Source organism: Rattus norvegicus, chromosome 6 (genome assembly GCF_021556685.1).
Source record: "Rattus norvegicus strain SHRSP/BbbUtx chromosome 6, alternate assembly SHRSP_T2T, whole genome shotgun sequence".
Classification (NCBI taxonomy): Eukaryota; Metazoa; Chordata; class Mammalia; order Rodentia; family Muridae; genus Rattus; species Rattus norvegicus.
The window spans coordinates 111,424,797-111,977,500 of NC_141539.1; the positions used below are offsets into that span (position 1 = coordinate 111,424,797).

Sequence of the window (552,704 nt, forward strand, 5' to 3'; positions counted from 1 at the left end):
GTTGCCACCCTTAGCCACTAGCAGGTGTGTGAGTTTCTTTTCCTGTGACTGTGGCTCACAGATTGGAGTACGACACTATGAGGGAGTCAAAGCCGAAGGAGTTTGAAGCAGCCAGTGAGGCTGCATCCACAGTCAGAAACAGAGAAGAATGGATGGATGCTGTAGTCAGCTTTTCATTCAGCCTAGGACCCCAGCCCTTAGAACCATGCCAACCACCTCCATGAACATAGTCTAGATACTGCCCTAGAGGCTGATCTAATCTAGGACCCAAAGCCTGCCTTTTAGGCAGATCTAGATCCTGTCAAATTGACAATCTCAGCCATCTCAGAAGGGCTATCTAATCTTCATTTAACAACCAAGAAAAGCACGACTCAGACAGGCTGAGTTTCCAAAGACCACACAGCTGGAATCGGGGAGGTAGCATTTGGTCCTGTTTCAGCTCCCAGCATCCCCATCCTGAAGCCACTGGGCTGGTTCTTATTAATATACTTTAAATTAAAAAGACGTTTTCTTCCCTACCCCTACGTGGTTGAAATTAGGGAGATTCCAATTGCCATCACAGATAGGCCCCACATCGCCATGGCTTTATACATCTTTCTTTTCGTGCATGCAATAGTCCGTAGAGGCACTTTCGTTTGGTCGATGGGTCTTGCCTACGGTGAGGCTTCCATCACAGGTTCTGATACAGGCCAGGACTCCCACCAGTGCTTCTGAACTGTTCCGGTGGCACTGACTTAAAGCTTATTGTAAAGTCACACTTTACTGCCAAGGAGGCCAGGAGCTCAGGCTTACGCTGTGCAGCAGACTGAGGCCCCAGAGCCTGAGGCCACATTGCTTTTATGTCTCCTGCTGTGGATGGCCTGTTTTGCAAATTGATTCTTCAGGTGTGCACCGGGATTGTCCCCACCCTCTTCTTTCCTCTTAAGGTAGACTTCTAACATTTGTGTATCCATCTCTCCCACGGCACCAGGCTCCTAGACGCTGGCTGTGAGTCCAAGCTGACTTCTCAGCCTATAAGTTTCCTGCAACCAGCAGGGCTCTGGTAACTGTGACATGGGTATCAGTGGGTGAACAGATTGGTGGGGTGGCGGTTGATAGTGGTCTCCTAGGCTCGCCCGCCCCTGCCGCAGTGAGTTTCAGAATCGTGGGACAGCAGCTCTAGGAACAGGGCTGGAAAGCCCTTTGAGGTTGATATGGGACTGCTTCTCGTTAAGAGTGGAACTGAGACCCTTGTGTGTGGTCACAGGTCGTCAGTGCCTCCACACCTGGCCCCCCATGAGGGCCTCACGTAGCTGAATCCCCTCTAGTCAGTTCTGAGCCTGTGTCCACCAGTGCCTAGGTTTGAATTCCCGGAACAGATCACCATCAAGATGCTAAAACAATTGACTGTATTTATTTGTTTAGAGTTTGTGTATTGTTCAATCCTCAGCCTCTTTGCAGTAGCTTACACAGGGACTGTGGTAATAGAAAAAAAAAATCTTAAGCAGAAATCCAGTCATATGGAGCCGCTGACGCTCCACAGGCTCTGGGAGTAAGTAACAAAATAACCAGGGTTTATTTTGACACGTCTTTACCAGAGATGGTTTTTAGTGTTTCTGTTTGTTCTTTCTCTGCCATTGTCACCCTTGAGTCTGTCCTTTGCTGGGATTAGGAGTGAGGCTGGGACAGAGACTAGTTTAGAGTCTCCTTCAGGGGTTCTGAGCACCCCTCAAGCTGCTCCCTTTCCCTGGGTACAAACCCCCTTCCCAGCCTGCTCTGGATACAAGGTGGTAAGAAAATGACTGTCCTTTTCACTTGCTAATCCTAGTTTCACCCACATGCCTAGTGACCTTGGTAAAGCACAACAGGAGTCTGAGTCTCCATGGTCTCCAGTAGGAGATGAGATCCTCGAATGCTGGGTCTGTGGGCACCACAAAGGCTGTGGCTCCAGTTATCTGCTTGGGAGCCCTGCTGTGCCTGGTGGGGAGAGAGGTTTAGCTCCTGCAGGACCCCTGTGGAGAGTAAGCCTTATGAAAGGTGAATTGGGGGCAGGGCGGACCACAGTCTCATCCTCCCACCCCCCCACCGCCGTCATGATAGCTCATGATAAGACTGTGAGGACTCTTCCGGTCATCTTTGGGATGGAACTTCTGGAGACAGTAAGGGTTGGCTGGTGGGGGCCTGGGCTGAAGAAAACATAGGTCTGTGCCCCTTAAGGGGGCAGGAAGCTGAAGGTGGAGAAGTCTGTGGGCCCAGGAGCAGCAGGCCCCAGTAAGATCTGCGTTCTAGAAGAGTTCTTGTCCCCTTGAGGTTAATTCTGTGCTGATTCATAAAAGACAAAAGAAAACAAAATAAAATCTAAGGGTTCTAAAGGAGTAGGCTTGCAGTGGGCTTTACGAAGATCAAAGGCCAACCTGAACCAGAAGAGGGGTTTCCCCCAAACTCTCCCTCCTCACCCTCTGCAGTTGGCAAAGAAGCTGAGAAAGTGAGGTGGGCCTACAGGGGGAGGGGCGCCGGCGAGACGCTCACTTCTTGGGCATTGATCACCAGGCTGACAGTCCATGCCATTCTAACAGTCACAAACTTCCCAGTCTGGCACTGCGGAGGCTGCAGACCCCGTCTCCAGCCGGAAGACAGGAAGTGGACATCAACAGGAAGTGGAAATCACCCTATAGTCACCTTATAGTAAGTATCCTGCCCCAGGGTATTTAGCCACAGATCATTTTCCAACAAGAAAACACACAGAATAACGATCAATCCAGTAAATCGCGTCATGCCATCAACACAACTGCTGTCCTCCGCATCCATCACCCCAGATACAGGCTGTACCCCGATGTACTTCGTATAAAGCTCATCTTTCTTGACCTGATGCAATGTTGAGCAAGCCCAGCTTCCATACAGAAGATGGAGTCCTCTACCAGCACCCCCACCTGCCTCCCCAGAACGGGTGCTGTAAGCCTCACCCAAGGCTCTGATTGTAAAGTCCTTGAATCGGACCTGGGAGAGAAGGTTCTCCATGTATGGTTGCTGACATGGCTTCTGGAAGCCAGTCTTTGAATTTTTACGGTCAGTTATGCAATATTGGAAATTTCCAGTGTTCTAAAAGCACATATGTAAATGCGTGCACATAGAAGATGCTAAACTGGAGCTAGAGAAGTCGCAGGGAAGCAAGCGCATCTTAGGCTTGTGTCTCACTCCTATCAGCAAGTGCGCCCTGTTCCACCACAACTAGGGGCCCTGGGGCCCTGTTCACATCCTGAGGCCCTGCCCTGGAGGCACAAACAGATGATGAGGATGTTGTGAACGGTAATACCAACTATAGCAACAACTATGGCTCACTACTACACCCCAAGTGTAGATTCACGGAATGTTCCATACCACACGCACCTAATAAGAGAGAAGATGAAGACACTGAAAATTTCAATAATCTGTTAAAAAGTCACACGACTAGCAAATGAAAGAGCTATGATTTGATTTGGTCTGTCTGATGCTAGCTCACCCATCCTTTCTTGAAAGCAGGGTGCCATGGTTTGAATATGGTCTGTCTCCTCTGAAATGTCTGTTGAAATTCCATTGCCTTAGGCACAGTTTCAGAGGTGGGATGTTTAAGAAGTATTTGGGTCATTAAAACAATAATAAGGTTGCTAGGGTGGTGGTGCACACCTTTAATCCCAGCCCGTGGGAGGGAGAAGCAGGCACATGTTTGAGTTCAAGACCAGCCTGGTCTACAAAGTGAGTTCCAGGACAGTTGGGTCTTAAAAACCTGTTGAGGTTTGGTGTGTGGCTATGTATTGTAATGCTAAATTCTATACCCAAAGGTCTAAGCGTACAAGTGACTTATGTTTACAAGCTTTTGTTGTGCAAACCTTGTTCCTTAAAACAACAACAACAATCAAAGTGTTTTGTCAATTACGAAAAGTTGCTTTCATGGAAATGGGTCAATTCTCTCAAGAACGAAGAGGTTTTGCCCTTGGTACTGGGCTGGCTGTTATAAAACCCACCCATGGTATGGTCTTGACTCTTGGCATCCTTTACCCGCCCATCCAGATTTCCATCAGGCTGCCAGGCAACTCAAGGTCCTCCCGTCTCATCTTGGACTCCCAGCCTTCAGAGAAATGAGCTGAACAAACTTCTTTTCATTATGAATCTCCCAGTGTCAGGTATACTGTTACAGCAATAGAAAATGAGCCAAGACACAATGAAAAGTCTTCTGACTTTACTATGCATTCATGGACATGGACCAGAGACAGTCTGACTTTCAGTGTGTCCTCCTTTTAATACAGGTCCTGCAAGGAGTTTTTCAACATCCTTCTAATTGTTGGCATTTGACCTCTGACACCTTGAGATTTTTATCTGAGCATAGAAAGTAGCAACTTCATTAGTATGCAGAGACCCAGGGAGGGGAGTTTAAAGCTTGGTAGTCTCTGCCTGGTTCTCAGAGGTTAAAAGAATTAGTTTGTTGGGGCTGGAAATATGGCTCAGCCAATTAAGGCTGCTTTTCCAGAGAACCATGGTTCTTCAATTTCAAGTGCCCACATGGCAGCTTATAACTCTTTGTAACACCAGTTCCAGGGGATCTGGTGGCCTCCTCTCTCTTCTGTGAGTACCAGGTATACACCCAGACACATAAGGACATTTTTAAAAAAGATTTGTTTTGTTTTCTGGTTTCTCCTCTCCCTCCTCCTCTTCCTCCTCCTCCTCTCCCTCCTCCTCTTCCTCTTCCTCTTCTTCCTCCTCCTCCTCTTCCTCCTCCTCCTTCTCTTCCTCCTTCTCTTTTTCTTTTCTCTCTCTCTCTCCCTCTCTCTCTCTCTCTCTCTCTCTCTCTCTCTCTCTCCCTCTCCCTCTCTCTCTCCCTCTCCCTCCCCCCCCACCTTCTCTGTCTCTTGAAATAGAGTCTCTCTACATAGTACCCACTGTCCTGGAACTTACCATGTGGTATGTAGACCAGGCTGGCCACAGACTCTCACAGAGATCTGCCTGCCTCTGCCTCTTGTAAGCTGGGATTAAAGGTGTATGCCATCATGACCAGCAGTTTATTTGATTTGTGTCCTATTTCAAGAGCTTTTTCTTCTTTCCCATATTGTCTTCCTCACAGGTCTTCTCCCCTTTGTCTTTTCAAATCGAGATATTTGGAGCTCTTTGGGCCTCTTGGTCTGCAGAAGGACAATGGCATTTGGCAGATTTCCAGTCCCATAGCAGTCTGGAATCATCCCATTCTTGATAGGATTTGCTTAATTCCAAGTCTGCCAGTTACCTTGGCACCAGTAATCAGAAACCACAGGCTTCAACTTTCCTGAGCAGAGAATGGTCACGCAATGCCAGTGAATATCTCAGAGGCAGCTGGGAGCTCTGTGCTGACAAGCCCTGCAGTTTACAGAGCCACCGGAGAGGAGAAACCTCTGCCTCCATGACTCCCGTGATAGTGCCCAAAGCTGCCAGGTAACCCCGGTAACAGAGGCATATTGCCATCCTATAGGTGAGGTCACTGGGGTATCTTAAGATCATACAGTTCACCAGTGGCCAAGTAGGACAAGGTCCCTGGCAGCAACTCGCAGATTCTGGTTGTCTGGACCAACTCTTCCACATCCTGGGCTCCATAAAAGCCACTCTTGATGGAAAGTTCCACCAAGAATATGATCAGACTTCGAAGGCTGGACAAAGAATAGGTGTGTCTATGTTTTGGGCATGTGGCTCCATATCTCCCTCTTCTTCCTTTCTGATGCCACCTTAGGCTTCTTTGTGACCCTCCCAGCTGCTAGATTTTTGTCTTCTGTCCTTCAGATTTCTTAGCACAGAACCGGCACAGTGGAACTGCTGGGCTCAGTGAGACCCCAGAGAACCGACTCCTTTTAAGACATTTTTTTAAAAAGCATGTAGCCCTAAATAAAAACTCTATTTCTTTTCTGCCTTCTTCTCTACTTCCTCCAGTGATCCTTTTGAGAGCAGGTGTCTTGGGTCTCTGAGAAGTCTCCCTCCGCTGGAATAGACCCTTGGAAGCCATGTGTGTAAGTAAGTGGGACAGGGATGGGCCCCTGACTCAGGTTAGAGCCACCAGAGTCTGTCTTCTAAGGTGGAGTTGCAACTTTGAGATGTTCCCTGGGAACCTCTGATGGTTTGAACTCAAACGAGGGCGGCACAGGATACGGAAGGTGGGGAGAGCAGGCAAAATTTCAGAGAAAGAGGGAACCTCCAGCTCTCCAGTCACACAAGGACAGTCTGCTGCCCGGAACCCTTCTGTTCTGATGTTATCAAGTTTCTGCAGAAAGAGCTGGCTCAGCCCAGCCTCTGACAGAGCCACCAGGGGAAGTCCTTGGTTATGAATCGTGCTGGAGGACCCATAATGCAGTAGGGGGCAGAAACTTCCTTCTGGGTCTCAAAGGGAAACCATAGACCAGGATGAAGGTCATCATTTAACCTCAGCTCCAGAGGGAATGCAACCCTGAAAAATACGTTACTTACTGACTGACTGACTGATTTACCTATTCTTTTTGGCAGGGGCATTTTAATCAACAGCTGCCCAGCACTGTAATGAAAGTGAAGAAGCCCCAACAGTCTTTTCAGCCCTGGGCAGTGCACCAGGTACTAGAGAACATAGGCAAACAGGACTGTCCGCTCACGGCTTGTGGGAGAGGTGGACAGGACAGGACCAGACTTCACACCAGGGAGGTGGTCAAGCTGTGTTTCTTAGTTACTTCTCTACTGCTAAGATAAGATGCTATGACCAAGGCAACTTACAAAAGAAAGCATCTAATCTGGAGCTCACTGTTCCAGAGGATTAGAGGATTCAAATGGTGGGGATTCTACCCGTGGCTAGCCAGAAATGGAGCTAGAGCAGTAACTGAGAATTTACATCTGATCCACAAGCAGGAGGCTGCGAGAGAAAGAATTGGCAAGGGCTTTTAAAACCTCAAAGCCCAGTGACACACCTCCTCTAACAAGGCCACACCTCCTAATCCTTCCCAAACAGTTCTACCAACTTCAGACCAAACATTCAAATATATGAACCTATGGGGTCCACTCTCATCCTTACGACCACGTGATAAAGGTATGCACATGTAGAGATGCTTTTACCAGAACATCCGGCCAGTGGTGCTTCAGGATGTTCCCTGGCAGAGACGGCAACTGAGTGGGGGGATGTTAAGGATAAAAGTTGCTAGCCCACTAGGAAAAGGGGCCAATCCAGACAATGCATCCCGAAGAAAAAAGTCAATTTGAGGAGGAGGATACTGCAGCTGGAGCATGCAGTCTGACCAGGAAAAGAGTCATTAGTCACCACTGGCAAAAATACATACAGGGAGTCAGGCTCTGTCTGACAAATCTGTGGCTTCTTCTCAATACATCCATCTACTATGTTCTTTGGCATGGAGTTGGGGGTAGGGGGTTGGGAGTCGGGTGAAGGGGTGTACAGGATTGGCAAGATGGTTCAGTGGGTAAAAGGTACTTGCTGCCTAGCCTGATGACCTGAGTCCAATCCCTGGGCCACACATGATAAAAGGAGAGAACTGACTCTCACGAGTTGACCTCTGACCTCTGACCTTCATCCCTGTGCTGCGGCATGCACCACATCTCCCAGTAAGCAGATACATGTAATAAATAAATACAAATTGATGTGCATATATATTTATAAAATAAATTTATAATTGTATATATACATATATATTTACATAAAAGACATTTGTCGTGGCCTTAAATTTGTTAAATATGATCGCCCCATAGTTCACTCCCTATTTTTAAAACAAAAAATAAATATAGAGAGAAATTCAAAATCTACACACCTCACAGCACATGTTGGAGAACTGTTGTATCGGGGAAACCGTGAGCCCCTGGAGGGTTTGAGGCACCGTCTCTCTTCCCTAGAGTCAGCCAGATGTGTGACTGTGGCTTGAATTGTCTGTAGTTACCTCGGTCGTGAGTGATTCAGACCAAGAAACTTCAGCAGCAGACAGAGGCTCTGCATTACCTTAGCTCAGACGTCTAGAAACCTCAACGCTTGGTGATTCCCAGTCTGAATCTGGGTGTGTGATCTACCATGACCATGATTTTTTTTTTTAAGTTACCTGGAACTTAGACTCTATGGTCTGAGGGCTAGAGGACAGTGAGCTGAACTTTCTATCTAATATCCTGCCCTGAAAACAGTGCACAGGAAATAGCCAAGCTTTTCCTAGGACCAAGCCACTTAGGACGGCCCATGCCTGAGGTTCCTTGCAGGCCATAGACTCTTGGCTCCCTCATCAAGTCGGGCAAACCCAGCTGGGCTTGGGCGGTCTCTGTTACTGAGACAGAGAGGAGGGTCCAACACTCTTCCGTGCCTCTGGCTAAGAGCAGGGATAAACTGAGGCTCTGGGCCTTGTCTTCTCCACGGGGTTGATCCTCGCTGGGGAACTGACCCTACGGTCTTCAATCAGACGTGGGCTTTCCAGAAGACTCCTGCCCTAGCTGTGGAAACTAAGCAGCCACAGAGCTACCAGCACAGCTGGCACTCTGAGTGGCTGTGGCACAAAGCCCTTGGCAGCCATGACTTCATTTATGTCTCTCAACAAGCCCACAGGCTGCACCATGAACTCAGCCTCCACAAATGAGGGCTAAGCCTGAAGCAGTTCCTCCAGAGTTCTGTGACAGAGAGGGCAGAGCTTGGGAGAGGTATTTCTGCTGCTGCTGGAGTCTGACTGAACTCAGCCCCCATCTCTGCATTTTTGAAAACTGCTTGTTTGGTTGCTTGGTTCGTATTCTGGTTCTACTGAGGAAGACTGAACTAAAACAAGATTCACAAGGGGTATTCCTGGGTCATTCACTCAAACTTGCAGGGCAGAGGACTAAAGAGGCAAAATACGGGGTAAAAACACAACCTAAAAAGTAAGGAGTCTTGTTCTTCTCTAGCACACCAACTGGTTGTCCAGTGCCAATCAGTCAGCCCTGAAAGCATACATATAAGTAACATTATATGAACTGAGCAGGTTATATTTAGGAATATATATGTATATGATATATGCATGCAATTAACTATAAAAGAAGAGGCTATGAATTTAAAGGAGAATGGGAGGGGCATGTGGGCAGGTTGGGAGGGAGGAAAGGGAATGGGAAAATGTAGTTATAATTTCAAAGACAAAATTTTAGGGGCTGGGGATTTAGCTCAGTGGTAGAGCGCTTACCTAGGAAGCGCAAGGCCCTGGGTTCGGTCCCCAGCTCCGAAAAAAGAAGAACCCAAAAAAAAAAAAAAGACAAAATTTTAAAAAGGGCAAGCACATTTTAATAAGAGCACAGACAGGTCTTTGTGCATTCTCAGTCAGATAGGTCTATAGTGAGTTACAGGCCAGTTAGGGTTACCTTGACCCTTTACTTCTACTCAAAACACACTGAAAATAATTTTCCTTCCTTCCTTCCTTCCTTCCTTCCTTCCTTCCTTCCTTCCTTCCTTCTTTCCTTCCTTCCTTCCTGCCCTTCCTGTCCTTCCTTCCTGCCCTTCCTTCCTTCTTCCCTTCCTTCCTTCCTTCCTGTCCTTCCTTCCTTCTTTCCTTCCTTCTTTCCTTCCTTCTTTCCTTCCTTCCTTCTTTCCTTCCTTCTTTCCTTCCTTCTTTCCTTCCTTCTGTCCTTCCTTCATCTCTGTGTCTGTTTTGGGGCAGGGGGTTTATTGCTTTCAAAGTCTGTCTGCTTTCAACAATAGTCTTAAAGCTACTTTTCTTTGCACATCAGGTCAGGCTGTCTCTCCTGCCCGACGGCCCAACCCCTGGACTTATATTCCTCTCTCTGGAGAACATTCTCTCGGAACTTCTTGAGAAAGAGATGGGGATGTCGATCTTTCTTTTTCTGAGTGCTTCCTGCATGTTTCAAGATGTCTTTCACCCTTAAGCTTCACCGTATTCTGGCTACATAGAATTCTACCTACATTTTTCCTCTTCAGAACTGTGGAGGTCATACTTCACCATCTCCCGCAGCGTTAATACAAAGCCTGTGTGTGCCCGACTCCTTGATAAGTTATTAGCTGCTCCTCTCCAGAAGTGTTTTGGATTTTTCCCCCTATTCTCTTGATCTGACGAAGTTTCACGGAGAGATGTCCAGAGATACACTTTCCTACAATTGTCACATCTGTACTTTCAATTTTAATGTGACTATTTTTTCAATTTGGGGAAATACCTTTGGTTAGTTCACTAATCTTTCTATGTTTATGGACTTCGTAGCAGTTGCTTTAAATTTTTAAATTACGGGGTTGGGGATTTAGCTCAGTGGTAGAGCGCTTGCCTAGCAAGCGCAAGGCCCTGGGTTCGGTCCACAGCTCCGAAAAAAAGAAAAAAAAATTTTTTAAATTACATTTATTTGTATGTGCACGCATGGTGTGTGTGTCAGAGGTCAACTTGCAGAAGGAGGTTGTCTCCTTCCACACTGTTGCTCCCAGGATCCAACGCGTATCAGGCTTAGTGCCTACCCACTGAGCCATCTCTACAGCTTCCTTATTTTTATGTGGTTTTGCTTTGCTTTTCTCCTGGAACTCTTGCTAATCAAATGTTGGTCCTCCCAGGGTGAGCACTCTTACACTATCTTTTCTTCCAGTTCTTCAAAATTACTTTCCATTTCAGTTAACCATTAATTTCCTTTCTTGGATCTTTTTTAAAAAGAATTATTTATTTTATGCCTATGAGTACACTGTAGACACTTCAGACACACCAGAAGAGAGTATTGGATCCCATTACAGATGGTTGTGAGCCACCATGTGGTTGCTGGGAATTGAACTCAGGACCTCTGGAAGAGCAGTCGGTGCTCTTTAACCACTGAGCCATCTCTCCAGCCCCCTTACTCAGATCTCATACACTTCCCTGCTTCATGATTACTGTACCTTAAGGACTTCTGAGAGGACTGATTTAAACAGTTAATTAGCTCTGTTTTATCCTGGGTCAGTAGTCAACTGCTTTGTTCTATTCCCTTCTTTTGTGCAGTCATTTCCTTAGGTCACATACCTAATAACCCTTGGCTGTACAACCATTATTCTTAGTGAAAGGAACGGTATAGGCTCAGGACACCCCAAGACCAAGTTCTTAGCACAACAGAGGTTTATTTGTCCCAGAGGGACACAGGGCAGGGGATGAGAGACAAAGACAAGAGATGGGGGATGAGAGAGAAGGGGAAGGGAGCAAGGGAGAGGGCAAGGAGTACTTGTCACCCAGGGAGACTGCCTCTGGATAGAGGAGACAGATGTGGCTTATAGATAAATGGTGGTTCATAAAGGGAAAGGGGGAGCCCCTTGTGAGGATGAGGTGCTTAATTTTAATTGGGCATGTTAATTAAGTGAGTTGAAGTAGGCCTTTGAGAGCTGGACCTTGGTGGTCAGCCTCAGGTAGAGGGTGGACCCATAAGGGAGTAGACCTTGGGAGCTGGCTTTAGGGACAGAATCTAATGAGCTTGTGCTAGGGCTGTGTTTGCTCTGCTCAGACTGGCTTGAGCCCCTTCACTTAGGAGTGAGGGGCTGGGTTGATACAGACAGGAAGATGTCATGGGTTTCCGGGATACACGGTTCCTTGAGGTATTGTTAAGGTATTGTTTGGGGGAGTTTATTTATTTGGTTAGGGTTGGGTTGGGTTGTTTTTTGTTTGTTAGATTGGTTGGTTGGTTTGGATCTTTTGTTTGTTTGTTTGTTTGTTTGGTTGGTTGGTTGGCTTTGAGGCAGGGTCTCTCTATGGAGCCCTGACTGTTTAGGAACTGCTACATAGACCAGCCGGTCTCAAACTTACAAACATTCACCGGCCTCCAACCCCAGGGTGCTGAGATTAAAGGCGTGCACGACCAAGCCTAGCTTAAGATATCGTTGACATAAATTTTGTATACTAGAGAGTAGTTAGAGAGTAGAGGAGCAGGGCAGAAGGTCACATGCACACACATGCACATTCGAACACCCATAGAGGAACTGCAATCTTTCCTAAACTGTGGAATCTTTTCTACCTAAGCTCTTGAGTTTTCCTGGAAGGGTGACGCTCACTGCCATTCTGGAGGTTCCTTCAGCTGCTCGACACTACAGCTCCGTAGTTCTCAACTTTCCTAATGAGGTGACCCTTTAATGCAGTTCCTCATGCTGTGACGGAACCCAACATCAAAATTATTTCACTGGTACTTCATAACTGTACCTCTGCCGCTGTCGTGAATTGTAATGTAAATATTTGATATGCAGGATATGTGATATGCAGACCCCAAGGGCTTGCAACCCACAGGTTGAGAACCACTAACTATTCTGATGGTCGTTTGATGTAAGCCACATAAATATCCTCAAATTTTCTAGTAGCCACATTCAAAATGCAAAAAGAAATGAGACTAATTCTAATAGTATTTTAACATATGTAAAATATTTTCAATTCAACGTTTGTATTCTTTTCTCCCTACTGCCTCCCAAATCTTGTATGTATTTTACATGTGCAGCATATCTGAAGGGTGCAACATCCGTGGGGCTCTCCTATCAGATAACAGACACTCAGGCTTTATTCTGATACTCATTCCTGACTGGTTTCCTGCTCTAGATAAGAGCGCTGAAACCCTTCCCCCCAGTTTCCCTCTCACCGTGGCCACATCCATTCTGTTCTGGAGGCACAGCTCAGACTGCCTCCTGGCTTGACCACATCCCTCCCTCCTCTCATTAGGCGTTTGTCCTCCTGGAGTGTCTTCCCTGCCTTTGCAGAAGTGTTTCCATGCCAAACACACGGGCTTAGTTTACCCTGGCTTAGGGGTGAGTTTTCACATACTCACGGAATCTTGTCATTCTCTGTGCACCCACATGCATCCCGGGATGCTGCCTTGGCTGGTGTGGAACTGATGGGGAGTGACCATATGCCTTGAAGATGACCATGAGCTTAGAGGGGATGTTAGACAATCTCCAATCTGCTGCCACTCTCCCTGAAGCAAAACGTGCCCCCCCCAATAATTCCATGGTGAGTTCTACACCACTGAAATCTGATTACAAACACACTCATGAAGACTCCTACGTATGTTCTTTCCTACTAAAAAGAATGACTCTGGAGAGTTGGGGAGATAGACTGGAGGAGAATTCAAAACAAAAAACAAAACAAAACAACTCACTTGTTCAAAAAATTGTCCTAATGGGGATTGGAGAGGTGGATCAGTAGTTACACCCTGTCCTGGCAGAGGATCCAGGTTCATTTCCCAAAACCTCCTTTGGGAAGCTCAGAATCAGCTGTAACTCTGGCTCTCAGAGATCCAGGACCACCCTCTGGTTCTCCTTGGGTAGCTGCACACACATAGTACACATACAGACAAGCAGATGCATGGACATACGTATAAGTGGAAATTTAAAACAAACCCAAAAATGTCATGATGGTATCTGACACATTATATGCTGATTTTTTTAATTAAAAGAAGCCTTTTTTAAATTAAAAGCCAGAGCTTAGCATTCAAGATCTCTATTTTATAAAGACTCTCACCTTTCAAGTTTCCCTGGTACAGAGAAACCAAGAATGTAAAGAGTATCTTTTGTTAATGACTTATTAGCAGTGTATTTCCTATATCATTATATGACTCAAATCATCATCGTTTATTCTTGTGACTAAATGCCGCCTTCTTTTATTGGATTACAATTGTGTCTTTCAGCTCTTGTTAGTTTTCTTTCTAGAATTTATAGTAATCTGGTCACTCCAGGGCCATTCATGTACTTGTTATGTGTATGAGTATATGTGCCCTGAAAACCATCTTTGGGGGATTTTGTATTTATGCCTCCTTGTTTTTCTATCTTCTATGACTGGACGTCCTGCAAGCATTCTGTCTATGGCATTTGCGGGTCTGAAAATGTTCTTTGCATCATTATTGATTAATCCTTCCCTCCCCAGCTCCCTATGAATAACAATTGAGATTTTTTTAGCTATAAATAAATAATAAATAAAAGAATGGCTCATAGAGAAAAATAATTCTTCACTTCTGAATGACCACTGGTGTTGTGACTGGGACACCCAAGGGTGTCCATCTCCCCTGAGAGAAACTGAAGGAAACTGAGAAGGCGTATGAAGGATGAAGGACAGTGTGGAGAGACTGTGTTCTGACTTGGAGGCCAGAGTGAGGCAAGTCAGGTTCTGTTTGCAAGGAACCAGAATGATGATTGGTCAAAGCTCACTCACCCCCTCCCCCACTCCTCTCCCTCTCCCTCTCCCTGTGTGTCTGTGTCTGTGTCTGTCTGTCTACCTATGTATGTTTTGTTTTTTTGAGACAGGGTTTCTCTGTCATGGCTGTCCTGGAACTCTCTCTGTAGACCAGGCTGACCTGGAACTCAGATATCTGCCTGTCTCTGCTTCCTGAGTGCTAGGATTAAAAGCATGCGACCACCATTGCCTGGCATGCAAGCCAATTTTTAAAAGTCATTAATCTATTCACTAGGCACAGCTAAACACCTCTGATTTAGGTCCTACCTTACAATATTGTCACGTGCAGACTGGGGTCTCAGCATGTGACCTGGGAGACACACTCAAGCCCAGCAGCTAGAACGCCTACGTGAGGTTCGTGCCATTGTTATGATTCTGGTGTACAGTCAGTCTCCCATTTGAATGCATATGGAAGCTCTTAAGAAAAATTAGCATGGTGAACATATTATTTTAGACTACTTTTAAATTTAACTACTTTTAAATTAATTTGTATTAATATCGTAACATGAAGTGGATATTTCTGTACATTGTTAAAGTTTTGTCTTTCTTTTGTGACATTAGTTTTAATGTTTGCATCACTCCTTAGCGTATCATTCCCCACCGTGTCTGCGTCCCTTTCCACATGCTAAACTGGTTTTTTGCTCATCATTCAAATAGTGTGTATTCTAATATTTTTTTCATCTTCTAGAAATACATTGCCACCTCTCACATACTAATGTCTTTCTCACTATTAGGCCCATTCTGAGTCACTTGTTACCACCCTTCCTGTCTCCTGGGCTTTCAGTGAATTGGAGAGGAACGGAGGGCTTAGCTTTGCCTAGTCATACGGCGGCAGCCTTTTGAGTGACTAGGTAATACTTTATTGTGTGTTGATCACTTTAAAAAGCAAAAGTAGAAGAAATGGCCAAGTGGTGGTGGCATACACATTAAATCCTAGCACTTGGGAGGCAGAGACAGGTGGATCCCTGAGCCTGGTCTACAGAGCAAGTTCCAGGACAGCCAGGGCTACAGAGAAAGCCTTTTTCAGAAAGGAAAAGAAGGAGGAGGAGGTAAAAAAAAAAAAGAAAAGAAAAAGTGAAAGTGCCGATATTAATTACAAGAAATGTAACAATTTTGGCATTACCGTGACTGAAAAATGATGGAAGTTACCAAGTCGGCTGAAAGTAGCAAGTTACTGGAAGTTCATCAGTTTTCTGGGCATTAAAGTAATTTAAAAGAGTTAAAATGCACATTAAAGTCTGTTAGGGTACAAGAATCGCTGAAGGAGATGCCAGATTCAAATAGTGTGAAAGGGCAAAAAGCGCTTATTGTGCAGAAATTACAAGCACTCGGGGGGTCAACCACTCATCAGAATAGTGACGACCAGGGGACTCATAGGCCCCTTTTTACATGGGGGTAGGGAGATTTTCTAGAAGGGTTGGGTAACATTTAATACGATTGGTAGGGACAAATCATATTAGACAAATGGGTAGTGGCATCAGTACAGTTTTGATTGGTTGCTGTGTTAGTTTCATTATATTTGCTGAGACCTTGGGGAATTTTAGAGACCGGCTCAGCCCCGGCCTTGTTTTCTTCTCCAGTCAGGTGCCCCAAGAGCTGACTCAGCTCGACTTATGCTTCCCGAGTCAGGGTCATCCCTGATCAACGGCTTATTGTCAGTGGCTTCTTCCTCTGAGGAGCCCAGTTTGCTTCCTGGAGGACCGAAAATTTTTATTCCCAAGGTACTGGGACCTCTCAAGTCCAAAATTTCACCAGCAACCAAGTGGCTAAGTACACTGCCATTGTAGTTAATACCAGCAACAATGGGAAGGAGTGAATATGACGACACCCGGCAGAGACACAGCCAAGCAATGAGATCAAAAGTGACCCCACCTAAAAATCAATCAACACGGACAGAGTAGATGAATGGATGGGGTTAAGCAAATAGGAAAGTTTGGGGGAGACAACTAAGGGTGTGAGTGTGTGAGTGTGTGAGTGTGTGTGTGTGTGTAATAAAAATACTACAAAGTGTGTTTGATGATTACAACTTTTAATATACTCAGTGTATTGTGTAGTTAGAAGGATAAACTGTATGTTATGTGACTCATTTCTCAATAATGATATTAAGAAGTGATAGGGCTGTTGGGCAGATGGCTCAGTGGTTAGCACTTGCTTAAAAAAAGCGTGAGACTGGAGTTTCGGTCCCCAGAAACCATGTAAATTCCACAAGTGTGGTAGCCCACCTGTAATTTCTGCAATCTCAGAAAGCAGGAACAGGGGGTCCCAGAGCAGGCTGGCTAGTAAGATTAGCATATTAACATGACCTGGGTTGGAGAGACCACCTCAGTGAACAAGGCAGAAGAACAGTCTGAGATGACTCTTCCAATCAACCCTGAGTCTCCACGTGTAAGTGCACACATATGCATATGCACTTACATACGTGCAAAGGCATGCATGTACACACGAATCCTCTGGCCTGTGATTTTTTTTTAAAGCAAAGTTGCCAAGACCATTAGTGAAGTTTTTCAACAAATTGTGTTCAAATTGGACATACCTATGCCAAAAAAAAAAAGAAAGAAAAGAAAAGAAAAAAGAAAAGAAAAGAAAAAAAGCTGTACCCCTTTCTCAGGCCATATAAAATGATGACCAAAACAGATTACCAGAGATCCACCTGGCTCCACTGGGGATTAGAGCTTGTATCACCACGCTGGACTACAGAAGAAGCCTGTAATAGAGTTTTACAGGGGATGAAGTAACAGATCCAGGCAATAAACAGTACTACAAATACCACTGTTTATCAACCATATCCATAAGTGTTTGGTTGAGCATTTATGGTGGATGGTCATTCAACCTCTGTACTTACTGCTTTCAACAAATGACACACATGCATTGTTCTGGGTCAGGAGCATGTGAACGTATATAAAAAGATTACAGCTCCTCATTAGCCTAGGCTGTAAAAGTTGATTACATGGGAAACCCAAGACAAGTAAACTTGGATGCTGCATTGGTCATTCTACCCCATGTGATCTCTTATGTCAGGGTGGAGACCCATCAATCATCGTCCCTTTGGGGGTTGAATAAACCTTTCACAGGGGTCATCCTCGACCATCAGAAAACACAGGTGTTTACATTAAGATTCAGAACAGTAGTAAAATTATAGTTATGACATAGCAACAAAAATGGTTTTATAGTTAGGGGTCATCGAACACGAGGAACTGTATTAAAGGGTCGCAGCTCTTGAGAACCACTGCTCTGTGTAATTCTAACTCTCCCAGAACTCACTAGGTAGACCAGGCTGGCCTTGAACTCTAGAGTGCCAGAACTAAATGTATGTGCCACCGTGCCTAGGTTACATGTTTTCTTAAAGGCAGGTTAAACATATAGGCTGAGTCCACAGTAGGGCAGCAGTCTTAAGTGACCTCAGGCTGTATTGTTAACACTGGTTCTGAGGGCTTGAAAAAGTTTTAGAATGTTTTCCTGAGCTGGTGAGTTGGTTCAGTAGTTAAGAGCACTCATTGCTTTTACCCAAGACCCTGGTTCACTTCTCAGTATCTGTGAGGTCCGAGTTGAACCTCTTCCAGGGCTCCTGAATGAGACTCACGGAGGCAGTGACCGATGCAAAAGCAAGAGGAGTTTAATTCCTATATGTCGAGGTCTTCACTTCAAGGGGAGACCACTCTGAGTAGACTCTAACAGAGTTGTATACCTTGCAAACAATTGGGACAGAATTCAAACAATTGGGGCAGAATTTGTACAATGGTAACTAGGCAGGGTACTATGCGTATCTGGTGGAGTGAAACAACCTTCAGATCGGACTCAGTGTACTGTTCAAGACTTTCCCAAGGTGGGGTTGGTTGGAAGCCACAGTTTAACTTGTAGCTGTTCCAGGAACCAAGCCAGCTTTTTTCTTTCTGGAAGGGAGGGGTCCTTGTGCTTGGAGGTTTGTGGTGGGAATTTTCCCACTGGCCCTAGATTAGCCCCAACTCTAGCTATTTCATACCCACGTGGAGCTTGCAAGCACATGTAACCCAGGTCCCAGGGAATCCGAAGCCCTCTTCTGATCTTTGAGATCATGCCTGTGGTGCACTCGGGAACATGGAGGCAACACATTCCCATACATAAAGAAGTCAATCATAAAGACACACTTTATAAAAAGATATTTTGCCACAAATTGCCACAATCCAATATCTACCTCTTATCTCTACATATGTGCCCATGTATGTGTGCAGTGTGTGTACACATGTACACAGTAAAACCCCGCTTTGTGATTACATTTCAATTTTAAAATGCATTAAGAAGGACAAGCCTGTAGAGCAGGTCTCACTAATGCAAGGGAAGTTGACACTTCCTAACGTACGTGTTAGATCCACCCAGCCATTTCCCTAACCTAGCTTTATTTAGGATATAGGAAATTAATGGGATGGTAATAGCAGCTAATGGGTACCACATGCTTTCTAGGCACTAAGCATGGTGCTAAGCACTTTAAATATGTCTGTTTCTATGATATATATTGATAGGAAAACAAAGGCAAGGTTTTAATTGGTTGGCTGACATCATACAGAGTGGCAAAGCCAGACACAGGCTTGCACAGTCAAACCAACAGCTACGAGGCCACTTGCCTCTTCTCACTTCCTAGGCTTTGTCTTCCCTCCATTTGGATCCTGTGAAGGCTAGAGGCTGCAAAGCAATTCACTTCACATTACACTCCCAAAGCACCTAACTCCAGGGAGGCCACAGACCTTCTGCAAGACCCACGGAGGATTCACCCTCTCTGCCAAGAATAAAGGGCTGAGTCCCATGACTGCCTGGTTCTATCACACACATATAGCTTAGACATGCTGTTTCATTGTTAACTCATTTTTTCTTTACTATTGTAGCATCTTTCTCTTTTTCCTGTGGTCTGCACATGTATGTGAGCTCACTTACCTGTGCATGGAGGCCAGAAGTCAGCATAGCTGTCTTCTATTCCTCTCTATTTTTTTTTCTTTTTCTTTTTTTCGGAGCTGGGGACCGAACCCAGGGCCTTGCGTTTGCTAGGCAAGTGCTCTACCACTGAGCTAAATCCCCAACCCCCCTCTCTATTTTTAAAATACATAATAGTTGCTCTTTGAGAATTTCGAGCATGCATACCATGAGTTTTGATCATATTCACCTCTCACTCTGCCTCTGAATTCCTCCTAGTTCCACCCCTCACCTTCCCACATCCTTACAACTTTGTGTCTCCTCCTCCTTTTAATAACTCATAAAGTTCAATTTGTGCTGCCCAAATACACATGACCACTAGAACGAGGTCAGAGGCCACTCTCCAAGAAAGGCTGAGTCCTCTTCCCCCCAAAACCATCAACTGTCAATAGTGCCTCAGCTGGAGATGGGGGCTTGTGAGTCCCTCCCCATTCTATGCTCTATGTTGACTGGTTTGATCTTGTGCTAGTCTTGTGCTGCAGCCACAGCTGGTGTAAATTATGAGAGCAGTGGTTTTAACATGTCCAAATGATACTGTCCCACACTGCTTCTCCCCAACCTCTGGCTCCTCTACTCTTTTTGCCCCCTTTCCCACAGTAGTCCCTGAGTCTTGGAGGGTGTATGTGATGTAGGTGCCATTCATACTGAACACTCCACAGATAATTATTCTCTGCACCGACCAGTTGCAAGTGCTTGCGTTACCCATCCACTGTACAAAGAAACTTCTCTAATGAGGGCTGAGAGCCTCACTAATCTCTGGGTACAAGGATGCAAACTGAAAGAACTGTCCATTTATCAAAATAATAGAAGTAGATTCACTTCCGGAGCCTATAAGCACCTCAACCATGGGTTTTGTCCAGGTTTACAGTACCAGGCAACAGTTTTCTTCTTTGGAGGAAGCCTTAAATCCATGCTGAAAGTGGTTGGTTACCTCCATAATGGTTGTATCACCAATACATCCACAGGTATACCACGTTGGTCATTACTGTAGCTACCAGAATGCACAGCTGGGTAATACTATTGATAACTTCTTGTATGGCCCTTACCACTACTATGAAAGCTATCCATAAAGGAGGAAACTTCCTAGTCAGTTTTTATGCGAATAAACTCAGGTTGTCAAGCTTGGCAGAAAGTGTCCTTGCCCTGTAAGCCATCTTGCCAGCCCTCCTCCTCTTCCTTCTCCTCCTCTTCCTTCTCCTCCTCTTCTTCCCCTTCCCTTTCTCCTTCTTCTGCTGCTTTCTCCTCCTCTTCTTGTTTGTTTTGCTTTTTAGATTTATTTATTTATGTAGTTTATATATACATGGGTATGTGTGCATCTGTACACACAGTACAGTATCAGTCTGTCGTTGTGAGCTGCTGTGTAGGTCCTGGAAACTGAGCTGAGGACCTTTGAAAGAGCAGTGAGTGCTCTTAACCACTGAGCTGTCTCTCCAAACCCACTCCAACATTTTGTTTTTTGGGTTTTTTTTTTAGACAGAGTTTCTTGGTGTCATGCTGGCTGTCCTGGAACTCTATACATCAGGCTGGCCTGGAACTCACAGAGATCCACCTTCCTCTGCATCCTGAGTGCTGGCATTAAAGACATTTGCTACCACTGCCTATGAGTCCTTCATTTTTTTTTATCTGATGGGAAACTAAAATTTAGGGCTCCTCTCTCACCTTTTGAGAGGCCTTGCTCCATGCCTTCTTGATCTGAAAGGTAAACGCAGATTTGAAGCTTCCAGAAGCAACCTGAGTGCCTCAGGAGCTCTGCTGTCAGCATGGCCACACCCTCAGGCTGAAGACTCAAAAGCTGCTCAGAGCAAGGACCTCTGCCCAGCTCAAGCTTGAGGAGGAGGTGACAGAGGAGGTCACAGGCTGAGACGGACAGACGGAAGAGAAGTTTCAGATGTAGGTGCTTCCTCCCTCAGATCATTTGGTGATGACCAGAGATGCGTCAGACCTTCTCAGTTGGGGTTCTTCTGAAGTCTGGTGAGTAGAGGACCAGAGAGGCAGCTAAGCAGCTATGCCAGAGATAGCCCCCCTCAAACAAAGACTTCTGTGGCCAAAATATCACCAAAATTGCCCTTTATCTGCTTTCCTCACAAGGGGCCAGCTCCTCAGAGTTCCCAGCAGTCATCATCTCAGCTGAAAACTCAGAGGACCGGCCATTGCAAGGGACTTTCCTTGTCATCACCTGGCCATCCCCTCTGGCCTCTTCACTGGAGAGCTCTGCCCTCAGGTAAATGTTTTCTCTCCGTGTTTGGGGAACTTTGTAAAAACTCCCCCGCTAGCCATCTCATAAGCTGTGAAGATGTGCCTTAATGTGCTTTTTCCACTAAAAAGATTAAAAAAAAAAAAACTAGAGCAGCCAGGGGATTTTTATTATTATTTTTCTGTTCTAATAACTAAATAGCAGCCCATTTGAAGACTTCAAAGTTAACACATCTCAAGAGTATCCCTCAAAAGGGAGCTCAAGAGAAAGAAAAGAAAGCAGAGGCGTGGGGAGTTTGAATCAATTGATGGTTTAGACAGGAAAAGTTGGTAAACTGGGTGCTCTGGTCTGCCTCAGGAAACAGCCAGACAAGGTTGGGCATCAGTGCATGGGAGCATGGAAGAGACCTTAAACTTCTCCCCTAACCGTGAGCCAGCGGACTAGCCTCTGGGGAGCTGGGGTCATTTGCATGCACTCTTAAAAGACTCTTGCTTATAATTCCCTAGCTTCCTTCTCATTAGTAACTCGAGAAGGGACTACTAGGGAATGGGAGGCCAGTGCCCTAGGAATAAGAGCTAGCCTTGCCGCCTGATTCAGAGAGGACCAATGAGGGCTGGAGAGATGGCTCAGTGGTTAAGAGCACTGATTGCTCTTCCAGAGGTCCTGAGTTCAAATCCCAGCAACCACATGGTGGTTCACAACCATCTGTAATGGGATCCAATACTTCTCTTCTGGTGTGTCTGAAGACAGTGACAGTGTACTTACATAAAATAAATAAATCTTTAAAAAAAATAGGCAGAGAGGACCAATAAGAGCCAAGTCGGGTGTAGGGATGCTTTGGTGCCTGGAAATTTCTAGATAACTCAAAGCAGATGGTGAGAGTAGATGATGGTCCATTTGAGACCTGTTAGGCAGAAGAGTTTGAGTCTGTGAGTGCTGTTGAGGCCCAGAGAGTTGACTCCTGCCCATCCCCAGAGAGTCAAGAGATAATAGAGGCCAGTGGAATCTACTCCTCTGGCTGAGACACTAAGCTGGCCCCTGAGGTCCCACACTGTCCCCTATTGAACAATGTGTCCAGAATTTCCCATCTAACAGAGGGCCACATGAACCACCAGCATGGGGGTCAAGCCAACATTTCCATCCTTCTCCCTGACCTTGGAGATGTCCCACAACCTTCCTAGGAAGGGAGGAAGGAAGGAAGGAAGGAAGGAAGGAAGGAAGGAAGGAAGGAAGGAAAGAAGGAGGGAGGGAGGGAGGGAGGGAGGGAGGGAGGGAGGAAGGAAGGAAGGAGGTTGTCTCCTGACAAGATTCTCAAGCAGGTCAAGCACCTCCTCCAAAGTCAGCCCAGGCCCACACCACTCTGCTCTCCTGGGTTTCTCCTTCTGTGACTGGGGCCTCCCTGCCATTCTCAATCACCAGCTAGTCGGAACCTAAAGCCTGTGAACTGAGTTGATAACTGGATGTTACAAAGGAGTCTGAGACAGGGAAGAGCAAAGATAGGGGACCTGGTCTGACATGAATATACATTGTTACACTTAAAAAGCAAAACCATAGAGACCCTATTGTGGATGTCCTTAAGAAACCCATGCACAGGGCTGGAGAGAAGGCTCGGCAGTGAGGAGCACTAGTTGCTCCTGGAGAGCACCTGGTTAAGCTCCCAGCATCCATATGGTAGCTTACGACCATCTGTAAATCCAGTTTCGGGGAATCCCAAGCCCTCTTGTGACTTCTGCAGGCATCAGACACGCATGTGGCGCACCTACGTACATGCAGGCAAAATAGTCGTACACATAAAAATAATAAATCTAAAAATATTTTTTAAAGAAAGAAACCATTTGCAATATGGTATATTCTGCTGACCTGAAACAAAGTGGCTCACTAGGTATTCCAATGCCAGCTATGGCGAGACGGGTCATCGATTTGACCTAAGCCCTTAGCGTTTCCTCCATTTTCTTCCCACTTCTTCTGTTTCCCTGAAATCAGCAACCAAAACACTTCTGCCACGACTCTGAGGAGCCGAGGTCTGTTCCGACCGGCGAGCGCTCACCATGTGACAGGTGGACGAGTAGTGGCCCCTGACTGTAAGTCATCTCTGTTGCTCATGACAACCCCTGCCTGGGGCTCTCTGCTTACCATATTCAGCTGGGTCCCCGCACATCGACTTTTAATTTCACGAGTCTTCATCACGCCCTCCACGTAGCATAAAATGCTGTGAGAATAGTAAACTATTACCTCATCCTGGAACAGTATTCGAGGCTAGAGGGATTTGGGACTTTCCCTTTGAAAACTGAGGCGCATTAGTCAGATGGGGTGGAGAGCTGGGCCTCCACTTAGCTCTAACTCCATCGCAGAAAGCGTCACCAGGAGGGTCTGGCGTGTGACTCAGTTGGAATAAAGGTGCTTGCCACAAAAGCTGATGACTCCAGCTTGATCCCCAAGACCTGCCTGGTAGAGGAGAGAGCTGTCTCCTGATCGCCATGCTTCATTCACCTGCACACATATGCACACTCATATACATAGAATAAATAAATGGGACTTGATGTGTCACCATGAAATAATGAGATCTCTTTTGTTAAATTGAGATTTACAAAGTAGACTCCAGAATACCTTTTTTTCAGTCATCTCTGCCACCAGGTTTATACCTAGGGAAACAGAGAAGAAAAGAGATCTTCCTCAGGGTCTGTCTTAGACAATAAGACACCACGACCAAATGTAACTCTGGGAGAAAAGGGTTTGTTTTGTCTTACAGTTTGTAGTTCTTTAACCAAGGATGTCAGGGCAGGAACTTAAGACAGGAGCCTGGAGGCAGGAACTGGAGGAGTTGTGACGGGGTGTTACTTACTGGCTTGCTCAGCCTGCTTTCTTATAGCACCCAGGGACGGCACCACCCACAGTAAGCTGGACCCTCCCACATCAATCATCCAATGAGAAAATGTGCCTCAGGCTCATCGGCAGACTAATCTGTTGGGAACATTTTTTTTCACTTTCCAAATTAGTCTACCTGGTGTCAAACTGACATGAGAGTAGCCAGCATAGACTGGGTTATAAAGTCATCGAGGGGAGAGCCAGGAATGAATGCACAACTGCCTCTGACTTCCCTTCAGCTGCATCAATACACTTGCCTCTGAGGAAAATCCCCCCAGATGTTAATTTGGGGAGTATGGTAGGTTTAAGAAATGCCCTCAAATCCTGTGTGTGGGGGTGGGAGGGTGTGCTGGGAGGGATGCTAGAGGGTGTCTCATTGACCTGAAACTAGCTATGTAGATCAGGCTGGCCTTGAACTCATGAAGATCTGGCTGCCTCTGCCCCCCAAGTACTGAGATGACAAGCACGTGCCACCACAACCAGCAAGTCCTCAAGTTCTTTAATATTACTACCTTAAATAGGCGGGGTCTTAGCCTGTGGTGGTATACACCTTTAAGACCAGCACTTGGGAGACAGAGGCAGGTAGATCTCTGTGGGTTCGAGACCAGACTGATCTTCATAGTGAGATTCTGTCTCAAAACAATAACAGAGTCTAGAGAGATGGCTCAGAGATTTGGTCCCCAACATTCATATGGTAGCTCACAGCCATCTGTAGCTCCAGTCCCAGAGAATCTGGTGCCCTCTTCTGGCCTGTGGACATTGCACACACATGGAGCAGAGACATACATGCAGGCAAAAACACTCCTACACATGGAATGAATGAATGAATGAATGAATGAATGAATGAATGAATGAATAACAAAAGAGGTGAAGTCTCTTTGGCCTCCCTTCAAGAGTGGGTGTCAGTGCCTTGCCTGTGAGTAGCAAGGCAGAAGAGAGAGGTGACTGGGTCCTAAAAGGCTGACTCCCTCTGTTAACAGCCATGTGGGGACTCCCGCTTGGCAATGGATCTCCTAGTCCCTTGGGATGTCACACAATGACGACAGTGTCAGTCAACAACTTGACAGCAATCTCATGAGCCCACCCTGAGCCTGAGCCAAGAAGCTATGCTGTTCCTAGATTCCTGATCTTCAAAATTTGTGTGGGAAAATCGGAACTTACTGGGGCAGCTTTCTATGCAACAGTAACTAACACAGGAGACCCCGCCTCATTCACCCTGAGGTTGACTGTGCAGCCTTGTGCTGTAGTGAAAGCCAGATCTAATGGTGGCGATCAGAGGACAACTTGTGGAGTCTCTTCTCACCTTCCAGACGGTCCTAAAAGACAGTCAGTTCCAGGAGTCAAACCCAGGTCAGCAGGCATGGGTAGCAGTGACTTTATTACTATTCCTATAATTATTCATTACCGTTTTTTAAAACTTTATCTGATGATTTTATGACTTGACAGCAGTGGGGATTGAACTGTGGACCTCAGTGTATGCAAGGCAAGGGCTTTCCCACTGGGCTACGCCCCTCCGCCCCAATGTTCACTATTTTAAAACTTGATTATTTTAAAGTAATTTGTTAGTATTCCATTGAATGAGACCCCTCCTTCTATATAAAAGAGATCTTTCCATATTTCTCTTCTCACTGGCCTCTAGTACTTAAACGCTGTATTGACTCAACACCGTTGAGTCAAAGCCACCACTGACTGTCGAGTGATAGAATATTCAGAGCTAAGAACTTGGTGCACGTTACAACTCACAACTACTCCAGTTGTTGGATTGCGTTTTTCTATGAAAGTAGTGTCTCTGTCCTGCTCATGCTTATGATTCTTGCTTCCTATTACATAAGAGGTGGGGAGTATGTCGGGTGAGACTAAACACAATACAAAATGATCACTATAACCCTTAAGGGGCTGTTAATATACTGAGGGCTAGAGATACTTCATTGGGTACTTACCAGGTGCCAGACATCCAACTGTAAACATGCAATGGTCTTAGCTTAAACAGGGGCCACATCTCACCACCTTCATCACCGTCTCTGTGATTCATGCTACCAATATCCTTTGCTTAGGACAGTGGGGTTACAATGTTAAATTTCACATTGAAATCCCATGTGGTCTTCCCTCATTCCCTTTTCTCCCCATAAGAAAAGCTCAACTGGGGGCTGGGGATTTAGCTCAGTGGTAGAGCGCTTACCTAGGAAGCGCAAAGCCCTGGGTTCGGTCCCCAGCTCAAAAAAAAAAAAAAAAAAAAAAAAGAAAAGAAAAGAAAAAAAAGAAAAGCTCAACTGTGTCTCCAGGGATCCCAGGAAACCGAGTCAGAGCACACTGTCCCCCTGCTCCCACAGTACCAATGTCTGTCCATGCGTGGGAGGCAGCAGGCATGACCTTACAAGTCTTCAACTGTATCCGCATCAAGAGGTGGACTATATCATCAGCCCACTGAACAATGAATGGGTGGTTTGTGACTTTCTTTGGTCAATGGAATGTGGTAGGTGGGAGACTGAGCTAGATCTGAGCATGGATGTCAGGAGGTTCTGAGTTCTGCCTTTAGAATCCCGTACCTGGGCTGGAGAGGTGGCTCAGTGGTTAAGAGCACTGACTGCTCTTCCAGAGGTCCTGAGTTCAATTCCCAGCAACCACATGGTGGCTCACAACCATCTGTCATGGGGTCCGGTGCCCTCTTCTGGTGCATCCGAAGACAGCGACAGTGTACTCACATACATGAAATAAATAAATAAATCTTTAGAATCCTGTTCCTGCCAAGGGGACAACAGGCAGGATGGCTGGGAGGGTAGGGCGGGGTGGGCCAGGGAGAACACACCAGTCAGTTACCACCCAACTCAGCAGCTGAGAAGCCCAGATGAGATCACAGCTATGGCAGGCTTCTGGAATCTTCCGAATGACCTATAAACTCATCAGCCAAAACCATGCCTGTTTAAAGCTCTCGAGATGTCCTTGGTACGTTACACAGTGGAAACTTACTGATAGACCATCTCATTCAGAGAAAAAGTCAAGTGTTTCGCCTGACACACGGTAGGTGCTCAAGAAACATTTGATTCAAGAATTAAGAACTTCCCAAATGCAGTTAGCATTCCGATGAAGAAAATAACAAGTAACAAAATAATCACCAGCTAAGGTAAGCGCTCTGAAACAAAGGCGGTCACAGGGGGAATGGGGTCTGAGGTTCTCCCGTTACTTTGGAATAAGGCAAAAGCCCTCCCACTGGACTCCAGGAACCTGGAGGACTGTCCTGGCTGATCCACTAACCACACTGACCTTATCCCTTGCCACTCTCAGGCCCTCTGATCCAGAGACACTGGCCCCCCTGGTGTTCCACCTCAGGAGTGTCCCTGGACCTTTCTTCACTTAGATAACTTCCCCGCTCTTCCTCAGGCTCCTGCTCAAGTGTGACCCCTTCACCAAGCCCTTCCTGGCCAGCTTACAGAAGTGACCATCCTCAGAACTCTCCTACCCTGCTCTATTTTTTATCTGTGACAATTGTCACCCCCTGATGTATTATGTCAGCTCAGTTGTTTACCGTCTGCTCTCACCACTAACTACAAATTCCACAGGGGTTGAAGTTTTTTATTTTGCTAAGTTTGTCCTTAGAACCATATTGCTGTCAGGCGGAATTTCAGTCAGTGGATACTAAAACTTTAATTAGTGGATAATAAAATGCTTTAGGAGCTATAACATATTGTCAGTCCTCAGGTTAAACAAGGAACATTTGAGCCATACTGAGAATGTAGTGAGAGCTTTTATCTTAATATGTGTGAGTGTTTGGCCTGCACATCGAATGTGTGCCTGGTACCTGAGGAGGCAGGAAGAGGGAGAAGGGTCCCCTGGAACTGGAGAGACAGATGGTTGTGAGCCACTGTGTGGATGCTGGGGACAGAACCGATATCCTCTGAAGGAGCAGCCAGCACTACTAACTGCTGAACATCTTTCCAGGGCCCAGACTTTTTTTTTTTAATTAGCCAAAAGACCCAGATGAAAATAGGATTGTTCACTAAAATCACAAGCATGTTCCTGTCATGGGACACATGGCAAGCACGACCATCTCCACAGGCAGCATGCTTCACAGGGTGGGGGACATTGCTATTCCAATTGTCACCCTCTCGTTGCAGTAACTGAGAGATAGTAGGCAGGTGTGGGGTATGGGTGAGGGTGGGAAGTAGGAATAGGGGTCGGGTGGGCTCTCATCATGGCCGATCTCACTCCAAGTCCAGAGCCTCCGTCACTCATTTTGACATTTTCTCCTCGTTGGGTTCTGACCTCATTGACTCCTGAATACTCAAGGTCAACCTTGAACTCTTGAAAGAGCCTCTCCACAGAAGGTATCTTTTCTCTAGAGAGAATGGGAGTGTCCTGCTAAGTAGACGGGGGATAAATAGTAAACTTCTCTAGCGTCCATTCGAGACTCAGTAGCTCCAACTATCTGTTTGGCCGGCTGTAAAAGGGAGTGCCCTCCTTGCTTTTGTCCCCAGACCACCGCACAGTCCTGTAGGTGAATGAGGAAAGTCAGCCTAAATCAGGGTGGGCAGCGGCTTCGGGTGAAACCCAGAAACGGTTCCCAGGCTCCTTACTGTTATTTAAGTTTTAAAATCAAGGCCTGTGACCTGGAGGCTCTTTCCTGCCGCTCTCTGCCATGTTGACAGCAGAGAACTTGCTAATTCTGGCTGGGGATTTTCCCTAACTGGCTGTTTTTCCTCCTTTACCTTCATCGAATGAAGAGCACTAGCTCTGCTCTCAAACTGCCGGAAGATACTGGGGGTTTGTGTATCTTTTTTTTTCTTTCACCTACTTCTATGGTCTTTTCCCAGATGTGTATTTTCTAGCTACCTTCTTACTTGTTGACGTTTCCGCCCATGTGACTTCCAGCTTGAATTACCAGAAACCACAAGAGAGGGCCTGTGCGCAAGCCCCAAAGTGAGCGAGATGTCCCTGTGGGGAGCAGTCCCTCTGCACCCCAGAGAGAGGAGGACGCAGGGGTCTATCGGAGATAGCTGCAGGACGAGCAGGGGAGGCACCTGTGGAAGGTGGTACGCTGCTGGCCCCCTGGCAGTCAAGAAGGGGAGCTTGCTAGTGAGAAGATCGCCCAGAGGCATCTGGGACAGTGTGGGAGAGTCCGGAAGATTACAACCATGCCTCACAGCTCCGACAGCAGCGACTCCAGCTTCAGCCGCTCTCCTCCCCCCGGCAAGCAGGTATTACTCCCCCACGTCCCCCATGCGCTGTCTTCTGATTTTCCCGGGGTGGTAGAAAAGGGGCAGTCTACTCTCAGCTCAGGGAGCTCTGGCCGGGGAAGGAAGTAGCTCGTGGCAAGAGCTTTCTAGCGGACTCTGGACTTGTGGTGTTTGCTATACAGAGGTTCAAGTGGTGAAGCCTTCGCATCCTGCCACAAAAGTCCCCCTTTCCAAGCGGTACCCCTCATCTCTGCCACTTAGGTTCCCACCTTGAAACTTTCTAGGAAGCTGGGGGCAGGGTGACTATCACAGAGCCTAGAAGTATGGTCAACCGTAAGCAGAGGGATGTTCCAGTAGATCGCTGCCGTGAGCTCCACCCAAATCCTAGAACTTTCCAGAAAGAGCCAAGCGGCAAGACAGGACCGAGGTCAGGAAGAAAGAATAGAGTAAACCAAAGCGAGGAAGACAGGAAAAGAGCGGCAAGATCTGCCCGCAGACTGCCTCTGTAACTAGAGCAGCCAGTGGGGAGGGAGGCTAAAGCTACAACTTGTATCTGTTTCCCCCTGTGGCTTCCAGATAGAAGAAAGAAGCCCATGGACCAGAAGACGCGCTGGAGACCTTCACCAGTAGCTCATATCGGTTACTGAAAATCCGGGGATGGAGGGAAAGATTCTGAGACTCTTACACTCTTGATTGATACCAAGTCTCAGTTTGAGAGATGCCTCTGTTGGGATGCCCGTCCTACCTTGCACTTTCTGGGTCTCTCTTCCACATTCTTGATACTTCTTGCCCTAGAAATTTCTCCTCTTCATCCAGCCTAGACCCATGGATTAAACTTTGTTTTACACCTCAGCTTAAAAACTACATTCTTTCTTTAGCACACATATCGGGAGGGGCTATAGCTCGGAGGTAGAGTGCTAGCCTTACACACATCCAGGGAGCTGCAGAATGCTACAAATAAAATAACTGTATATACTATCTGACCACCTGCTTTCACATCTGTCACAAGCCCCTCACCAAAAGCCATACTGGTGAAGACCTCAAGAAGGAGACAGTCAGTCTCTCGCTCACAGTAGTATCAGGGCAACCCAGGCTGCCTGGAAGATGGTACCCTAGTCTTCTTAAGAAGGAAATTACTTACAGCTGCCATGGTAACCTAGTCCCTTGGCGAATTATATAGAAAGAGTGCATCCTTGCTCTCTCTAACTCAATGTCGGCCTGCTAGAATGACCTGGAAAGTTTGAGTAAAGAGGGAAGGCAGTCAGAGCCTGACCCAAGGATCTTTGCCTCTCAGACCAGTGGAGGTGACAGGGTAGGGGATGCAGAAGGGCTTCTCTTCCCTCATCTTCAAAGGATATACTTAGAGAGCACCCAAAGAGTATTGTGTCCTCCAAGGCACCTATTGGTGGCCCAAAAAGCAGGTGACCTGCACTTCATAAATTGATTTTTTGGTACCTCATTTGTAGTAAGCATCATGTTAAGAACTAGGGAGATCTCAAGATGGTTGTACAAGGAACGAATGAATAAAAGAAAGAGAGGTGCCTTCTGCCTAAGGGTGTATCACAGTGAAATTAATAGTCAGGAGGGAATTCTCAGATGGGATTTAGAAACAGCACCAGAACATGTCATACCCCTGGATGGCATGAGCTCAGTCTGTTCTGTGTAAAACAGAAAAGATGGCAGCCGCTCAGGGAGCTGGGGGATTGTATCGCAGTGCCTCTGAAAGCGCCCGTACAGAAGTCGGCACATGGCAGATGCTCAGCAAAGTTTCCAAAGAAAATAGCAAAAGGAACATCAAGAAGATCCTAGTGCATGCACACATGTGTGCATATACACACACACACACACCTCACATGCACACACATATACACACATGTACACACACTCACACCCCCCCCACACACACACAGAGTAAGGCTAAAGCAGGTCTGGAGAGAGTAGAAGTGATTGGGGTAGACCTTGTTGTCTTAACTGGTGTTCCCCAAAGCAGCACTTCTGAGGCCTCAGTTTCTCTTCACCTTCCAGTAGCTTTTGGTCAAAAGAAGGCCACGGGAGACCCAAGGGCGGGTAGCAGGGAAAGCTGAAGAAAATGTCTTTGGATGGTACAGAAAGAACTGAGGACTAGGAAGGCAGGCAGGCAGGCAGGCAGGCAGGCAGGCAGGCAGGCAGGCAGGCAGGCAGGCAGGAAGGAAGGAAGGAAGGAAGGAAGGAAGGAAGGAAGGAAGGAAGGAGTTTTGACTAGAAGAGGAATGATCGGACCTACCCTTGTTACCTCTGCTTCCTAGGACTCATCCGATGATGTGAGGAAAGTTCAGAGGAGAGAGAAGAACCGCATTGCTGCCCAGAAGAGCCGACAGAGACAGACACAGAAGGCCGACACCCTTCACCTGGTGAGTACCCACACTTCCTACCACACTCCTACCCTTAGGTTCTGTTTCCCTCACCGGCAGGGCCGTGGGGCCCAGCTTTGATGAGTCTGCTGTCGTGGGGAGAGTAAAGAGGGCAAGGGCTGCATGGGGTCGGGTGTGGGGAAAGGCTTCCCTCTCCCATGCATACGTTCAGTAACAGAGAACAGTGCTGGAGGCTGAATCTTTCCAGCCCAGGAGATTGCAAGGGTGGATGTGTGGGATGTTGGCAGCCTCGAGGTCTCATGAGAGGCAGAACCACCTGTGTGGAAAGGGACAGCAGAGCAGGTGTCGTCCGTCCTGAGAACACTGATGCGAGAGGAAGTTAGATGTTAAGTGCTTTGGGGAGCCCAGTCTTTCAGGGCTGCACATCTCACCCCTTCGGAAGGCTGTGGTCTGCCACCCAAACATGCTTGCCTTTGGGAGAAGGAGGTCAATGATGCTGCCCTTATTTTTCCCCCTAGCATCAAGAAAGTTCTGTGTTGAGATTTCCATTGTTAACGGTCTCTCTAGGGGCAGCTAAAGACAAAGTTTCAAAGCACTTACTTGGGGCAATCAACCATCCCGGTTGAGTGGCCAATAGTTTCAAACTTTTCTAGGAGGGAGGGGCTGAGTTGCAGCCCCACCAAGGAGACCCTGGACCAGCGACCCTGAGTCCTGGCTGGGCACAGCGCTCCCTCCCAACCTTCTCACCTTTCCTCTTTACAGTCTGCTCCTCTCGTTGTGTTCTTGCTCAACCATTCCTTCTTCACTGTGCCCTTCTTCCTGCCCTTCCTCCTAAAACATTTCCAGACTGCTGATGCTCTAGAAATTTCCTTCAGTGGTAAAAGTACAATAAGCACCAGCACCAAATAAACCTATAACGAGACGAATGTCTAGCTTGGCAAAGGGTGGCTTTAATCTTACCGGGGATAAATATATGGGGCCAGGGAAATGACTCAGTGTGTAAAATGCTTGCCAGTCGAGCATGAGGGTCAGAGACCCCAGAACTCATATAACAGTCAAATGGGCAGCAGAAGTAGGTGGATGTCTATGAATTTGAAGCCTGCATAATTTACAGAGCGAGCTCCAGGATAGCCAGGACTACATAGAGAGCCCCTGTATCAAAAACAAAACAAAACAAAAAATAATGGAAAAAGTTTAATGGGCGTGGCATCCTGACAGTGTAATCCTGGGAGCTGGAGATGGGGAATCTTAGAGTACACTGGTTAGTCAGACCAGTCGAAATGGCAAGTTTTGGGTTCATCAAGAGACTCTGACTCAATTTTCAATACAGAGGTTGGAGAGTGATTGAAGAAGATACTGATGCCAACTCTGGGCCTCACACATGCACATACATGCATGCCCACATGTACACACCACACACACACATGCAACCAAAGAATTAGTAACACGTAGGTTTAAAAGACAAAAGGGGAAGACAACGCCACTTCTTTTAGCCATAGGGACGCTGAGAACAGCACGTCCTACCCTCTCTGCCTGTGTTTTGTTTGATAGGCTCTTGATATACTCTCCAGTGTGTGCTAACATCATATTCAGTTGGCAAACATGTGTCGAAAAAGAATACACAGCTGTCAGGTCAAACAGACCAACAGTCTGAGTGTTCAGTGTCTGCCCTGGTACTCAAACTCTTCCCGATTTCCTTGGGGCTTAAAAGTCTCACAACACTGTTTTAAAGCTGATTTTTATCACCTGTGTTTGGTTCTTATTTAATATTCCATACAGCAACAAAGCCACACTCACAACATGATAAACCCCTTTTTGTTTGTGCGAGTAGACAATGTCCTGGATGGGCAAACTCCTACAAGCTGTACAAGTTTGCAATGTTAAAAGAAGAAAGCTGAACTCAGCCTCTCTGTGGCAGGGAGGCCAGATGTGAATCACCACTCTGCCATTTTCTGTCTGTGGGGCCAGGCCCACATACATTCTTCGTGGTCCTTAGACTCAGGACCCTTATCTCCAGAATGGGAAACGACAGGAACTGCTTACAGAGACAGTGCAGGCGATCAACTTGGCGCCTGGCATACAGTAAATCCTCAAAAGATTCAGTGCAATCGAAGTTACAGTAACAGTATAAGAGGCATGGAAACCGAGACTGAGCAGGCATGTATTCTTTTATATAAAAATGGACATGTGTTTCCCAGTATGTATATATGTACATATTATATGTGTGTGTCATGTGTGTGCACATGTGTATACACGTGCACACATGTGTGTGCATGTATGTGTGTGTACTTTTTCTCTACACAATCTCAGTGCTGAGCGACTTCTTAACAGCTGTAAAGCTCAGACACATTTGATACCTGAGAATCCTCTGCAGCGCTCATTCCCAGCACAAGGTCTCCCGGTGCACACCCAGTCACTTCTGGTAGAGCGCTGCCTCCCTCTTGACACAGAAGTGCTTCCCTGTCTCTAGCTGCAGGCTGCCTCCCTGTAAACTCAGTCCCCTGGTCTCTGTTGCCTAACTTCTGGGAGAGTGTGAGATACTTACCATGAAGCATTTTGAATATTTGTCATCAAGCGAGATGAGCTGGTTACTTTTTAAATGACAGAGGTTGGGGAGGAGCCGCCTGTGACAACCGTGTTACCATGTCCCCAGCACTGATTACCTCCACACAGAATGCGTTTGTGATTCTGTTCATAATTATGAGATTGTACGTGATGATTTCTAAGACACAAATGGCATTTCAACCTAGTCAGAGGGGTTGAATTATCCAATAAATAGAGTTGGGACATCTGGGGAGTCTCTTGAGGAGACAAAAGGCTAGGTCCCTCATTCCTTATGCAGCACACAGACAGTTTAAATATTTTTAAAGAAAACTAAAGAAGTCCTAGGGGGAAATATGATATTTGAAAATGTATCTTGAAAAAAAAAAGAAAATGTATCTTGGCATGAAATTTTTTCTAATAAGATAGAAAATAATAAAAGAAATTTGATAAATATGATTTATACATACATCAAAAAATAAAAAAACATTGCCTAGGTGTGGTGCCATAGGCCTTTAATCCTAGCACTTGGGAGACAGAGGCAGGTGGATCTCTGAGCTCAAGAACAGCCTCACCTACATAGTGAGACCCCCATCTTGAAAATAGGATGAAGTTTTTTTTTAAGTCTACATAGCTCAAAATATTATATGCAAAATCAAAGGTAGGTAGAAAGCCGGGAGGAAATTATCTGGAAAGCTTGCGAGCCAAAGAGGCAGGTTTACTGCATATGTGCAAACTCTATGATGAGGAAAATGATTGCTCTCAAAGAAAAATGACTATAATGTGACAGACAGGGAGAAATAGAATGTACCTAACCAAGTAAGGACACGGCAGGCCTTGGCAGGAAAATGCCAGTTGGGGCGAATGTGAGACTTCCTTGCCAGGCTAACAGAGATGAAATATGGAGCTGACCCGGAAAATGCCAAGGGAGAGGGAGAGGGAGGGGGGAGGAGAAGGGGGAGGGGGAGGGAGTATCACATCCCTTAGCAGGGCAAGTTGCTATCACCCCTAAGATGGCAGCTTGACCAGGCCCACTCAGGTGACTGGTGAGCCTTCCCCGTCTCCAGCAGTGTGTCATCATCTGGAATCCATTCACACCTCAGATGCTGCAGCTCTCTGCACTGAGTGGGAGCCATTGCTGCGTGTGTTTCTCTTGGTTTTCGTGTAGGGGTACTGGGTATTGAGCCCAGGGACTTGTACATGGCTAGGCAGGTGCTCTAACCCTGAATGACCGGAAACAAGTTAAATTCATTAGGAGAGTGGGGTTTGGATGGATGCTGTTGGTCCGTTCTGCGTGTACTATTATGGAGCTGTTCAAATGAGTTGCGTTTGACTGTGGAAAAACCATCATTTCCTTTTCCCAAAACAGTTTTTAAGGTGGTGTTGTCATTGTTGTTTTGCTTCTTAAGTTATGGGAGGTGGGGTATGTGTGAGTGCATGTGCCCTCAGGAGACAGAAGGGGGGATTGATCCCGTGGCCATAGGTGCTAGAAACAGAGCTCAGGTCCTCTGCAAGAGCAGTAGATGCCCTTGATCACTGAGCCATCTGTCCAGTTCCTCTTTAAAATTTTCTAAAGTGCAGCTATGTATATTCGCTTGTTTGTTTATTATGGGGGGGGCAGTGCGTGCATGTGTGGGTGAATCAGTTCTCTCCCTCCACTGGTGTCTGTACCGGGGATCGAACTGAAGTCGTAAAACTTGGCAGCAAGCACCTTCACCCACTGAGCCATCTTACCAGACCCATGTTGCCAAACTCTTAAGTAAGAAAAGTGCGAGTATAGTATCTAGTTTGCTCCAAGCCACACTTTTTAATCTGCCTGAGCTTAAGTATATAAGCAAGTTTCAAATGGATTACTGGAACTTACTGATGTGATTTCCAAAACTGGAGTTCACATTGGAGTCGAGAGACAGGAAGGGTCCATTTGCATAGGAGGAATAGCTGAGATCTGAGTGACTCTAATCTCCATGGTAATAATGACCACTCTAAGGATTGACAAGTCATTTCCTGTGGTCAGCCATCCTGCTGAGGGTGGGAGCTCTTTGGTATTGTCCAGCATAGGGGGACTTTGAGTCAATGTCCTGTGTTAGCGGGGAGGGAGCTGAGATCAGTTTAAAAGCCTTGCTTTAATAGGGAAATATCTCAATAAAATTTTACTGATGTTGCAAAAAAAAAAAAAAAAAAAGCCTTGCTCTGGAGAAGGCTGCGAGCAGAGGAGGTGGGGGACGGACAGCAGGTCTCCCAGAGTGTGCTGTTGGCCAGTGGCTCTGGTCTCCAGGGTAAACTGAGGCAAGGCAGCTTGAGCACCGGTGCCGGATCTGTAGACTAGAGCACACAGTGCTCCTTTCCGTAGAGACGAGGCAGGAGATGTTGCTGTGGGCTCCTGAGATAACCTTACCACAGTTCAGGACAAGAGAGGTCTATGACGTGTGTATCACGTGAAACAGAAAAATCATGTAAACTGAGCTGATGCTGTGAAAAATGAAGACAGTTGGAGGAAAATTAAATAACTGAGAAATCCCCAAAGATGTTAGTTAGCTCCAAGGTTGTTGCTCTTGGCTGCTGAGGTGGCCTGGGATGGAGGCTGTAAGGGTCCTCCAACACTTCTCTAGTCCTTTGTCTCTGGGAGACCACGTCCTGAGGTTTAGAAACAAAGAATTCAAAGATCTGTTATATAATAAAACATGAAGACATGTTCAGGCTAGTTTCACCTTTTAAATGTTTGATAAAAAGCCAGTTTGATATAAAGAATGAGATGGCCCCCTGGCATCTCTGTCACTCTGAATTTCTATAACACAGTCATTGAACGCCTGGCCATGGTCAGCTTCTGTGCATTAAGTGGCCTACCAGTGGGGTTGCACTCGGGCTGTAAAACAAATCTTAGCATTAATTAATCTGCCAGAGGTTAGACAACTTGAACTTCAGAGCCCTCCTTCATAAACATAAACATCTCTTTGTATCTTCCTTGCGTCTTTTGCTGTGATTCTGTTTTGCTTTGTTTCCGTTAAAACAATGTGGTCTGAAATTCTTATTTTTTCCCTGTTCATCTTTAGGCTTGGTCAAGAAAGTAAAGGTCTATCTGCTGCTATCTGTCTATCTACTTATCTCTAATCTGTCTCTCTACCTATTTTATCTCTTTATCTGACTATCTATCTGTCTATCTATCTATCTGGCTGTATGAGTGTGGGCATATATAGATGTTTCTCTATGTAAATATGTGTATACATGCATATATAATATATATAAATATATAATATATAAATATATAAATATACATGTATATATAATATTTACACACAAATTTTTAGAAGGTTGTTCCATTAATATTGTACACAAGAATAACCTTTGGACGCAGTAACTTCTGATTATAACAGTATAAGGCAAAATTGATAGATGGGGATTCTGGGAGCATGGATATCTGAACAGCAAACACTTTATGGACGCCATAAAACGAGGCAGATGGTTAACGGGGTATTGAACAGACTGTGATCCACTTACACAATAGAATTTGAGGCTGGCACTCGAAGTGACCCTGGAGATCTATGTGGATTGACTTAGATGTCTATGAGGCTGAATTGAGTTAAACAAGCCATGAGGATGTGTGCAGAGCACCGTCTGCTAGTGTAAAACCTGCGGGTTGGGGATAGCAGCAGAATTAATGGTGGTTACTTCTGAGTGCCTCGGTTTGGTAGCCTGCCTGCCTTTCTCCTTGTGCTTTCTGCAGTTTGATGCGTATGTGCTGTTTAAGCAATCAGAAATAGTTGCAGAGTCTTTACAAATTGGCTATTTTAGTTGGGGGAGAACATGCCAAGGCAATTTACCACCTCAAACTGCTTATCCAAGGATGATGGGCTGGTTGGTCTCTCAGGGCAGGAGGCCCCCAGACTTGAAGAATGCCTGGCTAAACTGGATTGTTGGTGTCAGGTCACAAACCGGACAGCCACCCCATTCAACAAGTGTCTTCAAGAGGCCCCCGTCAGGGGCACCGTGGTGTGGCTCCTGCAGCAGAGGACTGACTGGTCCACAGGATGAAGGTTCCTTTCTGCTTGTCTTTCCACAGTCTCACCACGGGGGCCCCAGAATGACTTGCAGAGGAAATGCCAATAATTGTGGCCACGCTATCTTGTTCATAGGATCAAAGCATTAAAAACGGGAATTCAGGGATTTTAGGCCAAACTGTCTTGTTGCCAATGAGGAAATCTTGGGACACGATGTCTTTCTTGGGGCCCAAAAGGACCCCAAGCTCTTGCCTCCTTTCAGCCTGCATCTGTTTTGTGACAGTCTTAGTTTTGTTTTTGTTTGGGGTTTTGTTTGTTGGTCGGTTTGGTTTTGCTTGTTTGCTGTTTCCCGTCTATCATTTTGCAATGGGTTAACCAAGAAGTAGAGTGATGGTCAGGATGCTGACAAACAAGACCCTCATTACTTGTAAAAACATTCACCGACATCAAGAGACCATAAAAGGAGTTACCATGGATAAAGTCTAGGGTTTAAAGATTTTATTTATTTTTATGTGCATTTATTGGTGCTCTGCCTGCGTGCTTGTTACAAGGGTGGCAGATCTTCTGGAATTGGATTTACATGGTGTTGCGAGCCACCATGTGGTTGCTGGGAATCGAACTCAGGACCTTGGGAAGAGCAGCCAGTGCTCTTAACCACTGAGCCATCTCACTGGCCTAGGCCTAGGGTGTAAATGCCTCTATTTAAAAGACGTGAAGGCAGGACCCCAAAAGGCTAATGTTATTTTTGAAGAATATATTCGCGTTAAATCAAATACATGATGATTTAGTATGTATGCTAAGAAAGAAAAACATCTTTTGAAAGAAAAACATCAAGACACCCATCACTAGGTGGGCAGAAACTACACAGAAAGCTTACACACATTTTTCCTACCCAAATGAAGATAACCGAATTTTCTATTCTGATGATGAAAACACACACATTAAGACAGGATTTCTCAACCTCAGGGTGACTGAAAGCTTCAGTTTGATATCTTTTTCTTTTTCCTTGGTATTGAGGATTAAACCTGGGCCTTATGCATGCTAGGCAAACCGTCTTCCACTGAACTCAAACCCCTCTTTTCCTTCTCTACATTTCAAATTTTGAGACAAGGTAACACAAAGCTACCCTGGTTGGCCTTGGACTCAGTGTGTATCCAAGGCCGACTTTGAACTTCCAGAATTGCTGTCTCGGCTTCCAAAGCAACTTGGGATTATGAGCCCATACCCTCCCCGGTCTTCTAATTCTTACAGTTACTATCTGGTTGCCTTGTGTGCTGTGCTGCCAAATGTAAAATTCTACTCAGTAGATGCCACTAGACAATCTCCCTCCAGTTACGACTCCCAGAACTTGCAGGATATCCCCTGAATAGAATAATTATGCCCATTTGATTTTGACATATAAGGTTCTTTTTATTTTTTAATTTTTTAGGTTTTTGGTTTTGTTTTGTGTGTGTGTGTGTGTGTGTGTGTGTGTGTGTATTGTTTTTTTTTTTTGCTTCCTTAGAAATTGACAATTTGTACCTGTAAGATGACTTTAAGAAATCTTCACAGAACTTGTTGACCCAGCTGCTTCCGTTAGAAAGCCTGTCACCCAGTGCTTCTCTGTGCCTGCTCTGATTGGCGTCAGGTCCGGCAGTGTTACATCACAGGAGCTGTAGTCAACTTGGAGCAGGGGCTCACTTGTTGGTGATGCTGTCTCACAGGACCCCGGTGACAATTCCTACTTAAAACTGGGGGGTTGACAATGCTCTTTTCGCCCACTAACCTCTGAGAAATTCATCCCAGGAGAGAAGAAAACAAAGCCAGAGCCCAGTGTGTATATATGAAGGTGTCCTTTCTAGTACCATTTACAACAGGGACATTTTGGCAGCCACCAGAATGTCCCAGACCAGGCAACCATTTCAGGTAAACTGCTGATCTGATGAAGTGGTCACAAAGTACTTGGGAATAGCAATCACGAAGTTAGACAAGAGGCAAAGTTGTCTTCGCACTGGGACTGAATTCTACAGAAAGACGTGTACACGTTTTAAAGGACAGGATTCTAGTGAGGAGAAATGCAAACAGATGTTAGGAGCTAGGATCATGGGTGTTTTGCATCGTAAAAGCTCTTGAAGGCCAGGCATGGTAGTGCATGCCTTCAATCCCAGCACACAGGAGGCAGAGGCAGATGGTTCTGATTTCAAGGCCAGCCTGGTCTACATAGCAAGTTCCAGGCCATCAGGGTTCATAGTGAGACCATATCTCAAATTAATTCATATCTTTAATATATCATACTTTGTGTGTGTGTGTGTGTGTGTATGCGTGTCTGTCTGTCTGTCTGTCTGTCTGTCTGTCTGTGTCTGTCTAAAGAAGATGGTCAAATTTGAGACCTGTGAAGGAAACTGAGGGAGAAGTATCATTGTCAGGTTTGGGTAGGAGATTATATTTTATCCTCTAAGCCGGAGCTCTTTGGAGATTGAAAAGGGGTCTTAGGAAATATCATACCAGGACAGCAGGTGACCTTGAAGCATCCCCAGGAAACTTGGGAGAACCACGGACAGTGACCTGGATCACTCGAAAGTGTAAAGGGGCCTATAAAGTTCAAAGCCAAGCTGAGAGCCACATTTCTTTAAAAGGCCCTTCCCAGCACCTGGAAGGGCTCAGTTGACATATGACAGCTAACACGAACATGCCTCACGTTCACTGATCAGCTGGGAGCTCCGCAGGCCGTGAGGGCTGAGCAGCATCTCAGCTCCAAAGCTCCCACCAGCCCAAATGATCCATCTGCTCTGCAAGTATTTGTAGCCTCCCGCATGTGTGGCCAGCATGGAAGCCTAAGCAAGCCCTTGGGTTCATGGGACTTACATTCCCGCAGGGCTGGAAACCAAATACAAAATCTCAGTAGCCACACATGAAAGACGCTCTCACACTGAGGTCCTGACACTGAGGATCACGTGCAAATCAAAGAGGAGGCTGGGAAGACCTGGGGAAAGGGGACTAATGGCAGAAACTTGGGCCCAAAAGCAACATGCACCAGAAAAGGAAGGTGAAGCCAGAGTCGGAGTGACACGGATAAACCAGATCTGTAGTGCAAGGATCGAGGTTGGGAAGTTGGAGCACACAAAGATCATTCTGGTTCAGGCTGGGGATTGCTCTCCACTTAAACTTTTTAAAAATAGACCAGTTCTTATTAATTCTTGGACAGTTTCATACATATAAGCAGTACGTATTGATCACGCTCCAACCCCACTCTTGCCCACAGCTTCCCTTCCTCCCTGATCCAAGTCCTCTAATGTGTGTGCATGTGTGTATGTGTGCTTATGTGTGTGTATGTATGTATGTATGTGTATATGTATGTATGTGTATGTGTGCTTATGTGTGCTTATGTGTGTGTATGTGTGCTTATGTGTGTGTATGTATGTATATATTGTGTATGTATATATGTGTGTATGTGTATGTATGTGTGTATGTGTGTGTATGTGTATGTATGTATGCATGTGTGTATGTGTGTGTATGTGTGTATATGTAGATATGACTGTGTGTATGTGTGTATATGTGGGTGTATGTATTAGTGTGTATGTGTATGTGTATATGTGTGTATGTAGGTATGTATGTGTGTGAGTGTGTGTGTAATGTGTATGTGTGTGTATGTGTACATGTGTGTATGTATTAGTGTGTATGTGTATGTGTATATGTGTGTGTATGTAGGTATGTATGTGTGTGAGTGTGTGTGTAATGTATATGTGTGTGTATGTGTACATGTGTGTATGTGTATGTACGTATGTGTGTGAATATGTGTGTAAGTGTGTGTATGTGTGTATGTATGTATGAATGTGTGTGGTGTGTATGTGTGTGTATGTGTTTGTATGTATGTGTGTGAGTGCATATTTTAATCCAATTAGTGCTGCCTGTTGGATTGCTCTCCCATCTTGACAATGCCAGCTGCAGCGAGTGTATTGGCCACATCACATTCAGAGGAGAGCCTTCTCACATTAACTGTTGACCATAGCAGACAGATGCTTCTCTCTGGCCAAGGCTGATGAAAGCACCAGTCTGCGGCATAAATATGAGCAAGGCAGTTTGACAGCTGCCATTAATCAGTATCAGGACAACAGTATCAGGTTATACCCTCCTCCCTACCCCCCTGCCATCCCTCCCCACCCAGCCTGGACTTCTTAAGCCTTTGAAGCAGTGAACCTAAATTCTTATCACAAAGTGGGGAAGCAGCAGCTGCCCCAGTTTGTATGAGTTTGAGTCAGAGGAAAAAATGTAAGAATCTTCATCTCTACTGGGGAGAAAAGCAGGACTCCAGCTGGGACATTGGTCTGTCTACTCAGTCCATGCAGAAGCCAGACCGACCTGGTGTCTTGTCACTTGCAAGAAAGAACTATGAGAACTCTAAGGTCAACGCTTTACCCCAAGGCCCTTCCACGGGATCCGTGAGAGCCTCCGTGGGTCGGTCTGATGGGGAAAGTCAAGTACAAAGGAGGGAAATTACATTCAAGGTTGAGACAGCGCTACTACGGCTGGGCCTTTTGCAAAAGGAACCTCTAAGGTTCTTTTGTAACTACCCTGAAGTTACACAGCAGCCGGAATGTTGGGTTAAACACTCACCACTAGCCTCTCAGATGTCACAGGTCTATTCAGTGGACACCTTCACAAGCATTTGTCACATTCCAAGCTGGCAAGCAAGTAACATGATTTTGTTGAACATTTCCTTTGTGCTGTCTCTGTCCCATCACTGAAGACTAATGCATATAGACAATGGCAGCTTCCTTCTCTGCCCTGGGGGAGCTCACCAATCTAAAGGGACCTAGTGTGATCGAGTTTTAACTGGTGAGATTCACACAGATCCCTACCTCTTGTCTTTCCAGCATAAGAACCAGGTGTGCTGGGGCCAGGGCAATGCTTGTGGGGTAAATGCGCTTGTAGCACAGCCTGCTGACATGAGTTTGATCCCTTGAACTCACAGAAATGACTCTGGAAAGATGACCTTTGACCTCCAAAGGCCTGCCACAGCTCATTCATGTCTGCCCTCTCACACACACACATCATATACATGCGTAATAATAATTAATAAGTTTAACACTTTAAGAACTGTTCTGAACTCTGTTTTCACCAATAATCTACCACGCTGAAATTTCAATGTGTTCTAGAAAAACATCTAGAAATTTTCATTCAGCTCCTAAGATTCTTTGCTTTATGCTACCTATGAAAATATATATATTTAACATAGCTGTGTAGTGGCACACACCTTTAATCCAAGCACTCAGGAGGAAGAGGCAGGCCTGGTCTGCAGAGTAGTTCCAGGACAGCCAAGGAACCCTGTCTTGAAAAACAAAACAGAGAAAGAAAGAAAGAAAGAAAGAAAGAGAGAGAGAGAGAGAGAGAGAGAGAGAGAGAGAAAGGGAGAGAGAAATATTTAATGAGATAAAACATGAAATAAATTTAATAATGATTAGTTATGCTATTATACTCTAAGAATCTGTAGAGAATATGATTCTCAATTTGGATAAGCACTGGGCTCGCCAGAGAAGTACTTTTAAAATCTTGATGCCTTTGACCCATATGGAACAATGAAATTTCGGCCTCTAAGGGACAGAGGGTGGAGTCTAGACAATGTAGAGTCTGCATGTGGACCGATGTGCTTATAAATCACACAGCTTGAAAAATGCTTTGTCAGAGAGAGGGAGGGAGGGAGGGAGGGAGGGAGGGAGAGAGAGAGAGAGAGAGAGAGAGAGAGAGAGAGAGAGAGAGAGGGAGAGAGAGAGAACAAAAGAAAAGAAACAGTGCAAAGCTGCAAGTAATTTCAGGACAGGACAGGGGTACAGGGAGACCTTCCCAAGCCTCTAACATCGAAGATGAAGTGTGAATCAAAGCAGAGGCAGGGATGACCTGGGGAAAGTAACCAATGGCGGAGCCTCTGGGCCAAAAGCGACCTGAGGCATCAGAAATGGATGAAGAAGCATAGACTGCGGTCACCAGGACACACAGCACAGTGCATGGAGCAGCGGTTCTCAACCTGTGGGTTGTGACCCCCTTGGGGTCACCTATCAGATATCACTGCATATCAGATGTTTACATTACGATTTATAACAGTAGCAAAATTACAGATATGGAGTAGCAATGAAAATAAAATCGTGGTTGCGGGAGAGAGGCTCACATCATGAGGAACTATAAGGGTTGTAGCATTGGGAAGGTTCAGAACCCCTGGTTCAGAATGAGTCCGTGTAGTTATGCAGGTCCTCTGTCCCAGCACCTCGTGGCTGACAAACACTTCAAGCCTCTGTTCTTTGTTTTTCCATATTGGGTTTCCTGTGGTACCCTTGTAGCAAGCCATCCTTCAAGATTTCTGTCAGTTACAAGTAATAAATAGGCCATCGAGGGGGACAGCAGCAAGCCCGCTTGCTTTTACTCACATACCAAGAAGCTCAGAAATGGAAAGAGCAGATTAGAGACAGGAAAAACAAAGTCCTCTCTCTGTCACCATCATCTGCTCAGCTTTCTTCTCGAGGCTGTAATATGGCTTCTGGGCTTCCAGGCCTCACTTTGTGTTGCAGGAGGATGGATCTGTCCTTGCTCAGCAAATCTACCATGTAAGAGAAAAGTAAACCTGTCTCTGTATCTCTACCTACATGTCATGAGTCATAATTATGTCACATGCACTCACACATACACACACAACCACATGTGCACATACACACACAAGCACATGGGCACATACACAAGCACATGTGCGCATGCACACACATACATACATACACACACACACACTTAGCCCCAGGCTCAAGGAAGCTGGGTATTTGAGTCTTTCCAGCAGAAAGCAGTGGGGTGTTTGAGGAGGATGCTGAGTGAGCCAACCTCCAGTTGGAAAAATGATACCCAGGTGACATCCTTCCAATCCTGTGACGACTACAGACAGGACCTCGAGAGCATGACTACTGTGTCATTCAGTAACTGAATGAACCCAATGTATGGTGACTCCTCCCCTCCATGAAAGGCAATGGTGGCAGATGAAGGCCTAGTCCTCCCTCTCCTAGGGAGCAGCCTACCTCTCAGCTGGAAACTTTCATCAAGAATTGTGGGCTCCACCTGCCATGTGTCCTCGATGCCTGGCACATGGTGACACCCACTCCAAATGCCGTGTGAGTTGGAGGTCGCTGAGCCAATGGCAGTGTGCTTGTTCCTTTGGACAGGAAAAAAACACAGAGGTCGTTTCAACCCCTGAAAATGGGTATTAGAAAATGCAAAAAGGTGGGGCTGGAGCGATAGACAGATCAGTGGTTAAGAGCACAGGCTGCTCTTACAGAGGGACCTAGGTTCGATGCCCAGAACCCACACAGTGGTTTGCAACCATCTGTAACTCCAGTTCCAGGGGATCCGACACTTTCTTCTGGCCTTCGCAGGCGCCAGGCACCATATATGGTGCACTGACATACATGCATGCACACATGCACATAAAATACAATGAAAACATTTTAAAGAAAAGCACTCACCAAGAGCTAGCCCTGAGCTGCACTGAGCAGAGCGGACTGGGGAGTCCCTGCTGAGCTCCCCCTGCTGAACTCAGGCTGGACTCCAGCCAGGAGGTGCCAGCTGCTCCCAATCTCTCTCCAGCTCAGCTGCCTGGGGCTGAGGGACCAGCCTGGGGATTCCCGTCACTCAGGAGCTCTGAGCGACCCCCTCTTCAGCCCCTCCAATAGGGGATTTCCCAGAATGTTCCCACGCCTCAGGGAGCCACCCCCAGCTCTTGATAAAAGTGCCATCAGGTGACCCTACAGGTGAGGGAGGGGGAGCTGGGAACATGAGCGATTGGGTTAGCATGAGGTAGGGAAACTGGAGGGTTACTGTAGCACTGCCCTGAGCTGGAGATAATCCAAGCTCACAGGCTCCCAAGGCTGGGGGCAAAGGGCAAGAATTTGTGCTGCAGCCTACAAGCTGTGTGACCTCCTGACATGTTGCTTATCTTCTTGGTGCCTCAGTTCTCCCTCTTTTGGAAAAGAGGTGTTACAAAGATTAAATATGATGATATAGTTTACATAAAAGGGTGAGCTATGAGCCACACTCCTTTAATCCTAGCTCAGAAGGCAGAGGCAGGCTGATCTCTGTGTGCTTATGAACCAGCCTAGTCTACACAGTCAGTCTCAGTCCAGCTAGGCTCCAGAATAAGACTCTTAAAAATAAAAAGTAATATATATATATATATATATATATATATAACACATATGCACATCTATTGAACTTGTGATCACACACACACACACACACACACACACACACAGGCACATGCACAAAAATATCAAAAGGTTGCAGGCTCTAGTCCCCTAATACATGTAGGCAGCCAATTTGGAATCTGAAATATTGGAAAATTCAAGGGGAAACTGGAGACACGCCCATTCCTATAGCCATCAGCATTAACTGTCCAACAGAAGCCCTGGGTAGCCTTTATCAGCTGAATGGCAGGCTTAACCCAGATCTAGTCAGTTAGAACCTGTCACCAATGTTGCTAGTGCTCCCTGGAGGACCCAGTACCAGGAATGTCAGGCTGAAGTTGAGAATCATTTTGGACTAGTCACCTTGTCTTCAGGTGAAGCAGCTGGTATTCAAGGGGAAGAGTGAGTTCTCCTGGGGCCATCCAGCCAAGAGCACCAGTGATCACCACGGTCATGGAGCTGGGCTCTCAACGGAGGGCTCCTCCAGCATGGCAGATGAAGTGGGCGATTCTGTGGCTTCAGGGACATGGCCAGCTCAGCCTGTAGTATTAAGTGATGTCGTGCTGCCCCTTGGGAGGGCACAAGGGGCTAAGGACTTCTCCTTGCTTCTGAGGGACCCCAGCTTTCTCCTATAGTCAGGCCTTCAGTACAGGAGAGGCAGAAGGGAGGAATCCAATGGGAGCCCAGATCATCTCCCTGGCCATGGGTCTTCGGATCCAGCATTTGGAGCTCTGATGCCTCTGAGAAGACATGTGTGAGGAGGACCGCAGCACCTTCTCATAAACGCTGCCACCAACCCCGCGGGCATTTTAGGAACCTAGGCAGTATGGTTTTGGTCTAGGTCTCAATTGGCTTCCTTGGTAGCATGGCCACATTGACAGCAGCAGCAGCAGCAACCGTTCTGAGAACCCTGATGGGCCTAACCACATTCTGAAAGGTGAAAAGGCAGGCCAGGAGGGAGGCCGGCTGGCTCTCCACATTGCCTGGTAGAAGGAAATTTCCTTCACACAACCCCTTGCTCCTCTCCCTCACTGAGTTTGGTCCCTTCCCACACCACCGGGAAGTTTGGGGGGGGGGGGGTAGGGTGGGGGGTGTGATAGTCATTGTCTCTGTGGATAAACAGTTGCTCCCCAACTGTCCCTTTAGCTATATGAGTCCTCTCCGGGGGGCCCTGCTGCTCTCTGCAGCCCAGAGGGATGGGGCCCAGAGCAGCCACTTCCTCCTGCTAGTCATTCTTTCTTTAGGGAGTGGCTAGTGTCTGCAGGCTGACAGACATTTCTCTTGCAAGCAGCAGTCTGGCTTTAAGAGGCAAAGACAAACTTTGCCTCATGGTTAGAGGCAGCAAGCAGTAGTTAGTCAGGTCTGCCCCAGCGTGGGCTTTGGCATCTGTAGGCCCAGGAGGTGACAGGAGAAGGCCGGCGGCGGCTGCCGGAGCTCCTCAGAGCCTGCTAGTGACTTATTTGCCAGGCAGTCACTTCCCGAAAACTAGACCTGCCTCTAGGCGGGGAGTAGATCGGAGCCCGCCCACCCAGTCGGTCCCTCCATGCTGCCTTGGGGTTTGCCCAGGCTCTTCGGAGCACGGAACTTACAGTAAATGCTGTAACCAGTGGAAACTCTCGGAGGGGGCGAAGAAAGGGCCAGGACTCCGGGCCCCAGTTCCCGTCTTAGCATACCGCCCCACCAGGTTCATTTCGCCCACCTTTCAGTAAAGGGGTGCCGCCTTCCTGGTAAAGGGCTGACCTCGCTCTGGGATATACCAGAAAACAAAAACTGGTGAAATGCCCAGGCAGCCACAGCCTGCAGGAACAGCAGCCAGGGATTGACCATCCAGCCTCTGGCTTCCCTTACCGAACTCTAGAGATGGGGGTTTCCTTTGCACCAGATTAGGGGCTTTGGTTAGCTCAGAAAGCATTCAGAATGTCGCTGAGGCTTGAGCACCCTCACATCTGACCTTCAAAAGAAATGGGTGCCGGCTTGATGAGCAATGTCAGAGTCCTGTGCTTCTTCAGAACTTAAAAAGGAAACCCCGCTGTACTGGGTTTAGGTGATTGCAGTATAACTGATAAATCCCATCTCTCATTAGTCTGCAGTTCACTCCTGCTGGATCATTTAGGGCAACTTTTAAATGTCAAGTTAATCGTACATCGGCTAACCGCTCTACTTTTGAGTCAACATTCTCATGCCAACAACTGATGTTATCAGCCAGTCAGTCAACAAACATTTAAGTTCATTTGGCGCTTAAACAGGCACTTAATAATGCTTAAATAAAGCGGGCTTTAATTATTTGTATCATATTTAAGGTTTTCAAACTTGCCTGGTCATTAAAACAACCTAAGACAACTGTCAAAAGCTCAGATTTCCAGAGCTGAGGTGTTGGCTTAGTTGGTAAAGTGCCAGCGGAGGACCTGAGTTCTGTTCTCTAACACCCACATAAAAAGTGGGGTTGAGGGAGCATTGCCTGGAATTTTGGCAATGGTGAGACTGGAGTCAAATCCCTGGAAGCCTGTGGACCGCTGAGTTCCAGGTCAAAGAGACACCGTCTCTCAAAATGTGGAAGGGTGCACACAAGCACACGTGGAAAAGAAAAGCCCAGATTCTGGAATCCAGATTTCTCCCCAAATCCCAGCTCTGCACAAGAGCTGCCCGGAAGCTTCTGAGCTGAAATGAGATTCCTTTGCCTCTCTCCAGTACCCGTTGCCTCTCAGGGGAGTTGGGGGGCCCCAGGACTTAGCAAGGTTCTGTTTATTCAAATCCGGGAACCCCATTGTCTGGAGAAGTTATTGTTTCTCAGGAACTCCTATGTAACCAGAGAGCTGTGGGGGGTGGTAACGAGGCTCTCTGATGTTTCTGCACCAAATGCTTGTTGCCTCTACACTGACAAAGAGGACAGAACTCCTCTCTGTTTGAGGTTTCACTCTCTAAGATTTTACTTATCCACTGTCCGTTGTGGTCTGAGAGTACTGAATGGAAAGCTCCAGAAATAAACAAGTCATAAGTTTTAAATAACTCCAATTATAGTATTTTGTCGTAAGTGTTCCATTCTGTGATTATTTATTGATAATCTCCTCCTGGGTTTATAAACTTCATCCTGGATTTACACGTACAGGGAAGCACATAGTGTCTTCTGGGTATTGTCCAAGATTTAGGGATGGCTTGGAGCAGAATCGCAAAAGGGCAGTTGTGGGCAAGAGGAAGCGGAATAGGATGCCAAGTCCACTGTAGGCCCTCAGTATTCAGAAATCCGTAAACATCCAGGCCTGAACGAAGTAGGCAGTGCGTGTGAGGCAAATGCAGACACAGGCACTTGCTGTGTGTTGGGGAGTAAATGTTTCATGAACTGCTTTCCAATCTCTCTGTAGCTGGCCCGATTGCCAGTGTCTCTTGGCATATACTTGCCACGTTCAAACCAGAGGCATACACACAGGCATGTTTGTGCATGTGCGCACGCGCGCGCGCGCACGCACACACACACACAACCACACCTAGGTGAGGTTTTCTGAGGTTTGTCCCCACCAAATCTGTGTGTGTGTTTGGTCCCTAGTGAAGCAACAGTGTTGAGGGGGGGTGATGCCAGTGACTCAGGGGTTGGGGGGTTATGGGATTACATCACTAAGAGGTACTAATGTCTTTCTCAGTTTCTCTTCTCTTGTTTTTCTTCCTTCCCTCTTCTCTCCCTTCCTTTCTTCCTTCTCAGTGTTGGAGATTGAACCTAGGGTACCACTGCTTCCTGCACACTAGGCACATATCCCAGCCCTTCATACTCATCCATTTAGAGACAGGGTGACAACGGTCTCACTGTTTTTCCTTTCTAGCCTGGGCTGGCTTCGAACTCCCATACTCCTGCCTCACATGCTTAGCATGGGGATGACACGTCAATGCCATCATGCCCAGCTCATCCCTCTCACTTTCGAAGGATGGGTCTGGGTAGTGTGAGTGGGTTATTAAATAAACTCGAGCCTCCCTTCTCTCTTACACACAACCTCTTTTTCTATGCTCCCCACTTGCCCATCCATTTTCCCATCACACACCCCTCAGTCACCACGTCCTTGAACCTTTAGAACTCTGATCTAAATAAACTACCCAGCCTCCAGCGTTTTCTTATATCGATAGGGAAGAGACAGATTATGTGAAGTTGCTATTCCTATTAGTCAAAGTCGACAGCAATCAGCAGTTGCACTCAGGTCACCCTGATATTTATGCACACCCACAGCCTTAAGTAGGTGCCCCCCATACAAATCTATGTGTATGTGTGCACACATGTGCACAGGAATTCTCAGCTGCCCTCTTCATGGCTGTGCTGATGGAAAACTTCAGCCCCTTCCCCCAATGCACCACCTTCCTGCCCCACCAACCTCCCCACCTCCCCTGACACTAATCACCATAATGATTGTCTCTTTACAGGAGAGCGAGGACCTGGAGAAACAGAATGCGGCTCTTCGAAAAGAGATCAAACAGCTCACAGAGGAGCTAAAGTACTTCACATCGGTGCTGAGCAGCCACGAGCCCCTGTGCTCCGTGCTAGCCAGTGGCACCCCCTCGCCCCCCGAGGTGGTATACAGCGCCCATGCCTTCCACCAGCCTCACATCAGCTCACCACGCTTCCAGCCCTGAGCTTCTGGATGAGAAGAGAACAAAGCCATGGTCGATGCTACTCCTGTGATCCTATGGAGGGGCCATGCAAACTGAGGCCAGGCTGCCCTCATACCTCTATCCAGAGGCCCAGTGACAGAGGCCTGGACAAATATTGAACACAAGGACCATAGTGGTCCAAGAGACATGAGGCATCCCGGGAAAGTATAGTCAATGTACTGAACTCTCCCGGGGAAATCTAGCCCATGTACTGGACCCAGAAACTGACGAAACAACCCTGGAGTGTCAGTGTCGCCAATTATGCCCAAGATGCAACGCACAGAGGGAGGAGGGCAGGGGATGTAGAGTTTTCTAAATAAATATTTTCCAAGAAACAAGCCCTCAAAGGCAGCAGCTTCCCTCATTCCCTCCATCAGTATCCTGCGAACTGCTTTCTCCTCATTTGGCACCTGGTTTTCCTTCTTGGCTTTAGGGAGCTCCTCCAGGCTCTAAGAATTCCACTTAAATGTCTGCCCCATGTTGTGTTCCCTGTTTGAGAAGCTGGTCTCTTCAGATCATCTTCAACCTCGACATCTTCCTCATACTCCTCCACAGACCCGCTCGGTGTGGCCTCCCCAACCGTGCTTCTTGCCCCATGCTTTCTCTACACGGTGGAGCTGGTCATTCTACAGTTAGACAAAGGGATGAGCAAGGCAGGTCAGGGGAATCTCAGTGTCTCCCATTCGTACACCTTCCTGGCTGGCTGTGCCAGCCGTCCAGTCAAGTCTCAAGGATGCCGTGGGGAAGGTTCCATGCCAGGAATATGAGTAACACAAAGGCAGTGCCTCACACTCAAGGCCGTAGGTAGCCCTTTGCCATGCCCTGCCAAATAGGGTGGCTGCCACCTGTGCACCAAGCGTCCCAAGGTTGAGTAGCTCAGGGCTGTGTTCAGTTTGGCCATCTGGTTGGAGCCGGTGTTCTTTGTTTCCCTTCGATGTCTGCCTGTTTCTCAGAAATCCCCAGGCCACAAGTCTGCTGGTCTTCATGTTATATCTTTACCTACAGCACTGCCCAACAGCAAGAAGAGCTGTCTCCTCCAAGGTTGCTTTGGAGCCTATCCACCTCCATAGCCTCTGCTGACTAGCTGGGCAACAATGAGGTGGATAGCGCGGGACCCAGCTTCTGTTGTAGGCCCAGACTGTAGTCCTTCAGCATAGCAGAATCAGTAGAAGCCACCTCCTGCCATGTCTCATGAAGAGGAAAGAGGAGGCAGCAGCATGTTAGCAAGTCCTGACCTCTTGGTCAGTGGCTCTGGCTCCCTTGAGGACATCATTTTGATGGTTCCTGCCCAGGAGTCTCTTACCCTCTGGGATCAGGGCAGTGTTGAGTGTTGATGTGAGCATCAAACTTCATAGAAACCAGACAAACCTGCCTCCTGCCTGTGATTTCCTTGTGACCTGTTTATGAGAAGAGCTCATAGCAATCACTGTGGTGGGGACAGAGTGGGCTCTCATCTTTGAAGCCATTGCCTCTGCATGCCCCAGAGTAGGGCTAGGCTGAGCCCACTTCAGAGACTGGGGACAGTGCTCAGGACACCTCCATTGAGCATTCGTGTTTCCTTCAAAACCATCTCTGGAATCCTATTCTTTGGTTTCCCAACAAACGGCAAACTGGGGCTTCTCCCATATGTCTGGGATATGTGATGGAGTGTGGCCTTCTCTTCAGTTCCCTACAGGACCTGGGGTTCAGGGGTCCTGGCCCCCTCTTTCCCACCCAGCAGCCCCAGCATGAAACTATTCACTTCAGGTGTCCCGTGTATCATCATCTTAGACCCAGAACTCTAGGTCCAGTTGTCTTTGCACTTGACCACAACTTGGCCTTTCATAGGCAGGCTTCCTTCCAGTCAGAGGCGTCTCTCCCCACCCCTGCTGTAGCATGGTGATTTCCCCCTAGAAACCCCGCACAAGACACATGACTGGCCCGGGCATCTTCTGAATGGGACTTGGGGTCAGAACTAGAAATATGAGCTCACGTGCGCTGTTCCCATCTCTCGGCAGCGACTTCTCGACTTCTCTTCCCCTTTCATTCCCCACTTTCTAATGACCCTGGGTGGTTCCACTTCTCCTTTCTGATCAGCGTGGTGAACGAGCAGACGGCTGAGGCACCATCTCTCTACCTGGGGACTGGGAGGGGCAGCTATTGAGTACAGACATCCCAACCTAGCCAGCTGCTCAGGACAGAACAACTCACGCCCACCCCAGCTGGACCAGTTCTTAAGCAGACACAGACACCGTGAATACAGCAAGTCAGAGAGTATAACAAACAAAAAGAGTTTTAGTCATAGTGATTGCTACGCCTCCCAGTTTGTAAGACAAGCTAAAACCATAATTCCTACATGAGTTTCTTTTTCGTCTCTCTCCTCTCCTCTCCCCCACCCCCTTTCCCTCCTCCCCTCCCCTCCCCTCTCCTCTCCTCTTCCTCCTCCTCTTCCTCATCCTCCTCTTCCTCCTCCTCCTCCTCTTCCTCATCCTCCTCTTCCTCATCCTCCTCTTCCTCATCCTCCTCTTCCTCCTCCTCCTCTTCCTCATCCTCCTCTTCCTCCTTCTTTCTCTCTCTCTCCCTCTCTCTCCATCTCTCCCTCTCCCTCCGTTTAGTTTTGAGGATGGAACCCTGAGCCTTCAACACGGTAGGCAAATTCTCTGCCACTGAACCACACATCAGCATTGAAATCCAAGTTTTAGGATTATGCGTTTGTTTACTTCGGAGGCAGGATCTGTAACCTTGGCTAGCCTGGCACTAAACAGATAGCTCAGGCCAGCCTTGAACTTGAAGAGATTCTTCTGCCTCCGCCTTTTTGGGTCCTGGAATTACAAATGTATTCTACCACACTCTTCTCCAATTTCTTTTTTTTTTTTTTTTTTGTTCTTTTTTTCGGAGCTGGGGACCGAACCCAGGGCCTTGCGCTTCCTAGGTAAGCGCTCTACCACTGAGCTAAATCCCCAGCCCCTCTTCTCCAATTTCTAAAATAATCTATGGACCAGCAAAGTACATTGATGGGCCAGATTTGCCCCTAACGTCTGCTCGACCTGGGACAAAGTGCAAATGTCCCATGTTATAGGTCTCAGTACCCGAACACTGTCCTCTTCTTCTCTGGCAAAGAAGACTTCCATGTCTGCCCTGAAATGCCAGCTTCAAAGGTAGGGTTTTCAGACAGCTTGGAATGTTATCGGTGCAGGTAGTGGGGGAGACAGCCCACCAGTTGCAGCCGATCTGTTCTCGCCCTGGCTCTGGCTCCTCCTGTCCAGAGCAACGAATTCCATCCACACTCCAGCTCCAGGAAGGACAATCCTAGGAAGAACTGCAGCTGTGGAGGGAGCATGGAGTCAAGGAGTCTGGGCATCCTGGGGACACAGAGCACTGCAGGCTCTGGGGAAGTGTGCCTCCTTTGTCCAAAGGATCCCTTTTCCCACCAGAAGGAATACAACAGGAGACAGACCAGGTTATCATCTGCTGGACCACAACTTACTGGCAATGTATATTTCAATGAATACTTCTAGCCCCTGTTCCAGTTGTTGCTGTAGTTTTGTGATACAGGAGGTGAGGCATCTGGGCACCCCACTTATTTGGAGGACAGGTAGTCTGTCTCTTTCCTTCTGTCCAGGTCCCCTTGTCTCCAACTGATTTCAGCATTCCAAAGGTGCTCCAGGGAGTCCTAGCAATGAAAGGGGAACCGAGACCAACACTGACTTCCTGTTCTGCTTTGTTTTGTTTATTTTTAGACACAGAGTCTTTCTGCGTCTATGTATCTAGGCTGTCCTCAAACTCGAAATCCTCCTGCCTCATCCTTCTGAGAGTAAAGGATTAAGCATAGAGAGAATTAATAATTTAAGACCTGGGGCTGGGGATTTAGCTCAGTGGTAGAGCACTTACCTAGGAAGCGCAAGGCCCTGGGTTCGGTCCCCAGCTCCGAAAAAAAGAATCAAAAAAAAAAAAAATAATTTAAGACCTGCCAAGGGATAGTGCTTGACTCAAAGAGATGTGCTCCTCCTGATGGTGGCATTTTAGGTCACCAGCACTGATGGAGGGATGTTTATTAGAGTTGTTACCAGGGAGATGAGCAGTGTTTGCCCTAGCTTTCTATACCACATAATGAGTGAGAGATAGGACTAGAAAGAGGACAGAGATGTGTCAACCCTAAAACTCTTGTGGGGTATGTGGCTTAGTTAAGATCACCATGTCATGCGATGAAATGCCATGAGCAAAAACTCGGGGAGGAAAGGGTTTACTTGGCTTGCACTTCCACAGCACTGTTCGTCACTGAGGGAAGTCGGGACTGGAACTTGTAAACAGGCACCTGGAGGCAGGAGCTGATGCAGAAGCTATGGAAGAATGTTGCTTCCTGGCTTGCTCCTCATGGCTTGCTTGTTCTGCATTCTTTCTTTTCTTCACTCTTCTTTCTTTCTCTTACTTTCCTTTCTTCCTTCCTTTCTTTCCCAGTGGTTCTCAACCTTCCTAACGCTGCAAACCTTTAATGCAGTTCCTTGTGTTGTGGCGACCCCCCCATCACCATAAAATTATTTTTGTTGCTACTTCATATCTGTAAATTTGCTACTGTTGTGAATTGTAATGTAAATACCTGTGTTTCCTGATGGTCTTAGGCAACCATTTTGAAAGGGTCATTTGACCCACCCTAAGGAGTCACAACTCTACATCCTTTCCCTCTTGGAAACAAACCCCTTGCCTTAGTTGGCCTGGGAACACTCATCCCTGCTGTGCCTTGGGCATTCCTTTGTGTACTCTACACCCTTTCCCTACCATCTTCTCTCATCTGTTTGCTCAGGTCCATGAGACAGATCATTCTCATCTAAGCAGTCTGGGAAGCATGGCTTTATCAGACCACAATCATGAGGATTCTGCTACTACTTTTTATGGTTGTGACATTTTAATTCATGTATTGGCGAAGGTACATGCCGCAGCACGTATGTAGACCTAAGAGGATATCTTGCAAGACTTGGTTTTCTTCTTCCTTTGGAGATCCTGGGGATTGAACTCAGGTCCCTGGGCTTGGCCCACAGCCATCTCACCAGCCCTTGGTTGTTTTAAAAATCCTACTCATTTTTTAAAACCCAACTGAAAGACAGCATAAGTTTACATTACACTCGGATTAAACCTATTTTGTGTTGGTCGGTACATATTTGTTTGAATAATTATTATGGTTTTCAATTTATTATGGCATAAATACTCCTGTATAAATAAATTTAACTGCATAAAATGAATTAATTTTAAGAAAAATGGGCTAAAAACCATAGTGGTTTAAGAAATACCATTCTTAGCCATACATGGAAATACATGCCTTTAATCCCAGCAATCAGGAAGAAGAGACGGGCAGATCTCTTTGAGTTTGAGGGCAGCCTGTTCAACCTGTCAAGCTCAAAATCAACCAGAGCTACATAGCGAGTGTCTCTCCGAAAACAAACATTCTTGGGGCTGGAGAGATTACCCAGCAGATAGAAGAATATATTGTTCTGGCAGAGGACCTAGGTTCAGTTTCCAATACCCAGACCTATCAGCTGCAGTCAGTTTTCCTCATTCTAACATGGGATCAGGGTCACAGAAAGGAAGCAGGAACCACGGGAATGCTACAAGTCCATTCTTCTCTTCCATTGGCATGGTTGTTGCTAACTACAATAGGAAAAACAATGCTACCCTGCAGGGCCACCTTAGACGGCTGCAGTGTTGGCTCCCTATTTCGGTTTTGGTTTTTGTTGATGATGTTGGAGGGGGGGTTGTTTTATTATTTGATTTTGTTTGTTTGAAGCAAGGTTTCTTTGTGTATCCTATCCTGTCCTGGAACTCCTCTGCAGATCAGGCTGGCCTAGAACTCATAGAGATCTGCCTGCCTCTGCTTCCCAAGTGCTGGGATCAAAGGCATGGGCCACCACTGCTCAACTATTGTCCCCCTTTTTGGATAAAGAGTGTTGTCTTAGGGTCTTACTGCTGTAAACAGACACCATGACCAAGGGAATGCTTATAAAGGACGAGATTTACTTGTGGCTGGCTGAGGTTCAGTCCATTATCATCAAGGTGGGAGCAAGGCAGGGGAGGTGCAAGAGGAGCTGACAGTTCTACATCTCCATCCGAAGGCAGCTGGGAGAAGACTGATGTCCAGGCAGCTAGGACGAGGGTATTAAAGTCCATGCTCCAACAGGCCTACACCTTCTAATAGTGCCATCCCTGGGCTAAACAAATATATGAACCATCCCAGGTATTAACACAGAACACTCCTCAACTGGCAGTTGAAGCACTGAAAGATTTTTGATTTTAAAAATTTTGAGACAGGTCTCAATTTGTAGACCAGGCAGATCTGGAATTCACAGAGATCCTCCTGCCTCTGGTAGGATTAAAGGCAGACACCACTATGGCTGTCTTTACTTACTCTTCTCTCTCTCTCTCTCTCTCTCTCTCTCTCTCTCTCTCTCTCTCTCTTTTTCTCTCTCTCTCTCAGATCTGACCTCATTATTTACAGCCAGACTTGATCCTCAGTTCCATCATTAACACCGGCAAAGGGCTTGCAATAATTTTTTTAAACATTTATTTATTCCATGTATGTGAGTACACTGTAGCAGTCTTCAGACACACCAGAAGAGGGCATCGGATCTCATTACAGATGGCTGTGAGCCACCATGTGGTTGCTGGGAATTGAACTCAGGACCTCTGGAAGAGCAGTCAGTGCTCTTAACCACTGAGCCATCTCTCCAGCCCAATTTTTTGAGAGAAATTAATAATAACAAATACCCCGAAAGGAAGCAAGTTCAGTTTATAAAAGGAATTGGACTCTCATTCATAGAGCAAAAGAAACAGCGATTTCCGGAGCCCCTAAATTCTATATAAATTTCTGATATAAATAAATCAGAAAAGGCAGGTTAGAAGTCAAGAGAATATAAGTAAAGTAATTTAAAGTGCATATGACTTAAGTAAAAACTCAGTCGTATGTAATTCTTACGGTTTTCCATGATTTTCCTGCATCTCTTTTTTTTTTTTTTTTTTTTTTTTTTGGTTCTTTTTTCAGGAGCTGGGGACCGAACCCAGGGCCTTGTGCTTCCTAGGTAAGCGCTCTACCACTGAGCTAAATCCCCAGCCCCCCTGCATCTCTTAATATAGTTACTGACTCTCAATGTGCAGAAGAGTTGTTTTGCCTGTGGAAACTGCTGATTCAGAATTAACTTCACCATTTATTCAACAAGTAATCAGAAATAGACATCATCCATTATATAACACATACCCCATAAAGGTCTGCCAGGCCCTCTAGCACAAGGTAATGATGAAGTCAACTCTCAATAGGAAGTTTGCTAGAAGCTTCAGATTTTCACTTCAAGTCACAACATTGACAGCAAAGGGTTAAAAAGGCATTTTCCTATCACTTGACAACACGCCGAGGAAATTATAAAGAACTGTCCTACTTGTTCTTTATATAACCAAACTCCATTAACTGGAAGGAGTAACCCTAAAGGAACCCAAAGAAATGACATTTTGCAAATGGATATATTCATTTTGCAGAGTTTGGAAAATATAAAACATGTGCACCATAACATCGATACATATTCAGGATCTCAACAGGTAACTGCTTTAAATCCTGTAAATGATGGTTTTGTAAATATACATCTACTAGAAGTTAAGGCAATCAGAGGGATACTGGCACAAGTTAAACTGACAGTGCTCCAGCATATGGCTCTAGTAAAGTGAAACGAGCTTATTACAGTAGAAAGCATATTACAGGTATCTCACACAACCCTACAGGACAAGCAGCTGTAGAGAGATCTAATCATAATTTTAAAGGGATGCATAACAAACAAAAAGGGGTAACAAAGACCCCCCAGATATAAATTACATAATGATTTGTGAACTTTAAACTTTTAAATGCTAATGAACAACAAAACAAAACAAAAGCAAACAAAAAACAGCAGCTTAGAGACATCGGATTATGGGAAAAACTGCTGAACCAATCCAGCCTGGTTATATTAAGGATGTCCTAACTTCAGAATGGACGGAAGGAAATGTGTTACGTTGAGGAAGAGGCTTTGTCTTTGTTTCAATGAGAAGAAAAGCTATCAATTTCTTCAAAACTAATAAAGATTAGATTTGACCAGAGAAGACCTCCAGAAGACCCTGACTTCAGACATGTGAGAAATCAAGAAGACCAACAAAACAGGTAACATGAGATGCTGATCTCTCCTCATAGGAGCCCTGAAACTGGCTGAGACATGAAAATGTCTCCAGCCAGGACCTCAGCTATGCATAAACGATACATCTTATTGGCTACAGAAGCCTCAGGACTTATGCCATCTTTTCAAATGGCAGGGGTGAAAATTTACATATTACCGTCTGGTTACACAGTCAGTCCAAGCTAAATTATAAAGAAAAACGGAAGGCCGACTTGATCAAATGGAGAGCAGAGCATCATTTTTACCTGAGTTGTGCACACTGCCCATTCCATACATATATTCCTACAAATATGTATATCACCTGTGAAAGTTTATATGTTTACAGAACAAAAGAATCAGATACCAATGAAATTAAAGTGGCCATGACAGGATTCATGCTCGAGGACCCCGAGAAGAATGCTGAAAGATATTTATTCCAGCATCCTGCTTGATCCAACCTCAGACTACCTCAATAGCTGTCTCATCAAAACTTGCTTCCAGAACAGTTTCAAAATGGCTACCTAAGATGGTCCAGCCTTCCAGTCTGTTCCCATTAGGACTTCACTTAAGCCCTGCACTTTCACATCACACAGAGACTAGACAACAAATGTCCCAGCTAGCTTACTTAAGACTGGCTGATACCCCAGCTTGCTATGGGTCCCCAAAAGAGATGCTTCCCCCAGACAGCAGGAAGCAATTTTAAGAGAACGATGCCCCCATTCCTAAGAGGTAGGATGTGTAGGTTTTGGTCATTCAATGGATTTGGTCACGAGTTGTTTATGGTCTTGGTCAGGGAGGAAACAGAGTAAGGGAGGTTAGATTCGGTGATCTCCTTTTTTCTCTTTCTTTCTTTCTTTCTTTCTTTCTTTCTTTCTTTCTTTCTTTCTTTCTTTCTCTCTTTTTCTCCTATTTAGTATTAGGGGAAAGGGGCAAGAAGGGATGAAAAGAAGAAGGTGGGGCAGAGGAATCATAAGGTAAAGGGTAGGCTACTGAGTCTACTTTTTCACCAAAGAGCTTTAATAAACCTAATATTTTATATTCAGTATACAGTTTGTATGTTGATACAAGTTTAAGGTTACATTTTGTTAGTACATACTACGTATATGTTTTAGCTCTTGTTTAAGGTATTTAAATAATTCTTAAAGTTGCAATGTGAAGTTCTAGTCCTTTCAAAAGCTGCTGTTGCACATTGTTTAGTACCATTAAGAAATGCAAGTTAGGGGGCTGGAGAGATGGCTCAGCGGTTAAGAAGACTCCCTGTTCTTCCAGAGGTCCTGAGTTCAATTCCCAGCAACCACATGGTGGCTCACAACCATCTGTACTGGGATCAGTTGTCTGAAGACAGCAACAGTGTACTCACATACATAAAATAAATAACTAACTCTTTAAAAAAAAAGAAATGCAAGTTAGTAGTCAATTAATCAAACTTATAGTCATGTTAGATACTAGGTAATTATAAATATGAATTTCCTATGTTGAACAAATAGTAAAGACCTAGAAACAAAAAATTCAGATATACTATAGATAGATAGATGGTCTTCAAAAACCACAGATATCACAGGTTATGACATTTCAAGTTGTTTTTTAATAAAAGGCTTTTTTGACAGTGACACATGTCAGCTCCTGACAGCACACCCATTCTATTTCAAAGAAGCCAATGAGCATTGAAGAACCTCCACATGGAGTTTGATTCAAAAGTGGCAAGCTAGACACTGGGCAAGAAACTGCCCCTCCTTCAATTAATGGCAGCATGCTGTCCAATGACCAAGCCAGCTCAGTCAGCAGCCAACAGGGTCTCAAGGGAGGGAGGGAGGATTGAAAAGAAAATTAGACAAAATTATAACATGACTTCAGCCAGTGCTGAGGCTGAAGCAGCTTTGTTTTTTCTCAGTCTGCTTTTATATCAGCCTAGGTACATTCAGTGAATATCATCAGTTCTCAGATCAAAGACAAGGTGATCAAGCAAGGCAAAGAACAAGGAGATCACACCAGGTAGTAATCAAGCAATAAACAAAATCCCTAACCAGGATTACCAAGACAAGGGAAGTCACACATTCCTTGGCTGTGTTTATCTTGATCCTTGCACTAGCCCAAATGTGAATATTCTTATCTGAGCCTACTTCCTTGAGCTCAGTGATAGGTACTTGCCAAAATTTCTATGAGCAGCACCAAAAGCTCTCCACAGTTCAAGCGATGGACAAGCAGGACATGCAGGGAAGATGACTGCTGAGCTTTGCCAAGACAAGGTAAGCAGTCCTTCATAATTCCTGCTTCCAAGAAAAGTCTGAACCTATGGGGCTGGGGATTTAGCTCAGTGGTAGAGCGCTTGCCTAGGAAGCGCAAGGCCCTGGGTTCGGTCCCCAGCTCCGAAAAAAAGAACCAAAAAAAAAAAAAAAAGAAAAGTCTGTCAGATATTTTGAGTCAGAAGACTGAAGATGATGCTCCAATGTTGCAGATAAACCTTCAGTGACTGTCCAGGCAACCAGCTGTCTCTGTCTTTTCTACAGAGTTGAAAGCCACTTGTTCTGCACTTCATGAATACTCAGGTAATATTTATTCCTTCTCAGGTCTCTGATGGAGTTGAAGACCAGGTAGTCATAGTCTCACAATAAAACTTAAGTTGTTCAGGATTTAAGAAAATGTTTTAAAGTCTAAGAAGATGTTCTTAGGTTGATAAACTCAAGCTATAGTAGAAGATTATTTAAGTACAGAACTCTGAACTTCCCAAGATCGGATAGATAATAGAGTGCATTACCCAAGGTTGCCAAATAAAAATGGCTGAGCATTATGAATATTTTACCTGAGAGTTTTCATAATTGTTATTATTGTTTATTAATATAAGAAAACGAGCCTTTTATTGGACTAATGAGGAAAGTGTTAGGGGATAGTTTTGTGCACTGTGTATTCAGATGCTGATTTCTGTGTCAGGAGATCTGGTTGCAGTCTGGACACTGGAATTGTCAAGCATCTCCAGTCTCAGTGTTGTATGGAAATTGTTTTCTATTACCTCTGATTGGCTAAAGAGCTGATTCAGCCTATAGCTGGACAGAAGATAATAGGGCAGAACTTCTGATTCTAGTCGGGGGGTGCCAGAGAGATGGGAGAGAGCAGAGGGGAGAGGAAGAGAAGTTGGACCATGTGGAGGGACCAAGAGGAGTCACCATGAGAACACACATGGAGCAGAGTGAGTCAGGGCAAGACTCAGATTGCAGGTAAAGGACCACAAAGCTGGGAAGTAATAGTAAAAGAATAGATGAGCATATTATAGGGCCCAGTTATAGGGCTTGCAACCATTTAATAAATTTATTAAATAAATTTGTTAGGTCTCTGTATCATTTATTTGGGAATTAAAATGGACTAGGGCCAGGGTAGAAACACCCTGTCATTATTTGGGAGCAAGGGGGACAAAGAAAAACCCAAAGTTAGTTTTATAGGGTCCTTCTTTGAAAAGCTAAGTCCTTATCTTATTTCTCTATCTAGTGGCATTTAAAACTACTGACCCCAAACTTTTCAAAGCATCTCCCAACTTGTAGCCATGACACAGACCCCCCAACTCTTTTTTTTTAAGATTTGTTTTATGTATATGAGTACACCATAGCTGTCTTCAGGCACACCAGAAGAGGGCATCGAATCCCATTACAGATGGTTGTAAGTCACCATGTATTTGGTGGGAACTGAACTCAGGACCTCTGGAAGTCAGTACTCTTAACTGCTGAGCCACCTCTCCAGCCCTGACTCTCAACCCTTAACAGCAGCTCTTTATATATGTGCCATTACAGCCACACCATGCAACTGAGACTCACATCAGCACCACTTGACCCCATTCATCTTGTCTAGACTTGATCTTAGCATGGGTGGGGTTGAAGAGTTTATCAAAGTCACTCTCAGGTATGAGGGATCCATAATGCCTGGATCCAGGGACCAGGAACATCTTAATAGTCTTCCCCCTGTACCTGCTCTGCCCCATCCTCTTCTTCTCTAGTTTCCTCTGCTCTCAAAGCCTGGCTCTGCCACTGAGTCTTCAATGAGATGCTTTTAAACTTCACTCACATATTGATAATCTCTACCTTCTCTTTCTCTCTTTCCTTCTTCCTTCCTTCCTTCCTTTCTTCCTTCCTTTCTTCCCTCCTTCCTTCCTTCCTTCCTTTCTCTTTTCTTCCTTCCTTCCTTCCTTCCTTCCTTTCTCTTTTCTTCCTTCCTTTCTTCCTTCCTTCCTTCCTTCCTTTCTCTTTTCTTTCTTCCTTCCTCCTTCCTTTTTACCTTTCTTTCCTTCCTTCTTTCTCTTTGTGGAAATGGTGGGAGGGCATAATGGCACATGCCTTTAACCCAGCACTTGGGAGGCAGACACAGGTGGATCTCTGAGTTTGGGGCCAGCCTGGTCTATTTACTGAGTTCCAGGCTAGCCAGGACTACATAGTGAGACTCTTAAAAAACCAAAATCCATCCATAACATTGCAAAACCACATCTGTCTACACGGGTTATACGGTTATACATCACCCTCCAGGCAGGGGTGGATGGAGACTCTCTCTGTTCACTGTCATTCCCCTAACTGAATAGGCATTTACTATGCACTTGCACACTTGATGAATTATTCAGACTGATGAGTGCGAAGAATCGATCGGTTCTTACATTCTCAAGATTTGCTTTGTTCAGTATGAACATCTGGAATCTGTCCTATGACTGACTAAGAAGGGCTGACTGCTGAGGATGTAGGGCTAAAAATAGGGACCTGACTCTGGCTAAGGCTAAAACCTGGGCACAGCAGACAGGGTGTCTGTCACTGAACTGTGACCCAGAACTGGAATGCGAGTGATAAAAGTGACTTTTTTTATTATTATTATTATCAACCCTCCATCCTCCTAATTAGCACTCTAATTTCCCTTGCAAGAATTGCCTCTTTGGGGGCTGGTGAGATGGCTCAGTGGTTTCTTCTCTTACAGAGATCCAGCCAGAATTTGGTTCTCAGCACCCACATCAGGCAGCTCAGACGCACCTGTAATATCACCTACAGAAGACCGGATGCCCCACTTCTGAACGCTTCAGGCACCTACATTTATATGCATATACCCATATGCATATAATCTGATACACATATGTTCACATAATTTAAAATAATAATAAGTCTTTTAATAATGACTCTTTTTTTAATTATACCGATGTTGGGTGCCCACCAGAACAGACTAATGCTGAAGATCACGTGTTCTGGTCACAGGACATAGAAATCAAGTTGGAACTGAGTCAGATGCTTCCTCACTGCAGGCCCTAGCAAGCGCTATACAGGCTGGTAGAAAAGGATTGTCATCTAGAGTCCTACCTGCTACCTCACCAACCTTCCAGGCAAGATGTGCCCAGCATGACAACAGTAGCAAGTCTGTTACAGTAATAATCGAGGGAACCAATGCCTGTAAACCTGTTTAAAAGCCCAGAGCTAGCATGGCATGGGCCCTAGTGGGGAAGCAACTACTGCTGTTTCGCTAATTGGAAATAACGTTTCTGACACAGTGCCTATTAAATGACATTTGTGCCAATGGGATAGGGCTGATGTCAGCTTTGGCATGGGAGGACTACACGGTGGGCAGTGGTCACAACTGAGCCCCACAACTAGGCAGATGATGAGAGAGTGCTTGGTTGACTGACTCCTCAATACTAAGTAGAAAAGCTATCCCAACTTCTGCAAGGCTCAGAGAGCAATGCAGAAGAGGAAGGGGAGGCTGGAGAGATGGCTCAGCGGTTAAGAGTACCGACTGCTGTTCCAGAGGTCCTGAGTTCAATTCCCAGCAACCACATGGTGGCTCACAACCATCTGTAATGGAGATCCGATGTCCTCTAATGGTGTGTCTGAAGACAGCTACAGTCTGAAGACAGCTACAGTGTACTCATATACATTAAACCAATCAATCAATCTTAGGAAGAGAAAGTGGAAAGAAGGTAAGAAGCCAGAGGAAGGGGTGGAGTATTGGGGAATGCTATCTCCTGTGCAGAACATGTTGTCCTCTTGGATTCCGCCCCTGTTAACACCCTGTCACGGAGCTCAAGAACCCCACCTCCCCCCAGGATCTGTAACTAGTTAATGGTTGGTGGGGGGAGCATTTTCTTCAGTGGTGTAGCCACTGGTAAGATGCCCATCCTGTAAATAACCCTCCACCCATGCTCCTGTAAGCAGCAAAGTTCATTAGGCCACCTTGACACAGCCATATCCCCTGGGAACTGTGCGTCATGAGGTCACCCAGCACAGCTCCTTGACAGGGTTCCAGCAAAGCTGAGAGTTTGCCGTGGTCGCTGTCTTTCTGTCTCTAACTTTTGGGTTTCAGTCTCTGTGTGTTGCATTCCCGGGGACTTTCTGCATTATGATTCATTTTCTGTCTTTTCCTGAAAGAGTTATATCTGGGTCCTTTTAGGAACATCCTAAAATTAACTTTATCTGGCTCTCTCTGGAGGTTTTCTTTATGCCCTGGAGACTATGAAGCACGCAGCTAGATGAGGCCATTACTCCAGGAATCGTCTTGTGGTTTCTGCCCCTGAGCAGGCTCTAACAGTATAATTGGTGCAGGGTAAACAGACAATAGCAAACTCTGACTGGTCAAACTCTGACTGGTCAGGAGAATGGTTACAGATTCACAACCTCCATCTACACAATACCCTTAGAGCTCTCTGAAAGCATAGTTTAAAGATAGGGGGTCATACAGGGTACACCCCTGGGAAAAAGAACTCAGTAAATAAGGTAGATTGACTAAAATAAACTTTTCCTACTTTATAGTGTAGATGCTGAAACGTGGCAAAAGAAGCGAGGTATTAGTATTTGCTGTCATAAAAGGACCCACTCGGATAGTTTCTGTCTGTCGGAGTGCTTTCAAACTGCCCACACTGCCCGCCTAAAAGCAGCTGGGATGCAATAAATGTGTTTGCTTTGGAAGAGACACTCTTTAGAGTCTCTCCATTGACGTATTTTCTAATTGTAACCTTGGACATGCAATAAAAAAAATCAAACCATAATCTATATTTCTTAGATAATCATTAGTCTGTCTTCGTTCTGTATTAATAAAGAAGCAACTGATTGCTAGTCAGTCAGGGCTGCCAGGTTCCCAGAACACCATGGCCTGACTCATTCTTCCTGCCCCTGTCTTATCTCCTCTGTGGGCTACCCCATCTCCAATGACCCTCCACGGGGAAGGCCCTCAGGCAGTCACCAAAGACCTAGAGTAGAAAGGGACTTCCTCAAAAAGAGGAAGGTGACTAGTGAGAGGGGAGGGACAAAAGATAGTGCTGGTGGGTAATGATGATCAAAATATATTATGTAGAAAGATGTCTTAACAAAACCCATTACGTATAATTAATATGCTAATAAACTTTTAAAAAAAAGAATTGCCTCCTTCTAGGCAAAAGACTGCCAGTCAAGAGGACTTGACTTATCTGGTCAGGGTGCAGCCATGTGATACAGGCTGGGCCAATGAGAACCTCTCCTAGGAAGAACTTCTTTCAAGGGAAAGCTCTCAGAGATGAGTGTAGCCATTCCACCAACACAGGAGGAGCCCTGGACAGGGAACTCCTGGGTAGCTGTCCCGGTTCCCGCTGTCTTCTGCACCTTCCCTTGTATTCTATGAGCTAAATATATTGTTCCAGTAAATTCATAATCCAAAGACAGTGACCGTATATGGGTGTCCCAGAGAGGGACACCTTGTCCTGACCCTCAGGGCTCCCTGAGTGGGTTCTGCAATGTCTATGCCTTATTAAAAGCCAGGCATGGGCTGGAGAGATGGCTCAGAGGTTAAGAGCACTGTCTGCTCTTCCAGAGGTCCTGAGTTCAAATCCCAGCAACCACATGATGGCTCACAACCATCTCACAACCATCTATAATCAGACCTGGTGCCCTCTTCTGGCCATGCAGGCAGAAAGCTGTATGATGTATACATAATAAATAAATAAATAAATAAATAAATAAATAAATAAATGTTTTTTAAAAAATTAAAAAGAAACGATTCTTCAAGGCCAGGCATTCTGCTAACCATGCACCAGTCCCCAGAGCAGTAGCTGACGGACGACCATTGCGGCTTCTAGCAGGAACCACCTACGACTTGGAAGACTCCATAAAGAGCTGAGCGCAGCCTCTAGCTTCATCCCCATCAGTCCATCCCACACCAAATACAGCTGCCTGGCTTTAAATAATGGCCGGGGTTTTGAAACCCCAGAGCTTTATGATTGAAGGTTTGCTCTCCGGGATGATGTTACTGGAATATGGTGGGAGCTTTAGGAGAGCAAGGTGTTTGTTTTCAGACCAGAGACATGGGACTGAGAGGCACATTTTGCATTCCAAAGCAGACCTGGCCTCCAGGTTCTCCCAGCATCCCTCAGTCCCTACCTGGCATACCCTTGCCCCCAACCCTGAACTTTCTAGCACAGGAGTTGGGCTGCCCTCCCCTCAGAGGCTCCTCCCTATATAATCCAGACATGTTGGTCTTTTGCTCTCCTCTTCTCTCTCTGTGTACCTGTATACCCTCCCATCCCCCTCACCATGGTGACTCCCCTAACTTTAATCCTTGAGGCCAGTGAACTCACCTGAGAGCAGCCTCCCAATAAACCTGCCTTGAATATTATCTGATCTGGCTTGAATTGGCCCATTTCATCATCGGCGGAGAAGTAACCAATCACAGAAGCTCCTCAACCTCCATCTTCTTTTGACCGTTTTGAAGCCCTGGCAAAAGAAAGAAAGGCTGGCACGGTGTTCTCAATACGGAATTGTCAAATTCTGCAGTGCCAAGTGCCAGAAAAGAGCTTGGCCAGACCACAAGTGGGAATGCAAATGTCTTAAAACTGCAAGTCCCACTGTGACTCCATGACTCTTCTAAGCTGGGTCATTGTCAAATTTATGGATTAAAAAACCCTCAGTCAGAAAAACTTTACCCGTTTTACGATCTGGAGTCCAATATTAACAAACTCATTGCAGATAAGAGGACCTGAGGCGACTTGCAAGGACAGTTCAACATTTCACGCCAGAAGCAAAAAAAGAGAGACCAAAATGTCTGCATTATACAAGGAAGAGCCTCTGGGGGGAGGGCAGCCCAGCCCTTGGGCTGGAAAGTTCAAGGTTGGGGGACAGGGTGTCCCAGGTAGGGACTGAGGGATGCTGGAAGAATCTGGAGGCCAGGTCTGCTTTGGTATGTAAAATATACACCTCTGTCCCTTGTCCCTGGTCCGAAACCAAATACAAGGGTTAAGGGGAATTCCTTAGATCACTGAAGGTGTACCCTTACAGGAGATTCTGGGGCTCTGCTGTCCTTCATCGTCCTAGTCCCTCTGTCCCTCTGACCCTCTTCTCTCCGCTGTATTAGTGACTTTTCTATTGCTGTTATTAGACACAATGACCAAGGCAGCCTGTAGAGGGAAGGGTTTATTACAGTTCCAGAGTGATGACAGTCCTGCCCTCTCTCTCCCTACCTCAAAATGCTTTCGTGACGTTATTTGAAATAAGCACTGGGATGAGCGTGAAGGACAAAATAGTAAAATAACTGCAGCGGGTGGGGTAGGGGCGGTAAGGAAAGGGAATGTGTTCCGTAGGAAGGCAGAGACTGCCGGTGGCATCCTTTTGAGTCCCATTTTCTGTTCGTTAAGTTTTCAGAAACTGTTGTATCCCCCATCTTAGATACAGAAAAAGAGGCTAGCTGGTTTGCCAGTGTTAATTAAGTGAGGACACAGTACTCAGGCTGGAAAAGTTGGAACCTTTGGGTCAGGCTTGAGATGCTAGGGGAAGGTTCTCTAGTCCCACCTTTCAGGCAGAGCCACGAGGGACAGCAGGCCTGGGTGGTGCTGCCACCTAGTGATAAAATGGAGAACTGCACACTCAATTTTTGGTCCCTGTTTCTTACTGAGCTGACCCCGCTGAACTTCCCGCCAAGGCTTTGCCAGGAATTCCTTGCTCTACCAGGAATGGGGTGCACAGCTATGACCTATGGATGTAAGCTGCCACTTCTATGGGCACCCCCAGAGCTCAATATAAAGGGATTCATAAACGAATGACAGGAAGCGCTCTACAGTTTGGGGGTTCCACCTGGTCTCCACGTATCACCTCTGAAGACATTTGATGTGAGGGTCAACGCTAATCCCATCCCTCCTCTATGGCAAGTCCTCTGCTTTCTGTACTGTCGAACTCGCCTCCGGCCATCAAGCACCAGCTAGCTCTCTGATCACAGAGCAGAGAAAAACCCTGCCAGGCTGCCCCGTGCCCCACTTCTGTCAGTTGGATTCACCTGCCAAGACCTATTTGTGTTAGCATAGTCATTCAGACACAATGACTCAAGAGTCGGTGGGGGGAGGGGAGCTGTGTCAGCAGACTGGTTTTCCTGACCTTTATGGCAGTGAGGAGTCACCTCAATCTGAAACGTGTGGCTGCCTAGTGATTTCAGTCTTAACTGAAATACTGAGTGTGATCAATGGGGAGATAAACAGAAGCACTTCCCCATTTCCACTCTGTGTACATAGCTCCCTCTGGATCTTCTCTCTTTTTCCAGGTCCATGACACCTGAACCATGAAAGCCAGTGTTCTGTCCCCTTTCAGATATGGGCCTCGGCATTTTATTGTTAGTAGAATAACAATAACAATTGTTAGTAGAGGATAAAGGGTCACTCTTTAGAAGAGCAAACCTCTCAGTAAATGTGAGCCTCATTCTGGCCAAAATTAACCCAGTAGCTTCTTGGTCTAGTCCTTAAAGTTTGCCTCTAACATGCATAATTGGTACTGCAAAACCCATATTGGCTAGTTTTATCTCAACTTGACCCAAGCTATAGTCATATGAGAGGAAGAAACCTCACTTGGGAAAATGCCAGCAAGCAGGCAAGGCTGTAGGGTATTTTCTTAATTAGTGATTGAAGGAGTAACTCTAATTAGGACAGAAATTAGTTCCAGAATCGTGGGGCATTACTGTGATGGACATGACCATGTTGATTTTGGAAGAACTGGATAAAGACTTGGGCGCTTTGGGTGAAAAAGACAGAAAATGAAAAACAAGACTGTTGAAAACTTGGTGAGCTGTTCTGTGGGAACCTGGAAGGAAAGAGTTGAGAGAAATGCAGAAGATGGTGGCATTTGGAAGGAAGTTTGGAAGGAAGCATGAGAATTACTTATAGCTTTTCAGGGCTGCCGCATATCAAGACAAGGTTTCTCTGTGTAGCCCTGACTGTCCTGGAATTGGCTTTGTAGACTAGATTGGCCTCAGACTCACAGAGCTCCACCTGCCTCTGCCTCCCTCGAGAGCTGGGACTAAAGGTGTGCGCCACCACCCAGATGCATATTTCCTGTTTTTGAATTAAGATTCTGTGCTTCTGGGCTGGGGATTTAGCTCAGTGGTAGAGCGCTTACCTAGGAAGCGCAAGGCCCTGGGTTCGGTCCCCAGCTCCGAAAAAAAGAACCAAAAAAAAAAAAAGATTCTGTGCTTCTGGTCAGCTGGACCTACAGAGTCAACTGTAATTACAAGAGACCAGTGCCACTGAATTGAAACCTTTGCTTCACTGGGACACCTGATGCTGGTTTAACTGGAGCTGTGTCACCCACCAGCAGTGATTAAGAATTGATCAGTACCAAAAAAAAAAAAAAAAAAAAAAAAAGGGGGTTGGGGATTTAGCTCAGTGGTAGAGCGCTTGCCTAGCAGGAGCAAGGCCCTAGCAAGGCCCTGGGTTCGGTCCCCAGCTCCGAAAAAAAAAAAAGATTTGATCAGTACCCAGTACCACTAAGGTGGAATCTTCTAGGGAAAGGGGTGTCCTAAGTCAGCACACAGAAGCTGTGTTCCAGAGGTGGCCAAAGTTATGTCTTGAGTAGACAGCCAAATTTGGTAGTTCAAGAGTCACACAGGTGGTACTGGTTTTAAAGACACGAAGGGGTTCATAAAGAACAGCTGAGACTTGGCACTGTGAGAGGTCAGGAAAGGGCACTGGAGAAGGTGCAGGATTGAAGGGGGTCATGAAGAGAGCCCAAGAGAGGCTATTGGTGAAAGTGCAGCCCAGTTGCAGAAGACCCTGGTCTTTTGGAGATGCTAGTGCCATGGGTGATCACCAAGGACAGCATCAGTGGTGGAGTCAGCCAGCTGGAGCCTAGAAGACAAGCTGTGTGCGCTGTAGAGGGCAGAGCCAGAGAACTAACCCAAGGCCTTCGGAGGAGTTAGACGATTGTGAGTCCTAGACATTGGACACTTGAGTCATTGATACTGTTGGTGTCAAGAGATTTTGGCTGGGTATGGTGGCACCCAAGAAGCAGAGGTAGATGAATCTCTGTGAGTTTAGGACCAGCCTAGTCTACAAAGCCAGTTCCAGACAGATAAACCTACACAGAAATCCTGTCCTGAGAAACCAAAGAAGGAATAATAATTAAAAAAAAAAAAAGAGGGGTTGGGGATTTAGCTCAGTGGTAGAGCGCTTGCCTAGCAACCGCAAGGCCCTGGGTTTGGTCCCCAGCTCTGAAAAAAAAAAAAAAGAAAAGAAAAGAAAAAAGAAAAAAAAATATTTGGGGGTCTTACAAAGGGTTTGGATTTTAAAAGAGACTGGATTTTTTTTCTCTGTGTGGCCCTGGCTGTCCTGGAACTTGTAGACCAGGCTGGTCTTGAACTCAGAGAGGTCCTCCTGCCTCTGCCTCTCAAGTACTGGGATTAAAGGAATGTGCCATCACTGTCCAGAGACTGGGTATTTTTTTTTCTTTTCTTTTTTTCGGAGCTGGGGACCGAACCCAGGGCCTTGCGGTTGCTAGGCAAGCGCTCTACCACTGAGCTAAATCCCCAACCCCGAGACTGGGTATTTTTAAAGAGACAACAACATTTAAAGTACTTGGATTTTTAAGGCTGTGGGACTTTTTAAGTTTGTAAAATGTCTTATATTTTGATGTCTTTATTAATATGTGATCTTGGGAATGAACAGCTACTGGATTCTTGGGGCTTCCCATTGGTAGGCAGCCATAGTTAGACTAGCAGAACCACAGTCTATGAGCCACTCTAATAAATCCACTTTCTCTAGATATAGATAAATTCATTCTACCAGTTCTGTTCCTCTAGAGAACCCTGACTAATACAACTACATAAATTGGTTGCCACAGTGACAAGATACACATGATGTTTGTCATGAAATCCAATGATGTTCCCCATTTTTTTTATACTTGAAATATGTGCATCAGCCGTCTGAACCACTGATTCCTTACACTTGGGGGGTCGCTAGACTGCTCTAAAGATTTCTTATAAACTATAGATCCCCCACTTCCTTTATAAAACACACACGAGCTCATCAAATTTGGCAGTAGGATTCCAGACCCCCAAAGTCCCTCTGTCAACAGGGCAGGACCACAGCTGCTGATACAAAGCAGGACCACAGACACACAGCACTGGAATGAGGTCCCGGGAGAAGCTTTGTGGTCAGCGTGGTAGGCTAAGCCAGGCTGCAGAGGAAGCTACTTGACATGAAGCAGGATCGATGGCTTGGGGCCGAGTCAGTTTGCAGCACAGTATTCAATGCTGAACATAGAGGAACGGGGATGGAGAGCACAATGAAGTGAGGTGCAGGCGAGGGTTACTTGGTGTATATTGCTTGAAAATAAATTATTAAAACTTGGGAGCTTAATAGGTTTTTAAATAATGCATTAATATATTAAAATGCCCCTTTGGGGTTGGGGATTTAGCTCAGTGGTAGAGCGCTTGCCTAGCAAGCACAAGGCCCTGGGTTCGGTCCACAGCTCCCCCCAAAAAAAAGAAAAAAGAAAAAAAAAAGAAAATGCCCCTTTGACAAATGACTCCTGTACTAAAGTGTCTGAGTCAAGTGTCCAGTGACCAAATGATCAGACCTTAGAGGGATAGCTGGGGATACATGGGACAGGAGCCCAAGGACATGTGCACATGCATGCACATGAATGCACATACATGTGTGGACAGAGAGAGAGAGAGAGAGAGAGAGAGAGAGGCCTTTGAAGATTGTCTTTCTTAAAAACCATATCTTATGTACCTCACCTGATGCCTAAAACCCTATTCTTAGAGCTACATTACTGTAACTTTAGGTGTTTATTAAAATAAAGTGCAAATGTTTCCAGCAAGAAAAAACACTTGGGGGGTTGGGGATTTAGCTCAGTGGTAGAGCGCTTGCCTAGCAACCGCAAGGCCCTGGGTTCAGTCCCCAGCTCCGAAAAAAAAAAAAAAGAAAAGAAAAGAAAAAACACTTGGTTAGTTGGACTTTCTACCTTTAATCCCACCACGCAGGAAGCAGAGACTGGTGGATCTCTGTGAGTTTGAAACCACCCAGTTCTGCATAGTGAGTCAGGCAAGCTCGGGCCACATAGTGAGACCCCATCTCAGAGAGGAGGGAGGTGGCTGGAGAGATGACACAGCAATTAAGAGCACTTACTGCTCTTCCAGAGGACATGGATTCAACCCCTAGCTCCCATATGGTAGCTCACACTGTAACTCCAGTTCTTTGCCTTAGGGAATGCAGCACCCCCTCTGACCTCCAGAGGGCGCTGCACACATGTGTCGCACAGAGACACACGCAGGCGCAACACCCATACATAATTTTTAAAAATTTTTAAAGAGCAAGAAAAAAGTCAAGGCCAAAAAGAAAAAGATCTATTTTTTAAAAGGAAAAGGAAGGAAGGAAGGAAGGAAGGAAGGAAGGAAGGAAGGGACGGAGGGAGGAAGAAAGGAAGGAAGGAAGGACTACTATGAAGGAAGACTAAGGGTAGGGCGGCTCAAATTAGGAGTGCTCCTAGGTCACACACTGGTCACAGGAATGGTCCTTATGAAGAAGCAGGGCTGAGAAAGAGGGAGCTTCACAGAGGGAATGTGCATGACCCCCAAGGATAGCCGGGCCACTGGAAAGCACAGGTGGCTTTATTTGGTGGTGACATGAGGAGGCGTGATGCCAGCAGGGAAAGAGAAGTGACTCGGGGCTCACTGATTTTCATACCATTTGGCTATTGGGCTTTCATGGAAATTCACATTCTGAATTTAAAGTAAGTTGGCATAGTCCCTGGTGTCTATCATCCCAGCACTGGGGAGGTAGAGGTAAGAGGATCAGGAGTTCAAGGTCATTGACAGTGACTTGGAGGTCAGCCTGGTCTACATGAAGACCTGTCTCGAAAGCTACATACATATGTACATACCTGTATACACATCCCCCTGCCACTCCAGACAGGGTTTCTTTGTGTAGCCTTGATTGTCCTAGAACTCACTCTGTAGACCAGGCTGGCCTTAAACTCAGAGATCCGGCTGCCTCTACCTTCTGAGTGCTGGGATTAAAGACTGTGCCACCACCTGGCTCTTTTTTCCCCTCCCTTTGGCATTGGGTGAGGTAGTGGGGGGTGGTAAAGGACAGAAACAGGCAGGCATCCACAGACGCCTGCCTTGTCTCTCTTCAATTCCCGCAATGCAACATTTCAGAACTGAAGTTATTAGTCTCACCACTTGTAGTTGTTTGAATAGGTATGACCAACGTAGACTCGTGTGTTTGAATGCTTGGCCCATAGGGAATGACTGTACTAGGAGCTTTGTCCGTGTTGGGATGGGTGTGGCCTTGTTGGAAAAAGTGTGTCATGGGGTGGGCTTCGAGGCCCTTTACTCAAGCTCCACCCATTGCAGTAGAGACCCTTTCCTGGTTGCCTGAGGTAAGATAGTTCCTCCTGCACCATGCCTGCCTGGATGCTGCCATGCTGCCACCTGGATAATAATAAACTCAAGCTCTGACCCTCTAAGCCAGCCCCAATAAAATGTTGTCCTTAGAAGAGTTGCCTTGGTTATGGTGTCTGCTCACAGCAGTAAAACCCTAAGACACCCCCCACTCACCCATGTTCCCTAAAAACCCAATTAGGACATTATCCTGACTCCAGCCTCACCATGCACATCCACAGTTCAAATCCAGCCTCCTCCTTCTGCCACCTGCCTACTCCTCCCCATCCTGCCAGCTCTGTTCAGTTCATGAATCTCATTCTCACCTGGGCATCCTCCTATGACGTCTCTGTGTCCTCAACAAGGCTGGATTCTCTCCATAGCAATCAGAGTCACCTCTCCCAGCATTAGAACTGACACCATCATCTACTTAAACTTGCTGGTGCCTTCTTTGTGCTCTTAGGATCCAGCTTCTCCTCCCTCTCCCTCTCCCTCTCCCTCTCCCTCTCCCTCTCCCTCTCCCTCTCCCTCTCCCTCTCCCTCTCCCTCTCCCTCTCCCTCTCCCTCTCCCTCTCCCTCTCCCTCCTTCCCTTCCTCCCTTCCTTCTTCCCTTCCTCCCTTCCTCCCTTCTTCCTCCCTCCCTTCTCTCTCCCTTTCCTCTTCCTGTCTCTCTTCTCATCTCCTCCTTTCCACCCACCTCTCTCTCTTCCCTTCCCTCTCCTCCAGCTATGCCAGTTAGGCTCAATTTCAAAACACAAAACAAAACAAGCTCTCTTTCCCAGTTCAGGGTCCTTGCTCATTTGTCTTCTCTGACTACCCTGACTTTCTCAATTTTGTTGACTCAAATTCCAATCAAGATCTCTAGCTCATCTTTACAAACCATTAGGTATGTTCCTCAGATCTTTTACCCTATCCCCCCAACCCCGCCCCCATGCCTGTGCATACAGGTGTACTTGATTGGCAGCTACCCTATCACCATGACTACAAGCTCTGGGAAGGCAGGGAGGAACCACATCTGTTTTGCATTATGAATCCTCAACACCTACTACCAAGGCTTATGTCTTAGTTGTCAGAACCCTATCAAGCGTCTCTAAGACACTTCCTGAGGCCTAGTTTTACTAGTCTGTGACTCAGCATGGCCCTCTCCCATTGCATTCACCATGGCACCCTGAGACAATCTGTCCCACCACGACTGTGTGGCTACTTGGAGGGCAAGAACCCCATTTTTGTTAAGTTTCTTTTCTCTATACCCAGGGTCTGACTTGTGGGAGGTTAGGAATGAATGAATGAATGAATGAATGAATGAATGAATGAATGAACAGCTCTCAGTTTTCCCAGCTTAGGTTTCAACCCCATAAACATCAGAGCAGAACCTGACCATTCTGTCTATATTCTCTCCAACACAATGGGCCCCAATACCACAGAGCTTTACCCAGTCAGCACCTCTCTGCTTTGTTACCCCACACACCTTCTTACTATTGTCCTGGCCATCAGCAAAGCTCCCTGAATATGGTTTTCCCTATTCTGTTATGCAAAGAAGGCCCCACAGCTTTTGGCTTTCTACAGATTATACAAAACAAAACAAAGCAAAACAAAACCTCCGTACGCTGCCTTGTGTGTTTTAGTCTTATTTCTTGAAGAAACATTTTCACTTTTTATTCATTTAACCCACCTTAAACTTTGAGGTTACCTGAGGTGGGACTCCTCTAAGAAACTAGGCAAGAAGTCAGTCCCTCGTCCTCATGGGGGATGGACATGGAGCGGAGTTTGAAAATGAAGAGGATGTGACCCGGGAACTTGAAGGACTCACACATGACTTGAAGTCAATGAGAGAATGGGACAGGGCTTACCATGAAGGTGCACATGTAGGGTGGGTCAAACCCTCTAAATCACAGCAGGGTATGGAGTTGCTTCCTCACAGGGCAACTCTTGCCCTGCCCTGAAGATGGTGTGTGCAAGGCATGCTGGATCCATAATGCTGGTGGGAGCTACAGGTGGTTCTACACATCTTACGATAAAGAGGGGAGCGGGCAATGGTGGGCAAGGTGTCCTAAAGGATGTCACAGAGGCTTTGTGTGGTAGGCTGAGGGATGCTGCAAATGGCCACTGGAAATTTTGAGGCTGCGGAGTGACCTGAAACGTCTAAAAAATCCCATCAAGTGGTCTGCTGGTAAGCTCAAAGAAAGAACAGTGAGAGAGGCTGAGAGGCCGAACTAAGATGGCGGCAGTGGGAAAGAAGAGGAGGAGATCGGCAAGGGAGCCTTGACCGTGATTGGAGGAGAGTTCTGGGCAGTTCTCAGGCACTGGGCTTCTATGGGTATGGCACAGCTATTCGCCTGCAGGATCCTGGACATGTGGACCTTGGCATGGTTCAGGAGATGGAGGAAAGGGAAACTTACTGAGTTGTAAGTGCAAGAGATAAAACGCTAAAGAAGTTATAAGTGTGAAAGACAGTAGACACAAAAAGGTCTGAACCGAGCTAAACAAGATTCAGGAGCGAGCAATAGGCGGTAGGTAACAGAGCCTCTGACTCCACAGCCAGTGTTGCCAAGGCGGCCTGACGCGTCTTTGGATAAATACAGCCTAGCTGAGCAGGCATTTTCCTCCACCGAGGCCCAGGGTTAGGAGTGTCAAGCATCCATCTTAGCACTCACATTGTCAAACCCAGAGCTGACCGCACCCTAAGTGTCACCTAAGGGTTTTTGAGAAATAGCTCTATTAAAGTTGCTTCGACCTGACCTGTTTATTTATGTGATCTATGTGTATGAACATGTTTGTGTGTATGAATAATATGTGCATAGGTGTGTGAGTGTGTGTGTGTGTGTGTGTGTGTGTGTGTGTGTGTGTGTGTGAAGGTCAGAGATTGATGTTGGGCGTTTTCCTCAATGACTCTCTTCCTTATTCTTTGAGACAGGGTCTCTCACTGAACCTGAAGACCAGCTAACTGCCAAGCCCCAGGAATACTCCTGTCTCCACCTTCAACACTCCTCATGCCCAGCTTTTGGTGATCCGAATTCACATCCTCGACAGCAGTGATGCCGCACACCTTTTGTCCCAGCACTTGAGAGGCAAAGGCAGAGGCAGAGGCAGGTAGATCTCTGTGAGTTTGAGGCTAGCCTGGTCTACAGAGGGACAGCCAGGGCTACACAGAGATACCGTCTCAAAATAAATAAATAAATAAATAAATAAATAAGTAAATAAGTAAATAAGTAAATAAGTAAATAAGTAAATAAGTAAATAAGTAAATAAATAAGCAAACAAAAAACAAAAAACAAAAAATGAACAAAAAGATTGACATTCTCATGTTCACCCAGCAAACCCTTTTCCAACACAGCCACTTCCCCAGACATGGCTCAACTTTATGTTCGTTGGTGGGCATTTTATTTTTCTAAAGTGAAAGTTCTTCGTGTTCTAAGGAATGCAACACTCACATCAAAAACATCAGTTGTTTAGCCCTCTTCCTGGCTGTCCTGAGGCAACTTAACCTCACGATTCTTTTGGTATGCACCACCAAGCTCTAAGTCACATGGGTATATGGATACTTCCTGATCTTTTCTGGGTTATGCAAAATAGTTTAACTCTATGTGCCCCATCCTCCTCTTACACACACACACACACACACACACACACACACACACACACACGCTTGCTTCCTATTCCCACTCTCCTCAATTTGTTGACCAAATGACCAAGCCAACTCAGTCAGCCAAAGAGGGTTTCAAGGGAGGGTGTAAGGATTGAAAAGAAGAAATACAATTAGACCACATTATAACAAGGCTCCAGCCAGTGCCCAGGCTGACACAGATTTTTCTCCAGTCTGCTTTTTACCATTTAGGCACATGCAAAGATAGGGTCAGTTCTTAGAACAAAGGCAGAGGAGTTGAACGTGGCAATAAACCAAGTCCCATGGTACTCAGGGACTTAGCAAGATGATCTCTTGAGCCTACTTCCCCTTCCTGGCCCAATGTCAAACTCCTGCCAATTTTCTAGAAGTAGGCCCAAGATCTCTACACAAAAAAATTCTTTTTTCTTTTTAAAATTTTTGTTTTATCTTAATTTCTATTTTTTTATGTCCGCATATTTTGCCTGTGTGTATGTCTGTCTGTCTGTGGACCACTTATGTGTCTAGTGCCCACAGAAGCTAGATGAGAGCATCAGATCCCCGGGAGTCGGAGGCTTCTGAGCTGCCCAGTCTGAGTAGCACTGGGGAGCAGGTGTGAGCCCGGTTCTTATTAACCGCTAACCATCTCTCCAGCTCCAGATCTCCCCTTTGAACAATTCTGATAAACTGTTTTTAAATCTCCCTGATATGTTAAATACTTTGTCCCCAATTTTCTGAACTCCCATGCTGAGTCTGTAGACTCGAATTGAGCACATGTGCAGTATAGCTCATCTCACTAAATGGTGCAGAGTAGACAAAAGTGGACATGAGTTCTTAGCTAGAATGTGCGGGGAGATAAAACTAACAGACCGTTGGTGAGCAGGCAGTGTAACACATCCCAGTTACTCATAAATGACTCGAGAACAGCATTACGAATTTGAAGCAATAGCAGAATATCCTGGGGCCTCGATCTACTCGTCTAGTTGGAGATAAAGCCTTCTCACACCCTCATCAAACTCCTTGTCTCCCATACCTGCAGCCCTTGTTTAACTGGTGGGAGGGGTGGACATTTTTTTCACTTCAATTTAAGTGTCAAGCTGTTCTTAACCACTAGGAGGCAAACTTTCCTATTATCATACAGTGGGACTGTAAAACTGAGTTCTCGTCAGAGATAGGGGGGAGGGAGAAGGAGAGGGAGAGGGAGGGAGGGAGGAGCGAGAGGAGGGAGAGGGAGAGGGAGAGGGAGAGGGAGAGGGAGAGGGAGAGGAGGAGGGAGAGGGAGAGGGAGAGGAGGAGGGAGAGGGAGAGGGAGAGGAGGAGGGAGAGGGAGAGGGAGAGGAAGAGGGAATGAATTCATTCTCTGGGGATAGGGCCCAACCCTACACCAAAACCCTCCTCTATCAGAAAGAACTCCCTAAGATGTGTAGGCCCATTTTCTTCATGGTGTGCCCGCAGACACCTGTAGATGGGGACACATAAGTAAAGAGGACATATAGGAAGCTACTCAATACGTGTCTTTATGATGGATGAATAAGGAATAAAGAACCTCTCTATGTAACATCCACCTAGTATGAATAGGGCTGCCTGCACCCTGGTAAAAGGCAACCAGAAATATTCACCCCTCTGATGACTGCCCAGATACTTTTTTTTTGTCTGCCTTTTGAGATAGGATTTCCCTGTGTAGCCCCGGCTGTCCCGCAACTCCCTCTGTAGACCAGGCTGGCCTCAGACTAAGAGATCTGCCTGCCTCTACCTCCCAAGTGCTGGGATTAAGGGCGCATGCCACCATGCCTAAGTCAGGCATGTTTAACACTCAGTTGACAGATGTTCAGAAATTACATCCCTTTACCAAGATCCCAAAGAAGAACAGAATTTCTAATCTAAGTAGAGCCAGAGCTCACAACAAACTAAACTCACTCCCATCCCACAACAAAAAGAAGCTCAAATCTTCCTTGAATCTTAAATTAGACCCTGGAATTTGCCACTAGACCACAGTTCTGCCCTGAGTGTAGGGGAAGAGCCATGGGGAGCAGGGCTATGTCTTGTGGTTGTTTGTTCTGATCCTAATTATGGAAGTCTGAAGAACAAGTCACACACACACACACACACACACACACACACACACACACTACACTCCTGCACACACACACACACATAAACATGCCCAGATGCATGAACTTGAGCACACACACAGCCTCAGTTTCCCTATCTGTCAGAGAATATACTGTAGGGCTGGCCATGTGACTCGGTGGACACAGCACCTGCTCACCATGCACAGACCCTGGCTTGGATCCCCAACACTAGATAAGGCAGGTGTAGTGGCCCACACTTTGCAATCCCAGCGCTTGGGAGGTGAAGGCTGAGGGCATAAAGAGTTGGAGGCCAACGTGGGCTACATAAGACCCTGTCTAAAAACACTAACAACAACAAAAACCAAATGTAGTCTCAGAGTTTGGGAAGGGAGCATGGCCACCTAGGGGAAGGATTCAGAAGGTCTTTAAGAAAGTAGATGTTCTGTACTCCCTGGAGGAGGAGAACATGAGAAGGACTGGGAGAGGGGTTGGAGATTTAGCTCAATGGTAGAGCACTTGCCTAGCAAGCACAAGGCCTTGGGTTTGGTCCCCAGCTCAAAAAAAAAAAAAAAAAAAAGAAAAGAAAAGAAAAGAAAAGAAAAGAGAAGGACTGGGAGATCATGGGGTACTGAATGAAAATGGGAACTCTTCAATGGGTCTGAGCTCTCTCTGCAAATATCCCATAAAAAGCCTCTGAAATTCCTACCAGAAAATACATGCTCCCGAAAAGCATTCTACTCACCCAGAAGAGTTTAGAAAAACTGGTCTTCTCTGCTGGGAACCAGAAGTAAATCTCCCCTGAGGCACATGTGCTAGGATTGGGCCTTAGATGGCTTCCAGCTATCCTTAGATGCAATGATTTGGGGTCAACCATTCAGGCCATGACATTCAGAACATAGTGCCATCTGCCAAAATGAAAGCAAAGACCCAATCCACAGTTCTGGAAGTCTCTAAATATACTAACCTTGCTTTTTGGCTTCTGTAGTTGTGCTTCTGGCTAACTGTTCTTGCTAATTAAGATGTGCCAACTCAGAAAATGGCTTTTGCCCTGAGAAAGTCTTGGTGCTACACTGGGATCCCAAAAACCCAGTGTAGCCTCCAGCTAGCTAATACAGACTTTCTGTAGCTTAAACCTGTGTCTGAGCTTGCTTGTCTGGTGGATGCCCCATGACACCATCCACTCTGATTCTACTTTTTAAAAGATTATTATTACTATTATCATCATTATTATTATTTACATTTATGTTCATGATATGTGCTCACATGTCAGCAGGTGCCTGAGGCCAGAAGGAGTCCCTCATGCTGGAGTTACAGATGGTTGTGAGCCACTCAGTGTGAGTGCCGGAAACTGAACCCAGAACTTCTGAGAAAGCAGCAAACCCTGAACCCCTTAAACCCTGAACCATCTCTCTGTGCCACCACCCATTCTTGATTCTGATGTGCAAATTCAAGTTGTAAACAGCACTGCAGAGTTTTAAAAAACAGCGGTTGGGGAAGACAAGGAAGCAGTGTCCCTCAAGATTCAACGTGGTGAACACACACAAATCGTCTGGAGATTCTGTTAAAATGCAGCTTCTAATCCAGGAGGTCTGGGCTGGGCCTGGAGTTCTGGGAATCTTCCCTTTAAACAAGCTTAGGGGCAGGGGGCAGGCATGGTGATCTACACCTGTAAACCCAACATTTAGGAGCAAGAGGACGTGGAGTTCAAGGTTATCCTGAGCAAACCTGTCTCAAAACAAACAAACCAAGCGAACAAATAAAAACGAAGCAAAACAAAACCACCACCAGGTTTCCAGAAGCCACCCAGGCTGTGGCTTACACAGCTCTTGTTTGGTTGTATGGTACCTTGAATGATGGGAAGTACGGCCTTAGTTAGCTGAGTTCTAAAAGGCTTGTTTTCTTGTCTATAAAACGGAGCCAGAAGGCTGAGAGCTTAGCTCATGTTTTCAAAGCGTTGGGTGCGTGCACATACACCATACACATACACACATAACAGATGCATACACAGGGCAAGCACTAGTAACTACATCATAGAATCAGGAGGTAAAGCATTAAGCACCTTTATCCCATGCTAGCCTTTTGTCAGGATAGGCAACATTTGCTGAACGAATTCTCAGCCAGGGATTTTTCTAAGGGCCATTATTTCACCATCTACACTTTGCAAAAGAAACTGGGGCTCGGAAACGGTGTTCAGTGACCTATAGTTACAGGCCTAAGTCACTAAACCGGAATTCAACCTAAATTTTAGGTTCTTTATCACTGTGGACCCATGGGGGTGTGGGGACCAGCGCAAGTCCGCATTTTTTTGCTTTCAGGTTGCTAAGAGGTGACTCTCAGGGGATCAGCAGGTGGCAGCGGAGAGCTACGAGGCTGCCAGAATCACGTTGTAATACCTACCACTCCCAGAGCCAGTGCAGAGACTTGGTTCCACAGGCTGTGCTTGGCTCACGGAGTTCCCTAGTGGGAGGCCTCAGGGACCCGTCAGAGACTAAACAAGTTCATATGCGAGTTCACCAAAATAAGACTTTTTCGGCGGGAAGGTCTCTGAGAAAAGCAAGCTTTCCTTTCACCGGGTACGCGGAACTGTCACCTGGAAAGTTTAGCCACTGGCGGGGAGCCCAGGCAAGTGGGAGAAAGTCAGGGATCAGTCTCGAATCCCCCTTCCCGAGCATTTTTTGGGGACTCCGGGCCCCGGTGCACACGCGCTGGCTCGGAGAAGACTCTGACCTCGGAAGGACGTGGGGAATCATTCAGCGAAGTCCTCTGGGAGTGGGGGGACAAATGAATTTAGGGCAAGTGTAGGGGTGGGGGCTAACCGGGCGGTTTCCATGGCACCGGGGACGTCGGAGAAGAATGTACCCGAACCTATGGCGAAACAAGAGCGGTGCCCTGCGAGCCCAGCTCAAGGCAGGGGATCCTGGGTGGGAGGGGTTGAAGGGCGTGGGGGGGCGGGCAGGCCGGGGGGCGGGGCGGTCACGTGCGCCCAAGGGGGCGAGGCCCCAGCCTGCCCCGGAGCAAACCGAGCTCGCCCTGCCGCAGATCGCAGTTCAGGAACGAAACTTTTTCCAGGACAGTCAACGCTTCATCGGGACAGCCTGGAGCGCGTGACAAGGCGTCTGTGGCCGACTTGGGGGACAACAGTTTGAGAGGAGGGAAACAAAGGATCCCAAGGACCAGTGAGATAGTTTGGGAAAGCGAAGTGTAGGAAGCTGAGATCTCAATTTCTCCGCCAACAGAGGTGCGCTCCGGGACAAGTGTTTCCTCAGCTCTAGGGGGACAGGCTTTAAAAGGCTGCTGACCCATAAGACTGTAGGAGTCAGTACGTGCCTGGGGTTCAGGAGCTCGCTGTGGTCATGGTGAATGAAAGTCTCAACCAGGAGGAGAGCAATGACAGACCTGTGCCAGAGTCCGAATTCCAGGCGGACACCAGCTACTCCACCCAGCCCAGCGTCTCCATCCACCCCAGCGTCTCAGGCCACCCCAGTGTCTCCATCCATCCTAGTGTTTCGGGACACCCCAGCGTCTCCATCGACCCCAGCGTCTCTGTCCATCCCAGCAGTTCAGCACACCCCAGTACCTTGGCTCAACCCAGTGGTTTGACCCATCCTAATGAATTAGTTAAAGAAGACAGCGTGATCAAGGTGAGCAAGCGTCGTTGGGCCGTGGTCCTGGTGTTCAGTTGCTACTCCTTGTGCAACGCCTTCCAGTGGATCCAGTATGGCTCGATCAATAACATCTTCATGAACTTCTACGGTGTCAGCGCGTTTGCCATCGACTGGCTGTCCATGTGCTACATGCTGACCTACATCCCTCTGCTCCTGCCGGTGGCCTGGATGCTGGAGAAGTTTGGTCTTCGAACCATCGCTATCACCGGCTCGGCTCTCAATTGCCTGGGAGCCTGGGTAAAGCTAGGCAGCCTAGAGCCTCACCTCTTCCCGGTCACAATGGTGGGTCAGGTCATCTGCTCTGTGGCACAGGTCTTCATCCTGGGCATGCCCTCACGAATTGCTTCCGTCTGGTTCGGGGCTAATGAGGTCTCAACAGCCTGCTCCATGGCTGTGTTTGGCAATCAGGTGAGTAGAAGGGTGTGTGTGTGTGTGGATGGCTATTCCAAAGAGAGAGCATCTCACCCTGATAGGGCTGAGTATGTTAGAGGGTACCTGACTTGACCCACTATGTGAGAAGCTGCAGTTTTCTGGTTCACAGCCTTTATGACTCTTGGGTGGCTTTGTGGTTGGGTGTAGACTGATAGTGTAGTTGGGTGATTGTGACTGTCAGTGACATGGTAAGATTAATGGGGGTCACAAACAAAGGACTTTTTCTTTCATCCCCAGCTTCTCTGAGCCAGTAGAAAGTATACTTCCAAAGCATGATTGTCTTTGATGGGTCTCTCTCCAGCATTTATCAGCACACCACTTTCACCTTTAGGAATGCTGGTCTTTCTCTGGTAGCAGTCTTTGACTGCCAGGTGGCTATTTAGGTGTCCTTGATAGTTATCAGATGGTTTTAGCTGGACCATACAGATTTGCTAGAACTCAAGAAACTCTGCAAACTCTGCACAGAACTGTGGACTGGGCTGTCCTTACCTTTTCCAGGGACCAGGCTTTGTGCTAGACTTCCTCTCTGGGGTTTATAGCCAAGTCCAGCAGGAGAGAGTAGAAACCTCACTGTGAACTTCCAAGGAGGCTTCCTTCCGGGCTAAGCATCTCCTGTCTTTCTCTTTTCCTTCTGGGGCAAGCAGTCCCACATTCTTATGATCTTAGTGTGGTTCTGCTCTAGAAGCTTGGGCATGTTATGAGTCTGATTGCTTTCTCTATGTATTTAAGGCAAAGCAAATGTTTATGGGCGCTTCTTTAAACGGAGCCTGGGCCCTCAGATTCATTTCTTCCAAGTGCCTGTTGTCCAAGCTGATGCTGACAGGCCACTGGTCGTCCTTAGCTCTCATGAGCCTGTGTTGTCTTTCTTGCCAGTGCATTTAATTTAGAAAGTGTGTGTAACATGAACGTTTCTAAAACTTCTCTAAAGGCAGATTTCTTTTTCTCTTAAGTTAAAAGAAAGAAAGAAAGGAAGGAAGGAAGGAAGAAAGAAAGAAAGAAAGAAAGAAAGAAAAAGAAAGAAAATTTTTACCTGCTCAGTGTGGTTTGCAAGTCTCTGTTGGAGGATGTAGTGAGTTCCAGGCCTGTTGGAGCCATAAAACTATTTATGTAATTTCTTCTTGTGAGTTTTTTTTTTTTCTTTCTTTCGGAGCTGGGGACCGAACCCAGGGCCTTGCGCTTGCTAGGCAAGCGCTCTACCACTGAGCTAAATCCCCAACCCCTTGTTTATTTTTTTTTAAGATTTTTTATTTTATTTAATGTATATGAGTATACCATCCCTGACTTCAGATACACAAGAAAAGGGCACCAGATCCCATTCCAGATGGTTGTGAGCCACCATGTGGTTGCTGGGGATTGAACTCAGGACCTCTGGAAGAGCAGTCAGTGGTCCTAACCACTGAGCCATCTCTCCAGCCCGAGTTTTGTTATTTTGAAAACTGAATTGACTTAAGTCTGGAGATGAGTCAGGCATGATGGCACATGTCTTTAATCCCAGCACTTGAGAGGCAGAGGCAGGTGGATCTTTGTGAGTTAGAGGCCAGCCTGGTCTACAGAGTGAGTTTCAGGACAGCCAAAGTGACACAGAGAAATTCTGTCTTGAATAAAAAGAACCAAAACCAAACTCTGTAGATGAAACTAGATAGATGTTTTGTTAAGGACAAATTACAAATAGACATTGAGGGCTAGAGAGACAGCTCAGCAGTTAAGAACACCTACTATTCTTGCAGAGGACCTGAGTTAGATTCCCTGTACCCCTGTTGGATGACTCACAGCTACTTGTAACTCCAGTACAAGGGGATCTGATGCATCTGCTCTCCTAGGGCATCAGCACTTAGATGTACATACAAGTTATAGCAATAAACATTTAAACAGAGACTTTAGAAAGAGATAGATATTGAACTGGGTTTTAGGGGTGCATGCCTACAATCCTAGCACTTGGAGGGAGACACAGGAAGATCAGGAGTGCAAGGTCATCTTAGGGTACATAGTAAGTTCAAGGCTGCTTGTGACTTTGTCTCAAATATATTTAAATAAATATGCAAATTGCATTTGTCAATCCTAAATTCTTAAGGTAATAGAGCTGTGTGTTTTAATGTCTCTAGCCTGGAAGACAAACTTGTCCTTTATTGGGTCTAAGGCTGGGGGATGAAGAATCTATCTTCCAGAGACACCCTTCATTCTGTTAGCGAAACAACATTCATAGAAGGTGGTAGAATCCAGTCCCACCATAGTTAGATGATGTCCTGTTTACCTGGGGCTATCCAAATAGTTTGTTTTTGAGACAGAGTTTCTCTGTGTAGCCCTGGCTATCCTGGAACGTGTTCTGTAGACCAGGCTGGCCTTGAACTCAGAGATCTGCCTGCCTCTGCTTCCCAGTGCAGGGAGTAAGGCATGCACCACTGCCACCACCCCGATCGATTTTGTTATTACTCCTAAGGCAAAACGTAACCCCTTGACCCACACCTCTGAAGGACATAATACTAGATATGTTGTTAAAATTTAAGAGGAATAGTTATTCATTTCCCATTCTTTGTTGACTCCCCCAACAAGGTCAGGAAATACTGAGAAATTTACATTTAAAAATACCCTGGGGCTGGTGAGATGGTTCAGTGGGTAAGGGTATCTTCTGCCAAGCTTACCACCAACCCTGCCAACCTGAGTCGGGTCTCCTAGATCCACATGAAGATCCTGACCCGGGGTTTCTATCCTGCCTTTGACCATTCAGTTCCTGGATAAAAGACACACACACAACCTTTATATTTAGGAAATGCCTTAAACAGCACAAGAGCTGGGCAGATGTCTACCCTCTATGCTATTAGACTCTTCTTTCCGCTGATAGCCCCATATTACTTATTATGTTTTATCCGGGCCTCTCTTAATTCCAACTGACCAGTCCTCAGAGTCATGTTTTCATGACTCACCTAACCCATGGTGGCTTCTCTCTCTTCCCTCACCTTCTTCCCCTCCTCATGGCTCTCTTCTGAGCCCCCAGGCCCGGGAATCCTAAATCTCTTCTGCCTAGCTATTGGCTGTCAGCATCAGAAATAGCTTGGGTGCAATGTCAAATAGTATCACTTGGCTCTACAGAGGACTCTCTCCTCTCCGAGGCAATCAGATCGTGAGATAATATTAGCATTAGAATACAAGCAGCATCAGGCCAACCCATCACACAAACATTCTGCAAACTTAATTCTTCATGGCTTGCAATCTTCGCTGTGGCCTTGCCAGTGTAAATTGCCTCAAAGGCTACATCATTTTCAAAATGGTGGTTGGAAAGCACAATCAAAGAAAAAGAAATTTTCCAAAGAATACTGATATTTGTGAATAGAAAAATACTAAAATGGTAATATGTATGTCATGATAATCTATCCACACATACGAACAGAGGCTAGGGAGGGCTTTAAAATGACGTTTTATTTTGTGTGTAGAAGTATGAGCATGTGCCATGTATGGAGGTCAGGGGACAATTTGCATTCTTTCTAGCATGGGGGTCCTGGGGATCGAACTCAGGACCTCAGGCTTGTTGGCAGGTGCCTCTATCCACCCTCGTTTTGGCCCAAGGGGGAGTTTTAAAAGACACAAATGGAAAGGACTACATCAGAAAATTTGAATCAACAGTCTTTGGACAATGATTAACATCAATAGTGGTGTGTATCTGAGTCTGAATGATGGATGCTGGGCAGATATTCTCATGAAATGTTTTTTCTGTGATGCCACACTGGTGCTGAGGATGTAACACAGTGGTAGAGTGCGTGTTTAGCCCGTGCAAGATCCTGGGTTTGATTCCCAGCAGCACATAAGTGCAGTGACCTCTGTAGGGTCTAACAGAACCTCTTGTGATCAATTTCCATGAGATCAACAGTTTCCATTCACAACCCCTTTATTGACCTTTGTTTGAGACAGATTCTTAGTGAGCTCTGGCTGGCTTGGACCTGGCTAAGTAGACTAGGTTGGCTTCGAACTGAGATCCTCCCACTTCTGCCTCCCTAGTGCTGGAATTACAAGCAGGCCCCCCACATTGCAATAGTTTACTTGTTGTTCTTGCTTTGTTAAAGTTGACACAAATGGCTACTTTGATCCTGACAACTTTCCTGTTTCTTTCACACAGTAGGAACCCTGGCCTCTCTATTCCATTCTGTAAAATGCTTGTGCACTCCCCACCCCCACTTCTGTTGAATTTAGCTCTCGGGCACTTAACAGACTTTAACTGAACACCTCATCTTTGCTAGACTCTAGGTAAAGGCCATGAAACCATTGTCTGCCCTTCTCAGACTTCCTCTACCAGAGTTTAAAAGGCATACCAAATTCCTAGACTCAGAAATAACACAACAGATCATAGCATAGATTTATTTTTAGTTCTCTTTGACATTTTTAGCATTTTCCTGGCTGCTGGCTACGGGAAAGGGGAAAGAAGGTAATGTCCATAAAACACCTAAAATGTGTGAAGTATTTTTTCATCCATTTTTTTTTTTTTAGTTTAATCTTTTCAGCAACTCTTGTGAGGTAGGTAGGATTGTCCCTGTGGTAACAGGTGAAGGAAGGAGAGGAACAGAAAAAGAGTGAGCTTAACCCATTCTTGTAGCAGTTGAGTGGTTAACGGGAGAGTTGAGTCAGCTGTAACTCTGAAGTCCAAATGTCAGTAAGTCAACACTGACTGGGGGAAATCCAATGTTTTGTTTTTTGTTTTTTTTTTTTTTTTGCTTTTGCTTTTGTTTTAAATAATAGGGCTGGAGAGATGGCTCAGTGGTTAAGAGCACTGACTGCTCTTCCAGAGGTCCTGAGCTCAAATCCCAGCAACCACATGGTGGCTCACAACCATCTGTAATGAGATCTGATGCCCTCCTCTGGTGTGTCTGAAGACAGCGACAGTGCACTTATATATAATGAATAAATACATCTTTAAAGAAATAATAATCAAGTGCAGGGCAGTGATAGTGCATAAATTAGTCACAGCACTTGGGAGGCAGAGGCAGCAGATCACAGCAGCAGTTCGAAGACAATCCCATCCACAGAGCAAGTTCTGGGACAGCCAAGGCCACACAGAGAAACCCTGTTTTGAAAATTGAAAACTAAAAATCAAGTCAAACAAACAAACAAACAAATCAAAATCAAGGACTGGGGCACATACAGAGTATTTGACTAGCATGTTTCTAGGCCGCAGGTTTGATCCTGCATGAATGCATGCGCGTGCGCGCTCGAGCACGCACACGCACACACAGAGGGAAAAGTGGGAATCTGAGGTTCTAATTTTGTTCAGTGTTTCTATTGCTGTGAAGAAAACACCATGACTAAAAAACAAGTTGGGGAGGAAAGGGTTTTTGCAGCTTACACTTCCAGCTCACTGTAGTCCATCATTGGAGGACGTCAGAACAGGAGTTCAAGCAAGCTGGAACCCGGAGGCTGATACAGAGACCGTAGAGGGTGCTGCTTACTGGCTTGCTTCCCATGGCTTGCTCAGCCTGCTTTCTTTTAGAACCCATGACCATCTGCCCAGGAATGGCACCGCCTACTATGGGCTGGGCCGTTCGGCATTAATCACTAATTGAGAAATGCCTTACAGCTGGATCTCATGGAGGCATTTCCTCAAGGGAGGGTCTTTCCCCTCTGATGACTCTAGCTAGTGTCAGGTTGACACACAAGATCAGACAGTACAGTGTCTCAAAGACTTTTGACAGCTGTTTATTTGTTTAAGGTCTCGCTGTACAGCCTTGCCTTACCTGGAACTCAATAGGTAGCCACAACTGGCCTTGAACCTACAGAAATCCACCTGGCTCTGTCTCTCAAGTTCTGGGATTAAAGTTACCCTACCTCTTTTAATTTAGCACAAGAACTTGCCAGGGAAGAGGGCTATGGTCTGAAAGAAAGAAGCTGGAAGGGTGAGATTTCCTGGGAGCAGGGAAGACAGGCGATTTAAGACTGAAAGTGAGGCTCTTGTCTTTTTGTGTGTGTGGTGGATTCAGATCTGCGGGAGTCAGGTGGTAAAAGCTGGGCTCTTTTTGAGCAAGCACTGTTTCAAGGGAAAGTCTTCTGCAGAGTGGTTTTGAATGATAGAGACACATTGTTACTGTAGAAGACCTCGAAGGTGTTAGATCTCAAATTTAGACAAAAGGCTAACTCAAGTGCGCATTTAACATATCAAAGGGGACCTGGCTGCCAGGTTCTTCCAGCCTGCCTCAGTCCCTACCTGTTGTAAGGCTAAACTGACAAAGCTGCTCCCCGACCCTGAACTCTCCAACCCAGGGGCTGGGCTGCCCTTCCCCCATTACCCGACAGGCTTCTTGGTCTCCCGGTTCTCCCTTCTCCATTCATGGCCTGGCTCAGGGTTATGTTCTCTCTAGACTGCTCCAGATGTCTCTGCCTCTGGCTATGCTGTCCCTTGTATCTACACTAAACTCTTACCTCCACCATGCCTAGAAGCCATCGTATCTTCCTTTTTTATTTCTGGTTTTTCATTCAAAAGGAATCCTTGTAGTAGAGTCTGAGAGCTGGGTGACCCAGGATAGGATAGACGATAGAAGTCAGAAGAGATCTTCCAGGTCGGCCTCAACCCTAGATGAGGGGAGCTGGCCTGCAGTACACACAAAGAGAACTCGGGGCCCTGCAACCCAGGGTCACCAGAAAGCAGTTTGCTTTTAGAGGTAGGGAAAACACAACACTTTCACAGTTCGAATCCAGCAGAAGTCCTGGTTATCTAAAATAACTCTGGTTCACAGAGCTGTAACATCGGAGCTTGGGCAGGCTAGCTCACACAGAACAAAATTTTCTGGACGCCATGCTAAAAATGTAAATGGCAAAAGAGAGTATTGGTTTTAGTGCTAGATTTTGCTTAGCACTCCTCATGCCAAATACTATTCAAGCATGTTGTCAATCTAACACAATTACTAGTGTGATGTTTATGCTTCTCCCTCCTCCCCGGCCCCTCTGTGGTGCTGGGGATCCAACTCATTGAGCTACATTGCCTCACCTTTACACCCTCTTCCTTGTCAAGTCTTTGGAAATTTACGCACTTCCACATGTGTTTCCCATAAGTTCCGAATGGCCATGCCTCACAGCGAGCAGGACATTCAGGTGTACATTTATGGGAGACACTGTGACTGATAAAGATGGGCTCTCCGAGGCGACTTCAGCCCCAAGGAAGCTGTGCTTGCTTGACTGGCTGAGCCTGTGCTGTTACCAGAAAAGCTGAAGGAGGCTGAGGATGAATGACTCAGGAACCAGAGTTCTAAGGCGAGGTCAGCAAAATCTTGACTTACTCAGGTATGGTGAAGCTGCAGGTCAGGAGATCCCGGCTTATCACGTAACTCTGAGCTCTTTCCCGTCTCGGATCTCCTGAGCTCAGAGACTGGCCAGGGTCTGAGATGGAGGCCTCTGATTATCTGTCGGTTGTCCTTGCAATGGCTACCATGTGCTCCCACACCTGACTGCCTTCTGGTCCCTTCCCACTCCCCTGAAATGCTTTAGAAGACCAGGAGAGGTGGGGGTGGGGCAGGGGGAGCTGTTCAGACCTGATGGTGATGACTCTTTCTGATGGGCCAGCCACATCAGACCTGTGAGTGATTCAAAGCTACAATGGTAGTTATTGGAATGGGACGTGGTCCCAGCAGCAGAAAGGCCAATTGTTGCTACAAAATATACAACCTGATGCCGGTAAACCTGTCTTCCTTCCTTCCTTCCTTCCTTCCTTCCTTCCTTCCTTCCTTTCTTCCTTCCTTTCTTAGTAAAAGAGAATTTATAAGTACAGCTTCCCACACGAAAATTTTGAGAGGAGGATTGTGGGAGTTGAAACAGGATCTTGTCCTGTAACCCAGGTTAGACTTGAACTGCAGTTGTCCTCCTGCCTAACCTTACAAGCATAGGTTGCCACATCTAGCTTGACATGTGTTTTCTTGTTTGGTTGGTTTGGTGTAAGTCACGATGAAACAAATGTAACAAGTTTATCCAATGAAGGACTAATAAGTTCAGAGGAATCAACTTCATTTACTAGGTCACCTGTCAGCCCCTACATACGTCATCACTAACAGTGATTCTTCTTCCCTTCTTCACTCCAGCCCCTGGGAAGCTCGATACTTGGTACCATTTTGTGTTTGAATTTGCCTCGTCTTGGAAATGGTGTCATATTCATGGGTTTTCATTGTCCGGCTTACGAAGTTGGTTTTATTTTTTTTTCTTTGAAAATGTCATATTCATGGGTTTTTACTGTCTGGCTTATGAAGTTGGTTTTATTTTTATTTTCTTTGATGAAAATGTCATCTGCATGAGTGCTTTGCCTGCATGTATGTCTGTGCAGCACATCATGCCTGGTGCCCAAGGCCGCCAGAAGGAATCCCCTGGAACTGGAGTTGTAGCCAGTTGTGGACTGCTATGTGGGTGTCAGAATTGAACCCGGTTCCTCTGGAGGAGCAGCCTGTGCTCTTAACCTTGAGCTGCCATCTCTGAGATTCGTTTGTAAAGGCTTAGTAACTAATTCAAAGATCCTATTTTTGGTGAGGTATGTTGGTGTTCATATTTATTTACTTACTTACTTTCTTTTACTTATTTATTTTGGCTGTTAGGGTTTGGTTTTTAAGACTGGATCCTAATATATAGTTGGACTGGCCTTTCCTCAGCTCTCTAAATTTCTATTTTAAAACCATGGGTTAGGTAAAATTGCTAGTCTGAGATTTTGGAAGACAGTGGCATAGAATTGAATTCCAGTTCTGCTTTCTTCTGCTCTGAAGGCCAAGTGGCCTTCCCAAACATGGCCATGTGGCTGGGTAGAAAGACAGATGCCCTGTGAAGATGTCCTTGATCAACTCTCTAGGGAGGGCCTGGAGATAGCATAAGCAATGTTTTGTCGTTTTCAGTCTAAAAGTTTCTCTGTGGGTTGGGGATTTAGCTCAGTGGTAGAGCGCTTGCCTAGCAAGCGTAAGGCCCTGGGTTCGGTCCCCAGCTCAAAAAAAAAAAAAAAAAAAAAAAAAGGTTTCTCTGTGTTCAGCTGGCTCCCCTATGACATTAGCCATCCTGAGCTTTTGTTAGAAGGACAAAGTCAGCTGTGCAGAAGGGACATGCATATCTCTGGGCCCTCCCTAGAGAATTGGTCAAGAATGCCTGCACAGGGCATCTGTCTTTCTACTCAGCTGCATGGCCATGTTTGGGGAGGGCTGGACCACTTTTCAGAGCAGAAGGAAGCAGGAGGGAGATGCCGGCACGCAGCCAACCTTATCGGGGCTGACTTATGTTTGCTCTCTACTGTGTCTGGTGTCTAGTTAGAAGGAGTGCGAGCTTGAGTCCCCTGAGGCTGAGGGGACAGGTTAGGCTTCTGAGTAGGACTCTTAATTCTAACTCCCTTGAGATTCAGGAGTGGAGAGTCAGGGGATGCTCTGACAGAACGTGAAGCACATCCATTGCGGATGCTCCTAACCCCGACTCTTGGACATTTCTCCTGCTGCTGGAAGAGGGGCAGGTGGCCTCACTGGCCACCACCCTGACTTGGGTTCATTCTAGACCTTGCTGCAGTATCTGTTAATTGCATGGAATCAACTCTGTCTTCAGGTCCTGAGCCCCTGCTCCCTTCATATTCTGTCCTGTCCTGTGTTTCCTGTCCTGGTTACTTCCAGCATTCACTGCTCTTTTGGCTCCATACCCATCTCCTTGAAACCACACTGTTTTCAGAATAAGAGAGGCAGTGAAGAGTGAAGTCCACAGGTGGTTCTAGGTCCTTGCTTCCCTGCAGAGACATTAAATAAACAACCAGGAACTCGCTGAAGTAACTTCTTTATGTGACCTTTTTCAAATCTGTCAGAGAGCTACAGAAACTAAGAAGCAACCAAGAAAAAGCAGTGTTCAAAAGGTAGCAAAGGTCAGGGCTTTGTGTTCCTATTCTGGATCCTTTGCTTGCAAACTGCACACTGAATTTGCTGCAGTTGCAACCTGCTTTCAAACACAATAGCATTTGATACATAACAATGAACAATCCAGCAAGAAACTTAGGAAAGCAATTCAGTTAAAAATAGTGAACAAGGACAACGGCCACCAACTTAGGAACAAGCCAAGGAAGTGAAAAAACGGATACTCTGAGAAGTATAAACTGTTGCTGAAAGAAATCAAAGAAGATACAAAAACAGAAAGTGCCTCTGTGTCTGTCCATTGGCAAACTTTATGATGTTGAGATGGCTACTGCTTCCTGTGCTCAGAAGGTTCTAGGCAATCTCTCTCCAATCCCAGTGATCTGTTTTGCAAAAGTCAGAGAACTCGTCCTAAAATTCATAGGGAAGTTCAGAGAGTCCAAAAGTAGCTGGAGTAATCGCACAGAGAACAGTGACAGGGCCAGGGTTTTAAAACGCAGCCGTGGCCATGGGGACAGAATGGCTTTGACAGAAAGACAGATGAAATTCTGAAGAAAATTCACAAGTCCTCACATATGATTGAAAGTTTTTTGTTGTTGCTGTTTTGTTTTTTAGAATATGTGCAATACCTTTATATGTGCAAGGGCAGATGAGGACATTGGATCCCCCAGAAGTGCAATTATAGGCAGTTATGAGCTGCCATGTAGGTGCTGGGAACCAAATGTGGGTTCTCTGCAAGTGCACCAAGAGCTCTTAACTGCCGAGCCAAATCTTCAGCCCTGTCTTTTAAACTCACTCTCCCTCCCTCTCCCTCCTTTTTCCTCCTTCCCTCTCCCTCCCCCTCCCCCATTCTCTGTGTCTAAACACACAAAATGTAGTACATACCCACGTGGATGTCAGAGGACAACTTTTAGAAGTCAGTTCCCACCACGTGAGTTCTAGGCATTGAACTCAAGCTTCTCAGGCTCCTTGGCAAGCAACCTTATCTATCTACTGAGCCATCCTATCTGCCCTGGGATGGAGAGATTATTAACAAGGAAGTCAAAGTCTTTTAATGAGGAAGAGTAGTGTGCTTTGAGGATGGGGTTTAAGTGCTCCAAAGGTCACTCGTGGGCAACTTGCACAATCCAAAGTGAAGGGTCAATGTTTTCAACTGGCTGGCATTACCAAGTTCCTGAAAAGCAATGTTAAGAACAAGAGGTGTTAGCTGTGGCAAAGTTAACTGGAGTCTGCAGTCCCGCTGAGGACTTCTAGTAGTGGTTCTCAGAACAGGGGAAGCTAGACATGAAAAGCCGGGTATCAAAGGGTTCAAGTCACTAAAAGCAAACTGGACTTCGCAGACTCTGCAAGACTTCAGTCACACAAGTCTGCCCAACCCTACACTTGTGTAGTGAAGGACTTCCACGGTGTCTTAGTTAGGGTTTTACTGCTGTGAACAGACATCATGACCAAGGCAAGTCTTATAAAAGACGACATTTAATTGGGGCTGGCTTACAGGTTCAGAGGTTCAGTCCAGTATCAAGGCAGGAACATGGTAGCATCCAGGCAGGCATGGTGCAGGCAGAGTTGAGAGTTCTACATCTTCATCTGAAGGCTGCTAGTGGAAGACTGGCTTCCAGGCAGCTAAGGTGAGGGTCTTAAGCTCACACCCACAGTGACACATCTACTTCAACAAGGCTACACCTTCAAATAGTACCACTCCCTGGGCCGAGCATACTCAAACCATAACACAGGGACCACCCATACCCTCACCAACCAGATTAGCGCTGGAGGTTTAAAGCTCACAGACAGATGAGACTACCTGACTTAAAATTTGCCAGCTTTTGAAGGATGCAGTATAGGAAATGTTAGATGTTTGGCATGGGAAAAGAGACTGTGTGGAGTTACTCCTGGTCCTTGTAGGCCAACGTCCCAGCCCCCTGTGTGTTCCCAGCCTGCACACTCTCTGTGATTCAACATTCTAGACTTTAGAATTCTGTCTCTAGAGTCTAGAGTTTTCAATCCAGCTCAGTCTCCAGGGTTCCCCCCTGGAGTTATAGAAGATGAAACAGGTAGTTCCCATTTTCCAGTAACTGCTTTATTTATTTTTTTTCTTTTTTTCGGAGCTGGGGACCGAACCCAGGGCCTTGCGCTTCCTAGGCAAGCGCTCTACCACTGAGCTAAATCCCCAACCCCCAGTAACTGCTTTATAAGTAAAGGTAATTACACCCCCAAGCACTGACCAAGGAGTCTTGACCTGTTACTTCATTAGCATAACTCAGGTCTTTTGTGAAGGGACTCTTTTTTTTTTTTTAAAGATTTATTTATTTTGTGTATGAGTACATTGTAGCTGTCTTCAGACACACCAGAAGAGGGCATCGGATTCCATTACGGGTGGTTGTGAGCCACCATGTGGTTGCTGGGATTTGAACTCAGGACCTCTAGAAGAGCAGTCGGTGCTCTTAACCTCTGAGCCATCTCTCCAGCCCAGAGGGACTCTTAAGAATTAAAAAAAGACACTTCTGTCATTCAGAGCATTCCAGGGAATCTTGGAGCTCTGAGCCAAGAACTGGAACAAAGGTTAAATAACATAGATGTAATTAAAATTCATATTATGCTACAGGTATATAAATTAGTCACATTAAACAAAACCAGGATGGTGGTTGCTACAGAGCTGGAGGAAGGGGAAGTGAGGGAAGCAGCGTGTAATGGTCTTGTTTCGGTTTGAGAAGATGAGTCGGATCATGTGAACTTTTGCACAATAAACCCAATGCTTAGCTGGAACTGGTCCACATACTCGAAAGAGTTAAACTACTTTCCCCCCCTATTGGTGTCGGAGATGGAATTCAGGGCCTTGTGTCTGCTAGGGAAGTATTGTGTCATTGCGCAAGGCCCTCACCTGAAGTGTTAAATATTTAGACTGCATGTGTAACTGGCTTCACCAAGGGAAACCTATCCATACTCACTCTCTTCCAACTGGAACCCTTTCTGGGGGAAATTAGGGGTGGTTTTGTGGGTTATATTTTTATATTTCTATTTTCATGAGACAGGGTCTCTCTGTGTAGTCTGGCTGTCCTGGAATTCTCTCTAGACGAGGCTGGCCTCAAACTCATAAAGATCCACTCACCTCTACCTCTGGAATGCTGGTATTAAAGGCAGGCACCACTATGCCGGCTCTTTTTTTTTTTTTTTTATAGGCTCTTATTAATAAAATAATTTAGGAATGGACTAAGAAAGAAGCTTGGAGGCAGTTTTATTAGTTTTGGAGGTTTTGTTTCATTTTAAGAACAAACAAGATGTATATCTTTTTTTTTTTTTCGGAGCTGGGGACCAAACCCAGGACCTTGCACTTGCTAGGCAAGCGCTCTACCACTGAGCTAAATCCCCAACCCCAAGATGTATATCTTTAGCAGCTTCTCGGGACAGGGAGATGGAGAAGAGGAAGAGCCGTCCGACCTGTCTTTTGCAATGGAGGCTGGCAAGCATGAGGTCGGAAGGGTCAGAGGAGAAGGTCTGAGGAGTCATATGGAGACCCAGAGCTCCAGACAAAGCATGCTCAGGCCTTGTTTGGTATGGGAAAGAAAAAGAGACAGAAAAGAAGAAAAAGGAGAAGTTAGACTTCTCTGAGTTAGGCCTCGAAAGCAGGCAGGCCGCATGGCAGGCAGATCCAATAGACTAGAGCCATAGTTCTCAACCTTCCTAACACTGAGACCCTTTAATACAATTCCTCATGTCTGGTGACGCCCCAATCATAAAATTATTTCATTGCTAATTCATAACTGTAATTTTGCTATTGTTGTGAATCATAATTTAAGTATCTGATATGCAGGATAGGTGGCATGTGACCCCTGTGAAAGGGATCACAACCGCCCAAGAAGGTCACAACCCACAAGTTGAGAACCACTGGACTAGTGGCTGCAATGAGGGGGTCTGGTTCCAACATTATTTCATTAAGGGGGTAATTAATCTCCCTTCACCTTTAGCATGGTTTCGGATGAATGGAGGCGGTGTAATGGCTGGCCACAGGTTTGACAAGCCAAGTGACTCACGTTTAAAAGGACACAGTAGTATGTAATTTAGAATATCAGGTCTTCACACAATAGAGGTAGCGTTCAGATTCCAGGCTTTCAGTCCCTTTTACCGTTGTCTTTATGGACCAACCCGAAGCCCATCTACCTCCTTTTTTCTTTTTCTTTTCACTTAAATTGAATTTTGAAGAAATCTTACTCAGTGGAGGTAGGAGCCATAGCCTCCACACCCTGGACTACTGACCTATGGGTCGCAGTCCCGCTCTTTGCACTACTGACCTTTGCTTCCTGGGGCTTTATGAACTGCCCTACTGTGTTCGGTCCCTCCTCCTTCCCCCTTACCGGCAAGTGGACAACTCACCAAGGGCCAGACCTCACTGACAGGAGGAGCAGGGCTTTAGGCCTAACAGTGCTTGCCTTCGGGTACATGATTTACTTCCTTGATTTCCTGAAAGAAATGGGGATGAGGAGTTAGTGTGCCTTGGAGGCTCAAGTCACTGGAGGTGTCCATGCACAGCAAAGGGAACAAGAAGTCACTTATTCTCACCCAACTAGGACTGACCATGACCCAAGGACACAGATCCAGGTGGCCCTGAACAATATCTCCCACTGTGACGCGTTTATATGAGTTTTCATAGCCAAAGAACAAGACTACCATAAATCAATGTAGTTACCAAACGGACTGATGGGACAGACATCGGGAAGGCTGTTTACAGTAAAATCAGGCCGCTTCAAATGTAATCTGTCCACATTCTTAGTTTTAGGGTTGATGGACTGTAATGATATGCTAAGCCAATGCATTCCAAAGAATTTTCTATTAGTCAAAAGAGTGTTTGGTACACAGGGTGGTGACAAATGCCCATTAAGGGGACTCTAGATAAACCGGGATAGTTTTAGCTCTGTTTGTTTGTTTGTTTGTTTGTTTGTTTTTGAGATAGGATTTCTCTGTGTAGTCCTGGCTGTCCTAGTAGTTTTAACTCTTAAGGGAACTTAGTTTACAGAGGAAAAAAATGAGCGTTCCTGAGCTGTTTTCTCTTCTGTTAGAGAATTAATATGCCTTCCCAGCGAGAGATTGATAAGGGGAAAGTCTTCAATAGCATGTGGCTAGTTTTGGCTAATGTACAAATGCCAGCCTCGAACAGAAAATTTTACTAGCTTATGTGGACGGCAGACTTATGTATTTTATATATGCTTGTCATCCTCAAACCTCTTTTAGGTCCGGGCCTCAGGTTACACTTTGCACAATTTAAACAGAGACAGGAGACTGTGAGTCTGGCCACCCAGGAGGGTAGGAGAGTTACACAGCAGAGATGGTAATCAGACTTATTTTTAAGTACGCCAGCATTGGTCTGAGCACAAGAGTTTTGACTCTGGGTGATTTTTGCTGTCCTGGCTGAGTTGTGCATTTCTTAAGAAGAGAACCTGGGGCTGAATGACAGACCGGGTATTGATGATGATGTCACTCGGTGCAGCCTTCTTAAGCTTCCCTGAGAGATAATAGGCACAGGGCGGTGGTGGCTCATGCTTTTAATCCCAGCACTCAGAAGGCAGAGGCAGGAGGAGCTCTGGGTTTGAGGCCAGACACTTAGGCTAGTCTAAGTGTAGGGTAGATAATACACACTACTAATGGTGTGTTGTGGGTCGGGGTTGCCTCTTTTGTTATGGGAATGAAGCCTAAAGGCTGGTCAATGCTGTCGGACAAACATTGGGAGAGGCCCTATCCTAGCAGTCCTAACGTTCTTATCTCTGAGAGGCCTGGTTAGTATACTACCTATCCTTGAGGTGTTTGGATGCAAAACGCGCCCTTCCTTAAATTCTACTTTGTATGACTTACTGTGTGACTTAATGTCTCCTAAGCAGGTTATTTAGTGAACTCTATTCTCGCCTCTCCTCCGTCCCCGCATGACTCAGCTCTCTTTCACTAGAAGGAGCCATTTCATCGTGACTGTTTACATTGGACACTGTCCTTAGGTAGCCATCTACCCTGCAGCCAGGCCCACAACTGTCGTGAGTCTCAGATTCTTTTATAAACCGGAGACAACACTGGCCAGTGGAGGAGAGTTAAACGAGATGCTCTGGGAAGAATAAGTAGCTAGCTGGCATTTTTTTAGCTAGGACGTACCAGAGAGAGAGACCCAGGCAGCTCAGCGATACATACTTAGTATGCATGAGGTCCTAGGTTCAATCCCCACCACTAAAAGGCTAAAGGATGAAGATCTTTATTCAACTCATTGCTCTAGTGTCCTGACGTAGATGAACCTGGGGTTGGTGGAGGACAAGATTCCAGGATAGGCACTAAGGGAAAAAATTTTTTAAAAGTGTGTGTGTGTGGGCTGGAGAGATGGCTCAGTGGTTAAGAGCACTGACTGTTCTTCCAGAGGTCCTGAGTTCAAATCCCAGCAACCACATGGTGGCTCACAACCATCTGTAATGGGATCTGATGCCCTCTTCTGGTGTGACTGAAGACAGCTACAGTGTACTCACATACATTAAATAAATAAATTTAAAAAAAAAAGTGTGTGTGTGTGTTGGGGTTGGGGATTTAGCTCAGTGGTAGAGTGCTTGCCTAGCAAGCACAAGGCCCTGGGTTCGGTCCCCAGCTCTGAAAAAAAGAAAAGAAAGAAAAAAGAGTGTGTGTGTGTGTGTGTGTGTGTGTGTGTGTGTGTGTACGCACACTAGTGCACGCGCGCGTGCACTCAAGTGCTTGTGGGCTTCAGAAGAGGAATTGGATCCCTTGGAGCTTGAGTCAGATGGTTGTGAGCTTCCTGACGTGGGTACAGGGAAGCCAGGTCATCTGCAAGAACGGCAAGTGCTCTTAACTCCAGTTTCTAGAATTGGTTTTCTTTTTCCCAGACAGGATCTCTCTATGTTGCCCTGGCTGTCATGAAACTCACTCCGTAGACCAGCTTGTCCTCCAACTCAGAGATCCACCTGCCTCTGCTCCCCAAATCCTGGGATTAAAGGTGTTCATTACCACTACCTGGCTTAGAGTTGATTCTTAATGAGCAGAGAGGCCAAGAGCTAGATCAGAAGGGGGCGGAGTCATCCTAAAAAAACTCCTTTGCAGTATCCCAATGTCCTCCAGAGCTTCAGAAGCTGAGAGCCAAGGTTCAAGAATGAAGTGTCATTTTCCCTGACTGTGGTACAAGAACTCTTTGTGATGTAACTTGGGAGTCTCTGCACTGGCACAGATACTGGGTCACCCCCGTGTCATATGACAGGCTGCATAAACCCAAGATTCCTCTGAAGGGAGGCTACCCGACTTCTCAGGTGCACACATCTTCTTTCTGTTGCCTGATTCCTGATCTGTTTCCAGAAATGGCTTCCAGCAGATGCCCTTCCCTAGACTTAACTGCCTGATCCACCCTCACCAGTCAGCACAGGGTGGAATGTAGGAAGGAGGGAACGAAGGAATGTATCCCTTCAGGAGGGATAAGGAACCATGAGGTCAAGATGAAAACTGCCAGTCCCTCCTCTTTAACCTCAGCCTCCCATCTTCTTGCTCAGTGCCATTTCTAAAACTTAGGTGAGCATCTTTCTTTCCTTGGTCCTGTGGAGCGAGCCCCTCCCCCTTCTCTTTGGTGAGTCACTACATGATGCTACAGGTCCTAGTGGCCCAGCTTTCTGACCTCAGCTTCTGTCTACACACAGTTCAAGATGCAGCCTGGCCAAACCGGCAGAGATGACAGCAGGCCAACTGTTTGCAGAGGGGGGATGGGTAGGGGTGGGTCGGGTTTTACTTCCTTACTGACTTGTGAAGATCATACAGAAATGTCAGAGCATTATGATGGTGTGTTGTTTCTGTTGGCTTCCACCAGAGTTCACCTCGAGAGGGAAGGCAAATGTCAGTGGAGCTGGGAGGTACAGCTCAGCAGTGCTGCCAGGAGTCTGAGGAGTACTCTGCTCAGGGACATCTGCTCAACGAAGCCCAATCCCTGACCACCACAGAGAACTTCAGGATGAGTCAGAGGAGAGCAAAGTTAGCAAGCTTATGAAGCATTTAGACAGACACGCCAGGCACTGTGGTTCACGTCTGTAACCCTGGCTGCAGGGAAGCTGAGGCAGGAGGATCGCTGCGTGTTTGAGGGGAGCCTTGACTACACAGTGAGTTCCAGGTCAGTCTGGGCATAGATGAGGCCCTGTCTAAAACAAAAAGGAAATAGAAGCACATAGGAAAAGGACAGGACATAGCAAGGTATGGGTGTGGGGGTCTTAAGAGAAGCATTGTTAAGTGTTCACAGTAGCTGCAGACATGCATACATATAAACATATCTATACATATATGGGTGCACTTTTATATGCAACATACCATATGGAGGTGAGAGCCTCACAAACCCAAGACTGCTAAAGGGAGGTGTCCGAGTTTATTGGGCACACAGCTGTTTTCCACAGCATGATTCTTTTTTTTTTCTTTTTTTTTTCTTTTTCTTTTTTTTTTTTTTTTTTTTTGGAGCTGGGGACCGAACCCAGGGCCTTGCGCTTGCTAGGCAAGCGCTCTACCACTGAGCTAAATCCCCAATGCCCCATGGCATGATTCTTGATGTAGCTCCAGAAGTACTTTCCTTGACTTAAGTGCTTCTGTCTAACCACATTAGTCAGCTGGATATATGGACTTCCTGAGACCTACCAGAATAGATGTGTGTGTGTGTACACGCATGCATGTGGGTGTTTTGAGATAGAGTGTCTCTGTGTAGATCTGGCTATCCTAGAACTTACTCTGTAGGCCAAGTTGGCCTTGAACTCACAGAGATTCGTCTGCTTCTGCCTCTCAAGTTCTGAGATTAAAGGCATGTGTCAACACACACACACACACACACACACACACACACACACACACACTCATCTTAACTCTCTTTTGTGGATGAATTTGTAAGGTGGTCGGTGTATGAGGCCCATTGTTTTCAACGTCCTTGTCTGAGACATCTTACCGTAGTCCCATAAATGAGCCAGTCTAGTTTTATGTATTGTGTTTGATTTTCAGCCAGCAGGAAATGCAGACTAGATTCTAGAGTGCAAGTGTGTGTGTGTGTGTGTGTGTGTGTGTGTGTGTGTGCGCATATGTGTGTCCTCCTAGTCCATCTTCTAACCTGCCTTAGTGAGCACAAGTCCCCTTCAGTTTCAGGAGCTACGCTGGAACCATAGCACTGAGGACCTGGGATAAGGAGCAGAGAGATCACAAGTGGTAGTTGTGGGACGGGACACTTTTTCTCCCCATTGAGTCTATCCTGGAAATTCCTGCTTTCTGTGCTTAATGTTTGGGCTGACATGGCTGTGTCTTCAGCTCAATTAGTAGTCAGCTCACTGTACAGAAACTGTTTCTGTGCCTGTCTTCTCTGCAGATTGTAGGGAGGGAGGGAGCAGCTCTGAGAGAGCCAAGCTTAACAGGCCCGTCTCTGTGGAGGTATTTGTTTGAGGATCGTGACTGCCCATTGAGCAATCCAAACCCCCCTTAGGCCTTTGTCCTGGGTATGTTTACAGAGCCATATTGAGCACACTGGGGAAATGTCTGTTCTGAGGAGGTGCGAGGAGCACTGACCTTCTCTTCCTGGCCTGGGACATCTGGGGAAAGAACAGTAGTCTCTATAGAGTGGCCCACGAACCTCTAGGATCAGAACCACCTTAGGGTTTGTTGGAAATGGATTCCTATGTTCGAGAGCGAAGGATTTGGCCCCTCTGGGATGGAAGCTAGGAATCTCCTTGGGAAAGAAATACAGCATGAACTTTATTTATAAGCCAGGGAAGCTGCGCCAGCTCTGTCGCAGCCCTGTTGTTGGCAGCTGGGTTGAGGCCCCCAGCAGGACACCTGTTCTCTTTGGGTATCCGGTTCATTATCTGGAGCAGGACTGCTGGACTCAGACTCGTGAAGGCCGGGCGAGGCAACTCTGTGGAAACTCCAGAAACCAAATGCATCCTTAGTAAACACTGCCCTTCCCTCCATCCGTCCTACCCCTCTGGCTCTAATCTCCATCCCATCCTCCCCTCTGGTCCTAACCTCTGTCCCATGGACTCTTTCTACTGTCTGGCTCCAATTGCTCCGAACATCTCAACTAGTTTCCTAGAAATCTCTGTGAACAGTTCCTTCTCTCTGGTGCCAGGAAGTTGGGAAGCTGGCTCTCCTGCACACGCTATCCCTGTTGGGGGGTTGGCGGGGGGTGAGGCCATGGGGTCAGTGTGTCACACTTGCACTTCGACGCTCATCTCTGCCGTAACAGCTGGAGCTCTAGGACTCCGATCTGAACAAGTGATGGTGGCTGATGCTGGAGGGGCTGAGGACACCAGTGGGGGCAGAAGGGTGACAGCCCTTGCTGTCTGGTCTCTTCTATCAGTCCCTTGCTACCCAACACTGTCGTTGCAAGTCCTGTTCCTCACTGCAGTAAGAAATTTTTGGACCATTTTTAAAGATAACTACTTAACAGCAAGGCCTGAGGAGAAATGGAGGCTGGGGTGTGTGTGTACAGTTTGATCCGGCTCTCTGACTAATATTCCTCACCTTGCTGTGTGTTTGAGTTCTGAGACAGGGTTTCTCTGTGTAGCTGGTTGGCTTCACAGAGATCTGACTGCCTTGCCTCCTGAGTGCTGGGATTAAAGGCACGTGCCACCACCACCCGATTTCTTCTTCACCTTTTAAGTGTAGCAGAAACCTCCTATCCTCCCTTGAGAAAATCCCTCACATCAGTTTCTCAATTTCCAAAGCCTTTAAAGTGGGTCCAGGAGAAGCCACAGGTGGTCAAGCCTCTTGGCCTCCTGGTAGGTGGAACTGGGTTGGGGTGGGGCCTGAGAAGGCTCTGGGCTCCATAGTTCTCCAGAACTCTTCCTCTCTTCCAACCAGCCACCACATCATGCAGTCCTTTGTGTGTCTGCTCCATCCTTCCCCAGCCCCAGGAGACATCCTGCCTGCTCTGTTGCATTGGGACCGGCCTCTTAACACCTTGCTTTTTTTCCTGTGGAGTAAGGAGATCTTTCCTCCTTGCTGATGTTCGCTTCTTTGAAGGCTTGTGCAGGGAGGGAGGGGACCATATTATGGTCTCAGGATCTGGAAGGGCCTGGGGACTTCTGGAGACTCTTTGATTGATGGGTATGGAGAGAACGTCGGGAAGAGGCCCATCAATGTGCGTGATGGCTCAGACCTCCTGCAGATCAGCACAGCGTGTTCTGCACTTGGAATTATCAGGAATCTCTCCCAAGCCTTTGTGGGCTGCCACTGGTGCTTCACGGGAGTTAAGCAGGTTCTGCGGGAAGGGCACAGGCCTGGGAAGGGGAAATCTAGATGTCAAACTTGACCCTGTGACTTCAGAGTGTTATTTAAATTTCATTATGGAATGGAAGAGGGATCTTCTGGGGTTCCGCTACCCCATCTGGATATTGGACCACCTGCAGTGGGTTTCACTGGACTGAGACCCAGATAATATTCAGGATGGGCAGCTGTCTTAAAAGTAATGAAATATCCTGCAGCTGTTGACCTTTGGTCCCCTTTCTTGAACTTAAACAAACAAAAGTGCTAAACACTCCAGGCATGTCCTTTGATAGGAAAGAAAAGAATTTTCTTGTACATACTTCATGACTTGTCTGTCTTGAGAAGTAAAACCTTAGACTAGGGGCTACACCCTCCATTTGACAAGATCGGCATTCTGGTCTTTTTCAGTCGCTTCCAAGTAAATTCTGATCATTTTGTTGTAGGAATCTGTCTTAGTTAGGGTTTCTATTCCTGTGAAGAGACACCATGGCAGCAACTCTTATAAAGGACAACATTAATTGGGGCTGGCTTATAGTTTCAGAGGTTCAGTCCATTATCATCGTGGCAGCATGCAGATACGTTCTGGAGAGGTGGCTGAGAGTTCTACATTCTGATTGGCAGGCAGCCAGAAGAGAATGCCATACTGGGCATGGCTTGAGAATCTAAGATCTCAAAGCCCGCCCCCAGTGACACACTTCCCTCATCAAAGCCACACCCACTCTAACAAGACTGTACCTCTTAATTGTGCCATTCCCTCTGGGCCTATCTGGGCCATTTCTATTCAAACCACCACAGAATCTCTTGGAGTTTCTGGGTCTTTGAACCCCTTTTATGAGCACAGAGAGGCTGCTGTCCTTGGCCCTTGCTGGTTGGGCATTCTATAGTTCCTGAAATCCTTTAGAACCTTCTGGGTTCCTGTGGAAGGACACAGATGACTGCAGAGGGTTGCCTGCCAGAGAGTAGTAGGAGGAGTATGTGTCTGGCAAGTTTCTTTTATCTTCTGTTAGTGATACAAGGCTTAGCCCAGAATTGATTTAGGTCCCACCCTCAGAAGGGGGAGCTTGGTGGAGACAAGTTTCTCCTAGAAAAGAATGGCGTTGGGTAGGGATGGACAATCCCAGTGAAACCATAGCTCTTTGAAGGGATTGACTATTTCTATGTGTTGTGGTGTAGCCAAAGAGAAGACTGCTCAGACAAGGGTTTAAGCCAATAGAAAGTCTTTATTAGCTGGCTGACGAGTATACTGGGTGCTTTGGGTGTTTGGGTACGGCTCTGAGCCTTTCTCAGGGTAAACTTTTAAGCACAAACACCGTATTCTGAGTTGACATACTTCAGTTAACAAGACCAGTTAGTCAGATGTGGAACTACAGAAGTAAAGTAGCAAGGTTAATACATCTAGAGACTTTTCCAGAACTGTGGAATTGATGGATTAGATCTTTGTTTTCATTTTGGCAAGTGGTGCTGTTAAAGTACTGAGTTTTTCAGCCTGATGATACTTCCTTCCATCGTGGAGTCAGTTGTGCTAAGGTCTGGGCCTGTTAACATGTTCCTCTTTCCTCTATGGTCTGCCCTGGGTATGGCTTGCCATGTGTTCTTAGCCTACCCAGAATTCCATACATTACCTGTCATCACAGGCCAGACCTCTACTTTATGCAAACGATCCCCATCATCTTGGCAAGTCATTGTACCTTCTTTTATCTCTACAAGTTCCACCTGCTGTTCCTGTGTCTTCCCGTTTGAGAGCAGGCCAAGTGATACAGGAAAGCCAGTGGATACAGGCCATTGTCCCCTTGACTTACCATGTGAATTTGGGAGACAAGGCAACATAGGTGTCATTTTATTTACTGAACCACAGTTGAGTGTCTGCTGCCTGCCACTCCAGCTGAGCACTAGAGATGCGATGTGACAGGAAAGACAGGCCTCTGCACCTGTGGGGTTTACACTCAAGGGAAGTGTATCATAAGTTTCTGACATTATGACAGTGCTACGCAATAGAGTTACAAAAAAAAAAACCTCATAACGTTTATTATTTGGGTGATCATCAAATAACAAGGCCATATTGCTGACACTGCTCTCATGGTGATGGTGGAAATGTGTGGCTAGTGTTTTTCCTGGTGTAAGGTTTAGGTCTTTCTTTTCAGATTTCTCTCTGGGGTCAAGAGGCAGGGTAAGTCAGCTTCCTAGAAATAAAGCTCTACGAGGTCCACCCTACTTATTTCTGGGGGTGTGCACTTGAGGAACAGGACCTGAGTCTTGCTCATGGTAACGGTAAAGCAGCAAGGCTGAGGTTAACCACTGGAAATTGAAACTGAAAGTTATCACCACGAAGGGCAAGACAGTCAGTGGGTAAAAGCACTTGCCAGCAAGCCTGATAATCTGAGTTCAATCCCTGGTCCCCAGGACCTACATAGTGGAGGGAGAGAATGGACTCCCAAAAGTTGTCTTCTGACCACACATGCACTGCGACATACACATGTCTGTCCATCCATCCATCTATCCCCCCATAACACACACACACACACACACACACACACACTCACACACACACACAGACACACACACACACACAGAGAGAGAGAGAGAGAGAGAGAGAGAGAGAGAGAGAGAGAGAGAGAGAGTTAAGATTGGCCACTACACACACAGGGACAATGAGTTGTGTCACAAGCAAAGGTTCCCCTTCTCCTTTGGGCCAGTTTATCTGCCAAAGAGCAGGAAGTGGTAAATTTGAATGTGCAAACACAGGATAAAAACTCTAGAGTAGAACTTTGCCCCCTTGTCAGAATGGGGTTTACATGCTGCAAACCTTCCTGGCTGGGTGGTTCTTAAAACACCTACTCCCGTCTCCTCTTTCCTGATGGAAAGGGAAGTGCGGTGAGCGTATGTCATCTGGTGATCAGCAGATCTACCAGGACCTGTGAGCTGTAGCCAGCAGTGATTTATGCTCTTGTGAAAGAGGAGGCCTTACTTCAGCTCTCCGGAGAACTGGACCCACCCCACCCTCTGCGGAATTAGCCACAAGAACAGTGTCGGGGAACAGCCAGCTGTTAAAAGAAAGGATGCGTCCAGCATGGCTTCAGAGTTGGGGACGATCGAAAGCAGGGATAAGTACATAGCTTGGGTCAAAAAAAAATGAAAGAGAAAGCTCTTGGCCAGCATCACATCCATCCTCATTTTCATTTCAGTGATAAAAATAAAATATCCTGAACAAAATAAAAACCCAGGGAGAAAGGGCGTATTTGGCTCACAGTTACAGGTTGTAGCACATCATTGCGAGAACTTGAGGCATCTACTTCACACCACACTCAAGAGAAGAGAGAAAATGAATGCACACATGCCTGGAGCTCCGCTTCCTTTCCCTGCTTTGTGAAGTCTAAGGCCCAACACTTGGTAAGGATACCAGCTACGGTGGGCTGGGGCTTCTTACCTCAATGAAGGCAATCAAGCCCATCCTTCACAGTTATCACCACAGCTCAACCTGATCTAGACAACCCCTCACTGAGACTCTTTCCCCAACCCAGGTGGTCCTAGGTGTGCAAAGTTGACAAACTTATATAACCTCTTTAATTTTTCATTTATTTAATGTGTGTTTAGCGAGGAGGGGGCCACACAAGGAAATTATAGTCAATGCCCTTGTCTTCATGGTGCTGACAAAGAAGCTAAATGAAACTCAATATTTCATAAGGAAAATACCCTGCTGTTTGTGGTGGTGCACACTGGAAAAGATGATGCAGGAGGATCATGAGTTTGAATTAAGCCTAGGCTACATAGTTAATGGACTGGGAGGTTGCTCAGCACAAGGGTCTAAAATTAGTACCCAGAACCCATGTGAAAAACCTGGGGACCGTGACATGCCTGTGTCATCCTAGTACTGTGGAGGCAGAGACAGATGGGCAAATCCCTGAGGCTCACTGGCCTGACAGCCTAACCTTTTCAGGAATCTAGAGAGGTCAATGACAGACCCTGTCTTAAAACAACAACCAACTGGGCATGGTGGCACACACCTTTAGGCAAATCTGTGAGTTAGAGACCAGCTAGTGGGTTCCAGGCTAGAGTTAGAGGCTCTGTCTCAAAACAACAAACAAACAAAAAATGCCCCCAAAACTAAGGAAGTCCGGTAAGATGGTTCAGTGGATAAAGACACTTGTCTGAGTTTGATCCCCTGGACCCAAATCATAGAAAGAATCAACTCTCACAAGTTGTCTTCTGAACTCATGTGTACTGTGACAGAGACACACACAGACAGACAGACAGACAGACAGACACACACACACACACACACACACACACACACACACACACACACACACACACACACGAGACCACAGGGTATCACCATGTGGTAAACAAAGTCAACTATGGCTGGAAATGATTCTTGCTATTCCTTCAATAGCTCTAATTACAGACTAGAGCCTGTCAGTCAAAGCAACAGAGTCAGGTCTCTGGGGCACCATTGTCCTAAGGCATCTGTCTCTCCCATCAAGAGCTTTTTGACTCTGAGCCATGAGAAGCTGAGCAGTAAGTTCCACAGGTTTTCTCGTCTGTAAAAATCTAGCGATGACGTTACTGATTTCTGAGGGTGACTTAGATAAGACAGCGTGTGAAAAATCCTTCAGCATGCAGTCTGGCACGCAGCGCTTAGCACGTATTAGTCTTCTTTTCTCTTGATCAGTGTTTTGGATCTTCTCAGTCTTCACTGAGACCCTACCATAGCCCAGACTAGCCTGGAATTCACCAGGCTAGTAGTTCCAATCAGCCTCTAACTCACTGTCCTGCCTCAGTTCTCCAATGCTAGGGAGGACACAGGCACAGGCCACCACATCCAGCACTTCAAGTTTGGATGACAGTCAACCCCTGCAGCTCTTAGCCTGATGAATAAGCAGACCTGGACTGGAAGTCCACCCTCATCGCTTATCGTGAGGAGACCCTGAGCAAGCTACAGCAGCAAAGGCTGGTTTCCTCAACCAGCTTTGGAATGGGATTAATTCAGCACTGCCACCACTACCATTACTGTCTTCCAAAGGACTTAACGACCGAGGGCTATTTCCATTCCACTGCTGCTTTTCCTCAACATTTCCCAAACCCAGTGGTTCTCAACCTTCCTCATGCTGCAACCCTTTCACACAGTTCCTCATGTTGTGGTGACCCCAGCCATACATTATTTTGCTGCTACTTCATAACTATAACTCTTCTACTGTTATGAATTATAATGCAAAGATCTGTAGAGGCATTTTAACCCAGCAACATGGGAGTTCTGGCAAGGTATCACATCTAAAGAACTAGGTCTATGATCCGGCTAGAATGATATACCTTTAATCCCAAACAATGAAGGTAAAGTCAGTTTGTAGAAGGAAGTAGCCATATTTGACAGTGACCTCTAATTGAGAGGCAGACAAAGTGATGAATCTGGAGAAAGATTTGACAGAATGAGTCAGAGATAAAACATGACCAACTCCCATGAGAACAGCACATGGAAGAGAGGCTAAGAGCAGCTTAGAGTGAGTCGGGAGAGAGGGTGGTTCAGTTGAGCTCAGTCAATGCAGTGGAATCCGTGCAATTCCATTCAGTTCCTGAGGTCAGTGCAGTCAATGTAGTTCAGTTCGTGGAATTCAGAGGCAGTTTTATTCCAGGCAGAACAGTTTAGTTCTGAGAGAAGCCAGCGTGAATCGGTCAACTCCGAGAGGAGTTTCAGACCACAACAGCTGAGTTGAACCAGCCAATCGGAGTTCAGAAAGAACTAGAAAGGGGGAGTTTACTCAACAGTAAGCCTCTCAGATGACAATTACATCTGGCAAATAAAAGTTACTTTTATAAATGTCCAATATGCAGGATATCTGATATGTGACTTCTGTGAAACAGGTCATGACCCCACATGTTGAGAACCACTTCCCTAACCTCTTGCCCACCACCTCAAGGATCCAGGAAACCTAAGAATGACAGAGCAGTGCAACTCACCCAGCATAATCCCCACTCTGAGGACAAACCTGGTGACTTGGTGGAACTCTAAGGAAGTCTGGATTTAACCAGTTGGCTGTGGCCTCGTTTCCTCTGTTCGCCAACCATTAAGCTCCACCTTCAGAGCCACAAACTCCTTTCATGAGTGATTTCCCATAAATCAATGGGGTCATTTTTGTTCACAAAAGCCTGCTACTTCCTTAATCCCAAATGGTCTTTACAAAGGAAGCCAAGGACCTGGATTTTGGGATTTCGGATGTAGTCATCTGACTTGGCTTTGCTCGTGTGATCATTATGGTACAATGTGGCTTATCCCTCAGAGCTGCCTAGCATTCTTGGGTGGCTGGGAGCACATTCTCAGGATTAAGCTCCAGCCCTGTGCTCTCAGTTCTTCAGTGGGTCAGTGTCCCCACAGCCACCCCGGTCTTCCACAGACTCTGTCTTAGGACCTCATGCTGTATTCCTTACAGAGGTCCAAGAATGACTTCTGTTGCAGTATTTGGACTGCAGTCTGGAGTCTCCATTATGCTCCACTTGCCCACGTCAGTTACTCATCAGCAGGTTCTAATGTGTATACATTACTAGTCAAGGAGTATGCAAACGTTTTAATTTTATTTTACCTTTACTTCTCTGCGCGTGTGGGAGTAGGGCAGGGTGGAGGCGGTGCACATGAGTGTGTGTAATAGTCAGAAGACAACTTTCCTATCTTTTACCATAGGGCCGAGGGGTTAAATTCAGGTCACAAAGCTTAGCAGTAAGTGCCTTTACCTACTGAACTATCTTGCCAGCCCTCATATTAGTAGCTCCAGGATTCTATATTGATTTAGGCTTGCATATCACCATCTTTGTGACGTTCCTGCATGCACACCACTGTGGGAAGACAAGAAGCAGAATGTGAAAATCATCTTCATGCAATTGCTCATGGGGACTTGATCTTAGGTGGCATTTCAGTGGTGGCCACTCTGTTTGCCTGAGAGACCAGGGCCTAGCCTCTTGGCCTCAGGTGCTGTTGTAAATTATAAAAAAAAAATAAAATACTGTCTTTTATCCCCCACTAGGTCCCCAAGATATCCGATAGAGATCTTAATCTCAGTTAGCAAAGCCTCTCACCCGCTTTGCTCCATCCCACATCGCACCGCCGAAGGCCTCTCTCTGAGCCTGGCAACAATCTCTCTACCCATCCAGTTCCCAAGGCAGGCTGCCACCATGGTAGAAATATACATCCTAATTCCATGGTGGCTCAGTGTCCCAGCTGCTGCACACTCCCTTACACTTAAATCACTACAAGAAAGAACACACAGCACAATAACTTCTGATCCAATTGATAAGATATAATTGCCCACCTAGACACACAAAGCCCTGTACACATCCATCCCTTAAGAACATTCATAACAACCTGTATAGGTACAGAGTGGAATCTTAACATCAGCTACCACGTTGTCCTCTCCTCAGCTTCTCCCAGCCTTCTCTTCCTTCAAATGTTTTTCCTGCCCATCCTTCCTTCTCATCCAATGACAGGCCTCGTTCTATCCTCTACTGGCCCTCACCTGTATTTTACAAATTAAATGAGGAGAAGGTTCTGATGAAGTCACCTGACTCCTGAGTACGTGACTAGGCAGCCATTCTTGGGGCAGCGGAATTAGCATCAAAATACAGATAACTCCAGGGCAAACCATCACACCCAGGAGTTCTTGGTGTGGATTGTATGGAATGGCAATAGAACATAGTGTATTTGAGCCCATTTAAAAGCTCTTATATGTGGTCATTTTGTTACTTACCTGTGCCGTCCAAGTTTCCCTGAAGAGCTGTCCAGTCTGTGGGCTTAGCTTCAGATTAATTATTAGTTTATAAGACCACTACTAATGTACATAGAACTACATAGTTACACATATTTACTAGGTCATCTCATTATGGGAAATGTCCTTGGGAGAGCAACTTCATATTGCGTGTTTAAGATTACTTATATGAAGGCTAGAGAGATGCTCAATGACTAAGAGCACTTGCTGAGAGGACCGGGTTCAGTTTCCAGCACCCTCATGGTACTTCACACTTACTAGAATTCCAGTTCTATGTGTGTGCTCCTGCACACAGATGGGACACATAAGTCACACATGCTCACACACACATAAAAATAAATCTAAAATAAAGATCAATCATATGGGCTTTAAACAATCTGATTTTTGGACATCTTGAGTCTCATGTTTTTGCAGAGCTCTGATTTTTTTTTTTTGAAAAGAAAAAGACCTTAACAATGCTTTTTACATTAGCTTCACATGCATGCTCTCCCCTCCCATTCATTCTCTCTCTCTCTCTCTCTCTCTCTCTCTGTCTCTCTGTCTCTGTCTCTCTCTGTCTCTCTCTGTCTCTCTCTCTCTCTCTGTTCATGCACATAAGTGGCATTGTGCATACTGTGATGAGTGTATAGTGGACAGTGTGATGAGGTGTGTAGTATGTGCTGAGGTAGAAGGCGGTAGAGGTGACGGCTTGAATGAATATATAGCACAGCAAAGCATGATATATAAAATATATCTGCCCCTCAAGGAGCAGAGCAAACCCAGATCAGATCATAGGAGACCAGACCTGAGGGCAGCCCTCAGAGCTAGAGGGTTTTCCTACAGAAAGAGGTAGTGACCCAGTGAAGGGACACCTTCTGTTCTGCATCAGAGAGCTAGTTCCCAGGAACTCTGAAGTTCAGAGGAATGGTCTAGGAAAAGAATGAACTCTTGGGAGCCCAGACCTGGGGTTCACAGTGAGATTACCTTTCTCAGAATAGCCTGGGATGCCTGAGAGGTAGGTGGCCAAAGGAGATATGAATTTGGGTCTTTAAGACTGTGTTGAGGTTCTTGTTTCTTTTCTGTGTAGTCCAGGCTATCCTGGAACTCACTCTGTAGATCAGGCTGGCCTGGAACTCAAGAGATCTGCCTGCCTTTGCCTTCTAAGGGCTGGGATTAAAGGCGTGTGTCACCAGCACCCAGTGGGGCTCTTGTTTCTTGATGTAGAAGAGTCCACCTTGCCAATAGCATGTGTCAGGAAGATGAAATGCCCAGGACTTAAATAAGTGCTCAGATGGGGACCAATCATTCCTCCCTGTTCCACATGGACCAAACCCTCATTACTGTGTGCATCTAAAGTTCTCTGATAGCAGCGTGTGAGTATGTATATGTGAGTGTGTGTGTGAGTGTGTGTGAGAGTGTATGTGTGAGTGTGTGAGTGTGTGTGAGTGTGTGAGAGTGTGTGTGTGAGTGTGTGTGAGAGTGTATGTGTGAGTGTGTGTGAGAGTGTATGTGTGAGTGTGTGAGTGTGTGTGAGTGTGTGAGTGTGTGTGAGTGTGAGAGTGTGTGAGAGTGTATGTGTGAGTGTGTGAGTGTGTGTGAGTGTGAGAGTGTGTGTGAGAGTGTATATGTGAGTGTGTGAGTGTGTGAGTGTGTGAGAGTGTGTGTGAGTGTGTGTGAGTGTGAGAGTGTGTGTGTGAGGATGTATGTGAATGTGAGTGTGTGATTGTGTATGGATATGTGTGTGAATGTGTGAGGAGTATATAAATATGTGTGAGTGTGTGAGTATGGATGTGTATGTGAGAGTGTATGTGAGTGTGTAAGTATGTATGTATGTTTATTTGAGTGTGTATGTGTGTGTGTGTATGAGTGAGTTTGTTTGTGTGTTGTGTATATATGCATATTTGTGTATGTGTGTTTAAGGGTGTGTGTGTATGTAGGTGTGAGTGTGTGTGTGAGTATATGTGTGTGTATGCGTGTGAGTGTGCTTTGTGTATGAGTATTGTGTGTGTGTATGTGTGTGTGCGCGCGCGTGTGTGTGTGTGTGTGTGTGTGTGTGTGTGTGTGTAAGAGAGAGAGAGAGAGAGAGAGAGAGAGAGAGAGAGAGAGAGAGAGAGAGAGAGAAAGAGAGAAGAGAAACCTGGAGTAGTCTCCTTACAGTCTGGTCAATACTCTGACCCCACAACCAGCCAAGACCAGGGAGGGGGTTGAGCTAGGGTTCTTATTGAATTGTAACTCACACAATGAGTCACTGATGGCAGATGATAACCGATTATTTGAATGGTGATGGGGCAGTGGTTCTGTGGACCTCAGAGATGACGCAGCATATGTTGCCTTTTATAATAAGTTAGATGTGTGGGTTTGGTAGGAGGTGAAAGGACCAGAGTTAGCCCAGGACACACCGAAACCAAGTTCTCAGCACAAAATGAGTTTATTTGCCCCAGAGAAACAAAGTATAGGGAATAAGAGTCAGAGACAGAAGACAGAGGACAAGGGAGAAAAGAAAAGGGGAAAGGGAGAGTGGGGGGAAGGGCTATTTGCCCCTGTGGGCCAAAGGACTGCCTCTGGATAGAGAGGAGGCAGATGTGGCCCATTCGTGAATGGCAGTTAATAAAGAGAAAAGGGGAAAGCCCTGGGTTAGGTTGACTTGGTTTGTTTTGATTGGGCATTGTTTTAATTAGCTGAGCCAAAAGAGGGCTTTCGATTGCTGGACTTTAACACTTTGATACCTGGATCTTGGTAGTCAGTCACAGGAGGAGGAATTGACCAAATAAGGAAATAGACCTTGGGGGCTGGATTTAGGAATGGAAATTAATGGTTTTCAGCAAGGGGAAGAAGGCTAAATGGCAAAATTCGTTGGCGCTGTTTGCCATGCATGCTTGGGTCTGTGTTTGCCACCCTTGGACCTATTAGAGCCCTTTAAGAGGCAGTCCTTGTGATGGGCCCAAGGCCCTGCTTACATTAGACAGGCTGTCTATCCCTGAGCTCAGGGCCAGCACTGGAGTGCAAATCTTGCTCCACATGCAGCCTGATGGTTTTTTTACTTTATTTTTACTCACCGAATGCATGAACCGAGTGGACATGTGACAGGGACACACAAAGTGTGATAGGGACACACAAAGTAGGTTCTTTTCCAGCTAACCAAAAACTTCAGACTGCACAGACATGTGTTTAACTCTGCCCTGGAAATAGCCCTGACTATTGGCATTACTAAAGTCAATGTTATCAAGCATCCCTGACAGTTACCACTACTGAAGGCTGGTGATATCTTCCTTGAAGTTCCAGAAAGGACAGGCAGATCATGGGAAATGAAAGTTGAGTCTTCCAAAGCTGCCTCTTGAGCCTTTGGTTTGTCACATGTTTGGTATTTTTGGTTTTTTTGTTTGTTTGTTTTTTGTTTTTTGTTTTTTTTTTTTAAACCATCCCTTTGAGAGTGGAATAAAGTGTAGGCAGTGAGCTCATGCGCCCTGGATTCTGTGTGTTGCAACCCCATCCAGCTCTGTTAGCCTTTAGTCACATGGCCTGAGGTAGCTTCTGTGACATTTTCCCTCTCAGGACCATCAGCTGTGACAATGTTGGGTGGTCTCAACTCACCTTTAATCACATGGGAAGTGGAGCTCTGAGTTGAAGGCCACTCTGCTTTATAGACTTCAGGACAGGTAAAGCTACACAGAGAAACCCTGCCTCAAAGAACCAAGACAAGCAATAAAGTGGACAATGATGGGTCCCCTTTTTGTGGGGCTGCTGTGAGGGCCAAGGCATTCCATGGAAAGCTTCATACATTTTGTTATGATTAGTATCAACGTGCACCACACTTGAGACCCGCCCTCTCAGGGACCTTCATTTGGCTAACAAGACACATTTTAAGTAATTATACAAATATAAAATGACTCCTGCTAGGACCTGACTGACCCTGCTTAAGAGGCTACTTCCTTGAGGATTTGAGATGTAAACATAGACTTAGAGAATGTTTGCACTGAAACACTCTAGTCTGGAGAGAGAAGCTGGTGCTCAAAGTCTTTGTGAAAGATAGAAAGGGCCAACATGACAGGGTCCTGGGCAAATTCCAATTTCTAGGGGTTCTAATCTCTTAGGGAATGGAGACTCTTAAGTATCTGTTTAGAATATTTTCATTCCTGACATAATTTGCTGTGAATACTGTGTATTTTGAAGTAAGAGCTTAGAACTGAATGAGTACACCTGTTACCACATAGCTTTGTGTAGACCAGGTTTTCCACCAGGTTATCCATCTATGGATATCTAGTCATCTATTCCTCCATTTCCTCATGACTGAGTGAACACTGGAAGCATAGTCATGGGCTCTTACTGAGCCTTGATATGAAGAGATGGGACAATAAAGCAATTAAAACTCAAAGAGGAAACCCAATTTAGACCTTGTGTTTTGACTTTCTACACTGGTCAGCAAAGTACCTCAAAAGCTACTTGCTCCTGCAGAAGGGTTGCCCCAAGGTTGCATCATTCTCTGTCACCCTGACTAAGGGTCTACATCCTATTGGCTAGAGGAGCTCTCTATGCAGGTTCAACACCACTAGCTCTGGCTCAAAATGTGGATAGAGTAGCCAGAGTCCAGTCTGAGGTATCAGACATGGTGTTGTCATACCAACCGAGATGGTTAAGGATCATGTTGACCTTACCCAGGTCCCCTAGCATTGTCATCTTTGTTTTAGAAATGAAAGAATATTGGATGATTGTCCAAAATCTTCCCTGACAAAATCATCCCTGAGTCTGAGTCTCGTAAATGGAGCACTCCAAGATATATATGTATATATATATAGAGAGAGAGAGAGAGAAAGAGAGAGAGAGAGAAAGAGAGAGAGAGAGACAGAGATAGAGATAGAGATAATGATTATATAAAGACAAAAGTGTCACAATGACACCTGTTATTTACAATGAATATAGGATAATAAAAATAAAATTAATGAATTAATTATTCCGGCATCAGCTCTAACACATCCTTGAGACCGAGTAGCTGGTGATGGTCTAGAGGACACAGTGTCTGTCCACTGGGGCCCTTTTCTAGGCATTGGTGTTGTACTACTGAACAAGACTTTAGCCTGAAACCTGATAGATATAGTTTCTTACCTCTACTCAGCTAGAACTCTGGGCAGCTCCGAGCAAGTTTTCAGCCTCCAGAGCTGAAACACACATAGCCTGAGCCTCTAATAACCAGGTCATATAGAGGGTTTCAAAAATACTTTCTAACTGTAATGTTCTATCATTATATCCCATCACATGGCATTTGTGTTATTTATTGTATTTTTATTTTAATCACCTTCTAGAGCAGTAGTCCGCAACCTTCCTAATGTTGCCACCCTTTAATACAGTTCCTCATGTGGTGGTGACCCCCAAACATGAAATTCTTTTTGTTGCTACTTCATAACTGTAACTTTGCTATTTTTATGAATTGTATTGTAAATATCTGACATATGACCTCTGTGAAAGGGCTCATGACCTACAAGTTGAGAACCACTGTTCTAGCTAGAGTCTAAAGCTACCAAAGTGGGAACCCTGCATTTCACATCTTGGTACTGCTTAAAATGCCTTGTAGAGCACCCTTCACAAGGTAGATGCTTAAAAAGATAGACCTGAGTTATTGATTATATTTTATACATTATATTTTAAAATATGTATTTGATTTATTGATTATATAAACAATGAACAGTCAGCCTTTAAAAATGCTTTTTATTTGTGTGTGTGTGTGTGTGTGTGTGTGTGTGTGTGTGTATGTGTGTGTGATATATAGGTGCTCATGGAGGATAGGAGAGGAGGCATCAGATTCAACCACTAGCTACAAGTGATTGTGAGCCCTCTTGTGTGAGTGCTGGTAACAGAACTTGGGTCTTCTGGAAGAACAGCAAATGATCTTAACAGCTGGGCTGTATCTCCAGTCCCTACACTTAGCCTTTTGTTGATGTCTGTGACTACTTCAAAACTAGGAACCATTTGACAGTAATTGACAGAGGAAACGCCTGTGCAGGAAGTAAGTGGGTTGGCAGTGGAAGGGCGTGACAGTAAGGGGGAAGAGCTCTTGTCTGTCTGTCCATCCTGCGTTTGTGGAATAGCAAGCCTGCCTGAGTTGATGAATTTTCTCCAGTTTCTGCTTTGGTATTATGTCACCTGGACGAACAGATGGGGAGGGCCAGGGATGAGGAAAATGAAGACGATAGGAAAGTTGGGGTGTGCGGGTCTTTCATGAGTTGATAGTTCAAGCCAAGCAAGTTTATTGAGAAGACAGCATCTGAAATAATGTTTGCAGGGAAAAATGGGACAGGAGCATCAGATTCTGTCAAGGTATTATACCATGGGATGGACTGAGTAGCAATGTAACCAATCAGTGTTACACAGGCTATCTCAAGTGCACCACAGACTGAGCACTCGGTGGCCTTGGGACAGATAACCACAGGCTTTCAAATTGGGGCAAAGTGGCTTCCCAGGATCCAAAAGGGCAGCTCTCCCAAGGCCCTGGCCCCAGGCCATTACTGACTTGACTGAGCAAGTTCCTGGTTTTTAAACAAGAAACTGTGTTCCCCTCCATATATCCAGGCCCAAGAGAAAGCCTTGGACCGGCCTGGTTCCAAACAACTGAGGGTGACAGGACTTTGGGGAGTTGTATATTGGTTAGTTCCTGCTGAATCACAGTGTTTCTGATCTCAGGGACACCCAGGTTATGTTATCTGCTGGACCCTGGGATATTTATACTCTTAACACTGACACGTGTGTGTGTGTGTGTGTGTGTGTGTGTATGTGTCTGTGTGTGTCTGTGTGTGTGTAACCATTTTACAGTCATGTGTGACCTCACACTACAGAAACTCTGGCTATTGCTAAGTCATTACACAATGAACTGAAGCATTCCTTTTTATAAATGGACTGACAACTCTCTGCTCTCACTGAAGGCACTCTCTGTAGTTAAAGACTGTAGAAGCGTTTCAGCTGCACTCTTACCACTGGGCTAACAGATTCACAGAAACGGATCATTTCAATAGCACGAGAAGAAAAAAGTCAACATTATATTACTGTATTCCAGAGGCAGGGATTGGAAACCATTACTCATTAGTTTGCACTAAAGGAGAGCTAGACTCCTCCATAGTTTTTGGGTCAGAACTGTGTATGAGTTAAGTTCTCAAGGAAATGACCCTTGGTGGGAAAAATAATTCTGGTTTGTGAGGGAGAACTGGAAGTTCAGAATTAAATTATTTTGTATGTGCACATGTATGTGTATAGCATGCTCATGTGGGTGTGTGCATATGTGTGTGCTCATGTGGGTATGTACTCATGTTGACATGAGGTTGGATGTTGACAGTGGGTGCCTTCCATTATTCTCTACCTTTGTTTTTCTGAGACAGGAGTTCATTGATTCTGCTAGGCTGTCTGGCCAATGAGCCCCAGGGATCTATCTCTCTGTCCTTTCAATGTTGGGGTGACAGCCACATGAGACCACACCTAGTTTTTATGTAGGTACCAAGCTACATAAGCTTCTATGTAAGGTATGTGAGCTCAAGCCCTCATGTTTGCATGCCAGGCACTTTCACAGCTGAACCATCTCCCCAACCTGAGAAATTATGTTTCTGAATAGCAGTCTCTAAATTTGTCTCTTGGCGCTTGGCCATTTGATAACTGATTGGTTGTGTCTGTCTTCTACATAGCTTGGAATTGCAATTGGGTTTTTGGTCCCTCCTGTTCTGGTACCCAACATCAAAGACCAGGAAAAGCTTGCCTACCACATCAGCATCATGTTCTACATAATAGGAGGTGTGGCCACTCTCCTCTTCATCCTTGTCATCATCGGTAAGATCATTAGTAGGCTGCTGGTGGGTAGGGAGTGGGGAAGTTATGTCAACCCTGGTTGCACCCTTTGAACATGGCCCTAAAAACCACAGATACTTAGAGACACTGGAGGTCGGGCTTTTTACAGTCATCAGATGTTTTAGCCTGAGTAAATTGTCCCTAATACAGCTCTAATTGGTACTGTGTACTTTAATTTAATTGTGGTTGACCAGTTCTCCATTTCCATCTCACCAGAAGAATTAGATAGACTGCTATTACTTTGAAGAGGCCCCAGGGAGGACCTCCAGTGTCATAGGCATTGTGTTGCAATATCCAATTACAGGCTAGACATGGTGGCACATTCTTTTAATTCCAGCACTTAGGAAGCAAAGGCAGGAGAATCTCTTTGAGTTCAAGGCCAGCCTAATCTATAGAATAAGTTCTAGGACAGCCAAGGTTCTACCCTGTCTCACCCCACCCCCACAAACCCCTTCAATGTCTTATTTCATCCAGTTCCCAGCAACCCAATGAATGAGGTGCCTTGTAGAACCTCTTCAGCAAGGAAGCTAAGACTTGAGGGAAATTCAGGAAGTCATTTTAGATTAGACCACTAGCAAGTGGCTAGGAGTGGATTGAAATCTAAGCTTGTTTAATGCCACACTTGAAATTATAAACAGAAATTGCTCCACAAATGCTAATAATCTGAGCTTAGCCTGAGAATACTTGGGGATCAAATTTCTTCATCCTTATTAATTATGAATAATATATGCACTGTAGAAAAATCTAAAAATAAAAGAGTGCAAAGAAAGGAATGACCATTAATTTGTCCTTGAAAACTTAATTCCAACAAGCAAGCCCAGGTTAGCTGCTATTAACATTTTACACAGGTGTCCAGTTACTCATCCAAGTATTTGATTATTTATGTCTTGGCTGGCCCCTTGTGATCCTTGTACTCTGGAGGCTGAGGCAGGAGGATGACTAATTCAAGGACAACCTATGTTACATAGGGAGACCCTGTCTCAAAGATAACACACAAAGCATCAACAAACCCACAACAAACGTAAACAAAAGAATTAAAAAAGAAACTTATTGCCTCCGTTGTCTCCATGTAAGTGATAAGACCGGGGTGTATTCAGAGATGTCCAAGTAGTTTCTTCCCTGTTAGCCTGTTAGTCACCCATCTAAAGGTTACCCTCTGTCCTAAAGTCTAATCTCAGGTGTAAAGGTTTATCCCTGTGTGCTGGTTCACCTGCAGAGTCGTGTAGTAAAATGTGTACCTCATACCACTGGTCTCTATGGTATTCCATTCCCGGTAGCTTAGTCAGGACAGTGTTCCTTAGGGCTAGCAGCAGGGAGCTGGGAGTGGGAGCAAGGAAGAATGAACTAGCCCAGGGCCTCTTGGTTCCACTGAAGTTTTAAATTCTACCATGCCTGCCTCCAAATGCTTGTGTTTGTGCCAGTGAGGTCCTGGCTCTTTGCAACTGCAAACCTAGGTGGTAGGACATTGCTGTGTATTGCATGGTATTCAGTAGACTGAGTGAAGAATGGACACAAGAGCTTATCTGAGTCCTGGTTTTCATGGTTGCCAAATCCCTTGAGAGAACACCCGATGTTGAGGACCTAAATCACCTTCTTGCATGGAAAGGGAGTTGAGCAGCCAGGACAATGGATGTCACATTCTAGCGGGAGAATTTATCCAAAACTATTACTGGAGAAGGAAGAGGCAGGGCTCTGAAGTCAAAGCTGGAATGGTTGGCGGTGGGGGGTGCTTTGATCTGCACGGAGAGCCAACCTCATTTCCAGAACTTCCTCTGGAAGGCAGACTGTTCACCTTCCAGGAGAGGCCTCATGGGGCTTGCCAGAGGCCGTGTGGTGCTTGCTTGTGATGATGGGGAAGAACCAGTTTAGTGAAATAATTAGTTAAACACATCAGCACTGCAGAGAGACAGATGCCCCCCCCCCCCCCCCCGGTGGAGTCACATCACACCAATTGTGAGGAACTAGAACTCTAAATGACAGTCTCTCTTCAGCCTTTGACACAAGAGTGGTTGGTCACTCCTGGAGCTTGTCTCTCTCCTGAGTCTCCTTCAGCATTGGTGAAAGTAGGAGTATGCTCTCAACTTCTGCCACTGTGGCTTTCATCGACTCAGGGAACAGCTTGGCTGCCATGTTCCAGACTTGGTGACTCTGTAGTCACTGCTCATCCCCCTTTGGAAGGAGCTCTGGAGCTCAGTCACTCACGGGATACATAACCTTCCAAAGTCCAGCTTTCACTCCCCGACATGTGTGTGTCCCCTTCTGTTTTGTGATAAGTTATTTGCTAGGTATTATGGGCTGCCTTGATCTTTGAACACTCCCTGGGAGGCTCGATGTTTCCAGCCCTCTAGGGGCTATTAAAGAAAAGGCAATAAAATAAAAATGACAGTGTTAGAGTTAGTAACTCAGAGATTGAGTGCTTGCCTTGCCTGCTGGAGGCCTTGGCTCCCATCCCCTCTACAGCCAAAGCAAAAAAGAAAAGAAAAGGCAAGAAAAGGACTTTGGGCAAAGCCTCAGACAATGGGAAATAATTTTAGGAGTTGGGAAGATTTCTCTGGAGTCAACGTTATTTCCTTTACAGTCTCAGTCTCTCCCTAGGTGGTAGAGGCAGCTTGTGTCTGTGCAACTGTGTCCCTGGGATATCCACTGACCGCAGGGATTTCCCATTGTCTCTATTACTTTCCTTTCAGTATTCAAGGAGAAGCCCAAGTACCCTCCCAGCAGGGCCCAGTCCTTGAGCTACGCCTTGGCGACCACTGATGCTTCGTACTTAAGTTCCATTGTCCGGCTCTTCAAAAACCTCAACTTTGTGCTGCTGGTCATCACCTATGGTAAGGTGTACAAGTATCCAGGAGTGCCCAGAACTAGCTTAGTGTGTGTGTGTGTGTGTGTGTGTGTGTGTTTCATACTCTTCCCCAGTCCCAAATGGGCACATCGAGTTGTTTAGGTTGACCCTGGGGGCTCTGCATATGTTGAAAGGTCCATTCTAGAAAAACTATTCCTTTCCCCGAAGGTTCTGACAAGTGTTTGTTGATCTGGCTATCACATCTATACCACAGTTGTGGAAGATCTCCCCTCTCTTGTCGACATCTTAATGCTTAGAATTTAAAATAAAACCTCTCAGTCTAGCTCCCTGCTACACTGAGTTCAGCCAGTGGATTGGGATTGCTGCCTTTTAAAAAATTTTTAATTAACTAATTAATTAATTTATTACTTATTTACTTTATATCTCACTCACTGCCCCCCCTCCCGTGTCACCCTCTCCCACAATCCTCCTTCCCATTCCTTCACTCCTTCTCCTCTGACCAGGTGGGGGCTCCCTGGGATCCCCCAACCCTGGCACTTCAAGTCTCTGGGAGACAAGGTGCTTCCTCTCCCACTGAGTCCAGACAAGGCAGCCCAGCTAGAAGAACATATCCCACACACAGGCAACGGCTTTTGGGATAGACCCTGCTCCAGTTGTTTAGGACCCACACGAAGATCAAGCTGCACATCTGTTACATGTGAGCAGGGAGGCCTAAGTCTAGCCTGTGTATGTTCTTTGGTTGGTGGTTCAGACTCTGAGAGCCACAAGAGTCCAGGTTAGTTGACGCTGTTAGTCTTCCTGTGGAGTTCCTCTTCCCTTCAGGGCCCGCAGGAGTTGCTGCCTGTTCTCCTGTGTAGTTCTTCCGTGGTAACAGTGGATACTTCAGGAGTGATGGAGGGATGCATGAGTAAGTGGGTGAATGAATTAATCTGTAAATCAGTCTTGCCACACAACTTACCCCCCAACTGATTCTCCCTCATCTTGTAACATCAGTGCCCATTTTAAGAAAAGATTTATTTATTCTATAGAAGTACACGGTAGCTCTCTTTAGACGTACCAGAAGAGGACATCAGATCTTGTTACAGATGGTTGTGAGCCACCATGGGGTTGCTGGAATTTGAACTTTGGACCTCTGGGAGAGCAGTTGGTGCTCTTAACCACTGAGCCATCTCTCCAGCCCAGTGCTTTTTTTATAAATGCGCTTGAATGCAACCCAACATTTCCTTTTTCTTTTATTTTCATAGCCTTCGGTATGATAAATTTTAACCTTCAGACTGGCGTACAGCCTTGCCTGACAACACTGATTTAGGTGTCTTCTTTTCAATCTTTAATCAGAACTGAGATCAAAGAACGTTAAATACAAGGTCATAGCCAGACCAGTGGTGGCTCGGGCCTTTAGTCCTAGCACTTGCAAGGCAGAGGCAGACAAATCTCTGAGTTTGAGGCTAGCCTGGTCTACAGAATGAGTTCCAGGACAGCCAGAGCTACACAGAGAAAACCCTGTCTTGAAAAACAAAACAAAACAAAGCAAAAGAACAAGGCCAGAGCTTTCAAAATACCTGTCCTTCAGATGGATTCCAGTCTAATGAACGGTCACTGTTAGTTCAAGAAGTTGTAGGTCGGGACTGGGGATTTAGCTCAGTGGTAGAGCTCTTACCTAGGAAGCACAAGGCCCTGGGTTCGGTCCCCAGCTCCGAAAAAAGAACCAAAAAAGAAGTTGTAGGTCTACCCAAACGCACTGCCTCACAGCCTACACTTGACCATTTAACCATGGGATAAAGATAAAATTAAGTCAAGTGTACAATACACTCAGTAATCTGTGAAACAAAGACATGAGATTGGTTTGACAGGACAAACTAAAGTGCGAATCTTTTGGCCGTGACTCCATGTTTTCTGTGGGTGCACAAGTCATTGCTCCATACCACCCCTGCCATCTGGTGTGAGTTAATTCCTGCTGTTACTGTAATTATCCCCATTTAACAGAGGAAGAGTCTGAAACTCAGAGAGACTAGGTACTTCGACTAAGGCCATACGCTTCAAGTGACAGGGCCAGAATCCAAACATATTTGTTAAACTCAAAAGCCTGCATTTCCTCTCTTGTTACAGAACCCAAGTCTTTTGGACAAAGCTCATGTGAGCCTCCTGTGTCAGCCTCCTCAGTAGCTGGGATTACAGGCATGTACCATCATGCCCAGCATTTTCTTGCATATTCTACAGTTGCCCTGATATTTTCTTCCAGAGCTATGCTTAAAACTGCATGCCAAGGCAGCTGGAGAGATGGCTCATCTTCACTTTTCCCCTTTTCTTTAGCAGACATGGTCTTCTACCTCTCTGAGCACTTCTTGGAGAACTCTGAGAAGTTGACAGAAACATCCGGGAGCTTCTTCTTGTGCTCCTCCCGGAAGGTTTGCACAAAGAATGCATATGAGGAAGGACATTTTGCCTCTTGGCGTCTTAGGATCTCCTGTGCCCATGTTTAGTTGATTTTCCTCCACAGGGCACAGAGTTGCCCAGTGCTCATCTGGCTCTCGCTTGCCCTGTGGAGCTCAGTGTACTGCAATGGCTGTGAGAGCAGAAGCCAGATGCAGACTCCTCACCGACTCTGTAACCGACTCTGAGAAGTCTTACTTTGTTCCCTGTCTTATCACATCCGTCTGATGCCTGTTGACATTATTACTTCTGACAGCTGGGTGTGTGAGGCCACCTTGTGGCTCTGGGAGACGTAAGTACTTACATGCTTTCTGGGGTTGAAGCTGACGCTGAGTGTGGGGTGGGTAGCTGTGGGTCACACAGATGGGGGTTTCTTGTATGATTGGTAGCACGTGTTCCAATGAATGAGTGAAGTGGTAGTCAGAATTGTAAGTCTACTAGACACTGGGCATGCCTCCTGCTCTATTTGGTGAGATGATAATTCAGGAAATAGATAGGAAAGTCTTTTAAATATAATGATTTGGTTAATTTTTTTAAGGTAGGGTCTTGTGGCTCCTAGACTGGCCCAGAATGAGCTGGGGACTGTCTAAAGCTTGTGGTCCTCCTGCCACTACAACCCAAGTGTTGGGATTACAGACGTGTGCCACCACATCTGCTTTATGTGGTAATGGCGATCAATACTAGGACTTAATTCACGGGTAGGCAAGCACTCTGACAACCAAGTTACAGTCCACAGCCCAAGGGAAGTGCTCCTATGTGGTGATAAGGATCTTGGAAAACCTTCGAGTCTACAGCAGTGGTAAGGATGCTGGGGTGGGGGGTGGGGTTGCTAGTCATTCTCTTCCCCCAGGACTGCTAATGGCTCTTGTCACATTGTAGGCGGTATTTAGTCAAGAAAAATGGCTGAGTAGCAGTAAGAACAGTGGCCTTTGTGTCACCAAAACATTGCAACAATGCAGGAAGTTGTCGGAATCTGCTCTTTCATGGTCTGTGTAGAGCCTTATGGACATGTTGGAAGGCTTTAAGCTTCTCCAGGCTGTCCCCATTCCTGCCAGCAGGTGTGTGCTAGATCACGGTCCCAGGTGTCTGACATCTGGTCTGGGAGCCTCTATTTGAGACCCCCTTTCCCTTGGGCTTCTCCTGTCCTACCTTTATTCTACCTTGTAGGAGGGACCAGGACAGAGATCTCAGAGTGCCTATAAGATCCTAGCCTACAAGGAGTTTAACAGAGTACAAAGACATATGTGAGTGCCACCATGAAATTCATTACTTTGTATGTAATATTTTGGGGGCGAGGGGTGAGACAGGGTCTCTCTGTGCAGCCCTGGCTGTCCTAGAACTCACTCTGTAGACCAGGCTGGCTTCAACTCAGATTTGCCAGCCTATGCCTCCTGAGTGCTGGGATTAAAGTCGTGTATACCACCTCCAACTAGTGTGAGTAATTTTTTTCATTAAAAAAATTGATGGGACTGATGCAATGGCTCAGATGGCTCTTGTAGAGGACCTGGGTTTGGTTCCCAGCTCCCACAGAGTGGCTCACAGCATCTGTCACTCCAGTTCCAGGGGACTCAATGCCCTCTTCAGATCTCTGAGGGCACCAGGCCTGCATGTAGTACACAGACATACATTCAGGCAAAAACCCACATGGATATAAAAATAAATTTTTGTTGTTTTGCTTTTCGAGACAGGGTTTCTCTGTGTAGCCATGGCTGTTCTTGGACTTGTTTTGTTGAGCAAGCTGGCCTTGGACTCAGAGTCTACCTGCTTCTGCCTTCTAAGTGCTGAAATTAAGGACATGTGCCACCGTGCCCAACTCTTACAGAAGAAGAAGAGGGTTGGGTGTGGTGGTACATGACTCTAATTCCAGCATTCTTTTTAGAAATATAACTTTTAAAGATTTGTTTTTATCTTATGTATATGAATGCTTTGCCTGAATATCCACATGTGTAACACATGTGCAGCACATGTGCGCCTGTTGAACCGCCTGGGACTGGGGTTAAGGATGATTGTGAGTATGCTTCTGAAAGGAATATTGGGGCTCTGGCTCTTTTTTGATTCCTGGCTGTGGTGAGGTGAGGGTCTTCACTCCACTGCAGATTCCCCACAGTGATGGGCACTGCCCGTCACAGGCCCTAAACAGTGAGGCCAACTCTGAAACCCTGAACCCAAGAGAAACCTTTCTCCCCTAAAAGCTCATTCTCCCAGGTATTGGGCCATAGGGACAGAAATCCAGCCAGCACAGCAAGCTACCTCAAACAGAGAATCCAGTAGCATACATGATTAAAAATTTGGTTTTCTGTGCTTCTCTTCTGGGACTCAGATGCAGACAGCAGAGGTGGAGGCCCGCCTTTCATAAACATTCTAGGCAACTCTGACTTGCCTCAGATTTGGGAAGCCCTGAAGTAGCTGTGGGTAAGGGGCAGTGGTCTTGGGGCTTTTTCTCTTCCATGTGAACCCTACCACCTGTGAGTCTTGGTCTGGTGTTTCATCCTCTGTATTCCTGAAGCCAAACACTAGTTTTAAGAAACATCTAATATGTTTTCCTTTCTCTTTTACCTGTCTCTCTCCTTCCTTCTTTCCTTCCTTCCTCCCTTCCTTCCTTTGTTAAAATGCAGGTTCTCAAGTCCCATTCTAGAAGATTCTTATTTAAAAGAACACATTTTGAACTTTTTAGTGGTCCTTGAGATAGTCTTTTTGGTGTGTGTGTTTTGGGGGCTGGCTTCAAAAAGAGGAAAGGGACTCCCAGTGATGGCTGTCACATCTGCTCTTCTCCTTAGGACCTGCCCATTCCAGTGATGCGCCCCGCAGCATGGCAGGCTCCCGGGGTGTACACACTGCCTCTGCACTGAGCTAATAGGGGCTTTCCTTGCAGTTGTGATCAGAGCTCAGCCCATCCCCGGGTTTTGTGGAGGAGGTGCCGCGCCCTCAGGGCAGAGCCTGCATTTCATGCCCACTCTTCCCACTCTTGGGTGTGAGGTGCTCAACCTTTTGGAGTGCACGTAGGAGTGGACTCACATTGTCTGACTTGTCTGGCAACGTTTGAAGATATGGGGTTGGGCACTAAAGATTGGTTCAAGAGTCATTGCTCACTCCTCTAGGGGGAGTGAATAGAGTGTGGGAAAGACAGGCAGCCTTCCAGAGCTTGCCTCTGCTCCCTGCCCTTCGTCTTTTCCATGGTTGTGGAGCTGGGCACAGGGAGAGGCTATTGATAAACCACACTAAGTCAGTATTTCCAACTTCAGCCTTGTCAGAATCCTCTCGAAGGTTCGCTCAAACACAGATTACGGGAGTTCATTCCCTGAGCCCCGGATGAAGTGGGTCTGGTTACATGCCAATAGATACATGGCCGCTAACTCACTGATCTTGAGTTCAGCTTTAGCACCCTGGGCTGGTATTCCCAGGACTCTTTCCTCACAGAAATGCTAATATTGAAGTGTTCTCCCCGCCCCCCTTCAGTTGCATAATATCTGCTTCCTTGGATTCTGCCCGTCTTGTCATCCCAGCTGGAGACCCAAGTTGAGAACAGGTGTCCACCTAGAGCCAGGTTCACTTGCCTTTGGCAGGGGTCATCCTAGGCCCGGAGGCAGATGGGGGAGCAGGAAGGGTGGGAAGATAACAGGGTGAGAAGAGAAGGAGCAGGACGTTGTTTTGTTTTTCTTTTCCTTGTTCCCTCCCGAATTCCAACTCACCCCACTTTCTAGGACCTTTCTCCTGATGACCATCTTGACTCAGGAATGGAATTCTAAGTGTCTGGGTGTGTGGTGGAAGTTAGTTGGGTTTGCTTTCTAAGGAGACGCTGACTGAACACCAACTAAAGGTTCTCTATATAAGTATTATCTGTGGGTATGTGAGCGTGTGCCTGTGTGTGTCACCGTACACTTGTGGAGGTCAGAGGACAACTTCTTTTCATTCTACCATGTGGGCCCTAGGTGGTAGAATTTGGGTCCTCAGATATGGGAGCAGGTACCCTTACCCACTGAGCCATCTCTCTCTGGTCCTCTGTAGAATGTTGTCTTATGTGACAATTACTAGCCTGGCAGTTGTGATAACTTTAGGTGACACTCGGCATTTGTTGGACCACTTAGGCCTGTCTTGAGGAAGCCACAATGAGCCCAACCTTTTGCATCTGTGGGGTGATCTGTTGAGAGAGGCTGGGATGGGAAGAAATAGTCCTGGCTTGAAGACACCTTTGTCTTAAATCATGAAACCTAGTGGTTAATGTCAAGGGTTCTGGAGACAGCAGGGGTAACTCCTGACCCAGATTTGGGTGGGGATGAAAGTTCTTATCTATTTTGTGTGGGAATCTGGCCTTCACTTTGTATCTTGTTCCCTTGGGAGCCTGATATAGGGAGAGTGTCAGCTATATTTCAGCAGTATTGCTAATGATAAAAAATGAACTGTGATTAAAAATGGACAGACAGACCTAGTCATATCTGACCCCAGGCCATTCAGTGTGTCCTTGAATACAGTGACACTTTTCGCTGGTCCATCCTTTCTGGGCACCTTGGAAAGCAAGGCTGGAGAGCTGTGATCCAGGGAGGTGCTCCACCAGAGAGATTATTGTATTCAACTTTCATTGCTGTTGCTTTATGGTATCTATTTATGCTTGGGTTTTTGTTTTTGTTTGTTTGTTTGTTTGTTTTGTTTTGTTTGTTTTCTTTGGATCTTTTCCAGACTGGCCTTCTTACTCATGACCCTCCTGCCTTGGACTCTAAAAATGCTAGGATTGTGTGGGGTCTGACTACCAGTATGTATCACCTCATTCGGTTTTGCATTTGCCTTTTAACTGTGTGCATTTTTCTCATCTATAGAATGGAGATGCTAACACTATTGACTTCTAGGGAAATTGTAAAACTTGTAAGGTCCTTGGGACAGGGTTAGGACCTATGTATCTGGTGCTGCCGTCACCGGCATTATCTTCATCATCCTCAACATTATTGCTGTTATCCATGAAGGAAGGCCAGGAGGCCCTTTCTTCCTTAGGTCAGTTCCTCTCTCAGCATAGATACTAATTCACTGTGTGGCTTTGGGCAAATCACTTTATTATCTACTTTCTTTCTTTGTTTCCTTCCTTCCTTCCTTCCTTTGTGAATGTGTTTATATATACATACATATATATCTATATATAACATGTTCATAAGCTATATGTTTACATATAGATAAATGTATGTGTGTTTATATATACATATGTGTTCATTGAGTGTATGCATATGTACCTATGTAGAGGCCAGAGGTTAACATTAGGTGTCTTCCTAGGTCACTACCTTTTTAAAAAGTATTTTTTATTTGTTCTTTGAAATGTTCACATATTTATGTAACACATTTTGATTATACCTATCTGCTGCCCCCCTCTGATTGATCGTAGTGTCCCCCATTCTCCCTCCCAATTCACTGTATTCTTTTGAAGCATAGGCTCTGGCTGGAACTCGGAGCTCATCAGTTTGGCTATGTGGGATGGCCAGAGAGCACTGGAATCTGCTTATTTCCGCCCTCCCCCAAAGCTCAGCACTTACACACTCCTGGCTCTGTGTATATAATCTCGGGATGCAAACTCAGGTCTTCATGCTTTAGCTGCAGAAACTTTACACAACCAAGCCTCCTCCCCGGTCCCTTAGCCTCTGTTTCTATCAGTAATTTCTAGGTACTCCATTATTGGTTGAATAAATCGAGGAAGTATGACGTCAACTAAATGCTCACTTGGATGTGGTTTAATGTCACCCAATAGACCCATAGGAGTGGAGAGAGGAGAGAAACAGCCAGCAGGTGGAAGGGTGCCAAGGCTCCAAGGTCTGGATGCTCACAGGGAAAGCAGGCTCATTAGGAGAAGGTGACGAACACCTACTGCTTGTCTGAACCCCGCAGGTCTAGACAAAGCTGATAGAAGGAACATGAATGGTTCTGACCAGAGTGGTCCTGCACAGTCATTCCCAGGGCAGGCTAATCACATACTGTGATTGTATGTGGCTAAGAAAGGGTTACAGTGGCTACTCTGAATTGTTTTCACGCATTTCTTTCAGGAGAACCAGCCTCATATACCCCTGAATTTTTCTCCTCTGAGGACATCACACAGGGTGGTAGTGGGGATGATGATTTCTTCCCTTGCTATAGGACTGCCATGATGCCTGCAGGGAGGAGGGAGATGTTGTTAGCCTGTGGTTTGGGAGGCCGCAGATCCTAATGTGTTTCCTTCCTCCTTCAGGTCTGAATGCTGGTGCTTTCTATGCCTTATCCACTCTGCTGAATCGCATGGTGATCATGCACTTTCCGGTAAGGCTGATTCCCAAGCATGATGGGCAGGGAGATACTGTCTAAGTCTGTCTCTGCAGAAGCTGAGTAGCGATCCACTCTTGGGTCTAGCTAGCTCTAGGTAGTCTCTGATGTGGGGTGTGCTTACAGGATTTGGAGGGAGATGGCCCTGGGTCTCAATATAAGTTTTGGTGGTTTTAAACTATGTCACAGTAGACTATGTCAAAATATTACAATCTTGTTATCATCTGAGACTTCTTTCTTTTCTGCAAAAGATATATAATTGCCTTTCTTCTCCCCTGCCCCCTTGAGACAGAATTCCATTATACAGCCTTGGCCCTTGGCTAGCCTGAAACTTACAAGATCTGCCTGCCTCTGCCTACCTGAGTGCTGGGACTAAAGGCATGCACCATTTTGCCCAGCTACAATTACCTCTTGTAATGTTATTTTTGGAAGAGTAGAGAATAAGAGCTAGAGAAATGAAAGAACACTAGCTACTCTTCCAGGGGACCTGGATTCAGAACTCAGAACCCACATGATGGCTCCAAACCACTTGAAACCTCAGTTCCTGGGGACGAGAAACCTTCTTCTGGCCTCTTGAAACCACTGGGCATGGATGTGGTAGACAGGCATACATGTAGGCAAAACACCCAAACATATAAAATAAAATAAGAGTTTACATAAAAGAGGCTAGAGAATAAGCAACAACACTTGGATCTATGTATAGTCGCATATTTATTATATGGGAAATGTTTAATTTTGAGCTCCTAAGTGTTCTTTTTTTTTTTTAAAGGAAAGACATTCTTGAAAAGATTTATTTATTTTGTACATGAGTACACTGTAGCTGTCTTCTAACACACCAGAAGAGGGCATCAGATCCCATTACAGATGGTTGTGAGCCACCATGTGGTTGCTGGGAATTGAACTCAGGACCTCTGGAAGAGCAGTCAGTGCTCCTAACCACTGAGCCATCTAACTAACTAATTAATTATTATTTTTTTGCTTGTGTGAGACAAGGTCTTTCTATATAGACCTAGCTGTCCTGGAACTAATTAAAGCGTTTAGGAAAAGTGTTTCCAGAGGCTGGATATTGGGAAAGTGAAACAGTGTTATAGAGTCAGGTGCACCAAGGCCATGGATGTCATACTTGCAGGGGCAGAAGCCACCATCATTAGATCTAAGGTCATGGCCCAGCTCTGTCTTTAAAACAATGAGTTCCTGTGACCTTGGGCTAGCAGGTCAGACTCACTCTCCCTCTGTTTTATACCATCAAATACATATAGATTGACTCCTAATTGTGTGATGGGGATTATGAGAATTAAACAATGTCAACATTGTTATATTAATATGTAATATGTAATATTACATATAATATTATATCATACAATAAATTATTATTATTATTGTTGTTGTTATGACTGTCCAACATGTTTTGACATTGTCATCCTCAAATATATTGGGCCACATTCATAGCTATCCTGAGATACCTGACCACAGGGTAAACCCATCTGAATGATAGGGTGAAATAACCGTATGTGCTCCAGGAGAGTTTTTTCCTTCATAAAAATGGAAACTGATACATAAGATAGAACTGCTGTAAGGACTAATTGAAAAATATCTGGGCTGAGTAAGCATGGGGTGTACTTCATTAATCCCAGCAGTTGGGAGGCAGAGGCACGTGGTTCTTTATGAGTTCAAGGCCAACTCAGTCTACCTAGCAAATTCCAGGTCAGACGGAATTTTGTTTCAAAATTTTATATAACTTTCTAATTTATTTTTTCTAATTAAAAAAAAATGTATAGCTTGTAAGTGGTTTTAAGGACAAAATTTGGCCGATCATGTTTTTTTTTAAGGTTTTTTTTTTTTTTTCTTTTTTTTTTTTTTTTTTTCGGAGCTGGGGACCGAACCCAGGGCCTTGTGCTCGCTAGGCAAGCGCTCTACCGCTGAGCTAAATCCCCAACCCCTGGCCGATCATGTTATTCCAGAACACAGGGCCATAGATGCACAGCTAGGGTGTTATTGTTGGTCAGAACAGCTATTGTAGAATTTTCTTGAGGTTGTTGTCTTAGGGGCCATCTTGTCCTGGTATTTGCTGACTACTGGCCACCGTGGGGTGGTCTCTGTGGTCTCCCCAGGGGCAAGAAGTGAATGCTGGAAGAATTGGTCTGACCATTGTCATCGCGGGGATGTTTGGAGCTATGATCTCGGGCATCTGGCTGGATAAATCCAAAACCTACAAGTAAGTGACTCCTTTCCCATCAAGATCACTTTTGAGATGTGTACTAAGAACTCAGTAGTTAGCTCTGGGGCGAAGCAGCGGGAGGTCTAAGTGGTCAAACAGGCAGTTCTGACTGCCTTTCTCTGGCTCCTCATTTACAAAGTGGAACTCTACTCACTCTGTGGGATCTTGGGAGTTGGAGTAGTAGACAGGAAGGCTGGCTTAGCGTTCCTCCCTAACCAAAAGCCTAATGGAAAGAAGAGAGGACGGAGAGGTGAAAACAAAATATGTGTGTAGGGGGTGGCAGAAAACAAAATATGTGTCTCGGTAGTTGGAAAGTTTGCAGAAACCCCAAGGAGCAGTGAGCAGGCGATCTCACCCACCCATGTGCTTGGCTGCTCTGGGCTAACTGAGCTCTCTTGTGTTTTAGTCTGGTTCACAGTGCATTTAATCTTGCGGTTGTTTTTATCTTGCTTGCAAATATCACATGCGTTGGGCCTGATTATCCAGTATATGCCTAATCGCCCAGAGTGATCATAAAAACGTTTAGTATATACCGACCTAACCCTGGCCTATAAATACAAAATCCTGACATCCCACTCTCCAGAGGCCAGTGCAGTAGAAGGGTCTGCTTTGTAAAGATTCGAGCTGGGGTTGGAGAGCTAGCTCAATGGAGGAGTGCTTGCCCTGTAAGTTTGATCCCTAGGATACACTTAAAAAGACACGCATGGTGGCACGTGCTTGTAATCTGAGCCCGGGGATGTGGACAGGAAGACTTTGGCATTTGCTGGGCATCTGTTCATCAGTCAGCCTTGGAGGAATTCTCTCAACCTACTTCTAACTCACACCCATGTGTTGCGAATCGATCTCAGGATCTGTATATGCTAGGCAAAAAATGGCTACATGGCCAGGCTTGTCCTTCCCGTCTGGTTGTGACTCTGTGTTGTCCCCCAGGCAGAGGGTGTTCAGAGAACACTAGCTGCGGGTCAGCAACCAGGATGGCGCTACACCGGGTAGGCAGCATCCCAGGCTGTTTGGTCGAAGCCTCCAAAATTTCCAGTGTCTGCAGGCATAAGACAGTGGTCGACCTGTTCTCTGCCACACAAACCCACTTCTGTAAGCCTCTGGGCAGGCCAAGTCTCACTTTGGTTGGCCTCGTGAAAGGCCAGCTGAGGCCACTCCCAGGGATGTGACTTCCAGGCTCACTAAGGACGAAGAGCCTGGCTCTGCTTAATTACCGCTGGTGAAGTTTGGCTGCCTTCTCGTCTCCACATCTGTTAGTTGCTTGTTTCCGCCAGAAACAAAAGTACTGAAGGCTGACCACCCCTGACAAGAGGACACAAGTGTCCCTTCTTCCAGGGCCTGCCCTGCAGCAGAAGGGAGGGACTGGAATGTTGGCCTGACTGGGTTGTGGGCAGCCAGATGATTTATTTAGATGAATTAGAAGATATAGTGGAGGCCTGGGAAGACTCTCGCTCCGTTCTTAGTAAAAGTGTCCAGCTGTCAATCAACCTCTTCCTCTCCAAACTCTGGGTTGGAGGCTGGAACCTGGGAATTGAGGTCTATCTCAGGCTAGGACTAGGAATAGGTTTTTTTTTTTTTTTAATTTGCTTGTTTTAAGTATGAAGGTAGAGTTGTGGTTTAACAAACTCAGCAAAAATAATTTTTTGTTTGTTTTGTTTGTGTGTTTATTACTCTTTGATGGGTTTGTAGACTCACTGAGAGTGACTCACACTCCTGAGGATGCTTTCTGCAGGTTGGTGGAAATAGAGGGAATGGATGGGGTGAAGGGTAGAGGCCCCTTATTCTTAAAACCAGGGCAGAGTTGCATCTTCTGAAGGCTATGGCTTTGAGCTCTTTGCAAAATGCAACTGCATAGTAAATTACTCTTCTGATGTCTACAGCTTGAGACATAACTGAGGTTTCAAACCAAGCTTGGGTTCAGATCCTACCTTCTGCATTGACTCAGCTGATGACTGACTACTTGAGAGAAGGTTTCTCTGTATAGCCCTGGCTATCCGGGAACTTGCTCTGTAGACCAGGCTGGACCCAAACTCAGAGATCCATCTGCCTCTGCTTCCTGAGTGCTGGGATTAAAGGCATGTGGTTATTAGTGCCCAGCTTCAGTTAGTGACTTTGAACACAGAATGAAGCTCTGTTTCTTCATGAACCTTTGTATCTTCATTGATAAAATTATGGGTGGCCAGAGATTGCAGTCATAAACACATGTAAAGTATGTTACAGAATCTGAACCCTGTTGTGGTCTAAGAGTCGCTCCACAAACCACAAGAACACCAATCTCAGACAGGAATTGAATGCATACTTTAATACTGGTCAGACCAGGGATATAGCTCATAATTGGGTCTGAAACTATGACAACAGACATTTTTTTTCTGTCAGCTTATAAAGAAAAAAACAAAACAAAACCACAATGCAGGTGCAGGAAGTGCTCCCAGGGGTCAGCTCTGAGGAGACATTTTAGGCATAACAGTTCATATTGACCTTTGATTTGATGGGTCCTATGTAAGACTATGCTGGAGTGGGTCAGACCAAAACAAACTCAAATAAAAGTATTAGTTTCATATACTATAGTATACTTGCTGTGTCCCACTGCGTTCCTGGCTTCTGAGGAGACATGTAAAGATTTTGAGCACTTATGCCTGAGTCCAGGTGTTCAAGGCAGGCAGAAGAGTGTGCTGAGTCTGCACCCTATGCAGAGTGATATGGGGAACAGAATGCAAGTCTGTTTGCAGGCATCAGGGCCACAAGAGACACTCCTGAGTGGCCAACACTGTGAAGGGAGTGTGTGGAAGAGCGTGGGAGGGGTAAGTCTGACATAAGACCCAGCACAAAGTGAAAGGGAGTAGGTAGCAGGTCCTCCCTTTGCCTTCAGAGTACAGCGCACTTAGATTAGGTTTAGAGCTCAGGATTAGAGAACTTTATCATTCAGCTCCATTGTCTGGAGCAGAGTAGTTCAGATCCAATAGAATCAACCAGAAAGGCTGTGCACATGGCCACTGGAAGAACACACAGAGGGAGTCAGCAAGCCAGACTACTGCCCAGCCTTGCTATAGGGGTTCGCTACTCCAAATGTAGCAAGCAGCATTGAAAGCTTTAAGGAAACTGTGCCGTGGTGGCTGAGGCCTTGAATCCCAGTACTTCAGAACAAGAGGCAGGTGGATCTCTGAGTTTGAGACAAGCCTGGTGTATAGAGTGAGTTCCAGGACAGTCAAAGCTACACAGAGAAACCCTATCTCAAAAAAGAAAAAAAGAAAAGAAAAAGAAAAAGAGGAGGAGGAGGAAGAGGAGGAGGAGGAAGAGGAAGAGGAGGAAGAGGAGAAGAAGGAGAAGAAGAAGAAGAAAGCTTTAAGTAGTCTTAACCATCAGTACCTTGACTATAGCCAGTGGATATATAGAGAGGTCTGTACAGAAACAGAGCACGCAGCTGGCAGAATGACTTCATATTTATTAGTCTTATCCTTTGTAATATTGGTCATGGTGTAATTATTTATTGTAAATGAATAATCGTTGGATTAGTGTTACGCATCTATATGGAGACACTTCTATGAAGGCAGATGTGCCAGCCCACTCCAGAGAGTTGGAAATAGAACAGATACTCAGCAGATCCTTGTGGAATGGTACTGTTAGTAGAATATGTAACTCAACTCTCTTACATTTCTCCACAGGGAGACAACCCTGGTAGTGTATATCATGACTCTGGTGGGCATGGTGGTATATACATTCACCTTGAACCTGAACCATTTGTGGATAGTATTCATCACTGCTGGCTCACTAGGGTAAGTCCCATGTCTGACCTGTTTCATTGGAAAACACATCCCCTGGCTTCTAGAGCGGCCTGTAGCCTACAATGCCATGCATGGCTCCTTTGCTGCCTCCTCACTGGCCTCAGGAGATGTGGAAATGGCAATGAAGCAGGCCTTCAATGCCATCACCCAGGAGGCAGAAGCAGGCAGATCTCTGTGAGTTTGAGACCAGTCTGGTCTACATGGTAAGTTACAGTTTTCTACACGGCTAGGGCTATGTCGAGAGACTTTGTCCCAAGAACCATAAACAAAAACTGAGTCACATCAGGTAGCTGGGTTGTCTTGGTGAGTTGGAATGAAGCATGGCCTGTGCCTTAAACACACCTGAGATTCTAGGAACTGTTTAGTGGCTCTGGGTCTAGGGCATCAGAACACAGGCATGCTCTGAGCTATTGTCTCCTCATCTAAAAAGGAAAACAAGTGTGGCCAGCGTTGTAGGGCAGTTGGAAGGAATGAGAGGTCACATGGTATGAAGACCCAAGGGAGCATAGCGCCAGTAGGAGGATCCGGCATCTTCAGATGTGTCGGGTGACAAAATGCACAGAGCCACAGATATTTTGTAGAGACTTTGCTGGGCTCCACCTCCCAGCTATGTTCCCTCAGGCAGTGTGAGCATGTCTATGAAAGTGTGTGAGAGAGAAATACTTGGCTCCCAGTGCTTCTTGGCTTCCTATTGGGGAGGAAATAAAGAGGACTCCAAACTCCTCCTTCTAAGTTCCAGAGATCCATGGTGATGTAGCCCAATGTCCAGGGACTTCCCCCTTCTAACCCAGGACCTGCAGACCTGGGCCACACATTCTCAAGTGAGACGGAAACACACCAGACACTCTTGTTCCTTCCATAAATGCTAATGTGTCATTGCTTGCTGGAGGGAAGAACGTGGAAGACATTAGAGGCCACTCAGCACAAGGCCTAGACGTCCACCATAGAGGATGGGCAGATAGCCTGCTGGGAAGAGAAAAGCAGGGGAGGGAGGGAGGGAGGGAGGGAGGGAGGGAGGGAGGGAGGGAGGGAGTCTGAGGGCTCCCAATTTTGTTCTGGAGGCCCTCCATTGCCTTGTTCTCTGGGTTTGGACTTCAGCTTCTTCATGACTGGCTATCTGCCCTTGGGCTTTGAGTTTGCTGTGGAGCTCACATACCCCGAGTCTGAAGGTGTGTCGTCTGGCCTCCTCAACGTGTCAGCACAGGTAGGGCTCTGTCTCATCTTTGCTCGTCGCCTTGCTGTGATCCTGTAATAGTATGGCATCTCAATCTTCCCCGTGGCCTACTCGAGTAAGCCTCGTTCCCTGCCTTCCTTACATTTTTCCAGGTATTCGGGATCATCTTCACCATCTCCCAAGGCCAGATTATTGACAACTATGGATCCGTGCCTGGGAACATCTTCCTGTGTGTGTTCCTTGCCCTCGGATCAGCTCTAACAGGTGAGTGCAGGTCTGAGAGCCAGAAGAGGCTCAGGGTACTCATGGGCACCTGTGTATTGACTGATGATTATAATGGACAGCACACATGTGGGGGTAGATGAGCGGGCTTGGTGGATCTGTTTGGGATGGGTTAGGTTTTGTTTTTGTTTTTGTTTTGTTTTTTTTTTCCGGAGCTGGGGACCGAACCCAGGGCCTTGCGCTTGCTAGGCAAGCGCTCTACCACTGAGCTAAATCCCCAACCCCCCCCCCTTTTTTTTGGCATTAGAAGGCCCATGTTTGATATTGACTTCCACAACTTATACAAGTGGACCAGTCTCTGGGGGCCTCAGTTTCCAGAGGATTTGTGGGTGGTGGTTAGTATGTATGAAGTTCCTTCTAAAGAGATCCTTGGGCGAATGCCAGTGTCATTATTGGCCTCTGCCTCTCCAGCACAGCAGTGCTTTGGGGTGATGGCGCCAGCTCCATCTTGATGTTCTGAGGTAGGATTGGGATAGCCGTGACCCTTAGGGAAGCGAGGATTCCTTCTCTTATGGGACCTTGACCCGTGGACTTGCTTGGTGACTCTGCTTTGACGCTCTTCCTGTTTTTGATCTCAGCTTTCATTAAGTCAGATCTTCGGAGGCAGAGGGCGAACAAGGATGCTCCTGAGACCGTGAGTGTGTGGGAGCTTGGCGCGGGCAGGATCTGGGTCTTAAGCTATTGATAACGATGTCGTAACACAGGTGGGGCTTACAGGAGCTCCCAGAGGAACTGGCTTTTGTGGGGACTGTGAGACAAGCTCACCTCTCATGAACATGGCATCCAAAGGGTTTCCTCAGTGGGTGTCCAGTATCGCTCTTATTTCTTAGAATCCTCTTCCATTTTGTTTTCTTTTTATTTTGTGTGTTATGAGTGTTCGCCTGCTTGTACATATGTGTACCATGCACATGCCTGAAGGAAGTATCATATCCCTGGGAAGTGAACTTGCAGATGGTCTTGAGCTATCTTGTAGGTGCTGGGAACTAGACATGGGCTGTCTGTAAGAGCAGCCAGTTCAATTAACCACTGAGCTCCTTCTCCAACCCCATCTTTGACTTTCAACCAGCTCCAGTCTCCTGTTGTGGTCCTCAGAGCATTATCATTGCTGTTACAAACTGCTAACCAGCATCCTGAACTAAGTTTTGGGTCCTTGGCATCACTGCTATAAACTTGGTGTCTGTGACTAGCGAGGGAACACAGGCTCCTGGATTGACTGCTCTGTGATGGTACTGGTTAGCCTGCAGGCAGGGTTCTGGGGATAGAGCCCACAGGTTGTCAGAAGACCTCTAAAAGGGCAAGTCAAGAAGCAGGAGCTGGTGGCAATGGGGACTGGGGTGGGACCAGGGGTATGTTCTAGAAGAGAAGTGATTGCCACCTGCCCATGTTAGCTGGAAACTACTTTAACCAAAATGATAGGATTAAGTCTGAGTGGGAGCTCAGTGAGTGGCAGAGTGCTTACTTAGCATTCCCAGAGCCTGCCTTCAGTTCCAGCATGGAGGAAGAGGCAGGTTCAAGTGAGGGGGAAAGGAATTGGGAGGGTAAAGAACCACAGTAGAATATTTGTTTTGTTTTACACACACACACATACACACACACACACACAGACACACAGACACACACACACACACACACCATCAAATTCATTACAGATAAATACCATCCTTCACAGAAAGAAATGAACATAGCCAGTATACAAAAGTCTTTAAATCATGTCATAATGTCTATCACCTAGAACTGTTATTTGCCGTGTATGCACCTGCACACATGTAGTGCATGTGCATACATGTAGGGTATGTACCTTCTTCACTGAAGCAGACTATCTAGCTGAACCCACAGCTCATGCATATAGCTAGTTTCATTAGCCAGGTCGTTCTGGGGATTCTGACTCCACTTTTTGTGGCTAGAATTACAGGTGGGTCACTATGGCCACCCAACATCTGACTAGGTTCTAGGGATCTCAACTCATGCCCTCATGCTTATTGGGGGATGCTTGGACCATCGAAGCAGCCATCTCTTCAGCCTTGGCTTTTTTGGTTTTAGCCATCATCTTGTTGTTTCTCGGTGGCCAGTGAAGAACTTACTATGTAGCCCAGGCTGGCTTCAAACTCATGGTGGTTATCCTGCTTTAGCCTAATGAATGCTGGGAGTACAGGATGAGCCTGCATTTTTTTGGGGGGGGGGTGGTTTAGTTGTTTGATCTTGGTCTCTCTCTCCCTCTCTTCTCTCTCTCCCCTTTCTCCCTTCCTCTCCCCCCACTTCCTTCCCCTTCTTCTTTAAAAAGACTATTCTAATTACTACAATACCCCAAGGCTACCAGTTTTCCACAATGCACTTTTAATGACTTCACAGTATTCTTTAATATGAGGAAGCTATAATTTATTTAACAATTTTGTTTCACATTAAAAGTATTTATGATTGTTATAAACACTACTTTGTGGCTGGTTAACTTGGTTTGAGTGTGGTGTTAATATTATAATGTGGGAGGGGTTGTCTCTGTGACCACCACACACTGCAGACTAATAATGACCTGTGGGCGGCAAGAAGGCAGTTTGGTTTGGCACAACTGAGAAGCAGGTGTTGGCTCATACTTGGGTAGTCTAACTCTTGAGTAGTTTATTTTAGGCATTTTAAAAGCACAGAACAATGTGGTGAAAACTTCCCTGGTAGCAATGAACTCAATCCTGTGTGTATAACAAAACATACATCAATCTCCTTGAGGAACAAAGTAAGCTACAGATCAGAGGTGACTACACTGAAACTCTCGGAAAAGTCCATGTGACGCCTTCTATAAAGATGGGTCCTGTAGATTAACTGAGAAAAACAAGCTTAGATAAAGGTCTGGGGAGGATCCGATGAAGTCACAAAGGTCATCAGGCTATTAACCACACCCACTCCCAGCTTTCTGGGAAGAGCAGGTTAAGTATCTCTCTCTCCCTTGGGAGGGATAACCCTGTGTGGAAAGGGCAACCTTGTGTATTTAACATTCTTGGCTCCCCTAGTGCTCATGGGTAAACACATAGGCCTCTGTGCCTCCTACATTATAAAGAATGGACTGGGGATAGTATGATGGAAGCCGGATTGCTGCTAAGTGTACAGTGTTTCCTGGGAAAATGGATTCGCTGTCATGCAGTTTAAAAACTTTTATGGGTTGCTAACATCTTTAGAAAGACACAGCCAATTCTATCAGTGTTCCTTTACTGTAGTGTACAAGAGTGCCAAAGCTGGGCATTTATCATTTTGAAAAACCTTTGCCAGTTTTCTACGGTAAAACTTTGCTGTAGGAAGTGCTTTGGGCATTCAAGGCTATATGCCGACTTATAACTGAGAATCTTTAGTTCTTTACTGTTTGTATTCTGCGACCACATTCTAGAGTTGGCAGGCGGTAGATAGCAAGGGGGAGGAGCCCATAATAGAGTGTTTACTGGGAGACAGGGAAAGCCTGAGGTAGGAATGCTGTTATCTAGCCCAGTGTGAGGAGCAAAGGCCACCGTGGACCTGGGCTTTCACTGTGCTGTGTATAAAGAGACACAATGATTTAGAATAACGCTGGGAAAAGGGGTCTGTGATAAAATAGATTCTTGGTGAAAAACATTTTTTAATTGGGACCGTGAGTTTTGTGTCATGTGACATGAGCTTGCTGTATTTAAGTTAGAAGATAAAAACAAACAAGGAATGTAAATAAGATATATTTATATATTACACATGAATACGAATAATACTATATTGCCCGAGTTTAATAGTTTAATTCCCAGCAACTCACAAGGTCCTGTGACTCTAGCTTCGGGGTACCGGATGCCTTCCTCAGGCCCTGCATCACACACGCGCGTGCGTGCACACGCACGCACACACACACGTACACACACTTTTTTTTTTAAAGATTTATTTATTACATATAAGTACACTGTCGCTGTCTTCAGACACACCAGAAGAGGGCATCAGATCTCATTACAGATGGTTGTGAGCCACCATGTGGTTGCTGGGATTTGAACTCAGGACCTCTGGAAGAGCAGTCAGTGCTCTTAACCGCTGAGCCATCTCTCCAGCCCCTACACACACTTTTCTTAAAAGATAAACTCTGTAGTCAATTACACACTACATGTCACGTCTTCAGATGTGCGGAGTTCCCTTTCAGTTGTTGTAAAACTTCACTCACTCGGGTTGGAGCCAGAGCCTTGTACATTTGTTTATTAATCAAGTGGAGTTGTTGGCTCAATCTCCTTGAGTGTAGAATGTTAGAGGCAACACTGAGTGGGACTAGGGACCGTAAGTCCTTATAATAGGACTCACCTACGTTGTACCCTTGTATTTTAGCCCTCATTGGCATCTATCTGTAGGTACTTGGAATTAAGGGCAGGTCAGAGTCATGCTGGGGCTCACAGGAAGGAAGCTACATCAGACAGGGCATCCTTTTTCTGGACCCCTGGTCATTTTCTGCCCTGTAGTGCTCAGTGCGACTCAGAGACTTGGAGATAAACACATTATCAGAACCCAGCAAGGCCAGAGCACCAGTCTGGTTGCAGCTGCCCATTCTATACACCAGTGAGATGTTGTTTAGGTAGAGAACTCAAGGACGGAGTAAATGACTTGACCTTGACTATGAAACCTTGGATTTCCAATACCTAAACAGTAGGGCTGCAACATTCCCAAGCTATTTCTGAGGGTGATTTTGAGGTGGTGGCTTCGGAGGAGGAAGGCATGTTGTAGATTGTGTGTGTCAAATAGACAGTGACCAAGTCAGCTCTGAGTCGTCTGAATGGGGGTTAGTCATGGCCGAGGCAGATCTGGTGCCAAGAGGCCCGTGAGGTTGAGAATGAGAAAGGCTGGGTTACTACAGCTGTGGCCCTGGCCATGGTTGGGATTCAAGCATTCCTAGGGACAAAAGCACCGTTTGTCCAGCTGGCAATGCCTCTGGGTGGCCCTGCACACCCTCCTCTGGGCTTTGAGCCGTGCTGGCTCTGTAGTAATGTCTGTGTAAAGGTCCTTTTGGCAATTACAAGACAGACAAATGCCCAAGTTGGCAATATGCCAACAGGGTCCCTACAGGAGAATTTCCAGGCCATACTTAATCCCAAACCCACTTAACCAAGTGTGAGACAGGAAACTTATAAATGAATTCCATGCCATCCTTCCCCAAAAAAATCCATGTCCAAGCTGGTTCTCCCCAAAAGCTTCTGCAGTGTTTTTCTCTCTGAATACAGATAACCACATAGTCATGGGGTTCACATATAGTCTTACAAATTACTTTAGTGGCCTCCATTCCATGGTCATCATGATAAACCCTATCCTGGGGGCTGCCTCCCAGTAGGCTAGCTGGAGACTCTGATCCGGATTCTGAGGTGCTGATCTGGAACCTGGGGCAGCTTAGTTGCTAACATGGGGAGGTGAGTTTGGGGCTGTGGGAAGAGGAGGCTGGCTTTGTTCCGATGAGTGGTGATGGTGGTGGGCAGTGTCTGGGGGCACACTCAGGCTGGGCTGTTTGTTTCCCTGTGCCTATGGGGACACTGAGTGGCCTCTTGGGCTTGTACTTGCACTGATTGGTCATGGCTAGGTAGCTGCTTCAGTCAGGCTGGAGGAGGTCTGTATGCTTCTATGACAGGGCTGTGTTTTCTTTGCCTTCTAGAAAGTCCAGGAGGAGGAAGAGGAGGAGGAAGAGAGCAATACCAGCAAGGTACCCACCGTCCTGTCGGAGGCTCATCTCTGAGAGAGATAGCAGAGACTCAGGAACACAGACACTCACTCACCTCATGGTTCCAGTTAGCTGTTACTGCCAGCACTTAGATTTTCACGGAGAAACTTTTGGAAGCCACTGGAAGATGTGTGCATGCCTTGCATGGCAGTGCCTAAGCCTACTGGACTCTACCTGAGAACCTGGATGGTTTACTCAGGGAAAACCTCACCTCTCTTCAGATGCAGACTGGATTCTGGTCCCCAGTCCCTGTTAGGTCTTGGGCTAGTGTTGGGAGAGGCTGTGGAGGGTGTTGGAGTCCATCCTTGCTTGGTCTCTCACCTTCTCTCATCCCTTTCTTCACTCATGGAGAATGCTTGCAAAATTATCCTAAGAAAGCTTATTCAGGATATTAACTTTTTCTAATGTCTTATGGCCACTTCTTATGAGAATGGGGAGCTGCTCTGCCTGAGGGTCGTGAGAGGAAGCGCCAGAGCAGGCCCATCATCCCAACCCTTGGCCTTGGCCCTTCCCCCTAGCTCTGCAGCATTTCTTCAGATCCTCTTTCCTGAGAGTCAAGGAGACTAAACACCAATAAACCAGACACAACCTTCGTGGCCCCAAAGGAGAAACCGATTAGAGGGTTCTCTGCCTAGATGTGAGAGGGCTAGGGGCTACTGTGTGTGTGGAGCTCTGCACTGGGATGAAGGTGTTTCCTACAAAGGTGGTGCTCGCTCAGGGCCTTCTGTGTCCCAGGCCACTCAGAATATCTTTCTTGGATATTGCACTGGGAAATGCAGCCATCAGGGGCTCATGGCTCTAACCTTTATTAAAAGTTTCTCTCACTCACTCTACTCTGACACATAAGGCTATCTCTGAGGAAAGAGGTAGAAGGTGGCTCTTAAAATAGACATGTCTGTTTCAGTTAAACACGATCCTATGTATGCTGAGGACTATATTCGAACCCTTTCCCTGCCCCTGCTAGCAGGAATCTTTGTCAGGTGTTTTACGTTTAAAAGGATTCCATTTAAACCAATTCCAGTTGACCTTTTTCCCCACCACTAACAGGCTTTCGTGGTGTCTTCCCCAAAGAGAAACTGGCAGCTAATTGCTCCTGTGCCTTGAGCAGCTCTGGTCATGGATCTTAGTGTTGTCTGGCCTTAGCATACCAGATCGCCCAGTTTGCCTGCAGTACTGGGATACTGGGCCAGAGGGTATGTGATTGCGTGTACACACATGCGTTTTGTGTGTGTGTGTGTGTATATGTGTGTGTACGTGTATAGACCTGAGCAGTGGATAGGAGGGAGGGAAGCAGCCGTCTGGTGGAGGGAGTGTTAGGGATGGATCAGAGAGAAGCCTTACTTTCTGTCAAGAGAAAGGTGTTTTTTTCTTCAACTGTTCAAAGTGGACATGTTTACTCAATCCATTTATTTAAAAAAACATAATTTGTATTTCCTGTTTGTAACAGAAGATATTTTAAGGCAATAAAGATTTTCAAAGTGTTCTGCCTTGTCATTTAGTGAGGTAGCGGCAGCTTTGGGAGGTCCCCACCAGGCCATCACACTTTCCTGAGACTGGGAGATGGTTGGGGGTAAGGGCAAGGCTTGGGGCCAGCAGAGCATCTGTGTCCTTTGTTGACAAGGGTGTAACATCCTGTTGAATTTTTAAAGAGACTTTAAAGGTTCCTGACCGCCTACATAGAAGCTGTAACTCAGTGGCCAACCTGTGACCCTGACTTTTCCCCGTCCTGTGTACAGGCTGGAATGTGCTCCTCCCTAAGGGAAGGCCCAGTGTTGTCTTTGGCTCTGCCTCAAAGGGCACTGAAGTGTTTTGTTTGACCACCCCAGACCCATACCAGCTTGCCCTGGTCGGTGGCCACAGCCTGCTTCTAGCAGGAGCAGCTTGGTGACTTCCTCTCAAGTGCACTCCCTCCTCGTACATGCTAAGTGCATCCCTGCACCTCATACTTCTGGACTTTCCTGTCCAGACAGTCATATGATGTGCGCCCAGGGAGCCACGTCATCTTACACTCGCTCAGCCCCTTCTTAGGTGCTCTCCGGAGGGACCCACTTCTTAAAACAGTGGAAGGACGAAGGCAATTCTTCCCATTGAGCTGAATTTCCGGTACCATGGGGATCTGAGGTCTGGAACTGCATTCTCTTTTGGCACTACAAATGAAGCCAGCCTGAGTCACAGCCAGGGCTGTGCAAAGCTGGAGAAGCTTCACCAAATGAGAGCTGGAGACCTTACCGAAGCACCGCCAAACCCCGGGAAGCCTTCTTTGTTGGCTACAGCATCCACGGCATGCTTACTGTTTAAAGTCATTTAAGGCAAATTTTCCCTGTAAAGCACTGATGCTTTCTATGTACTTAGCTAAAAACTGGCCATCCTCCTACTTCTGTCTACTGACTACTTCTGTCCTCTGACCTCCCGCCTCTCACGGCCAAGGCCTTCACCCTCCTGTAGCTTCACGGTGCTCATTCCTTCCACAGCTGCTGCTCTTTTTGCCCTAAATGCCTCGATGGCATTTAATGACTATTTAATGCTTCAGATGACCTTCTGGGCATTGAATCTCAAGACATCCACCTTCTGGGTATTTGAGTCTCAGCTGAGACACCCCCTCACGCCCCCCCTTAACCCGCCTCCAGCTCAGGGAGGTCTTTCTGATCGATTTAATTATCACCTATCAGCTCTACCTCTTGACTCAAACACCTGGCTTTCTTACAGAATTCTGTATGAAGTTCATATGGTGGCATCACCCTTGCTGTGCGTGCATGTCTGTCTGTCTGTCTGTCTGTCTGTCTGTCTGTCTGTCTGTGCCTGTCTCTCTTTCTCTCTCTCCTGGCTTTTCCAGATTGGCCTCAAACTCACAGAGATCCACCTGCCTCTGCCTCCCAAGTGCTGGGATTAAAGGTGTCACCAGCACGCCTGGCCTGGCCTTGCTTCTTTACACACTCATGTCGTTTGGCCCAGGCTGCTTTGCTCTACTTCCCATATCTGTTCTCAGGAGTCTGCTTCTTTGGGAGGAAAATGGGAAAGGCCATAACTGTCCAGCTGCCCACGAGAGTCCTGAAGGTGAAGAAGGAAGAAGATTTGGCATCAAGAACACAAGTGAGCAGGTGGACAATGAGGAGCCTCGCTCTCCCGGTCTTGAGCCGTCAGAACAGTGGGTGGAAAGGCAAAGCAGGCTACCATGTTCCTGTGTTGGGTACAGAGGGTTTGGAGGGTAAAAAGGTTCTTAGGAAAGGTCAAAGTACAAAGATGGATCAGAATAGAAGGTTTCCCTATTTATTACAAAATGCATTACACAAAAACAACTGACCAAAATGTCTAAAAACAGCCCAGACTCTTCCAACCTTCATCCACTTGTAGATAAGAGGAGCCTGGTCCTGCTCGAGGGCAGCCCTTCTCAGAAGAACTGCCTGTGCCTTGGCTGGTTCCGAGTCTTGGGTCCAGCGTAGAAAGGAGCCCAGATATGTGCTTAGCCCCATGAAGCAGCCCTTGCTTGCAGCTGCTCTGGGCAGGCAGCAGCTGCAGTTTCACGGTTCTGCTCCCACCACACAAGTCAAATCAAGGAATGCAGAGAAACAAACAACAAAAAGCAAAAAGAACAGAAAATGGAGCCTGGAGGGGTTATAGCTAGGGGGAGGACACATTAGGGAGCTTCTCAAAATTCCTTGACTTTGAAGGTCTAACAGAGTATTTTTGAAATGACTCTAAATTATACATACATGTTATGTAATTTCTTATTAATACCTTAAAAAATTTAAAAACATAAAAAAACCCCAAAATCAAAAAACAAAAACCCTCTCAAATGCTTAAGATGCTGAACCTAGAGAAGGAGCTAAGGATGCAGCCAAAAGGAAATGATTTAAGGACAGAGGGTGAATAAAGAGAGCAAAGGTGGAAGACCATGATGTTTCAGAGCTGGCAAGGTTGGCCTCAATTTCTTTTCTTCTGTCTGGATACTGGTTCTGCTTCTAGGTACCGGAGCCCAACTAGCATACCCAGGATTGAGAAACCTTAAACACAGAAAAGATTAATGGTGATAGAAACAGCACCTCACGCCCAGCGCAGCCTCTGCACCAGCCCCGCCACTGAAGGGGTCTAGGGTGGCCCAGCGCTTACTTGCTACCATCAAGGGTGCCAGCACACCAACTGTGGGAGCCGCTGTTCCAAATACAAACAACTCCGAGAGGAAGTGTCCCAGGGCAAGGAGGAATGTCCACAGTGTGATGTGATAGAGTCTGCAAGGGAACAGACAGACATGGGAACCAAAGTTACTGCACTGTTGGTGCGGAAAGTGTCAGCTGATATGACACAACTGTAGTTGAAAGGACACACGTTCCTCAGACACACCTGGCTACTTAATCACATCAAGTTCTCCTCTTCTGGGACAAAAGGTTTTGAGGCATGGGCCAAGCAGCCCGAGTGGGCTTCTAGGACTTGTTGAGAACTCCACTGTGGAGAGTCTGGATTGCAGTCTGGGACAGTGCAGCAATTCTGGACTAGGGTCACTTATGTACTCAGTGCAAAGCAACAGACTCAGCAACCTAAGGCTACCCTAGCAGGTGCCTGGCTATGTGCCAGCCCGTGCTGTATGCCGGAACCATAAATGAATATACTGAACGGGGATTGGGTAGCACGAGGCTTTTAGATGCGCTTGCAGTACACGTTGGCTACTTTATGTCTCAGCCTAAAGTCTGGTCTGAGGAGGACATGTAAGAGTCCCAGAGGAGAAGAACTTGTTCATCGCTTTTGATAACAAGGTGGTGGCTGACCATTGAAATTTTAGATGTCTGTGTTGTCTTTTTTTTTTCTTTCTTTGTAAACTATGAAAAAAATTTAGTAAACACTCCAAGATAGTGAACTGTGACAAGGACTGAGCCCTTTCAGTTTTAATACTTGGACATTTTGGTTTAGATTCCTTTTTCTGGTTTTGGGGATCAAACTCAGGGCCTCATGAATGCCAGGAAAACATTCTGCCTCTGAGCTAGGCCCCCAAGATGGGATATTTTTACCTTAAAGAACTAAAAATTGAAAACATTTATGCCCGTAGCCTGCCCTGACTGTCTTCTTCTCCTCCCTTTTCTTTCTAAAAGAACCAGTATCTTAAATTTGCTTTTTATAATGCTGGTGCATGTTGTTGTTTGTGTGTGTGTGTGTGTGTGTGTGTGTGTGTGTGTGTGAACACAAGGTGATTCTGAATTTCCGGCTAGAGAGCTGATAAGCTCAGATGCACGTCAGAGGTCTATGGATCAAAGTCCTAAACCAGAGAGGACAGAAAAGCATTTGCAGCTGCTCTGGGTCAGAAGAAGGAACAACGAATGGGGGGAAGAGGATGACTTCTCTCTGTTCACCTGGAGCACTCCACACCCCCGATACCCATCAGCAATTCTTCATGGTGGTAAAAGGTCCTCAAAATGATTAGCCGATTCTCCAGCCTTTTCATTCACTCTGAGAGGTAGAACAGCTATTATCATCCCTCAGACCGAGAACACAGTAATCAGCCTGATTACCAACAAAACGACGAGCAGGATGTGTTTTCCTTCTTGACCCCAGGCAGTTTCCACTAAACCATCCTGCTTCTAAAAATATGTGTTCGCAATCTAGGACATGTAATTCAGTTTCAAGTTAAAAAAAAATTAAAAATAAAGATGGAAAGATCAAAGGCTAATAGTCTTGCTTTAAATCCCACTTGAGTCAGTCTTCCTCTACTTAAATTAATTGGATTTTTTTTAATATTTAGACTGCAAGATCAGTAATAAGAATCACTAACCCCTTTCCCCCAAGGGGTTGCTAAGAGACTCAAAGTCATGTAGGTGAAAGTGCCTCACAAAATCAGAGAGGAGCCATAAATATTGCTTCCTCTCTTCCCCCATGCTGAAGGGAGGGACAAGATTAAAAAGATTTCAGCCTGAGGTTGGCCTTTTGACAGCTTCACCCAGTGAACTGAGCAATGACTGCTTCTACTTAGCCAGTGGTGATTACCGCAGGGAAGAAACCTTGGGCTCCCTCTAGTGGCCAGAACTGAGTATGGCATCATCACCTCACTCAAGAGGCGTGTGTTTGCCTCTTTCAGTTTCTTTATATTTATGGTTTTTACATGCAGGTTTATTGTAAGCTGCTCTAGGGCAAGTTTCCTGGCCCCAGGGACTGAGGCCAGGGGAGTTGCTACGGGAAGAAAGAGAGAGGGGAGAGGGAAGAGAAAGAGAGAGAATGTGTACAGAGAGAGGCCAGGGGAGTTGCTATGGGAAGAGAGAGAGAGGAGGGGGAAGAGAAAGAAAGAATGTACAGAGAGATTTTTTTTTTTCATGGATTTATGATTAAGGAGGAAGGTGCAAAAGGTGTGTATAGGACTAGGGATGCAGCCCAGAGCTTGAGCATTTGTCAACCATGCCCAAGGTTCTTCATTTGATCCCCTAGCACTGTGAAATGATACCAAACCAAACCCTGAGGGGCTCTTTAGTAGGAGAAAGGTGTGCTCTAATGAAGGGGTCTGACACCATTTGGTATGGCCTGGTTTGGAAGGAATGGTTCAACAGGCCTCTCATTTTCTATGTGCTATGCTAATGCAGTAAACTGAATCAACAGGTACCAAGAGCAGGACAGGGCACATGTCTGAATGTGCCCGAGGGGCCTGATTGCCAGCAAAGGGAAGCCAAAGGCCTTCTTTCCCTGACGTACGTTTTGTTGTGGATGTCAATGGCACAGAGGCAGCGAATCACTGAAGAGAGCAGCGTCCAGATCCCAAAGGTCCGGGCTTGGAGGCCATTCACTGTGCAGTTAAAAAGAAGCAAGAGCTGTGAGAAGGGACGGCTGAGGTGAGCCTTGTTCTAAGCTAGACTGCTTTCCTGGTGATGCATGGTGATGCTGAGCCTGACCCCTCCGTCTGGGCTCCTGGGGAATGGAAGGAATTCTGAGTGCTGCTCAATCCTCTTCAGATGTCTACCATTGGAAGGGAATGCAACAGAGCTGGGTTGGAACATACAAGATGTCTAGCAGAACCAATAGATCTTTTTTTAGATTGCTAGGTGAGACCGGATGCCAGCACCAATGTCGATGTCTTTAAGACATGGTTTTAAGAGGTCTGATATCTGCTCTACTGGGACAGAGTTCCAGCCAGGGTGGCTTCTTGTGTACATGGAAGTAGAAACAGGCACTATTTCTCTGGGGTTTGCTGGGGCCACCCATTCTTGGTGGCTTCACTGTGATGCTGTTGTGTTAACTATCTTGCCCTGAGGTAGCAATGAATATCCTAGTAAGAGCACCAGTGGAAGGGGAAGCCCTGGGTCCTGCTAAGACTGAACCCCCAGTGAACTAGTCTATGGGGGGAGGGCGGCAATGGGGGGAGGGTGGGGAGGGGAACACCCATAAGGAAGGGGAGGGGGGATGTTTGCCCAGAAACCAAAGAATTATTATTAAGTATTAAATAAATTTAAAAAAAATTAATAATAAAAAAAAGTCATTTCACCGTAAGAGTGGCTCTTGACCCTGACTGCTTTCTGTATCACCTGAGGGAGTTTTATAAAATTACCATGTCCATACGACCAGTTACATGGTACTTTCCAGAGGTGAGTTCTGACGTGAGTATTTTCTAGAAGCACCCTGTGTGGGTAACTGAACTGAAGCAACTCATGGATTTGAAATGTTCAAACACTAAAGGCACAGCTAGTTCTTTTGCAGATCCGTCTCTCACAGAGTAAAAACAGTCTGGTTCAGTTGTAAAGCACCTACTTGGCATAACAGATAAGATGTCCTGGGTTTGATCCTCAGCATCAGCAGTGTGTGTGTATGTGGGCGTGTGCAATCAATGGACAAGACTAGCAACTGAAAGGCTCAATGTTCTCTTGAACTTTAAAAATTCTTTAGTCTTTGGAAATGTAGACAGCTCTACTAAATTTACACCAAAGATCTTTTAGGTGGCGATGAGAAAATATTCGCTATGTCAGCCAATTGGGCAGGGGGTATACTCTTTAGAAACTGAGTTGATGGCTTTTCTAATGAAAGGACTAAAGAAACCCCTCTAGTATGAGATTCCAGTTTAAGATTAAGGGAAAGTTCACATGGCTCCCTAGAGCCCTGTTCCATGTATCTGCACAGGTTTCATGACCACCTGTGAGTAGCAACTAAGAGTTAAAAAAAAAAAAATCAAAATAACCTTCCTGCTCACTTCTCCAGGTTCTCGACTCCCATTATATTTGAACTTTGTTCAAAATAAGGCTCCGCCTACTTAATTCTCTTTCTACCGAGACGTTGCATAGAAAAGAGTAGGTCAGAGCCTGGATCTGGGTTAGCTATAAATGTGACAAGAGCTGTCAGCTGCTGTCAGTCAGTGATGTAGCTCTAAGCACCCAGTGTCAACAGGGTGAAAGTGTCAACTGCAGAGGACAGACATGCAGGGAGAGCTTGATGAGTCGAGGGGGCACTGTGAGCCGGAGACCTGGCTTTCAGAGAGGAACCTGGAGCGATGTGGGGGATCCACTCAGGGACTACGGAAGATCTCGGATGAGTAACTGTCTACCTGTTACCTGGACTAGGACCATGTGTGCTGATTTCCAATGAGGACTGAGCTAGGATAAAAGGCTTCTTTATGACTTTCTAGCAGCACTCCAGAATCAACACGCTATCCTATTTCCTTGCTTGCCCTCATGCAAGTGCTTCTGAACACACAAATTGTCCTGAGTGGAGGCAAACGAATGGAGAGGTATCCAGAGAAGCTTGAGGAAAAAAAAAAGAGTCAAGTGTTTCCTGCAAGTTCTATTATTCTACTGCAGTGGCTCTCAATCTTCCTAAAGCTGTGACCTGTTAATACAGTTCCTCATGTTGTGCTGACCCCCAACCATAAAATTATTTCATTGCTACCTCTTTAAAAATCATAATGTAAAACTCTAATATGCAGGACAGCTGATATTCGACTCCAGGAAAGGGTTGTTTCACTCGCAAAGGGTTATGGTCCACAGGTTGAAAATTGCTGTTCAAGTGGCTACCAAGACTAGATTAGGCATCAGAAGCACCTGGGTATTCTGGAACTGCATTCCCAGCCAGACTTAATAAGGAGCCTGGGTTGGTCAGATATATGGGCGACTTTGGAATTAACGGCTAGGTCAGTGCTACACAGAAAACACTTCTTTACATTCTTCTCATTATTTTAATTAAATTTTTTTTTGACATAAGATCTCACCAAGTTGCCCAGTCTGGTGTTGAACTCTCAAACTTGCCCTACCCTCCTGTGTGCTGAGATTACAGGCAAGTGCTATAATGCCCAGACAGTTGTGACTTCTTACCAAGGTTTGGTTTGCCAGTGTAGAGCTTTTCATAGAGAAAAGTGTGGTCTCGGAAGCTCTGGAGCGTGTTCCCCATGGCTATGATGGACACCATAACCAGCCAGCTTCGTAGCACATTCAGGAAGCGGCTCATGACTCCCCTCAAAGAGAGGGCGCTCTGCCTTGGGAACAGAGAGGGCATGCTGAAAGTCACTTCCACATCAACACAAGGGCTCTCGCCTAACCTGTGTCCCATTCAGGAGGGTTGTCCTGAGTGACACCAGTAGAGCACTTCACAAATTCCTCTCCTAGTCCTTCAGCCCCACCCTACTTTCTTGCTACACCACTTTCCTTTCACAAGATGCCTAGCAATAGTTACCCTAAACAGAGGTACGCTGATCTTTGTCCATTGCTACCTCTTTAACTAAAAACCATTAAAAAAAAAAATGCAATGGGTGGAAATGTCAAGTCCAGTGCAGAAGGCATAGCAAGGACGGAAATGGGGCAGTATTCACATTTTTATAAGTAGTCGAATGGATTTCTGGGTCAAGCCTGTGTTCCTGCCAATGCTCAGTTACTCTAATGAGGGTGAACGACCAGTACACCCTGGAGCAAGTGGCACGGCATTTACCTTTGTTCAAGCAATCCCCGAAAGCACAGTATTGCCTAAGTCAGAATGCCCTCTGCTTGTCTGGAATCGGCACTGACTTCATCTCTTCACGCCATCCCTTTGCAAATAGCTCGAGGGTGATTCAAAATCTGCTCAGACACCTGGACACATCCTTCCAAACTCGTAGAAGCTGTATCATGCATCTGAATGGAAGCTATGGTGTAACTCTGACTGGTATTCTTAGTTTTCCTCTGCTTGGCTCCCAGACACATCATGTTTCATAAACTAAAACAATCTAAAAGACTTAAAACACAAAACCTGCCACAGCTTGGTGTTGGGTTGCAAGAAAAGCACACACTAGCTATAGTTACGGAACACTTGCCTCCTACACTTATACTTGCCCCAAGCATTTAACATCCTAGTTCATTCGCTCCCTACATCAGGATAGGCGGGCACTATTAGTATTTCCACTTTACAGATGGGGTCAGAGCCAAGAGCTACGTGATTTGCTTAGGTGACATGGCTTAGTGCCAGGGTCTGTGGACTCTGTTGCAATACTCCCTCACAGAGTGTTTTGATAAAGTTCTCATCTTTACTTATTTATTTACTTAGTTTGAGGCAGGGTCTTACTATGTGGCCAGTCTGGAACTCTACCTAGACCAGGCTGGCCTCGAACTCACAGAGATCCATCTGCCTCTTCCTCCTGAGTGCTGGGATTAAAGGTGGGTGCCGCCTCGGGCAGCGAAGTTCTGATTTTTTGAGGAAGCTAAAAACACCAGCAATGCTTCTGTCTTCAGCTGGTGGAAGAGCTATGTTCTGTACTTTCAGTTTAGCTCAAGGCTCGCTGAGTAGCGATTTCCATCAGATCTAAAGGGATCCCACAGAGACAATTTGTCATGATCACCATCATTTTGGCCCTTCATTTATCTGTTGTCAGGCTAACTGCTTTGGCCTGGAAGCTGTAAGAAGCTATCAGTCTTCCTTTATCACTGTGGCAATATGTTTCAGTATGATCCCATCCTATCCAGCACATATAGGTATCACCTGAAGTGACAAAACAAAACACAAAACAACAACAACAACAAAAAACAACTAAAAAGGGCTCCAGGAGTTAAGGGGTGGATCCTGAGGAAAGAGGTCTCAAACAGACTGTTTTGGCCTAGAGGTGGTGGAGTGCGCTGATCTTCACAGGCACTCACAGCATATGCCAAGATCTACCTCTCTTATTTTCTCCTCTCAACACCAGCTTGGGTTAGTTAAAAAGCTGTGTGGCACTCACATGCACACCACACACACACACACACACACACACACACACACACACACACACACACACATACACACACACACTCCCTTCCAAGTAGAACGTAGAACCTGCACCTTCCATTTCATAGCTCTTAGAAATCCCAGAGCTGATGAAGACACACCAGAACATTTCTGTATTGCTCTACCAATAAAACCGATTTCTCTGTGGAGCTTTTAGGTGGTGGGAGGGGCGGGGTTTACAACATTTATTCCCCAATTTTGTCCTTGCCCAGTTCAGCATGGATGCGATACTAATTAGCAACCAATAAAGGTAGATTCCTATCCTAGTTCCACCACTTAGCTCTGGGAGTTCAGACGAGTCAGTGAGACTCTACAGACTCGGTTTTCTCATCCGTAAAATGGGGATATAAACATCTACCTCGAGGGTTACCCGATAATTACATGAGAAAAAGTTAAAGGTCGTTGCAGAGCCAGTTTCATAACGACTACTCGCTCATCCACTCCCAGAATTTACCAAATCTCCATTTTTCCTAGCACCTCCCTTGGACACCGTTTCTAGACTCCTCCACCATCACCCCCGGTTTCCAGGCAACCCCCATTTTCCAAAATTTTGCAGAGAGTCTTACTCGACTGCAATACCATCACCTACATTCCGCTCCAAATTCTCCTACCTGACGACCCAGTACTACTGCAGCAGAGTCAGAAGCATCCGCAAATCAGCTTCCCAGGAGGTCCCAAGTCCACCTGGGCCACTTGTTCCCGCCCCCTCCCTCAGCCCAGCTCCAGGATTGGGTCGTTTTTGTCAGTTCTCGTTCTGATTGGCTAGGCTGGTTCAGTTCGAGCAGGCGATAGGGAGTGAACCCCTTTGCTGCCAATCAGCAGTTGCCGCCGCCTGAGCCTCTCCCTGTTGCGCCGCTCACGCGGTAAACCCTTCTGTCGAGCGTGGCGGAACTCTGAGTTTGGAGTCAGTCTTTTAGGGGTGGGGAAAACACAGAGAGAAAAGGAGCCAAGAGATCTTCCGGTGACAGCCTGGGTTGGCTCTGGTGACTGAGCGCGCCGTGGTGACGCCATCCGTCTGCGCCCGCAGCTGAGCGTTGTTCGCGCCGCTGGCGGGCGCCTGCGCAGTGGCTCCGAGCGGGCGGTTGCTTGTTGGTTGTTGTAGTAACGGGGGAAGCAGCCTTCGGCGGCTGCGTTGATTCCGGCTGGGGAAGGAGGAGGGAGGTGAAGCTGAGCGTGGTCCCCGCCTGCCGGCCCCGAGCCATTAGAAGATGAGACAGGTAAACGCCTGCGCCAGCGCGCTCCGGGGAGATGCGCTCCAGGGCTAGGCGGGCGCCGCCGCGCTTCCCACAGACCCCAGGAGCAGCTGTTGGCTTCCGGGAGCGCTAGGCAGGAGCGCTGCGGCAGAGTCACCGCGTCCTTGCCTGCAGAGCACTTGCGGGGCTGCCTGGGGTTGGGGTGTGCTGGGGTGGAGCTGGCGGCAAGTCCCAGTAGGGGCAAGGACTTCCTTTGGAGTAGTGTCTGTGATCTTCAAGAGCATCTCTCTCGTTCTGCTTCTGGAAGTCAAGGAAAGGTGGGCATCTTTTCTGCCTGTAGGTTTTAACTTAAAAGATTCTCAAGCATTTTGGGAAAGATCGAGAAGTTCCTTTAGGAATCACCCGAAAAGAATCTGCTGAAGATGTGTAGGGTCGGGGTTAGTTGCTGTTGCTTGCTTGCTGCAGTTGCTTTGTTTATTCAGACTCTTATCGTATATGTAAATACACGGACAAGCAAGAGCTTGGAAAGTTGCCCTGAATTGATTATTTTTGAGTAGCGACATTATGGTTAAGCGTTTTCCCTATACATTTCTATTTTCTCTACAACGAACATGAAACTTTTCCTCCATAAAAAGTGTTTGAAGTTAGAAACTTGGATTTGGAAATTTCCTAATTTTAGTGTCTACTTGAGATCCGGATTAAAATGTGTGATTTTTTTTTAAGTAACAGTAATTATAGAGTATTTGACTTCCCCTTTCCCCAGCTATTTATGTGATCCCTGCTGTGGAAAAATATTTTCACTGCCCTTTTATTAATAGTTCAGGTGAATTGGTTTTCCTAGAAACATAGCAGCTTACTCTGTATGCTTGTGGTAAAGACTGTATAAATGTTCACAAGTGTTTTGAACCTTGGATTTTTATTTTGATCCTGGTCAGATTTGTCTAGCAAAGAATTTTCTAAATGTAGACTATCAACTATCCACATCAGAGTACCCTAAAGCCTATCCTTTTTAGTGCCTGCTGCTTTTACTATATAAAACAAGTGAGGAACTCAAATTTAGTAACAGCTTTGTAGATACAGCAGAGACAGTATGTTTAAAAACATTCTTAAGATGGGCATCGTGTCACACAGTTTTAATCCCAGCAGAGGCAGGCGAATCTCTGTGTTCCGGGGCAGCCTGGTAAACAGAGTGAGTTCCAGGACAGCCAGGGCTATACAAAGAAACCTTGTCTTGAACAAAACCAAAAGCTAAGACAAAGATTTCTTGTTTTTTGTGGTATATGACGGATGTACACTGTGACAGACGGTAAGCTTTTAGAAGTTGGATAATACTCAGGAATATATTTCTTTTCATCTTAAAGATTCTTCACAAAACCCTGAAGTATGCAACTGCCTTGTCTTTGAAGTCGTTCAACTTTCTTATAGGAGTCTGTGCCATCCAAATTGTTTGATCCACTGGGACTGCAAGGAAGAAAGGTCTCTGAGGCCTCTGTCTGCTGACTGTATGACAGACCCCAAAGGAAATGCCAGTTGTGATGGCCCGGGACCTGGAGGAGACAGCATCATCCTCAGAGGATGAGGACCTGGTAAACCAAGAGTAAGTGACAGACAGCAAGCCTTAGGGAGGGAGAGAGTTTCTCTTACTCACCTCCAGGTTCCTGCCTTTCTATTGCCTGGCTCTAGCTTCCATCTATGATTGATTCCAGCAAGATCATATTATTTACTTCCTATCATCTGTCAGAAATGTGAAGGGTGGGCTGTTGTGTTTCCAGGCATGTGAGCATGTAAATATCAGCTTTAGATGGTGTAAAGTGCAGGTAGGAGCTCAGGTGTACTTGTTTGTTTGTTTGTTTTGTTTTTGAGGTAGGGTCTCTCATTTCTGTTGCCATGCTCCCACTACATCTGGCATGTGTGTGTGCGTGCATGTGTGTGTGTGTGTGTGTGTGTGTGTGTGTGTGTGTGTGTGTGTGTGCCTGCCTGCTTGAGTTTATGTGCACCATGGGTATTCAGGTTCCTGAGGAGGCCAGGGTGACTTAAAGCTCACTAGGTAACCCAGGGTGGCCTCAAGTGCATGGCAATCCTCCTGCCTCAGCTTCCTGAGTGCTTGGGATTATAGGCATGAGTGAGTCACTATTCTTAGTGTAAGATGTTTCTCAGTCCTTTACAATATGTACTCTGGAATCTGAGTAACTCTCAGCCTGTTTTGAAAGGATGTGATTAGGTTCAAAATCTATAATACACATGAAATTACTTGGTAAAGTTATGAAGCATGCCATAAATGTAAGGCATAGTTCTTATTGGCTAATGCATTTAGGCTTTGTAGGGTAGAAGATTAACGTTATTTGAGAAATAGTTGAAGCATTAAGTTTTGAGGAAAGGCTTATTATTATTAGTTCATAGCAAATACTGACTTGACAGTGTATTCGGGTCACTCTTCCGGATAATTAAATGGGTAATTCCCTCTGGTTACTCTGCTTTATGCACCATTTTACTTCCAGTTTAGTGCCGTTTACTCATTTTAGAAAGTATGTAATGCCAACCAAGATTGTTCTTTTACTCTTGTGTTTCCTTCAGTTTTTTCTTTTTTAAATCTCTGAGAAGTGGCTTAGATGTGAGCACAGATACTCCATTAAAACCCTGACTGTTGCTTATATTCATAAATAAGAAATGCTAACTAGTAGGCTTCCCAGCCCTCATCAAGACTCATGGAGCTTTTGTAGACGTCTACTATGGATTTTTCACAGTTACTCCTGTTTCATCAGCTCATGGACTGGTCTGTCGGAGACTGACTTTCTACTCTGGGAAGCAGACTTAGGGTTTCTGATGCTGTGATGAAAGCACAAGACCCAAAGCAGCATGGAGAGGAAAGAGTTCATTTTAGCTTACATGTCCAGATCCCAGTCCATCATGACAGGAAGGGAGTCAGGGCGGGAACTCAGAGCAGGAACCTGGGGGCAGGAGCTGAAGCAGAGGCCATGGAGGACGCCACTCACTGTTCGCTCACTCATGGTTTCTTCAGCCTGCTCTCCTCTACCACCCAGGGCCACTTGCAGCGGCTGGACTCTCCCAGAGCAATCACTGATTCAGAAAAGGTCCCACAGACTTATCTTCAGGCCTTATTAAAACATTAACCTTATAGTCCTGGAACACCAAACAGCCTGCCATTGTTGGCTTCGATTCCAAAATTGAGATTTCTCCTTCCCGGTGCGTTCTGTTAACAATTGAAGCTAACCACACCGTTGTCCTTGCTTCACATAGCATTGTTTCAGATAACGAGTGTGCCGAAACTATTCTGTATCTTGCTTGGGCACCCCAAATACAAATTAATATATAGCTGTGGAAACTTCCATGTAAGAATGACCTAAGGCTCTTTCAATCACTGAAAAGAAATAGAAATCTTAATTTCTCTTCTACAAGGTAGCAGTCTGTCAGTTGATAAGGCCAGCAGTAGGTACTGCAGGAGCTCCTAGAAAGGCAGGAGAAGAATGAGGTGCGAGCATGCAGCATGCTTAGCAGCAGAAGGCTGAGCTGCTTCTGTCTTTGAGGTGCATATGCTGACTCCCAGGACTGAGGATTTTAGGATCTCATTAAGTCAGCTGCACTGTTGGTCTGTCTCAGTCTGAACCATTTATATACTTCGTTATGGAGCTGGAGAGTTGCCTCTGCAGTTAAGGGCTCTGGCTGCTCTTTCAGAGGACTTGGGTTTAGTTCTCAGCACCCAGGCAGCAGCTTCCAACCTCCGCTTCTAGGCGGTCTGATACCTTCTGGCTTGTATACTAGGTGCACATGCATGTGTGCAGGCAAACATTCATACACATGAGATGGAAACAGATAAATCTCCAACTACTTCATACCTAACAAAGCAACCTTTCTTACTGGATGCCAGTTTCAGGTGTAAAGTGAAGATATAAACTTCCAATTTTTAGTTTCCTAATCATTTTGATTTTTTTCCCTTCAACACCACCTGCAAGTATTGCTATTTTTTGTTTTGTTTCCTTAAAGAGAAACTGTTATTTTTTATTGTAATCAACCTCTGTCAGAGAGCATGGCTTTTTAAAAATCTTTTTGAAGATTAATTTATTTATTTTATGTATGTGAGGGCGTCCCATTACAGATGGTTGTGAGCCACCATGTGGTTGCTGGGAATTGAACTCAGTCAGTTCTGGAAGAACAGTCAGTGCTGTTAACCACTGAGCCATCTCTCCAGCTCCTGAGAACTGGAGCTTAGCATCTATCTCAAGTGCTTTTTGAGTTACTTTACTAATAATTATCTTAGTAATTTGTGTCTTCTTTTATCTTTTCATTGTCTCTGAGTGGAAAGAGTTCTCTATCAGAGATTTGTCTTCCACAGCCAGGACCACAGCTCTTCGCAGCTGTGGATCTGTTTATTGTGGTGCTGAGTCTTGTCAGGCATTCTTAACTGTAGTGTCATCTATTGTTTGTAAATGTGAGGGCACAGTGGTACCAGTCTGTAGCTAGTGCCAGTTTGACAAGGACCTTTGGCTACTTTCCAGGCTCTGCCTCCTTTTCCTGTGTCACTGACACAGAAGGAAATGTGGAGAAACTCTATTTGAAGAGAAGAGGGATCATCTGGGCCCATGCCAGAAGTGTAAAATGTAAAACACATCTGACCTGCGTCTAAGATGAAAAAGTAAGCGTGCATGTGCGCACACACATGTGTACACACACACACACTCACACACAAACACACACACACACTCATAAACGGGCTCTGTGTTGGTTAGGATTTTCTCTTTCAACTTGACACAAGCTTAGGTCATCTAGGGAGAGGGAATTCCAATCGAGAAAACATCTTCATCAGATTTGTCTGTAGGCAAGTCTGTAGGGTATTTTCTTGATTAATGATTGATGTAGAAGGGTCCATCCTGAGCAACCTAAGAGGAGTAAGCCAGTAAGCAGTGTTCCTGCATGGCTAGACTTCAGTTCCTGCTGCAGGTTCCTGCCCTGCTGGAGTTCCTGCCTTGGCTTCCCTCAGTGATGGACTGTTAACAGGACATGTAGACTGAAAGAAAACCTTTCTCCCCCAAGGTGTTCTCAGCGGTTGTGTCATATCCTAGCAGTAGAAAACTAATTCTTCTACTTCCAGCATCAGGAACAGCAAGCATCCAGGTCATTTTACTAGAGGACAAACTAGATACAGTAGTTGCCTTCTTTACTGTAATGCTTTGGGAGCTCAAGGCACGTCCCAAGGATGGCGAGTTTCTAAAACTGGTGTCCTGGGATCACCCATGTGTTATGTAGACAGCACATAATACATTACAGCACAGTTGTAAATTAGGGTTGGGAGGCTAGATTCTGGCTCTGCAGTCTGCGGTCCGGCTTTTGTGATCATGTACGTTTTTTAGAGAACAAGTCTTTTGATGTGGATCCTATTCCATTTAAGGAATGGATAGGCTGGATTCTCAGTTCACTGTGCAGAGCTCTGCTGAAGCAAGCACTGTGAGAAGCAGTCCTTGGAGTCTCTGCTCTTACGCTCTATGGTTGAATGGCCTTAGGCAGGTAACCGACACTCTTCTGCTTCTTGTTCTGCCTCTTGCTGATAGTACGGGCCAGAGGGTAAGTGAAGTAAGGAACAGCTCTCTTTAGTGCCAAGTATGAGGTAGCCACAAACCATAGTCATCTGTGTCAGCTGTTAATTCAGATTTTGAGCTGTGAATTAATGAAGCATTTTGTTATGCCTGTAGGGATCACCCATGTATTATGTGGACTGGAGGCTGCAGGAGAATTCCAGTTTTGGTTTTCCATGCTGAGGCTATTTTGACAAAGGACAACAATATTCGAATAATTGGAGGTAGGTGAAACCTCTCCCGCAGAAAGAAGATGTGGTGTCCCTGGCCACTTTAGAAAAGGTTACTATGACACAGACAGAGAGGACTGTCCATGAGAGCGTGCCTTGGGTTGTTACTTGAAACATTACTCATAGTTTCTTAAATTGTTTCCTGGGTTTCTCAAAATGATGTTTATATGTTTATTTTTCAGATTATAGTTACTTAACATGTACCAGAATTTACCATTTTGACCGTTTTAGAGTGTGCAGTCAGTTGGCATTGAGTTCATTCACACTTATCTCCGGTGTCTAGTTTGAGGACATTGTATCACTGGAGCAGCCACTCCCTCATCTCTATATTGCCAGTGCCTTGTGACTACTGATCTTTGTTTCCTATAGATTTCCCCACTATGCATATCATAAAAATCAGTGGTTCTCAACCTGTGGGCTGCGGTTCCTTTGGCAAACTCTGTGTCCAAAAATATTTACATTGGGATTCATAACAGTAGCAGAATTACAGTTACAAAATAGCAGCAAAAATAATGTTGTGGTTGGGGTCACCACAACATGGAGGACTGCATTAAAAGGCCACAGCCTCAGGAAGGTTGGGAACCTCTGATGGATTCACTGTGTATGAGGCCTTTGTGTCTGTGTCTCTTGTGTAGGCGTTCTCAACGGTTCACTCGTGTCCCTCGTATCCTCGCTGCATTATGATTGTATTTCTCTACCATCAGCCCAGCCTCATAGAGTAGAGTCGTGGGGCCTGCGAGGCAGTAGCGCTTTGTGGTTTTGGTTTGCATTTGCTCAATGCCTGACACCCCTGGGTGTCTTTGCATGTGCACTTGTCTGTCTGACGAGGTGTCTGCTCCGGACTTTGTGCGTTTTACAGACGGAGCTTTGTTGTCCCTGAGTTGAGAAGGACGTCTTTAGCAGATGTGTGCTTTGCTTCCCTACTGTGGAGGTTAGTCTTGCAGGCTTTGCTTTCTCTGAGATACTTTGTCTCAGCAGTGCTTTTCTGTAGTGACAGGATCTGACTTATCTAGTTTTTGTTTTTAGTTATGCCTTTAATGATTGTGTTTGAGTAGACATTGCCTAGCCTAAGTTGGATTTTTCTATGTCTTTTTTATTTAGAACTGAATAGTCTTTGGTCCATGTTGAGTTTGTTTTTAGTGCTAGCTAGAGTCTACCATCATTCTTTTCTGTATTAGCAATTGCCCTGGCATAATTAGTTCAAGACAGTATTCTTTTCCTATTGAGTGGCACTGTTGTCAGAATCACTTGACCATCCATTTATGAATTTGTTTCTGTACTCTTTTTAAACATTTTTTTCATTTTATGTGCATTGTTGTTTTGCCTGCATGTATGTCTGTATGTCTGTTATAGACAGTTTTGAGCTGCCATATTGGTGCTGGGAATTGAACCCAGGTCCTCTGGAAGAGTTTTCAGTGTTCTTAACCCAATGAATCATCTCTCCAGCCTGCTTCTGTGCTCAACAGGCCATTGGTCTAGACGTTTTTTAAATTTGTTTTTATTTTATATGTATGTATGTTTTGCTTGAGTGCATGCAAGTGCAATATGTGTGTGTGTGTGTGTGTGTGTGTGTGTGTGTGTGTGTGTGTGTGTGTGTTTGGTGTCCCCAGAGACCAGAAGAGCATGCCGTATCTTCTGGAACTCAAGTTACAGATGGCTGTAAACTGTCATATGTCTGCTGGGAACCGAACCCAGGTCCTCTGCAAGACCTGCAAGTGCCCTAGACCACTGAGCATCTCCCTAGCCCTGTACAGCTATTCTTATGCCAGTATAATGTAGTTCTGATTACCACTGTATTACTTTTTTTCTTTTAAAACAGGGCCTCTTGCCAGGCCTAGTGGTGCATACCTATAGTCCTAGCACTTGGGAGGTAGAGGCAGGTGTATCTATGTGAGTTAGAGGCCAGCCTGGTCTGCAAAGTTCCAGGATGGTCAGAGTTAAACAGAGAGGTGCCAACTTGAAAAAACAGAAAAGACAGACGCTTATGCAGTTCTGGCTGGTTTCGGGGTTGTTTTGTGGCCAAGGCGGACCTTGAGCTCCAACCCTCCTGCCTCTATCTCCTAAAAAATGTTTTTAAAGATTTATTTTATATGTCTGGGCATTTTGCCTGCATGTGTGTATGCACCCCATGTGTGTGTAGGGCCCTAGAAGTCAGAAGAGAGTCATGGACTCCCTGGAACTGGATATGCACATGGCTGTGAGCCTCTGTGTACGTGCTGGGAACTGGGTCTGCGTGCTCTGCGGATCAGCACATGCTTTTAATTGCTGAGCTACCTCCCAGCCCTCGACTACATTGGAATTGCAGGCATGGACAGCCACACTCAGCTCCTCTTAAGTGAAATAGGAAGCTGAATATTTTAGCTTTGTTCCTCAGGATTGTTTTGGTTGTTCAGGATTAACTTTGTTGTCTCTGAAATCTTGGCCTTTGAGGTGTGCATAGATTGAGCTCTGAGTCCCAAGGTTAAGCTCTATCTGCTTTCAAAGCTTATGATAATATGGATCAGCACTGTCTGGTCGTGTAGCAGAGTCCGTTCTTGTGTTCTTGGTCAATAGTTTACATTTCAGCTTCATTGTGAAGAGTGTGTCTTGGACAGATCACGTCAAGTCTTCTGCCAGTTTCACTGTTAGCTAAATGGGTCAGTCTCTGTCTTGAAGGCATCTTAAGGATCAAATGAGATTGTCTAATGTCTGGCATATAACAGGCAATCAAAACTTAGGCTGCTTACCCTACTTGCTGAATAGGAGCTGCTCTATTTTTAAATGACCCCATAAGAAGCGATTTCAGAGAGAACTGAAAACTTACTTTTGGGATTTGAATGTTTCTCTCTTCCCAAGGGTTCTTGTGCTCTAATCCCCTCAGTGAATTACTAGGCTACCTTTTAAAGGGACCAGACTTATTCATTTTCTCTGAAGCCTTAATGATTGAAGACCACTGAGAAAATCCCTCAAATATGATTTGACCCAAAATGACAAATGTGGATAAAAAGAACAGAAGTGAGTAAGTTCAGACAGTGTCCTTACAATGTGCTGCTTTTGGTGTGCTCATTCTGTTAAAACAACCTATGCATTCCGTGGCAGTAAACAGAACAGCATCTTTGTCTTTTTCCTTTTCATTTTCTTGGAGTAACTTCCGTTTAGTGGAAAATAATACTCAACAGCTTCGTCTCCCACTGTTGAAGCGATTAGAGATTTCTGGGATGCACAGTATGTTACACTCTCCTTTCCATAGCTTAAGGTTCTGGTGGTTCATATTTGTAACTGGAGCTGGAGGCTAAGGCAGTGGGGATTTTAGTTTGAAGAACAGTCAGGGCTTCATAGCAAGATCTGTCTGAAAAAAAAAAAAGGAAAAAGCTATTAAATTTATTTTAACTATATATTATCAAGTTTGTTCTTTATTTCCCTAAGTTCCTTTAGTTTTTTTTTAATGTAAATGACAGTTTTAATGACTTTTGCTAATATAGGCTTTGGCTTCCTGAATTATTATTTTGTTTGTTTGTTTGGGTTTTTGAGACAGAGTTTCTCTGTGTAACCCTGGCTGTCCTGAAACTCATTCTGTAGACCAGACTGTCCTCGAACTTATAGAGATCTGCCTGCCTCTGTCTCCCAAGTGCTGGGATTAGAGGTGTGCACCACCACCACCAGACTTGGTTTTCTGAATTAACACAGTCGATCTGTAATATTTTTCTTTCTCTAAAATAGTAGGTCATGTGGTCTGTCTGCTCAGATCTTAAGTAGTTAAATCCCTTTGAGAAGTTATCTGGGGCATTAACTATGTCCTGCTGATCCTGTAGTGTCATGTGCTGGCTTTGTAGTTCTGTTTATCTGTTGATTATTTCTTGAATTGACTTTTAATGATTTGGTTTAGTATGATTTCTATGCTTTACCTGTGAGATACTCTAGGATCGTGGCTTTTCTTTCCATAGTCAAGCCCTCCTGCTCGTATGTACTTTTACATAGAAATAGCATTGGTTTTTCAGTGATAACACACATTATTCAAAAGATATACATTTAGATTTTCATAGACTAGCATTGAAAGTGATGCGAGATGTGCGTGTAGTTTTTTCTTTTTTTAAAGATTTAATTATTTATTCTATATAAGTACACTGTAGTTGTCTTCAGACACACCAGAAGAGGGCATCAGATCTTATTACAGATGGTTGTGAGCCACCATGTGGTTGCTGGGATTTGAACTCAGGACCTCTGGAAGAGCAGTTAGTGCTCTTAACTACTGAGCCATCTCTCCAGCCCACGTGTATAGTTTTAAACTGGGAAACAATGTGTTTTATTTAACCCAATAGATCCCAATATTACATTTACTCAATATAAAAAACTCATAATATTTTATATTGAGTATGTTTTCTACACTCACTGAGTATTTCAGTTTAGACTTCATGAACATTGTAGTTGAAAAAGTAAAATCATAGAGTTGTTTCAAAGATTTATTTTTAAGGTTTTATTTTCACGTGTATTAATATTCTGCCTCCATGTCTGTTGAGGGTGTCAGATCCTCTGGATCTAGTTACAGATAGTTGTGAGCTGCCATGTGTTTGCTAGGACTCTGGAAGAGCAGCCAGTGCTCTTAACCTCTGAGCCATCTCTCCAGCCCCTCAAAGGTGTTTTCTAGTATTTGTTGAGACAAGGTCTCACTATGCCACATCTGCTGCTCTGGAACTTTCCATCCTCTTGTCTGTTTTGTTTTTGTATTTAGTTGTTGGGGATTGAGCCCCAGGGTCTTGTCCATACAGATCTTGTTCTGTATCATGGGGCTACACCCTAGCCTGTCTTCTAAATTTAATCAAGCATTCATTTATTTGTTTAAGTTTGTTTGTTTAGGTTTGAGACTTCCTTTTACATAGGCTGTGCTGACCGATGACTTTGAACTTGTGCTCCTAGCGGCACTTCCTTGGTGCTGGGAGTTCAGGCTTGTGCCAGCACACTAGTTTATTAAGCGTTCCATCTTAAACTTCTAAATGTAATCAGTTAAAGTTAAGTAAAATAAAACATCTGGCTCGGCGTCATTCCGGTTCCATGTCAAGTTCTCATTAGTCAGATGTGGTTGGTGAATACTGTTCTCCAGAACTTGGGTGTGGAATTAACTTTCTGATATTAGAACATTGCTATACCAGGAACCATTGAAGAGTTTATACTTGTATCTTTAAAGTGTTTATTTGTGCCTATATAGAGAGAATGTGTGCACACGAATGCACAATCAGAGGACAACTTTCAGGAATTGGTCCCTGTGATTGAATTCAGATGGCTTACCTCTCTCGCTGGCTCTACTCAGTACATTTTGAAAAGCAAATATATCATTTATATCTTCCTTCTGGGTTCCCATGCTATTGTTTTGTTTGCATGCTTTGTTTCTTGAGACAGCACCTTATCATGTAGCCTGGGCTCATCCCAGATTCTAGATCCTCCTGCCTCAGCCTCCCATGTGCTGGGGTTTTAGGTGTGTAACACCATTCACCATTTATTTTAATGTTATGTTTGAGTGTTTTGTCAGTATGTGAGTGTACCATGTGTGAAGTGCTGGTGATGGCCAGAAGAGGGCACCAGTAGGGACGTCCCTGTTGTCTAGGGTACCTCTGTGCTGTCAGTTGGTTCCTTGTTTTTGTCTGCTCTGTTGCAGCCAGTCCTGGAACTTTGGGGGTCCTAGTGTTTCACATTGCTTGCTGGGGTACTTGTGAGCATTTATGGAAGAAGACAGTGCAGTCCTGTGTAGAGTTGATGCGGAGTTTCTGCACAGGTTGAGAAGCAGGGTGTTTGGCGGTTTGTTGGCAGCTAAGGATCAGGTCCTCTCTTGTTCTTACATGGACGAAGATATGGTTCTTTCTGGGCAGTGGGGTAGGTTCAGGTTACAGTACAATTCTAGCTTGAGTGTATCTGAGGGAAGGAGGTGGAGAGCAGGAGGGGAGGGAGAAGGAGAATGACATTGCCACTGCCTCAGTAGGCATCCATGGAATGGACGATGCCCTCCCCATAGGAGATGGTGGTTTGCTTTACTCAGCCCATGAACTTACATGCTAGGCCCACTGAGAAGTAATGTCTAACTGTGCTTGTCCTATCACATCAACATAGAAAGGTTTTGAAAGACTAGATTTGTATGTGTTGTTTTCAATTTTCAAAGATAATTTTTAATTCACCTTTATTTAAAACCGCAGGTCAAAGAGTATGTCTTTAAGCTGGATCTGGTCCTTAGATACCTCCTAAGTGGAGTCTGGGGAGATGGCATAGTGGTTTAAATTGCTTGCAAACATGAGCGCATGAGTTTGAATCCCCAGCAGCCACATAAAACTGGTGCCACTGTGTGCTCTTGAAACCCCAGCATAACCAGGATTATTAGAGCTTGTTGGCTATGAGCCCAGCTCTAGGTCTTGGGAGAGACCCTGTCTCAAGGGACTATGGTGGAGAGTAACAGAGTAGGACACCTGACATTAAGCTCTGTCCTCTGGGCATTCACACCTGCTCATACTTGTACATGCACCACACACACGGTGCTCTCTCTCTCTCTCTCTCTCTCTCTCTCTCTCTCTCTCACACACACACACACACACACACACACATTCTCACTCAATTTGTTTGCTATATCAGATATATGATTTACTATGTATGATAATAAGTATTAAAATATATAATCTTTATTTCACTATATATTTGCTTTTTTATTGGATATTTTTTATTTACATTTCAAATGTTATTCCCTTTCCTGGTTTCCTGTCCATAAGCCCCCTATCCCATCTCCCTCTCCCTTCTTCTATAAGGTTGTTCCCCCTCCCCAACCATCCCCCCTTCCTGCCTCCTTGCCCCGACATTCCTCTACACTGTGGGGGCTGGGGGGCATGTCCAGCCTTGGCAGGACTAAGGGCTTCTCCTCACATTGGTGCTCAACAAGGCCATCCTCTGCTACATATGCAGCTGGTGCCATGTGTACTCTTTGGGTAGTGGTTTAGTCCCTGGAAGGTCTGGTTGATTGGTATTGTTGTTCTTATGGGGTTGAAAGCCCCTTCAGCTCCTTTAATCCTTTCTCTAATTCCTCCAATGAGGATCCTGTTCTCAGTTCAGTGGTTTGCTGCTAGCATTCGCCTCTGTATTTATCATGCTCTGGTTGAGCCTCTCAGGAGACGGCTATATCAGGCTCCTGTCAGCATGCGCTGCTTGGCTTCATCAATGTTGTCTAGTTTTGGTGGCTGTATGTGTATGGGCTGGATCCCCAGGTGGGGCAGGCTCTAAATGGCCATTTCTTTAGTCTCTGCCCCAAACGTTATCTCCATATCCCCTCCTATGGATATTTTTGTTCCCCCTTTTAAGGACTGAAACACTTACACTTTGGTCATCCTTATTCTTGAGCTTCATGTGGTCTGTGGATTGTATCTTGGGTAATTCAAGCTTTTAGGCTAATATCCACTTACCAGTGCGTGCATATCCTGTGTGTTTTCTTGTGATTAGGCTACCTTTCTCAGGATGATATTTTCTAGTTCCATCCATTTACCTATGAATTTCATGAAGTCATTGTTTTTGATAGCTGAGTAATACTCCATTGTGGAAATGTACCACATTTTTTGTATCCATTCCTCTGTTGAAGAAAGGCTGCTATGAACACAGTGTCCTGTTGTATGTTGGAGCATCTTTTGGGTGTATACCCAGGAGAGGTATAGCTGGGTCCTCAGGTAGTACAATGTCCAATTTTCTGACTAACTGCCAGACTGTTTCCAGAGCAATTATACCAGCTTGCAATCCCACCAACAATGGAGGAGTGTTCCTCTTTCTCCACATCCTTGCCAGTCTCTGCTGTCACCTGAGTTTTTGATCTTAGCCATTCTGACTGGTGTGAGTGGAATCTTGGGGTTGTTTTGATGTGCATTTCCCTGATGACTAAGGATGTTGAACATTTCTTTAGGTACTTCTCAGCCATTTGATGTTCCTCAGCTGAGAATTCTTCGTTTAGCTCTGTACCCCATCTTTTAATAGGGTTATTTGGCTCTTTGGAGTCTAACTTCTTGAGTTCTTTGTATATATTGGATATTAGCCTCTATCAGATGTAGGATTGGTAAAGATCTTTTCCCAATCTGTTGGTTGCCATTTTGTCCTAACAACAGTGTCCTTTGCCTTACAGAAGCTTTGCAGTTATACTTGCTTTTTTACCTATATAAAAATAATTTTTACTATGTAGCAGTTGTTTTACAGCTCCAGGTAACGTTTATAGCTGTACTGTAAGGTAACTAATGTTATTGTCAACTCTGTTTTACAGGGGGGAAGTAGAGGCTAGAGAAACTACATAATTCATGAAAGGTCATAGGCAGGAAGTGGGATAGCTCTGGTGGTTGTGCTGTGGCTCCATCCTCTCTTTTTCCTCCTCCTGTCATCCTCAAGCAGGCTCCCTTCCTCGTGGTGTGGCCCTGAGGTATGCACAGAGGTGAGCATCACTTGCCTCTAGAGGGAACTGTGTACTTGATGATGCTTTGACTCTTACTGTTTTTGAATTTGAAAATTTATTTTAGCTTTTATTGAATAAAGTCTCACTTTGTCGCTCAGACTGGCTGTGAACTCAAGGGTCTTCCTACCTGCATGTTTTGAGTGTTGGGATTACAGGGCTAAGACACCCGGCAGGTTTGTTTTGGCTTTGCAAGTACAGAAGTGGAACTATTAGTGATAGCAATTGTGATAATTCAGGATTCAGATTTTCTTTCATTTTCCTAAATCTGTCACAAACATCTTTGGGCAAGATGGAGGAGTGGTACAGCAGTTACAGTGCTTATCTGTGTGGTGTGAGCCTTTGACCTCGTTAGTGTCTCTCTGTCTCTGAGTTTCTGGAGAAGTAGTGGGATGCTCGCTGCCCCGATTCCTTATTCATGAGCCATTTTCCCAGTTTCACAAAGTTTTTTTTTTTTTTTAAGGCAAGCTTAGCCCAGACTGACCTTGAACTTGATTTGTAGCTGAGGATGACCTTGATCTGATCCTCCTGCCTCTGCCTCCCAGGTGCTGGGATTAGGATTGTGTACCACCATACCCATTCACGTAGTGCTGGGATCTAACCCAGGGCTAGCATTCTATCAACTGAGAGCTATACCGATGTGCTTTCCACAGTCATTAGCTAGATTTTCTGTTTGTATTGGACAGATTAATAGTCCCCAAAGGTGACCATCTCTTCTTTCCCATAACCCATGACTGTGATGCATTCAGAGGGGAATGAGGGTAGAGGTGGGAGTTAGAAGATAAGGAGATAGCCAGGAGGTCCTTGGAGGGAGGGGAGAAGTGACAGTGACAGGCTGTGGGAAGGACTAGTTCTGCTCTGGGGCTCAGGGTGGGAAAGGATGTCAGAGCTCTTTGACAGGAGATTGTGGAGGATGGTTCTGTGGAAGACTCCCTTGAGTGAGTGAGGCCACATATATGGGACCTGCAGGATTCTTTAGAGTGCTTTACCAGCAAATACACTGCCAGCTTGGGCTGAGTGAGAAAGGCACTCACTTTCAGTCTAAGGCAGAAAGGAAAGCTGTGAGACCACCACACCGCCAGCAGGGACCCAGATGACAAAACTACTCGGCTGTAAATAAGTGCTGACTTTTGTGAAAGAGTAAGGATTACTCCAGAGGTGGAGCCTCAGGGCGAGGGCAGGCCTGTGAGTCACAGAACGTGGCTCAAAGACCTGGGAACAAATAGGACTTGAACTTGCCAGGTTTCGAATCTATAAATCCATACTGTGACACCTTTTTCCTCCTTAAATTCTCTCCCAATGTGAACCAGCCTCCATGTAGCTAGAGTTCTGTTCACCCTATTTGGGGAACTTATCATTTGTTGTGGGTTCACTGATGGAGAGCAGTTTTGCCCCAAGGTGAATCATACTGATTTAGATGATGACATTAAGGGATACCAAGCTGATAAATCTAAATGAGATATTTAGATTTTGAGTTGAGCTGACAGGGATGTTGGGATGGGTTGAATTTATTGCGCAGTAGAGAGGAGTGTGAATGTATAGGGAGCAGAGGGTGGTTACGGTAGGTACCCAGTGTGTCTGTGTCTTTATCTCTGCAACCTATGGCTATAAAGCTTTCAGGTAAAGGGGAATTAAAATTGTTACTTGGTCGGTCGACCTTCAAGTAAGACGATTACCCTGGATTACCCCAGAGTGTCAAGTCTAATGCAACCAAAGGGTTCCTTAACATGGAAGGAGAAGCCAGCCTGGCCAGAGTGCTACAAGGTGAAAAAGGACATTGTTGCCTTTGAAAGTCAGAGAGGGGAGCATAGGGCACAAAGCACTGAGTGGAGGTGGCCACTGGAAGCTGGGAAGTGAAGGATCCAAATCCTCCCTGGAGTCCACGGAAGGGAGCAGAGCCTGATGATCACAGCCTTGCTTTACACTGGTGGGGCCTGTGTTACCATGGAGATTACAAATTTGTGTTTAAGCTGCCGAGCATGTTTGTTACAGCAGCAAAAGCAAATGTACACCACCTGTCTTAGGCATGAGCATCTCTGTTTCTTCATAACTGCATTATAATCTACCCTGTTGTTTCATCACTGTTAGGTTAGAGTGTCTCAAACTTGTCCCTTGGGAGCCCACTCAAGCTCTTTGTGACATGTTTCCAATTAATTTTGAACACCTCTGTCTTACGGGGTCCAGCAGGATGGTTCCAGCCTCCCTTCTTTAGAGTCTGAACATTCCATAGCACTCTACTGCTCTTGACATTTTGTTCTGCACTGAAACAAATACGCAGGACTCTGCCATTTTTAACTTCAGTGATACTATAAAGAAAGTGTAATGGCAGGGGGCTGCTGGGAAAAAACTTGTGGCTGGGCTTTAGAAAAAGTCTGGCTTCTCCATGGCCATCTTTGTGGGTCAGCGCATATTAAAACTTCCAGTGGCCCTAATGTCTTTGTGGGTGCAGCAGGGGTTTGTGAAGCTTTCCCTATAAATGTTGTCCTTGATGATGGGGCTGAGCCCTGCTCTGTGTACTTGCAAGTGTCTGCATTGTACTCACTCACAGTTGTTCAGGATACAGGCCTTTAAAACACGGATCTGGAGCCAGGCGGTCAGGCTTGTGCTTGTAGTTTCAAAACTTGGGAGACTGAGGCAGGATCATCTATCACTCCAACCTGGACTGGAGTAAACTTTGTCCCACAAACAAACAAACAAACAAACAAACACAATGGCTAAAAGAATTTCCATAGAATTTTTAGCTAAGATTGTTTGTAGGGGCATATAGAAAGAATTAATTCCATAGCTCAGAGTAAATGTTCACATGATTATTGATTTTCCTTTCACACACTGTCACGGCACAGCTTCTGTCTCCAGGGGCCAGCAGGAAGTGTGCACAATGTCGGGAGGCTGGTGAGAAGCTGGACAGGAAGCATGCGCAGGCCTACTTAAAAGGAGCAGTTGCAGGTCTCTGCTGGCCTTTCCCATGGGAGAGACCTCTGGTCTGAGATGTGCTGATACTCGGCATTTGCACCAGGGAGGGTTGGATGGAACTGGAGCTCTTATCCTTGTCAACGCAGCACCTACAGTTCTCAGTCTGGAAAGCAGGAGGGCTTCTTCCCGCTGTAATGATTTTAAGGTGGATAAATAGACAAATGGATAGAAATGAAGTGGGTTGTATTGAAATACAGTAATTAAAAAGACAAACAGCCAAATATGGTGGTGCAAGCCCGTAATCCTTGATGCAGGAGTGCACAATAAAAATGTGTCCCAACCCCCAGATCCCAGACATACTGTAGATTTTGCTAATGCGCTAGTTTGTTAAACTTGTGAGTACTGTGAATGCTGCAGCCGCTGGGAAGTGAACTTAATGCCTAGTGTCGATCTCTTCATGTTTGACAGCACTGCCACACTATCTGCTTCTGTTGCTGACATTCCTTATTGAAAGCATTGTTAAGTTTCATCTGGAAACAGGTGAAAACAAAGATGTAGGCTTCTGTCCCTTTTGGTATTGAGTGAACTTTGTGGTCTCAGCTTAAGAATGCTTGCTTGGGGGGTTGGGGATTTAGCTCAGTGGTAGAGCGCTTGCCTAGGAAGCGCAAGGCCCTGGGTTCGGTCCCCAGCTCCGAAAAAAAGAACCAAAAAAAAAAAAAAAAGAATGCTTGCTTGGTCTTTGGATGGCAAGAAGACAGGGCTTGTCCTGCAAGCCTGAGGCCTGAGGACCCGAGTTCAGTGCTTGGAGCCCATGGAAGGGAGGAGGAAGGGAAATGACTGCACAGAGTTGTCCTGTGTCCTTCTGCACAGGGCTTCTGTGCAGGGCTTGGTGTGCACATGCCCCTCCCCCATCACAACACACTGCTTACAGTATGTTTATTGTATTGGTCCAAGCATCCTCAGCTGATGTATGGTACACTATTGAGTAATTAAGCAAACTTCCATGTTGCTCTTTTCTTTTGTCTTTGTAATTAAACTTTGCGGCTACTAAACTTGATTCTGTGCTTTTCTTTAGAACGTTATCATTTATCTTATAAGATTGTGAGAACGGACAGTCGCCTGGTGCGAAGCATTCTGACAGCCCATGGATTTCATGAAGTAAGCTCATTTTTATGACCTCACCTCACCTGATCACTTCAAAAGCTGAAATCCTAGCTACCTAACTGACTTTATCCATCCGCAGAGGCAGGCAGCACTAGGAAGCCAACGGGACCAGTGATTAGAGGCTCTACAGAACCTGGCACTACCAGCAGTTTCTCCTTGTGGCACATGGGAAGCATTTCCACAGGACCCCCCTCCCCTTTTTCATGTGATGTTCTTAGACTTGGGCAGAGTTGCCCATGACAAATTTTCTGATAAAACAGAATTAGACTCTAACCAGACTCAAAGGCAGAGTTGTAGAATGCTGTGGAAATGGTGGCTCATAGAAGCAGAGGCTGTTTTAGAAGGAGAGAGGTGACAGCATCCTTGGGGACCAAAGGTCAGTGATCTCTAGGGTTATCTCAAGACACTGTTGTGAAAGTCACTGGACTCTATTCATTGTCCTTGTGCCTTTTTTTGTGATAGGATTGTTGGGCTTAGGTCGTAAGTCTCAGAGAAGAGGATGGGTGGGTGACTGACAGGTACTTTAATATCCAGAATCAAGTCATCCCCTGTGGAAACTGGGAACTGAAATGTGGTCATTGACAAGGATAGGTGCAGGTGCCCTGTAGTCCATTACTGCTGATCCTACTGCTGAAAGCCTGCCTGCTAGCTGCTTATTCTCGGTTGGTATCAACAGGGGACACTTGGGGACCTCATACTCTTTATGTCCTGTTTTGGTGCTTTTCTATCTCCAGCGTTTGCCATTGTCCTAATGTGTTGTATGGTCAGAGTACATAATTAATAATGAATGGACAAATGGATTCTAATGAATGAAGGGAATCTAGGGCTTAAAATTGTTTATATTCACTGTTGTAATTCTTAGTTACATGTCTGTATATGGGTCTGTGCATGGGAATGTAGGTGCCCATGGAGGCCAGAGGCATCAGCATCTCCTGCAGCTGGAGTTTTAGGTGGTTATTGAGCCACCCAGTGGAGTTGCTAGGAATTGTTCTTTGTAAGAACAGTACATACTCCTAACCACTGAGCTTGGCTCAGTGGATTTGGCTTTAGTTACGATGTACAAGGACATAAGGAAGGTCTGAGAAAATGGAGTTTGAGGTTCAGTCTTGAGCATACTTTGATATGTAAGTGTGTTAGAGATCATTGACTTGTGCAGAAGGGTTTGAGCTCTCCCTAGCTCTCTCTCTTTAACCCTCATTATCTTGTTTGCTGCAGTAATCAGTAGGCTTGTGTAGGAACTGGGTCATGCTGAAAGGCCTCTGTAGGTGAGAAACCGCTGACTCTCTGCCTTTGCCCCTCTGGAGACGGCTGCTGCTGATTTTGTTTGTTTGTTTTCCATGTGTCTTTTGTGCCTAGGTTCACCCAAGCAGCACTGACTATAACTTGATGTGGACAGGATCCCACCTAAAGCCCTTCTTACTTCGAACCCTCTCTGAAGCACAAAAGGTTAACCACTTCCCCAGGTAATGCTCCTCTTGGTTCTCTGTAGGGTTTAAAGGTGGCTGTCATTGGAACACGTAGCCAGTGGAGAGATTTAGTGTTCTTAGGGGGAAATGGAAAAAGAAGCAGCTTAGGAAGTGCCATAGCCCACACTTGAGACTGGGATGTTCATATCATATCCTTATGAGGTATAGACTCTTCAAGGACTATGGAGATGTGCAAGTTTTTAAAGAGACAGTTTCTAATTCTCTTTCCTAAAATTGAGGCTGTTCTCAGCATCTCATGTGGATGGGATCTCCCTTCTCACCTTTCCTTTCACTGTTACATTTTCATTTCTGTTAAAGAATGATTCAGCTCATGTCTTAATATGGTGCATTTTCCTTGGGCATAATGGATTCCAAGCAGGGTGTGATGGCACATGCTTATAATCTAAGGACACTTGGGACACAGAAGCAGGAGGATGAGAAGTTTATGCCAGCCTTGGCTACAGAACAAGTCAATGCCAGATGTCTCAAAGAAACAAACAAAATAAATAAATTAGGATTCTGAAGACACAACAAACAAATTGAGATCAGATTCTAGCTTAACACTTCCTTCTTACGTGATGATGGTTTCCGATTGTTTTAAACAAACTTGAAGGATAACATTAGTCTGGCTGTCAACTCATAGGCCATTAATTTTAATGACAGATCATTTAGTGTCTATGTTGGGACAGGGTCTCATGCTGTAGCTCTGCGAGGTGGGACCTTACAATTTTAATTCTTTCAGTCTGAAAATTTGAGCATATTTATTAAAAGTCAGGCTTAAAACATCTTTTTTATTTATGTTTAAATCTGTTTTAGGATAGATTTTACACTTTTAAATCAGGTTTTAAAAACCCATTTGGGAGTTGGAGAACTGGCCCAGCAGTTAAGAGCACTGGCTGCTCTTCCAGAGGTCCTGAGTTCAAATCCCAGCAACCACATGGTGGCTCACAAGCATCTGTAATGGGGTCTTCTGGTGTGGCTGAAGACAGCTATAGTGTACTCATATAAATAAAATATATAAATCTTAAGAAAAAAACCATTTGGAATAAAGATTACAGATGTAAATTCTAAACACAAATTTGTACAAAGGAGATTTTGATGATCTTTGCTTAGACAGAGGTTTCTTAGATGTGACGAGGTTTGGATAGAAACACAAGAGACTTCACCAGAGTGGAAAGACTTTTAAGAAAGTGAGAAAACAAGTCAGAACAGGAGAAGTATTTATAAACATGTATCTGATTAAGAGTTTTTTTCCACAGTATTCAATCTCCGATAACTCAGTAGTTTTAAAAATGGAAAAAAGATTTAGTGAATACGAATACTAAAGATTTAGTATATAGATGTATGGTGTGTGTATACATATAAATATATGTATGTATATATGTATTTAGTAAATCAAACAAATTTAGCAAAATAGGGAAAACTTTAGATAGATGTGTCAAGGGGAATTTATGTGTGGTCAGTTAAAGATTGTCAACATCATTAGGCATTAGCAGAATACAAATTAAAATATATGGTACTGAATATACCTGTTAAAATGGCTTTAAGAGTTAGATAACACCAAGTGCCTCTGAAAGCCAGATGCATGGTGGCTAGCCTGCTAGTACATTGCTAGTAGAAGGGCAATGGTACAGTCACCTTGGATACTTGGAACTGTCCTCTTGTTTTTCATTTCTAGAATCTGTGGCATCACCAGTGTTTCTTTTGTATGCTAATGGTTTGCTTGGTGACTGGCAGGCTCTAGTGATTTCAGGATGGTCACAGGTCCTAGCAAAGTCTAAGTCCTGGTAAGAGGGTTGGGGTTTCAGTCTGCCACTCAACCTTCAGGAAGCAGGCAAGATTGAAGTTTTAACATGATCACCGTGACCAGCTACTTTATCAGTTACACGCACTTAGTGACGCTTCCACTACATCCCCAAAGTCCTAGGTTAGGAGAGCTAGACAGTTGAACATGTGAGGGTCCTGGCAGGTTCAGTGCCAGAGAGAGGGCAGGCAGCTCTGTCCCTTCCTCCACATGTCATCTGAGCATATCTCTTCATCTGTGTTCTTTGTAAAATGCTTTACAGTCAGCCAGTAAGTGTGTTTTACCGAGCTCTCTGACCCACTCAAGCGAACGCACCAAACCCAGAGAAGGTCCTGGGTCAGCTGCTCAGAAGGATAGCTGCGGCAGTCTGCTACTTGTAGCTAGGTCAGCTTTGGGGACTGAGCCTTCATCCTGAAGGACCCGATACCACGTCCAGGTAGACAGTGTCCAAGCTGAATTAGAGGACACTCAGGAGTATCTGCACTGCCATTGCCTCCTGGCGGTGGAAAAGCAATCCCCGCCCCCAGCTGGTGTCAAAGGTATTGAGTGGAGCTGAGAGTGGAGACCCAGAAAAGGCTGTGGTATTTCCTCTACATCTCAGAATATGGTGGGAGAAACTGAGCCTATTTTTCCAGTATCCTCAGAATAACTGCTGGCAGATCTTGTAAAGTTAAGCATAAACGTCTGTGGTGATTGTAAAATGTGTCTGTAAATTCTTTGACACTGCCTTAAAAGGTTGAGCTAAAGCTTTCTGTTCTTGTTTGTCAACCATACTTAGCAATTTGCTTCTAACAAATGAGATGTGGCACAAGTGACGGTGTGTCATTTTAGAGACTCGGTCATTACAGACATTACAACCTCTTTCTTGGATCAGTGGGCCTAGAAGCCACAGCATGACTTGAAATATGCAGCCTTGCGGAAGGGTTCACCTGAGGAACTGAAGCTCCATTGGCAGGCTCCGTCTGTACCTGTGAGCATCCTGTAAAGTGCGTGCTCCATCCCAGTCAGGCCTGATGATGGCAGTGTAGGCACACATCTGGACTTAAACCTCGTCAGCTGGCTGAGGCAGACACCAGTTCTGCCATTCCACACCGCTGGCCACAGCAACTATGTGACATCATAGATGCAAACTACTATTTAAGCTGCCATTTTGGGGCTGTTGATTATCTAGCAATAGATAACTAATGCAACTAGGTAAGCTATGTAGTGGGCCTGCAACTTGGAAAATGGAAATGTTTGCACAAAACTCGATGTTTGTATTCAAATCTATATGTAAGTGCTTTCGAGCAGCTTTATTCAGTCCCCTAAACTGGAAGTAATCTAGATGTTCTTCAGCTGGTGAATAAACAGTGGTGCATCCATCCTCACCACAGCCTATGACTGAGTACATAAAAGAGTAAAATCCTGAGAGAGACAGCCACTAGAGATAAGGCTGAGATGTTGCGTGCTCAGTGGACAGGACCCACTGCCTGGTCCTGCTCATCTGACTGGGAGGAAAAGCGGACAGGTGTTTGCCCCATGTCTGGTAGTGACTGAAAGAACTGTCTACTAGGGGACTGAGGCTACTTTAGGATGTTCGTATTGTCCTGTATCTTGTTTGTGGTAATTAATTAATTACCTAATTAATACATCAGAATTACACATGAAAAGGGGGGTTTACTCTATATAAGTGGTATCTTTGTGAACAAATCTGATTTAAAAATGTCCACGTGGTGAAATGTTTAATAGGAAGTATAATCTGGGTCTAGTAAGGAGTATCAGAGTGGCAGTGTGATAGATTTGGGGTAACCTGCTGTCTTCAGTAGCTGCTTCAGAACTCAGGCTATGAGGGGCTCTCAGTGTGGTAACAAAACAACTTTGTAGGTGTAGCTCACCGAAGTAGAACAGCTTTCCTGCTTTTCAGGTCTTATGAACTAACTCGCAAGGACCGACTGTACAAAAACATCATTCGGATGCAACACACTCACGGATTCAAGGCGTTCCACATCCTCCCGCAGACCTTTCTCCTGCCAGCCGAGTATGCGGAATTCTGTAGTAAGTGCTGCGCCGGGAATGCGCCAGCGTCCGGATGAGGCATAGCTACTTAGAGGTTGCTGGTCTTACAGCTAACTGGGGCTTGTATTTGGGTGGTGCTCTTCTGTGTTTACTTCTGATAGGGGACAGTGAGAACACAGTGCTGTCATCCAGGCACATGCTGTCTTGGGCATTTTTGCCCAGTTATCTCTCCATTGTTGAGAGTCAGTATGTGTCAAGGGCATTTTATTCCTGGGTCTGTGAACTGCATGTTTCCTTTTTGGCATCTTTCCCCTTCATACTTGTACATTTTTGCTGCCTTAGCTTTTGGGCTTGTGTTCTTTGGGGAACAAGTATCGTGTGTCTTTTTAAAACTTGTCTCTTCTTGTTACCATTTGGGACGGGGTTTCACTGTGTATTTCCTGCTGGCCTAAGTAGAACTGGCTTTGTAGCTCAGGCTGCCCTCTGCCTCCCAACTGCTGTGACTAAAGGGTGCTACCGTGGCCAGCATCTTTTGTCTTTTGATGTGAAGAGTTTGGTGATACCAGTTACTTTTTTCTTTTTGAGTTCATACTAATAAAAATATACATAGGTGTCTAATAAAAATACACATGGGCATCTATTGGTAAGTAACTAAGTGGAAACTTAATGGCTCTTTGGAAAGTCAGTTGTGTTGGATGGTGTTTTGCTAGGGCAAACATGTGAAGGAACGTTTCATTGAAATAGACACAGGTGAAAGTAAGGCAGATTTGTGAAGAAACATTTCGATGAACCAGACAGAAGAGAAAGGATATTCTGTTAAAGCAAGCATGTGAAAGGACACATGATGAAGGATTCATTGCTAACAACATAGCATGTTTTGGTCCACCTTACATAGCATAGTTGAGCTCCATTTGTTGGGACTCCATAGAGAGAAGCACACCAAAAAGCTGCTGGTGGTGTGCTGTAGTTTCTTGCTGCTTCCCCTGACTTGGGCTGATTGGCAGAGCGATGCCACCTGAGACAGGCTCACGTGCTGAGGCGAGACACGTGCTGAGGCAAGACCCGCGAGGACAGGTGATGTTTGGAGTATAAAACAGACTCGACAGTGACGGAGGCTGGGCTGTGCTGGCTTATAGCGCTGGCTGTGCAACGCTTGTGGGTCTTAAGTCTTTGCTTTACTGAGAGAAGCACAGCCGAGACCTTGTCCTAGCATCTCTCCTGGTCCCTTCTGCGACTGGAGCCAGGCCTGGCTGTCTCTGCCAGGTAGTGCCACTGCTGCTGATTCGTGTTTGCTATCCTTATTCTACCGAACTTGTCTGTGAATCGGGCTGCCCCTGTAACCTGAACTGACGATTTCCAGACAGCACAGATGGGAGTCACTCCAAAGAACCTTTCTAAACAGGACCACTTTCTTTTTCACTACGGTGGGTGGTGTGCTAGAAGGAAGATTAAAGCGTTTAAGAGCCCTCATTAAAAATAGGATTTGAAAAAAATTAAAGTCACAAGTAACAGGAACACATGACCTGCATCTTGGTCTAAAATGGGATTCTTACTCCTTTGGCCTCATCGAACTTATGTTCCCAGGCCTGGTTGAGCAGCTGGGTTGTTTCCAGCTCTTCCCCCTTCTGCTCAGGCCAGACCCTGACTCAGAAGGTGTGATATAGAAGAGTCAAGAGTGCACGGCACGTGGCCAAGGGTGAATGGCAACCATGATCATGAGATTGGACAAGTGTGGGTAGGTAGGGTGAAGGGGACCCAGGATGTATGAGCTAGATGTGAGGAGTGTCAGCCAAAAGGTCCAAACAAGCCCCCAAAGGTTTGAGTTAGAGAGGCTCTGAGAATCATTGGGGTAATGGTCAGGTGTGATAGTGGGCTGTCTGCCCAGGCTGACCTCTGAGTCCCGGGGCCTCAGTCTTGTCTCAGCCTCCTTGGGAGTTAGGATTGCAGGTGTAAACCACCACTGTCCCTCTAGGACTTGTGAGTCCAAGCAAGAATACAACCAGTAAAATACAAGAGGAGCTGTTAGAGGAAAGGGGAGTGTCCGATTTGGACATGGTGTACATTTGGGGTGCTGTGGGGAAGGCATGCAGTGATGTTTTGCAGACAGTTGTAAAAAGAATTCTGAGTTTGGTCAAAGATGCAGATTCCAGAGGTTCCAGATGAAAGGGATGACGAAGAGCTACAAGAAGACAGAGAAGCAGCCCCACAGACATAGTTGGGAGGAAGGAGAGATGGTAGGAGAGCCCAGACAGAGGGCTCTCAAGAAGCAGTGGCTCATGCACAAGAGGGAGCCTCAGAAAGGAGGTGGGCGCCGCTCCCCTGAAACGAGGGATGAAAAAGGCTCACTCTGGCCACGTGAGACTTCCCATGGAGAAGAAAGCAGTTTGCTGGGCTCATTCGATGAGTTCCCAGCCTTCCTAGTAAGGAGGGGGGTCTTATGCCAAGGGTGAGGGCAAAGTGTGTGTTGGTGTTTCTTAAAAGGGCAGCACCCTTGACAGGTTTGAGCAAGATGTGAAGCTTTTCAGAGGCACTGAGAAGATGAGCTTTTTGTCAGAATAAGAAAAAGTCTTAAAAGTTCGTATGTGAAGAGATTGAGCCTAGAAGCCGAGATGTGAAAGCCTGGGGGTCCCCTGAACTGCTGTGAGTCATAGCAAGTAGGACTTGGGGTACACAGCCAGACTCTTCCGGGTTCTTGGTGCCCTATTTCCAGTTAACGTTTGGTAGAACTGTACGTCTGTGACCCTAGAGAACCCTGCCTAAGGATCTTTTGCTCACTCCAGCCATTTTCTTCAAGCAGATGACTTTTAGGCAGGAAGAAGGAAATGACAAGGAAGACTAGGGCGGCAGCAGTATAGATAAGCAGAGCGTCTTCCTGGAACTGTGTTCTGTGGCATGGCTATGATGGAGGCTGAGAAATAGTTCTGAGGTGCGACAAAATTGGGGTTTCATGTAGTTTATTGGAGTAACTCAAATCAGTTCAGACAGTACTTTCTAAGACCATGATTTTATAACATATCTTAGCGAATGAGAAAGAATTGCTCATTTTCAAGAGTGTTATCTAATGGCCTCCTCATCCCTGAGACGCAGAAAGTGCTCCTTCCTATTCAGTGTTCTTTCCAGTGTATGAACTCGCTGCTGCCGGGACTGGAAGGTAACGGGAAAGGTTGTCAGCTGTCAGTGTCTTCAAGGAGACTGCTCTGACCCATGCCCTGCCTTTGCTCTGATTTTTTAAAAATACTTGCAAAAGAAATAGATCTTTATTTCAAAATATCAAAAATCAGTGTAAAAATGCCATCACAGATGAACTCATAAGGCACGTCAAGAATGAAGCACCAGAAGTAGAATTCAATTTTTTTTTTTTTAGTTAAAAAAATGTATTCCGTGTTGAGGATTGGACACAGGATCCCATGCATTCTAAGAAAGTGTGGCCACCGAGCGACCTCCTGAGCCCCAAACACACAGAGCAGGGCCGCCTGAGCAGCACTGGAGCAGCAGGTGTAGGTTAGGTACGCCTGCCTTTCTCTGAGAGCCAGAGTCTCAGCAGCATCTGTGGGGGGCGCTGTCTGCAGACAGCTTTGGTTGTCTTCTTAGACATCTTATACCTGCCCCCACTTCATAACTCTCAGTGTCCGTAAGAGCTGGCTCAATGTCTGTCTGTCTGCTAGCCTCCTCTGAGGGAGAAGACCGTCTTACTGCTGTATATCCATCTCTAGGAGACTACTGAGCAGATTAGAAACATAACAGGTCTTGAATGAATGTATGCATGCAGCTTAGACATTATTATTATTATTATTATTATTATTATTATTTTATATTAATAACTTCTTGAATTAGCTTCTCTTCTGTTGCTGCGATAAAATCCTGTGCAAAAGCAACTTAAGGGAGAAAGAGTTACTTTGTCTTCTACTTCCAGACGGATCCACCATGTAAGGAAGGAAGGCTCTGTGGTAGGAGCAGGAGGCTGACTGGTCACACTATATCTGTCCTTAGGAAGAAACAGTGAGCAGAAGTGGGGCTGGGCAATAAAGCCTCAAGGCCCACCCCAGTGATCCACTTCCTAGGGAGGCTCCACCTCATTCAGGTTTCCAGGACTTTCCCTGTCAGTGCCACCAGCTGGGGACCAGGTGTTCTAACTGAGCCTATGTGGGACATGTCCTATTCAAAGCACACCACGCCCACTCTCATTGCTTCCTCAGAGATCTGTGGGAGATCATAAAACAGTGACATAGTTTGTGTTCAATGGCCTCATTTTTCTTTGATTTAAATTTTTCTCATGTGAAACTATACAGCTTTCTTCAATGCACTATTTTAATGTGATCTAAATGATACTCTTCCAGAGAGTAATGTATCTCCATGGTGTAAAGCTAAATAAAACAGTAATCAGGGAAGAAGACGTTTTGTTCTCTTAGCTCTCTCCTCAAGACCCACCAGTGCTTGCTACTAGCTGGGTTTGTCTTTTTTGTTTGTTTGTTTGTTTGTTTGTTTTTTGTTTTTTTGTTTTTTTTACATATCTTTCTGAAGATATTCTTGGCAGTTCCTGGCAGACAGCTTGAATGGGTGTGGATGGAGGGACTCGAGCACTAGCCTCATACATTCTTCCTTTCCACGGATCCTTCTACATCAGTTAATTAACAGTATTACCATTGACTGTTTGTGAAAGGTTCTCGTGTTAATCAGGTACATGCAAATACGGCCTTTGAGTCACTCAGTCCTTGGCCTGCTTGCAGACATCCCTGTGTTTTTACACTTTCTTTTTAGATTTATTTATTTATTTATTTATTTATTTATTTATTTATTTATTTATTTATTTATTTATTTATGGTATATGAGTCCTCTGAAGAGGGCATCAGATCCCACTACAGATGGTTGTGAGCCACCATGTGGTTGCTGGGAATTGAACTCAGGACCTCTAGAAGAGCAGCCAGTGCTCTTAACCACTGGGCTATTTCTCCAGCCTGATTTTTACATTTTCCAATGGTTTAAGTCAAGATGACTAAATTTGTGGTGTGTGGAAATGGCATGAAATTCAGGGCATAAATGAGACTTCATGGGGACATGGCCACTGTCCTGTGTTTGTATAGTGTCTGTTTTCAAGCTCCAGCAGCAGAGTCGAGCTCTTACGACAGCTTGCATTTCTTACAAAACCAATATTGCTCATGGGCTGGCTTTTCATAATTTATTTGCAAACTTCAACTCCTCATATAGATATGATAGAGTAGATTTAATTAATCTTTCCCTTAGCACAGCATGGGATAGCTCGCTCTCTCTCTCTCTCTCTCTCTCTCTCTCTCTCTCTCTCTGTGTGTGTGTGTGTGTGTGTGTGTGTGTGTGTGTACAATGTGGGATTTTTAAAGATGTATTTTTAAATTGTGTGTGTTTGTATGTATGTATGAGAGAGAGAGAGAGAGTATGCCAAGTATGTGTAGGTATCTGAAGAGACCAGAGAAGATTCCCTGGAGTAGAAGTTACCTGAGGTTCTGAGCTATCCACATGGATGCTGGGAACCAGCTGGACCCTCTGTGCTTAGCCAGTGTTCTTAGCTGCTGAGCCATGCTTCCAGTCCCTGTGCCCGTTCCACACTCTTGTGAACAGTGGCAGAGGAAACAGTTCTCCTCTTCCTCCTTTCCTCCTTCTCCTCCTCCTTTTTTTTCTTCCTCCTCCCCCTAATCCCCCAAGACAGGGTTTCTCTGTCTTGAAACTTGTAGACAGGCTGGCCTCAAACTCAGATCCACTTGCCTCTGCCTCCTGAGTTCTGGGATTAAAGGTCTGTGCCACCCCCACACCCCCAGCAGAGGATACAGTTCTAAACATATTCAGTGTCTAGAAGCCTTTTCTTCTTCTTCTGCTGATTCTGTTCAGTTGCACCCAGGGAAAGACAAGGGTAGATGAGAAAGGTGGATAAAGGTCCATCCCTGGTCTCCCCTAAAGGTAAACCTGATTGAAGGGTTTGTGACACTGACAAAGTTGGGCATAGGAGACGATTTAACTTCTGCCAAGAGGAGAGGGATGAAAAGGCATGTGGTCTGGGAAGATGCAGTGCCCTGGGGGATTGTTGCCAGTCATGGGCCGCTTGGCTGCTCATGTCCTGAGGTCAGCCTGGGTGTGACCCTTCTGAGGGTTAGGGGAAGTTTGTGTTCTCTTGTGGGAGGAGTGAAGTAGGACTAGCACACACAGGTGGCAGCATTTGGCCTGTTAATGATTCAAGCCAGAGACCATACCCTTGAGGGAAGGGGACTTTATTGAATTTATGCTTTTGTGTTCTGAAGAAGATATTATTCTGGTATAGAAGAGCCTTGACAGTTTGAGAGGCCCAGGACACTTTCACTCCCTGGGCTGTCTTTACACTCCCCCTCTTTTCAGAGAAGAAGAGTAGCAAGAAACCTTAGCTTTCAGGTCTTACCTTTCCCTTATCCTTCAGAACAGTGTTTCAGGTTAATCAGAAGAGGGAGGGTCAGGCTGGAGAGATGGCTCAGTGGTTAAGAGCACCCGACTACTCTTCCAGAGGTCCTGAGTTTAATTCCCAGCAACCACATGGTAGCTCACAACCATCTGTAAAGAGATCCGATGCCCTCTTCTGGTGTGTCTGAAGACAGCTACAGTGTACTTATATATAATAAATGAATAAATCTTAAAAAAAAAAAAAGAAGAGGGAGGGTCTGCTAGAGTGAGGACTGCCACAGCTCTCTTGCTCCTGGGGTTGCACTCAGCAATTCAGCAATTCATGAGTCCTCTGCTTCTCCCCAGGTCATGCACGAGACCCAGGGTGTCTCAGGGTCAGTTTTCTGTTTTTTCTTCTCCTGACCCAAAGATACCTAAAATCAGAGCTGAAGCTAGAGAATGCACAGACCCCTTCTACTCAGAAATCACGATGCTTTTCTGCCCTAAAGCCTTGCCTGGTGTATAACCTCTGAAGAATTACTCAAAGGCAACGTAGTAAAAACCTCACTCGTCTTTTTCTACTGGCAGTCCTTCAGTTAACAAAGATGAGGCTTTCAGGTTCCCAAAGACTGTTTTTGGAAACAGACTAACATTCAGATTTGGCCTCATTTTTGTTTCCCTCTTTTTGTAAGAAAGAGGAAAGAGTGGAAGGTACCTGTGTGAGTGATGAGCTAGCCTCGTCCTCTGTCCTCTTCTTCCTGCCTCATTTCTCTCTTTACAGCCAGTCCAAAAACAGGTGACTTTATCTGTTGCTGTAGCTGGAGACGTAGGCTCTTTGGGTACCTAGGATCGTTTAAGATAACAAACTCATGCTCCTTTTCTTTGTTTTTCTCTTCCCTCTTTATCTCCCAATATTTTGAGCAGATTCATATTCAAAGGACCGAGGACCTTGGATAGTAAAACCAGTGGCCTCTTCTAGGGGACGGGGCGTCTACTTGATCAACAATGTGAGTATGAGGACCGCAGGCCTGGCGCTGATTTGAGCAGGTATTTCCTTCTGCTCTGAGTCCAGCAGGGAGGGGAGGCCAGCTGTGTGCTGTCCTTTGGTTGGTCTGTCGGCTGGTAGCAGACTCCTCCCTCATGGGACACATTTGCCTCACGGCCAAAACATCACTTGCTAGATGGGGTTTGTGGGAGACAGGCTTTTGTATCTGCACAAGGGAGGTGTCTTTGCTCTTCAGCTTCCAGCTCTGAGCTGTCACCCATCAGGCTTTGAGTAGAAGACATTTTTGCCGCTGTTTCTTCCTTTTCTCCTGCCTTTTCCTCCTCCTGCTCCTTTCCCTCATCCTTCTTTCTTCTAGAAGTTGCTGACGCTTTCATTGTCGACAAAATCCCTGTTAAATGTTGTTTTAAAAATTAATACAGATGGGGGCATGGCTGAGTGCTAAGAAGCCATGCACAAGACTCAGGGTTCAGGTCTCAACCACAATAATAATGGTAAATGATGATGATGATGATGATGATGATGATGATGATGATGATGATGATGATACAGAGTAATTAAAATAAAATGTCAACTCCAGTCTCATTGGATTTCCCATAATACAGTTATTTTATATTTGTTTTATAAAATTCTTAGTTGTATTTAGACATTTCCCATTTTACATTTATTATACCCCTATTACTTCTACCTGTCCTTCCATAGTCCATCTCTTACATTCAGTTTTTGCTGTCAGATTATAGAGTTATATAACATTACTGCTTTTTAATAACCGTGATTTAGTTTTTCCTCCTTTATAAGTATTAAAAATTTAAGCTTAGTAAAAATAGACTACAGCATTGGGATTGTGAAATTTAGTGATTACTTAAGTCCAGACTTGGTTTTCTTCCTTTTAGACATTTGGTGGGTTCTGTTTATCTATTTTTTCCTTTACTGTGGGCAAAAATATTCTCTTTTTATTTCTGTTTATATTTTCCTTCTTTTTTTATATGTATTTGTGTGCAGTGTATGCATATATTTGTAAGTCGTGTGTGTGTGTGTGTCTGTGTGTGTGTCTGTGTGTGTGTATGTGTGTGTGTGTGACTGTGTGTGTGTGTATATGTGTGTGTGAGTGTGTGTGAATGTGTGTGTGTGAGTGTGTGTGTGTGTGTGTGTGTGTGTGTGTGTGTGTGTGTGTGTGCCACCTATGTGAGGCCCAAGATTGATGTCTGACATCTTGGCTTGCTTGTCTACCATCTTCCCCGAGGCAGGGTCTTTTAGTCACACTCAGAGCTCGCCAGTCTGCATTGCTCTGAGGAGTCCCTGTCTCTACCTCAGTCTGGCTACCCCAGCTTGGACCTTGGCAGTGGCCTCCTTGGGAATCTTCATTACCTGGCATTTGGGGCTGGGGCTCTCTCGGCTCTGTTATTTTTTGTTTTTAAACCCTGATCCTATCTGCTCTCTGTCTTTGAAGATTTACTTAGACCTTTGATCTATTCTGGCTCCTTTTTTTTTTCTAGCCTTTGTTATTAATTCAATCTTTTGAAAATGTCTTTTCTGTCCTCCAGTGAGCTCTGGAAGGGAATGCTGGGATAGATACATCGTGTGTGTGGTCAGCGCTCCATCTTAAATTCCCCAGTTATTTTTTTTCACATTGAGCTATTTTCTGTGTGTGCAGAAATGAACTTTCTAAAGTGTTTTACTTTGGAAAGTTCTTCGATTCAGTCTGGGTCCAAAACTGTACAGTAAATAAATTATGGCCAGACCTTTCTGACTGGGGAAAGGATAGACTCCACCCCAGTCACAGGTCCTGTTACCTGGAGCCCCTTAACCCTGGGTCCCTTGTGGCATAAAACATGGTGGTATGCCTTGGCTCTCTTGTCTCTGTGACCTTGGCACAGGCTCCCATCTGACAGTCTCGCCTTTAGCTCTTTGCCAGGAGCACAGTGTTGTTTGGATTGCGTGGACGGCGTTAGTTTGGGCTTGGGTTTTAGCTGCCAAATGGAATTGCTGTTGAGAGTCAGCTCCGGTTCAAGTTTGCTTTTTATTTTCTTAGACATGAGTCAAAGAGAATAGGACCTCTTCCCAGCTCATGTGGGCCTCTTTTTTTTTCCTTTTGGAATGATCTTTTGCCCTAGTGATTTGTTCTTTTAAAGCTAACATCATAAAGAATAGAAAAGTTAAACTTTCCTTAATGGAGCTGGGAACCTCTTGCTCCAACTCTTTGCTGAGGCCGAGGCTCATAAAGGGAATGACTCGTCTTTAGGGAATGTAGGTTTGGCAGCCTATGTTAAGCGTCTCTTTCTCCCTCCCACCTCTCCATGGGCTCAGTCCCTTGAGACCCCCTGCATAGATCAAAGTACTTGGCTACACCTTTGCCAGTTCCCCTCCCCACTGGTGAAGCTTTGGAATGAATCTGATTCTTTTAGGTATTTAGTGGAGGTGCCAGACAGGAGCCTGGGAAGATGCCAGCGTGCACAAGGGGAACTGGCAGCACGTGACTCTAATGGGAACATATTCCCATCTCACCCAGAAACGGGAATTTTATCGCCTTTTACCCAGACCTACAAACTGCACTGTTAATCCTCTTTTCTCTCCTTAACTATCCCTTCTTTTCCATACCTGGATCCTTTCCCTGGAATATGTGACCCATTAGCCAACTGGATGAAGTAACTCTTTCCAAGTCTGCTGCCTGCTTTTCTTTCAGGCGTGAGGGGGAGGGAGAGAGAGAACACTAAGACAGACAGAGAGTCTGTGCAGAACTTGTAGGAATTGGGGAGGGGCTGCGGCTGGGGCTGGATGTAGATGTGAGGGTCGAGTAAAAACCTCATTCCCTATCTTTCCGCAAGCATAAGGAGACCCATTAGTAAAACTACTCTTCAGTAGTCAGAACCTACTGGAAAATATCCACAAAAGCAACTTTTTTTTTTTTTTTTAACTATAAAGGGAACAGAAAAAAAGGCAAGAAAAGTGTGGCTTTTGTGCAGTCCTGAGGAGAGCATTGTGAACCCCTGCAGAAGGAAGCGTCTTAGTGGGCTGCTTAACAGTGCTCCCAAAGATGTGCTCTCAACTAGAAACGCAGTGTAGAGGCACAGAGCTCTTAACTCCAGTGTCTTCAGTAACCTGACTAAATGCCACACTCTCCCAACTTAGCGATATTCAGATTGAGGTGAGGAAAGACCTGATTAAGGTATGGATTTTACTACTGAGGTCTAATTCAGTCACCCTCGTGTAGTTCCTTAGCCACGGTTCTATTAATATCCATCCTGAGATTGTGAAGTTCAAAAGATGGTCAGGTCATACTCTTCATTCCTCTTGTTGGGAACACAACCCACATTCTCTTGCTTTTAGTTCTTTGCATGTTTTTATCTTATGTTCTCTCTTTCTTGCTGTTTGACAGTTATTTAAGGAGTGCTAGCTGTGTGCACTTAAAGCATCTTGAGAAATTCTAATATTTTGTATCTCCCAATTCTTCTGTGTCTTCTCTGTAGTTGAGTGCATTGCTCTGGCGTGTGGCATGTGGCGATGAATGAGGTTGATTGTGGAATGCAGAAGCTAGAACCACATAGATCCTGTTGAGTGTGCAGAGTAGCAATAACAATGGATATTCCTTTTTGAGTCATTTTTGAGAGGCTCTCACTATGTAGCCCTGCTTGACCTGGAACTCACCAAGTAGAGCCAGAACTTGAAGGGATTCACCTGCCTCAGCTTTCTGAGTGCTGGGCTAAAGGTGTGCACCCCACTCGCAGCACCAGCTGATACTTCTCGAGCATTTAACCTGCACCTTCCCTTTGAATCCAAATGGAGCCAGCTAATAAGATTACTCTTCACGAGAAGCCTGTATGACAGTCACTGTTTTCCTAATAAGTGGTAGAACCATGATTGTAGCTGAGGGCTGGCTGGTTCCAGGGCATCCACTCTGGACCTCACTTTTCTACCCTGCAGTAACTTAGCAAGTACCCAAGTGTGACTCTTAAGATCCAGTTAGGAAAATCAGCGTATGTCCAGTTCCATAACAATTCTGATTCCTGCATTAGCCTTCTTCACTTTGAGAGGAAATTCTAACCTGAAATGGAAATACTTTTAAATTAGTCAACAGAGGATTAGTGAATAGGAACTACTCTTAAGGATGTCAGAAACTTTTTTATTACTTGGGCTTTAATATATAATGCCAGGCAAAGGACCGGTTTTCAAACATTGCTTTAGGTTGTGAGCAGTTAGCTTTTCTACACAGATAGGAAGGAGGGAGAGACCGCTGAGCAAGTATTAAAGTCTCTGCACAGAGGTTGATGTCCCGTGTACTTCAGTAGCTAGACTTTCAGGGAGTAGAGGCAGGGATGGGCACTAGCTATGTCATGGAGTGAGGCCCACAGGACAGCGAGTCCTGGTCATGTATTGTAGTCCATAGGTCTTTCTCAGACGGAACCTGTGGCTGTCGTTCAGTTGTAGCCATCTGTGCTGCATGGCTGTGGCTGACTTCATGTCTGGAACACAGCCTGCAGCTTTACTGCCTTTCTAGAGATTGCATGCATTCCTGCTTTTGTGGATGACTTGGAATGGAGATAATACTTGTCATAGACTTACCAAGAAGTGTAAGGGCGTCAGGAAATGGGATGGGTGATTGACTTCATTAAGGATGAATATTGATGCTGTTGTGTTCATAGGATACGGAGAGAAGCTGCAGTCTGACTTTGAGAAATGTCTTGTTTCAGATTTTTGGATTTGGGGGATAGTTATTTTGTGCCAGAATTTGGGGAACACTATGAACAGTGCTTGGAAGTGAAACCTCCGAGACACTGCCCAGGCTCCAGTATTGCCTGCTGTGGTGCTTACAGCTCTGTGGCAGAGCAGGTCCTCGCCACTCATCTGTAGAATGTGGATGGTGGTATATCTGCCCTGGGGTTGGGTGGGGATAAAACAATACTTGGGACACGCTAAGAACATTTCTTGGCAGATGGTAAATGCTCAGTCCTCTATTGAATTGTAATTATTTCTGCAAGTGTTACTAGTCATTTCCAAGCAGCTACTATAGTTACTCTCGAATTGCTGTTGTTACCATTTACAGTCAGGAGCAAGCCCCTTGCCTGCCTGGGTTGACTCGAAGCTGATCTTTCTGTCTGATCACACATGCAGTTCTGTTTGAGGTTTCTGTATCTGCTTTCTCTGTGTGAAGTCTGCGGTAATTGCCTGCTTCCCACCATATTCAGTCTTGATTCCCTCGCCAATTCAACTCGCTCTGCCAGAGGGTTCCCTCCCTTCTAGTTCTCTCCCACCCCTTTGCACTAGTTCCTAGTTACAGCTTTTAGCCTCAGGCCTGTGAATCTGCCTCCCTCCTTTCTGCTGGTCTTTGACATGGCAGTGGCCTCCTTTCCCCCCAGCACATACATGTCTGAGGCTCTCACTTCTTGCTTCTCTGTCTGCTCTTCTGCTGGCCAGAGCTGGCCTTTCCTTCTCAGCCCTGCAGACCAGCCCTTTTGGCAGCTTGACATCTTAAGTTTGGGGAACTGCTGCTCTGTGTCCCTCTGGAGTCTTACATGTTGCTGTTCTAACCCGAAACAGTAAACCCTTTGGGGGAAAGGAGCTGCTGACGCCAAAGTTTGTGAGGGCACAGATGTATCTGTTTTCTTCATCACTGTGTGCTCAGTGCTTTACACATGGGCGGCAGTGCCCACTATTTCTTATATAAACAACTTTCCCCCATTGGTGAGATCTTAAAACGGCCTAGTTCAGTCTTTACACATGGTTGCTTAGCAAGTGCCTTATGTGAATCGAGCATCCACTCCTTCTCACTGGGAATGCAAGGCTGCATTGTGCATCTGTGACTTTCCAGGACAACTTAGTGAGAGGTGCCTTGGGAACAGTGCAGGGTTTTAAAGCTTCCATTGGCCTTTATATTTTAAAAGAAGCAACTTTGTATTTTTTAAGTAGCTCTTATTTTCTTGGCAAATAACTATTTTATACCATGCATATAAATCTTGAAAGCTACTTAACTGCATTTATTATGAGAGGTGCTATATAAATTTATTTTTCCCCATTGTAATTGGGTACCCATAGTGGTATTTTCTCTGGCCAGTTGAATATTACAGATTTTTCCATAGTATCTTTTTTTTTTTTAAGGTAAAGAATTCCCCCCACCCTAACCCCAACTATACATTTTAGGATTTCTCCCTTTTCATTCCTTTCTGTTTGCTCAACAGCCAAACCAAATTTCCCTGGAAGAGAACATCTTGGTCTCCCGTTACATTAACAACCCCCTACTCATAGATGGTGAGTTGGGATCGACTCTTCACTAGATGGGCTGGAGCTCACTCTGCTTTGTAACTTTTTCATAGTCTTCTCCAGTAACAGCTGGTCTGACATTTTTGGTACCATTGTTCCAAACATGAGGATGGTTCTTTACCTTTTGAAACTGAAATTAATTGATAAGAGGAGAGAGATACTGCTCATACAGGCACACAAACAAATGCACATATGCATGCATGTACATATCTAAAAACATGCATGCATGCATGTTACAGTATTATATGAAACAAATAACTGAAATATCTGAAAGCTATACTGTTTATTTTCCCCATTGTAAAGTTGGTGGGACCTGGGAGAATGGGGACAGTAAATGGGGATTACTAACGTTTATGCAGTAGCCAACTTTATTCAGAGCATCAGACAATTTACACTCTTAAGGGTTAAGAGGAGTCACATGAGTAAAGTGTTAGAGGCACAAAGGCAAAGTGCATGTGGCAAAAACGTGTTTTTCCTTAGAGGCATATAAACAACTAACAACGAGCAGTTGTAATGAATAATTTGAAGCAAATTCACTCCAATCTGCTATACCTAGAAAGGGCACAAAGCATGATGTAAGAACATTTACATGATTTTGAGGACATCAAAGTGGCAAGACTTTTGGTTTCTTGGCATTTTCTTATAAGCCAGAAATCTTTGCATGGCTCCATGCTTGGAATCATGTTTGGACCATGTTACAACATCATACTGTGTGTATTTAGCGACTGTCCTGCATACTATTGTATGAGCAATTACTTAGTCTCAAAATACAAAATGTGTGCAGTGTGGGTTTTATGTGATAAGGATTTTTCATTCTCTTATAGCTCCTGGTTGTGTTGTCCCATGCTTTGTAACAGAAAACAGATGAAATTAGTTTTTCTTGTGACTCCCAACTTTCTTCCTAGATTTCAAGTTTGACGTGCGTCTCTATGTGCTCGTGACATCCTATGATCCCCTTGTCATCTATCTCTATGAGGAAGGACTGGCTAGGTAAGAGACTTTCTTGGGAGAAGGGATTGGCTACATATATTAGAGTGGATCCATTAAAAAGGTTTCTAAGACCAGGCTGCTTCTTTCTGTTAGGTTTACCTCAGGGAAATAGAGTGTACCTAGGTGGGATCCAGATGACAGAGAGCAGTCTTGGTACTCTACAGCTTCACCTGCAGGCCTGCATAAGGAGAAGACACAGCTTTGTCAGGTGTAGAGGCCACAGGGCAGTTCCATGCACTGAGGGTTGTTATGAGGACCCTAGGATATTAAGAGAAGTTGTAATGTTTGTCAGAATAGATCTAGAAGGGAAATAAGTAACATTTAATTACTTGTCATAATCAGGTCCTCATGTTAATCCTTGCAACTGCAATACCTGCTGCCTTTTCTGCAGCAGAAGAAAGAGATTTGCATAAGTGAGGGGGATAGTTGTTTCTGAGTTCTCCTAATGGGATGGGGATTGAAGCGCATTGAATGGTCATGTTTCCTCATATTCATGGGCTATTCATGGCTTTCACCCCTTAATATACAAATCATATACTTTGCTGTGGTTATGAATCTAGCTTGGTTTGTGTGTGTGAGTGAGTGTGTGTGTGTGTGTGTGTGTGTGTGTGTGTGTGTGTATTACTTAGTAGGTTGTAAGGTCCTACCTGTCAACAGAATTAAGTTAAATTTATAATAACTTGAAATTTTGTCTCCCATGTCCACAAAGACAGGTAACAGTTTCTGTAAATCCTTTAAGTTTTGAGGAATATGTAACTTTCTTGTGTTCTTTTCCCTTACTTTTTTTTTTAATCAGCTAGTTTGCTCTGCAGTTCGCCTGTGCCATGGCTGTAATGGGATGGTTTATGGCAGTGTAAGAGGGCTCTTTGCAACTGTGTGCAGACATCATAAGCTGAAAGTCAGTCTGTGCATGTTTCTGATTTTAGAAAATTCATTTTGAAAATGGAAACTACATGAATAAAATAAAGCTGGCCATTTGTGTTTATGTGAGGAAGAAAACAGAAGACGCCCTGTCTTCCCAGAGTTTCTCTGATACCTGTGTGTGGATAGGGGCTCGGCAGGCCACACTCTACTGTGACAGCTGTGTTTTCTGCTTCTAATTTGACTTGGAGTGAAGTGAGGGGACTAACCTAAACTTCTAGCTGACTGAGCCATGTCTTCCCTTCACCTCTAGGTGGCAATGACAGCTTTTATAAGTTCTGTCATATTCTTAACTAAGATTTATGAGTTGGAGCCCTGAGAACACTGGAGGGAGGCTACTGAAACTCCATAGTCCTGGCCTTTTGTCCCTTGAAAACTCAAGGAGAAAAATAAAACATTTCCCAGTTGTTGAATAAAGCCCTGGACCAGCATCTCACATGAACTATTTGCTCTAATTGGATTGTCATAGGAAGACATTTTCTGTAGCATTTATGGATATGAGCTTATGTACTTGGAAGTATACATAGAAAGAAGACCAAGATGAATTTTAGAAAGCCTATTTTCCATGGTATATGGAACAGAGAGAAGGTAAAATAGTTGCACTTCCTCTGGGCCTACGGTGCGGTGGTTTGTGCTTTTATACTTGGAGGCCTCTGAGCTTCCTCTATCCTTCCTCCACTTAGCCATACCCCAACTTGTGGCCTTGGTCCTGCTTGGTTTTCTGGAAGAGAGAAGGTGACATTGTTTCTCAGGGGTATCATGCCAGTATATTTTGTGTCATGTTCTAAAGATGTTTCACCTGCAATATTAGTAGCATAATACTAATAATTACCACTCAGGAAAATTTTATATAATTTTTGTATCTTTTTGGTGCAAGTACAGAAGGAGAGAGCAATGCTGGCATTCATTACGGTTTGCTACAGATAAACCAATACTCTGGCTGCATGTGCATTAGATGTCAGAAACCACTAATGTAGTGACAGTTATCTTGCTTCAGCAGGAAGTAGCATGTCCACATGTATATGTACACACATTTATATGGTCAGTGGGCGCTCTTCCTCACTGATAGGAAAATAGCTTTTTACATACTCAGTCTACATTGATCCAAAAAAGGAAAAGAAACATTTTTAAGTCTTTGGTAGGTTTACCTGAAACCTAGGTGGATGTGAAATCCTTCTCGAAGGCATACACATGGCATTATCTTGAGCTGTTTGCCCCAGATATACAAGGCACACTGTTCTGTGTGGGTTCTTCAGTGTGCCTAAATAGTCACTGTTTATCTTGGCATTCACGTGCCTTTCAGCCCTCAGAGTGCACTCAGCTGTGTCATTACATCCAGCACCCGTCTGCAGTCCTCCGCACCTGCAGCTTCTGCTAATCTTGGGTCACGTGTGCTTTGTGTGGACATAACTGAAGGTAATCAGTTTGGGATGAGATCACCAGGTTGCTTAACTTTGAGACTAGAAGGAAAACCATAATCTTTCCTAAAGAGACAGACCTAGAGGCAAAAATAATTAGTTTCCTTCTTTAGACTTTTATACCCTGTCATTTCTGTTGGGAGCTTCAAATTAATGCTAGGAGATTGAAAGTTCACGTTATAAAGTTTACTGCATTGTGAAATAGGTTATTTTGTGTAAATTCCTTTCTCCTTTAAACCTTTTCCAGAAAAAGATCTTAGTTTCATTATAAGTTAATGCTTTCATTCGTCTTTGTTTTATTCACACAAAAAGCAAGCCACTCACTGTTTATTTTGTGTGTGGAAGTGTTTGCCTGCATATATGTAAGTACACTAAATGTGTGCAGTATGTACAGAGGCCAGAGGAGGGTGTCGGGTCCTCTTGAACCTAGAAATGGCCTGAACTGCCATGTGGGTGTTAGGAACAGAACCCAGATCTTTTGCAAAAGCAACAAGTACTGTGAACCACTGAACCATCCTATCAGCTCCTTCTCACTGTTTCTTATATGTAAGTAAATTATTGAGGAGTTACTAAAATGAAATTGCCTATGTGGTACTTGAGTCAGCTGTCTCATGGTCCTGGTAGTAGTGCTTCTGCTCCATATGCTGCTGTGGTTTTCTTGTGCAGCTTTCTGCTGTAGAGTCCCCATGCAGGTCCCTGCTATACAGTCCCCATGCAGGTCCCTGCTGTGAGTCCCCATGCAGGTCCCTGCTGTGGAGTCCCCATGCAGGTCCCTGCTGTGGAGTCCCCATGCAGGTCCCTGCTGTGGAGTCCCCATGCAGGTCCCTGCTGTGGAGTCCCCATGCAGGTCCCTGCTGTGGAGTCCCCATGCAGGTCCCTGCTGTGGAGTCCCCATGCAGGTCCCTGCTGTGGAGCCCCCATGCAGGTCCCTGCTGTGGAGTCCCCATGCAGGTCCCTGCTGTGGAGTACCCATGCAGGTCCCTGCTGTGGAGCCCCCATGCAGGTCCCTGCTGTGAGTCCCCATGCAGGTCCCTGCTGTGAGTCCCCATGCAGGTCCCTGCTGTGGAGCCCCCATGCAGGTCCCTGCTGTGGAGTCCCCATTCAGGTTGCTGTTTTGCCTAGTAGGAAAGACTCCAGAGATAGGGGTATTGTTCTCACCAAAATGGTGACATTTTTTGTGTCAAAAATAGAATCTAAAGAGACTTTGTTCTGCATTCTACAGCTGCTGGAAGATCCAATCTGGAATATAAATGATCTGAGACAGTCCCTTCTGAGACAAAGTTAATAGACAAATTTGCACTGAAACAAGAATTTATTTTTAATTAAAAAGATATTGAGTTGGAAACCACGTGTGTTATCAGTGACTCAACAAAAGGTAGCCCCAGCTCATGAAAACGTCCACGGGGAGTTCTGAGGGTTGCAACCTAGGTCAGAGAAGTGGGAAAAGACTCCGAAAAGGCTGCTTCTAGCACAGCCCTCCCTAGCCATATTACCCAGTGGAAATGCAGAAGAGACCTCAGATCATTTTGTAATGCCTTTCTCTCCTCCCCCACCTCTAGGCCCTTCTTCAGTAGCCTTGCTTGCTAATTAACACTGGCTTCTGGGGGATATTTACCTTTTCTGTGCTAGATTCCTGTGGTTTTAAAAGAATTCAGGTACTTGCTGATTGCCAAGGAATTCAGATTACCTCACTGGCTGCACACTGTCCAGAATCTGCCACAGCAGCAAGTAGGGGGAAGAGATACCAGCGACAGGGAGAAGTTCTTCCTAGCCTTACTGTCACTCTCCCTGGCAGGCCTTTGCTGTTTGTGAAGTTTGAGTCATTTCTGGCTCTGAGGACAGAGGATCAGGCTGGTAATCCCCTCCCAGACGCTCTGCAGGGCGCTGCCCATCACTGCAGCATTCTGGCAGTTTCCCTGCTGCAGCTGGTTGACAGCAGATCAGAGCTCTAGGCCTCCTGTTCTCTTCCATCAGATTTTTCTAGGTCAGGCCAGGATGAAACCCAGTGGCTTTTGGCAAGGATGCCTGGGATGAAGTCTCATTGTCCATGACCTCTCATCAGGAAGCTCTACATGCTAAAGACAACTCAGGTGCTGCTATTGTGATCTCCTTTGTTTGCGCATTTGTTCTGAATGTAGAAGATATATCTGCCAAGCTGAGTACTTAACTCTCCCATATATAGGCTCCGTTATGCTGACTAAGTATCCGCCATCAGACTCTTCAGGCCACGCCACTGTTTGTACACAGGAGAAAAGTTAGTAAGATCTCACTGACTGTTGCTTCCCCCTTTGCTTCTACATTGGTAAAGGTCTTGAAACAAGCAGCTGAGGAGCTGTAGCACCGTTTATAAATCCCCACTGCAGATGCATCTCGATCACCACCGAGTCATGCTCCAGCATGGCTGTTTCTTTCTTACCATCTAGGGGTCTTGGTAGGTTCTTTTGTTTGTTTGTTTGTTTTCCCTTTTCCTCTGTCAGTTAAAGAATTAAAAGGCAGGAAAAACAAACAGAAACCACTTCAAGTATCATGTGCGGCAAGTAGTAGCAGGGAAAGATCTCAAGACAGACCACAGAATCAGCTGGTTAACAAAAGGCTTTTATTAGGGGCGGAAGCACAAGGCAAGGCACATTCAGAGAAAGACCCTGCAGAGCAGAATGGGGACCTGGGAAGCAAAGCCTGGTCTTTCCTCAGAGGCTGGGGATTTATGGGTCTTCCTCTCTGAGTTTAGGCTTGGTCAGTATGAATGAAGGGAGACTTATAGAGCCACAATTTTGGAGTAGACGTGTCCTGATCTGGCCTTGAACTTGTAGAATCTTGTCAAACTGGTCCACAGGCTGTGTGGCTCTAGTGGCTGGAGGAAAAGCCTGTAGGCCTCTGTGTGTGTGGTCAGAAATATGAGGAAGAAGCTGGACGTTTGCTCTCTCTGCTTCCTAGTCATGGCTCCTCTTCCCGTTTGCCTGCCTATCAAGATCTGGCTGACACCAGTCACCTCAGTTGAAAATAGCATCGGTTGAAAGTACATTTTAAAAGAGATTTTATTATTTGTATTTCATGCTCATTGTTTTACTTGTGTATATTTAAGTGTACTACATACACATATTGCTGAAAGAAGCTAGAAGAAAGATTCTGGGGTCAGAGGTGGTTGTGAGCTTATACTTGGGTGTTGAGAATTAAACCCAGCTTCCCTGGAAGTGCAGCCAGTGTTTTAACCACTGAGCTCCTAATCTCTCAGCCTCTGAAAATGCATTTAACACACCTAACTTGTCAGGAATGTTAGCTTAGCAATATGGTTTACTATAGTATATGGTCGTTGCCCTCCTGACTGTGGGCAACTGGCTACAGCTTGCTGCACTGCTCAGGGTCACAAGACAGGACCAGTGCGTATTGGTAGAGTGGGAAAAGACGAACGTCTAGAACTGAAAGTGTAATTTCTTCAAAATGCAGATTATTCCTACAACATCATAAAGCAGAATACATGTGAATCAAACTATTGTTAGGTCGAGGCCTGTTGTATGTCTTCTTATCATGAAGGCATTTCTTCAGTCACTCTCTTGGGGTTCAGAGAAGTCATGACTACTGTGCTGCTTCCAAGAGAGAAACATCAGCAAACAGAAACCATAGCTTTTAAGACTTCATTTTCAAAATAAAGTCCATATCTTCATCTGAAGGCTGCTAGTGGAAGACTGACTTCCAGGCAGCTAGGACGAGGTCTTATAGCCCACACCCACTGTGACACACCTATTCCAACAGGGCCACACCTTCTAATAGTGCCACTTCGTAGGCAGAGCGTATACAAACCATCACACCATATTTGTTTTCAGATTGATTTTTAAAAAATGGACATACGATTCATTTTTTATCTGTGAACTCTAAGAGCCCAGAGTTCAGACTATCTAAGAAAATAAGATCCCATTTTTTTCTTGGCATAAAGGTCAAGACTATGAAATTCTGTTGTGTAGGCTTTTTTAAATGTTAAATTTTAAAAGTTACACAAATTGCTGACTGTTTCTGTACATACACATCACAGTGCACATATGGAAGTCAGAGGACAACTTGTGGGACTTGGTTCTCTCCTTCCTCCGTGTGGATCCTAGTTGGTTCTCTCCTTCCTCCGTGTGGATCCTAGTTGGTCTTCTCCTTCCTCCGTGTGGATCCTAGGGAACTAACTCAGACCTTCAGGCTGGGTGACAAGTGCTTTGTCCTGTTGAGCCATCTTGAGGGCCCAACATACTTCTCCCCCGAATAGCACTCACTTTTCTTTTGAATTGAAAGTATTTTTTTACACAATGTATTCTGATCAGGGCTTTCCCTCTCCATCTCCTCCCAGATCCTTTCCACCTCCTACCTGTCCAACTGTGCCCATTCTTTCTTTTTAGAAAACAAATGAATAAAAAACCAGACTGGTAATTAAACAACAACGAAGAAAAAGCATGAGAAACACATACACAAAGCCCATGAAAACACAAAATTGGAAGCCATAATATATCAGCATAAGACCAGGAAGGCAAAAAAAATGTTCAAACAAAGCAGTGTAAGACCAAAAAATTACCAAAAATACCATTGAGTTTGTTTTCTATAGCCACAGGAACTGCTCTGAATTGTGTATATACACTGTGAGACTCCATTGGAGGGTCTAGGTATCTTAAATCTTAATTTCCTTTGAGATGGAGGTTAAGGATTTAGCACACTGATTTAGGATTTCAGCTGAGTATTTGCAGATTTGATCCTGAATTACCTAGGAAATTACTGATTCCTCTGACTTGTTAATAGAGAAATTGTGTTGAAACTTTCAGGTTTGAATAGGTTGAAATGTGATAGTGTGTAACAGGTATAGCCCACTGGTTCTCAGCCTCTTGGTTGGGACCCCTTTGGGGACTGACTGATCCTTTCACAGGGGTTGTAAATCAAATATTTACATTACAATTGATAACAGTAGCAGTTATGAAGTAGCAATGAAAATAATTTTATGGTTGGGATCACTACAGCCTGAGGAACTGTGTTGAAGGCTCACAGCATTAGGAAGGCTGAGAACCGCTGCTCTAACACCAAGGTCACAGACCTAATTGCTTGGCAGTGGGCACTGAGAGTGGGAAAGTGGCTTTCCTGTCTGAAGGCACTTGTGCGTCACAATGCTTGCTAGTCACCCACAGTAGAAGCACCAGGTCTTTTGTTGTTCTAAACTTCACAAGAAACTTACTACTTTCCTTTAACACTCTGAAGTTTGAAACCATCTGGATGTGTGAAAAAGCTATCTGAGTAGTGCAAAGAGCCACCTTTTACTGTCTGAGACCCCATTCAGCTCGACAGAATGGTCCAACTAGCATTCTTTTTAACCAGAGGACCCCATCAAGGATGGCTGTTTGGCTCAATTGTCGAGTCCCTTCCAGACTCTAGTCTGGGGCAGCTCCACGTTTCTGTGACTTCATGACCTCAGTGTTTTGGAAAATGACAGGCTAGTCATTTTCCAAATTGTCCTTCAATTTGGATTTGTCTATATTTTTTTCATGATTAGACTTTGGCTATTCATTTGGGGTCAGAATACCACAGAAGCGATGGTAAATTCTCATTTCAGGATATTTGATGGCACATGCTAATTATTTAGTATTTGATTAAGGGTTGTGCCTACCAGAATCCTCGATTGTCAAGTGTCTTTACCTTCTCTCTATGATTACTAAGAATTATGAGGAGGTAGTTAAAAGACATGTTAAACCTCGTTCATTGTCTCATTTTTTATCAATATCTTTCATATCTGTTGATGTTTCTTAAGTGAATTATTAGAGCAATGACTACTGGATGATGATTTTCAAATTCCATTATCCTTTTATTTGTATTATTTTGCATTTTACTTCAAGGAAAAGTTTTTTCTTTCTATTATATATTCATCTGTTTACTAGTATATAGGGAAGTACTTCTGTTTTATTTAGTGGGCCCCTTTATTATACTGTTTAGTTTTCCTGCTCTTTTTGTCCCAGCTTTAGCCAGTGGGAGCCCCTGTACACTGATTGTCGTGTCCTTTTGACATGTCTCCATCATTCTTTGAGTATAAGGCATTTAGGCTCTTCTTGTTCCCACCCAGCCCTACAAGCAGTCATATCTCCAAGGAATACTGCTTACTTGGTCATGGAGAATTGCTTTTAGAGTCAGAGGTTGGAGGACTTGATGACCCCACTGCTCTGGGGCTTGCAGGAGAGAGACCTAGGAAGCATGTATATGTCATATGGGCTTATGATTCTTCAAAGTTCAGAGTGTAAACTTGCTTTTCTCTTTTACATATTTTTATTTCTCTGTTCCAACAAAGAAAAAGCTGTCTCCTACTATCTTTAGCATTTTTATTTAAGACAGGGTTTCTCTGTATAGCCCTGGCTGTCCTGGAACTCACTATGTAGACCAGGCTAGCCTCCAACTCACAGATCCACCTGCCTCTGCCTCTTTAATCTCCAGAATTAAAGGTGTGTGCCACTATCACCAGGCGTTAGAACATTTGTTTATTTACTCAGTTTTTTTGTTTGTAGTCAATCTCTTGGCTCCCCACTTAGAAGCTCTCCAATCTCTGGATTTAGAGTCCTTGGGGCTATTGTTGTGCCTAGATAACTTTCTATATTTCCCAGGGATTGCGTCTCAGCCCATACACTGTCTTCCTCATGGGGCTGCAAGAAGTTAGCTAGCCACGTCATTCATGTTAAAAGCAAAAACAAAGAAAAACCATCCCAAACCAAACCAGTGTAGGCTAACTAGATCATCAGAAGTGGACTAGTAGACCAGATTTGGTAGTTGTGTCACTTCTCGTCTAGGCAGCAAGAAGGCAGTGGTGGTCAGAGGTGAGTGTGGCTGTTAACACAGATTCATGAGAGCTGTGAGATCTCACTGGCTAAGCTCAGCCTTCCTTCTGCATTGTCTTCTTGTATTCTTTGAGCTGAGGGACATTAGAGTCAGTGCTTTTGCCCTGTCAGGGGCGTTTGCTGTTAACACTTCTCTTCACCCTCCCTTGATCGATCGATCGATCGCTCTATCTATCTATCTATCTATCTATCTATCTATCTATCTATCTAGTATAGAATAGTCATTCAGGGCATGGGGAGGGGAGTTAAGAGGGTAGTAGAGGCAGAGAGAGGGCAGGGGAGAAGAGAAGTGAAGTAGAGACCAGCCATGAGCATGGGGAGAGAGAGGTGGAGTGGGAAGGCAAGAAGAAGAAGAAAGAGAGCAAGAGCCACCCACAGTTCTTTCATCATGTTTCCTGGACCCAGTAGAAGCTCACTCCATTCCGTGACATTGGTAATACTGTCCATGCTGGGTTTTAGAGTCAGATGCTCCAGTGACAGGAAGTGAAGAGGGAAAACGATCTGTAGAAATCCAGCCTTTTGAAAAGCGTGTGGGGTGTAAATGCATGGAACCCCAGACCCAGCTCTCCGTGTGCCTCCCTGGGCTTTTCCTGTTGGCCCGGTGGAGTCAAGCATGCAGAGTTAGACAAGAAGAGATACCTCCTTTCCTGACCAAAACCTTCTCTCTCTCATACTTAGTACTTTTTGAGGGAGATGATGGCAAGTAATGTGTCACCATGAGTTAATGTCTGTTGGAGGTAGGAGTTGTGGATCTTGCCTGGTTCCTCTGCATTCCCTTCAGAGAGAATTCAGAGTGATTCTCCCACCTGCTCTGAGAATCACTCTCTATATGAAGATTAGGATGTAAAAGCAAGGTTTGTTGGCCACCGCATGATGATGAAGAGTTAAATGGTAACTCCAAGAAGTTTATGGGAGCTTTGAGGCCTTTCTTAAGCATAGACACAATGCTTGTCAAGCTCTCTTTAGTCATATATGCCTCGTCAAAATTTTCTCATCATCCACATCCTTCTTCCTGGCCTCATGTTTGTTTATTTTAGTTTCTTGGGTTTGTTTTTTCCTTTTTTTTCCTTTAGCGCCTGTGTTTTTCTGGTACAGGGAATTAGGGAGTAGAGATAGTGGGGTGGCTGAGAAGAAATAGAGAAGAGGAAAAAATTTAAATGCTGACCTTTAATGCGGTAAAAATCATGTTGACTTCCTAGTCTGGGTAAGCATATCTAAACCGTTTGTAAATCATGTGAAAATAAGCTTGTGGCCTTCTAGGTTTTTTCACACACTTGGATATGTGTCTTGGGAAAGCACTTTAGGGCAGGGTGCTGTGGCACTAGCAGTGAGTGAATGGGTCTCGTGTTCACCATAAGCAATGGTCTTGAGAGGCAGTTTTGATGCCAAGCCTCGCTGGACAGTTTCTCTTTCCCTGCCTGCTGCCCACAGAGGCGGGCGAGTGTGCTTTGTGCTTTCGTCTTCTATTGACAGTCGGCCAGGGCGACAGGTGGCCGCTCTACTTGCTCTGGACGCCACGTGGAAGCCTTTCTGTCTTCTGCTTTCATTTGCAGTTCAGAAGGCCTTCTGTGCTGTCTATCCGTGTTGTGTTTCCTCTCACTAGTGCTTATGGTGCGTCCTAAGTCGGTAGGAATGCACTCTGTGCATGTGGTTCAAGTCTGCAGTCACGTGCTGAACCGTGTTTCCTTTTTTCTTTTCTCCTGTAAAATGTCGTTATTCCAGTCACTGAGTAGACCTTGAGTAGGTGTCCTTGAAGCTTCATAGCTGTGGGTAGTATCCCACGTGGAGTTCCCGAGGTTGTGAATTATTGCATTTTGAATTTTCATTCTTCCCATTAAAAAGAAAAGCAGTATCTAAGAGTGTTTAAGCCATAGGGTTTGGAGTTTGCTTTTGGATGAGTTATTCAGGTCTCTCTCTCTCTCTCTCTCTCTCTCTCTCTCTCTCTCTCTCTCTCTTTCTTTCTTTCTTTCTTTTTTTCTGAGACCGGGCCTTCTTCCAGCTCTAGCTAACCTGGAACTCTCAGTGTAGACCAGGCAGACCTCTGCCTTCCAAGTGTTGGGATTAAAGATGTATTTCACCATGCCTGTCCAAGTTATTTAGTATTTATGGGTCATATTTAGTTTTATATCTATTTAAAATTTAGATGTAGCATAGATCTATTTCATAGAGTGGCTTTTAGTGTTGAACTGATAATGTGTATAGAAGACACTTCTCATTGCAACTGTCACTTAGCGGAGATCAGTATTAATTAGATACTATTGTCACCTTCTTCTTGTAAGATGATGATGACATCCTCCACCCTCCATCCTCCATCCTCCATGTTATTGCATGCTCTGCAATCTTCAGGTCCACTGAACTTTCCTGGCATTAACCCATTCTTCCTGTCAGGTTTGCAACTGTGCGATACGATCAAGGCTCCAAGAACATTCGGAACCAGTTCATGCACCTGACAAACTACAGTGTGAACAAGAAGAGTGGAGACTATGTGAGGTACCATACCCTGGGTCAGGGCTAGAAGTCAGCTTCAGCTGTGAGGGTGGAGACATGGCAGTTAACAGGAACATGTAGGTGACACTGAGAGGTCACCTTTAAAAACAGTTACTTTTCTGTGAATGGGTGTTCTGTCTCTGTGTGCCTGGTTCCCTCAGAAGCCCGAAGAAGGGAGCAGATCCCTGGAACTGGAGTTATATATGGTTGTTAGCCATTGCGTGGGTACTGGGAATTGAATACAGGTTCAGCAGGTTAATACAGGTTAAGTGCTCTTAACTGCTGAGCCATCTCTAGCCCCTCCAGTATCAGTTTTGAGGCATTGCTGCTGTTGCTGCTGCTTCTCTATGGTGTACCCAGACAGAGGGCACCCTATTCTACTAAAATATGCCTTTGCCATTCCTCTTTCCCTACTTGACTTAGGGGGTCAGAATTTCAGCTTGGAAGTCATATCTAAAGCTTAAAATTATTTGTATCTCTTGACACTGTAGTTCCATTTCTATGAATTTAACCGTAAGGATGTATGTACAGAATCAGTTTATCAATCCACATCTTTCCTATGTGTCATTTGATGGGAAGTGTAGTGAGCCAGCACATGAAGCAAACACTTGACTGAACCAGTCTGTTAACTAAAGCTTCTTATGTTGCTGAGGAATGAGAAAAGGATAGGTCATGAAATGTTAACTCTCTCTAACTACAAAGTGTAAGATTAGGATGTCAGTTTTTAGCTTTTTCTCCTTTGCTTTTATGTATCTTCTGAAATTTTCTAATGTTCACTGCAATGACCAGAGGAAAAAAGAAAAGAAAAAACTAAAGAAAGGAGGCCCTCTCAGAGAAGAACCAGGAAAGCAGTACTGACCCAGCTGTGTGCAAATGTTATTTTTGCTCTGTTTTCTTTCATCCTGAAAATTTTGCCAGGAAAGTGGAAAAATAGAAAAGAAACCCAAACAGTCACTTTCTATTCAGACTAAAAATAAGTTCCCACCACGTCCAAGGAAGGAAGGAAAGAATCTGGAAGTGGGGTAGTTGCTAAAGTGTGGGAGGTTTCATCAAGTGTCCTATGGCCAGCAATCGAGTTGCTTAAAGCTGCCACGTCTCTCAGTCTAGATGAACAGGGATAGAACTGGAAAGGGTGCTGAGGGTTGAGATGTCAGTGGCAAAGCACATATCTTTGGTGGCAGGGTGACATTCATGGAAGCTCACCCCATTCACCATTTTGTGCAGTGGGATGCCTAGAACTCTCTGCCCCCTAGAGCTCAAGTCACCCAGTGCCTTGTGTCATCAGTGGAACTTGAGAGGTTTGGGAAGGTAGCAGTGACTACCCAGACAGGAGGCTTGCTAGTGTGTCAAAGCAAGCCTGTGTAGCTCCTTATAATACATAGTGCATTAGCTTACTAACCTGTCCCGGCTCAGTTCTGGTCTGAATGGCATCGGAGGTTGTTTGCTGACCTTATGTGACATTCACTTCAAAGACTAGATGTGCTATATCCCACTGTTAATTTATTATTCTTCTCTTATTCTTGATGTGGAAGAATTAGCTCTCTTCTTTACCCTCTTTATACAAGCAAACTCTCCACAGTTGTCTTTCTCTTAAGAAATTAATAGAAAGGGTGTCTTACAGAAGAACCAGGGAAAACCAGGTTGAAGTCAGCAAACTGAATGTTTTTCTTAAATACTCAAAGCACAGAGAAAAGCAGACCTCTTGGCATATGTAGCTTCGATTCTTTTCTTTTTAGTTGTGATGATCCAGAAGTGGAGGATTATGGGAACAAGTGGAGTATGAGTGCCATGCTTAGGTACCTGAAACAAGAAGGCAAGGATACAACTGGTGAGTATCAGACCTTTTTCCTTCCAGTCTCTAAAAAAATAGTTCTATTATTTGTATGCAGTGTGTGTGCATGTGTGCATGCATGCAGATCCTCTTGGGCTGGAATTATAAGAGGTTGTGAGCTGCCCTACATGGGTGCTGGGAACCGAATGCAGGGCCTCTGTAAGAGCAGCAAGTGCTCTTAACTGCTGAGCCGTCTCTCCAGCCCCTGACTTCACTCCTCAGTGCTGTTTTACTACTTCTCATCAGGGCCTCCTGATAATGATGCTGAGAAGCCCATGGTGCCTGCTCTTGTTCTTTCCCTGTAGCTTACAGTGAAGAACAGACTTCCTACGACCCCCAAATCTCTGTTCTTAGCTCTAATTTGGAAAGTATCACTTTTCTCTTAGTCCTCAATGAATTTATCTTTCTCGAGTGCTGTGCTAAACTAAGATACTGTGGCATTTTGTACACTGCATTGCAGTGTGCGTGCAGTTGGCGCTATATTGGCTCTGAGTTCTAACTTTCCTAAGTTGAGCTCCCTCATTCTTGTGGCTGCGTAGGAGGATGTAGAGTGGAATTTAAGTTCGGGGCTTGGAGTCAAAAAGAATCCTTGCTGAGCCTTGGGCAGCTTGGGAAGCAGTGTGTAAATAGACTTTGTTTGTGCATGGGGAAAGGGTGCTAGGAAAGTGAGAAGGAAGAAAAGGCTTGTTCTGCAGTCTGTACCTCTGTCACAGGCCACCTGCACCTGTGTCTGCATGTGTGCCGACCCTGTAGCACCCATTCTGAAGACCACCATTTTGATGCTTTTTGAATGTGCACACCTGCTTTTATAATTGCACCGTGACCTGGAATCTGCTTCTACTAATGCATGCATTATAGTGTTTCTGTTTTCATTACAAAAGATTGTTTTTGCAGCATTGATGGCCCATGTGGAAGACCTGATCATTAAGACAATAATCTCTGCTGAACTAGCTATCGCCACTGCCTGTAAAACCTTTGTTCCACACCGCAGCAGTTGTTTTGGTAAGGAGCTGCCAGATGCTTGTGTTTTGTGAGAAGGGTCTCGGGATCCTCAGCTAGTGGGGCATAGTGATTTCTATAGGAGTCAGGGGCACATCCTGGGTTTGCTTTCTTAAGCTCACAGAGTAGATGCAAATTCTATCAAGAAGCCAGTGGTAGAGGTGGTGAGTTTTCATTGGAATCTCTGGAGGAATAACTCCCTTTCTGTGTAGGGAACAGGGATTGAAACTGAAGTGTGGGTCTCTCTGTCAGGATACACTCAGAAAAAGTTTGCAATAGGCTGTACAGGAATCCAGCCCTAACAAATATATTCCAGAGCTCTCTGGCTGCCAGACTGGGAACAGATCCAAGAAGCTCTGGCTGGTACCAGTGTGTGCTTTCTCCCATTTTCCGATGACTCCTCCTTTTTGTTTTCTTCTTCCTAGTGGGTTCTTCTCCCCCTCCTCTTCTTTCTCCTACTTGTTTTTCTCCCTTCTCTTCTCCCCTTCTGTTTCTTTTTGATAGTATGGAGAAAGTGTAACAAGCAGTTCACAACCTGGATCAGAAAACCCATGACCTCCTGACCTACTAGCTGTGTCTGTCTGTCACACCAAGGTTGCCTATGTGCATGCCTGCTTTCTCCATGGATAGGAACTTAGTATTGACTACCTGTATGAAAGGCCATAAGGCCAGGTTGCCTCTGGGCACACGTTGGACCTTGGTTTAAAAAAAGCACACAGGGTTACTGATATAGCATTGCTAGTTAAAGTGTGGGATGGAGTGATATACAGTGAGAATGGGAGAGGGATACCTTCCTTAGGGGCTGGAGGTGAAATAAAGAACATGGTTTATAGGCTTGTATAGCCTTGTATAGTCTTTTTGGTTGGGTATTTTTCAGAAAGTTGCTGTAATTTCCACTTTCTGGATTATGAATGGCAGCCATGAGGTATCTCCCTCCCGAGAGGACTGTGAAGATGCAGTGAGGTGGTGCAAACAAAGAAAGCATCTGGCACCAGTCTCGCCTTGAAGCTATACTTCATAAAAATTACCTTTATTAATTTTATAATTGACATTCTAATTCTTGGTCTCTTTAATGGATTATTGTAGCATGTATTTGACTGGTGCTCAAGTAGGGGAACTGTTGAGACTAAATAGAAGATGCAAATGAGTCAGGGTCTAAAATTGTAGAATAAAAGAAAAGGCTGCAGGTCTTCTAAACTTCTAAAGGGAAGTGCACCAGTGTGCACACGTTCTGTGTCTAGCTAGAACACCCTCCCGCCTGCCTTGCATTCTCTCATTCCCTCAAGACTCCTTCCACTCTCCTGCTTCTCTGAAGTCTTGCTGAGCACAGGACCCTGTCCTGTTACTACCACATGTGTTCTATTCTGCTTTATGATACTTTCCTGTCTTATGCGTAGATGCCATCCCCAAAGTCTTTGAGTTTATTTTCTTGAGTTCTTAATAGTCTTCGTGACTGCTTTCCCATCCCATCTGCTTATGTTAAGTCAGAGCTCCAGGCACCTTTTCCTAACTCCTTGCCTTTGTGTGTGTTTGATTTATCTTGTGGATGAACTACTACTTTTCTCCTGTTGTTTACCTCACAGGTCACCAGCATCCTTCTAGGGAAAGCCAAGCATCACTTCTTTGGTGGTCTTTTTTTCTAATGCCCCTTGTAAAGGTCGACTCCCATCCTGAGGAGTACTCAGTCCCCAGTACTCTATTCATGTCTCTGCATTGTCTCTTGCCTGCCCTCTGGCATTATTTATGTGTGTGTCTCTCCTGGTTGAGTGGAAGCTCCTTGGTGATGGCTGTCACAGGGAATGTTGGGAAATGTTTGATAGATGAATGCTGGGTGCTTGTTCTCATTCTTCTTGGTGGCCTAGCAGTAGGCTTTGTAGTAGATCTGATATGGTAAGGCCTGCAGTTCTAGAGTTGTCGGCTATTTGCTGTGGAGGCTAACAGAATTGACTCTACATGCTGTGAGCTTTCAAGATCAAATGTTTCCTTTATACCCCTGCTTGCCTATGTTGGTAAATTTCTGATGGTCCTTGGTATAGAAAAAAAATCCTTTGTTCTAAGTAGCTAATCTTGAAGGCTTTTCCGGGTATTTCTTTTCTGTATCATTCTCTATAACCTGATTGTTGGAAGCTTAGGAATGGGCTCACAGAACTCAGTGTGAAAGAAGGGCAGCAACTCTCTCTGACTCAGAGAAATATCCCAAGACCCGTCAGCCAGGGTCTCCTTTCCCCTTCCCTGCCTGGACCCAGCTCTAGTAAACTCAGGGCATCTGGAGTTTTTTAAGTTGTTGACCGTCTCTTGGCTTCTATGGTTCTAATTCCTGTTAGCCTTGGGTTTCTGTGCTTCATTAACCTCTCCTGTGAGATAGGATTTTGTATATTTGTGTATATTGTGTGAATCTTTTTGTCTCCCTCTAATAATTCTTAGCCTCCCCTGGGGTTTGTGTTATAAGGAGCAAGCTTTGAATGTGTGTCAGAGTAGACAGGAATTGAGAGCTTCCTGGAAGTTTTTGTTTAAACAGAGTATTCATACTTTTAGGGGAAACAGAACTTAAGATGGGGTTCCCTGTATGCTTAGGTGGCCGTTTCTGGCCTCCCATTTGCAGATTACTGGCAGGAGAGTCTGTCACTGGGATTTCTGTCCTGTGATTTTTCAGCCCCCTTGCCACCTGTACTGTCTCCAGGTACCTTCAGCATTCCCAGTCAGCACTTTTTCTGCATATGTAACTCTTTCCTCTCTGGCTATGTACAGAGCAGAGATTAATGTCGAGCAGTGCACAGTTTGTATTCTTAAAATCAGTTTTCCCTGGAATGTTGCTATATTCCTGTGCCTGCACTGTTAATACTACCTATACCTCAACCATAACAGACCATCTGAAGCTCAGTTATTTAATGCTAGTTTATAAACTTGGATATCCAGAAGGACCTTTGCGAGTGATTTGTCACAATACAGAAGTGGAGACCCTAAGTGGTACCCTTTGTCTTGGGTCCTAGAACTTGTGAGTAAAAGAGCTTGAATAAAAGAGACGGCCTGAAACCAGGAACCTCTGAGGATGAATCTTGGCAATTTCCCATCTTGATCATAGGACTTCAATTATATGATTTTTGGAGCTTCCCCCAATAAAACCTGTTTCTAACAGTCAGATTTTACTGACTTCCAAGATTGTGAAAATGTGGTACAATTTGAACTCATAGGCTTCAGTGGCAACTCTTTAAATATGCTAAGGAAACTGGCACTGTGAAATTACTGACTATGAGTGCAACTGTTTTTGACCATTTGAAGAAAAACAGCCAAAAACAACAGGATGTTAGCTGTCTTTCAAAGACGCTGCTGCTGACAGTGGTTTAATCTTTGTTTGTGAGAATGGCTGATGGATGGGCTCTGATCCTGGTCCTCTCTAGTGTGGGATCATGTGGACTAGGACTGAACTCACTAGCTTAGTCTTGCTTTGGTCAGAGACCCATGCCCTGTCTGCCGAGAACCAAGTATGTGCAGGATACCTCTCTTGAGTGAAGTCTGGTTTAGTTTTCTGTTACCTCTGCTCTTGACCATTTTTCAGGGTCAGGCCATGTTCTTTAAAAGGAAGGTGTCCATAAATGATTGTCAGAGGAATGGAAGGAGGTAGCATGCTTTCTTCATTTGCAAACCTCTCCACCAACAGTAAAAGAATGGAAGGCAGGGGCAGTGTTCAAGGTAAGCCCCTCTTCAGTTTACCCCTTGCTCCAGTTTAGACGGGGAGGGGCATTTGCTGTAGAAGGGGCGTAGGTGCTAAGAGGCTACTGTTTTTCTTTAACAACATTGTAGGGACTCACTACCAACCACATATCATAAAAGCCTTGGTTATGAGAAGGGGAAAGATTCAGAAAATTTAAGGAAGTTGTCTTGGGTCATGTGGCTAATAAATGACCAGGCCAAATTTGAGGCCAGATATCCGGCCATTTCTCCACCCACATAGAGATGACTGATGAGTCCAGTCCTGGCATGCCTCCCTCCTGGACTCTCCCGTACTGTCCTGTAACGAGATCTCAGGAACAATGACATCATCTTTTCTAGCAGATGAGGCTTGGAAAGAGCACTGTTTCTGCTGAGTCCACAGTGCCCAATTCTAAACACTCCTTTCAGATCTAGCAATTGTAGGCATTAGCTAGATAGATGTCATAGTGATTCTGGGGAGGAGGTCAAAGGTCAGCACCAGGGCTCCCCTCTTACTAAGTTCATTCTCCTGTAGGATCTTCCTCTACTTTTTTCAGAATTCTCTTTTGGACCCATTATAAAGACTTTCATTTTGCTTTTAAACTCAAATCCTAGGCTGAGGTGAAAATATTTTCATTACAGAAAAGCATCTTAGTGACAGTGGGCACTTTCCTAGTGCCAGCATGTTCCATTGCCTGGGACTGGGGCTTCAGTGGGCTCTTATTTCTGAGGGGGCTTAGTACACTGTCTCTTAAGTCTCAGTGAGACTTGTTTTCTACTACCCACCCATTTCTTCAAAAGTCATCTTTTATCATATTTTTTTCCTTAATTTGTCTTTAATAAATTTTTCTTAATGAGAATTTCTGTTTATTTTTGGCAAGTGGATCTTCTGTTACTGCTATGTCAGCTCTTCTTTTTGCAGTGAACTAAATAAATTTATTTTCTTTCTTAAAAAAATGAATTCTTGTTATTTTTACTGTGACTGGTAGCTTTGTTATGACTAAGTAGGTAGGCCAGGGGAGAACAGCTCTTTATTGGCTTCTACTTATACAAAAATTTTCTCTTTCCTCCTATTTGTGTGTCTGTGTTTGCATATGTGTGTGTCCTTGTGTGTTTATGTATGCACATCTAGTTGTGTTTATGTATGTTCATTCATGTGTGTTTATGTATGTACATCCATGTGTGTTTATGTATGTACATCCATGTGTGTTTATGTATGTACATGTGTGTACAAGTATGTGAAACCCAGATATCAGTGTCTGGTGTCTTCCTTAGCTACTGTCCACCTTGCCTTTTATTATTACTATTTTTTTTTTGAACAAGATCTTTCACTGAAATTGGAGTTCACTGCTTCAGCTCTCCATCAAGCCCCAGCTCTCCTTTGGTCTGTGACTTTCCAGTACAGAGGTCATAGGTGCATTCTCTCATGCCTATTTTTTTATGTGGGTGCTGGGGCTTGAACTCAAGGTCTGGAAAAGCATTTTAACTGAGTCATCTCCCTTTCCCTTTGTTGTACATTTCCTAAATGTTTTTACTTATGGAGTAGATTATTTATGCCTTATGTTTCTATTCCTGTGATAAACACCATGACCAAAAGCAGCTTGGGAAAGAAAGGGTTTATGCAGCTTACACTTCCACACCACAGTCCATCACTGAGAGAAATCAATGTGAGGCAGGAACTGAAGCAGAAGCCATGAGGGAGCATTGTTTCCTGACCTGCATCCCTGTCCTGCTCAGCCTTCTTTCTTATACAACCCAGGAGCACCTCCTCAGGAGTGACACTGCACCACATCAGTCACCAACCAAGAAAGTGACTACTGGCTTGCCCACTGACCAGTCTTTTGTGCCAACATTTTTTAAATTGAGTCTCCCTCTTTCAAAATGACTTTAGCTTTTGACATGCTGGCAAACAAGCTGCTGGCAAATTAGCACACTTAAACTAACCTGGTAAATGTGATGCGGCCCTTACCCTCCAGAGAAGGAGAGACACAGATAGGAAGGGAGAAAAGCCAGTTCTCATAGTGACTATAATGCTCTTGTGCTATGCAAGGGTTATCACCTGTTTGCTTAGGGGAGGGAGCCAGGGAGATCCACCCTAACAGAAGGGATATGACATGCAGACCACAAAGTTAGTACAGGACCGGAATTCTTTCCCTCCTGGACAGCATCTCCCAAACAGAAGCTCACCCCTCTCACACCACCCGCACCCAAAACCCCACTCCTTGACAGCCAGGACAGTGCTCAGGAAGTAAGAGGTACATGGAGGTATTTACTTAGGAGAGACGAGACTTGCTGTGTACACAATTCCTACTCACAAATGCTGATACTGTATTTGTATTGGCCCCAAATTAGAAACAGCTAAAATACCTACCAACTGCTAAATGGATAAATTGTGGTATGTCCATGTTATGGAATACCAACTACTTTGGAGTTTAAAGGAATGAACTACACTTTTGACACATGTAACAGCATAGGTAAGTTTCAAAAGACAATACTATGTGAAAGAAACTACTCTAAAAAGACTATAGACTATACATAGTTCATTTATTTGACTTTTTGGAAAAGGAAATGACTAGGCAGAAATTCATTGGTGGTTGTTCGAAGATTCGGAAAGGGAGGGTTGACCAGAGAGGCACCACTGTGCATCTGCAATAAGATCTTTCTGTATCATGATTGGGGTTGGGTTTACCCAGCCAGATGCATTTCAAGGGTCACTTTAAAGGGGTGAATTTTATTATAAGTTATATACCTCTATATGTCTTCCTGACAGATGTACCTCAAAAATGTGGTAAATATAAGAAACTAGACAAAAATCATACACTGTATTATTTCCATTTATATGAAATTCTAGAATGGGTAGAACAAATTGATGAAGGAAGTAATGGCTGTCAAGGATGAGTCAGGAATGAGCCATCAACCAGGAAGAGGCTTGAGGGGTCTTCCAGGGTGATGAAAGTGTTCTGTGTGTCCCTTGATATGAGTGTGGATTACATGGATGTAACCAATTCCAAGATTCATCAGTCTGTATCTTTAAGACTCATCGACCTCATCATACCTAAATTATACCTTATAAAGGAATAGAAATGGTTGAATTACAGAGGAGGCAGCCCTCAGTGTCTTTGTTGAGCTGGATGCTTTTCAAGGGGTTGATCTGATACACAAACTATTTTTCACCTTACTCCCAACCACTGAGGCCCACCTTACTGAGGTGAGTTGGACCTGGCAGTCTGCTGCTGTCACACAGCAGCATGCATTGCTCCCCCAACTCTCATGTGACTATAGGTTCAGACCTGCTCTAAGCATAGTTGTATTGAGGCTTGGTTGACTCTGCAGCATGGTACACTCCATAGGCCTTGTTATCCCGCCCAGCTTTATCACAGGAGTGAAAGTTAGTTTACTGCTATAAAAGCGATTTTTCTCACTGTCAGATATGTTTTTCTTTTCCCAGAACATTGTTTTTCAGACTTTTAGCCGAATGTGAGTACTTGGAATTTGCCTCTGCTGCAGTGAAATGGTTAAGTATGACTGTTAAAATTCAATGTGGAGTTTCAGTAGTGGCTCTCGTTAGCTGTTGGTCCATCTTACGTTGGTCTTCTTTTGTGGTCCACATACCACATGTGCATCATCCATTGCTGCCATTGTGTTCTTCATGCTATTGTTAAGTATTATTTTATGAGATTGTTGAATCCTATGCTTCTGCTCCTAAAAATGGAAAGGGATGTTTTCTTGTATCAGATACTGTATCTTGCTTATGTAATGCTATGGGACTTGTAGATTATACATTGTTTTTCTGTTTCCCTTCCTTCCTTTGTTCCTTCTCTCATTCGCTTTTTCTATCCTTTCCTTTTTCTCCCTCCTCCTGTCCCTCTTTCCTTTCTTTCATTTGATGTGTAGCCCAAACTCAGGTTCAACTCATGATCTTCCTGCCTCAACCTCCCAAATACCATGATCGAATATATGCCATCATACCTGTTGAGGTTTCCCCCTTTAAATGTCTTATTTAGAGCCATATGACAAAATCTTTTCCCAGATTAAGGAGAGGATTAGTGTGTCGTTGTTACTAAAGACTAGGAAAGCTATTGAAAAAAAAGCATGAATTTGTTACCTAAAGGAGCCAGTTTGAAGGTACTTCCTTTTTATATCTTAAAGTAAGTTTTGTATAGTTACATGAAAATGTATGAAACCCAAACTTTTATTCATTTTTGATTGGTTTGTATGGTTTTAATTGGTTACTATGTAGGGTGACATATTCATGAAAATACTAGACTGTCTAGGTCTAGATTAGTGTGGCAGAATATGCCTGTAGTCTCAGCACCTGGGGGCTATGTTAGGAGGATCAGGAGTTAGAGGTTGGCCTGGGCTACACAATAAGACCTCTCTCAGGTAAACAAATAAAAAAGAGTATGTGTATCTATTTGACTTATACAGTGGGAATAGGCTACAGCTTGTCTGAATATCCATTTATTGACAGTGACTTTTGAAAAGTTAGGGAGCCTGAAGAATGTCTTTTAGACTGAAGTGACACCCTCAAGCCATAGTGTAGTGAGGGGTCAGACTAGTCGCCAGGGTTTAAATCTTGTCCTAGGTTTCTTGGTCTGAATTATAGCTTTGGGTTTCTGTGTTCTAGACTATATGTTTCTAGCTTTTTTAAAAAAAAAGATTAAAGAGTAAAAAAGAAATTCTTGAAACAGGGAAATTTATGTTGGAGTAATTTTCTAGAAAACCCTGTTTGTTTTTTTGCATGTGGGCTTTGGGATTGCAGGGTTTTTTTCGTGGAGAGAAGATATAAGTGAGGGTTTATTGAGTGGCACTTGGTTTGATGGTAGGAGTGAGTGGGAATCTGAGTCTGTGGGTTTAGAGTGTGAATTCTGAGGGCTGCGTGCCACAATCTTTCCTGTCATAAGGGTCACAGCAGTCATATTCGAGGGCTTCATGCTGGCCTCCCACTCTCGCAGCTCTACATTAAACTAGGGATTCTAGGAGAAGAGATGCCCGGTGGATATTAGCTTGCTTCTTGCCATAGCTGGAGAGGAAAAAAAAATCAACAAAGAATCCAGAATCCATGGAAAGTTGACCTCTGACCCCTTCCGTTCCTTGAGTAATACTAAGGATAGAAGACAGCTTGTCACAGCCTGCATTACCACTTGCCCATGTCTTCTGCATCCTTCTGAATGTTTTACTTTTTTCAAAAAGAAACTGAAGCTGTAGGATAGGGAAAGAGTAATCGTGCTTTACAGCTCGGAGCTGGGCTGCAGCACATGGTATTAAAGTTAAGAAAGTAGGAAGGGAGGATCCTAGAGCTGTGCCTTCCAGGGATGTTTCCCTTTTCTTAGTGTGGTGGGGAGGGGATAGAGGAGGCCAGCACAGAGCAAGCCCTATGTGGCTGGCATTGGTAACAGATGTTCTTGCTTCCTTCCTCCCTCACTGTTTACCCTTAAGCGCATCGGGGTCTTGTGTGTTACGTCTCAGTGTGTAGAAGTCAGGAATAGATAGCATGTTGGGTTTTACTGTTTTCTTCTCATTATCTTTGGAGGAGACTAGTGTTTCTGGAACTTCATGTTCTTTGCTTCCTGCTTATGCTCAGTGAGTCTGGGCCTCAGATGGGAGTTGACTGACTCTATGTGATCTTTGCATGGAAAATGATCTTGCATGTTGTGTTATATTTCCAGAACTGTATGGCTTTGATGTGCTCATAGATAATACTCTGAAGCCATGGTTGTTGGAAGTGAATCTCTCTCCTTCTCTGGCCTGGTAAGTGGTTCTATCAACGAATGATAAGGATGAACCTGACACTGACACTAAAATATGTTCTGTTTTTTCGGAGGGGTCTCTTGTGGTAAAAGACTTTTACATGGTAATGACTAGACTTTTAAAAACAAGGTAGTTTATGGAATGTTATCAAAACCCCTGTGGGAGACAGAGACCTCTAACTTCCCAGCCACTTTGTGATACATGTTTGTCTTTTTTTTTTTTTTTTTTTAAGGATAGTTCTTATTTTGATTTTTGACATTTCTTCAAAAATGATCAGATAAGATTGTGTCTTCTTACTTGCATTACTAAACCACTTGAAACACACACACACACACACACACACACAAACATGAATAATGAGTTACTTCATTGGGAAGAGCAATAGTCTTGAGGAAATATTCTGCCAGACACCCCAAACTCAAACTAGGAACAAAGCGTCCTACTAATCAGAGAGCGTGGGTGTGAGCGCAGTGCCAAGCACTCGGTTTGCTCACTATCTGTGTGCACTAGCAGCATCTCAGAGTTTCAGCCCACTCACCTGTACTCATCTCAGTAGCTTTGAAGTTAGAACAGCCAGGGCAGAACAAATTTAAAACAACAACTACTTCTCCATCCAAGCCAGATTATAAAGTTTTGCAGTCCTAAATAAATTATTCTTGGGGAGGATAGAGTCCTTTAGAGGTGTAAACTGGGCCAGCGCACCAGAGAAGAGTCTTTTGGCTCAGTTCTGTGGCCTCATGTTCATCTAAGGTTAATGTCTAAAACTTTTAAGAATCTTAGATTTAAAAAATACAAATCTGTTATTTAGAAGGGAAGAGGTATGCTTTTTAAACACCAAAGAAAACTGTGCTTATATCCACAGTGACAGAATTTCTATTAGCTATATGATTTTCTAAACAGAAAACCCTAGAGATTTCTGCTGGAGACCACCCAGCTGCTGGGCTTTTAAGGATGAGAGAGACTGGCAGAATGCCAAGTCATCAAATAAAGACATGCTGAGCACTTGGTGGAGTGGGGATTTGGCTCACCTTAGGTGTGAGGTGTGCCGCTGGGCAGTGTCTGCAGTCGTTAGCACTGCACTTCGTCAAGTCAGCCCTTTACAAACTGCCCAGTGAAATCCAGGAGCCCGTGTTAAACGTCCCAGAGGGACACAGTGGGGCCAGCAGCAAGAGTAGTGTGGTTCATGGAGGATCAACTAAGCTCTAGGATAGGCCTGTCCACACAAAGGCCTCTTGTTTTTGGTCCACACTGCTCCATATCCACATGAGTTCCTGCTTTCTTGTATGGTGAGATGTTGATAGGACTTGCTTGTATCTGTGTGCCCTATTCATAACCCTGTAAGCCTAAAGAGATTGGGTTAGCACAGAAAATGAAGACTTCCACTTCCTACAATGTCGTCTTGCATGTGAGTGAGTGAAGGATGAAGTACTAACACATCGTTTGAAAGAGGAACACTCATACACCTTTAAGTACACTGACAGTCGGAGCCTCTGAATCCCACAGTGATCCCCCGGCCTGCTCAAAACTTAAGTTGCAAAAAGATTCCATATGAGGGAATCAGTGTGTTGGTCCTAGGTCTGCCTAACAGAGGGTGAGATTAGCACAAGGCTTGTATTTCTGGTATTTTCCATCCAGATTTCTCTCTTTCCTGTGGGTTTGATGTCCTGTATGTGTTCTTTCTCTGCCATTTGGAACTTTGCTGGACTGGGACCCATGACAAGGCAGCTCTTCTCTTAACCTATGAAGTGATTGATTGCACTTTTCTCTCTCTGTTCTCTTAGTGACGCTCCTCTGGACCTAAAGATTAAAGCCAGTATGATCTCAGATATGTTCACTGTTGTAGGTGAGTAGCAGTGTGCTCTGAACTGGACTCTCACGAAAAATTAGCCAGAGCTTCCATTTGCCAGGCTCCGTAGGCGTTGCCAACTGGCAGTTCCTAAGCTATGCTGAATGTTTTGTACTAAAAAATTATATTTTCAGGGAAGTGTTTATATGTTTCTACTCCCCCTGGCTCCATCCTGTCCTGGGGCTGAACCACAACTAAGGCTGAGACCTGGGGCATGGGAATTATGAGCTGAGGCAGAGAATTAAGCAAAGATCTGCAGAGAATAGATTTTTCTCTGAGCTGGGAAAATGAAACCCAGTGAAGAGGCCCTGTTACAAAGGAGACCGGCTGTATTTCTCCCTGACAGTCTCTGCTGGTTTCAACATGATCCCTTCTGCAGTGGTACAGCCAAAGCAGCCTGAGGGAGAAATCCCATTTTAAGTAGATAAGCCAGAACTTTGAAATGGAGATGGGCAGTCAGGTGGGTAGGATTCGGATTTGTTACTGGGTTTTAGAATTTCCCAAAAAACGACACAGTGAAATCCATCTGATGCGAACTAGTACTTGTACCAGCAGATGTGGTAGAGCTTAGCTACTCTCTTCGTTTTGGTTGAGAATCTAGTTCTTTTTAAGGAAGGAAGTGAAACCAGTGAAATGCAGTTTCTTAAATAATCATTGCAGAAATGAGCAGTAAGCCATCATCTGTATCACCAGGAGGTTGTAATAGGATAGCACACTTACTATCGTATTCTTCTGGTAAAAACATCTTCCTCCACTCACCATCCTGAAAGCTATTTTAAAAACACAACAACAAATTACTTTTCTTTATGACCAGGTATGTGTTTCAAAAAGATGATTTGGTCATTTGTTTGAGAGTCATCAAAATGCCACGTCTGTGTCAATCAGGATTACATCTAGCTCCTCAGTCAGCATCATCTTCTTTAGGATGAGTCTAAAGATGCTTGACCCAAATCAGACAGGCTGGTTTCTTAGAAAAGGGTGGCTCTTAATACTGCTCATTCCCCATTCAGGATTTGTGTGCCAAGATCCTGCCCAGCGGGCATCCAGCCGGTCAATTTATCCCAGTTTTGAGTCTTCCAGGCGGAACCCTTTTCAGAAACCTCAGGTAAGCAAATTGAGGAGCATGAAGTCCAGAGAAGGCTTCCTGAGGAGTGGCAGCTTGTGGAAGTGAGAAGGCTGAAGCACTAGGGTTGTGAGGTCACTTAGGGCAGGAGAACTTGGGGATGCATTCAGCAGCCGCTGGTAGCTTATGCTTTCAACTGCTTCCCAACCACTTACACCTTGTTTTTATTCTACCTTTTCTCTTTCTACTACCTTTCCTTCTCTCTTTCAAACTCACCATTTCTCCTCTCAGATTGACCTGCTCATAAACAAGGCTAAGGGGAACATGCTAATTCTTAATTAAGCATGACAAGGTTTTTTCTAATCTGCAGACTGGGTTTATAAAGGTGACCCACTGAAGCAGTGTGTCCCCTCTCCTCTCTGAAGGAACCCTCAGTCGTCATGAGTTCTGATCAAAGCTAAAAATAAATACCCAGAGAAGCTGCTGAGTTAAGATCATCATTTGGCCAAATACCGCTCCAGTCTCTGCACTGTGGTCTGGGGTCTGCTCATTCCTTTGCTCTATCAGCCTGCATACTTGAGTAATGTTACTTAGTGTTCTCTTCTTAGGGTAGTCCTATCAACATCTCACCAGACAAGGAAGCAAGAACCCATGTGGATATTAGAGCAGTGTGGACCAAAAACAAGAGGCCTTTGTGTAGAAAGGCCTACGCTAGCTTCTAAAGAAGCTCCACCTGCCTCCTTCCTCTCCATCGGGTTTGATTCCCTGGCTATTCAGGCTCTGGCGTTGTCTCCTATAGGCCGGCCTGGCTTCAAGGAGCTTTAGTGCTGTCTCCCCACAAGTGCCTTGTTTTCATCACACTGTTCTGTATTCCTTCACTGTGGCCTTTAAATTGTCCTGTGCTTCTCTGCATTCCCTTCCCTCCCTCCCTCCCTTTCCATCACTCTTTCCTCCATTTCTCCTCTCCATTCTCCTTCTCCCAGCCTCTCTTCTTCCATACTTTCTCTTTGACCCTGATCTCCTGTAGAGCGCTGCTGTCTCAGATATTAATATTGATTTAATATTGAAACAGGGTCTTCACAGTTAGACCTCTCAGACCTGCAGGCAGCTAATGTAAAGAAGGACAGTAAAGGCAGGCTCAACACAGTAATGTAAGAGGGTGACTGGAGCCCCAAAAACAGGTGGTAGGCTGATAGGTATGGTAGTTGATCACTACCATACTCGTGTGGGCCAGTGGTGCTGAGAGCCTCCTGCTGTCAAGAGAAATCAGAAATTGTGGGGGTTATTTTAATTTGTTTTTGTTTTAAATATCGACAACTAGCTCATTCAAAACCAAACCAAACCACTGCAAGCCAAACTTAACATGTCTTTGAGCTAGAGTTACCTATCTGTGAGCCCTGCTCTGAGAGGACTCCCCGGATGCTGGTGTGCTATGGAGCAGGGTGAACTATATTGTAAGAGGTGTTGTCTCAGATTAGAATTATAACCAGGCATCAGAGTCTTACTTGCTCAGAGCATCATCACAGATGAAAGGGATTTTTGTAATTTTTGAGAAGAAAGGTAGAGAATTATTAACTTGGCTCTAATGAGAACTTCGGCAGTCACATTCCCGCATTAACTGGTCCCTGCAAAGCATCCCTGGGAAGAACCGCAGACTTAAAGCTGGGAATGTTTGTTAAAGCTCTGATATAATTTCTTCCAGGCTTTTCTTCTAGGGATAATAGCATTCCAGTCTTGAAAGAATGGGTCCCTTGTCTTACCTTGTCAGCTTTTATTGGCAACTCTTTGCAAATCATCAAGAATTTACCCAATGTTTGTTTCCTGGTGGACAGTAGCTTGTCATCTGTTAGCGACCTCAGGATGCCATCCATAAAGACCTGTGGAGGAGCTCTGCACTGTATGAAACAGGACTGTCAGGCAGGCTGGGCCTTTTGTATCTAACAGTGCTGAGAAGTTGAAGTCAGAACACAAAGAATAGCCATAAAGCAATATTGGAGAAAAATGTTCTCACTTTTCAGCCAAGGGCAGGACTCTTGCGTGTGGTCTGTGCTCTATAATATCTTAGATGCAGGAGATGGAGAATCATAGGCCTGTTAGGAGAAGGTAAGGCTTCATTTCATTTTTTGTCTCTTAGAGCTTCCAGTTTTTGCCTAAGTCCAGTCAACAAAAATTACACAGGTAAGTTGTGAGTATTGGGGACATGACTCAGTTTTATCCCCCACTTCTCAAAGACAAAGCCTTTAGCTGTGGGCTTTCATGGTACATACATTGTGCACCTGCTTTTTGTATAGTTTGAAAACACAAAATAGAATGCATGGAAAGAAATGTATCAATATCTTCTTAGTTATAGATCATGAGAGTAGAGGCCGCAGTAACTGAGGACTCTCAGTTCCTGAGGGGAATTACGCTGTGGTAAAGGCAGTTGGGTTGAAATGATGAACAGATTATCCATCCTTTTACACAAAATATTCCAGAAAGAAGATACTACAGTTCACAAGGAGTTCTTGTCTGGTTCCAGTTCCCTAGGAGACTTACTGCTCCCAGCAGCTTAGTGTTAGCACTCTCCTCACACAGAGTGTTGGGCCTGTTCGCATCTTTTCACAGGTGATACTTGATCTATTTGTGACTGAATTTAGGAACCTGTTGTGAATGTTGTGACTTTTAAAAATAAAAACAAATGTGTTTTGGCACAATCAACCTTTGCTCGTTTACTGTCCCTGTAAGCAGTTTTTAAAATTGACTGCCATTTTCTTGTGTGTTGCTGAGTTTGGGGCTCTGGTGCCTTTTGCTGCAATGGGTTAAAACTAGAATTCACCGGTGCCTTTCCAGCTGATGCCCAGCAGGGAACCCTGCTGCAGTTATGCTGACACTTGTCTTCTCTGGTGCAGTCAGTGGTACGCTGGCAGCCTGCGTGGTAACTTTCTGAGCTCCTGCTTTCAATAAAGTGATTTATATGGCCAGCAAAGTCCTCAGGGTATCTAGTGTCATGCTTGATAACTGCTCATGTGGTAATGTGCACTTCAGTGTCATGATGGCAGAATCAGAAACTGCCGAATGTGACAGTTCATGTTTAGTAATCGTCTGTTATTTGCTATTTGTAGCAAAACCCCAAACCAACCAACCAACCAACCAACCAACCAACCAACCAACCAACCAACGAGCCTCAATTCTAAAAACCCCTTGAACTAATTCTTTTTTTTTTTTTTTTTTTTTTTTTTTTGGTTCTTTTTTTCGGAGCCTTGCGCTTCCTAGGCAAGCGCTCTACCACTGAGCTAAATCCCCAGCCCCTTGAACTAATTCTTATGAGAGCAGGGAGCCATCCCATGGCCTTCTGGTTTGGTTCACTGTCTTTGTGTGGAATTCCAGTCTTAGTTCCTTGTATCCGTTTCAGTTCCTTTACCTGGAGCTGCATTGCTTTTGTTACTTGGAATTTTGGTGTGTGTGTGTGTGTGTGTGTGTGTGTGTGTGTGTGTGTGTGTGTGTGTGTGTGTGTTTGCTTTTTGTAGTCTTGGTTAGCCAGGTTCTTCTCCAGCTACGTATTTAAACTTGCCTGCTTGCTGTGAAGCCTTCCTGGCTTTATTGAGCCTGGTTTGAACTGGTTTGAATGTTGGATTCTCTGACTTTTCTCTCTTTGCCACTGTAGTTCTAGAAATGAAGCCCTCAGTGTCTCCCAAATTCATATCAGAACTAAGGAGCTGTCAGGAGAGGAAGGAAAAGAGTCGATGTTTCTGTGGCTGACGGAGTATGAAGTCTAGTACTATTTCCTCTGTGTGCCTTTTCTTTTCGACTACTACCTCCATGTATCATTTCTTCCCTTGAATGTCTGTAGTTCCCAGTTCACCTTCTGGAAAATGAGCTCTGTGGTTGTGATGGTGTGTGGAATGCAAGCGGACTTGAGAATGAGAGAGACCTGGATTCAAGGTCAGTCCCTGCCAGTGCCCAGCTGCTAGACTGCAGTGGGGTTCTCATGTCCCTGGGACAAATACATGCAATGTGTGGAAGCTAGAGCATGTTTAGCAGTGTCTTCACATGGTTTGCCCTCAGAGGGTCTGGCTTCCTTCACGTGTCTGAGTCTTCTCGGCCTGGTATTACTTAGCGTTCATCAGCCCATAGTTATGCTCTGCACGTGTCACCACCCACAGTGGTTTATTTATTTGCTTCTCTTGTCAGGTAGTGTAGAGTCTAAATAATGCTACAGTGATACGTCTTGATTAATTGCCACTTATATGGTGCTCTGCTTATATTTTTACACTTTGCGGTTTTCACGATATATTCTATTTGTTATCTTGTGGCAACAATTCCCTGAGTAGAAATAAAATTTAAATATAGTATTAAATTTTCATCTGATTTCCTTGTAACACAAGGCTGCTTAACTTACTGTATTTTTGTCTTTATTTCAAAGTGTGCTTGTGATTAACGTTATATAGAAACCATCTTTTGGTTCAGTCTACCAATATTTAATGATATGTGATTCTTTTTTATTTCTTTCATTTGATAGTATTGATTCATTTTAGTTTTTTGTGTTTACCTTTATTTTCTCAGCAGCCAGTCACAATACTTAGGAGTTGGAAAATTCTAGCTTCCTTTGCTCTTACTTTTGAGTTCCAAACTTTGTATATAAAATTGTGCATTTTCATGATTTACATTTGCTCTTTGTCTCATATTTTCTGTGCCTCAATTATGGTATCATTTAGGGCAGTTCACCTTTATTCTGAGTCTCCAATTAGTGAGGTTTTTGTCAACCTTTGTCAGGCTGAGAGGAATCACTACTTTTTTTTTTTAATGTTTTTATTCTTTTAAATTAATTTCTACCTGGAGAAGACATCTTTAATTACTTTATTTTTTAAGATTTATTTATTTATTTATTTATTTATTATAAGTACACTGTAGCTGTCTTCAGACACACCAGAAAAGGGCATCAGATCTCATTACAGATGGTTGTGAGCCACCATGTGGTTGCTGGGAATTGAACTCAGGACCTCTGGAAGAGCAGCCAGTGCTCTTAACCGCTGAGCCATCTCTCCAGCCTGAATCACTACTCCTTATTGTTTGAGTCAGGGCACATGTTTTCTTTGTCTTGGCTATTTTACATTCTTAAGTTCTCAGTTGGTTCCTCCTTAAACAATAATGCTGAGATACGTCAACATTTCTTCTCTGCGTAGATTCTAAATGTAAAGTTGTGTTTATGTTCATTTGAGAGAGCTGTGGTGTATGTTGCATGGCAAAATTTTTACCAGATATTAATTTGAAGTTTAAAATGTATGCACTTGATGGTGTAAATAACTCCTCATCTCCAGAAGCGATGGCCTGTCAATTCATTGGAGCCTTGTTTCTAGTAGAGCCAGCCTATTGGAGTATGTCATTTATTATTTCTACCTCTTCAGTATTGTAGCAGAAGGACTCTAAGTTAAAACCACAGGTTGGCTGTTTTTACTTAAAAGTGTTTTGTTTGTTTGGTAATAGGACAAAATAAAGACCTTTCTCATGCTAGACAAGCACTTTACCCCTCCCCAGCCCTGCCTTGATTTGATATTTGTAGTACTTTAACAGATTAATCTGATTATTATTATTATTTCTTCTCCTTTTTCTTCCTCTTCTTCTCCTCCTCCTCCTCTCCTTCTTCTCTTCCTCTTCTTTCTCCTCCTCTTCCTCCTCCTTTTCCCCTTCCTTCTCCTCTTCCTCCTTCCCATCTTCCTCATCCTCCTCTTCTTTTTTCCCTCCTCTTCCACTTCCCCTTCCTCTTCTTTCTTCCTCCTTCTCCTCTTTCTCTTTCCTTTTAGGCTTGCTTTGGTCTCCTAGTGTGCTATGACACCCCAAAACATTAATTTCTCTCTCCTAAGCTCTCTCTGTCTTCTTGCTCATGTGTCTGTAGTTCGAGTCACACTTGCCTTTATATTACCTCAAACTACCCAGCCTGAAGTGCTGCCTGTCATTGCCCTGAGTCACAGCACACAGGAGCCAGGGCCAGAGTGGGATGTGGGTAAGAACAGCATCATGCACGCACAGGGGTATAGGTCTTGGAAGTGATTGTAGAGAAACTTAGAGTTTTGGGGTGCTAATTAATTGTTGATAGGAATGCCATTAAGTTAGTGCTAAGACAGTGCTATCTCAGCATTCAGGACCCAGTGATAGTGAAAACCGTGCTAAAAGAAGCAAAGGTGGAAATCCTCATTAGGTGGTATTACTACTGGCTCATTCTGTGCTCCTCAACATACAGTGATGTGTCCCTGCAAGCTCTGCTAGGAATCGGCACCCTTCAGGACTTTACCAACCCTCGTAGCAAAGGTTGCCTTGCATGACAGTCTGTCCAGGCAGATGATGAAAGTGTTCACTTGCATGCAGTCACATGTCTTATATTGTATTACTTGAGATGACTTTAGAGAACCCTTAACCGGCAGGTGTGGTGACACATACCCATTGAGTTAGTGCTCAGAAGGCAAGGCGGGAGCATCGACTTTAAAAGTTTACAAAATTCCCATCTGAATCTTTAAATTCTCCCTTTAACATGTTGATTCCAGAAAATACTATTGTTCACTTTATTCCCAGAGACTGAAGAAAATTAAAATGCTTCCCAAAATTCTTCTGCAGTTTTAAATTTTGAACATAGGGACTGTATGCCAGCACAACCACTCACCTGTTTAATAACTATATATTGATTTACTTCTCCAGATGCTGAAGACACCACAGTAAATGCTCAATAAATAAATGTTGATTTGATGATTTTTTCATTATTTAGGTAGCTTATCATGGAGTTTTTTCTCATTATAAAAATCTAGTTTTTATAACTTCTATGGTAGTTTTGTAAATGAGTGTATAATTAGTTTCCTTGTATTCAAAGGGAAAACTGTAGCACTATAATATGTTTCTAGGTTACTTTAGGAGAAAATTCGTTTCTTACAGTTCTAGTAGCTGGGATATTTAAGACCAAGATTCCAGGTCAGGAGTGGTGCTACACATCTTTATTTCCAGCACTGGGGAGGCAGAGGCCAGTGAGACCTGTGAGCGCAGGCCAGCTGTTGGAGGCAGTTTGCTACTGTTTCTCTTGACTTCTAGTCACTGGCTTTTCTGTTTCCTGGGGTTTGGGGTTAAGTGATTCGTTGTAAACATTGGGCTATAGATTTGAGTTTCTCCAGGTTTGAACGGTGCTGATGCTGAGGGAACAAGTCAGGGGAAGATGCTTGCTCCCCTCAACCTTGCTTTGCTCTTTTCCCCTAGCGCTCCCGTCCACTCTCTGCCAGTGATGCAGAAATGAAAAACCTTGTGGCCTCAGCCCGGGAGAAGGTACCGGGGAAGTTAGGCGGTTCTGTGCTTGGTCTGTCAATGGAGGAGGTAAAGATTATTTCATTTCAGGCCTTTGTGGGTTAACACAGGGCTTGGTGCGAACTAGTGAGTGGCTCATAATACTTGTGAATAACTTGTGTCTTGCCCTGAGTGGAGAAAGATATTAGATAGGAAAAATTTCTCCTCAAAAACACCCTAAATGTTATTAATTCTCCACATATGCTGTTGTTGTTTTCTTCCTGTGTAACCTGCTTTTGCCTTTTAGCTACGCGGATTTCAGGTTTCAAAGTAGGTACTCTTTGTCTTATTCCGTTCTCTCTTCCTCTGCCTAGATCAAAGTTTTACGGAGGGTGAAGGAGGAGAATGATCGCAGAGGAGGATTCATTCGCATATTTCCTACATCTGAGACATGGGAAATATATGGGTGAGGTGACTGACTACCTTTTGTTTTCCTAAAGTTATACCTCAGGTCTATAGGATTGGTTTGATTGTGAGTCAATTGCCATTGCTTCCAATGTGGTGTCTTTCTTTATTTAAAATTATAATTAATCCACAAGCCAGGCATGAATGTGCATGCTTATAATTTCCAGAGGCAGGAGGTTCATTCTCTGTATATAGTAGATTCAAGGCCTCCTGGGCCTTCTTGAGACTCAGTCTTCAAAGAGAAGGTAAAGGAGACAAATCACAGATATCAACAAATCCAAGAACATGGCCATCAATGGTAATAATCCACCTATGTATTGAGGCCCCTCCCATTTTTAATCCCCTGCCTCCCTGTTAACCATTCTTTGCCCTTAATTTTTGTTTTCTTTTGTTTGTTTATTTTTTTAGAGATAGTGTTTCTCTGTGTGTAGCCCTGGCCATTCAGGAACTCTGTAGACCAGGCTAGACTCCAACTCAGAGATTCCCCCTGACTCTGCCTCCCAAGTGCTGGGATCAAAGGTATGTGCCACCGGGCATGGCTGGCTTATTTTTTGAAACAGTGTTTTTGAGGTTCATGTGTGCTATCACATGAAACAATGGCCCACTCTTCACTCCTGTGTACTGTTTGACTGCGTGACTAGATCACAATTTTTATCCATTCTCCTACTGTGGGCCAGGTGTGTCCAGTTTTTGGCTGCTGGGAAGAAAACCCTGAGAGTATCCTTGTGTGCCTTTAAAATGACATTTGTCCTGGGTAAATTCCTAGAGCAGAGTTTGCTAAGTCATTGCCCAGTGGTGATATAATTTTACATTTGTATCGAAGGTGTTGGAATGCTTTGGTTGACCATTTCACCTTAGGCAGATTAGCGCGTCTCTGTGCTTGAACGATGTTCTGTGAGTGACAGCCATACTGAGCATTCGCAGTGGACATTTCTGTTTTTATCACTGTGCTCTAAAAGACTGATATGTTTGCTACAAGTTCTTTCTTGGATACATATATGTATATACATGTACATATGCATATATGCATGTGTCTAGATAATATTTCCTCCAAGTTTGGGAATGGTTTGTTCATGTTTTAAGAGTAGGTTTTGTAAAACTTAGATACCTTATTCCTAAAAAATATTTGCTATTTTCTGTGGTGCAAAAGTCTTTTTCTTTGATGTTTATTAATTTAGTCTTTGCATTAGGTCTGTAGTATGTCGTATGAGCTAAGTGGCAAGTGTATACATTTCCAGCCAGGTCCCTCTTGAGTGACTCCACACATCTGATGGTTGTGTTTGGTTTCCATCTGTTTAAAATGCTTTCTCATTTCCCTGGTCATTTTCTTTTCAGGTTATCTAGATGTGTGTTTATTTTCAGACATTTGGGGTTTTCCTAGAGATCATTTAGCTACTGTTTTTTAAGTTTAGTTCTGTTGAGGTCAGAGAATATAATTTGTAAAACTTGCATCTGAAAAGGTACTGAGATTTCTTATGTGGCGCATTGTGTCAGGTATAAAGTGTATGTGGACCATGTCTCTCCCTGTGGCTGTGTAGGTTGCCCCTGGAAGGCGCATCAGGTCACAGGCGTTAGTGCTGTCTTTCAGCCCCTGACCACAGTTGTTATTGGGTCAGTGGTCCTAGGTCCCTCACCCTCCCTCCAGCTCTTCAGTCTTCCTGCGCTCTGCAGCTGTGGCCAGTGCTGCGGACGCTCTCTCCCCGCGCTTCCTTGCTAGGAAGTGTTGTGTTCCTCAGAACACTTGCTCTCTTTTGTTTTTTCTTTTAATTCTGAAGCTTACTTAGTGTGACTTAATGTACTCCACGCCATCGTTAATGACTAGTATTTTTCTGTTGCTTTGTCTTACGATTTAAAGGAAAAAACTGATTTTATCTTTCTTGTACTGGTGATGTTTAGAGATTGGAATGGCCAAAGCTCACAGTTACTTTTGTGGTAAAAATACCTAAAATTCCTCCTGCTTTGCAAGACTATTATTACCTGTGGTCACTGTGCTGTATAATAGATCATAACTGTATTTCTCCTCCCTAACTACTCCAGACCCTTGATATCTATCACCAGTCTGCTTTCCACTAGTGTGATGTCGCCCGTCATCTTAGATAGCACTTAGTAAGAGAGATAATGCAGCATTGGTTTTTCTGTGCCAGGCTCACTTCATGTTTCTGACCTCCAAGCTCATTGATGTTGTGGAAGATGACAAGGTGTTGATCTTTCTATGGCATAACAATATTCTACAGCGTATGAACCACGTATTCTTTATCCATTCCATCCCTGATGGAAGACTTAGCTTGAGTCTGTATTCTGTTAACAGTGTTTCAGTGAGTGTGGGGACACACAGATACCTGGTACTGGATCACTTGGTGGTTCTCGTTGGTGATTGTGAGGGATTTCATGCTGCTTTCTATGGTGGTCGTTTGCGTTCCTCACAGTACATCTGAAGGCTCCTTCTCTTTTTCTGCCTCCTTGCTGGCTCCTTTTCCCCTTTCTCTTTGTTTCTCTTTGGGGCACTTAGGGTATAGCACTCTTATCTTTGGGATGGGTATTACTCGACTTAGGTCAATAGTCTTTTAGTCTTTTTTTTTTTTTTTTTTTTTTTTTTTTTTTGGTTCTTTTTTTCGGAGCTGGGGACCGAACCCAGGGCCTTGCGCTTCCTAGGTAAGCGCTCTACCACTGAGCTAAATCCCCAGCCCCTCTTTTAGTCTTTTTAATATGCCTTAAATTTAGTGTGCTAAGGATTTTTGCATTTACAGTAAAGGTTTTTCTGTCTGGCTTTCTGTTTATTTGCAGCCTTCCCTCTCCTCCCCCTTTCCCTTTTCTTTTCTTTATTTCTTCTTTTGTGGTGTCTTTGGTTTTGCTATTAGGATAATGCTGACCTTGTAAAACGAGTTTAGAAGTATTCGCTTATGTTTTTTTCTCTATGTTTTTTGTAATTGAGATTTAGTATTAGTGAAGATGTTAATGTGAAGAAGCCAGGTTCTAGGCTTCTCCTCCTCCTTTTTTTTTTTTTTTTAAACAATTCTTTATTACTGATTGGATCTCTTCACTGTTTATTCATCTGTTCCAATCTTTGTTTGTCCATAATTTAATCTTGATATATGGTATATGCACAGGACATTACTCATTTCTTCTAGATTATCCAGTTTGTTGGCATGTAAATGTTTATAGTGGTGTCTTATGATCTTTAGGATTAAAAATCATATGTGTTTGTTTGTATGTCTCTCTGTGAGTATGTACATGTGAATGCAGGTGCTGTAGGGGCTAAAAGGAGGGCTTTGGATCTCCTACAGCTAGAGTTACAGATGATGTAAGTTGCCTGACGCAGGTGCTAGGAACCAAGCTGGACTTCTCTATAAAAGTGCTCTTATCTGTTGGTCCATTTCTTCAGTTTCAGCATCCCGACCACCACCCCTTCTTCTAAGACAGGGACTCCTGTATCCTAAGTGGGCCTCAAACTCGATATATACAAACATATGCATATGCCAAGGATGACCTTGAAGTTCTCATCCTTCTGCTGCTACCTCCTTGTCGATGGAATTATAGGTTTGAGCTGCTGTGCCCAGTTTATATAGTACTGGGGATGGACTCCAGAGCTGGGTGCATACTCTGCGAGGCAAAGACTCCCTACAGAAGCTTATGCCAACCGTGATCCTTCGCATCTCTGTTAGCCAGTAACATCCTGCTGGTTATGGTGATGGTGGTGGTGATCGTGGTTACTGTTGTCTACCTCTTTGTCTTTTTTATTTTCATTTTTTTGAATCTTCTTTATTTTTTCCATACTCTAGCTAGAGGTTTGTTGATGCTATCTTTTAAAAGCATCATCTTGGAGCTGGAGAAATGGCTCTGCAGTTAAGAGCATTTGTTGTTCTTACAGAGAACCCAGATGGTGGTTCACAGCCATCTGTAACTGGAGTTGGGGATGGGGGTGGGGATCTAGTGCCCTCTTTTGACCTTCATGGTCATGAAGCATGTGTGTGATGGACATACATACATATAGGTAAGATACACATAAAATAAAAAGAATAAATTTATAAAGATTTAAAAACCAGGTTCTTGCTAGTTAGAAGAGGACGGGCTTCGGAGGGAAGGATGGAAGGTAAGAGGGTAGCAGAGGGAGGCGTGACCGCGTGCATGTGCACATGCATGAAGCTGTAATAAAGTAAACTCAAGCAAAACGGCAAAGCACATCGAGTGACTAAAGAAAGCAACCCACTGCATAGGTTTTTTGGGTTGTTTACCTACTTTTCTTTGTCTGTGTCATTTATGTCATCTTTTAGCTAACAAGTTCTCTTTCCTCTCTGCTATTTCTCCAGTGACCATATATTTTAATTATTGCAATGCGATCTTCAAATACTATACTATTTCATGTATAATATGGGGTCTTTACAACCATTTCCATCCTTCCCGTGTTATTGTTAGTATGTATTTTGCTATAATCCCACAGTACTACATTGTTCCTTTTGCTGGAAGAGTCAGCTATAAGGAGCTTTAAGTCTGTGTACTGTCATTTCCCATATTCTTCACTACACATGTATCAGGTTTGCATCTGAAGACTCTCTCTCAGGATTTGATGGATCTGTGCAGCTCTGATGGTAACAACTTCGCCACTTCTGGTTCTGTACAGAAACATCTCTACAGATGTTTTTGTGTCAACAGTTGAAAGATTTTCTTGACAAGTTGTAGAACTTGTGCTTATTCTTTTTTTTTTCTTCTATTTTTGGTTTTGGTTTTGGTTTTCAAGACAGGGCTTCTCTGTGTAGGCCTGGCTATCCTGGAATTCATTCTATAGTCCATGCTGGCCTCAAACTCCCAGAGCTAGATCCTTCCGTTTCTGCCTCCAGGGTGCTGGGGTTAAAGGTGGGCTCCACCATGTCAGCTTGTGTTACTCTTTGTTAGTGCAGTGCCGTCCCCACCTTCAGCTTACTTCTGAGGGTGTGGGTCTAGATTGTGTAAATGTGCATGTGGATAGATGTGTTTCCACACGTGTGTCCCACTATGCAGAGGCCAGTGACCAATGTCAGGTATCTTTCTTGGTGGCTCTCCACCTTATTTTATCAGTATATTATGGGAGGAGCCAGGGGTTTGTATATGGCACACAAGCATGGCAGCAACTGCCTTCACATACTGGGCCGTCGCTGATCTGTTTGTATCTGAGAAGGGCCTCTCTCTGATGGGGCTCTTCAGCTTGGCAGGCTGCCTGGACAAGGAATCTAGGTGTCTGTTTCCACACATGCAGCACTGGCAGTACAGATGTGCACCACTACACCAGGATTTTTATACAGTTGCTGGGAAGCCACACTCAGGCCCTCACGTTTACACGACAGTCACTTTACCGACTGAGCCAACTCTGTAGCCCCAAGACTGTTTTCTGAAGCATCTTATCATTATTTTGGGATTTCCCCCTCATTCACAGCCTGCTCCTCTTCAGTACATTGCTCTGAAAATTCTAGCTTTGCATTTTAGACACCGTTGGTCTCCCCCGAATCCTCCTGTAGGCATGCTCTGGAAACACCTGTTAGGAAGGAAAGCAGAGAAGTTGTAAGAGTTAATAATGTTGTTTTTCACTAATAGGAATCACTCCTTGTCCCACCATTTGTTTAATGACTGAAAACAGTTGTTTCTATATTATGTACACTTTTCTGACTGTTTGTGCCAGGAGAACAGGGTCTGCAGCAGTTCTTCCCTTGTGTGTAGAAACAGAATTGTTTGTTTCGTTGGTTTTGAACATTTTCCAGACAGAAAATGTGTGCTCCATGTAATCCTGCTCTTTTCACTAAGTGCTGCCTTACGAGGATTCATGTAGCTGCAACTCATTCCCGTAAACACCCCCTTTCCCTTTTAAACTGTGTGTTGGAACTACTATTGGTTTCAGTCTTTTGTTGATAGACATGGGACTTCTTTCTGGTCTGTAACTCTCAAAGACAGCTATGCCGTTGGCATTCTTGAATGTCCTGGGTCTCGTGGGTGTGTATCTAGGAATGAATTGCATCATGCAGCTTTTCTGGAAGAGGTGTTCTCAGAGACAGCATGTGATATATCTCTGGGGAAGAGCAGGCAGATGAGACAAGGAAACCTGTAGACTCACAATGATCCTATTAAGGAAGGTTTTGCGCAGCAGTGTGGGGACACAGCAGCCATTGTGCTGGGAAGGCTTCCATTTAGAGACAAAGGATGGGTGGGAGATGTGGGATGAAAAAGCTCCTAGGAGACATTTTCTGACTGGTCTTGCAGAATCACCATTCAACAGCTGTGTGGGGAACATAGAAATGAATTGGTGACACAGAGTATCCATTTTCTGAAAGAATTGGTGACACAGTATCCATTTTCTGAACGTTTGCCCACTGCTGTAAAGAGCATGGAAGCTCTGGAAGCTCCCACTTTGGGAAGAGTTGGACTGAAAATCTCCCATTTCTCCCCCCACCCCTCCAGTTTCTGCTATCATCTCACCTGTACATAAGATTTCTTAGTGGTGGTTGTTTAACCTTTCATTATGCCATTCTGAATGTAGCATATCTCCTCTTACTAATCTAAGGAATTCTGTTTTCTATGTTAAATCACCTTCTTTATTCCTTTTTTTTTCTTTTTTGCAGCAGGGTAGACTTGAGCAGCTTCCGTACTCTTATTCTTACTCAATCATTTATCATTTTAATGTGAACATTCATCTCCTCCGTTGGCACTTTAGAAACAGTGCATAAGCAGTTTATTTTGTGCTTGGGTTGTGGTTTTATTTCTACATTTTCCCTCTTGAATGAAACTTAGGAAATAATTTGGTTTCTTTCTTTGTCCTTCAGGTCCTACCTTGAACACAAAACCTCCATGAACTACATGCTGGCAACACGCCTATTCCAGGACAGGTAGGAATTTGCTCAGCTTAAATATTTAGAACTAGATCGCAAAGCCTAAGAGAAAACACATGTAAATGGAGGGTAGTGGCTTCATCCAAGACTCATGCCGGCCTGGGATAGCAATCCCGGTGCAATAGCTCACTCTCCAGCATGTGCTACAGCCCTCAGCATTCTGTAATATTTGTCAAAGCCGAAAACTCTTGAGTAGTCTTACCACACGCCCAGTGCTGCTTCTTCCTCTTCTCCTTCCTCTTCCTCTCTCCATCTTTTCCCTCTTCTTTCTCTAATTCTTCTCAATCTTTTTTAAAGAAGATCCTCACTCAGCACCATTTTGTATATTGTTTTTGTTTTCAAAACTCCCTCCCTCCCTCTTTCCCCTCACTCCTTTCCTCCTCCTTCCCTTCCTTCTCACTGCCCTCCCTCTCTCTCCCTCCTTCTCTTCCTTGAGGCAGACAGGGTTTGTTTTGGCTTACAGTTTGAGAGACCATTTTATCATGTCAGGGAAGCCGCAGAGGCAGGAGTTTGGTGTAGCTGCATCCACGGTCAGGAAGCAGAGAATAGTAAGTACTCCAGGCACAGTTTTAAATGATATAATGCTGGTTTTCAAGAACAAAAGGATTGCTAGGTCAGAAAAGGTGGAGGGTCCGTAAATGGCAAAGTAAACACAGGCACAGTATCACCTGGTGAGCTCAGTGCCAGGGGAGCTGGGAAACAGTGTTAGCAGAAACTGGAGTCTGGATGGCACAACCTGCAGGGCGGCATACCCCTGTGGATGCTTGTAGCCTGTGTAGTATAGCCACATTGCAGAACAGTTCAATAATGGGTTATTTTAATGACACTCCTTCCTTGTCTGAAGAAATGTATTCTACTTTTTTTCTGAGGTAGTCTTAAAATAGATATCCAGATTTCAGCCATATTTCTTGCAGTTTTCTAAGTTATTATAGGAAATTAGATTTGTACTTTGCATTTGTTTAGTTATGGTAAATAGTGTTGAGTAATGACGCACATAGCTTTTGATGATCCTTGAATTTGCTTGGAAGACAGCCTCAGACTTTTGCATAAAAACTAGAGTGTGGCCCGAGAACTTTGTCAAGGTCTCTTTATCTGTGTAGGTCTTTAAAATAACAAAATCCATTATTGTGCACTTTCCTAAATATATATGGATAAATGCTGCATTTAATTAGAATATATTATCCAAGCTAGTATATTTCTGTGTTATTTCTGCAGTTTCCAGCTAGCGACTCTTGGTTATAACCTTCCTAGAATATTTTATTAAGAAAACATGAATGTCCCCGTTTAGCAGAAGAATGCCTTTCTGATCTACTCTTACTAATAATCTCTTCAAACCTGGTCTCCATATTGCCATACTAACCAGGGCCCAATCAGGACACTGTTCTTTCTTCATACCAGCTTCCCCACACAAATTCCCTGCTGCTCGTGATGCCTTCCACTCATCCCTGAAGAGCTCTAGCTCAGGTTTTTATCCTTCAGTCAGCCTTGAATTCCAGGACTCGGTTAAAAGCTCCTGTTTACTGACCCCTACTTTACCTGCTGGCCCTCTGAGTAGAAGCGCTCATGTGTTCATGTTTGTCAGTGTTCAGAGGCTAGCATGCAGTAGAAAAATATGTTTTGAAAAAAAGGAAATTGTGTTGATTCTAAATCTTAACATCTTCCACTAAATTTCTTCTCTCAGTCTGAATTGATGTTTCTCATACACATTAAATTGTTATTTCAAAGTGATTTTGCAATCATTTTTTGGTAGGTGGAGTTTGTCCACCTTCCATCCCTTCTCCACCTCTTCCCATCTACTCAGCCAGCCTCAGCAAACCCAGTGTCCTAGTGAATGGCAATAGTTTTAACTCTGGCCACACATTAGTAACCCAGGGGGATCTCGTAAGTGATATTTATACTCCATCTCCATCCTGGAGGGAAGTGGAGGTACTTATTAAAGCTACCCATGTGATGGTACTTAGAGGCCATGACTGCAGATTCCTGAAGATGACCATTGTCTGGGCTAAAAGTTACTCATCCCGAGTTTTCTGACGCACCCCTATTAGGGACAGGAAGGTATAGGAAAAGAAAAACAAAACATCCTGGTAAAGATTTAACTCTTTCACTTGACTTTTCTATAAACGTTATCTATACTGCCTTTGCCTTTTAAAAAATATCATAGATTTCATACCATGTATCTCTATCAACATGACAGTTTTGAAATGACAGAATATTTGATTGAACAAGTTAATGAGATGAGAGGTAGCTGGTGAATATGCATAATAATGAGGGCCAACAGTGATGACTCATGCGGTGAGATTGCTGGCCAGTGTCTTTGGTGGATACATGAACCTTACAATGGTGATAAAATTGTGCTGAACCAACTACAGGAAGGAGTATGCGTCAGACCGTGGAACAGTCTCACACTCTAATGTGTGCAGTGCAGAAACTGAATGAGGAGGAGGTGTTTCTAAGGAAAATAATCCTGTTTAACACACAAAGTTGCCATTTAGTTTTTGAACATCTTTTGTTTTTTTAAAACAGGTTTTTCCCCCCATAATTGTGGAAAATCTTTTTTTGATGACCCCTGTGAGAATGGAACTTGGTTTCCTATTCTGGAATAGTTCAATGGAAGTAGAAAGCTCTGTAGTCTGATCTAGGCCTTGGAGAATAGTACAGTGTGGAACGCTCAAGACTGACCATGGGCAGAATATAGAAGTATCATCTCCCACTCATCTACACACACACACACACTCTCCACACACACACACACACACACACACATATGCACACACGCACACACACACACATGCACACACGCACACACATCACATACAATGCACACACATACACATGCATGCACACACGCACACATGCATACACCACACACATGCACATGTGTGTGCACATGCACACACACACACACACAGGGGTGGGCAATAACTACCTTCATCACATTGTCATGAGGAATGATTATAATTTGCTTTATAAGTAGATAGATAAATGTTACATCATTGTTCTCATTTTTTCTTTGCAATTTCTTTACTTGCTCCCCATGTTTACCTCGTAGTAGTCTACTTTTCTCTGAGAGTGTTCTGCTTCTCCCAAAGATGCCCAGTCTGCCCTAATTAGATGTTGAGTCTCTTACGAATGCATTCTCCATGTGTGCGAACTCTGAAATGAGGAGTGGGTGTATTCTCTGACCCTGTTGTGCTTTCTACATCTGCAGGGGAAACACCAGAAGGAGCTTGCTGACAGGAAGAGCACGGTAACTAATTTTTCAAAGTTAACAAATTCCTTCCATCTGTATGATGTGTAGCCATGCAGACTGCACATAATGCTTTATACAACTATTTTCAGTTTGCCTCATCACTAACAGCATCAATATGTAAAAGCTTTCTATTGAAAAAGTACTCTGGAGCCACGCATTAGAAAACAGGTATAAGGTTTAACTTACTAAATTCTATGTACATCATTTTAACCAATAATAATAGCCTTTTTGCTTGGTGGGATGAAAGAGACTAGAGTAGTAATGAGAGTTGAAAATTGTCACCATGTTCTGTTTGTCCATGGCGATGCTGTGATACATGGCTGAACTGCTCAAAGTCAGCACACAGGGAGCTTTAATCCGGCAGAGCAGAGAATCACCAGAGAAAAGCCCAACATGACTTTACCTCAGTTAGGCCTTGAGGTGCCACAGAAACTCTTGAGCCTATGCACACATCTACAGGCTCCTGAGAGTTCAACAGATTACCTGTTCTGTGCTGTCCTCTTCAGAAGCAGTCTAACAAGGAGGATAGCACAGCTCCTTGCCTCTAGCTGTTATTGGTTTGTGTGTCAACTATTTAGTTTCTCATCCAATAACTTAAATTTCTGTTTGTGTGTCTCTGAGTATGTGATGCATGTGGGAACTTGTGCCATGACACATGTGTAGTAAGGGACGGTGTTTATGGGACTGACTCTTCCTCCTCCTTTAATGCCTGCATCTGGGAAGCCACCAGGCTTGTACAGCAGGCTGCTCTGCCCACATCTACATCCATCCATCATCTACAACAAGCTTTCTGAATCTAAGTTCAACTTTTCTTTTAAGGGAGTCATTATGGTCGTCTTTTAAGGGAAAACAAATTCGTGTAGCTTATTTTCAAATGAAGTTACAATTTATAAACTTTCTGTAGCATTTGGTCAAGTAATAGACTTCCTGGGTATATTACCATCAATTGAGAAGTTGGAGAAAAGAAATTAAAAAACAATGGGGTTGGGGATTTAGCTCAGTGGTAGAGCGCTTACCTAGGAAGCGCAAGGCCCTGGGTTCGGTCCCCAGCTCCGAAAAAAAAGAACCAAAAAAAAAAAAAAAAGAAATTAAAAAACAAAAAATTTAGACAAAAAGACTATTTAAAATCTGAGTGTAATGGCTGGTATGTGTAATCCTAGGACATGAGAGACTAAAGAGTGCTGTGGTAAGTTCACGGCCAGCCTTGACTACATGTTTTAAGACTAGGCTAGGCTATTATAGAAACCTTGTTTCTAAAAACTAAAAAGAAGAGAATTGTTTCAAATGAATGGGCTTTGGCCTTCAATTTTTAGCTGCCTTTAAATATTAATAATATGAATATCTTGGTGGTCTAAAGGAGTAAATATATAAAAACTAGGCTGTAGTATTACACGCTAGAGTATGAAACAAGTATTATTGGATTTAAAAGGATTGAAATGAAAAGTCATATCCTTGGAAAATCTTTAGATATTTGAGCTAGAAGCAGCACATTTCTAGATGATCTCTGTGAATCAAGAAGAACATCACAAAGGAAATTGGAAAGTATTTTGAAATCATTAGTAATAAAACATAAAATGTGTGATTTTTCAGTGAAGGTGGTGTCTTGAGGGGCCTTTGAGCTCTGAGCGCCTACATTACAAACTGAGCACAGAAGTAGGGATGGTGCTGCACCTGTGTCCTGCTCTGGATCCAAGCAAAGGCTTAGGACCTCAAAGCCAGCCTTGGGCTTTGAAGAGAGCAAGACCTTGTCTCAAAATAAGAAGAAAACTTGTAAGAAGGAAAAGGAGGAGAGAGGACTCTGAGGACTGAAGTCACAGATCTGGAGTTCATCTTAAGAAACTTCACTGGAGGGCTGGAGAGATGGCTCAGTGGTTAAGAGCACTGACTGCTCTTCCAGAGGTCCTGAGTTCAATTCCCAGCAACCACATGGTGGCTCACAACCATCCATAGTGAGATCTGATGCCCTCTGTGTATCTGAAGACAGCGATAGTGTACTCACATAAAAAAAAAAAAAAAAAAGGAAAGAAATGTGTGTTTGTGTTGGAGATTTAGCTCAGTGGTAGAGTGTTTGCCTAGCAAGCGCAAGGCCCTGGGTTCAGTCCCCAGCTCCAAAAAAAAAGAAAAGAAAAAGAAGTGAGGAAATAAGAAATATCAACTTCAACCTTTTCAATTAAGGTGACCTAAAATAGTAAGCTATTTCAGACCAGGTTAATTAATTAATTAATTAGGTTTTTTTTTTTTCCAGACATGGTTTCTGTATATAGCCCTGGGTATCTTGGAACTCACTCTGTAGACCATGCTGGCCTCGAATTCACAGAGATCCTCCTGTCTCTGCCTCTCAAGTGCTGGGATTAAAGGCATGTGCTACCATGCCTGGCTCCAGGTTAAGTTTTTAAAAATGTTTCCTTAGAAAGATAGAGATGTCACATTTGATATTACATTTGATGTCGTTTTGATATCATAGCTACCACATTTGACCAATAGCCAATTATTTGTAAATAAATGGCTTGAATGGTGCTTTTCAGTCTGAGTTGTTTATTATTTAATTGGCTAAATATCTATTTTCAGAGCTCTGTGGGGTTTGGTCTTTGAGAGTCTGATAATAGATAAGGTCGGACATTTCTTAGCTGTAGCTAACTTTGGGAGGCTAAGGCAAGAGAGTCCAAAAGTTCGAGGTCAGGCTCAGTATCATAGTGACATCTTGCATCAAAAGAGGGTGGTGAGGCGCCTTAGAGGGCAGAGGCCCTGTGCCTTGTCCACTCCTTGTCTGGACCGGGCCCCCCATCCATCACATCCCTAGTCTGTGACTCGTCTTACTCAAACTTGGCATAGGTATCACCAGTCCCCTTCCCTACCCCACATCTCATTCAGAACCTGCTAGGGTTGGGCCTTGCCTTCTGTCTGCTGCCAGCTCATGTCTGTGCCTCTGACTCTAATTCTTGACTATACTTGACACCTGAAGGAACTCTGCCATTCTCCTATCTCCTTGTGGAGCTAATTCTGTTCCAAAGAAGATTGGGGGCTTGGCATGTCCCCAGGTTGTGGAACATTAGACTGGAAGACCCTGACAGCCTCTGCAGCATTTTGGTGACACTTCCCTATGAGTCACAGTCCCCTCTGTGTCACTCCCCTATTCTCAGCTCATCATCTGTTCTCTATTGCCAGCTCTGTCAAATCTGTGTGTATTATGGACTATATACATTCAAAAGAATTTTAAATACTAATGCGAAGATTGTAACTAACTTTAATGTGAACAAGATGCATTTTATATCTCAATTATTAAAATATTACTGCAGTCTCCTTGTCCTTCTGAAGGTATAGGGTTTGGGGTGACACTTTACAGTCCTTGCAGTGAAGTAATAGTCAAGAAGCTTAAAGGTATTGAAATGGTGTCTTCACGTATATTTTTGTTTAGAACATTTAATAAATTTAGGAAGAGCATTAATGAAGTCTTCATGTTGGCTACACTGTTCCCATTGTCCTGGGAAGTCCAAGCACATTAGAGTTCATGAGGGTTCCCGTGACAGTCTTGGAGTAAAGAAGAGGACTTTACTGTCTTGTGTAGCTATAGATCCTTTGAGCTTAAGAGTGCCCTGCTTCCTGTCCTGGGCGTAGGGGTTTCACGGTTGATGAGGAGTCCTTGCTGAAGCTGTGCTGTTGTGCTGTTTCCGCAGAGTGAATACGGATGGAGCATCGGAACTTAAGGTGGAGAGCATGAACTCCAAGGCCAAGCTGCACGCTGCTCTTTATGAGAGGAAGCTACTATCTCTGGAGGTGCGAAAACGTAGACGACGGAGTGGCAGATTGAGGGCAATGAGGCCAAAATACCCAGGTACCTGCCAGTGAGCATTCAACAAACTGTACAGTCTGGGTCCTGGCAGAGCAGTTAACCAGGTTCTTCTTTAATCCCTGATGAGGCAGAACTGATCCCATGAGGGTAATTTTGCTTTAGGTAATCTTTCCCCACTCTGAAACTTAATTTTGAAAGGAATATAAATTTTTAAGTGTCCAATCCCCTCGTACTTGCAGCGAAGACTTGAAATGAAGTGCCTGTTTTGGCTCCCACCCTCATTCCACCCTCAAACAGATACTAATCCTTTAGAAATCATGAGCATCCACATTAGTGGGCTCTGAGCAGTGATGCTGGGCTTGATGGTGCTGTAGCTCAGTGCATCATTGGAAAGTTGCCGGTGACGTGAGTATTTAGATGAAGGCGTTTGTTTCCCAGATAATCTCCTACATTACAGCAGATGCGTTCTTAACTGACTGATAGATTGGTGCCATCCCCATGTTCTTTCTCTGTCGAGTACCTGTATCATTAGTGTCTGGGGTCTCATTGATGGAATACATACATACATACATATATATACATATATACACACACATATATACACACATATATATACATATACATATATATCTATATATACATGCATACAGTTCCTGTTTTAAGACAGCAGCAAACATAGACTCAGAAGATATCCCTCTGTTCTTTGTACCTCTTTGAAGGTTCTTGTTTGTTTGTTTGTTTGTTTGTTTGTTTGTTTTTAATGCCCCGATATACCAGAGAGAGTACTCAGTCAAAGGCAGTTTGTAGTAGGGATTGTCTTGAGTTGAGAGAATACCATGCAGAGTGATGAAAAGGCTCAACTCTAACAGTGACCATTGATGGGTTCCTGAGCGTGTACGATGAGGAGCTGTGAGTCACTCAGTTCTGTGTCCTCCTGGTGGTTTGACTTAGACATAGGCTTTACTACAAAGATAAAAGGAAGGTGTTGGGAGAGAGGACGTTTTAATCCTTTTTTCAGCAACATTAGTGATTCTTCGCATTTAGTGATTACCCAACCAGCTGAAATGAATATTAAAACGGAGACAGAGAGTGAAGAAGAGGAAGAGGTTGGATTAGACAATGAAGATGAAGAGCAAGAAGCTTCCCAGGAAGAGTCTGCAGGATCTCTTGCAGAAAATCAAGCCAAGTACACACCTTCATTGACTGTTATCGTAGAAAATTCACCTAGAGAAAATGCTATGAAAGTTGCTGAGTGGACTAATAAAGGTGAATCGTGCTGCAAAATCGAGACTCAAGAGCCTGAGTCTAAATTTAATCTGATGCAGATTCTCCAGGATAATGGCAATCTAAGGTAGGTTCCTTTGAGATTGATGGTCATTGAGGTGGTTATAGCTAACTGTACTGAGTGCCAGCTTCTGTGTCAGTGGCTTCAGTTTCCTCTGAAAATCACAGATGTCCTGAGACTTTTGAAGTCCTGAGATGGGTTAAATATTGCTATTATCACAGAAAACAGAGGCTTAGAGAAGGACCCAGGTTTCAGAGGCCCAGTAGATGCATGATGGCATTAGTCTAACTAAGAGTACTGAGCGATCAAAACTAACTCAAGCTGCTCAGGGTTAGTGTGTGAGCTCCTTCAGAGGCTGGGACTCAGGTCCCCTGAGGACACATCAATTTTAGGGCGCAGAACTAGAAGACTAGACCCCCTAGAGGGTCATGTGAAAGACGACCTTTGACCTAGCCTTAACTGATGCAGATCTCCCAAGGTTGGGAAGTGGAGTGCTGATCAAGTAGCAGTAAGTGGCCCGGAAATGCTGCAGTACATCGATTCCTCCCACCCTTAGCAAACATTGCTACCTCTCCGTGCCAGGAATATGCTAGGCCACAAAGCAGTGCTGCAGGGAGCAAGGCGGGCATGGGAAGCCTACAGTCTGCTGGGAAGATGGACAGTAAACAAAGAAACATGGTTTTCCAGGCAGCAAAGAATGCCGTGACGATGGTACAGCGGTGTCATGGTGGTTAGGGGTTATTAAGAATGGAGCATAAAGGGGTGATCTTTGCGGTGAGCCTGTGTGAATGAGCCCTGCCTTTGACTTCAGGAGGAACAAACCTCAAGGCACTGAAATGTCACAAACCTTTGTAGTTGGGACCTGGCAGACTTGGAGGATAAAAGAAGTTCAGGAAGGTGTGATAAGGAATTAGATTTCCCCAAAATGGATGCTGTTAGATTGTGCAGAGGCTTCAGGGGAACTGGGTTTGGTTTTTGATTGGCTTTTAAGTAACTGCATGAGTCAGACCCTGTTATATAGAGAGAGTAAATTTTGCTCTCATCGTGAGCAGTTAGTAAGAGAAGCAGCTCAATGTAGAAAGGGAACAGTCAGAATTGTCCAAAACGCAAAAGATGGAGTTGTTAGCCAGAGAATGGTGTTATCAGAGTGGAGAGAAGGAGATGGGTTTAGGCTGTTTGTGACGTGGCAGACTAAAGAGCTCTACAGTGGCTAATGTGGTGATGTCACCAATGGATAGAAAGAATAGGATGATGTGCCCTGTGCTAACCAGCAAAAGTACAACATAGAGGTCAAGGTTCATAGTCAAGCCTTACAGTGGACATTACTGATAGTTCAGATTGACTCACAATGGATGGGGAGAGAACAGAGAGTACCACAGTTTGGGGGAATACCTCAAGGTAGGTCAGTACAAGACCAAGAGGCAACAGTTCAGAGTGGCAGGGGTAACAGCGTCAGCCACAGGAGGCCTAGCATGCCTGCTGTATGAGGGAATAAAGAGGCACGCCTGAATTTGTGGGAGGAGGAGTTGTGAGCTGAGGAGATCAGAGAGCGAGGGTGATGGTGCTGTTCCACAGGGTTTAGCAGCGGAAGGTGAGGCCATGTCACGGAGAGAGAAAGGATGGTTTTATTTTTAAAGATAGAGATTCTGGAGCTTATTTATAGACTCAAGAGGAAGGATTTGATGGCCAGAGGATTAAGATGTAGAAATGGATGTATTGGCAGAGAAGGTCTTAAAAGGCAGGTGGAAAGAGGCCAGTAGAGGGACTACGGAGAGGCTGCTGATGGAGGCCTAGGGAGAAGTTGAGTTGCCTGGGTGCTGGCCTGTGCTTTCTAAAGGCCAGATTTTATACTTTGGCTCAGAGATGTGGGTAGGCTTGGGTTGGGAGGATGCTGGGAATGAGAATAGTTCGTTGGTGGAGTTCAGGTTATATGAACTCATTTCTGCTACCTGGGCTCTGGCCTATGGATTGAGGGCAAGTCATAGCGTCAGAGACCCTTTCCAGGCTTCAGCCTCCTCTGTCAAGCCAAGGTACAGGGTCAGACCAGGATTTCTGAACCGATTTCCCGAAAGGAAGAAGGACTAAGAGAATTGTAAATAGAAGTATATTCTGAACTCGTTCCAGCAATTGCATCTTCCTGAGCTGCTGAAGGAGCTGGGCTTGTAGGGTGTATTGTAAGTCAGCAAACTCCTTGCCGCTCCCCACTGTCCATTAGGCTGTCTCAATGGTCCCTGGGGTCTGGGGAAGGCCAAGGCTAGGGTGGAGACCACATGCACCTTCTCCTTCATGATGTATCTGTCAAGGATCTGGGTAACAGTCTTGTCTTCTAAAGCCAGATCACTTTGATGCCAATCTCACCTGTCTTATACTTCTGCCCAGGTCTCTGAGTAAGGGAGTATACCAATGACTGACTAATGAATGCCTCTTGAGACCATCTCAGGATACACTTGTGGGAGGATCCTCTCAGGATGGTTTATAGATATGAAAAACTCAGTATTCTTTATTTCATTTGAAACAAACTAAGGATTGGAATTTCAGTTATCGGTTTGAGAGCTTCAGTCAGGGCAGTTGGTGAGGCAGTTCCATTTGGAAGAAACTAGAACATGCTGCTGTTCTCTAGATGGGAATAGGAATGTCTTTGTTGGGAATATTTGAACATTTAAACTCATTGTTTCAATTTGATACTGTACTTCCATAACTGCCCCTGTTAGTAATTACATTGTAACCTTATTTATAGCTCACTTGCTGGAACCTCTTACAAATGAAAATCAAGGAGCAAGCAGGCTCCCTGGCCTGATTCCCCTGCACTCCGGTCCCCCAAAACACACTCAGTCCTAGACTCCTGTAGCATCTCCAGTTCGCTTGGGACGAATCCTTCATCTTAACTTTGGGGACCATGAGCAGGCAGTGTTTAGTGATTACGTGTTCAAGGATTGTGAGCAGAGCTTGTGTTGGGCCCTAATCTTAGCTGACGTAATTCTGGCTACAGTGTCAGGAGGCCGATCAGCTGAAGTAACCAAAATCTTGCCTGAAAGAAAACAGATCTGCCACAATTAGCCGCTGAAGTGAAAGTTGTCACTTTCTTTCTGGCTTTCCCACTGCAACCTGAGGATAGTCTTTGCCTGTCACCGAAACCACCAGGCAGAAAACAGCTGTCCCCATGGTGCGCTTTACCATCGTGAAGGTTGTTTTCCCTGCAGAACATCTGGGCTCATCCCTGTCTGTCAGGTTATGCACACCAAGCTCTGTTGGACCACAATCACTTGTTCTGGGCTCCAGCCCTTCCTGTAGTTGAGAAATGTATGACCTTAAAATTTGGACTCAAAAGTTTCTTTGTGGGACTAATCTAGTTCCTGTTCCAGAGACATTTCCATGCTAGGAATATTAGTTCTCATAACAAGATCTGAATCTCTGTCTTATCTGATAAGTATGTCCTGACAGGCTTCCAAACACTACACCCTTCCTTTTTACTACCAGTGGCCCAGCGAACACAGCACTGCATTCTCCCAAGAACGTCCTTCAAAGTTCAAAGAGGCAACATGATAGGCAGAAGTGATTTTCAGTTTCTGTACGGGAAACAATTTAAAAGCTTGTATAGTGTTGGGAAGAGTTCTTTATTGAGAAGTGTCCATGTAACAGCTCTCATGGTCTTGGCCATCCAGACAGAAGGATCCTTTAAGATCACTTGGGGAGAGGCAGGTATGTGGTTGGTAGGCTCACCATTCTGTCTCTTAACGATGTATTGTTTTGGATTTCTACAGCAAAGTGCAGGCCCGGTTAGCATTCTCTGCCTATCTTCAGCATGTGCAAGTCCGTCTGACAAAAGACAGTGGTGGTCAGACACTCAGTCCCAGCTGGGCTGCCAAAGAGGACGAACAGATGGTGAGGCTCTGCTTTTGGGGACCTTTGACTGTCCTCCTCTCTCTCCTCCTGTCCCCAGCTCAGCAGTATATTCTGAGCAAAGAATTATTGCAGGACTCAGCAAATGGCTCAACAGCTAAAGGTCTCACCACTCAAGATGAGATCTGAGTCTGATGCCCAGAACCCATGTAAAGGCAAGAGGCTCTTCACCAGTTGTCCCCTGACCTCTAGAGGAGTGTGTGGCACATGTGCTCACAGGCACCACGTCATGCAATTTTTCCATTATTTTCTGTCCTGAGGAGTTAGCTCCATTAGCTCTTTGAAAGTCGGTGTCTCTGTACTATCTCAGAAGTACCATTAGTCAGCTTAACGTCTTACTTTACTTGTAATTGTGTAAAGTTTTAGATTACTAGACCCAAAATTAATGACAATTTTGATCTTGTGTCAGTTATTTGATCACAGCCATGATTTAATATTTCAGATCACAATGACAGGAAGTATCAAATTCTTTGGTAAGATCAGGGCTTGGAGAGGAGGCCACAGCCTTCTTAAGGCCTTTTAAAACTACAGGCATTACCACAGAGGGGTCTTTAACTCTGAGGAAACCGTGTCCTTTGTCAATGCTCACTTTAATTTTTAGTTCTCTCTAATACAATATAAGGTGTATTTTTAAAAATCATGTTGGTTATCCCAGAAACAAATGATGAATTTAAAGTAGCCAAAAGAACCGAGAGATAAACCTTGTGTGCCATGCACAATCCTTCAGCCATCAGTGGAAAATGTTAGCTCTGCTCTTTCCAAGTGGAAAATTGAACATGACTTTTTAAGAGTTCGTTTGTCTGCACCACTGAAAAAATAATGTTTTAAAATAGTAGCTTAAGCCACCCTATAGTAAAGACAGCAGAGAACTCTGAAATCCAAGCCTCTAGTTCTGAGTCTCTACCCTTTATATAGAGAAAATTGGAGGGGGGAGCCATGAACAAAAATCAAATTTAAAAAAAAAAATCACTTAAAATAACCAAAAGCAGGCACACAAACAAAACAACCAAACTAACTATTCCAGTTTCTAGTTGAGAATTTACCCAAGGTTTGGGGGTTTCTATAAGAATATATAAGGTCATCACTGCAAAACCAAGTAAACATTGTATGAATTTTTGAAAATATACCTGGAGCTTCCCTGGCCGGACTTGAGGGCCACAGGTACAGACAGCTTCCCCTTTGCTCTGGGCTCGGCTCAGAGTCTGTACCTGATGGCTCAGAGGCACCTCACCTAGAGCCTCAAGACTCGCCCTCCTGCCCTCCTGAAAGAAAGTTCTGTTAGTTTATGGGATGGTGCCTCTTCAGGTCTCTGGTTCCATGCAATCTCTCTGAGTTCGTGATGTTATAAATGACCAGATTGAGATTTCAATTCCAAATTGGATTCTTTGTCTCCTCTTAAGTGAGGTGTAGTGCCCATTCTCTTACTGATGTCATCCCTGCAGTCATTATCCCTACCCCACTCCCACCCCTGCTTTTGCTTTCCACAACCCAGCTCTCATAGTTCCTTTATCCTTTGGAAGGAAGAAAGATGTCACCTTGTGGCTACCAAAGCAGTTTTATTTTCCTTCGTTACAACACGTTTATAAGTAGTAGTTGCATTGCTTGGGTCGCTCCACATGCTTTCCTTATGGTCTTTACATGAAGTGTCTCAATGTGACCTTAGTGTCTAGATTCAGAGCCTTGTCTTGTGATCCTGTCTCGCTCCAGCTTCTTTGGTAGTCTGCCATTTAACCCTTTTCTCTCTGGCCTCAGTGGTATTATTTTCTGTTAGGTTTTTCTCTATACTGATTTGTTTTGTTTGTCTCTCTAACTGATTTGTTTGTTTTGTTATAGCCCAGACTGGCCTCTAATTTGCCATCCTCTTACCTCATCCTCCCAAGCACCAGATTAGGAACATGTGGCATAGTACCTGATTCGGGTTTCTTCTGCCTTCTCACCTTTGATGAGTTCATCTGCCTCTGTGATTTTAGTTTACGCTGACTTTGAATACTATACTTCCTAACTGGCTCTGTTTGGGCACCTTATTAGAAGTAATAGTTTCACTCTGAATTGTGATAGTTCAGTGTGTGTGTGGGGGCGGGTTTTAACTGCTGCCATACTTTTTAGTTCTTTGCATCCACATTTGATTTTTATTTTTTTGATTGCCAACATACTGAGAAAGAGAATGAGACCCTTTTGTTTTGCCTTTCTGTAGCATCTTATACCTCACATGTTCGTAGAACTGTGGGTTATGCCTCTCCTCGAGTCTCCTGAATCCAGTCTTTGTTGTCTTCTCACACATGTTCAGTCCCATCATGGCTTGTCTTCTGGTGGTTGACACAATCCCTACTTTTGTCCTTTCTCCTTAATTTACACAGGAACTAGTGGTTCGTTTTCTCAAGCGAGCATCAAGTAACCTACAACACTCACTGAGGATGGTATTACCTAGTCGGCGGTTGGCACTTCTGGAGCGCAGAAGAATCCTTGCCCACCAGCTAGGTGATTTTATCGTTGTGTATAACAAGGTGAGTCGATAACCTTATGTGCTGGTTCATCAGACACTGTTGGGAACAGGCCAGTCTGCTTTGTTGTGGTCTCTTGACAGCACCATCCTCTTTGTGGCCCTCGGGGGCAGTCCAGCTGGACTGAAAAACCACTTATCATGAGGGCCAATGCCATACTCAACTCTTAGGAAACTACACATTTCTTTTGTGCTCCTGTATACCTAAGAAAGGTCTTTCTGTGTGAAAACTGTATTTTAGTATTATGTCTACAGACAATGGTGAGTTGACCATTTGAGAGTGAACTTATACTGTAAATTTAAAATGACATCTTGTTTTTCTGTTTGGAAGTGTTAGATTTTCTTCTCTGAGACCTTTGAAATGGATATGATTTCAAACTTAGGTGATACACTATTAAATTAGAATTTTTCCAAAGTGCCTTATATCTAAGGTTCTAGCATCCATTTTTAAAAATGTTTTCAGGAGGAAAAGTATGGCTACTATGTAAAAGGAACAGCTGAGTCCTGAAAGTTGACATAGCTTTTCTGAAATTACATAGAAAGGCTAAGCTAGTGGCTACCCTGTCAGCACACTAAACTGCAGCCACGGTTTACTTTGTTATCTGTTGAGAATTCTCTGTCAGAACTCAGTAAATTTGGAAGCCAACTCAAGAAACTCTTCCAAGACCAGTCCTCTATGAATTGCGACAAAATGTGGTGTGCCTGTTGTCCAGCGCACTATGAAACTAGAATTATCCGAGATAAAAGTCTCTCTCTATGAGCTATGTTAGTAGAAAGTGAAAACACGATTAAAAATTACATTCTGTCACTGTTACTTGGGAATTTCAAAACATTGCATGAAGTGGTGACCAAAAGTAGCATGTCAAATGTATAGGTGGTGAAAGTCTGGGAAGAATTAAAGTCTTTACTGTAAGGCGCCATTAACCCAAGAAAAAGAAGGCAGACAAAGTACATTTATCTGGAGTCAGTTTGATTTTGTTGTTCTTCTCTGGGGTTGGACATGGGTAGGAAACAGAACAAATGGCTGAAAAGAAATCAAAGAAGAAACTAGAAGAAGAGGAAGAAGATGGGGTGAACGCAGAAAGCTTTCAGGAGTTTATCCGACAAGCAAGGTACAGATCACTTTTGATGAGTAACCATGTCCTTCCCTCTCCTGAGCTGCCACTGAATCCCCAACAGCCCCTTGTTTCTCATACACAGATGTGAATAAGCTTGGTCCTCAAAGGAGGGATGGTCTTATAGGCTTGGCCTCTCCGTATCTCAGCCAGTTGTGTTGCTGTTGTCATGGCTTCAGTTATGAAAACACTGCTGCGTGGTGTCTGGGCTGCAGCTCTAGACAGCCATCAAAGTACACAACCCCGAGTGTACCAAGAGCCTCTGAGAAACAGGAAGCTAGAGACTTGTAGTGTTTACCGAGTCCAGATTTCTTCCTGACCTACTGGCACTGTGGAGGTAACCAAATTCTACCCACACCGAGCAGAGCGAGGAATTGGCAGTTTCTCAGCACTGTGGGGGTCACACCCAACTTCTATAAAACAGAACAAATTTTTCATGCTTAGGGTTGACCTTGAGAAATTGGAAATCTCTATGTTCAACTCTGTTTTGATGTAAGTCAGCCACACAATTTTGCTCACTGACATTGTATTTCCAAAGGAAGAGATAACAAAAACACTTAATTCTAACTTTTATAAAGACTCAGAATGAAGGTGCTTTTATAGAGAGTTGTAAGGTTAGAGAGTTGATTCAGAGGTTAAAAGCACTGTCTAATTTTACAAAAGACCTGGGTTCCATTCTCTGCACCTATATGATGGCTCACAACCATCTCTAACTCTACTCCCAAGGGATGTGACGCTCTCTTCTGTCCTCTGAGGTAAATAGGTATGCATGTGGTGTACAAAGAGTCAGACAAAGCAGCCATACACATAAAATAATAAAATGTAAAAATCTTACTGTTTTTCAGATTAGAGAGTTGTGCAGAAACCACTAAACTAAAGGGAAAAGACAGCTCTAGGCCCCTTTAATTAGGCTGCAGTTGTCCAAATCACAGTGGATGGTATACCCCTAGGAAAACGGCATTCCGTTATTTGTGAAGTTAAGTTAGGTAGGGTCTACATTTTGTAGGGTCTATATTTGACTATGCTATTTTGTGGATATTCTGGTTACGAGTAATATGTTTGAGAAAGCAGGTATAGGAAAGAATCAAGAAACAGCTCCCCACATCAGCCTTATTAGAAACAGCAAAAGCAAAAAAGGAAAGATGGCATAGTAGGTAAAGGCATTGTCCTCAAGCCAGAGACCTGAGTTCCATTCCCAGGACCTGTGTGTCGGAAGGAAAAATGCAACTCCTGCAGGTTGTTCTCCACACTTGCACTATGGTATAGATGTACTCACACAGATTAAAGAAATAGAAAGAAACTAAAAGCAGAGAAGCCAAAAAAGTGGATGATACCAAGAAAATATTATCTTTTTAAATTAATAACTAAAATAGAAAAATGGAAACAAACCCCAAACTCTAAAAAAATAAAAACAAAAAATAAATATAAGAAATTTAACTGGATGATAAATATAAACCATATATACTTTAAACTACTAAAGTGTTGGAGATGAAAATACATTGGGTTGTATTTATTGATTGTAACTTAATGAACAATTGCTGGGAACCACTGGAGTAGGGTTTTTAGTAAGCGAGGGCGAGTACATGGATTTCTTCAATGGGCTGACAGACTCAAATGCTTGCAGGAAGGAGGCAAGAAGACCTAAATGAGGAAGTGGGCAGAGGATAAGACAGGTACAACGTGGCTTGTAGTTGGGCCAGTACCCCTTGCCTTCCAGTATCCTGAGAAGTGCCAAAGAAAACACTGCTGGGGAAGCAGGGCCCACTGCGACCACTGGGTACTTGCTAGTTTCTAACACTGCTTACCTTGCGCTGCTTTGCTCCATGGGGACCTGAGGTTTGTAGAGATCCATAGAGGTGGTTCCTGGGTTCTCGTAAGTGTGCTCTGAAGATGGCTGGTGGGTTGCTTCACCTCCTTGAAGGCTCCCTGTGTGGAACAATAGCAAGTTTCAGGCATAGGAAAATGGCCATGAAAAAGTGGCTGTACATGTTGAAAATCCCACATTAGAACTTCCGAGCCCTTCGGCTAAGATCAAGAGATCTGCATGTTATGTTTACTGGAGGCCCCTAGACCTCCTCTGTTTTCTCATTCTTTAAACTTTGTGGCTCTCCATAACATAAGTAATTTCCTTAATTCAAATGCCCATCTAGTTCTGTCTCATGCATTGTTCAGATGATTAAGGATCTTTTCTGTGGTCACACTATGTCTCCTTATTTCTGACACAGCACATTAAAATGACTTGTAGCCCTTCTAGTAAAGATACTTCAGCTGTCTAGAAATGGCATAGACGAGTTACAAACTACAGCCAGATGATAATTGCACTCCGAGGCATGAGTGATCGTTTTCTTATTGGGTTTTTTAAAGGTGTACTTCCCTCCACTCCCTGCTGTGTAAGCTGGGGAGGGAGTATCGTATAAAAAATAGGCTGCTGTTAAGCTTTGACCCAATCTGTGATTTCAATTCCAGAGTGTTGTGATCAAGCAAAACGTTCTGAAGGTGACTACTGGGTACTTGAAATGTGCATAGTACAACTCTGGACGAGAATATTCTAATTTTATTTAATTTTAACTAACTCTACATAGCTCCATGTAACGAGGCCTTGCTGGGTCAGAGCACAGATGTAGAAAATCTCTGTGTGGGTTGATAAAGCCTTACCGTGGTCTGCATTTTCCCAGGTGCTTTCAGTTATGTTTTATTTAAAACTGTTCACGAGGAGCTCTCGGCTTTTACCTCTCGCTTCCCTTCCCCTGCTTACTGTTTCCATAATAAAATGTCAGAAGACCTTCCGGAGCAGCTTCTGTGCTGACCATACTCTTTTCTTCATTTCAGTGAGGCTGAACTGGAGGAGGTGTTGACTTTTTATACCCAAAAAAACAAGTCTGCCAGTGTCTTCCTGGGAACTCATTCTAAAAGTTCTAAGAACAGCAGTAGTTACTCTGATAGTGGGGCAAAAGGCGGTAAGTATGCCAGCTACTGAGTGAAAAGTGTAACCAAACAGAAAATGGAGCTGTGCAGAGAAGAATCAGGATAAATTGGCTGCACACCAGTCTCCAGCAAGACTGAACTCTGCAGTGGGGCTGAGGCTAGCAGGCGGGCACGGGGGACTCGATTTTGTCTTCAAAGCAAAACAAGAGCATCTTTTAGAGCTACATTTTCATCTTTCAGGCAACAGCAGGGTTTGGGTTTCTTTTTGATTTTGAAAACCTGATCTCTAGTGAGCATCCATCTTCCCGTGTGCTTCCACACAGCGGGTACAGCAGGTTCCATCTTCAAACTTCACCACAGCTGAGAAAATGAGCTCTGGGGGCTGAGTGCTTCCTTCGGCTTCCTCCTCAGCACACAGGGTCCAGTCTTCAGGGTCACTTGCTCAGCTCAGAGCTTTGCTCTTAGTTTCCATTCTTAGGCCCTTCCACATCCATGCCTCTCGGCACCATGGGCATCTTGGATAGAATGTTGTGGTGGTGGTAGTGGTTGTGCAGGGCTGTTCCTAATGGAGTGACTGATATTCTTAGTCCCAAGCCCTAGGTTCTGTGGGTTTCCTCCAGGCATTGTGACATTTTTTTGTCACATTCTGAAAGTTCTCACTGCTGAGGAACACCATTGGAATCCAGTGTGGACTACACTGCCTAGTTCCTATTGTTCTAAAACAACAACAACATAGCAATCAGAGAAACAACACAGCTAGAGCAGCAAGTTCTGTGCTTTCAGTGTAAGGCTCCTTTCAAACCTCGATGCAAGTATAGCAACGTAGGTATTTTGTCAATCTTTTAATATTTTATTTTATGCATGTGTTTTGCTACATGTATGTCTGTGAACCATGTGTGCCTTGTGCCCGTGGAGACCAGGAGAGGGCATCGAATTCCCTGGGTTATGAGCTGCCATGTGGGTGCTGAGAACTGAACCTAGCTCTTCTGCAAGAACAGCCAGTGCACTTAACCACAAAACCATCTCTCCAGCTCCTTGTCAGTATTTTAAGTACTAGATTCAATCTCGGTGCTCTTAGGGCTATCCCAGTCTAATGTGGAAATATTCAGGAAAATTGGTCATTTCAAATATAAAATGAATTTCCCAGAGAAATCTTGTTAATTTCATTTTGTGTTTACAGGGCTGGGGATTAATCCCAGAGCCTCACAGATCTCTACCACTGAGCTAAACATCTCAGCCCAGTGTTGTAAAATTCATTTAGGCTATTCTGTGAAGTCTTACTAGGAACTGTTACTGAATTGTATTTTTCATAGTCCTCTTAAGCCCAGCTTCCTCTTGGAGCTTGTTTCTAGCTTCATATTCCTCTGTCTATTCTTCTTTCTCTGATTTTTCATATTTGCTGTTAGCCCCTTTGATAGCCGCTTTGTGCTGACACTTCAATCACTAAAGCTATCCAAGCCCTGTGTCTGTAAGGTGTGTTGTCTGATGAATGGAGTTTATCGTGGGAAGGAGGCTAAGGAACGTTTACAGTAAGGTTAAGGGTAGGAAGGCCTGCTCACCTGGAGAGTTGGGACTCTCATGGGCGTTCCTGTGCAGCTGATCCCTTGACAGGAATGGAGAAGACCCAGTCGCTGTGCAGCAGCTCCTGTTAATATAGATTCTCACTGCAGAGTCTCAGATCTGGTTGGTTTGATTTTGGTTTTTTGTGGTTTTGTTTTTGTTTGTTTTTGTCATGGTTTGGTTTGATTTGGTTGGGGCTTTTTTGTTTGCTTGCTTTTTTTTTTTTTTTTGAGACAGGGTTTGTCTGTGTAGCCCTGGCTGTCCTGGAACTCACTCTGTAGAAAAGGCTGACCTGAACTCACAGAAATCCACTTGCTTTTGCCTCCCGAGTGCTGGGATTAAGAGCGTGCACCACCAGCATCTGCCCTTTAGATCTGTTTTTTAATGGTGATTTTTATGTTAGAAGACCAGTTCTTCCTTTTTCTACTGTATAAACCTAGAGAGGGGTATGAAGGTTTTAAACAAGAAAAAAAGGCATTTGATGGTGCAGGTCTGAGCTCTTTTCCTAACTGAACAGCAAGGGGCAGCATTAGCCCTACAGTGGCCATGGAGAGTACAGGATCCACACTCTTATTCATCTCTCTGAGAGGCTTTCTGAAGTTTTTAGATAAATCTTGCCCTTGCCTCAGAACTTGGGACATTTCTCTAAGTATATGAATAACTTTGGACTGTTCTGTTTCAGAATTTTATAGTAGAGAAAAACAGCTACAGTAGGAACTTTTTATTATTAAATATGATCATCCTGCCTCAGGTAAACTGGGTAGAGTCAGGTGGTACACCAACAATCACTGAGGCTGTGTTTGCATCTCACAGTGCCACTCTTGTGCATGCATGTTGACTTGGCTCCAGCAGGTCCTGCCAGCCACTGTGATCTCTTATCTCCCATCCCCTGGAGTTCTGGCGGAAGCACCCCAATTCTCTCATTTCATTTTCCACACTTTCCATGCATGTCCTAGCTGGGTCACAGTCAGTAGATGGAGCTGGTGCTGGGAATCATTGGGAATCACTCTGTTGACTGAGCACTCCAGATGTTACCGTCCTTAAAAGGCCATAGTGGGATGTGCAGTGTTTTCCAGCACTGATTAACACTTATGTTTCATGCTAATGACTTTGATTAGTAAAAGTGCCTAAGGCAATATTTTTTTATTTCAGATCACCCTGAGACAATACAAGAAGTGAAAATAAAGCAACCCAAACAGCAACAGGCAACAGAAATCCACTCCGATAAATTATCTCGTGAGTACTTAGACACACATTGCTCTCTGATACACTCTAAACGAAAAGCAGGCGTCAGGTGTGCAGTATTATAAATGCATAGGATATTGTCACCAAGGAAGTGTCCTGACTGTATTTAACTAATTTTCCTTCAAAAGCATTTCCCATTTTCTTCAGAAGTTCTGAGCACTTGCTTTTTCCCCAGGGGGTGGAGTTAGCTGCTCCTTGTAGAGACTCTGCCCGCTCGCCCTGCATTTGTAGAGTCTGCCTGCTCTGCTTTCTGGGGAAGTCTCAACTCGGGGTTTAGGAAAGGATAAAAATAAAGTAAAAATGTTGTTACCAGGCTGTCTCTGGTAAGCAAAAGTTCAAGATAGATACTCATTAAGTCTGCATGATTTCTGTCTTGTGTTAACATTATTTTGATGTTCTAAAATGTTTATGTGTCATAGAGACTGTTTATTTTCCCCAAAATGACCTGTTCTTTTGTTTTGTTTTGTTTTTGCTTTAATAGGATTTACCACTTCAGCAGGAAAAGAGGCTAAACTAGTGTATACCAATTGTTCTTCTTTCTCTGGCCCTGCTGCTGTTCTCCTGCAGAGACTCCCCAGCACCCATTTGTCATCTATTATCACAACCTCTACCCTCTCCTCAGGCCCTGGCCACCATTCCTCTTTATCTCAGATTTCTCCAGCTATCCCCAGCATGCCTCACCAGTCAGCACTTTTACTGAACCCTGTCCCCGACAGTGCCTCTCCCCCAGTACACCCTGGGACCCCGAACGTAAGCCCCGCTGGGCTGCCACGCTGCCGGTCAGGCAGCTACACCATTGGCCCCTTTTCCTCTTTCCAAAGTGCTGCCCACATCTATAGCCAGAAACTGTCTCGTCCCTCTTCAGCAAAGGCAGGTGAGTGAGAAGAACAAGACTGCCAGCCATGTCAGCTCCTCCCCAGCCCCATGGAAACAGAGCACTTCTTTTTCTTCGCCTTCTCTTTTACTGCTTCTGCTGTGACTAAAGAAGGAAGGGCCTTGCATTTTGCCACTAGCATTCTGTCCCTGATACAGAATGAAACAGGGCTGCTTTTAGGGACTACAAGAGAGACGAAAAGAGTCCTATATATAGAGTCCTCCTGCAAACCACCACTGGCCTAGGAAGTCACTCTGCATTCTTTCTGATTTAAGTAGTTATTCCTGACATCAGACAACTTTAAAATGACCTGACCAACGAATTAGTAAGATAGGACATTTAATTTTAAATGAAGTAGACCCATATTGTCAGTCAAGTTTTCTTCCTGTTTATTTTAAGATGTTGAGAATTGAACCCAGGACCTTACATGTGTTAAGCAAATACCCTACAGTGAGCTGTAGCCCATTTTTTCATGATAGCTTTATTTAGATAATAACCCCTACTTGGAAATTTGGTTATTTCATGTAGATTCAGTGTCTTTTAGTGATGTTCACAGATAAGTATAATCAACACCAACTGGCTAACTTCAGAACACTTTCTTTTTCCCTTAAATCCCAGATCTATTAGCAGTCATCTGCTGCTTCTTCCTCCTAGCCTCTGGCCACCATGGGTATCTTTCCTTTTCTGCAGATTTGTCTATTCTGGACATCTCACACAGCTAGAATTACTCAATAAATGATCCTTTTTTTTTTTTTAAAGATTTATTTCATATATATAAGTACACCATCGCTGTCTTCAGTCACACCAGAAGAGGGCATCAGATCCCATTACAGATGGTTGTGAGCCACCATGTGGTTGCTGGGAATTGAACTCAGGACCTCTGGAAGAGCAGTCAGTGCTCTTAACCGCTGAGCCATCTCTCCAGTCCAATAAATGGTCCTTTTAATTGGCTTCTTTCACATAGTGTCATGCTTTTCAGGTTCATGTGTGTTATAGCGTGTGTCACGTGTAATGCTTTCTAAATGGCTGGGTGGTGTTCTGTTGTATAGCTGTACAGCATTTGTTTTTCTGTTTGTCAGATGGTAGACATTTGTTTCTTCCCCCTTTAGCCCATTATGAATAGTGGTGCTGTAAGCAGTGTTGCAGCATTTACTGGTAGACATAAATTTTTATTTCATAGGGTATATAGATGAGTAGAATTGCTAGATCACATGGTAAGTTTTGTGAGTCCTCATTTTGATCAAGCATGTTCTTGCTAACATTTAACTCATCATTAAAGGTTTAAGTAAGAATCTGTTTATTTAATAAAAGGGTTATGATTGGCATTTCTTTAACAGCTAGTGATGTGTTGATTTTTTGCATGCCTTTGAATATTTGTATATCTTTATATGGGAAATATCTATTTGATTTTTTGCTAGTCTTTAAGTTGAGGAAAATTTTTATCATTGAGTTGTGTTCTTGATGTATTCTCCATTCAAGTCCTTCATCAGGTAATTGCCTTAGAAACGGTTTTTCTCTATTGTTCCTTTCAATTTCTTCAGGCATAGAAGTTTTAAGTTTTGATGAAGTCTAATTTTCCTATTTTTTTTCTTTTGTTGCTTGTAATTTTTGTGTCATATCTGAAAGTATATTATCTAACCCAAATTCATAAACCCTTATATTTTTCTCCTGAGAATTTCATGTTAGGTTTTCACATTTTGGACTTTTGTTCATTCTTAATTACTTATCGTGTGAGGTAACGTAGGTGTTTAGCTTCATTGTTCTGCATATGCATATTTAATTTTTCCAGGAGCAGTTATTTTAAAATGTTATTTCCCTAATGTATTACCTTAGCGTGTTTGTCAGAAATCAGAAATGTGAAAGGTTTATCTCTGGAGTCTCGGTTCTTTTCCTATTGATTTTTCTATGTCTTACACAAGTGTCACAGTGTTTTGCTGTAGCATTACAGTGAGTCTCTAAATCACCAAATGTTTTTAAAAAATTGGTTAGGCCTTTCTGCGGTTCTTACATTTCCATGAGAACTGCGCAGTTCTGCATTTAAAAAAATTGCTCCACAGAACATTAATCGATATGATGATGAACCATTTTGGGTAGTATTTTAACATTGGTTGACATTTTAAACAATTTAGTAATGCCCATGTTCAAAATGAGTTTAGAAACCACATTTTATAAATAACTACCCTTAGGCATGGTAGTGCATGCCTTTAATCTCAGCACTCAAGAGGCAGGGGCATGTGCATTCGGAGTTCAGGGTCTGTTTGTTCTGTACAGTAAGTGTAGGCCAGGCAGGGCCGTATAGTAGTTTGGTCTTTAGAAGGCCAAGGGTTGACGTGAAGATGACTCAGTGGGTAAAGGCACTTGCCACCAAGCTGACAGTCTGAGTTCATCTCTGGGATGCACCTAATGGGAAGAAAGACCCAGTTGCAAGTTGTCCTCTGACTTCCACACACTTCTTGTGTTCCCTATTTACATATGCATAATTGTAATTTTTTAAAAGTCTGAGAGATGTTTGAACAGGATGGTAGTTCGTCTCTTGATCTTATTTAGGAGCATGCACCCAATAAACAGCTAGTCAAGAGCACATGATATAGAAATCAGTTATGTCCTATATTGTAAGCAAGGGAAAAAAATTGTAAGACTTGAAACCAGGTAGTGTCATTCTTTGCCCACACTACAGCTAAGCTAAAAGCCAGTAACCAAGGAATCTATAATAAATTTTGATATTTCAAAATCAGAAGTGGGAAAAGAAATCTTACTGTAAAGAAAGTTGCTGTTCTAGGACTGAGTAGTAAGATGGCTGCACATCCTGGTCTGGGGGAGAACGGAAGCAACCGTGATCGCCATCTAAGGAGAGAGATGCAAACCCACACAGGTCAGAAGCAGAGCAGTAGAGAAGCACCGAAGAAGAAAGAGAGCTGACAGGAACATTATACAAGTAATAGAGGAGCAGACAAAGATGTATAGATAAGAAAAAATAGGATTTGATCAACAACTTTATTTTCCCCAAATTGAGATGAACAAACTTCATTAAAAGTATAGCATGTAAAATTGACTCAGAATCATGAGGAGAACCAGAATCGTCCTATGAGTATAAATGATTGGTATAGTACTTAAAATCTTTGGAAGAAATCATAAGGCCCAAATAATTTGGTAGGTACTCTTTCTAGAAGTAGATAATGCCATTATTAACAATTACTAGAGAATGCAAGACTATTCTTACCCATTTTGTGTGACTAGATTTGTCTTGAAAACAAAATGAGTGATAAAAAGGAAAATTACCAGCTTCGTTTATAAATGTAAATGCAAAAATTCTAATCAAAATAAAAGCCTGTCAAATCTAGCCACGTCTGAAAGGTAGTCTAATACTTGAATAAACTTGAATAGGCGAGTCAGTCTATTCAAGTAGTGTAGGCGTGGCATGTCAGTATCACCCGCCATATTAACAGACTGAAGAAAAGAAGACATCATTATAAATTCAGAAAAAGCATTGATAAACTCCAAACTCACTCATAATAATTCTGAATATTGAAAGGAGAAGGTCTCTGTTAACCTGAAAAGAGGGCGTCGGCCCCAGCCCCGCAGGTGAGTCAGTCTAAATGAGGACATGGCGACCCTCGTGGATGAGGCGAGGGTGCTCGCTAAGGTTGCTTCTGTTCAGCATTTCACTGGAAGTCAGAACTGGCATAAAAGATTTAAAAATAAATAAAACAGGCGATAAAATTTAATTGCAGATAATATCCTGACTATGTAGAAAGCATAAAATGATCTCTAGGTACATTTTGGGGAAACTGAAAACATAAGTAATAAAAAAGGAAACAAAATATTATCAACATAACAAAATTATATTGTATGAAAGTCTCAGCGAATAAAAAGAGTTAAATTCTGTTACATATGCTTTATCAGTTGAAAGCCGTTGAGTCCAGTTTGTGGTGCCTGTATACCCTTGGGGATGTGGGCATCCAGACAGGAATGGTCAGCCTACTGGAGGCCATCTATACTCCAGAGTTTAAATTCTTTGGTATTAATTATACACAGCATTTTAATCCATTATCACTTTATTTATTAAGCTTTTTTAGAAAGCATGTTAGACAGTAGCATAAAGCTATAAACTACCCTGGGAAAGGTTTAGAAAAGACTTTTTATAAAATGTCAAAAGTCTTCAGAGAAAACCCAGGTCAGTGGACAAATATAATGTGTGTGTGGGCAAAGGAAGCCTCAGGTCTTAGGAGTCAAATTTGATCTCTGGGTTCAAAAATTAACCCAAAAAAAACCTCAGCAGGTTTGCTGTCTAACTCAATAAGCCTGTTCTAAATGACCAGAGAAAGGAGGACTGAGGACTTTTCGAGCTCTTGAAGACTTAACTTCTGTAAAGCTAAGGGTGTGGTATTTGCAAAAGCACAGAATGACCAAAGGAACATAGGAGGAAGGTAAGAAAGAAGGCTCAGAAAGTCAACACAGTTGGTGGCATTGTTCATCACTAGGAAGGGCTCTTTCTCATAAATGATGCTGTGCAAGTGAGGTTAGGTCCCTGCCGCAGCCATACATAAAGATAAATTTCAATTGTGAGTGGTGACACCCCCCTTGGTTGTAGGAGGAGTGTCATGAGTTCAGGAGGCCACCCTGGGCAATGTAAGATCCTGTTTCAAAAACAGATTTGCAAATGTAGAACTTAATACCTAAAAAAAATATTTGCAGGCTTATTATACAGAGCAGCAGTAAAAAACAGAAGCCCAACTCTAATAACTCGAGAAAAGACGATAGAAAAGGATGAGGTTTCTAAGGATGGAGCAGCATCCAACATCAGTCTTCTTAATTATGCGACCGTTAGCTTGTTAGAAAAGTTCCAAACTGTAAAGGGTGTGTGGGTCAGCAAGAATGCACGTGTGGGAGTGTAGAGCATACCACGCTGACACTGTCATATCAGTTTGAAAATACATGTACCCCGTGACGCAGAAGTCCCACCCCTGGGCATAGGCACAAGCAAAGCCCTGCTGCTGTGTGTGCATGAGTGTGCACCGTGCTGTTTATAACTGCAGTTGGTTCAGAGGAACTGATGATGGAGCAAAGGATAACAAGACAGCAACAAAACAAAACAAAACAAAACAAAAACCAGGGAGGATGGCCCAGGGAAGATGCCTCTTGGTAATGTCATGCTAAATGATGAAAGCTAACACTGGAGAACTACTCTTGTGAGATGCTGTTTTAATGGAACCCAAAAATAAGCAAGTTATCTAGTAGATAAGTACATGTCTCTTCATAGATATATATCTCTAGATAGACATATACCCACAGGATAAAATGATTTTGTACAAAAGGAAAAGACGGAGTGAAAGGGAGATTGCCCATGGGAGGAGCATGTTGGTTGACTATGTTTTTGCTAATGTAACTCCTGGGCTTACGTGAAAGTTACAGGTCCTTATCACAATGCACTTATGACTCACACAACACTGTAAAAACGCATGTATATGCCAGATAGCACAGTAAACATGAAAAGCCTTTTAAAGGCATGCCACCACATCGCGTATACAGAATGAGTATGCTTTCATTAGCATTGTAAGAGGACAGAAGGGGCCTGGGAGCTTGTGAGTCCTGGCTCAGTCCCCTGCACCACGAAGATATATGAGTAAGTGGATAGAACTGAAATACATTATAGCGTTTCTATTTTTGTGGTTTTAAAAACAGCTTTTCAGTGAGATTTTATAATTAGAAGAAAACTTGAACCTTGATTTCATTGTGATCAAAGAGTTGAAAAAAGAAAATTTAAATCTGAGGGGACAGTCACTTGTGAATTCAAAGTCACTGCTAGCTTTCTAAGTATACTTGGTTTCTCTTTCATACCCATTTCCTTTTGGAACTTTGTAAGCATTGTGAATGCTGTTACCATAGATGCCACAGATTGGCATATGTAATCGATGTAACAAACCAAAAAAGAGTAAGAATTTCAATGTTTGCGTTCTCTTTTCCTCGTGCTGTTGAAGATAGAGCCCAATGCCTTGCTGCTCAGTGAATCTCAGTACATCCTGACATTGGCTCTTCCCAACTCCCTGTGATAGGAGTCCTTGATAGACACATGATCATTTGCCTATAGGAAGACTTTCTAGGGTATGGCAAGGATTTATAGAGGGTTGATGACCATTTGAAGATCATCTTTGGCCTTTATGCTGTTAGAATGTCCGTTGGCCTGATAATTGTTTGCTACTGTTGTATTTTATTCAAGACTTGATTCTTAAATGGGTGAGAACTCTTTCCCCTTTTTCAGCAGGGTCATGCCATCCACACAAGCATCATTCAGGAATAGCCAAAACACAGAAAGAGGGTGAAGATGTTTCGTTCAACAGAAGGTACAACCAAAGTCTGGTCACGGCTGAACTCCAGCGGCTTGCAGAGAAGCAGGCAGCCAGGCAGTATTCCCCAGCCAGCCACATCAGTCTCCTCACCCAACAGGTAGGGCAGACCAGGCTGCCACTGGAGTTGGGGTGCTGGGACGGGGCATACTGGTCCTTCCATCACTTAGCTGTTCCTGTGTGCTCATGGTCTCCAGTGAGTCTCTGTTCTGTCCATTTATATTTCTATAACTGGATTGTTTCTCCCTAACTATAAAAAAAATAAGTCTTACAGGCATTGCAAAGTTCAGTTTGTTACTGGCTCTTATGGTATATAGTATTGCATAGGTAACATCTAAATTTCAACTGTAAATATAATTTAAAGGTATTAAAACATGCGTATGCGCGCGTGCGCGCACACACACACACACACACACACACACACACACGTTTCCATTTAGTTCATGATCTGAGAATGTTTCGCGTCTGATTATTGATGCAGATCCTGCAGAGACAGACAGGAGGGCACTGACTCTAGGGTGCAGGCCTATGTGTGCATATGTATGGTATGTGACACTTGTATGATCTTTGGGCTCTCTTTGTTCTCTTCTGGCAGTCTCTATGCTATTAATTAGTAGAGACCTTCTTCCTCAATGCTAAATGGAATCAGAACTCTCTAATGAAGTATTGATAATAGTCCATGATACTCACTGTGTGGTTATGTCTTTCTGTTTCTGTTGTGCTAATTTTTAAAATTGGTTGTAACTCCATAATAATAATTAAATCTAGGGAGGAAATGGAGGTATGGAGGTGAAATTGCTTCAAGTACATGTTAAAGTGGACAACACACCATTCTCTAGTGGTATCCTAGTTCTCTGTTCAAAAAAACAAAATTTTTTTGAGCACAGAGAATCCTGACATGGGCGTGGCTCGACCTTGATCTGCTCTCAACAGGTGGGCAGAGATCGTTTCCAATCCCTAGTATTTGAATCCCAATAGATGAAGAGGCCTATTGTACAGCCAGAAGCAAGGAAATGTAGCAAGCTGGTGATCAGACTTGAAGGGCATGGATAGTTAAATGCTGGTGATCAGACTTGAAGGGCATGGATAGTTAAATGCTGGTGATCAGACTTGAAGGGCATGGATAGTTAAATGCTGGTGATCAGACTTGAAGGGCATGGGTAGTTAAATGCTGGTGATCAGACTTGGAGGGCATGGGTAGTTAAATACTGGTGATCAGACTTGGAGGGCATGGGTAGTTAAATGCTGGTGATCAGACTTGGAGGGCATGGGTAGTTAAATGTTGGTGATCAGACTTGGAGGGCATGGATAGTTAAATGCTGGTAATCAGACTTGGAGGGCATGGGTAGTTAAATGCTGGCCGCAGACTGATGGGACTAGGCATGACCACAGTAAATGGAGAAGAAATTTGAAAGTGTCAGCTGTCCATGAGAAAAGTGAAGATGGCTGGGCTCTAGCCAATGTTTTGACTTCCAGTTAACTAAACATGTAGAAGCATCAAGGTATTAAGTTATTTTCTTTGTGATTACTATAAAAAACACTCAATATTAGTGTTCACATATTCTCAGTTCCTATCATTTACTATGTTACAGAGCCCAGAAAATTCTAAGATTCTGGTCCTGTAATATCCAGGTTCTATACCCTGCCTGGGAAGTCTTTCTTTCCTGTAATCCCAGGACCTGTGTACAAGTCTATCAACTCTTACATGTAAGACTCAGAATCTGCCGTTAGATGTCAGTCTTAACTTTGAGTGTCTCAGGAGTAGGGTACTTGTGTGATGTAGTACTTAGAGAGGTGCTGTGGAGTGTAAAACACCAAGGTGGAGCACCTAGAAAGGGTTGGATTAGCCAGCCCAAGGCTTGTGTCCTTTTCCCACTGACAGCTATATGACTTTGAACACTTCATTTCTCAACCTCTGAATATGTTCATTGCTGGGGGAAGCACAACTGGGTCATAAGCCTCTTTGCAAAGTCTAAATGTTGTGTACTTGGGAATATTTCAGCCCTTAAAGATTTAGGAATACAATGTTTCTAATATGATTTACTCTCAGTGGACACAGGGATTTATTTGTAATTTGAAAACTTCTGTTATTTTTTTCTTTTGCTTAATAAATAATAATGCGGGGCTGGAGAGATGGCTCAGCGGTTAAGAGCACTGACTGCTCTTCCAGAGGTCCTGAGTTCAAATCCCAGCAACCACATAGTGGCTCACAACCATCTGTAATGGGATCCGATGCCCTCTTCTGGTGTATCTGAAGACAGCGACGTTGTACTCACATATATGAAATAAATAAATAAAATTTTTAAAAAAAGAAAGAAAATAAATAAATAATAATGCATTGTAGTGGCTGTTAATATACACTCTGACATGTTTGTTCTCTAGCTGCTTTTCTTTTCTGTTCTGTTTAAAAGGAAAGTTGTTTCCATTTCTTAGATGGACTGGGTGCTAAATGCCTGTGGCTTCCTGCAGGGAAGTGGGCAGAGCTCCAGGAGTCTCTGAACTAGCACCTGGGCACTAACTGTTGCTGTCGGCGCAAGCAGCTTTGTGTCCGGACAGAAACCTCCTCAGGTACAAGGGTTTCTCTGACTTAATACAGCCCTCATCTTCAGATCCTGTTTTGTGTTTGTGCTTTCTTTTCTTTTTCTCATTTTTTTTGGTTGGCCAGTAGATAACTCCCCTTCATATGATTAATTCGGAGTTGGGTGGTCTTGGAGCACACCTTTAATCCCAGCACTCAGGAGGCAGAGGCAGAGGCAGGTGGATTTCCGAGTTTGAGGACAGCCAGGGCTACATGGAGAAAGCTTGTCTGGAATTACACACACCCCCCTCCTCCAAAAGATTAATTCTATATTTATGTTTTTGCTTTTTTATTATTATGGGTTATTTTATAGCATTATCTTAATTAATTCCTTTTCTGTGTGTTTTTTTATCTTTAGTTCTCTATTTCCTGAGTTGAATTTCTAATTTCATTTTAACCATTCTATATTAAAGCCTATGAATTTTCCTCTGAGCATTGCTTTAGTTATATTCCATAAACTATTTGTTTTGTAGCCAAGGAATTAATGGATTTTCATTGAACAGGGAAGGCAGATTTTAAATTATTTGTACTATATTGAAGGTTTGTACAAAATTAAATTGTAGAGATTTTTGAGAAAACATTTATCTTTATCTGAAATTTCAGCTACTTATCCTGTTAAAGTAGTCTAGAAAACTTTGTATTTTGTTGGGATTTTTTTTATTTAAAAATACAAAACAAAACACTTTATCCAAGCTCTTAAGAGCATTCCTGGCTTTGGTGGTAACCATTGATGATATGACGTCATGCTGACTGAGAAATGACTCCTGGTCTTATGAAATCGACAGCCACCCACACATGACCCTAATAGCCGGGAGCACCGCAAGCTGTTTCTTTGGAGAATAGCATAAGTGCCAAAGGGTCACTCAGCTTGTCAGTGGGACTAGAAAGATGGCCAAAGCAGCCTCTTTAGAGCATGCATTTTCATCTGCATCATAGAAAGGGCAGACTCAGCCCCCCCAGGGACCCTGGTGTGTGTGTCTTGGGGCAGCAAGTTGGGTGATGAGTTTACCTGGGGAGTCTGCACTGGGCACTGCAGCTGAAGCCAGAGGGGAAGCCCAAGCCCTTGGGCAGAGTGACTGGGTGCTCGCATGGGTGACTACGTACCACTCACACACACGTGTTTGAACTGGGCTGCGCAGGTAGCTGAGAAGAGAGGGAACTGGAGGATGAGCAGTGCCATACTAAGGAATGCTAAATTGGACAGAGGAGGTTCTTAAGCCCGCAACTGGATAAAAGGCTTTGAGGAACTTAGGATTTAATTAGGGCCTGCATTTTAAAGGAATTTATATAGTTAAAGACAGAAACTGATTTCCTGAATTCCCTTTTTATCATATTTGCTATGAGTCAGCTTTATTTACATCCTAGAACACATAAGAACAGACATTATCCACATATAAGCAGTGGACCCTCAGACAGGGTTTTGTACAGTATAAATAAAAGAGGCGTATACCTTCTCAGCACATGGTGATTCAGTGCATACCTTAGAAAACAAGCAGGTTGGATTAGAACTTTCCCTTTGTGTGTGAGAGGCTGGCCATCTTCTGGGATGGGATCTTTAGTGACTGCTGTGTACACTGCTGAAAGCTGTGTTAAGAAGCATCTATGCCCATAGAGGGAAGAGTTCTGGGGTGCTGGCGTAGGTGTGAGATCTCACTACCTCTGCCTCAGTCAGGGCTGCAAGGGAGAGCAGATCAGTGTAGACAGGGCTTTGTGGTTATTGCTGTTAGTGTACAGAAGAATGTGGTGAAGGAGCCCAGCCTGTGGTGAGGAGTGGGAGGCAGGGCATCAGAGGAGCACTGGCCCTCTCTGGCCGGCAAGTTTGAGATTTCAGGACCCAGCTATCATTAGGAGCAGCTCCAGCTCTCCCAGCCTGGGAATTTAATCAAAGGGATACCAGCAGACCACCCAGGCAGGGCCCTACCACGAACCCGTGTGCTGTGTCAGTCTGCTCCTCAGCCAGCCGTGCAGCAACGTGGCCAGGCCTCCTGAAATGTGCTGACAGACAGAAGAGGGAGGAGACGCTCTGAGCCCTAGAGACTTTTCATTTTGATGGGGAGTGGAACAGAAAGCCATTGGGTTTCTTTCATTTCATTACTCTTTACTCTGAGATTCTGAGGTCTAATGCTGTGGACAAATATATCAGGTACAAAGCATTTGCTTCACAGTACATTAGTTTTCCACTCCTCATCCACACACAGGAGTTCTTTATCACCCATCTCTTTCAGTAGCTACCAAAAGGTACACAGTGGACCTTGACTCAGTTCCACTTGGAGAGTGACATTGAGTCAGCGCTGACTCCTTGCACTGGGTGCCATTGTCCTCCCTGGACATTACAGGCAACATGACTTGGCTTCAGAAGCTTCCTTTTTGATTCTGAGCTTATCTGAACACACCAACTGCTGTGCACTTAGGCTCTGGTCTTGTGGCTGTTTACTGTTTCCTTCGACTCTCTAGTCTATGTCAGTAGAAAATGTACTTTTTGATACCATATATGTTACCTGTTCTTGTTTTTAGAAGGACAACAAGGTAAATTGGGAAAACATTAGTTCTGGATTCAGTGAGAACTGGGAAGTTACTGTCTAGCCTTGATTACCTCATCTTAAAAAAAAAAAAAGAAAGAGGGCCAATGGTGGAAGTCACCATCACTGCTGCAGGCACCATGCAGCTGGGGCAAAGGACCCAGAGTCCTGAGCTGGGTCTGCCCTGAAAACCCCTCCCTGAGGAGTAGCTTTCATGTACCAGAAGGTACCACAAAAACAAAACAAAACAAAACAAACAAACAAACAAACCTCCCAAAGGAGGGAAGTGGCCAGCAGTCGTGCCCTGCTGTGATGCCTGTAAGCCACAACAACCAGCATGGCACAGCGGTTCTGAGGGTTTGGTAGAGGCAGGCACACCTTGGCAGTAACCAGCAGCTCTCTAATTGGGCTTAAGACCTGCTTAACAAGAGGGAAGTCATACTGAACTGGAACTGGAAACCTAGCCAACTATAGGGCTAGTGAAGTCATGGATCTTGGAGTAGAACCTATAACTACCACTTTACTAAACCAGCATAATCCCTAACTACATTCTAAATATTTGTCCTTGTGCCACAGATAAGTGTAGTCCTTATTCCTCATCAACAGGCAGAGACCGTTACAGAAAACCACAGCCTATCCTAATGCAGAGTTGTGGAGCCCAGGCTCAACTGATAGATCTACAGCTCAGCTCCTACATCTAAAGCTTGGGGATCATTGCAGAAGAGGGCAAAGCTCAGGGTGTAAGAGCCAGAGAAAAAAGGTTTTCGTGTGGTTTTGTTGCATGGAAATGTCCTAAGATACACCCATGAATTCTTCCAATTTGGCTTCCTAAACATGGGCTGAACAAGGATGATTCCAATATACATGCTGATGTAGAAGGGGAACTCTCAGAAGCCCTCAACCCTACACCAGGAGCTAGAAGCAACCACGGGATGCTGTGGTAGTCTTGAGTGAAGAGTGTGAGGTGCCCTGGTTCTGTCCCTTCATGCCGTGGTTATCATCCAGTGAACCTTTCCTTAAGGTATAAATCCCCTATACACAGCTTTATGTGATACCTCTGAGTGTCCAGATATCCCACTGCCTGCTAGACATTTCCCCTTAATTATCTTGCCAGCAGCCACATATGTGAACATATCTCAGAAGCACGCAGGTAGACTCCGTGCAGTCTATCTGAAGGCTGTTAGTTGTCCTTCCTGTCATCTCTGCTATTAGTAGTGTTGACACCCCAGAAACCTGAGGGAGGAATCTGGCTTATCAGCATCTCTATTTCCGTTCTCGTGCACCAAGCTCCTGCCAAGTCTTGTTCGTTCCGACTCCAGTGTCTCCATTCCATGTCTTCTCTATTTCACTTGCATCAACTGTTCTGCTAAAGACCTTGCTTATCTTCCAAGTGGTCAGCTACAGCTACCTCTTAAACAACCTCCTGGCAGTGCCTCCTGCTTTTCCTCAGCTTTAAAGACCTCTTGTGTTAAATTCACATGTATGATCCTACTATTCTTTGATCAGAGAGACTATATGAAACCCAAACTAGTGAGGCTACCCATTATCTGACTGAAAGTCTGCCTATAGCATACTGGTCCCTCTGTCTCCATTGCAGCACACAGGATTTTGTGTAGCTCAGCTAGGATTTCTGCTAGTCTGTATGCCTAAGTTTATGCCGTCCTCCCAGGAGAAAAGGTTCCTAGTCACCACGTCTGATCTGTCCATCTGTCCAGGGGCTGCATGAATGCCACCTCACTCACTCACTGTTATGCTGATTCCCTCTTCATATTTTATGTCAACATAACTGTCTCTTTTAACAGACAGTAAGTACCTTAAATTTCAGTATCCTGTGATGCCTGGGACCTGACTGAACATGTACAGACCTTTTCCCATAGTCATTCTTCCCTAAACAACTAAGTATGATAAAGTTATAGCCTTTACGTCATATAAGTAGTCTATTGGTGGGGGGTTTTGTGAGAGGATATACGGAGGCTGTATTCAAATGTAATTTTGCATAAGAAACGTGATCATTTGTAGAGTTTTGTATCTTCAAGGGGCTGTACAATTAATACTTTAAGGATATCGAGGGACAACTTTATTTAATAAATGTGCTTTGCTCTTTATTAAATCATCATCGTCATCATCATACAGTGTTGGAGATTGAATGCAAGGTCATGCGATGCTACTCAACTGTTGATCCACAACCCTGGTCCTTCATTGTGCTCCATTCACTGTATTGTGAGATCCTTGAAGATTAAACCATGCACAGTATTTAAATCCACCCCCTCCCTACCCCAGTATTCCCTAAAGTCTGCATCCCGGACATAGTGGTTAGTAAATAGGTGAGGAGCACCTGCCACGACAGCCAGAAGTCTTCCTATTGTGTCCCTGCCTTTAGCCTTTCAGTAGCCACTCTTTAAAGCAGGTGGATGATAGTCATTTCGTCTCCTGCCTGTTTGACTGTAACCCACATAATGGCAGTTCTTTCTAACCCAGCACTTAGGGTGGACCTTGTACTTTCTAGCCCGTGTGCTTGCTAAAGGGAAAAGACTCTCTGTATGTTATTGGAATTTTGTATTCTCTTTAACACTAACACTTTTGCTCGTCCATTCTTTTTTATTGATTATTGCACACCAGCCCTGCATACCATAGCAGCCGACATGCATCACCTTCCTACTTTGCCTTGGGCAGTGTGTTCACAACACTTTGTGTGCATTATCTCTTCCATTCTAAGACCGAGGAAAGTGCTTTTTCCTATTTTTTTTTAAGCTCCTGATGATGGAGAAATAGCAGTTAGTAGGACAAGTGGCGCTGTTAAGGTCACACGCTGGTAAGTCACTGTCCCAGGACTCATCTCTTTGCTGTGCTTTATCTTAGTGGTCTCTGCCTCTTCATTTAGTCAGAATGTAGCTCTTTTCCTAGGCTGAAGTGGCTGAGCATCACATCCGCCTGCAGGTCTGCACCACGGCTGCAGAACTGTCGCTGTACCTTGCCAGAGCCTGAAGAGGCACCACAACACACATCTCTCCTCCCACGTGCAGGTTTTAAAACATACACCCTGTCAAGATGGTTGGCCACTTATTGAATTATTCCCTTATCAGATTATTTTGTGGGGGTCAGTGCTTTCTTTTTAGTGGAGAAGGAGAGAGAATCCAGTCTTGGTAATCCCTTGTCAATTCGTGTAAGTCTACCTATGGGCTATCAGTGGCCCCCACCAGCTTGCAAGAACACAATACATAAATTAGAAATACTACGAAGAGACTTGGCTATTTTCTCAGGTTGGCTTCCCAAGAATCTTGACCTGGAACTCTTACTATTATCTGGCACAATGTATAAGGGTGTTATGTAGCTGGTGAAGTTCAAGAGAGGGAGGCAGTTGCCAGGAATCTTCAGCACTAACACAGGAGTGCGTCAGAATTCCTTGCACTTCCCAGCCCCCTTTAGAATATGATTAACATTATGGCCCTTATCTCCTAGTGATTGGAATATAATTGTGGTTCATTTTATCAGCATACAGGAATTAAAAGGAATTTAAACTGCCTTACAGCATATGTTTATTGCTTATTGTAGCTAGTAGTTTAATGAATACCATGGAGTACCTCTGGAGCAGTGTTCAGTGTCTAACTGCTTAAGGGTGACTTGTCGTGTTTGATACTCTTTCCCAGTGTAAGCAGCTTGCAAGAAGTGAATGCCTGCCTCCACGTTTTCCTTGAGCTAGTCAGTAGCAGATGTGATATGTCCTGTTTGGAGATTACCGTTTGTTCTATAAATACACATGAAACAAGTTAGAGGGAACAGGCCACCACTTGCCCTACTCTAGACCTCTCAGATCTCCACAGCACTAAGCAGATCTGCCCATGTTCTGATGGGTCTGTCTATGTGAACACGAGAGCGAGCGAGCGAGCGAGCGAGAGAGAGAGAGAGAGAGAGAGAGAGAGAGAGAACGCGTGCCATTCTCCACTGGTGTGCTTCTGAGGGCAGCAGGAACGCAGCTCTAGACAAACCCACAATCCTTTCAGTCCATGTGATTCCTTTGAGAATCAAATGAAAGGTGTATCCTTCTCCTGAAGAAAAAAAAAGTGTACATAGAAAAACCCTTGTGTTCAGTTCCAGAGTGTTCATAGACATCCTACACAGACTCCCTCTCGGTGTCCATGGATACCAAGGAGGCTTGGCCTCCATGTTTAGAGCTCTTAAAAGCCTTGAGGTGGTATGTAGCCGTCTTTATGGATAATTTGATCCAAATTCAAATCTCTCACCATCATTGTTGCATTCATTCATGAATATTAAAATATGACTGCGTTCGACTGTCCTCTTCATAAAGGCAAGGGTTACTTTCATCTGCCTTCCTCCATGTTCAAAAGAATGGCAAACCCAAAGTAGGTTCCCTGTAAATATTTGTGTTCATTGATGAGAAGTTATTTTCTGCAGCACCCCTCTTGATCTTACTAGATGAGAAATGTAAGGTTTTGAGGGGCATGCATACAGTTGACTGGTGTTAGGAATACCACTCCTGCATGCTGTGCCACCGCTACTCATGGGTCAAGCTGTTACTAATGATGTTAAAATGATTGTCTATCTCCATCTTGATAAAGCATAAGATACATGAAGTGTGCAAACAGCCTGGTAAACCCGAGGTTAGTCACCGAGACTCACAAACGCTTTTCCAACCCTTTGCAGTCTCAGTGCAGGGGAAATCATGCAATATAGTCATTATGTAGAGAGGGAACAGAATTCTGTGTCAAAGCTGTTATTTCACACACTTGAGAGCTTTGCCTGAGCTTTGAGGCCAGGTATTCATCATCTGTAAAGTAATGTGAGGCACCAGCCAGAGCAGCACCCGGCTTTAATCCAGTTCCTGCTTGCTTTCTTTCCTCTAGCTCTAAAGCGCCCTCTCCCTTGTGGCCTATGCAGAAAGAGGTAATATGGGACCTTATAAGTTCTAGCCTTCTAGTGACATCTGCCACTCCACTACTCACTACTTTTTGGGAGGTTAGGTGGAAGTGAGAGTCTTTCTATTGTAATCCTGACTGTCCTAGAATTTGATATGTAGATCTAGCTGGCAGTTGGCCTCAAGTTCAGAGAACCGCCTGCCTGCCTCTGCCTCCTGAGTACTGGTATTAAAGGTGTGTGCCATTCTTTCGTCTTTCTTTTTAAAAGGTAGGAACTCCATCTTGCCTCCCCCATCACTTTGGGAACGTGAACTCGGTTACACAGACTTTTGAAAGCTCTCTTTGTCAGATTTCAAACCCAGTTCCAAGGCCTGCCTCGGCGCAAGGGACATAACTACTGTAACTGTCTGTAACCACTAACTGTTTCAACTCATCCCAGGATACAGCTCTCCGTTTGCCTGCCCTCACCACAACCCTCACTCAGCTGGCCTGGGTGGGGCTCCCAGAAGGTTCCTGTTGTCTCTAGAGCCAGGGTAGATTCTTCCCAAGGTATTGTCTGTCTCCCATCACTTTGCCCTTCACCAAGCCAACATCTGCTTCTCAGACATTTCTTCCTGCTTCTCTGCTGTTCTCTGTGTTTCACCCCCTTCTCAGGCATCTATCTCATATGCCTTATTTGAATTTTCTTAGTGCCATGTTTTGGAGATCTCAAATACTATTTTATCTCGAGTTTTAGGTGGTCAGGTCCTATGTGGCTTGAAAGTGGGGCAGAAGCCACGTTTCTCTTTGTACCTTCCCATTCTCCCCCAGCCTTGGTTCACATAGATAATATGGGGATTCCGTTGAATTATATTCGAGTTATAAAGTTGTTTTGAGCATGCAGGACTGCGTGTAACTTCAGCCAAGGAAATGTAGTTAGGTCTGCCCCCCAGCAGTAAGAGCCTGTCTCTAAGTATCGGGGCTGTTTTCTGGGAACCCACGAGGGCAGTTCCGGGGTATTTTAATTATAGTGCTGGCATCTGCGCTACCTTTAGCAAACAGCGGTGACTAGCAGGACCACTGGCAGGCCAGCACCGGAAGTCAGCTGCCTGCTCTGTTTCTCCCATCCTCGTTCCAATCCATCACCCGTATTTATCCCTGCTGTAATTTAAACACCTGTCTAGGTGGAATGTGTGCGATGTGTCCTTACCCCACACACTCAGATATTTGCTCACCTGCCTTATTCGGAAGGCTGACTCTAAAATAAATAGTGCTTGGTACTAAACGGTGAAATTCACTGAGGTCACCGTGCAGTGGACATGAGACAGGGAATGGTATAGAACATCTGGGTTAGCTGCTGCAAGAGTGGGAGCTGCAGAGGAGGGAAGGAGCAAGGGAGAAACATCTGCCAGGCAGGCCCCAAGGCCAGATTTCCCATAGGCAATTGCTCCCTTAGCTAACCAGCCAGAAGAAGGCAGGGGTGGAGGCATATGTAATGAATGACCTGATGGGGTTTAGGTTTAAATACTGCTTTTTAATAACAGAAGTATAGCAAGTAGTCTTAGACTTTCTAAAGTTTGTTCTGAAATGTTTTGTAAGCATCTGGATCCTCAGCGTACTTTCAAAGTTTAAGCACCTAAACTCCAAGGAACTATGAACCCTGAATGTCCCTCCTGGAATTGTTTCCTCTTCTTCCTTGTCTCCTTGTTTTCTGTCTCACTTCCTCCAGGGTGTTTCTGCCATCTGTGGAAGGTTCCCTTAGCTTGTGAAGGAGAAGAAGCAGTGTGCTTTCCCCTCTCCCATTCTTGCCTTTTGGTGATTTTCAGACTTAGAAGGCAAGTCGACTATCTGTGGATTCTGTTAAATGTAGGCTTCAGTTTGCCGAGGCTGGACTGTGTTCTACATTGGGTCAGGTGTCCAGGAGTTCAGGCGCTGCTGCTCCACAGAATAAAGCTGTAAGAAGTGAGGTACAGAGGTGCAAATGCTGACACATGGTTGAAGTCACAAGATTGGGAAGCTTTGCCTTAGGAAGTCTAGGAATTGAATTTAAGAGCCACACTGAGTGATTATTTTACCTCTCAACCTCAGTTTCAGTTACTCTGTCTTTAAGAATAAATTAATTCACACAAGGCATGCTGAGCGCAGTGCCTACAAGGAGCTGTTGAATAAATTCAGCCATTGTTAGGTTCCTATGGTTCCATAGTCATTGCTGGATAGTGGGAGCTGAAAGGTGATACCATTGTACCTTTACTAGGGCATCCCAGACATGCACTTACAGATGCGCACGGCTCCTCTCAGACTGCTGCGCTAACTTTAGATAAAGGCGCACGAGACATGGCTCAGTGCTTAAAGCCCTGCTGGCTGTTGCAGAAGGCCTGAGCTCAGTTCCCAGCATCTACATGGTAGCTCATAACCATTTGTAACTCCAGTTCCAGGCAAGCCAGCACCTTCTTCTGACTTCCATGGCCACCTGATACACATGCATACATGCAGGCAAAACATTAAAACACATAAAATAAAATAGATCTTTAAAAAAATGAATGTCCATTAAAAATGGTTTTTAAATTGCTCTGTTTGTCCTCTAAATCCATTTGTGGCCAATGTCATGATTCTAAGCTTGACAGGTTTAGTAGCATGTATTCTAGTAGCATTTAGTAGCATGCATTAGCCCAGGGAAGCCAGCTGCCCAATGACTGTGACCTCTCCTTTAACAAAAAAACAAGTGTTACTACGGTTTTTACATACCATAAGCTAAGGCTGTCTTTAGCAATAAAAGAGTTGTTATGGCTCTATGTCTCATATACACAGTACCGTTTCTCACTTTCTCATCTAGTCAGAACTAGGGAAGTATAGGCAGGTGGAGAAGCAGATGCAATGTGATGACACCCATAATTATCTTCTCAACGCCCTGAGACCCCATCGACCTGTGGACTCACCAGTGCCAGGAGATTCGCCTTTCCCAGGGAAAGTAAGATAGAACTAGGGCCAAAAAAGGATGCTGGGGTCCACAGTAGCTCAGCGATTTCTTCTGCCCATTATAGAAAAGACCAAGAGGCTAGAAGAGGACCAGGATAGTTCGTGTGTTGTTGTTTACCCATTATACATATTTGTCTGTAGAGATAGTCAAGACTGAAGGGGAGTGCTGGCCAGTAAATTAGCCACTAGCTAGTTGCATTTTAAAATTAAAGTTTAAAATCTAGATTCTCAGCCACGTTTTAGTCATACGTGCCTCGTGGCTGCCCTGGTGGATTGTGCAGGTTATCAGTTGATCAGTGTTCTGATGACAGCACCAGGAAGTGTTTTGCTAAGTAGTGTTCTGAAGAGCAAAGCTAGAAAACAAGAGTGACCTGCAAATTTCCCCTTTTTCTTGTTTAAAACTGCATCACACCATTCCATTACAGTAAGGACTGGGTTGTTAGCATTCGGTGGAGCGGGGTTTGTTTGGGGAAGAGGTAAGGAGCAGGCGTGGGACTGCCGAGTATTCTCATCTCTGCCTTGACCATTGCTGACTCTCTAAGTAATCAACAGTGCTCCACTTCTGTGTATAAAGAAGTCACCGTGGCTGCCAATTCTTGGTTCATCTAGAAAATAAGGAATGGACATCAACTAAATTAAGAGCCAGCAGCTGCTCAGACTTGCTTGTGTGTTTCTGCCACCTTTTACTCTATTTTGGGACAAATTGAACTGACTGAGCTTGGTTTTTGTCTTATTTCTTAAATGTCCTCTGAGGAAAAGTAAAAGTGGGAAGTAAAGTTTAAAGAAAGATAGAAGAGCTAATGATGATATGTTTGATAATGTTTTAAAGTGTTTTCTAATAGTTTAGAGTGAACAGGATTGTTTTCCTACATCCAGGTTAGAAAATGGGTTTTGAAACCAAAGCCCAAGTTCCACAACTGTTGCATGGCTTTGGGTAAAGCCCTGTAGTAGACTCTCTGAGCCTGAGTTCTCTTCATTGTGAAACAGTGTCTTCCTCTATGAGTGATGGGTAAAGTGTAAGTGAACTGTCACATCCAGCGTGTCTGGTGCCACTCAGATGTTAAGCAATGCTGTCTAAGGAGAGCATGCCACATGCACTTGGAGTCCAACACGTCTCACCTTGGTCTTGACACCACTTAGATATATGGTGCTTGTGACCTGCTTAGGTCCTTCGGACTTCTGTCCTCTCTTTGGTAAGGTAGAGGGATAAGAGCATTCCCCGGGTTGGATGAGTGATGCGAAGATGGCATTCCAGGGCACACAGAGTTCTCGGTAGGTGGGTGTTTGCTGTGAGGGGATAACACTGGTGTTTGGATTAGGGGCTGAATTGGTCATCAAACCTGTCAAATCCATCCTCTCCTCCCCTCTGCATACACTTCTCTCCAGATTCTGCCCTTTGCGCTAAACATGGCAAACTCTGCACTTTTTAATCTATTGTTTAGCCACTATAAACTATTAAGCCCCCTTTATTATGATTTGGTACAACTTTTTTTTTTTTTTTTTTTTACTTATGTATGTCTGGCTATGTAGCTGCAGAGACCAGCAGAGGGCACTGGAGTCCCGAGCTGGAGTTACAGGTATTGTCTGCCACCAGACCATGGGTGTTAAGCACTGAGCCCTGGTCCTCTAGAGCAGCAGCAAGCTCTCTTAACCACCGAATCTGTGTTTCAGTACAACTCTCACATATCACAACGCCCTTTCTCACACTGTGGTATTTCCACAGCCTACAAGATCACGTTAAACTAATTTAAAATGCCTGGTGTTTAACAGAGCAGACAGGAGTGGAGTCTGTGTGGGTTAGGAATATATCCTTCAGTCCTGCTGGAGCCAGTGTCACTGTCTCAGAATCTAGCCCTTGCTACCTGTAGGGTATTGGAAGGAGTACTTCAAAGAGACTGGCATCCAGAGAAGAGGTGCGCCCCTAATTTTCACCATTCCCTTCTGTGTGCATTAGCCCACACCTTCCCTCTGACCCTGGTGCCTGCAGACAGCAGAGCAGGAGTAAAAAGTCATGGTTGGCTCCCAGGGCCCTTCTAAAACCTGGCCCACCCTAGAGAACAGAACCACAGTGCCCCATACACCAGCCTCACAGTCACCAGAGACTGCTCCCTACCTATGGAAAACAGCTTTCTGTCCAGAAGGTACAGCTTGGGCTGTTCTCCTACAAGCTCTATAACTAGGGAAGAGATACTGTGCTGTTGCTAGAGAGGACTTTATGTTTCCTGATTTCAGGTCATTTTAAGATTTAGAATTCTTCCCTATAAATAGTAAGGTTATTTAGGTCCCATCAGTGTCGTATAGGAAAGCATTTCCCTTCCGTTTGCTTCTCTTGCCTGAAGGTCTGAGACACTGCTCTGGCAGTTTGCACACAGCAGTCCTGCACTCAGCACTGAGTCTTCTGCACCCCTGTTCTGAAGGACTTTCCTACATCCTCCCTTTCCTCTCACCCGCTGTCACTGACTTACACTGAACGCCTTCCCACTGCAGTGGGAACAGACAACTTTGAAAAAATGGTGTGGCTCCTTAAATACTAGAGAAATATGGAGAATACTCAGAAGCACAAGAAAGAAATGACACCACAGTGCTGAAGTAGATGCTATCTGTGTATTCTGGATCTTTCCTTTCCAGCTTTTGAGATGTTTATCCACACGTCTATTTTATGTTTAAGATTTACATTGTGATTTTTACTAGTTTTATTCCCCCTTGAGTTAACATCATGTTCGTAGTTCAGGTGGTTCTGGGGGAAGAGGTGAATGAATAAGCAATATTCTTTGATGTGAATAGAGCAGAATGTAACCATCTTGTTAGCCATTTATACCTTCTCCTATTTCATGGTTAAAACAATGCTTACTTTTAAGTGCATTTTTAATGGATATTTTTAATTTACATTTCAAATGTTATTCCCTCTCCTGGTTTCCCATCAAAAGCCCCCTATCCCCTTCCACTCCCCTTCTATAAGAGTGTTCCCTCTCCCCAACTACCCCCCTTCCTGCCTCCCCACCCTGACATTCCCCTACACTGGGGGGGAGAGGGAGGTCCAGCCTTGGCAAGACCAAGGGCTTCTCCTCCCATTGGTGCCCAACAAGGCCATCCTCTGCTACACATGCAGCTGGAGCTATGGGTCTGCCCATGGGTACTCTTTGGGTAGTGGTTTAGTCTCTGGGAACTCTGGTTGGTTGATATTGTTCTTATGGGGTTGCAAGCCCCTTCAGCTCCTTCATTCCTTTCTCTAACTCTGCAACGGGGACCTGCGTGTTTTCTATAGTGTGTGGTATGAGCTGGACCCCGGCACTCCAGTCACTTGAACCCTAGTCCTCTGCTCCTCTGCTTATAACCCAAGGCCTCAGTGCAATCCTCACCCTTTGCTGCTGTGCAGACTGAGGACCAGGGCCCTCGCTGTACTCGTTACCAGACTCTGAATTTGCATGAGAAGTGGAGGATGGACTCATAGGTACAAAGGATGGTTCATCCTAGATTCTAACACATGTTAGCTGCTGTTGTAATGGTCACTGTCACTGTCCCCAGATGCATTCTTTGAATTGGTCTAGAAGTATACATCAGAGTGCGTGTATGGTGTTCTAAGTGGTGTACCTGAATAACTTTGGTAAATTAATTTCAGGAAGTACTGTCTCAGCTCGTGGTCATAGCATTAATCTGAGCCCCTGTGCTCTACCCCTTGCCACTGTTGGACACGTTTATTATATAACAGTATAACATAACGAGCTTGTCTTACCGTCTCTTTGTAATTTACACTTTTAATCATTCTCACAGATGGAAACAACTAGTTTTAAATGTTCAATGGCTGACCACAGTCCATCCCTGTGTAACTTATTTATGAAGGTTACTATCCATGTTAGTGGACTTTCTGTATAATTCTTATTGCTATTATTATTCCCGAGCACAGCTGGGTGAGCTTCAGAACCTCCGGTGAGGAAAGAAGGCTGTCTGGTTTGAACATTGCCTGACTCAGCCCAGCGCCATCCCGAGAATAGGGATAGAATGAGTGCTTGCTACACCTGACTCTCAGACTGCCCATGCCCCACCTCTGCTGTCCGTGCACAGAAGCCAGTCTCTGCTCTGTGCCTGTGTCCCAGCCACTGCTTTCAGCCCAGATGAGTCCGCACCGCTCAGACTGTGGTTGCTCCCATATGTTTCTCATGATACTTTTCTAAAGCTCTGCGAAATCAAGTTCTCTCCATCTCCTCATTTCTAGGTGACAAACCTGAATTTGGCAAGCAATGTCATAAACAGAAGCAGTGCGTCAACCCCCCCTACCCTTCGACCTGTCATCAGTCCTAGTGTCCCGACGTGGTCTATGCAGTCAGACCTCCACACACCTGAGAACCACTCCAGCCCCCCTGGAAGCAGGTGAGTGAGTGAAGGGCCCCGGGCTAGCATTTGGGGTACACAGGACTGACCTGCCTGCACTGCGTCCTGAGTGTGATGGTGCCACAGAGAGCTCTGAGTGGAATCTAGCAAACAGCTATCTTCTGCCTGCCTGTACACTTCCTCTAGCACTGAGCCCAAGGCCTAGTTGAATTTGTAAAGTTGTTTCATAAGGAGGAAATTCCTGATATTTAGGAGAGTCACTGTGGTAGATGTCTGAGTTTGAGCTTTGTGCTTGCCTCCGGTTCTGTTTTTAAACGAGTACTGCATTGTGCTTTGGGTACTTTGGACTCTGCTTTGGAAGGGCATTTGTTTCTTACATTTTCAAAACCAGTTTACATAATTAAGTGCCTACAGCTTCCTCTAATAGCATTGATTTGAGGAGTAGGAAGGTATTTCCTTTATGTACTTGAAAAAAATGGTAGAGGTTAAGATCCAAATGATTCTGTATATAAAGCAAGGTCTGAATTGAGAAAGAAAGCACTATGTTGAATAATGTTCTCTTTCTATATTTTTTAACAATCCCTGTGTGGGGGAAAATTTAAAAAACAACAACAAAATAAAGGACATGTTCTTTTTTTTCGTCTTCTGGAGGCAGTGCTTAGAGAGGCCTGAGAGTGATCGGTCCAGCGTCTGACCTAGGCTTTCCTACAGGACTGCCTCTAACAAATCTAGGCTGTCTCTCTCGAACCCCTGCCAACAGGACTGCTTACCTTTACCAAGAAGGAGGGGAAAGCACCTAAATCTGCATGTGGTGTGTCCAGGCAGACTGCGAGGGGTCCGTGCTGTGAGACCTGAAGTCCTTGTGAGATCGTCTAAGACAAGGAAGCTCGTCAGCAGGGCCCATGGTGGCTCCATGTGCGCCCAGTGTGACCGTGACAGGATCAAGGGGGCTTTCCTTACGGAGGAGCAGAAAATCATTGTGAAAGTGTTGAAGGCACAAGCAGAGAGTCAGAAAGGGAAAGAAATGTGCAGCTTTTTTAAGAAATAAAAATCAAATCTTGGTCTATGAAAAAGAAAAGGAAGGAAGGAAGGGTGAAAGAACGAAACAAAGAAAGAGAAAAAATACAAAATAATTTCCCAAATATGAAATTCCTGGTTCTCAGTTTTCAAGTATGGCAGTATCCTCAAAGGCAGTAAAGGGATCTTGGTACTAAAGCCTCAGCCTGGCACAAAATGCTTGGGGACTGTGCTTACTTCGAAAGCCTAACCACCTAGCCTCAAGCCACAGGCCCACTGTGGGAGAGAAGCCATCCCTGAATGCTGTTCCCTGAGCTCAACATGGGTGCCATGGCACGTGCACACACTGACACACAGAATAATAATTGAAATGTTTTTGTTACTTTGTTTTGTGTTTTTCCCCATTTTCATTGAATTTTTTCATATTCATCCCCAGCCCTCACCCACTATTCCTCTCCACCTCCCTACCCTACTTCAAGTTGTCTTGCTTTTGACTGGAACTCAGAGAGATCCACCTGCCTCTGCCTCCTGGGTGCTGGGATTGAAGGCATGTACCACCATACCTAGCTAAAAAAAATTTTTAAAGAACAATATTGGGACAATCACAAATTGTAAGAGAACGATACATTTCTTAGCACCGTGTCAAGTACTGTTGTCTGTATGAAATTTCCTGAACCAGTGTAGAGTCAGCAGCGGCGGTCCCTCAGTGGTGAGCAGTGGGAAGGTGTGATTCTTAGAGTGAAGCCTTTGACCACAGGGATCCTGTTCCCTTGAAATGAAGCTGTCCGGTGTCTCAGTGTGTCAGCCCCACTCCCTGCACCCCCACCCCCACCCTGTGCCAGTAATCCCAGCTGTTATCTCTTCTGTGCTACTTGCTGGAAGCTTGAGAAGGAAGATGAAAGACCTGGGGAGGGAGGAATTACCTAACTGTTGAAGTTGCTGTTTGTGTCAGAATTAGTATTTAAGGAGCTAATTTGGGAAACAGAAACCATGTCCCGGAAGTGACATAAGCACATTACATCATGCCCAGGAATGGTGTCTCTTATTCCCATGGTCATTGTGGTTGGGATCAGAAGAACCAACTCACAAGAGTTGCAGACAAACAAGGCTGCAGCACTTTAAGGCTGGGCGCTCTCCACAAAGTCCTCCCCATAGGAAAAGTCTGTTGTCTGATCTACAATCTACAGAGTAACCACATTCCTGAAATAGAAGTCATAGAAAGGAAGCTGTTTATACGTAACAGCTTTGTTCACCTTGCAAGTGTTTGCAGTATTCTGTTTTCACACCAGGGCAGAGCCAGCAGTCCTGTGGAACACATTTGTGCTGCAGCCTCTGCTAGTCTATGTGAATGACAACAGGCACTCTCTTACTGTAAACAAATGTCGGAGTACACATTTGAGGGGGAGTTTGTAGCACTTCACATATTTGGTGGGGGTGGTTTTAATAAAAGTTCTGGATAGCTGAAGACATTTCTCTTGGTAGCACCTGTTGAAAATAAGAGGAAAAAAATGATAGGATATGTCAAAGTCCGAGCCGAGACCTAATTTCCTTTGACCTTCTCCCAGCCAGACTCAGGCCTGCAGTGACCTGGTGTATTGTGTTTGCCTCAGTGCCTCTGCAGCCAGAGTGCAGCCCTGTGTAGTTCCCTGTGCTTTCCATCTTGGTTTACTGGTCTACAGCTCTACCTGCTTCTATTTAAGCATAAAGCCTGCTGCCAGACTCCAGTGCAGTCTAAGGAGCCTCGGGAAGTCTTCCGTGGCTCCCAAGTAACCTCTGGTTGCTAGGACAGCTAGGGCCTCAACCTGAAGGTTCCAGTTCCTGTGGAGCCCTGGGAGCAGCCACCCAGGAGCAGTGCTGAGTGAATTCTGAGGTCTTAGTTTGGGCTGTGCTGTGGTCCCAGCCAGAGGCATTCTGCTCAGTCCTGAATCCTGATTTTCATTTTCACATGGTAAGTCCCTGTGAAGAGGGTATTTTTGGATATTGACTTAGTCTTTTGTTCCTCCTTTGTAGTGAGAAGGAACTAAGCTTAAGGAAGATGGGAGTCGTAGCTTAAAGATGTGAGTTTTAGTACTGCTTTTGACACCAAGAGACCCTTAGCTAGTTGCTTCGTCTTTTTATAGGGTAGCATGCTTGCATGTAAGCTGGTCTGTTTTGAGAGCTTTTGTGTTGCCTTTGATCTCCTTGGAAGTGGAGGCTAAGTAAATAGAAGGTACTCTCACTGGTTTCTGTGATGGCAACAACAGATTCCAGGCTGATAGTCTGCTAGTTCAGTGAGCTAGGCTGCCCAGCGAAGCTAAAATGTAGAGACAGACTCCCAGTGCTGGCTGTGCTTTTGTCAGCTTGTCGGAGAACTTGGAGACTTGGTAGCCACAGGAATGAATAACCAGTGACTCACGAGGACTCACAGATAGTGTTACTCCTCATTTCCCCGTTGCTATTGTTCTCCGTTTCATGGATCGCACAAGTTTTCACCAGACAACCTTATTCTTCCCTCGATGTTGGAAACGGCTCCAAGTGTAGCCTCAGGGCTGTCGTCTCCCATTGGGCCAGTGTGAGCTCAGTCCAGCGCCTCAAATCCCCTGGTTCCTTTGGTCTGTCTGGAGTCCCTGCTTAGGCTTTGTTGTGGGAGAGGAAGGCAAAGAGCCACAACTTGCCCAGACAGTCTGAGACCTGGCCATGCAGCTTGCAGTTCCCTAGACACTCTGGAGCTGGACTTGGCCCGCCACTCTTCTGTTGTTACTTTTCAGAGGTAATAAGTGAGATTAATTGCAGGCCATTCTCCAGAAGAGAGACTTGTTAGGGCCAAATGCAGTCACGTGTGTATAAGCCTGAGGCATGCCTCAAGCAAGGCCAGTGTGGGATTACCCAGCAGGACTCCAGGATGCAGGTACCACAAGTTTATGACCTTTTCCTCAGGCCTTATCTCTGCTCTCTAGATGTTAGTACCTGGCTGTTTTGGATTTTCTCCAGCTAGTGAGCTAGGTTGGGTTTCCCATCATCTGTTTTCTGGGCACAGAGGGAATCATTTGAGGCTGTGAGCAGGTGTGCAAGTCTCTTTCCTCTCTACTGCCAACCTTCCATGGCTGGACCACTTGTCATCAGGGAGACGTTCTAGGTGAGGAACACTCGATGGGCTGAGGGTGCTTTTCTCGTTGAGTCCTTCCGCAAGACCTGAAAGGGTTACTATAAAGTCTTGGCTGCTACTTGGAGTGATTTGGGAAGGACGGGGCCTCAGACAGCTTGGCAGGAACCTGAGGTCCTGTTTTTTCCAGACCAGCCCTTCCTTGTGGGTCGAGCTGTCAGGGAATCCCACGAATGTCTGGCCTCTGCCCCTTTGTGTGTTTTTTCCAGCATTTGTCATTGAATTATTTTTATCCATCTCTGGCTTTTTCATACACACGCACACACGCACATATCCTGGGGATTTGTCTGTTCCTCGATGTTAAAGTTAGGAGAGTTGACAGAATACAAGCTGAGTTTATTCCTCCTTGTGATAGGACAAGCTATTGTGGGCATGGGGTGCCCTAGCTCCCGAGTAAGCGCTTTTATCTCCACACTTGGCTTTCTACCTGAGAATGGGGATCCTGGCAATAACAGTAACAGGCTTTGTTACTCCTCCCCTCTGTCCTCCTCTTCAGTAACCAGTCAAAGAGCCTGGTATCCTGCTGCATGTAACATTTAGAATAAGTTTTTCAAAGATTCTTATTCCAGCTTAGCTAACATTTTTCTCTGTTTGTTTAAATTACTTGTCCTAGGTAATGCTGGGGGTGTCAGGCCTCTGACTTAACATCTTTTTGTTCTCAGTCCCTGGACAGCAGCACTTGGTGTGTTCATCTCTTCATGGTATTTCCTGCCCATTTCCTATGTCAGGCATTGTGCTACATGCCGGGGTGGAGCATCCAGTAACACAGTAGCTGCTGATGTTCAGACTGTGTGGTCCATGTTCTCAGTAGAGGGTTTGCAGGTAGATAGGGAATAAAAGATATGCAATCCTTGGTGTTTGATCACCAAGAAGTTAACATCTGCTATGAGAAGGGGTTGTATACATGGGAAACAGTTAGAGAGCCATGACAGGCAGCACATAGCAGGTAACTGTGTTTCATGGCCCGGGCAATTGGAAAGAGAATGAAGGCTACAGTCCTCTCACACATTATTACTACAGCATGTCAGAACCTTTAGCTAGTGTACTGAGATGAGCTCGTCACAAAGGGACAAACATATGCACTCTGTACACCATACAGGCCATAGAGATAGACTATAGGTGGTTGCCAAGGGCTGGGCAAGAGCAAAGGAAGTATCAGTCAGTGTTTGGTGGACACAGAGTTTCAGCCTTGCAAAATGAAACTATTCTAGGAACTGTTGTAGAGTAATGTGAATGTACTTAGCATGCCTGACAGAATACATAAGATGGGAAATACAAAACTGTATGCTTTTTAGAACACTTTATAAAACAACAACATGAGAAATCTGTGTAAAGATTCAGAAGAGAGGTCTATGTTCCGCAGAAACTGTTCAGTAACCAAAGCTGCCAGCTTTATAGGAAGTGGGTCTGAATCCCTGCCGGGAAGGAGTACGGCAGCAGAAAGGGAGAGAACCTAAGGGTATGACAAACCTTGGTTTTCTCTAGTGAGCCTGTAGCCTTGGACAAGTTACAGTTAGCCACGCCTTCTACTACCCCCCAACCTGTGTGTGTGTTCATTAACAGAGGTTAAGCCTACAGCCTTGTGCATTGCTAGGCAAGCACTCTCCACTGAGCTATATCCCCAACCCTTCCTATCTTTTTAAAATGTGCATAATAACACCTACCTCGTTAGTTGTTAAAGATTCAGTGGAGTTGTGTGTGGAAGTAGCCAGCATAGCAGAATGCCTGGTTTAGGTATAGGTTCTTGATAACTTGAGTTGGAGGGCTGGGTGGGGGATGATTTGGGCAGACTGACTCCAAGAGATTGACTTTAAATCAGATTGCCCAAGGTGAGACGCTACTGCAGCACTCTGCCCTGTGCTGTCTAGATAGCACAGCCTCCGCCCCGAGGAGCACCTGAGCCGGATTACCCAGAGGCAGTCTTTCAGAGGCCGGGCAGTCTCGGGGATGAGCCAAGGAGAAAGTGCCCTTGCTGAACTCTGTCGAGGGGCAGAGACTGCACAGCGCCTTCCTCTCTGCTATCTTCTGGATGTTGACATTCCCATGGCAGCTCAGTGTCCCAGCCAGGAAACACTCACACTTTCCATCTGTCCTGGGGGTCGAGCTTTGGGACAGCCTTTCTCGGGAGGAGTTTGGAGCTTATAATTTTGTACTTCATCCTGTTATATAAACACCAATCTTCAGCCAAAGAGCACAACACAGAAAGAAACCACTTTGGGGGTGGGGTGGGGGGCAGGCTAACAAAACAGTTCTTTTATGTTGGAGCTCTCCAGAAGTGATTTTTCACCACATATTTCTCTTTTCCTCTTTCTCATAAAACAAACTTTACCTGACCTTCATCCCCCTGAGAACTCCACGCTGACATCCCAGGAGCCTGGGACTTCCCCAGCATAGGACCAGCAAAGTTCTGCATATTTCCCTAAGCGTCCCACTTTCTGTGCCCACTCAGCCACAGTAATATAACCTTCTCGGGGATAGGTGTAGACCCAGGCAGCTCCAATTTGTCACAGGGTCACTTCTTACTGTGAGAGCAGCTGAGGGATGTTGGTAAACACAGGAAATGTGTCCTCACGACTGGCTGGGCATTGTGCCAGAGCAAAGGAGGCTTGGGAACTTGGGGCCTCATCTATGAAGAAAAAGAAGTAGAAGCAGCTCCTTCTTGCCCACGAGTCAGAAATGAAATACAGACTGCTAGTCTGTCATCGTGAGCTTTGCCAGTTCGCACCCAGAGTGGCAAAGGTAAAATGTTGTCCAATCTCACAGGGTGAACACACATAGACACATACTATCTCAAGTAACTTCACTTTGTAAGAGTTTAGCCATCTGAATGAAGTTGATGCTTAGTTTTTAGAGTCTTAAATAGCGGATTCCTGTGCCTGGGTAGAACTGAGAAATTCTAGTCATCCCTCAGTATCACTGAAAAAGAAGTTAGAGGACCCTGCAGGTACCAGAGCCTCAGGTACTGTAGTCCTTCATACGACATTATGTAGTGTCTGCACATCACTCACACACACCTGCCCACACATGCTTTGTCTCCAGATTAGTTGTAATACCTAATATTATGTATGCAGAGAGCCATTATAACATTATAGAGAATTATTTGTCATTATGGAAAAATTTATGTTCAGTACAGACTCAATTAATTCTTTTTGATCTGAAGTTGACTGAACCCTACAGGCAGAGAAGGCTGAAGCAGCATTCAGGTTGCCCTCCGTGTCTCTAATCCGCTCTTAGGTTGCTGTCACTATCCCGCCGTTATCTTTACATATATTCAAGTGAAAGAGCTCAGAGGGAAGGCTGTCTTTGCCTCTCACTTCTGTAGGGAAACACTGGTGATCATCAAGGCCTTACCCAGCACTGACAACTCACCTGGACGAGAGTCCAGGCAGCTTTCCTGACTCCCAGCTGAGCAGGCTCCTGAGCAAGCTCAGCGAAGGCCTCAGCACTTTAAACAACAAACAGGAGTTTGGGTTGAAGAAGTTTGAAGGAACAGCTCCTCCTCGCACCTGTGTTTTAATGACCATAGACTCCTAACACCTGACACCGTGCAGGTCCTAGCGGCTGCAATGAGGAGCAGTTTGGAGTGGATTCTTGGGTGCTCTCAGTTCCCTCAAGTCAACGACAGAACCAGGGAACTGTTGGATCGGCATTTCCTGCCCCACACCCTTTTGCAGCCCCTGTAGAGCCTGAGGGCATCACTGTGTGATGTCTTAGTGCCAGGGCAGGGAACGCAGCAGGTTCTGCTCATTATACTAAGGTTTATGGCCATATTAATTATGAAGTGAATGCTCTCATATTGATCATGAACCATTAAAGAAACTAGACTTTAGCAAGTGTCTTAAATATGGAGTCTGTATTCTTCAGGAGATATAAGCAAAGCTTGTGGCAGATGAGAGACAGTATGGGAGAACTTCAGGTTTAAAAATTCACCACCCAGCATGCATGGTAAGTCATAGCAGAATATTCCTAATGTGACCATTTGTGTACTTTCGTGGTAGCAAAGATTTGATTTGCAACTTTGATGAGTCACCAGGTTAAGATGGTATTAATTAGGCTTCAAGACAGTGATCAACATGACATTTGGCCTGGTTCTTAGATTTTGCTGTCATCCTGCAACAAGAGAGAAATGTGGGCATGTCTCAGTGATGTGACTGCGATGTGGAAGACTTTAGGTGAGGATTAAGGCTCTCTGACAGGACAGGGGAAGATCCCTTAAAGGAGGTGACCAGTGCAGAATGGCTAGGGGTTTTGAACTATCTTCCGTGGCCAAATGGCACAAAAGAAAGTGGGCTTCGAAGCTCCGCTGTGCTGCTGCTAGTACCTACCATTGTCTCAAGGCTGCAGAAACCTAGCACTTGAGTTTAAAGTACATGCTCCAGAGACTTTCCTTACCTTCTTCCCAGATACCTAGAACATGGAACTCCTTGGGCAGAGAGGAAAGGTGAGACTGGTGATGAGTGTTCCAACGGGGAGAGTGGTTTCATCTGATGTTGGTATACTAATGTGCCTTCCCCGTCAGCCTGCCACCAGAGCTGGTTCAGGCCTTGAAGAATGTGTCTTTAGGGAGAAAAATTAGTGACATCGTTAATACAAGAACTATAAGAGAATATGTGCCTTTCTGGGAAGTAGCGGCAGTATTCTCAAGTTGGTGAGAGTTGGAAGACTAGAATGTTAATACTGGTTGAATAAACTGGCCAGAACATCATGGAAAGCTAGAAGCTGATTAGAGAAGGGTAGGTGGGAGTTGAGGTTGGGAGTGGGGGTCCTTGGTACCTGACTATGTAGGATCTATGAACCATCAGACAGATAAGATTTGCGATTCTGTTCTTTCAGCTAGCGTTGACACATTGGTCAGGCGGCCTAGGGAACACTAGTCTGTATGTCTTTTTGGCTTTTTGGGTTTGTTTGTTTGTTTTTTTTTTTTCATGTAAAATCCAAAGCAGGTGATTAAAGGGAGCACTTGGCACCAGGGTGTTTCACAAGGTACCATGGATGGAAAGCAAGAATTTCTATCCAGTGCCAGGCTGTGAACAGTGTACAGAGCTGTGAAGAAAATTGGAGGCAGGGAAAGACCTGCAAAGTGGGCCAGATATTTCTGAAGAGACTGTGCATGGGAACTAGTTTGGACAAACACGATGTTTCTGCTTGAAATAATGCGTTAGTCAAAAAACACATTCGAGCCTCAGGAATAGGAACTAAAATTAAGCTGGTTCTAATAGGGATCTTTTTATTTCACACAAGATACCAAAAAGTTGAGAGTTTCAGAAATATAGGTAATCATTTATTCTGATCTCTTCCACATGCATGGCTAAATGAGAAATTAACAGGGAAAAGTACTTCCTGGCTTTGCCAGTGAGGGGGATAATGTGACAGTGTTGGCCTCCAGCACACAGGGCCCACCTCTCCAGGCTGCTTTTCTATTCTGTTTTATTTATTCTGAATATTTTTCTTTGTTTATTAATACCTTGTTAATTTGTGTTACATTTTCAGGAAAAATTGACCTAATATGCCACAGTCTGAAAAGCAAACTAAAAGACTGATTTTGACCAAATCTCCAAGGTCCCTCCTTGTAGTCCCAGCCTGCCTTCCTCCTGTCATTCCTTTCCACACTGAGTCCCCACTGCAGAGGAGCAGAAACCAGCTGGGGAGGGTTAGGCACTCACCTAAAATCCCAGTACTTGTGGGTGGGAGGTAGTGGCGGGTGGATCTCTGTGCGTTTGAGGTCAGCTTGATCCACACAGCAGGTTCCAAGCCAGCCAGGGTTACACAGCGAGAAAATAAAAATAGACTCTAGTGCTAGAATTACAAGTGTGAGCTACCACACCTTTCCTTTGGTGCTTACTTCCTTCTAGTTATCCAAAATCAGAAGCACCGGCAAGGCAAGCAAGAGGCCTTTTGCAGTCAGAGGATGATGCTGAGTGTGGAGATGGGGTGGGCAGGCTCCCTGCTGCTCTCACCTTCTCCCATTCAGGACAACCTACAGGACTCCTAAAAGCCATTTCTAGCAGATACTCCAGTGGCCTGCATCTGGGTGCACCCTTCACTCCCAGCCTCTCTCATGGCTCTTGGCAGGGAGCTGTAGCATCTGCTGAATGTGTGCCTCTGAGTGCTCCTCTCCATGGTCCTTTGCTACATAAGCTTTCTGGCTGCCTCTGTATGAGTGACTGATGTGAGGGAGTGTGCATTGTCAGCTTCCACACCTCTGCCCTTTTTAAAACAGAATTCATTGTCGTTTGTGTATGTGGTGTGCACATTCGAATAACTACATGCATGTGTATTCACCACATCTGTGCCGAGGGACTTTGGTCTCTTAGAACTCAAGTTACAGCTCTTACACATGGCCTGATATGGATGCTGAGATCCAAACTTGAGTCTTCTGAAAGAGTCTCATGTGTCCTTGACCACTGCAGCCCCCCAGCTCTGCTCCTAACACACAGCAGTGTGCTCGCTCTCCCTGGTGTACTGGCAGACTGCACGAGGCCAGCTAATGCTTTGTATCTTTGTCTCTGAATAGAGCCCACCAAAGTGTTCAGTGAAGCTCAGAGGGTTCCTCAGGAGGCCAGCATTGCCCAGTATAGCAGTCACAAGCTATAGTTGGGTACTTAAATCTAAGTTCAAGGTCACCCTCTACTAAATGGCTTAACCAAGGCTCACCTGGGCTATATAAAACTTTACTTCAAAAAAAAAAATTAGTTTTATTTCTTAGTCTCATTCGCCTTAAGTCAAAGCTCAAAAGTCACATGTAGTTTGTGGTTTCCATTTTGGGCAGCGCAGACCCAGAGACTAATAAAAGCCCCAAACTAGTCAGAAACCTAAAAAGAAATAAAATTCTAAGAAAGGCATATTTTTGATTATCCTCTCAGGATCTTCTGTAGACTTGAACCGCTCTTGTTTAGATCTAGCCATTTACCACAGATGCTGCTCTTGAACTAATTTGTGGTCCCGGGAGGGGCGAATTCCAAAGCCTTAGAAATCTCAAAAGGCAGAGCTTCTGTGTTACTAGTGCCTAACCAGTCTGGAGCCAGAGCACCTGACAGGAAGAGCTTTCAAAGTATTAGCACTTTGTTTTCTGAGCAGTCCACGGCTAAGATGCTGGGGGAGGTCTTGCTTCCCTTTCACCCCTCTGCCTCACCCCATTCCCCACCTGCCCGGCTGGCAGTCCTGACACAGCTTCTAAAGCTCCAGCCCTGGGGAACGAAGCCAAACATGCGGAAGTGGTTACGTGCACTGGCTCCCAGGGAAGCTGTGGCTAGTAGGGGAATGGGTGGGGTCCTGCCTGATGGCTTTCCAAAGAAGCCAGATCTTTGAAGTTTTATTTTAGCAGCTGCCAGGTATGCTGTCTCAGCACTTTGCCGACTCTATATGTCCCCTGTTGCATATTTCTTTATGCTATGTGCATAGCATACACAAAAGAGCTTAGATGTATTTTGGGAGGGTTAAGTATGAAATGATGGTGTTCAAGGCTAAACACACCCACTTGGATTTACCAGTCAACTACTCTTCTGCTGAGAAGTAGCCCCTTGAGTGCCCCACCCTCCCTTTTGGCTGTCCTGTGCTTACTTCCTGCTGCAGGAGAAGTGGAGCCTTTTCTTTTAGAATAGAACGTGGTCAGGTTTGCAGACCTGGAGGACCTGCATTCTTGAGGAGAATGGGCTCTCACATTTGGATAGTGATGGGTATTACTGAGCTGTCTACCACTCCCCTCCCCAGTGTCTCCCAGCAAGGAACCCTAACTGTTCTGGCCCTGGAAGCAATGTCTTGTTCACTCCTGGTTCCTCCTCATCCAGCACGATGCCAGCAGTAGATGTTTGGTAACTGGTAGCCGCAACTGTGCTGGGGACAGTGACGGAGTAGGTCCAGGAGGCCAGGTGCAGTCCGAGCTGTTTTCTGCCTCTGCCTCTGCTCTCCTGCTGAGCCATCCCTTTCTCCGGGCTTCAGCCACTCCAAGCTGCGCTTCTGCCTCTGGACTCCACCTGTGCGGGGCTCAGCACGTGTTCCCGTGCACTTACCTTTGTTTTCCACTCCTGAGGTGTACATTTGTTGAAGGGAAGGTTGTATTTTATATCTACCCAGAGAACCCCAGAGCAGGACTTGGGAAGACCTAGGCACCAGGCCCAGACCCACCTGGGACTTCCTGACTTGGGGCAAATTACCAGACAAAGTGTAAGCTGAAATTTGCCATGGAAAAGTGATGGAGGTTCTAAACAGATCCTGGCCATGACTGTTCTTTTAGCTGTGGAGCCCTGCCCACTCAGTGTTCTCAGCTCTAGTAACTCGCATCCCTGTACAACAGCCCTGTTTGTTTATGCTGCTGATGGACAGAGCAGTCTCCCTGCTGAGGCACGCGTGAGGAGCAGTATAGCGTCACTAGGTTCACTTAGCAGTGTTTAGAGCCCGCCGTGGTCTATTCAGGTCCTCCTATCCTCACTCCCCTAACGCCTGCCTGCCTGCTCCCCCCTCAGACCTGAGAGGCCACTGCTCTCTACTGCCTCCCTTTCCTGTTGAGCCTGCTCAGTCCCTCTTCTAACCTTCAGATCTTTTACCAGCAGAGTTGCCTGCCAGACTCTGAGCTGAGGGCAGACTCTCCTCTGCGGCATGACCACCACCTCCCATATACTCACTTAGGCACTGCACCCCTCAATCTTTCTTCCTCAGCCAAGCACACACCTTCCTCAGTGTCCCTACTCCTGTCCTTTCCCTGCCCTGGCTTCTCTCTGTAAGATGTTCCCGAAGTCCAGTGACCCTCAATCCCTTGACACCCTTTTTCTTGATATCTTCCTTTCTCTAAATTCTGACCTTTCATCTGGAAAGACTGCACCTTCTGTCAAGATTCTAATGTTCAGTGCCTCTCAACAGCACACACACATGTGCATGTACACATAACATACCACACACATATATACATACACACACACATAAAATACCACATTCACACGCGTATGCACGCGTGCGCGCGCACACATGCACACCAAGAGAAACAGACAGAATATTATCTTGAAGCATATCTTTAAGGAAAAAATGAAATAAATAAATAATATCATTTTTAGCACCATAGTCTGGCTTTAGTAATTTCAGATTCTCTTATTTTGAAATCCCGAAGTCTCATATTATTACCTAGTGCTTGAGGCCATGTATTTTAGAGATACACCAATTTGGATTCCTCCTTTTTAGCCACTGTTTCAGCAGGATAAGTCATTTGAAGCTAATATTCTTATCTCTAAGATCAAGGTAAGTGTCTCCTTTTCACAGTTCCTAGGAGAAAATGAGAATAATATGCCTAGAACAGTGCTTCTGTGTTGAGTGTGTGCTCAGTAACCAGGAGTAACATCCCATGCCATCTGTCTGCAGTTTTATAGACGTTGTAGGGTGTGTGCATGCGTGCGTGCGTGCGTGCGTGCGTGTGTGCGCGCGCGCAACGCGGTTGATCTAGACATCCTGGTGTTCTTTAGGAATAATACCATTCCTATCACCTTTCTTTATCCATTCGTTTGTTGGCAAGCACCTAGACTGACTTTAAAACTTCCACCACGACTTTTGAAAAATCAGTGGTTTTCTTTATGAAGATCACATCAGGTCCTTTAAGCAGAACTCCCAGTCAGTTTGCTGGCTTTGAACAGGAGGTAGGGCTTTCTCTGGTGATGCACCTTAAAGCACAGTTGGCCCCGTTGTGGCCGCAACTGCTTCCCTGTTTCTTTGTGTGTGCCTCACACATCCACAATACTGAACTCCAGTCAACACAACTGAAGAGATTAAAAGACAGCCTGGTGAGTCCCTGAGTTGGACTCGTAGGAAAGCAGAGCTTGGGCTGCCAACATGTGGAAGAGCTGTGCCGTGCTCCTCCCTAGCCCAGCCTCTGCCCTGGTGTGACTTGAGCCATGTTCACAGGCAAAGTTGTTTCAGTACCGAATAAATGCACATTCTATATTCGGCACTAGCTTGATGTCATACTTCCTTTCATAAATATTACAAACATACCCAGCCCCACCCTATGCCACACGAGCCAGCCAGCTAGACATTTTGTGTGATAAACGCAGCTGGAACACTGCAGTGAAACTGAAACATGTAGTTAGGGGATTGCTGGGGACATGCTGAGTGGGAAAAGCACGTGTGAGGCTTTGGGCTCCGCCTCCAGCACCAAAAGAAACAAAGAAGTCGCTTAAATGTATGTTAAAAACTGAGCAAACATCAGAAACTTAGAAGGTTGCTAAGTCCAGAACTGCTGAGGCCCCTGCCTACAGCGTTAGCCAGTACTGTTACCGTACCCTAACCTGTACCCCAAGGATGACAGGCTGCTCCAGTGTGACAGTGCTATAAAGCTGGCCCTGTCCCTCTCCAGTTAATCCAAAACAGCATTTGTTGTCTCCATGCTGTGGGTGGGGAGTTGAGGAACAACTTAGACACGTGGTTCTGGCTTGACTTCCCCTGTGACACAGTCAGGAGAAAGCAGCCAGAAGGCTACAGCCAGCTGCTGCTTCTCTGGGGCTGTGGGGTCTGTTTCCGTGTGTCCATTTCGGGTGGCTTGCTCTCTCCGGTGGAGTTTACGCTTGCTATTGCTGTGGGCAAGAGGCCCCGGCATCTCATCACCTGGACTTTTCCACAGGCTTTCTGTTCAGCTTACAGCTAGTGTTGGCTTCCTCAGACAGTGATTCAGCAGAGAGTGAAGTAGAGCCACAGGGGCTTCCATGACCTAGCCATGGGAGTTACATGTTCTCATTTGTATTTAATTAGTTCTCATTGTTCTAAAACAGACATGACATGAAGTTAATTTAAAATGTTTTATGTCAAAACAACATAAAATTTGGTGTTTTAATCATTCCTAAGTGAACAGTTAAGACACTAACTCTGTAACATCACATCAACTGTAAAACTGGAAGGTGTCTCTAAATAGTTTCCTCATTCTCCACCCTCCCCTCTAGAATCCTGTTCTGCTTTCTGCCTTGCTAATCTGACTAGTTTGTATACTGGTAGAATTTCTACAGTGTTTGCACGACCTGTTCATTCAGCATTATGCCTTCAAGGTTCAGATTCATCCTTAAAAATAACACGTGTCAGAGTGGGTTGTTCTACATGGTTGACCTACATTTGGGCTTTGCCTACCGTGAATAGATATGGAGGAACACAGGTCTCTTTTGGTGACCCTGCTTCTGATTATTAGGAGAGTATACCTGGAAATGGAATTACTGGATTATGTGATATTTACGACTTTTCTCCTCGGGATTAATTTTTTTCTCTTATATAAAAACACTAGCTGATGGCCAAGGTGCTCTGGTGAGAGTCTTATGAGATAGTCTGATAGGAACTCTTAATACTTTCTCATTCCAGAGGTCAGGGTCATGTAACTTGATGTCAGAGTTGGAGGTGGCCTTGGTAATAAGGACAGAAAGACCACTGGCTGTGGTTTAGCAGTCATTAGATGAGATCAGGCGTGTTTAGTGTGGTCTGTCTACAGAGTATAGCAGCCCTACGTACTGGCCATTGTCGTAACTTCCAAGCAGAGGGCCAAGGTGTTGCCAGTGCCCTCAGGTTGCAGATAAGGACACCAGCAGTGAACCATAGAGACGATGCACCCTAGCACCTGACAGGGAAGCTGTGGCGCTCTGCTGAATCCCGTTTTGTCTGCATGTACGCCTATTCAGGCGTGTGCCTACAGAAGCCAAAGAGGGTTTCGGACCTTCTGGAACGGAGTTGCATTGTTGGTTGCCTGTGGGTGCTGGGAACCAAACTCAGATCATCTGCAAGAACAGCAAGTGCTCCTAACCACTGATGCATCTGAACAGTATGGTTGTTTATTACGTATAAATGTTTTTCATTTAGATGGAGTACAGTTTGTCTACTTTTGTTCTTTTGTATGTGACCTTAGCGTCAGATCTGAGGAACCATTGCCGGCTCCACAGTCATGAAGCTTTGGTGTTCTAGTTTGAGTGTTTACGTTGGTTCTCTTGCTGACACAGGCAAGCCAGCCAGTTCAGTTTGTAAGGGGACTGCACAGATTATGGATGGTGGTGAACAGGGCTCATGAGGGACATCCCAGGAGAATAAAAGTTGAGTAATTTCTGAGGAGACTAAGGCAGAAGAACTGCCACAAGTTCAAAGCCTCCCTGGACTACATGGTGTGCCTGGATATCCTTAGCTACAGTGGGAGGCCCTGTCTCAAAAAACAACCATTGTTTAATTTAATCTAGAAGTTGAGTAATTCTGTGGGGTTTTTAGTGAAATCCCTTGGCCCTTTTCCTCCCGAGTGCTACCCAACTTGAGGGTCCGTCCTCCAGAACCACTCTGAACTTTGAAAAGTTGTTTCTTTTCTCGTTTGCCTTGCTATTTGTCACAATTTCTAATTTTTGTTTTAGGTACTATCTAAAACCCTTATCTGTTGTTAGTATCTCTAAGTATGTTTAGAGCTCTGTGTTGGTCTCCCAACACACACACTCTCCCCCTCCCTCCCTCCGTCCTCCTCCCGCTCCCCTCCCCACGGCCCCGCCCCCACAGTACACATAAAGTAGACTACTTGGTAGGCTCATCGTTTCCCTAATGTTGTTATCACAGCCATGTCCTTGAAACCTGGGGCTTTACTGCATCCTCTCTCAGATGAGCGATCTGTCATCCTGTCTGTGCTTCCAGAAATCCTAAGTCTCTTCCCTAAGTCTGGCTTAGAACATGTGATGTGTCCAGTTCTGGACATTTTGCCTAGGGCCAGGAAAAGCCATGTCTTTGTTTTTCTTTCTTTATGGCCTGAAACATCATCAGTATTCTTACCTTTAGAAAACTAGCTTCACAAGCACCACACACTCAGCTGCTCTGTGTGCGCAGTGCTAAAGTATGAGTCTGCTGTAACCCATCTTGCCATCCCACTGCTAAGCTGTATCCAACTGCCATCTGCACTGACTCTCTTGCACATGTCTGTGCACGTATGTAAATATGTCTATAGCGTCAAGTCTGGGAGGTGGGATAATTACATCCAGTGATATAGTCACATGAACATTTTATAGCTACTGTGAAACCTCCAGGGAGATTCCTAGTCAGGAGAACTAAAGTTCACCCTTCTCCCTGCACCCCCACCCGTGTCACCTACCATTGAACTTTCCAGCTATTCTGCTGGGCCATGCTTATCCCTCTCATTTTTAGGGATGGCAGAATTAGAAAAAAAAGACCCTATCTTCAGAGATAGCAATGGTAAGGGTGCATGTTTGGGGAAGAAAGGGTGAAAGGGCCTAGCAGAGCCTTGTCTTAATCTGTTGAGACTATAAAGCTTCACCGGTTCAGTTCTTTTGTGTAGGTGCTCTCTCTCCTGGTTCAGCTCTTGACTGATGTGTTCTTAGGAACCTAATCATCTCTGCTCCCTCATTAACCAGGAAAGCCAGTGAGCCCAGGAAGCTGAGTGAACAAAGCTTAAGGAAAAATATTAAAGAGGAAGATATGGTTTGATATATTTTTAATATAAAGTGTGGAAAAGGTAGAAACAGTGGGGGCTGGAGAAGGGGAGGAAGGAGATTTACTCCCGGTAATTGGAAGCAAATGTTGGCTAAGAAGGAAGCAGTATCCTCGCTCTTCTGTAAACCCCTCAGCTTTTCAAAGTGATCCCAACAGAGAGCCACAGCTAGGACATGCTTTAACCCTTGCCTACCTGCACAGTGGCTGCAGAGGTGGTGTTCTGCAGGGAGGAGTCCTTGCACGTGAGCAGTTTCCGTAAGCCCTGGCCAGCATGGCTTCAGAAGGCAGGTGGGGCAGGTGTCAGAGAGTGAGACACACGCACTGGACAGCTGGTAGTCTGTTGACCAATGGTTTACCAGGTTTACATCATGATGCTTTTTTGAGAGGACAGTGAGAATGCTCATGGGACAGGCAGTTGTCTTTGATTAGCTATAACCCATCCCTTGAACACCCTCTAATCAAAAGCTCTTGTGCCAGTGGACAGGAAGGTCTGTGTTTAGAGTCTTGGGCCACAATGGATCACAGTCCATGCTGGCCATGGTGAAACTGAGGTATGAAGAAGAGCCGGTGTCTAGGCTCGCCATGCACTTTTGACTTCCAGGTAAAGAATGGGCATCTAGCCTCTGCCCAGCCATTCATCCAAGAAGGAAAAATAAAACCAAGTTACTACATGTGGCTCCTGGTTCCACTGACTCCTGTCTAGAGTCACACTGTCCACATACCCTCAGATGCCCATCTTGTGACCAGACATGGCGGTGTATGACTGTTATCACAACACTAGGAAGGCAGAGATAGGCCAGCCTGGGCTACATAGCAGGTTGGAAATTAGCCAACCATAGGGAGACCCTGTCTCAAAAACAGACAGACAAGGTCCATTTTGCACAAGAAAAGGGAAAAAAAAAATCTTGGTTTGTGTGTTAAATAATCTCTCCCACCCTCCTCTCTTTTCCCCCATTTTTGGTTTTCTGAGATAAGGTTTCTCTGTGTAGCCTTCCTGGCTGTCCTACAACTAGCTCTGTAGACCAGGTTGGCCTTGAACTCACTCAAATCTTCCTGCCTCTGCCTCCTGAGTGCTGGGATTAAAGGCATGTGTCACCACTGCCTGGCCAATAGTTTCCTTTTTAATGGGACTATACAAGGCAAATGCAGTGGAGAAGACGGCTTCAGTTGATGGCGGATACTGCAGGGGCCAAGCAGATGCCCAAGCTCTCAGCACAGTGCCTAGTGCCACCTTTGTCCTCACATCATTATACATGTATTGCCCCTAGACCAGACACAGACATCTTTTTTAAATCTTGTTGCTGCTGTTTAGTTTTTGAGATGGGCTGACCTGGAGCTCATGGTCTTCTCGAGAGCTGGGATCACAGGCCACATGCATAGTACCGAACCCCACACCTAACGGAAACAATTTTAAAAAGCATTGTTGGGATGCTTGTGGAGTTTGTGTTGAGTCCATGATCCCTCCTGAATTAATTGTTTAATGAACTGTGAGATGTCAGCTAAGGTTTATTTTTGTCTATATATGTGCAGTTACTCTATCTGTAATCCAGTGACTCTTAAAGGATCGTTTTTGTTGGATTTGGACCTTTGCCAGAAATCATTTGAGTATGTCAGTGTGGGTCTTTGGATAATTTTAGTATTCCTCCTATGGCAGTGATAGCTAGAAACCCCTTGCAGTGGCTGTTTAGCATGCTAATTATTGGTGGCTTATTGTAAATGTGACATCATATAGATTTAGGTTCCAAAGAATTCCTCTCACTTCCTCTATGCAGTTGCAGACATGGCCAAAGCCTTCATTTTCTCAACTGTAATTGGAATGATACTACCTCTGCCAACTGCTTGCTATGGATCAAAAAGGAGGAGGAATAAATGGGAGTCAGAATGATCACACATTTAAAACCTTGTCGCGACGGTGGTAGGGGATGGTGGCAGGGGCAGTAAAACCTGAGCCTCAGGCCTTGCTGTGCCCTTTACAGTTCCCAGGCTGCAGTCTCAGTCATTTTCGCTGTATTCTTATTGTTAGAGCGTGAGCATTGTGTTCAGGCTTCCCTTTGCGTGTTACTTGAATCACGGTGATGTCAGCTAGTGAGATTTGCATTTCTGATGTGGGAGAGCTGCATCCTACCAGCAGGGCAAATGGAGTCTACCCTCCTGCCACTGTGCGTGTTGCAGCTTGGCTTTCCTGTTGTTCAGTGCTCTGCTCGACACGATTATCCCACTGCCTGGCATTTCTTTTCCAGCTGACAAATTTCTGTTCACCTTTTGAGACCAAGGTCAAATGTCATGTCTATTTTAAAGCCCACCTTGATTTTCATTCACTGAAAGTTGTACTCTTTCTCCCGCTTTCTGAAGCTAAATCTAGCAGTGTCTTGTTTCAAGCACAGAGGCTAACTTTGTGGGCAGTGGCAGGAGTTTTTTCCCTAAGTAAAAAGTGAATGATTCATATTTACATAAATGTGTCCATTATATGTTGGCATTGGCATCAAAATGATAAAAGCAGAATAATTTAACCACCATGTTCTGGGACAAGACCAAAACAAACATACTAACACACTTAGGGTGCTCTCAGGTGGCTGTGGGCACACTTCCCTTTAGTCCTTATGTATTTCATGATGTGTTTTTAATGTTAAAGCTATGTTGATTAATCTTATGTTGTTTGATGTGCCCTACAAGTTGATATCCATTGGGATTTTTTTTTTTTGGCAATTCTGAGAAAATTGGGTTTTGTCATTTGCAAGAGAAGAACAAAAGATTAGTATTTACTGACATAAATTTAATATTTAAATATTTAATGCCGACTTTTTGCCACATCTGTGCTTTATTCCCTTTTTCATATTTATTACTGAAAAATGACTGTAATGTGAGCACTGCATTCTTCCTGTGTGACTGTTTAAACACCCTATGGATGGTACACTTTGTCCATGGTCTCATACCATGATGGTACAGGCCCCACCCTTTCTGGAAGCAAGGAGGGAAGTAAGCATTTGTCTTTACCTGATTGCGTTTCAGATCATTTAGACCTCTTTGTTGATGATGCTGGGCAAAGGGGACATGGGGATATTTGTTGATGCAAAGGAGAGGTGGGGTATCTCTGAAAATAAAGTGTTGCTGATGGCCCCTGGAAAACAACGGTGTATGAGCGAGTGAACTCAGGATTTAGTAGAGCATACAGTTTAGCAGCATAAATGCCTTCATCATTGCCCACTTGGCTCCAAGTACCAGTGTCATTTAGAAGCCTTGTGTCCAGGCAGAAGCTATCAGTAGCCTAAACATGCTAACTGTGAACATGTGACATATATTTACCACATGTCTACTTGCTTTGCATGCTCATTCCCCTTGATGTAACTCACTGGCACAGATTTGAACCGCTAGGTCAGGCAAATTAAGGCATGTCTGTTTTATAAGGGAACTTTTCTGACTGCAGGGGATGGAAATTGTGTAGGAGCTAGTCCTCTCCTTTTAACAATAGCCTAAGCCATGCCGGTGCGGGTCAATGGATCTTTTAACTGTCATCAGTTATTTCACCAGTGAGCTAAACATATGGTTTAATAGTAGCATTTTAGAGAGAAACCATGATCAGGAAAAGCATATGACAAAGGGAGGTAATGAAAGATGTCCCTGTTGGGTTCTGTACCATTTCTGGGCTCCAAGCATGGGAATCAGGCCTCAAGACAAACAGAAACAAGCCCTGGGTTTCTTCCTCAGCAAGGACAATGTCTGAACTTGGAGCTTTGGCTTCAATCCTTGAGTGCACACTCTGTGTCCTCATTGCTTCCAAACCAAAGCTCATTTGCTCTTCTCTATTCTGGCTGGGGTAGGAGAGGTCAGCTTACCAGATAGTGTGACGCCACTGCCTATTGGTCAGTAAGAACAGTGGGTGAGAGGTAGCTCGATGCCTCCACCAGTAGTTTTTACACTGTTTAAGCAACTGCTCTGAGCACTTCAAGAGTTCATGACTTCTAAAGTGACTTTCCCGAAAGGTTCTGTGAGCAGCTGGCAGAATGCAAACCCATCGATGAGGTGGTAGAGTCCATGTTCTTAACTACTTTGTCAATGATTCAGCTGATCAGAATCACCCAGTGAGTTTGTTAGCATGTATTACTGGGCCTCAGCCACACAGTACCCCTGGGACTGAGTCACATTATTGCCATCTTTAGCAAATTCCAAAGTGAAGCTGACACCATTGTTTCTAACTCAAGGGCCACTCTTAGGAAATCATTGCCATCTCCTATGCTTCCTCTCCTGGAGCTGTGATAATAAGACAGTACTCAGTGGAAGCAGAGAAGTGAGGTCCTGTGCTTTCAAAGGTCTGATCCCCTGAGGCAGGTTGCCCCCTTTTCACGTCAGTGTTGGCCTTGATCTAGGCTTTCTAGAAAATCTCAAAACAAATTTTAGTAAGCATGCCTTGGCATGGCAGACTGTATGCACTTGTAGCTATGCCACTTGCTGTTGGTGAGGGGTTGCCCCTGCTGTTTGTGTGCTGAGGGTATGCGGGCTCAGGCTCTGAAGCAGTTCACTCCCAACTGCAGTAGAGAAAAGGCTTGGCCAGAAGTGACATTGTAACACTCTCTGGCCTTTCTACTTCCTTAGAAACTTCCCTGTTTTATGATTTCCCTAGTGTTTTGGTGTTTGTGTTTATGAATATATCATGAGTTATAAAGAAGGAAAAAGGACAGGTAGAGAAGATGAGGACAGAAGGTGAAATCTTTAGGGTTGTGTTTTATTTCCCTTGGCTGATTGAAAGTAAAGGACAGAGAGGCAGGTCAGAGGGGCCAGAAAAGTTGTGAACTTGACAGTGCCAAGTTGCCTGCTGTTGTGTTTCTTAGGGGAAAGAAGAGAAATGAAGGGAGCCAGGCTGAGGCCATGGAGCTAGGATTCTCCACTTTGACAACTTCTGCAAGATGTTTGTGTGTACTGGGTTTGAACCTAACTACAGTCAGGGTGGCAGTGCTTAGAAACTAGGATGCCAGTTGCCCTAGACAGTCTGCACATTCACTCTGAAAGCTTTTCCTGGCTTGTCTCTGCAGGGTGTGGAAGGTAGGGGAAGGCAGCCCAGCTTTACGAGAGCCAGCTGTGCTTGTGTGTGTCACAATTACTGTCCTAAGACATCAGCCCTTTCCCTCTAGTTGACAGAAGTCCTGCTGCGCTGGGCTCAGTCTTGTTGAAGGAGCTGGTGTCAGGGAGTTCTCCTGTGGCGATCTTAAAGGTCACTCTGCTTGCTTCTGTTTTAGTTCACAGCTACATTTTTCAGGCTTCATGTGGTGTTCATGTGGTGTACTGGTTATGCCAAAATAAAGAGCTGGATCAAAGTCAAGACATTTCTTGATCATAAGGCAAAGGATCAGTCTGTCTTTTCAGATCCAGAAAGCTAATAGATAAAGGATCCAGAAGTCACTATCTGCAAAACTGGCTGGCTCCCAGAATCCAGCAGAAGTCTTCTAGAGGGCTGTGAACTTAACCTTTGAAAGGATTGGTTTTATGTCTAGCTTTGTGTTCCATGAAACTTGCTCCCAGAGTCTCTGCCAGACTCACTAAGTCCAACTGTGTCCTTATTTCCTCCTCTGCCTGAGTTCCATCAATCACCGGGTGGAAGGGTGTGGAGACAGCAGAGGTCTGGTTCACATTCCCTGTTCATTGTCGAGTCCAGCTGGCTGTGAGCTCCCGGTACTTTGAAAGGACAGGCTTATCAACTCCCAGCATTTTGACATGATACCTCATTGTATTCTTCCCAAAGTCATGTCATTGTCACACAGTTATTTAATAAAATCAAAGCAGAGTTAGCCAAAACAGACCCCAGACAGCTTCCCGACTCCACTCCTGCTGCTCCCTCACTGAGGGAGTGATCTGAAACTCTCCCTCCACTGCCTGTCACTCTGTTTTACATTAGGATCTCATTTGCATTCTGCGCATGGTCCTAATTCTCTTAATTTTTTTTCTGGCTCTGAAGGTGAGATGGGGTGAGAGCCTAGTTGATTTTGAACCACGTTTCAATGTTTCCCTGCCTTGCTGCCAGCTTTTCTGCTAAGATGTGCAGTGAGCAGTAGGAGCCACGTATATTTTCCAAGTGCTAATTGATAGACAGTCGTCTTTCGTTTTCAGGGCACATCTTGGTCCAATTCCAAACATTAATTTGGGGACAGTGGAACTCACTGGGAGTCAGGCTGTTGAATCAATCTTACTTTCTCTATTGAATTCCTGTGTGGAAAGAAGCAGTGCTTGTGACTACTGATACCTGATTTATGTCTCGGAGCTTGAGATAGTGACTCAGCATGTGATTAATGTGAAGGGAAGGAGCTCAGACTCTGGGAAAGGAAGAGAAAAGATAGAGATAAATTAGATGCCGAATATATAAACTAGTAATTGAGACGTCAGTCGCAGGTCGGAATGTAGCAGATCAGCGCCCCGATGACTTGGCAGCTCATGGAGAAGGGAAAGGGAATCTTGTTGGCCCAGCACTGATTCATGAGAAAACTAAGTCATGTTAGACTAACCTCATTTCCCTTCATTGTGGAATTGCTCTAGAGAAAGAAGGTTGGGACAGAAAAGGATAGCTGTGAGTGGCTTCAGGATTAAGCATAATGAAATCTCATGTGTATGGAAGAGAAACGTGAATGAGAAAATGTCGTCATTAATATTTATAACTAAATGGGTAACTATCCAACTGCCAGCCAATCTGCAGTTGGTAATTAAGACTTGAGACTGTCCTGTTGGCTAACTAATTTCCCATTTTTATCAATGATTTATCTTGGATGACAATCAGGATTTAGAATTACTGTTCTCTGTGAATTTAATGGAGGAAAATTATGAATTCAAGCACTCAGGTATGAAGAAGGCTTACAGATTCACATAGGCGGAGTTTAACAGACTAGTTATAAAAAGGAAGGACTGGCAAATTTATTAGTAAACTCAACATGGTGGCTCAGACCTGGAGGATAAGGCAGGAAGAATGCAAGTTCTAGGCCAGCCTAGGCTACTTAATGAGTCCCTGTATTTAAAAAACAAAAAATACTGACAAAATTTCCAATTGGCATTTTGCTTGTTGGGTCAAGATGAGTTTCTTGTGTTTCTACAGTTTAAAACATTGAGAACATACCACCTTTATTAAAAAAAAAGAAAAAAAAAAGCAAACAAAAAAAAAAAAAAAGAAATGAGAGCATTTCTTTTGCCAAGGTGTAAGGGGTATTGCTGCTGCTCCTAATTCTGATTTGGGTGGAGAGGAACTGAGGAGGCTGGTAATCTCCATTCTTAATTCGCTCCCTACACATGGTGGCATATTCTCCAGCTGGCTTGGCCCAGCCACCAACCGTCTGTCATGAAGTCCCCTCAGGCAAGGGCTGCCATTCTGCAGCTGCCCTGGTCAGTGCTACCAATGACTGGACGTGCTGTTCCAGCTCACACATCTTTAGCCCACTTTCTTATTTCTTTTGTTGATTTTGTTTTGTTTGAGACTGGTTCTTGCCTTGTAGGGCTGGCTGGTCTCGAACTCAGTTATGCAGAGCAGGCCTTGAAACTCACAGAGATCCCTTGCTCCTGCCTCCTAGTGCTGAGATTAAAAACCCTTTTGTGCACCCACGTCCCTTACTTGTCATCTAGGGACAGTACTCAGAAAGGAGACTGGAGAGACCAGCTCTTCTCTCTCCAAAGTAGCATTGCTTCCCCTTGCTCCTTGCAGCCCTTTTGTGTTGCCTCTCATGTCCCATCCAAGGGCTCAGGCTTCCTCTCAGTGGGAAGAACCTTAGTAGTTGAGCACTTGCCCGACAATGCCAGATGTGTGCTAATGTAGTACATGGGCTGTCACCGTTAATCCTCTAGCCAGCCTCTGGGAGCTGGAACCAGTACCTAGTCCCATCTGAAGAATCAGAGTACAAAGAGTTAAATGTGTTGCTTACAACACATTTAAAAGCCAGGACTTTAACTTAGCAATCGTCTTCTGCATCCCTGGGTCTCTTAAGTGGGTGCTTTCTGTTCCTGGGTGGTACAGATCCAGGGCCTCAGTGACTCCAGAACTCTCTCTCCTTGACACAATTTATCCTTTGGTTTTGACCCACACACTTTACTTCTTTTTTTTTCCTTGTCCCTTGAATTATTTCTTTAATCCTTTCCCAAGAGCCTTTTATCATATAAAATAAACAAAATATTTTAATGCCTTTCTCCCTGTTCTCGAGCAGGAAGCTTGGCCTGCACTTAGGAATTTATGTAGCACTTATTTTAACTCAACTTGTAGGTCATCAGACAGTCACATGACTTCCAGAAGACCTGTGTGCTCTTGGAATTTCTAATACTGCCTCTGCTATGTTCTAACACTCCTGTGGAAAAACCATCTTGGTCTAACGCCACAGGTGTAAAACAGGAGGGAAAGAAGAGTGTTCTCTTACCAATAGCATACTCAAAGGTTAAGGGCAACATGTTTCTTGAGTGGTCCTGAGTCATTCTCGGAAACTGATTTACAATCGACTTCTGTTTTTCACTGGTGGAAGTAGTTCTGAATCACTCATTAATTGTATTTCATAAACAAATCCTTTTGTATTCACAGAGCCTCAGTGCTGTGTTACTGTGAAACCATCACCAACTGTTGACTTTGTTCTAATTGCACACTATGCCTTTTTTCCTTTTTGAGACTCACTCTTACATTACATCCCAGGCTAACCTCACACTGATGGCAATCCTCAGACGTTTGCCTCAGCCTCCTGAATAAACAGGAGTACAAGGATGAGCCACAGTGCCCAGCCCACCTCTGTCTTTTAATGTCACTGTATGTCTGAGGACGCTTTTCAGGACTGGCCTTTCTCCCTGCCTTTCATCCCCAGTCCACCCCTGTCCAGGTGCTCCCTAGTGTTTGCCTTATAGTCATTCTCCTTCCTCCTTCAGACCTTCATGATCAGGCTAATAGGATGCCATTACTGTTGTCATAAAGGCCACGTCACCCACTGCATCCTCCTAGGCTCCTCTTTACCAGTCTTCTCAACCCCCTGACTCCTGACTTTATTCCTCCAGATCGTGCTGTATTAATAGGTATAGGTTAAATTGCCCTGAAATCAAACAACTCAGAATGCTAAACGGATCCACCGTGTGGTCTCACTGTTGCAAAGTGCACGGTTTCATAATCACAATTGGAAAACTACTATATTGTATACACAGAACAAAAAATATTAACTAGGATTTTAATCTCAAGTGAAAGTGGTATGACTTTTTGGTTTTTTTAACTTGTGTCATTTACATGAATATTTTTACATGCTCAATCTGATGAGTTTCAACGATTATATCTGTAGTACAACATACTTGGGATATTTCTATCATACTTGAGAGTTCCCCTGTCTGTGGGCCCTGTGAAAATGACCCTCTCCCTCTCTGTGCCTCTTGTCACTTGTTAGTAGCATATATTCTCTCCTGGATCTGCCTTTCATTCGACCCAGTGTTTCTGACATTATCTATTCATTGATTGTTTTAGTAAGTCAGCCATTTTATCAAGCAGTATTAAAGTATATGAATATTTATTATTATTGTTAATCTAATTTTTGATGATGGATCCAATTTTTGATAGTTATAAATATTTCAATGACATTTTTCTACAACTTTGTTGGAAACCATGTGTGTTTTATTTGAGCAATTAACTCATTTGCATAAACATGTTTGATTTCACAAAAAACCTGACTGTCCTGTTGCACTGTTTTATACCCACCCCTGTTACCGGTGTACAAGAGCTCTCTTTGCTCTACAGAGTCACCCATTCTTGACACTGTGCTTGGCCCAAATGAGCCCCGTCCCTGCTTTGGTTTGGTTTGGTTTGGTTTGGTTTGGTTTGGTTTGGTTTGGTTTGGTTGTTGGTTTATTGAGGAAGTGTCTCTTGTAGCCCAGGCTGGCTTTGAATTCCTGATCCCTCTTGCTTCTGCTTCTCAAGTGCTGGGATTACAGACATCTGGCACTACACCCAGCTGCAGTTGTAATCATTATAATAATATAAAATGTCATTTGAATTTCCCTGATGTCCACTGATACTGAGAACTTGTATGCTTATTGGACATTCATATTTTCTCTCATAAAATATCTTTTCAAATCACAATTTTAGTTGTCTTCAATCTGTTAGGGTCAGTTAACAATGTAGACTTTGTATATTAACAGTAGAAACTCTTTGTCCTGGGCTAGAGAAATGGCTCAGCAGAAATGGCTGCTCACAACCATCTGTAAGTCCAGCTTCAGGACTTCCAAGGGCAGAGAGCACCAGGCATGTGTGGTGGACAGAGGACAGGACATACATACAGAAAACACACCCATACATATAAAAATAAATTTAAAAAATATTATAAAGATTTAAGTTAAAAAATCCTTTGTCACATATATAAACTGCAAATGCTCATTCCCAGACTATGACTTACTTATTCTTTTAGTGCTGCCCTTTGCTTGCTTTTATTGATTGAGATGGTCACTCATGGAACTAGATTTACTCTCACTGTGTAGCTAAGGCTGTTTCTGGACTCTTCCCACCATGCCAAGAGCATTAATGTCTTGTTTGATTTTATTAAAGTTCAATTTCTCAACTTTTCTTTTATTAATTAGAACATTAGAATTCTAAGAAGTCTTTGCTGACCACAAGGTTTCAAAGACATTTTGATATATTTTCTTCTAGAGGCTTTATGACACTAGCGTTTAGGTTTAAGGGTCTGGATCTAACCTGAATTCTTAGTGTACTGAGTGCAACAGTTGTCAAGGTGGCTGTTTGTTTTAGCACATGCAGCCTTCGATGTCATGTCTGATGCTGTCACAAAGGACTGCACCATGCTAACTGCAGCAGCGGCTCTTCTGCCCGCAGAATGACTGATTTTCTGTTTCTATAGCCTACTGCTCTCACCCCCAGAGAAGCCTGGAGCTCTGGGAAGAGTGAAAGGAGATCACAGGTTGGGGAAAGAATAGAAGGATAGTAGCATTAATGGTGGGACTATTTCTTTTTAGTTGGCAGACTTCAACTTGAATTCCCTTTTGAATTTCTACAACTCTATGGGACGGACTGTTCAATCTCCATTTTGCTAATGAGAACATTTAAGGATAATAAAGTCAAGGAGAAAGTTAAGTGCACCAAGGGCCTTGGTACAAGGATCCTTCCCTGCTCATGCATTCCTTAACCTTAGTTTAATCTTTATGAATATGACTTAACCCTGGCTGGCCTTGGAGCCATTTTTAATGGAATTCCATACAAAAACAGTCTCCCCCACCCCCACCCCCCAAGGCCAGCGAGATCCCTTCACATGACAGTCCCTGATCACGCACGCACCTTCCTGTGGTCAGTGCTGTTCTGTCCCTCGTGGGAGTCCTTTTCCATCTTGAGGGCTTCCTGCACTTGACATTTGTCAAGATGAATTTGTTTGTGGTTAAGAATTTACAGTTGAAGAAAATACAGTCTCTGCCGTCCTTAAATACCTGTGAGTCCACAGAGCACTGCCATTTATCATTAAGACCATTTGTGTTTTGAACTGCACCACACTTTTTTCTAGTGTAGGACTATTCCTTAAAATTCAGGACAGTTAGTATCATAACCCGCACTTAAATGCTGTTCTACCTCACCCCCCACACATGGTGGAAGCAGCCGAAAGCATAGTCATAGAGATGCATACAGTGTTGTGAGGGTGGGGTATCCCTCCCTGCACAGGGGGATTGGGTGAGGGAGACAGAGAACACGGACAACAGAATCAAAAGTGAGTGACTGTCACTGTCCTCTGCCTCCTCCCATCCTGTGACATCGTTTCTTCTTAGGAGGCCTCAGGCCCTTTGAGGAGGGTGTAGCCCTGTATGCTGAAGAAGTGTTGCTGTGGATCTTGCAGTTTCTCCCAAGCTCCTTACGAACCAGAATCACATAGGACATTCAGAGATGGGGTATGGTGGGGCAGTTCCAGTGGGAACCATAACCACCTAGCAGTGGGAACCGCTATGGGGGTGAGGTGAGATCTTGATAGATAACGGAAGAGAAACTGACTTCAAAATTCATGCCATCTTGCTGCATATTTGAAACTTAAAAAGAATCAGAGTAGAGTCTTGCAATGTCCCCAGACTACTGCCTTAAGCTCTTCTCCTCCCTGTCTCCCAGTAGCTGGGACTACAAGTTTGGAGTATAAGGTGTGTATATGAAGCATGAATGATTTAGATGTTCCAAGTTATCTCATTAGTGTGTCTGTGTGTGTGTGTGTAAATAAAAAACTTTCAAAATATGCAACCAATACCACCACAAGAAAACCCAAATTTAGTACATGCCCCAAGCTTTTTGGATCAGGGAATCTCACAAAATTTTAATGAGAACAACCAATCTCAAAATTTGGGGGTTGGGGGGTTAGAAAACTAGTAAGCAGAATGACTATGAAAACAGGGTAGACTTTCAGATGGATGTCAGAGCCATTATGTACTGTAGAAAGAAGAGGGGATTAAACTCAGGTGCCAGAAGTGGGGGGAAGCCTGCTGTAGTATGCGTGGCCCCTGTCAGTCATCAGAGCAAATGCATGCTAGAAACCCCAAAGACTTGTGCTTTGAATATGAGATAATGTTGTCCAACTAACCCCAGGAAACTCAAACAAGAAGGTCCTCGTGGCACTTATTACGTTACACAGTTGAGCACCCCCACCCCCACCCAGAGCTGGGCTGTAAAAATTCCTGCCTCTTTGCTAAAAGCCTCCACTGGCTTGAGAAATTTCCTTTTGTGATTTGTAGTCTGAGCTTATGTTACTGATGAGATTAAAAACATATTTTACTATAAAAGTGTATGGTGTTCCAGCCTCTTCAGTATATGTGGAGTTGGAAGAACACTTCTTATCCATTTGATTTCTTGCCCACTGCCCTGCCCTGTGCATCCAAGTGCCCTTGTTCATACACTGAAGACCCTTGGGAGCATCTCCTCAAATCAAGGATGTGATTCCTGACTGATGCACAGCGAGAAGACACTGGAATGAACACCTTGTGGAAACGTTGTTGTTAAAACAGTTATTAGCAAATAAAACCACTCAAGCCACCCAGTGGGGTTAATTGTGGTATGAAGTCCATGTTACTTTTCTAATACCTACTTACTGAATCTAGATTGTTCCCTTGTGGCTGGAAACTTCTTTAATCATGAAGCCAGAAATGGAAGCAGAATTTCTGTGGATGTTTTTCTCGCCTTCTGTTCAGTGACTAATAACAGTTGCCCTTGGAGAGTTTTTAAATAATATTTTCATTAATTCTTTGAGAATTTCTTTTTTTTTTTCTTTTTTCTTTTTTTCGGAGCTGGGGACCGGACCCAGGGCCTTGCACTTACTAGGCAAGCGCTCTACCACTGAGCTAAATCCCCAACCCCTCTTTGAGAATTTCTTACACTGTATTTTGATCATATTCCTACCCCATCCCCACCCCCGGCCCAATTTGTATTAGATCTGTGCCCACCAAACTTTATGTCTGTTTTAAAAGCAGGTCTAACTTAGTTGACATGAAAATCTCAAGATAATTCAACCAGTGGCCTGTCCCCTCCCTTTGTCTTCATTTGCAGGAGAGGCATTTCTGCCTTGACCTTCCCCAACTTCTAAACTCCGGGACCTGGCTGTATTGCACACCTGTATTCCCAGCACTTAGAGGTTGCAGGCAGGAGGTTTGCAAATTTAAAGCCAGCCTGGGAGAGCTCATGTAAAAAATAAAATAAAATAAACCTGAGTGTCTTTCTCCATTGCACCTTCCACCCACAGCCCTCTCAGAGTCTTTTAGCTCCTGTGTGACCAGTCAGTCTGTCTTTCCTCACTAAGGAAACAGAAGGTAAGAGTCTCCAGGAGCTAGAGACAGGAGGAACCCTGGGGCTCCCTGGGCTTCCATTCTAACAGAATTGCCATCAGGGGGAGACTCTGACTTAAAATAAACTAGAAAAGTAATTAAGGAGAGAACTCAATGTTGACTTCTGACCTCTATATACATGTGGACACATGTGCACATGCATCATCTGCACAGAGAGGGGGGAGGGAGGGAGGGAGGGAGGGAGAGAGAGAGAGAGAGAGAGAGAGAGGGAGGGGGAGAGAGAGAGAGAGGGAGGGAGAGAGAGAGAGAGAGAGAGAGAGAGAGAGAGAGAGAGACTGACTCATCTCACCCTCACTTGGTCCTCTGCCTGTGAATTAGGCTAACATTCCAGTCATCATTTAGGTACTTGCTTTCCACGGTGGTCACCATATTCCTCCATATGCTCAAAGTCCTTTACTTATGTGCACATACTTCTATGTTTATGACAGTACTGGCGATGGCTGTAGTTAATACATATATAAATATGCATTGATGTATTTTCATAGGAATTGCTATAAGTCAGATCTTCTCAGAAGCCAAATAAGCTAAGCTCTGAGGCTCTCGATCCTGCTGGCCGAGATCAGCTGGTAGCATGGGGTTGAGCAGTTTCCATGGCAGCTGAGCACCCCATCCCTGAGCAAGAGGAATATGAAGTCTTTCACACATGAACACATTTCACAGACATACTTTTAATAGATATTTGGACATTTCTTAATTTAAGAGAAGTTGGGAAACAGAAGCAAGAACAGACAAGATATGATGTGGTAGAGAGGTCAGGTAATTTATGATACAAGTAGCTTTACAAATCTAAGTGTCTGGTTCTGTAAGGAAAAATAGCAGACATGTCTCTTTCCTTTGGACTGTTCTCATCCCCATGTGGAAACATATATTCTTTCTCTCTTCAGGAGCCTTCAGACAGGTGGCTTTGCCTGGGAGGGCGAGGTAGAGAACAACGCATACAGCAAGGCTACAGGGGTGGTCCCCCAGCACAAGTACCACCCCACAGCAGGCAGCTACCAACTCCATTTTGCTCTCCAGCAACTCGAGCAACAAAAACTTCAGTCCCGGCAACTTCTGGACCAGAGTCGAGCCCGGCACCAGGTAATTGAAAATCATGAGATAGTGACTTCCTTCTATTGGTGAGACAAGTTGAGGACAGTGAATGACTTGTTCCCTGAACAGTCATCAAACCTGCCAGGGGTCGTCCTGGTACCATGTTTGAGCTGTAGTGTTAGCATCGGCAGAAGATGGTGCTGAACTGGCGTTGGGCACTGTTGCTGTATCTGAATTTGTAAAACCTTTATTACCTACCACGTTTACTTTTTCTATTGAATGATCTTACTAGCCTCCCAATCTAATTCCCAGTTCCTCAAAGCTGCATTCTAAGCATCTTTATTTGTAAACGTACCAAATGTTGGCCTCCTTAGACCTGTCACAGATAAGTACCTAAGATAAGAGTCCTTCATGATCTCTTGTAACTTTCAATTTCGGAAAAATCTTTGTAAGGTAGGTTATTTGATTTCTCTTCGTTCAGCAACTATTTGTTGAGTATCTACCATGTGCCAGGCACTGTTTTTGATATACCAGCTCCTGGGTGAATGAGTGTGTGAGAAGCCATATAGCACACCAGTTTAGCCCCAGTTGCAGAGCAGAGATGGCCCCAGAAAAATGTTGGGAGAGTTTGCTTTTTCTTGTTGGCTCTACACAATGGTTGGAAACAGTGACAATGTCCTGCACGAAGGGTATTTGGTTGAATTAAAACTGTTTCTGTGAGCTTCTTTGGTATTTCACTATGGAGGGGGAAAAACCTTTTTTCCTGCCCTTTGCTTCCTTTTCATAAGTGTATAATACAGAATGCGCATCAGATTGTGCATAGAGATGAAGGCAGTGTTCAACCATTGCTTGCTTCTGTGTGGAAAGCACTCATTATGCCCGATCTCTTTACATATCAAATACTAAAGTACCAAGGAAGTCATCCTAGAGAGGAAAGATTGATTTTGGCTCACAGCTTTGAGGTTCTAGTCTATGTCTGGCTGACTGCGTTGTTCTTAGGCACCTAGCAAGGCAGAGACAGCCTGGAGGAAGAGCTTGGCAGAGGAAGCTGTTCACCTCATGACAACCAGAAGCAGAGGTAACAGTAAGGAGCCAGACCCAGATATACCCACTCCAGGTGACCCACTGCCTCCAACTCGAATATTATATCATAAACATTCTCTAGCTTCATGGTCTAACTTTTTCTGGAAACATCTTCACAGCCACAGGCAAAGGTGTGCTATGCTAATTGTTAGCATGTTAATCTCATTAAGTTGACAGTCCAAGCTAGCTGTCAGAACTGTTATTGAGAACGAAATGTGCTCACTGTTTTGCCTGCCCAGGTCACCTGATTGGATGTGGCTACAGTAGTCTGGCTGATCAATTAGCACATCAGAATTGAGAAGATATAAATGCAGGCAATTGTGAATGGCTCTTTGGATCCTTTTTCCTGGAGAAAACTTCAGACCTTTGAACTAGGAAAGCATAGACTGCAGCACCTCACTCTGACCACATGTTGTCCGCTGCCACATGGAAATGTGCTCAATTGGAGAATCTTTGAGGCAGCAGAATCAAGGAAGCCAGTTTGCATTTTCACAGCTGCAGATGTTAGTATGTGTTTGACACTTTCTTTTATCAAGCTGTGTACATTTCTTAAAGCTATTTACAGTTCTTAACTTCTGTCATGTTAATTACTCAGCACTGCGACTTATCCAGATGCGACCTGTACAGACCTGTCTGAGTACAGTCAGCAAATCAGTTGGATTTATACTGTTGGTCCCTTTCCTTTTTTTCCTTATGAATTTGTGTGTGTGTGTGTGTGTGTGTGTGTGTGTGTGTGTGTGTGTGTGTGTGTGTGTATGCCTGTGAATGTGGTACTGCGTGCATGTAGAGGTCAACTTGTGGAACTCCATTCTGCCATACAGACTCTGGACTCATACTCTGGAGGTTCAATTTGGAAGCAGGCACCTTTACCCACCAAGCCATCTCTCACTCCATTGGTCTTTCTTGGTCTTCATTTTTGTTTTTGTTTTTGTTTTTTTAATCCAAACTATAGGCAGCTTTTTTTTTTTTAATTAACTTGAGTATTTCTTATATACATTTCGAGTGTTATTCCCTTTCCCGGTATCCGGGCAAACATCCCCCTCCCCTTCCTTATGGGTGTTCCCCTCCCGACCCTCCCCCCATTGCCGCCCTCCCCCCACCAGTCTAGTTCACTGGGGGTTCAGTCTTAGCAGGACCCAGGGCTTCCCCTTCCACTGGTGCTCTTACTAGGATATTCATTGCTACCTATGAGGTCAGTGTCCAGGGTCAGTCCATGTATAGTCTTTAGGTAGTGGCTTAGTCCCTGGAAGCTCTGGTTGCTTAGCATTGTTGTACATATGGGGTCTCGAGCCCCTTCAAGATCTTCCAGTTCTTTCTCTGATTCCTTCAACGGGGGTCCTATTCTCAGTTCAGTGGTTTGCTGCTGGCATTCGCCTCTGTATTTGCTGTATTCTGGCTGTGTCTCTCAGGAGCGATCTACATCGGCTCCTGTCGGCCTGCACTTCTTTGCTTCATCCATCTTGTCTAATTGGGTGGCTGTATATGTATGGGCCACATGTGGGGCAGGCTCTGAATGGGTGTTCCTTCAGTCTCTGTTTTAATCTTTTAGGCAGCTTTTTTATTGCAGACCGTGTGGGTATATCTGTGCCCCGTGCTCCTGTACAGGTCAGAGGACAGTCTCTGGGAATCAGTTTTCTCCTCCGCTTTGTTGGCTCCGGGGTGGAGGTCTAGTAACCAGATTTGCAACAGTTGCCTTCACCATCTGACCCACCTCCTAGGCTGCATGGGTTCCTTTTAAACTACGCTTTAGCACACTGCCATGGTGAGCATCTTCACACAGAAGGAGCTCTTTCCAGAGCACTCACTTGGGGAAGAAGGAGAGGCCGTCTGCTGATTTCTCACTTTTAGAAACTGCTTCATTCTTGAGTACTTCTTATGCTTTTGATTAACTTCCAGCAACTCACATTCCTTTGAAAACTCCGGGTACCACTGTTCTTGTGTGGATTTTTTTTCCCAATGAGGATTTTCCTAGTTTAGTTTCACTGAATTATGAAGTATATGGAAAATATGTTCTTTCAGATCTGTCAGAGCATCTGTCTCAGGGAGGAGGCAGAACTCCCAAGAAGGGAGTTATCTTATGTCTCCTGGAACGGGAACAGAAAACCATCCATCACAGTTCGTGTGTGTGTGTGTGTGTGTGTGTGTGTGTGTGTGTGTGTGTGTGTGTACGTGTGTGTGTGTGTGTACACCATTTTATTTTTGTCCCTTATTCTTCTAAATACAACTGATTTAAGTAAAGGTGAGTAAGGGTTAAGTGCCATGGGTTTGGGACTCAAGAAAGACCAAATCCCCCCAGCTTAGATGTATAGCAAAACAGCAAACGAGGTCTTAGGTGTTCTAATTGAACAGTTTAGGGATTTGGAGCACTTTATTCAGAAGACAGACAGGTAGTCTGTCCACAGCAGAAGCAAAGTCCTGCTAGAGGTCAAGCCTTTGGTTTTTAGCTTAGCTGTGCTAGACCTGACCACCTTAATTACCACCAAACTATTGACTAAAGCATGAGTTGCATCTCAGTGTAGCCTTTGTCTCTTCCCTTGTGTTATTGTTTCCAGGGGGTGAAGATGCTGTTTATCTAATGAAGTTCCTGTGCTTTTAGGCCATTTTTCTAAAGCATAGGTAACTAACAGTTTGGCCAGTTGCCTTTATGGTTAAAGTTCGGTTTACCAAGCAGGCATCCACAGGCAAAATGTTTGGAAACTGGTATGTAAGGGATCTTTATTTACATTCTGCTCGTATGTAATCACGCAGTATAGATGGTGAAGTAATTCCTCCTATAAAGAGCACCTTTCACAGAGTGATCTCTTAATAAATGTTGGGGTAGACTGCATGGCTTTTCTACCATTACGTGCATCCTTTTCTGCCTTCAATTAGAGCACGTAATATATTCAGACTGTTAAGATGTTCATTTGGGCAGACACGTTCTGTCAGGGCATGAACCTGGATGCAGCATATCCAAGCTCTGAGATGGAGCTGGTTTGCTCTTCATTGCTGCCTAGAAACTGCCATGCACTGAGTTCACCCATGAGAAAAATGGATCCTGTTACCTGGGAATAGAAGAAGAAAGTTACTTAGAGCCACTGGCAAAGTTTAGGGATAGATATAAGAGAAAATATTTTCCATGATAAGCAAAAGGAATGAATACTGGAACTCTATGAACCTTTATATGCTAGGAACTGAACCCAGTAGCTTGCAAAACTTTGCACAAGGTTGACAGACCTTTCCTATAAAGAACCTTCACTGGCCAGAGAATCTGTCGTGGCTCCTCAGCTCAGCCATGTATGATGTGTGCATGAAAAACTGTGACTGTGTTTCACTAAAACTTAATTTACAAAACCTAGCAGCGGGCTGAATTTGGCCTGCAGGCCCTCGTCTTTATATCCCTAAACCAGGTGAGCAGAAGAGCCAGTTAAAACACTGACTGTCCATTCACCCCATTGTCCATGCAAGTTGATGGGGAGAGGCTTCAGTTGTTTTCATTTCTCACAAGCTCCCAAGAGATGCTAATGCCATTCTCTCGGGGACCTATCCAGAAGGAAGGAGATAAGCAGTCATTCATACTCATTCTTCCTCCTCCCCTTCTCCCCTCCCCTCCCCCCACTTCCTTATCTCCCTCTGTGTGTATGTGTATATACCTGTCTGCCTGCCGGTCTGTCTTTATATCTTTATGTCTGTCTCTCTGGTAGGTCATTCTTCTGTCTTTTAGAAAAACTGTATGTTTATAACTTAGTATCACTCTTATAAAATTTCATGCAGTCATTTTTGTGGGAACTCTGTTGCTATCTTCCTCACCCCCGTGTCCAGTCCCACAGCCTTCTCATAAGTTATCAGAACACCTCCTTGCTCATCCTTCTTATCAGGGTACATTCTGCTCAGTGATCACTGCTCCAGGATTCATGTCAAGAGATAAGAAGCAGGACAAAATCCTCCCTTCTGTATTGTTAGTAATGGCCACGGCTTCATAAGCGCTGGCTTGTTCCAGTTCTATTCCAGGTGCTGCTGTATCTTAACTCATGTTAAATGAGCTCCAGTGGGCTTAGCAGCTTTAGAATCCTGAGTTAGGCCTGGGAGGTGGTTCTTACAGACTGATGTTCTCTAGCCTCCCTGATTGCCACTTCCTTCTCATTCTGGCTTCCCGCCTCTGTAAGAGAAAAGTGCAAAAGTGCTTTTCTTTGAACTGAGTGGGGGACTTGCTGGGGCCACAGTGACTACTGGTGACATCAGCATGGGTAGCAACTCTGCTGGGGTCCGGGTGGAGAGCTGGAGCAGCCATGAGGCACAACTGACCTGATTCTAATTGGCGACATTGAGCTGATGTTATTCTTGGCACCAGCAAAGCCATTACTCAGTGGTCTGTGTTAAAGTGATCCTTTGTTAAACTTCTGCTCCCAGGCCCAGTCCCCCTGCTTTCCCTCCCACTCTCTTCTCTGCCTCTTCCAGACTGAAAAGAAGCCCAGAAGACAAAAAAAAAAAAAAAAAAAAAGTTAAGGACATTCTGGTGGCCAATGCAGAACCGCTGAAGTCTCTTTATGCAACAATGGGGGCAAGGAGAGATTTTAAACACATCTGACTTTGTCACGGGTTCTGTTTTCTTTCCAAAAGCCTTCCATTTCAGACCCCTAGTTTACCACATGAGTAGAGTATGTATTCCAGGGTAAACAGGCTGTTACATCTGTGCCTCCTGTCCTCTCACCCGTCTGCTCTTTGCTTCCTCTTCCCACAGGACAAGTCAAACCTAACTTAAATCCTGTGAAGCAGCCAGTAAGTTCCTCCACTTAGTAGGACCAAGACCTTGGCATTCACTGGGAGTGGGAGTGGGGGAGGTCTCATCTGTGTGTAGGAATATCTGGGAGGCCCCAGTGGGCAACCTATTTCTACCAATGTGTGTGTAGAAGTGTGATAGGGATTCCCATATAAACATCCAAGCCTTGTTTTGCTCCTGAAAGTCTATTGCATCTGTCTAGAAAAGCTCAGCCCCCTGTGGGGAGGAATATCATTTCCCTCCCTCACGCTTCAGCTGCTCTGTGTTTGGGAGTTCTGAGGTGGGGTTTCGGGGAGGGGACTGAGCAGAGCAGAAATTCCCTTTTTCAAGCAGTAAGAAATAGCAGGGAGTGCTAGCAGGCTACCCCTTCAGGAGGTGTCCTTAAAGCCTTGTGTGTGACAAGAAAGGCTTCTTGTCTGCACGCAGGGGAGATCAGGTACAGGTGCGGCTTGGAGTGTAGACAAGTTGGGTGTTTGTGTTTCTCTTCTATGCATGCTCACGTACTTGCCCTCTTTTCTCTTGACCTTCATCAGAAACGCATCCTACACTTGTGTTCTTAGCTTTTCATCATTTGTTTTCCCTAGGACACTCTAATGCAGTAGATTTTGCCAAACTAAACTCTCTTCTTTCCTATCGGAAATACATGAATAATGTGTGTGAAAACTGCCCTCGCTGGCTTTGAAAATGGTCACTTGAGACAAGCTTTGGAGTTCGTCGTGCTTGGTTTGTTTTCTCTGTCCAGGGCATGTCCTAGAACAGGTTATTGGAACGTCTTTGAATGTCATCTTTTTTTCTCTTTAATCGGGAAGTGATGAGAGGGACTTGTGAGGAACCCACTAGACTTGTAATTCTCAATGAAATGTTCCCAAATGTGACCAAACAGAATTATGTCTGTAATGAGTCACTGAATTGCCATAACAGCCTCTGATTGGCCCCATTTTTTCAAAATGGGAGAAAAAAATCATTCATAGAACTTCCCCAGAGTCACGTAAGTAAGAAAAGGGGAGACTGGTATTAGAGCCCAGGGCTGCCAATATCTGACATCTGAATTCCACTCTGTGTCCCTTCCACAGTGCAGATAGGACTGATACACTCAAAACTATATTGAAAGTTTTAATTCAGCTATCTTAACCTCTGGCTGTTCGTACGCATGGTCTCAAAAGGAAACGTTTATTAAATCTATTAAAGGCCTCGACAGGATCCCAGTCACCTCACAAGCTTAATTCACTAAGTATCTTAAGGAGTTTGTGGATGCAAAGATCTTAGAAACATGCATGCTCTGGCCTCCCTTGTCCTCCATTATTAAGCCGAAAGGTTAGAAGCTAATAAGCTGTGCATGCTCTTGAGTGTTCCAGAGGCCTGCTGATGTGGAGCTTATGTGCACTGCTGTCTCTTCAGCCTTAGCTCTCTGGTACTAATGATGCTGTTTTATTTTTATTTCTGTTGGGTGTTATGAGAAAACTGCCAGGGAACATTGCAGGCATCTTCAAACGTGAATGTCACTGGCATTTTTGCATAATTAATAATAGATTTACATGACTCTGAATCTCAATGCATTGTCACACTTAAAGACTGTAGTTTGCTGTGTTGATTTGTTACTGTCAGGTTGCTCTGTGATAAGCCACTGCTGTGATAACGTCCCTCTGTGTCAGGTGAGTGCTGTCTCTGGTCCACTAATGAAGACCCTTCTCCCTCCCGCTCCCCAAATCAGAGCACCTCCCTTAGTCACATAGATGTGCCAGGCCAGAGAACTTTGGAGTACTTTTTCCTCTGTTCCTCTTCAAAAGTACTTCTGAGGTGAGCTTTACTGCTGCTACACTGGTCTATACAATCCCCAGAGACAGACAACGGTCAGTGCCATCCCTCAGCCAGACCTCAGCTTGGTTGTAGGTGTCCATGCACCAGCGACTAAGGAGTGGGCTTGCTTGACTGGAGCAGTGGTTCTCACCCTATAGGTCATGTCCCCCTTGAAGGTCACATATCAGAGATTTATGACTCATAGCACCAGCAAAATTACAGTTAGGAAGTAGCAATGGAAATCAGTTTATGGTTTGGAATCACCACAATGTGAGGAACTAGATTAAAGGGTCGCAGCATTGGGAAGATGGAGAACTACAGCTCTAGAGGGTTAAAAGATGGGGTTTGCTACAGAACCTGTCCTTCTTCACCCTTCCTTGTAGTTCTTGTCTAGGCACACACAGGGGGAAACTCAAAGCAGTAGCTTTGTGTAAAATGATGACAGAAATACATCTATAACAGGAAGAACTCATCCATATGAGATGGAAGCAGGCACAGGGAAATTGCTTAATGAATGCATAACAGCGAGGTCTGTGTAAGATATGCACAGTAGGCCAACTGCATATGATTCTGGGCCAAATAAAACAAATCATTCGTTTCAGGACAGAGACAAGTCAGATATCTATAAATAGAGAATTAACAGTTGTGAGGGAATTGAGTACGCTTTACTATTTCAGTTCGCTACCCAGACAGACGGTATAAGATTCTGACATGTTGTTAAGAATTCAACAATCGGGGGCCCTAGTATACAATGGATTCTCTGCAGCTACTAGCAAATAAAATGCAGAGTAAGTCATTGACTTAGCTCAACTAAGTCTGAGTTCATTGCTTTCTTTTTAATTAACTTTCTACAGTCTGAACATCAGTAACTTGAAAATCCAAAACTTTTTGAGACCTGACATGATACCACAAGTGGAAAATTCTATGCCACAAAACTGTTTCATGGACAAAATTACTAAAAGTCTTGTGTAAAATGACCTTAAGGCTCTATGTAGAAGGCATGTATAATACTTCAGCAAATTGCATGTTTGGACTTGGGTCCCTCTCTCAAAATGTCTCATTATATAAATGGACATAGTCTATAATCTAAATATTACCCAAGCATTTGGGGTAAGGGATACCCAACCTGTGTGTGCTGTGTATGTGTGTGTGTGTGTGTGTGTGTGTGTGCGCGCACGCGCACGCGCACGTCTGTACACGTAGGTACACATGCTCACTGGTGCATTATGCATGTGTGCATTTTTGTGTACTTATAAGTGTATATATGCATATATACTGATGAATGCTAGCTTTTAAAATAATTAACAAGGATTTGCTTATAGGAGATTTTATAAAAAACAAATTTGGGTCAGGGAAGATGGTTTAGTGGGTAACAAAATACTTGCTGAGCAAGTGTGAGGACCTGAGTTCAGATCCCCAAACCCATATAAAAACTGGGTGTGGTGATACAGGGCTGTAATCCCAGCACTGAGAGACTCAGGCAGGAGGGTCTGGAGCTTCCTGGCTAGGCAGTCCACTCAGCTGCTCAGTTCCAGGTTCAGCGAGAGGCCTCTTGCTGCTGCTGCTGCTGCTGTTGTTGTTCCTTGCCGTTTTTCAAGACAGAGTTTCTCTGTGTAGCCCTGTCTGTCCTGGAATTTATTCTGTAGACCAGACTGGCCTCCCAACTCACGAGATCCACCGGCCTCTGCTTTCTAAGCTCTTGGATGAAGGGAGTGCACTACCATACGTGGTCAGAGATCTTCTCACAACAAATGAAGGCAGGGGCCAGGAATGGTGGTACAGTACTCAGCTTCCATTTTAGCACTTCAGATGTGTACATATCACGCGCACACACAGACACACAGACACACACACAGAGACGAGAAAATTTGTTTTCCTCTTCAGCTGGTGACAGTGTTAGGTTTAGAAAAGAGATTTGATGTTGAAGATTTAATTTAGATGTGTGTTCTCTAAAAGGAAATCAGTATAATACAGCGAAGGAAGGCAGCTGAGTGAGGCAGCCACTTGGTACCTGTGGGCTGTGAACAGCCTACTACACAGGAACTACCTACACTTTCACATTTGTGTGCCTTGATCCCTGCAATCAGAGATGAGGGTGGACGGTTAGCCAAGTATAACACATAAAACACTTAAAGCCACACTGACGCATGCTAAAGAGTTCCCTAAAAATGAACTGCTTTTAAGCTGGGTCATCCCAGCACTTTGGAGTCGGAGACAGGAGGATGCCAGAGTTTGAAACAAGCCTAGCCTCAGAATGAGATCGTATCTCAAAAAAAGCAAAAATCCAGCTGTTATTAATGTAACTTTTCTTTGTGGTAAAAATGCACATAAATATGCCCTCTTAGCTATTCTGGCAGTCCAGTACAGAACAGTTCTGCGTGTTCGCTGAATCTCTGATCTCCAGAGCATCCCTGATGCAGGACAGGAACTCAAGTCTCACTGAACATTGCTCCTTCCTCTCCCTCCCAGCCTCTGGTGCTGCCATTTTCTCTCTGTCTGGGATCTGTTTGCTTCAGGGTTTTCATACACATAAACCGTTGTAGGGTTTGCCTTTCTGTGACTGGTTTATTTTGCTTAGTATCACAACCTGAAGTTTTAGTCATGCTGTAGCATGTGAAAAAATGTTCCACTACACATGAAGCATACATGTCCAAAGTACAGTGTCCTAACTGTGGGAGTATTGTGCTGCCTGTGGGAATCACACTTCCTTTTCCATCCATTTATCACTAAATGCTTAGGCTGCCTTCTTATCTTGGCTTTCTCACTGTGCTTCACCAGACCTTAAGTGCGCATAGTATTGTAATTTCAACTTGGGAGTTTCAGTTAAACTCCTTGTGCTTCTCCACAAGTAGAAGTTGGTTAAGACAATATTAAATGTGTCTTGAGAAAAGGGTCAGGCTCATAAAATACTAATTAGCTACTTATTTGGACAAGTAAAAGGGATATGTAATTAATTTATTCACAGTTGCTAGAGAGGGGGGTATGAGAATTAGTTAAAAATAAATTGATATCAGGATAAAATGAATATTCTTTAGAATAGTGTCTGTGGATTGTTAATGCATTTGTCCAAAGACAGAAATGTCTTGTAAATTGAAGGAGAAAAACAACATCAGCATCAGATTATGGTGGGGCTCTTGTGGAGTCAGAGCCATTTCTGCACTCTGGGCCAAAGGAGGGTCAAGGACATTAACCCTCGGAAGCTTCCGAACAAAAGAGCACGAAGCACAGTGGAGAGAGCTCAGTTGGTCAGAAACCTCTCCCCCTCTCTCTCTCTCTCTCTCTCTCTCTCTCTCTCACACACACACACACACACACACACACACACACACACACACACACCCATAAACTCAGACAGCCAGTGTGGAGTATGTGTGTTTTCAGAATTGAATTGAAAATTTTGAAGATTTTTCATTCTACTCAAACACGGGTCACAATTTTACTCATATGACTAGCAATTATAAATCTATCCCACTATCTATCTGACACAGAGAAGTGTTAAGGCCTCCTTCCTTGTTCATTGGTGTTAGAAATGGGATAAGGTGCCAGAGCACTTTGGGTAACTCAGTCTCACATCCTGGCCTTTGTGTGGTGTCTCTCCATACACGAACAGTACCGCTTCTGGGTTTCTGCTCCTCCCTCCCCAAGCCATGGCCCTGCTCAGAGCACAGCAGCACCCAGAGCAGCACTTCCTGCTTCGCCTGAGTCTTATCCCAGCTGACACCAGTGTGAGTGGGAGACAGCCAAGAGCTGCATACGGTGAGAAACAAAGGCCTTTTAGAAGCTTGCTTGTGCCAAAATATAAACAGCTTCCTCACTCTCTCCTTGGCTCTCTCAAAAGTTGTGGTGTGCTTTTTAACTGAACAGATCTCGGCCTGCTGGTAGACAAGTGTGTGAGTAGCGGTTTACGTGTGCAAGGAAGTGGGCCATCCCTGTCAGAGGGGACCCTCTGGAAGTAGCTATGTATGTTCATCAGTGGGCATTTCATCCTATATAGAGAGAATGCGACCTACACAGCAGTGCAGCCCTGCTCAAACAGAGGCCAGGTGCCGATTGCCCTCCCATGATGCTCCAAGAGTAAACTGAGAGTCTCTAATGAAGAGAGCTCTGCTCTATTTCAAGCCAGCCCAAATGAAGGCCAAAAGAAGTGTTTTTCTGAAAAGAAAAAAAAAAATAGAGCCTCCTAGAATTTAATCTCTGGACAGCATTATCTCTTTAGTAAGAGGCCAGATCTTGCTTCCTGGATGACCTTCTGTGACCTCCCCAGTGGCAGTTTGTGTGTTTGTATCAGAAATCCCTCCTTCCTGCCCACGAGCATCCTATGTTTCCAGTCTTTTGCCTGGGGCCATGCCATCCCTTGTCAAGCTGTGGTTTTCTGAGTCTTCTTGCTGTAGTGTGGCAGTTTCCCACACCCAGCAAAACTGTAGGAGACATGAATATGCAGAGCAGGCCAATAAATTCACCTCTCCCTCACTCCCTCACTTCATGCTCACTGACTGCCACCATCACCCTTGTGCTGCTAATACTGTGTGCCTTGACTGTTCTCTTAGGCACGGGTGTCAGAACAGGGATACCCAGCACAGTCTGTGATTGGTGAATTTGGAGGATTAGATTGCAGGGCACAGAGCAGGGAAGGGAGCCTAGGGAAGATGATCACTGCCAGTGGTCTAAACACACGCATTCGAAGGTCTGCATTTATCGAGCCCTAGTATTTCCTGGGCTGTTTCTTAGCAGATATGATTGTTTTAACCCCATCATGATTAGCCTCAGCTTTGAGCTAGGGACTTGTCTCCATTACTAAGCCTTTAACATTTCTGGTGATGTCCAGCTGGTATGTCACCATAAACAATGGTTATCACTTCATTGTCCATTGAGTATATAAGAGTGTGGTCACCAAACCACAAGCCACAGACGGCTTCTCACTGTCCTTGGAAAGAGGAATTGCAGTTCGTGCCTGTTGTTTTGAGGCTTAGGAAGCTTGAATCTGTGTTGACTGAGAACCAGTTAATTGGAAATACAATTAACTGCATGTAACAGCTAACCTCTTCATAACTAATAGCTGAGTTGAGTACATTAAAGGGTTTCCCCCATATAATTAGATATGTGTGGAAATGGGCTCTTCCAGACACCGTGGTGCCATCAGAAACCCATGCTCCTCCTGCTCGTCTTCAGCAAAGTTATTGACTGTGTTCATCCTACCCTGTCCACCCTGGCAGGTTATCCGGGCTAGTGAGAAGCAGGACAGCATCAGCAGAGGAATAAACCTGCGCTCTGTCTGCTCTGAAAGGGCTGTCCTAAAACCACACCTGGCACACTGCCTGTAGCTTACTGGCCAGAACTGCGCTTCATGCTTATCTTTTACATAGAAGAGGAATAGGAGGTATAATTTTTTTTTAAAGATAAGCACACATTAGTTAAACAGAAACAGAACAGTGTTACTAAAAAGAGAGGAAGAAGTGGTCATGTCCAGGCCAGCTGAACCTCCCAAGGAAGAGTCTCTCCACATTTGCTCCATTTTGCCTATAAGGACATCAGCATCACAGAGCCTTGTACAAAGTTTGCATCTAGGAAAGTGAACTTCCTTTCATTTGGGGTCCACAGAGGATTTGTTTATTCTTTTGACTGTGAGTTGGATATAAACCCCACATGCTCCAGGTTTTAAAATCTGGGAAAAGGTCCTACCCCAACGTTATATCTATATGTAAATACATATCTTCTGTGTTCCTATTGTTACTAAAAATCCAGTTGTTACTTTTAACTTATTTATTCATTTATTTATTTATTTATTTATTTATCTATGTGCTTTGGTGTTTTGCCTGTATGTATGTATGTATGTATGTATGTATGTATGTATGTATGTATGTATGTATGTGGTTATCCAGCCCCCTGGAACTTGAATTCAGATAGTTGTGAACTGCCATGTAGGTGCTGGGAATTGAATCTGTGCCTCTAGGAGAATAGTCAGTGCTCTTAACTGCTGAGCCATCTCTCCAGCTCCAAGTTATTACTTTTTAAAAAACGAATAGCTGATGTATCACTGTGAGTGTGCTTGTGCAAGTGTGCATGTGTTCATTTTGTGTTCTGTAAGGCACAACAGACGGCTCAGTGAGTGAAGTCTTTGCAGCACAAGCATCAGGACCTGAGCTCACATCCCCCTACCTACCTAGAGGCCAGCTGGCACCCAGAGCTGACCTCCGGCCTCCACGTGTGCATTTATATGCGCAAGCACACACTCCCTCTGACAAACATTTAAACACAAACGATAAAAAAGAAAATGATGATCAAACAAATCCAGCCGTTTTCATCGTGTACTGTTCAGAAAAGAAGAAAGCTGTGTTTGTAAATGACCGCTGTACATGGTAGAACGGCCTGACTCCGATAAGAACCACACAGATACATGTCCATAAGGGTACAGAAGAGGAAAAGATTGTTTCTGCCAGAAAGAATTGAGTAAATATGATCTGAGAACCTAAACATATGTTTTCATTTTAAGAGTTTGCGTTCCCAGCTAGTGAGCATCATCACAAGACCAGAAAAATATGTTAGAAAAATGCATAACCAACTACCATTCGCAGAGGACTACAGATAGGTGAGCTTGCTTGGGAAAGGATGAGTGTGTATGTGTGTGTGTGTGTCTGTGTGTGTGTCTGTGTGTGTCTGTGTGTGTGTATGTCTGTGTGTGTGTCTGTGTGTGTGTCTGTGTGTGTGTCTGTGTATGTGTGTGTATGTGTGTGTGTCTGTGTGTGTGTCTGTGTGTGTCTGTGTGTCTGTCTGTGTATGTCTGTGTGTGTCTGTCTGTGTATGTCTGTGTATGTGTATGTGTCTGTGTATGTCTGTGTGTGTGTCTGTGTGTGTGTCTGTGTGTGTGTCTGTGTGTGTCTGTGTCTGTGCTTGTCTGTGTGTGTTTGTGTATGTGTGTCTGTGTGTGTGTCTGTGTGTCTGTGTGTGTGTCTCTGTATGTGTATGTCTGTGTGTATCTGTGTGTTTATGCATGTGTGTCTATGTCTATGTGTGTGTCTGTGTATGTGTGTCTGTGTGTGTGTGTGTGTGTGTGTGTGTGTGTCTGTGTGTGTGTCTGTGTCTGTGTGTCTGTGATGCCTTGGTTATTCTTCAGGCACCTTTGTTGAATGGCTGGCTAGAGTGATCTGTGTGACCTTCATTTAACCCCCACCAGCCCAGCAATGTGGATACAACTGCCTAGAAGAAATTTAAAGCTCAGAGAGGTTAAGTAACTAGAGTGGATTGCCCAGCTAGTGAGCATCAGACCCACATTTGAGCCCAACCACAAATGAAGGAAAGACTGTCTTCTTTCCTATAGTTCCTGGGTCTCTTCTGTCTTTCACTGTGGCCCAGTCTGAGCCTACAGCAAACAGATTGGTTTGAACCACTCAGGTCCTCTCCTCTGCCTTAGAAACCTTTGTTTCTAATCAGGCCTCTCAGTCAGCAGTTTTATTCCACACAAGGCTTCTCATCTCAGTCTATTTCACATCTCCCTAGCCAGAGTTCCCAAAAATGGGATGCCCCAAAATCATAGAGAAGAGTTGCTGCACACCTCCCCACATCCTCCCAAGCCATGTTTTAAATCTAAAATAGACAAAGTAATTGTGATAAAGGCTGTAGATTCCACCAGGTCCATGCATGTGCAGATGGCATTACCCCACTTTATTTGTTATATCTACTGGCAGAAGTCAATTTCCAGGTATCCTTTTATTTAGAAAGCACTTTATATTTTGTCAGTCATTATTTTCACTTAGTAGGACTTTACAGTTAAAGATTTTATAATGCATGCAAACTGAAAGCAGTGTTTAAACTATTGAGAACCAGCAGTAACAAAAACATCAACAACAAATAAAAAAACCACTTTCTACTAATGTAAGTGAGACTCCAGCTCAGTGAATAAGACAGAAGACATCAAGGATGATTTCAGCATCAGCCACAAGTCTCCCCTCGTGTGCATGTGCACTCGCTCGCCTGTGTGTGTGTATATGTACCCGTGCGCACACAAGTAGAAAAAAGAAAATACTGGCTAAGCATTCATTTGGAAGAGCTGTACCTTCACTTGCAGCACTCACAATGCTTAGGGTGCTTTGGGTCTTGAGAGGCCGGCCTCATACCGCAGGCACCCGTGTGGGTCATGTAGTCATCAGGTGGCCTCTTCCTAGTAAGCTTAAATGTTGTGAAATATCACGTCTCATGTTAAACTTTAGATCAGTGAAGTGTTTCTGTGCTGCGATTCAGAAACTAGCACTCAGTATGTTGCATGGCTTGGTGGCTCCTAGTTTCTGTTTGCCCTCATTTCCTCAACTGCTTGTTCAAGGTGCCCACATCACATGGGCTTCTTTACTTTTTTCCAACCTGTAGCCCTCCTAGAGCAGTTCAGAGTACTGAAATGGTCTCATATCCCAGCTGTGTTTCCAGACTATTTTCTCTAACCAAACACTCCCCAAATTGAACGTGAAGGGAACTAAGCTGAGAGTGCATGCTTTCTTCACTCAGGTGCAGTGACTGACACACAGTGCCCAGGTGACATTATTTCTGAGTCAGTGCACGCAAAGCACCTGACAACTCCTCAGAGATCTCTCTCCTCTGGATCAGGATCTGTCCCGACAACCTTCGGGAACTTTCTCCTAAAACAAAACTTACTAACAGTTTCCCTTTCTCTTTGCCCCCTTTGGATGACAGATGAGTTGCACACAGCCAGGAATGATGACGGAGCTCTCTTATCGATCATCTTCTTTTTTCTCATAGGCAATCTTTGGCAGCCAGACACTACCTAACTCCAGTTTATGGACAATGAATAATGGCCCAGGCTGCAGAATTTCAAGTGCCACAACTGGTGGCCAGAAGCCAAACACCCTGCCACAAAAAGTGGTGGCACCTCCAAATTCATCCACGTTGGTCTCCAAGCCCCCATCCAATCACAAGCAAGTGCTCAGAAAGCCGGCATCCCAGAGGGCTTCCAAGTAAGTCATCTGTAGTGCTTCGTGCAGTTGCCAGGGTTATATCAATTCTAAGCTAACGGCACTCTTTAAAAAGCCTTCAAGACCATTTGAATTGAAATCCCAGTACCTGATGAGAAACAGTGCCAAGCTTGGGACTCAGCCATAGTTGCAAATTGAAATCACCTGGGGAGGAATTGAACTACACAGTTTCTGGACTCTATCCTGTGGGAGGGGTAGCCACTGTGCTTTAATGTTCCCCAGTAGTTGTGATGAGAGGCAGCTCTAAGGTCCATTGTTGCTAATCAACTCGGCTGGCCTCTGAGAGGAGCCACAGACAGTGCACCAGGTAATGATATGAATTGTCAGCTTGGAGAAAGGACGTAAAAAGTTCTCCTTTCGCGTATCCCCTCTTGCTCACTCTGCAAGTCAAATCCTTTGAATTTTGTGCCAAATTCAGCCTCCTTTCCCCTCTTTTGCGCATTGGTGTTAGGTATTAACTTAGCCAGCATTAATGAAGGACCTGTGTGACAGTGGTCTTTCTGGTGCCCTTCGTAGGCCACATATTTTATACTAAAAAGCCATCCCCATGCCTGACACACACTGTCCTTCCTCTGCCTCCAGCCCTTTAGTTAAGTGACTAGAAATAGATTGGTGGGGGCGATGCCTCTAGCACTTTGCTCCTGTTTAAAAACAGGGCACCCAGGAAGAGTGTGAGGGATCTGAGCCTTTCCTGCCGAGTGGCCACCTAGAGCTGTTATAGATTGTTCTTACTTATCTGTCTAGTTGTCAGAAACTCAGAAACTGTTTCTGCCTTTAGAGCCCCTTTGAAAAGCGAATCAAGTTGTGGATTTGAATGGAATCAATCCCCTGTGGCTCTCTTAGTCATATTGCTATCATTGTTCATTTACCCAACACAATATTTACTCAGTACCTGCAACATCAGCACAGTAGTGCCACCATGCTCTCTGAAGCACGAGTGAAGGGCAGCGGGAAGGTGGAAAACAAAACCTGTGCCTCTCCTGCCCTGCACCCAGAAAAGAGTCAACTCTAACGAGTGTAGTCCCTGGATCCAACCTACAGAACTCTCACCCTGTAACACATTTTACTGATGTGAGCACTGTCAGCAAGTTACTTAATCTCTTGGTCTCGGTTTCCTCCTTTGTAATAATGGGGCAGTAATCACTTACTTCATAAGGAAGTGGATAAAGGAACTAAAGGACTTCGGTTAGCCTTTGATGGTTGTTTGAGACACTCTCTGCAGCTCTGAGAAGCTCACAGCTAACCATTTGAAAGCAAATGTTGAGTCTGTCGATATATTCCTTATGGGCTCTCCAGCATGGTCTGGGGGCCCTGGGTGGTGCAAGTGACGAGCTGGACTTGGGTGATAGGGCTCGAAGGTACAGCTTTGAAGGTACAGCTTGCTGCCCTGAACTCGATGCCGGCAGGGAAGCCCTCCAGACTCCCAAGATGGAATTGCAGCTCTTTGGGCAAATTCTGCTTTGCTGAATTCTTGTGCTTTCTTCTTTGTGACAGGCAGCAGTGTGGGAAAACCGGAAACAGCTCAGCATCAAAAATGCACAGAAGGGGGAAACCAAAGATTTCTTCAGAATTTAAGAAATATAATCCAAGTATCAGAAGGCATGCTGTGAGGCGTTGTTCCAGCAAATAGTTTCCAATTTGCCTTTAAAACTAGCATTAGTCTGTGGGGCTACATTAGCACTAATGGAGACCTTAACAATATCTCACATGTAAAAGGTCCAGTATTATGGAGGCCTCAGAGATGATGTTGTTGTTGTTGTTGTTGTTGTTACTACTACTACTACTACTACTACTACTACTACTACATGGTGTATGAGAGAGGAAGAGGAAAGAGAGAATGGCCCACATACACTATGGCACATATATGCAGGTCAGAAGACAACTTTAGGGAGCCGGTGCTCTCCTGCTACCTTGGGTCCTAGGTCCTGGCTCAGATTGTCAGGCTTGCATAGCAAGTGTTATGAGTTGAGCCTCTTCTGACTTAAGAGAAAATGTGTACTTTTGTTTTTGTTTTTTCTGAACTGACTCAATAAATGACATTAGATTTTAGTCTCACTGAAAAAGAGTATTGGAGAGCAGACGGTCTGGAGGTGCCCGCTCGCTTTGCCTATTGCTGGCATGGTTCCTTTATGTAGGCTTACGTCATTCTGCATTTGAAGACTACGGCAGACTAAAACTGTGCCCGATGTAGCCGTGTGAGTTAAAATTTATATTTGATTTGGATCAGTGCCATCATTTTTAATCCACAGAGTTTTTCATGGCTTCTAGAATCAAACTCTTGAACATCATTTGGTTGGTTCCTGCTCCTGACCAACCTAACAACCATCACATTTCTTTGATTCAGTTTCCTACTTTAAAAAAGGAATAATGATAACAGTACCTGGCTAAAGGGATCATTAAGAGAAGTGAATTCAGAAGTGTTGAGCACAAATACAGTGTGCACTACACAATACATGCAAAGTAAAGACCGTGTGTTAACTCTGATTGATAGTAGAAGAAAGCCAAGACATGTATAGTTTTACTGTGTTCCTGCAAGATGTGTCGCTTCCTTTGCTCCCATCTTGGTATGGCCTTCCTTCTGGCTCAGCTCAGGTTAACCACGATCTGTCCATTCAGAGTGGTGGGACTGAGTCACGCTCAAGAATGCCACTGCTGCCCCAAGAGACACAACTAATGAGAAGTTGTAATGAGCATTTCACATGCCAAGCCCTGTGCTTTTGGGTTGAACTTCAAGCTTCTCCTAGCACAGAGGTTGGCATGGGACAGAGAGAAGCACTTTCCAAGAGCATCATCAAAGTTTCCACATCCTAGAGATTGAGTCTGGAGAACAATAGAACATAAAAGATGGAATGTCATTTGGATTTGGGAGCAAAGGGATTTGAAAATCAAAACATTGGGGTCCTGTTTCATTATAATAATATCAAGTCCCTTTCCCATCTATAAAACAAAAACCACTGCCCCTCCTGAATAATTAGCCAGAATAGCTTGTTTTCTGTTGATGCAGTTAAAAGCTTCTTTGTGAGTGCACTTGTGTTCTGCTTCACATCTGTTTCTCTGGTCCCCCTTCTTGGTTCAGCAGTTCTTGTTACCGTTCACAGATTCACGCATCCACTCTACTCAGGTATAACTCGTCAGCTCTGTGAAGAGAGTGGACATTTCTCCCTTCTCTCCCTTTCCCCTTACTTGCTTTTAACTGCTTACATAGGGACAGTCAGCTTTCATCATTCCCTCTAATGCTTGAAACACTTTATAACTTAGTGTCCAGCTCACCTCCCCTTCCAAAAGAACTTGTGGCATTTCTTCTAAGAAACAAGTGAAGTAAAAGGGATGGCGGCTGCAAAAAACCAAGTCATCAGAGCTATTTCTTCCTTGTGACTCTTGTTGTCAGAGCCAGAATCTTACATATTTCCCAGGAATATGAAGAAAGAAAACCAAAATTAAAGCTCACCAGGCAAACCAACAGACATATGATGGGTTTGAATGAACCAGATCAAAGTGGTTGTAACTCAGGAAAGTTCTCCCAAGAAAGCAAGGGGACCAAGGTGGCCATGTTGGCTCAGTGGTAGAGCATATACTTAGCAGGTGTGTGGCCTGAGGATCCTAGAGGAGAGAAATGAGACAGGAGGAAAAGGCAAGAAAAGGGGTGGAGGAGAAGGAAAAAGACAGAGTCTGATGACAGTACTTAAGTCACTCGGCCTCAGGTGACCTGAGTGGGAATTTTTACCCTGCTCTATTGTGCCAGCGCCTAGAACAGTGGTGTTTGTTGAAGACTGAGGTGTTAGGAGGAAATACTATCAAGACTAAGCAGCCCGGTCAAACCAGATATTAGCAAGGTGCCCTGAGCACTTGCTGAGGTCAGCAGTGTGGTGAAACATGTTCAGAGATAAATGTCAGAAGAACAAATATAGAAAAACAAATCTCCACTAAGACACATATATGAGTGTTCATAGCTTTTTCTTATGTGAGTCATTGCAATGAGAAGATTCTAGAACTGAGTGCTCAGGAGGTGAAATGGTCCAAACCTCCTTGTGGGTGTAGCAGTGTTGTATTGCAGACTAACCATTGTCTATTGATCTTCCAGTCTTTCATTATATAGTTTGAAGAAACATCCATCCTTGTGTGGGGAGTTCTCAATGTATTTCTGAAAGTATAAAACGTTTATGCTAGACTAAAGGAGTGGGGGTGAGTGTGGGCTGCAAATACAGGAGGGCACACAGGCGGCCAAGCCAGAGCTGGCATTCGTAGCACTCAGAATCCTAACCACAGGCTTCCCAATAGACCACTGACTTCAGAAGTCCCTACCAGTCCTCTTAAATTGCATGTATACAGCAAACACAGATTAATCATTCTAAAATACCACTTCTGGGAAATTCACAGTAAACACCTAGAATTCAGCCCCCCTCCTTTCCATGTCAGTTTTACCACTTGAGTGCCTATTAGAGCACTCAAAAAGGTGAAGGATTGATACCACCCTGAGACAGTCCTGCTAGGTGCTGCCCAGGAAGCCTGGACTGGAGAATAACATTGAAGGCTCTCACATGGCTTCCTGTGGGAAACAACCAGTAACTCGGGATGCCCCACACAACCCCCTCTCTCCAGGACAGAGCCTAGACCAAGGAAGAGAGCAGCAGTCTACAGGTTGGACTCTCCTGTCTTCCCTTTGGGCCTGAGTAGTGGCCTTGGGGGCTTTAGAAGCCTGAAGCTTTTTTGTGTGCAGTGACAACAGAGAGACAGGGCCAAGCGTCTTCCTCAGCAAAAGTCACACTAGTTATATGTGGGTGAGGAGCATGAGAGTCACAGAATGGTGGATCTTCTTTTAGTGATTCCTACAGGGATCATTGGATTGAAAACCTTACCTTCCTTCCCAGCCTGCGGTGGGTAAAATGGCAATGATTGGTGGAGATTTCCCTCCATCTTTCAAGGTGAGCAAATATTGAAAGCTCCCTGGGTCTGAGGATGGATTAAAAGGATTTATGGTAAAGATCCAGAGGCTTTGCCAACTCCTAAAATAAGCTCAAGTGTGAAAAAGAACAGCAGTTTAGAAAGCACTGTAGTTGTATTCTTCACAGACTTCAAAAGTGAAGTTTATCGTGTGTGAGGTTGGCAAAGGTGTCAGGAAGTGGAGGTGGCAGGCCTGGCTGCAGCTCCTGGGAGAACCCAGCAGGCACAGGGGAAGAGAGAGAGTTGTCATTTATAGTGACCTGACAAAATGCCCAAATAATTTGGGAAATTTTAAGTATTATTTTAAGTAACCTATGTCAAAGTCATATTGATGACTATACTGAAAATAAGAATTGTACGTACCAAAAGTTATGTTTGAAATTTGGTCAGAGATGTACTCCAAGATAAATTCATAATCTACATCATTTTCTTTTTAAGGTACAGAAAGATTTTTTAAAAATGAATGAGAAAGTGTAGGTGTCCTGGCTTGTCCTAGGCACGTGTGCCAGCCCTGCTGTGTGCCCTGAGCCCCCTTGAGTCAGGTCTTGCCTTTCTGGATCTTCACCAAACTGGATCAATGTCAGGCAGATGGGCTTCTGTGACACTTATGGGGCTTCTCAAAAGCATGTGTGTGTACTTAACATTATAATTCAAATATCTAAGTCAAAGCTAATAGCTTACAAAGAGAAATTGCCAAACTGTCAATCATAATGGTTGGTTTATTTAAATATGCATGTCCTTTCTTTCAGTTGGTTTTCCAGGACAGGATTTATGTGTAGCTTGGCTGTCCTGGAACTCACTTTGTAGGTCAGGCTGACCTCAAACTTATAGAGATCTGCCTGCCTCTGCCTCCTGAGTACTGGGATCTTTTTAAAAAAAAAAACTTTAATATTTATGCATAGATGACTGCTTCCAATAGAATGTGCATTTTTAAAAGATTTATTTATTTTATGTATATGAGTACACTGTAGCTGTCTTCAGACAGAAGAGGGCATCAGATCCCACTACAGATGGTTGTGAGCCACCATGTGGTTGCTGGGAATTGAACTCTGGACCTCTGAAAGAGCAGTCAGTGCTCTTAACCTGTGAGCCATCTCTCCAGACCCAGAAAGTACATATTTAAGGTAAAATTGTATGTTCACAAAAGTTCGGCAAATACTATGCCACAAAATATCAATGTCAAATAGTTTCAATTCTTTATCCATAATGAACTTGTTAGTATTATTGCAAAGATAGCTTTTGCATGTTTTAACGCCTGCTTGCCATTCTATGCCGTATTGCCTTTTACTAAGAAACTCATCTCACAGCCACAGAGGTACAGCAGGAACCAGAGGCCAGCTGCCATGCAGTCCAGCTTATACTTACTTTATTATATAGTTCACAGACTACCTGCCAATTAACAATCGCCTGTGTACACACCTACATAACGCACACAGATACCAGACACACGCCAATCTGATCCAGGCAAATTCTTCAACTGAGGCTCCCCTCTCAAGTGACTCTAGGTTGCATAACTAATCAGGACAATTTCATCCCTATGTTCTTAGGGAAATATCCCTAAAATAGATTTACTCCTAGGAAAGTAGCACAGAATCATTTCAGGGCCAAGTGCAAAAGCCCTGACCATGTTTCAGAGTGGGTTGCTCAGAAGTTGTGATGTGTTTTCCCAAGAAAATGATGTTAGCACAACAAAAACATGCTTACCCATAGTGTGCCAAAGCAGTCATAACAGACCTAAACCATTTTGGATAACTAGTGTTTCCATGGAAAATTTCACTCAACTTTCCCTGTCCCCCTGAATTTCTGTGGACACATTTCTCTGCATCATAGAGGAGTAAGCCCTATGGAAAAACTCTAAAGTGGATCAGAAGGCCTGACTCCAAGCCTGAAGTGCTTGGTGGTAGAGGGAGGATGGGGAGTGAGTAGAGTTGGATACAGGGGTCTGGAGACCTTGGAAGAACAGAATCAAGTCTGTTAAAGTGAGTTGGCAGTTCCAGATAAGGAAAAAAAGGCTAAATGATTTGGGGGAACCAGAACTCCTAGGGTCTCCCTCCAGGGTCTCCTCTCTTATCTGGCAGCTCACTGTCTGTCTTGTGTGTGGACCCAGTGAGTGTGCCTTCTCTGCCTCCCTTAGCACTGTTGCACACAGGCTGCTTTAATGAAACTGGCTTCACCCCATGCTGATCTGAACACCGCTCAGCTCAGCTCACAGTAAACACAACAGCTTTTGCATGTTCTTTGTTTGCCTCCAACAAGGAAAGGGCCACGCTACCCCCCAGCCCTGTACTTTTTTTTACCTAGACTAAATAGTCACCTTGTTCTTATTGGTCTTCGTAGGTTCTCGGGGCAGTATCAGCCTGCTTCTGGCTCAGAGTCAATGAACAAATCTATTTCTTCATAAAAATGTTTTCCTCCTCCCCACTCTGGGCCAGCACCTATTTCTCAGAATGTCATGACTCAACAAAGATAGGATTTCCTCAGAAGGCCATCCTTGACTTTGCTCTTCACCAGTGAACTCAGGCTCCCTGCCCCTCTCTCCTCCTACTCAGTCCTGCTTTGCCCCTTAACACCCTTTGCACATCCACACCTTACCTACTTGCCTCAAAGTCCACTCAGCCCCATCATGAAATACAGGGCCTGCTCAGGGGTTTTCTGTGACCAGTGAGTAGGAAAGCCACATTGGGGGAGGGGTGCCAAACACTGGCTTGAATAAATGCTCAACAGTACAGAACCAAAGGAATGAGCACACAATAGCTGTAATCTCCAGCTAGAACTCTTATATACCAACTGAAATCAAGGTAGATGGCCCCGGCAAGTAAGTGTGCGCATAGGCCTAGTGGGTCAGACTTCTTCCAAAGATGTGCATTAAATATCTGATGTAAGCAAGAAGAATCAAGTTAGTAATCTCTATCTCCATAGAGCTTATGTCCCAGTCAAGATGACAAGTAGGGCGTATCCATCTACATAAACTGTAATTATAACTTTGAAACTTACAATTTTGATGAGTGAGGCAAAAAATGGCAGAGAGCGCTGAGAGAGATTGCTTAATATGATCTGTAGCCATCGTGCCAGAATGACCTTTCTGAGACCTGCGGGGAAACTTGTGCCCGAGGAACTGAGGGGAGGACCAGTCTGTGCACTGCAGAGTCAATGCTCAGCAGCGTTTCTGCCTCTACTTGCTTGGCAGCTCAGTGCAGGACAGTCACCAATGTTCAGGGCCAGGGAAGGGTGATGGTCACCATATTTGTTCCTCCACCCTTCCCAGCTAAGAGCCTTAAGAGCCACTGCTCTGCATGCTTTAGCTAAGTCAGAACCCGGAGGGACCTAAATAACTACTCACCCAGTTGTGGGCCACTGCGGTGAGACAAGAACCGGGAAGGTGGGAACAGACAGTATGTCAGTTTTGAAATACGTGATATTCTGGGAGATGGATGTCTGTTGGTGAAATAAGTCATCTGTAGGAATGTGACATTTTAACAAAGACAGGTTGAAGCAGGGGAGCATGTTCCAGGAGAGGAAACACCAAGCCCAAAAGAGAAGGCCCCTGGAGGTCTGTCCTTTAACTTGCTTTCTGTCAGCACCTTCTGTCCTTTGTGTTTCAGAGGGTCCTCCACAGAGGGGCAGCTGAACGGACTCCAGAGCAGCATTAACCCTGCAGCCGTCATGCCCATCGCCAACTCCACAGGTCAGTGGGCAGCAGATCGCCGGGTGAGGCAGCAAGGAAAGGGGCATCTGACAATTTTCTCTTTTGCCCCTCTTAAGAACTTCAGCTCAAAGAACAAATGTCCAGGCCTTGAACATATTAGCAGATTGGTATTTTGATTATAATTTTCTTTAGAACGATAACAACATCCTGGGGTTGGCACGATAAGTGCAACATCCTTGTCTGGCAGAGCACTCTCACAGTTGTCATGGTGAGCGCACACTCCCTGTGTCTGGGTTCACTGTTCACATAACGCTTCTGAACAGTGGGTCTCTCACTCTCACAGCAGCTTGGTGAGCTCTCTCTCCTCCCTCCTCCCCTGTGAGAAAGCTAAGCCCCAGCACATTCATTGTACACACATCCAGATTTAGCTGTTTGGTCCATGACGTAAGTCCTGTATGGATGCTAAAGGTCGGTGACAGGGCCTGCAGCCTCTGTCTTAGGTACATACATGCAAGTGACGCATCAGCAAGCCAGAGACTGCTTTTTATATAAAAATTCTTAAACACTCAGCTCAGAAAAATGAAAGACAAACATTGACTACTAAGTCAGTGCAGGGCAGATCACTTGGCCTCTGAATTTCACACAGAAAGAGCAGACAAAGCAGTTTCTATTCTGCTTGGGAGCTGAGAGACTCAAGGAGATGGAACGGGTGTGGGGAGCAGCTATAGGAGCGTCTGAGGTTGATTCTGTACTGGGGGGCATGGGGAGTGGCAGCAGACAACATTGGCATTGCTGTGTGTCAGGTTGTGTGGTGAGTGCTGTGCAGTGACCTCAGGGTCAAGTATACAAATATAAGAACTGAGAGCACCCCCCTGTCCTTTTTATCAGATTGTTAAGTACTTCTAAAGTGTCATAGCCACATAACTACTAAACTCAAAGGCAGTTTTACACTGAAGAGTGAATCCAGGGACTTTCAGTGATCAGACTGCTTCCTAGGGAAAGAAACTTTGAAACCAAGACTTGAAGATAGGTAGCCTGCCAGGAGCAGGCCATCTGGGGTGGAACAAGTACCAGGAACATTTGCTTTTCTTGCAAACCCCGTTGTCAGAATGGCTGGGGGAGGGTTTGCGTAAGAGATGGCGAGAGAAAAGCCAGTGAAGTGTCTGGGCCAGCCATGACCTTTGGAGGGAGCCTGTCATCATCCTGACAGCTGCAAGAAGCCCTAGAGGAGTTAGGAAGAGTGCAGGGACCATGATAAGAAGAGGCAGTGCCCCTGACAGTGACAGCAGATCCCCTGAGAAGCATAGCTGTAGTTTGAAAACAGTTTCTGTGTCTCACTGCTTTACTTGAAGGTTAACTGAAGCAGTCAGTATAAAGGAAGAACTCTTCCTACACCGAGCTAATTGGGCCATATTAGCATTCTAATAAAAGTAAAAAATGAGGTCTCCTTCACAGTATCAGAGCCTGAATTCAGAAGATGTTTGATGGCTCTGTACTTGTGACCCTCCCCCAGAATGCTAGAGCACGGTAGTGTTTGCTGTTTTTTTTTGGGGGGGGGGTGTTGAACCACACCTCACATGTGCTAGGTGCTTTACCACTGAGAACGCCCCAAGCTCTTTTGAACAAGGCAGCTATTTTTAAGGAAGTAAAGTGTGCACCTGGAACTGTGGGTGTGGATGGAGAGAGGTGGTGACTGAGAATCACGGCCAGGTTTGAAGTTGCCCCAGGTCACAGCTCTTAGCACTCCCTTCCTCTCCACAAGCCTTAAGCTAGAGATGTGTGCAAGGCCTAGGAAACCCAGCTACCTTCTATGCATGTCTAATTGAACCATGTGGAGTTGAACTCCGTGTGCCGTCTGGCTAAGGGAATTAGAACTGTGAAGGACCAAGGGGGTCAGGATTGCAGCAGCCTGGTGGCCCTTGATGACTTATTTAGAAGCTCTTGTCAAAGTTCTCCTGTATTTGGTATCGGCATAAACCACAGATCAAGCAGTTATCTTCTCCATTGGCCATTTCCCAGCTTCCACCTTAGGTAACGGCCTTGCTCACCCAGCACACTCAGGGCTTGTGTCACCCACTGCCTCCAGCTCTGCCTTTTCTTGGATTTGTTGCCTGTGACTTTTCTGGTATTCTTGATGCTAAAGAGATGAAGTGAAGGAACTAGTAAAAGCTGACAGTGTGAGTTCCCGGCACACGTGGCACTGACAGCTGCTAGTGAGTAACTGCCATGCAGCTTGTGATTTCTGCAGCCGTGAGATGTAAATGCTGTTCTAGTGTTTCAGAAGGATGCTCTGTGTGAAGGAGATGGGGCTACTTAAGCCCAGAAGGAAGGGGGTTGGGGAGGGAAGGAGGCCAACCAAGAGAGAACATAATAATGCCATATTACTCTCCTCAGCTGTCTTCCAAATACCGTTAGCCTCTGTCTCGTACAGTTAACAGATCCATAAATAGAGCTCATGACTGTTTCCTGGCTCTTAACCCTTCTCTTCTACCTGGCTAATGGCTAACCCTACTTTAAGCTCTGTGACTTTGCAGATAGCAAGATAGTGGCTAACCCCACTCCCTGAGTTGTAAAACAGCTGAGCCCTTTACTGCTGATGGTGGGCTAATTGCATTCTTCCAAACCTGCACGTTAGGTGAATAGCAGCCCCCTCAGTGCCCGGAAGAAATGCTGCCTGTTATCTTCCTTGACTTCCCTACCTCTGGCCTTATATCCAAGTTTGCAATGAAAGGAGGGGAAAGAGTCAGTAGGTTTGGAAATCTGAGAAGGAGGCTGGAGTGAGGGCCCTTGGCCAGAAGCCAAACTCATTGGCTGCCTTCTTTATAACCATGGTGCTCCTTCTTGGGCTCTGAAGTGCATATGGTGAACTACAACAGCCAAGAAGGCAAGCTGAGGTCAGCTACCATACTGCAGCCACACCCTCTGTCCTCACCTTTTGAAAAGCATGCTGTTCTGGAATACAGCTTCTTCATACCCCACATCCTTACTCTATTGGTCTTTAGTTATAGATGAGGTGTTGCTATCCTGAAAATCAATGACTGATACCATTTGCAGGAAGTAAGAAGCATGTCCTGTTGAGCCTGTGTCTGTAGCCCTGGTGAAATGTGCAGTAGCTCCCTGCTCTTTTCCTGGGGACAGCAGCATGACTGTGCCCGCCCACTCCCTTGTGTCTTGAGAGAAATGGACTTACTTTTATATAAAGTAAATCCAGCAGGGTTTACGCCCTCAGGGCCTAGAAGTCACTTTAGCTTCCATATGAGTTATTGGTCTGGAATGACCTGTTTTCGTTATCGGATTATTATTTTCATCGTACACTCTGTGGTTGCTGGCACTCCTTGCTGGGCCTGAGCATAAGAAGTTAGGATAAAATAAGCATTGTTCCTGGGCAGCAGCTCTAGTGTCCAGTGTTCTTTTCTTCTCCTTCCCACTTGCCCCTTGCCTTGGGTTTTACCTTCTACTCCCATTATTAAAACTCCCCAAACAGTCCTCTCTGCAGGGCCAGGAGGTAAGACCTGAGGTGCTCGTCCCCTCAGAAGCAGAAAAGAGACAGTGGAGTTGGTGTTAGGAGGAGGCCGGGTGACATCTGAGAACAATGATCCCCTTAACCCAGTGTGGGAGTTTACCTCTTGTCCTTTGGGCCAAGATCAAATACAATGTTAAGTAGGATTTTTTCTTCATTTTTTCAGGATCTTTGGAAGCTCCCCAGGTTATTTTCGCAAGATCCAAACCCTTACCCACACAGTCTGGAGCCCTTGCTACAGTTATAGGACAGAGAAAATCAAAGTCGGTGAAGTCAGGGACAATTTAAGGTAATAGTAAGAATAAGAGCGTGGTTTTGTCCTTATCACTTTCTGACTTTGTGTGGCAGCAAGGGACTTAGTAGCTGCGAAGAAAAGCAATGCAGTACAGGGTCTTGGACATAGCTCAGTGGTACAACACATGCTTGGCACACACAAAGTCCTGTGTCAGATCCCTAGCACCAACAAAGAAAAAAGGCAGTCAAGTAGGGACTTTATAAAACACAGGGAAGGATGACTACTTCAAACCTGGGTCAAAGCTGAGCTATGCCTAGTTAGCTTCTGTACTGTACTGGCCTCCCAGAAGGTGGCGCTGTGGCAGTAAGAACTCTCTGCTGTTGAGAGAGGCTTTTGTTTTAAACATATGGAGTCTCTTGGAGCAAATCAAAAACATTAAAGCCACAGCCAGAGTTCACAGGTAAGTGTGGCAGGGTGTATAGGAAAGGAGATGCTGGAAGACCCAGTTGTCTCAAAGGAGACTGACTATCAGGACAGACGTAGAGCTTTGAGATACTGAGGTGGAAAGGGAACAAAAATATTTTGGAAAGGCTTCAGTGACATTGATAATTTGGTGATGTTGAGAGCACAATTGTTAAAAGGTTTTACTTGTTATAAGTTTTTAATCAGCACACAGCTGTTAATTGACAACAAAACAAGGTTTAGTCCATCCTCCTCCCCCCACCCTCTGCCCCGGGGTAGACCATGCAGTTAGGGAATTGCTGGACTTGGCCTGGTGAAACTGTCCTCGCTTCACTAATGTTGCTCTGAGCGTTATGCTCCAGCTATACCCTTCAGAACTTACCAGAAATGTCTCTGAAACCTCAAGACTGTAATTATTCCTTTCTTCCTCACTCAGTCCCACATGCTCGGCATTAATAGCACACCTCCATGAGCTCAATATTCTTCTTACCTCTGGGGGATATTTATAAACTTCTTTGAGAAGCATTATTCATTAAAATACCCCAGGAGAGCAAAGGAGAAAGGAAAGTTATTTATCCACCACAGGGTTCATTTACATTGGATCAGAAAGCTTCAAACATCTTTCCCCAGCCCATTTAAACTCTCTCCAGAAAGGAATGAGAAGAGAGACAGGAACACCAAATCCATGGCTTGGTCATCTACCAAAATGAAATACCCAGAATTCTGGTGCCACTCAGCCAATGCATTTTAGCGCTGACACAAAGCATGTTGTCCTGTGATGAACAACTTGTAAAGTATAGAAAACTGAGCAAGAAGGTCAAGATGTCCCTTAGTGTACTGGCATCCAGAAGGATGAATATGACAGCCAGCTCCAAACCAAACTGACGGCCTGCCAAGGAGCACTGGCGTCCTCCGTTCCCAGGTCTGTAAGACTTGGACCTGCCACTGTGGTGTACCGCTTTCCTCCAGCTTCTCTCCTGGTATCCCTGCAGTCCTCTCCGAATCAGTCCTTGGCAATGTAGGTTTGTCAGCAACGCAGCACTGAGAAGGCTCATCTCTTCACCTGGAATTCTGGAAAAACACAGTCCTGAACTTGAGCTCGCCATCCTCTGGGGACAGCTGTGGTAGGGAGACAGTGTGCCAAGGTGCATGGACCTGGGCCCCGAGTCGGTCATGGTCTCAGAACCAGCCTCCCGTGAGCAGTGCAGCTACAAGGAAGCATCGCCTAGCAGGCCCACTAGCCCAGACTATCACTTTGGTTCATGCAGAGACCTCTGCAGCCACAGTTACTGATGAGCAGTATCACCATCTGCAACAGAAGCCTCCTCACTCATGCGGTTTGGAGAGACAGACATGAGAGACTGAAGAAGATGCTCTGCGTTTGCAAAATACTTTATGTAACGCTCAGAGAATACCAGCTGTCCTCTTCAAGGAACTTATGCGGAGGGTATCAGGAACAGAAGCCCATCTAACACACACACACACACACACACACACACACACGGGCTGCCTGCCCTAGGCACAGTTATAATCAGAGACATTGCTGTTACTTGTCTTCTCAGAGTCTATTTTTACCAATATAATATAAACATACACATCAACTATATTTTCTTTATTCTCAGTGTTCTGATATTTGGGGTTCCTACACACTAGGAAAGTAATCGCCTCCATCAGTCCCCCAACTTGTCCCAGAACAGCCTTTTATATGCAAACCAACCAGTCCCAAGTTCATATCCCCAACAAATCTCTTTATCCAACTCTCCCACACCAATCCAAAGTGCTTCCCCTGCCCAGTTATTTCTAAACCAGATCCCAAGCATCTAGTGACTACCCCAGAGTTCCAAAGCCTGCTGGAAATTATTCAGAATAGATAAACCATGCCCTTGATAAGCCTTCCCTTTTCCTAGGACACCAGTGAGAGTGCTTACCTAGACTTTCCTCTCACCCCGGTGGTGGTATCACTGTTACATCCCTCTCTAGGGGCTGGAAGTGTAAACTGCTTCCTCCTCCCATGCTGCTCCCTCTTCCTCCTATAGCCGCACTGACTTCTCCATTCTATGGCGAACATGCGCATTCAGTAGAAGAATTTCATTTGCAGCAGCAGGAATGAACAGACGTTATTCTTTGGGTCCCTGTCACCAGCTCTGTGCCAGTGCTGCTGCCTTACCACTCACTTCATGATAGGTCTCATCACACAGTGGTGCTGACGCCCGATCTGGCTGCAGCCTCGACCAGCCAGCAGACTGGCCTGGCTGCCAGCCAGTGAAACTCCATGCATCTCTGTCCAGAGGCTGCCTGTGCTGCAGCTCGTAACTCTTTGTACATAAGGACAGTCTAGCTGAAGCCCCTGGTTGGAAGTTAGAGAGGCCACCTGGCATTCAGTTTAGGGAAGACGGGAGGGCACATTGCAAGAGCCTACCCAAAGGGGATTGGCTTGCTTCACAGAAAGCCAAGGAACTCTTTTTCTGAAATGGATTAAGAAATAGGCTACTGGGAAAGATAACATCTGAAAATTGATACTGTCTCTTGCAGTGCTGGCCAGATCCCAAGAGAAGAGTGATGCTTCTTCAACTGTTAACAATTACTACCTTGTTATAGAGACAAGGGAGTTGATGGCCTCAGTCTCAGGCTATATTACTGAAGCACACACTGCTCTTGGGAAAAAATGCTGGCACCCCGTGTCATTAGACTTGTACCTACTGTTGTATTTTGTAGCAACGTTGTGTGGTCCTATGTAACCTCCATTTGGTTTGAGTAGAAGGTCCAGATCATTCTTGTATCCCTAAACTGGGCAAGCAACCAGCAAAAAGTGGCCTTTCCCTGTTGGTCTCTCTGAAGATCACTCCCTGTTAGCAATCCAGCCTCCAGTCACGTAACCAGTGAACCCACATACCTTGCTACCAGTCTTAATGGGATGCTTGTTACAGCCACAAACCTCGGCTTTACCTACCTTGTATCCTTAGGACACAATTGTTCCTAAAAGTTCTACAGAAAGAAAATGGTGTGTTAAGTCTTTGGAAAAAGCAAGCTTTACTCATGGACTGTTTACAGTTGAGCTTACCTGATGTGCAGAGTTGGCACTGGGTTCCAGGGGATGTAGGTGTTTAAGTGCAGGGCTTAGGGATAATGAAGTAGATTGCCCTGCTGACATGACTGGTGTTGATATTTATCCTTTAGGCTTTCAAGTTAGGTTGTAAAGAAAAAGCCCAGGCTCCCTCCAGTCCTCAGGGTGAAAAGCATCACTAGTTAGACGACAGCAGCCATCACTTAGACTAGTGTCCCACCTTCTGCGTGTGGGTATTCCAGTCAGCTGCATAGCAAGGGCTCTCCGCTCTTAGCCTGGTCCAGCTAATCTTGTTACCTGACACCAGAGAGGAGTAGCTTGAATGGATAAAGTGTGCCTTTAGCTACCTCAGTAAAACATAACCACTAAGCCCACCACAACAGAGAGATGTAAGTAGGAAAGCCAACTTTTCTCTTGGGTGAGGAGAAAAGTCAGCTGGTGGTGAGTCACTTTTATTTATTAGTCTCTTGTTGTTAAGTACAAGTTGTTTTTTTAAATTTCTGTACTGAAATAATTGAGGGTTTTTTTGTCCCCCTCCCTACTTCCTAGTCACTTGTAATTTGCCATGGAAATTCATAAATAGATGACAGCCCAAATGTAGGTATTTTAAATTTTGATAAATTTGTTTTCATAATTGAACTCAGAGCTGTATTGGCTAATGAACTAACTATTCATAGTTTTTAACCAGACATTAGAATATGAAATTTTCAAAACTGCTGCTCTTAGAAGGTTCTCCTCTGGTCTTCTGTTTTGTATTTGTTCATCCTTCTTCTCTTATGCATGTGTGCAAATAACTATGTCTTCTTTATGCATAGGGTCAGAGTTGTCCATGGTGGACTTTTAGTCATTAAGAAGAGAAACACCCCAAGATCTAGGGAAGTGGTTCAGTGGGTCAGGTGCTTTCTGTAGCAGCATGAGGCCTGAATTCCAATACCCAGAGCCCACATAAAGCCAGGCATAATAGTGCATGGCTGTAATCGCAGTAATTGTATAGCAAAATGGGAGGTAGACACAGGGAACTCTCTGGAAGCTCAGGGAGCTAGCACGCCTGGTGTATGCATTAGCCCATGACAAAGAGAATCTACTTCAAGTGAGTACAAGAGTAGTTCACACACATGAATACACACACATCCTATATACACACCATATAGACAAAAGGAGAAAAGCCCCCAGTGTACCTCTAAGAAGGGAAGTTACTGGAGAATGGACAGTCTTCTTAGGGACCAGGCTCATGAAAACGGCCACCTGCCTGAGCAGCACAGCAGTGCTCAGTTAGCCCGCTCCTCTGACTGAGCATCTGTTCGCACACACACAGCCCTCTGACCCTCCACATAAGGGAGGGTAAGTGTGCACATAGCCATAGCAAGAAGAAGGCAAACAGCTACAAAGTAAAGGTTGGGAAGAGTCTTATTTCTAAGAACAGCTTTTTTAAATTCCATATTATATTATCTGATTAAAAACTACAAATGTTATTACCAAGTACAATTTGCAGGATATCAGCACTGGAGGACTCCTGGCCCACCTGGCATTGGACACCATTTTGCATCTACTCTTAAGAAAAAATACATGATCAGAACTCTTCCCGCTCTTTCATCAGCAAGTGCGCACTGGTGGCCAGAGCGCTCTCTCCTCAGTGGCAGCAGCCTTCCAGGCACATGCCAGCCTGTGCTAGTGTAGCATGAGGTGAACAGTCAAAGATGCCAGTTTATCCATGGGCTACCATCTTCTTTCAGATGAGATTATAACTAAGCAGGTATAACATAAACTTCACCTCCGACATAAAGTCTCAAACTATAATGCAAAATAGTAATAAAATAAAAAGCATGAAATGTGAAGGGAAACCCAAATCAAGACACGAGAAAACCCCCCCCTTTTAATGAGAGGTCAGATAAACTGTAGCTGAGGTGAAACTTGGTCCTGAGGGCTGTGTCATCCAGAGCAAGGACACAGGATACAGTGCTCATCACTGAAAAGGGCGCTCAGTAGCAGAGCCCGATCCTGCATGGAGCTCTAGAGTTTGCTTTCCCAGCACTGCCCCTACCCCCCACCCCCAAAAAGCTACAGGAGGTGAAAATCAAGCTTTTTCCTACATCTTACTCCAAAGTAACTATTTAGTGTGCTTTATGTAGAGTTCACGGAGTGAAGTAATACCACTCCTAGCCAGCTAGCCCAGAAATGTGTTTTATTTGGCAACTTTCTGACATGATGTACATGCAGGACAAATATTACGGTGCATGTCAGTAAGGATGGCGCCATGACAGGATGAAGCCAGAAGTGAGCCTTTGCAGTCACATAACCAACCCAGGGGTGGGTGATGACTGCTGGAGGACTGTATATATTGTATGTGACTTAGGCCATCCTAAATATAGCTTCTCTCAGGGCTAGTTGGACACTTATGCAGGGGCTCAGATACCCGGCTCTCCTCTCGATGTGTGGAGACGATGCACCACATGGTCAGGAAGCAGGCAGCACAAATGCCGGCTCCACACCGTACAGCCTGTGTCCTGGGCCTGTACTTACAGAAGTGGGTTCTGCTGTCTGCTCTTCCTCTCTCTCCCGTCCTGTTCCCTTCCCTCCCTCCATCTCTCTCCATGTCTGGCCCAAGCAGCTTCCCTCCTGCCCAGCCCTGGCCTGTTCCCCCCCTGCTCTGACTTAGTGTTTTTGGCTCTGCTCTGTCAGAGCTCTGATTGCTGCTCCCACACTCAGCCTTCACAGATTTCTTGACCGCCTTTTGGGTTTCTAGAAGGTACGAATCAGATCTAGTCTGAAATCCCAGCAAAGTATCAGAGCACAGCAGCAGCTGCAAAATCCTGCTGAGGACATGAATGGGTGAAGGCTGTACTTCTTTGGTTCATTTTGCTAGTATTTGGATGTCTGTACATTTGTAAACCCTTCCCATTCTGAGGGAACCAGTTAAACTTTGCTTCCTCCAGTAAGCCTTACATGTAAAATTGCACTTCTCTAGTCAGTTGAGACCTAACAGTTCATCATCAAGTTTAACAGTTCCCTGTATTTTGTCATCTCTCGTCGCTGCTTGGTTTTTTGTATCTTCAATAAGACCACAGACTGAAGGCAGAGTTTGACTCCCAGTATCAGGGACTCAAGAGATCACCCAGAGTGTTTCAGTGCCTTGAAATATGAGATCTAAAATAAATAACACATATCCACATACATAAATTGTCTTCTGGAAAATATCCTGGTTTTGTTTCGTTTTGTTTTGTTCCTGTAGTGCATTGAATAATCTCAGAAGATAAAATGTGATGGAAAATTCATAAATGATACACTTCATTATTACACAATTTCAAAATTAGGTGTGCCGTCTCCTCGGCACTGTAAAACTATTTCATATAAAGTAAGCACTGATGGCTACTCTAGATATGACATCTGACCTGCTTTCCTGACCTCACTATCAACCCCCTTGTTCTGATGCTGTTTCCTTATGAGGGCCTTGACTGCAGGCCATGCACCAATGGCTTCCTGTAGGGAAGCAAAGTCACAGTGAGGCTCAGTTTGAGCTACATTTGTCCTTCCATGTGTTTTCCTCTTCTGCACCCCTTAGAGCCCTTTCCAGGTTTTATCGCTTCACTAAGATGAGATTTTCTTCTGAACATGAAAAGTGCTCTGTGTGTGTGTGTGTGTGTGTGTGTGTGTGTGTGTGTGTGTGTGTGTGTGTGTGTGCGTGTACATACATATATACACACTTTTAATTGTGAACTTTGTATGAGTTTGTCAGGCCTCTCTCCAGTGATGGAGCACATATGCTGGAGGCTGTTCCCGTCAGGGCTGTGACGAGTAGTGAGCATCAAGTGCAACGTAGCGACAGCAAAACTAGAGCAATGCACCGTCTATTTCTGTAGGACTCAGGACAGAACCAAAGCTCTCTTGGCCTTTATCGTGTTCACTTTTCCATGAGTTCAGCCCTGTGTAGCATTATTATTGTCACTGTCAGGAGCTGTGTCTACATCCTCGGAGAATTCGGAAGATGAGATAGAAATGGCACGATTCTGAAGTTAGGCCAATCAATATGGACTCTGCCTCCCTCCCAGTTGGCAATTTAGTACACCCACTAACTTCTTTGAGCCTCAGTTTTCTCCTCTGTATGATAAACGTAAGAACGTTCATCTTCAGAATAGGTCAACCCAGTTTAAACTGGACAGAAAACTCGGATAGACATTTCTCCCAAAGAAAGACTACAATGGTGGGTACGTGTGAAAAGACTTCCCAAGTACTCACGAGAGGAGTGACTTCGCCCACTTCACCCCAGTTAGGCTAGCTACCATTACATTAACAAGTGGAGACTGGGGGTTGGGGATTTAGCTCAGTGGTAGAGCGCTTGCCTAGCAAGCACAAGGCCCTGGGTTCGGTCCCCAGCTCCAAAAAAAAAAAAAAAGGAAAAAAAAAAAAAAAAACAAGTGGAGACAGTGGCTGCTGAGGACTAGAGAGGAAGAGACAGTGGAGGGGTAGTGTTTAATGGACGCAGATTAGTTTCACAAAATGCGGTTGGGATGCTCATAAGACTCAACTATGATTTAGATTGTCAGCATGGTAAGTTGTATGTTCTGTGTATCTGTTAAAAGTTTCCAAAATGGTTACAGACTGTGTAATGTGGGAATGCTACAGAAAAGTGGGTGTTTGCTACCTCACTTTTGTATCTGAGGAAAATGTGTGTACAGGGTGGGGGTAGCTTGTCCAAGCTGTGCAGACAGTGGTAAGGCTGAAATTCAGATGCAGGCAGCTCGGGTCCAGAGGCTGCCTCTGAGCACTGGGCCCCTCAGGGAGCTTAGTTTTATCAGCTTCCTTTTTCTAGTGGAGCTGCTGGTCCATGTGGCCTGGGTCCCCCTGCAGTCCGCCTATTATCACAAAAGGCTTGCTCTTCCCAGGATTCCTGGCAATATACAAACATATGTGGGTCAGGCCATCTTACTATTGTCTACCTTTTAAAACAACTATGTGTGTAAGTATTTTGCCACAGGACTCAGAAGTAGGCATTGGATCCCCTTGCCCTGGAGTTACAAATGGTTATGAGCGTTCTGTAGGAGCCAGGACTTTTAACCACTTAGCCACATTTCATGCCACACATTTCTTTGCCCTCTTCCTGGCCAGCACATGGCATTAGGGTCCCTGTCACATGGAGGTTCTAGAAATACTTGAGAATCTCCATCTTCCGTCTTCCTGGCAGAGATAGAAGTGGGAAATGAGCCATAGATGGGAAAGTCCAACTTGCTAATTGAAGTAACGCCATTGTCTTGGCTCATTATAACAGTGACACACCAAATCGTATCCTGAGTTGTGTGCAGGCCACTCTCAAATGTCCTGCAGCAGAGGCGTGGTTGGGCTGTGGAACTCCTTAGACCTGCATTCTGAGCTTGTTCTGCCACCTTAGAAAGTCCCTCAGGTTTGCTCACAGTGTGGCTGGCCGCAGTAAGAACTAAAAGAGCTTCTTAAGGACCCTGGTGCATTTGAAGGTGGTTTTTTGTGTTTAAGTTTTCACTGAGATTTAAAAAAAAAAAAATAGTAGGGGCGGGGCCTGGTAACTAATGACAACCCAAAGCAGACGCTTACTCAGGAGTAAATAGGAGTTAAAGTAATGAATACAGATGCTATGCAATAGTAAGTGTGACGTAGGACAAGTTACAGTAGAATTAAATGTCCAAAAATAAAGCCATACATGATGCCACTGACTGGGAACCAGACTACCAGAGTTATACAGTGGAGAAAGAATGGCCTCACCAACAAATCTCCTCCAACAGTGGCCTGTCCACCTCCAAAAGAATAAAGATGGCTCATGCTGTATATAAAAATGAACCCCAAGTTGTCCAAATACAAGCATTGAGGAGAAAATGCCTAGACTGTATAGGAGCGTGCGTGCTCTTTGACTTGGGCCGAGCAGCTCTTTCTTTGTACAGCCCCATAGAGCACACAGGAAGCCATGCAGTTAGAGCAGATTCATCCATAAGCTTGAACTGTGTGCTTCAGAAGAATCCATCAAGAAAGGTGCAGAGCCAAACGGGAGGCTGGGGAGGAGTCAGTGTGTAAGGGCATTTGCTGCACAAGCATGAGGACCTGAGTTCCAATTCAGCACTGATGAGGGGAGCGGGCAGAGAGAGCAAGGTCCTGGGGACCTGCTGCACATCACTCTAGCTCCAGGTTCAGTGAGAGACCCTGTGTCAAGGGAACAAGGTAGAGAGTGAGAACAGAATATCTCATGTTGTCCTCTGGCCTCTGCACACAGGGCCACACGAAGTTGCGTGCATGCATGCCAGCATGGACCACACCAAAATACACACACAGAGAGGGACAGCGTGGGAGAGAATAACTGCAAATCATGTATATTCTTACAGCTCAATAAAGGGACAGGCAATTTTAGAAGTAAACTGAGGGTTTCAAAGACATCCCTTTAAAGAACATGTGCAAGTGGCCAATAACCACCTAGAAAAGATGTGTCATTTGGAGAGTGCAGACCAAAGCCACTTCACACGCGGGAGGGTGACTATAATCAGAGCTGGGTAATAACAGGTGTGAGTGGAGATGGAGAGAAATCGGGGTCTTTCCACACTGCTGACGAGGCTGTAAAGTGGTGCTGCTGCTTCAGAAACAGTTAGCAGTCCCCCAGAGTTAAATGTGCAGTTGCCAATTAACCCAGCCACCCCGTAAGTGACGGTGTTGAGTGCAGGGGTGGATGGTAGCATTGCTCAGAAGAACCATTATGTGAAAGCAACCTGACGTCTACCAAATGATAAAGCATGAAATACAGTACGCGCACAGCTATGTAAAAGAGTGAGATGCTGCTGCACACAGGCCTGGACATGCTCGGAAAGCATGGAGGAAAGCCAGTCACAGAGTGCCAGGTGTCACAGTTCTATTGATGTAAAACGTACAGGCTGAATGTAATGACACAGGCCACTCATCTTCCCCCTCCCCTCCCCCCCGGAGCTGGGGACCTTGGGCCTTGTGCTTGCTAGGCAAGCGCTCTACCACTGAGCTAAATCCCCAACCCCCACTCATCTTTTTTTTTTCTCCATCTTTATTAAATTGGGTATTTCTTATTTACATTTTAATTGTTACTACCTTTCCCAGTTTCCGGGCCAACATCCCCCTAACCCTTCCCCTCCCCTTCTTTAAGGGTGTTCCCCTCCCCATCCTCACCCCATTATCGTCCTCCCCTCCAACAATCCCGTTCACTGGAGGATCAGTCTTGGCAGGACCCAGGGCTTCCCCTTCCACTGGTGCTCTTACTAGGCTATTCATTGCTACCTATGAGGTCAGAGTCCAGGGTCAGTCCATGTATAGTCTTTGGGTAGCGGCTTAGTCCCTGGAAGCTCTGGTTGGTTGGCATTGTTGTACATATGAGGTCTCAAGCCCCTTCAAGCTCTTTCAGTCCTTTCTCTGATTCCTTCAACAGGGGTCCTGTTCTTAGTTCAGTGGATTGCTGCTGGCATTTGCCTATTTATTTGCCATATTCTGACTGTGTCTCTCAGGAGAGATCTATGTCCGGTTCCTGTCAGCCTGCACTTCTTTATCTTATCTAGTTTGGTGGCTATATATGTATGGGCGACATGTGGGGCAGGCTCTGAATGGGCGTTCCTTCATCCTCTGTTCTAAATTTTACCTCCCTATTCCCTCCCAAGGGTATTCTTGTTCCCCTTTTAAAGAAGTGAAGCTTTCGCATTTTGGTCATCCTTCTTGAGTTTCATGTGTTCTGTGCATCTAGGGTAATTTGAGCATTTGGGCTAATAGCCACTTATCAATGAGTGCATACCATGTGTGTTTTTCTGTGATTGGGTTACCTCACTCAGGATGATACTTTCCAATTCCATCCATTTGCCTATGAATTTCATAAAGTCATTGTTTTTCTTTTTTTTTTTTTTTTTTTTTTTCGGAGCTGGGGACCGAACCCAGGGCCTTGCGCTTCCTAGGTAAGCGCTCTACCACTGAGCTAAATCCCCAGCCCCAAGTCATTGTTTTTCATAGTGGAGTAGTACTCCATTGTATAGATATACCACATTTTCTGTATCCATTCCTCTGTTGAAGGGCATCTGGGTTCTTTCCAGCTTCTGGCTATTATAAATAAGGCTGCTATGAACATAGTGGAGCACGTGTCTTTTTTATATGTTGGGGCATCTTTTGGGTATATGCCCAAGAGAGGTATAGCTGGGTCCTCACGTAGTTCAATGTCCAATTTTCTGAGGAACCTCCAGACTGATTTCCAGAATGGTTGTACCAGTCTGCAATCCCACCAACAATGGAGGAGTGTTCCTCTTTCTCCGCATCCTCGCCAGCATCTGCTGTCACCTGAGTTTTTGATCTTAGCCATTCTCACTGGTGTGAGGTGAAATCTCAGGGTTGTTTTGATTTGCATTTCCCTTATGACTAAAGATGTTGAACATTTCTTTAGGTGTTTCTCAGCCATTCGGCATTCCTCAGCTGTGAATTCTTTGTTTAGCTCTGAACCCCATTTTTTAATAGGGTTATTTGTTTCCCTGCGGTCTAACTTCTTGAGTTCTTTGTATATTTTGGATATAAGGCCTCTATCTGTTGTAGGATTGGTAAAGATCTTTTCCCAATCTGTTGGTTGCCGTTTTGTCCTAACCACCGTGTCCTTTGCCTTACAGAAGCTTTGCGGTTTTATGAGATCCCATTTGTCGATTCTTGATCTTAGAGCATAAGCCATTGGTGTCTTGTTCAGGAAATTTTCTCCAGTGCCCATGTGTTCGAGATGCTTCCCCACTTTTTCTTCTATTGGTTTGAGTGTATCTGGTTTGATGTGGAGGTCCTTGATCCACTTGGACTTAAGCTTTGTACAGGGTGATAAGCATGGATCGATCTGCATTCTTCTACATGCTGACCTCCAGTTGAACTAGCACCATTTGCTGAAAATGCTATCTTTTTTTCCATTGGATGGTTTTGGCTCCTTTGTCAAAAATCAAGTGACCATAGGTGTGTGAGTTCATTTCTGGGTCTTCAATTCTGTTCCATTGGTCTATCTGTCTGTCTCTGTACCAATACCATGCAGTTTTTATCACTATTGCTCTGTAATACTGCTTGAGTTCAGGGATAGTGATTCCCCCTGAAGTCCTTTTATTGTTGAGGATAGTTTTAGCTATCCTGGATTTTTTGTTATTCCAGATGAATAAGCAAATTTTTCTGTCTAACTCTATGAAGAATTGGGTTGGAATTTTGATGGTGATTGCACTGAATCTGTAGATCGCTTTTTGTAAAATGGCCATTTTTACTATATTAATCCAGCCAATCCATGAGCATGGGAGATCTTTCCATCTTCTGAGGTCTTCTTCAATTTCTTTCTTCAGAGTCTTGAAGTTCTTATCATTCAGATGTTTCACTTGCTTGGTTAAAGTCACACCGAGGTGTTTTATATTATTTGGGACTATTATGAAGGGTGTCGTTTCCCTAATTTCTTTCTCGGCTTGTTTCTCTTTTGTGTAGAGGAAGGCTACTGATTTATTTGAGTTAATTTTATACCCAGCCACTTTGCTGAAGTTGTTTATCAGCTTTAGTAGTTCTCTGGTGGAACTTTTGGGATCACTTAAATATACTATCATATCATCTGCAAATAGTGATATTTTGACTTCTTCTTTTCCAATCTGTATCCCCTTGACCTCCTTTTGTTGTCTGATTGTTCTGGCTAGAACTTCAAGGACTATATTGAATAAGTAGGGAGAGAGTAGGTAGTCTTGTCTAGTCCCTGATTTTAGTGGGATTGCTTCAAGTTTCTCTCCATTTAGTTTAATGTTAGCAACTGGTTTGCTGTATATGGCTTTTACTATGTTTAGGTATGGGCCTTGAATTCCTATTCTTTCCATGACTTTTATCATGAAGGGATGTTGAATTTTGTCAAATGCTTTCTCAGCATCTAATGAAATGATCATGTGGTTTTTATCTTTCAGTTTGTTTATATAATGGATCATGTTGATAGTTTTCCGTATATTAAACCATCCCTGCATGCCTGGGATGAAGCCTACTTGATCATGGTGGATGATTGTTTTGATGTGCTCTTGGATTCGGTTTGCTAGAATTTTATTGAGTATTTTTGCATCGATTTAAGTTTATTTATTTAATGTATATGAGTACATTGTAGCTGTCTTGAGATACACCAGAATCTGTTATAGATGGTTGTGAGCTACTATGTGTTTGCTGGGAATTGAACCCAGGACCTCTGAAAGAGCAGTCAGTGTTCTTAGCCGCTGAGCCATCTCTCCAGCCCCCTAAAGTTTATTCAATTTTTTTCCCCAGTTTTGAGGATTGAACCCAGGGCCCCTAACAGGCCAGGCAAGTGTCCTGTCACTGAGCTACAGTTTGGGTCCTTTGGTTTTCTATATCCAGGGTTGTCTCCCTTTGTGCTTTCTTTATTTCTTCTATTTCCATTTTTAATTCCTTCACCTGTTTGTGTTTTCCTGTAATTCTTTCAGGGATTTTTGTGATTCCTCTCTATGGCTTCTACTTGTTTATTTGTGTTTTCCTGCATTTCTCTATAAGGGAGTTCTTTATGTCTTTCTTGAAGTCCTCCGTCATCATGATCAAATGTGATTTAAAATCTAGATCTTGCTTTTCTGGTGTGTTTGGATAGTCAGTGTTTGCTTTGGTGGGAGAATTGGGCTCTGATGATGCCATGTAGTCTTTGTTTCTGTTGCTTGGTTTCCTGCGCTTGCCTCTTGCCATCAGGTTGTCTCTGGTCTTACCTTGTTCTGCTATTTCTGACAGTGACTAGACCATCCTATAGGCCTGTGTGTCAGGAGTGCTGTAGACCTGTTTTCCTGTTTTCTTTCAGCCAGTTATGGGAACAGAGTGTTCTGCTTTCAGGCATGTAGTCTTTCCTGTCTACTGGTCTTCAGCTGTTCTTGTGGGCGTGTGTTCTGAGTCCACCAGGCAGGTCACTTAGAGCAGAAAAGTTGGTCTTACCTCTGGTATATTCCCCTGCTCTTTGGTGTCAACAGTAAAAGTATTGCTCCTTCCTTCCTCCCCTATACACACACACACACACACACACACACACACACACACACATACATCACACATACACACATGCACACACAGACACACACACACACTATAACAAAAGCTCATTTAGGGCTGGAGCTTTAGCTTAGAGGTTAAGAGCATGTACTGCTCTTCCAGATGACCAGAGTGCAGGTTCAAACACCTACAGTCAAAGAGTCTGTAACTCCAGCTCCTGGGGGACCTGATACCTCTGGCCAACTTGGGCACCAGTACATTTATACTTAATTAAAAGAAATAAAAATGTATCTTTAAAAGTAATTTTTATGGGGCTGGGGATTTAGCTCAGTGGTAGAGCGCTTACCTAGGAAGCACAAGGCCCTGGGTTCGGTCCCCAGCTCCGGAAAAAAAAAAAAAAAAAAAAAGTAATTTTTATAAGCCTATCTATTTTATATGCCTGCACACCAGAAGAGGGCATCAGAACCCCTTACAGATGGTTGTGAGCCACCATGTGGTTGCTGGGAATTGAACTCATGACCTCTGGAAGAGCAGTCAGTGCTCTTAACCACTGAATTCATCTCTCCAGCCCTTAAAAGTAAATTTAAAAAACAATCTCCAATAGACATTTAAAGGGTTAAAAGTGCCTATTTAGTGTGTCCTGTTCATGAAAGGCAGTACTGGTTTATCCAATAGTTTTTGTCCGTTTTGTTTTATGTGTGCTGTGAGATGTTACAAGGAAAGGCTTGGGGCCGTGTTGCCCACAGTGTTTCCCATTGCCAAGCAAGCTACTGCATTTGGTGTGTGGCAGCTGTTACTAGGCCTGGCCTCACTTGCAGTCCCTGTTTGGAAAGGTGACAGGCTCCAGAGGACTTCTATGGCTTTAGTCCACCCAGAGCTCAGGGGACCTTGACTATAGTTTCAGGGCCTTAAGCTTCACCTCCTGCTCCAAATCCGTTAGGGAGCAGCTGAGAATGGGGCTGGCTGCCCTGCACTTGCTTCCCTGCCCTGGATAATCCTTCCCCTGCTGATCCCAGCCCCGCCTCCCGCCTCCCGCCTCCTGCCTCCCGCCTCCCGCCTCCCACCTCCCACCTCCCTCCACAGGGCCCTGCTGCCAGGCCACAGAGACCAACCATGTGGCTGAACCTCCACTGTGCCTGGTACTTTTCTTCTGTGAAGCATCAAACATTTTCTTAGCTAACCCTCTGCAGTCATGCCGGGTCTGAAAAAGTGGGGGCCTGCTACTGACTCCCCCAGGAATTCTGGCCTTACTGCCCATGTCTTTAGGGAACTCTGCGTTTTTATGTTAACCAAAGAAGCCATGAGCTTCTGTCAGCTTGGTTCACCACTGAGTATCTAACACATGCTGAGGCCCAGGCTGCTGTGATGGATGGAGAACATGCACACACATACATGCATGCTTACACACGTGCACTCAGTGTCATACATGTACACGGCCAGGATGTCAGTTTTCCTTAATTCATCATCTCTCTGCCTCACAAACCTTGGGTCTTAGGAAGATAGAACCGCCAACCATCAGTCTAATATTTTCTGTGCTTGTGGCCTCTTCAAGAGGGCACTCACTTGTAATTAGACTAATTCTGATTTCTCCCTATCCACAGATGAGCTGTCAGGATTCTAAATCACATTTACAAGCAACTGCTTCCTCATGGCCCAGGGCAGGAACACAGCTGTGTCCCTGGGTAAAGGAGGTCTGGAACCTGCCACGTGTCCCCACTCTGAAGTTGTCAGGTGGAGGAAAGGGCAGACAGCCTCTCTGAACAGTCAGCTCGCTCTCCCCTTAGCTCCAGAGGGAGGAGGGAGGAGCAGGAAAGGCCTGTGCCCTGGTCATGGGAGTTTTGAAGGCAGCAAAGCCTGGTGCCGCAGTCTAGGTGAACCCTGCTTTCATTTCCCTGCCTGACAGCAGGGCAGGAATGGGCTGTGAAGTATTCGGTTTCACATCTGTTCCAGGAATTAGCCTCTCATAAATCCACTTTTCTTTTAAGCATCCCAGGAGCTCCTCCCCCACCCTCCTCCCTCCGTGTTGACTCCCACCCCACCCTGCCTAAACAGCTGAAGGGCTCCCAGGGAGGTCATCCCATTGATCTTTGTCATTGCTACCAAAAGAGAGACTCCAGAAGTCGGGGTGTCTGTGCTCTGTTGCCACTCTGCCCTCCACAGGTTTAGCACTGAACGTGCTGTGCATACCAGAGCCTGGTGTGCTAAACAGAAGGCGGGGTTCCGAAGGGGAAGGGCGCTTCTCACCTCAGCTTGCCATTTGTGTGAGCTTGGACAGGTCATCCACTCTCTCCTAGCTGGTAAAATTGGGGCCATGTTTCCCAAAGTGTATTCAAAGTGTGCAGGCTTCCACCTCCATCTGGTCTGAGGAATGCTGCCTTCGGGGGCCAGTTCTGAAAGTCATATTAAAGACTGAAGAGCCTGTCCTCCAAGAGGCTTTAAAGCGGGTCTCAAATCCGTTGGACCCTACAATGCTAGATACCATCCTGACATTTTTAAGATGAAGTTACATTTCTCCAGTCTGTAGTCATCGTGTAGTGTGCTTGCTGAATCCAGCTTAACTTGCTGACTTCCATGTCTCATTCAAGGAAAAAAGGAATAGAAAATAATTTTCATACCTGGCAAGGAGTGTTAAAAACCAACACAGAGTTTATAGGCAGAATCAGGGGAAAGTACCAGGCATGGTGGCCATGCCCTTAATCCCGGTAGTCAGGAAGCAGAAGCAGGTGAGTCTCAGACTTTGAGGTCAACCTTATCTACACAGTATGTGCGTGCCAGCCAGAGCTACAGTGTTCAGACTCTGTCTCAACAGCAACAACAACAGTTCTGGGATCTGAGACTTCCGCTCTTTCTCCACCTGTCAGGTTTATTGTTCTCATGTGGTTTGGGGGTATATTACTCTGTTAATTCTGAGAATTAATTATGGCCACCCCAGAGTTCCAGTGTAGTCAGTGCCCAGTACTCACATGCTCACCCCAAAATTTGGCCCACCTATGAAATAACATAATGACTAAGTCAAAAGGTCCCTAACTTCCTCCCTCACCCATTCCCCCTTCCACTCCTTCTTCTTGTCAACAAGCTCCCCTCGTGTGGTGTGGTGTGTGTGTGTGTGTGTGTGTAGTCAGAGCTGCTTGCATGAGTATGGAGGTCTTTTCCCTGGAGCATGGCGTAATCAATGGCAAACCACTGAGGACAAGGACCCCGCTGCTGGTACCTATTAATGGTGTTAGACACATAGCTAAGGCATTGATCTTCAGCAGTACTGAGCTTTGAGTTTGATAATGTGAAATACACATCCCCAACTGTCTGTTCTTCTAGTCTCTTTATACAAAACTCTCTTCCTGGCTGACTTCTCATTCTCCAGGGTCCTGCCCTCATCCTCTCCCTATTTTCAGCTGACTCCGTGTACTGCAGTTTCAAATAGAGATGTCCAGCCACAGCTGGCACATGTGCCGGCATCACAGGTCAGGACAGACAGCAGAGTTCAGGAGGCCTTGTTCTCAGTGGGCATGCCCTGGGCATCACCCTCAGCCCACTCTTCTGTGTAGGTCCACAGATCCTAGACATGTTGGGACATCTCTCCTGCTAACTGCACAGGCCTCTCAAGCATAACATACCCCAAACTGAACTTGTGATTCTCTTAGATACTCCTAAGACCTTCGCCAGCCATCTTCCTCAGAGACAAAGCCATGACTGAGTCTCTTCACCCCTTCCCTCACGACCCCATGTACCTATCCAGTTGATTCTCAGTTGTTATATTTTGTCCTTCAAATACCTTTCGTGTGTCATTCATAGCTCATGTCCTAACTCGGATGTGTCACGTTTTCTTTGAACTAGTGTTGATCTCATCACACACTCGCTCTTAGCTTCATTTAGTCGTTGTTGTCTGCTTTGAGACAGGATCTCACCCTGACTGGCCTCAAACTCAGAAATTTCACCAACCTCTGCTTCCCAAGTGCTGGTGTTAAAGGGGTGTGCCACTAACCAGCGTAAGGTGGTTTTCTAGGGCCTGGGTCAGTGGGTCAGTCAGTAAGTGCCGGTCATGTAAACCTGAGCACTTGCTTTCCAGTCTCCAGAGCCAAGTATACTGAGGAGGGCCTGTAAGCTCATCACTGCAGAGACAGGCAGATTGCTAGAGGTCAGAGGCCAGTCAGACCAGCCATGTCAGCTCAGGTTCAGTGAGGCCTGGCTCAGGCAACAAAGTGAGTTGGAGAGAGATCCAGGGGACCAAGCTCTGTTCCTAGCACCCCTGATAGCCACATTTAACTCCAACCCCAGGGAGATGGCACATCTCTGGCCTCCAAGGGAACCTCCGTGTGCCTGTGGTGAAGCACCAATAGTCGGAGAGCTGAGCTGGGTTTGGTGCGCACACCTTCAGTCCTAGCACTTGGGAGGCAGAGGCAGAAGGATTTCTGAGTTCAAGGCCAGCCTGGGCTACACAGAAAAACCCTGTCCCAAAAAACAAACAAAAGTTATTTTTAATCATAATTTTAAGGAAGAGAAAATGCAAATAGAAAACAGGTGGGACAGACAGTTAGTAGAAATTGTGTTCTGTCCCTTAGTTTGCCACACATTAGCCATGTTGGCTACATAGACACTGGCCTTGCTGGACTCGGACATTAGAAATACTTTATCTGTTACATGCCAGATACTGTGCTGTGCACCTGAATTAAAACAGCTGCCGTGTCTTTTTCAGAGGGCTGCTGTGGAGGCCAGATGAGATAGTGCGAAGGGAGTCTGCTAGCTTTCTGCTTTTGCTTTTTACTATCGTGTGACACCTCAAACAGTCTTAATCCTCAAAGGGCAAATACCCTCACGCCCACTAGAATATATTATGGTTTTATTTACACCAAAGCTTGAAAGGAAGAGGTATTTGGCCTGCACCCCACTTCACAGAAAAGCTCTCCAGCCACACTATTCTTCACATAAATACTCAGTTAGCACAAGTTTTTCTTTGTTAGTAGGTATTGTGTAACAATTTTTATCCCCAAACTTAGGGCTTTACAAGCCTCTCTTACCTCAGTTTCTGTGGCTGGGGCTTCCTGGTGCAGCCATCCATCTTTGGTTAAGGTGTCTCATGCAGTTCCAGTCAAACTGGCAGCAAGGGCCTCTGAGCTCATTTTTGAGATGAACTGGAAACGAGCTTCCAAGCTCTCACTCTCATGGTTGTTGGCCAGCTTCCACGCGGACCTCTCCCAAAGCTGTCTGTCTGTCTGTGTGCACTTGGTCAGGTTGAGCCTTTCTGAATCTCAGCTGTGGAAGTTCCCTCTTCCCCAGGGTCCTCAAAAGTGACTGCCCCTGGAGGCGTAGCTGTGTCCCTGGGCCTTCTCCCTTCTGAGCCCTAGAAGAAGATTTCAACCACATGTGCTCACTCAGAAAAGACTCGGTGAGGGCACGGAGTGGAGAGAGGCCAAACTTAACAGTGCCCTGGTCTTGGACCCCAGACCTGTGAGAAAAGTGAGCCCATGTATAATTTCAATTTTTCAAAGCCTACTTTTAATGATAGTTCTTAAACCTCCCTTCTAGCCCACTACCCACCAGAAGGAGTGGGAAAGAAAGGAAACAGGGGAAGTGAGACTCTTTAAGAATGGTTCTTTGGAGCAGATCCCATCTGGGTTGTCAGGAGATCAGCAAGCAGTTCAGTTCATAGTCAGCCGTGGCAGCTCGATCCACGGGCAAACACTTGATGGATATACCAGCATTCAGTTGAGTAGAGTCACGATAGCAAACACGAAGCCGCAGCTGTGGCTCAGCCTAACAGGACATCACCAGAAGGTTTTTGGTGCATTTCTCTCTATGGAGTCCTAACAAATGAAGTTCAACTACACAATGTACGGTGGACCAATACCTGTGTGTCGTTAGCCACAGATCCTTCGTCATGTGTCCTTTTCCACATGCCAGGGTCGTCCCTGTTCCCAACCAAGGTTAAACTTTGTTCTTATGATCTTGAGGGACACTGATATGGGGGACAGGCCATCCTGCTTGTCCCTTTCAGAGCATCCTGAGAATCAGCATCTTTGTTAAGCTGTGGCTGGCTGCGGGCTCTCCTGGGTGGGCCTTGGTTGTCAGGGCAGAAGAGTCTGTTTCTTGTTATTTCCTGGTTGCAGGATGACAAGATGACAGACTGGTGCTAGGAGCCATTTTACTTTTCCTTGCAGAGAGAGCTATAGAACCCAAGAGTGAGCTCCTGGGAGACCTTACCAGCCCCACCTTCCAGAGCTGTCTTGAGATTGCCCGTTTGCATGTGGATTACCTAAGGAGTGCTCTTCTGTGGCTAGGGAACAAGTTCCGAGACACAGTGTAAATAGGGGATGAAGAAGAGCAGAAAGCACAGCACAGTGTGGGTCATGCTCCCATCCTGGGAAAGGCGCGAGTGGCCACAGGTCAGAGCAGGCCACTGCCCGCCTGCGAGACGGAAATGCAAAGCCTGGGGAGAGAGACACTTAACGGGGTTCTCTGTGGTTCAGGTGGCTTTAAATCACACTTATTTATTTTGTACACACATACACACTCTTCTGGGCAGTTTGTGGGAGTCAGTTTTCTCCTTCCATTATAGAATCCAGAGATGGAGCCCAGGTCATCAGGCGTGGCGTCGGCAAGCTCCTTTACCCACTGAGCCACCTCAGGCCCTGCTTATGTCAGTTCGGTTGTTAGTTTGTATTAATGCACACGTGTATTAGTTTAAACACCTTCCTTTCTAAAGAAAAGGCCTGGGGGCCAAGGAGATGACTCGGTGGATAAGAATACTTGCTGTGAAAGCCAAAGGACTTGAGTTTGAACCCTTAGCACCCATAGAAACCAAGCACGACCGCACGTCTGTAACTCCACCATTGGTAGGCAGAGACAGGAAGATCCCAGGCAAAACAGCACCCATCGGGTTCAATGAGAGACCTGCCTCAAAAAAAAACAAAAACAAAACAAATGAACAGCGACAGGGACAATGCCCTCTCCTGATGTCCGCGTTGGAACACTGCATTCATACATGATCCTCCCACGCACACACCTCGTGCACTAAGAATGAAAAGCATTGGAAGAATGAGATTCTGGTTACTGTACCGACTTTTGAACTTAGACTGTTATGATATCATGTTGTTGGACATGAGATCAAGATATATTACACATAAAACTTTAAATTAATATACACATTTTTAATTTTTAAATGTTTTTATGATGTATTTGAGTATTTTGCCTTTGTGTGTGTGTACCACACACACGCCTGGTGCCAGTAGAATTCAAGAGAGGGCATTGGATCCCATGTGACTGAGTTCTGGATTCTGGATTTAGGAGCAGCAAGTGTTCCTAAACCACTGAACCATCTCTGCGGCCGAAAATAATTTTTAAAAATTAATCCTAAGATTAATTTTCTACCAAATGCTCACTGGCACTGTGTCCTAGCAAAGGTTAGAAAGGCCCCTTTTCTTCTGGGTCAGCTCTTCCTTTAGCTCCTGCATTGTGCTTTACAACTGATGCTGCTTCAGGATTTCAGCTCTCGCATCACTCTGGATGATCCTGGCATCTGGGTCTCCACTAATGGCATCTAGAGTGCATTTTGTTGCAAGTAGCCGGACCCCACTCAAAATAGCCACGAAAGGAGTTTGGCTCACATTGATGGCGAGTTCTTATACTATCTGTCCCCATTACTTTTCTCGTCTCTGCGATACCTTACCTGGCAGGAGCAGAACAGTGTTTGTTTTGACTTGTGGCTGATAGGGCCCAGTCCTGAATGCTGGGGAAGGTGTGGTGGGGCTCATGCCGGTGAGAGTGTGGCTTGGGACTCCTCACATCTCTACGGGCCAGAGGCAGGGCCAGCTTATAAAATGCAAAGCCCACCCCACCCTTCACCCTGTGACCCACTGCCTCAGCGAGGCTCTACCTCCAAATGGTTCCAGAATCTCCCATAACAACACCACCAGATAGGGACCAAGTGTTTAGACTCATGGGTCTGTGGGGCCTTTCACATCCAGATCATCACAGGATCCTAGAGCTAAGCATGTTGGTGTGTGGAAACCATGAGGCTGTGTGGTTTGGGCAACTCCATTATTCTTCACAGCCTGGGGACCAAAAAGAACAGGAGTTCTGCTCTTTCTACAGAAAGGGAGCATCTCTCAAGGCAGCACTGGGGGCTTGGCTCACCCGCTGAGGACACCTCCTGAAGCAGTTGCTGCGGTCAAGGGGATATGGACTTGGACCAAGTGGGCCTACTCCTTCCTCACTGACCCAGGGAGGGTAGCACTACTAATTCCAGTCGGGTCAGGGAAAGCTAATTGCTATCCGAGGGTGCAGATGGAACATTTCCCTAAGGGGTTAAAACCATAAGCAAATAGGAAGGGCCATGGGACAGACAAAACAGTAAAGTCCCCTGCGTCACTTCAGACTTTTTTAAGTCTATATTGCAAGCATAGGTTTTAAACAAGATAATACAAGCAATAAGCACTTCATGTTATGCCTGGAGGCAATAAATTTGCCACTCCTCCTGCGTTTAGTACACAGTACAGTGGAGTCGAGCACATTCGTGTCAGGAGACTGGCACTGCCATCCGTGTGTAGACTTTCATCTTGCAGCACTGCCTCCCTGTACCTATTAAATGAAGGTCTTTGTACCACACCTACCATTCTGCTTTCTGTCCCTATGGGTTAAGTGGCAACATGCATTATTTGACCTTTTGAAACTGGTTTATTTCAGTTGGCATAATGGCCTTAGGATTCATCTGGGTTGTAACCTGCTTCAGAGTTTCCTTCCTGTTCCATGCTCACTCCATTGTGTGAACATGCCTGTTTGGTTCATTGCCTGTTCATCCAGCAGTGGACACCTGAGTTGCTACCACCTTCTGGCCCTTACGTTTAGTGTTGTTGTGAGCACAGCTATGCACTTATCTATTTAATCTCTGCATTTGTTTCTTCTGCATATACACACAGGAGTGGAATTACTGCATCTTGTAACTGTATTTTTAAGGTTTTTGAGGACCATTTAGACTGGTGCTAGTGTCCACAGAGAGGATACCATTTTGCCTTCTGCCAGCAGTACCCAAGAGTCCTTTCTCTGTCTTCACCAATGTTCGATATCTTCTGGGGCCCTATGCACACACTACTAGATTTCCTATGGCTTCCTCATATGTGCACACAGTGTATTTTGACCACAGTCACTCCCCACTATGCTCTAACACCTCCTTGTGCCTCCACTTTTTCTTTACCAAATAGTGACCCCCCTCTATTTTCATATCCTTGTGTGTGTGGGGGAGGGGTCCAAGGAGTTTAGTTAGGGTTGCTTACAGGAGTGTGGATGAGGGGATGCTTACAGGCACTGTTCTAATGACTGTGGTGTTCCTTAGTCCCTTACCGTGCTTCTGAAATCAGCTGTGATAATGAGCTATGACGTATGCCCCTGGTAGCATCAGCCTGTGAATGATGGGACAGGCTTAGCCCGGAGCATCTTTCAGCATCATCCTTACAGAGGTTAAAGCTATGGGTGGACTGATTCAATTCTAAGGAAAGAGTGTGAGGGAGAACAGCACAGTAGCCAGGGCTGAGACACCCAGCTGGTGTCCCCTGTAGATACCTAAGTAATTTAGACCCCAGAAATACATGACGTAGGGACAGTTGAGCTAATATGCTGACACAGGTGCCTCTTTAAAATGGTCTGGGGATAGAGTTTTGTTTAGGTTGTTTCCTTGTGGCTCATGCCCCATGGAACCCTTTTGAACGTCCAGAACAGTGTCATTTAGTAACCGCTGACGTTTGTCAAGTTACTTCCACATAACAGAGGAAGAACGTAAGCGCAGAGACTGCTTCGTCTGACTTTATTCGTGCACATCCCAGCTGCTCAGGGCAATGGCCTGGGGTCGCTGGAGGCTAAGTCTTCAGAGAAGCTTGGAACATGAGTTCTAGCCTTCCGATGCCTGGGAACAGCCTCTTTAGCACACGCCATCTCCCTCAGTTGCTCCTAGAATAGAATACACCACTCCTCTCAGCTTCCTTAAACTACTAAGGAATCTGGCGATTCTTTCATGAGAACAGCAGTTTGTCCTTTTTATTTTGTACTTTGGTTTGGTTGGTTGTCGTCTCGTGTGAGACGGAGAGTGCGTAGTTAAGGCACCTACAGCTCACTGCGTACTCCAGGTGTAGAGTTCCGGGTTGACCCTCCCATCCTGGCCTCCCAAGTCCTCGGCGTACAGGCATGGATCACCATGCCCCAGTCCCCAGCAGAGACTGTAACTGTGAGTCATGACCTAGCAGTACTGGGCCATTGAGTCGACTAGTGGGCCACTCAGGTTCATGGGAGCTGGTCAGTGCCATCGTAGTACTTGCTTGAATCAGTCGGAGCGTGTGTTTGCTTCACTGGAAGAGCTGCCCTAGCAGTGCTGGAACACGCAGGGCCACAACCATCAACCGCCCCTCACTCTGCCCCAGTGGGAGAAAGTGGAGAGAAAGAGAAGACCACCAGGCTCTGTTCAAGTCACAACACATGTGTTCCATGACCATTTAAGACTTTTTTTTTTTTTTTTTTTTTTTTTTTTTTGAGCTGGGGACCGAACCCAGGGCTTTGCGCTTCCTAGGTAAGCGCTCTACCACTGAGCTAAATCCCCAGCCCCAAGACTTTTTTTTAAACGGTACACTGGTCTTCCTTTAAAGGCCACCTAGGTCTCTGTGTTTACTTCCGACCTTCCCCTAGCAGTTGAAACCCCGCTTTTCTGATCTTCAGAGACAGATCTGTGCTCAGTACTCTCTGTGCTTTGTTGGTGCTCTGTCTACTATGGGAGGATGGGGCTGGAGTTTTACAGATGCAAAGTCACTGTTCTAGAGTAGACCAGAATCCCTGCTACTGGCAGTCTGTCTGTTCTTTTAACTCAACTACATAAACTCCATTCTCAAAGCCCACTAAAGGGTTGGGGACTTAGCTCAGTGGTAGAGCACTTGCCTACCAAGCACAAGGCCCTGGGATTGGTCCCCAACTCCGAAGAAGAAGAAAAAAAAAAAAAGCCCACTAAAGATTTAAGATTTACTACAATGAGCTAAAAAACAAATAAGATAGCATTAAAGCCCAAAGTTGAAGAGTCATAAACAGCAAAAACAATGTCATGGGCTCACTTTGGGCTCAGTGGGGAAAGGCACTTGCTACCAAGCTCAGTTACCTAAGCTCAGGGTAGAAGGAAGGAGCTGGCCCCTCAGTCTGCCCTCTGACCTCCACATAACTGACATGGATATGCACAAAAGTAAATGTGAAGAAGTGTTTCAGACTAAAAGCCATGCTCGCCCCTCGCCATCACAGAATGGCTGTAAGAGGTCAGAAATAATTGTTCTCACAGTGATTATTCTACAAGTTTTTGTTGAGCTAAGGTTTCCTTGTGCATCCCTGGCTGGCCTAAAACTCACTGAGATCCACCTGCCTCTGCTGGAATTAAAGGCGTGCACTACCACACCCAGCTACAAATCGATGTTTGTATATATGGACAGACATAATCAGATATACTTAGGCAGATTGTGCTTCAAATTTGGCACCATCATCACATCACAGAATTAGAACCCAAGAAGCTTAATTTAGATTAGCTATACAATTTTTAAATTTTCATAAAAGGGTAGATATTAAATATCCTTGTGCCAAAAAAAGGGCTGTCACACGTGTAAAGCGGCCTTCCCTCTGGATATCACTGTCACATGTGTAAAGTGGCCTTCCCTCTGGATATCACTGTCACATGTAAAGCGGCCTTCCCTCTGGATATCACTGTCACATGTGTAAAGTGGCCTTCCCTCTGGATATCACTGTCACATGTAAAGCGGCCTTCCCTCTGGATATCACTGTCTACGTGCAGGGGCAGGAAGAAATGTTCCACTGAGCCATGTTGGGAAGTCATCCAGAGACACATTTCTGTTCTATGGTGTTATTTTATCAGTAGATTTACCTGGTTGCTCTATTAGGAAAAGGAACCACAATAAGAAAACTATAATAAGAAAAACAGGTTAGTAAGAATCAAATATGTCTTCAAAAATGATGTGTGTTTTTCCTAGAGAAAGAATTAGCCTGGTGGAGTGGTGTACATCCGTAATACTGACAAGGGGGAGGTTAGAACATGATCAAGAGTTCAAGGCCAGCCTGAGCAAAGACTTTGTCTCAAAAAGGCTTATTGTATAAAAACAATAATAATAGTTCCTTAAAATAGCTTTATATTAAAAATAGGGGGTTGGGGATTTAGCTCAGTGGTAGAGCGCTTGCCTAGGAAGCGCAAGGCCCTGGGTTCGGTCCCCAGCTCTGAAAAAAAGAACCAAAAAAAAAAATTATTCACACATTTGCAAGAGGAATATCTTGGAGCAAATATTGGTGTTGACATCTATGGCTTAGACCAAGTGCCCTCTTTCTTTGTTCATTCACAATAATAAAGGGGTTCTGGGAGGTTTGGGGTTAAAGCCAGCTCCCACCTGGCACTGGTTGGTGGTAACCCACCCCCCACAACTGCCTTCCCATTACCCCAGGCTGACTTAGCTCTGAGCAAGCCCTGCAGCTGTGTCAGGCGGCCAGGGTTTCATGAAGCAGATCTGATGTTCTTGTGCGCCTGTGGTGTTCATTCCTACCAGCTGGAATGGTGCCCAGAAAGGTAAAGGGCAGAGTGTGGCCCTCACTCACCCCAGCTCTGCCTTTCTGCCAGTGTCACTCAGGCTATAAATAGGGGGTTAGTCCACTTCCCTTCTCATCAAACTAGAAGGGTGCCAGAGGAGACTACCAGGGCCACTATGACCAGTTGGAAACTTGAGGGACTGACCTAAGAGATAAAGATCTTTGTATTTATATGAATAAAAACAAAACAAAAACCCCAGCACCCCATAAAATGGGTATGGAGGTGTGGGCCTGTAGTCTCATCATTTGGGAAGTGCAGGCAGGAGGATCAGAATGTAAGGCCATCTTCAGCGTGGTGTAACAGGTTCAAAGCCAGCTTGGGATACATAAGACTCAATCTTAGAAAATAAATGTTTTAGTTAGGGATGGTGGTACAAGCCTTTAATCCTAGCACTCGGTACCTGAGGCAGGTGGATCTCTGTGAGTTACAGCAAAGCTACATAATAGAAAAGCCCTGTCTAAAAGACAAAAACAAACAAAAACATTTTCCCTGCTTCAAACTTTATCAAGCCTTGAGAGATTAAAAATAACCTAACTAGTCAGGCCGTGGTGGTACACACTATTAACCCCACACTTGAGAGGCAGAGGCAGACAAATCTTTGAGTTCGAGGCCAGTCTGGTCTACAGAGGAAGTTACAGGACAACCAGGGCCACACAGAGAAACCCTGTCCTGAAAACAAAGCAAAAAAAAAAAAAAATTAAAAACTCATTCAATTTTAGGTTTATGGTTGAGATTCCAGCCTTGCTTTGCGGCACAGAAGTGACAATCCTGCTTTCCTGAGCACCTAAGGCCTGTGGGTGTCGTGAGCTCCTAGGAGATGGGAGACGGCTGCTGAGCTGGCCGTGGCACGCAGGTCTAGATGTGCAGACTGGCACTTAGCACACCGGCTCTTTGCTGTTGCAGAAACCGCCTTTGCAGCATTAGTCAGAGGTTTCTTAACCTGTCTCCTGCATTTCCCAGCAGTAAGCTAGTCACCAGGCAGCTCCCATGCAAATCCTTAGTTGACACAAGTGCCCAGGATGGTGTGAGAATGTATAAGACATGGCCTCTGCACTTCTAAGAGTGTAGGGGGATCTATGTGGTGGGTTGTACCAAAAGTCCCAGCAATCAATGGGGGAGTCCAGTCCTAGGCCAGAACAAAAGCTCATGGAATTGTGTTCCAGAGCAGAGCCCCTTGGTCTGCTGTCCAGGCACTGGGCCCTCTGGAGGGCAAGAACCAGAGCTTGCTCCCACCTCAGCAGTGTTCTCTGTCTGGAGAGACCTCACAGCACTAACGTGGCAAATCCTGCTGTGGAGAATAGTACCATTCTGTGGAGCAGCCGTAAACATATGCAAATAGAGAAGCAGGCTGAAAGCTGGGCCTATGGAAGTCTGCTTGCTGCACTCTAAGAAATGTGTCGTCACAGTTTAAAATAATAGAACAACCTGTGAGCAAAAGGGGACAGAACAGCCGGTCCTAGATCTGCAGAGACTGACATTGAAGTCACCATGTGATGCAAAACGAGTACTTGCATGGCCAGGGAAATTGGAGGAAATAAGAAATGAGTTTAAACAGTAGATGAGAGCCATGATGTGCACACTTCAGAAGAACTAAGTGGCCTGCTCTGTTTGAAAAGATGACTGAGGTGGGCTGGCCAAATGGCACATTAGACCCAGAGGTGTGTTTGTTTAGAGAAATTATCTGGAGTACAGACCGGTGGGGGAGGGGGGAGCCAGGTGAGAGGGCCTAACAGATATGCAAGTGGAATTCAGGGAGGAAAAAGTGGGAAACATCATTTTTGAGATGATGATGATGATGAAAATGTCCCAGGACTGATAGGACATTCACATGCTATGACACAGCTTCAAGAGAGAGCAGGACTCCTGTCACAGAAGACCGAGAGCCAAGGAGAAAGTCACCTGACATTGGCCTATGACCTTCACCATGAGCTTCTGAGGGCACACTCACATACACAGGAAAACAAATACACTTGAGAAGGATGAACAGCCATTCTACATGCCTTGGGAATTAAGTAAACAACAAGAAGATAAGCATGAACTTTCTGCCAATCATCTTTCTTTCTTTGTTTCTTTGTTTCTTTCTCCCTTTCTTCCTTTCTTCCTTCCTTCCTTCCTTCCTTTCTTTCTTCCTTTCTTCCTTTCTTCCTTTCTTCCTTTCTTTCTTCCTTTCATTCACTCTGCAGCACCAGGGATCCACCTCAAGTTTCCCACCATTCATCTTGGGTGGCTTACCACCACCTATAACCCCAGCTGCAGGGGGATGTCCCATTTTAGAATGGGAGCTATCAAGAAGCTTTAAACAGATGCTGGCCCTAGGCTAGTTCCAAAAGCAACCGACTCCCCACACATGGAACCGCTGTGCGTCCAGGGGAGGCTGGACTTGTGCTCACACACCTCCCGGGAACACAATCAATAATGAATCTTTAAAAAATAACTTTATTAAACCTATTTTAAATTGTAAGCAGTCGAGGAAAGGGTAAGATTCCAAACAGGGCAAAAGACTGGGAGTCTAACTGGCTCCTTAGTGAGTACGTTTCCCAGAGCTGGGTGAGGAGCATGAAGTGAGGATGGGGTGGGTCCGAGGCAGGGCAGTAGCAGACAAGCTGACAGAGGATTCAGATCTCAAAGGCACGTGTGGACTTTTTCACCTCACACTTGGAAAATGCTGACATGACCCTGCGCTCTGAAAAGGTGAACACTTTTGGTTTTTCAATATATAAACAAGAAGAGCAGTCCAAGTGTTAGTTTGTTTATTTTGGATGGAGGAGTCTAACTGTTGATGCCAAGGCTGCCTTCGAACTCCTAGGCTGAGGTGATCCCCCTGCCTCAGCTTCCTGTGGACTACCAAAGGACTACCAAAGGGCATCTCTGGACATAACAAGAAATAAAAATGTTTTCCTGCTTCTGGGCATGGCGGCTTTGTCTGTGGTTCCAGCTACTCAGTAGACTGCAAGTGCCTGATAGATTGAGTCTTGGAGTTCAGCGTCAGCCTGGGCAACACCATAAGAGTAGCCAAGTAAACAAGAGTAAATGTTTTTAAACCCCCAAACAAGAGGAATCAAAGTCACCCAGAAAGCAGCAGCAACAGATCACAGATGTTTGAGGATTTGAGCAGCAGTTCTAATTAGTTTGTAGTCTGAGTGAGTTTCCTTTGTTAGGGACAGCCCTTCTTTGTTGTCAGACAAAAGAGAACTGCCTTTCAGTCACTGACTTTTGACACTCTTTTCCAGATCCTGCTCACACTGACAGATGAACAGAGACTCCAAGGGAAGAAGAATCTGCTGTGTACTCCTGGAGCTTGACGGAGGCTAAGCCTCCATGGTGCTGTTGAGGGGTCCATAGTATTTTTTTTGCTGCCTCTGAGTCCCCAAGGCCTTTAAGCAGAAGTGACAGTAGACGCTTGCCATCAGCCAATCCAGACTTTTACCAGGACAACAGGGAGACAGACCCTCTGGGTTTGGATGAGATTTGGCAGTGGAGACTCTCACCTGACATGTTGTGTCCCTGTCAGAGCACCTTTCAGAGTGTGCCTTTCCCTGCTCTCCCACCCCCCGCCCCCGCCCTGCTAGGTCCCTCTGTCCCCCTCCTGCTGCTCACAGATGGTATAAAAGAGGCTCTTTGGCTATTTGCATCTGGCTTTCGCTTCTTTTCCAGATTGAAATATTAAGTTTATTTTATTTTGTACAAGCTTCAGATCCCAACATCATCCACCAGACTTGATCTTCACTTTCCCAAGAGTGTGGGGGGTGGGGAGCCAACAGCACCGGTTCCCCAGAGTGGGGAGGCAAGTAGGCGGCTGCCATGGTACAGGCGCCATTTGGAATTACTGACTTCTAAGATTAATAAAGTAATTTCAACTTTTCTTTCCTTTTTTTTTTTTCTGTTCATTAATTTTCCACCAGTCAATATTCTCACTCAGGGCTAAAATGGAAACAACTTTTCATCTTGTTGGATATTTCGTTGTTGGGCAGTTTTTCAGTTTTCATTTTAGAATGGGAGCCATCAAGAAGCTTTAAGCAGATGCTGGGGCCAGGCTAGTTCCCAAAGCAACCAAGTCCCACACATGGAACTTTGTGCGTCCCCACTCCTTGCTTGTTATCCAGCAGACTTAGTCATGTCCTGGTGTGTGTGTGTGTGTGTGTGTGTGTGTGTGTGTGTGTGTGTGTGTGTGTGAGAGAGAGAGACAGAGACAGAGACAGAGACAGAGACAGAAATGTGCCCAGTTGCCCCCTGCCTCCCCATCTCCTCATGCAGTTCCTCTGGGTGTGTGCAGCACACTGCCGTCCATCTCAGTAGGCCTTCTGTCTAGCGTGTGCTGGGGGCTTTCAAGACAGCTCCCTTAGAGAGTGTTGTAATCGAAACAGAAGGCAGATGGGTCCTGTGGTGGTCCTTGCTTATCATCCCAGTGTGAGGAAGGCAGGGGAATTGTCATGAGCTAGACACCAGGCTGGGCTATGCTTTGTAGTAAGTTCAGAACCAGCCTGGAAGACGGTCCCTAAGAATTCGTCTCAATAAACTGAAGAAGGGAAGAGGGAGGAAGATGAAGACAGAAGAGGGGGTCTTTGTCTTTTTGGTACATGGATCGGATTCAGGCACAGTAGACGATGTAGACTCAAGAGCAGGAGAGCAAAGGTTTCCCATGTAGTCCTGGGAGCATCTTTTTTTTTTTTTCTTTTTTCTTTTTTTCGGAGCTGGGGACCGAACCCAGGGCCTTCCGCTTGCTAGGCAAGCGCTCTACCACTGAGCTAAATCCCCAACCCCTCCTGGGAGCATCTTAACCACTTATTTGGTTTGAGTTGGATAGGAGACAGATTCCGATTTCTGCATAGCTCCTTTCTGACTTGTAGAGTTGGAGAAAAGGTTCTAGGAGTTCACACACTAATCTTGCAAAAAAGGGAATAGAGGCCATGAGCTTAGGACAAGAACTTTCAGAACAGCTGTACTGCATGGACTAGCCCTAGGCACCCAATCAGAATGAATCCTTAAGCTCCATCCTTCCTGCGCACCAAGGGCCAAAGCCAGTATTGTCTTGCCACCCATAGTGTTTCTAAGGCATTCTTTCTGGTACTGGGCTTGGCTGTAAACCAGCTGATCACCCTGGCTTCCTCCTCCCAGTAAGTTACCGTTTCCAATCTTACTGCTCACCTCAAAACAAGTATATCCTTCTGAAGGCAGGGCTCAAATGGCGCTAGCACTCGTGAGCAGCCTTGGAAAGGGGAGACTCCACGCCTTCCGTGTGTCTGTACCTGCTGCTCGACATGAGTAGTGTCTGGCGGGAAAACATTTGAAATTGCCCTGTGGTCATTGAGACAGGTTCAAGAAGCTTTGTAGCAGGACCCTAGGAGGCAGGCTAAAAGGGACAGAAAATGTTATTTCCCACATCCTTCTTGATGCTAGAAAGGACTGGTGTCTGATGCAGGGCAGTTTCCCCAAAGGTAATTTATGCAGGCAGCCTGGGCCCTGCACCAGTGGAAATCACACCTCTAGGCCGCAGCCTAAAATTATGTTGTTTCTGTTTTGGATTTCTTTGGAGAGGGAGAGAAAGAGTTGTCTGCATTAACTCCATGTGCCATGTGTGTGCCTGGTGCCCATGGAAGCCAGAAGAGGACATCAGATCCTGTGGAACATGAGCCACAGGTGGAAGGGTGCTGAGACAAACCCTGGAGAGCAGCCAGTCCTCTGCCCTGAGCCATTTCTTAAGCCCAGATAGTACATTTCTAGTGGACATAAGAACTAATCCTCACACCTACTTGTCTACATCGCGAGTCAGGACAGTCAGGGCTACCTAGTAGTAACCTGTCTCTAAAATAAATAGACTGGTAGACGGCAGCAGCCACCCCATGGCTGACATACCAGCACGTGGCCCCCTCCACCACACATGCATGTGCATACCCGTGCACACACACATACGCCAGAGCACTTCCACAGCCAGGATTTCAGTCCACGGACACGGGCCACTGGATAAATTGGTCGGGCATGGACAGAGAGAACAGAGGCAGTCTTGGTGACCAAGCTCAAAGTTCAGTTTGAACTAAGAACACACACTCAAATGCACACACTCACACAGAGGTGTGCACACATACATCCTTCAACCTGCAGCTTCAGTCAGACAGCAGTGCCTCTACCTCAGCGGACATGCTGGAGGCTGATGGCTTTCAAGAGCTGGCTAAGACCAGAGGGTTCCTTGCTCCGACGGCTCCCTGAAGATGCTACCAAAGTCAAATGCTGAGCCACAGTGGAATTCCAAATTGCCCTGGATCTCCTGCTTCTAGAGAGGCCCGCATCTGGCTCTGATGACAGAATTTGTCTCGTTTTATGGCCATTTGCTACAGGTGACTTCCTTAATGTTCAGTGTGATTTGGAGACTGAGGTGAGATTTCCAAAATCGATGGTGTGTAGCATTTCAGTTGAAACTTCAATGGCTCGTTTCTGTATGCAAGCCTGCACACCTTACACCTTACAGCTGTCCAGAGATTGGAGGACTCTGTGTGTGTGTGTGTGTGTGTGTGTGTGTGTGTGTGTGTGTGTGTGTGTGTGTCCCCACAAACATTTGTGACTTCAGCTAGACAGACTGGCCAGAGAGCCTCCAGAATTCACCTGTCTCCTACACTTCCCCCTCTCCAGGACTGAGATTCCAGTTGGGCACTACTATGCCTCCTTTTTGTATGAGTGCCACGGAGCCAAACTTGCAGACACTTAACCTACTGACCCATCTCTTCCCCAGCCATAAGATTTGTATAAATGTTTGCACATCTAAGCCATTGCCTCTACGTTTGAGAATTATGCACCCTGCAGGAGGGAAGTGTGCCCAGACAGTGGTACAGTTTCCTCCAATGCTAGAGCCAGCACAGTGGGCTCAGTGTGCACATCCTAAAGAACGTCTGAGAGATGCTGCTCTGCCTGAATCCAGTTATCTCTGGTGAGTAGATGCCAATGTGCAAGTCAAAGAGTATTTATGGAGTCTGACATATATCTTAAAATGAGGTTTTGTTTTGTTTTGGGTTTTTTTGTTTGTTGTTTGTTTTGGGTTTTTGTTGTTGTTGTTGTTAGGGTTTTTTTGGGTTTTTTTTTATTTTGTTTTGTTTTGTTTTACTGTTCTAGAAGAACCTTCCAGGAGATGAAACATCCATGATTCCCCAAAAATATTTATTTATACAAAGATTCTGAGAGTAATATTTGTATTTGTCTGTATACTTCAGTCTGTGCATCTGGGGCCGAGTCATCATGTCAGACATGGGAGGCTCCCCGGATACTCTGCATGTAGCACCTGCTTCCAGGAACACCCGGGGAGCACGGGGTCTAGGGCAGGAGGGAAACGATGTCTGATGCCCCAGGCTGTGTGGATCCAGAATCCAGAGAATGCACCCTGACCCGGAAGGTGTCTAGCCAAATGTCCAAGGGGAAATACGGCCAAGAAGGAAGGCAGAAGGAGGGGGCCCGAGGGAATACATGAGAGAACCAATTCTGACCTCTGCCTTTGAGTCCAGCATCTCTGAGGGACCTGAGATAGCTAGTTGCTGGCCCAGAAACTAATTACATTATCTGTAATGACTCATGATGCTGATCGAGGTGAAAAGACTGTTTGCAAAAGAACAGATTGTCCTTAATTCCAGGCAGTTCAAGATACAATTCCAGGGGACTTTGGCTTGGTAAACTGAAGAAAAATGCTGTTGCCTTTAACAACATCCCGATTCCCTAGAGCAGATGTACTGCCATGAGCAAAGCTGACCTCATATCTGAAGTGCCTTCCAGTCTGGCCTTCACCTGACCACTCTGCCCTTCATCTTCCCTAGGGTAGCCGGAGGCCCCTTGCCACTCACAACGTCCACTCATTATCTCTTCTCTACCCCACCACCTCTGCCTGCACCACAGAAATCCATGTTCTCACCAGTTTGCCTTCCCCTAACCAACCCACACTTTCTTTACCACAGTGATTCTCAGAGCTAGCAGAAAGAAATGTTCCAGAAGGAAGCCTCCCTCTCGGCCTTTCGCCACCGGGAGCCAGGGCTTGTGGGCTCCAGGCCTCTAGGGTGAGGTCTGTTGCTTTGGTTTTCCAAGGAGCAGCAGTCGGTGGTGGCAGTTTCCCCTCCTCTGTTGCAGACTGGCCTCAGCTGCACTTACACGACTTCACCACCATGTTGGACAGCTGCTCCACCTTGGGGGTTCTGCCAACATAGTACAAGATGGTCAGAGGCTCCAGGTCTTGGGGCACACAGCATGGCGAGGCCGATGCCTCCGGGTTCAGGGTGTTGTATAGTCCAAGCACCTGTGGGCAGGGTCACACATTTAGCAGGAAAAAGCCAAGCTTTAGCCTTTGACCCAGAAACTATGCAAGTTGTGGGGGCTACCCTAAGTAGGCAGAGTGGCCACAGAGATCTGTTTAAGAGGGATTGTGGGAACAGTTTGGATAAGAGACCGGCTGTAGTCATCCAGTGTTGCAGAAGGCATAACCCATGTACTCAATGATGTTCCTAACTGAAGCATACAACAGTGCAGTTGATCTGTAATTGATAAAAAAGAAACTCCTCCAAAAAGGTCTTCCTTTCTGTAAGTTTCTACCTTAGTGCAAATGTTATTCAACACGGTCTTGGCACATTTAGTGGTTGCGAGAATGTGTGCCCCAAACAGGCTGCAGCAATGATGTGCTCTCTGGAACTGGCTCACAGCTCGCTGCCAGGCTCACCATCCCCCGTGAGGAAGGCAGGTCGCAGAGGCTGCGGACCCTCCGCTCTTTCTCTTGCTATTCTTTCCCACATGCTTTATGCTGTCTAAACAGGGGTAGAAACTTCTCTGGGCCCCTACATCTCACCAACCAGGTGCATACATCTGTGACTCAGGATGCCATGTGACAGTTGAATGACTTCCATGGTACAAAAGCTTTGGACAAAGTAAATGAAAAGGATGCTTGAAACTGTAGTGGGAACTCAGCACATGTATGCACGTGACCGTGCATGTTCAGGTAAGTGTGTTTGCTAGAGACTGAATTCCAGAGCATCGCACACACTAAGCACACTTTTTACCCACGTGCTAGCCCCCATGGTAGGGATTTAAATTGCAGAGTACAACGGAGTAGGATTGGGCCAGCCTGCCAAGATCAGAACATCGTTACAGGAATTTTCGCATCCAAGATTACCACCCATCCAACATTCAATCTTTCATTCACTCATACTGGCCAGTAGCCCAGTCATTGGAGCCCCAGTACCCAAAGAGCATGCACCCAGCTCCATACCGTGCTGTGGGTTGTGTCTGAGCTGCGGAGGTAAGGGCAAGGGCCTGAGCAGAAGTTGGCATAGTAACCCTTAGGTTCGTGGACCCATTTCCAGCCTAGATCCTGCCGGAAGTCAATGTAGAGGGGGCGCACACAGCAGTTCTCCTCCAAGTTGCTAAGACAAAAGCATATACAGGAAATCAACAAAAAGGAGGAGGGACGATAAAAGAAGTCTCATATGTGTCTTCCTATTTCCCATTGAGGAAATACAAGAGGCCATCGTGGGAGGTAACTCTAGTCCATTGAATCCCAGGTTCAATTGCATTTGGTACAGCCATGGCTCCCGAGTAAGGGAGCCCCATGGGCGGGGCTAGCAAATCCATCCAATCCTGTTGTCTGCAGAAATCCATTTGGCAGCCCCTCCTCATCCTGTGGGCCTATACCCTTATCTTCAACAGGCCTCTGACAACACCGGAACTCACTATTTCCAAAGCCTACTATTGGTCAAAATCTTCTTGTAGGTTTTAAGACTGAACCATGACAGACTCCATTGTTTATCTTTTAAAGAGCCATTCCCAGCCCCTTCTTCTTTGACTCCCCCTTCTGGGGATACTCATTTTCTTGGCCGCCCTTGAAGGCAGGGGCAGTCATGTGACTTGATTAATGGCCAGTCCGAACTAGAGAAGTTGGCAGAGAGTAGGAGAGCTCTGGCAAGGATACCTAATTATTTAGAGAAGTAACATCTGGAAGAAGGAAGCTGTTGGCTCTTGCCTCTTGCCTCTTTTTTTCGTAAGCATGGACAAGTCACCTGGAATTCTAGAAACCCTCACGACCACACGCAGGAAAAGCCTGCGCAGGAAGCAATCCAGGTGAGATCAGAACACCCATCTCTTCAAGGGCAAAATCAAATAGCCAGACCTTGAGTCGGCCGCAAGAAACCCCCAAGGGCTGAAGTCACTGCTGCCTACAGCCAAGAGCATTCACCCAGGTTGACAAACGGACACATCAAATGGGTCTACTTGCCAGCCTTAGCAACCACCTCTTCCATTCCTTCTGTTTCCTGAGCTGGCCACCTCTAACAGTAAATATACTTGTTCCACCCAAACTCCATACAGGCATTTTCTCTGGCCAATTGACCCTTCCTGCTCCCGGAAGTGCTCCACCCCCAGTCCCTACATATCCAAACGTCACCCATCCTTGAAGGAAGGCTTCGAGGAGGGTTCAAACCCCAGCCTTTCCTCTGTCCATGGATGAACTCCCAGCTCCCAGTCTGCAAGAGCATCCTTCAGACCCCCTCCCAATGTCATTTCCCTCCTTATTCCTGGGATGTAGGCTTCCTCATCCTTCCCACATCGGTGAGCAGCACAGCTGTTCATAAAGAAGAGAAACAGCCTCTGTATAGTGCAGGTCTCTTCTCAAGTCATTGGTGATTTCTCTAGCCTTGGGGACTCAGAGGCAGCAAAAAAATTACTATGGACCCCCCACAGCACCATGGAGGCTTAGCCTCCGTCAAGCTCCCAGGAGTACACAGCAGATTCTTCTTCCCTTTCCTAGATATGTTTGTGACAAGCATCAGGGACCCTTGGCTGAGTGGGACTCAGATCTCAAGCCCACAGGATGGAAGGTTGACCTAGCCCCCTATGGGGCCAGGGCTCACCGGAAGCAGTAATTGGTGTCCAGGGCCCTCTTCTTCCTCTGCCCGCCCTGGCCTGGGCTGTCCAGTCGGTGTGGAGGAATCATCATGAGGATCAGGTGCGGGTTGTGGTGATCCTTCTGCTTCTTGAGACGCCCCAGGTCTCCACGGCCATGGTCATCTTCGTTGTCCACTCCTGCAAAGGGAAGCAATGCCACAACCTCCTATCTACACGCAAGCGTACCCTTGCAGATTGCTTCCGCATCCCGTCTTAGCCCATCACTGCCTGGTGAGGATGAGGGATAGTACAGTCTGTGAGGGAGGAAGGCACAAGGCAAGTCTCATCCCCTCCCCCCAAGAAGGCACAGACTGAGGGGAGCAACCAGTGTCAGAAGCACTCGGTGGTTACCATGGATACCCCTCTAGACAACCAATCAGATCCCTGCACGACTCCTGCACATCACCTTCCTGGGATGGATGCATCCTGGGCTCCCTCATGGAGTCATGAGTATCCCCAGCACTAGGTGGGCCCTGTCAGCTACTTTGGGGCTGCCACTTCAGGGTTCTGAGACTTAGAACCTTAGGGTTTGGGTTTCCTGGTAGAATCTGAGATAGGATACTACAGAAGTCCTAACAATTTAAGGGGTCACAGTTTGAGACAGCCCATGTGGGAACCAAAGAAGCTAGGCTACAGGACTGTTGCTATTCAAGCTTAGCGCCTCAGAGGTGTTGTCACTATGAAATTCAGATGAGGCAATAGAACATTAGACAAGCTCTGTAAGAGAGTGCAGATTCGGCTGAAAAGAAGACCAGAGCCTGACTCAGAAGGATTTGTTCTAGCCAGGAATCTCATTTGTAAAAGACAACCATTGTGGGTTCGGTCCCCAGCTCCGAAAAAAAGAACCAAAAAAAAAAAAGACAACCATTGACCACCAACTGACTCTCTTTACCAGGGCAAGAAGGTGAGTAATTTACAGTTGCATGAGGAACTTGGATCTTAGGAAGAAGCTTTAGGGTATATAAAATAAATAGAACCCCTAGGTGCTTGGTGCCCTTTTTTGAAGTGTTTATGCACAAGGAACAATATTGTGCTGGTGGTAAGATAATGCCTTAGCCTAAACTGTATATGAGGATGTGGTTAGGCACTGCGGCTAGGACGTTAAACTCTAAGCTTTAAAAAATAAATACAGAAAAAGGGTTGAGGTCAAGCCCATGCCGAGTAATGGATGACTGAGGTCCAGGCCCAAGGTCTATGCCAGGTCAAGAGCATCCCTCTGCTCTCTCCAGATAATCCCGTGGTCACCCACTTCTCAGGTGCCCAAGACAGAGACAGGAAAGGAAAGGAGAGCTTCCCTGAACCCCAGAAAGTTGCATTTACAGTAGAAACTGTGAAAAGATTCAAATCCTAGCACTAACTCTGTACAAATGCCCACAGTCAAATGCTCAAGCCAGGAAGCAACCATCCTAACCCAGACAATTGAAGGTAAGTCCAGCAACATCAGAAGCTCGGTAGCCAGAGCACTCATATTCAGGCCCACTGGAGTTCATTTCCTTGAGAGGGGAAGGCAGCTGTCATTTACTGAGCAATTTATTATCTCAGTTGTGGACTGGGCTTCTGAAAGAAGCACTCTTGGCCTAGTTCCCTGGACACCTGCCTGCAGGATTCCTCCACTCCTCAGAATCCTGCTGCCTCTTAGATGCTAACATGTTCTCTCCAAGTGGCATGCTTACACTCAGCGCTTTGAGGACAAAACGAAATCACCCGAGTGTGGACAGTCAGCCATCTTCACAAAGGAAACCAGTTCCTTTTCTTGGGTTTGTCAAAGGATCTCCTACCCTATTGTCTGTTCCCGCTTACCTTTGAATTTGATTTCCATCACCTCGTGAACATTTTCCAGTATGTCTCCATTGGGCTGAAAGGTATGACATGGACAGTGGATGCTGATTTCCAGACCCAAGTTGGACTCTACGAAATAAGAGCCGGAGTCAGAGGGGAGATACTGAGTGGCAAGGCAGTGTGCCCACCGTCCAGGCAAAGGCGGAAGTGAGGTATCCAGGCAAAGGCGAAAGTGAGGTATATTGAGAGTCACGGGCAACAGGAAGAGCTCGCAACTCAGAGTGAGCCTCCCGCACAGGGCGCCACGTTCTGCATATTTCCATTCTGTTATGAACAACAAGCTGAGGGTGTAAAGAGTGGGCACCTCGGAGGATGGGAATAACGATCCGTTTTCGATGGATGATAGAAAGAGATTGCTGCCTACGTACATCGGGCAAAAGGGCATGGACACACAACGGGAAGGAAAAGCTCACGATGCCCCCGTGTCTTCAGAGACGGAAGGTATCTGAGCGAGCCTGCTGAATAGGATGAGAGAAGAGGCAGGGATAGGAGGACGCGCCAAGGGGGAAGCTGAGGAACCTCTGAGCAGGAAGGACTTTTAAAGAGCACAAAATGGAAAGCTGAGTGACAGGAGTTGGGGGAGGGAGTCAGAAATCAATGCCTGAAGTCACGCTACCTATAACTCCAAGTCCGCAGATGACGTTAGCATTTCTACCATCACCATGGAGACTGAGAAAGTGGTTGTTCCAGAGGAGGGAAGAGGCATGTTATGGTTATATGTGGTTATATTTGGTCATATTTTCTCTAAAGAACAAGATGTCATGAGGTAAAATGAAATGGAAGTTTCTTTGAAAAGCCTGTCACCATATTGGGAGGTTGATTGTGTCATGGATGGCTCCCAAGGTGAGCCGCATGGGAATACAGGTGTGAGCGTGGAGTAGTCGGTCTATCACTGTTGGCTCCAGAGAACAATGCTCAAGGGTGCAGGCAACAGGGGCTCAGATGGACTGGGCTTGGGGAAAACCAGAGGTGCCAGGGTTTGTGGTCAGACACTGAGTGCCAAAAGGTCATCTCGGGCCTTTCCTCCTCTTGGCTGCAGGCTGGTGTTTTGGCAAGCAAAAGCAAAGCAGCACAGACAGTGCTGTAAGGGGTTGAATGAAGTAAAGAGAAAAGGAAAAACAAACGGAAGTGAAGGTTGGGTCAATAGTTCAGTCTTTACAGGAGTGCACAAACAAGAGAGCAGAGTTCAATTCCCAGAACCCACGTGAAGAGCCAAGAGTGCTAACACATGCCTGTAATCCCAGAACTAGGGAGCCAGAGCTGGGAGGATCCCCAAGGCGCTCTGGGCAGCCATTTTAGTCAATCAGTGAGCCCCAGATCCCAATGAAAGACTGTATTGCAAAACAAAACCAAAACAAACAAAACCAAAAACAGGCATGAACAGATACACACACACACACACACACACACACACACACACAGAGGTACACATACATGCACACAAAGTAACTAAAACTAAAATTGACTGAATCAAATAGTTCCAGAGAAAACCAGGTTGGTCTAGTATAGTCAACCCTGGTGGATCAGAGCTCTGTTGATCCCAGAGTAGCAACTAGCTATATGACTGATGTAGGAGAGAGCACAAGAGATGAACCTTTCCAGGTTAACATTTCAGTGAGATGATTGGTTTCCTGGAGTCACCTTCGTGGTTGGTCATCTGGCCTCAGGCCCAACCTGATTTCTCCCTAAAATCTACTGTCATCAGGGGATACTCCAAAATTCACCTGGTTCAGCACCCTTCTCCAAGACAACCTAGAACAGGTATGGCGACCCAGGACACTGTGATGTAAGCCTGGCGTCCCAAGGATCCAGGCTATGAAAGCAGACAAATGGTTAAAAACTAGTTTACTCCTACCAGAAACTCCAAAGTTCGACCAGATTTGTGCTGTCCCAAGGAGAACTTCAAGAGCACCCATTAAGCTTGGTGATCTCTGTTCCCAAAGGTTAACTCACCCGGGACACAAGTCTATAGAGCAAGGCAGCTGAGCCCCACCTAGAGAAGATGTGACCAGGCACGAAGGCCTCTACTTGGTGTCAGACGGCCGGTAGAAGCTGTAGCAGTCGCAATGAGCAACACACAGCATTTTCAAGGATGTCCAGGGTGGGACGGGACTTGCGCACTGGAGTGAGCAAGTTCTATGATTCTGTGTGTTAGAGAGTGAAGGTACATGCAGGTGTGTTAGAGAAAGGAACGGTCAAAGCTCACGTGGCCAGCGCTAGATGGTAGCCTAACTTGGTCTATGGCTCAGAGATGATAATTACCGACCATTGTTGACAGTACTATCAATCTGCTCTGGGATTTTGCCAGCAATATCGCTCATTTAGTCTCTATAATAATCCTACTAATTAAAAACCTCACTGAGGAGATCACCAAGGTTGGAGCTATTAAGTCGTTTACCCAAGATACCCAACCAGGAAGTTGTTATTTCAAGATCCAGATAGAGAGCCTGTGAGTTCTGATGAGAGATCCCACACTATACGTTTTGTTTGTTTAAAACAGGGGCTCACTATATTGCCCAGACTAGCCTGGAACTCATGATTCCCCTGCCTCAGTTTAGAGCTGGAATTACAGGTGTGCGCCCCAACTCCCAGCTGAGCTACTACACACCTAGTTGCCAGGGACAAGAACAGGCACCAAAAGGCACCATAGACAAAGATCCTACAGTCATCAAGATGCAAATGCCCGTGTGGTCTTATCATGCCAGCCGACCTTCACCGTGACACTTAGGGTGCATCCTACCAGCCTGGCTCTGTATACTGAGAAGCCGTAGGCTATATCCGTAGGCTGTATGAGTACCGGCGCGGTGGTGGGAGGACCCCAGAACGCAGCCTGGCTACCTGGAGCACACAAGCCCCAGATGCTTCCTGAGTGACTCCTAAACCACAGGTGTGACTCAGTCCTCGTCAATCCACACCGCCAGCTGCTCCAACTCCCAGTCTGTTTGCTGCCTGGTTTGGGGCCATGAACTCTGAGGAGATTCCTGAACAAAGCCCTCAGCTACTTCCCCTGAGGGAAGGGAGGGGTGGGCAGAATTTGCCTAAGTGTGAACTGAAGGTTCCAATGAAAAACAAACCTCGGAGTTGGCAGGGGCGGGGTGGTGGGTGGGGGACCCACAGGTTTTATTATGAAATTATCTTTTCGGATGGCTTGAGGAGGCTGGAAAGCCTGTTCTGCACAGATTTCTCATGGAGTTCTGCAGCTGTGAACAGAGGCGCTCCAAGTGCCCAGGGCTTCAAAGAAATCCAGGTGGCGCTGATTAAAATCAGACAGGGGAACTAGGAGATGAAGTCGAAGCAGCCCCTTTTTCGACGCCCAAGCTAAGCACTGAGTGGAGAGCCGCCAGCATCGGGGTTGCTTTGTTAGCACCCTTGGCTGAATCGTGTTGTTTCTCACAGACTGAGTTACCTACCTTCCTGAAAGAGCCAAGGCAGGGTCTACCGTGTGTCGACTCAGCTGCCAAACAAGGTCCCATACATGGGAGCTTGCAGACTTGAATACCTACAGAGTCCTGGACATCACGGAGGTGGAGGAGTCACCTCAGAGACTCACCCACGGGGAGCACTGGGAGATGAGGAAGAAAGTGCACAGCACATTTCAAAGGGTAGCTACTGGTCATCTCTGGTCTACTGCCGGGGGCCAATCTTCTAATTATTAGTCAAGAAAAATAAGGAATCTTTGGTTGGTGTGTTGTCATTTATGAGACAGGGTCTCTCTACATAGCCATGGCTGGCCTGGAACTCACTATGTAGACCAGGTTGGCCTCAAACTCACAGAGATAGGTCTGCTCCTGCCTCCGGAGTGCTGGGATTAAATGTGTGCACCACCAAAGCCAGCCCAGTTTTATGAGAAATCTCCCAGCTTTTAAAACCAAACAAAACAACAAATAAACTCCCCAAGTGCCCAAGAGTTAAGTGTAAAAGCAGCTTGTGACCTCTGCCTTCGAATCCTGCTTTCCTGAAACACCAAGGACATCTGGCCATCGGTATGTAGTTGGCCTAACTGTACAACAGCTGATGGTGGTGGAAAACTCTTGGTGGGGTAGAGGAAGAACCCTATATATAACCCTCCTACCACCACGTTTGCCACTATCACCATGAAGCAGTCAGAGCAGGAAGTACCAAGATGGTGTCATGAGACATCAGACTCATTTCTTAGGGGACAAAGGTCCTAATCCAGACGGGAGAAGCTCAGACGTATTCACTCGGGTCCTCAGCCTCCTTATTGAACATCATGAGAATTGATTCTTACAAGGCACATTGGAACCCACAAAGTTCTCTCGAATACATGTGACCCTTAAAACAGCTCTGGGAGGCCTGTAGGGTGGAAGCATTACTTTGTTTTCCTGGTAAGGAGATACAATGAGTGGATATGATATTCAGGACTGGTGACATTTGTTATAAGTGCTGTGGAGTTCAGTGAACCCTGGCATTTGAAATTCAAGTTGGCCACACAGAACCTGCCCCAAAGCCCCTCTTCTTCCCTCTTCCAATGGCTGAGGATAGCACCTGGCTGTTTCATCCAAAACTTATGTCATCAGAGATTGCTCTTGTGTCTTAACACCACACCTAATCCTAGCCTATTGGCTCAATGACAGAATGACAGAACGAATCCATATGGTTTCTGTATCTGTTGCACACTGCCTGCACCCAAGCCCCTTCTGTCCTCACTAGGCTGCCACAATGGTCCCTACATGTTTTGCTTGCCTTTTCCCTTTCCTTTCCCAGCAACCAGAGGGCTGCTGTTAAAGACCACAGTATTGCACTCATATGCCCACCTTGCCTATAGCCTTCAGAACACTCGGAACGAGGAACGAGTCTTAAAACCTTTCTACAGTCCAACACACACACTTGACCAGATGACCTCAGCTCACCATCTTGATCTTCAAGACTGTTTGCTGCTACATCGAATCAAACTGGGTTCCACCTAGGGGCCTGGGTCTTTCTGTTTCTTTTGCTTGGGTCACCCTTTTGCCTAGCCTCCTGCCCTTAAAGGGCTAGCTCCTTCTCTTGGCTTGGATCTCACTGTCGGGCTCATTTCTCACAGTGATCTCCTTTAAGTAACCAGTGTTGGAGCTCCCAGGCATCATCACCTAGGTTCTCTAGTTTCCAATGTGTTGTTTGACTCTCTTTGTGTGTCTCTGCCACGGGGATGAAAACCCATTGAGATCTGAGCGCTCACCTGTTTTGTTTGCGGCTGAATTCCCAGGGCCTGACTCAGGACAGCATTTAAGGACAGAGTGGAGGGGCTGGGGATTTAGCTCAGTGGTAGAGCGCTTACCTAGGAAGCGCAAGGCCCTGGGTTCAGTCCCTAGCTCCGAAAAAAAAAGAACAAAAAAAAAAAAAAAAAAAAAAAAGGACAGAGTGGAGAACGGAGTTAAAAGCTAGCCATTGAACCCAGATGTATGGCTCCCCCTAGTTCTCTCCTCTCCCTAGGGAATCCCTAGGATTCCCTCTGAGATGTTCCTGCTAAGAGTTTACCTACCTCTCCGCAACAGCCACTCGCGCACAGTGTCAGTGACATCGAAGGACAGCCACTCTGCGGTGCCTCTCGTGGGCAGATTCTTGCCACCTATGTAGCGCTGCTTGGCTATGTGTTCATCAGGTCGAAGTATCTGCGGGGCGGAGGAGAGAGTGAATTGCTAAGGCAGGGGACAGGGCACCAGGGACGGGTTACAATGCTGGCAAACAAGAGGAGACCAAAGGCTTCTGAATGCCACCCTTTCTGTGCACCTCAGGAAGCCCTCTTAACGACAGAGGCTGGGAGGAGTCCGCGTCAGCCTGAGGTCTGTCAGACCCCAAGCTCAGTGGAAGCCAGACGTGGGGAAGGAAATGGCACCTCCTATATGGTTTCCAGACGGAGGGAATACCTGGAAGAGCTCGATTCTCTGCTCTGTGCGCTTGGAGCTGGGGTTGGGCACCCGCAAGACCCGGAACTCCGCCCGGAACAGATTGGTTCCATTTTTCTCCACTGAGGACACATTGAAACGGAAAACCTTAGAGGTAATTCCCTTGGGGCAGACTGCCAGTTCATCTAGAAGGAAAAGCAATGGGGAGAGACATAGTGAGGACCCCCTCCAGAAACGGTATGCCGCCAGCAGACCCACACTAAGTGGCCACAGCCCTGTCTATGACCTCCCGAGAGGCTCGAGACCTCAGACCTTAAGGTGGAGATGCAAGGAAGATTCTTAGTGACCCCAGAGTCATAAAGAATCCCAACTAAGGAGCAGGGAGACCTTGGAGCCCCAGGACATGTACTTGAGACTGAATCAATGAAGTGTAATTGTCCCCTTTGCCCACTTTTACATATAAATCTTATATTATATGTGTGTATGTACACCACATGTGTGCAGTGCCCACAGAGGCGGAAAAGGGTGTCAGATCCTCTGGGACGGGGGCTGCAGGCAACTGTGAGCTACCTGACAGGGGTACTAGGGATGGATGGAGCATCAAGTGCTCTTCACGGCTGGGCCAGCTCTCTAGCTCTCCTCCCACTGTCTTGCTATCCCAAAGCTGCTAAGCGCTCCAGACTAAATTTTAATTTTTCAAAAATATAGATTCTTATCCAGGCCTGGCAGCACATGCTGTAATGTCAGCACTTGGGAGACTGAAGCAGGAGGATCTTGAGTTCAAGGGCCAGGAACCTGGCCTGTGTAGCAAGTTCCCAGACAGACTAAGTTTCCAAAACAAAACAATCATCAATCAAACCCAGATTTTTAAGAAGATGGCGGCTAGTCCCTTAGTTATCTTCTAGCTTGTTGATTCATTCACGTTCTTATTCAGTAGGTATCTATTCATTTCTCAAACATGTGTAGGGCTGGAGAGGTGGCTTAGTGGTTAAGGGCACCTGCTGGTCTTCCACAGGGCCTAAGTTCAGTTACCCATGTTGGGCCGCTTGCAACTAGTTGATTGTCACTCTGATTCTAGCCGCAAGGGATCTGACACCCTCTTCTAGACTCCTCAGGCAGGCACACGCGCAAGCGCGCGCGCACACACACACACACACACACACACACACACACACACACACACACAAACCATAAATCTTTTACATTTTTATTTGTTTGGTTGGTTTTGTTTTGTTTTGTTTTGTTTTCAGGTCAGGGTTTCTCTGTGCAGTCTTGGCTGTACTGGCGCTTACTTTGTAGGCCAGGCTGGCCTCGAGATCCCTCTGCCTCTGCCTCTTCCTCCCTAGTGCTGGTGCACCACAACCATCTGGCTTTTTATTTTTTATTTATTTATTTTTTTTTTTTTTGGTTCTTTTTTTTCGGAGCTGGGGACCGAACCCAGGGCCTTGCACTTCCTAAGTAAGCGCTCTACCACTGAGCTAAATCCTCAGCCCCCATCTGGCTTTTTAAAAATGTAAACATATGTGAAATAAATACCATGAGCCAAGTGTGATATTGATGTCAGGAAGCCACAGTCCCTGCCTGCAGGTGACACAGACCCAAATCGCAGGACCCTTAGTGATGCAGAGGAACCGGCAAGAAGAAATGAGAATGAATCAAGTAGGGACCAGTACTTAGTGGGAGCAGTGGCAGCAATCTGCTGCCTGCATGGAGGTGGGGGAGGGGCTACGAAGGGATTTTTACACAGAGACACTACTGTAGTCAGAGACAGACCAGCGAGCGAGGAAGAGAAGAGAAAGCAGGTTGAGACATGAGGCTGTAGGGACACCCCTGTGTCGCACTGGGAACATGAACTTCATCACATTGAGAGTAGGGAGCTACAGAAAGTGTTTGAATCAACGCTGGGGCTTAGACCTAAACAAAGGGCAGTTTCTATGATACATATATACATGTGTGTGTGTGTGTGTGTGTGTGTGTGTGTGTGTGTACATATATATATGTGTGTATACATATATATGTATATATATACATATATATATATATATGGTTTTTTTTTCAAATCAAAAGAGTCGACTGTCATCAATTCCTTCCTCTTTAAGGGGGTCCTACTTAGGGTTAATATTGCTATGATGAAACACTATGAGCAAATTCACATCTGTAGTCTATCATCAAAGGAAGTCAGGACAGGAGCTCAAACTGAATGGGAACCTGGAGTCAGGAGCTGACGTAGAACCCATGAAGGGGTGCCGCTTACTGGCTTGCTCAGCCCACTTTCTTTTTCCTTTCTCTCTCTCTCTTTTTTTTTCATTTGGTTCTTCTAGGAGTCTCTCTTTGAGGCCCTGGCTATCCTGGCACTCTCTCTCTCTCTCTCTCTCTCTCTCTCTCTCTCTCTCTCTCTCTCTCTCTCTCTCTCTCTCTCTGTAGACCAAGCTGAACTCACAGAGATCTGCCTGCCTCTGCCTCTTGAGTGCTGGGATAAAGGCGTGTGCCACCATGCCCATCCAGCCTGCTTTCCTATAGAACTGAGGGCCACCAGCAGCTCGGGGATGTCACCAACCACAATAAGCAGGGCCCCTTTTCCCGATTTGTCACTAGTTAAGGAAATGCCCTACAGTTGGATCTTGTGAAGGCATATTCTCAGTGGAGATTCCCTCCTCTCTGATGACTCTAATTTGTGTCAGGTTGACATAAAACCAAGCAGCACAGAGGGTCTCTATCCTTGGTAGCTGGCTGTTCGAAGCCAGCAGAGTCCTTTACAATGCCAAGGTCTGAGAGCATTCACTCCACAGAAATCCTCTCCACACAAAGGGTAATGACAGCCAGGGTATGAAATTCAAGCTCGTAGGCCCAGATTCCACACATAATGGCTGAAGTGAGCGCATAAGTACCCCTGGGGGAGACTAGGGGTCATGGACTACGTGAGGCAGATAAGGAGCTGAAAACCAGCAAGCACAGTCCTGGTCTTCAGGAAAGGATGAGTGGGTGTCTCTGGAAATTGCCATCTGGTAGGCCTGATGTTGGTGGTTAAAGGAAAATTAATGGAACAGGTGTAGGAAACAAATGTGGGAATAGCAGCTAATGAAGCCCTGATTTCTAATTGGCCTTGAAGGAACAAATACTGCCAATTAGTCTCTAAGCCAATCCAAATAGGACCAGAGAGAGGAGTCAGTGTCAGCAACTCTCCTATGCATATGTATAGAGGTGGTACCCAGAGTCCCTCCCTTACAAAGTACACATTTAAAAACATACTTTGTTTCAAGTTTTAATTATGTGTACTCATGTGTGCCTGTGTGTGGGTTTGTGTACACAACTGCAGTGCCCAAGGAGACCATAAGGGGGTATCAGATCCCCTGGAGCTAGAGTTAGAGGCTGTTGTGAGCCCCCTGATGTGCGTGGTGGGACTGAACTATGGTCCTCAGCAAGAACAGCACACATACAGGGTTGGGGATTTAGCTCAGTGGTAGAGCGCTTGCCTAGGAAGCGCAAGGCCCTGGGTTCGGTCCCCAGCTCCGAAAAAAAGAACAAAAAAAAAAAAAAAAAAAAAAAAGAACAGCACACATTCTTAACTGCTAAAACATCTCTCCACCAAGCACCCATCTTGTAACAGAGCTACACCGCCAGCAACTTCATGCGTAAGTTGGCAGGTTTGTAACTCTGGATGTGGACAAGCCCTTGGACCAGTGACCCTTCGTGGAGACTGGCCTGGCAGGAGAGGTCATTAATCTGGCCTCTGCAATAACTGTCTGTTAGGAGAGCGTGAAGGGGAGTCAGGGCCATACGCGCCCTGCTAGAAAAGGCAGAAGAAAGTAGGAATTGGTAACTGAAGAGGAAGGGGCCAGAGTGGGAAGGAAGTAGGGACATCCAAGAAACAGGAACAGTGATACCCTAACAGAGCCTCAGGATACTCTGATGACTGTTCTTGCTAACTTCCGCTTTGTCATGGACCATACCCAAGACAGATCCCCACCCCCAATGAAAATTTTAAGGTGATTTCAGAAGAAATACAAAGCACTTGGGAGGTGGAGGCTGAGGGAGCAGGATTCTGAGATTGGCCAGAACTGGAGAGATGGCTCAATGGTAAGAGCTCTGGCTGCTCTTCCAGAGGACCTGGATTCAATCCCCAGAGCCCACACAGTGGCTCACAACCATCTGTAAATGCAGTTCCAGGAGATCTGACACCCCCTGCTGGCCTCCGCAGGCACCAGGCATACATATAGCCAGACACATAAAGGCTGCAGCCATACATACAGGCAAAACACACATGTACCATGTTAAAAAAAAAAAACAATTAAAAAATATCTGAGACCATGGAGTGGCAAGATGGCTTTATGAGTAAAGGTGCTTGCTGCCAAGTCCGATGACCTGAGTTTGATCTCAGGACTCAAAATGGAGAAGAAGATAAAAGACTTCTGAAAGTTTCCATCTGGCCTCAACTCATGTGCAAGCAAACATGGGTTCCCTGACACATAAATAAGTATAATAAGAAACTTTTAAGAGTTCAGAGCCGGGCTGGAGAGATGGCTCAGTGGTTAAGAGCACCGACTGCTCCTCCATAGGTCCTGAGTTCAAATCCCAGCAACCACATAGTGGCTCACAACCATCTGTAATGGGATCTGATGCCCTCTTCTGGTGTGTCTGAGGACAGCTACAGTGTACTCATATATAATAAATAAATCTTAAAAAAAAAAAAAGAGTTCAGAGCCAAGCTGAGCTACACAGTAAGACCCTTCCTCAAAACAGTCAAACAAAACCAGTTTAAGAGAGTTAGTGGAATGAATCATGCAAATAAGTAAGCAAAATGCATGATATACCACATTACATCACATGTAACTCCTCTAATAATACTTGAAATTAAAGAGAATATATAAAATGCATCATTCTCCCCGTGTGGAAATGGGATATCAGAAAAGCTATGTGGTTTTTCCATAGCTAGACAAGTAATAGGGGGCAGAGGTGAGACTTGAACCCAGGTAAGACTTGAGCACACCCCAATTATTGAATCTGAGACCCTGGAAATCTGTGTGTACCTGGATGCTTACCCAGTGGAAAGATATTAATAATTTCAGCAACAAATATGATGGGATTCCTTAAAATGGCCCGGCACCCCAGTATTGCCTTAGAGTCAGTGACCAGGCCCCACTGTGCTCTGCTCTCGACCATCAAGAGTCACTCTAATAAAACATTTCTATGGGGGCTGGAGAGCTGGCTCAGCGGTTAAGAGCCCTGACTGCTCTTCCAGAGGTCCTGAGTTCAGTTCCCAGCACCCACATGGTGGCTCACAACCATCTGTAATGGGATCTGGCGCCCTCTTCTGGTGGGTCTGGAGAGCTACAGGGTCCTCACACACTGTTTCTAACTGTTCCCATTGCTGGGAACACTGGTCGCTCCCTCATCTCTTTTGCTTTAGAAAGTAAGAATAGCGCATGATCCAGTAAATGTGTGCACGGTATTTTTGGACAGTCCAGGAAGCTGTACGTGTAGTTAACTAGCTCTGTCTGTTCCAGACAGGTGTGTCCCAGCTTGAACACCTCATTTCAGGGAGGAGACAATGGAGGAATGGTATGAACGATGGGGCCGCCTGGAGAGTGTTTAAAGCAGCGAACTATGACCCCACCACTCAGCAGTAACGGACTGCACCGGGTGGGTTCACAGCATTCCCCCACCATGTTTTCCAGATGTTTCCGGTGTGTGGGCAGAATGGAGAAGCAAAGTTTATCATTTTCGCCGAAAGGTACCACAACTTCAAATGTGCCAGGAGCTCGAGGGAGTGTTGCCTGCATGGTCTCAAACTTTGCGCAGATTAACCTTGAAATGAGTTAGACGTGTTGTTTAGCCAGTGTTTAAAAAGTTTTGCATTAGAAGCTTATAAACATTTTAAGTCTGTGTTACAAGTTGGGAGGTTTCACAGAAATTTCCAGATTCTCTGCTATCCCGGGAAATGATAAGATCTAGTCAAGATGGACCTACATTCCTGAATTCAAGATTCAGTATGAGCTCCATGGTAGCTTCCTCTCTTAGCAGGCCACGGGGGCTCTAGATCCTTCTGCCCCAAGCCAGTCACATACACCGCCTTTCTCAACGACCTGAAGTACTTTGCCACGATGCCTGGTCCCGGGGCTACTCGATCCAGCCGCATCCCCAGCCTACTGTCTGAAGGCATGTGTGCTTACAGTCTCTCCTAGGAAACTTTTTGCCCCTGGCTCACCTCATCTTTAAACTTATTGAAAACGTAAGTTGCCTAGGACGTCTCCGTATTCTCCCTATTCTATAAGGGAGAGATGGGACCCAGGCGGTTCCTCAAGGCTCCCCCTGGGTAGCCAGAACCTACCTTCCTCTTGGTATAATGATGATAGCCATGGCATATGAATTCTATCAACATGAAACATCTTTTTCTTAATGGTTATTTATTTTTTATTTTATGTGCATTGGTGTTTTGTTGGTGTATATGTCTGTGAGAGGGTGTTGGATCCAAGAGCTAGAACTCACAGATGGTTGTGAGCCACCATGTGGGTGCTGGGAATTGAACCCAGGTCCTTTGGAAGAGCAACCAGTGCTCTTAACGGATAAGCCATCTCTCCAGCCACCATGGCATTCTTCCTTCTGGGTCGTCCTGTACTTGCCTTGGCATTTCCCTGGATTGATAACACAAGAGTCCCACGACAAGACACAGATACTTCTAAGCCAGAAGATGAACATGGTGCTTATGCCAGTGTTTGTGGGGATGATAACAGAACCGAAGCAACTGTATCCTTCCCCAGTACATGAGTCAGAGACAGCACCTACTCGTTTCCCATGGCAACATCTTAGAGAACTACGAGATTACAGAGTCTTGCCTCTGTCTCCTAGCAGACACCCAGGCAAATCAGCCCCAGGCCTGACAAATCCATTCAAAGTGAAAGGGAGCTGAGAGATGACCTCACACAAGGAAATGGAGGCTCTGGGAAGAAACACCACATGGCTGGGCTTACTAATCCTGCTTGAGGCTGTGTAAGAGAGAAAGGAAGCCCGGTCCCGGAAGCTGGGTTCAGTGAGTATGTACGCCATTTAAATCCCCTGTCTCGCCTCCAACAGTGAAGCTGAAACAAATAGGTACCTGGGTTACAAAAGGACCTGCTGTCCTTTCCTGGTGAGGTTAACCTAGAGTTCATCTGTGTCACAGGCCAGGGTTCTACTAGAGCATGAAGATTAACAGTGGCCTTAAAATGCGTGTCGCACGCCTTTGATCCTAGCACTTAAGAGGCAGAGGCAGGCTGATCTCTGTGCATTCAAGCCCAGCCTGGTCTACAGAGTGAGTTCTACGACAGCCAGGGCTACACAGAGAAACTCTATCTCAGAAAAAAAAAAAAAACAAAAAAAACAAAAAAACAAAACAAAAAAAAACAAAACCAAACAAACAAACAAAACAAAACAAAAACCCAAACAAACAAAAGGAAGTTCAGGACGGGCTTCGTCCTCTGCTCAGCAGCTGCCATAGCCCTCTCTGTACTTAGCGTGCCTTGTGCAGCCAGGTCGAGCCACCACCTAACCAGCTGCAGGGTGGGCTCAGGTTGGTGTCTGTTCATCTCTCACATCACCTGTGCCAGCTGCAGAGTGCCTGGGCCTGCTTCCTGATGGTACTGTGAGCCTCCGTGGCATTGCCTCTGCCCCACTGAACCCTGACTCCTCCTTAGCATTGAGAAAATATTCTTGTTCACTGCGCCAAGTTGTCACAGGCTAGACCGCTACTCCATTGTCCCCATGACTTCCCTTGATGTTACAACCTGGGAACTGCACAACAACTGTGGTGGGCTGTCCTGGCTTTGTCTGAGGCTACATCTTTTGTAGCCTAGATTTCTGCACAAAATCCACATCCACACCTACCTGTGTAGCCGTGTGTTCACATGGATTGCTCATCATCATCTCAGGGCTCTAGACAGGGTGGGCCCTAGTGACTCAGAATCCCTTCTTCTCAGACTCTCTTCCTGACCCAGACTGTGAGGGTTCCAGGGCCACCCTCTTATCCTCTACTTCCCTCAGACTTGTGACCTTCTCTGATATCTGTGGCTACTATGACTCGCCTTGGTAGGTGACCAAGGAGTCAAGGGTTCATCCCATCTAATCCTGGATGACTCTATAAACTGTGGTCACCAGGCAGTCCCTGAACGGACACCAGTAAGCAGACCCTAGGCAGGGAGCTCCAGGTCTGTCTAGTTTCCAGCCTGGACTCTGCATGGGTAGCCAGATCCTAAGAAAAGGTGATACTCCAGCCAGTCACAGGAAACTGCCCCGAGAACACCTGTATCCCTGCCTCCAGAAACTACACTTTTCTTTCTGCCTGGTGTAGACCAGCTTCCTACTGGCCTTTTGCATCTTCCTTGAGAGCGGCTCCACCCATTGGCGCTCACTCCTGTTCCTTCCCTGCAGCCGGGTTTCTCTAGCCTCCTGCTGTTTGCCCCATGGCCACTCTGACTATGCCAGCCTCCTGGCTCCAGCCAACCCTTCCACCCCAACTTGGGCACTGCCCACCTGGGAGGTGGGCCTGGGCTGAAGTCACCGGGGCACGGAGGACACCTGCTGGCAGGAAAAGCAAACAGAGCAGCTCCCGGACTCAGGCCCAGAGCCGCTTACATTCCTCTTTCCTGGGCTGTCAGTTTCTCAACATCTGCCAAATTTCTCTCTCTTGTATTGAGCTTTTTTAAATCCCCATTCAGTAAACACACATGACTTCCACACGTGTACAAACACACACAGGCGTCTCACCCAGAAGCTTCACAGTTCCTCCGCAGACAGCAGCCTCCTGGGAAGAAACTTCCAGACACACATCCCCATCACCCCCGCAGCCATCCCTTGGGCAGATGCCTTGGGCTATCCAGAACCTCAATCCTGGCCTCCTGTGTCCATTAGCCTGGGAGGCCCTGCTTTATGCATATGAATCTGTCTACTGTGTAATGTAAGAGTCCATATTGCCCAAAAGTCCACGTATGTGGGAATATACATGTGTTACCCTCCCCCTCCCAGCTCACGTGGGTCACGTGTGTGTGTGTGTGTGTGTGTGTGTGTGTGTGTGTGTGTGTGTGTTAGACTGAAAAGCCTCGGTTGGGCTTCCAAAAGCAGCTTAACAAACTCAAATTTGAGGCAGGTACACTGTGTTTCCTGAAAGCCGGGAAGCTGACCCAGAGATGTGGTATAAGGAGCCAGGAAAAGCAGGGAGAATATGGAGATGTCCAGACTCAGATGACCAGGAGGATTTGGGGGCCAGCCAGCCCACCCCTCTACAGAACCCACGTGCTCACAGTGAACCTCTATGTGTTCTCACACACAGATATGTAAGAACATGTTTCCTTAGGTGGCACTATACAGTTCCCAGTTACTACCCACCAAGGGTGTCCTAGGAGTTCCGAACGCCACTTGGCTTCAGGGCTCCTGGCCTCTTGAAGCCCTTGGCTCTTACCAGAATGTCTCTGCGCCTTTCCCACCCACCTACCCAGCTGCAGCTGCAGGGCCTGACCTCTGTATTGAACCCCCGGGGGTGCGCTCTGCTGTATAAGGGCCACCAGGCCCCCCCTCTGTGGAACTCCCTTTTCCAGTTCATCCCCTCCAGAGCAGACACCCAGCAAGCATTGGGACTTACTGTGCTCCGCCAGCCCCTGGATCATGTCGAATTTATGGATCTCTTTGGCATAGTACTCTGACTCCGAGGTTTCCTGAGTGCAGCCTTCTTCCCTCTCCCCGTGCATCTCTTCCAGCAACTCCCGGGTGCTGTTGTAAAGTGCCAGGACCTGATAGGGGACGTGGGTCATCACCGACGGCTCAGGGGGGCTGGTGAGCCTGAGCTTGCTCAAGATCTGTCCCCTAATGGCTTCCACCCTCTTCTTCTTGATGTGGCCGAAGTCCAAGGTGGTGCAAGTGGACAGAGAGAGGCTGACTGTGGCCAAGTTCAGCAGGGCCAGGACCACCAGAGCCCTTTGTAAGTGCATCTTCATGTGTGAACCCAGGAACGAGGCCAGGGGACTGGGGAGGCCTGGCAAGGAGGAGACCCCAGTAGAAAGGGGGAGGAAAACCAGGCGTCCTCCCCAGATCCCAAAGACTGAGGCTTGGCAAGAGGGTGCATGAACTCACTGCGCTGTGTGAGCTTCAGGACTCCCAGGAAGCGCTGGCAACCCCGGGACGAAGTAGCGGACTGTGTGCTGTGTAGCGCTGGGATTCTTGTCCATATGTCTAAACAGGTTCTGCCGGGCTCTGACTCCCAGCAGGCCAGGTGGAGGGCAAGCCGAGGGTTGGGAGGGGTGGCAAGGCAGCTGGGAGTGGGAAGAGAGCTGGAGTTTTTCCTTAGGTAAAAATAAATAGAACGGATATCTGATATTGCCAAACGCCGCTTGGCGATGAGGAGAAAGTGAGTATTTTAAAGAAAGTGCAGAAGAGCCATGGCTGGGTCCCAAAAATCAAGCTCTTTGCCTTGCCCTGAAGGGAGAATTAGAAAAGCGAATGGAAAAGAGAAGGAAAAAAATGTTTAAAAAAAATCACCAGTGGGTATGTGGGGAGAGGCAGCGCTGGGCAACGGCAGGCCCAGCTAAAGGTGGGGGCAGTGCGGGACACACTTGTCTCGGGAGCACTCCATTCATGCTTTCCCTTTTGTTTACACTTCCTCGGGGGCTTTCTAAATGACTCTGTTCGCGCTGCCTCTCCTCTTCATTGGCTGGGATGAGGGATTATATACAACTGGCAAACTGGGAGGGCAGGCCTCTTGGAGACAGCTCCGATAATCCACTTGGACCCAGGGTCACCAGCATCTCAGCTTATCTTCTCTCTCGGCCATGGCTTCTGTCCCTTGCTTCTCTTTAGGAATTAAAAAAAAAAATCAAAAGAAAAAGAAAATAGAAGCCGATTCACCGCAGCTGACTCCGGAAAGCGTTATTTCTTCCTCCGCAAGGCCCTTCCCGTGCGCGTCTCGCCTCTCTGTGGCTCAGCCCCCTACACTCGGCCCTCTTCTTCCCTCCCTTTCTCTCTCCCCTTCTCCCTCTCCTCCCTCTCCCTCTCTCTCTCTCACACACACACATGCACACACACTGCTTTCTCTATTTCTCTCTGCTGAAATTTTATACCTCCCTCCCATGACGTATCGGCCTGGGGTGGGGGAGGGAGGGAGGGACCAGCGCACACAGCCTCTCTCGCTGCACGGTTTTAATGTTTTAAACAGGCACAGGAAAAGCCGAGCCCATTTGAAAAATACTTTGTGAGTCCTCTGGTTCGACGTGGTAACTGAACTTTTTTTTCCCCTCCTCTTGGAGTCATTCCTGCTACACGTTGGCTGTTTTTCTGGAAAGTTACTCCCGAGCCCCCTCCCTCCTGCTACCCCGGCCCCTCTGCGCCGGGGCCAGCTGTCAGTCCACGCTCCCCGCCTCGCGCTCTCGCCTCCCCCGCGTCCCGGATCGCCCCCGGTCGGACAGGGGACACAGGCTAGGTTCGCTAGGGGAGAAGGGCCGGGCGGTCCGGCCACTCTCTCCAGGCCCCAGGGTGGAACCGGGCTCGGCCGCGATCCTGGCAGCGGTTCCTCACTGACCATCCCGAGCCCGGCAGCTGCTGCTGGGGTAAATGATGGCACTTTCCGGAAGGCCGAGGGTGCCCTCTGGCGAGGCAGGGCCGCCAGTGACAGAAGCTTGGAGGCAAGCAACACCAGATCCTGCGATCACGTCCCGACCCCACGCGCCAGCCGCTCCCCATCCAGTGCGGCTGAGCACTTGGCCCCAACCCGTTTCCCAGGAGGGTTTTTTAGGTCTTTTTCTCTCTTGAGCAGCATCAGTTAGGCCAGACCCAGGCCGGGCTGCCCACGTTCTTCCAAGTCTCCTGGACCCTTTCTGAGAGGCCTCCTGGCTCCAACGTCCCAAATGGAGAGATGTTAATGTGTTATTTTACAATTGAAGAAACTGAGAATAGTTGTGTTTTCAAGGCCACACTGCATGTGGGTAATGGAGATGTCAACCACAGGCTGTCTAATCTGGAAGGGCATTATTTTAACTTGGGCTACCTTGAGGAAACCTAGGTGTGGAGAAACCTTAAAAGAGATTTCTTGGTCACACAGCTCTGAGCTGTCTGTCTGTCTGTCTGTCTGTCTGTCGTGTGTGTGTGTGTGTGTGTGTGTGTGTGTGTGTGTGCCCATATGTGGGTATGTGAACTTGTGTGCTGGTAACCTTGGAAATCAGAGAAGGGCAGCAGCCATTCCTCTGGAGCTGGAGTTGCAGAAGATTGTGAGTCACCCAGCATAGGTACCTGAAATCCAGCCCCTGTCTTCTGCAAGAGCCATGTGTGCTCTTAATTGCTGGCCCTGAGGGATAGCCTTGGCATTTGTTACATGCCCTGCACTGTTCTAGGTGCCGAGGATAAGACACTGAACAAACTTTTATGGAATTTGCATTTCAGAATGGGAAGAGAGTCAAAAACACTAAGGGCATATGTAAATTCATGGGGCGGGATGAAGCAGGGGAGGGGGAGGAGAGTGGCCCTTGGGGGGGTAGGGGGCAGGAGGTTGTGTTGAAATTTAAAATGGGTGAGCCTAGAGACTGGGTCTCTTGGGCTAACTCTTTACAACATGGGAGGGAGAGCTATTGAAGGAATTCTCTATACACCATTTCTCCCACTCCAGTGTCTTGACAGCAGCTATGTTTTTAAACTCACTTCTCAAGCAATTCAAGTAAGATTTGCCAGCCCCTGCTTGCTGAGGTTTCTCCATGCCCAGGGTGGTACCATTCACCCTTTGTTTTCTCAGAGTCCGGGTAGAAGTGGGCGGGAGTTTACAAGAAGTTGAAAAATTCAAACATTAATCCCTTCTTGCACAGTCGGTGCCAAGGAAGAAGGAACAAGGGAATAGTTGGTGCCTATATTGAAGCTGGCTTAGATTTTTGGCACTGATTGTTCTGTCTGATTAAAATCTAACAAAATATTCTCACCGAGAAGCCAGTAAGGATCTCAGAAGGAAACTGAGGTCAAGCAAGGCTGGGCTGAGAAATCAATTCTTCCAACTCGCAGGCCGGCGTCATTGGGCATGAAAATGCTTGGCCTTGCTCAGTAAAAGGGGCACTGAAACCTTGAGTTGAATGTCACTTGCTGGGTACTTCAGCAATGCTTGTCATTAAGCTTTAGGTGCAGCCCTCCCAGTGCTTCTTGAACTGTGGAGATCCACATTCCATTTTCTGTGAGTCCTAGTGAGCAGTGCCAAGAACTGGCCGGAGATGTTGACTTAGGGATTTTATGTAGAATGAATCAATGAAGACTCAACATGACTACCCCCTAGGCTGTCTGTGGGCTATCTCCTGCAGGCCTAGGAGGATGGCTGGGAACCACTACGTGCTGGAAGTCACTGCAGTAACATGTGGTGTTACAAAGGCTGTCCCGGCACTTGGGACTGGAGTCATTTTCCTCTGTCTGTCTGTCTTGCTGGTAAGATGAGTCATTGCTACCCACTTTGTGGGGTTGTTCAGATTAAGTTAGAACCCCAATATTATACCCTCTTTTCTATTTCTATTGAAATGGAGTCTCACTGTGTTGCCAAGACTGGAGTCCCATTCCTAGTCATAAGTAGTCCATTGGCTTCATCCTCCTAAGTAACAAGCTGGGATTATGGCCCCTGTCACATCGAACTAATTTTTCTTGCCTCTAACACCCAAGTTCTGGAATTACAGGCGTGCATCACCATGTATGACTGCTTTCAATAAACCTCTTGAAGGCAGAAATCACACACACTGATTTTTTGCAAGTCATTGTAAATGTGTAAACTATTTATTACATTGGTGCTCATCCATCAAATGGAAATAACACCGCACGTCTATCCTTGAACAGTAACTCTGAAGGCCTCTGTCAATTGTGAATGTGAGGGCTCAGAATAATCACTGAGAGCAGTGCTTCCACTCACAACCGTGTTTAATCAGAGTTACGAATCTAGGCAGTCCCCAGGGCTAACCTCTCTGCAGCAACCTTAGAGAGGATCTTGCTAGTTGGCGATTTGTTTTGTTTTCTCCGAAGTCCAGCAAAGTTAGTGTAGGAAAGATCTGGTTTCAATTGGAAGGTGACACACAGGACCTAGGAATTGTGAGGCGGACTCTTTAAGGACTGGGATGGAAGGGCGGGGTCGTTGTTAGGGACGCGGCGGAGACGGCTGTTTCCAGGAAGTGACATCAGCGGCCGCGGTGATGGACGATTTACTGGATCTGGGAGAGGAGAAACGTCGCAGCTCGGCCACCTCCGTGAGGAGCGATGCTGGGGGCTGGGGTCCGGTTTGGCGGGTGGGACAAGTGGCCCGGCTCTCTGAGAAGCCCAGAGTCGGGACAGACCCTGGCCCAATTGCCCGAGTGCGAATTCCACCTTAACGGAGGGTCTGACCCCGCTCCGACCACGCCCGCTCCCGCCCTGGAGTTTTCTCTAGGGCAGTCTAGTCCCGGAAGTTCTGAAAGAGACTGAGAAGAGAGCTGGCTGGAGATGTCCTTTCCTCATGCTCTCTAATCTCTGCTCCCCCTCCAGGATTGGAAATCAATACTCCATTTTATTATGTGTAGGGGGTTGGGGATGGGGAGAGTAACTAGGTGACAGAACTGTTGATGGACCAGAATACACCTAGCCTCGACTTCCATGCTAGTGTTGCTGTGCAGATGAAATGGGGCGATCCATGGAAAGCATTTGCAGCAGTTCGTTGACCTTCCTGTTGTTTCCTCCCAGCCTATGACCGGCGTTTAGCCAGCAAATAATAGAACTTGATTAAAGACCCACATTCAGTGTTGTCTTACTGTCACAGTTCCCCCACCAGGTCTCGGTGCCCACCAGGTCTCGGTGCCCACCAGGTCTGGATAGCCTTTAGAGTTGGTTGAAACCACTGAAGAATTGGGCCGCCTGTCAAGTCCTTAGTTTCTGATGTAAAATCTCAGGTGCCCCGAAGGGCCTTGGTACCATCTTATGCCCTCCAAGGTTCTAGAGAGGCACCTGTTGGAGGGAGATAAAGGGGCAGAAGTTAATAGAGCAGGGTTTTTAAAAAGCTACGGGCATTAGGCCACCAAGTCTTTCTGATACACGAACCTTTTTGGTACCTGGGATGTGAATGTAGTGACTATTTCATTCTTTCCACAAATATGTAGTGAGCCCTGCTGTGGATCAGGCGCTGTTCTGGGCACTGGAGAGATAGATAGCAGAGAACAGACCACCGGCCTTTGCTCTAGTTGAGGGGGAGAAGGATAAGGGGGAAAAGACAATAAAAAGTCTGCCCTTAAAATACATGACCTCAGGTTTTCTATGTGTCAATTTTACAGGGTCTTCAAATAGTCTCAAACATTAACGGCTGATAGAGAAATCGCTTGTCAAGGACATTTACAGACAGGATCATTTTTGTTCAGGGTAACTACTGTAGAATCAGATACTTGGACAAACAAAAGAGGGTATCTTTCTAGAGAAAGATATGAACTGTATCATCAGAAAAATTATTCCCGTCACCCTTGAAACTTCAAAAGATCGGCCTTGTAACTTGAAGAGTTGATGGTTGCAATTGGATGGCCAGATTCCACTTTAGTGATTTCTGTCTGTTTAATGTGGTTCTCCGGAAACCCTAGTCTCCCTTCTTAGAACACTTAGCACCAGGCTTTCAGTGGGGTGCTTTGGGGATGTGGGATGAACATAGGATTTAAATTCGAACATTACTTAATCACCGTCCTGGCTTCCATCGGTCTCAGTCTTTGTCCATAGCATCTTGAGACTGGAGCACAGCCCCGGCAATGAGACCTGAAGATGTTATGCTGGTGCTGGTTTTGTTTTGTTTTAAATGATTGCACAGATACTCTTCAGCACCCATCAGTGTGCCTCAGAGTTTCCTTTTGTTCTGGGGAGTGTTGGCAACAGAGGCCCGACCCACTTGGAGGGCCTGGGGACACCTGCAAATGTTTCGTCTGTTGACTCAGAATCCTGAGGTGCTCACTTATAGCTGCCAAGGCTGCTGTCTCAGCATTCCTGTGGTAGAGCTCCCTCCATGCCTGTAGATGCAGATCTAACCAGCAGAGCAAGAGGTGTCTGGATTACTAGGCTGCCATAGAATTGAGGAACTCTCTCTTAAAGCCTGTTAGCTGCCTCAAGTCTAGGAACGTGGGAGCCTTTACCACCTGCTCTGGGCTATATGACTTGAGGTCACTGCCCAGGCTAGCTGCATTTCTGTTTGTCATCGACAGAACAGGACAGAACAGTGACTTTGTTTTTGCAGTAACTGTGGCTGTTGAAAATCTCACGATCAATAACCTGTATGTTTCCTATTCTACCAAGTAGATCTAACTTGGGTACTTTCTCATAAAGGTTTAGAGAATTCTCTATGAATATTTCCACTTGATATATTCATATATCATACACACACACACACACACACACACACACACACACACACACACACACACACACGTTACTCAGATCCTGTTCTCTGCTATCCCGTAAAAGCCCAGTCCTGGCTTACTGTATGTCATACCCACAGGGCCTCAGGTGACACTGGGTCAGCTGTACTCTCCGTCTCTCCTTTCAGGGGGCCAAGATGGGACGCCGAGCTCAACAGGAGTCGACTCAGGCTGAGAATTATCTCAACAGCAAGAATTCTTCATTGACTCAGACCGGAGAGGTGAGTGTTACAGAGACGTGAAACAGGAAGTCGTGGATACATGCATGCTCTTCAGGAATAAACAAACCCTTAGCGAGCAGGGCTGTGGCATCCTATATTTGTTTGGAACGCCAGTCTTTCCATGCATGTGTCTCGACTTGGATGTTCTCTTTGAGGACATTTTTCCTACTGGGAACATCTTTCCTTTGAGGCTATACTGGCTTCTGGACTTTTTTTTTTTTTTCATATTCATAGTATCAAATTTTTTTTTTAAGGACAGGGTCTCAGGTGACTGGTGTGGAACTCACTGAGTAGCTGAGGATGACCTTGAATTACTGAATCTCCTGCCTCTACCTCATGAGTATTTGCTCTGTCGTTTGTAGGTACTAGGTTCAGGCTTGGGGCTTTGTGCGTGCCAGGCAAGCACTCTATCTCCCTGAGTACAGCCTCAGCTCTCGAGCGCTCTGTAGAGCCGTCTGAAGCGAGGCACTGGAAAGCTGCCCAGGAAGGTGCACTGGCTGAAAGGTCGGACCACACAGCTGGAGGTCTCCTCCAGTTCCCAGCAGGGAGGCTGCTTCTTCCTTCTGCAAACTTTCCCAAGAGGCCTCAACCACAGGGGAATGATCTGGCTTCTTTACAAAGGGTGGCAAATCCATGAACAGTACTATTGGGGTTCACTCAGCCCTCTTCCTTTGTGTAGTCTTTGTCTTTCCAGAGTCTCCCTGACCCCCCTAGGCTGTCTTCTTAGGGCTACCGCCTCCTGCTTTTGCAGCATCCACCTGCCTTAGGGCAGGCCAGGTTATTTGCTGACTGTGGTCCTCCATGCCTCTGTGCTCCAGTAGAAGTGAGTCAGCAGACAGTAGGAAACCTGGCTTCTTGGCAGTCGTCTCACTCAACAGTTTACAGTGGCTGAGAAAGCGGGTGCCGAGAAGCCTGGCAGACCACGCAGATGCACATAAAACAGACACACTGCACTCACGGATCACATAAGTGGGCGTCAGGAACGATGTCCCTGTTTTCTGAAGCTCTTTAGGTGGCCCTGCCCATATATCTCTCATTTTCCCTCTTGCTATAGAAGAACGGGTATGAGGAGTTATGATTGTAACCTCAATGCCAACACATGAAATCTGGCCGCTGACCCTTCCCTCGTCAGCAGGAAGACCCTCAATCTGGAGGGTATTGGGCCTGAAGGTCACATGACCACTGTAAAGGGATTACTGGTACCTCATCAGAGCTGGCAGATGCTGGCCGGATGCAGTTCAGCACGACCTGGCCTTCTAAGATGCTGACAGTCTGTGTGTGCGGACAGGCGTGTGTGTGTGTGTCTAATGCACAACTATTGCTGATCTGGTTCTCAGCATTTTTTCTGAGAGTCCCCCTGGAAGCGGGGACAGCAGGATTCTGGAAGGCCACCCTCCTCTTCCTGTGTCAATGGGGTTTGAAGCTGCCTGGGCCGCCTCCCTAGGACCAGATACTTGCTGGGCTGTGTGAGACTTTCTGGCCGTTTCTTTCTAAAATTAGATCCAGGACGTGTGCCCATTTACACCCAGCTCTGAGTGCACTGCACGGCGTGTTTTTGTTTTTATCTCCTCGTTAGCTTTATTCGGTGGAGATATCCCTGGAAATGTGGGCGAGGCACCTGGGGACTGCCAAGCCGCTGTTAGAGTTATAGAGGAATTAGTTTTGTATAAATAGTTATTTTACAGTGAGGCGGCGGAGTTGGGACTCGGAAGAAGGTAGCAGAGAGACACAGGGCTTGCCATTGGCTCTTCTAATCGCTTGGATCTTCAATCCGCTAATCTCCGGAATCCTCCGTGTTGTCATTTGTCAGATGGTGACCATGGAGCCATTAGATGAATGTGAGGATCAGGTGAGCTCTGCATGTAAGCACTCTGGTAAACTAAATGGCACCGTGGAAGCTCCCGTTCAGTCAGCACGTTAGGGGTGAATGAGCCTTTACTCGCTGCTGTTCCTGTTGAAGAGGAGCAGCGGGTGGTTAGGCCCCATGTGGCGGCACATCCAGCCCTTGGCTCCTTCCACCATGGGTCCTGGGGATTGGATTTGGGTTCCCAGGCCTGTACAGCAAGCACTTTAATCTACGGAGGCTTCTTGCCAGAGCTATTGTGTTTGATTTATACACTTAAACTTTAAAAAAAAATTGGCCAATACTTATACAATTGAGAAACTTGATGTAAAAACTGAGATTTGGGGGTTCCCAGGAAAATCAGAAGTTCTTCCCAGTGAGACCAGTAGGCTGGCATTTCTGTGTGGCAGGAGTTAGCCAGGATACTGGTGCTGGCTTTTTATAGGTGACTAGACCTGTCCAAGTCACTGCCATTTGTCTGCCTGTCTTTCTGTGTGTAGTGCTGGGGATGGAACCCAGGGCTTTGCATGTGTTAGACAAGTGCTTTCTACTGAGCAATGCCCCAGTGCTTTTCCTTCTCTTCTTTCCTTCCTTCCTTCCTTCCTTCCTCCCTCCCTCTCTCCCTCCCTCTCTCTCTTTCTTTCTTTCTTTCTTTTCTTTTCTTTTCTTTTCTTTTCTTTTTTTTTTTTTTTCCGGAGCTGGGGCCCGAACCCAGGGCCTTGCACTTGCTAGGCAAGCGCTCTACCACTGAGCTAAATCCCCAACCCAGTTGTTTTTTTTTTTAAAGATTTATTTTATTTATATGAGTACACTGTAGCTGTCTTCAGACACACCAGAAGAGGACATCAGATCCCATTACAGATGGTTGTGAACCACCATGTGGTTGCTGGGGATTTGAACTCAGGATCTCTGGAAGAGCAGTCAGTGCTCTTAACCACTGAGCCATCTCTCCAGCCCCCTTTCTTTCTTTCTTTAATGAAATGATCTCACTAACTTGCCCAGGATGACCCTGAACTTGCTATTGTCTTGCTTTAGCCCCTGAATAGCTAGAATTATAAGCATGTGCTCCTGTTTCCAGCTTGTATCCACTGCTGCTACATTCTCCTCTGCCGCCTTTCTTCTTTGGTTTTGTGCTATGGGGTTTCTCTGCATAGCCCAGGCTGGAACTCATTCTGTAGCCCTGGCTGTTCTGGAACTCAGAGCTCTGCCTGCCTCTGCCTCCCCAGTGCTGGGGTTAAAGGGGTGCGCCACTGCACCCCGTCATTTCTTACACTTTGTTTTCTGGCTCCTTTGTTTTTGAGACAGTTTTGCTTTGAAGCTCAGGTTGGCCTTAAACTTCATGACCTTTCTGTCTCAGCCTCTCTCGTGCTGGGATTGCAGTGTGAGCCTCTGTGCCTGGTCACATCTCACTTTAATGCCCTAGGAGACTTTGTTGGTCTGCATGGTGCACACTTCCTCCTGAGTTTCGAGCTTGTGTTGTTTGGGGATGCTTTCCAGGCATCCCTTTGCATCCATTCGTGCTGAATCTGGCTACATCGACCACGCCTTCCTCTGGCCTAACTGAAGTAGGGTGGCCTTTGGAGGAGTTCCTGGAGGACCGAGGGGTGTGCTCACTGGGCGTGTCCTGCATCATCCTAGTTCCCTGCTGTGCTGTTGGGAGCTTGTGGCTTTAGTTCTCACGGTTTCGAGCTGGTTCAGGGGTCGGATCTGCCTTCTAGGCAGGAAGAGTCCAGGGCGTATCCCCTGGCTGTCCCCTTTTGATCAGGAAATGGTAACCAGAGGACTCAGAGTATCTGACTAGCTGTATTTTATTGCTCAGCACACGGTTTTACAACTGTCCTAGCTTTCAGAAGACCTTTATTTTTACTTTCCGTTTTGTTTTTTTGAGATAGAGTTTCTCTGTATAGGTCTGGCTGCCCTGGAAACTCGATCTGTAGATCAGGCCTCAAACTCACTGAGATCCCCCTGCCTCTGATTCCTGAGTGCTGGCATTCAAGGCGTTCACCACCACTGCCTAGCTCCCGAGGGCTTTAGTGCAGACACTTGTTGGGTTTATGGTTCCTACTCTGAGTATTAGGGGGTTTATCTGGGAGTTTGGTGTTTCTTGGTGCGTGGGGACAAATGGCTGTGGAGTGGGCTGTTTCTAGCCGACCTGATGGTGCTGGGAGGCAACTCAGCCAGGGAGATGCTCATCCTGGATATTGGTTTCTTCATGGTTGTTGTGATAAAACTTCATGGCCAAAGCAGCTTATGGAGGAAGGGTTTATTGGGGCTTCCGGTCTGAGAGGAATATGCGTTCATCACTATCTTGGTGGACAGCCTGGTGATAGACAGGCAAGCCTGGGGCTGGAGCATCAGTTGAGAGTTCACATTTAAAAAGGTTTTTTTTTAGATTATAATTACATCATTTCCCCCTTCCTTTTTCTCTCTCCAGACCCTTGCACCTTCCCCAGGGTCTTACCTTCTGAGGAGGCCAAAGGGGGAGGGGTAACATGAGTCTTTTGCAGCCTCAAAGCCTACTTCCCGTGACACAGCTCCTGTGAGCCCGAGATCTGTGTTAGATCCCCTGCACCCACATAAAAGCCAGGCTGAGGGTGGTGAACCCCAGCACTAGAAGGTGGAGGGAGACAGGAGGGTCCCCGGGGCTCACTGTCAATTGATGAGCCAAGCAGTGAGCCCCAGATTCAGTGAGAGGCCCGGTCTCCAAAACTAAGGCAGGAAGCAGGTCAAGGAACTACACCTGATACCAACATGTGGTCGCCATGAGCATATAGAGACAGATATAGACACTGACAGACAGACAGGGTGGGAGGTATCGATACAAAGTAACTTGATGTTAAAATTAGAATTTTTATTGGCTGGGCATTGGTGGTGCACGTGCATGCCTTTAATCCCAGGATTTGGGAGGCAAAGGCAGGCAGATCTCAGTAAGTTGGAAGCCAGCCTGGTCTACAGAGTGAGTTCCAGGCCAGGGCTACACAGAGAAACCCTGTCTCAAAAACCGGAAAAAAAAATGAATTTATACAAAACTTTTAAATAGACTGGGATAAGAAAGGAAAGAATTCTATTTTTGGCTAACTCCCTTCCCCACATTCCTCTCCAACTCCTTACAGTTGTGTGGGCTCCATGAAAACACTGTCCTGTATCCCATTATGCCTAAGTGAGTGGTCCAGTGAACTCTCCCCCTGGTCATCTTCTCCTGCCATTGTGGTCACCATTCAGAGGCTTCCTCCCGGAGACGTACACGTGGTTCCACTGAAGTGATGGGACCCAGGCCCGCACCGAGAGAGGAAGAGCGGTCTTTTGGTTTATCTGATCATTCTTCAGATTTCAAAGACCACACAACTGCCTGGTTTTCCTGAATTAGCAGGAAGTTAAGCTCTTTTGTCATTTTACTGGCATGGAGTCCATTGGGATTATGCCATATTTTCTCTGCCTGCCTGTCTGTCTGTCTGTCTGAATGACTGACTCTGTGTGTGACTTATGGACTTGTTCACGTGAGCACATGCGGGCCAGAGGTTGAGGTCGATCGGATGTCTTCCTTGTTCACTCCATCTTGTGTTTTTGGGACATGGTCTCTTGTAAACTCTTGCTGGAATTCATGAAATCAGCTAGGCTGCCTGGCCAATAACCCCCCTACCGGGATCTACAGGTCTCCCCTGACTTCCTCATGTTCATAGACGTGAGCCACGCCACTGTACCTGACTTTTATGCTGTGCTGCGGATTGAACCCGGGTCCTTATGCCTGTGTGGCAGGTACTTTATCAACGTAGCCATTGTGGCAGCCCCAGACTTGTGCCTGTTTTTTTAGGGCTGTCCTGAAGATCAAATTGGGCAGTACAAGCATAGTAGGTAACATAGCATCTAGCAATGGGACCTCCAAGAAAGTTGGAGCCCTGAGAAGGCTTAGGACCACCGTGGGGTGGGGTTGGGGGGAGACTTGGATCAGGTGTGTAGTCAGTTCAGTTAGTAAGTGACGTTGTCAGAAATTTAAATTAGGAGAGGGCTTTGCTGGAGGCCCTCTGATTCTACAGTGTGTCTGAGGAGAAGCAGCTGTGAGTTAGAAGTGGGTGTCTGACAAGCCTTTGAGAAAAACCCTGGGCCATCCAGTTATGTTACACTGAGTTTGGGCAAAGGCAGTCTTTAGGGAAAAAAATGCTCCAAGGCTGCTTTAGCCATGAATGCCCCCCCCCACCCCCCATCCCTGCTTATATAAAGTGGCTGTTTCTTTATTTTGTAGATAGAGATCAGAGCCTCTGTGGAAACAGTTGCTACCTGTCTGCTAAGTCTGGGCAGCAACCTGTAAAGCCTGAAGGTACCTCTTAAAGTCAGACTCACCTCAGGACTGGAGAGGCTGGTTAACTCCTCCAGAGCCCTCAGCTAATCTCTGCCCATAGCCAGCTACCCTGCGCCCTCTCCTACCTGCCCTAAGGCTGGTGTGTAGACCTCCCTGTGGAGAAGGGCCTTTAGGGGAGAGCAGAGAGGCCTGAGGTGGGGGATTATCCTGGAGCCTTCTGCAGAGTCAATGAGTCCCTTTGGCGCCCCCCCCCCCCTTATTGGTCTAGCTGTGGGGAGCAGAGTTGGGATCCCAGCCGCTCCTTCTCTCCCCCCATGCCCTCGCCGTTTCTCCCGAGGACACAGAGCTCAAAGTTAGCCAGGAATCCGAGAAATGCTGCTGGACTCATGTTCCCAAATTAGGCCAATTTCCTCATCCCCAGCCACCTCACAAGGCCAGCGCTCCCGTGGCTTTGCATTGCATCCCTCGCCCTCTGCCTGTCCCTGACTGGTCTGCCAGCAGGGTAGCTATTTTCAGCCCGAGAGGGTTATCTACTGACCCTTTTTGGTGACATTTTTCTCCTTTCTCACAAAAATAACCCTCATGATTGGTCACATTTTTCAGCCTTTTTCGTAGCCTCTTCTCCAATCGGCTGGGCTGAATGATGCCTCTAATAACGTTGCCAAGCAGGGATGCAGGGAATTTGATGTGGAGCTGTTCACAAGGAATGTGTTCTCCGCACTTCATATTTATGTCATGCCTTGGATGCCTGGGTTTCGGCTCTCCCTCTGGGTGGGCAGATGTGCATCACTGACCCATCCCCGAGTCTGGCTGCCATGTGGGCGGGAGTGTCATGTCAGGGGAAAGCTCATGACTCAGAATCAGCATCTCCATCCTTGGCTCCAGCGTTGGTTCAAAGCTTTCTGGCTGCCTTGGGACAGCACACTGTCTTCTTGGCCTCATCCATGTGCCAGGATGGAGCTTGGTGTTCCCCAAGCTCTTTAACATTCTCTTCCTCATCTGTGTTAAGGTAGCAGTGTACACCAGAGGCTTGGTCCAGTGTGTCAGCAAATCATCTGTTGTCATTATCTGCCTGAGAAGGTGAGGATTGTCGTTCCGCCTCTAATCCCAGCTCTGCCATTTGCTCTGTGTATCTCTGTACAAGTGACTTAACCACGCTAAGCCTGCTTCTACATCTGCCGAGTGGAGATAGTGGTGGTACTTATCTCAGAGGACCCGCTTAACCGGGAGAAAGCACAGTGTCCGGCACATGTAGCCACTGTTGACATTTGTCTGAGTCATGAGAATTAGAACCTGCTATCGATTTTCCGTAAATTTGCAGTTGTGGTCAAGAGTCAGAAGTATTCATATTTCACAGAAGGAACTGATGCTTAGGGCAGCCTCCCCAAAACAAATAAACAAAGCAAGGCAAAATAAAACAAAACACAAGGGCATCTGGATGGGAACTCTTTGGAGTGAGTTTGTCACTGGAGACCCATTTTCTCTCCTCTGTGAACATGCCTGTCCAAACTATTTTCTAGTACTTGTCTACTTTCCAAAGAAAAACCCTCAGCTGTTGATGCATCCTTCAGTAGTTCTGAGGGCGTAAGGAGGAAATGAGGGTGGGAGAGATCTTGCCATTCCAGGGGCCTTGGATAAAAGCTAACATCCATCCATTCATTCACTGATGAAGCTTGAGTGAAAGCTTTCTTTGTGTGCCCAGTCTTGTATATTCATGGTCACTGTCTTCTAGAGCCTGCAGAGAAGTTGTGATAGGCAGAAGTAGAACGAGAGAGAGAGAGAGGCAGACAGACAGACAGACAGACAGACAGACACCAATTGGGAGGCTTTCTCAGTATCAGGAGCACCCAGAAAGACTCTCCAGGAAGAAGCCCAGTTTGAACTGAGATCCAGTTAACACCAGGATAGAAGAGGAGATTTCTCATGGAAAAAGTTGGGCTTTCTGGAGGCAGGGACAGAGTGTGGCAAGTTGGGCTTGTGCTGGGGGTCACCAGTGTCCTTAGATGTGAAACTAACCCAGTTCCTAGTGTACTTTCTCCCCATACTTGTGTCAGACAGTTTAAAAAACCTCTGAGGTGGGCCCAAGAGTCTCACACTGATGTAACACTGAGGTTAGTTTGGCTCCTTTGGAGTAAGTGGACTGCTGGCTCGTGTTCAGAAACCTTTTTTGGCTGGTGAAGATTTTCATGGTAATTGGTGTTGTAATGAGAGCCGACTTCTGTTAGGCAGGGATTCCAAAGTGGGTTCCTCGGAAGCCTTGGCTCCAAATAGCATTCTGTGAGGTAAACAAAATGGAAGTAAGAGAAATAGTTTGAGCCACTGCTGTGTCATCTTGGTCCAGAGGGGGTAGCCTCATAATGGTTCTTCCCTGTGTGTGCCCAGACTCCTGAGGTGTATTAGTTCACACTCAGAAGCCTTTTGAGGTCAGTCTGTATGAGACTCCAGCCTCCCCTCAGAGCTGTCGCCTGTTACAGGGGAGCTGAACTCTTCATTTTACTCTGATTCTCTACCTACTTATCCCTCCCCCAGATGCTGTCATTCCATAGAACAGAGTAGTTAGCATTACTCTCTGCATGTGCGCTCACACACACAGGTAGGTGCATGTGCCCATGCAGAGGCCAAAGGAAGGTGTCAAGTGTCTTCCTTGTCTCTCTATGCCTTTTCCCCTTGAGATAAGGTCTCTTATTGAACCTAAAACTTATTTTGATTTGGCTGGCTTGCCAGTGAGCTCCCAGGTCTGTCTGTGTCTGTCTCCGTCCCCAACATTAGGGCTATAGTCATAGACAGCTGTGCCTGCCTTTGAATACATGAGTTCTGGGGATTCAGACCCCAACAGGCAGCCTTACCCACCGAGCAGTCTCCCTAGTGCTATACCCCTACTCTTTGCTGGTCTGACTAATAGTCTGACTATTAGTCATTCTTTGGGTTCAAGTTGAATATTGGCTCTTAAAAAATATACCCCATGTAAGCTGGTCTCCTCATCACACGTTTATAATGTTCTTTGACTTATCCCCTCTCCCAGTGTATATCTAATTTGTGTAATTATTTAGGCCTGTTCTCCCACCAGTGTAAACTCCAGATGTTTCTGCAATGCTTCCTCTGGCCCTGGAGCTAGTGCTTGCTAGTCTCTCTTGCTAGTTCTGGTTAAAGGAACAGAGAAGTAGAGGAGAGCTTTGTGTTCCATATGGTATGCCAGTTTTGAGATGCCTGCAGGATGCCCAGGATGCTTTGACATGTGAGGCTTTAGTGTGCCAAGCTCTGGTGTCACTAACATTCAGGTGGTGAGTAGAAGCTGTGTTCTCGCTCAGCGAGCGAGGTGGTAGTCTTAGAAAAGAAGAAGCCCCTTGGCAAGCTGAGGAACAGGCAGAAGCCGAGGCACTCCCACAGTTAAAGAACACATAGGTAAGCCACAGTCTACAAGAAGTTGTCGAGTGACAGAGAGGAGAGGGGGAAGCAGGTGTCTGGGGTGGGTGTCAGGAGTGTCAGAAAGTAGGAAAAGGTCAGCCGTGTGCCATACCCCCAAAGAGTACAAGAAGGCAGTCTACTGGCCCAGCAATAGGGACGTTGCTACAGATTCTGGGGAGGAGTCTGTCAGAGGGCTGTGTGTGCCTGGACAAAATCACACGCTAAGTGGGTTCAGTAGGAGCCTTCTGGGAGAATCTAGCAAGTGGATTTTGACATGTATACATTCTCCACCAAATGGGAAGCCACCTCATCGCCATTGGCATCTCTCCCAGTTTCTTTCTTCCCTGCTTGGCCTTCCCTTTTCCTTCCATCTCCCCAGTTTCTCTCATTCTGAAATCCCTTCCTAGATTTCCTTTAACCAGTGGTTATGGAGAATCTCTCCTACTGCGCCCCTCACCGTGTGTGTGTGTGTGTGTGTGTGTGTGTGTGTGTGTGTGTGTGTGTGTGTGTGTGTGATTTTTAAATTAAATTTTATTTATTTTGTAGTGGAGACAGTAGCATGGGTGTCAGAGCATGCATGTAGAGATCAGAGGACAACTTGTGGGAAGCAAATGGATCCTGTATCTCAAACTCAATCATGTCTTCAGGCTCTATAGTGTCTCTAACTCACTGAGTCATTTGCTGAGTCATGTATGTATGTATGTATGTATGTATGTATGTATGTATATATATGTATATATGTGTAAATATACGAATACATATGAGATATTTTAAAATATATTTCTAAGTAGAATTTTATTCATTCACCTTACGTTTAATATGCACTCTCCAATACAAAAACTGCCAAGCTAACATATTCTAGCTGAGAACCACACACTTAGTGATGAGGGTATGGAAATTACAGCAGACTCTAGATCACAGAGGCAGCACAGCCTCTTAGGAGTTAGTGAAGGCCTCAGAAAGGAAGTGACTCTGGTCTGCACAGAGTGAGTGAATAGGAATCAGCTGATGTGGGGAACACTGTCATGTGTTTGAACATAGGCTGTCTTAGCCTTTCGATTGCTATAACGAAACACCATGACAAAAAAGCAAGTTGGGGAGGAAAGGGTTTATTTGGCTTATACTTCTAGATCACTGTTCACCATCAAAGGAACTCAGGACAGGAACTCCAGCAGGGCAGGAACGTGGATGGAGGAGCTGATGCAGAGGCCTCGGACAGGTGCTACTTACTGACTTGCTCCCCATGGTTTGCTCAGCCTGTTTTCTCATGGAACCCAGGACCAACAGCCCAGAGATACCTCCTCCCACAGTGGACTGGGCCCTCCTCCATCAAGCACTTATTAAGAAAATTCTCTACAGACTTGCCTACAGCCTGATCTTACAGATGCATTTTCTCACTCAGTGTTTCCTCCACTCAGATGACACTGGTTTGTGTGTGAAGAGGACATAAGATCAGCCAGCACACAGGCCTTGTGTTCCGTGTAGAGAAGTCGGAGCTTATTCTGTGTGCTGTGGGAATCCACCCAAAGGTGTTGAGGAGAGAAAGATGTTACTGATTTTGTTCTAGGAAAAGAAATCTGGCAGCTATATTGGAGAATAGTCTAGAATGGAGAGAGCGGGTTGGCAGGGAGATTCGTGGATCATAGGAGATGATGTAGCAGAGCCAAGGCCCAGTTCCCCAGCTTCCGGCTTCCTCAGGATGCTTTTACGATTTCTGGTACCCAAATGCAACTCACATAATTAGCTGTAAAAAAATAAACAGAAACTAAACAAACCTCTCCCCTTTTGTACTTAAGGTTTCCTTTTTTAAAAGAACATTTATCAGTGGCAGTGCAGTTTGTGGTAGCGAGGTGTTTCGGGGTGGATATGAACAGTTCCAGAGTCTAACTGGAGTTTGAAAAGCAGCAAGGTCATTGTCACTCAGCTCAGGAAGCTGTGAAGTTACAGGTGGTTTCTAATGAAACTGCTAGTGGACAGGCAGCTGAATGCCTGTGTCAGTGTATTAGCTACTTTCTGTTCCTGTGAGAAAACACTGACTAAAAGAACTTTGGGAAGGAGAAGATCTGTTTCCTCTTTATACTTCCAGGCCATAGTCCATCACTGAGGGAAGTCAGGGCAGGAGCCATGGAGGTACCCTGTTTGCTCTCTCTCTCTCTCTCTCACTCTGGCATTTACCCATTCATGCTCAGCCAACTTTCTTGCATTACCTAGGCTCACCTACTAAGGAATGGTGCCACCCACAGTGGGCAAAACCCTTCTACATCAGTTATCAATCAAGACTCCTACAGACATGGCCACAGGCCAGTCTGATACAAGCAATTCCTCAGCTGAGGTTTCCTTTTCCCAGGTGACTCTGGGCTGTGTCAAGTTGACAATAAAAACTCACCCATTTTTAGTGACAAAGATGGAGAATAAAAGAACTTTGAATAGCATGAGCTCAGAAAACATGTTCTGTAATTGTTTAGAAAAGTTAGTCGGGGTCTAGAGGAGCTTGGAGGAGTAAGGTAGAGGTATATTTTAGTAGAATTTGAAGGAGTTGGCCCTGCTTGAAAGAACTGCAAAAGAAACAGGCTGGGGGTGGGGGAGGAGCCAGGATTTAGGAGAGGCAAGAGGTGAAGAGACTGTAGTGAATGCAGGTTATTAAATCTGTTTAGAAACCATGAGATGCTGACTGCGAGGCCTCCGTGTGAGACCGCTAGGCTGGGCTTCTCATTGTGTGCATGCCAGTAATTCCTGCGGAGCTGGCTGATAGTAAAACACTCATTCAACAATGGTTCGTTAGATGAGAAGGCTCCTGACTAAGGCCAGATGTCATCAGCGCCAGATGGAACATTTCTGGTCACATACTTTTGCCCACTGTAACAGAGTTATGTCCCATCTTTGCTCTCCCATTGGCTTGTGTGTAGCTTTTAATGTTAATTCTTATAACAGCTACTCTAGAAGCTAGAAAATCATTTCTTACGCGACAGCAGTTCCGTGGAGTTACAACTGTGCACGCAGTGTGGGGACCTTGCCTGCAGGGTGAGTCCCTCTGTCCCCATCTTCTTGTGTGCTATCAACAACACGTGCATGTTCTACAGAACACTTTGTTATTTCAGCTTAGGTAGAGCGTTAGGGTTTCCTTGGATGACCAGGTTCCTGTCAGCCATAGTCTCTCCTCAGCCTGGACACTGCCCTCACCGGGCGGTTCTTGTTTTCCAGGTGACTGTCCTGCTTGATTTGTCTGAAAATGTTTTCACTGCATCTTTACTTTTCAAAGATAATTCTCTTTGTATGTAGAATTCTAGACCATGCCTTTTTCTTTTCTTCTTTTTCCACAAGATTGAAAGTATCAGCTAGGCTTAGGGGCACAATTCTCCTTCCCCATCCCAACAACTTGGGAGTCAAAGACAGAAAGATTGATGCAATTATGAGGCTAGCCTGATCTATGAAGCGAGTTTCAGGGTAGCCAAGGCTATGTAGGGAGACCCAGTCTCAAAACCAGCTTGCTGTTCCTCTGGCCGCTAGCCTCCGTTGTGGCTGGGAATGGTGGTTTTGCTTGGGAATCTTTTCTTGTTCCCAGCAGGCAGACACAGAGGCAGGGGATTGGTATTTCAGGGCTAGCCTTGGTCATATTGTGAGCTTGCTCAGCATGTTGGGATGTTTAGTTTTTGCAGCTTGTCTGGGATGTACCTGGATGTCATTTTCCGTACATTTATTGTGTTGGATTTGCTGAATTTTTCTGCAGAGTGATGTTTTAGGTTTTTTTACCAGATTTGGAAATTTTTAGGCCAGGTTTTCCTCTTACAGTTTTTCTCATCCAAGTACCAACCAGGCCAAGCCTGCTTAGCTTCTAAGATCAGAAGCGTTCATGGTGGCGAGGCCATAGACCTAAATGGCTTTCATTCACGTCCTTCTCTCTCCTTGTTCTGGAAACCATGGTAGAGGCTTGCTCTTCTCTCAGATGAGTTACAGTCTTGTTCCCACGAAGCACTGTTAGTTTAGTACCTCCTCTTAGCATCTTTCCTGCTGATCTTTTAAGATCATCTGCCTTTCAGTTTATTTCCACTGCCGTCTTCAAGCTGCTGTTAACCCATTAACTAAACATTTCATTCAGTCAGTTTATATTTCAGTACTAAATTGCTACTTGATTCCCCTCCCCCTCTTTTTTAAAAATGTACATTTTCTTCTTTACACCTAGATTTCCTATCTACTCATTTTTTTTATGACCATCTTTGAGTGTTTTTTCCCTAGATGTATGAGTGAACATTATGGCTATACCTGGTGACTTCAGAGGTCAGAAGCGTGAGGCAGATCTCCTGGAACTGGAGTTTATGGTGAGCTATCATGTGAGTGCTAGGCACTGACCTGGATCCTTTCCTAGAGCAGTTTATGCTCTTAACCACTGAGCCATTTTTCCAGCAACCCCCCCCCCCCAACATATTTATATGTGTTTCTTTAACACCTTTGACTATTAATTCCAACACCTGGGTCATGTGAGGTCAGTGTTTTTCCTAGGCTTTTAAATTCGGCTGTGGGTCATGCATTTCTTTGCCTCACATGTCCAGTAGTTTTTGTTACAATGTGAGTCATTGTGCTGCTACATTGTAGAGACTTGGATTCTGTTCATCTGAGTCTGAACTTTGTTTTAGCAGATAGGGCTTGTGTAGCACTCCGAAAAAATCCGTGCTATGCTGTGCTGTTCTAATAGCAGGAGGCCTTCCGCAGCCTTGTGCCGTTGATCACCAGAGTGAGTGATGCACTCAGCTATGCCTTTGTGACAGTTCCTTGTCACCTAGGAGCAGTGCCATCAGCCCATGTCTTTAGAAAGAATGGAGAGGGGCTGAGGGATGGCTGAGTGTTTTAGAGTGCTGTGGTTTCCAGAGGACTGGAGTTAGGTTCCCATCAGACAGTTCATGATCACCTACAGTGTCAGCCCAGGGATCCAACACCTTCCGATGTACGTGCATGCGTGCGCGCGCGCACACACACACACACACACACACACACACACACACACACACACACACACGGCACCGCATAAATAAATGAAAGAGGAAAGAGTGTGCTTGTGGCATTGAGCCAGTAACATCTTCCAGCACTAGGATAGAAGGAAGTTTTTACATGGGAAAGCCAAGAACAAAGTTACCAGTTTTCACAAAGTAAATTTATTCAGTGTAAAGGACAGTTTATCATGTTGATTTGTGCCTTTATAATTTGAGTAGGTTGAATAGTTCCATTCTTTAATGAAATGAAGGTCAGAGAAGATGGTAATTTTTTAAGACAGGTTTTAGCAAGACTAAAGCTCAACCCATTACTTCTGACCACCCCCCACCCCGCCCCAAACCCCAAACAAAATCTTGCTGTTTGAAATATTGGAGAGTCCATGAAACCTGGGAGTTGGGGAACAATTCTAAAAGTATCCAAAGTCTTGGGAGGATCAGAGGAGCCACTTCTGAAATAAGGGGGTGTGGCCAGACTGAGACATCAGTCATGTCCTTGCTGTGCTGACAGCATTTCCTACCTACTTCTCAGAGCTGAAGCAAGGTAGAAGACTGCAGTGTGCAACCTGATGTTTCCGAGTCACCACTGGGGCATGGTGTGGGAGTGGAGCTGGGTACTCTGGGTCTCACACAGTGGGGCAGCCAGCCCCGGCGATCACTGGCCGCCTCCTACCAGCTACCCCCATCCTCTCTGGGTCTCACACAGTGGGGCAGCCAGCTCAGGGATCCCCCTGGCTCACTCCTTCCAGCCACCCCCACATCTTTTCCATGGTCACCCCTGAGGAACCACACAGGAGCTCAGGTTTCTTCCAGCTTCTGCTCTCAACTTGCTCCAAGTTACTCTCCTCTGGGTTTGGTGGAGGTGGCAAGTCTAGACTGATTAGACAGAGCCACAGAGTCACAGATGCCAGGAGGGGTGACTTTCTAGAGGGCCAGGAATTTACACTCTTCCACACCGTGCACATGCTGGATTAATTTGAACAAATGGAAAAGAGTGAAGAGAATGACAAAAATGTATAGGTTTTGATTTCTGATGAAAGCTGAAAAGAATGTTTATGTTGGCTAAGTGGCAAAATGCCTGGGGAGGGGGGGGAACCGGGCATGTCTTCCTTAGTGTCTGGAAGGTATGTAGACCAGAGAAGAGGGCAAGCGGAGAGCTGGTTTTTGTATGACCCAAGGGGTATAGTTCAGGGATGCTGCCCAAGATGGGCGAATCCAGGGTAAATTATAAGCATAATTTTCAGGGCTGAAATAGGTTCTTGAAAATTGCTGGCAGCCATATCCCAGGAATGACTTAGAGTGGACAGTTTGATGGCTTTCGGGTGTAGTGCCACCAGATCGTTTGGCAGACAGTGTGGCTTCCCGAGCACCACCGTTACATCCCAGTGAGAGAAGAGCTCGAGTTTCTTCTCCTCTCTTTGCGAATCGAGGGAGAGAATTATTAGATTGGGAAAGAACATTTGCAGGGCAGGCCCTGCAGAATCCTACGATGCTGCCAAAACCTTGCCAGCCTCTACCCTGGGCACGAGGGATGCTTCCTCCAAAGCCTGCACCCTGTCACTGCTGCCTTGTGTGTTGCTGTTGAAGCTGTCCTGGTTTATTTTCTGCATCACTTTTTAATCCTGCCTCCATCCTTGATCTTTCCCTCAGTGTAAGCCCAGTGCAAGCAGAGTAGAGGTTAGCCCAAATCACTTACTTACAGGACACTTATGTCATTATTAGGAAACTCTTTGGTTTTGACTCTTGAGGGCTTCTCTTTAATATTCTCAGAATAGGTAGACACAGTGATGGAGTTGTTTCAGCTGCTTGGGTCTAGCCTCGAGTAGAGTAGTTTCAGCTGCTTGGGTCTAGCCTCGAGTGGCCTTGTTTGTGACCATTACATTCAACACCATGTCCTAGTTGGCATGCACATGGCTGTCATGGAGTCTCAGCTGGTTCAGGACAAGTTGTACCATCCTACTAACCTGGCTTTCAGTCCTTGTCCCACCTGCTACAAATGACACTGTTTTAGGCGAGCTAACTTCTGCCTTACTTCCTCGTCTGTGAACTCCGTATTGTAGGAGGCGAGCCTTCCCTGAGTTGAGGCGCAGCAGAGCCACCCCCCCTCACACTGCTCAGCATTATCATGGCCCCTAACCAGTGGATTCTTTCAGTGTGCCCAGATTGGCACACTGGGTCAGTTCCTCATGCTGGTGTCTGATTTTCCCTGTAGCCTGTCTTCTCTGTCTGTGTCCCAGCATCTTCATACCCGCTCACATGGGTCACAAATGTTCCATCTATCATTGATGTGTTTGGCCTAGGTCCCTGCTCCAAGAGTCCAAAATACTATAGTCTACAGCTCCACAAAGTGATGGGATTGTAAAACAGAAGGGATTCTTCTAAAGGAAGGGGACGTCCCTGGTTAGTGGCTGGGCAAAGACCTGGAGCCAGGTTGCTTGGTGTTCATAATGCACATATTCTCAAGGTATTGGTCACCGTGAGTTGGGCATATTTTTATCTAAAAGCACAGCGGGGGTGGGGTGTTGTAGGTCAGTGGTAGAGCTCTTGCTTTGTGTTTGAAACTGGGGGAGGGGTCATTCTCCAGCAAAACAAAACCAAATAAGCAATAAAAACACCTTTCCCCCTCGCTTCCGCCCATGTTGGGGATCACAAGACCTGATGTGTTTGGTGGAAAGTTATTTTCTGGCTGTGGCATTAGGAATTCCTGGCCATTAAGTGGAGAATGTCTCTCTGTGTTCCTGTGAAAGTCAGTTTTCTTCTGAGCAGACACATCGGTGGATAGCTTGCACAATACACCACCTCCACCAGTTCTGTCCTTCTGCTCTTTGTTAACTCGAGCTGCCTACTGTGCCTTCCTCCTTGATTGGGTCATCTGTTGGTGACAAAGAGAAGCATCTGGAAAAGGAGGGGATGGGACAAGGTGCAGCCTGCAGCCTGCACCAGACTCAGCTGGCATGGACCCTGGCCCTGCTGCCTTAGATTGTAAGCTGTGAAACTTGTGCTTTGCTATAGCTTTGTTGAGTTGCATCCACAAAAACTACCGACAGGCTATGTTACTCAAATACTTCCCGTTTACCTAAGGTGACATTTTCCTAGAGAATTAGTTGTTACCCTAGTGGTGTAGCCACTCCCCAGAACCATCCACTACCAAGTGTACCCTTATTTTCTATTCCAAAGCTGCTTTTATAAAAAAAAAGAATCCAGGATCCATTGGAGAACCGCAGCGCTCTGGTCCCGGCTCTGAAGCCACGTACGATTTTCCCATTCCTTTGCCTTTTTAATGGCTCTGGCTTTTTGCAGAGGTCTAACAGATGGCTCCCCAAGGTTTCCCATTCTAGATTCATTAGATTCTTTATTTCTGGTGTCATTTAACTTATTCCTCTCTTACCTGATTTCCAGCTTACTGGAAACCAGATCGGAAGGCTTGATTAGATTCCACAGGAACATTCTTGGCAGGGATCTTTCCGGGGTGGTGCTGTGCGCTTCAAGGGATGGCACGGCCTGTCCCATTGTTACAGCACAACTTGCTGGCTGAGCTGGGGTGGTGACAGACACGGCCTCCCACAAAACTCAGCACTTAAGGTGTAGGGCACATTTTGGTTTTGGAATCATGAAAACAGCCAGTTCTTCCCCGCCGGTTTTCCTCCCGTGCCTTCGGTGTCCATTAATGCCTAGATTTATACATTCCCTTCTTGTTTGTAAAACCAAATGAGGTCCATTTCAGTTTGTTCTTTCACAGAGAGCACTGTGTTTACTCTCAGAAGGGTTCAGTTGAAAGCTGAGGATCCATGGCCCCTCCTTGACCTTAAATCCACTGTGGGAAACACTCAGCTCGATGGCATCTTAGCTGGGAGACCCAGGGCTTAGGTGGGAGACTGACAGCCCTGGGGACACACGGGAGCAGAGGGAGGCGGAAGGGATACCTGCTCTCAGGGTGCGTGCACCTGCCTTGCTGGAGCAAGGAAGGAAGTTTGTTTTCAGTGACCAAAGTTTGAACGGAAGGTGGCTAGCGTGAACTTGGCACTAGCTCCCGCTCACCGGTCTCTTTGCACTGGGTGTTTGTGTGCTTCCATGGCTTTTTGAAACAGGTTGTCCTCTAGGTTGAGAGTTCAAATGAGCTGGATCCATCTTAGTTTAGGGATAGGTGGGAGTGGGGTGTTTCAGAGCTCCTGAGAGTATGAGCAAAGGCTCCAAACTCGAAAGGCTCCTTTTTTGGCACTGCCAGCATGTTTGTGTGTCGGCATCTTAGGAATCTGGGCAGCCATATAAAGATCAGAAATGAGCCTGACCCAGGAGGCTCCCTCTGACTTGGTAATTCCAGTTCGTTGAATCCCGGCCCACTCGGATGAGACCATATAAAGAGGCCGTTTCCTGAGGTTCCCGCGCTCTGCCTCACAGGCTCCTTTTTGTAGCATGCTGGTATTTCAGGACCGCAGCCACCGTCACGTGCTCTCACTCTTCACTCACAGTCATCCCTGCGCTGGGTTTATTTTTGGAGACAGCACATTTTTGCTTCTCTTGAGGAGCTATGCAGGGTCCTGCCCCCTCCGCCCATCAGCGGCAGCCCCAGTAGGCTGCGTTCATTTCCCACACTCCAGAGAGAACAAGGAGACACTGCCTGAGGGCGCCTGTCACCAGGCCTTATTTCTGACGTGTGTGATGTCACATATCTTTCAGCTCTTCTTTACAAGAAGAGAGAGATACACACGATGGGGAGGGGAGCAGGGCGATGGGGAGGGGAAGAGGGAGAGGTGTGTAATGTCACCCAGCACTAAGTCATCCAAAGTTGGAAACGGCTTTTCTGACTGATGTCTTGGGGACTTGCCTCTGGAGGTCACAGCTGGGAGGCAGGGGTCCTGCAGGCCCGAAGGCCCTCCCCAGCTCAACACTCAGAGCTCCAGCTGCTGTCACCCCCCTCCACTGGGGCCACAGATCCCTCTCCATCTCGCCTATCTGGTCTGACTGAGACCAGCAGAGACCTGAATGCACAATTCACCTTTTCCTTAGCTCCTCTACGCCTGAGTTCTCTCCACAGTGACCCACTCACTTAAAGGGAAAAAGTTTCCTGTGGTCCATCTTGGAAGGAGGCACTCAGTCTTCAAACAGGCTGAAACCGCACCACACTGTCTCCCTGCAGCTCATCACTGCAGAGCTGCCTGGGCGCACCGGGAGGCCTAGTCTACTCTCTTCCTGCCCGCACTCTGGAAGAGACGGCACTGCCACTCCTGTGTTGGGAGGAAAGAATACGTTATATAGGCCCAGAGACGTTCAGTGACAGAAGAGAGGCCAGACCCTCAACTTAGTGAGTCCCAGCTTATTCTTCAAATGACTACCTCGCCTTTCCCTTCATGTCCTGGGTTAGCACCATTCTCTCAGCCTTTAGCTGTGTACTGAGGACTTTGAGTAAGCATGTTAGAACACTTTTCAAGGTGCCCCAGGATGAAGGGCTCCATAAACCACCAGGGTGACAAGAAAGTGTACAAGTGACTGGAGCCACACTCACTGTACCTCAGAGGGTCTCACCTCAGTCTCAGCTTCGCCTCCCTGGAGCACTGTGCCCCCCAAGCCCCAGACTCTGCTTCTGGACCACTGCAGCCTCCTGGGTTTAGCTTCAACTTGGTGTCTGCTCACAATAGATTTCACACAGACCTGAACTTTGCTTCCTGTTGGCCTCATTGAACTAAGAGCATCTGAGGACAAGGATGGCATCCTTGTTTTCTTCCTCAGTGCCTGAGGAATGAAGCTGAAGTCTGTGGAAAAGTCCTTGTAATTTGGAAGAGTGGTTAATGAAGTCTGTCTCCTCCAGCCAGGATGTTTATGTGTGGCCGTGACAGGACTCATGGGCCTGGAGACTATTTCCAGACCTTGGGCTCAGTAGTGCACCCAGAGCATAAGCGTTCCTCACCAGCAGACAGATGTCTCTCCCTCTGAATGTGCAGCTCCTAGCTTTACAGGGTCCCAAGTCCCACCTGTCCTTCTGCATCCTCTTACAGTACCAACTTGTCAGCTCTGGGTTTAGAACAGCCACAGAAGGCATTTTCAGCAAGGTTTAACTGCAAAGATCCATTCTTCATATGGCTAGAACCATTCATGGGTGGGGGTGGGGCTGCACTGGGTAGGGAGAACGCAAGTGGAGCAGCTGCATTCATTCAACTCTTTCCACATAATGACTGTGATGGTGTGTGACAGCTGCCTCGCCCCCTCCACCCACTGCGTCTTCCCTGACACCAGGGCCTGTACCCTCAAGCTATGAACTAAAATCCAGCCTTCTACCTTCAAGTCTCTTGTTAGCTAATTCTTGAGAGCGGTAAACAAAGGCACACGTGCGCCTCCCGTCCACCCCAGTGCCTCTTGAGCTTCGCCAAGACGATGGTAGGCAGGACTCCTGCTGCCCACCTGTCTGCAGAGGGTCCCTCTGCATGGCCCCCTCTCCAGGCTGCTCTGGCATTTGTGGACAGTGAGGAACAGTCTACACAGTTGTGTGTTATGCCGACCCTGGGAGGCTTCTGCTGTTTGTGAGGAAAGCCTTTGATTTTAGAGCCGATGTCAAGCAGCTGGGCATGGAGGAGTGACTCGTATATGGCCAGCTCTCTGTTTCTCATTTGAGGGCTCCATTTTCCAGCTGGGAAAATGATAACTGTGGCTGTCACCTGTGGTTCTTCACTAACCCCCCCCCCAACTTCCCAGTGGCCATGGCTTTGTGGGGTGTGGTTAGAGGTGAAGTGTGTCACCTTAGTTACAGTGACTGAGGAGATCCAGCCTGCCTGAACTGGATCTGGCTCTAATCTGCTCCTCAAGTGATTGTGTATTTGATTCTGCTGCGATCTTTTCTGTGCTGACATTAGTAGAAGTAGCAACAGTGTTTGTAGAGGATCCGTGTCATCATTGCCTGGCATGTTCTACACACGTAACCCTCCCACCAACGCTTCTCCCCTCCATTAGGGACTACTCAAAGGCCACATTTCAGAAGAATCTATCACTCCAGCTCCTAGTCCACGCTGCCTCATCTTCCACCATCCTTTCCCAGGTCAGTCTCTGCCCCTCCTGTCATTGGGCCCACATCCAGAGTGGAGAAGAGATAACGTCAGGAGGGTCAGTTTCCTCTCTGCCCTGTTCTGAGAAAAATCTTTCAAACAGACTGGACACTCCCACAGAGGTTTACCTGAGTCCGTTCCCAATACCTGAAGCAGAGAAAATAGTCGGATACCACATACTCAGCCTCAGGCCTAGGTCCAACAAACTCAGCAGTTCTCACCCTTCCTCATGCTGTGACCCTTTAGCATAGTTCCTCATGTTATGGTGACCCCCAGCCATAAAATCATTTCCGTTGTTAGTGGATAATTCTAATCTTGTTACTGTTATGAGTTGCAATGTAAGTGTTTGATATTCAGAGTATCTGGCCTCTGTGGAAGGGTGGATTGACTCCCCCATCCCTGAAGATTGAGAGCCATGAACTAATTGCTAAGCCACAGTATGGTCATTTTGCCCATTGGCCACATAAGAAAAGATGGTGCTGCCTGTGTTTCTCAGAAATCTGCATAGCCCCTCCATTCATTTCTCACAGACAGAGCAGCACAGGGGGAATTCTGCATGAGGGGTAAAACCAGCCCCACAGTGCAGCAGTAACAGAAGGAACATTGGCAGGAAGGAGCCAGACTCAGTACTGCAGCTACCTGGCTCACATACCCCTGCCCCAGGGGATGGCCCCAGCCTTTCTGGAGATTCCAGTTTGTCAAGACAGCTGGAAACTGACTTTGAATGTGGAAATTTTCCAATTCTCAGATGGTATCATAAATTAAAAACAAACAAACAGAAGAAACTGTGGGGCCAAACAAAACATGGCAGTCAGTTAATAACGCTGCTGTGTTATCACCGGAGAGACTGGGCCATCGTTGGGTAGAGAGCCCACGGCACAGGGAGAGGGCTTTGGGCAAATTGGTTTAAAATTTAATTTTTAATAGATGTATTGGACTGTGTATGCATGTGTGCCCAAGTGAGTGTGCCTGAATGGGTGTGAATCTGTCCACACTCGTGGAGGCACAGAGTATCCTCTTCCTCTCCCCACCCATTTCTTTTGAGGCAGGGTCTCTCCCTGAGCCTGAAGCTTGAGCTTTCTTGGCTGGGTTGGAAGCCGGCAACCAGCCAGCCTCAGTCATCCTTTTGTCACCACTGTCCTCAGAGCTGGAGTTAGAAGGGTGACAAGATGTCCAGACTGTTCTGTGCACACTGGGATTTGAACTCTTGGTCCTTAGGATTACATCAGCACCTCTCTGTGTAGCCCAGGTTGGCCTTGAATTCATGAATCGGCCTCCCTAGTGCCGGCACAATAAAGGTGCACCATCTGGCCTGACCATAAATTGACTTACAACGTCTCAGGGGTGGGGAGACTCAGTTTGGGTCAGTTTGCTTCAGAATTTTGTCTCTTCACCTGAGACATACTTATACATGGCAAGAGACGAGACAAGGTCCTTTGATTCTGTTTGTCATTTTAGTGTTTCATAGTCTTGAGTCACCCAGGTTCAACCTGGTCTTCAGTGTTATACCGCTCCGTGCTGTCTGAAGGATCCCCCCACCCCCTTTCCTCAACTCTGGATTCCCTGGACAGGAAATCCAGTTGATTCGTTGCTGCTGTTTATCTCACTGTGTAACTCAGGCTAGCCTCAAACTTGGAATCCTCCTGCTTCAGCCTCTTGAATGCTAGGATTAGGGCTGTGTGTTATCACACCTAATCTAATTAGTTCTGCCTGGCTCCAGTACACCAGGATTCAGCCAGCTGTGTCTAAGGGGAAATGGGGCCAAGAATACATGGCTGCTTCTTCCAGGGGATTCGAGGGATGAGTGCACTGCCTCTGTGAATCTTTAGGTGCCCCCCACCCCCTGCTCCCTATAAACAGCTTCTTCACTTCTGTATTTTAAATGCCTCTAAGTGGGATCAACCTGCCAAGTCTTCTTCTGGCTCTGTTGCTAGCCCCTAGTGTAGAAGTCTGGGTTGGGTATTTTCTAAAGTTTCCCTTACATTTTCCAAGTGCTCAATAGAGGTGTAAGTATTTTATTTCAGGACTTGGATTCTTCTCAGTCATTTCTAGCAGGTCCTGGCTCATGTCACAGAAAGGCCCCGTATGTAAGTGGAACACATCTTTGCTAGGCCAGGGCACTGCTATACAGGTAGGAAAGAAACAAACAAACAAGACATCAAAAGCATAAAGGCGTCCAGGCATAGAGAAAGGGCATTTTCTTCAAATGGTCCTTGCTGGACTTTAGAAGGGAGTCATGAGGACACAACAGTTTGGTCCAGGGGTCAGCAAACCACATCCTTCCCCTCAAGGTTGGCCGACTGCCTGGTGTTAGAGTTTTTGTTTTGTTTTTGAAAGTCAGCTATACTCGCTTGTCTTAGTGTCTAAACTGTTTATTTCTCCCCAGCGTCAGGGTTCAGTAGGTGCAGCGGAGACTATGGCCCATGAAAGAAAGAGTTCTGTCCTAGTCCTTTGTAGAAGTCTGCAAACCCTGTTATAGTTCGTTTATCCAAACTCCTCCCCAGACTGAGAGCCACAGTTAGAGTTTTGTCAAGTTCTTGGAAAAAGAAAATTGATACTTCAGGAAACATTCCTGAAAGAATGCCGGGTAATTCAGAATAGGAAACACACTGTCCATCCCATCTGGCACAGGGGCTGGGAAGACTGCTGCTGGGTGGTTGTTAGTTAGGACATGCTAAATAAGAACCTGCAGTATGGCTTCTGGATGTGCCGATCGCAGCTGAGCACGTCCTGGCCAAATAGCCTGAGGAAAGTCGACCCCGTTGGCGTTGCCATGGTTATGTCCGCTAAGCCATCCTTACTCCTAAATCTTCATTTTACTACTTTCATTCTTATAAAAATAATATAAGTAGACCATTAAAAGTCAGAAAGTGCCTAACAGCAGGGGGATGGGACTTTAAGTTGTCCTCAATTGAGAATCCTTCATGATGTACACACAGCTACTGACCGGAAGCGTTTCCTACGTATCCTTGGGTCTTTTTGCAAACTCAGACCATTCCTACTGTTTTAAAACATGTTTTTAAAATTAATGTACATGAACTTTGATATGGTTTTATAATAGTTTTGCATTATTTGTGTACTGTTTTTATATATTCTCTCATTTTCCTCAGTTCCTCGCTGCTGACTGTTTTAGTTGCTGCCAAGTGTTTGTTATGCAGAAATGACACGATGTTCCTCTGTGTTTATGTCCCTGGGATAAGTTTCGGGTTTAGAACCTTAGGGCTGGAAAGAGAGGTCAGCGGTTAAGAGCACTGATGGCCCTTCCAAAAGACCTGGGTTCAATCTCCCTAGCACCCACATATGGCATGAGATGCTAGCATAACCACCTATTAACTCCAGTTCCAGGGGATCTGATGCCCTCCTTCTGGTTGTGATGAGCATTGCACACATGCAGTGCACAGACATGCAGGCAGAACAACTCCCACACATAAAATAAAAATGAAGAAATATTAGAAGAAAAACTTGGTTTCCTGCCTTAATAGGCATAAGCAGACTGGAGAGATGGCTCAGTTGATAAAGCGTCAGATTCTCAGAACCCACATTAAAAAGGAGCTGGCGTGGCAGTGTAGTCCTGTATTCCCTGGGAGGCAAAGACATGTAGATCCTTGAAATGCATTGCTCAGTCAGGATAGCCTCATCAGCGAGATTCACATTCAGTGAGAGACCATGTCTGAAGAAGTCAGAGTGGGAAACAATAGAGGAAAGGCACCTAGTGTCAGTCTCAGGCCTCCGTACACGTGAGCACAATCTCCTGCCACCCCCCCCCCCCACAGTACATGCACATACCTCCAGTGCCACGTGCACACATGTTGGAAATGCAGCTCATTGGTACAGTTTGTGCTTAGTATGAATGAGGCACTGGGATTGATCTCCAGCCCTGGGGAGAAAAATCTTGAGTTTTTTTAAGTCTTTAGTAGACATTGCCAAGCTGTCCATCAGGAACAGTGTGCCAACTTTTGCACCCAGCAGGAGGGGTGAAGGAGGTACCCGGTTGTTATAGTAAATTCGAGTTTATTTTGTATTTTATTGGGTGGACTTGGTTTAGGTGACATGAACCTGGTACTCTGGTGTTTGGAGGCACAGGTTACATGACTGTCACTCTGGCTTCTCTCACACAGACTCCCCCACCAAAACCACCTCGGAGGCAGGGCGGCTGGGCAGATGAGTCCATGAAGGTGGCAAAGTGAGTACGCAGCTCCTCAGGGCAAGTCCGGGTGGGTATGGTGGTGTGGAGACGGGGAGGTACACCTGTGTTGTCCTTCTTTTGTAACCTTAATAAGGCAAGTCACGCTGCTTAACATGTACAATATAACTGCTGTTAGTGTAGGCACAGAGTTCTGCATCTGTCACCCAGTCAACCTTAGAATGTTGTTCTCCCATCCCATCAGGAAGCCCAGTACCCCTTAACAGCCCCTTATCACATCACCCCTACTCCCCAGCCCTGGGCAGCAGCCAGTGTCTGCCTCTGATGTGCTTCTTCCAAGGTTCGTGTCAGGGGGACCCCCATTCTTCCGTCCTTTATGACTCTTCTCTTGCTTGGCAGACCATTTTCAAAGTTTAGGCCTGCTCTGTCCATTTCTTCAGGTGGACCTGCCTGGTGGTGGCTGTGGCTGACCTCTGTAGTGTGTCTCATTTGTGACGAATGAGGCAGGTGTCCCCTCACTGCCTACTTGGCATCTCTTGTTTACCATGAGCTGGTGCTGGGAGCTGGTAGGCGTACTGGCCCAGGATAATTCTGTACTGTCTCATCTTCCTGTCCTCTTCAGAGTTCCTGGAAGGATTAACCAGTGTCACAGGCCTGTGGCATCCTTGAGCTGTGTGGGGCTGTGGATATGGGTCCATTCTCACCCAGCTGGATAAGCCTCTGGTTGGAGACATCCGTCCAGATGCCTCTGACAGGGTGGCATGGGCAGAAGCAACATGACCGCCGGTGTTCTAGAATCACACCCCACCCCTGGCTTTTGCACAGCTTAGGCCAGTGGCCTTCTGGTTCCATGTTGAGAGGTGACAGAGCACAGTGATCGATAGCACAGATTCTGGAAATGGAATGCTGGTTCAAATCCTAACTATGCTGTGTATTACACCGCAGAGACTCTGAGCAAGTGATTGATTAGGCTATTTGGTTTCTGCATCTTCGTCTCTGCGGCAGGGTTAAAATAGCTCTTACCTCAAGGGCCTGATGCGAGGATCTAATGGGTTCCCAGAAGAAAAAGAAACCCATAGGAGGCCTAGGCAGACACTGGCTGCTGCTATGGGGATGACTGCGTCTCGTGCTCTCATCCCTTCAGGTAGCTTTGCCTATATTTCTCCACAGGTGTTCTGGCAGATGGTAGAGCTTATGCCTCTCCTCAGGGGATTGTTAGAGAGTCCTTCCGGGTTAAAGACCTATGCTCTCATGCTGGGCTTGTTGGTTTGTTTCTGAGACAATATTGCCTGGACTGGCTTCTAGCTCAAAGGATGACCTTGAACTTTTCTGATCCTCCTGCCTCCTGCAGAGCGCTGGGATGGCAGGTGTGTTCTGCACAGGGTAGGGATCAAACCCAGGGCTTTGTGTACTGCTAGACAAGTACCCCACCAACTGAGCGACGTCCCCGGCCTGACAAGTACCCCACCAACTGAGCGACGTCCCCAGCCTGACAAGTGTTTTTGAGTCTGGAACGGAGCTGGGACTCTTAGGCCATCCAGGATAAGCTGTACGGCTCTGGGATGATTTCCAAATGACTTGTCTTGAGCCAGGGAGGATGGTCCCCCACTTCTTCTACCATCGGTTTGCACATGGATGGCCACATGAACTTTGGTCATCACTTAAAGCCTCAGGCGTCTGACTCAGACTCACCCGGGTGTGAATTAGGATTGCAGCACTGACTACAACAGCAGTGTACAGTTAGGGATGTTACATAGCCCAGAAAATAGTGGTAATGCATGTGGCACAGGCTTCTGTGAGGCCGGAACACGCAGCACAGGAGAAGCACTCAGCGCAGTGGTGCGCCCAGCCATGTGTGGCTGTTTATGTAGTGTGCGTAAGGCCCTGATTTGATCCCCGCACAAGAAACAACAAATCCAACAGTGGTGCTTAAAAGTAAGGTGACAGTGCGGACCTTTCTTAGTCACAGGATTATACGTTAGGAAGGCATCACATGGGCAGTACTGGCCGCCGCCTGCGGCTCCTGTTGTGAATCTCTGCTTTCAGCAGTTCTGGGGTGGGCAGCTTGTAGGCTGGACAGCTTTGACTGCCCATGTTTTTTGTGGATTCCTCAAGTGTGTTTGTTGTTGTGTGAGCCAGTTAGTCAAGGCCAGGCTGACACAAAGAATACTGTTGGATATTTTTCTAGTCTCTGCCTTTGGTCCCATTTTACAGATAAAGTAAACCAACCGAGTTGACTGTAGGTTGACAGGGGCAAGTACTCTGTTCATTCAGAGTTCCCTTCCAAAGGTGGGATCACAAATCCACTTTGTTTTTAATGCCTTGCCTTAAGCCTTAGCTGTAAGGTAGACAAAACATTGTCCACTACACCAGTGGAGTGGCCACCTGCCAAAGGTATTTAAGACACATACCGAGATGTACAGTCTTAAAGAGGAGACATCACCCATAATTAGAATGTCTTCAAAATGATGACACTGTTACAAAGGTTCTACAAAGCTGTAGCTCAGTAGAAGAGAGTTTGCCTGGCAGGTAGGAGGCTCCAGGTTCTGTCCCCAACACTAGAAGAAGAAAAGCCCACCAGCAGGATATGCTTCTTTCCCCTGGAACCCATCCTCCCAGCCTCTCCTCCTCTTCCCGTCTCTGTGTTTTCCCTAACCACTTCCTGGTCAGGAAATGCTGTAGATGTTACAACATTTACCCCTGAGTACTAAAGGAAGCGTCTTCCAGCATAGGCACGGAAGAATCTTGATCACTAGGTCACTTGTGTAGTTAACTAATAGTATATATTTACATTTAATTTCCCTATTTGTCCCTAGAATGCCTTTGTAGCTCTGGAATCCGGAGTCCACACTATAGTTAGTTCTGGCCCCCACACCCCCTTTCTAGTTTTGCTTTGTTTTGTTTTGTTTTTTCGAGACATGGTCTTTCCAGCCCAGGAAAGCTGTGGAATGCTGTGGATGACATGGACGGTCGGAGGAGTCCAGCCCAGTTCCTCACAGGGTCAGTCTTTAGATTTTTCCCGTTTGTCATGATCAAATTCAGTTGATGGTCTGGGGCAAGAGCAGGCAATACTGTGCTCTTCCTCCTACCTAACATGAAGAAGGCCTAGGACTGAGGACAGCCCTGGGTTAAAGGTGGCGGGTGTGATTGCTTAGCTCTGCTGGGGACCTAGGGCGCTTCCCCTCAGGAAGTCCTGTTCTTCTTTAAGGACGGATAGTGGTTGTCTTTGTCTTAGGGTGCTGGGTGGAGCCTGTTCTCCATGTTTTTCCTAGCGGCTTTAGAGTCTATTAGTGTTTTTGTGTGACTCAGGATGCTCTAGTGAGAGCCATAGCACAAGGTTTGTCCCCTCTCCTGGGAAAGCTAGATTCTAAGTGAAGACATCAGACATCTCTAGTCAAAAACTCAGGAATCAGTTGCCAAGGAGCCCAGGGCAAGTACGAGGCAGACAGCATGGGTCGTACTGGCCGTGTGACGTCAGAGTAGATGGAGGTCAAGCTGGCCGGGTTCTGAGAGATGGCCACTCACAAGGATATTCAGGATTAAGCTTTAGTGTTGGGAGGCGGTTGGATTTGACAATTCACACTGGTAAATGCTTACTTCCGACGCCTTGGGGATGACCGTAACTGCACAGTGCCTGGCTACTGTAAGGACTTACCAGACCCCAGGAGCTCAGATGATGCACATTCCACTAGGCTTCCCAGGGACATTCTTTCTGATGTCTAAGGTCAGATGGCAGCTTGACAAAGTTCTTGGTGACAGCTTTTTCTGGTTAGATCCACAAGTGGTCTTCCTTCAGGATCCGTACACAGGGAGAGAGAAATCCGGTTTCTCTTCCTCTCACCCTTCATGAGAGCTCCATTTTTGTGACCTCGGCCCAGCCTGTTACCACCTGCAAACACTGTCACCTTAGGGATTAGGGTTTCAACATAAGAATTTGGGACTGGAGAAGAAACAACTCCTAGCTATGCCTTGTACACGCATTGGACTGACTTAGTCCAGTAGGTTCCATTCATCGCAGTAGGACAAATCAGAGTTACAGGCAGCTGCATGTCTCTAGTGGGAAGAAGAGGGCTGTTATGACTCTGACTAATGAGCTTGCGGCCAACACACAGGAGATCCTGTGGTACCTTTGTTCAGAGTGGGAAACATTCAAGACAAAGCAGTGGGGGTGAGGAGGCTTAGCCCTGGGAGATACCATGTTCTAGAACCCAGGCTCACTCCAAGATACAGGACAGGATTGACTTGAGGAATGGCCTGGGATGGGACATAACTACCTGTCCCTTCTCCTGGCTCGAAAGCATTAGCTGTGCCAAAGCCACCATCTTGGAGTCAGCGGCCTGAAGTTGTCTGTGAACTGTGACACTTAAAAGAATGGATGGGTCCCTGGCATCGCCATGTGCATAGAGCTGAACACAGGGGAACTGAGCCTGGAGGGAGAAGAAAGGCCTCTGACTGAGTTTTGTCTCAAAGTGTCTGTTTTTGGGTTTGTCCCTGCATTGATCTGCAAGGGAATGAGGCAAGTAACGGCCCCTCAGGGACTTTGAGGACTTTGTTCTCAATGTCAGCCGTCATTTTCAATCACCCTCTCCCTCCCAGCCATTAATTTTGGCCCAGGATCATGGGGACTTGTCCATCTATCACTCCTAATTGACACTAAATGATCTGTCAGTTTATTGATGAACGGCAGGAGTGGAATTGTCACAATATATTTTACTTTCCAACAACTCCTCCTGACAATTTTACCTTGTCCATCTCGCTCTGCTCACATAAATCTCCATTGGCCGCTCGCTCCTGCTCCAGGGCTGCTCTGGTGCCAGCCACTTCCACACCGGCCGCACGTGTCAAGGACATCAAGATGGCGGGAGAGCTGTGTGCTGGTCCCGAGGTTACCTCCTTCCCTCCTCCTCCCCTTTTCTTCCTCTCTTTTAATGGCATAGATGTTCCAAGAATACTAAAGGGTTTCTTTCCTCTCCCTCTGTCATTGCCCTAGTGGAGTCTCTACCTTCTTGTTAGCAGCGAGTAGTTAATTCTTATTAAGTTACAGAAGTGTGAAAGGCAAAAACTCAGCGGGCTGGGGGGCTCGGCAGTCTGTAAGCACAGCTGCAGGCACGGGCTCTGTCCTCTCAGCCAGCCGTGTTACAGCCTGCTCAGCCCCACCGCAGCCTGTTCATTAGGAAGGAGTCACGGGCGTAGGTGTGCTGGGGCTTCCCTCCGTGTGCTGTGTGTGGTTCTGCGGATGCAGGCACGCTGTGATCTTCTGCCCTTGGGCCAGCGCCAGGCCTTGTGCTGCCAACACCTGAGGCTGTCATGCCTCTGAGACGTCTTCTCCATCCACCCCAGCTTGCCACTCAGAGGGTTCATTTCGCACTCCGTGACGTGAAAGATGGGGAATTGCTGTTAGACGTAGGCACTGATAAACAGTTCGTCTGATGAAGAATACATGGAAATCCCGAGGCAAGTGGAGCAGCCTGACAGTGCTGCTGAGTCCCTCCCTCCCTCCCTCCCGCGGGAGATCACTTTGTTCCTTGATGAGGACTGCTTTCCTTTATCAGTCACCATGCTGGTTTGTGCCCATCAAAATTAATAATAATCCCTTAATGTTAATCTCATATCCAGTTCATAAGTAATTTCACTGTAGCTTGGTAGAGTTGGGCTGTAAAAAGGGAAAATCAAGAATCAAGGCCCACACTTCGATTAGCTGTTAGGTCCTTCTCATTTGTGCTACACTCCCCTCCCGCTTCCCCGTGCCTTTTTTTTTTTTTTTTTTTTTTTGCTAGGTGGAGAGCAGAAGGTAAGAAACTTAGCCCATAGAGAGTCCTATATTCTGGATTTGAACCATTTCTTCTGAGTTGTCATGTTTAAATTGTTTCTCCATCTCCCCATGGCCTTGTTCCAAGGGAGAGTTAGAGCTTGATCTAGCTGGAGATTCAAACTATGTGCACTATTGTGGTTGAAGTACTTCATTGCATGAAGCCCAGGTGTGAGGAGGCCCAGGTGTATGGAGGCCCAGATGTGTGAGGAGGCCCAGGTGTGTGGAGGCCCAGGTATGTGGAGGCCCAGGTGTGTGGAGGCTCAGGTGTGTGGAGGCCCAGATGTGAGGAGGCCCAGATGTGAGGAGGCCCAGGTGTGTGGAGGCTCAGGTGTGTGGAGGCCCAGGTGTGTGGAGGCCCAGGTGTGAGGAGGCCCAGGTGTGAGGAGGCCCAGGTGTGTGAGGAGGCCCAGGTGTGTGAGGAGGCCCAGGTGTGTGAGGAGGCCCAGGTGTGTGAGAAGGCTAGATGTGGGAAGTACAGGTGTGGGAAGTGCTGATATCTACCTGTTCCACTTTAATCTGTGGTCAACAGGGTTAGTCATGTGTGGCCTTCCACGCCACCATTCTATTCAGACTCCTAATGTGTGTAGTATCCATTGGTGAGAGTTGCTTAAGGAAGTGGTTTCAGTAAAGGCTATTATGTAGTGGGAGTTTTAATTTTTCACTGATTGAAAATTATTCTCCTCAATGATTAGATTGTCCAAAATATAATCTGTCCTTGATATCCTGCCTCTCTCTCAGTAACCTTGTTAAACTTCAAACTTATGCAAAGGTATGAATGGTCCAGTGAACGCCCACATCCCTTCACCTGAAGGAGCACTGTAAGTGTGAGCACTGCAAGTGTGTGTACCTGTGAATGTGTATACCTGTGTGAGTACCTATGGGCATGTGTACCTGTGAGCGTATGTACCTGTGAGCGTATGTACCTGTGAGCGTGTGTACCTGTGAGCGTGTGTACCTGTGAGTGTGAGTACCTGTGAGTGTATGTGTCTGTGAGCGTATGTGTCTGTGAGCGTATGTACCTGTGAGCATGTGTACCTGTGAGTATCTGTGAGTGTGAGTACCTGTGAGTGTATGTGTCTGTGAGCATGTGTACATGTGAGCCTGTATAACTGTGAGCATATGTACCTGTTATCATGATTATCTGTGTGAGTACCTGCGAGTGTGTGTACCTGCGAGTGTGAGTACCTGTGAGTGTGTGTACCTGAGAGTATGAGTGCCTGTGAGTGTGAGTACCTGTGAACATATATAACTGTGAGCATGTGTATCTGTGAGTACCTGTGAGTGTATCTGTGAGTGTGTGTACCTGTGAGCCTGTGTACCTGTGAATGTGTGTACCTGTTTTCATGTTTATCTGTGTATTTGTGGGTGTGAGTACCTGCAAGTGTGAGTATGTGAGCATGAGTACTTGTGACTGTATTTACCTGTTACCATGTTTATCTGTGTGTGTATCTGTGAGTGTGAGTACCTGTGAGTGTGAGTACCTGTAAGCCTGGATACCTGGGAGTCTGTGGCTCCTTCCTAGTTGTCCAGGTGCTCTTGTCCTTATTGTTCACTGAGCACCTTGGGGCTGCTGCCATTCCCTCTGCATTGCTAATAACTAGAACAGAGTTACTAACGATTGTTGCTCATTTTCTGTGCTTCTGGGCCTTTAATGCTCAACCCACACAGATGCACGGAATATAATTGATCTGTGAGTGAATATTCTGGGTATTGTTCTTTGCTCCATTATTAAGAAGGAGCGTGTCCCCGAGTCCAAAGAAAGAAAGTCCTTAACTTTTGACTTCTAGATTTTCACTAACGAACACAATTTTGCTTGTTTGGATTTCAAGAAAAACAAAATAAACTTGGAAGTCTTAAAAATTGATTTTGTACATGTTAGCTTTACCTAAAAAGAAACCAGAACTGGGGAGTTCTGGGCACCAAGAGTTACTTGAGTCTCAGGTTAGTCACCTATGAGGTGATAAGGGTCCAAGATTGACTTGTGCACACACACATTCTTATTCATATTCTCTCTCTCTCTCTCTCTCTCTCTCTCTCTCTCTCTCTCTCTCTCCCTCCCTCCCTGCACATGTACACACACGCATACAGCATGCATGTCCTAACCAGTTAACTGACACATCTGTATGACTTTCAGAGATGTTCATGTGAACTCCTTGTTTGTATATCTGTCTTAACAGTATGTGCTCTCTCTCTCTCTCTCTCTCTCTCTCTCTCTCTCTCTCTCTCTCTCTCTCTCTCTTTATTTTCCTATAGTAAGCTTCTGAGATACTCTAAGCTTAGAAAAGATCACTTTTTAGCACATATTCTGTAAGACCCTCTGTTGTATATCACTCCTCCTGGGGAGACATGAACAAACATCTACTCACCAAAGTATGAACACTACCAAAATCCAAAGTAAACCAGTGAATTGTATTGGGATTTCTTGAAAGTGACTTTGTAAGGGATGACTTATTGGAGCAAGAATTACTCAAAGACAGCTAAGTCACCAGAGCCTATTCAACCATGGGTGACAGCTCATGAAAGCTGGAAAGAGGAGCACACCGTGCAGCCTTCTGGCATTTCAACAGGTTGGAGTGTCTCTTACAGACAGCTTGGCTGGTCTGAGTCTCTTCTAGGTGCCTCAGCTAGTTGTCCAGATAGCTCTGCCTGTCTGAGAGTATCTCCTAGCAATTCTTACTGCTACTGTATGCTTGGAGATGGATGGATGAATCTAGTCAGTTTCAGGAACTTCCTGAAGGTGTTGAGTTATCTCTGCCCTGCATTTAAAGAGCTTTCCAAACAATGGAATCTTAGAACACCTAGGACTTTAGGAATTTTACAGTAATCTAGAAAGTTTTGTCCCTTCTGGAAATTGCCTCAGTTTCCTTAACAAAACACCCTCCAAGAATAAGTTCTGTTTTCCTCTAAATGTATATTCAGAGCCTGTGCTGAAAGAAGGTAGAAGACCACGTAGAGAGGTTTTTGTTTAATGAATTTAGAAAAATCACAATCAAGCCGGGCATGCTGACGCAGGCCTATAACTTCAACTACTTGGGCTGCTGAGCCAGGGAGATTGCAAGGCCAGTCTGGACAGCTCAATGAGACCTTGTCTCAAAACTGAAAAAGAAGCCAGAGGAGGCTGGGGACGAGCTCGGTGGTGGAGCTGGTGCTTGCCCGGCCCCACAGGCAGTCTCTTCTGCAAAAGTAAGCATGAGTAAGCAAGCCCCACAGTTAATCCTAGTTAACTTTAATCTACCTGCATTGTCTGTTACTAGATAACTGATATATTCAATACGACCCAAAGAGAAACTAAATATAAGTAGCACCCAGCCTGTGTGCATCGAACTAAGAAGTGAAAAGCAAGGATCCTCTTGGAAGTAGGGAACTCGGGCTGGTGTGTCGGGCCTTTCTGCCCTGTCCCCCAGCACTCTTACTCTCCCAGGGAGTTTGTTTGTTTGTTTGTTTGTTTGTTTGGGAGCTGATAGGGAAGGAGTGAGAATGATGGGCGGATCATGTCAGAAGAGGATGCCCCTTCCCACTCAGCCCTGCAGCCTCATTGCAGGGAGAAACTCCCCAAATCTCTTCCTAATGTTAGGAAAGGCAAGCACTGGAGATGGGCCCTCTGTCCAGCACAGACAGCAGCCCGGGTGGGCCTTCTGGGGTTACTTGTTGCATTTTTATGGAGGAAAGCCTGGGCTTAATCCTGAAGTAGAGGGCCCGCAGAGATGGCTCATGGGTAAAAAGCAGGGCATGCTCTTCCAGAGGATAGGGTTCAATTCCCGGCACCCACATGGCAGCTCACAACAGTCTGCAACTCCAGTTCCAGGGATCCAACACCCTTATACAGACATATATGCAGGCAAAACACTAATGTATATAAAATAAAAATAAATAAATTGTAAAAAAAATAAAACCTAAGTATAACCAGACTGAGGATCCCAAAAGGAGGGGAGCAGGAGGACATGCAGAGGCTTTGCAAGTTTGCTTCATGTCTTTTTGTTTTTTTCCTGAGACAGGATTTCACTCCATAGCCAGGAACTCACTATATAAGCCAGGATGGCCTCTGTTTCCGGTGTGGTGGGATTACAGGCATATACCACCATGCCACACTTAATATCGTGTGTGTGTGTGTGTGAGAGAGAGAGAGAGACAGAGAGACAGAGAGACAGAGAGAGAGAACGAACTCTGGATAGATTTTACTTAAATAAGAAACAACATAGTATAGAATTTAAAAAATACAAAATGGTAGATGAAATAAGGAATGAGAATCTCATTCCTGCCTTCCATCCTGGAAGCAACCACAGTTACCGCATGTGCATATGTGCGTGCGTGTGTGTGTGCATATGTGCATATGTGCGTGTGTGTGCGTGTGCGTGCGTGTGTGTGTGCATATGTGCATATGTGCGTGTGTGTGCGTGTGCATGCGTGTGTGTGTGCATATGTGCATATGTGCGTGTGTGTATGTGTATGTGTGTGTGTGCGTGCGTGTGTGTGTGTGTGCGTGTGTGCGCGCGCGCACATACAAATACCAGTTAATGTATTTCCCTTCGTACCCTGACACAGAGGCAGCAGCACTCATCTGGACTTTCCTGTCTGGATCTCAGAGTGCTGCCCCTTACCAGTCTTTCCAAATCTCCCTGTGAGGTGGGAAGGAGAGAGACCAAGAAAGCAGCTATCGTATGACCCCTGGGAAGTTTCACAGTAGCTTTTAAATGCACATGGGGCTAGGCTAGAGAAGAGGTACGACATGCACCCCACTCTGTCTTGTGATTTGGGGGGCACTTTCACACACCTCCACTTGGGACAGAACCAGGATGTTCTGCGCAGTCAGTCACAGCTTGGGGCCCTTTGTAGTGTCACAAAGCCACTTCGCTGGTGCAGCGCATGGGCGAGATGTGACTTCGCGACTGCACTGCTGCCAGGTGCTTCCCAGCTCACAGCAGCATTTAGCTCTGCAAAGTGGACCAGTTGGCTGCTAAGTGGCCCTCGCCACCTCTCTCTGGAGCACAGACACCTGGCGCCCCAAGGGGCATCAAGGAGAGGAAAACTGACCGTCTGATCTGAACTTGGTATCTTCCCATGTGCACAGGGAGAGGACATCTGGAACCCCATGGGGCAGCTTTCTAAGGCCCGTGGTCCACAGGTTCTTGTCCTGGTAGCTGTGTGCTAGCCTGGTGGACCCAGGGATGAGTGCCAGCACTCTCACCTTCCCAGCCTGCTATTAGCCCCTCTCTCATGGTAACCTTTTCTCAGCTACGCCTTGTCTTCATTGTAATTTAAAGTCCAGCTGTGTTTCTAGAATGAATTCTTACATGTCCTTTGAAGACTTTGACCTTTAGTCTTTCATAGTATCTAGTTTTGCAAAACTGAAGGTCTCTAGTCACTACAGCTGTTCACTTCTTACAACTGCAGCCGGGATGCCCCCAGAGACCGGGAGTGGAACGAACAGTCCTCGTAGTCGGCCTTGAATAACCACAGGCAAAAAGCTGATCTCCCATGGAGCATTCCTTGCTCTCTGGACTTTCCATAGTGCAAAGGGCCCCTCTCTAGAAAGTTCAAACCCATGTCTTTTCACCTGTCCAATTCTGCTGTTGCCAGAAGAGCCACTTGGCATCTGTGTAAACCCCTGCACTGCTGGAGAGCTCACAACCACCTTAGATTCCACACTTTAAAAATAAAGCCATTAGCCTGGTGTAAAACTGCAAACAAGACAGAACTAAAGTAAACTTACTTCCCCTACTGTCTCTCCAATCCTGGTCATCTCTCTAGAGCTGATTCCCAGGATCAGGACTGTCTGTCAGTGTCTTGGAAAACTTCAGGAGATGCACAGATGGCCCCTGACCAGTGACAGGTTGGCAGGTGACTTCTGATGTGTGTGTGTTTGTATGTGTGTGTGTGTGTGTGTGTGTGCATGTGTGTCTATGTATATGTGTGTCTGCGTGCGTGCATGCGTGTGTCTGTGTGCATATGTGTCTATGTGTGCGTGCATGCGTGTGTGTGTGTGCGTGTGTGTGTGGCTTGAAAGCAGTATATGTAAGTAGAAACTGCACTCTGAGTCTCAGGTTTAGATCTTTCTCTGGGCTCGCCATAGTGTGGAGCTCTTTGGAGATGCTGGGTAACAGTGGAGTGCAGTTCTAGGCCTGCCACATGATTGTGATGCCCACCCCGAATGCTGCAGTGTGCCATGCTAAACGCTGCACGTCCATCTGGTTGGGGTGCTCTCTGCATTTTAGTACCTTCACTGAGAAATTGAAGGCCGTATTATAAAATGTGTATACGCCCTTGCATATGGACACACCACATATACAATTTAAATAAGAATGTTAAGCATTCTGTGTTCTGTACCTTGTCTTTTTATTGTTGTATTTTCTCTTAATGGTAATTGTATCTTGAAGGTCTTTAGGGCTTTTTCCTTTTTCTCCTTTCTTTTTTTGGGGGGGCTGACTATTTTAGGAGTCATACTCATGTTCTCTGGGCTCCACCACCTCCTAGTTCTTTGCCACATGACTCCAGCATGGTGCCCTTGCCTGTGGTGGAGCTCATCAGATATTCCCTGGACTCTGTTGATACATGTCCTCCATGTACACTCTTGTGTGTGGTTAGAACAGCAAGGCAGCAGGCATAGCCATAGCCTCCAACCCCCGTAGGCCGCTCGTCATTAGAACTCTGCTTCGGCCAGCCCCTTGCCCTGCAGAGGAAGGTGAGTGCGAAGGATGCAGTCTGCACTGAGGCATGAGCCAAGGCCCTACTAGACCTGCCATTAACAGGCTTAATTAGGCCAGTCATTAAGTTCAATTAGGCATTGGAAGCGACTGTCCCTTCCAACCCTGTAGTGCCCTCCAAGAGCTGGATCTGCTCCCAGACAGCTACTTTTGGGAGCTAGGCAGTTAGACCCTGGGGCCCTAGCAACCCCTGTCTGTTTCTGGGGCTGCGACTCCCGTGCTAAGCCCAGGACACAGTAGCCCAGAGTGAGGTGCTGAGAATGCGTGCTAATATGGCCAGGCATCTGTTTGCTGAGCTTGCTGACTGGGCACAGTCTCTGCTAGTACCTCCCTCTCCTGGGTCTGTAATGGGAGCCAGCATCTGCCGACACTCTTTCTCGCTTCCTTTCCTCTCCATGTGCTCTTGGTCACATCGTGTGCACTCTTTGACCCGGTTCCCTGAGGAATTGGGACTACAACTAGATGGTCGTGTGGCCAGAGAAATAGCACAGTTGATAAAGTGCTTGCCCTGTAGGTATGAGGACTTAAGTTTCCATCCCCAACATCTGTTAAAACAGCAGAGCACCATTGCACACGCCTGTATTTCCAGTGCCCAGGAGCTGAGACAGGACCGTCTCTGGGGCTGGCTGGCTAGTCAGTGTAGCCTAATCGATGTGTTCCCTGAATGTCATGCACATGTATATTGACATGTACCCAAACACTAAACATGTACTTGGCATGGTAGCCTACCTGCAGGAACATGCACATGAACACGTACATACACGCACAAGAACTGAATGACCGTGGGGTTTCCCTTTTCAGCTGTAGCATGTGTTAACTCTGGGGAATAAGTCCTATGAGTCCACGCACACCTTGGAGGCAGGAAGTTTGAGGAGACTGAGCCTTGAGCCTTCTTATCAGCAAGTGAAGATGTTTTAAGGACAGGTAGTGAGTGGGATGCAGCTCCCTAGGTGGGTCCTGTGGAGGTGCTGGAGGGGGCGATGACTGAGCTTGGAGCTCAGCACCCTTGGCTCTGCTTGTTTCATTAAAATCAAGTCTCAGGCTGTAGCTGAGGCTGGGGGTAGAGCATTTGCTTAGCATGTGTGAAGCCCTGGGTTTAGGGTTTAGTCCCAACACAACCCACCAACACACACACACACACACTCTCTCTCTCTCTCTCTCTCTCTCTCTCTCTCTCTCTCTCTCTCTCTCTCTAAGGCCTGTGCACCTCCGAAAGCCGGCATGAGCACCTAGCACGTTTCCTAGTTGCCTGCTCAGAACTTATCATCCAAGAATTACTGCTTTGGTGTGAATCAGTTGAGGAAAGTGAGGCAGGATGAGGCCTTCTGGGCTCAGGCCAGGGGAATGGAGGCCTGGGTGAGCCATGAGTGTTTAGAATAAGCTGCTGTGGGAGCTAGAACCCAGGGGTAGCCCAGAGCTGGAGCTGCAGGCGTGACTTCAGCTTTCAAGGAATGGGAGCCAATACTCAGCACTTCACTGCTGATATTAGGGTGCGTGTGTGTGTGTGTGTGTGTGCGTGTGTGCGTGTGTGTATCTGTGTGTGTATCTGTGTGTGTGTCTGTGTGTGTGTATGTCTGTGTGTGTGTCTGTGTCTATGTGTGTGTGTTTGTGTGTCTGCATGTGTGTCTGTGTATGTGTGTCTGTATATGTGCGTGTGTATGTGTGTCTGTGTGTGTGTGTATGTGTGTGTCTGTGTATGTGTCTGTGTTTGTATGTCTGTGTTTGTATGTGTGTGTCTGTGTGTGTGTCTGGGTATGTGTCTGTGTGTGTGTGTCTGTGTGTGTCTGTGTGTATCTGTATGTGTGTGTGTGTATCTGTGTGTGTGTGTGTCTGTATATGTGTGTGTGTCTGTGTATGTGTGTGTGTGTGTGTTCTTAATATACCATACTATTCCCTAGTGGGCACCAGCCAGTGTCCTGCAGTTTAGCTCAGTTTTGGTACTATGTACTTGGAGTTAGCATCAAATCCACAGGATGAGGGCTCAGCCCAACAGGACAGCCCCCGCTGCATCCACATCCTGTGCCAGCTGCAGGCCTGGGTTGCTTCTTGACCAAGCAGCTATAAATCTTAGGTTCCCGCTGCCTCTTTTTTGGGTTCAAATACTCTTCTGGAGTAGCTCACAGAACTCAGGCAAACACTTGCTATTGCCAGCTTGTTGCAAAGCATATTTTTAAAAATTACAGGGGGCTGGGGATTTAGCTCAGTGGTAGAGCGCTTACCTAGGAAGCGCAAGACCCTGGGTTCAGTCCCCAGCTCCAAAAAAAAAGAACCAAATTAAAAAAAAATTACAGGCTAGGTGTGGTGGCACATGCCTTCAGTCTCAGCACCCAGGAAGTAGGCGGATCTCTGGACGTTTAGGGCCAGCCTGGTCTACATAGTGAACTCCAGGCCAGCCAGAGCTATACAGTGAACCCTTGTCTCAAGAAAATTTTTATACCTTTTCCTTATTTAGTTTGTGTGTGTGTGTGTGTGTGTGTGTGTGTGTGTGTGTGTGTGTGTGTGTGTGTATACATGACCACGGCACAGCTGTAGAGGTCAAAGGATAACTTTGAAGAGTTAACTCTCTCCTTCCATCATGTGCATCCTGTGGCTTATCTGCCAAACTATCTTGTTGGCCACAAAGCATATTTGAAAGGATACAAGTGAGCAGCCAAATGAAGGGCTCAGAGAGTAAAGGCAGGACTTCTCTCTATGAAGTTGGGGAATGCTACCTTCCCATCACCTGGACACTTTCCTATTCACTCACCGGCCGGCTCTCGGGCCTATTTCTTCTGGGTCTCTATGGAGGCTTTATTATGTAGGCATGGCCATCGGGGATGAACTCCACCTCAGCTTCTCTCCCCTCCCAGAAGTCAGGCATAGGGAGGCTGGGGAATGGGTATCCAAAATTCCAACCCTTTGGTCACACAGGCTGAAGGCAGCTACTTCAACCACCAGTGTTCCTTCCTGGGTCTCTCTTGGTCCCTTTATTTTCAGTGATCCCATTAATAAACAAACAAAACAAAACATCAAAATTCTTTACTCCACAGAGGCTTTGAAGCTGTGCTAGGAAACCCGATATATGTGTGTTTGTGTCTCGAGGTGGCCCTCGAGACACCGTGCTCAGAAAGGCTGTCTCCGTCCTTCCTTTTAGTGGTGTCTTCTCTTTAGGTGAAAACGAAGTTGTGAATGGAATGAGACTTTCTCCTGCAGCTGTCAGCCATGTCTCTCATCTCTATCTTGAGACGTGGAGCCTCCCCATGCCCACTTGCAATCTGGATTTCTCTTTAGCGGTGGTGCGCAAGGTTAGCCAATCATGGTTGTTTCTCCACTGTACCTGCCTTCTGGACCAGGCGTAGTTCACACCTGTCACAGAGTGAGCGGTGCACTTGGGGGTTGTCACTATAAACAATAAAGCTCCGTCTTCAGGGCAGACACAGAAAGGTGTTTGTCTCAAAGACGAGAGGACCAGGGCCTGCAGCCCCACTGCACTAGTGTGGACCAAGCCCGTCCTGCTCTCAGCCCCACTGTCTGTAGTGTGTGCTTCTGTCATATGAGGAGGGCATTCTCCTTCAGAGCTGCTTCGTGGTTCCCCTTGGACAGACATGGGATGACCCCTCCCTGCAGAGTGAGAGGCTATAGAATGGAGACTTTTAATTGGGTTCATTGTTTTCCTGGCAGAATTGGGGTTTGACTTGGGAGGAAGGAGGGAATGGCTTTGGAGTAAGTGCTAGACTGTTTTCTGTGTTCTCACACTAGCAAGCTGCTCCAGAAGAAGCTAGCCTGTCGTGAGGCTCAGTGTGGCAGCTCTCATCTATAACTGCATCACTGAGGAGGCTGAGGCAGGAGGATTGTCTTTTTGAGGCTCTGGTGGACTACGTAGTAAGATCCAGGTCAGTCTAGGTTACATAGAGAGACTACACTTTTTTTATGTGTCACGTGATGCACAGGAGTGTTCTACATAGCGCAGAAACAATTATAAAAGCCAGAAGAATTGGAGAATCCTTCAGAAAGGATTTAACGTGTCAAAGGCAGGGAAAGTTGCTCCTCACCTAGGAGTAAACTGTGGAGGCTGGAGGGAAGGAGTGGGACCAAGAGTCAGAGGATGTAAAACTGGAGTAGGAGAGTGAGCGGGGTACACGTTACAAGACCTTGGGGGTCAAGTTCATTTTGTTTAAAAAGCAGTGGCCAGCTGGGGTGAGGCCAGCGGCTGGATGGACTGTCCAGAGTTGGCTGTCTGTAGGCAGCAAGGACCGGGCCGGCTGCTGGGTAATCAGCCGAGAGCCCGGGTGAATTCAGTGCCGGGCAACAGGAGCCGGGGGAATGCTGGGGCCCTAGGACAAAGTAACTAGCTAGTAGTTATTAATAGTTAATGAAAGGTAGACACAACTAGCTGGCAGTGTGTGGACTCGGATGTGGTTTGAGAGGAAGATCAACCCTGTGAGGAGACATATCCTGTGATGTTCCTGTCTACAGTAGAGATAGCAGTGCCCATGGCAGTAGCCGCTTCTACCCACTGAGCACTTCCTGACTATGTATAGCCATGCGCTGCGGAAGTGATGGGCCAGTGTACAGTGCCCAGCACTTTGCCTGAATTATGGTATTGATTCCTGGATGTTCCAGCCCTGTGGTGTAGAAGGTAGTATTTTCACTGTTTAAAGAACTCCCCCAAGAGCACACAGCTAGAGAGCGGTGAATCACTGGTTTGAACTTTGTCTTAGTCTGTTTCAGCTGCTATAACAAGACACAGTAGATCAGGCTATAGGAATGTTTCTTCCACATATTGGGTCTGGGAGTAAGAAGCAGCAGCAGATTCTGGTGAAAGACGCTATCTGCTTCCAAGGTGGCTGTGTTCTCTAATGGAAGGGTGGAAGGGCCTAGTGAGTTCCCTCAGCCTTTTCCCAGTGTGCTAATCCCTCTGCCCCATAGTCTCAGCAGCCCTGAAAGCTGCACCTCTTAGCCACTCCTGCACCAGGGGTTAAGTTGCAAACCTTGTGAGCCTCTCACATTCATCTCAAGCTCTGGGGAAGACTCACATTCAAACCCTCTCCTTGTCCACACTCAGAATCTCTGGTTTCGGTGAGATTCCCATAGCCCAGGCTGTACCCAGGTTGGAGCTGCTGAGTTTGGAGGTTTAGGGGGTTCAGTGGACCTGGGCAGACCCTCCTTCCGGCCACCTGGCAGGACGTTTGAGAACTGGTTAGAAGAGTCATCAAGAGAAAGTCAGACTTCTCCATGCAGGTGAGTGTTGTTCCTGCAAATGAGACCGGAAGAGGACAGTTTCCTTCCTACCTTCCCTGTCTCCCACATTAAACTTGTCTCCCTCCCTCTCTCCACCCCACTTCGTGCCCCTCCAAGTTGATTTGGATCTCCAGACAAGCATGTTACACTGTCTTGGTTAAAATTTCCAGGCAGGGCTAAGCCAGTTGTGGAGTAGGGGCTCGGAGGCTGTCAGAATAGAGGCTGTTCCTGCAGATGGGATGTGGACAGGGGAGGCAGGACTGGTGTCCTTCTCTAACTCGGGAGAGCCCTGAGCACCAGCGGAGTCTGGCTTCCTCGGTTCGAAGGTGGAAAACACGAAGCCTGCGGAGGTTAAGTGGCTTGGAGTTACAGGATCTCAGTGAGAAAGGCCCTTGCACATCACCTTGCCCCACCGCCCAAGGTCATGCAGCTAATTAGTATAATGGAATGTCCTTCGAATTCTACCGCCTGCCCCTTCTCAAACCCTGAGAGCTGCTCACATTCATCTCAAGTTCATGAAAAGGCCACACACTGTACGATTCGAGCAAGAGCTAGGTGCTCGGAATAAAATCGTCTTTACTGCCGTCCTCTGGGACCCTCACAGAAATGAGATGTTGATCCTATGAAGCAATCTTACAAACCAAAAAAAAAAAAAAAAAAAAAACTTTCAAGGAAAAAAGTTGTGTCCTCTGAGCCAGCCAGGCTGAGCTAAAGGGAGACTGGTTGCCTTGTAGTCTGAGCAGCTGGAAGCCAGGAGGGACTGGTGAGTGACGCCAGCCATTGGTTAAAATTCTCCTGACAGAAGTGGTCCCCTTGTTCTCCCTTTGATGGGTTCGTGCTCTCAAAAATAAAATGCGTCTGTGAACATCATACCTACCTCTTCCCTTTGCATTCAGTCCTCTATTAAGAAATAACCAAGAGCAGTTTTATTATGAGCCGCAGCAGTTCAGGCGTATGTGCATAGGAAGCAGCTTTCTCACAAAGCCTCCAGCCCGCTGATCTGGTGGGCGGTCACAGATTTTACTCTGGTGCCCATCCTTTCACCAAAGCTGCTCACCAGGGTCTTTGCCAGTGTCTACTGGTTTCATGGTGGTCATTATATAAGATGCCATGTTTTTAAGTATTGGGGTGTCCTTGGCTCATATCTACCCTTGCTATATATACCTGGGGTACTCTGAGAGCTCCAGGAAGCCACCACACACAGTCCTGCTGGTCCTCTCCCCTCAAATGTTGCAGCAGCAAGTGGGATGTAGGAGTCTCAGGACCCTTCCGGGCAATATCTCATTATCAGGCCTGATGGAGTCTTTATGGAGTTCTGGGTGTGAGTATAGGATGTAAAAGAGGAGTAGGAAAAAAGCAATGGGTTAGTGAAGAAGGAAATCATTACAGGTCTCTGTGGGAGCATAGACACCTTAAATTCTAGCACTCGGGAGGCTAAGTCAGGAGGAATCCAAGTTCAAGGCCAGCTGAGCTATATAGGGAGATCCAACTCAGAACAAAACAAAACAAAACAAAAACAGAAAGCAAACAAATGAGAATTGAAGTCAAGGTTTCTGGAAACACTGAGAAGTTGGCCTCTGACTTAGGGAGCCCTGGTTTCTTCTGGCCTCAGCTGCCGTATCTCTCCTGTGCTCCACACAGCTGTTTCCCCAAGGCTGGACTCAGACCTGGGGGCTTTATCTATTCCGTTAGCGTTCACCTCTGTCATCCAATGAGTGAGTCTCACCATGCCCCCAGTATTTCTTTACTACGTCTCCGGGGAACCCTGCTAACGCCCACTCCTGACGAAGAATGCACTGGAAGCGCAGACTCTTGGCGAACTGTAGTGTGTAGCTACCCTAAAATAAAGCATTTGTCCTTTAAAGTTGTGCTTCTCTCTTTATGCCCCTCTGACTGGTGACGCTTTCTTCCCATTGAGGATATAGTTATCCCCTTTCAGATAAGTTGGCTAAAGGATAAGTAAGGAGTCTTTAAAGGAAATATGGAGCAGTCGTAGAAAATATGCAGCTGCAGAAGTGCAGACGGTGGCGGGTGACATGGGGAAGCTTGAGAAACTCTGCCTCAGTCCTCCTGCTTCATCTCCATCCTACCTCCCGCGGCAGCAAAGGAGCCTCCTCTACTTCCGCCTCTGCCGCTGTCGAGCTGCAGAGTTCAAGGCGAGCTGCGTGTTCTCTGCAGAATCCAGCTTCTCTGTTGGCTTGAATGACTTGAAGGGAGCCCAGGACCCAATGAAAGTTGGTTTCCATCTCAGCTCAGTTGGTCCCCTCTGGAGCAAGCCGACCCTTCCAGCTCTGAGACCGTCTTTATTTTCAGCCACCACCTCGCTGCCAGGAGCTTGTCTGGCCTCATGTGGCCCTGTCATGGGTCTGGCCTTTCCAACGAGAAAGCCTTCTGTGGCTTTACTGCCTGTCTCTCACTGGGCAAGTCCCCCAGGAAGCCTGTCGGCAGTGGCTGCTCCCTTTGAGACCCTCCTTGGCACTTCTGTCAGTCTCCCTGTCCCATTGAAGTTTGGCGCACAGAGCGTACAGCACCAACCTAAGGGCTGCACATGAAGTTCTAGCTCGGCAACCAGCAGGCTTTGGGCCTTCCCTGGGCCCCTGTCACCTCCACGTCTAACTTAGCGGTCACTAATCAGAGTGGATGACAGTGGACCGGCTGTCTCAGGCTTTGCAGTATGAGTTTATGGAAGGTTTCATGTTATTTCTAAAATGCCCCTTTTTCCTACCAGAGTAGAAAAATAGAGAACTGAATTTCCCCAGTTCCCAGCTCCTACACGTTCTAGTCTATAGCTGCAGTCCAGTAAAGGTTTCCTGAGTAATACGATGCTTAGCTGAAGTTCCTAAGGTACAGAGTCCAAACAGTCAGCCACTTCTCCCGCAGCAGACACGCGCACTATTTTCTACGGTCTCACAACTGGCTGCAGCTACTAAAACTTGCTGTGTTTCTTTTCTTTGTCCCTGTTAGAATCCTAACTACGATGTTATTTTTAATCTTCCCAGCAGGGGGCAGACTTTATCCAGAAATGGCTGAGTAGTTCTCTCTCTCATCCGGAGGACAGGGTTTATGCTCAGACAGGACTGGCATGAGCTTTTCATCTCTCAGCGTGATACTTGATGATGAACTATTCTTACACAAACTATAGGATGCACTGTGACCTAGAGCCACACAGTGACAAAATTTGGATATTAGGAGGTTCTTATCTTTAAAAGAAGTGACAAAGGATAATAGTACTCTTTTTGGATGCTAAACACACAGATGACAAGAGCTAGGCACCAAGGGACGGAAGATAGGCACTTCCTCTTTCAGAAGAGGCTTGAGTGAGAAATCTGTTGGCTTGTCTCAGGAATTTCAGTTGCGGGCGGGGGTGGTAGGGGAGCTTAGAGCAGAGACCCAAATGCTCAGTTCATTACCTGATCCTGAGTGGACGGTGCAGTCATGTTTACAACAGCAGACCTCACCTTCCCTTCGATCTCTGTCGTGAAGGCCCTATTGGAAGGCCATATGTGTTATAATGTAGAGCCTTGGTTTGGGGATCAGGGAGAAAGGGCCTGGATGAAAGTCACCTCCAAGCTTTCAGAGGTGATGGGGAGGTGAGTTTTTGTTTGGGTATTTTATTTCATTTCATTTCACTTTATTTTTGGAGACAGAGTTTCACTATGTCTGGCCTGAACTCACAATGAAGACAAAGGCCTCAAACTCTTAGAAATTCACCTGCCTCTGCTTCTTGAGTGCTGGGATAAAAGGTGTAAGCCACCATGCCCAGCAGTCTGAAGTTTCTGTGAGGCATTTTTAACTATGAGGCTAGAACACTTTGTAGGGAATGGCATTCGATGGTTTCCCTCCACAGGACGCATTGGTAGACTGCAAGGGGCTGTGGCCACTGTGTATTCCCTGATGTCTTGCTGACTAAGTCTCTTCTGTGAACTTGGTCCCTGCTGCAGAATCTCATCTTTTTAGCACGGACCCAGGTGACTTTAGAGTCTTCTCACCTGCAACGAGTTACAGCTGCCCGTGTGTGCCCAAACTCCTCACTCTGTTTCCTGGATCAGACGCAATGGTTGTTGGGAATGTACAGGGGGTCCAGGGTCCATTTGACTTCAAGGACACTTCCCTCCATTTATCCCAGTTATGTCCCCTGTTAAACTAGGTTAACGGTGTGTAATTAACCACCGAACATTGTCATGCTGCATAAATATGGAATCCCGGCTGTCCTCCGAGCCTTGGTCCTTTATCTCCATTTATAACTCCACAATGTTCCATTAGGCACGAGAGACTGTCTCCATGAGACTTGCATCAGGGCTGCCAACAGTTTTCATATGGAAGCAGCAAGGCTTTGCCTGGTGGCACAGGGGACCCAGGTTGCTTTGGGGGCCCCACCCTCAGCTCCTGGCAATGTCTGCAGTTTGCAATCATAATCCCTTCCGATCCCTTCCATGTGGTCTTTATTTTGATCATAGCAGCCAACCCAAGCCCTTGATGGATCGGGCCATGAGGACTGATGCTGCAAGAGAGTTGGAGAGATGAATCAGGTAATACTCAGGAAGGTAGACAGACCCTCCTCTGAAGAATCGCCCCAGGGTGGTTTTTAACCCCACAGCACCTTCTTTTCCATGGAGCCTCAGCACGAAAGCAGAAGCCCGGTCCTTGCACTGTGACACTGAGGTCATGCTTATCCTCAGTCAGCCCAGTAAGCAGAAAGGTGAGACTGGGGACGAGAAGGTGACCTAGCACCACCATCCCCACCATATTAGAAAGGATGTATAAACCACACAAAACAAATAATCCACCAGATTGGGAGACTTGGTCAAGCTGTAGCCCTACGATAAGTTCGAAGCAGGTTTGTCCCATGGAAAATACTGATTGGCTCCTAGCAGTGAGTGTGGAAGGGGCATATCTGCCCGTGTAGAGCTGCGTTATGTATCTGTGTCCTTGTCAGGCAGGAGTTAAGAGCTGAGCTTTGGAGTGAGCCTCCCTGGCTGGCACTCAAACCCACTGCTCTCCTGGTGGGCAGCAGAAAGCTGGGAACTTTACCTCTCTGAGCCCTGGCTTCTTCAGTTGTGTATAGAGTGAAGACGAGTGAGAAGGGGTTGTTCTAGTGCATTGTGTATGCCACATGTAAATGCAGTTCCTAAGTTAAACAGTGTGAATGCCCCAAGGCCTACTCTCAACTCAACTGAGTGGCTTCATGAAGCTGAACAGGGCAGAGAGATGCAGATATGAAGACCAGGAGGAGACTGAGTCAGGACTCTGAACTTTAAAGGAAGGTGGTGGTAACGGGGCAGCGGTTAAACACTTCTATCTGAGAGGCTAGTACTGCGAGTCCAGCAGCTCCTGGCCAAGTGTTTCTGTGCTTCGCCACCACAGAGGGCCAGGATTTCTCATTTTCCAGTTGCTGGCTGACCAGACACGCACTCTCACCACTGGTGTGCCCTTGTTACCAAGTCTGTGAGGTGGGAGCGGGGTGGGGTTATTTCCTCTAGTCCACAGGCGAAGCTGTATTCTGCAGAATGGCTAAAGCAGGCAGCAAGTGCTGGAGAGGCCCCTCAAAAGAAACCTGGCATCTGATTAGCTCTCCAGAGCGCCCGCTCAGCAAGCCCCATGCTTTTGTATTTTGCATACTGAGTGAGCATCTCTAATGGTGAACTCCTGGTTGGGTTATACAAACACCACAGGCTGTGTGAGTCCCAGGAACCAGGAGCTTTGCTTTGTGAGCTCTTTCGGCTCCTGGCCATGTCTTCTTCAAGTCCACATTCATGAACACTTCTGGTGGAAGTTTGCTACTTAGCAGTCCGGCCTCATAGCTGGAATACAGTTGTGACTCTCGTAACCATTGCATAAGTGTTTCTAGAAATTTCTACTGGGGGTGGGATGGCGGGACTGGCAGTTCTCCATTGAGAAAGTGTTGCATGTGATTTTGTGGCTTCCTGTGGTTGAGAGCTGCCTGTTTGGAGGATTGTCTGCAGCCTTTGGTTCTTCGTGTAGGCAGGAACAGTATAAAGGACTGTATGCACAGGAATCCAAACAGATGTGTGGGTGCCCGGGGATGCTGGCTGGTCAGCTGTGGCAGTGTGTCTGTGACCTCGGGCGAAAATCAGAGAAACAAAGTCTAATATCAGGCTCGTTGATAACTCGCTGTGTCACGTGTGAGGCCCATGACCTCAATGCCCAGTACCCTTGAGCACCATGGCTTACTGAAGACACCTGCAGTACCCTGTGGACATCTTTGTAAAGTACTGAAAACTGTGTGTGTGGCACTGTGCTACCTAAGATGGATACCCATGGGGTCAGACGGATCTGTGAGGCAATACTTCATATTGGGTCCCTGAAGGCACACATGTGTCCATTCGTCTTTCCATAGAGGAAGGCACCAGTTTGCTAGAATGTACTTCCCACCTAGGCGGCCTTTGGCTCACACACTGATACCCACATAGCTGCAGGAATCACTCTACTTTTCCCTGGCCCCTCTAAGAAACCCGACGGTGCAGACTCAGTGACTCAGGACTATTCCTGGCCTTGTAGGGGGAATCCCAGGGTGGCAGAGTTCAGGCTTCTGTCGTAGAGGTTTGCTGCCACCAAGCTTTTTATTGCAATAATCCAGACAGATGAGCATTTGTCCAAAGAACAATCAGCAGTGTGGTCCAAACCAAATTCACCTACACTCTAGAACAGTGCTTCTCCATGTCCCTAATGCTGTGGCCCTTGAATATAGTTCCTTACATTGTGGTGACCCCTAACCAGAAATAGAAAACTATTTTGTTGCTATTTCAGTTCCCAATAGCATAAAATATTAATAATATCATATAATGGCAGCAATAATAATACCACAAATAACGACAACAGTATGGAGTCCTGGGTTCCCTCTCCCTAGAAATCTCTATGCACCAAGCCAAGCAGCGTGCATGTCTAACAGGCTTCCTAATGGATCTCATGTCACTGACATGAGAGGACTGCTGTGCTAAGAAAGGCATGGGTGCCACACAGGTCAGGTTCTCAGAGTATCTTAGACTTACTCCTCACCCAGGACCACTCATGTGTCTTTGGTCCCTCATGCTGATGAGATAGAAGACTGCTCCTGTGAGCTTGCCTAGGCTAGAACAGCCTCACATGTGACCTTTGTCACTGAAGACAGGGTGCTGCCGGTTGTTAGAAGAGACACTGTCTGTCAACGAGGGGTGCTGGGGTGACCTCCATTCAGGTTCTGCTTGCTCTGCCGATTCTTAAAGTCATCAATTTAATTCTAGTCATACTGAGTTAAGGCTTTAAGAAGGCCTTAAGAAGGCCTTACAGGGGACTGGTAATATGGCCCAATCAGTAACCAGCTGTACAATCCTGAGGACCTGAGTTCTGACCCCCAGATATACATTAAATAAACACATGATATGGAGCTGGGCAGTGGTGGCACCGCCTTTGATCCCTGCACTCAGGAGGCAGAGGCAGGCCGATCTCTGAGTTTAAGCCCAGCCTGGTCTACAGAGTAAGTTCCAGGACAGCCAGGGCTACACAGAAAAACCCTGTTTGGAAAAACATAAAATCAAAACAAAACAAAAACATGATATGGTCATGTATGCTTGTCACCCTGGCATGGGGCAGGGGTCCAGAGATTACTGGCCAGCCAGTCTAGACAGTAAGTACCAGATTCAATGAGAGAAATTCTGTTTTAAAAGATAAGGTGGCAAGGCGTGGTGGTATGTGCCTGTAAGCCCAGCATACAGGAGGCAAATGCAAGGCAAGTGGATTCCTGTGAGTTTTAGGCCAACCTGGTCTACATAGAGAGTTACAGGCCAGCCCTGTGTTAAAGAGCAAGATGGGTTGGTGGTGAAGGGTGATACAGGGACACACCTGATCCAACCTCTGACCTCTGCCTCTGCTCAAGACTGGCATACCTGAGTGTCCCCCTCAACACAGATAAATAGAGACGCATACACGCAAACACATGTACACATATACACAAACACATAAACATACAGAGATGCACACACAGAGATACACACAGACACATATGCCCCCCTACACAGATACAGAGACACATACACACAGAGGCACCACACATACAGAGACATACATACACAGACACACCATGAGACATACACACACAAATACACAGAGAGACACAGAGACATATGTATACACAGATACACACACATGCACGCTAAGGGGCACGCACACATGCATGCATACCAATACAGTGGCTACAAAGAAAGCATTTGGGATGTGCTGATTTGTACCCACTTGAGCCTCTCCCAAGACAATGCTTTAATGTGTGGGATTCATGGGTTGTCTTAAATATTGTGTCTCTTTTTTTTTTTCCAGATTGGGAAAGAAAGTTTCTGAAGAAATGGAAGAGTAAGTCCAAATGTTACTGTGTACCCTGTAGTAAGCTTTGTCAGCAGTGTGGCCTTGTCTCTCCTTGTCTCTCCAGCCTCTGCTGAGCATTGGGAAAGCAGATGGAGGCCTAGAGAGGTGGCTCAGTATTTAAGAGCTGTTACAGGAGACCTGGGCTGGGTTTCCAGCACCATATAACAGTTCACAACCGTCCTTAACTCCAGTTCTAGAGCATTGAACTGGAGTTCACTCTCTACCATGGAAACCAGGCGTGCATAGTACACATACAAACACACAGACAAAATACTCATCCTCATAAGTAAAAATAAAGTCTTCCAAGAGAAAATCAGACGGTCTAGAATCAGACTGTAGCCTGGGATCTGTGTGCTGAATTAAGAGCTTGCTTCATGGGGTTGGGGATTTGGCTCAGTGGCCCTGGGTTTGGTCCCCAGCTCCGAAGAAAAGAAAAGAAAAAAAAAAAGAGCTTGCTTCATGCTGCTCCTTCCCCTGAGTTTGGAACCTGGCACTGGTGCCCACATCACAGTCTCACCACTGGCCGTGTATGTGTCCAGGTATCAGGCTGCCAGCCCAAACTTTCCACTGTGGTAGCACAGGTATGCAGAGATAGTGACAGTGCAGTGATGCTGGCCATCCCCCTTTGAAAAATGAAGTTAATTGAAATTAAGGGGAGAGGCTGTAGACTGGATCTAATGGCAGGTGTCCTCACAGCTCCAGAGGCAGGGAGCATCCACGGCAGCCTGGGTGCTGCCCTTGGGAATGCACAGCAGACCCATTTGCCTGAAAAGATTTAACCACAATTATTGAAGAAGGAGAATTTTTATGTATTAACTCTTGTCTTAGTCAGGGTTTCTATGGCTGTGATGAGACACCAAGGCCAAAGTAGGTTAAGGAGGAAAGAGTTTATTTGGCTTACACTCCCACATCAGTGAAGGAAGTCAGGACAGAAACTCACACAGGGCAGGGACCTGGAGGCAGGATCTGATGCAGAGGCCATGGAGGGTGCTGCCTCCTGGCTTTCTTCTCGTGGTGTGCTCAGCCTGCGTCCTTATAAAACCCACACTGAGTGGGGCCCTCTCCCACCAATCACTTCTTAAGGAAATGCCCTACATCTGGATCTTATGGGCATCTTCTCAAGCGAGGCTCCCTCCTCTTAGCTGACTCTGGCTTGTGTCCAGTTGACATAAAAATAGTCAGGACGCATATTAACTCTGGATTAATACTCACTTTCTTCTCTTCTGTTTCTCACTCACAGTCGCCGCCTCAGACAGCAGAACCTGACGGGGACAGAGGAAGGAGAAGGTGAGTGGCCTGACAGGAAGTCAGCGCATAGGCAGGAGACCTGGGAGCCCCCAGAGAGGCCTTGGCTTGTGCTTAAATCCTAGACAGCTACTCACACCTCTGCTTCTCCAATTGCAGCCACTTAAGCGCCCCTAAAATTTAGTTTCCTCCTCCCCTCAGGAGGCCTCCATGCTCAGCGTGGGTGTCTGTGCCGCAGCAGTGCCCGGCATTGTCTCTGCTGCAGCAGTGCCCGGCATACCTCTGTGCAGGAAGCCAGGGTGGCCATTGACTCACTTGATGACTTCCCTCTCTCGAGGTCCAGGTCTTGCACTCCTCCACTATCCTAGCGTTTACATGGGGAGCACGTGTGGTACCACTCATTCTTTGGAAGCACTACCCCTAGGTGTTTTTAGCAGGTCTGTGTGCCTCTACATGAGAAGAATTCAGTGTGTAAAACCTGGTAATTCCAAGATTGGGGGTGGGGTCAGAAAGAAGGCTTGTGAAATGTCCGGGGATAGCTCTTCAGGTCCCAGGCCATGCTCAGGTCAGAGCCTGGAGGGGGAGGAAGGGACACAGAACTGAACTAATTTAAATAGGCTGCCTGAATGGATTCGTGACAGGCTGGAGTTTGACAGTTTAGCTATGCTGCTGCTGAAGCTCTCTGGGGTCTGGAGAGGACAGTAGCCTCAGCTGGGAACTAGGACATGGTAATAGGGTTATCTGGCCAGTCTGGAACGGTGGGTAGGAGTATATGGCAAGTCATGTCGTGCAAGTTGTTTTTCCAGTAACTTCTGTCTCCAGTTACTTGTGTATTTGTTTGTAATTCCAGGAAACTTGGGTTTTGTATAAGAAAGCATTAAATCCAGGAAACACGATTTCTAGAGCTTTTTGGCAGAAACTTCCAAATGGAAATAACAAGAAAACAGTGTGGCTTGAGATCCACTGGTGCTTGCCCACTGGCCTGTCTCCAGGCGGTGAGCCACTCCGCCTGGAGCCGCCTTCCCACGCCCTTGGAAGGGCTTCTGGGACTCTACTTTCTTCAGGTTTTTCCCACTGTGGAAAACGCTACATTTCAAGGAGTAACTATAAAATGTCATGGTCCATCCTTTCCAAATGCTACACTTGCTGCGTGTGGATGTGTGGGACTAGCTGTACTGGTTGTCATCAGTTGTCACACTGCTGCAGCTTGGAGGGGCTACACAGGCCATCTTGAACACACCTGCCCTTAACACATTGAGGGACTGAGGCTTAGAGATTATTATGTAGTGTTGCAGGGCCCAGAGAGACACCGGAGAACCAGCTCTTGTCTCTCAGCTGTACACCAATGCCACCCTCATTTACTACAAAATGGTCAACTTGCCCCTGCCACCAAGCCAGTGCGTCATATCTTTTTGTTTGCTATTTATTTGTTGTTTATTTGTTTGTTTGTTTAGAGATGCAATTTCCATCATGTAGCACAGGCTGGCCTCAAACTACCGTTCTGGATTTAGAGTCCTACATGCTGGGATAGTAGGCATATGGCTTATATTTTATACAGTGTCATGTAATTCTCAAGAACAATCAATATCCTGTGGCTAATCCTCCCCCCCGTGTGTATATGTGTGAGTGTATGTGTGTGTGTATATAGGAGTGTGTGTATGTGTGTGTGAGTGCGTGTGTGTTATATGTATGAGTGTGTGTATGTGTGTGTGAATGTGTGTGTTGTATGTGTAAGTGTGTGTTGTATGTATGAGTGTGTGTATGTATGTGTGAGTGTGTGTGTGTGTATGAGTGTGTGTGTGTGTGTGTGTGTGTGTGTGTGTGTGTGTGTGACCATGTGCATGTACATCGTCATATAAAGCTGAGAGGCTGATACAGATGTCATTTCTTAGTAACTCTTCATCTTGATATTTTTAAGAGAACTGAAGCCGGAATTCATCAGTTTGACTAGGCTGGCCACTGAGCTCTGGGCTCCGCCTGCTTGCCCTGCCTTGCATTGCTGGAGTTTGGGGCATACACCACCCTGCTTAGCTTTTTACCTGGGTTCCTAGAATCCTCACTCAGATTGTTATGCTTGTGCTATGGACATTTAATTGACACGCATCTCCCCACGCCAAAGGTTTTCAATCAACTTTCTTGAGTCTGATTGAGTCTGCTTCGGCCATTTAAAGTCTGAGACAGTCTGAGTCTGGTGACAGTCACATCCTGTGTTACAGTGAGCATGAGTCTCTGTCACCTGCCCCAGCTCATCCCCACTCTGCCTTGGGCCTCAACAACTGTTGGTGCTTTTCTTCTTCATGATAAAAGAATTTCATTTTCTAGACTACATGAAAGCATGCGTACACACATTTTATCCCATTTTACATAAATAGAAGCATAAACATGCCTGCCCCCCTTTTTAATCTCATTTGGTTCCAACATTGGTATCTTCATTTTTATTGAAGAGTGCTATCCCATATCACTGGATATACCATCGTGTGTTCGTCAGCTGATGAACACTAGAATTGCTCATTATCCCTGTTTTGAAGACAAGTAGACTTAGGTCTGAGAAGAGTAACCTTGCCCAAGGTCACACAAGTAAACGGTGGCAGCAGGATTTTGAGGCCGACCTTTGACCTTGGAGCTCTTATTTTCAGCCTCAGTGGCAGACAGGTGTCTCGGGTATGCTGACGTCTTTACCACAGACTGCACACACTGTGTGATGGGTGCTTGTCAAGTGTCACCAAGGGAAGATAGAAGACAGAGGCCTATTTTCAGATAATATTTCTAATATTTTCTTCTTCATAAACCTGGCATGTGGAACTTGTAGTTTTGACACGGAGGCCTGAGACAAGCTCCTTTCTTGTGAGAGGGCACCCCTACAATCCCAACCCCTGCAGGAGAGAAGCCTCCTGTCCCGCATAAATCTGTTTTTCCATTCAGTTCTGCTTGTGTCCTTAATGGAAAATCAGCTCATACGTCACACTTCACACTCGGCTTAGTCCATTCCGTTGAATATGAGTGTTTAGAATTCATTATGTGCTAAGAATCATATGTTGCACATAACTAGTTTCTAGAATTATCTTTGCCCAGAGAATTACTTGGTTGACTAGTGAAGGCTGCTCCTGTGAACTTAAGACTATCCAGCCGGTCCCCAGGAATGATTCCTGTGAACCATTAATGGCCACACAGTCAGCCAGGACATTAAACAGCTTTTTTAACGCCTCTGAGGAGACCCACCAGCTCCCTGGATGAAACCGCATCCAGGTTCTTAGGGGAGCAAGGACTGTTGTCACCTGAAAAGGGCTGATGACACCTGGGGGGATGGGCCACTGGTGTCACCCCAAAGGGAGAAGAGCAGAGCCCACACCTAGTCTCCCTCGTCCTGTCTGGTCTCCTCCTGCCAGCCTTGGGGGGTTAGGTTACAGGGAAAGCCAATAGGTTTTCATCCAGTGCCTGTTGGGCCCGTGTTGCCCCAGTGCGGGAGATGGTGGTGACTGAGGCAGTCCCAGGCCTGTGGGAGTATCTGACCCAGGAAGAAGAAAACAGTCTTGCTCCTTCCCTGCCTGTCAGACATGAAGCATGTTCAGGAGCCTCGTCTCACTAGCTACAGCCTCAGCGTCTTCACAGAAATAACGCAGGACACTCACTCTGCCTGATGCCTGGAGGAGGAGGAAGGAAGTAGGACGTGAAGACACAGGAGAAAGGGACTGTGATGATTTCAGAATAGAAACAGAGCGAGTGGCTTTATAAAGGCTTGAGCATCTGCTGGTGAGCCGGAAGACACATGGCCTGTGACTGTTCGCAAGACCCTGGCTAGGCTGTGAGCTCGGATGATCCAGAGGCCAGACAGAGTCCACGCACATGAAACAACCGAGGATAGGTGACGGGGAGCACTGGAGCCTGTGATGAGCGCAGAGAGTACAGCTTGAAAGATTTCAAATTATATTCCAAAAGAAGACAGACTAAGGATGTATTTCTAATTGTAAAATGCCCATAGCTCCTGTAAGGCGCACTCCCCAGCATGAGAAAATTAAGTACGAAATTAAAGATGACACTTTCAGGCATGTGGTGCTAGAGCTTGTGCCCAGGGCCACAGTGTTCTAAGCAATCTGTCTGTCACTGAGCTAGGCTCCCAGTCCCCAAGAAAGAATTTTAAAACATTTTGTAAGTTGGATTAGGAATTGATTTGCGAATCCTTCACAAGACCCATGATGGCTAAAGGAACTCAGACCCTTGTCGGGAAGCAAAACAGATGAAAACAGTGACAGGAATTGAGCGTCTATGGCAGAGTAAGGGGCGGCATGGCAGGATGTGGTTACATGTCAGTGACTAAGTACTTAGATGTGTGTGGGCTGAAAGCACTTCAGGAAGAAGGAAGAACTTGGACCGGGTTATGAAGGATGAACAGGACTCAATTGGCTGGAATGGAAGAAAGGACCTGGCGTAAGGGGAGACCGCAAGTGGAGAATGGTTGGTGTACCTGTCAGGATGTCCATCCCAACTACATGCTGCCATTAATGACGTTTGGGAGACTCGTGGTCACCTTTCTAAGCTGCTGGTCCTAGCTTGAAGCACTTCACTGTCCCTGTACCCAGTGCTTGGCAAGTGGGAGGCTGTGATTATAGAAAGCAGGACAGGGACGGGCAGCCAGGGCACTGTGACCTCTGTATGGACAGGGGAAGTCTCTGTTTAGATGAGTGTCCTTCAGTGGCAGAGCCATGCACTCTTTTAATAACATTTCAAGTTAGTATACAATGTAGCGGGTTTCTTTGGAGAGTTTTACACATATGTCATATACTTTACCCTCTTTTATGCCCACCCCCTGTGACTCCCGATGCCCTCTTCCCATCAAATATCATTCCTGTCTGCTTTCTTGTCGTAAGTATTCTATTAGTCTCTTTCCCCCTGTTCCCTTAAGGTCTCCCCTTCCCCTTTCATCTCACACACACACACACACACACACACACACACACACACACGCACACACACACGCACACACACACGCATGCACACACACTCACACACACGCATGCACACACACACGCATGCACACACAGTATATGCACATTTAAATCTAGAGTGTACGTATAGGAGAATATGTGCAGTAGTTAACTATGTCTCTGGGTCTGGCCTGTTGCGAAACGTTACGGTCTTCAGTCCCGCCCCTTTCCTCTGAAGATCACCATTTTGCCTTCCTTTCTGGGTGACTGAAATCCCACTGTGTGTACCAATGTCTTCTTCCGTCCGCTTATGGACATAGGCCGGTTCCATTTCTCACTGACGGCGAGTAGCGCAGAAGGCACAGATCACCGTGGTGCATCGACTTATGTCCTTCCAGTGTATTCCTAGGAGTGATCTGGCTGAGTCATGGTAGCTCTGGTTCTAGCTTTTGAGGAACCAGCCTGACGCCCATAGTGATCCTCCCTAGTGGCTCCTCCCATTTCTCTTCCCTCCAGCCCTGCTGTGTCCTCTCCCCTGAGAATAACGGCTTATTCTGGCTAGGGTGAGAGGGACTCTCAACGCAGTTCAAATGACTAAGAATATTGGACACTTTCTCATATTTATTTGTATTTCTCTTTTGAGAACTTTCTATGCAGTTCATTAACTCACCAGTTAGAGGTATTTGGTGCTTAATGTTTGACGTTCTCTATGTCTGTCGTGTTCTAATTCTTCGTCTGATAATAGCTTCCAGGAACTTTCTTCTTCCATTCTGTAGGCTCCCTTTTCTCTCTAGTGGTTATTTCTCTCGCTATGCTGGAAATTTTTAATTTCCTAGTATATCTACAAATTTTCAATTTGTAGATGATCTATTTTTTTAAAGATTTATTTATTTTATATATGAGTGCTCTGTCTGCACGTACACCTGTATGCCAAAAGATAACATCAGATCTCATTACAGATGGTTGTGAGCCACCATGTGGTTCCTGGGGATTGAACTCAAGACCTCTGGAAGAGCAATCAGTCAGTCAGTCAGTCAGTGCTCTTAACTCTTGAGTCATCACTCTAGCCCCGATCATCCATTCTTAAAGTCAAGTTTTTGACTTGTTATTAACGCCATTATCTTTCTGTCACTGGGAGGTTATGTGGCATTTGGAAAGGAACATCATGTCTGGAATAGTATTGAACTCAGTCTCTGAGAGTTACGTCGCACAAGCCACTCACTGAAGCATTGACTTGGCAACCATTTGTACATCACTCTGCTGAGTGATGCTTGTGGCTGGGCTCCAGGTATAACGATGAAAGAGAAACTCACTGTCTTCGCCTTCAGGGAAGCTTACAGTCCAGCAGGGGGACAGGAGCACAAGACACCATCATGCAACTGAATGAGTTAGAACTCACTAAGACTCAGTCCCTCTAAGAAGAGAGCAAGTGCCGTTAGGAAAACAGAGACCTGGCTTGGATTGGGAGACAGTCAGGAAGGAAGGACAGTATAAAGAAGTAAGCATGGGCCAGTAGTAGAGCAGAAGTTGTCAGGGAAGGGCAGCAGGGTTGGGAAATAAGAGACGACAGGTAGAAAGATGGATCCCCTCCTAACCTCTTCCAGGCCTGTCACCCCTAAAACCCAACCAGTAGTAGAAAGCAAACCCGAGGTAGACCATGAGGCCATAAAGAACATTGAGAGGTGATACAGGGATGGAGAAAAGAAATCATTTAACTTCAGAAAAGAGTATTCAGGGACACTGGGGAGAAGCCTCAGTTGACAAAGGACTCTCGTGCAAACATGGACTTGGGCTTTCTCGGCACCCACATGAAAACTCTGGGTACAGCGGTGTGTGCCTAAGACCCCAACACTGCAGAAGTAGAAACAGGAGGATCCCTGGGGTACTCGACACCCAGCATAACCAAACTGGAATCTTTAGTTTCAGTGAGAGACCCTGCTTGAACAAACAAGGTGGTGAGCAACTGAAGAAGACACCCCGTGTCTCTAGCCTCGGCACGCAAGTCCACACGTGAAGGTGCATGTGCACATGCAAAGAATACTTAGGCTCAAACTATCTGTGGATGAGCATCTGATCATGGACTCTGCTCTCAAGTCATTTATGTCCAACCAAATGCAAGTTAGAAAACCATCCAGGAGCCTTTAAGAATGGGAAGTTCCGGGGTTGGGGATTTAGCTCAGTGGTAGAGCGCTTACCTAGGAAGCGCAAGGCCCTGGGTTCGGTCCCCAGCTCCGAAAAAAAGAACCAAAAAAAAAAAAAAAAAAAAAAAAAAAGAATGGGAAGTTCCTGAAAACGGGAACTCAATAAAAGAAGCCACTGTGTTAGGACGTGCCTCCTGCAGGACCATGTTTGGTGCTGTAACTCCCTCTCATGGCAGCCTCTGGCCGTGGGTGCACCTCAGCCCCGCTGGGGAGAGCTGTCTCTTTCACATCCTGAGGTCCAGTTTTGACAGAAGTGAAATGCCTTAAACCAAGGAATAATAAAATCCTTCTGGCCAACCAAAAAGTGTTTAATTCCTAAAGGACAAGCTGAGTCGAGCCACTTCTAGCCAGGGGCGACTGGGGACTTAATTCTTCAAGTGTAGCAATCTGGATGATCTGAGAGCTTTGAGTTTAAGGGTAATTGCTCAATTTTCTATCCATGTCAACAGGGAAAATAAGTAAAAGTGGCTGAACACAGCTACGCAGTGAGGCTGGAAGAGATGTGAGGTGAGGGCTGTCAGCGGAATTGGAAATGCGCTATCTCTGGAGGGCTGTCTCTGCACTGACCCCTCACTCCTGCTCCCCAGTCATCTCTGGGCTTTTCTGCCTCTCTTTTGGGTGCTGTCTCATCCCTGTTTAACCCTTCCACCACAACCTGCATCCCTCCTGCAGACAGCAGAGGCGCTTTGAGTCTGAACAGCTTGAAGGAAGGAAAAGAAAGATCAGAAAGACTTCTCTAAGAACAGATAAGATGGAGTCCCGATGCCTCACCTCCTCCTATGCTTAGTGAGAACAGTTTTAACGAGTTGCCTGCCTTCCTGAAGCTTCATGCAGCTTGTGGCATTTCCTAGGTGCCTCCTAAGCCTGGCTGCTTTGTGTTCCTAAGTTTAGTTAAGCAATAATAGTTACCACTGGTTAGCAGTACATTCTGTCACCATTCGCCTTCCCTGCCTCAGCAGGTGACAGCAGGTAACCGCAGCCAGCCTGCCAGCTCTCAGAGGTTGTGGGCCAAGAACTAGGCCCTCCCCTTGTCTGTGCCTTACTTTGTTTACAGGATATTGGGGTAAGAATTTTGAAGCAGAAACCAATCCTACAGGAAAGAGCGTTGATAATAAAGCTTGTGTCCACCATGGTGCTGACTATGTGGAGCCGCTGTGTGGGCTCACCAAGGTGAATTTCTCACGGAGGAGGAAATGAAAGCTTTGCAGTTTATAACTCACCCAGGTCACATGGCCAGTAAATAAGCGGGCACCAGCAAATTAGCAACCAGCTTCTTCAGAGGAAGGAAACCAGTCAGGAAGGGCAGTGCCTGCCAGGTTCTGTGGTGCCACGCTGGCTTGTTTCAAGCTACCAGTGTGATACTACTGCCAGAGCTGGGACAGTTGGGCACACCATCATAGCATATTCTGTCCCACTGTGTAGGTGCAAGCTGTAATGGTGAAAGTGTGGCTAAAGCAGTCTAGAGGAAGTGCTGGGTCCTGAGTACTTGGTAGTCTTGTTTCCAACGTTACTTATGGTGGTGTATGACCTCATTGTTACTTAGGTTTGACAGCCTGGTTTTAATCAGTGTAGTGGTGTGTGTGTGTGTGTGTGTGTGTGTGTGTGTGTGTGTGTGTGTGTGTATGTATGTATGTATGTATGTATGTATGTTTTCTACTTGACAAGATCCAGAATCACCCTAGAGACAAGTCTCAGCCGTGGCTGTGAGAGACTTTCTAGATTAGAGGAACAGAGCAGCATCCCTTTCTCTCATGAGCAGCCACCTCGGGTTCCTGCTGCCTCAGCTTCCTTGCCACCATGGACTGGACCTGCGGATTGTGAGCCAAGATAAACCCCTTCCTGAGTTGTTTCTTATTGGGTGTTTTGTCATAGCAACAAGGAAAGTAGCTATAATGTCATCTTTCCCTTACTATAATGAAATACTTGAAATAATGAACTTAGAAAGAGATAAGGTTTGGGTTCATGGTTTTGAACATCCCAGTCTAAAATGAGCCCCATTGCTTTGGGCCCCTGGAGGGGGGTCTGCATAGCAATGGCAGGAAGCACACAGTAGACTCCTGTTGCCACAACTGACAAAGCTCAGACAGACAGACAGACAGACAGACACACACACAGAGAGAGAGAGAGAGAGAGAGAGAGAGAGAGAGAGAGAGAGAGGAGAGAGAGAGACAGACGAGGGTGGGGGGAGTGGAGGGAGAGAGCTAGCTCTGTCTGAAATGTATCCTGAAGTTTTAGGTCACACCAGATGTATTCCTCACTTTTGAGTCACCGTGACCACAGTATAAGCTAGAATTTACTTTGGCTCACAGTTTTGGAGGGTCTTAGTCCATCATAGAAGAGAGACATGATGGGGCAGTTAAGTATGTGCGGCTGTGGCAGTGACTTTTTACATCACGGTGCACCAATGATGATACAGCCTGTCACCAGTGATCTACTTCTTCCAGCTGGGCACTACCTCCTAAAGGTCTACAGATTCGTCGTAACACTGCCAGCTGGAGAATGGTATTCATAGCTGGAAACCTGTGGGGACACTTCCCATTCAAACCGTAACAGACTCACCAGAGTTGCAGTCATCACATCGTGGTCGGAACAAAGCAGTCAACAGCCACTTTTCTTGGGTTACAGTCTTCATTCACATGAACAGGCTACTTGCATGTGCCCATATGATGGGGCAGAATGAGAGCAAAACTTTGTACCGTGTATGCATCGATGGTTTTGATAAAGCAGGCTATGTAACCTTGCTCTAGGAACATGGGGAAAACACCATCAGCGTTGTGTCTCCCATGGACTAACTGAAAAATGTGATCATAGCAGATCACCCGACATTCAGCTGATGAATGTGAAAGAGAGTTAAGGCTTTCTGAAATCATGATAGAAAAGAGGGTATATGTTCTCAGCTCCTGGTTTCTCCCTCATGAGGACAGAAGGTAGACTCTAAATAGGACGGAAATACTCCAATTTAGTTCTCCGAGCCTGTCCAGATGTGGTAGTTCCGCTTTCAGAGCCAGATGCAGTCCTTCTCCCACACAGTTGTGAGCTGTGGGTGGCTACAGCACATGAGTAGGAGAGCCCCTGTGTGTGCCAGCTCCTCACGAGAAGAGCAGCCTCTGCACAGAGACTTGAGCTCCCTGAGTGTATATGACCAGGACAGGCTCACTGTCCTACGACCTTTTTCAAATGATGGGAATCGTATAAAGGAAAAGCTTAGTATCCTCTACAGTGAAGGGAGGCCTGACTCCTGGCCTGCTGCTCCCATTGCCCAGCAGCCTATGGTCTTGGATGGCGGCGACTGCCCGTGCACTCCTCATCAGATGGCTGATTGCTCATGTGGAAACCCAGCTACCTGGCATTGCCTAGGAGAAATGGAAAGGGTTAGGTGTGTTTATGTGTCTAAGGTTAGACATGGGACATCCCCTCGTCCTTGCTTGGACATTGTTTTTCCTTCTGACACAAATGGACATTTGTTTCTCTAAGTCCTGAGCCAGCCAAACCTCCAGGTGGCCAAAATCTGGGGAGGAAGAGGGGTTCCCCCCACAGCCCTTGCACAAGGTAAACTTAGCCAAGTGGTGGATCTCTCTTCCTAGCGTTAGGTTCCCCGCTTTCTGAAACTTCACTGCCTGTCACCGGCCATGGGGACGTTACACACCCGCTAGAGGACAGTTTGATTCCTGAGTCCATAAGTGTGGTTGACGGACTAGGTTTACCTAAAAGACCCTTTAAGAGAAAGCTCTTGAAGGATGATTACAGATTTGAGACACCATCATTTAAAAGTGCCCGAGGCAAACTCTTTTGAAAATTGCAGCAGCTGAGGGACAGAGAAAGAACCACACAGCCCTTGATTGTTGCTCTGTTCCCTCAGGACCCGTCCTCCCCTCCCCCTCCGTTTCTCATCTGATAAGAGAGAGCAGCACTAAGACTCCTCATCAATCTTATGAAAATCCGATTCCGAGTGGCTGTGATCAAAACCAGCTGGCTGTCACCAGCGGTGGCCTCGTGTGGAGGGAGCCGCTCAGAGGCGTTCCGTATGTGGGTGTCACGGGTGGCATCCATCAAAGGAGCATTTTTTTTTTTAATAAATATATATAAGGAAAAAACACAAAACCTAAGGATTTGGAATGAAAGCCATGTAGTTTGTCTTGTTTTTTCCCGGGAACATGAAGGGGATGAAATAGAATCCGATATGCCCGGTTTCTAACATACTTCTGCGATGGCGTTCTCACCACACTGAAGAGCCCCTCAGTCTCCCTTCCTTCGAGCCACACATTCTTTTATTATCTTTAAAGTTCTTTCTCCCTCCTTGTCCTCGACACAGGCCTGCAGATGAAGGCTGGAGAGAACTGCCAGGAAGCTCTGAGGAGACTGCTCCTCACTCCTTCAGCTGCCAGTCACCGGTGGGAGGCCGGTCCCAAGAGGCCACCCCAAAATGGAATACTTAGGTCTTTTCAGAATTGAGTCCCTTAAAGCCCTGGCTAACAAGAATCCTCTTGGGCTAACTTGTCTCTCACGAGCGCTGCCCTGGAATCGATCCCAGAGCTCAGCCCTGCTTGCTGGTCCTCTCTGCCCATCACTGATTCCTCTAGAGCTTTGGGTAGGCTTGGGGGCATGGTTTGCAGGAGGGAGTACTGATGGAGGAACTGTGTCTGTGGATAGAGTGGGATCAGGCTCCTTCCGTTCACCACACGGTGCCACAGCTCACGTGAAGGCTCTTACCAAACCCCTTCTCTGCTGCTGACCTACCAAGAACTGTGGGGACCCACAGCCCGTCTCGGACCAGGCACTTGCCAGAGTGTCTCTTTGACCCTCCTGCTCTCGAGGTCTGGTCTGGAGAGTTTTGGTGTAGCAGGAGCATGTGGCACTTCACTGTGTGGGGCCAGGCATTTGCTCTGTCGTCCATTGCAGGCCTCTGTCTCCAGCCGCCCTCTTGCCTGCAGTCAGCCCCGGTCCTGGGGTTTGTAGTGTGACTCTCTGGCCTCTGCCACCATTTCTGCATTCTTTGCTTCATCTGCCCCTGATGAGGACAGCCTAGACCCTGTGGTAAGGGGTAGAAATCACAAGGGACAAGCCGTCAGACAGCAGGCCTGCTGGGGACCTGGAGACCTCATCCCCTGATACAGGCAGTACAGGGGAGCACTCAGGACCCCTCCGAGACCTCTCTCCCTTGTTCCTCCAGGTGTTTGAAGCCTGTTGCCTACTGCTCTCTCCCTTTCCTTTTCCCTTTTAAAAAAGTCTCCATTTTTTCACTTAGAAAAAAAAATTATTTATACGATTGAGCTCCACTAATTAAAGCCATTTTCTGGTATTTGGTTACTGGAGCGTTTGATGTCTCTCTGACAAGACCATGAAATGCACGGGGTGTCCACAGGGACGGAATTTGCTGAACACGGCTCTTTGTAAATGAGGGGACACAGTGTCGCAGCGGCTCATGAATATGAAACGCCCACGATGCCACCTCAGTGGACTTGGGAACACAGATGAATCCTGTCATGTGCTAAATGAGACCAATTTCTTTCACTTAACTTCATCTTCAATCAGACCTTCTTCCATTTGCCTGCTTAAAATTCCCCATACGTGATGCAGAAGGTAACAGCATTCAGTAAAACAAAGTTTTCAGCTATGGAGAAAAGGTACAGCAATCCCTGTCCCCAGGTCACCGTGCACCGAGAACATGGCCACGAAAGCAGCCGTCCAGATCTCTTTTCTGTGGACTGGTTGTTGAACTATGAATGGCGGGCATGAGCCCTAACAGCCCAGGAAGTCCCTGCAGCGTCCAGGTCACAGAGTGGAAAAGAAGTTTGCCAAGAGGTGTGTGCTCCGCGCCGTTAGCAGATGAAGCGGTGGGGACAGATGTTGTCATGAACACCCTAAGGGATCTGGGAAAGTGAGGATGTCAAGGCAAGAACGAGCTAAATCGAAGAGAAGCTATGTCCTACAGAAGCCTAACGAGGCATGTAGAAATCCCCAGCCAAGAAAACCAGCAGGGCCAGGATAAAACTCAGTGGTAGAACATTTGTCATGAGTGTTGTCCCCAGAACTGCTAACCGAAAAACCAGCTCAGTAAGAAGCAGAACCCAAGAGGCTGTCGTCTCCTGACCAGGACCCAGAGACCACACACAGAGGCCCTGCTGCGCTTCCTCTCTGTGAAGCCCGTGAGGTATTCAGTCTGTACTCAGGGTAAGCGGAGTCTTAAAATCTGCCTTCTGCTGGTGACGTGGCTGGGACCTGTGATCCCAACACTGAGAGCTGAAGCAGGAAGATTTCTGTGAATTTGAGGCCAGTTTGAGCTAGAGGGAGACTCTGTCTCAAAAGACCAAAGCTTGGGGTGGGTGAGCGTAGTCTGTCTTAGTGCAGACCGTGGGATGGGAGTGGAAGCTTCCGCCTGGGGTGTTGTAGACATTTGGAGCGGCCTCACCTGAGGCAGCAGTTGAGGTCTTCACTGTCAGGCCAAGGGAGTAGGACAGGCTGAAGTATTTGGGGGTGATGACGCTTTCCATGGTAAAACGTTCCAGGATAAAAGATAACTTCTACCCGGTGAAACCAGTTGTAATTGGTGTAGTTGTGGGGTGTATATTTATTAAATTTTATATTTCTATAGGCACCGTTTATCTATGTACTTCTGTGGTTGGGCTTAGATCTAGGGCCTTGCGCATGCTTGACAGAGACTCTACCCACCAAGCTCTGTATCTGCAGCCCCATACTTCGTTTCAGTGATCTTAGCTGTGTGTGCGTGTGCGTGTGCGTGTGCGTGTGCGTGTGCGTGTGCGTGTGCGTGTGTGTGTGTGTGTGTGTGAGAGAGAGAGAGAGAGAGAGAGAGAGAGAGAGAGAGAGAGAGAGAGAATGATTACCTTCCTTTGTTAACCAGATTCTCGGAGCTCTGTTACACAAGCCTCTCAGGAGCTTCCAGAATGTGGAGATCAATGAAGAACCGTGTGACGTAGCCTCAGGATGGGACCAGGCAGCCCTTAGTGGGTCTAGATGAACAACTCTACTTTTGCCCCTTTGTCCCCAATCATCCATTGTTTCCCAGCAGGCCTTGCAGATTACAAGCCAGCTAAAGCCTTTGCTATGATCGTTTGAAATCCAGGAAGTATCCGAGTCATTGTTTGTTGGCCTGAAGAACAACTCCTCCCGTGGCAGTGCAGGCCCCAGTGGCACCACGTTGGACAGTAGCCGGAAGACCCTAAAGGAGTCCGGCTGGGCCCCTCCCTGTGCCCTGTGCATGACTTGGCATTTGAGGGGCATCTGTTGATTGGTTTCTTCTCAGCCCTTCTTTATTTTGCTGTTGTTTATTTGTGGACATACCTTTGACCCCAGCTGGTTTACCATGCAGGTGGGAGGCACAGGTAAATTCCACTCACCTTGTCCTGCAGACCACTGTGAAGTCCATCCGAAGTCACAAATGAATTACGCAAGGCCCATGGGACTCAGTTGGTCACAAACCAAGGGCTGTGTATCTTCCTCATCCTCCTGGTGTATATCTCTTGCTGTGCACAGAGCCCACTTTGGCAGTTTTGCCCGGCTTGTTCCATCATGGTTTCCATAATGTGTGCACAGCAAGCAGCCAACACCTGCTCTCTCACTGGCTCTGCATGTCCTTCCTCTCCTACATGCTCTCTCCTGCCGAGCCTGGCCAGTGTCTTCTGGGCCTCAGGCTCCCGCCGCCCCAACCTACTTCAGGGTTGTAAGGTCTTTCCCCTCCCGAGTGACCTTCACAGTGTCCCTGCCAGCCTTTATCTTGCTTCTCTTCCAGTTCTCACTGCTCTGTCCCTAACTCCAGCACCCCATACTCCAAACCAGACCCTCTCTGGACTGGGTCACATGCGTCCCAGAGCATTCACTTAGGGGAATACTAGACGTCTGTTGGAAAGAGTGCTATACACCTGTATGTACAGAAGAACATTACAGCACTTTAAAAGGACAGATGTGTAGTTTGCTGAGATAGCTAACATAGGCGGGGAGGGAATACACAAGGTGAGGTGGGACACCTTAGGGCTCTGGCCTGGGGCTACGCAGCAGATACGGAGGGGCAGGGAGACTCTACCTGTGCCCCAGTTCTAAGCAAGGAGATGAGAGATGAGTCCCAGAGAAGGGGAAGGAGAGGTGAACACTTCTCTGGCTGAGGAGTTTGTGAGACATGATAGGATGGTATCCCTGGGTTCTACGGTATAGGCATGCTTCTCCCATTTTGTGGACAGCGGCAAGCTGGTCACTTCAGTGGGGACTAAGTTTATTTAGATCTGGGAACCCAAGGAAAGCCACCCTACTGTTGGAAGTCTATTGGCCCTCCACTGGATGAGAGGTCTCTTTGGAGGTGAGAGGCCTTAACTTGGGAAAGAAAGAGAGCTTCCTGGTTTGCAAGAGCCTTGGAGGAGGTAGAGGCCTGGCTGTATCGCTGGTTAAGGGCTCCATGTCACATAGTCTACTTAATCCTGCTTCACCCTCATGCTATCTTCTAAAAACCTTACCCTCGTTAGGCAGGATCGAGTGAGGAAAATAGCACAGGACCACAGCCTCTTGGTGCCATAACAGCTGCCAGCCCTTGGAGCTGCTGTCCAGAGCTGGTACATGTGTGGATCATGAATGGGTGTCAGTTTTTGTGACAGCACACACTGTCCTTTCTGTGTCTCACTGTGTCAAGCCTGTCGGTCCCACTCTCAGCTGCCCTCCTAGAAGCCATGCTCCCAGGGCTGAGTTTCTTCTCTCTTATATTTGTCCATGGAGATTCACCCAATAGCATTTTCCATTATTGCATTCGATATTCACAGTGGCCAAAGAGCCCGAAGTGGTCATGACCTTCATCTTATAGATGAAGAAACTGAGGCACAGAGGGTATAAGGTGCACAGTTAGTATAAGCGGTACCTGGATTCTGACTCCTGACTCCTGTGCTCTCCCCTAAGAGAGGACCTCACACCCGCCTCACCTGCCACTCCCTCACCACCACTGCTTTTCAAGAAGCATTGGAAGGGAAAGGGGGGACAAGGTACATGGAATTATCGGTTTTTAGAGACAGTGGCAGATAGCCGGGGATACAGTTCAGTGGGAGAGAACTAACCTGACACACAAAGAACCCTGGTCATGGCCTCAGTGTTGCAGAAAAGGACGAACTCCTCCCTCCCCTCCAGTGCTGTTGACCTGTGTGTTCTGAAAGTGTCAAATTACAACCCGTGTGTGCTAGTCGTGTGTGTGTGTGTGTGTGTGACATGTGTGTGATGTGTGTGTGTGTCTGTGTGTGTGGTGTATGTGTGTGTGTGATGTGTGTGTATGATGTATGTGTGTGTGATGTATGTGTGTGTGATGTGTGTGATGTGTGTGTGTGATATGTGTGTGATGTGTGTGTATGATGTATGTGTGTGTGATGTATGTGTGTGTGATGTGTGTGATGTGTGTGTGATGTGTGTGTGATGTGTGTGTGATGTGTGTGTATGATGTATGTGTGTGTGATGTATGTGTGTGATGTATGTGTGTGTCATGTGTATGTGTGTCGTGTGTGTGATGTATGTGTGTGTGATGTATGTGTGTGGTGTGTGTGTGTGTGTGTGTGTGTGTGTGTGCTGGTCAGGTATGTGGCATGTATGTGTGCTGGTCATGTGCGTGGCATGTGTGTGTGCTGGTCATGTGTGTGGTGTGTGTATGTGTGCGTATGTGTGTGCGGGCATACCCAAACATGTGGAGGCTAGAGGTCACATGATGTGTCTTCCTTTATCCATGTTTTCGAGACAGCACTCTCATGAACCTGGGGCTCACTGATTGGCTAAGCTCCAAGGGTCTGCTGGTCTCCACCTCAGCACTTGGGTTACTGCTGGGGATCTGGACTCAGTTCCTCAGGTTTACACAGCAAGCACTTCATCCACTGAGCATCTCTCAGCCCTGAAGATGCAGATTTCTGAGTCTATATTCTCTCTCTCCCACTCTCTTTCTCTCTTCTCTTCCTCCCTTTCTCTCTTTCTCCCTTTCCCCTCTCCCTCCCTTTCTTCCCCTCTCTTCCTCTCTAGCTTTGTCCATGGTGTCTGTGACTAAGGGGTTGGGATGGGGGAAGGGAAGGAGAGAAAATGCAAACGGATTTCCCAGAATGTCCTCTGAAAATATAAGCCGGCACTTGTCTGTGGTTGTAAATCCAAACTCCTAAAATTTGAAGTTCTTTGAAGTTTGCCCAAAACCTGCTCCACGGCCACCTGTTCCACTGGGAGCCGGGCTTGGATAGCCTGCCTCTGCTGTGATAGCTCAAGCTGTCACTGTGCCGGAATGTTCCAGCTTGTCTTGGCCTGGCTGTCATCGCTGGCTCCGTCCCATTCAGGCGGTTCACCGGGTTCTACTGGGCACCAGGCTTCCAATTAGAGAGAAGCCCCACTGTGTGGCCAGCCCCACCAGTGCCACTCTGAGCGGCCTTTTGCCAAGGCCTGCGCTGACCTCTGATCTGTCGCAGATGGGCAGGCCCCACACTCCCTTGTGCGCATTTGGAGGAGGGGAGTGGGGCCCAACAGGAAGGCCCACAGGGAGTGACAGTGAACGCTGAGCAGAAGTGTAATTCCTCAGAGCTTGAAGAGGCCAGGCTGAGATGACAGGGTCCAAATGCTGGAGTTGTGGAGGGAAAGGGGACTTGGGGAAGACCCCATCCAGAGCCCCAACTCAGCGTGGGCCATTTCTCAGCAACTCCTGAATATTCATCTCAGGCTGGACTCCATAGCCAAGGAGAGCCAACAGTGAGCTGCTGACTGGCCCCCTCTAAAACTGTCACTCTGCGGATAGCACAGAGCACAGCCAGCTTCCCTGTCCCTCTGCCGGACAGACAGTGCAGAGTTAGCCAGGGAGCCCCACCACTATGATGTATCGATTGTGGGAGAATGAAAAAAGAAATCTAAATTTCTGTTAGTTTTAGAAATGGAATCTGGGGGAATACTATGACTTGTGTTTTTGACAGGACAGAGAGATAGAATCCAAGATTGGATGTGCCCCCTTTTAGATACCAGACTTCCTGAATGTGGCTCAGTGTTTGGGGGCTGGGGTACGTGTCTCTTGCTTATTTTATTGGCAGTTTCTCTATAGTTTTAGCCCTCTTCACAGAGGGACCCCCTCTCTGTCCTTTTCTCTCTATTTTATTTTCTGTGTCTCCCCTCTCCTGTGCTCACTCTCCCTTCCTGGGTACGGTGAGTGTGAGGTCTGCTGTTGGAAGTAGTAATAAAGACATTTATGTGCTCTTGGCTTGACTAGAACAGTCACAATATCTAAGTAATGACTAGGCCAGAAGTGGCCAGGACCTTCCCAGCCGTTCTTGGGATGCCGTGTGCCTCTTTTAGAACTAAAATTGCATCTAGCCCAGGGAAGCACTGGCCTTCCTTCTGAGATGTTTTCTTGGCTGTGTATATGCAGTTGGTTTAGGGTCCCAGACTGCCTCACCCTGTGTGGCCTTTCTTCTTGCCCCACCTCTTTTTTCTTTGCTCTGATCAATTAAAACAAAACCCCTAAATCGGCCGGTGATAGATAGTCATTTGGAGGAAATGTGTCTTCATCTCTGTGGACACTCTTTGGCAACGTAAGCATGTTGCCCTAATGAAGTGACAGGCCTGGCTCTCTCTTCTTTCCTGTTTGGGTGACATTGTTAGACTGGTGGGAGGAGCAGTCTCATATCTCTGCACATGTCTGATGTGTCTGGAGAGCTCCAAGAAGGAAAACCTCCTGGAGAGAGTGTGGACCACTAAACTAGTGTCACAGTAGGCCTGGCCAATGGCAGGCCTGATTTCTGAGAGTCGGGAGTGGGTTCTCTGACTAAAGTGTCCCCCAGAGGTAACCGTGCAGCTGGGATCTGGACTGGGATAACTGCTCTCTGGAGCTAGTGCATGTGTAGATCTACATCACGAATGGGTGTCACTTCTGCTTGTGACAGCACACACTGTCCTTTCTGGGTCTTACTGTGCCAAGTCCACTGGTTCCACTATCATCTGCCTTCCTCGAAGCCATGCTCCAAAGACTGAGAGTTTTACATTTCTCCATGGAGAGTCACTCCAGGCCCCTTCCCTGATGTCTTAGTTAGGGCTTCCATTGCTATGAACAGACACCATGACCAAGGCAACTCTTATAAAGGCGGACATTTAACTGGGACTGGCTTACAGGTTCAGAGGTTCAGTCCATTATCATCATGGCAGGAAGCATGGCAGTGTGCATGCAGACACGGGCTGGAGAAGCCAAGAGTTCGACATCTTCATCCAAAGGAAGCCAGGAGCAGACCGTCTTCCAGACAGCTAGGAGGAGGGTGTCCAAGCTCACCCCCACAATGGCACACTTCCTCCAACAAGGCCTCCTGGAGTGATCTATTCAAACCACCACATGTGGGAACTACATCAGGGTTACTAAGGAAAATTCCAAGGGAGACACAAGTACCAGAGCCCATCAGCAAGTGCTGCTCCAACATACTCTCTGGACAGCTCCTGGCTCAGAAGTGGCTCCATGTTTGGCTGTGTGGGAGTGTCTGGCTTGTGGGAGCTGACTGACTACACAGGCAGGAGTCCCGGTCAGGCCGTGCACTGTGCTGCTCCACCTCTCTTTGCAGATATCCCTGTGATCCCAGATCTGGAAGATGTGCAGGAGGAAGACTTTGTGCTGCAGGTGGCGTCCCCGCCCAGGTAGGTAAAGCTAGGTGTGGAGTTGGTGAGGAAGCGCAGCACATACACATGGGCATGCTGTCGGCAGCAGGCATTGCTGGTCTTTCTGACAAGCAGCTCCATTCTGTTCTTCACACTCTCCTGGGACATTTTGTCTGTACACAAGGTTCTAGACGTAGTCATGGGTCAAGCTCTCTCCTGGAACCAATGCTGCCTGTGGTTCTTTCACTCCCTTTCCTTCAGCATCCAGGTAAACCGAGTGATGACCTACCGTGACCTGGACAATGATCTTATGAAATACTCAGCCTTTCAGACTTTGGTGAGTGGACCCACCTCTGCCCAGCTCCCAGGATCTCCATGGGAAAAGTTCTCAGTTCCTCCAGAGCTGTATACACTCCTCCACATCCCCGAGGCTGCCGAGAAATGCTGGCAGTGACATCCCATAGGCTCCTGTTCCAGGTTCCCGGCCACTCTGGTCACCCTCACCGCACAAGATGGCTACCTGATGGCTGCCCTGCTGCCATCTGCCCATGTGTGATGCATTCTGCCCTCCTGTTGTTTTCCCCAGTGAGTCCCATGCTGAGGATGCCAAAGCCTCCCTCCTCCCCAAGGTTATGCCTCCCTCCTCCCCAGTGGCCATGCCTTTCATGGGGTTTGTTCTTTGATCAAAACTTTCTGGGGTATTGGTTTGGGGAGTTCCTTACTGTGTAAAAGCAATGCTGAAGCCCCCAAGGGTCCAGCCTGGCTTTTTGTGCATTTGCAGGATGGGGAGATTGACCTGAAGCTCCTCACCAAAGTGCTGGCCCCAGAGCATGAAGTGCGAGAGGTAAGGTTCTCTTCCCTGCTCTGCACCTGGATGCTCCGCTTGGCAGCCATTTCCTGGGTCGGGTGGGAAGGCGGCTGGAGGGAAGGCTTGTCCTGGTCTTACCCAGCAATCTTCATCTTGGCAGGATGATGTGGGCTGGGACTGGGACCATCTATACACTGAGGTGTCCTCAGAGCTCCTCACAGAGTGGGACCTGCTGCGGGCAGAGAAGGAGGACCCCGTTGGACCATCGAGGCACATCTGACCCAGGAACGCCACTGTGCATTTGGACAAATGCATGAAGTCTAAAACCATGGGAGCTTGTGAGCAGCTTACAATTTTTATACAGAATATTTTGTAATAGAATATTTATTTTCAGTAGGACACATTGGAGCATTCCAATTCAATAAATGACTTTATTCTGTGAACATTTCTTCCATTCTGCCCAGCACCACCTTAGACACGTGAGTGATGGATGGCAAGCAACCCTTTTCTCTTTTCTGTTTGTTTTGTGGTGCTGCAGTTTGAGCTCGGGTCTTATTACACAGGCCGGACTCCCCTTGAACTTAAGGTTCTCCTACCTCAGTCTCCCAAGTGCTGAACTGCAGGCACAACACCATGTGTAGCAGGAAGGTGACTTTTTAAAGCAATCAGATAAGGACTCCAGACTCTACATAGTTGAAGAACGTGAGGGAAAGCTGTATGCGGTGGGTGGGGGTGGGGAAGATGGCTGCTCCCAGGAGCACTTGCCACTTCTCAGGAGGCCTTAGCTCCCAGGAGTGTGGTGCCTAGAGCTGGCTCACCTGAGGCCTGGGGAGTTAGGGGGATACCTTCTGTGCCCTCCCAGAAGGGGTCAGGAACTGATAACCGGAGGGCATTGGCAGGGTGGGTGACTGCCCAGATTTTACTCTCTTCCTTCTGCCTGTGGATCCCAAGAACCTCCTGCTGGTTCAAACTGGGAGGCTCCATCCTGGCACCCCTAAGAAAACCCCCAGAAGCAATGTCCTGGGGAGCCAGGACCCCTGCTTTCAGTAGCCTCTGACTTTCCTGGCACAGCAAGCGGCTGGTGTCTGTTCCCCAGCTTCAGAATGTGCTGAGGTGGACAAGAAGCCCCACCGGCTGCCTAAACCGTTCCCGATTTTGTTTTGTTTTTCTCTTTTCCCCCCTCAAGACATCTTGGAGAGGGGGGAGACAAGGGGAGTCTTCCTCAGCTGCCTAAGCTGATGTGCAGGAAGCCAGCCAAGGCCCATTCTCTGGCCACTGAGTGGGAGGCTGAGTGCTGAGCCTTCCTGCTTGGAAAGCCCTTCATTAAAATTCAGAAAAACAAAGAGGCTCAACACTTCAAAAACCCACTGGGGGGTTATTTTTGTGTGGCTACAGTGCCCTTCCCTGGCGAGCTACTGGGCTCCAGATCTGCAGAGTGGATGCTTGTCGGTTAATTATAAACTCAGGGACTTAGTGGCTTTGGGGTCCTGTTGCCTCCTCTCAGAGTCACACACTAGACAGGCCTTCTTTGGAATAATTCCCATGGCCACCGAGAAGTTTTCATCCAGGCTGGTTTTTCTTGAGCCTACATCCTTCTGAAACCCAAAGGACAAAGGCTGCATTCTAGTCCCTTAATTACCAGCAAACTCTACAGCGGCCCCCAGGCTTTTAGCAACCGTGGAGGTCTTCGGCTGGCCAAGGCTAGCGACTAGGGTTTGGCTCCTTTCTTCTCCCTACAATTGTAGCCAGTTCCAACCCACACTAAGTGCTCAAGTGCACTAGCTGTGGGACGACTCTCGGCAGGCACATGCAGTTCCCCAGCCACTATCCCACAGCTGTCGGGGACACGGTGAAACATGCTCACCCATGTGACAGATGCTGAGGCCGAAGGCGAGCACCCAGGGTCATCCAGTATTGAGTGAGTGACAGTGCTGGTGGTCAAAAGCTTATTCCACAGCATGCATGGCACCTATGTTGCCTTCCGCTTGCAAAAGTCATCTAATGTAATGACTGGGCAGAATCCAGCATTCTCTAGAACTTTCTACCACAACCCCTAGTCCCAGCTCCTACAGGCTGTGGTAAGGAGCCTTCACTGTGCCTGAGCCCAGGAGGGCCAGACGTATGCATTGTCATTTAAAACAGTGGCCCATATGGCTCAGTTGGTAGAGTGTTCACCCAGCATGTACAAAGTCCTGGGTTCAAACCCAGCACTGCAGAAACTAGCAATTCTGCACCCACCTAGAATCTTTCAACTCGGGAGGCAGAGACAGCACGATTAGCAGAAGTTCAAGGTCATCCTCAGCTTCATGGCAAGTTTAAGCTCAGCCCAGCATACCTGGCTCTAAAAGAAAAAATGAAAATAACCATTTGACCAGGAGAGGCTTCCTCTTGGCTGTCCCTGAAGGGGCTGTTGGAAAGAGTAAGACTGCTGGTCCAGTGGCAAGGGCCTTCCCAGAACCAGGAGGCTAGGATAGACCTGGCCTGACCCGAGGAGTATTAGAGGTCAGGGTATGGAAGTCAAGCCAATCAGAGGAGATAAGGTGCCATGCCTCTGTGTGCCCAAAGGCCTCTTGGGTGTCACGGTCTCTGCTTCTTCCGTCCTTTAAGCATGATAGGAAAAAGTTTTTTAATTTTTTTTAAAATTCCTATTCATGCCTCAGCCTGGTGAAACAGAACTATTTATGCTGTATGCCATGGGAACAATGGGCCCTGTCATGTGCTAGAGGTCAGGAGGAAGCTTCCAGATCCTAGGTCGCCGTCCAGGTGTGTCCAGTGGGCTGGCAAGACAATGTTTTAAGAGGGGTGCAAGGCACAACACTCCCTGGAATTTGCAGCTCTTGATGAAGAGTCCAGTGAGAAATCTTTGAGGGGAGGCTTGCAACTGGAACTAGGGGCCTTCTCTGTCTCTGGAGGCTGATGGCTAAAGGCTATCAGCTGTCTTTACCGATCCTCAGGAATCTCGAAGGCTTCTCAACTCCATGCTCCAGAGACAAACTAAAATACCCCACTGATAGCATTGAGGGCCTTGTAGATGAAGGGCTCTGCTCAGTGGTTCGTGGGTCATGTGGGCACACAGAAACCTCTGTGCGAAGGTGTTACTGAAAGTGTTCGATTCAGTGATTTTAGTAAGTTTGGGGAGCTGGCCACATTACTGCCATGCCGTCCCCTGGCTGCCCTGCTCTCTGTGTCTTGCTTCCAGCTCCAGCCCTGGGTAACCACCCATTTGCTATGACTCCTTATGTATGCACTTTCTAGATATTTCCTGCACGCGTGTTCAGAATGTGCAGGTTTGAATCTTCCACAAACACTTGCCTAGTCTCTCTTACTGTGTGGAATTTTCTCCACTATCTTTGGTTCTTTTTCACTGGTCATTGGTAGGTATTTGCGTGGCTTCCGGTTGGGGACTGAACTCTTTGTACAAGGCTTTCTGTGGGGACAAAGGCTGTTTTCTTAGCTGGATTCCTGGGAGTGAGGTTGCTACATCTTATATGACTATGTGACCCTTACACAGATGGCCTAACCTTCCCAGGGTGTCGTGGTTGTTGTTTGTTTGTTTGTTTTAGTACTTTAGGGCATCATTCTTCAATCCTTAGGGTTTTTTTTCCATGTCTCCTCAAGTCTTTTGAAGGTGTCTGTGGCATCTTCAGGGGACACCTTCTTTCCTCTCTTTATTTCCCTCTTGCCCAGCTCACCTTTCTTTGTGGAAACATGTTTCCAGCTTGGAAGAGCTTTAGGTACAAGTAGGAGATTGTGTGCAATCTGTCGAGCTCCTTTCCTGAGCTCAGAGCCCTAGGAGAACTGGCCCTAACTTGAGATGCTAAGGAGGTAGCCAAGGAAGAAACAGGGCAATTCCTCCCCAGAGCAGAAGAACCAACTGCTGGGCTTGCTCCAGAGAGTGGAGGGGAGAGAGGGACTTCCCTCTGAGGTAAGAAGCACACTGCTTTGCTTGAGCAGGAATCAGGAAGCCACAGACCATTGCCCAACGCCAGCCTACCCCTTACCCTCTAAAGCTCTGCCTGATCACAGTCGTTTTCACATGTGGATGTGTGTGTGCTCTGTGGCTGCTTTGGGGTCAAGCGAGCAGAACTCAGCTGCAACGTAGACCATCAGACTATAAGGCTTAAAATATATACCATTCAGTCCTTTCGAGGAAAAAGGTTGCCAACCGCTCCTTAGAGGAAAAACTCAAAAGCTTCGCTGTTTCCATCCAATCACTTCAGCGGGAGCAATTTGAGTCAGATGTAAGGAAAAGACTAGCAGAATGGAGAGATTCCCATCCCTTGAGGGCGGGGCAGGGTGGAGAGTTCCCTATGAAAGGAATGAATGCATCCATTCTGGGAAAATTGGGACATAACCTATCTGGGGACAAGAAGGTGGGGCCAGGGGAGGGGGGCCTCTGGGCTCCGTCTCAGCCCTCTGATGCTATTAGTCTCTAGGACTTAAGCAGTGAGCCCAAGAGAGACAGAGGTGGGTGGGTGGGAGCCCAGTGGACACAGCATAAGAAACGAGGAGAGAAAATCCAAATTTTCTTTTGGCATTGGAGAATCAGAAAGCAAAGGTGGCAGGAACAGACAGAGGAGGAGGCTGGTCCTCTGCGGCTGTGCTGGAGCGAATTAATTCACAGCGTATGTTCCCAGCATCTGTCACAGGGACCTGGACTGGAGGGGTTAGCGAGAGAGGACTGTGCCAGGGTTGAGCATTAGCCCAGAATTCCCCAGGCTGCTGGGGCTATTGGCTTCCACAGAATGGGGGCTGGCCAGCCCGCCCAAGAACATCTGTCACAGCTGCAACCCACCGGCCTGCCTTGGGGGGAAGAGACAGCGGCTGCAGCAGGCTCTCTGCAAGAAAACACCTGGCCGAAGCAGGCCTTGGAGACTCGGAGAGCCCTGCAAAATCCTCTGGTCCTGAGCTCTACTGCAGTCAACCCTATCCAGCAATCATGGGTCTGATTGGGGGTGGAACACAGGGAACAGTGGGAGGAGTAGGGAAATCTGACCCTAGGTAAAGTGGCACGGTAATACTGGAACTTCAAGTGTAGTCCCAGGACCCCTGCATGCCACTTGGGCTGCCTGGTGTTAAGTGTCCCTAGGGGAATGATAGTCATTGAGGCAGGAGGGCAGTGTAGTTAAAGTCTCTTCCCTGCCAGATCAGAGGCGAGATGACTAGGAATGTTCCCATGTCTCAGCTTCTGTCTTCCGGTGTGTGTGTGGGAGGGGGTTGAAAATACGTCATAAGTCATAGGTCCCAGTGACAGACAGTAGGTACAGACGGCGTCTGCATGGGCATCTCTCCTAAGGTCACAAACTGGAGGTCCACAGACTGTATTAGACCCACAGGACATGTTTATACAATGCGCATGCTTTCTTAAAAAACGCTCAGCTACTTAGAAGCATTTAGAACTGAAAGTGTTCCCGTTGGACCCTAGTTCTTTCTCGTTTCTCTCAGATTGGAAGCCAAGCTGGAAGATGACTCTGCTCTGCTCTGGGGCTCTAGGCCCTGTGGTGGCAATGACTTGAACGGTGAGGCAGACCTCCCTGGAGTAGCGGCTGCACAGAAAGCCCTCTTTCTCCTCGTCTGCCGGGTCCTCCATTGTTGTCTGTGAGGATTGTTCCTGAGGACCACCACACAATTACATTCCCAGCCTGGAACTTGGATCCCATCTCCCACTCCTTGTCACCGCAGTCAGGCCCTGACCTGATACAGAGAGAGATGGTGGAAGCTCTCCGGAGGGCCAGGCTCATCTGCTAGGCTGTCCTCTGGCCAGGAGCTGGCCATTGAGGCTCTAACAAGAGTTTAATGGAGCCCTCGGGGCATTTCTAGAGCCAATGAGTGATGCCTTGGCCCTCCCCAACTCTGTTTACTAAACTTTGCCCTCAAAGCCTGGAGCTTTGGCTCCAGAAATCTGTTTGGCCTACATGAGAAAGTAGAGGGTTTGCCTGTCCCCCAGTTCCTCTGTGGAGTCTCCTCAGGGCTGGAGAACTTGCTACCCACACACAGCACCCAGAGTGGGCTCAGGGAAGGGCACAGCCTTTCTCCAAGGAGGACCGTGTGCAAGGAGTATGGTTGGTGTGGCCTCCACCAAACGGTGCATGTAGCAGGGGTTTTCAACCTTCCTAATGCTTCAACCCTTTAACAGAGTTCCTCCTGAAATGGTGACCCTCACCCCCCTCATATAAAATTATTCTCATTGCTACTTCGTAACTGTGATTCTGCTACTGTTAATGAATCATAATGCAACTATCTGTGTTTTTCACTGGTCTTAGGCCACCCCTCTGAAAGGTCGTTAGACCCCCCCTCTTGGGGGTCATGACTCACAGGCTGAGAAAAGCTGCTTTAGGGGCCACCTCTGCATCCGGTGGTGCTTGGCTGGTTACTAGGCATGGCGACAAGAGACAAGGCTTGCTGCTTCCTTCCAGCACGGGACTGGTTCATCTTCTTATTAGCAGAGCGCCCCACTGAGCTAACCAGAACCTTCTCAGAGATAGACTACTGCCTCTGAAGCCTGCTTCTTCTCCTGCCTTTACCTCTCACTGCTATCTAATTATGGTGGTCACCCAAAGCCTCTCTTATCCTTCTGCCTCGTCTCCCCTTTGTTGCTCACATGTGAAATAAATATTTTTCCCACTCTGCTTGAGAGAGGAAGAAGCGGGCCTCGCTCCGGTGGTGCTGCTCTTCAGGGACAAGACTCCAGAAGGGTCAGGCAACGGAGGTTTGGCCAGTGGCCTCTTCTCCGAAGCTGTCTATAGGTCCATTGGCTTGGCTGCCTGTAGGTGGAGTTGCAGGGGGTGGGTCAGAAACAGAGAATTGTGGGTACCAAAAGGGAATCCAGTGTCACTAAAAAGGCTCAAAAGGGAGAACTGAATTCCTACCACAGGCATTTAGCAAAAGAGCTTGGTCTCCAAGCAGGAAAAGAAAACAGCCCAACTCTCTGTGGAGCTATGCACAGTAAGCTCCCACTGGTGCTATCTGGGCATAAAAAGGGGATGTTGTGATATGCTAGGTCACTCAGGAGAAAATGGACTCAGCCCCAGTGATGTAAGTGGCCCAGGATCAGGGTATCACTTCTGGAAGTCAGGGAAGGGATAGACTAGACAAAGGTACTCGCCATGGCAGGATGCAACAAGGCTCAGAGCAGCCTGCACCCTGCTGGCCAATGAAAGTGTCTGAGGGTGGTAGATGATGGGCCAGCCTTGTTCTAACAGGAAATGGGGGGTGGGAGGGTGGGGGGAGCTCTAACAGCATTAAGAATGAAGGCCGAGGCACAAAAGCAGAGTGAAAATCAGCCTCACTGGATGTAGGACGGTGTGTAGGGAAAGGAGAAGGTGCTTTTAAAAGCAAAACCAAGACTAAAGACTTGGTCCAAGAGGATCTAAGATCTAAGGGGTGCAAGCAGGTTGACTAGAGGGAAGGTTGAGAGATTTGGGGGCTGAACATGGGTTCACAGTTGCCAAGGATGGTGTAGGGCCCTTACTTTGTCTTAACCATGAAGGACGCCATTTAAAAGAACACCTGGTCACAGAGTGCTCACTCTTCAGGTCTAACTTAAAACCTCTGTGCCCTGGCATCTGAGAAATAGCTCCTTGGGAGAGTGACTGCCTCACATACACAGGGCTTTGGGTTTAACCCCCAGCACCAGGGGAAAAAAAGAGGCCTGGGATACCTAGAATCCCCGCACTTGGGAGAGAGGCAGCAATGGTTTTTCTGCTTAACTCTGAGCGGCTTCCTGGGTGGGACGGTAGAGGAGAGAACACAAACTCTCTGGGGTGTTTTTTTCCCAGGATAGGAAGGGATGAGGAGGGCCAGAGGGTGAAGTCATAGTGTGCAGCTTGCAAAGCTAGACCAGGTGGCTTCTTGAGGTAGGAAGGTGCTGGATTTTGTCTTAGAAAATCGAAGCTGGATTTCCCTGTGAGTCATTGGTATTTTTGTTTTATGTTTTTGTTTTGGGTTTGTGTTGTTTGGTTTTTAATTCGCTCCATGCGTACCCTCTCTGTCTCTTGGTCTCTCTCTCTCTCTCTCTCTCTCTCTCTCTCTCTCTCTCTCTCTCTCTCTCTCTCTCTCCCTTTCTCCTAGGTATCATCCATCTCCTAGGCTGGCCAAGGATGACCTTGAACTCTTGCTCCTCCTGCCTCTCTCCCAAGTGCAGGGATTCTAGGTATCCCAGGCCTCTTTTTTCCCCTGGTGCTGGGGGTTAAACCCAAAGCCCTGTGTATGTGAGGCAGTCACTCTCCCAAGGAGCTATTTCTCAGATGCCAGGGCACAGAGGTTTTAACTTACACCTGAAGAGTGAGCGCTCTGTGACCAGGTGTTCTCTTAGATGGCGTCCTTCGTGGTTAAGACAAAGCAAGGGCCCTACACCGCCCTTGGCAGCTGTGCACCCATGTTTGTGTTCGTGTCCAGTCATAATGAGAACCACTGTTTCCAAAGTGATTGCCAGTTACCACGTGTCTTAGTGGTATCTTGTTAATCGCAGCGAACTCTTCAGCCCCAGCTAACCAAAACCACAGAATTGTCACAATCAAAACAGCAATGGCCCTGATAAGAGTCTTTAATCTTCCCTCTGAAATTTCACAAGCCAGGTCTCCATTGTTTGTACTGTTCTCAACATTATCCTCTAAGCCCCTACAGAAGATCTTAACACCCAATGGCTCTTCTAACCCAAAGTTCCAAAGTCCTTCCACAGTCCTTCCCAAAACATGGTCAGGTTGTCACCGGAATACCCCGCTATGCTGGTACCAATTTGCCTTAGTGAGGGTTCCTATTCCTGCACAAAACATCATGATCAAGAATCAATTTGGGGAGGAAAGGGTTTATTCAGATTACACATTCATTCACATTGCTGTTCATCACCAAAGGAAGTCAGGAGTGGAACTCAGTCAGGTCAGGAAGCAGGAGCTGATGCAGAGGCCATGGAGTGATGTTTCTTACTGGCTTGCTCTCTTATAGAACCCAAGACTACCAACCCAGGGATGGCACCAACCACAATGAGCTGGGTCCTACCCCCTTGATCACTAGTTGAGAAAATGCCTTACAGCTGGGTCTCATGGAGGCATTTCCTCAACTGAGGCTGCTTTCTCTGTGATAACTCCAGCTTGTGTCAAGTTGACACACAAAACCAGCCAGTACACCACGCAACACTCTCTCCGTCTGTCGTCTCACTCAGCAGCAAGATGCACTGCCAGCTACGCTCACTTCTAAGAGACAGGAAGCTGAGGTTTGAGCCTAGGACTTTCTCAATACATCCTCATAGAATGTTCCAGATAGAGCGGGTAGCAGTCACACCTGCATGATGTACCTGTTAGCTCTTCCTCCTGACAGAACAGTAAGGTTCTGTCCTCCACCAGGCTCTCCTTTGGTGAGTGATACATAGCCATACATCCATACATGTGGATTGTCACACATGGCCAGTGTGGGGTGGCTCTGCTCTTTGCACCTCTGCCTATTGGCTCTGCTTAATGGGAGCACTGGAGAGAGAGAGAGGAGTTCGCCTTAATGGGAGCACTGGATGGAGAGAGGAGTTCCCCTTAATGGGAGCACTGGATAGAGAGAGAGGAGTTCCCATTAATGGGAGCACTGGATGGAGAGAGGAGTTCCCCTTAATGGGAGCACTGGATAGAGAGAGAGGAGTTCCCCTTAATGGGAGCACTGGATGGAGAGAGGAGTTCCCCTTAATGGGAGCACTGGATAGAGAGAGAGGAGTTCCCATTAATGGGAGCACTGGATGGAGAGAGGAGTTCCCCTTAATGGGAGCACTGGATAGAGAGAGAGGAGTTCCCATTAATGGGAGCACTGGATAGAGAGAGAGGAGTTCCCATTAATGGGAGCACTGGATAGAGAGAGGAGTTCCCATTAATGGGAGCACTTGATGGAGAGAGGAGTTCCCCTTAATGGGAGCACTGGATAGAGAGAGAGGAGTTCCCATTAATGGGAGCACTGGATGGAGAGAGGAGTTCCCCTTAATGGGAGCACTGGATAGAGAGAGAGGAGTTCCCATTAATGGGAGCACTGGACGGAGAGAGGAGTTCCCATTAATGGGAGCACTGGATGGAGAGAGAGGAGTTCGCCTTAATGGGAGCACTGGATTGAGAGAGAGGAGTTCCCCTTAATGGGAGCACTGGATGGAGAGAGGAGTTCGCCTTAATGGGAGCACTGGATGGAGAGAGGAGTTCCCCTTAATGGGAGCACTGGATGGAGAGAGAGGAGTTCGCCTTAATGGGAGCACTGGATGGAGAGAGAGGAGTTCCCCTTAATGGGAGTACTGGATGGAGAGAGAGGAGTTCGCCTTAATGGGAGCACTGGATGGAGAGAGGAGTTCCCCTTAATGGGAGCACTGGATTGAGAGAGAGGAGTTCCCCTTAATGGGAGCACTGGATGCAGAGAGAGGAGTTCCCCTTAATGGGAGTACTGGATGGAGAGAGAGGAGTTCCCATTAATGGGAGCACTGGATAGAGAGAGGAGTTCTGCCTTTGAGCCAAGGACATCAGACTTTCTTGTGATCTGCTTTAAGTGTCTATTTAACATGTTTTCTTAGCCTATAGAGGAAAATGCCAACACTTGGAGGCAGGATCACTGCACACAGAGACCACCCATGTCAGACTCCCTATATAGGCTCCTAGGTACTGGGTACAGAGGAAGACCGTGGGTAGGCAGCGAACAAGTCATTCTCAGAACCAGAATTGAGATGCTCTGTTGGAGGTAGAGACACAAACTTCTGGTTCGAAGTTAAGATAAAATGAAGCCTCCTGGAAAGACCCAGTCCCATACAGTTTCTTTCAGAAGCACTAACTATAGGGGATGGCATAAGCCTTGCTAGGCTCACGAGAGCCCTCCAGTGTCTCCCTGGCCTTCTTGCTCAGGTTTTGGGGACATTTCAAGTTGGTGACCTCTGATTAGAAGAAATGACAATGTTTGTGTCTGCCAGCACCAATGCCAGGATCCGGAACAGGACAAACCAAGATGGTTCTGGAAGATGCTTCCTTCCTTCTTTCTTCCTGCGCACAGTCAGCATTGCCTGGCTTGGCTGAGTGTGTGAGTGGCCTGGGTTTGTTTCTCCACACTCTGCCACTGTCTGTCATTTGGCAGGTGCTGCTGCACATACTGTTAGAATGATGGCGACATGAAATGGGCCCCAGCTCTGGGGTTGAATACCCTACCTGGCATAGTTCACCGACCACCTGCTGTTTATGCTCCAGGGGAGACAAAATGCAGGTGCCTGGCCTCCCTTCCCTGGAGACCTAGGGACTCTCTGGGGTGTGGTCTGGGAAGGTGCGCTTTGGAAAGAGTGTGCGAGGTGGGTAATCGAGCCTCTGGACAAATCAGCATTCTGAAAAGCAGGTGGTTGGGAGCGTTCATTTCTGTACCCCTCGCCCATCCCCCTCGGGACTGTGGGCACCGGTGGAGGGGGGCCACTTTCTCTCAGATTCCATCTCCTGTCACTTTCAGGGCCAGTTCATTAGTCCTTTATTATTCCTGTTCTCCTGCTTATCATTATTAACGATCACGCTCCACGGGCCAGGGTGCTGACAGCCCTCCCTTGCCCATTCTTGCTGTGTGTCCTAACCCTGCCCGCTTATCTACCATTGACCTGATCTTTCCCCTATTTAATTAAGCAGTGCCGGTCAGCCCACTGCTCCCAGGTACAGAGGGGAACAACCTCTTTTGCTAGGCCTTGGAGTGATGGTCCTATAGCCTGGGTATATACCACTTAAAGGGGTATGATCGCAGGAGAAGGAGGAGTAGCCGGTCTGGGCTACATAGGTGAGATGCTAGTCACAGAGTATGAAATCACTGGGCTCTTCTGTGTGGGGCTCAGGCACCTATACTGGCCATATGCCAACAAGTGGATTTCGAATTGAGTGGCAACAGCTAGAGGGAGAGTCACCCAGCATGGACTATCACCTGGGCAGCTTGTCCCTCTTTTGCAGTCCCTGGGGTGATGGCTACATACATTTTACTGCCCTATGAGACAAAATGGGAGGTCAGAGGCTCAGATTCATAATCCAGACGCCTATAGGAGAAATGTCACAAATAGGAAGGCACGATTGACTACACCCACAAAGCAGTTGCTGTCACAGGCTAAGGGTGGGTCCCATGTGGGCATTTGTAGGAAGTTTCCCCTCCTTCAGGATAGCACCAGACGTTGGGTGGGCACTTACTTCCTGTTTTTCCCTTGTATTATGCATTCATTCTGCCCCAAGCCCTATACCAAACTCTTTTAAGAGAGTGCTTCCGGGCTGGAGAGATGGCTTGGTAGTCAAAGGCTAGGCTCACAACCAAGAATATAAGAGATTGCTTCCTCTTTGCAACACTAATTGGTGTCTGTTATTCTTCCCCTTCTAGAAATGAGGAAACCGGGGCAGAGAGGGTCCTAAGACCAGATGTGTCTGGGGCTAGGAGACAATGTTTCCACGGGGCTCTGGATACAAAGGGCCAGGAACCGTGGGGGAGGGGCTGATGCAGGTGGGCACAGTGGATGGAGGGCAGTGCATATGCACCTGGGTATTGCAGCAGAAAACACAGATACCCCAGCGCCAGCCAGAGATGGAAGCAGTCGTAGCAATTAAAATGTTTTGCCTGGGAGCTGTTTAGAGCTTTTGTGTTTTCTGACTTCAAGGTGTTAACAGGCCCTCTAAATGGTTTTGTTTTTTAATTGCAGCAAATGATGGTGGGACCATTAGCTTTCGCCTCTCTGCAGTTGTTTCTGAACCCTTCTGTCCTCCTCCTTCTATTTATTCTGTTTAATTCAGTCAGGTAGCTCCGGGGCAATGGAGATCAATACTTTCCTTTGATAGCAAAGAGTCAGGTTTGAAACCTAGAGATAAAACTGACACATTTTGTATAAATTTAATTAAAAATGCACCTTTAGTGGCTTGTTGCAGGCACAAAGCCCAGTGTCTATCTCTCTATCTGCCTCTCTCCCTTTCTCTCTGCCTCTCCCCCAGCCTCCCTCTCCTGCTCTTTCTTTTCCTCGTTCCTAAAAGAGAGATCTCTACATCTACCTTACCCCAGAGTCTCAGCTCATGATTTTAGACTTGAAACTTTTGTGCAGAGGGATGGTGAAGGAAGCCGAAGGAATCCTAAACAGATCAGCTGGGGCCTCTTATCCCCCACCCCCAGGGTAGTCAGTCTGGGGAGCAGGGCAGAAGAATTGGGTTTGCTTTTCTGTTTAAAACCTTCCTTGGAACCCATAGCCTGTAGGCTCCAGGACCGCTCAGGCTGGAACCCTGCTCCTTCCTGGATGTCTTTTCTTGGGGTGTGTGACAGAGCCCAGGAGGTGCCCTGTGCCCCTCTTTCTGGGAACCCCGGGGTCTGATGCACACATTTGTCTTGCGTTTTCTGATCTCTCCTCACCGCCTTCCCTGCTGTCTCTCCCCGTCCGTCTCCACTCAATCCCATTTGGTTCCCTCATTTTTCACTTGAGTGGGTTTCCTATCCCCGACTCTGCTCTGGCCTCACTGTGCTCAACACCAATAAAACACACTCAACACAGGTAGAACAAGGTGCCCGGGGTTGGCGTGACAAATGACTCGCCCGGCCCTGGCTAAGCGGGGCTGTAAATCGCCCTTCGTGCTGTCCCATCTGGGCCTGGGGCCTGTTGCCCACAGTCCCTCGGTGGGGCCACTGACCCTGAATCTGGATGGCCTCAAATCCCTCCTTGGGATTCTAGATGCCAGAAGGCTGATAGGGGTGAACTACAGAGCCACGCACACCTATGGCTTTACCCTGCTTTTGTATATTAATTTGGGCTGTAACTACAGCTACTGACATTTATGGCACACCTACTGTGTGCTAGAAACTGTGCTGAGGTTTCACCTTGAATTTAATTTAGTGGTCTTGGCATCCCTATGAGGTCGAAATACAAATACCTCAGTGTCACAGATGATGGCCCCATGAAAGCTCAACAAGGTCACATTGTTCAAGGTCAGCTGACCCCCCCCAATGAGTGGGACAGCCAGACACTGCCCCCTCCCCCTTGAGTGGGACAGCCAGACACTGCTCCCACCCCAGGGCTATAAAGCATGAACTTTCGTCTCTTTTCCAATGGAGTGACACTATCCTGAACACAGTGAGATGTCATGACAACTCTCAACATTCGTAATTCAGTGCTTTGGGGACAGGGCGATCAGAGAAAGCTGGCAGGGACATTCACAATGACTTCTTTCCTAGATTCCTGAAGCACCGCCCGTCAGGTCCCATAGCCCAAGGACAAGGTTGAGGTCTTGTGGCTCTGTCTCTACACATCCTGTGTTCCTGGACTCTCTGGAGCAGCGGTGGAGGTGCCTCCACTTAGAGAACCAGAGAGGAAGAGAAAAACCCTAGATCTTTATGTGGCTGTGGGGCTCAGGTCTCTGTTACCCATTCTTTGCCAGCATCCATCCCTTGGTGATCCAGCCGAGTGTGGTGCTTTGATGGCTACAAGTGCAAGTTCAGACTGGAGAGGCAGACACCATGAGTCAGAGCCCCTTGACTTCCTCTCCCAGCCTCTTTCCTCACTGGCAATTACAAACACCAGCCGCTTTGTGTGGGAAATGGCCGAGATAATTGAAACGGAATTTGGAATCAAGGCCCTGCAGGCAACCCTTGTTGAAAGAAGAAATAAAGATCGTTTGGGTCACGTCTTTTGTAATTTGCGTTTAATAATCGTACTAGGAGGGATACACAAAGCCAGCTCCCAACCTGCCGGCCACCCTGCCCATCTGCTGAGGAGGGGGGAACCAAGCCTGGTGAAGCCGCCAAGGAGATGAGGAGGGGTGGGGGTGGGGGGGCTCTGTGAAGAGGAAGTTTGCTCCACACTGGGCCGCTGGGGCACCTGAGCTGCTGGTAGAAGAAAACCTTATGGAAAGCTTTTCCTGCTAGGTGGCCTCACCTCTGCACCCCTCACCCACCTCACCTCTGCACCCCTCACCCACCTCACCTCTGCATCCCTCACCCACCTCACCTCTGCACCCCTCACCTGACTCACTCTGCACCCCTACTGTCCCCAGTGTGTGGACTAAAAGTGCCTGCACAAGCAGCAGGAGTCCTTGAAGACAGGGCAGGCTGGGGCTACCATAAGCTACAGTGGATTTCTCTTTGGGTCCAAAGCTTGGGACATTGTGCCTGTCGCTCACCACAGCTGTGGAGTGGGGCAGGGACTGACCACATGTGTGGTAGACAGTGAAAGGTAGGTACAACCTCCTGTCTGTGCATGTGTAGCCCTTCAAAGCCATCTGGCACAAAGATGCACCTCTGTAATTCTAGTCCTTGGGAGTGTGAACTAGGAGGATCACTCTGCCTTTAAGGCCAGGCTCAACTAAATAGTGAGTTCAAGATTGGCCTGACGACATATAGTGAGACTCTATCTCTGAAAAACCAAACCAGACTGAGACAAAGGTGAGCTCTGGAGATCCCAAAATGGACCCTTTATCCTCTAAGATGACCGGTATCCCGTGTCTTTAAAGAGAATATAGGACGGGATATCCAGGACTCCCCAGCGTTGGTATATCATCAAGAGGGGCTTCAGTTAGCTGTGAGGAGCTCAGACTTGGAGGTGGATCTGTGGGGTTATAGGCTGAACTCTGTACCCTCATAATTCCTATGTTGAAGCCACAGCCCCTCCCCCATGTCCTATAATATTACTAGGGATAACTCCAATATCTCCAGGACTTTAAAGAGGTAATTAGTTTAAAATAAGGTCACGGAGGTGGGCTACTCATATGAGCGCTTGTCCTTCTAAGAGGAGGCAATTTAGGGACAAAAAGACAACAAGGGTATATGCCCAAGGAAAGGCCATGTGTGGATGCTGCAAGAGAATGGCCATCTGCAAGCCTAGACGTGGGCCTCTGGAGAATTCAGGGCTGTCATCAGCTTGATCTTGAACTTCTGGCTTACAGACCTGTGAGGAAAATAAGTTTGTGTTGCATAAGCAAAGCCATCTGCAGTATTTCATTCCTGGTTGAGCAGGGAGATGCTAGGCTGGGTGGTCCCTTGCCTGCGGGTTCTTTCCCTCCCAGGGAGAGATGTGCTCCCAAAACACCAGATAGCTGCTCCAGCTGCTTCCCTCCCCAACAGGCTGCAGGGAAGGACCTTATAGGCTGGGTTTTGCCCATGCACAGCCTCTCTAAGACTCAAGGCCATCGGCACCAGGCTCTAGACCTGGGTACTCATGGCACAGTGATGCCCAGCCTCTATTTCTTCTCTCCCTTCTCAAGATCCTTTCCCCCAGGGCAGGCAAGACAGCTCAAGGGGTAAAAGGGCTTGTTATACAAGCCTAACAAACTAATTTCAATCTTCAAGCCCAAATAAAAGAGCTGGGCGCTGTGGCGTGTCAGCAACCCGAATAATACTGCTCAGACAAGCCTGGAGTTGCAGCAGAAACAGAGAGCCTGCCTCAACAAGGTGGAAGGAGAAAAGAGACTCCCTAAAGCTGTCCTGGGACTACACACACACACACACACACACACACACACACACACACACACACACCCTCACTCAAACACATAACACACACAATAGTATTACTATACGATTTTTCTTTTTTTTCCTTTTTAAAGAATAATTATTTAATGCATATAAGTACACTGTTGTTGCCTTCAGACACGCCAGAAAGAGGGCATCAGATCCCACTATAGATGGTTGTGAGCCACCATGTGGTTGTGGGAATTGAACTCAGGATCTCAGGAAGAATAGTCAGTGCTCTTAACCACTGAGCCATCTCTCCAGCCCCTGTAAAATTTTTCTTAAGAAAGAATTCTTTCCCAATTGCCATTGTTGATCACATACAAAAAAAAATGTCCTCTACTATGAGTTTTAGAATAACTGCACCTGGGAGCCTGTGGTCAGTAGCATTTCTGGGCAAAGGGAGATAGTAAGGAGTCATGAATTAAGAGACTCCTTATGTCTGGACATTCGGAGTGAGCAGTGGAACTCCCCTTCTTGCCTGCAGGCTCTGGAAGGGGCCCAGTCCTCTCAGACAAGACCTGTGGGCACAGGATCCTGAGCCCGAGCAGAGAACACTGTTCCTGGCCTCCCACTGTGGACAGTTTGGATCATCTGAGGAACAGGTGTGGGGGATGGACAAGAAAGCACTGTGCAAATAGAAGACAGAAGATAGGCACCATCCTGGACTTTGTCACCCGGGAGGGCTTTGCAGGGCAGGGGATGTAAGCACGGAGCCGCTCACATTCCTGAGAGGGGCTGTGACATTCTCCAACTTTCTCATTTTAGCCCCTCCGTGCTAGCAGAGGTAGGTGTGAAACATCTCCACTGCAGAGAGCAGGTAATAGAGATCAGAGAGGTTAAGGGCTTGGGCACATTTGCTCAGCCAAGGAGTGGCAAAGATCCCAGACTTCTAGACTCCCTTCTGTTCGGGCAGTTGTTTCTAGAACAGGGGTTAGCAAGGGGCACAGGTAAGATCAGGCCTTCAGCATATTGTAATGCAGCCTCTGGTAGGACGAAAGCTTTTTACAGTTTTAAATGTGCGAAGGAATGACTCAAAGAGAAACATTTCACAAGTGCACACTCTATGGGAGTAGAGGTCCGTGTTCCTGCATGGTTGTTGGGTTGGTACACAACCATGCTCATTGGGTTACTGGCTGCCATCTGTTTTCCCTCTACAGTGGTCATCTTGTAACAAGGGCTGAGTGGTCCTTGAGACCTTTCATAAACATTTTCTGGCCTTTTTGCCAATGTCTGCACTCATGCCCTATAGCTTGGGCGTGGGGGAGATTTTAGGCAGCCCCCATTCTTCAGTCCTTCCCTTTCCAAATGAGCAGAGCAAGGCCTATCTGCCTGAGGCTGCACTTGGGTATGGTCCTGCTCAGCCACCTCCTTGATTCTGCTTGGTCCCCTGCTGTTTCCTGGGACTGGCAAGCAGGACTTTATTATCCCCGCCTGTGTTCTTTCCTTGTCTGTGCCAGAGCCTCAGGGAGCATCCTCCACTATGTCTTCAGGCTTAGGGACTCATGGCCTACAGAGTACACAAGAGACTGGGGCTCCAGAGGTAACCATCTGACAGACATGTTGGTAACATAACTGAAACTTAGGGCTGCCTCATGGGACTATGTGTGGGTTTAAAACAGGTGCCGATTCTGGTTCTGGTGACCTTGGTTTTCTCACTCAGAAAATGAAATGTATCACAGCATCTACCCATTCGGGGCCATGTGAGCATGCAGTGAGCAAATGCTCTTTTTCTGAGCTGGGCAGGGTGCCTGCCTCAGTGTGAGCAAAGTGAGAGGCTGACACTATTAGTACACTATATATAACTATTATATATTATATACTTCATATAACATAATATTTCCTGTGGATGGTGCTGAGGATGGAACCCAGGGAGACACACACACACACACACACACACACACACACACACACTCTGTGACTACTGCTGGGAGGCTGCTCTGGCTACCTTGTTGTCCCAGGTCTATGGGGCAGAAGCAGAGACTTCTACAGTCCTCAGTTCAGGCCTTCACAGGCCCATCAGCTGCTCGAAGAAGCATGGGTCTTAGACTGTGAGTCTGTGCCAAAGTCTTGCTCCTGGGTCCTGTGACAGTAATGGAGGGACCAGGAGGTCAAGGTTGTGGGCTGAGTGTCCTCTGTCTGGGGTTTAGAGGTGCTGTGAAAATAATGAGATGGTGAAGAGGAAGGGAGTAGGCTGGGGACACATTTGAATCACAACCCAGAAACCACCCCCCCAAACAAAAGCTGCAAAAGATGAAGTGTGTGCCAGCCATTTCTATGGTTATCAGAGCTCACAGGACAACACTGAAGATTGTTTAGGGACAGGGCCCTGAAGATCAAAAGCAACATACAGGACAGCAGGTCCCCTGTCCGGAGGGTTGGCCAGGGATTTTGCCTGAATTTGAGAGAGAGAGAGAGAGAGAGAGAGAGAGAGAGAGAGAGAGAGAGAGAGAGAGAGAGCGCATGACTTCTTCAGATGGAGGTTAAATGTGAGTTCTTACATGCACAAACACACACACACACACACACACACACACACACACACACACACACACACACACAGATAGCTAGAGTAATAGAGACCGAAAAATAGTGGAGATCAAAATACTTTAATGTATGCAACGTTAATTTTACAAACCCAATATAGGGTGGCAGGGACATGGGGTGTTCAACAGTTTACCAAAAAGTCCCAAAGACAGATCAGTCTGGACCGATGATTTTGCTCGCCCTGCTCCTGGCTCAGTCTGTTACCTGCTCCTCTCCTACCCCTCCCTCTTCTCTGTCTCAGCCCTTCCCCATCTGCTGTACTGCTCCTTGCTCTGTAATCTGTCCACTCTGAGCCTTGGAGCAACGGGCTCTAGTTTCCGCTCCTGGTGAGGCAGACAGGCTTGGAACACGTGCTTCAGAAAGGCAGACACCAGCTGGTTTGGGAGATATTTGCATATTGAACTCGGCCCCGCCCCCCCAGCCAAGGTGGGGTTGGAAAGGAAAGGCAGAGGGAGAGAGGGCTCTAGTCTTCTCGGGGTCAGTGGAACAGATTTCAGCTCGGAGAGACAGATGGTTAAAGCAGACAAAGAGGGAGGCAGTGAGTCCTCCTAACTGCCACCCAGGGGAAGCCATCTCGGCACTGAAAGTGCCTTCTGTCTGTAAGGCACTCTGTGACTCTGGAGCCTTTTCCTTATTTGATTCCTCAATGTTGTAGCAGGAACCATCCAGGTCATTTCTACTTTATCGATGAGGAAACCAAGGCCTGGACAAGTTAAATGTCTTGTTCAAAGTCACAGGGCAGTTCATGCACAGGGACTTGGACTCCAAGTCTAGTGGTCTGTTTCTACATTACAGAGCCAGTGAGGTTTACCAGTTGCATTGGTCTACCCCTCACTATCTACCATCATGTGTGGTGGTTTGAATAGGTTTGGTCTCCATCGATTCGTATTTGAATGCTTGGCCATAAGAGTGGCTCTATTAGGAGGTGTGGCCTTACTGGAGGAGGTGTGGCCATGTTGGAGGAAGCATGTCACTGTGTAGGCGGGCTTTGAAACTTCCTATGCTCAAGCTCCACCCAGTGCGGAAGAGCGCCTCTTCCTAGCTGCCTACAGAAGACCCCTTCTGCTGCCTGTGATTGAAGATGTAGAACTTGTGGCTCCTCCAGCACCATGTTTGCCTGCACGCTGCCATGTTTCCTGCCACGACGGACTGAACCTCTGAAACTGTAAGCCAGCCCCAGTTAAATGCTTTCCTTTATGAGCGTTGCCTTGCTCATGATGTCTGTTCACAGCAATAAAACCCTAAGACAGGGTGTCTGTCTGTCTATTCACTGAAAGTACCCCCTTCTGGATTACCAGTGGTCACTTTCCTAATTTCTCCTTCCTTGGCTTCTCCCCAGAATTCCATCTATCTATCTGACCATGGAACTACCCCTTCTCCCTGGAGCAAGCAATCTCTCTCTCTCTCTCTCTCTCTCTCTCTCTCTCTCTCTCTCTCTCTCTGGTTTCCATGGCAACACCTCTGGGCTCCCACTCTCCCCCTCCCACCCCCACCCCTGTGCTTGCCCTTTCTCTGTTCTCTGCTTCTCCTTTGAAAGTGGGACTACTAGGTTTGGTCATCAGCCCTATGAGCTCTCTAGGCCTAAGTCACCTCACCCATCTTGGTCTTTCAGATGACATCTATCTTGCACTGACAGCCTCAACTCTGGATTTGAATCTCAGTTTGGTGACCTTGAACATGCGATTTTTCTCATATCTCCGTTTTGCTACCAGTGAAACCCATGCTCTAAAGGCTTGCTCTGAGCATTGAGTTAAGGTGTCACATGTGTAGCACAGAATGAGCATACAACAAAGGCCAGAGATCATGACCAGGGTACTAAGTACCTTCCCACCCCAGGGCCTTTGCACTAGCTTACCCTGCTGTCTGAAATATTCTTCCTTTGATTTTCCTAAGGCAGATTCTTTGACTCCCTGGGCTAAAGCAGTCCCCAGTCAATCACCATCACCTCGCACCATTTAAATGCTCTGCAGAACACTATTGTAACTGGGTATTTGCTTTCTTTCCTCTAGCATTGGAGTCCCTGACTCAAGTCACATCCCCAGTAGAGCTGGTACTTGTGTTTGTTTTGTTTGCTCTGTTGCCACATGCCTGGAAGGTCACCAGTCGGTACCAGATGAAGCCAAGGATGGGTGTGGCTTGTCAGTGGCAGGGCGGTATGATGGAGACACACCTTGCTCTCGCCCGTAGCAGCTTTCTTTTCAGAAACTTCCATTCATACAAATCCAGGATTTCTGGCTTGGATTCAGAAGGGAGTTTCAGGATGAGATTAATGAAGCACGGGTGGAGTTTATCACGAAACTTTAATATAAAGCTGAAATACAAGGGTAAAGAGGAAGAGAAGGTTGAGGAAGAAAGACATACCCTAGGTTGTGGGTGTGGGTTTCTCAAAGAATTCCCTCCTTGTCTACACACACACACACACACACACACACACACACACACACACTATATATATATATATATATATATATATATATATATATATATATATATATACCGATGCCCTCTTCTGGTGTGTCTGAAGACAGCAACAGTGTGCTCGCATAATATAAAAAATAAAAGCTTAAAAAAAAAAAGACTGTAGGTGACAAGATGGGGGAGGTTAGGGTGCCTTCATTGGAAATAAAGTCAGTAGACTTGTTTGTGAGACTCCCAGAAATGTCTGGGTGAGCAGTGAGGCCCTACCCAAGGTCATCTACGGTCTATATAGATATAGATATAGATAGATATATAGATATAGATATAGATATAGATATAGATATAGATATAGATATAGAGAGATAATTTGACTGATTATGAAGCTACCACCCTCAAAGCTTTACTAAGAAATGAAATGAGCTCACAGATGGTCCCTGAGGAGAACCTAACAGAATTACCATGGTTAAAGTAAGACTGTAGGTAACAGGAGGTTGGGGATTTAGCTCAGTGGTGAGTGCTTGCCTAGCAAGCACAAGGCCCTGGGTTCAGCCCTCAGCTCTGGGGAAAACAAAACAAAACAAAACACCAAGATGTCTATTGGGACTGGAGAGATGGCTCAGTGGTTGAGAGCACTGACTGCTCTTCCAGAGGTCCTGAGTTCAAGTCCCCAGCAACCACATGGTGGCTCACAACCATCTGTAATGGGATCCGATGCCCTCTTCTGGTGTGTCTGAAGACAGCAACAGTGTGCTCGCATAATATAAAAAATAAAAGCTTAAAAAAAAAAAGACTGTAGGTGACAAGATGGGGGAGGTTAGGGTGCCTTCATTGGAAATAAAGTCAGTAGACTTGTTTGTGAGACTCCCAGAAATGTCTGGGTGAGCAGTGAGGCCCTACCCAAGGTCATCTACGGTCAGCCTGGTTCCTTGCCATCTGAACATGAAGACACCAGAAAGGGATTCGGGCTCTAGGGTGGCAGTCTTCACAGCAAACTTGCCATCCTTGTGACTGCTGATTGCAGGGGAAGAGGTTTCCCACCTGGAAATCCCTGGGGTACTTCTCTGTGTCTTCAAGCCCCAGAAATGCCCAGAGCCTTGTTAACTGTCCCCAACTTCTTCCCCAGGGGCACAGCTGAAGGGACCACACTTCCTCGAAGAAGTGTGGTCCCTGCCATTCCAGGAAGAACACCTTTGGGAAAGGCTGTAAGTTGTAATCACCATTCTGGAAGGTTCTGGGAATTGGAACCAGAGTTAGGTGTAGGCAGTAGTCACTCCAAGCCTCACAGAGGGTTTCAAGGCAGAACCTGTCCCAGCAGAGCGACAGGAATGCCAAGGAAAGCACCTAGCCACTTCCCTCTTCCTTTAGGAATCCCAACGAGATGTCCAGAAATTACAGTCTATAGGAATGGGAGGAAGGAAAGTCTCCCATGAACCACCTCCTTCTGAATCTCTCCCCCATTCCCTCCTCTCTGGCCTGGCCTTCATTTTCAGGGTAAGAACAGTGGATGGACAGCAGAGGTACCTATGCCTGGACAGTGCTCATGTCCAAAGTGTAGTCCCTCTGCTCCTAAGAGCTGGAATTCAAGTGGACAGGGCCTGTGTATCAGCTACTTTTCATACCTCTGTAAGAAACCATCTCTCAAAAAACAAAAACATAAAGCCAGACATGACAATGCAGGCCTTTAATCCCAGCACTCAGGAGGCAGAGGCAGGTGGATCTCTGTGAGTTCCAGGTGGAAAAAGCAAAACAACCAAAAAAAACCCAAAAAAACAAAAACAAAAAAACAAAACAAATGAAACCCCAAAACAAAGAAATCCTGAAACTCACACAACCACAAACAAAACAAACAAAAAACAATCAACAATAACAAAACAAAACAACAAAACGACAACTCAGACAAAAGAAACTTAAGGGAGAGTTTAGTTTTGGTTTTGGTCTGTTGTGGTTGGGGGGGGTCAGGGGGGATCACATTGTGTTGGAAGTCAAGAAGCAGACACATAAATATTCTTGCTTAGTTTCTATATTAGGGTTCTCTAGAGTAGTAGAACTTATAGAATGAATCTCTCCTTTATTAGAATTACTTACAGGTCCAACTAATCCAACAATGCTGGCTATGGGTAGAAAATTCAGGAATCCAGAAGTTTTTCAGCTGGTCTTCAGCAGACCCTGGAATCCTGAAGAGGCAGGCTCTACTGCCAATGAAGGAGTGGCTGTGCTAGCAAGCTGACGGCAAGCAGATGAGGAGCAAAGACATCCTTCTCCCATGTCCTTATACAGGCTTCTAGCAGAAGGGGTGGCCCAGGTTAGAGGTGCATCTTTCCCTTCATGATCTTACTTAAAGGTTCCTGTCTTTGTGCTTTAACATCCACAGCGCACGCCTTTAGTCCCAGCACTCAGGAAGCAGAGGCAGGCAGATCTCTGAATTTGAGGCCATCCTGGTCTGCAGGTGAGTCTCAGGACAACTAGGGATACACAGAGAAACCTTGTCTCAAAAAAATAAGAATGAATAAATAAAAAGAGGAGGAGGAAGAAGAAGAAAAGGAAGAGGAGGAGGAGAAAGAAAAGAAGAGGAAGAGGAGGAGGAAGAAGAAAAGGAAGAGGAGGAAGAAGAGGAGGAGAAAGAAAAGAGGAAGAGGAGAAAGAGGAAGAGGAAGAGGAAGAGGAGGAGAAGGAAATGGAGAAGAAGAGGAGGAAGAAGAAAAGGAAGAGGAGGAGGAGGAAGAGGAAGAAGAGGAGGAGGAACATAAAACAACAACAAGATTAAAGGTGTATGGTCTTCCTACCTTAAAGGTCTGGAGTAGAAGTAGACTCACTTCAGACCAAGCAAAATATCTCTCACAGTTGTGCCCTCCATTTCTCTACTGGATGGGCATTGAGTGTTTTGCACTCATTCCAGATATAGTCAAGTTCCAATGAAAAATAGCCGTCCGTTTATGCACCCTTTTATGCATCCCAGGACCCCAGCTCATGGAATGGTACCATGAACAGTTAAGGTGGATCCTCCCACCTCAGTTACTCTAATCTAGATAATCCTTCCCAGGCCTGCTGAGAGGCTTGTCTCCGAGGTGACCAAACTGATAGTGTTAACCATCAAGGCCTGCCTTCCCCCACAAGATCCTGGAGATTGGGTTGCCAGACACCCACCACCCATCCTGTTCAGCTGCTCAACTGTAGGCCATGGCTTTGATCTGCCCACCACCTGAGGGAGGAGGATCCAGAGATGGGTCTAGAAGCAGAGGGGAGGAGAAGGGAAGACGGTGTCTATGAATAGCATTTTCCCCAGTTAGAGTGGGGGCAATTAACCCAGCACTGGGGGCATTCCATTTGAAGCTTGATATTGTAGAGAATGACCTGCTCGTTAGACCTATAGTGTTCATTTTAGCTGTAAAGGTCTTCTACTGTGGAGGCTGAGGTGCAAGTGAGCACAATGCTGGAGCCTGTAGGGGAATCTGAGGTCATCCCTGTTTCTCCCTCATCCCCAGAGCCGTGGATCCCCACAGGAACAAAAGGCAGGACACTGTGTGTGCTGGGTAAGCCTTGAACATGCAGGCATCCTGCCCATGTACCCTGGAAGACCTAGACAGGAGCTTCCAACAGGTCCACTGAGGCAGACTGTGCTCGCTTCCTGGGAAGTGTTGGTCCCCAGAGGAAGATCTTGTGCAAAGGATAGGGCTTTAGACAGGACACGTTTTTGAGCAAATCTTGGCAGCCATCTTCTCTAGCACTGCCTGTGCCTCCTCAGCTCACAGAAGAAGAGCTGGGAGATGCTAAGAGCATCCAGAAGGGGACTCAGAGACTCAGATCATCTTAATGCCCTGCTTGCCCAGGCAACTCAGAGCAACGCCTGACCCCCTGACTCCAGCTGAGTGCTTCTGACAGCCCTCCATGCTGTTTCCAGCCTTGCTTTGGGTCCACAGCTCACCATACTGCCTCTTACCCAGCATCCCCTTGCTCCCACAAGGTCAGATCCCACCTTGCTTTGGCCTTACCTATTCTGGGTTTCTGAGTAGGGCTGTTGTCTGCTTTCTCAGAAGTCCATCACTAGAGGCCACTCTTCCTCAGGAAGACTGAAATGAGCCTGACTATCTCTTCCTGTGATGTCAGGTGACTGCCTCACCCTGTCTCAACATCTCTGAGGCATTCATCCCATGAAAGATTAGCTTGTCTAGATGCAGGTTGGATAGTCAGCCCTAGGGTTCTTTGGAATTCTTCCAGTTTCCCACTAAAGTGGCGGAAAGGGAGTCGGGTTTGAAGGTCAGAGATGCATGGTAAAAGACCTCAATTTCTGCTCCCTAGGTCCCCAGCCTGACTCAGGTAACCCATGTTAAGGCAGGAGTTATTCACTCCCTCTTAGGGATGGCTTCATTCAGAACTCTGCATCCTAATCCACTGGCTATCCCCATGACATCCAAGCCCTTTCCTGCCACAGAACCTTTGCATCTCTGTTGAACTGAATGAACTGGTCCAGATCTTCATAAATACCACTATTTTGAAGCCCAAAGTCACCCCCTTCGGGGCTGGTATCTGACTTCGCAGTCTAACTAGTCACTTGGCAGCATCGGCCTGGCTGCCCTCTACCTCCTCGTCCTGATTATCCACACCAGGACCCCCACTACAACTGCAACCCCTTAGTTCAATTGGTTCTGGACTATTCCTCACCCGCAGCCTTGCCTGGAGTCTTGCCTTACTCCCTCTTGTCAGCTCAAGCTGACACTGTGCTCACCTGTCCTGCCTTGGCCTGAGACTAAGTACCTGAGCACCTGGGTACTAAACTCAGTCCTCCCTTTCAGCAGCTACATGACTTTAGGGTACTCCCTTAGCTTCTCTAAAAGCTAAGCGAGAATAATGTGACACTCTAAGCGATATATAAGTAATACAACCATCTATAAATAGTTTGGGTAAAGCAAGAACCAGTAATGAGCTTTGCATATGAATGAACCCAGGAGCCGATCAACAATGAGCCATGGAGTGGAGGCCACAGATTCCCAGTGAGCATTGCTGTTTTCTGACTGGCCTGCAGGGGGCTCTGGTTTTCCTACCCAACCATGAACTTAGCAGTCTGGCAGGCTTTAAGGCTATCCGCAGCACCTATTTCCTCTCTTCCTAAGGATGCTAGCTTTTCGTTACTGTGCCGAATGCCCGAGGCAGGAGCTTACAAAAAGCATAGGGTTAGCTGTGTTATGATTTCATAGGTTCTAGGCCACAGGCCGTTGGCCCTGTGGCTTGCTTTGAGGCCTGTTGTACTGTGACAAGGGAAAATGCTAACAAAAGAGGGTGGTTCTCTTAGTTCCCTTAAAGGGTATGTGACCAGCGATGCGAAGACTTCCCAGGAGGCTGGGCATGTAGCTGGAAGAAGGAACATGTTGTCATTGCTTCGAGCCAAGAGCTTTGGGGAGCCATTTGCTATAATAGCACAACCTAGCCTCACCTAGTACTGTTTACAGAGCCTCTCAACTTTGGGGTTCCAGGCTCCCTGGCCTTAAAATCCCATAGAGCAGTCTTGTTAAACATGCAGATTCCCAGGCCCTGCCCCAGAGGAACTGTATCAGAGTGGTCAGTGGTGGACAAGAGCTGTGTAAGTGACTCCAGCATAAATCTCAGTCATGAAGGTAGTGGGAGGGGCCTTGGCCCCATCGTCCTTTGCTTTCCCTAGAATGCTACAGCAGGCCTAATCCATGGTCTAACCTGGGCTCTGAGGAGGCTGCTGGGCTTAACCTCCGAGCTGTCCCCTCCCTTAGTTTACAACTAGGGGCTCTCTACCTTTCTCCTCAGCTACCTGTCCTTTCTTTCCTTTCCGACCCTTGCCCCTCCCCAACCACTTCGGGTGCCTGGAGAGAAACTGTGGATCCCATGGGCCAGGGTGGGGGAAGGGCCCATGGAGTGGTCTTGGAGTGAGAGTCTTAGAAACCCTGCATGATGGATTGAAGGAGACTAGACCATTCCCAGCTGATGGCTGACGTGCTGCGGCGGTGACAGGCAGCGATGTTTGTGCTCTCAACCTGCAATCTCAGTTAATGGGGGAAGATTGAGGGGTTCAGAATGAGGCATGTTGTAGGCCAGCACTGCAGGCAGAGATGCAGTGGGCAGAGAGCAGCCCAACACTGCAGTTTCTTGAGGGAGGGGCTGATGACCAGACCTTCCCTATCCCTGGGCAGATTCTCATGCCCTTAGCTACCTGAGAGCCAGGCTGGCCCTGCAGGCTCCCAAGCTGGCCCTCAACTCACTATGGACAGGCAGGAGCCTCAGAGTGCAAAGGGCTCCTCTCAGAGCCCCACATAAGGGCTGCACAGACACACCCTGCTATGTCCCCAAGGAACTATGGGGAAAGACCTCCTAGCACCCTGTTCTTGTCCTACCTCAGGGAGCTTTAGCTGTCTTCCTGGGAGCAGCTGGGGGAGGGAGCTGGTCAGACAACCAGAATCAAAAGCTCAGAGAGAAGCTACACACAACCCTCCCCTACCTCATTGCTTCCTTTTGGGCTTTGAAGTGATTCTGCTGTCCAAGGAGCTGAAATCCTCACTACCACCTCCAGTCAGTGTGACTCCATAGCTAACTCCATGTGTTTGGATCATTGTCTCCTCATCTGTAAGAGCTGAAGGAAAACAAAAAACAAAACAAACAAACAAAAACAAAAAAGCAAAACCACATTCCACATCCTGGTATGGTGGAGAGATGTTGGGACACAGCTCTTGCAGAACCCGCCAATCTCCCAGGAGTGATGTGCAGAATCAGGTGGTGTTGGGTAAGCCCTGCATTTCCAACAAGCTCACATGGATGCTGAGGCTGTGGGTGTAAGGACGACAAGTTCATAACAAAAACACAGATGATGCCCGGAGGCGCCTGGCGCAGAGTGGACACTTGGAAGGTGGCTTGTTATCACCACAGTCATTTTCAGTGCCGCGTAGCTGAGACTCCTGACTCACTCTCCTTCAAGACCGCCCCTATCCAAAGTTAACTTTGAATGGATACGAATAGGTTCCTTCTAAGCTTCACCTCTAGGACTGACCCTATGGGCAGCTTGTCTACATGGCATCTTTAGAGGTGGCCCTTGCTCTCATGTGACTCCATGGATAGAGTTGAGAGCCACTACTTCATGGGAGAGCATCCCAGGAGGAGGGTAGGAAGAGTGTGGGACAAAAAGACACCACAGTATGTGGAAACCTGTGCTGTACTCAGTGGGAGACAAGGAGTGGAGGCCTCAATTTCACCAGGGGCTGGCTGGGGCTGCTGGAGGAATGAGTGAAACAGGAAGAAATACTGGGACCCTCTGTTCCCTTGCCTCTGTTTCTCTTAGATCCTCACCAAACAACCTTTCCTCACTTTTATTAATTAACTAATGTATTTATTTATTGGGACAGAGTCTCACTAGTTGATGCTCTCCTAAAACTCATGATCCTCCTGCCTCAAGCTACAGAGTGTTGGGATTATTAGCCTGCATCACCATGTAGGACCCCCTTGCTTTTCAAGAGGAAACATTAAGATGCTAGGTCTGTGATGGTGTGTGTCTTAGTTAGGGTTTCTCTTGCTGTGATGAAACACCAGGACCAAAAGGCTAGCTGGGGAGGAAAGGGTTTATTTGGTTTACACTTCCAGATCACAGCCCATCATTGGAGGAAGTCAGAACAGAACTCAAGCAGGGCTGGAACCCGGAGGCAGGAGCTGATGCAGAGGCCATGGAGGGGTGCTGCTTACTGGCTTGCTCCTCATGACTTGCTCAACGTGCTTTCATATAAAACCCAGGAGGACCAGCCCAAGGATGGCACCACCCACAATGGGCTGAGCCCTTCCACTCTTGATCACTAATTGAGAAAATGCCTTACAGCTGGATCCCATGGAGGCATTCCCTCCACTGAGGCTCTTTTCTCTTTGATGACTCTAACTTGTCAACTTGACAAGCCAGTACAGTAGGTCGTGGATCTCTTGCATGAAGTGAGGATAGCATGTTTGTTTCAGCATTGTGACTGAGACAGGCAGGAAGGATGTTTGTACCATGTGAATGATATAGCATGAAGGTGGGCATGCCTATTTCTGAATATCTGCACGAATGCACTGTGCATGCTGGCACATGTGCATGTTTGTGCATGCATGTGTGTGTATGTATGAGTGTGAGTCCTATGCACTGTACATATGTCCACATGTGCATATGTTTGTGCATGCATGTGTGTGTAAGCACGAGTGTGATTCCTCAGAGAGACTCTCGTGGTTTTAGTGTGTTCCTCTGCGAGGCCTTTTATTAACCCACTGGTTCACCTGTTCATCGCCTCATGTAGTCCGTCAGCTCACTACGTAGCTGTATGATAAATTATAATTTTGTTAAGTGCCATTGTGCCATCAGAGCAGATTATAGGATCACTCCACTGCCCATCATTTTATAAGGTCACAAGCCCATGAGATCTCTGGGGACCATGTCCTCCTGGTCTCAAGGACATCGACACCTGCTCCTGACCTCTCCAGGCTACTGAGAGGACTCTTCATGTTCCCGGCCTTTACCCTCCAGCTGCACCTTCCTCTGTTTCTGCATATAGCCTATTTCATCCATGTCACCGTGTGGTGACTCCAGCCTTTATAGGCCGTATCTCTCTTGCTGCGTTTACACATGAGGCATGCCTGAGTACCTCTGGCAGTGTCCTCAAGTAGATGTTATCTAGAGATGTGGGACAGAATACTCTTGGGTTTGAGGTCTGGGGGATCAGGAGTCTCTCCGGGAGAGCTATGAATATCTCTGAGTGTATGGCTGTGTCTGAGCTTGGTAGAGCTGGCCCGGGTCCCAGCCTGCCCTGGAAGCCCCCTGCGTTGTCCTGCCAGTAATTACAGCAGATAAACTGCTCCAGTTGAGGCTGATGTCCCCGGCTGGCTGCCAGCCGTGGGGCCCCAGGCTGCGCCGTGGGAGTCCATTCATTTTAATAAGAGGTACACCCTGTGTTATTAAGAAGAGTGTTTATTACTGTCGCCACGCACTGACAGCAACTTCCATCATCGTTAAACGGCAGATGGGGGGAGGGTAGGGGGGCCGCGCGCTGCAGCTCTTCAGGCGCGCAGGCCCAGCTGGTGAGGCTCAAGAGGAAGGGTCTCCCTCTTCTCCCTCTTACCCCAGGACTTCATGTCAACCTTTTCCTAAGCAGGAATGGAATTTTTGGGAGCCCGGACCTGCTTGCAAGGCTGAGGGCCAGGAGAGAACAGAGTGTTCTGCTGAGCATCCACTCAGTGGTCCAGGATGTGAACAGCAGCCTCTGGGTTAGAGCTTGCTTCTCCAGGGCTGAGCATGGGGTAACCTTGAAACCCACCTACCTGATGCTTCCTGGTTTCACAAGGGAGAGGCCACCGGAATTTCCTATCCCAGGAGCTGCCCGTTTGCTCCTCAGAATCCTACAGCTTCGGTGTGTGGGAAATGGCTGCACGCGCACCCTGGCCTGCTCGGACACCTGCCCAGCCATTCTTAGGTGAAGGTCCCCAACCCTCTGTCTCCGTCCTAAGTGGGAGGCCTCTTCTGTCTCATACACGGCATCACTAAGAACAGAACCCGCACCAGAAGGCATCTGCAGATGTGTATTCAGACATGGAGTAGATGAAGTAGATGCCTTCTGTCTGTCTAGATACTGGGTAGGACAAGGACTGCATGAACTAAGAAGAAGCACCAAAGAGTAAGGAACAGAGGTGCCTAGGCTTCACCACTTCTTAGAGAGTCTTACGATATTTTTTTTTATGATTTTGCAAGTACAAAGAAGCATCAGCAGTTTGTTTTCTGTGGGTTTTTTTTAGTTATTTGTTTGTTTTTCTTTAACATAGCTAGTCCTACACAACCTAAGTGTGTTCTTCTGAACAACTAACAAGCCATTTAGAGGAGATAACGTAATCTGCCAATCGTCTGCTGCATAAACAAGGACCCATTTGATTTCTAGAACTCACAGACAAGCCGGATGTGGTAACAGGCTTTGTAATTCCAGTGCTGAGGATTCAGAGATTGTAGATGGCCAGCCTAGCTGGTGGCAGCTAGTGAGAGACCCTATCTCCAAAGAAAAGGTGGGTGAAGCTGAAGTGCAATACAATACCTAGCATTGTCCTCTTGTCTCTGCACACACAACCACCAACGTATGCTTGAACATGCACATACACTCTCTCTGTCTCTGTCTCTGTCTCTCTCTGTCTCTCTCTGTCTCTCTCTGTCTCTCTCTGTCTCTGTCTCTCTCTGTCTCTCTGTCTCTGTCTCTGTCTCTGTCTGTCTCTCTGTCTCTGTCTCTGTCTCTGTCTCTCTCTGTCTCTGTCTCTGTCTCTCTGTCTCTCTGTCTCTGTCTGTCTCTGTCTCTGTCTGTCTCTCTGTCTCTGTCTCTCTCTGTCTCTCTGTCTTTGTCTCTATCTGTGTCTCTGTCTCTCTCTGTCTGTCTGTCTGTCTGTCTCTCTCTCTCTCTCACATACACACACACACACACACACACACACACACACACACACACACACACACACATCCAAAACCAATATACATAAAAGGCCATGGTGATGCACACCTTTAATCCCAGCACTCAGGAGGCAGAGGCAGGCAAATCTCTGTGAGTTTGAGGCCAGCCTGTCAGAGAAACTCTGTCTTAAAACAAAACAAAACAAAACAAAAAAACCCAAAGCGAAATAAAAAGGAAGGAAGAAAGGAAGAACTGTTGATTTAGGCTCACATTGTTGGAAGTTTTGCCTGGGGTCAGTTGACGCTGTCACTTTGGGCCTGTGGTGACATAGTGACCGTGGCAGGAGCTTGTGGTAGAGACATCTGTAAACTTCAGTCTGGCTGGGAAGCAAGAAAGGAGAGGGGCTTTGTAATGACTCTTCCTGGTTGTCGACGTGACTATATCTGGAATGAACTACAAACCAGAATTGGAGGGCCCACCTGTGATCCAGATCTTGAGGCTGGAAGTCACAAGTTTCTGACATGGATCTTGGCATGGAGATCTTGAGGCATAGTGGCCATGAAAAGCTTAGGCCCAGGCAAGGTAGTACATGCCTTTAATCCCAGGAAGCTAAGGCAAGGAGATCTCGGAGTCCAAGGTCAGCCTGGGACAAAGCAAGTCTAAGGTCCAGGTGTGGTGGTTCACACCTTTAATCTGGGCCACACTTGCTGGAGGCCTACATAAGGACATTGGAAGAAGGAAGGTTCACTCTTCTTGGACTGCTTGCACTTACTTGCCAGCACATCTGTTTGAACCTTCTTCTGCAGAAAACCAGCTGAAACAAATAGCCTTGTAGGACTGAGCAACTACTAGATTCTTGGAAGACCCATCCACATTGGTCCATTGTTGAGTTAGTTGGACTACAGACAATATAAGTCTTCACAATAAACTTCCTCAATATAGAGAGACGTTCCTTAACTTCAGTGACTAGAGAACCCTGACTACTACAGGGGCCATGATCTGTGATGGGTGTTCTTGGTTGTCAACTACATCTGGAATGAACTAAGACCCAAGGTGACTAAGTATACATGTGAGGGATTATTAAATTAAATCTTGATTGTCTGTCTCTTCTACAAAATATCATTGGCTCACTATATTAATGAAATTAGATTGAACCAAGTGAGCAGGAGGTAGCAACCACTTTGGACTTGTTGGTAACATACATGTGCATCAGAAGATAAATAAATCCAACTAAAATTCAAGGGCCTTCTACCTCAGTGGAATTCTTAGGAGACCAGTGGTGTGGGGCATGCAGATATTCCTTCTAAGGGAAAGGATAAGTTTTTGCCACTGGCCCCTCCCACCACCAAGATGAAGCACATTTAGTGGGCCTATTTGGAGACAGCACATTCCTCACTTGGGTGAGTTACTCAGACTCTTTACCAAGTGACTCCAAAAGCTGTTACCTCAGAATGGGTCCTGGAACAGGAGAAGGCTCTTCAGCAGGTCCAGGCTGCTACACAGACTGCTCTACCACTTGGACCATATGACCCAGCAAACCTGATGGTGTCAGTGGCAGATATGGCTGCTGTGTGGACCCCTACATGTGAATCACAGAAGAGACCTTTGGGACTTTGGAGCAAGGCTCCATCATCATCTGCAGACAACTATTCTTCCTTTGAGAGAGAGCTCTTGTCTGCTATTGGGCATCACTGGAAACTGCACTTTTGAGAATGGACCACCTAGTTACCATGCAGCCTGAGCTTCCCATCATGAGCTGGGTGTTATCCGACTTATCAGGTCAAAAAGTAGGATATACACGGCAGCAATCCATTATCAAGTGGAAGTGGCATATGCCAGGTTCTGAAGGTACAAGAAAGTTACATGAAGAAGCTTCCCAAGTGCCTATGGTATCTACTCCTGTTATAATGCCATCTGCTGCCAAGCAGGTACCTGCAGCCTCATGGGGTGTGCACTAGGATTGGTTGACTGAGGAAAAAAAGACTGGGCCTGGTTTACTCATGGTTTTTAATTTTACGCAGGTACCACCCAGAAGTAGACAGCTGGGGTATTATGAGCCCTTTCTGAGATAACCCTGAAAGATACAGGGAGGAAAATCTTCACAGTGGTCAGAACTTCAGGCAGAACACATGGTATTATAGTTTATTTGAAGGAGAAATGGCAATATGTATAATTATTCAGTGATTCATGGGTTGTAGCCAATGGATTCACTGGATGGTCAGGGACTTGGACAGACCACAGTTGGAAAATTAGTGAGAAGGACATCTGGGGAAGAAGTAAGTGGATAGATCTCTCCAAGTGGGTGAAGGATGTGAAGATAATTATGTCCCATATAAATGCTCATCAAAAGCTCATCTTCAGCAGAGGAGTTCATAATCAAGCAGACCACATGACCCACTCTGTGGACAGTAAGCCTCTTTCCCCAGCAATCATGGTAATTGCCCAATAGGCCAATGAATAAGTGGCCATTGTGGCAGACAGAGGTTATGCATAGGTTCAACAACACAGACTTCCACTCACCAAGGCTGACCTGGCTACAGCTGCTACAGAGTGTCAGATCTGCCAATAGCAGAGACCAACACTGAATCTCAGATATGGCACCATTCCCTGGGGTGCATAACCAGCAACCTGGTGGCAGGTCGACTACCTTGAACCATTTCCTTCGTGGAAAGGATAATGTACTCCATACATCACAATCTTCCTTATTCATTGTGGAGAAGCAACCCAATCTTCCCTTGGTGGTCTGGATCTCTCCCCCGACCCAATGCTGCTATTCCTTTTTAGCTTAAGGGCATCAGAAGCCCACCGTGACCAGGGTAGTCTGAGTCTCCAGTTTTGTCTTTCCTGGAGTAAATACTTATTCTGATAATGGGTTTGCCTTTCATGCCGGTAATGCTTCTGCCAAAACCACCATCCGTGGACTTACAGAATACCTTATCCACCGTCATGGTATTCTACACAACATGCTTCACAGCCAGAGAAGTGTGACAGTGGCATATGATCATGGCGTATGATCATGGAATTAATGGGTCTTACTATCCCTCACCATCTTGGAGTAGCTGCTCTGATAGAAAGATGGACTGGCCTTTTGAAGATACAGTTACCACTCCAATTCAGTGCAACAGTCTGGGGGTGGGGGACTGGATCAGGGTTCTCCAGAAGGCGGTCTGTGTTTTGAGTCAGGGTCCAATATACAGTGTGGCTTCTCCCACAGCCAGGCTCCACCGGTTTAGCAATCAAGGCGTGGAAAGAGAATAGATCCACTCACTGTCACCCCGACCCAGTAGAAAAGCTTTTGCTCCCTGTTCCCATGACCTTAATCTAGAAGTTTTAATTCCAGAGCAGGGAGCCCTCCTACCAGTAAATTTAATAAATATCCTATTGAACTGGAGACTCTGACTGACCCTGGCCACCGTGGGCTTCTGATGCCCTTAAGCTAAAAAGGAATAGCAGCATTGGGTCGGGGGAGAGATCCAGACCACCAAGGGAAGATTGGGCTGCTTCTCCACAATGAATGTAAGGACGATTGTGATGTATGGACTGCAGAAATCCTGTAGGGTGTCTCAGTGCTACCATGTCCAATGATTAAAATCAACGAGAAACTACAACTTAATTCAGGCAGGATAACAAAGGGCAGAGACCCATCCGGAATAAAGGTATGGGTCACTAATCTAAGGAAAGAACTAAGACCTGCTGAGTGCTTGTTGAAAGGGGAGGAAATACAAAATGAGTAGTAGAGGAAGGTAGTTATAAATACCAGCTAGGGCCACATGACTAGTTGCAGAAATGGGGATTATACTTGACATGAGTGTTTCTGCTGTATTTTGTTGAGAATGTGTCTGTGCAGATGCTTGTGTTTTCTTTCCTCAATTTCTTTATCATGTAATGAAGATCAATTAAGAGAACATTATTAGTTATCCCATTTAAGTAGGAGATACTAAAATAATGTCCCTCAAGGAACATCGCCACCTATTCCAAAATTTGTAATGCATTAGCCATTGTACTGCAAAAGATGGTTATAGCACATTAGGCATGGTTTTGATCAGGTTAAATATATGAGTTTGTGAGTGTATGCAGGATGTTTGTATCATGTTAGGTGTGATTGTGGCCTTGTTATTGTTTTTATTTGGAAATTAAGGATGATATAAGGAGATATGATTGTATGTCAAGTTACCAAGAGGTGGACTTGTGATAGCTGATCTTAGTTGTCAACTTGACAACATTTAGAATTAACTTAAAAGCCAAGCAGTTGGTTATATCTGTGAGGAATTTGTTTCTTAATGAAATCATTTGAAGTGAAGCCACTTCTAATCCAGATCGTTTGAAGTATGAAGATAAACCTTTAATCTGGATCCTCTGAGGTTGGAAGGTCCATTTTAAATCTGGACCATAGCTACTGCTGACAGCCCATATATAGGACACGAGAGAAGGAAGCTTGCTCTCTTGTCTGCCTGCTCTTTCTCTCCCTGGCAAGTCTATTTCTTCACGGCATCAGTGCCCGCTTCTTCAGGACTCTATCATGTACTGAAGACCAGCTAAGACATCCAGCCTCGTGGATTTAACTAATGAATTCTTGAATCTTCCATTGGTAGACAGCCATTGCTGGACCAGCTGGACCACAACTCGTAAGAACTCTAATAAATCTCTCTCTATATATAGATTACATAATATATATGTATATAATTTTTTATTGTATCAGTTCTGTTCTAGAGAACCCTGACTATATGGTCCCAATCTCCTCTCTAAAGGCATGCAACCAATGGCCCACTTCCTTCGTTAGGTCCACCTGTTGAAGGTCCCACCGTCTTACAGTAGTGCCACAGGGCCAAATCCTTCAACCAAGGGTCCTGGGGAGGCATGTCAGATTCTAGTCATAAGAGACTCTAAAACTTTCATTTGCAGTTCTATATTGAGGCGTTCTGTTTTGTTTTGTTTTTTAATCATCAGCTAAGGAAGACCCAGCTTTCCAGAGATATGGCATTGCTGAAAAGAATGTAGTAAGATCTCTTATTAAAAATCTAAGGCAAGGGCTGGAGAGATGGCTCAGTGACTAAGAGCACTGACTGCTCTTCCAGAGGTCCTGAGTTCAAATCCCAGCAACCACATGGTGGCTCAAAACCATCTGTAATGAGATCTGATGCCCTCTTCTGGTGTGTCTGAAGACAGCTACAGTGTACTTATAAAATCTTTAAATAAATCTTTTAAAAAAAATCTAAGGCAAAACTACAGTCTTCTAGTACAATTTAAAAACACGGGGGGGGGGGAGTTTGCAGGGAGATGCCCCATATGGCTAGAAAATGCTGCTTTAGGAGCAACAAGATATAAACCAAGAATGTCTGCCGAGATGCTGTTGATCCAGGAGGCCCCAGAGGCCCCCAAAGCAACACAGACTCTTGCCTGTGGGTTCAGCTGCCTATCATCCTTAGGTGAAAAAGACCCGATTACTAAAGACCCCACACACCATGGCTGCAGATAACAGAAATTGATCTAGAGTTGAGCTAGAAACCTCATACCCGCTGGCTAGCTTTCAAAGGGCTGGGAGGTGCTATGCAAGCCACGGGAGGAGAAAAGGCACGAGTGGTCTGAGTGAGCAGTGAACAGTAACACCAACCTGACAGGTGCCCGCACGTGCAGTAGTGGCACGGCTATCATCATGGTAACCAACCATTCTCCGGTTGGATTTGAGACTGACCTCACAAAAGTGATCCTATGCCTAGAGCTAGAAGCCTGGTCAAAACCCCTATGCTTTAGGAGGTCATAAACCTGATGAGAGAGATGGGTGTTGTTATTTACCTAGGTAGACACAATATATAACTGCCTTTTCAGTATCTATATTTATACCTCTACGCAAAGGATGCTCTCTGCTGCCGTCAGAGAAGCTTCCTTTTGTAGTCAATGGGGATCCATGCAGAGACTCGTGGCTGCTTAAGATAGACTAAAACACAGATTAGGGGGCAGCTCTCGACAAGTCATTTATTCTACTCTCTTTAAGGCTTGGGGACATTGCAGAGAAGGAACTGGAAGAATATAAGAGCCAAAAGGTAGGAAGAAGGGCACTGAAATCTCATCCTGCAGACACAGCACAGTATCTCAGAGCAGCTGCAATTACTTGCACTGGGTGGGCCTGAGCGATAGAGGCCTTAACAGTTAGTTGTCAGTAGGGGAGGAGCTCTGAGGATCTGTCTGCCACTGCTGAATATTAGCAATGGATAGACTCTGGGAGATGGGGGGCCACCCTCTTCAGTTACATACCCAGTGGTGAACATGCCGAGCTCCAGTGGGTATTTCCATTGCTATGGTCAAATCCAGAGAGATACAAATGAAACAACCCCCAAAAAACATAAAAACAAACAAACATAAAAAGAACATGAATATTGCCATAGGTTACCATGTAACCATACATACCAAGAGGTTAGTAAAGAGGGAAGATGGACAGAGGAAATGAGAGGCGCTAGGGGGAAGAGCAATGGGTATACATTATATACATGTACGAAATTGTCAAGGAACAAATTTAATTGAGTGCAATTAAAATTTAAGAACCACTTTGAGCTAGGAATTCCCACTGTGTTTAATGGGTGTCAAGTATTGCTTGTGTGTTGATTAGAAGCTGCTTGATTACTGACTAGCTATAAGGCCTTGGGCAAGTGTTTCTTTCTCTCTCTGGGCCTCTATTTTGTCTTGACCAAATGAAAGCATTCAACAAGATGAATTCAAAGTTTCCCTCAGCATTCATACCTCAGCACCCTCAGGATGTGGGCCCGATCCTTTTTTCTTATAGGATAGGCTCATGCTTTGAGGGTCATTTAACAGAATTCTGGATTCTATCCCCTTAGAGGCTAGTAGCTCCCTTCTACTATAGCAGTCAAAATAATTCCGGAAATTTCCAAATGTCCTGTGGAGAGGGAACAGTATCACTACTGGTTGGGAATACTGCATTATGTTTACTCTGAAAATCAAAACACAGAGTTCTAGTCTGGCCGGGAAAACGGGGCTACAGTCCTATCTCCAATGCTCTCCAAAGGCCATGTGCTAAGGACTTGGTCACCAGCTGGTGGAGCTATTGGGAGGTAGCACATCCTCTAGGACAGTGGTTCTCAGCCTTCCTAATGCTGAGACCCTTTAACAGAGGTCCTCGTGTTGTGGTGACCCCCAACCATTAAATGCTTTTCATTGCTACTTTATAACTGTAACTTTGCTACTGTTGTGAGTTGTAATGTAAATATCTGATATGTGACCCCTGTGAAAGGGTCATTAGACCCTGAAGGCGTCGAGACCCACAGGTTGAGAATGGCTGCTGTAGGAGGCAGGTTGTATTTGAAGGGAGTGGACCACTATAGCTGTGCCCTTGAAGGGAATAACTTGTTCTCTGCCTCCACCTCTCTCACCTTCCTAACCCTCATGAGGTACCAGCTCTGCCCACCGCCGTGCTTCATACCACGGTGTTCTTCCTTACCACAACCCACCTGCCAGCTGTTCTTCTCAGGCATTTTATCTCGGTGATGGGAAGATGACTGATCTATCAAGGAGGCTCTAGAAGGCTTTGTTTGGTGGCCGCTGGGCAGCAATCACTAACCTGTTTCTTCACTGTACTTACTGTACAGCATTGCTACTCTTGTTCCCGTCTTCCCTGTTGTCAGGGTAACCGTGCGAATCCTCCAGCTACTGATGTCCTTATTAGAGATGTAAAACTCTGCCTGTCTCTCATTATGAAAACACTGAGAAGGATTTCAGTGACATTTTCCCTCTTCGTGTCTCAAAGAAGACAGTGATGGCAGGAACTGCAGCAGCAATCCTGTGTCTATGAGGCACGAGCCACAAGCTAAAAAGAGCAGAACAGAAACAGAGGGAGCCTGTCTGTCCCTTAATACATGATTAAGTGGTCAAATTTATCCTATGACCTCTGGCTTAGTATGCATACCATATACATTTTGGTAGATAAGCTGTTGCCACTGAATGCTCTGTCATGTTCAAGTCATGTGTTTTTTTTTTTTGTTGTTGTTGTTGTTGTTGTTTTGTTGTTTTTTACTTGACTCAAATATCCCTTTTTGGTAAGGGAAGGGGCAGGGTCTCTAGCCCAGGCTGGCCTCGAATTCCTATGTAGCTGAGGAGGACCTTGAACTTTTGATCCTCCTGCTTCCACATCCCATTCCCTCCACTGCTAGGATTATAGGCATGAGCGCCTAACATGGTTTATGTGGTACTGAGTATCCAGTCCAGTATTACAGGCACGCTAAGCAGGTATTCTATCAACTGAGCTACACTCCAGCCCACAGATATTTCTGTCTACTTGGCTGGTCAAGCGATCCAGGGATAGACCCTGACTTTGAGGACTACTTATTGATCTGGGACTCATGGAAACTGAATTTGTCCTTCTTATTAAGTTGTAACTTTGGTTCTAAACAAAGGGACAAATACATGTTTTTTTCAAGAGGTAATGCCATATAATCAGTGAGGCTGGTGCTACTCAGACAGCAGCCCAAGAGTGTGTCTATGCTGTGTGTGCCTTTGCATCCTGTGGTGGTTTGAATAGGTTTGGCCCCATAGAGTCTTGTATTCCAGTACCTGGCCCATAGGGAGTGGCACTACCGGGAGGTGTGGCCTTGTGGGAGGAAGAGTGTCATCGTGGGGGTGGGCTTTGAGGTTATGTAGGCTCAGTCTCTACCCAGTGCTGAAGACAATCTCCTCCTGGCTGCCTTCAGATCTAGATGTAGAACTCTCAGCTCCTCCAGCACCATGTCTGTCTGCCTGGATACAGCCATGCTATCTACCATGATCATTACGGACTGAACCTTCGAAACTGTAAGCCAGCCCCAGTGAAATGTTTTCCTTTAGAGTTGCCTTGGTCATGGTGTTTCTTCACAGCAATAAAATCTAGCTAAGACACAGCCCACAGAAAGGGAAGTAGGGCTTTGGGGCCCAGCACTGTTCATACTAGCCAGATCTCCCTTTCCTGTTTCCTGCTTCATGAGGAGAAAGCCTGAGATACTGTAATTTATTTATTTATTTATTTATTTATTTATTTATTTGAGAGATGGGGTTGAGAGGGTTTAGACACTGATTTTTTTTTAATGAATTATTTACTTTACATCCCAACTGTAGTTTCCCCTCCGTCCCTCTTCTCCCCCTCCCGCATCCATTCCTCCTCAGTTTCTCTTCAGAAAAGGGAGGCTTCCCATGGATTCAGCCTGCCCTGGCATGTCAAGTTAGAATAAGACTAGGCATATCCTGTCATAGTGAGGCTGTACAGTGCAGCCCAGTAGTAAGAAAGGGTTCCAAAGGCAGGCAACAGAGTCAGAGACAGCCTCTGATACACAACTGTAACGCATGTGTAGAGGACCCAGGTCTCACTCAGGCTCCCTGGTTGGCAATTCAGTCTCTGTGAGCCTCTATGGGCCCAGGTTAGTTGATTCTGTGTTTTTCTTGTGGTGTCCTCGACCCCTCTGCCTCCTACAATCCTTCTTCCACCTCTTCCGATTCCCCAAGCTCCGCCTAATGTTTGACTGTGGGTCCTCAGTTGCTGGGTGAAGCCTCTCTGATGAAGATTATACCAGGCTCTTGTCTGCATGTATAGCAGGATATCATTAGCAGTAGACACCGAATTCTTATATTCCTGCTTCTTAATCAAAGCTATCACAACGAGTTTGGAGCCGAACGGAGGAATCTTAGTGAATAGTACCTCGTTTTAAGCTTACATCTCTTGATCTGCGGGTCATAGCTTGTCAAACAAATACTTTCTTATCATTGGTTCCATGCCAGGTCCTGTTCTAAGGACTTTAATTATCCTGACAATCTTAAAAGGAAGTGGCTCTCATTTTCGCTAAGGAGGGCTCATCACTGGACCACTCTAATCCTGCATGAAATGTCTAGTGGCTGACCATAAGACACCGCTCTTAGCCCTATCCCAGTCAGCATTTTTTAAGTAGCCAGGGCTTTCATGGGAAACACATGGCATAGAGTGCAAACTGGTTTCACACTCACTATGTAGCTAAGGATGAGCTTGAATTCTTAATCTTCCCATTTCTACTACCGGAGAGCTACAATTCCTGGTGTGTGTTATCATATCTGGTTTGTGAAAGAAACTTTGTGGAGTGTGTGTGTGTGTGTGTGTGTGTGTGTGTGTGTGTGTGTGTGTGTGTATGTGTGTATGTGTGCACATGCATGCGCCAAGAATTGAACCCAGGCTCTTTTGCTTGTAGGACAACCACCCTACCGACGGAGCGAGAGCCCCAGTCCACCCCTGGCAGTTTGAATACATGTAGGATGCTGTCATAGGTTTTACATCTTTGCAATGAGCTGGAATGAGGCGTCTGAAGCTGCTAAGCTCAAACTCAATAGGATTGCCTCTGAAGACGCCATGCAGCGTTGTGTCCAGAAACTCTGTAGCACCTGGGAGTGGTGGCTCAAACTGAAGGAGCAGAGGCAAGATGAGTGCTGAGAATTCAAGGCCATCTTTGGCTATAAGGTGGCCCCAAAAGGAAGTCATGGGTGTGTGCTAACATGTAGCCTCAGAGAGCTAGAGAACCATTGGAACTGCAGGATATCAAGAAAACCTTGTTTCCCGAGGACATGGGTATCCAGGGCTGGGTGGACTAGGAGACCGTCCTTCTTGGTTGCTGAAACACCCTTTAAAGTAGACCTGACACTAGAGGGTGGCAAGAAAGCCAGGATAGGTCAGGCCTCCAGGCCAGAGCAAGGCAATTGCGTTGGTTGTTTGGAGCCAGGCTCTGTGCTTTGTGTTGGAAATAGTTCCATGTCTTCCCTGAGGAGCCACCCACCTTTCTTTCCGTGGGAAGATGTGGTCACATAGGGACGGCCAACCCCCATAGGCGGGTGTAATAGGCAGACCTGGCCATTCAGATACTGTATCTTCCTGGCCACTGGTTCAGAAGTAGACATGTGACCCAAATCAAGTCAAAGAGATGTCTGCTATTGCTTTTGTACTGCACAATAATAATAATAATAATATAATTATAATTAATAATATATAATTAATAATAATATAATTGTACTTATAATATATAATTATATAATAATATATAATATATTATACAATTATTATATATAATTATATGTAATTATATATATAATTATATATTATATATAATAATTATTATATTATTATTATTAGTGTGTGTGTGTGTGTGTGTGTGTGTGTGTGTGTGTGTGTGTGTGTGTGTGTGTGAAGGCCCAAATGTTCCATCTAGATAGACAGATGTGGCCGTAAGAAATAGGAAGGGTAGGGGCTGGGGATTTAGCTCAGTGGTAGAGCGCTTACCTAGGAAGCGCAAGGCCCTGGATTCGGTCCCCAGCTCCGAAAAAAAGAACCAAAAAAAAAAAAAAAAAAAGAAAGAAATAGGAAGGGTCTGAGTGGGACCTCCTAAAGCCAGGCGGGGCTTGCAGGGGTTTCTTTGGGATTCATGCTTGGAGAAGGGAGATGGTATGAATGACAGACAGATTCTGGAGGGGCTAAGCATCCATGAAACATGGATTATAGAAAACCTATTCTGTCTGAAGACCTGAACATCTGAACCTGATGAACTCAATATGACCAAGTAAAAGATGCAGAACAGCAAGTGTGTGGTTGGGAGGTATGAGTCCCCATTAGTCAACACTTGAGGAGTAGATAAGAAGGACTTGGAAGACAGCTGGTGTCTTAGAAGTGAACATATTTTTAAATTATCAACCAGCTCAAAGATACACTTGTGGATGGGCTCGTGCCTGCCTGGGTTGGCATTTCTATTCACTCTCAGATGCTCTAGAAGGACCAGTGCTGTATTGATCTCAGAGGCTTAGAAAAGGATGGGAAATATGCCATACATACCCATGGCGTCATCCCTACTGGTGCCCTCTGTCCTATATCATCCCCATCAGTGCCTAAGACCTATGACATCATCTACATCAGTGCCCTCTATCCAGGTGGCCAGATACCTGTAGGGGGCACCATACCAGGTTCTCTCTAGAGAGCGTGGAAAGATCTAGACATGGTGATGCTCCTGCCTGAGCCAACCTTAAAAAGGCTTCTGAGTGAGCGCCTCAGAGAGCCCCACCCTAGAGGGACTCAGTCAGGATCTCTTTGCTCAAGGCAGGTTTTCCTCTTCTGGGTAATATGATAAACCAGTGCCTATATCCTGTTGCCGCCTCTCTTCAGCCTTCCCTTGGGACCCAGGGTGGATGTGACATTGGGCCTTGAGTAGAGGCTGCCAGCTTTGGCAAGGTTGATTGGGACCTACATGTCAGCCTGGGCCACCTTCTTCACCACCGTAACTCTACGCCAAATAACAAGACCACCGAAATCTGCCCGAGCAGGCCTGGGGAGCACACTCCATTACTCTCTTTTATTCACCCGGGAGATTTATGTAGCCTATCTCCCTTCCCTTTGTCCACCTGCAAGGGCCTATAAGTCATGTCCCCAGGCTGACAGGTCACAGGGCCTGTGCTGCTGCTCTGTCAGAGTGAGTGATGCCAGGGGGTGATTAAAAGAGAGGAAGGGTGAGAGGTCAGCAGCAGACGGCATGATGGGAGTTTGGAATGTAATTATCACTCCTGTGACATACTGCTTGGTTGTTCCCCCCTTCTCATAATAGATATACACACTTGGGTACAGCTCTCAGAGGGGAGGAGGTGGTGATGCAAGGAGGCGCCCTGAAGGACCTGTGGAGAGGGGCTTTGTATGATGGACTTCCCCGGTGAGTGTGGAGTTCCAAACAGTACCTTCAGCTTGTGAGAAGGCATGGCCTTCATACCCAGGAATTCTCACCAGAGCCTTGGGACCAGGAAGCACTAATTGCTGTCATTACTGTCCTTATCTCAGAAGGACCAATCATGGAAGACACTGATAGGCAAGTTCATTGTGTAGTTTTAGATCTGCTAAATCCTTATATAGTCACACACTCCTTCCCGTTTGCACAGGGTACCTGGACTAGCCATGACTTGCTGTCAAAACAACGTTGTGTGAGTGCTAAGCGGGCCTGTAAGGTCCCTTTTGTTGTCTTAGGGTTCTGAACTACCATATAAGAAGTCTGTGCTGCCCTATTAGGGACACCAAATGAAGAGAAAATCCTTGGAGGGTGACTGGGATAGGGAGAGGGCGGGAGGGAGGGAGGGACAGAAAGACACAGAGAGAGGAGAGGGAGGAGGGGGAGAGACAGAGAGGAGAGGGGAAAGGGGGAGGAGGGAGGGAGGAGAGAGAGAGAGAGAGAGAGAGAGAGAGAGAGAGAGAGAGAGAGAGAGAGAGAGAGAGAGAGAGACTCAAATGTCTCAGGGCTCCAAACTCTCTCCTTGAGGGTCAAGAATGAGAAAAGATCACTTTGAATTCTTTGACCAAAGACTCAGCAGAGCTGAGCCCTTCCAGCCAAGCCCTGCCCTGCTGACTCTAGGATCATAGTCACACGCCATAACTTCGTGTCTGTCTTCAGTCGTGTTGTTTCACAGTGATCCTGTTACTGATCAACCCACCTCCTCCTTGGAGTCTTTTCCTTAATTTGAGATAGATATCATGAAGAGGCAAGAAACAGCATCTGATCGAAGCTGCACTGGGCCTTTATGTTCAAGCATGAGGGAAAGAGCAAGAACACACACAAGACAGAGTCTCTGGAGGAAACTTGCTTGAGAGAAAAGATTATATAATATGGGGTGCTCGTTATCTGTCTTCACTTGGGCTTCTATTGTTTTGATAAATACCATGATATCTCACACACACACACACACACACACACACACACACACACACACACACACCTACCTCAAAACAAACAAATACCACAAATAAACGTGAGGAGAAACTGGCTTATTTATACTTCAAGGTAACAGCCTTATCATGAAGGCAAGTCAGGACAGGAACTCAAGTCGGGCAGGAACCTGGAGGCAGGAACTGCAGTAGAGGTCCTAGTGGAACATTGTTTAGCAGCGGGGTTCTCAACCTGTGAGTTGTGACCCCTTTGGAGGTAACTTATTAGATGTCCTGCATATGTACATTGGGATTAATAATAGTAGCAAAATTACAGTTATGAAATACAACAAAAATAATGTTATGGTTGGGGATCACCACAACATGAAGAACTAAATTAAAGGCTCACAGCATTAGGAAGGTTGAGGACTGCTGTCTTACTACCTTGCTCCCATGGCTTGCTCAACCTGCTGCTTCCTTATACCCCAGGATTGCCTGCACAGGAGAGGCACTTCTCATAGTGAGCTGAGCACACCCACATAAATCATCAATCAAAAGAAGATGCCCCACAGATTTGTGTATGTGCCAATCCAATGGGGGCAGTTTCTCAATTGAGGTTCCCTCTTACGAAATCTCTAGCTTGTGTCAAGCTGACATAAAACTAGCCAGCACACTATTGCAATCTTTGGACTCGTCATAGCTGGGAAGTCTGTAGTGTAGAGCCTGCAAGAGTTAAAGGAAATAGGTGTTATAATCAGGTTGTTTGCTTTATGTGACCGGGTTTCTTTGTATAGCTGTGGCTGTCCTGAAACTCACTCTATAGACTAGGCTGGCCTTAAACTCAGGGATCTGCCTGCCTGTGTTTCCCAAGTGCTGGGATCAAAGGTGTACTCTCCCACTGACTGCCTCAGTGTTTTATGCATAAAGAGATGACTGTATTTTTATTTAAGTTAATTTTATCACCTGTCCACAGATGCCCCTGGTATGTGAAACTCCTTGTTTTTCCTCAGGGCAATATGAACATTGGGAAGAAAGAGACGCCAAATTTGAACCTAGGGCAGGAAGATTGGAAGAGAGGACCAGATAGGGTTTTTGTAGCTGCTGTTGTCTCTATTCTCAGGATCCAATACCCCAACCCACTGTGTGTGTGTGTGTGTGTGTGTGTGTGTGTTCCCTTAAAGAGGTTAGAGGGCAACCTTACCCCTAGGCATCCATATTGTTCTATGAGACTCGATCTCCTATTGGCCCATAGCTCCCAAATTAGGGTAGGTTGACAGGGCAACATGGTCCAGGAATCTGCCCGTCTTTGCCTTCCCAGTGCTTGGGGTTAGAAGTGAGGGTTCTGGGTATACCGCCTGAGAAGAACCATATTCAGGGCAGGAAGCCCATGAGTTTACAGAACAAGGTAGTGCTGTAGCCAGGGTGTGGGCACCAGGCACTGGGATTTTGAATACCAGTGAAGTTGGGAGTTGATCCCTGACTTCTAAAGCTGGGATATCCTGGATAAGGCTGCAGTTGTTGCTGACAGGGACCAGGATGGCTCTTTCTAAATGCTGGGAACGTTTTTCTCCACTGTTCACCATGGCTCCAAGAAGTGACAGCTGTTATTCGTTTATGGCATCCGTGTAGACAGCTGTGGCTACGTGGGCTGGACAACTGGGATTCACGTCCTACTTCTTCCCAGAATGACTCTGCGACCTTGGATACATGTCTCAAGGTCTTTGTGCCAGTTTCTTTCTCCATCAGATGAGATTATCTACAGCATTCGTCACATTAAAATGGGGGTGAGGGTCAAATAATTCAGTGTGTATAAAGAACGTTAAAGGCTGGAGGGACGGACGGGTCAGAGGTTAAGAGCGCACACTGCTCTTGCCGAGGACCTGAGTTTGGTTCCTCACTCTCATGTTAGGTCCCTTGCAACCCCTATAACTCCTGCTCCAGGGAAACTGACATCCTCTCCGGCCTCACTGGACACTTGCATCCGTGTGCACACACATCCCTCTTCCCCACCACAGTTAGAGAGAAAAGAAATCCAGGTGGCTCACACCTGTAATTCCCAGAACTTAGCAGGCAGAGTCAGGCAGATCTTTGTGAGCTGTAGACCAAGCTGTTCTACACGGCGAGTTGCAATGAGACCCCTGAGTCAAAAAAAAAAAAAGCCAAAAAATAATACAAAAGCAAAAACAATTTCCTGCACTTGTGGGGCTTCTAGTTATTGATAAGTGAAAAAAAAAAAAAAAGCAATGAATGAGACACATAAAAAAAGTAAAACCACGCCACAAAATAACTTCTGTTTTATTTAAACTGGGTTACATCTTATTTGTTTATTTGTCTACTTATTTATTTTGTGTTTGTGTGTGTGTGTGTGTGAGCGCATGTCTATGCCTTGACAGACATGTGGAGGTCAGGCAACTTATGGGGAGTTAGTTCTCTCCTTCCACCACGTGGGTCGCTGGGCTCAAACTCAGGTCCTCAGCCTCGGTGGCAAGCACCTTTAACCACTGAGCCATCTTGCCAGCCCCTAATGCTGCCTGTTTCCTTTTTCTCTTGTTTTACGGACCACAGAGACTTACTTTCCAGTGGTTCTAGAAATCGTGAAGTGTGAGGCGGAAGCACTGGCTGGTACAGCATCTGGAGATGCTTGCTCTGTGCTTCAGGGCTGGCGTCCTGTAGACTGCTTTCTCAGGGGTACGTTCTCTAGGAACACACAGGTGCGTTAGGTGGGTGTGGGGGAAAAGAGCGGAAAGGTTACACGCCAAGTTATTTGCTAGTGGTAATCTGTGGGAAAGCATGGGAGGCCTGAAGATTGCTCAAGCATCATTGATACATAAACAGGAAGTGTGTGTGTGTGTGTGTGTGTGTGTGTGTGTGTGTGTGTGTGTGTGTGTTCAGGTCAGAGGATGACTTACAGAAGTTGCTTTCTTTTCCTACCGTCGGGCTTATTGGGAAACTCCTGGGTCCCAGGATCAGGTTGTTTTTAATGTGGGTGCCAGGGATGTGACTCCAGCTGCTCTTGGCTGTACAGCAAGTGTTCTTAATTGCTGGACTACAGATACACTTTAATAGGAAGACAGAACAGTCAATCAAGAGAATATCCTGTTTGTGGTACAAGCCTTGAGGTTTGACAAACCCGATGCAGTCGTCTATATATATGTCGCTGCCAGAGCAAATCTCTGTACACCAGATGGCTTAGGCAAACAAGTTACCAAGTTTTGAAGGCTGGTAGTCCAAGGTCACAGCTCAAACATAGTTCCAGACAAGGGCCCTCTTCTTGGCCCACAAATGACTGCGTTCTTTCACGTTCTCATTTAAGGGATACCTTCTATCTATAAGGACACTAATGGAAATGTGAACAGGACCCCACTTCACCCTAAGTTCCTCAGGGACCCACCACCAAGTCCTATCTCCTTGGACATTAGGAGTCCGCCGTGTGGATGTAAACATTCCGACCACAATATCCGAGTTAGAACCCCAGCCATTGCAGCATGACTTTGGCATGTTACCTTTCTCCCTCCAACCCTGTTTGCTCAGTTATAAAAATAGGGCTCACACGCCCCCTTTCAAAGGACCGTGGTGATTTCCTAAAAACCTATAGACATGAGCCTCAGTTCCCTGGCAACTTAACCCCTGCTTTGTGTTGGGACTCAGGTCCCTAATGAACTCTATCTTCTCTTCCTCTTAATTCATGCACATGACTGTCTGTATTTGAGCCTCAGATTAATGTGATGGGGTAAACAATAGTACAGGTGTCCAGGTCCTCCACAGTCCCCCTGAACAGTTGGGTTTGTTTGGGATTTGGAAAGGGTTCAGTGAGGCTTTGTTTTTATGTTGCATGTTGTTAGAAAGTGACTAATTCTCTAACGATGTGTATAATCAATTTCAAGAATATATTACCTCTAGTGAAAGCTGTAATTGAAGAAGCAGCCATTATCCTATTGGGTATGCAAAGGGCAAAATTTCTATAATCTTGATACTACTTGGTTCATCGTGGTCATGGAGTAGCTTTGTTTGGTTTGAGCAAAATTATTTAGGGTCACTGGGAAAGCACCATGACATCTCTGTGAGTGCCACGGAAGTGCTGACATCACCACACAGTCTCTGTGAGTGCCAGGGCAGTGATGATGTCACTACAAAGTCTCTGTGAGTGCTAGGCCGGTACTGACATCAGAGTCTACTTTCTCTCTCTCTCATATATCAACTTCTTTGAAACTAACCAGGTATTTGTAAGCCCTTGGCCACTGACAGGAGAAAGGTATTACTCTGTTTCAGTTCAGGTTAGATGACAGCAGCCAAAGTATACCTCCCTTCCCTCTTTCTCTGCTCTGCCTAGCCCAACCCCCAATACTTCAGGGCAGCAGGATGGTCCTGTGTACCCAAGTCAGAGATGGTGGGTGTTTGGAGGTTGGAGGTAGAAAGGGAATTCTCCCTATTGGCATGATGGAAGTCCTATTCTAGTATAATGTGGAGTTAAGTGAAGAGGGCTCCCTTGGAGAGATAGTGGCCATGGATGCATGTTAACCCTGTAGAGGCCATCTGGAACAAGAAGGGAGTTAGGGACATCTTTCACTGCAGAACTTTTTCTTAAACACAGCCTGCCTGGAAGGTCAGCGTGTACCAAAGCCATGAGCGAAGCTGAGCCCATTCATGTTGAGGGTGAGTCAGATGAGGTGGCTGCCCACTTCTCCCAGTCATCGAAGGTCATGTGGACCAAACCCCACATCTCTTTTTTTTTCTTTTTTTTCTTTTTTTTTTTTTTTCGGAGCTGGGGACCGAACCCAGGGCCTTGTGCTTGCTAGGCAAGCGCTCTACCACTGAGCTAAATCCCCAACCCCCAAACCCCACATCTCACTCAACATTTCACTTTCCAGAAGTCAAGGGAAAAGCAGTTCCCCATCTAAGACACTCACTGTTGTCCCCACCAATCTCCTGGTGCTGGTCTCGCATGGCTCTCTGGGCTTTAGTTCTTGTCTTGTGGAGGTCTCACTTGGGCGTGTTCTAGTCTACAGTTTACAACAAGGACAGGTACTAAAGATGGCTCACACTGGGTCCTATCAGCTTTGGAGAGGGACAGTTCTCATCTTTTTCCAACTCTGTGGTCAGGAATAGCATCTTGGTGCCAGCAAATAGCCGTGGTGGGAGAATTCACACTATGGAGATGGGCAAATGTTATATTTGGGGCTTCCTGCAGGTTCCTTGAGTCAGTTTCAACCCTGACCACCACACAAGTGAGAGAGAGAGAGAGAGAGAGAGATCTACTCCCATCCAAGTTTTGTAAAGCAAGACTCCCATCTGTTTTGTTCACCATCCAGAAATTAGAATTTGCATAAAATAGTTTCTTTGATACCAGTAAAACTTGGTGTGCGTCCTTCCATGACAGATCTAGGTTCATGCTCTGAGGTTTAGGATGCTCATGGAGGTACCCACCCTTGATGCCTCTGCATCCTGGAACTGCCTATTCCGGCTGGAACTCGGGAATATTAATGTAAAGCCCTTTTACACTCCTCCCTCCCTGAGATAGACTCAGCTACTGTCCCCTCGGTTACTGCTCCTCTCCAGAGCTCTTAGCTCAGCTGAATGGAGACTAGAGGCCATGTTTACTTCCCCAAGAGGACTAGGAGCTGCTTAGGAAGGGCCATGATTCATCCATCTCTGTCGGATGAGACTGTAATTTCAGACATCACAGGGGTAGCAAGAGGGGGAGGGTTCTCGGCCTTCCCAATGCTGCAACAGTTCCTCGCATTGTGGGGACCCCCAACCATAAGATTATTTTCATTGCTACCTCATAACTGTAATTTTTCTACTTTCATGAATCATAATGTAAGTATCTAATATGCAGGATATCTTTTAAAGCGACCTCTTCAAAGGGATTATTTGACCCCAAAGGGGTCCCAATCCACAGTTTGAGAACCAAGGGTGTAGTGAAAGAGTAAGCTGCCCCACTGACAAGCAGGTCACAGACTACTGAATCTAGGGTAACTTCAGAAACAGAGGCCCAGAGATGAAGGTGCCACCAGACAGCTGCTCAGCCTTCCTTAGTCCTACAACCCTAATCTAGAGGAGAGGAGACAATCCCAAATCCTGGCCCAAGCCAGGAGCCATTCAGCCTCACTGGCTGTTTGCCTGTATTCTCCACGGAGGTGTTTGTTCCTCAGGCCTCACTTTTCTGAATTATTCTGAGTCTTCCAAGGTGGAGGGATTTGGTTTATTAGCAACTCTGGGTTTTCTTTCAACCAATGTGATTACATATGAACATCTGGCCAGGGAGTGGCAAGATAGGTATAGTCTAAGTCTTCATCCTTTGATGCCTTGAGGTGCAAATGCAAAACATCATGGTCTGCAACCCTAAGAGCTGCCCATTGCAAAGAAACAGTAAAAGAAACACAAGCAAAGCCGTCTGCCAGTGTGTTTGCTTTTGGCTGGCGCAGGCACCAGAGTCAGAGGCTAATGAGAACCGAGGGCGCTCAAAGGCTGGTAAAGAGGTGCCGGGGAGGGAAGAGAGAGGAAAGAGGGAGGGGGGAAAAAAGGAGAAAGAGAGGGAAGGAGAGAAAACAAGTGGAAGAGATGAAGAAGGGAAATGATTCGAAGCTTCCGGAGGAGGACAAAGACACTTGTTGGGCGTTGAGGAAGTGCTGTCCGTGGATGGGTGCTCAGGAGCCAGGCTAGGGAGCGTGCTGGGTGGGCCGGCTGCAGCCTGCACAGACCGGACGCTAGGAGGAGGCGGGGCGGAGAACTGGGGAGGGGGTGAAGACAGCGTGACTGTGTCTGATCTACAGTGACGAGTACCAATGTTAACTGTCACCTCTCATCTCCAAACTAAATCACACCTGGAATTGGAGCCACCGAGGAGCTGATAGAGTCAGCCTCGCAGAGGCGACAAGTCAATCAGCGCGGAGATGCGCACTCGGAGACAGGCTCCACCAGGCCGGGCGCCTTCATTCATTCTGGGATTTACACTTGTCAAGCAGCCGCCTGGGGGTGGGCAGGAGGAGGGGTGGGCAGGAGACTGGTCTCACTTCAGCTTCACTTAAAATGAAATGACTGGCGGTTTTCCCCCAGGGTCCTCGCGGGCTGGGTCCTCTTACTCTGGATGAGGAAGGACTGGCAGGCTAGGAGTAAACCATACTGGGAGGCTCAAGCCGCCTGCCGCGTCCCTCAACATGTTTGCCAACTATGAGGTCAAAAAATATTCTTTCCAGGGCAACTGGTCTCGTTGTGGGGAGGGAGCGGTGGGGGGAGGGGGGCAAAGAGGGGTGGATTTAAATATGGATCTCTTCGGAGCAAATTTTACCAGTGGCGGAATGATATGCAAAAGGGGGCTTTCTCCCATTTTTAGTCTTCTGCCCATTCAACAAATGCTATCCAGTTGCACTCTAGGGCAGACTGAAGATTCCTCCGCACAGAGCTACCATATTCTGAACAGGAGGAGGGTTACGCATGTTAAAGGCCTGGGGTGTAGCTTGGTAGGTAGAGTACTTGCCTAGTATGCAGCCCTTGGTTCCGCTCCCAGCACTTTTGGAAATTCAAGGTCACCAAGGACTACATAGTAAAACTACCTAAAATAGTGCTAAAACAGCTCAAGTCAGCTTCTACAGTCTTTGAGTTACTAAATGAGTCCTTAACTGACCTCTCCCCCACACCCCATGGCTGACCACACCACTTAGAATCCCTCAGCTTCATAAAAGGAAGGGCTTCTCACCAATATACATAACTGATAATTGCCATGTTGTCAAGGAAAGTACCTAGACATGTAAAAATGCCAGGTAGAAGGGAAGCCGTATAAGAGTCCTTCCTTGCCTCTCTCTCTCTCTCTCTCTCTCTCTCTCTCTCTCTCTCTCTCTTTCTCTCTCTCTCTGTCATCATTAAAGCAGTAAAACTTCATCACAGAAAGTCTGGAGCAACACACAGAGAGAAAGTCACCTACATACAACATTAGCATTTTGATTGGCTCCCTTGTGGTCTTCTCTCTCTCTCTCTTCTGAAAAAAAAATCTTTGTTGTTGTTTTGTTTCATTTTGAGACAGGTTCTCACTGTGTGATTCAGGCTGGCTCTGAATTCACGATCCTCCCACCTCGGTCTTGCAAGTATTGGAATTACAGATGAGTACCCCCGTGCCCACCTCCTCTTGCTGTATCGTTTACATATGATTTCTCAAAACCCCTTAGCAGAGAGCATGTGCTGTACGGATGGATGTGGAGGTAGCCCCCCATTCAGACTGGTCCCTGAGGACAAGGCCTCATTCTGCCTGGTGCCCAGCACAGACGTGGTGATACCAGCATTGGGCAGGCTGATCTCTTAATCCAGATTGGTGTAGTCATTTGGAACTGAAAGTAGCTCTCTTTATGTTGCCTGCTTCTCCGCATTAACTTCTCTTTGATGTAATTTTTGCTTCCGATGCTCTCTCCCTTCATGGGTTAGATTAGTGTGAAATTGGCCCGGCTTCTCTTGAGACCACAGTGTTAAGCTTCAAATATTTGGTCCTTATTGAAAATCCTTAACCCACATCAAGGGAGAAAAGTGGCTGTGTTACTTGGGAGCGCGTGTGTGTGCGCGCGCGTGCACGTATGTGTATAGGATTTGGCATAGGGTAAGAGGGAGAGACGCATATGCTGGCTAGGGGGCAGTGGGGAAGCGACGACTCTTCTCTACTTATTGGCTTCTGAGACTGTAATAATGACTCTTATAAGGAACTTAAAAACTTCAAAGGGAAGAAGAGAAGAAAGCCTGATTACTTGGCTGGACCTCGGCCTGGAGCTGTCCAGCGAATCTGGTGCTGAACGGGAGCAGGGACTCCAGTTGACTATGCTCAGGGAACGTGTGCAATTATGTCTTCCTGGTGGTACCTGCGCGGTTAAAGCTGCCCTAGCAGCTGGTACCAACTGGTTCAGAGATGACTTTGAAGCACGCGGTTGCCAGAACTCTACAAGGATTCTCACTGGTGAGCCAGTCTATATAACTACCCTGCTTTTTTGTTACCGTGTATCACAAAGAAGCTTGGGTCAGACTGCTGGATGCGTATTCAACTCCAGGAGATACTCACCTAAGTGCAAGGCCCAAGAGAAAGTCCTCCATATTTAAGGATGAACTTGGGGTGAGGGGTCCCGTAGTAACTGATCCAGACAAGCCCAGAAGGGCAAGATCTCCAGGATGGCAGTTTATGTCCCTTGCTCCCTAACCCAGGTTGACCTGAGAACATCATTGAGGGACCTAAGCAGGGGCAGTCTTGACCCCACCTTGGGCCAGTTACCCAAAGGGGAAGTAATCACATGACCAGGGTGTTGGAGAGGGGCAGGGTTGAAGACACTCCATTTCAAAGCAGATCAAGTGTTTATTTCTTGCTATCAGTCAACCAACAAACGTGTTGTTCTGTATTTCTTACCCAACTTTTTCTGCTCTGTTAAGCTTGGTCTTTCATTGTATGTCTGGCTTCTGCACTGGTTCCTCTTCCAGACCACACTCCTTTCTCCAAACTTGGTCTCTGACCTCCTCTTCTCTTGGCTTGTTTTTTGTCCTTCCCTTCACTTGCACTGGGTCCTTCCACTCCCTGTTTGTCCGTGCCCCCTCCCTGCTTTGACTTCTGTGCCCACTCCATTCATGGCGGACCAGAGCTCGGGAAAGGGCCTTGGCCCAACTTTGGCTCAGCGTTGTGCCTCCTTGTGCTTGGGCCCTCCTCTCCCCTTCCGGAGTCCGCAAATCACTCCTTCTAGTGTCAGCGGGCAAATTGGTTTATCCTCCCCCCAACCCGGCTTTCATTACCTTGCCGAAATGAAGCGATATCTCCTCGCGGAGGCTTCCAGTCCGTGCCGCCGCTGGCATAATAAATGAAGACAAAGTGCCGGCGGCAGAGACCATCTCCCCTCTGCACCACCAGCCGCTGCCAGCTTCATTATTCGCTTAAGTTGCCGGAGAGAATTACTTAACCCTGACCCGTGTATTAGGGGCCTGTATTAATGCCGCGACAGGCGCCTCTTACGGCAGAGAACAATTTATTAGCGCCGAAACAGGCTGCTTTTCTCTGTCATTTTTCCAATCTGAGCTTTGAACACACATCATTAAACTTGTCTGACTCTCTCCCCTTCTCCATCATTCCTTTCATTTTTTTAAACAGAAAGCACCATAGAGAATGGAGATTGTTCTGAAAATCTCCAAGCTCCCTTCCCTCTCTATCCTCATCCCCCTTTCTTTTCTTTCCTTCTTTTCTTTTTTCTTTTCTTTTCTTTCCTTCGTTCCCTCTTTCTTGTTCTTTCCTTGGGTTCTTTCTCTCAGTCTGGATCCTTGACCTGTTTTTAGAGTCAGAATGCGTGAGGAGGGGACTTAGGTTTTCCAAAAGGAATGGAGTTGTCCTTTGGGTGTGGGGTCTGGGGGCTAGGAAAAGGATAGCCGCGTCCCTTGAGCTATGTATCAGCAACCTCTTCTTCAGGTACCTCCACCTGGCTCCCTTTTTGTGCCTTCAGCAGAGCCCCCACTTTGAAATCAGGCTTGGGATGGCTCCTGAAAACTAACAGAGCTGAGAGTGAGGAAAAGCTGGGTGAGTTTCCTACATCCCCTCCCCCCACCGCACGGGGAGCTTACCAAGCAAGGTTTGGACATAAGCAAAAGCACCACACTGGGATGCCCATGCTGGACCTGAATACCCTGAGCCCAGGTACAGAGGCTGGCCTAGGGACTTGGCCATCGGCTCTGCTGCCACAGGATGTGAGCCTAGCTCTCCCAGACCAGGGCACTCCAGTGTTGAGCCTCTAGTTCCCATCATTGGCTCTGCATGTGACTTTGTCTCAGCACCTGAGCTCAACTTGCTGCTTGCACTGCCTTACTTGGATGGTGGTCTTGACACTTCTGCTCTTGCAGAGGCTATGTGTGTAGCACCAGCTGCTGACTGGAGTCACATGCTGCCATGCTCCCTCGTGGCCTGCTCTGCCCTTTGAACTGGGAGATGCATAAGACCACTGTCTTTATTTATGTCCCTCTGAGGCTGACCTTGACCAGACTTGGAGTGGACAGCTTGAGAGGCAGTATGGGAGGATGGGGAGAACGAGGCTAAGGAAGAGAAACGGGGATGTGGGAGCCATTGAAGACAGTGGGGTTTGACTCCAATAGGCTCTCTGAGCTAGGCTGAACCCCACTTCTCCTTCTAGGGAGCTGAGGTATTTATCCACAAACTCCTGCCCACACCCCACTGGCGGTTGGGGGGTGGCATAAACTCACATATTTCTCCCATGAGCTCTGTGTGTGTGTAAGCATACGTGAGTGTGCAAGTGCATGTGTATATGTGTAGGGTGTGGTGATGTTGCTAAGCACAGTTCCCTTGGAGAAAGTCTTGAGTCCCTCCCACCGCCTGATGGAAGCATAGTGGGTTAGGGTGGGGTCACAGGGCACTGGCTGGCACACTTATGCAAAGGGTGAAATCAGAGGTGGTCCAGAAGGACAACACTCATCCTTGCAACACGCCCTTCCCCACATCACCTCTCAGCCTCTCCAGTTCCCGGCATTCACTGCCTCCATCAGCTCTGATCTTTGCAGTGCCATGCCAAACTAAGGGCAGAATCCTCAGGTCAGGAGAGGCCATGAACAATTGAGGCAGGATGGGAACTGTCAAATCCGGGCACATTTGCATCATTAAAACGCAAAAAGCAAAAACAAACCAAAACAAAAACAGCCAAATGCTGTCAGCCAAGCACATAGGCAGGGGGGCGGACAGTTTGCCCTGCAGACTTCCAGGTCAGTGTCAGGCTGGGATTTCTAGGGGCACATGGCTTCTGTGATGTTTCATTCGATTGTGTTTGTGTTCTTCACGACACTAGTTGATGGTTTGGGAAGCATTGGACTGTGAACCTGAGGAACGGAGAAAGGATGAGGAGCTAAAAGCTCATCTAAGAGGTCAGTGGCTTTCCCCCAACACAGTCCTCTCCGGATTCCCTGGGCCTGCAGATCCCTTCAACCCTCCCTCCAGCTTAGTTCAATGGCTCTGGAAGACTTCTCTAATCACCTCTGCTTCCCGCATTAATGAGCCTCTCATCTCACTGATGGCAATCGGGATATTTGCTTATGAAAGGGACACGGTTAATAACACGATTGCTCCCCTCCACTTCCTTCCTTCCTCTCTTCCCCCCTCCCTTCCCCTCACCCTCCACACAATTCTCTCAATTAACGATAGGCAGAAATTAATTTTTTCCCTCGATCGAAACAATTGCCGAGAAGCGGATTGCTAGCGCGGCTTCAGATAGGGACGGCTCCCAGCAGAGCGCAGAGAAAGGAAGGGAGATGCGGGAGATAAGCAGGCTCTATCTGCAGGCACAGGACAGAGTAATACAAATGTTATCCTTAGAAATGTACTTAAAGAGGATATGTTTATAATTCGGAGGGGATTTTCAGGGCCTCTCCTGTCCTCCCTCCCTCTCCGGGGCACGCTGCTCCATCCAGTCTCTTCTGCGAGACAGAACCCCGGGCTTTACCGGGAAGTGGTTCCTGCCTCAAAGAGGGCGTGGCCCAGAGAGAGAAGAGAGAGAGATCAAGTTACTCAGGGTCCTGACCCTGGCTGGCCAAGGGCCCAGGATAAACCTCCACCAGCTCACTTGATCTAACTGTCCTGTGGGTCTCTAGGCAAGAGGCTGTTTGTCGGCCACCTGTACCGCCCCTCCTGAATCTGCCTGTACGCTTGGTGAACTCCCTTCCAGTCAAGTCTCTGACCGGGTAAATAGGCAGAGGCCTATGATGAAGTTCACGTCCTAGAAAACTCTTTCAGAACCAAGACGCTGCAGCCGAAAAGCTTGGTTGGAATCTTGGCCCTGCTGCTCAGCAGTCTGAGGATACGGAAAGCTGTTTGGTTTCTTTGTGGTTTTATTTCCTCAAATGTAACATGGCGGGGGTGGCGGTGGGGTGGCGGTGGGGGCAAAAAGGCCTCCCTGGGTTGTGGTAAAGTTTAAATGAGAAGTGATTGCATCGGTCAGCCTTGCGCTACTCTCATGAAATATCTGAGATTAAAGTTTTATTTTGACTCACAGTTCCCGTGGCTCAAGGCCAAGGTCTCTCAGCCACATTGCTTTGGACCTTTGGCCAGAGCATCCCATTGAGTCAGGAGGGAGTGTTAGAATGAGTACACTTACCACAAGCCAGGAAAGAGGGAGGAAAGGAGAGGAACAGAGAGAGAGACAGAGACAGAGACAGAGAGAGACAGACAGAGACACACACAGAGAGACGGAGTGAGACAGCAAGAGAGACAGAGACAGAGAGACAGACAGAGACACAGAGAGACAGGGAGTGAGACAGACAGAGAGACAGAGACACAGAGAGACAGGGAGTGAGACAGACAGAGAGACAGAGACAGAGAGAGACAGACAACACCGAGATCTCATCTTTCAATGATACTTAGGTATGTTCCATTAGACCTCCTAAAGGTTCTGGCACCTTCCAATAGTACCACGTTCAGGAGCAAGCCTCACATACACGAGCCATTAGAGGACATTCAAAATCCAAACCAGGCAGTTGGTGAGTACTTAGAATGGCTTGTGAAACATAGCAAATGCCACTTAAATGTTTGAGACAGAAAAAGAAATGTCTCCATACTCAGAGATCTTTGGACAAGTTCATTCGTCAATCGCCAGGTCCTGCTCCTAAGAAGGATGTGGGCACTTCAGATACCTGGGATCGGTATGGCTGGAGCTGTAAATGGCCACAGGAGGCATGGAATGGCTTCTCACCTTATGAAAAGTGGCTATGGGATTGCCATGGGAAGAAGCTGGGAAATTCAATCAGGACAATCACAACTGGCTTCACAGAGGAGGTGACCAATCGGTGGGACTTTTTCTTTTATGAAGATTTATTTTTTAATGTTATAACATACATTTGCTCGCATGTATGTAAATGCGCCGTGTGTACATCTGGTGCCTGTAGGGACCAGACTAGGGTGTCGGGTTCAAAGGAACAGGAGTTAAGATGGTTTTGAACGACCACATGGCGGCTGAAGGCTGGTGCAGGTTGCTGCTGGGCAGAGGGACCAGGAAAACACTAGCGGTAAAGCCAACAGGTCATAGGGAAATTGGAGAATGGGGTATAGCAAATCTCTCTGTGGTCTCCATTAGCGTTTGCCTTCTCCCCACCCCCACCCCACCCCAACACATAGACTCTGCTTGACTCCCTCCTTTCTCTCCACATCCAAGAAAGATTAACTTCTCTCAGTTCCAGAAGAAAGTTATCATTAGCCAAGAATTAAAAGAGTGATTAATGATGCACACCCCCCACCCCCAGGCCTTATCTGGTGGCAGTGAGCCGGACAATGGGGCGAGTGAGGAAGGGGGACAGACCAGGGGAGGGAGAGAATGGAAAACAATAAATATTAAGTGCAAGAAGAAAGGGAGAGCCGCGGTTCCCACTTGTTACATTGAAGGCGCCTCTCCAGAGGGGGCAAGGCTCCAAATTGCTAATTAGCGCCTCTGAAAAGGCCTGGCTCTGATATGCGCGCGGCTGAAAGGCCGCGTTAATGAAGGCGCGGAGCCCGCTTCCCTTTGACGGGCCCGCAGCCCTCCTCCAGCCCGGGGCCGCCGAACAATGCGGCAGGGAGCGCCGGCTCCCCCAGGCCTCGCCGGGACGGCCCGGGCAGCGCGCAGGCAATGTGGAGGGGGAGATAAGGCCGAGCGCAGGGAAGAGCTCCCTCCCAGGGGCCCAGGGAAAATTTGCAGTTATTATGAAGGAGATGAGACAGATTAAAAGCCCTTGTGTTCGCTGCTTTGCCCCTTTATTTAGTGGCTTCATCTTGAAGATGAAAGAAGTTGGAAATGACTTTCTCTGCTTTGCACTGCAAGAAGCTTCATGGCACATTTCTTGACTTTATTCCTTCCTTTGTTTCTCTCTTCCTTGCTTTTAACCCCTGAATGGCTTCTCCGTGGGGCCGTGGGTACTTGGGGTGAGGAACCAGAGGGGCGTTCTCCACTGGCACCAGGCGGTCAGACTCCTGGAGGGTCTGTTGGCTCCAATATCCGAAGTCAGTGACTGAGCTTTCGCTGTGGAGAGCTCCAAGAGGAGACTGAAAGAGTAACACCAAGGCTGCGTCTTCTTCTTCGGGCCTAGGTAACACCAAGGCCAAGTTACTGGGCTCAAGCCCCACAGCCTCAGAACAGAACCTTCGCGGGGACCCTTAATGTATGTGTTCTTTACTTTCCTATGACATGATATTGTATAGAACTGTTCTGATGCCTACTTGGTGGGTGGGGAAATGGATCTCAGTACCTACCCTACCCTAAGAGTTTGTTCTGGATGCCCTTATTGTTTTTCTTTAATGTCTTCCTGTATATAGCCTTTCTCTGGCAACTTCAGGTTTGGCTCGGAGACCTACCTGCTTTGTCCAATATGTCCCTCAAAGCCTTATTCAAGGAGGGCTTGAAAACATATTGTGTCCAGAGCATTTCTGCCCCTTCTTATAATGTCCTTATGGACATGTAAGGGCTCAACTCCGATCATGAGAAAGTGGCTATATCAGTCTGCTGGAGGCATGGGGTAGACATAGAGGGAGAGGCAAGTTGTCCTACACAACAGTATCCTAGGATAACATATAACCTTCATCTGACTGTAGATATATTGACTAAGTCCAGCCACGATCAGCCCAGCCCGGATGGGCAGAAGAATGTCCCAGCAAGCACAGGGATCTCTGAGAGCTGTTGAATGGAATGTTGTTTTAAATAACTATTTTTTTTACGTTTATTTATTTTTGTTTTGTGTGTGTGTGTGTGTGTGTGTGTGTGTGTCTGTGTGTGTGTTCACGAGTGCATGTGAGCCCGTGTCAGAATGCACATAGAGAAGTCAGAGGGAACATCTGGGGGAATCAGGTTTCTCCTTCTACTGTGTGGGTCTCGGGAACTGAACTTACTTTGCCAAGATTGGCAGCAAGTGCCTCTATCTTTAGAGCTATCTTGGCTGTCTCACCACCCCAGTAACTAAATTTAAAAAAAAAAATTCTTTTTTACATCAGTAGACAAAGCAATGAATTTCATCATGGCCTCTCCATGTGTGTGTGTTATTGTACCTTGTTCTCACTATTTCCCTCTCCTAAGCAACCACATTGTTTATTTTTAACATTTTTATTTATTTGTGTTTGTATATGTGGGGTTGTCGCAGCCTTAGGTGTGGAGGTCAGAGGACAACTTGCAAGTGCCAGCTGTCTCCTTCCCCCACGTGACTCCCTGAAATGATGAGCTTGTCCGGATTGAGGACAAGTGTCACCAACAGAATCACCTCAGCTGCCCGGAAATTATGCTTTGAGGCGACTTGGTTAAGCAGCATCTCTGTGACAACAGCTACTTAATGGGCAAGGAAATGCTGAGAGACCCAGTGTGTTAAACCAAACTCAGGTCAAACAGGACGTCAGAGCATTGGCTTTGGAAGGCCAGGCAGCCAAGCTAGAAAGAATGGGAAGGAGCTGCCACAGCAGAAGAGGGTGCTGTGTCAGCTGAAATAACTGGTAAATAACTGGAGTGGAAGCACCTAATGAACCTATAGGTGTGAGTAACGAGGAGAACAGGTAGAATTCTGAAAGGGTCAGATGCTCTTGACTGCTGAACTGATGAGATACTGTGAGAAAAGAGGAAGAGAAGGAAATGACCAGGGAGCAGGGTCTAGAGAAAGACTATTAAGGACCCAGAACTGGATGGAAAAACAAACAAACAAATGGAAAGGACTATTTCCTATCTCCAGCTGCCTGAGCTGTAAAAGACACTCCAAGCAATACAGGGCTTGAGACTTCTACCTTTGGCTTTGGACATTCCTATGCCCCCAAACGATCATTCAGTTGTTGAAGGTTTGGTTCCCGGTACAGAAATGTTCTGAGCAGGGGGCTTTGGGGAAATGACTGGACCACGAGAACTTTGACTTCATGGATTGATGAATGGACGGATCCACCAGGAGTCCATATTCTGACAGGCCGTTGGGAAGCAGTGGGAACTTATGAGGCCTCGGTGGTGAGCCACTGAAGGTGTTGTCTTATCCCAATCCCATCTTCTCTTTCTCTATGCTTCTTAGACGCTCTGAGGTGAGGAGCCCGGCTGCAGCATACTCTCCTTAAATGATGTTCTGCCTCCCCCTTCCCCCCCAAGCCTGCAAATAGCAAAACCATGCAACACTGAGGAAGAAGAGAGACAACATAAAGCTGGATGGTGTCACATGCCTTTAATCCCAGCACTCAGGAGGCCGAGGCAGGCAGGTCTCTGAGTTGAAAGCTGGTCTACAGAGTGAATTCCAGGACAGCCAGGACTGCACAGAGAAACCCTGTCTCCAAAACCCGGGGTTAGAGAGATGTTTCAGAGGTTAAAAGCACTGTCTGCTCTTCCAGAGGTCTTGAGTTCAATTCCCAGCAACCACGTGGTGGCTTACAACCATCTGTAATGGGATCTGATGCCCTCTTCTGGTGTCTCTGAGGACAGTAACAGTGTACTCATCTACATCAAGCAAATAAATATATCTTTAAAAAAAAAAAAAAAAAGAAAACCCAAACAACTACTCCCTTAAACAAAACAAAAAGCCCTGCATGTGTATGTATGCATGTGTAAGTAAGCTTGTATAAGTAAGCATGTGTAAGTATGTGTATGTATGCATGTGTGTGTAAGCATGTGTTTGTTAACTGTGTGAACACTTGCTGTGTATTCATGAGTGTGAATCAGGGTATGTGTTCCTAAGTACCTGTGGAAGGTCAAAGGACAATCTTTAGGCGCTGTTCCTCACTGTTCTGTCTGTTTGATGCTGTATCAGCCAGGATGGCAGTGCTGAGAGCTTCTGGAGTTTTCCCCGTCTCTGCTGGCTACAACTACAGACCTTTCTGCTACTGAATCCAGCCTTAATGTGGGTTCTGAGGATCCAAATCCAGGCTGTCAGACTGTGTACAGCCCAAGCTTTCCTCTTCCTTCTTTTCCTTTTCTCCTCTTCCTCCTCCTCTATCTTTTTTTTTCTTGAGTTTAATTGTACTTTTTATGTGTTTTTCCCCTGGGTATGTCTGTGCACCACATATGTACCAGGGAGGTCAGAATAGGGTGTCAGATCCCCTAGAATTAGAGTTACAGACAGTTGTGAGCCTCCATCTGTGTGCTAGGATTTGAACCCAGGTCCTCTGGAAGAACAGCCAGTGCTCTTCACAGCCAACCCATCTCTCTAGATCCTCAACCTTTCCTTTAGTTATATTTTCTAGTGCATTTTTGTCACAGAGATATTTAATGGACTGGTGAGAACTGCTTTTACCTCATATCAAACAAAGGAATGTAAACGTTTTCAGCATCCACCAGTGTAAGAGAAAATAAAAATTATGGTTATAGTATAATGAAAGTCAATCAAGGTTCTGGAGAGATGGCTCAGTGGTTAAGAGCACTGACTGCTCTTCCAGAGGTCCAGAGTTCAATTCCCAGCCGCCATATGGTGGCTCCCAACCATCAGTAATGGGATTTGATGCCCTCTTCTGGTGTATATGAAGAGTGTGGCAGTGTACTCATATAAGTAAAATAAATAAGTCTTTTTAAAAACATAAAAAAAATTCAAAAAGCCAGTGATAAAGTGATAAGGGCCAAGGAGACACCTCAGCGGTTAAGAACTCTTGTTAATCTTGCAGAGCCCAAGGACCCTGTTCAGTTCCCGCATGATGGTTCAGAATCATCTGTAACTCCAGATTTGGGGAGCCCTCTTCTGGTCTACATGGGCACCAGGCACTCACATGATACACATACATTTGTGCAGGCCAAACACTCATACACATAACATAAATCTGAAAGCACATTTTTAAAGCCAGTGATAAAGAAGCAGTCTTAACAGCAGCAGGAGTACGAAGACAGGCTGTGCTCAAAGAAAGGCGAGAAGAACAGCGGATTGATTCTTTGAATGATGTTTGTCAGACAACAGTGGAACAGCACTTTTAGGAGAATAAACAAAAAAACAAAACAAACAAACAAAAACCCAAAAAACGCTGTTCCAGGATTCTCCACCAAACAAAGACATCTTTCAGAAATGAAAATATATAAAGACTTTATTTTTTTTTCCCAGAGAAATCATATCTGAATGAAGCCTTACCACCATACCAGAATTACAGGAAATACTCAAGAAAATATCGCAGACAGGAAGAACATTATAGATGCAGATTTAAATCTACATGTGGGAATAAGACTTGTGTGACTGTAAAAATATTTCATTTAAAATATTTAAGCAATAGCACAAAGTGACCGAGGCAAGAAGCAGCACTATGTCGTGGGAATTCTGCCACATGAAGAAGTAAAATGAGTGATAACCCATGGGTACAGAACATGCCACTTCAAAACAGGACACGATGTCCACAGAGGAAACAGCAGCAAAGCAGCCTCCGTCACCTCCCCATAGAAGCTACATAGCCCTCTCGCCTCTCCTTGAAATGGGCTATAAAACATGGCTGATCTTGTCCTGAAAACCAGACCTAAAGACTCCCATTCCAGAGGGTACCCCATACCCAGGAAAAGGACATCCTTGTCACACAAAGTTGACAAGAAGTATCTGGACCAAAACCTCTTGCTGAGTTACCGATCTTCCTTACTATTTAATTATACCCCTTCAACCTCTGATGGCACTTCCATGAGACCGATAAACTCAAGCTGCCCTGGTTCTTTTTCTACAATGTAACTTAATTTCATATGTGTGAGTGTTTTGCCCGCATGTATGTCTATGCACCCCATGCATAGACCCTCTGAGGAGGTCAGAAAAAGCCATTGAATTCCCTCCGTCTAGAGTTACAGAGGTTGTGAACTGCCACCATGTGGGTGCTGGGACTTGAACTCGGGTCCCCTGCAGATGCAGTCAGTGTTCTTAACCACAGGGTCATATCTCTAACCCCTTCTCTGTTCTTACGTTTTCATTTATGTGGACTCTGGGTTAGATGAGACTCATTTTATATAACTTCTGTGCTTTTCTCTTGTCGGGCCCTCTGCTGGTTACTTTTACCATGCTGGCAGTAACTAAAGGGAGAGCTCATTTATTCTGATTCATGGTTTTATCCATCACAGTGAGCTCTGTTGTTTCTGGGCCATCATGGTGGTGGGAGCATGTGGCAGAAAACGTTTACTTTTTGGTGACCAGTATAGAGAGAATAAGGGTGCTGGGGATGAAATATTCCAAGAGCCCGTCTTTGGTGATCTACTTCCTCTACCTAGGTCCTATTTCCTCCAGTTTCCAGACCCTCTCAAGATGACGTTACCAGCTGGGGATCAAACAGACTTTCGACACAGGAGCCTCATTTTCCAACCATACCTTTTCTATCACAGTAGGAGGTGGTAGGATCCTGTGATAAACTTCTTATACTAAGCATGAAGAGGAGTAATATTACTTGATAGGCAGACTAAGTTAAAATGTGTATTTTAAATCTTAAAGCAACTGCTGACCATATAGAATAGAGGTGTTCATACTAACCTAACAAGGGTTATACCCAAAGTTCACTGTTGTGGGCTGGAGTATCTTTCCTACCTGTTGAAGCCATAACTCCCACTTTCCATGTCTGTAAAGATCACTTACATCAGTGGTTCTTAACCTATGGATCGTGACAGGGGTGACATATCAGTTATGTGAGACATTTACATTAGGATTCATAATAGTGGCAGAGTTGCAGTTATGAAGTAACAATGAAAATAACTCTACGGTTGGGGGTCACCACAGCATGAGGAACTGTATTGAAGGATCGCAGCATTAGGAAGGTTGAGAACCACTGACTTAGCTTACAGGGTTATTTTGAGGACTAATGAAACCAACTTATTAATAAATAAAAGAGGTATAGTTTTCTTTGTATCACAGTGTATGCCCAGTGGTTAATATATCTGTATACCTACATGTCCTTCTGAGGACCAGGCAAGATGCTAGCTAGACAAATTCTTATTTTAGAGGCATTATAGCTCAGGCGGTTGAGTGTATGGTTCTAGGAGTTGTATGTTTTAGGCAAGCTGGTTAGCCTGCCTTAGTGTTTGCACTGTAAAATGAAAACAGTAGGGCAGCTGAAATGGCTCAGCAGCTAAAGTGCTTGCTGCTAAGGCTGCAGACCTGAGTTTGATCCCTGGAACCCATAAGCTGGAAGGGGAGAACCGGGTCCTAGACGTGACACAGAGAAGAAGTAAATGTAATAAAATAACGATAGTAATACTACTTGTGATGGTTTGCTTATGCTTGGCCCAGGGAGTGGCACTATTAGAAGGAGGAAGTGTATCACTGTGGGGTGGCTCGGAGACCCTCCTGCTAGGTTCTGGAGGATGCGCAGTCTGTTCCTGGCTTCCTTCAGATGAAGATGTAGAATTCTCAGCTCCTCCTGCACCTTGCCTGCCTGAATGCTGCCATGTTCCTGCCTTGATGATAATGGACTGAACCTTTGAACCTGTAAGACAGCCCCAATTAAATGTTATCATTGATAAGACTTGCCTCGGTCATGGTGTCTGTTCACAGCAGTGAAACCCTAACTAAGACACTACTCACATATGTGATTTCCTTGAGGATTAATCTTCAGAGGATAATTGAGTTAATCCACACGAATGTTTAGAGTACCGAGTGCCCGAAAGACGATAGTGATCATTACGTCATGCCCCTCACAAAGGATGCTTTGGTCAATGGTGGACCATATGCATGAGGGTGGCAGAACAAAGCTGCGTCACCCCCATCATTTTAGGGGCTTCGCAGCTGCTGTAGTGGTGTTCACGTGAGGCTGGCATGAGCGAACCGAGGCACTGTTGGCTGTGTGAAACTATACCACTTACAATGGCAGTACAGATGGGGAGACGGCACAGTCTGTATAGTGCTTGCCTCACACACATGAGGACCTGAGCTCCATCACCAGTACTCACATGCAGTCCTGGCTCAGGGGGTGGGGAGGGAGATAGGAGAACCCTGGGACTGAGGAGCTCCAGGCCAATAAAAGACCCTGTCTCAAAGGAGGCGGCCAGTGTTCCTGAGGATGGCGTGACAAGTTGTCCTCTGGCCTCCCCATCCCACACACTCACATACACGTAGCTGCACACACAGGAACAAGCACACAGACACACGTGCATAAATTATAGAATGAAATAGTCAAATGATTATATATGGTGATAATACTTGATTAGGATATGAATCGCTGTCATTAGCTCATGTGTCACTTTATACTGTTACCATAGAGACTGTTACCATAGAGCACATGCTTTACTCTTATAAGTACACGGCGATGTGAAACAGTGTGCAGTTACACCAGCAGCAGCTGCCTCATACAGGTCATGCTTACTGCCCGAGGCCCTCACACGTACTGGCCAGCTTTATGTAAGATGCTCTACAATCTTTGCAAATGATGAAAGTGCTGTAGGACACGTTTCTGGGAACATGTTCCTGTTGCTAAGTGAAGCATGGCTGTGTTTTAATTGTCTGACTTGTGTGTTTCCGGGGCAGCTTCTGACATCCCAGAGCTCCTGAAAACTGGTTTCCCTCCCCCAAGTTCCTTCATCCCAAAGCAGGCCCAGCAGTGCTTTCTCTCTCTCTCTTCTAAGCACCTACCCAGTTCCATCTCTCCCTCTTTTTAAAACTTTCTATTGATTCTTTGTGAATTTCACACCATGGACCCAAGCCCACTCATTTCCCTGTCCCTATATATCTGCCCTTCACCCTTGTAACCTACTCCCCAAAACAAAACAAATCAAAACAAACACAAAAACCAAAAAACCCCATCTTGACGTGGAAGCTGTGGTGTGTCACGATGTGTCACATAGTCACCCTTTCACCTGAACAGCTTTACTTGCAAATGTTCATTGCAATGAGTCATTGGTCTGGTTCAAGGCCTCTGTCTTCTACACTGTTAACACTGCACCTTCACTGGGACCTCTCTTGGATATCCTGTTACTGCCTTGTGTCCTGGAGGATCAAATCTTCAGGACAGACTTTTTCATACGCCCTGGCAGCTCAAGCTCATAGATGGGTGGATGTTGGGGTAGGCAGCCTTGGTCCTTACTTCTGAGCACTCCTGTTATCTGCTTTTACTTATCTCTGGTGCGGGACTGTGTGAGGACAAGGTCAACCAGAGAAGGCAAGTCTCTGTTCTCCATACTTTAGCTCCCCATTACTTTGAGAGAGTACTTTCAAACAGAGCTTCAGGGATTTTCTATGCCAATCTTTTAATGGCTGAGCAATTTGTAAGTATCCATGGTCCTTAGGGTTTCATTGCTGTGAAGAGACACCGTGACCAAGGCAACTCTTTTAAAGGAAAATGTTTAACTGGGGCTGGCTTACAGTTTTAGAGGTCCTGTCCATTATCATCATGGTGGGAAACATGGCAGTGTGTAGGCAGAAATGGTGCTGGAGGAGCCAAGAGCTCTACATCTTTATATGGGGCCTCTTTCTCATACTGGGTGGAGCTTAAGCATAGGATCTGAAAGCCCACCCCCACAGTGACACACTTCCTCCAATAAGGCCCCACCCACTCCAATAAGGCCACACCTCTTACTACTGCCACATATCAAACCATGGGTAGAAAATTGGGTATACAGTTTACTGCCATTTCTGTAAAGACATCAAGAGTCCAACATGAGTAGAGGAGTTATGGGTTTTGTCCAAGTAAACAACAGCATTGTTTTTCAGTTCTGAGGACGAGTAAGAAAGAAGATAGTGGTAGGTATGGGAGATTGGCCCGGATGATCGGCAAGTGTGAAAGGTAGGGACTCTGGGCTGCCAGCAACAGAAACTGACAACTCAAGAGTTACTTAGATAGGAGCGTTAGCATGTAGCAGAATAGAATATTCTGGAAAGGCTTTGTTAGAGTTGGTTGATGGTGTTCAGGGATCTCATGAGACATCTAAGTTGTCACTCTATATTCTTTTCTCAAGGTTGGCAAAGGGTTGTGGCATTTCCGGATCTAATAATACTCAGTCCAAATAAGAGGGGAGATGGTCACTTGGTGTGATTCTCCTCAGGAGTAGGCATGCTTCCTCAGAAGGTGTCAGAGTTCGTCTCTCCTATCTCATTGCTAGTTGTTGAGTCAATCGGCATAGAGACTGGGATTGGCCACCTCTAGATTTCAAAACTAGCTCCCTCATTTGCCAGCTGTGCGGATTCAGGCAAATTTCACTTCTTCGTACATCTGGTTTTTCTCATCTGTAACGCCTATAGTAAACAGTGTGTTAGTGAAAAAAAATGGCCCCACACAATCCGTGATAGAAGGAATTTTTCTTTTTCCAGTGTCATCAAAGTTAAGGACCTTGAGCTGAATGTGGTAGCATATACCTGTAATCCCCGGGATTTAGGGGGCAGAGACAGGCAGATAATCTGTGAGATCAAGGCTAGCTTGGTCTACATAGAGAATTCTGGACAAGCCAGGGCTACATAGTGAGACCCATCTCAAACAAACCACCCCCAGCTCCAATCCAACCAATCATGGACTTTGGGAGGATGACAGTGTAGCTTATCTGAGTGGGCCCAGTCTAGACTCACGAGCTCCTAAAGACGGGAACTACCCCTTTACCCACTAGCCACTACAGAGAAAGAGTGAGGACAGAATATAGGTCAAAAAGATTTTATGCCTTTGCCTTTGAGGTTGGTGGGAGAAGCAACAGACCAAAGGTGGTGGGCGGCCTTTAGAGGATGGCAAAGTTCAGAGGCTGGAGTCTTCTTCGGAGCCTCTGGAAAGGAACATAGTTTATCTGATGCCTTGAGTTTGTCCTGATGAGGCCAATTTCATACAGACCTGTAAGGATGTAAACTGGTGATTGAAGCCACTACGTGTTTGGTGGCTTGTTGCAGCAGCCACAGGATATGGATAGCCACTGATATCAAATGGTAATTGAGATAGAATGGTATGAAGACTTTTCCATTTGGGGAGATGTAAACAAATGTCTATGTATATTAACTTCTGATAGGACACAGATTACAGACCTAATGATTCCACCCAAGTCTAGTGAACCAGTGAGCATTGTGGCTGCTTGTAGGAGTCCAGGTAGAGGGCAATTTACAGGAACATGAGTGACTCCAATGCTGTGGCTTTGTCAAAAAAGCTGACCCCTCCATGGGGCAAATCCCTATTCCTGAAGTTCCTTGCAGGTCTGGCAGGCCAGTGGGAGATTTCCTTTCTCTAGCAGTCAATATTACCACTTACATAAGCTTGGGAAGGGGCCTTAGGACTCTTCAAACACATTTAAGTTTGTGTACTTCCTTAGCCTTACAAGTTTCCTCTACTTCCTGAGTCTTAAGGAGCCCCCTTCCTTCTTCTGGGATGGAATGTTTCAAACAGCTACACAACAAGAGGATTGAAGAAGACAGTAATTCTGAAGCCTTCTCATGATGCCTGCCTATTGGAAGCCTTTAGTAAATACTACTTTAACAAAAACCCAAAATGCAACAGTGGAAGAGAGGGAGACAAGATGAGGGATGTAGCGTAGGAGTAGGTGAAACTCTGTCATTATGGACCACAACACAGACTTCTCTTGATATGCTTTAAGGCAGCAATTCTGGGTCTACCACCACTGCTGCCAAGAAGTGACCAACACTCTCCCTGTTTCTAAGTGCATGCCTTCAGGGAGGTTCCTTCTACAGGGAAAAGATACCAGAGTGCTGGGGGCAGGGGAGGAAGATGCACTGCTGGGAACTTGTTTTCTAAGTTAACACTAGTGTTCTTGCTCTCTGTGGTTGTTGAAAACAAGAAGAAGGAGAAGAAGGAGGAGGGGTAGGAAGAGGAAGAGAAGAACAACAAGAGCAAGAGGGAGGTGGAGGAAAAAGCAAAAAGAGGAAGAGGAAAAGGAAGAGGAAGAGGAAAAGGAAGAGGAAGAGGAAAAGGAAGAGGAAAAGGAAGAGGAAGAGCAGCAGCAGCAGCAGCAGCAACAGCATCAAACTTCTGGTAAATATCCAGGGTGTCAGGGATTAGTTTAGAGAAGATTTGAGCTGGAAATGGGAGAAATGGAAAAGAATGGTGTTTACTGTGCCAGATGTCCTTGAACAGACTGAGAGCTGTGATTGTAACCAGGTTGGGAAAGTATCCAGTCTCCTCTTTCCCCTCTCTCCTGCCTCCCTCCTCTGCCTCCCCTCTCCTCTACCTTTCTCTCCCTTGAGACGCAGTCTCATGTATCCCAGGCTTGTTTTAATGTATCCAAGGATCACTGTGAACTTATAATCCTCCTGCTTCCACCTCCTGGGTTTGGGGACTTGAGTCGTGTGCTACCACACCAGCTTTCTGCAGTTCTGGAGACTAACACAGGACTTCATGATTGCTAGGCAATGACTCTTCGAAATGAGCTGCCTCCTTAGCTCTTTTGTCCTGAA

At 46.0% G+C, this 552,704-nt stretch overlaps 6 protein-coding genes and 3 long non-coding RNA genes across 68 annotated transcripts; 4 read left to right on the forward strand and 5 right to left on the reverse strand.

Moving 5' to 3' along the window:
* Nucleotides 1-28,996: 28,996 nt before the first annotated feature.
* On the forward strand, nt 28,997-51,319 carry Batf (basic leucine zipper ATF-like transcription factor). The gene is made up of 3 exons (NM_001106748.1): nt 28,997-29,294; nt 31,559-31,663; nt 50,754-51,319. Exons 1-3 carry the CDS (start codon nt 29,232-29,234, stop codon nt 50,961-50,963), a joined length of 378 nt encoding a protein of 125 aa, NP_001100218.1. The 5' UTR covers nt 28,997-29,231; the 3' UTR covers nt 50,964-51,319.
* On the reverse strand, nt 44,214-84,589 carry LOC108351275 (uncharacterized). 2 transcript variants are annotated; one of them, XR_015623234.1, is made up of 5 exons: nt 83,991-84,079; nt 67,677-67,812; nt 54,448-54,633; nt 45,192-45,325; nt 44,214-44,728 (listed from the first exon to the last, which is right to left on the reverse strand). It is a non-coding gene; the product is annotated as an uncharacterized LOC108351275 (long non-coding RNA). The 2 variants fall into 2 exon arrangements; XR_015623235.1 differs by lacking the exon at nt 54,448-54,633 and having other exon boundaries at nt 83,991-84,589.
* On the forward strand, nt 83,472-147,249 carry Flvcr2 (FLVCR choline and putative heme transporter 2). Its single transcript, NM_199109.3, is given in 10 exon segments — nt 83,472-84,486; nt 120,964-121,105; nt 123,811-123,951; nt 132,556-132,623; nt 134,738-134,841; nt 138,507-138,617; nt 139,725-139,830; nt 139,953-140,064; nt 140,661-140,716; nt 145,703-147,249. Coding segments are annotated over 10 exon segments (1,641 nt in total). The 5' UTR covers nt 83,472-83,766; the 3' UTR covers nt 145,784-147,249.
* Nucleotides 95,359-101,433, reverse strand: LOC120103579 (uncharacterized). Its single transcript, XR_015623236.1, has 3 exons — nt 101,322-101,433; nt 98,703-98,789; nt 95,359-95,508 (listed from the first exon to the last, which is right to left on the reverse strand). It is a non-coding gene; the product is annotated as an uncharacterized LOC120103579 (long non-coding RNA).
* A 1,764-nt stretch (nt 147,250-149,013) lies between the features above and the next one.
* Nucleotides 149,014-157,981, reverse strand: Erg28 (ergosterol biosynthesis 28 homolog). 3 transcript variants are annotated; one of them, NM_001106749.1, is given in 6 exon segments: nt 149,015-149,769; nt 149,876-149,994; nt 152,435-152,525; nt 155,035-155,195; nt 156,254-156,389; nt 157,561-157,981. In NM_001106749.1, coding segments are annotated over 4 exon segments (423 nt in total). In that variant the 5' UTR covers nt 155,168-155,195; nt 156,254-156,389; nt 157,561-157,981; the 3' UTR covers nt 149,015-149,689.
* Nucleotides 157,982-158,010: 29 nt separating this feature from the next.
* On the forward strand, nt 158,011-376,138 carry Ttll5 (tubulin tyrosine ligase like 5). Of its 50 annotated transcripts, none has more exons than XM_087552835.1 (35): nt 158,013-158,166; nt 159,568-159,739; nt 163,848-163,954; nt 176,380-176,462; nt 176,548-176,844; nt 177,825-177,931; nt 181,642-181,772; nt 189,036-189,118; nt 195,288-195,357; nt 196,275-196,359; nt 207,926-208,027; nt 209,761-209,852; nt 210,750-210,857; nt 220,214-220,295; nt 222,077-222,138; nt 223,152-223,246; nt 230,420-230,533; nt 230,818-230,909; nt 237,694-237,756; nt 240,968-241,006; nt 244,684-244,841; nt 245,844-246,150; nt 249,846-249,966; nt 252,342-252,488; nt 253,493-253,596; nt 256,429-256,556; nt 259,237-259,320; nt 259,811-260,203; nt 266,463-266,647; nt 283,687-283,841; nt 316,068-316,263; nt 332,600-332,814; nt 341,376-341,458; nt 345,106-345,228; nt 375,506-376,137. In XM_087552835.1, exons 6-34 carry the CDS (start codon nt 177,855-177,857, stop codon nt 345,225-345,227), a joined length of 3,693 nt encoding a protein of 1,230 aa, XP_087408961.1. In that variant the 5' UTR covers nt 158,013-158,166; nt 159,568-159,739; nt 163,848-163,954; nt 176,380-176,462; nt 176,548-176,844; nt 177,825-177,854; the 3' UTR covers nt 345,228; nt 375,506-376,137.
* On the reverse strand, nt 345,145-348,090 carry LOC134479235 (uncharacterized). Its single transcript, XR_015623237.1, has 2 exons — nt 347,565-348,090; nt 345,145-346,707 (listed from the first exon to the last, which is right to left on the reverse strand). It is a non-coding gene; the product is annotated as an uncharacterized LOC134479235 (long non-coding RNA).
* Nucleotides 376,139-379,400: 3,262 nt separating the features above from the next.
* Tgfb3 (transforming growth factor, beta 3) lies at nt 379,401-401,909 on the reverse strand. 3 transcript variants are annotated; one of them, XM_087552344.1, is made up of 8 exons: nt 400,958-401,909; nt 400,470-400,617; nt 390,881-391,044; nt 390,496-390,625; nt 384,975-385,082; nt 383,141-383,312; nt 381,505-381,658; nt 379,401-380,541 (listed from the first exon to the last, which is right to left on the reverse strand). In XM_087552344.1, exons 2-8 carry the CDS (start codon nt 400,573-400,575, stop codon nt 380,383-380,385), a joined length of 993 nt encoding a protein of 330 aa, XP_087408470.1. In that variant the 5' UTR covers nt 400,576-400,617; nt 400,958-401,909; the 3' UTR covers nt 379,401-380,382.
* Nucleotides 401,910-404,990: 3,081 nt separating this feature from the next.
* Nucleotides 404,991-481,456, forward strand: Ift43 (intraflagellar transport 43). Of its 6 annotated transcripts, XM_087552872.1 has the most exons (11): nt 405,000-405,075; nt 407,376-407,468; nt 409,279-409,317; nt 433,148-433,212; nt 436,090-436,173; nt 459,217-459,249; nt 460,502-460,548; nt 480,172-480,244; nt 480,467-480,542; nt 480,987-481,049; nt 481,174-481,456. In XM_087552872.1, exons 1-11 carry the CDS (start codon nt 405,022-405,024, stop codon nt 481,291-481,293), a joined length of 747 nt encoding a protein of 248 aa, XP_087408998.1. In that variant the 5' UTR covers nt 405,000-405,021; the 3' UTR covers nt 481,294-481,456. The 6 variants fall into 6 exon arrangements, with proteins under 6 accessions (NP_001127997.1, NP_001386377.1, XP_087408998.1 ...); XM_087552874.1 differs by lacking the exon at nt 436,090-436,173; XM_087552873.1 differs by lacking the exon at nt 409,279-409,317.
* The last annotated feature ends 71,248 nt before the right edge of the window (nt 481,457-552,704 follow it).

Excerpts from the sequence above, each read along its gene's own strand:
- Batf (NM_001106748.1), top strand. The coding sequence starts at position 29,232 with ATGCCTCACAGCTCCGACAGCAGCGACTCCAGCTTCAGCCGCTCTCCT. Across the intron at positions 29,295-31,558 it reads CTCCTCCCCCCGGCAAGCAG|GACTCATCCGATGATGTGAG; the intron begins GTATTACTCCCC and ends TCTGCTTCCTAG. Across the intron at positions 31,664-50,753 it reads AGGCCGACACCCTTCACCTG|GAGAGCGAGGACCTGGAGAA; the intron begins GTGAGTACCCAC and ends GTCTCTTTACAG.
- Erg28 (XM_087552821.1), bottom strand. The coding sequence starts at position 155,167 with ATGAGCCGCTTCCTGAATGTGCTACGAAGCTGGCTGGTTATGGTGTCC. Across the intron at positions 152,526-155,034 it reads CACTGGCAAACCAAACCTTG|TGAATGGCCTCCAAGCCCGG; the intron begins GTAAGAAGTCAC and ends TTAACTGCACAG. Across the intron at positions 149,995-152,434 it reads ATTGACATCCACAACAAAAC|ACTCTATCACATCACACTGT; the intron begins GTACGTCAGGGA and ends GTTCCCTTGCAG.
- Tgfb3 (XM_087552343.1), bottom strand. The coding sequence starts at position 400,949 with ATGCACCCTCTTGCCAAGCCTCA. Across the intron at positions 400,850-400,926 it reads CACCCTCTTGCCAAGCCTCA|TCCCCTGGCCTCGTTCCTGG; the intron begins GTCTTTGGGATC and ends AGGCCTCCCCAG. Across the intron at positions 381,659-383,140 it reads GACACCAATTACTGCTTCCG|CAACTTGGAGGAGAACTGCT; the intron begins GTGAGCCCTGGC and ends CTTTTGTCTTAG.
- Ttll5 (XM_087552823.1), top strand. The coding sequence starts at position 159,666 with ATGCCAGTTGTGATGGCCCGGGACCTGGAGGAGACAGCATCATCCTCA. Across the intron at positions 195,358-196,274 it reads CAACCCCCTACTCATAGATG|ATTTCAAGTTTGACGTGCGT; the intron begins GTGAGTTGGGAT and ends CTTTCTTCCTAG. Across the intron at positions 249,967-252,341 it reads CCAAAGAGGACGAACAGATG|GAACTAGTGGTTCGTTTTCT; the intron begins GTGAGGCTCTGC and ends TAATTTACACAG.
- Ift43 (XM_087552872.1), top strand. The coding sequence starts at position 405,022 with ATGGACGATTTACTGGATCTGGGAGAGGAGAAACGTCGCAGCTCGGCC. Across the intron at positions 407,469-409,278 it reads CATTGACTCAGACCGGAGAG|ATGGTGACCATGGAGCCATT; the intron begins GTGAGTGTTACA and ends GTCATTTGTCAG. Across the intron at positions 409,318-433,147 it reads TAGATGAATGTGAGGATCAG|ACTCCCCCACCAAAACCACC; the intron begins GTGAGCTCTGCA and ends TCTCTCACACAG.